The 569,673-nt window shown below is 43.6% G+C and overlaps 8 protein-coding genes and 2 non-coding genes across 24 annotated transcripts; 5 read left to right on the top strand and 5 right to left on the bottom strand.

The window, feature by feature from the left end:
• The first annotated feature begins 61,318 nt into the window (after positions 1-61,318).
• Positions 61,319-99,022, top strand: C9H2orf88 (chromosome 9 C2orf88 homolog). Its single transcript, XM_046019827.1, has 2 exons — positions 61,319-61,552; positions 97,584-99,022. The coding sequence occupies exon 2, from the start codon at positions 97,746-97,748 to the stop codon at positions 98,031-98,033; it is 288 nt and encodes a 95-aa protein (XP_045875783.1). The 5' UTR covers positions 61,319-61,552; positions 97,584-97,745; the 3' UTR covers positions 98,034-99,022.
• Positions 99,023-102,775: 3,753 nt separating this feature from the next.
• HIBCH (3-hydroxyisobutyryl-CoA hydrolase) lies at positions 102,776-207,217 on the bottom strand. Of its 5 annotated transcripts, XM_046019699.1 has the most exons (15): positions 207,086-207,154; positions 199,999-200,041; positions 194,800-194,827; positions 180,168-180,305; positions 178,426-178,510; positions 175,698-175,778; positions 168,921-168,973; positions 144,319-144,397; positions 129,437-129,582; positions 127,428-127,514; positions 122,931-122,989; positions 122,133-122,214; positions 110,789-110,908; positions 106,185-106,218; positions 102,776-103,311 (listed from the first exon to the last, which is right to left on the bottom strand). In XM_046019699.1, exons 4-15 carry the CDS (start codon positions 180,300-180,302, stop codon positions 103,196-103,198), a joined length of 1,077 nt encoding a protein of 358 aa, XP_045875655.1. In that variant the 5' UTR covers positions 180,303-180,305; positions 194,800-194,827; positions 199,999-200,041; positions 207,086-207,154; the 3' UTR covers positions 102,776-103,195. The 5 variants fall into 5 exon arrangements, with proteins under 5 accessions (XP_045875655.1, XP_045875653.1, XP_045875654.1 ...); XM_046019697.1 differs by lacking the exon at positions 194,800-194,827 and having other exon boundaries at positions 207,086-207,217; XM_046019698.1 differs by lacking the exons at positions 194,800-194,827; positions 207,086-207,154 and adding an exon at positions 206,374-206,759.
• Positions 207,218-222,781: 15,564 nt separating this feature from the next.
• INPP1 (inositol polyphosphate-1-phosphatase) lies at positions 222,782-249,750 on the top strand. Its single transcript, XM_046018801.1, has 6 exons — positions 222,782-223,287; positions 237,960-238,210; positions 241,136-241,196; positions 243,760-243,960; positions 245,849-246,023; positions 247,984-249,750. The coding sequence occupies exons 1-6, from the start codon at positions 222,906-222,908 to the stop codon at positions 248,549-248,551; spliced, it is 1,638 nt and encodes a 545-aa protein (XP_045874757.1). The 5' UTR covers positions 222,782-222,905; the 3' UTR covers positions 248,552-249,750.
• Positions 249,751-264,962: 15,212 nt separating this feature from the next.
• LOC123950901 (translation initiation factor IF-2-like) lies at positions 264,963-283,233 on the bottom strand. Its single transcript, XM_046019375.1, has 3 exons — positions 282,286-283,233; positions 272,420-272,597; positions 264,963-266,863 (listed from the first exon to the last, which is right to left on the bottom strand). Exons 1-2 carry the CDS (start codon positions 283,231-283,233, stop codon positions 272,484-272,486), a joined length of 1,062 nt encoding a protein of 353 aa, XP_045875331.1. The 3' UTR covers positions 264,963-266,863; positions 272,420-272,483.
• Positions 276,297-349,648, top strand: MFSD6 (major facilitator superfamily domain containing 6). 4 transcript variants are annotated; one of them, XM_046018335.1, is made up of 8 exons: positions 283,353-283,528; positions 306,136-307,735; positions 330,991-331,088; positions 342,981-343,142; positions 344,000-344,098; positions 345,442-345,722; positions 347,458-347,482; positions 347,644-347,786. In XM_046018335.1, the coding sequence occupies exons 2-8, from the start codon at positions 306,189-306,191 to the stop codon at positions 347,652-347,654; spliced, it is 2,223 nt and encodes a 740-aa protein (XP_045874291.1). In that variant the 5' UTR covers positions 283,353-283,528; positions 306,136-306,188; the 3' UTR covers positions 347,655-347,786. The 4 variants fall into 4 exon arrangements, with proteins under 4 accessions (XP_045874290.1, XP_045874289.1, XP_045874291.1 ...); XM_046018334.1 differs by lacking the exons at positions 283,353-283,528; positions 347,458-347,482 and adding an exon at positions 276,297-282,323 and having other exon boundaries at positions 347,644-349,648; XM_046018333.1 differs by lacking the exons at positions 283,353-283,528; positions 347,458-347,482 and adding an exon at positions 282,936-282,989 and having other exon boundaries at positions 347,644-349,648.
• A 4,013-nt stretch (positions 349,649-353,661) lies between these two features.
• On the bottom strand, positions 353,662-380,863 carry NEMP2 (nuclear envelope integral membrane protein 2). 5 transcript variants are annotated; one of them, XM_046018339.1, is made up of 9 exons: positions 378,846-380,863; positions 369,011-369,126; positions 364,258-364,489; positions 364,056-364,128; positions 362,672-362,765; positions 361,687-361,801; positions 359,400-359,625; positions 356,144-356,320; positions 353,662-355,523 (listed from the first exon to the last, which is right to left on the bottom strand). In XM_046018339.1, exons 2-9 carry the CDS (start codon positions 369,098-369,100, stop codon positions 355,400-355,402), a joined length of 1,131 nt encoding a protein of 376 aa, XP_045874295.1. In that variant the 5' UTR covers positions 369,101-369,126; positions 378,846-380,863; the 3' UTR covers positions 353,662-355,399. The 5 variants fall into 5 exon arrangements, with proteins under 5 accessions (XP_045874295.1, XP_045874292.1, XP_045874294.1 ...); XM_046018336.1 differs by having other exon boundaries at positions 378,365-380,863; XM_046018338.1 differs by having other exon boundaries at positions 353,662-355,689; positions 378,365-380,863.
• On the top strand, positions 370,669-370,805 carry LOC123951290. Its single transcript, XR_006820432.1, has one exon. It is a non-coding gene; the product is annotated as a small Cajal body-specific RNA 20 (non-coding RNA).
• A 53,970-nt stretch (positions 380,864-434,833) lies between the features above and the next one.
• On the bottom strand, positions 434,834-434,937 carry LOC123951297. The gene has a single exon (XR_006820439.1). It is a non-coding gene; the product is annotated as a small nucleolar RNA U13 (small nucleolar RNA).
• Positions 434,938-454,978: 20,041 nt separating this feature from the next.
• Positions 454,979-478,235, bottom strand: LOC123950567 (protein IQ-DOMAIN 14-like). Its single transcript, XM_046018514.1, has 3 exons — positions 473,008-478,235; positions 455,666-455,832; positions 454,979-455,347 (listed from the first exon to the last, which is right to left on the bottom strand). Exons 1-2 carry the CDS (start codon positions 473,525-473,527, stop codon positions 455,783-455,785), a joined length of 570 nt encoding a protein of 189 aa, XP_045874470.1. The 5' UTR covers positions 473,528-478,235; the 3' UTR covers positions 454,979-455,347; positions 455,666-455,782.
• On the top strand, positions 472,748-517,717 carry NAB1 (NGFI-A binding protein 1). Of its 4 annotated transcripts, none has more exons than XM_046018510.1 (8): positions 472,748-472,999; positions 483,018-483,855; positions 495,814-495,947; positions 498,963-499,014; positions 509,370-509,459; positions 511,237-511,399; positions 513,314-513,427; positions 515,202-517,717. In XM_046018510.1, exons 2-8 carry the CDS (start codon positions 483,037-483,039, stop codon positions 515,288-515,290), a joined length of 1,461 nt encoding a protein of 486 aa, XP_045874466.1. In that variant the 5' UTR covers positions 472,748-472,999; positions 483,018-483,036; the 3' UTR covers positions 515,291-517,717. The 4 variants fall into 4 exon arrangements, with proteins under 4 accessions (XP_045874466.1, XP_045874468.1, XP_045874469.1 ...); XM_046018512.1 differs by having other exon boundaries at positions 511,240-511,399; XM_046018511.1 differs by lacking the exon at positions 472,748-472,999 and adding an exon at positions 482,465-482,558.
• The last annotated feature ends 51,956 nt before the right edge of the window (positions 517,718-569,673 follow it).

Raw genomic sequence — 569,673 nt, forward strand, 5'->3', positions numbered from 1 at the left:
TCTATAAATCACAGAAATTGGAATGAATTTTTGGCAACATCCAAACGAATATGGAAACTCAAAGGTTCAGAGGAGCAGGGTATATATAAACACATACATTATCTTATATCATATTCAGAGTGATTTATTTTTTTTTAAGCTTTTTTTTTTTTTTTTTAAATTTGACAGAGAGAGAGATCACAAGTAGGCAGAGAGGCAGGCAGAGAGAGAGGAGGAAGCAGGCTCCCTGTGGAGCAGAGAGCCTGATGCGGGGCTTGATCCCAGGACCCTGAGATCATGACCTGAGCCGAAGGCAGTGGCTTAATCTACTGAGCCACCCAGGCGCCCCTCAGAGTGATTTATTACAGGGATTTGACCTTATGGAATTTGGGAACCAATTAAGCAGTTTCTATAAGGCCGCTGTCTTCATGTCTGATGTTGGAACTTGAAGTCCACAAGGTAAGCATTTGGGAAGAAAAGAAGGATATGATGTAAGAAGAAGAAAGAACCAGCTAGTGGAGCCCACCGGGTGGTCTGAAACCTTTGTCTGCTCTTGTTGCTTCTGACGTTGGTAGTGTGGGTGGCCTGCGGAAGCCACATCTTCATGGAGTTAAACACCCACCTCAGGCTTCAGAGAGGCCGAAGGAGGGTTTAGGGGAAGGTGGCCCAGTTTCAGCTGTGACGCTCCCTGGCCAATGAAGAGAGCCAGAATAGGGCTGAGCTACAACATCGCTGCCCCTTCGTTCCTGTCCTCCCTGTCCCCCCCCACCCAGAATGGCTCCTGCAGCCCACCCTAGCCTACAGGAAAGGAAAACTCCAAGAAGTGTCATTCAGTGTAGACAGGTGGACAGAACTACCACACTAAACAAAAAGAATGTTAGGATATGGGACTGGAGAAAAGAGGGCAAATCTCTATTGGCCAAAATAAAATGAGCTCTTGATGAGAGTCCGGTAAGATGCCTTCAGACTAACACAGCACACAGCCATCGGTCTTGCTGACCCCTGTGCTTTTACCAGGTAAGATGCCCAGACCATGTGACTCCCTTCCAGGAGTTTGCTACCTGCCTATGTTGGTGCTCAGAGCAGAGGCTGTTTTCTCTGCCGTTAAGAGATCTCCGTGTCATCATTGCTTCTGCTCCGCTGTTGTTCACCCTTTCCTTTTTCCAGATGATTTCCCTTCTTCAGTTCCTAGTTCTCAGGATGCCTGTGTGGCTCAGTTGGTCAGACGCTGACTCTTGGTCTTGGCTCAGGTCTCGATCTCCCCATCAGGAGGAGTTCAAGCCCTCTGTCAGGCTCCATGCTGGATGTAGAACCAATCTACTTAAAGAAAAATTCCAATTCTCAAAACTTTTTCTTTGGTTTTGTATTGGTTTCCTATTGCTGCTCTAACATATCACTGTAAACTTAGTGGCTGAAAGTGATTCAAATTTATTTTACAGTTCTCAAGGTCAGACGTCTGAAATGGGTCTCACGAGGCGAAAATCAGGGTGTCAGTGGGGCTGTACTCCCTCTGAGGACTCTGCAGGAGAATGCATCTCTTTGCCTTTTAAAGATTTCCAAAGACGGCCCACCTTTCTTGGTGCAAGGCAGTCTTTTATCTTCAAAGCGAGCAGTGTCCAGTCAGGTCTTTTTGTGTTGCACAACTCTGAACCGACTCCTCTGACTCCCTCTTCCACAGGTAAAGAGCCCGTGATTACATTTAAATCTCCTGATTTCCGTCTATAGTCTTAACTCCTCCTTGCTGGAAAACCTAACATCTTCACGGTTGCAGAGGTCAGGACACGGATGTCGGTGGGGGGCTGCTGTTCTACCCAGCCCAGCTTTCCCTTCCTTTTGTGGCCTAGGCTATTAGGAGACGAGAATTCAGGAGTAGTGTTTCAGGCCCTCGGCTTCCCACTTCGCCACAGTCCTCACGCTGAGGCAATGAGCAAAAACTAGCTATTTACCAGGGCGAACACAAAAGATAAGAAAGAAATAACAAGAAGAATATCAACTAATATTCAAGACTAATTTCCTGTCCCAGAAACAGCAGTGTGTGTGTATGAGGATGAGCTCTACGGCCATTCTGTCTCCCCGTAAGACTTTATTGGGCAACAGTTCTGGTTCCCATGATGTCTGGTGGAATGGCTGGATTCCTACTGCCCAAGTGATAGATTTCTTTATTGTTCCCAAATGACTTTTCCTGGATGCTTGCTTCTCCAGCCAGGGCAAAACCCTGCTCTTTTTAAAAAGTCTGGATTCACCATCCAACTCTCTTCCTTTTTGTTGCTCTCATCTCCCAACTCGCAATGGTCCGTCGCCTTCACTCACGGCTGTAGCCGCTCATTCAGTTGTCCCTCCTGCTGCGGCAGTCACCAAGGATGACCTTCCATCATCTCTCTACTGGGATCACCTTCTCCCATCCATTTCAGCTGCTGTGCAGCGACATTAGTTGCGCACTGGTTATCCGTGTCCTCCTTCAAATTTCCCAGCCTCCTCACAAATGTTGAAACCATGTGACTGTTTCTGGACAAAGGATTGTGAACTGAAGTTACATGTTTTTCTTCCAGACCAAGACATTTAAGAACTTGGTGCAGTCTTGTCCCCTGCCATAGAGACCTAGAAGCTATGTGTTGAAATGGCAGCATTTCAAAAAAAAACAGTATGAGTAATAAATAAAGCTCTGGGGGCGCCTGTGTGGCTCAGTGGATTAAGCCGCTGCCTTCGGCTCAGGTCATGATCTCAGGGTCCTGGGATCGAGCCCCGCATCGGGCTCTCTGCTCCGCAGGGAGCCTGCTTCCTCCTCTCTCTCTGCCTGCCTCTCTGCCTACTTGTGATCTCTCTCTCTCTCTGTCAAATAAATGAATAAAATCTTTAAAAATAAATAAATAAATAAATAAATAAAGCTCTGTTTTATTTGATATTTTTATCTGAGATTGGTGTTAGTCCTTTATTTTTTTAATTATTTTTATTAACATATAATGTATTATTTGCCCCAGGGGCACAGGTCTGTGAATCTTCAGGCTTACACACTTCACAGCACTCACCATAGCACACACCCTCCCCCATGTCCATAACCTAACTGCCCTATCCTTAACCCCCTCCACTCCCCAGCAACCCTCGGTTTGTTTTGTGAGATTAAGGGTCTCATAGTTTGTCTCCCTCATGATTCCATCTTGTTTGATTTTTTCCTGCCCTATGCCCCACAAGCCCATGTTCTACCTCTCAAATTCCTCATATCAGAGAGAACATATGATAATTGGTAATCTGATTGACTTACGTCACTCTACATAATACCCTCTAGTTCCATCCATGTCATTGCAAGTGGCAAGATTTCATGTCTTTTGAGGGCTGCATAGTATTCCATTGTATGTGTGTGTCTGTGTGTGTGTGTGTATACACATACATACATAACAAATTTTCTTTATCAATTCATCTGTTGATGGACATGTAGGTTCTTTCCATAGTTTGGCTATTGTGGACATTGCTGCTGTAAACATTCGGGTGCACGTGCCCCTTTGGATCACTACATTTGTATCTTTAGGGTAAATACATAGTAGTGCCATTGTTGGGTCGTAGGGTAGTTCTATTTTCAACTTTTTGAGGAAACTCCATGCTGTTTTCCTGAGTGGCTGCACCAGATACATTCCCACCAACAGTGTAGGAGGGTTCCCCTTTCTCCACATCCTCACCAGCATCTGTCGTTTCCTGACTTGTTCATTTTAGCCATTCTGACTGGCATGAAGTGGTATCTCATTGTGGTTTTGATTTGTATTTCCCTGATGCCAAGTGATGTGGAGCACTTTTCATGTGTCTGTTGGCCATCTGGATGTCTTCTTTGCGGAAATGTCTGTTCATGTCCTCGGTCCATTTCTTGATTGGATTATTTGTTCTTTGGGTGTTGAGTTTGATAAGTTCTTTATAGATTTTGGATAGTAACCCTTTATCTGATATGTCATTTGCAGATATCTTCTGCCATTCTGTCAATTGTCTTTTGGTTTTGTTGACTATTTCCTTTGCTGTGCAAAAGCTTTTGATCTTGATGAAGTCCCAATAGTTCACTTTTGCCTTAGCTTCCTTTGCTTTTGATGATGTTTCTTGGAAGATGTTGCTGGGGCTGAGGTCAAAGAGGTTGCTGCCTGTGTTCTCCTCAAGGATTTTGAAGGATTCCTGCCTCACATGAGGTCTTTCATCCATTTGGACTCTATTTTTGTATGTGGTATAAGGAAATGGTCCAGTTTCATTTTTCTGCATGTGGCTGTCCAATTTTCCCAACACCATTTGTGGAAGAGGCTGTCTTTTTTCCATTGGACATTCTTTCCTGCTTTGTCGAAGATTAGCTGACCGTAGAGTTGAGGGTCTATTTCTAGGCTCTCTATTCTGTTCCATTGATCTATGTGTCTGTTTTTGTGCCAGTACCATACTGTCTTGATGATGACAGCTTTGTAACAGAGCTTGAAGTCTGGAATTTTAATGCCACCCACTTTGGTTCTCTTTTTCAACATTCCTCTGGCTATTCAAAGTCTTCTTTGGTTCCATATAAATTTTAGGATTACTTGTTCCATTTCTTTGAAAAAAATTGAGGGTGTTTTGATAGGGATTGCGTTATATGTATAGATTGCTTTAAGTAGCATAGACATTTTCACAATGTTTGTTCTTCTAATCCATGAGCATGGAACTTTTTTCCATTTCCTTGAGTCTTCCTCAATTTCTTTCATGAGTACATTATAGTTTTCTGAGTACAGATTCTTTGCTTCTTCGGTTAGGTTTATTCCTAGGTATCTTGTGTTTTGGGGTGCAATTGTTAATGGGATTGACTCCCTAATTTCTCCTTCTTCTGCCTTGCTGTTAGTGTATAAAAATGCAACTTATTTCTGAGCATTGATTTTATATCCTGACACGTTACTGAATTCTTGTATAAGTTCTAGCAGTTTTGGAGTGTAGTCTTTTGGATTTTCCACATAAAGTATCATATCATCTGCAAAGAATGAGAGTTTGACCTCCTCTTTGCCAATTTGGATGCCTTTAATTTCTTTTTGTTGTCTGATTGCTGAGACTAGGACTTCCAGTACTATGTTGAATAGCAGTGGTGATAGTGGACATCCCTGCCATGTTCCTGGCCTTAGGGGAAAAGCTCCCAGTTTTTCCCCATTGAGAATGATATTTGCTGTGGGTTTTTCATAGATGGCTTTGATGGTACTGAGATATGTACCCTCTATCACTAGTGAAAAGTGTTGATCAAGAAAGGATGCTATACTTTGCCAAATGCTTTTTCAGCATCTACTGAGATTATCATATGGTTCTTGTTATTTCTTTTATTAATGTATTGTATCACATTGATTGATTTGTGGATGTTGAACCAACCTTGCAGCCCAGGAATAAATCCCACTTGGTCATGGAGAATAATCATTTTAATGTACTGTTGCATCCTATTGGCTAGTATTTTGGTGAGAATTTTTGTATCTGTGTTCATCAAGTATATTGACCTGTAATTCTCCTTTTTGATGGGGTCTTTGTCTGGTTTTGGGATCAAGACAATGCTAGCCTCATAAAATGAGTTTGGAAGTTTTCCTTCCATTTCTATTTTTTGGAACAGTTTCAGGAGAACAGGTATTAATTCTTCTTTAAATGTTTGGTAAAATTCCCCTGGGAAGCCATCTGGCCCTGGATTCTTGTTTGCTGTGAGATTGTTGATGACTGCTTCAATCTCCTTACTGGTTATGGGTGTGTTCACGTTTTCTATTTCTTCCTGGTTCAGTTTTGGTAGTTTATATGTCTCTAGGAATGCATCCATTTCTTCCAGATTGTCAAATTTGCTGACATATAGTTGCTCATAGTATGTTCTTATAATTGTATTTCCTTGGTGTTGGTTGTGATGTCTCTTCTTTTATTCATGGTTTTATTAATTTGGGTCCTTTCTCTTTTCTTTTTGATAAGTCTGGCTAGGGGTTTATCAATCTTATTAGTTCTTTCAGAGAACCAGCTCCTAGTTTTGTTGATTTGTTCTGCTGTTCTTTTGGTTTCTATTTCATTGATTTCTGCTCTGATCTTTATTATTTCTCTTTTCCTGTTGGGTTTAGGCTTTCTTTGCTGTTCTTTCTCCAGCTCCTATAAGTTTAGGGTTAGGTTGTATACTTCAGACATTTCCTGTTTCTTGAGAAAGGCTTGTATCACTATTTATTTTCCTCTTAGGACTACCTTTGCTGTGTCCCCCAGGTTTTGAACCATTGTGTTTTCATTATCATTTGTTTCCATGAATTTTTTCAATTCTTCTTCAATTTATTGGTTGACCCATTCATTCTTTAGAAGGATGCTGTTTAGTCTCCATGTCTTTCCAAATTTCCTCTTGTGATTGAGTTCTAGCTTCAGAGCATTGTGGTCTGAAAAGACGCAGGGAATGATCCCAATCTTTTGGTACCAGTTGAGACCTGATTTGTGACCCAGGATGTGATCTATTCTGGAGAATGTTCCATGTACACTAGAGAAAAATGTGTATTCTGTTGCTTTGGGATGAAATGTTCTGAATATATCTGTGATATCCATCTGATCCAGTGTGTCACTTAAAGCCTTTATTTCCTTGCTGATATTTTGCTTAGATGATCTGTCCATTTCAGTGAGGGGGTGTTAAAGTCCCCTACTCTTATTGTATTATTGTCGATGTGTTTCTTTGATTTTGTTATTAATTGGTTTATGCAGTTGGCTGCTCCTGTGTTAGGGGCACAGATATTTAAAATTGTTAGATCTTCTTGTTGGACAGACCCTTTAAGTATGATATAGTGTTTTTCCTCATCTCCTATTATAGTCTTTGGCTTAAAATCTAATTGATCTGATATAAGGATTGCCACCCCAGCTCTCTTTTAATGTCCACTAGCATGGTAAATTGTTTTCACCCCCTCATTTTAAATCTGGAGGTGTCTTTGGGTCTAAAATGAATTTCTTATAGAGAGCATATCAATGGGTCTTGTTTTTTTTTTATCCATTCTGATACCCTGTGTCTTTTAATTGGGGCATTTAGCCCATTTACATTCAGAATAACTATTGAAAGATATGAATTTAGTGCCATCGTATTGACTGTTAGGTGACTGTTACTGTATATTGTCTCTGATCCTTTCTGGTCTACTACTTTTAGGCTCTCTCTTTGCTTAGAGGACCCCTTTCAATATTTCCTTTAGGGCTGGATTGGTGTTTGCAAATTCTTTTAATTTTTTTTGTCCTGGAAGCTTTTTATCTCTCCTATTTTCAATGATAGCCTAGCTGGATATAGTATTTTTGGCTGCATATTTTTTCATTTAGTGCTCTGAATATATCATGCCAGTTCTTTCTGGCCTACCAGGTCTCTGTGGATAAGTCTGCCGCTGGTCTAATACATCTACCATTGTATGTTACAGACCTCTTATCCCAAGCTTCTTTCAGGGTTTTCTTTGTCACTAAGACATAAGTTTTACTATAGGTCCACTAAATGGGTCCACTGGTTGTGGACCTATTTTTATTGACTTTGAGTGGGTTTTTCTGTGCCTCCTGGATTTTGATGCTGATTCGCTTTGCGATATTAGGGAAATTCTCTATTATAATTTGCTCCAATATACCTTCTGCCCCCCCTTCTTCTGGAATCCCAATTATTCTAATATTGTTTCATCTTATGGCATCACTTCTCTTGAATTCTCCCTTCGTGGTAAGTAGTTGTTTGTCTCTCTTTTGCTCAGCTTCTTTATTCTCCATCATTTGGTCTTCTATATCACTAATTCTCTCTTCTGCCTCATTTATCCTTGCATTAAGAGCCTCCATTTTTTATTGCACTTCATTAATAGCTTTTTTAATTTCAAGTTGGTTAGATTTTAGTTCTTTCATTTCTCCAGAAAGAGGTTTTATTTCTCCAGAAAAGGTTTCTCTAATATCTTCCATGCTTTTTGAGTCCAGCTAGCACCTTGATAATCATAGAGCTCTAGTTCTGACATATTACCAATGTCCATATTGATTAGGTCCCTAGCCATTGGTACTGCTTCTTGTTCTTTTTTTATGGTGAATTTTTCTGCCTTGTCATTTTATACAGATAAAAATATATGAATGAGAGAGTAAAAGACTAAAAGGGTAGCAAAGACTCCAGAAAAATATACACTAACAAAATCAGAAGAGATCCCAAACCAGGGGGAGAAGTAAGCAGGGAAAGATAAAAAAATAAAAAGTAAATATATATATATATATATATATATATATATATATATATATTAGACTGGTGAATAGAACAGAGCCACCCACTTGATTTTGGGTGTATTCTGGTCTCTTAAATGAAACCACCTCCCAAAATCTTAAAGAAAGAAAAACTTAAATACATACAAAAATAAGGGAAAACATGATGAAAGGATGGAATATCACTATAAAGATGAAAATTTTAAAAGATTCTAAAAAAGGAATGATAAGTTGGTTGGAAAAAGAAAAAAAAAAAAAAGAGGAGAGGATGTGACCAGACTGGAGCTAAATTTAAAATATATTTTGATCTATCAGAAGAAATTGTATCCCAAAATTTTAAAGAAAAAAAACCCTATAGGTGTACAAAAAATAAGATTAAATACAATGAAGGGATGAAATATGACTATAATAATGAAAGTTTAAAAAGATTTTTTTAAGGTATTGATAAAATAAAATAGTTTAAAAATGTTAAAAGAAGAAGGAGGAAAAGTTAAAAAAATAGAATAAGATAAAAATAAAATTTATAAAATTTAACTTTGCAAGGCTAAAGGATATGGGAAAAAAGCCATGAATTCTATGTGCTGCTTTCCCCTCGCTCTGGAGTTCTGCAGTTCTCATTGATTGGTGAACTTGGTCTTGGCGGGATGTTCTTGCTGATCCTCTGGGGGAGGGGCCTGTTGCAGTGATTCTCAAATGTCTTTGCCCGAGGTGGAATTGTACCATGCTTGCCAGGGGCTGGGCTGAGTAACCTGCTCAGGTTCACTCTCAGAGCTTTTGTTCCCTGAATGCTTTCTGTAGAGCTTTGGAAGACAGGAATGAAGATAGTGGCCTCCCAGTCTCTGGCCTGGAGGAGCCAAGAGCTAGGGTGCACCCTCAGAGAAAAGCAGTCAATCCCTCCCATCTCCCTGGTCTCTGGCTACACTCCGAGCTCACCTGAGGATCTGCCACTTGTGGAGTCCCTGCTCGAAGAGCAGTGGCCCGACTGTGCCTTGGGTCATGGTTTAAGGTAACCCCATTCTAAAAGCTAACTCTGGCTCCATCTCTGTAGCCAGCTTCCCCACTCCAATACTTGGCAGCCTTGCCATACTCAGATACCCCTAGTCTTTCTGTGACCCCGTGGGTCCTGAGACCACACTCTCCCCATGCAGGCTCCATTAACCTCTGGAGCAACATCCCTCAGTGGAGCAGACTTCTAAAAGTTCTGATTTTGTGCTCTGTTGCTCCAAAACTTGCTGGGAGCCAGCCCCTCCCACTGCGGTCTATCTTCTTGTTACTTTGGATTCACTTCTCTGCACGTTCTACCTTCCAGAAAGTGGTCAATTTTCTGTTCCTAGAATTGCTTCTCCTCTTCTCTTCTCTCTCTTGTTGAGTCTGTAGATGTTCAGAATGGTTTGATAACTATCTAGCTGAATTCCTGGGACCTAATGCTATTTCAGTCTCCTACCCCTCTGCCATCTTGCTTGGTGTTAATCTTTTAATGCAGAATAGTTTATATTATCCTGATGGATAGAGCTATCATTCCCAGAATCAGACTCTGAAAGTCATTACCAGAAAGTGTTCCACTTTTGAAGCCACTTCTACAAACTCGACATTCTTAAGTTATAGACTCTGATCATTTTGGTTGACTCACTTGGATGTATCACTACTTCCCTTGCAACTTGCAGCCCACTGATCATTTGTTTTAGTCCATTTGGGGTGCTATAACACAGTACCACACACTGGGTAGTTATGAAAAATGGAAAATTGTTTCTCACTGTTCTGGAAACTACAAGTCTGAGTTCAGGGTGCCAACATAGTTGGATGAGAGCAGTCTTCTGGGTTCATAGCTGGTACCTTCTCTCTGTTCTCACATGGCAGAAAGGCCCTAAGGATCTTTCTGAAACCTGTTTTATAAGGGCAATAACTCCATTCAAGGGGATTCCATCCCTATGGCAAGAGCACCTCCTGTGGCCCTAGTTCCTAATACTGTCATCTTTGGGAGTTAGGATTTTAACTTGTGAATTTGGGGGTAATGCAACTATTCAGATCGCAGCTCTATTCTACTATCTTCCTCTCATCTTCTCCTTCCTGCATTTAGCTTGCTCCCTTGTCCAGACTATATAATCCATCATCTTCGCCACTTCGCTGTCAATATTTTTGCTTACCTTGATTCATTATCCTTTTGTAGTGCCTCTCTGACAAATCCCCAAGCCTGGCAAAGCTCAATCTGGTTGAATCCAGCTACCCACCTCTATGTTTGTACTCAGGCTGAAGAGCACTAGTAGGGAAAAATCGTATGAAATGGCAGACTTCTGAGCTGGCAACGTTGCCTGGAAATCCTATTATGCCTTGATGGTCCATTCTATCTTAAACTCTGTCTCCTCAAGCCTCTCTCCTTCTTCCTACCCTATTATATTGATCAGATGAACTCATCTTCTACTTTACAGAGGAAAAAAACAGAGTCAGAGAAGAACAACCACAGACTTGAAAAAAATCAGCTTTACAAATCTATCTGCCTCTATATCCCCTATCATTTCCCCTCCTACTACAATGTTATCCCTTCGCCTCTGCTCTTAATCCTCATCCTCTTCCAACTTTCCAGGAATTTCATTTTGGCAAATGTCCTTCCTCTTTATAACAACTTCAATCTTTCTCTTTGGTGTCCTTCCTATCAGCAAATAAATATTCTCTAGTCTGTCTCTTCTTAAGAGGAAAAAATTCATCCTTCATGTAACACTTCCCTCTAACTGTTCTTTTCTTGGCTTCTCCTTACCTCTACCCAACCATCAAGTGAGGGAATCCCTTAAGGTAGATCACAAACCCTCTTTTTCTTCTACTCTACCTCCATTATTCAGAAAATCTCATCTACTCCAAAGAGTTCTGTTTTCCTTTTACTTCCAGCTCAGACTTATGCTGTGAGTCCCAACCCAGATAGTCTGAGTCTTACTTGATATCTCCACTGGCCTGTCTGCTGCCTTAAACTCAACATACCCAAAATGGAACTTGGGATATTTCTCATCAAGTTTGTCCTTTTTGTATTATTTCATTACATGGCATTAACAACCACTCAGATACTCAAGCCAAGCACCTAAGAGTAATCTTTTTTTTAAAGAGAGAGAGAGAACACAAGTGTAAGTGGGGGTGGGGGAGGGACAGAAGGAATGGGAGAGAGAGAATCTTAAGCAGGTTCCACACCTAGTGCAGAGCCTGACACAAGGATCAATCTTACAACCCTGAGATCATGACCTGAGCCAAAATCAAGACCCAGACACTTAACTGACTGAGCCACCCAGGCGCCCTGACCTAGGAGTAATCTTTGACTCATTCCTATCCCTTCCCCAATTAAGTCTAGACACAAGTATTAACTAAATTCATTACCTGGGTATTTCTTAAGTCCATTCATTTTTATCTAGCCTCCCTGTCTAGTTCAAGTCACCATCATCACCTGCACAATTACTGTACACTACCCCCCCAACATCTATTCTTTTTGGGATTCAACCTATTCTCCACTCTTTTTTTTAAGATTTTATTTATTTATTTGATAGACAGAGATCACAAGTAGGCAGAGAGGTAGGCAGAGAGAGCGAGGAGGAAACAGTCTCCCCATGAAGCAGAGAGCCTGATGAGGGGCTCAATCCCAGGACACTGGGACCATGACCTGAGCCGAAGGCAGAGGCTTTAACCCACTGAGCCACCGAGTCGCCCCTCCACTCTGTGTTTTTAAAATGCAAACTTATCTTAAAATTTTTCAGTAGCTGCCCATTTGATCCTAGGAAAAAAAATGTAAATTCTTAACATGCTTTTCACACTCCATCTCATTCTTCAGCCTTATCTCATGCTTCTCTATGTTTACCTTCAATCTTTCATTGCTATAATACTTAAAACTCCATAAATATTTTTATTTAATGATGAAATATTAAGGTACTCCATAAATATTTTTTGAATGAAGGAATATGTTTTTAAAAGAGTTTCCCAAGTTTATCATGTTATAACATGAGCTAATACAAAAGAATTCTTCATTCCTTTGCTCTAAACATGGAAAAAAATACAGCTTAAAACTTCTTTATATGTCTGGGCTCAAAACCAAGAAAGATCAGCCCCAAGTATCATAATTAAAGAGGGAAGTCTAAGTCAGGGTGCTAAACAGAATCTTATACCCCACATAGCTCATAGAATTGTTACAACCAGATACGCGCTTTAAAGCCTGGAATTGGTTCTAACAACCACCTCGGAAGGGTCCAGGTCCTGGGACCGAAGAGGAAAGTTTGAGCTATTTAGATAAGCCTGGGAGTAACAAAATGTTGTACTGACTTTGAAATGAAGACTAAGGAAACTCTGGTCATCAGCCCAAATAAACAACAAGAAGGTTTATAGTATTCCAGGATCACAGAGAAGACATCACCTGCAAGAAATCAAACCCCCAGGTCTGTGCCAAGCACAGATGGAAAATCTGAAATCACGTGGCCTGAGTGGAGGAACCTGAAGCTGAGAAATGAAGCTTAAAAGGGATTTGATTCTTTTGCTCAAGTTGAGACAAGACAAAAGTAACTTATAAACGACTTCCCCACAGAGAACTCTCTTCTAAAAAAAAAATTTTTTTTAAAGATTTTACTTACTTATTTGACAAAGAGATAGAGCACACACACACATGAGAGACAGGGTGAGAGAGAGAGAGAGTGTGCACAAGCAGGGGGAGCAGCAGGCAGAGGGAGAAGGAGAAGCAGACCACCCTGAGCAGGGAGACCAATGTGGAACTCGATCCCAAGACCTAGGGATCATGACCTGAGCCGAAGGCAGACACTTAACAACTGAACCACCCAGACACCCCTGGTCAAAACTTCTAAACCGCCCTATGACAAATAACTGTGCATGAAGGTCAGCAGATGAAAGAATAGGCAGAGTTTGAAAGAGTAGAACAACCTTAATGAAAGGTTTACAGAGTATGTTTAAAAATGTTCAAAAGGATGAAGGAAGGAATATAAACCATAAGGGAAAGAAGCAAAGAGAGAAAAGACTGTAAGAATTTATACATATAATTAGAATTTTGAAATCAAATGTGCTATTCTTTCCCATCCTAAGGGAAGTAACATTCTTCCCTCGGCGTGGACACTCACACTCACTTCTTCCCCTTCACACGCGTACTCATCTTTGCAGTCTTACCTTGGATGTCCTCTCCAGAGGGCACCCTTTGCCAGCCTCTGAGAGGACATCATTGTCCCTCTAATAAACCCTGTGGCTCTTTCACCTCTCTTTTTGGCAACACTCAACACAGTGACAGATTTTTGTTTAGTGTTTGTCATTCCCGTAGGATGGAATCTCCACGAGGACAGTCCCATTTCTGCCTTGTTTTCCGCCGCATGCCCAGTGCCTAGCTCCATGCTGAGCATGTGAGTCATTGACAGAGTAGCTGTGCCTGCTAGGGTCATTCCAGCCTATACCTGCTGCCTGGAGTGTTTCTCAATAATCTCTTTGGCTCCCTTTCACCCAGTTTGAGTAATAAGTTTCATGTATACCCTAATTATTGGCTGGTTGATTTATTGAACCAAAATGCCTAATTCACAGCCTTATAAAATATATTGCGTTTTGGGGAACATGGGTGGCTTATCATTTAAGCACCTGTCTTCAGCTCAGGCCATGATCTCAAGGTCCTGGGATGGAGCCCCTTGCCAGAATCCCTGATCAGAGGGAGCCTGTTTCTCCCTCTCCCCTCTGCTCGAGCTCTCTCACTCTCTCAGAAAGATAAATAAAATCTCGTGTGTGTATGTGTGTGTGTGTGTGTGTGTGTGTGTATTCAGTTTTACTGAATTCCTGTAGTTACTCTAGAAAATGCTCTTTCCTACATTTCCAACCATCTGTGTCATTATCTGGAAACATTCATCCTAATCCTAATTCTGATTATCTGACCTCTGTTTACCCTCTCTGACCTCTGCTCACTTCTCTGTTCTTAATTTTTGTCCAGCCCGTGAACATTGGTATATTTAAAGGTTTCTGGCCTCTCTCCTTACTGCCGATTTTCTATAGCACCCCCAAATGATTCTGAATTTGGCAGCCATAAAGTCTTTATCTCGTGGATCTAGATTGATTCTTGTTTGAGCAAATTGTATTTATAGTCCAATTGAGGTACCTTATAGCAATAGTATCATCACCCTAAATGTCCAAGAAATGCAACCTGTTCAACAAAATGCTTTTAAGTGACCCTGTTCTTTGTCTCTGTCTCAAAAAAAAAAAAAAAAAAAGAAAGAAAGAAAAGAAAACAAACAACAATCAGGGACTAAAACAACTTTTTTTTCCCATTAGAATTTAGGGTAAACAATTGTCTAGCAACTCAAGAGGTATGTTTTTTGTTGTGGTAATGTTAAGTGGTGACCATCACGGAGGAACAGCTTAAATTCACCCACAACTGAGGATATTCTATTCCTAGATCCTCCTATTCTGCCAGCAAGAAATATAAGCTGGAGAGGGAAGGCTTGAAATGAGAGACTGCTAAGTAACCTTTGGCAACTGTGTGGGCCACATCTAGGTGTACTGAAGAGAAGGGCCATATTTATATGGAATAATGTTCTTTTTACTCAAATGTCTATGCTATTATGCTTCCGTATTCTGATATCAGATGTTTATTAGTCAGTATCTAAAATGTGAGAAGGAGGGTGATATAGTGGAAAGAGCATCCAAACTGACCTGGGTCCTAATTGAGTCTCTCATTTACTAGTTGTGTGATCTTTGACAAGTTGCCAAATTTCTCCGAGACCATGTCTTCATCTGTAAAATGGGAACAATAATACTTACTTCACTGAGTTGTTAAGATAATAAAAAAGATATTTCAAGTATATGACAGAACATCTGTCATAAAATAAGCAATTATTTAAAACAAGTTTTCATTAAAGTTTTTGTTTCCTGGTTTTGTCTTATTCATCCACATGTGCTTGGTCCCCGGACTTCAAGCTGGAGAAGGAGATGAAATGGGTTTTTATTTTAGTTTGAGAACTATGGAGTTGGGCTGGTTTGCCAATAGAAGTCGGCTCTTTAGATGAGTCTATTTGATTTCAGGATGATGTCCAGCCTCATCCTTCACCAGCTGAGTACTGCTTGTTCCAGAAGTGTGTTGCTGAAAGAGTGGAGTCATGCAAAGTCAGGCATGGGTGTCTCAAGAAAGCAATGCCAGGACACAGTTTTGGAAACATGGACTAAGAGTCATTCAGTAATGTTTATTTTTTGCAAATAATCTCAACTAGACAATGTGAGTTGATGCAAAAGAACAGATCAAATTGGATTTTACAGCATCAACAGTATTTATATCTGGACTACACTGTAAAGACTACTAAATATGATTTAAGATCAGAGTCCAATTCCTTCATTTCATGGACGAAGAAGTAGGGGCCTGGAGAAGTTAAGTAACTTGCCCAAGTTAACAAAGCCAGATGTCTTTATTGATAATCCAGTACATTTTGTCACCAAAATCTTCTGGTGACACAGTCTCTGCTCCATACAGAAATTTAGGGACCTGTCCAAATAATACATAAGGACGACTCAAAAAGACATCAACCAATGTCATTGCTCCCAGTTATGTAAAGAAAACTAAATTTGTTATAATAACAGATGCTCTGTGAAGACATTTGGAAAGACCGCAACCCATTCTCCATGATTTAGCTGGCAATATTCTTGGCACCTCCATATCCAGAACTCCACTCTAGAATACGGATATTCCCTAAAAGGAAGCTGAAATGATTGAAATGACTGGGTCTGGGAGATTGAATCAGGTACAGTCTCAAATAAAATGTTCCTCTTGGCAGCCTGGATATGAAAGTCGTAAGAAATGTCTAGGAGTGGTCTATTGGGATCAAAAGAGAATGGGAGATTAAGAAGTTTGAATAAAAAGCTAGTGATAGAACACATATTAGAAGCCATGTAGAGCATCTACAGTTTGTTTTGTTCTGTTTCTGAACTCTTTGGGATTCTTAATAAAATTCCATAAAGGTCACATTTCAAGATTTAAAAAAAGAAATTATTCTTTTTGAAAACCTTGAACATAAAATTATAACTCTCAAAGGAAATTCAAGGACACCAAAAGAGTTAATGGGAACTCTAACTAAAATTTTGCCTCTCTTTCTCAAACTCTTACCAGAGAAGGATAAGTCCTAGCTTTCCCTTTCAAAATTCTTCTGTGGGATTTCTGCTTTTTTCAGTTTCTTTTTGCTTCATAGATGCTGGTTTATAGTATTATAGGAGAGATAGTGGAAGAATCAGTATTAATAAGATGTGTTTCTCAAATATCCTTGACTTAACTGTGAAATTGTTTTTCCTGACTTTCAAATCTCATTGATTTTTATATATTATAATGCCATGGTCAAGGGAAAAGGTAGGTATAGTGTGAGGTATAGGAAAACCAAGCAGTTGATTAGAATTATAGGTCACCAAAGAAAGGGTGAAGGAAGTTGTGATAACTAGACAGGCCAGCATGTTTGAAAGTCACGGCTAGGGTTCCCCAACCCATGGGTAGACATTCATCTGCACTGCCAACATGACAATGCCTGCAGCACCTGTCTTAGATCTCTGTTTTCTCAGGTTTGCTCTGACAGTGTCCCAAGAACTGTCACACCGACTCCTTCATCTTTGGGTCTCTATGCCACCGCCTCTGCTGACTTTGGTCTCAAGAGATCCCTCTGCATGGGGAGTTCATTTCCAGAGCTCCAGGAGATCCTCCACTGGGATGTTCTTCCAACATAACCCAGCTGCTGGGAGAGACCTTCTTCTCCACTTGGCCACTCTGTCTTAAGAGGAATAGACTTTTCCTCTACTTTCTAGTATCTGTAATCACTAGGCCTGGAGAAGAGAAAATAATCCCTCACTTACCCACAAGCCAGGGTGTCTTCCTCTGTCTCCATTGCCTCTCCCAGAATCTGCTTCTTTCTATAGCTCTTGGTATAAAACTGTCCATTTTCTTCTGAAGAAGTTCTAACTTCAAGGTTAGAATGAGCCTTGAGCTCTATGAGCCTCAGGGAATATTACAACAAAATCCAATATCCCAGCATCAGAAAATTGGGTTCATTTAGACATGTATGGTGCTACCGTGGCTGAATGTTGAGGGTATAAATGATCTAGGACCAAGGCTTTTACACTAGCATGCATCAGGATCACCCAGAGCTTCCCTCACAGCAGAGAGTGCTGTGTCCCTGGCCCCAGAGTTTCTCATCTAGGAATTCTGCTGCAAGGCCTGAGAGTTTGCAGTTTTACCACTTCTCTTATGATACCAGTGCTGCTGGACCAAGGAACCATACTTTGAAAACCACAGACCTACATATGACAAGATCTATAGAAAATCACAACCAAATAGAGTAGCCCAAAATCAGAATGTAGAAAATATGCTATTTCCATAAGTATGACATAGTGAGGGTATATTTAACCAAAGAACATTAAGCTATTTTTAATAAGATGAAAATTACCTTTATCTTGAAAATTGACAATGTTTGTACAAAATACCACATTGTGAAATGACAGATCACCTAGAAAACTGCCAACCATCTCCATGATACCACTGTCTAGATTCTCATGGACAATAAAGAGCACTGTTTTCCAGACCCACATAAAACATTGGTCTTTACATTCTGCTATAACACTGTTTCTTCTTGGACATCAGGGAATAAATTAAGTGACTTTAAGGCCCTTCAATTCCCTTAAATCCAGAGTTAGCCCAGACCCTGCTCAGTTGCAGGTTGAAATCAAAGGAATACAATAACAGGAATTAATAATGGCATCACACAAGGTGTAGTAGATAGATAATGTAGTAGTAGATATGTAAAGAATAATAAAAAAAATCACAACTTTTTTCTCTTATGTAGGAATACTATATAACTTAAATAACATCACTATTTATTATCATAGATTCACCTGGTCTCAAAAATGATCTACAACTTCTAATCAGTAGTGTTTAGGAACCCAAAATTGAGGAATGAAATACTTCTGACCATGTCTTGTAGAATTGATGGATGCTGAGACATCTGCTGCTTTTACAATCTCTGAGAGCTGTCCTTACCCTTTTACATATGTGGCAGTCTAAGAAGTCTGGTACACAAACCCTAAGGAGAGATGAAGAATATGGGCCACAGAGGTTGGGGCAGAGGGCTTCCACTCTGCCTCAGGGGCTCTCAGAGCGCTTAGAAGTTCAAAGATGGGGCAAAATCAGAACAATTTCTTTATGACTCCTAATCTTTCTAAAATCATTGTCAAGTAATGGAAAGCAATGATTCTAATTCTGTGCCAGGAGTAAATGATTTAGGCCTCTAGGAGAGCAGAGAACCCCTCAGAACTTGGGAACAGTCTGATTTGTGCTGTGCATGAGCACAGGAAGGAGATTGGTAGCAGCAAGGAGATTAGAAATTGAGTGATGAATGAGAGCTGGTGACCCAGATACCTCATCAAAACGTCTGCTTTGAAAACAAAACAAAACACAGCCTGAGTTGGAATCTGTCTGTTGCTTGCTTCTTTCCCCCTCAGGAGTGAAATCAGATTCCTTCTCATGTCTGAGTACCATTACTGGTAATCGAATTCCTGAGTAGTACACCATCTCAAGTAGAAGACTGAGCCTCAGAGTGCCCAGTGTCCATTAGTCATCAGTGATACTGCATTAATAAACCCAGGTAGAGGGATGATATTACACTGTAAATGCATTTGGAAGATTTTTATTATCATTCTAACTTACTGAGAATGCCAGCACCATCTCCTCTAACCCTGGGTAAACTAAGCTAAGTATTTAGAGAGATTAAGTCTTTCAGGACCAGCCTAGGTTACACTTATGGCACTTGTGAAAGCAATAATAAGCCTCCCTCGGTCTTTAATGTTTGTCCTTAAAGTAGAATATATGATATATGTAAAAACACATCATGACAAGAAATAGAATTCATATCAGGAATATGTCTATGTATGCACCCACTCATATATCTTAAAATATGTAGTATAGTTGTTTGTTTATAAATTTTACATAATTATATACATTTACAACTTTATTTTTTACCCCTATTATGTTTTCAGATTCCATGTGCTTATAATTAGAGAGATTTATTTCCTTCCCACTTCTGCATGAGTCATTCCAATCATAATCATGGTGTATCCCTCCATTATTTGTAACTTTAATAGAATTTTATAGCCTTATTTGTAACCTTTAAAGAATTTTAAAGAATAAATTTTTCTTATGCATTCATTCATCATTGCTTTATGCAGGGGAACTTAGTAATCTTTTTGTTACTATTGTGATATCTTATTTTCTAATTGTTGGGAAGAGTAACACTGCAAATTTTTGTATGTTAATCTCATATTCTGTTTATTTATTTTTTATTTACTTAATTTATTTAGTATGGGGCTTGTCTTCTATTAGCCAGGACCTACCGTGTTCTGTATCAATAGTGAGGATCTTTATCTTATTCCTAAATATAAAAGGAATGCTTCTGAAGTTTTTCAATTAATAGGATTCTTGCTATGGATTTCCCTAAGGGAATTTCCTTCCATTCCTAGTTTTCTTAAGAGCTTTTTAATCATATGTAGCTGTTGGATTTTATAAAGTTCTTTTTTTATATTTATTTTTACATTTATATGCTTTCCCTCCTTTAGACTTTGCCTTTCTGGTATAAACCTTACCTGATCATGATATTCTGTTATTTCTGTTATTTTTGTTATTTATAGCATATTGGAAATAATTACTTTTTTATTTAGTATGTTTGCAGCTGTTTTTATATATGAAATTGGCCCATAATTTCCTTTTCTTGTCTTATCATTTTCAGTTTTATTATGAAGACTGTGCTAGCATTATAAAATTAGTTGGGTAGTTTTCCCACTAATTGGAGAATATAGGTTTCTTGTGGACCTTATCTGTAAAACAGTCTAGACTTAGCCAATTTTAAATGTTTTTAAAAAGCAGTTGATTAGATTTCCTTAGTACCTATTGGTTTATTTAAGTTTTCTTTCATTTTGGGAAATCTCAAAATCTTCAAGTTTTCATCATTACTAATTTGTAGTTTATGGTGTGCTTTTGTTAATTTTTTAAAAATCTGTTATTCTTTTAGCTATTTTCACCTTTTTTGTTCAGTATATTTAATTTTATCTTCCTTCTTTTTTTCCTTCTTAATAAGCCTTTTCATTCAGTTCTAAATATTTTGAAATTTTCCTCATGATGTTTTCCTTAATTTGTACAGAAACAACCCAATAGAATGGGTAAGAATCTCACAAAAAACACTCAACATATATACATGTACATATATATATGCATATACCATACACATATGGTACATATGTACATAGATATATGCATGTAAGTATCTAAACATGCATGGATGTGTACATTACATACATATGCATACTTTTGTATCTGTATACACACATTTATTCAAAAGGTATTATGTTTTATGCAGTCGGTTTTATTTATAATTTATTTAATTTATCCACATATTTATTTTGTTTTTCACTCTTTATTCTCTTCTTTTACACTGTTTTCTCTATTTTCTAAACTTTCTTCTCTTTGTCCTTCAGTTTGGATATTTTCTTGTGATTTGTTTTCTGGTTCATTAATTCTCTCTTGAGCTGTGTCTAATCTTCCTTGAAAACAATTGATTGCATTATTAATTTCAGTTATTGTACTTTTCAGTTCTGGAATTTTTTTTCAGCTTTTTTGTACAGTTTTTTAGTTCCCAGTCAAAATTCTGAATCTTGCTTATAGTTCCTTGAAAATATTAAGTGTTATATTAAGTACCCAATCTGATAATGTCTATATCCTTGTATGTCTCTTTCTATTATCTACTATTTCTCTTAATACTTTGGGATGTTTACTAGTATAGGTTTTCTTTAGCTTGATATCAGAATTGAATATGAAAAATTGTAGAGGGATGCCTGGGCGGTTTTGTCAGTTAAATATCTGCCTTTGGCTCAGGTCATGATCCCAGAGTTCTGGGATCCAGCTGCACATTAGGCTCCTTGCTCAGTGAGGAGCTTGCTTCTCCCTCTGCCTGCCACTCCTCCTGCTAGTGCTCTCTTTCCCTTTCTCTGACAAATAAGTAAATAAAAATAAAAATCATAGAGGTATTTGAGGACAAGGATGATGCTATTTTTCCTCCAAAAATGTTTTGTCTAGGTGTCTAGGTGCAGTAGTGACCCCAATTATTTTAGTTTAATCCAGTTATTGAGATGATTTAAAGCCAGCTGTTCTATTTTAGTTCACACTTACTCCTAGAGTGTAGAATTTGGGGGTGCCCCCTCAAGCTGGGAGTGTTACGAGTACCACGTTACCACTTAATTGGTCCTGCCTTCCAGTTTTCATCCGGCTAACTGTATGAGTCTGTGAAGCGCTCAGTTCAGATTTTAGCCTATCAGCTTGTTCTTCAGGAATCAATAGATGTCCCAAGTAGCAGGCTTCCCATCTGTGTTTTCTTCCTTTTTCTGAAACTTGGCCCTATAATTCTTCTTAGGCTCTCCGATACTAGCTTTTCTAGTTGTTCTCAACTGTTGCATTATTTGGAATTACCAGGTTTACCATTACAGAAAATATGTTACTTTTTTAAACATTGCAAGATGTAATTATTGTTTTATATCACCCATTGTTTATATAGGTTACCTACATATTTCACTTAACATAATACACACTGATTCTATCCATATTATTGCAAATGGCAAGATTTCATATGTGTGTGTGTGTGTGTGTGTGTGTACACACACATATATATACTACATCTTCTTTATCAGTTCATCAGTTGATGGACTTTTGGGCTCTTTCCATAATTTGGCCACTGGTGATAGTGCTGCTATAAACACTGGGGTGCATGTGCCCCCTCAAATCAACATTTTTGTATCCTTTAGGTAAATACCTACTACTGGTGCAATTTTAGTTATCATCTTGTTAAGTACTGGTCTCTCTTTTCTTTCTTTCTGAGACTCCAATTAGTTATGTTAACCCTTCTTATTCCGTCCTTTAAACATATAACCCTCTTTCCTATATTCTATTTTATTACCTCTCAATGCTGCATTCTAGATATCTTCTCTTTAGTTATTTTCCAGTATACTAATTCTTTCTTTAGCTGTATGTAATCTACTATTTAAACTATCCACAAAATTCTTAATTTGGAACTGTATTTTTCAGTTCTAGAGGTTTTGTTTCCTTTTAAATATCAGTCTTTATAGGTTCTTCTTCCCCACAAACTTTTTCCTCCAAATTTGTCTTTATTTATTTAAACATAGTTGGGTTTTATAGTCTTTGGCTAATAATTCCAGTATCTAAAGGTTTGCACGTCTGTTTCTTTTGTTTATTGCTTTTCCCAGTTCTCATTTGTAGTGTTTTGTTTTGTTTATTAACTTGGTTATTTTTGTCTGTCTTATTATTTTTCCCAGTTCTCATTTGTAGTATAGTGTTTTGTTTATTAACTTGGTTATTTTTGGCTGCCTTGTGGCCATTGTACTTTGAAAAATATTACAAGAATATTCTGAGATCTTGGATAAAGTTACCTTTTTCCAGAGAAGTTTTGAATTGGTTTCTGCCAGATACCTAAAGACATGGATTATATTACCGTATCAAGGCCTCCTTAATCCATGTTCAAGACTAAAGGTCCCTGGGTCTACCTCAATGATGGAAATGTATACTATAATACCCCACAAGTGCTGGTTCATTTCTAGTTAATCCTTAGTCTCAGAATGTAACTTTTTGAGAGTCCAGCTTAATGTGGGAAGTGTCTGGTGTTAGATTCCTCACCTCGTATGACCCTGGGCTTTTTTTTTTTTTTTCCTCATCTCCTTACTCAAATGAAGTTAGCAAAATGGAAGTTCAAATATACTGGGACTGGCAAATATTTTCATGTGAAAAGAAGACTCTGCATTGGCTTACCTCCTTTAGATTTCACTGTTCCCTTCAGGCTTTACCTGGTAACTCCTTACAATCTTGTTGGCTCTTTGTTAATTTTAAGGTTTTTTTAAAGAAGATTTTTTTAAATTACTTATCCAGTATATTCAGTTGATTTCAACAAGACCCATTCAGATAACCAAATTTACCAAAACAAGAAAGAGGAGGAAAAGGAGGAGGAGGAGGAGGAAGAAGAAATAAAAGGCAGAAGTTCCCCCTAAGAACTTTATTTCTCATTTCTAATTTTATTTTATTGAAGTCAGAGAATATAGATTATGTGTCAAGTCTTTGAAGGAGCAGAATATTAGTATTTGTCTATGCATCCTTTGACTTTCAAATGACATAGTATTACATTTCTTAAACCTAATGAGTTGAACCTCTGTATGATGATCATTATTACAATCATTGCTGCCATCTTTGGCTTTTCTTTTTACTTCATCCTTTGTTGAAACCACCACCTATGTAGAGGTATAACCTGACAACACATTGTCTCAGCTGCATTGTGAATCTCTTGCTTGAATCTCTTGAAGAATCCAAGGCTTCTTTACCACCACTGCCTGGGACACCTGTAAGAACCTCTCACCATTGTGACACATGGATGAACCAAGAAATGCAGACAAATGAACAACCATGGGCAACCCTTGATCAATGATGCAGAGGAGCTGAAGGATAAATATCCTTCTCTTCTAGCCTTTGAATAGATGATTCTAAGGTGCATTCTTTAAAAAAAAAAAAAAGATTTTATTTATTTATTTATTTGACACAGAGAGAGCAGTAGAGGGAAAGGAAGAAGCAGACTCCCCACTGAGTAGGGAGTCCAATGTGGGACCCAATCCCAGGACCCTGGGATCATGACCCGAGTGGAAGGCAGACACTTAACCAACTGAGCCACCTAGGTGCCCTCTAAAGTGCATTCCACATGGCTCCTCAGAAGACCACAGTGGGTTGAGCTCCACTTGCCCACCATTCTGGTTGACTTGGTAATGTAGTCTTAAACTGATTCCATTACATTGGCTTTCCCTCCTACTCAGTGTCAATCTTGCCAGTCCCCTACTCCTATTCTTCAGGATTCTTTCCCAAGTAACTACTTAAATACAAAACCTTGAAGCAAGCTAGGAAAAGACACCATACTTTGTTCCCGAGTTTTTTCTTTTTCTCCTTTCCTTTCATTTACTGGATAAGTTACTCATTCTACTTTTATTCTGGCAGTTACTTCTAAATTACTAAACTAGGGAAACTATCCAAAGTTTATCAATATCTCAGTCTTTTTTCCAAATAAATAATCTTAACTGGTCCTTAAAATACTTCGACCTTTATCTATATACCCCAAACTCCTATTTGTATGATTTAGAATTTTATTCCAGATTCATATAGGTCAAGTGGGTTTCTTTTGTGGTAATTGCTCATTTAAACAATTAAAGTACACAACTCTTTACTGTTTCACATGTACCTCACTGCTTGCTCTTGAATTTCTTTCTTTCTTTTTCCTGGAGCTTGACTTATAATAGTTATTTCAAAGAGGATGTATGGTAAACTTTCTGTAATATTTACTTCTCCTTACATTTAAATTGTAGTTTAGCTGGAAATAAGATTCTAGGTTTAAATGTATTTTCCTTCTGAATTTTGAGGATATCACTCCAATGTCTTCTAACTAATGTTGTTGATGAAAAGTCTAATCCCTCTCTGATTCTGGATTTTGGAGATGATTATTTCTACTCCTTTTTTTATTTTTATTTTTTCTTTTTGTCTCTGAAAGCCTTTAGAATTTTCTCTGTCTTTAAAATTGTTAAATTTTGTTGTATGCTGAGCGAAATAAGTCAAGCAGAGAGAGTCAAGTATCATATGGTCTCACTTATTTGTGGAGCATAACAAATAACATGGAGGACATGGGGAGATGGAGAGGAGAGGGAGTTGAGGGAAACTGGAAGGGGAGATGAACCATGAGAGACTATGGACTCTGAAAAACAACCAGAGGGTTATGAAGGGGCGGCGGGGGTGGGGGGGGGGTGGGGTGGGAGGTTGAGGAACCAGGTGGTGGGTAATAGGGAGGGCACGTACTGCATGGAGCACTGGGTGGGATGCCAAAACAATGAACACTGTTATGCTGTAAATAAACAAATTAAAAAAAATTTTTTTGTTGTAATTTGAGTTTTTTATCCTTATTTCAAAATGCTCACATTCCTTAAAGATCTAATTAATTTTTCTCTTTAAGCTCATCTTTATTTTTTGGCACAATAGATTGCCTTGCTTAGTGACATTTACCTTAAACAAAATCCCAAGCTTGATTTATGTTTCTCATAGAGTATGTGTGTATGTGTGTGTGAACACGCATGTGTGCATGAGACAGAGAGAGAAGAGAAAAAAGAGAGTGAAGAGTGGATGAGAAGACAGGGAGGAGAGAAGAAATGCACGTACACCTTAATCTGGGGTCCATTATTCCTATTTTCCTTTCCAGTGTTCCACTCCACCTTGGGTATTCTCAGTCCTTCCACTGGAGGCACTATTTGTGTCTCAGAGCAAATGGCTTTATTTTTTATTTCCTTTCCTGGTCAGGAAGTGAGGAATATAAGAAACGCACAGTAAGACACTACCTCCTCTGCCTTTCCACGCCAGCTACCCAGGCTCTATTTCCATTTTCATGTGGTTGCTCCCAGCTAATACTCTTGCCTTCTATCTCCATGAGATCAGTGTAGTGGCCAGTGTTCTGGGTCTGGGAGGTTCATGCTCACGCACATGCATGTATATGTGTGCGTTAATGTGTGTTAATGTACAGCAAATGTCACATTGCAGAGTTCTGATTTCTATACAAACCTGCAAACCTTCCATGTTGGTCAAACTTTTAACTTTAAGAAGAAGAAGTATATTCTAGCTCTGGCCCCAGTTTGGCTGACTATGACTGCCACCCCATTTTAGGTTCCCATAGGAGAGTGAAAACAGAAATGAAATTTGCCATCAGCACTATCTGCCTCCGTCCGTATCTCAGTTGTGGCCCTCTGGCCCTCCCCTCTCCCCTTATCATTTCACTCTATGTTGGGCTTACACTACTTTCTAATTCCTAAGGAGCACTACAATGTTGGTTTCCATTGCTGAGCGTGGCTCTCAGTTTCCTAAGTTTCTTCCTCCTTCTTCTGGCCCTTCTGGTCCTTTGTGGCCCAGAGGTGGAGGTGAGGTGGGAGCCAGCAGCCAAGACTTAGTTTTCCATCTGGCAGAATTAGGTTTGCTTTACCCTTAAGTTCTCATGTGGCTATTTAACTCTGTAAGGGTGTATGTAGGTGGACTAATTTTTTTCCCTCCAAGACACCTGACATAGTCTACTATAAACAAATTCCAAAACTTGTTAATAGTGGAAATAATGCCTCAAGCTGGAGAGAGGCAATATAGCCTAGTGATTAAGGGTGTGGGATGTGGGGTCAGATGACTGGGTTTAATCCCAGCTCTTGAGGCACACTAATGGTATGACTGAATAACTTACTACAGCTCTATATAATTCTGTGTCTCCATTTCCTAACCTGTAAGATGCAAATGGCTAAAGCAGATATGTTCTCCCTTTATTTTTCTTTACCAGGTAAGTAAGCTCTATTATGGACCTCTCATTTCTTGTAGGTGGCAGTTACATGACAAGGGATAGTGGAGCTGAAATATAGTGACCCTTTTAAAGAAAAACACAAACTTATAAATACAAACTTAGATATAGGGCCTTAGAAGAGGCCTATGCAAGTGAGGAGGACCCCTGAGATCTACTAGCTCTACTGCAATTTCCTCTGTCACAGTGGGAATGGTATAGAAACTACTTTCATATTATTCTATACTGTTATTGGGGCATATTTTTACTTAATATAGCCCCTGGCAGATAGAAAGCATGCAATCAGGGTTAGCTCTTATTATTCTTGGAGGAAAAAACAGGATCCTCTGTTGAAATACGTGTGAAAATACTACATAGTCTTTCACTTTTGGAAACTGATTAATTACATATTAACACAGTACAATGATAATACAAGAATCCAGGTGTGCCCGTAACTTGAGTCTTCTTCACTTTGCAGCTGATCGGGTCCTCTACCCATGCTCACCACCTGTTGCTTAGAAAAACAAAAATAAAAAAGAAAGTCCAGTCTAAAGTTCCATCCAATATTTTAAACACAGTTGGCTCTTGAACAACACAGATTCAAACTGCGTGGGTCCACTTATACATAGGTTGGTGTTTTGTTTTGTTTTGTTTTTTTATAATACAGTAATGTAAGTGTATTTTCTCTTCATTATGATTTTCTTAGTAACATTTTATTTTCTCTAGCTTACTTTATTGTAAGAATACAGTATATAATACATATAACCTACAAAATGCATGTTAATTGGCTATGTTCTTAGTAAGGCTTCTGGTCAACAACAGGCTATTAGTAGTGAAGTTGGGGGGTGGCAAAAGTTATACATGGAATTTCAACTGTGTAAGGGGTTGGTGCCCTAAGCCCCATGTTGTTCAAGAGTCAACTGTAGTTCTTTGGGAAAGCGTTTGAGTTCTCTTGCATAAAAGTGTTTGGGTTCTCTTGCATAAAATACCCAGTCTTTTATCTATCCTCTTCCTCCTCCAAGAAGGTCAGGTGTCTGAAATGAGATATCTCATTCTCATACGGAGAGGCATGTGGCTCATAAGACCTGAAGGAATGGGGGCAAGATAGGCTCTGGCATTCCCAGGGCTCTGTGTTCACTGCCTCCTTTGCATGCTGGGAACCTCTCTGCCTAGTGGCTGAAGGAAGATGCTCTTCCTTTTAGGCTCAGGCAAAGACACTCGCAGGACTCACTGATGGACTCAGCTTCACTTTCAACCGTTGATGGTGCTACGGACCAGAGCTTCTCAAGTTTTAACAGGAATAAGAATCACCAGGACAGCTTGTTAAGACACAAATTCCTGGATATCACACCTCCCCCCATCCCAGAGATTCGTGTTGAATAGGGTTAGGTAGGAGACTTTAAATTTCCGAAAACTCCGAGGTGGCGATGTTGCTAACGCAGCCCATGGAGGGGACACGTGTTGAGTTGGGAAGGCTCCCTTCTGAACTCTGGGCCTGCAACAGAGCTCTGCCTGCAGAGTCTACCCTGAACCACCTTCTGGCTATGGCCACCTTGCCTGCTTGGCTGCCATTTGAAAAGATTCTCAGCCAGGAAATTTAACCCGTCAGTATCCCTCTGTCTGATCAGGCTACGTCAACATGCTGCAATGGTTCCATGTTCGGGCGGGGTGGGGGAGTGGCCTGACAGTGTGGCTCCTTTACCTTTGGTGTTTCCCTGAGGTACTGAACACTCGTCCCCATCGCCAGGTCAAAGTCAGGAGAGCGAAGCCGTTTTCATGCTTTTCTCGCCGTCTACCTCTCTTCCCTGAATCTCCTTCTCATTAATTACCGGGTCTGAGAAAAGAGAAGGTTGTTTATGTATTTCCCTCACACCATAATCCTCTCCTCAAAACCCTTCAGCAGTTTCCCATCTCACTCAGAATAAAAGCCCAAATCCTGATGCAGATCTACGAGATCCCACATGGCCTGGCCGCTTGGTTCCTCTCTGATCCCACAGCTCTCACTCTTCTCCTGCCCATTCTTCCACTCACTCCGGCTTCCTCAATGCCCCTTGAGTTCCTGTGGTCTTTGCCACACCTATTAACATATCTTAAGAACACAGTTTGGGAGACCCAGACCAGGAAGTAGTTAAATATTCCTAAAACTATAATGAGATACTGTCACTTTGTTAAACTGAAAAGTAAAACACACGCCATTAAGCAGAAGTCAAGTACTTGTAAGACTAAAGGCACCATCATCGAAGCAATTTGAAATTGTTAAGACCTCAACCCCGAGGAGAAACCACCTCACTGTCAAAATGGTTGAAATTAAAAAAACACAAGAAACAACAAGTATTGGTGAGGATGTAGAGGAAATGAACCCTTGTGCACTGTTGGTGGGAATGAAAACTGGGGGAGACACTGAGAAACAGTGTGGAGGTTCTTGAAAAAGTTAAAAAAAAAAAAAGAAATACTTTACGATCCAGTACTTCCACTTCTGGGTATTTAAGGATACAAAAGGATCTGAAAACACTAATTCAGAAAGATACATGTGCACCCCTGTGTTGATGGCAGCATTATTGACAATAGCCAAGATATGGAAGCAACCTGGGTGTGGACTGATAGATGAGTGAACGCAGACGTGGTACATACAAACAATGGAATATTATTCGGCAGCAAAAAAGAAAGAACTCTTGTCATTTGCAACAGAATGGATGGACCTGGAGGGTATTATGTTAAGTGAAACAAGTCAGTCAGAGAAAGAGAAATACCATATGGTTTTGCCCATATGTAGGATCTTAAAAAACAAAACAAATAAACAAACAGATACTTAAAACCAGAGAACCAAGTGGTGGTGGCCAGAAGGGAGAAGGGGGGAGGGGTGGGTGAAACAGGGGAAGGGGACTGAGAGTTGAAAAACATTAAGACCTGAGTCTTAGAGCTAGAAAAAAATTAGGGCTGAAACTTAGTTTGGCCCCTTACCTGCTATGTGACACTGGGAAAATTACTTAACCTTTCTCGTCCTTATTATACTTAAAAGGAGTGCAGGCAGTCCTCACTTTGCACAGTTCCAACATGTACACAGTTCAGCCAGCCTGGTTTAGTTAAATAACACCAGTTTCCCAACAATGCAGTTCAAATTTCAGCTACCACACATAGTAACTGCGAGAAATTGCATAAAGTACAAACTTTGTTACTAGCATTTCTGTTTAAACGTCTGTGTAGATAACAGAAGCACGTCCTGGTCCATAACCAATCACTTGACCGTTGTCAGAGTCTGTCCGAGCCGGCACTGCGCACCTGTCACTCAGTTCAGCACAGACCCCAAGGCCTGTGGTTGTGCTCCCTCGCTGGCTTCCAGTGATAAAACACATGTGACATTTTATAAAAGTCGCTGACCAAAAGAAGATTCTGGCCAAAAAGATGGAAGGCAGCAAAGAAACGAAAAGCAGTGATGCTGGAAATGAAATTAAAACCAAACGTAAACGGAGCGACCGTGGGACTGTTGCCATTGTTGCCTGCCCCTGGAGAGACCCTAGACCCGCAAGCAGAGACACTTAGAGAGGCGGCCTTAGCAACAAATGAGCAAAGTAATTACGAAGAGAAAGAGCAAGATGTCCCAGGGGAAGAGATACTGGCAAGAATTTCCCACCACAGGAAGTCTCTAATACTGCATGACATTGATAAAGGATAAATACGAGAAGCTGGACCCCGCTGAGAAAGGCGCATGCCCATTTGCCAAAGAACAGAGAAGATTCTGTAAGATCCACGACGGGAGGACGGAGCCGGGAGCTGATCCACTTCTCTCCATGAGTGTTTATAGCTCGGTCTCAATAAGAAACAAAACACCTAAGTTCTGTGTGTTTCTACTGTTTTAAATTGCAGGATGCTAACTTACTGATTTTATGAATTGTTTGATTTCCCTGTATATTTAGAATCTAACAATAGGAGAATTTTTAAAGTTCTGACAAAACATTTTTAGAGTCATGGACCATTGCCATTGTTCCCATTGATTATTAGACTCTCTGGACAGTTTCAGCCTACATGGTTCATAGTCTTGTATTACCTACCATGCAAAGGGAAAAACACCTGGATAATAAAATAATTTACCTTTCAGAGCTGGCGGCCAGATTACATGAAACCCTGCATGGCAAGTACTGACTATGTAGTCTGGCCTGCATTAGGCTCTAAATGAATGTTGTTTATTTTATGGGATGATTCTTTATTTTAGAAATTTTGAGGACTTATAGTTACATATGACTTATTTTTAAATCATACTTGGATGCTTTATTATTGTTGGAAATGTTTTTTAAAATATATTCCAAACTAAATACCTAAGCATTTTCTCTGGAAGAATTTGTGATAGCTATTCTCCCCTCCAAAACAACCACAAAAATTAGCAATTGTTGATGGAAGAGAAACATAGCATTTATGAGCACTTCCATTAGGAAAAGTTTCAAAAGGATTCAAATCCATTACAAATAAGACATTATTGTTTCATTTCCTTATTTTATTTTTGCCTCTCCCTGAGTTTTCCTTTAGAAAGTAAGAAGTTTCAGGTTCCAATAAAAGATGCCTTTAGAGATTAAAGAATGAACATTCTCTGAAGCTCATTTGGGGAATTACTCATGAAAGTGCCTAGAACAATTACAGAAAGGGGGACTTTTCAAAGGAATCAGCACAAGGCTGATGGGGGTCTTAGATGGGTGTCTTGGGACCCAAGAAAAGCCCTGGAAACAGAGGAAGTAATTATGTGCCTGTTATTTAACTGTTGGTCGCATATTAAAGATAGAGGCTGAAAATACCCAAGGGATGATTTTTGTTGGTTACACGATCACGCGCCCTGAAGTGGAGGAAAGCTCGGAAGAGGCTTTTTCGGAGGGGCAACTCCTGAGAGCTTTTTTGGGTGGGCGAGCGACGTGAGGGTTTTGATGTTCTTGAAAAACAAGATACTTGCTAGAGAATCCGGGCCGGCTGCTGAACTGATTGATAAACTGATCCATAAAGTGTGGCTTGCACCACCTCCTGTCCTCCTGAGCAAGGGAGAAGTAATACCTGTTCAACCATTAAAATGGTTCACTGCTTGGGAACAGGTGTTCCTAAAGCAGCAGCAGTCGAGCTAAGACTGCAACCTAGTGGTGAGATTGTGATGGGCGAAAGTGGCTGAGTTCATCGGGGCTGTTTAGAAAGAGGCATCGGAATTCAAAGTGACAGTGACCTCAGAGCAAAAGTGTGCTTCTGCCCCGTCCGGGGAGACTGAGCTCCAAATCCTGTTGTACCGGGGCTGGAAATGGAGGTAGGATGACTAGAACCGGCCCTCTGATGCTATTCACCGTCTGTAGCATTTTCTGTGTTCTCTGAAGCTTCTGCTCGCTTCTCTGTTTCTTTAAAGATGAAGTAGAACCTTGCCAAGCCCGCACTCGCTTGTCTGCTCACACCGGTCATTTCTTCTATTTACTTCTGTAATCCGTTTCGTCTTCACGTCGACTTGTAGCCGCTTTTGTTTTTGGGATTGAACCAATTCAAATCCTACTGTTTGTTACTCCAAGTAAGTTTTTCGTGTAAAATGATTCTAAGTATCATTCTCATTCTTTGACTCACCAATCGTGTTCAGTTTTTTCCAGTTTGATGTAACTTTTATTTCTTGGAAATGCTTATTCCTAGTTGTACTGACAGCGATTTCCTAGGCACCGTATTTTCGTGGAGAATGGACTGACAGACCACGCGCAGGCTGTGGTCTTATTGAGAGCATCACTTCTCTTACACACAACATAGACTATCCAAGAAATGTCTCTGGATGAGAATTTGAGTTTTTTTAATTACTGCATATCTTCATTTCATTTTTAAAGTCTACTCGTATCTTAAGTTTCCTCATTCATCTTTTGTAAGCATATGCTTAAAATGTATTTTTTATCTTCATCATGTAATCATCCTTGTTCCCTAGTATTCTAAATTTTATTTGGTTTGTATTACCTTTCTTTTTACAGAGTTTTATTTTACCTATGATTTTTTTTTCTTCATTTGCTCCTCCCAAATCTCTTTTCTCTGGCAAAGGTTGGTATTTGGGTACGAAGTCTGGTTATTCTGTAGACAATAAAATCAGTCTTGTGCTTTCGTGAAGGTTATGAAAATATAATTTTCATTTTCAAATATAAATTTCTCCATCTCAGGTCTTCCGCATTTGATTCAAATGCGTTTTCAGAAGCTGTCTTAATTCTTCAAGTTTGCATGCTCCTGAGTGTTGGGGGTACGTGAACCCATAGCCTTGTTAACGCAGACAACCCCTGACTGCGACTCACTGTAGCAAGTTGACTGTGGGAAGCCCATCCCTGTGAGTGAGGTTACGGCCTCTACATAATTCAGAGGATTTTGTTGTCTCTGGTTCCACCCTATCGAAACAGTTTTGGATTTTCCTGTGCCCTTTAAAACAACGTTCTACAAAGTACAGGTTTGGACTCGATTTAAATGCAGTGAGCCAAGAAATCAGCTCCCATGTCATCGATTCAGAAATCACTGCTGTAACTGTGAATTATCAGAGAAAGCTTCCTCTTTCCCTCGCACTCGCATGGGCTGTAGCTTTTGTCACCGATGGTGACGTAAGCTCCTGGTCTTGACATGGCACTCTGAAGGCAATTTCTACTAAAGTCAAGTTTGTGGGGAAAATTCTTTTCTGGAAGTCACTGAGCAGAGTACTGATGGAAACAAAACAAACCCCTCCTCCCCCATAGAGTTGTGTTTTGAAAGGAGGAGGCAGATTAATGACACAACATGGCACCTCTTGGAGCTATAGTTGGTCTTTTTTTTTTTTAAGATTTTATTTACTTATTTGACAGAGATCACAAGTAGGCAGAGAGGTAGGCAGTGGGGGTGGGGTGGGGAAGCAGGCTCCCTGCTGAGCAGAGAGCCCGATATGGGGCTTGATCCCAGGACCCTGAGACCATGACCCGAGCCAAAGGCAGAGGCTTAACCCACTGAGCCACCTAGGCGCCCCTGGAGCTATAGATTTTCAACAAATTTCTTCTACAAAGCTATGAAAAATATATAAGGAGATATTTTTGAAAACCTTCAAAAATCTTTTTAAAAACAATGTCATTAATAATTCAGATTTATTAATTACTACAGAAGTAATTGAAATGAGTGTAGATTGTATCATGGAAAGTATCATTATACAGTTAAAGTGTTATTAACGGGAAATCATGTTGCATAAATACGTATAAAAATACTATAGTAAACTGAAAGCATCTTTGCAGTTTCCTTTAAGAAAAAGCTTAATCCTTGAATAATTCCTTGATTCTCATATAGGAGGGAAACCCACAGGCTTATTCTTCAGGTCTCAAAGAGATATTTTATTTGACATTCTAAATACATCTAAAAGAAATGTAAGGAATATTGTTTTATTTCGTCCTTCTCTAACAACAACAAAAAAAATCTCTATTCTTTAGAGCCCATAATAAAAGCTCCTGGATACAGACTTGTTTAAGGGCACAGCACAATAGAGTAAGTTTCAGAACTAGGACTTTAGGTGAGGGAAGACGAAGCAAACAAAATTTGGCCCCCAAGTTCACAGATTTGGAGAGGGCAGCAGTGGTAGGAAAAAGGGTGGGGGGGGGGAGAGGTGGTGGTTTTAACTTAAATGATAGATGGAAATAAATGACATCAAAAGAACTGCCATGATCTTTAAAGAAAACACACACACTTTATAGGCTTAAATAGAGGATGGATGGCTAGCAAGGGAATATACCCACTCCCGGTCCTGAAGTTTTCGATGTATTCGCATCTTTGGCCAGGAGCGTGCAGGCTTGGGGGAAGCCGGCGGCCACAGAGCTCAGCACGTCTCAGCGCAGCTTCCCCTGTCACCAGAGCCCCCAGAAGAGACATACACAACCATTAACACTGGCTGCAATCGGTACACCTTTTAGGTCTGGGGAGCTTTATTTTGTCCCGTATTTTTTTAATACCAGGGACATGCATTACTATTTAATACCAGGGACATGCATTACTATTTAGGAAGAACTTGGGACAATATTTGCTTTTATTGGAAAAAGCAATGAAAACATCCAGGACTCTCTGGTTCTCTAGCCTCACTCAGCAACAAGCTCGTTGAGAAGAAAACGCAGAATGAATGCCCAGATATCCATGAGTGGCGTCCTGACCCCAGCTTTCTGGGATTTCGGAAAGTCTGTCCCCCACCACCGCCCCAAATACTCTTTCCTCCTTCAACCTCATATCCCCAGATCACTACTCAGAGCAATAAACCGATGGGATGTAGGGACGGGAATCATGAGTTCATGGATGAGAAATCTTGGACAAGCCGCGTACTGGCACACATTTGAGGAGGGTAGTAAATCTTGGCGCTGTCTAAACGTAGCTCTCACACTACAGAATAAAAATTTATGCAGAAAACAAGCACCATGAAGTTTATTTGCCCCTCATGATCTATAAGGACGTGATTCAAAATGGGGAAGATGTTTTCCTAGCAAATTCTGTCACATTTTCTCCCGCCTCACCTGTTCAATGTTTGGGATAAACCTGGGTGGAGAAGTCAGAAGTGAGTTCCAGTCACGGTCAGCACTTCTGGTAGAACTTGCTATTCAAGGTGTCGTCCGTGGACCGGTAACGTCATGTGGGGTCTTGTTAAAAATGTAGACACGTAGTCTTCATCCAACACCTACTCAATTAGAATCGGCATTTAAAAGGCCCCTGGCTAATTCTCAGCATATGACATTTGGAGAACCACTGCTTGATGTAACTTTGGGCCAGTCGCTGAATCTCTCCCCTTCTTGGTTTCTCTTCAGTCAAATGTGTAGGAAATTTAAAACTGGAAGAAACCTAGTATAAGGATTAGTGGTTTAGAGCATGGATTCTGGAACTAGTGTGTCTGAGTTTGAGTCCCAACTCTGTGGCTTACTGTGTGACCTTGAGCAAGTTATGTAGCTCCCCTGAGCCCCAGTTTCCTCATTTACGAAGAAAGGATTACAATCACTATCTATATGACTATATGATACAGTCACATCTACTTCGTGAAGTTGTTGTGAATAATTGAATTTAACAAATGGAAATACTTAGATTAGTGCTTAGTACAATGTAAGGATGATACAAGTATCAGTTCTTATTATGACTTCAGATTCTTGATTAACTTCCATTCTAGAACATACGGAGATGCCAACTGATGACTTTGAAAGATACTCGTGAGAGCTCTCTCTTAGTTTAAGTTTGAAGAAGTGAGGAAAGCTCCATGGAGGAAGTGGGAATTTAGAATAGTTTTAGGGAGTAACTAAATTCAGGGATGATTAGAGACAAAAAGCAGTAGGACATTCCAGGTGAAACAGGCTTAGAGGCAGGAGTAAATATTTAGAGCATAGAAGAAAGCAGGGACTCATCAAGTCTACAGGTGCCAGGAATTTTGAAGAAGGCATGGGGTGACTAGAGCAGTCTAGAGCAGTGAAGCAGTTGGGGACTAAGATCGATCTCCTCAATTCAGACTAAAACCGAGAGAAAGTGAAAGGAAGAGGGAACGGCAAAGAGACTAAAGCGACGCAGGAAAACATTAATAGACAGGAGGTCTCAGTGGGAGAGAGAACAAAGGTATCTTGGTTACTAGGCACGGAAAAAATATCGTAGAGGAGGCAGTTATAGCTCCAGGATTTTAAGTCTAAAGGACCAGGAATGGGAAGGCACTTTTAACAAAAATGAGAATAATTTAACAAAAATGAAAAAAAAGCATGCTGCTTTGAGGAAGAGTTATATTTGTTCTTGGAAGTGTTGAGTATTCGTGACGAGACTACATCCAATTAATGATTGGGCAGATGTACTAGAAAAAGTGACATTTGGGAAAAGGGCCAATCACACTTCTCCCTTTTATTTTTGTATTACTGAGCACTTTACTACCATGAATACAAAAGGAAAACCTCAGAATTCTAGAACAACATCTTTGTTTTCTTTATACATTTCAAGTTCTCAGAATCTGCCTACTAAATATTTTTAAAGTAAGTTTAAGTGAAATGAATTGCAGTATTGGCGTTTTGTAGATCAATACGAAAACTCAGAAGACCAGTCCGATCCATTATCCGGTGTGCTGATCCCTGACAACGTTTACACTGGCCTCAGAGGAATTAAGAAAAATGAAACATGCAGCCTTAAACTATTCTAAAGGCTCCTAGACCTAGAAGGCAAAGATCTTCATCTTTTTGTTCAGGAAAGACATGGCGCAGTTCCGTGTCCACGAGACGACCCGCCAGCCTCAGTGATGCTGGCCACGGTCTCTTGCCTTTAGTGAAACCGGAGCAGCAGGACGGACGGGGAGGCGGGTTGTGTGTCCTCGTAGCACTGATCCTGGGTGGAAAGTGCATTTGTGAGCAAATCGGGTACCGCCTAGCAACTGTCTCTAGGCAGAGGGGCCTGGGAGCCAGCCGTGGAGGCCTTCCAGGAGCCGCCAGCCTGCGTCTACCCGCTTCATAAGATACCTGCTTTGGATTATTTGGATCCCAGTTTTAAGGTACAGTTTTCCTTAGCAAACTCTTCGTACCAAATATTTTGCTTTTCAGTGATTGACACTAAGCCTGATAGGACTAGTTTCCGTGGCTCGCAAGCCGAATGGAGTGTGTCTGAGGTCTGGGGCGCCTGCGTCTGTCCGCCCCTTCTGGGCCTGCCACACTCTCGTCGGCCCGAGACGACCCCGGATTGACACCACCTCCGGAGCGTACGGTGTGGCATGACACAAACCGCAGGGTCTCTGAACTTGCAGCTCCTGCTGGGAAGCCTCCCCGCCCCCACCGCCCCTCCCGACCCGGGCTCGCCCCCGCCCCCCTTTGCAGCAGGAGCGGCTCAGCCGACCGCGGTGGAGCCGAGTTTCCAGAGGACGCGGGTTGGGCCGGAACGCGATGGGGGGCGAGGGGGGACCCGCGAGGACGAGTGTCTCGGGGACAAGAGGGCTCGAAGCCCCAGGAACGCAGGGAGGCCGCAGCCTCGTCCCGCGGGACCTCCTGCCCCCGGCGGTCCAGCCGCTCCGCTCCGGTCCCCGCTGCGGGTTCGGAGCCGCAGTCGTCGCAGGCGGCCACGCGCTGGGGTCAGCCGCGCCTCCTCGGGTCCCGGCTGCGCGGACGCCGCACCCCCTTTCCTTGCTCACCGCCCCGCGCCGGGCTCTGGCCTCCACCCCACGGGCCCTGCGACAGTTCCCGACGCAAACCCGCGTCCCTCGACCCCGTCGCGGGCCTCCCGTCGCGTCCGGGTCCTGTGACCTGCGGGGAAGCCGGGCCCGTCCCAGCCCCCACGGAGCCGCGGGGCGGCGGGGGCGGTGCGGGGCGGCGGGGGCGGCGGGGCGGTGCGGGGCGGCGGGGGCGGCGGGGCCGGTTCCAGCACCATCGCGAACGCAGTGGCTTTCCGCACCGGCCTTTTCCGTCGCGGGACGCACGCCCTGACCAGACCTCGCAGCGGCGGCGACGGCTGGGGGAGGGGCGAAGCGGCGACGGGTCGTGGGAGCCGCTCGCGGACGGACGAGTCCCAGGAGTCGAGGCCCAGCGCAGAGGACGCGGTCGACGGGACGACGGTCGCAGCCCGGACGGCGCGGGCCGGAGACGCCCCCGGGGCGGACGCAGCCGCGCACAGACCGGTCGGGGCGCGAGGTCGCGAGGTCGCGCGGTCGCCCCCGAGAGCCGTGCGACGCGGGGCGCCAGCTGCGCGTCGGTGAGAAGCGGAGACGTCCCCGAGGACGCAGCGGGGACACGGGAGTCGCGTGGCGAAGGGACCACATTCGCGGGGCCTCGCCCTCCAGCGTGCCTTGAGTTGACCGGACCACGGCCGGTCCCGGGTTCCCCCCCGAACTGCGGCGGCCCGTCCCCTGGCGGAGCGCAGCCGTCGCCTGCCTCGGGGCTCCCGCGGGCGCGGCTCCGGGCAACCGCAGCGTCTCGGAGCGGGGCGGCCTCGCGCGGGAACCTTACACGGGCCGCGCTCCTCCGCCACGACTCCCTGCGCGTCCTGCCTCGCCCACTCGGGCCGGGCCCCGCCGCGGCGCGGACGGGAAGGAAAGCCCCTCCGGCTAGGGCCAAGTCGTGGGGTCGCTCTGAGCCCCAGGAATCGGAGGCGATCCTGTAAGAAAAGAAAGGCCGCACCGAACATTACAGTTTCCCAAACATGCGAAATATTCATTGACTTTATCAAAATAAAAAGATGACTTGGAAACCCCATTCTGGCCCACGCCCGTCCACCTCTCCCCTCCCGCTGCCGCAGCATCATTTCTCTCAGCTCGGGCGTCCTCCCAGCGCTTCCGCGGCAGGTGCGCGAGCCCGAGCGCACGGTGGCCGCGGCCGCTGGCGTACAAGAACCGAAAATACAGTTTTACCCTTTACCTTTTCGAACGTGAACATGTGTCCTGGAGATGTTCCCAAGTCAGTAGTTGGTGAGGATGTTCCTTACTCTCTCTTGCAGATGCCTAGTTTTCTGTTGTCCACATGTCCCGTGACTCAGCCAACAGCCCCTACTGCTGCTTCTGTTCCAGTCTTCGGCAAGGGATATCCCAGCACAACTGTTGCTTCCCATTAGTACAAATAATGTGTGCATGTGTATATGTTATTTGTGATATCTATATCTTTATCTATATTGGGATTCCTGGAAATGAGATTATTGGGTCAAGAGTAAGTGTACCTGAAATTCTGGTAGATGTTTCCAGAAAATCCTTCCTGGTGGTTATTCCATTTCCTACTTCTACAAGCGGTGTTTGAAAGCGTCCGCTTCCGCAGAGACTCTCCTGCAGTGTGCTAGAGGACTTCTGAATTCTGCTAATCTGATAGTTAAGGAATTGTGTCTTGACAGAATATTAATTTGTATTCTTACCAGTAAAGTTTGGCATTGTCTCATATGTTTAGTGACAATTTTTTCCCGCAACCTATCCATTCGTATCCTTTGCCCACATTCATATAAAGTTGGTCTTTTTCTTTATTTCTAGAAATTTACATATATATACAAATATATATACATATATATAGAGAGAGAGAGAGAGAATGTAAGTATTCTGTGCTGTGAGTCACAAATGTCTTTCTTATTTTGTCATTTGTATTTTGATTTTGCTGTTGGTATATTTCTAACCTGCAGAAGTACTTGTTTTTGTGTTTACTTTTAACTGTCAGCCTTTCTGGACTCTGGTCTTCCCAAGGTTAAAATAAAACTCACCTACTGTTTTCTAATGTGTTTATTATTTCATTTTTTTACAGTTAAATCTATGATCCATGTGGATCTCTCTGCTTATCCTGATACGTAGCATGAGTATGGAATATGCTTTACTTTTTTCCAACTTGATTCCCAGTTTTTCCAACACTATTTATTGCAAAGACTATCTTTATGTTTGATTTGGTGTGCACTCTTCATTTCACACTAAATTCCTTTATGCATTCAAGTTTATTTCTGGACTTTCTGTTCGATTCCATTAGTTTATCTTTTCATAAGCCAATCCTGCACTTTTATTTTTTTACATAATGTTTATTTTATTTTAAATCTATTATACTTCACATCCAGTGTTACGTTAGTTTTAGGAGTACAATATAGTGAGTCAACAATCCCATACGGTACTCAGTGCTCATCATGATGAGTGTATCCTCTTGCATTCCCACCACCTCGTCCACACACCTACCTCCCCTCTCATGGTTTGGTAACCCTCACTTTATTCTCTGTAGTTAAGAGTCTGTTTTTGGTTTGTCTCTCTTCTTTCACTGTTCGGTTGTTTTCTTTCTTAAATTCCACATAGGAGTGAAATCATATGGTATTAGTCTTTCTCTGGCTTACTTTGCTTAGTGTTATTCTCTCTAGCTCCATCCATGTCATTGTAAATTCATGACATTTCATTATTTTATGGCTGAGTAATAGTTTGTTTTATACATGCACACACACACACACACACACACACACACACACACACACACAATGTCTCCTTTATCCATTCACCTACCAATGGACATATGAGTTGCTTCCATATTTCGGCTATTATAAATAATGGTGCCCTAAACATCAGTGTGTGTATATCTTTTTAAATTAGTGTCTTTATTTTCTTTGGGTGAACACCTAGTAGTGTGATTGCTGAATCATGTGGAAGTTCTGTTTTTAACATTTGAGGAACCTCCATACTCTTCTCCACAGTGGCTGCACCAGCTTGCATTCCTTCCGCAAAGGGTTCCTTTTTTTCTACAACCTCACCAACACTTGTTGTTTCTTGTATTTTTGATCTGAGCCATTGCAACAGGTGTGAAGTGATAGGTTATTGGGGTTTTTATTTGCATTTCCCTAATGAATGGTGATGTTGGGCATCATGTATCAGCCATCTGTGTATCTTCTTTGGAGAAACGTCTGTTCATGTCTTCTCCCCATTTTTAATAGGATTATTCGTGGGCATGCGTGCATGTGTGTGTTTGTGTGTGTGTGTTGAGTTGCATAACTTCTTTATATATTTTGGATACTAACCTTTTATCAGACATGTCATTTGCAAATACTTTCTCCCATTCACTACATTGTCTTTTAGGGTTTTTTTTTTCTTTAAGATTTTATTTGTTTATTTGACAGAGCAAGAAGGAGAGAGAGAGTGAGGGAGAGAGAGCATGAGCCAAAGGGAGAAGGAGAAGGACACCTTGCTAAGCAGGGAGCCCTATGCAGGGCTGGAATCAGGAACCCTGTCAACGTAACCTGAGCTGAAGTCTGCCATTTAACTGACTAAGCAACCCAGGCACCCCAAATGTCTTTTAGCTTTGGTGATGGTTTCCTTTGCTGTGCAGAAGCTGTTTATCTTGATGTAGTCCCAGTAGTTTAGGTTTGCTTCTATTTCCCTTGCCCCAGGAGACATGTCTAGAAAAAATGTTGCTATTGCCAATGTCAGAGAAATTACTGCCTGTTCTCTTCTATGATTTTTAGGTTTTGATTCTCACATTGCGGTCCTTAATCTATTTTGAGTTAACTTTTGTGTGCGCTGTAATAAAGTGGTCCAATTTCACTCTTTTGCATGCAGCTGTCCAGTTTTCCCAGCACTATTTATTGAAGAGCTGTCTTTTACCCATTGTATGTTCTTGCCTCCTTTATCAAAGATTAATTGACCATCTAATTGCGGGTTTATTTCTGAGCTCTCTATTCCGCTCTATTGATCGATGTGTCTTTTTGTTTTGGTACCATGCTGTTTTGATTGCTACAGCTTTGTAATATGACTTGAAATCTGGGATTGTGATACCTCCAGTTTTGTTTTGTTTTGTTTTCAAGATCTCTGTGGCTATTCAGGGTCTTTTGTGGTTCCATATAAATTTTGATTGTTCTAGTCCTGTGAAAAATGCTATTGGCATTTTGATAGGAATTACATTAAATCTGTAGATTGTTTTGGGTAGTATGGACATTCTAACAATATTTGTTCTTCCATAGGGTGCCTGGCTGACTCAGTCAGCAGAACATGCAACTTCCTTGATCTCAGGGTCGTGGGTTCAAGCCACACATTAGGTGTAGAGATCACTTTAAAAAGTTCTTTAAAAATGTATATTTGTTCTTCTAACCCATGAGCATGGAATGTGTTTCCATCTCCAAATTCTTTTATAGATGTTTTATAGTTTTCAGAGTACAAGTCTTTCACTTGTTTGGTTAAGTTTGTTCCTGGATACTTTATTATTTTTGGTGCAATTGCAATGGGATTGTTTTCTTAATTTCTCTTGCCGCTGCTTCATTGTTAGTTTATAGAAATGCCATGGATTTCTTTTTTTTTTAAAGATTTTATTTATTTAATTGACAGAGAGAGATCACAAGTAGGCAGAGAGGCAGACAGAGAGAGAGGAAGGGAAGCAGGCTCCCTGCTGAGCAGAGAGCCCGATGCAGGACTCGATCCCAGGACCCCGAGATCATGACCTGAGCTGAAGGCAGCGGCCTAACCCACTGAGCCACCCAGGTGCCCGCCATGGATTTCTGAACATTACTTTTATATCCTGCAATTTGATTGAATTCATTTATCAGTTCTAATAGTTTTTCAGTGGAGTTTTTAGGGTTTTCCATATAGAGTATCATGTCATCTACAAATAATGAAAGTTTTACTTCTTCCTTCAATTTGGGTGATTTTTATTCCTTTCTCTTGTCTGATTGCTGTGGCTGATATTTCTAATATTATGTTGAATAAAATTGGTGAGAGTGGATGTCCTTGTCTTATTCCTGATCTCTGGGGGAAAGTTCTCAGTTTTTCACCATTAAGTATAATGTTAGCTGTGGGTTTTTCATATATGGCCTTTATTATGTTGAGTTATGTTCTCCTTAAACATACTTTGTTGAGGATTTTTTTTTAAGATTTTATTTGTTTATTTGAAAGAGAGAGAGAGAGATCACAAGTAGGCAGAGAGGCAGACAGAGAGAGAGAGAGGGAGGAAGCAGGCTCCCCACTGAGCAGAGAGCCCGATGCAAGTCTCCATCCCAGGACTCTGAGATCATGACCCAAGTTGAAGGCAGTGGCTTAACCCACTGAGCCACCCAGGTGCCCCTGTTGAGGATTTTTATCATGAATGGATGTTGTCCTTTGTCATATGGTTTTTGTGCAACTATTGAAATGATCATATGGTTTTTATCCTTTCTCTTGTTAATGTGATGTATCATGTTGATTGATTTGTGAATATTGAACCACCTTTGCGTCCTGGGAATAAATCCCACTTGATCATGGAGAATGACATTTTTAAGGTATTGTGGGATTCAATTTACTAATATTGAAGATTTTCACAACTATGTTCATCAGAGATATTGGCCCATACTTTCCTTTTTTGTAGTGTCTTTATCTGACTTTGGTATCAGGGTAATGCTGACCTCATAGAATGAATTTGGAAACTGTCTTTCCTCTTCCATTTTTTGGAATAGTTTAAGAAGAAAATTTTTTTTAAAAAAATATAAGTACTTTCTCCGATTGACTTATTTCACTAAGCACGATACCCTCTAGTTCCATCCACGTTGTCGCAAATGGCAAGATTTCATTTATTTTGATGGCTGCATAGTATTCCATTGTGTATATATACCACTTCTTCTTTATCCATTCATCTGTTGATGGACATCTAGGTTCTTTCCATAGTTTGGCTATTGTAGACATTGCTGCTATAAACATTCGGGTACACGTGCCCCTTCGGATCACTATGTTTGTATCTTTAGGGTAAATACCCAGTAGTGCAATTGCTGGGTCATAGGGTAGTTCTATTTTCAACATTTTGAGGAACCTCCATGCTGTTTTCCAGAGTGGCTGCACCAGCTTGCATTCCCACCAACAGCGTAGGAGGGTTCCCCTTTCTCCGCATCCTCGCCAGCATCTGTCATTTCCTGACTTGTTAATTTTAGCCATTCTGACTGGTGCGAGGTGATATCTCATGCTTAGTGCAATAAGTCAATCGGAGAAAGACAACTATCATATGATCTCCTTGATATGAGAAAGTGGAGATGCAACATGGGGGCGTTATGGGGGTAGGAGAAGAATAAATGAAACAAGATAGGATTGGGAAGGAGACAAACCGTAAGTGACTCTTAATTTCACAAAACAAACTGAGGGTTGCTGGGGGGATGGGGGTTGGGAGAGGGGAGTAGGGTTATGGACATTGGGGAGGGTATGTGCTATGCTGAGTGCTGTGAAGTGTGTAAACCTGGTGATTCACAGACCTGTACCCCTGGGAATAAAAATACATTATATGCTTATAAAAAAATTAAAAATAAATATTTTTTTTAAAAAAGAGAAAAAAAATATAAGTACTCCATGCCCACCATGGGGCTTGAACTCACAACCTTGAAATTACGCTCTACCAACTGAGCCATCCAGGCACCCCTCACTCTTCTTTAAACATTTGATACTATTCACTGGTGATGCTGTCTGGTCCTGGACTTTTGTCAAGAGTTTTTTGATGGCTGATTCAATTTTATTGCTGGCAATTGGTCTGTTCAAACTTTCTACTTCTTCCTGATCCAGTATGAAATGATACATGTTTCTAGGAATTTATCCATTTCTTCTAGGTTGTCCAATTTGTTGGCGTATAATTTTATACTCTTCTCTTCTATTCCTTTGTAGTTCTGTGGTGTCACTTGCTATTTCTCTTTCATCTCTAATTTGTTTCTTTCCGCTCTCTTTCTCACACTCTCTTTTTTATCAACCTGGCTAAGGGTTTATCAATTTTGTTATCTTTACAAACCAACTCCTGATTTCATTGCCAGCTTGTTGTTGTCGTTTAGTTTTTATGTCATTTATTTCTACTTTAATCTATATTATTTCCTTCCTTCTACTGGTTTGGGGTTTTTTCATTCTTCTTTTTCTTGTTCCTTTAGGTGTAAGGTTAAATTGTCCATTCAATGTTTTTCTTGCTTCTTCACATAGGCCGGTATTACTATAAACTTCCCTTTTAGAATAGATTTTGCTGCGTCCCAAAGCATTTGGACTGTTGTGTTTTCATTTTCATTTGTGTGCCGGTATTTTATTTCCTCTTTGATTCCTCGGTTGACCATTCATTGTTTGGTAGCATATTGTTTCACCTCCTTGTATTTGTGCTCTTTCCAGATTTTTTATTATGGCTGATTTCTGGTTTCATAGTGTTATGGGCTATGCACAGTATGACTTTGATCTTCTTTAATTTGTCGAGACTTATTTTGTGGCCCATTATGTGATCTATGCTGGAGGCTGTTGCAGGTGTTGTTGAAAAGAATGTGCATTCTGCTGTTTGGGATGGAGTGTCCTGAATATATCTGCTGGATCCATTTGGTCCAGTGTGTCATTCAAAGCCACTGTGTCCTTGTTGGTTTTCTGTTTGGATAATCTCTCCATTGATATAAGACGGATGTTAAAGTCCCCTACTATGGTTGTGTTCCCATTGATTACTTTATCTTTGTTATTAAAAACTTTGTTTTTTATGCATTTGAGTGCTCCCAGGTTAGGCGCATGAACACTTAAAATTGTTATATCTTCTTGTTGGATTGTTCCCTTTATGATTATATAGTGTCCTTCTTTGTCTCTTGTTAGTCTTTGTTTTAAAGTCTATGTAGTGTCCTTTTTCTCTTGGTACAGTCTTTTGTTAAAAGTCTATTTTGTCTGACAAAAGTATTGCTACCCCAGCTTGCTTTTCACATCCATTTGTATGAAAAATACTTCTCTATCCTTTCACTTTCAAACTTCAGGTGTCTTTAGGTCTGCAATGAGTCTTTCGTAGGCAGCACATAGATGGGTTGGGTTTTTTTTTTGTTTGTTTGTTTTTTTTGTTTTTGTTTCGTTTTTTTTGGGTTTTTTTTTTAAGATTTTTTTTTTTATTTGACAGACAGAGATCACAAGTAGGCAGAAAGGCAGGCAAAGAGAGAGAGAGAGGGGAGAAAGCAGGCTCCCCACGGAGCAGAGAGCCTGATGTGGGGCTTGATCCCAGGATCCTGGGATAATGACTGAGCTGAAGGGCAGAGGCTTTAACCCACTGAGCCACCCAGGCGCCCCGCTGGTTTGGTTTTTTAATCAGTCACCCTATGTCTTTTGATTGGACTGCTTAGTCGATTTACATTCAAAGTAATTATTGATAACTATGTCCATACTGCCATTTTATTACTTGTTTTGTGTTTTTACAGTTCTTCTGTGTTCCTTTCTCTTGCTCTCTTGTGTCAATTAGTCGGCTTCCCGTAGTGACATACTTAGATTCCTTTCTCTTTATTTTTTGGCTTTCTGTGACTGGTTTTTGACTTGCAGTTGCCATTTGGTTTATATATAACGTCTTCTGCACTTAGCAGTCTATATTAAGTTGATGGTCACTTAAGTTTGACCCCATTCTTTACTCTTCTGTGCTCCATGTTTCAGGTGTGTGGTGTCATACGCTACAATCTTTTATTTTGTGATTCCCTTGACTGATTTTTACAGATATAAAAATATGAATACTCTTTTACTGCTTCCTAGGTCTCTTTTCCTACTTGTGGTCAGACCGGCCATCGGCCCCTCAGCCCACTGCTGGGCCCCAATCGGATGGCTGTGTGTGGTCATCTTTGCCTCTCTCCAGGGCAGGAGTGACTTTGGAGTCGTGCTAGCCCCTGTCAGGGCTGCTTGCACATTACTAGGCTTGTGATACTATTTTGGACAGTATCTTACCTTCCTTGTGAATTTTTACCTTTAGCACTGAAGTTTGTTAAATTGCTTTTTGGTTTGAATTCTATATTCACTGATATCAAAACCAGGGCCCGTGCCTTCCGTGTATTCATGTTTGCTCATCCTTATCTTTACTGAGTGGCATTGCCTGAGGAGTATCTCTTATTTACAACATGGGGCTGAGTTTGGCTTTGCCATAACAGTATGACTTCTATCGTGCACGCAAACCCCCAAAATCACATTTTCTTATGTTCCACTGACCAAAACAAGTTACACAGTTGAGTCTAGACTCAAGGGGTAGGGAAATAAACTCCACTCTCAGGGAGAAGGTATAAAATACTGTGACCATTTGGGCAGGGACTAGGTCCACTCCAGACAACGATGTGGACTGTCTGTGAGGGAGCTGAGAGGGAGTGGAGAAGAGCTATACACCTGCAGGCAGATCTCTCACCTGAGACCCTTTTCCAAGGCTTACTTAAGAATCCATGCACACAAGTACTAGAAGAGAAAGCCAGCATTTTAACATGCGCTCCCCATCGTACATCGATGGCTGCTCAGTAGTAGCCCCAGAAGCAGGGACAGCCAACCCAGAGGACTACAATTTTTTACAATCAAAGGAAGAGACATTTTTCTCTCTCCCTTCCCCCACTACTTTTGCCCCAAATACAGAAGAGCTAGAAAGAGGATGAGGAGGTCTGTGGGAGCCAGACCCTTGTCCGTCCTCACTCTAAGCTGACAGAGCCATGTTTTAGCCCAAGTTAAGGGAGGATAGGAGAACCGTCAATAAGAATTTTGTATTTCTGATCATTGGAAATGGCTGAATGGCTGTAGAATCAGGCCAAGAGCATTAAAGGAGCCCCTTCACAACAGAAAAGAGGAATTTAACAGCACAGAGAGGATAGAGAGGACAACGAACAAGAAGCAGAGATGGAAGACGTGGGAGAGAAGGTGGCAAGTCAACGGAGCCAAGTCCTCAAGGAAGCTGAACGAGTTGGAGGCAATGGAGTCTTGAACAGGAGGAGACAAATTTCATCCTCCAACAATGGAGGAAAAACTTTTAAGAAATGGTATGAACACAGGGGCTCCTGCACACCGGAGTCTGGAAAGCTGGTAACTTCAATTTTCTTAATGAAGTAGGAACTGAGGATGTCTGATGAGAATGAGGACAGCTTGAATAATGAAGAAAATTTAGAATGTTCTTTGGAATACTACTGTCAAAATTGATCTAAGTTGGATAAATAAAAATAAATTACTTTTTTTCTCTACTAGCAACAAGTTTTAAAAGAAAGAAAAAACCCAAAGGACTATCTGAAAAAAAACAAAAACAATAAAATGTTACGTAAAGACATCAATGTTTTTAGATATACTACTAAAAAACTTGAATTCTCCCAAAATTAAGCAAATGTAATACAATTCTAATTTAATTGAATAATATTTGGGAGGAATTGGATAAAGTGATCTTAAAGTTTATATGAGATAATAAATGTAAATAAGACTAGTGAGGAATGACTTGCCTTATAAGATTAAAGCATGTCACAACCTGTTTATAATGGCTTTGGTTTGGGCTTAGAAAGAGGCAAGTCAGAGGATAGAATAGAGAGAGCTCAGAAATAGATCCCAGTACATGTGGTTATTTGATATATAACAAAAATGGTATTTCAGTTAAAAGTGGAAAGATGGGTTATTTTTAAAATGGCGCTGACCTAACAGCCTATTCATCTGGAAAAGAGTATTTCAAAGTAAATTCCAGATTGATTAAAGAAAAGGAGGAAGAAATAATAGGCTTCATATGCACAGAAATATCCCTCAAGTTGTTGATAACCCGAGATAGGGCTGAGAAACTATGAAAAAAAAAACCACACATAAGTTATAATTTTAATCCATTTGCAAAGGATCAGATGTCAACCTAAAGGAAATGAATATTGCACTTCAATAAAAATTTAACTTTGAAAGAGGAAATAATAACTTAGGGGAAATGACCTGAAGTACATGATAGAGATACATCTAAACTATATGAAAAGTGCTTACAAATGGATAAAAACCTAAATAACCAAAAAGAAAAAATGGACTAATGAGATTTGGACAAAGCAAATGCAGGAGGCCAATAAGCACGAACTCATGCTCAGCCTTGCTGGGAGTTCAGGAAACGCACGTGAAACCAGCATGATACATCTCCACATAGCCATTAGATCAGCCATTAGATCAGCCAAAATAAAAAGTGGGACCAGCTCTCACTGAAGAGATTTGGGGAGAAGGATATTCTCGTGCATGTGGAAATGCCAACTGTTTCAGCCTTTTTGAAAAGAAATCTGGATTAAAATCCACCGCATGGAAAGACGAGTCACTGCTGAATGCGACACCCATATAATTCTGTGTGTTGTGACATTGCTTGTACTAGTCAGAGACTGAAAACAACGGAAGTGCCCACAGGAAGTCAATGACTATGCACATTATGTCCCCACATCCTGTAGTATTAGGCAGCCATTGAAAGAAGTAAATTAAACTCTTAAGAAGCATACCCCAACGGGCGCCTGGGTGGCTCAGTGGGTTAAGCCTCTGCCTTCAGCTCAGGTCATGATCTTAGGGTCCTGGGATCGAGTCCGGCGTCGGGCTCTCTGCTCAGCGGGCCCCCCCCCTCTCTGTGTGCCTCTCTCCCTACTTGTGATCTCTGTCTGTCGAAGAAAAATCTTTAAAAAAAAAAAAAAAAGCACACCCCATGAGCTAGGGACTCGTTTGATCCTCATGACAACCTTATGAAGTAGGTGGTAGCGATTTTACAGTGAAGAAAATGAAAACGCCATTTTTTAAGTTACCCGAGGCCTTACACAACTATATTCAAAATTACTGTATTTTTTTCCTTATGCTCATTGAGTTAGATTTTCAGAGTACTTTTTAGTATGAAAATATTAATATAGAGAAGTATCTATAGTAAGATCTCATTATTATAAAAACAAATGACCACCTAAATTTTGTACACACACACGCACACCATGGCATGCTCTATATGTAGAATGTCTGTATACCAGAAAAGTGTGGAGGGCTACACATGAGGCTGTTAACATTATTCCTTATAGAAGAGGCAAATCTACTATTCATAGTAAAAGAAAATTATGTAAGATATAGTCCTATACAACTATTTATGATAGAATGACTTTCTGAGAGGAAGAGTGGATGCTACAGGATTTTCGTTTACCTTGTTTTTATGTTTAATTGTATTTTTTTTAACGAACATGCATGATTGAGGAAAGAGAAAGCTATATCCATTGGGGAGATCTATAATCACAAGAAATCTATAAATCCACCTCGAGATTATTTCTCCACATCTCTAGAACTTAAAAAGTTAATGCTAACAGGAGAAAGCATAGTGATAATATACAAGACTAGCATCTAAGTACCCAGTCATGGAAGCAGAACTGTAGCAGAAGTTAGATCTGACCTGCGTTTTAGAATGTGTGCAAACCCTTCAAACCCTTACGTATGACATCACACTTAGAAATTTTTTACTCTAAAATTTTACAATTTTTTTACACAAATTAATGTGAAGCAAATCAAACTGTGTTTCACGTATTGAGCAGGAAACCAGTAAGAATTTGTTTTTATAATCTATATAACTATTTATATATTTTAGATGAGTTTTATGACACACAAGCTGTAATCACCTTATTTTTTAACATTGTTGATAAAATTGGAAATTCCTGAGGCGATCCGCAGTCTTATCACTGAAGACGTTTTCCTTCCTGATTCTGTTCTGCCTGGACAAGGGCACCGCCAGGCTGGAAAGGGAGGGCGGACGCAGGCCTGGAAGTCCAGCCGCCGGGGGACGGTGTGGGCGAGGCCGAAATCAAAGCATCCCGGAGAGGAGCCCACAAGGCAGCCGCCTTAACAGGCGGGGGAAATGCTCACGTTGGGAGACTGCAGTGGGTGCAGAATCTTCCCTTCCTTCGTAGGGAGGCCTCAGGGGAAGGGCTGTCCTGGGGAGGGCCAGGTTCCCATGGGGCCTGGAGCTGCAGAGACTACTAGGGCAAGATGAGGTGTGGGATGGCGGTTCTCAGGGCCGCGGCGAAGGGGCCACGACGGCGCACAACGGTGGGACTCACGGGGCGGAGAACCAGAGGGCGAAGGAGCGACAGGGGTTAGGCTTCTGGCTTCCTCCCTGCAATGAAAGCTACGATTAGAGGCCACTGGCCTCCACCCAGTTTGGTACAATATTGGTGCTGTGACTGCCCGAGGGTCCCAGGGGGTCTGACCGGTCTGGGGTTTGTGCACAGGGGCCTGTGACCGTCCTGGGGCTGGAGGGCAGGACCTCCTGCTGGGGGGTGGTGACCCTCCTGGCTGAGTCTGTTGTGCGAGCTGCTGGATTCCCACTTCTGTATACATCACCACTAATGATGGTATTTTGGGGGAGGACAAAACATTCACTCTTTGGTCATGAACTAAACTGCTTGGACTCCATTTGGACTTCATTTGGACTCCATTGGACTCCATTGGAGTCCCAATTGGAACCAATAGGGTTCCATTTCTGGAACCTTGGGTTCTTTCCATCACATTCAGGATGTGCCTGTTGTGATCCGGGAAGCAAGGGGTCCTGGAGCGACGCAGTTCTCTTGTCGGTTCTCTCATACTTGGTTGGGGTCGGGGGGCTCACTCCTTTGAGGTCCTTTTGTTTGGTGAAACTCAGCGTTCCAAGTTCTCTTTCCCCAAGGCCCGGGGCTGACTGAGTGCCCGGTAGCCCACGGCTCTGGCCAACAAGATGTAAAGCCATAGAGCTCGCCAACGACACTCAGTATCTAGGACTGAGAGATCACTTTCAGGAAAAGAGCTGAATTCAGTGACTCCCAAACCGAGACTCTTGGCAAATGCGGTGAAATGTCAAGGAAGCCCGTGAGGAAAACGTGAAAAGGTCCCAGTGGCAGGCAGCGGTCCTTGGAGCTGTTGTTGGCCCCTTCTCAACTTCTATTCTTTAACTTGGGGGAACGGTTACCTTTACCTGAAGACATGAAGCCACAGGAACTAGAGTTTGCCCAACTGGAAGTCATTTGTGAGTTCGAATTTCACTGCCAATGAAACTTTATCGAATACTTTCTTTTAGTGTCTAATTCAGTTTAGAGTCGCGACCTCTCTTTCCACCCAGGCAGCCATGCTGGGGGTTGGTCTGGGGGTTTAATTTTGTTCGTTTTTAAAGATGCAGTTACTAACGTTTTAGGGACAATCACGAGGTGTTTGATCTTTCCATGGATCTGGTTTTGATGCGACTTTCAGTCTCAGGCTACTTTGATCTTTTTGGTTTCTATTTCCTCAATTCGGTTGCTTTGCAAACACCTTCACATTCAAAGGCCTCAGAGGAGGGTAACGGGATGGCCATTCGCCAGCCGCCTTCACACAGAGCCCCATTGTCCCCCTGTTCCCTTCCTATCCTCCTCCTTCCAGTTGCCTTGATGGCCCAGTTCTAGAAGAAGGTTTTTTGCAAGCCATGGTCATAGCCATATCTGTCCATGTCACTAATGGAAGATCCTTCACCTCAAAATGCCGAGCTCAACATACTAGTTTCTTGGTCTTCTACTTAAAATTCCTTTGAAAATCGCATAGCTTACCATATCCTGTGCTGAAAGAGTGTACTCCGAAATTTGTTTTCTCCGGTGATGTTTACAAAATATGATTACAGAAATCTTGTGTATTGACTTATGGAATGGGAAGCAGACTAGAATTTTAGGACCTCATCTCTTTCTCATCTGATGCAAGTATGACTAGACTTTCGTGTTTGACCTACACTGACTGGGCCAAGTGACATTAAGGCCAATGGTTTATGTAATGAGCTCTCTTTCTTCGTTTGGGATTTTTAAAAAGAGGAATAGGCTTTGACAAAGCAAAGATATTAAATAATAACCAGGAAAGGACTTTAGCGTGAGGAATGAGATCGTCTGATTCCAAGACAGATAAAGTGAATAAATTTCATGGATAAATAACTTTTAATTCTTAATATAACAGTGAAATTTCTAATGATGCCACACGTCCATTTGCAGTCACAAAGACGTGTAGTCAGACATGCCTCCAATCAGCAATGTATTATAGCCCAGACTGTCTCCCTAAATGAAATCAGAATTTCATTCAGTTAAATTCTGTAAATTTGTAGTTAATAATTATAGAAAGAGTCAATACTATTTAATGTTACCTGAAATCAAAATTCTATGCTAGAATAGTATATGGATAAGAACTGTTATATAAAGTATGAGTGGATAGATATTTACTGTAGAATATATAAAAGACTGAGAGGAAATATATTAAAAACATTAAGAAGTTTTATCTTTGAAAGTCATACTAACTTTTTTTTAATTCTGTTTAATCTTCTTTTCTATCTTTTTTTTTTTTTTTTTTTCAAGTAAGCTCTGCATCCAGCGTCAGGCTTGAACGCACCACCCTGAGTTCAGGTCGCCTGCTCTGCAGACTGGGCCAGCCAGGCACCTCTACTCTGTTTAATCCTAAAAGAACTAACAATTAATTTAGCTTCTGCTCCATCACTTCTGGTCTTCCATGAAACCTAATAAAATACTGACGTATGAAGAAGGCTAAAATGTAACTTCATGGTTGGTTTTGACTGATAGGTTAGCAAATAGTTCCTCGGAGGCTTGAAAATTGTTAAAACTTCCCAGTTTTTTAGGGACAAAACCAGGGCTTTAGCTCAGTTCCTTGATTTTTAGATTTAGAATTCAGTTGCTTTTCCCCCTCAAACTACACCTGGTGAAAAGTGAAGGCAAATTTAACCCACCGTCGGTGGTTTTCCGCGCTCCCAGGCCCTCTTGTGTGTTCATGCGGGTGATTTTCTGCCGCTGTTTCTAGGGTCGGGCAGACCCCGGGTAGCCGGCACCGCCCGCTTCCCGCGCCCTCGCCCAGGCCAGAGTTCGCTCGGTGGGTCCGCTGCGCCGGAGCAGCGCCGAGAAGGAACCGAATTCAGCTGTTCTTGGAGAGGGAGCTCCGGGGGGTGACCGCAGGGCCGCGGGCCTGACGGACGCCGCCGCCGGGAGAAACGCTCCTCCAGGCAGGGTCAGGAAGGCCTCCCAGCGACTGGCCCCGCGTGCCTCCAGCGGGACGGCCGGGTGCGGGGGAGCCCGGAATGCGCTTGTGCCGGCTCTCGGCGCACCTCGCAGCCTAAGGGACAGTCCCTCTAACGTCGCGCTCCGTTGACTTTTCCGAAACAGCGCGTCTGCGCCTCCCGGCCTCGAGGCCGGCCTGACCCGATCTAAGCAATTTAACCTCAACCAAGAGCAGCCAGAGCCGGTCCGTGGTTTTTCCTCCTGTCCTGTCCTTCCCTAGAGAGGTCCGTTAGACTCGCTACAAGATAGAATTGAGTTTCTATTTTTTTTGACCTTTCATCAGCCTTTGACTCCTGGGGCAGGAATCAGGAGATAAAATGTGACAGTTCAGCAGTGAGAATCCGCGCGGCCCTTGGCAGAGGCTGGCAGAGAAGCAGGACTGAGCAGCGGCGTCTTCTCTTCTCTTCTCTTCTCTTGCTGTGCAAGAAGACATTCGCCAGTGCACTGAAACAGGGGTGGGTTCTGGATTTACTCGTGGATGCACAAGATTGTGTATGTTGTTGTTGTGCTGTTGGGTGGTGTGGTTGTGTTGTTGTTGTTTTGGTACTCAGCCACCAAGAAGAAAAGATCTAAAATCAGATGATGTGAGTTTATTATTCAGAACCAGGAGTGACTTTAGAAAACTTTAGTTCTAGGGGCACCTAAAGAGCTGAGTCAGTTAAGCATCCAACTCTTGATTTCATCTCAGGTCATGATCTCAAGGTTCTCGAGATCAAGCCCCAAATGGGGCTCCACATGGTGGCAGCTTGTCTCTCTCCCTCCCCCTCTGCCCCTCCTTCTCTAACCTTCCTGCTACTTGCACTCTCTTTCTCAAATAAATATTTTTTTAAGACTATTAGTTCTACCCTAATCACAGCCAGAAAAAAAAGAAAATGGTTTCAGTTCAACTATTCCAAAACCAAGGGCTTTATTTTTGTTAGATGTTTTACCTGGTTCATAATTGATAGCCCTATTAGTCAAGTTTCCGCAAACTCACCACTGCCTAGGACGCTCCCTTCCGGTGTGGAAGACACAAGATTTAAATCCAGAGAATATCCCTGGATCAAGATGCCTAACTGAGCACACAGGTTTAGTTCCCCCAAACCCCGCCCGCACCTCCTGCACACCTGTCCCCTAGTGGGGTCGAGAATAACAAGGATAGGTCATGGGAAATAAAGATGTTATTTTCCTTGAGAATCTAAGTAGTAATATAGTAAATTGTTTATTCTAATAAAACAACTTTTTAAAAATTGGTTATACATGTGTTGGTTTTATGATAACTTTGTTTAAGCAGAAAATTATTCTCCTCAACCTCTCTAGGCAATGAAGTAGTTGGAAAAAATGGAGTGAAAAATCTTTGGAAGGATATAAGCCCTAAATGTGGAACATGCATGAAAGAGAACCTTGTTATTAAAACTCTATGAAAAGAAGCTTTGGAGAAAAACAATAGAATTGCTAACAGAGCCAGAAAGGCAACATCGGAGAGAGAGAAATTCTACTACAATCTCTACTACTACATTTAGGACTACTGAGGTAAGGCGGCAAGGCTTCATACCTTTTGTTTCCTCCATCGCTAAAACTGGAAGGCTAATATCCCCATGTTCACTTAACGAAATGTCAGGAAAATAACCAAGCTGACTGTTTAAGAACCTTGATTAAGTTTTATCAGTAATAAATAAACTTAAGTTCTGATAGATGTATCAGAGGATCCCTTTGGAGTTTTAAGATGTGCACGTGGGAGCATTTTTAGGAGACGTTTTAATGAAGATATTTCTGGCAATGGATACTGCCTATCAGAGTTGATGGATTAGGAGCTGGATGGGAGGAATGCTGCCTGGAGCTGCAGCCAGACTTAGTAGGCTGTTGTGGGTGTGGACAATCAAGACTTTGGGCTCAGGCTTGGGTTCAAATTCAAGTTCCACCACATATTAGATGTTGCCTTATTTTTTCCATTTCCTCATATTTCAAACAAATTACACATACCTCAAGGTGCTAGTGTAAGGATTAAATGAAATAGCATGGAGAAGGCTATTATGGTTCCCAGCACATAGTAGGTGCTCAGTAAATAGTAATTACCATTATTAGCTCTAAGTTTTAGTAGCTCCCCACTCCATCAGACAAGGTTATCCGTTAAGTGAAACTTCACAAGCCATAAAATATCCCCATGTGGATAGACTGTTGCTTATGTCCAATTAGCTAGAATTCTTCCATGAGTACCAATTTATATGACATTTGGTAGTACATTTGCTCTTTAAGGAAAATCTTTACAAGATGATAAACTGCTTCCTTAGCCAACAACCATACCAGAGCTGTCTCTGTCCTTGTAGAGGGCACACACAGTCGGATATCAAGATAAAGCCTTAGTGCTGGGTGCATTCCAAAGGCCAGCTCACATGTCTTCATATTGCAAAACAACTCCTAAGATTATAGAATCCTCGCTTTAGGACTCATCTTACAGGATATGGAATTTTGCTATTTTTAAAAATCTTCGTTACAGCATCCCAAATAGGTTATCTAACTTCTGGTTTAAGAGGAAGCCCACAAATCATTCCATCCTGTTGTAAACTCTAACCAATAGAAATCCTTTTTTAATTAAAGCCAGATCTGCCTCCCGTGATTTCTTCTTAGTAGTTCCAGCACTTCCCACCAGAACAATCTAAATTAAGTTCCTTGTCCATGCGAATACCCCCAAGTATCTATTCTAATACCCTTAACTTCTTAAATAAACATTTTAAGGTTTAATAACTTTTATATTAAAGCTAAGAATTTGCTAAATATACCTTAAAATGGGAATAATAAAAATTAGGAACTAATATGTGAAAATACAGAATTCCAAGATGGAAGCTGAGCTATTTTGATGAAACTGGGACAGATTGTTTTTAACAATCAGGGTATTCAGAAAATGGATCCATCACGTCAGAAGGCACATATACCTTAAGCAAAAAAACATACAATATAATATGATGTTTGAAATAGTAAATTTTTGATCAATGATTGCAGTATTTATCTGGTTTTAAATGTCTTATACCCACATTGTATGCAAAAGAAGTTGGCCCCATCTCAATGCCAGAAATGGTTGTCCAAATAAACATAGGTTGACGACTTAAAGAAGCTCAGACTCATGGATCTAAGTTAATATAGTTTTTTTTTTGTTTGTTTAAAATGGGACAAAATCATAGTAAGCACCACAGCAGTGTGAGAATGTTCAATCCAGCAAACATTGAATGCTTTCCATACGCCAGGCACTAGAAATAAGCACATAGAATAAAGAACATGGTTCCTGTCCTCAAGATGCGGAGAATATAGGGGAGAGAAGAAATATACGTAACCATTAAAGACGGCAACAGTAATTAAAAAAAAAAAAATTTTTTTTTAACAGATATTTCTGCCGTTGGGGGGCGGGGGGGGGGCGTGCTAAACCTACTTATACAAGAGAAACAGTGCTGATGCGGACTTAGAGACTCCAAAATATATTTTATTTAGTATGAAGAGCTTCAGACAGATCCTGTACAGGTACGAGGAGCCTCATTTACTGACAAATATACATTAGCAAGTTTGTTTACTTATTTATTTTACATTAGCAAATTTAAAGACCGTTAACCTTAGTAATAAAACTGCCGGTAGTTAACCAGCAAAAATGTGTTCATTCAGGAAGAGCAGACAGTTACAACCCGGCACAAGTCCGCTACGGCAAAGCCACGGACGGGCGCAGAGGACGAGGGAGAACCTTACAGGAGAGAGAGGCTATAGCTGGGAAGGCTGGTACCGGGAAAAAGCCCAGGGAACGGCGAGTCGCAAGTACAGCGGCTGTTCATTGGCTGAGTAGCAAAGCCTCTCATTGGCTGGGCCGTTGCCAGGGGAGAAGGAAAGCCTTTCTTCCTGCTGCTGGGGTAGGCGGTGTTCCCGTGCGAGGCCCCTCTCTTCCTGTTGGCTCCGCGGCGGACCGCGGCGGTGGGGTCCGAGAGCTCCCCCTGCTGGCCTCCCAACTCCGCTGTAAAGGAAGTTTGTTTGTTTGTTTGTTTCTTTCTTTCTTTCTTTCTTTCTTTCTTTCCTTCTTTCTTTCTCTTTCTTTCTTTCTTTCCTTCTTTCTTTCTTTCTCTTTCTTTCTTTCTTTCCTTCTTTCTTTCTCTTTCTTTCTTTCTTTCTTCCTTTCTTCTTTCTTTCTTTCTTTCTTTCTATTTTCACAGTACCAAAACTCAGAATGTAGAACTTCAAGGAAAAATGAGACAACTGAGAATAGGTCGATGGCGCAGGTGACAGTCTATCTAGCTGTGAATGAACAGGACTGGACTACAGAATACATGGTTGGGAAATACTGTTCCATAATCCTCTATCTAATGCTCTGCACTAGTTAAACTCTTATTTGGAACTTTCCCTTGTTTGCATTGACAGACATTTAATTACAACGGGAGACAAGAGTGGGTCTAGAGAAGCCTGAGAAACGTGAGTAAAAGAAATCCTGTGAGAAAAAGTGAAACATTTCTTCAGGAAAGAGAAGGTCTGAGAGGTGATTGGATTCTTGCCTTTCATATAAGGAAGATAATATAGATCATTTCTCATTCCCATGACATAATAAGACTTGAATAGCCTAATATGCAGCTTTGAAAATTTATTTTGGGTATAAGAAGGGGACTGGGGTTGGAAATGGGATTTCTTTACCAGGGTAAAAGGGTGGGGGGTGCCTTGATTCAATTCTGTTCATTGCAAGTTTACTCTCCGGCCTATAGTCCTCAGTCCAGCTCAGTAGCTCTTTGCTGTCAACAGCGTGGGTTCTGGGCTCACATTGTGCGTGCTCGGACTCTAGTCTTCTCTCATTACTGTTTTTATCTTACTTTCCATGCCCTTCTGGCAAAAAGAAAACCCACTAAACACTTGCACCCCGGCACCCTCAGCCTACGCCTACCTCAGCCTACCACATTCAAGTCGGGCTGTTTTGGGGGCCTTCCTCTTCTCTGTCACTTTGTTCTCCAACACTTTCAAAATCCTACAGTCGGCGTCTGTCAGCAGCCCGAAGAGCCTGGGCTCCCGCCCGCCCATCTTGTTGGAGCCGGGAGGAGATGATGGCAGGAGAGAAGCAACACTGGGTTGGGGGGGGGGGGCACCAGGGTCCCCGAGCCATCTTGCCTCTGGCTCTTACAATGGCAGGGTCTTGACCAAAGCATGGCCTGCGGTCCTGAGGAGAGGCAAGGCCCCACTCATCTTTTGACATCCTAAGGCTGGAGGCAGGTTCTTTGTCAAAAGCATTTGGAGAAGCAGTTTCTCCTGCAGCCTCCGCACCTTAGCCGGGAGTAGGCCAGGTCCTGCCGGCAGAGCGGGGCAGCTGCCCAGGAGCCCCAGGGAAGCCCCACCTGCCCGCGGCCTGGCCTGCCAGCTGTCTCGGACTTGGGGTTCTGGGGGTCCGTCTGGGGAGACCCCGCGGGTTTGTCTGCGTCTGGGCTAGCCCCGCGGCGAGGGAGGGGAGCCCGGCCTGGCTCTGGGGGAGCCACAGCCAGCGTGGCAGGTACCACCCACCTGGGGCCGGGAGGCCCAGCACAGCCGCTCCCATGTGGGCTCATTCATTTTTGAGGCCAAAGTGGCAGGGGACAGCTGACCCTTGGCAAGGACGATCCTGTGAGTCCCCGAACTGAGTGAAAGAAAGGACGCCTGTGTGCGTGACTCTCTTCTAGTAGGGTCCAGGGCCCTTTCCTTGCCCACCTCTTCTCTGTAACTGGAAAGGAAAACACAAATTTCTGAATTTCTCTTTTCTGGCCTGGAGCACATCAAGGGCTGACATTGCTCTCTGGGCAGGGAACCCAGAGGCCTCATGGGTCAGGCTGGTAACGGCTTAGTGCCGGGAAAGCAGGAGAGCAAGCGACGAGATGCCGTCGGTGAGAAGCAGGCCTAGAGGTGGCTCCTTGCTTTTGACCCTAATTAGTCAGCATGACGCGCCTGGAATGTGTAGAGCAGCTAAGTATTTGCGGTGTTAGAGTCATCGGTTTGCGTGTATTAAAATGGGAAGCTTGCCCGACGGGTCAGTAGAGGTGTATTCCCACCCGCTCCGGCTCCATTAGTCACGTCCTCAAGACGGAAAGTCACATTTGGGGGCTCCCGTATTTGTACAGCTCAGTCACCGTCGTTAATTAAGGAATAAGTAAGGCGCGGCTCGTCTGAAATCCGACAGGTGCTGCGTAGACCTTGTCCGATCTTTGTCGTCAAGGGCTCCGCGGTCTGGGGGCGCAGGGACGCTCGTGTGCGCCCCGAGAGCTGGGGGTCCGCTGGTGTCCGGATCGTGGGGTGGTTCGGCTCGTTCTCGCCGTCGTGCAGCCGCGAGTGTCGGGTGCCCAACTGCGCCGCGCGGGGTCCGGGAGGCCCCCAGGGTGTCCCCGGCGCGGACCCCGCCGAGCAGCGCGCGGTGCGACGCCCCGGAGCCGCGGTCCCTGCTACCGCCGCTGGGAGCCGGCCGGCCCGCGGGCCAGTGCGGGAGGACACAGCCCGACCACGGCCCGTCGCGGGGGACTCCCGCGGTCGGAGGAGCGGGAGACGCGTTTGCGCCCAGGTGCTGTGTTCGAGAAGCGAACCCGAACCCGGTTCTGAGTGTCTCCGGAGCGGAGCGCCAGCGGCCGCGGGCTCTTGCTCCAGGCTCCGCACCGTCCCGGGCGAGCAGGGGCAGCGCCGAGCCCCCGCGCCCCTGCGAGCCGTGAGGGCTCGGGGCCCCGCGGGTGCGGCGAAGCCTCGACCTCCCTCCGAGCCGTCGCCGGGAAGGCCGCGGGGAGCGCACAGCCCCCGGCGCCCGCACGGTCCCCGCAGCCAGCTCGGCCCGGCCCGCGCGGAGGCCTCAGGGCAGCCCCTCGGTCACCCGGGCCGAGCCCCGCACAGTCCGCAGCTCCGCGGGCTCAGACGCGGGCCCGGGCCGGGGGCTGCTCGCTCCCGCGTTCCGGGCACTTTGGGGTCCGGTTCCCCGCGGGGCAGGACGCCGCACGCGGGGGTCGGAGCGAGGGCGCCGGTGGCCCGCCCCGCCCCCGCCCGGAGCCCGCCCGCCTGGCCGCCGCCCGCGGAGGACGCGCCCCGGAGCCGAGCGCCGGTCGTCGGCCACCCGCGGGCCCGGCAGCTGGTGCGGGGCGCGAACCCGCGAGGAGCGCGCGGCGGGCGCGGCGGCGGCGGCGGGAGGAGGGGCGCGGGGCGCGGGGCTGGGCGGAAGGACACCCCGTCCTCCTCCTCCGAGCGCCGCCGCTCCAGGAGCCGCGCGCGGGCGGGGAGGCGGCGCCGGAGCTTCGGGGACCGCGCGGCCCGCAGCCCGCCCCGCGCCGGTGGCTCCCCGGACCCGCGGCTGCCCCGGCCGTGCCCCCGCGGGTGACGGGAGGGGGCGGCCGGCGCGGGGGCCGTCGGTGTGGGCGCGGCCGTGCGCTTCGCCGTTCCGGGGCCGAAAGCGGGGGCCCAGGCGGCTCGGGGACCGGCGCCGCGGACAGAGCGTCCCGTCCCTCCCGGAGGAGCGCAGCCCCCGGGGCCGCGGGTTCGGCCTCGCCGCGCGCTGAGGCCGGGCGGAGGCTTCGGTACCGGACCCGCCGCTGGCCGGGGGCGCCCGCTGGCCCTTCGCCCGGCGACCAGGGTGAGCGCGGGCTCGCGCCGGGCCCTGCGGGCGGGGGGGCGGGTGTCCTGCGGCGACTCGCGGGGCACGTGGGGCCCCGAGCGGACCCGGAGGCGCCCCGGCCGCCCGCTGAGGGTCCGAGCAGCGGGGCGGCGGGGCTTGGTGCTCCGGTCCTGTCGCTCCCCGGCCGGTGCGCGACCACAGCGCACACGGGGACGCGCCGGGGAGGGCGCCGGTCCGGACTCCAGCTCGGGGGTGCGGCGCGTGGCTGCTGTGACCGAGGACGCGCCGGGACGAAGACACTTTTACCAGAACGAATGTAAGTCGCGCCCCGATGCGCGGTTGAATATGCCCTTTTCCTCGGGGTAGGTCGCTGCCCGGTTCCTGATCCGGCTGCCCGGCGTAGACGGAGGACGACGCTGTTGAAGCGTCCCGTCTGCACGTCCGCAAAATGGGCTGGAAAACCAGTATCTGCAGGTTTTAACTTTTTGTGTTGCCACCGAACAGAAATCCCGAAATTACCTCTCGGGCCCACCGTCTTGTAGCCGAGAGATGCGAACCAGACCAGCCTCCAGCCCATTTCGGTGATGCCCTCTCGGGCGTTCCTGGCAGGCCGCGTTTCCGTCGAGCCCTCGGCGACGGGGAGCTCACCCCTCCGCGGCACCCCTTCTTTCTGTGACCGTCGGGAAGGCTTGTTCACGCGGAAATGACAGCGGCTTCCTTGGCCCTGTCTCTCATTAGCCAGCAGTCCTCCAACTTCTGAAATTATATGGAACATTTCAGCAGAAAGAATCTCTAAAACTTCCGTCCATCTGAAGACTCTATGACCAAGAAATAGCTAAGAAATGAAAAGTCTAAAGTGGTGCAGACTTTTGTCCCCCTTACCTGATAGCCTTTCAGAGCCCTGAGCTTTAGCTTCCTTGTTATAAAATGGGAATGATCGCAGACTCCAGCTACCCGTGGAATTATTGTGAGAATTGAGAGAATATACACAAACTACTTAGAAGCCAGTAAGTATTAGTTATCACTAATCATTGCTTTTTTTTTTTTTAAGATTTTATTCATTTACTTGACAGACAGAGATCACAAGTAGACAGAGAGGCAGGCAGAGAGAGAGGAAGGGAAGCAGGCTCCATGTTGAGCAGAGAGCCCGATGCAGGGCTCTATCCCAGGACCCTGAGATCATGACCTGAGCTGAAGGCAGAGGCCTTAACCCACCAAGCCACCCAGGTGCCCCACTAATCATTGCTTTTATATTTCCTTCCTTCCTTAAAGACCCTTCTCTGTGCTGAAAATGCTTAGCCCCAAATTGAATTCCATAATCTAATCTAATCTGAACAGTGCAGAGTGCAATGACTTTCTGTCTTCAGACTAAACCATCTAACGCTTAATTGTCTTATGGAGTAAGTATCCCATGGTTGACTAAAATTCTTACCAACCACCAGCCTCTCCCCCACCCGCCCCCGCCCCACACACATTGTTATCAAGGTAGGCTTTACTAAGTTTTTAACTACATCCTTAAAAATTTCGTGAACATTTTTTTCTCTTCTGTTACTTTAAGCCTCTCTCCAATTTCCAGCTTGCTAGATATTTCTCAGTCCTGACTGTGGCATTCATCATGTTAACTGTCGCTTCAAGTCCTATGTCACCTGCGCATTTGGTGGGTTTGTTCTCCAGACATTCAAGTCATTAATAATACATGAAACAGTTCCTTTCGCCGTGGAGACTCCGGTAGAAGCCAGTGTGGCACAGTGGAAAATGGTCCTGAACTTTTGGAGGCAGGTTTTAGAGCTTGGCCTGACACTTAACTAGCTTTGTGACCTTGAGAAACTTACTTTCCATATCAATAGAATCAGGTTAGTAACATTTGCTTTTCAGGGTGCTTGTTAGAATTCAAAGTAATGTACTGAAAGTACCAGGTGCAGTCCTGGTTGGGAACGTAGTTGGCCTTCAGGAGGTATTGCTGAGACCAGCCAAGGGTCAGCTGAACCCCATTAGCACGTCCTCCCTAGTAATCAGACTCTTCTAACCTGTAGGTCAGTTTCTTCATAAGATGACATGAGGAAAATTTTAATCAAATGTTTTGCTAAAAATGAACATCTTGAGTATCCCGAGTCTATCACAGAAGTAAATGGTGCTAGTTTAAAAATGACTAATTCTTAGTGAAGTTCTAGTTTCTAGAAATCCCTGGTCTTTTCCATCTAAATAGTCCCTGTTTACTGATTAAATCTTGAATTTTGCCAGAAATTAGTATTAAACTAACTGGTCTTAATACCTAGGAATTCTAATTCCTTCTGTTTTAGATTTTGGGAAAAAGAAAGTGTTTGAGTCTCTAGCTTCGCGAGATGTCCCTTCTTCATGTTTTCCAAAGGTTGTCAAAATACTTCTGTGTTTACATCTGCAGGCTCTCCGTGGAATATAAGTCACTAGAATTTGAAGACATAAATTCTTATAAAGTGACCTTTTCTGCTTGTACCTTGGTTCTCTCTTAATGAGGTTTCTCTGTCCTTTGCTGCATCAAATCATTTGCTTTTAAGAAAGCAAAACAGTTGCTGAGAAGTTCTGTTGTTGTTGTTGTTGTTGTTTTCTAATTAATATACCGTCTGCCCTTGAATTTGGAATTTTCTTTTAACTGCTTCCTGTCTTGCACAGTACATGTATTTAGGAACAGCAGGTAGCAGTTCATGGTGGGAAACATAACCAGTCATTCTGAAATTACGATGTTGAAAGTTTGGGGAGTCGTAAATGACTCTGGTCAGTGTCTGAGATAGGAGGAGCCTGTTCTTTGAGACTTAATTTATTGCTTATAAATGAAAAGTTGTGAAATTAAAGATGTGTTAGGAAAATTTTTTTCTCTGACCTTATAGGTTCTTTGACTGATAAATTGATATAAAACAGATTAACAGGGAGAAAAACAAGCTTCACTTAACCCATGCAGAAGCCCTATAAGAGTATGAGACCCAGTAATAAGTTGGGCAGTTGAGGCTTCTGTGCCATGCCGAGCTAGAGAATGAGATAAGACCTGAGGTTAAAAGAGAGGAGGGTAACTGACAGGATGATACGAAGAGCAGATATTTGCCAATTAGATGTTTATCAGCCATATAGATAGGTCATTCACAGGAAATTTATTTCTGGTAACAGCTCTCTTTCTAAACCAGCCTCCCTATCTCAATTCTTTTGAGTAGTTCAAGGAGAGTTCAAAGTTTTTCTTGAACCCGCTAGGTCTTGATTGCCTTCAGCTCAAAATAATCTACCTGCAAAGTGGCTGATTTGGGTCATGGGTTCTGTCCCCTTCAGATGTTTCAAAAGGGGCCACGGTGACATCCATTAGGGAAGCTGGCTCCGGGCTAGACCCAAGGAGTGATCGAGCCTTGTGAACCGGGGAGCGAATGCCAGCTGAGAACTACTCTCCTGCAGAACAGTTTAAACACTGCGCAGGCCGCGCAGGACACCAGTCCAACTCTACCATGAGTTTGTGAACTTTGCTTTCAAGTGCGCTCAAAGACATAGAACTCTTAGAGTTCACAGTTTTATTCCCAGCGTCTAATACACTTTGAAGCACATGGCTATTTAACAAATAGCCAAGATTTAATTAGCATTTATTAAGGGCCTTGATATAAGAACTATTCTGTGCAAATTAACAAAAGGAGAAATGGCTACTGCCTTTGAGGAATATTTCATTTCATTTGGGGAGACAGCACTTAAAAATTAAACCAATAAAGTGGACATCAGTTAAACAAGAGAATTCTGAGTAAGGGTTGGAGGAGTTCCAGAAGTCTGCACGAAGGAGCTGGGACTTCTCCAGACACGGAGACAGTACAGATTTCATTCAAGCAGGGCAGAGGAAAGGAGGGCTGGGTGGAGATAAGGGAGAAGTGGTGTGTTTCAACGCGACGGAAGCTAGAGGAAGAAAATGAGCATGGGTGTGTGCATTGAAGGAGAATAACTTAATGGAGAGGAAATTTCCTGCGATTAGTGAGAAATTAAATCCAGTCGGTAAAAGGAGGCTCTAGAAGTGTTTAAATTAGATGCAACTCTACCCCCACCGCATCGGCACCCCCAGCCACGCCCTGAAAGTGCACCATCAGCTACAGGAAACAGGAACAGGAATGAATGACTCCTTAGGAATGCGCTATATGAATCCAGAAACAATGATGAAACTTTAAAGAGCAAAACTTTCTGAATTCATGATCTTTTGACCTAGAGTCTGAATGGATTGAACATGGTGTTTTCCCATGTCTCCACATAAGAGTAAGTGTTCTTTTCAGTATTCAGAAGTACGTATGCTACTGTCTGGATTTAATTCAGTGCATAGCACTTACTAGACAATTTATTATTTATGCCTCCTAGTTGCTCTAAATATTTGGTTTCACTATGTAACAGAACGACTAATCTTGAATCTGTAGGGGATGCGAAAAGCTCTTCCTTTCCCCTTTTGGCTGGGTCTGCAAATCAAAATGATGATAGATTAACAGGCAGAAGAAAATAACAACAATGACCCATGTACCCACGGGTATCACAGAGAAATGTGCTTCAGGGGAACAGAATTGGAGACTTACATATCCTCTTAAGAAAGGGAGATAAGTTGTGGGAAAGAGGCTAGACAAAGGAAAAGGGGTTTGGGGGTCCTGGGTTGGAGGTAAGTTATGGAAAGCAACCATATATATGGAAATGTATAATAAATAAGGACTGTTTCATAAGGTTTGTTAAGCAGATAAAAGATCTCAGCTGATAAGAATTGTATCTGGAGTGGTTCTCCTCCCAGTAAAGGAGGTGGAGACAGCTTTACAAAGGGAACTGCTTTTTGACAAAAAGGGGGTACAAAGAGCTAATTGCCTTTGGCTCAAAACAACCCTTATTATCGTTGTGGCTTATTTTGAGATGGCAAACTCTGACCTTCAAACTCCTAAATGGCATTTGAAATAAATAAAATTTAATGATTCAGAAACATGTCAGTTAAGATAATTTGATCCATTAAAATGGCTAAGATTTAGGTGTGTGAGATCAACTTTGATTAGGAACCACTTATTAAAGTTCAGGCTTGAGTAAGGTAGAGTCCCTACCCTCCATGAACTCATAGGCATGTGTGAGATAGAGAGAAATGTACCATCCATCCCAATGGAAAGAGATGCATTCGTATTGTAATAGAATTAAATGAGGATTTACATTTTCAGGATTGTTTTGGAGTATATGGCTTCAACTTTTGTGCAAGATTTTGAGGTTGGGGAAATCTCCTGTGTTTCTTGTGGGTTAGACTTTTATGAATGGGATTGGGAAAACTGTTCAGAACATGGGAGCGTGGGTTATCTAAGACACTCAGCTCAAATGCCAGCTTCTCCTTCCTTTTCAATTTTGTCTTCCTTCCTCTTACCTAATTATCCATTCAGTAATGATCTTACAGTAATAACAGCAGAATAGCTGCTGCATTTCTATAATGTTTTGTTTTTCCTTATCAGTGTTATGTGTTACTCCGAGCTCATCATGATATGTGTGCTCTTAATACCCTTACCGATTTCACCCATCCCTCCTACCTCACCTCTGATAACCGTTAATTCTCTATAATTTAAAAGTCTGGCTTTTTGTCTCTTTTTTTTCTTTGTTTTATTTCTTAAATACTACATATCAGTGAAATTATATGTTATTTGCCATTGTCTAAATGCTTTATCTCAGCATTATACTTTCTACATCCATCTATGTTGGATGGTAACACCCAAATGGTGAGATTCCATTCCTCTGTAAGGCGGGATAACACTCCGTTGTCCATATATTCACCACATCTCCTTTGTTCATCATCCATTGATGGACACTTAGGCTGATTCCACAATTTAGCTAAGTACAAATAATGCTGCAATGGACATGGGAATGCATATATCTTTATGAATTAGTGTTTTCATATTCTTTGGGTAAATACCAGTAGTGATATTACTGGATCACATGATAGTTCTATTTTTAATTTTTTGAGGAAACTGCACACTGAGGAGCCTCCCCAGTGGCTAAACCGTTTGCATTCCCACCAACAGTGCCCAGGACGTCCTTTTTCCCCACATCCTAGCCAACACTTGTTGTTTGTTGTGTTCTTAACTTTAACCACTCTGACAGGAGTAAAGTGGTGACTCATTGTAGTTTTGATTTGCACTTACCTGATGATTAGTGATGTCGTTATGGCCAATGTCAGACAAGTTACACATTACTGCCTGTGCTCTTTTTGAAGATTTTTATGGTTTCAGCTCTCACATTTAGATCCTTAATCTGTTTTGAGTTTATTTTTGTGTGTGGTATAAGAAAGTGGTCCAATTTCACTTTTTTGTGTGTAGTGTGTACCTGTCCAGTGTTCCCAGTACCCATCTTTGAGGAGACTGTCTTTTTCTCTTTGGATATTCTTGCCTCCTTTGTCAAAGGTTAATTGACCTTACTTCTGGGTTTATTTCTGGGTTTTCTATTCCATTCTGTGGTCTATGTGTCTGTTTTTGTGCCCAAACCATACTGTTTTGATTACTACAGCTTTGTAGTATACCTTGAAATCTGGGATTGTGATGCCTCCAGTTTTGTTCTTCATTTTCAATATTGCTGTTCTTATTTGGAGCCTTTTGTGATTCCATCGAAATTTTAGGATTGTTCTGGTTTTGTAAAAAAAGCTGTTGGTATTTTGATGAGAATTACATTAAATCTGTAGATTGTTGTGTGGGTAGTGTAGACATTTTTACATTATTTGTTCTTCTAGTCCATGAGCATGAAATGTCTTTCCCTTTGTATCATCTTCAATTTCTTTCATTAGTGTTTTATAGTTTTCAGAGTACAGGTCTTTATCTCTTTGGTTAAGTTTATTCCTAGGTATTTTATTATTTCTGATGGAATTGTAAATGGGATTGTTTTCTTAATTTCTCTTGCTGCTACTGCTTCATTATTAGTGTATAGAAATGCAGTGGATTTCTCTGTATGTTGATTCCGTATCCTGCAACCCCACTGAATTCATTTATCAGTTCTAACAGTTTTTTGGTGGAGTTTTTTTCTTAATTTTATTTATTTATTTATTTAGTTATTTGAGACAGAGTGAGTGAGAGAGAGAGTACACAAGCTGGGGGAGAACCAGAGGAAGAGGGAGAAGCAAACTCCCCACTGATCAAGGATCCTGATATTGGGCTCGACCCCAGTATCCTGAGATCATGACCTGATCTGGAGGCAGATGCTTCCAGACAACTGAGACACACAGGTGCCCATTTTAGAGTTTTGTTTTTTGTTTCTTGTTTTTGTACACTATCATGTCAACTGCAAATAGTTAACTTCTTCCTTACCAATTTAGATGCCTTTTAATTCTTTCTCTTCTCTGATTGCTGTGGCTAGGATTTCCAGTAATCTGTTGAATAAAAGTGGTGAGTGGACATCCTTGTCTTGTTCCTGACCTTAGAGTAAAAGTTCTCAGTTTTTCACCATTGAGTATAATGGTAGCTGTGGGTTTTCATATATGTTCTTTAGTATGTTGAGATATGTTCTCTCTAAACTTATTTTATTAAGTTTTTATCATGAATGGATGTTGTCCTTTGTCAAATGCTTTTTCTGCATCTATTGAAATAATCATATGGTTTTTACTCTTTCTCTTATTGCTGTTGATTAACTTGTGACTATTGAACCACCCCTGCAATTCCTCTTTCATTTCTAATTTTGTTTGAGTCCTCTCTCATTCTCTATTTTGTGAGTTTGGCTGAAGGTTTATCAATTCTATTGTTCCTTTTGAAGAAACAGCTCTGGGTTTCATTGTTCTATTGGGGGATTTTTGTTTTGTTTTGGTCTGGTTTTTAGTTTCTATTTCATTTATTTCTGTTCTAATTTTTATGATTTCCTTCCTTCTACTGGTTTTGGGTTTTGTTTGTCCTCCTTTTCCTAGCTCCTTTAGGTGTAAAGTCCCATTGCTCATTTCTCTTGCTTCTTGGGGTAAGCCAGTGTTGCTATAAACTTACTCTTAGAACAGCTTGTGCTGTATCTCAAAGATTTTGAACTGCTATATTTTCATTCTCGCCTGTCTCCATGTATTTTTTTTTTATTTTCTCTTTGATTTCTTGGTTGACCTATTAATTGTTCAGTAGCATGTTATCTAACTTCCATGTACTTGTGCTCTTCCCAGATTTTTTCTTGTGGTTGATTTCTAATAGCATTGTGGTCAGAAAGGATACATGGTATGACTTTGATCCTTTTGAATTTGTTAAGACATGTTTTATGGCCTAATGTATCACTTATTTTGGAGAACGTTCCATGCGCATTTGATAAGAATATGTATTCTGTTTTAGGATGGAATGTTCTGACTCTGTCAGATTCATCTGGTCCAATGTGTCATTCAAAGTCACTGTTTCCCTGTTGATTTTCTGCTTGGATGACTGATCCATTGATTTAAGTGGGGTGTTAAAATCCCCTATGATTATTCATTACTATTCTGTTATTTATTACTTTATGTTTGGTAATAGCTGCTTTATATATTTGGGTGCTCCAGGGTTGGATGCATAGATACTTACAGTTGTTACATCTTCGTGTTGGATTATTCTCTTTATGATTATATAGTGTCCTCCTTGGTCTCTAATTACAGTCTTGGTTTTAAAGTCTGTTTTTACTTATATAAGTATTGCTATCCAGGCTTTCTTTCATATCCATTTTCATGATAAATTCTTTCCCAGACCTTCACTTTCAATCTGCATGTGTCTTCAGATCTGACATGAGTCTCCAGTAAGCAGCATATGGATGGGTCTTGGTTTTTACCATCTGTCACCCTATGTCTTTTGATTAGAACAGTTAGTCTATTTATATTCAAAGTAATTATTGATAAGTATGTACTTATTGCCATTTTGTTACCTGTTTTATGGTTTTGTTTGTAGTTCTTTTGTTCTCTTCTATCATGATTAGTTGGCGTTCTTTAGTGATACACAGATTCCTTTCTCTTTATGTTTTGCATATTTATGATTGGTTTTTGATTTGTGGTTACCATTCAGTTTATGTAGAACATCTTATGCTTACAGCAGCCTATACTAAGTTGATGGTTGCTTAAATTTGAACCCAGTCTTTAGTTCTTCCCCCACCTACCACATTTTAGCTAAATGGTGTCATACTTTACAACCTTTTGTGACTACCTTAACTAATTTTTTATAGATATACTTAATTTTATTGCTTTTGTTCTTCCTATCTTTCTTAGTCCTACTTATGGCCTTTCCTTTCCACTCAGAATCACCATTAACATTTCTTGTAGGGCTGGTTTGTGCTCACGAATTCCTTTAACTTGTTTGTCTGGGAAACTCCTTCTATTCTGAATGATAGCCTTGTTGAATAGAGTACTCCTGGCTGCTGGTTTTTTTGTTTTGTTTTTTTTTTTTTTTTCTTCTTTCTTTCTTTCTCTTAGCACTTTGAATATATCATGTTCCCTCCCTTCCGGCCTGCAGAGTTTCTGCTGAAAAATCAACATATAGCCTTATGGGGTTGCCTTTATATGTAACTGTTTTCTTTTCTCTTGTTGCTTTTAAAATTCTCTCTTTACAACTACTTTTTGCCATTTTAATTACTATGTGTCTTGGTGTAGACCCCCTTGAGTTGATTTTGTTGGAGGCTCTCTGTGCCTCCTGGATCTGGATTTCTGTCTCCTTCCCCTGATTCAGGAAGTCTTCAGCTATTATTTCTTCAAATAAATTTTCTGCCCCCTTTTCTCTCTTCTCCTTCTGGAATCCCTGTGATGCAAACATTGTTACACTTGATGGTGTTGCTAAATTCCTTTAATCTATTCTTACTTTTCATCTTCTTTCTCTCTCCTGTTCAGCTTGATTGCTTTCCATTACTCCATCTTCCAGGTCACTGATCAATTCTTCTGCTTCCGCTAGTCTACTATTAATTCCTACTAGCATATTTTTAATTGCTGTTAATGAGTTCTGTTTATCTGTTAATGAGTTCTTCATCTCTGATTCATTCTTTTTTGTGCTTTCTGTTGTAGATCTCACTGAAATCTTCCTCTCTTTTCTCAAGTCCAGTGAGTATCTTTATGACCATTACTTTAATAGAAAGAGAATGTCAGGCATATTACTTATTTCCATTTCACTTAGCTGTCTTTGTGTGATTTTGTCTTTCATCTGAGACATATTCCTCTGTTCCCTCATTTTTTTTCTAATTTCCTGTGTCTGTTTCTGTGTTTTAGGAAGATGAGCTATGTCTCCTGATCATCAGAGTAGTGGCATTATGGGGAAGAGGTCCTATAGTGTCCTGCAGGGCAGTTTCCCCTGTTCACCTGAACCTGGGGTGTCTCCTGTGTGCGTTGAATTCACTGAGCCACATTTGCCTCCACTTCAGTGCAGTCATCTGCAAGCCCTCCTTACCTGTTGTGGGCAGGGCTTGGTCCCTCTGTTATCAGTGGGCTAGTATGGGGCCACTTTGAACTTGAGTTGGGTCAAATCAGGCATTTGTCAGGGCTGCTACTGCAGCCAAACTGCAGGGCTTTTGTTGGTAGGTGGGGCCTGTAGTGAGACCAGCCATCTGCCCCAGCCCTGCTGGCGCCGCACCTGGACTGATGTGTGTGGTTATCGTCTCTTCTTGCCAGGACAGAAGTCTCCTTGCAGTAGCACTGGCTTCTGTTGGGGCTGCTCGCACAGTGCCATGCTTGGGCTCTGCTGTAGATGGACTCCTGCGCAGGGCAGGTTGGGTGGGGCAGGTCCATATGTGTATGCAGGAGTGGGGTGGGTGGTGTTAGCAAGGTTTACACTGGTCTGCGTGGGAAGAGCCCTGAGCCCCTTTGCAGAACTCCTGTGGAGGACGGGCTGAGGAGAATGGGACTGCAGAAGAAAGCAGGACTGGAGCACGCTGTTAGCAAGCTGGGTTAGAGAATGCTCATGCTGGTTCCCACAGGTGGCTGTGTGCCTGCCAGCTCTCTGTTCCTAGAGAAGTCTCTTAAAGATCTGTGTTCTGGGATTAGTAAGGAAATCTCCTTCCTATATACCTGAGGCATTTTTTGAACTGCTGCTTCCGTGCTGGATGTCAAGGCTGTTATTGTGCTGTCTCTTTAAGGTTAAGGACTCAGTGTCCTATATCCTTCTGGTTTCCCAGACCCAAGCCAGCTGATTTTGAAAGTTCCAGGTATTAAGCCTCACTGATTGTAAGCCCCTCTGGTTTTCAAAGCCAAATATTGTGAGGATTTTTTTCCCTAGGGTGGGTCCCCCATGCCTCAGGTGCCTCGGGTGGGGCTCTTCTCTTCTTCCCTCTCCATGGAGTCATGAGACTCTCTGGAGTCGTGTCCCTTTCTCCTGTGGACAGTTTGGTGAGTCAGTTTCATCTTGACCCCATCTCCACCCTTTCGACCATTTTTGATGTAGCCTCTTCTCGATGTATACAGCTGTGAGGAGTCTGTTCTGCCAGTCTTTGGGTCATTTTTCGGGTCACTCTTACTGAGGTGTGGGTTACTTAGGTGTATCCATAGGATGAGGTGAGCTTAGGGTCCCCCTACTCTGTCATCCTCCCTGAAAGCCTCAAGGTGTCTTTTTTTTTTTTTTTTAAAGAACCTTGGTCAGGATCTTGGATGAACTAACAGTCTGCACTAAAGAAATGAGAAATAGTTTCACACACACACACAAATAATATTACCAAACCCTCAAATCTCAAATAACTTTTCCCTTCCTCCTGTACATACAGTGTTTGGGTTCATAAAAGGCAAACTTTACACTCCACATAGAACAGTGCTGACCCCAAAGTTTATACAGGTAGGGTAGAATGTAAGATTCAGGAATATTTAGGTAAATCACAGATGATAAATACTGAATTTATGGGAGATACAGGAGTTGTTCAGCTTTTTAGTATTCCAATTTGTAAACCTTGATGTTTTGGAACCACTGCCATGGAAGGCATCTACCATATCTCCTCACAAACGTGTGCTTGGTTCTGACCAATTCTGCATTAGTTTAACACTCTCATTTGACTTAGTTTGATGGCTTTTTTTTTTTTTTAACTTAGATGTATTATGGGCCTATTGAGTATTTTTTACTTGCTAATCCAAGTACTAGCACTTGGATGGGTGGGTCCAGTGCTGTTCTTTCTTCACAAAATGACCCAAAGCCTGGCATATTAGCATTAAATCTGGGTTTGAAGCAACTGAAATGTATTCTATCAAATTAGAAGTTTGGATTTTTTAAAAAGACATATTTCTGATAAAAATAATGTGTATTTGAAAAAATTTGGGAGAGAAAAGCATAAAGAGGATATTTAAATTATGTATAATCCCACCATCCAAAGACCAACTCAGTTTATGTTTTCCTTTATTTAGCTCTATTCTTTTTAAATCATGTAAATTTTAAAAATTAGAATCATACATGTATGTTTTTCTGCTTTTAAAAATTATCAATTCTGAAGATTTGGATAAATCTTCTAATCTTTGTAAACTTTTCTATCATATTTTAGGAGGCAGATTGTAATATTTTCCATGTTTGGTATCTTTTTTCGTAGCTAATAATTATGCTTAAAAATTATATGATACTACAAGATAGGCTTTATAACAGTTTTGAAAATATTTTCAGTGAATGGAAATGTAGGAAATTACTAGTTCAAATAACAAATATGTGAGTACAAAGCACCTGTTTTTAAACAGTATTTTTGTTATAGAAAGTCTGTTTTTTTGTTTTGCCATAAATAACCCATTTGACTAGTAGTTTAAAAGCTTAACATATGAGTATATTTTCATGTTACTAAGTATTCTTTTATTTTTTTTCCTTTTAAACTTCTGTTTACTATTTGGCTTTTTTTCCCCCAAATTTTATTTTATTTTATTTTTTTTCAGTGTACTAGAATTCATTGTTTATGCACCACACCCAGTGCTCCATGCAATACGTGCCCTCCTCAATACCCACCACCAGGACCACCCAAACCCCACCCCCCTCCAAAACCCTCAGTTTGTTTCTCAGAGTCCACAGTCTCTCATGGTTTGTCTCCCCCTCCGATTTCCCCCAACTCACCTCTCCTTTCCATCTCCCAATATCCTCTGTGTTATTCCTTATGCTCCACAAGTAAGTGAGACCATATGATACTTGACTCTCTCTGCTTGACTTATTTCACTCAGCATAAGCTCCTCCAGTCCCGTCCATGTTGATACAAAAGTTGGGGATTCATCCTTTCTGATGGAGCCATAATACTCCACCGTATATATAGACCACAGCTTCTTTATCCATTCGTCCGTTGAAGGGCATCCTAAGTATTCTTTTAAAAAGTATTTATTTCTCTGAGGCAGGGTGGGGCAGGGGGAGAATGAGAGAGAGAATCTTAAGCAGTTCCACACTCAGTGCAGAGCCCAACATGGGGCTCAGTCCCACAACCCTGAGATCATGACTTGAGCAGAAATCAAGAGTCAGACACTTCACTGACTGAACTATCCAGGGGCCCCAGAAGTTATCATCGATTTGTTATGAACTACCTAAAACTAGGTGGCTGAATATTACAAACATTAATTTCACAGTCTCCGTGGATCTGCAGTTGGGGTGCAACTTAACTGAGTGCCCCTCCTTCAGGGCCTCTCACAGGTGTCGGCGGGGGCCGTGCTCTTACCTGGAGGCTTATCTTGGGAACAGTCCAGTTTTGCATGCACCGTCACTGCCGCACCGAGAACCCCTCATTTCCTTGCCTCATGGGCCTCTCACAACACAGAAGCTGACTTCTATCAGAGTAAGAGAAGCAGTGGAAGACAGAAGCCAGGTCTCTTTGAAATTTAATCTTGGAAATGACGTCGCATCACTTTTGCTATGCTCTATGGTTAGAAGTGACTCATTAGCCCTAAGAGATAGAGAATTAAACCAGAGATGGGAATTCCAGGAGGCAGAGATTACTGGGGTTCATTTAGAGGCTATCTACCACGATTTTCCAGGACATAAACCTATAGTAACAAATTTCATATCATTGTACATGTCGGTTATTTTCAATTCTTCTAATTATAAAAAGACTACCATAAAAAGTTTATATGCAAGTTTTGGTTGGCAATTTTGATCATTTCTTTTAGATTTCTGAAAGTGGCATATTTGGGTTAGAGCTCCCAACACGAATTGTTACGCTGCTCTTGAACCGGGTTATAGTACTCTCTCTGTTTGGGAGTGTTCTTTGCACCCTTTCCCCTTTAAGACAAGTCTTTTGAAGAATGGGTTTATACAATAAATTGTTGCATAAATACATGGTTCATCTGATGTAGCACAGACCATGCAATCTGAAAGGCGGTGAGATAAAGCAGTGCGGCCCCTGAAGCCACAGTGGAAAGATGTGAGTTCCAGAAGGGCAGTGTGGTTGGTCCCTCCTGCACTGTCACCAAGGCCACGTGCTTCCCCGGGCAGGATATTTAACTTGCTTACATACAGTTCTACAGCAGTGCACTTTGTAAAACGTGGAAAACAATTCCTCTGTTGCGTAAAATCACAGTAAGACCCCAGGAAAGAGTAAAGGGGACCAGAAGTGTGGCAGGCCCCACAGACAGAGAGATGAAAGGCGAGCTTGGCGGCTCAGTCGGTTGAGCATCCAGATCTTGATTTTGGCTCAGGGGTGATCCCAAGGTCTTGGGATAGGGCCGTGCATGAGGGTCTCTGCTCAGCAGGGAGTCTGCTTCTTTGTACCTCCCTCCCCCACCCCTTTGCACCTCTCCTATGCTCAAAACTAAAATAATCTAAAAAAAAAAAAAGAAAAAAAAGAAAGCAAGCAAGCAAGCCCAAATGAAACAGAGATAGGTGGGCGATTTACTCCGGAAAGCTCCAGATGCGTGGCTGTCATTTGTAACTCGCAGTCACAGGTCTCTTGCTCCCTCTGCAAGCGCACGGGTGTGCCTTGTCGATGGTGCTGCGCTTTACTGCACTTCGTAGATGCTGCGTTGGGTACGAATCGCAGGCTTGAGCAACCCTGTGTTGAGCTAGTCTCTCTGCGCTGTTTTCCCAACAGCATTTGTTCACATCATGTCTCTTTCACATTTTAGTAATTCTCACAGTATTTCGAACTTGTCATTATTTTTGGTTATGGTGATCTGTGCTCAGTGATTACGACTCACTGAAAGCTCAGATGGTGATTATCAGTTTTTAACAAAGTATTTTTTTTATTTAAGTTACCTACATTGGTTTTTTTTAGGCAGAAAGCAGTTGCACACTTAGTAAACTGCAGTATACTATCAACATAACTCACATGGACTGGAGAGCCAAAACTTTCTTTGCACTTGCTTTATTGTGACATTGATTTTAACAATGGTCTGGAGTTGAACCGGCAGTGTCTCTGAGGTATGCCTCTGAAGAAATGTCTTTCAAACATGTAGAGTTAAATTATTTAAATCAATTAACATTCACTGAGGCCCTTCATTATGCTGTGCACGTAGAAGTGGGATGCAAAGATGAGTAACAACGGCTTATTACCCGTCTCCTTTTAGAAAGCACAGACGTGCCGGGGCCATGTTCCCGCCTTCAAGAGTCCATCCGGCCTGGGCACAGACTTGCAAATCCGGCAGAATGGGAGAGTACAGTGAAGGAGGTAACTGTGTCATGGAAACCCAAGAGCCTGGCACAGTAATATTAGGTGGTTTAATGGCCTTTGTATGGCAAATGTACTTGAGACGGACACTCAGGAAACGGTTAGTTTTTAAAAGGAAGAAATCTGTATGTAGTAATACCAGGGAGAAGAGGCGGAAACGAGAAAGCCCTTTTAAAAAAGAAAGCATTCTATAAGTCAGTGTGAGGTCGGAGTCTGTGGGGTAACTGGCTTAGCATACAAGGAGGATTGGATCATGATTTTCGGATCGCAGTGAGGTTAGGACTGAACATTCAGTTTGGGTTTCATGTTGTGATTCAATCCTAGTTCCAGCCGCAGGATCTAAAGACAAGTCCAGCTGTAACAAACCAAAGACCATACTTTGCCATTGCTACCTGGTTCTTCATACCCCCACCCCACCTTTACTTAACAACAGTGCCTTAAGGAACTGGCTTCGGCTTTTGCAGAGCTTAGCTTAATTCACGCACCACGAGTGCAGCTGTGTCATTTAGGTAAGGCATGACATAACCGAGAAATGAGTTTAGGATATCAGGTTTAAAAGTCTTACATTCTTAGTGGTGATCTAGATCACTTCTTCACCTCGTTTTCTTTCAACCACTTGGTCAGAAGCTACTCTCCATTTTCCTGCAAGGGCTTATACTTCCAGTACTGGAAGAATTACTGCAAAGCGAAGTTCAGTGCTCCTGGTCATAAAGAGGGTTGGTTAGGTGAAGCCAGACATGCACCCAGAGTCAAGCTCCGAAGGGCCAGGAGAAATGCCCGTTCCTTTTCTCCACCTGCAGGACAGGGTAACAGATGAAGCACTGATATGTGCCTTCGGTCTGTCACATGACTGTAGTGATTCAAAACTACAGTCATTATCAGCATTTTTAGATTATATTCTCTTTCCTTAATTATAATCTTAAAGTAGTAGCTACAGCTCTGAAAGTAATGTGATACTATTAGTTCTAGGGGACAATCTAAGAAGGAAAGGAAGTGACACTTAGTGAACATCTTGCATGTTCCCAGGCAACACTAGATGTTGTCTATCTAGAAACTCGATTTGTGTGATGACGTCTGACCCAGGTCTCCGCTCACAGACGAAGTCCTACCACACGGCTCTACTCAGGTTCATTAGAATCTCAGACATCAGCCTTTCACTTAACAGTATCGTTCTCCCTGCTCTCCACGGAGAACATTGGACCCTAAGTGTGACCTCGTGAAGAGCCATCCTGACACTGCCCTGCAGGCGAGGAGCCGCACACCGCGCGATCTGTGTGCCCGAGGATGGAACCAGCAAGTTGCTTCCAAAGACCGTACCGTAGCGTCCTCTGTGCAACCTTCACACTGGCCAAAATCATATTTACTGTATTTCCAGCTTTTACTTCTTAGTGTGAGTAGTAGAGTTTATTCTCTTTGCCAGTTGAACTGGTATCATTTGATCCTGTTATCAGTTTAAAGTCTAAGTCACTGATTCTCAATATTACCAGGACAAAGACCTCTGTTCAAAGTCCAATTTTCAGGGACTCCTTAAAAGAAAGAGGTCTTTTGGGGCGCCTGGGTGGCTCAGTGGGTTAAGCTGCTGCCTTCGGCCCGGGTCATGATCTCGGGGTCTTGGGATCGAGTCCCGCATCGGGCTCTCTGCTCAGGAGGGAGCCTGCTTCCCTCTCTCTCTCTCTGCCCGCCTCTCTGTCTACTTGTGATCTCTGTCTGCCAAATAAATAAATAAAATCTTAAAAAAAAAAAAAAGAAAGAGGTCTTTCTTATAAGGACAAATAATGACAAATATTATTAGGAACTCCATTATTTTTTAATGAACTCTTGTGTTTTTTAATGAATTAGTATTTATTAATTGCATCTGCATTAAAATTTGACAAATAGTACATATATGCATAAGGCTTCTTCAAGAGTATCATTTTTTTTAAGAGTTTATTTATTTATTTATTTGACAGACAGAGATCACAAGTAGGCAGAGAGGCAGGCAGAGAGAGAGGGGGAAGTAGGCTCCCCGCTGAGCAGAGAGCCCGATGCGGGGCTCGATCCCAGGACACTGGAATCATGACCTGAGCTGAAAGCAGAGGCTTTAACCCACTGAGCCACCCAGGCGCCCCAAGAGTATCATTTTTTGATGATATAGAGATTTGCATTAATTCAGGGCTAGAGCTCATTTTAAATCACAACTTGAGATATAAAACATCTTAGAAATCTGCTTAGAGGCTTAGAATATGATACAAAGCAGGACAACAGGAACAACCACTTCTGTTATTTAAGTTATTTAAATACATCTAGTATTTAAGATAGACTTTCAGGGACTTAGATGCTTACTCCTTTCCAGAATGTATTTTAGAAGTTAGTTTTTGGCTAGAGCTTTGTGTTTGGGCATAACTCATATTCAAGTTATGGCTTTTTTGACACCTTCCCTGGCACATTCCCAAGGAGTTCACTCACCAGGCTCAATTTGGTGACACTGCATTCAGGATGGACACCCTAGTGCTGACGCGAGCGACCCAGAGTGACGGGCTGCAGTAACTTAAATCTTCTGTTTGTAGGATCCAGCAGAAGACCCAGTAGTGGCCTAGTCCTAAGGAAAGTGCCAGACCTGTGGCCTGACACACGCCCTATACTTAGTGCTTTTGGGCTCCTAAGTAACATTGAGGGAACCAAGTAAAAAGAGCTTTCTTTTGTTTATGTATGCCTGTGGGATGTGTGTGTGTGTGTGTGTGTGTGTGTGTGTGTGTGTTTTGGGATTTGAGGGGTAAAGTGGAGGGTGTGGTGGGGGAAAGGCATCCTCACATTTTATTTAGCTGCCAGAGGCATGAACAAAAAAAGGTCATATTACATATTAAGGCAAAGATAAACAAATTAAGGTCCTTCTCTGGAAATCTATACTACTTATAGCCTGAGAAAGTTATCATCTTGTTCTTACTCTATTTTGTTCAGTAAGTTTGGAAGTACTTATAGACATTGGTCCTGAACACATAACAGACAATCATTAAATACTGGCTGGGTGGTTAAGGAATGTTCTCACAGCTTTTTTTTTTTTTTTTAAGATTTTTTTTTTAAGTTGCTCAGCATCTTTTTATTTTATATTAACACATAATTTATTATTTACTTCAGGGGTACAGGTCTGTGAATCATCAGTCTTACACAATTCACAGCACTCACCATGGCACATACCCTCCCTAATGTCCATAACCCAGCCATCCTAGCCTTCCCCCCAACCCCCCAGGACCCTCACTTTGTTTCCTGAGATTGAGTCTCTATGGTTTGTCTTCCTCCCTGGTCCCATCTTATTTCATTTTTTTCCCTCCCTACCACCACGAACCCTTGCCCTGCCACTCAAATTCCTCATATCAGAGATATACGATATCGTCTTTCTCTGATTGACTTATTTCACTTAGCATAATACCCTCTAGTTCCATCTACATCATTGCAAACAACAGGCTTTTGGGGGTTTTGATGGCTGCATAGTATTCCATTGTATATATATACCACATCTTTATCCATTCAATCTGTTGATGGACATTTAGGTTCTTTCCATAGTTGGGCTATTGTGGACATTGCTGCTATAAACTTTCAGGTGCACGTGCCCCTTCAGATCACTACATTTGTATCTTTAGGGTAAATATCCAGTAATGTGATTGCTGGATCATAAGGTAGCTCTATTTTCAACTTTTTGAGGAACCTCCATACTGTTTTCCAGAGTGGTTGCACCAGCTTGCATTCCCACCTACAGTGTGGGAGGGTTCCCCTTCCTTCGCATCCTCACCAGCATCTGTCGTTTCCTGACTTGTTCATTTTAGCCATTCTGACTGGTGTGAGGTGACATCTCATTGTGGTTTTGATTTGTATTTCCCTGATGCCGAGTAATGTGGAGCAATTTTTCACGTGTCTGTTGGCCATCTGGATGTCTTCTTTGCAGAAATGTCTGTTCATGTCTTCTGCCCATTTCTTGATTGGATTATTTGTTCTTTGGGTGTTGAATTTCATAAGTTCTTTATAGATTTTGGATACTAGCCCTTTATCTGATACATTGTTTGCAAATATCTTCTCCCATTCTGTCAGTTGTCTTTTGGTTTTGTTGAATGTTTGCTGTGCAAAAGCTTTTCATCTTGATGAAGTACCAATAGTTCATTTTTGCCCTTGCTTCCTTTGCCTTTCGTGATGTTTCTAGGAAGAAGTTGCTGGGGCTGAGGTCAAAGAGGTTGCTGCCTGTGTTCTCAAGGATTTTGAGGGATTCCTTTCTCACACTGAGGTCTTTCATCCATTTTGACTCTATTTTTGTGTCTGGTATAAGGAAATGGTCCAGTTTCATTTTTCTGCATGTGGCTGTCCAATTTTCCCAACACCATTTGTTGAAGAGACTGTCTTTTTTCCATTGGACATTCTTTCCTGCTTTGTCGAAGATTAGTTGACCATAGAGTTGAGGGTCTATTTCTGGGCTCTCTATTCTGTTCCATTGATCTATGTGTCTGTTTTTGTGCCAGTACCATGCTGTCTTGATGATGATGGCTTTGTAAGAGAGCTTGAAGTCCGGAATTGTGATGCCACCAACTTTGGCTTTCTTTTTAAACATTCCTCTGGCTATTCGAGGTCTTTTCTAGTTCCATATAAATTTTAGGATTACTTGTTCCATTTCTTTGAAAAAAATGCGGGTGTTTTGATAGGGATTGTGTTATATGTGTAGATTGCTTTAAGTAGCATAGACATTTTCACAATCTTTGTTCTTCCAATCAATGAGTATGGAACGTTTTTCCAATTCTTTATGTCCTCCTCAATTTCTTTTGTGAGTATGTTAATGTTTTCTGAGTACAGATTGTTTGCCTCTTTGAGGTTTATTCCTAGGTATCTTATGGTTTGGGGTGCAATTGTAAATGGGATTGACTCCTTAATTTCTCTTTCTTCTGTCTTGCTGTTGGTGTATAAAAATGCAACTGATTTCTGTCCATTGATTTTATATCCTGACACTTTACTGAATACCTGTATAAAAGTTCTAGTAGTTTTGGAGTGGAGTTTTTTTGGGTTTTTCACATAAAGTATCATACCACCTGCAGAGAGTGAGATTTTTACTTCTTCTTTGCCAATTTGGATGCCTTTTATTTCTTTTTGTTGTCTGATTGCTGAGGCTAGGACTTCTAGTACTATGTTGAATAGCAGTGGTGATAGTGGACAGCCCTGCTGTGTTCCTGACCTTAGGGGAAAAGCTCTCAGTTTTTTCCCATTGAGAATGATATTTGCTGTGGGTTTCTCATAGATGGCTTTGATGATATTGAGGTATGTGCCCTCTGTCCCTACACTATGAAGAGTTTTGATCAAGAAAGGATGCCGTACTTTGTCAAATGCTTTTTCAGCACCTATTGAGAATATCATGTGGTTCTTGTTCTTTTATTAATGTATTGTATCACATTGATTGATTTACAGATGTTGAACCAACCTTGCAGCCCAGGAATAAATCCCACTTGGTCGTGGAGAATAATCCTTTTAATGCACTGTTGGATCCTATTGACTAGTATTTTGGTGAGAATTTTTACATCCATGTTCATCAAGTATATTGACCTGTAATTCTCCTTTTTGATGGGGTCTTTATCTGGTTTTGGGATCAAGATAATGCTGGCCTCATAAAATGAGTTTGGAAGTTTTCCTTCCATTACTATTTTTTTGGAACATTTTCAGAACAGGTATTAATTCTTCTTTAAATGTTTGGTAAAATTCCCCTGGGAAGCCCTCTGCCCCTGGGTTCTTTTTTGTTGCCAGATTTTTGATGACTGCTTCAATTTCCTTAATGGTTATGGGTCTGTTCAGATGTTCTATTTCTTCCTGGTTCAGTTGTGGCAGTTTATATGTCTCTAGGAATGCACCCATTTCTTCCAGATTGTCAAATTTGCTGGTGTATAGTTGTTCATAGTATGTTCTTATAATTGTTTGTATTTCTTTGGTGTTGGTTGTGATCTCTCTTCTTTCATTCATGGTTTTATTAATTTTGGTCATTTCTCTTTTCTTTTTGATAAGTCTGGCTAGGGGTTTATCAATCTTATTAGTTCTTTCAGAGAACCAGCTCCTAGTTTTGTTGATTTGTTCTATTCTCTCGATTTCTATTTCATTGATTTCTGCTCTGATCTTTATTATTTCTCTTTTCCTGCTGGGTCTAGGCTTTCTTTGCTCTTCTTTCTCCAGCTCCTATAGGTTGTGTACTTCAGACCTTTCCTGTTTCTTGAGAAAGGCTTGTATTGTTATATACTTTCCTCTCAGGACCGCCTTTGCTATGCCCCAAAGATTTTGAACAGTTGTGTTTTCATCTTCATTTGTTTCCATGAATTTTTTAAATTCTTCTTTAATTTCCTCATTGACCTGCTCATTCACTAGTACGATGCTCTTTAGCCTCCATGTATTTGAGCTCTTTCCAAATTTCCTCTTGTGGTTGAGTTCTAGTTTCAAAGCATTGTGGTCTGAAAATGTGCAGGGAATGATCCCAATCTTTTGGTACCAGTTGAGACCTGATTTGAGACCCAGGATGTGATCTATTCTGAAAATGTTCCATGTGTATTAGAGAAGAATGTGTATTCTGTTGCTTTGGGATGGAATGTTCTAAATATGTCTGATGTCCATCTGGTCGAGTGTGTCATTTAAAGCCTTTATTTCCGGGACGCCTGGGTGGCTCAGTTGGTTATGCTGCTGCCTTCGGCTCAGGTCATGATCCCGGGGTCCTGGGATCAAGTCCCGTATTGGGCTCCTTCCTCAGCAGGGAGCCAGCTTCTCTCTCTGCCTCTGCCTGCTGCTCTACCTGCTTGTGTTCTCCCTCTCTCTCTGACAAATAAATAAATAAATAAATAAATAAATAAATAAATCTTAAAGCCTTTATTTCCTTGTTGATCTTTTGCTTGGATGACCTATCCATTTCAGTGAGAGGGGTGTTAAAATCCCCTCTATTATTGTATTATTGTTGATGTGTTTCTTTGATTTTGTTATTAACTGGTTTATGTAATTGGCTGCTCCCATGTTAGGGGCATAGATATTTAAAATGTTAGATATTGTTTAAAGATCCCTTTAAGTATGATATAGTGTCCTTCCTCATCTCTTATTATAGTCTTTGGCTTAAAATCTAATTTATCTGATATAAGGATTGCCATTTCAACTTTCTTTTCATGTCCATTAGCATGGTAAATTGTTTTTCCACCCCTCACTTTAAATCTGGAGGTGTCTTTGGGTCTAAAATGAGTTTCTTGCAGATAGCATATTGATGGGTCTTTTTTTTTTTAATCCATTCCAATACTCTGTGTCTTTTAATTGGGGCATTTAGTCCATTTATATTCAAAGTAACTATTGAAACATATTAATTTAGTGCCATTGTATTGCCTGTGACTGTTACTGTATATTGTCTCTATTCCTTTCTGGTCTGTTACTTTTAGGCTCTCTTTTTTGCTTAGAGGACCCTTTCAATATTTCTGGTAGGGCTGGTTTGGTGTTTTACAAATTCTTTTAGTTTTTGTTTGTCCTGGAAAATTTTTATGTCTCCTTCTATTTTCAATGCCAGTCTAGCTGGATATAGTATTCTTGGCTGCATATTTTTCTCATTTATTGCTCAGTTTTGAGGGTGGTTCTCTGTGCCTCCTGGATTTTGATGCTTTTTCCCTTCACCAAATTAGGGAAATTTTCTGCTATAATTTGCTCCAATATACCTTCTGCCCCCTTTTTCTTCTGAGATCTCAATTATTCTAATATTGTTTCATCTTATGGTATCACTTATCTCTTGAATTCTCCCCCATGGTCCAGTAGTTGTCTCTTTTTCTCTATATCTTCTATATCACTAATTCTCTCTTCTGTCTCATTTATCCTTGCAGTAAGAACCTCCATTTGTTATTGTATCTCATTAATAGCTTTTTAAATTTCAACTTAGATTTTCTTTTATTTCTCCAGAAAGGGATTCTCTAGTATCTTCCATGCTTTCTTTGAGCCCAGCTAGCACCTTGATAATCATCTCTCTGAACTATAATTCTGACATATTACTAATGTCTGTACTGATTAGGTCCCTAGCCTCTTGTTCTTTTTTTTTTTTTTTTTTTTTTTGAGGTAAGTTTTTTTGCCTTGTCATTTTATCCAGAGAAGAATAGATGAATGAGAGGACTAAATACTAAAGGGTAGCAACGACCCAGAAAAATATCCTGTAACCAAATCAGTAACCAAATCAGAAGAGACCCAAAGCTGGGGAGAGAAGAAAGGAGAGGGAAAAAAAACACATGTGTGCGCGCACACACACACATGTGTATATGTGTGTATATGTGTATATGAAGAAACTGCCTCTTAAATTTTTAAAGAAAGAAAAACTTACATACAAAAATAAGGGTAAACACGACCAAGAGATGAAATATGACTGTAAGGATGAAAATTTAAAAAGATTCTAAGAAAAATATTAGAAGTTGTTTGAAAAAATAAAAACATAGAAAAGAATGATCACACTGGAGACTACAATAAAGCCATGCACAGATTTAGGGTATATTTTGATTTATTAGAAGAAAGTATATCCCAAAATTTTAAAGAAAGAAAAACCTATGTCTACAAAAATATGGTCAAATACAATGAAGGTATAGAATATGAGTATAACAATGAAATTTTTAAAAGATGTTTTTTAAAGGTATTGATAAAAGTTAAAAAAAATTAAAATAGGAAAGAGGAAAAACTTAAAAAATAGAATTAAAAAAATAAAACTAAAAAAAATTTAACTTTGAAAGACTGAAGAATCATGGGAAATACAAGCCGTGAATTCTATGTGGTGTATACCCATAGCTCTGAAGTTTTCCAGTGCTCATTGATCTGTGAACCTGGTCTTGGCTGGATGTTCTTGTTGATTTTCTTTGGGAGGTGCCTGTTGCAGTGATTCTCAAATGGCTTTGCCCGAGGCAGAATTGCACTGCCCTTGTCAGGGGCCAGGCTGAGTGATCTGCTCGGTTTTGGTCTTGGGAGCTTTTGTTCCCTGAACACTTTCCATATAGCTTTGGAGGACAGGAATGAAGATAGCGGCCTCCCAATCTATGGCCTAGAGGAACCAAGAGCTTGGACCCCAGTCCTTAGTGCACCCTCAGAGAAAAGCAGTTAATCACTTCTTTTTCCCTGGTCTCTGGCTGCACCTCATGTTCACCCAGCCTGTGACCAAGCATTTCTATTTCTGGTGCACAGCCCCATTTGGAGTCTCCAAACCCAGCAGACTCCTGCAGCATGCTCCCACACTTCTCCTCCTGGGGGAGGAAGGTGAGTCTCCCCAAATCTGCCACTTGGGTCTCTGCTCAAAGAGTAGTGGCCCAACTGTGCCAGGGATCACGGTTTATGGCAACTCTGAGCTGAGAGCCCATTCCTCTGCTCAGTCTCTGCAACCAGCTTCCCCACTCTGATATCTGGGAGCTCTGCCACACTCAGGCAACTTGGTCATTCTGTCACCACGAAGGGCCTGAGACCACTGTCCCTGAGAGGGCTCCAACCCCCACTTAGCCTCTGGAGTGATGTCCCTTAGTGGAGCAGACTTCTAAAAGTTCCAATTTTGTGCTCTGCTGCTCCACCGCTTGTGGGTGGCTGGCCCCTCCTCCCCCTGTCTCTTTTCCCATAGGTCAGCTCAGATTCACTTCTCCACATGTCCTGCCTTCTGGAAAGTGGTTGCTTTTCTGTTCCTAAAATTGCTCCATTTCTTCTCTTTGATCTCCTGTTGGGTTTGTAGGTGTTCCGGATGGTTTGGTAAGTATCTAGCTGAACTCCTGGGACCCGATGACATTTAAGTCTCCTACTCCTCTACCATCTTGCTCCCAGTCCTTTTTAAAAGATTTTATTTGCTTGTTTGCTTATTTATTTAAAGAGCTTGTGCACAAGTGTGGGGAGGGGCAGAGGGAGAGATATCTCAAGCAGGCTCTGCACTGAGTGGAGACAGGGGACTGCATCTTACCACCCTGAGATCATAACCTGAGCCAAAATCAAGAGTCAGATGCTTAACAGACTGAGCCACCCAGGTGCCCATCATTGGCAGTTATTTGTGTATTTTTTTTTTTAAAGATTTTATTTGACAGAGAAAATGTATGTGTGCGTGCTCAAGTGGGGGAGGGGCAGAGGCAGAGAAGCAGACTGCCCACTGAGCAGGAAGCCTCATGCAAGACTAATCCCAGGACTCTGAGATCATGACCCACGCCAAAGCAGACACTTAACCGACTGAGCCACCCAGGCACCCCACTCTTTGTGTATGTTAAGATTATAAAGTATAAAAGAAATGGATTTTCAGTATTTTTATTGAAGTATGATTAACATACAATGTTACATCAGTTTCAGGTGTACGACATATCCAGTAATTCTATACATTACTCAGTGCTTATCATAACTGTAGATTAATGTGTATATTAAGTGTATATTAATGACTACATCCCCTATGCTGTACTTTTCATCTCCATGACTTATCATTGGAAGTTTGTACCTCTTAATGCCCTTTATTGTTTCACCCATCTTCCCTTCATCTTTCCTCAGGTAACCACCAATTTGTTCTTTGATTTTCGGAGTCTGTTTTTTGTTTCTTTGTTCATTTGTTTTTAGGTTTCACATATAAGTGACATCATATGGTACTTATCCTTCTCTGACTTATTTCACTTAACATTATACTCTCTAGGTTTACCCACGTTGTTGCAAATGCTAAGATCTCATTTCTCCTTATGGCTGAATAGTATTCCACTGTGTTTGAGTGTGTACACATACATCACATCATCTTTTTCCATTCATCTACTGATGGACTTGGGTTGCTTCCATATCTTGGTTATTGTAAAGAATGCTGCAGTAACATAGGGGTGCATGTATCTTTCCAAATTAGTGTTTCCGTATCCTTTGGTTAAATTACTGGATCATGTGATATTTCTATTTTTAACTTTTTTAGAAACCGTCATGTTGTTTTCCACAGTGGTTGCACCAATTTGCATTCCCAACAGCACACAAGGGTTCCTCTTTCTCCACATCCTAACCAACATTTATTTGTTTTTTGATATTAGCCATTCTGACAGGTATATGGTGATATTTCATGGTTTCAATATGCATTTCTCTGATATTAATGATGTTGAGCATCGTTTCATGTGTCTGTTGGCCATGTGTAGGTCTTCTTTGAAAAAAAAAATCTCTTCAGGTCATCTGCCCATTTTTTTAATCAGACTATTGGTGTTGGGTCATAGAAGTTCTTTATATATTTTGGATGTTAACCTCTTTTCAGATATATCATTTGCAAAATCTTCACCCATTCAGTAGGTTGCCTTTGCATTTAGTTGATGATTTCCTTTGCTGTGCAAAAGCGTCTTATTCTGCTATAGTCCCAATAGTTTAGTTTTGCTTTTGTTTCTCTTGTCTGGGAGACCTACCTAAAAAAATGTTTCTACAGCTGATGTCAAAGAGATTACTGCAAGGACGCCTGGGTGGTGCAAGGGTTAAGTGTCTAATCAACCCGTGTTGGGCTCTGTGCTCAGCACAGAGTCTGCTTAAGACTCTCCCTCCCTCTGCCCCTCCCCCCCACTCTAATAAAATCCCTCTCTAAAAATAAATAAATCTTAAAAAAAAAAGATTACTGACTATGTTTTCTTCTAGGAGTTTTAGGTTTTTAGGTCTCACATTTAGATCTTTAATCTGTTTTGGGTTTATTTCTGTATAGGGTGTGAGGAAGTGGTCCACTTTCATTCTTTTGTGTGTAGCTGTCCAGTTTCCCCGTTGCATATTCTTGCCTCCTTTGTCACAGATTAACTGGCCAAATAGTATGGGTTTATTTCTTGGCTCAATTTTGAAAATTGTATTTTTAATATTTTATTTTTCAGTAGCCATCCAGTTAAAATGATAAGAGCTAAAATACTTTGTTTAATATCCAGCATTTATTGTATTATGCCTTCAGTTGATAGTCATAGTAACTTCCCAACCAGACAGATGAATGACATAGTCTTAAAATTAACATGGGACAGCTGATCCCATATGCTATCCTAAGACAGCTAATTGTATGATCTGCTAAACTACTGACTTGTATTAATAACACTGTTGAAATTTTCTGTTGTGACTCAACTAACTTATTAAAAGAGGGAGATGAAAATTATACAAAACTTATTCTTTAATTATAATTGTGTTTTAAGATGTCCATCAAGTATTTGAATAGCTACTATAAACATTAGCAGCAAAAATTTTTTGGTTTTGGCTCTGACTTTCCTTTAAGGATTGATCATACTTCCTTATTCATGATGAACCTCAAGAGACTTCTGTGGGATAGAAATGGCAGAACTAAAATCTGATTAAGCAAAATGTAGGACAGTTTACCAAAGCCATTGTGTATGGGCAGCTGCATCTTCTCTGAGGATGCGATGAGCAATTCGATTAGTTATTGGATCAGCTGATTACCCAATGACATGAATATACCAATGCCATTTTACCCAAGACAGGACCTGAAAGCCAGAGTTGACAGCCAGTCCTACGGTGGTAGTCTGTTTGGGAAACTGGGAAGCTCTGGGCCATAATGTCCCTGCTCATGGAGACCAGGCCAAGGACTGGGGCAATGAGCAAAGCAACAAGATCCTGGAAAGGAAGCAGGTTGGGTCTTTTATTGGCAAGAATCCACTTCAAAACTAGTTCTGTAATTCAAGTTTTGAATATAATTCAATGAAGTTCTATAAATTCAAGAGGATATTTAATACTTAAAAACATAAGCTATGACTGGATAAGGTATTGTTGGAGCAACTGTTATTCCAAGAGGAGACTGAATTAGGGATGGAAGTTCCATGATTAGTTGCCATGTGACCTCTCTGAGTCAGTTTCCTCTGCAAGGGGAAATAATGCCTGTTTGCCATTTCATCTGAGTTGGGAAGAAGGAGATGGTAAACATAAGTAGTAAATTGCAGTGAAGAGCAACTACAGAACAGCAGTCTTCTATTATTGATAAAAACACTATGGCTAAAGTAACAGAAAGTTATGACACAAATATCTTACCAAGTACTTGGAGGTCCTACAGACCATTGAGAGATGTACTCAAACTAGTAACATTCTATCCCTTGCTATACTCTTCAATCTAGTTCTTTCGGTAAAGTTATACATCCCTCTCCCCACTCTACCCCTATAGCTACTACTTCAGGAACAATACTGTTAAGGAAAAAGGCCTGCACATTTTCAAATTGATTTCTCTTTTATTGACATTATTCCAACCCAAAGCACTCCCCAAGTTCCCAAAGGAAGTAAGAAATGGATAAAGCCCTTGAACTGGCAATGGTGGGTAGAAGGCGGCTTCTTGCTCTTCTGTAGGTGATAAATATGACCACTCAGTTTGGGCTGATTCAGGCCAGGGTGAGAACAAAAGAAACCACATGTCTATCACAGGAATCATACATGAGTTAGTCTGTGCTTTGGACGCTGCCCCACCACTTTAAGAGCTAGAATTTTAGACTGATTCAAGCACGCATCCCTTTTCAGGTATAAATGTCCCCTGGATTTAGGTCTCCCAGGATATTCTCAAAAACTGTTACATATATTTTATTGAAGTAAAAATTGGAGTAAAGTAATAGTACAATTTAACAAATTCTGACAAGTGTAAATATCCACGTAATCAACACTCTAATCAAGATGTACATTTCCATTACTCAGAAAATTCTCTCATGTCCCCTTCTAAGCAGTCCTTACCCAAAGAGAATCACTTATGGTGTCCATTTATGGGATTAATATTCCATTCTTAAAATTCATAGAAATATCATCAGACTTTTGTATCTGGCTCAACATATTTCTGAGACTCACCCATGTTGTTGCATTCTTTTTTGTCAACTAGTATTCCATTTCATGGAGATCCCAAATGTCCCTAACCATTAGGCCCACAGATGGACATTTCAGTTGTTTTCAGCTTTGACTGCTGTGAATAAAGCTTCAGTGGACATTATTATGCAAATACTTTTCTTTTTTTTGCTGACATGTTTCAATTTGTCTTAAATGAATACTTAGAAATATATATACATCATTTTGGGGAGCAGTAACACCTTAACAATATTGTCTTTGATATCATAAACATTTCTATTTAGATTTTCTCGGTAACAATTTGTATTATTCATACAAGTACACAAATACACAATATACAATGTAGTTCTTTCATATATTTTGTTATGTTTATCCCTATTTATACTTTTCACCCAACTGTAAGTGGCATTAATGTCATCTCCCAATTATTCACTAAGTATAAATGGTTGATTTTTGTATATCAGTTTTAGATCTTAAGACTTTGCTAAAATATCCTAATTTTTTGTACATATTCATAATCCTTAGGATTTTCTACATACACAATCATGACATCGCAAATGAAGGCAATTTCCTTTCTCTTCCTGACAGTCTTTGGATTTCTTCCCTCCCCCTAATGCAACATTAGCAGCAATCATGAGAATGAACATTGCTGATTTATTCCTATCATAGAAAAATTATTGGTCTTTTACCATTAAGGTTAACATTAGTTTGAGGAAATTCCTATTGCTAGTTTGCTGAGAATTTTTATCATGAATGGTGCTAATGATATTACCAGATGTTTTTTCTGCATTTATTGTTAGGATTATCTAGCTACGGTAATCTTTTTTATGTTAATACGTATTTCTTGACTTTTGAATAGTACATTCTTTCTTGCATTCCTGGTATAAATCCCACTTGTCATGATGTAGTAACCATTTTATATAGGAATTCAGTTTGCCATTAAAAAAAAAAAAAGGTTGGGGCGCCTGGGTGGCTCAGTGGGTTAAAGCCTCTGCTTTCAGCTCAGGTCATGATCCCAGAGTCCTGGGATCCAGCCCGGCATCGGGCTCTCTGCTCAGCAGGGAGCCTGCTTCCTCCTCTCTCTCTCTCTGCCTCTCTGCCTACTTGTGATCTCTGTCTGTCAAATAAATAAATAAAATCTTAAAAAAAAAAAAAAGGTCTATGTCTGTGTTCCTGAGGGTTACTGGCTTGTAGAGGTTTTTTTTTTGTTTGTTTTTGTTTTTGCCTTTTTTTCCCCTTTCAAGTGTCTTAGCTTCTGTTAACAGTGTAATCCTGACATGACACAGAATAAATTTAGGTGTTTTCTGTTTTCTGAAGAGCTTAAGACTCGTATTCTTTCCTGGAGTGTTTGAAAGAATTTAGAGCTCTAGCTAGCAACTTAGGCCTGGAGGTTTCTTTTTTGGAAAGATTCAAATTACAAATCCAATTTCTTTAATAGATAAAGAGCTAATTGATAAAGACTTTCTCTTGTGCTAGTTTTGGTCATTTGGTATTGATATAAAGTTCATAATATTCCCATGTTGGTCTTGTACATAGCATCTGTACTCTTTTCTTGCATACATCTTGGCAATGTGTGTCCTATCATTTTTCTTGATCAGACTAGAGACTTATCTATTTTATTAAATCTTTTTAAAAACCAGCATTGGTTTCATTGCTTTTCTCTACGTTTGCCCTTTTTGCCTTCATTGATTTCTGTTCTTACCCATTTTATTTCCTTCTACTTACTTTGGGTTTACTTTTCTTTTTCTAGCTTCTTAAAGTAAAAGCTTAGATCACTGATTTAAACTAAACCTTTTTTGCTACAAGCATTTGAAATCCCATTAATTTCCCTCTAAGTTTTTGTGGTGCATTTCAAAATTTTTGGTATGTTATGGTTTCTATTTAGTTGAAAACATTTTAATTTCCTTATAATTTCTTCTGTGTCCCATGGTTTATTCAGAAATGTGATAGTTTCCAGGTACTGGGGGGCTTTTCTGGTTTTTTTATTGCCACTTATTTCTAATTTAACTCTAATGGTTGGGAAATAAAGCTTACAAGGTTTTGAAATTTTTTGAGACCACCATGTAGTTTTTTTTTAAGAGTATATATCCTACCGCTGTTGGGTACAGCCTTTTATAAATGTCAGCCCAAGGTGAATCCTAGTGTGGTTCAAAACTTGAATTCCTTGTTTTTTCCTTTGGATATTCTCTCAGTTACTGAGAGCAATGTTCATTTCTCCCTTGAGTTCTCTACTTTCAAACTCTGTTAATAGTTACATATATATTTATGATTGTCATATCTTCCTCATTGACACACACAGATGCCTCTATCTGATAATCCCCCTGGTCTTGAACTCTACTTTGTCTGAATGTCAGCAGTATTTTTCATGCTTCCTATTTGCAAGGTGTATCCTTTCTAACCCTCTTGCTTGCAACCTTTATATTTAATGTACCTCTCTTGTAGGTAACATATGTGGTTGGATTCTTAAAAGACTTTATTTTTTAGAGCAGTTTTAGGGTCACAGCAAAATTGAAGGCAGTAGAGAGCCCCTGCATCCCCACCCTCAACACATACGGCCTCACCTCCTATCAGTATCCCACTCCAGAATGCTACATTTGTTACACTGACATACCATCACTCCAAGCCCATAGTTACATTAAGGTTCATTCTGTGTTGTACATTCTATGGATTTTGACAAATATATAATGGAAATGTATCTACCATTGTAGTATCATATGGAGTAGTCCACTGCCCTACAAATGGTCTGTGTTTCACCTATTCAACCCTCCCTCCTCTCTAACCCCTGGCAACAACCAATGGACTTTTTACTATTCCTTTGTTTTACCCTTTCCAAAATATCAGAGTTGGAAAGATTGGCTTAACTTAGTAATAAGCATTTAAGCTTCCTCCTTTTCCTTCCATGGCTTGACAACTCACTTCTCTTTAGCACCTAATAATACTCCATCGTCTGGATATACCCGTTTATCCAGTTACCCAAAGGCCATTTTGGATACCTCCAACTTTTGGCAATTAAGAACAAAACTACTATAAACATCCATATGTTGACTTTGGTGTGGACACAATTTCTCAGTTCATTTGGGTAAATACCAAGGAGTGTGACTACGAGTTCATATGGTAAGATTAGGTTTTGTTTGGTAAGAAACTCCACCCTTACTTCCAAAGTGGCTGTACTATTTTGCATTCTCACCAGCAATGAATGAGTCATCCTTGTCAGCATTTGATGTCATCAGTGTTTGAATTTTCACCATTTTTGTAAGTTATAATGGTATCTCAGTGTTGTTTTAATTTGTTCCCCAAGGTAGAATGTTGAACACCTTTTCATATGTTTATTTGACATCTTCATTTCTTCTTTGGTGAGGCATCAGTTTAGATCTGTTGCCCATTTTTAAATCAGGTTGTTTCCTTGAGTTTTAAGAGTTCTTTGTACATTGAAGGTAATTTGCAAATATCTTCTCTCAGTCTGTGGCTTCTTGTTGTCTTGACAGTGTCTTCCATGAAGCCAAAGTTTTTAAACAAATTCTCAATTATTTCTTTCATGCCCTTTGGTGGTGTATCTCAAAGGTGATTGCCAAATGCAAGGTCCTCTAGATTTATCTAGATTTATCTCCTAAATGCTATCTTCTAGGAGTCTTATAGTTTCATGTTTTACACTTAGGTCTGTGATCCATTTTGAGTTAATTTTGGTGAAGGGTATAGGTCTGTGTCTAGGTTTTTTACATGTGGCTACACAGCTGTTTCAGCACATGTTGAAAAGACTCTTTGCTCCACTCTTATCACCTTTGCTCCTTTGTCAAAGATCTGTTGACTATGTTTGTGTGGCTTGAATTTTACTTTTTAAGTCTTTAAGCTGAAATGTTTAGTCCATTTCCTTCTAAATTTTTGATATGTAAAGATTTAAGTCAGTCACTTTACTGTTTTCTAATTGTCCCATTTTCTTTCTTCTTACATTCTTCCTTTCCTGTTGTTCTCTGGGTTCAATGTGTCTAAATCCTTATTGTTCTTAAGACATACTTTATCTTTCCCCCATTTTTCAGATTGGACAGATCTATAGATATATGTTCATTAATCCTTTCTTAAGTATTCAATAGCTCATACAAATGAGTTTTTCATTTTAGTTCTTGGGTTTACTTTTTTCTTTACACTTCCCATTGCTGAGATTCTCTACTTGTTCAGTCTTTATGATCATTTTTCCTTTATGTCCTTGAACATAAGCAGCTCTACAGTTCTATTTAGTTAACTACCAAATGCTGGGTCATTTTGGAGTCTATTTCTAGTAACTTTTTTCTTGGACATGGGGCACATTTTCCTGCTTTGCATAGCAAGTCGTTTTTTATTCTAGGATGGACATTATGGACAGGAGTCTGGATTATGTCATTATCTTTTATATGGTACTGTTTTCTTCTTTGTTGGAACTTAGTCCCACATGGCCTATGGCTAGCTAGCCTGTTTTTGTGAGGTTTTATTGGAACACAGGCACTGCCTACTTGTTCACATATTATCTAGGGCCTTTTTTTTTCTTGAAAGTGAGTGTGTATGCGCAAATCGGCAGAGAGGCAGAAGAAGAAAGAATCTCTTAAGCAGGCTCTGTGCCATGCAGAGCCCAACCCAGGGCCTGACCTCACAACCCTGAGATCATGATCTTCGCTGGAATCAAGAGTCAGACGCTGAACTGCCGGGAGCACCTGCAGCAGAAGTGCCGCTTCTGCACTACAACAGCAGAACCGCACAGCTGGGACACAGACCATCTGACTTAAAAACCTGCATTCTATGCTACCCAGCCCTTTAAGAAAGTTTGTCAACCCCTGCTCTAGGATTCACACCTGCCTCCTAAGGTTTCTGTGAGGCTTCTCCACTGAGGCTGGTCTTGGAACTCCAAGGGTTCTAGAGCACTAACTTATGATAAGTCTTGCAAATCCTCTCCCTGTATGTGCACGTCCTAAGTCCTCACGTGATCTTGATGAGACCCCATCAATGAAAGACCCCATTTCTGCCTCTCCCCACAGCTCCCTTGTCTCTGGAAATTTCATCTACCCTCAGGATTCCAACCTCTTCAACTCAGCAGGACTGCCACTCTGCTCGGGCCCAACCTCCCTGAGATAACGCTCAAAGATGTTTCCAGGCACGATGCTAAACTGTGGAGTTTAACATTCCGTGTTTCCCTTCTCTTGAGGATCACAGTCCTCCGCTGTTGTTCAGATATATTTTGTCCAGGTTTAAAGTCATTTTGGTGAGGGTAAACCTGGTACTACTTTGAAAGCTGCTTTTGCAAAACCAGAGATCCTAGAAAACAGAATTATCATGAAGACTCTATTCATTGTTTAAAAAAAAAAAATTTTTTTTGAGAGAGGAAAAAAAAGTGGGAGGAGGGGCAGAGGGAGAAGCAGACTCCCCACGAAGCAGGTAGCCCTATGTGGGATTTGATCCTAGGCCTCTGGGATCATGACCTGAGCTGAAAACAGACTTTAAATGACTGAGCCACCCAGCTGGCTTACTCATTGCCTTTCATTTGACATTTATTGAATAATCATTTTCAGGTTAACTATGTACAATTCCCTTAACCATTCCTCATAGTACAAAACGGATACTGTGTAAGCCATTATACCTTGGTGATGTACAACCAGGACAGTTCCTGTCTTTAAGGAGTTGTCTAGTAAACCAAGCGATACACATCTCTTGCTCCATTTTGGAAACACATCTTTGGCAAGGTATATGGAACTAAGGGTAATAAAAGCAGAGGACTAGATTTCTTCCACTTCCCGACCATATGTCCTTATAAGGGGTAGTAGTATGGGAGAAATTGGGAGATTTTGTAGAAATCTAAATATTGTCAAATAGCAAAGGTTACCTGTTCTGGGCTTATTATAAACTACTTTAAAACTACCATGCATTTTAAATCTTTTTTTTTTTTCAAATTTGGGATCTATATTAAAATAACAATTTTCCCATCATTAGTAATATAGTCAAGAGATAAATTCAAGAAATACTCAAAAGGAAAAAAATAAATCTCTCTCTACCCCATGATCTGTTGACCTTTGTGCTACCTTTTGTATATTTAGTTCTATACCTTATTACGTGTGTATTTACTAAAAGCAGACATTGTTTAATAAAAATAATGTCCTTTAGATCGATAGTTTTGTTTCAGAAGTCAGCCAGCCGAGTTTGATTTTACGAGCCTTTCTAGAGCTCCGTCTTTTTGGTGCATAGTGCCGCGGAGACTTCACCTGTGCTTTCTCATGGCTAGACTCCCTCCAGCGACGTTGCTTTGTACTCAGCTACCCTGAAGTCCTATCTCAAGAGAAGTTCATTCAGAGAGAGCACCCAGTTGCGAGGCTCAGAACGCACATCATGAGCACCGCAGCCTACTTTCTGGCCAGACATCAGACAAGAGTGAGACATTTTAGGGAGGAAACCTTTAGCCCATTTTAATCTGAACTTTTCCTATAGTTTCATAGGGAACATCTAGAGGTGGCTTTGCCACATCTAACTTGTGTTGCCTCAAGGCTGTTATTCTGTCTCTTTAGTTGTAAACATCTAACCAGGGGACAGACAGAGCCTGACTCTGATAACAGCCCAGGAACGTGTAGGCTCACGAGGTTTGAGGCAGGAGCAAATGTTTTATATGCTTGTTTCCTTCAACAGGACAGATCAGGGGCTGGCAAATATTTTCTATGAAGGGCCAGAGAGTGATTATTTCAGGCATTTCAGGACACATGGTCTCCATCAAAACCACTCATCTCTGCACCGTAGCATGAAATTAGCCAGAGCCAACATACAAACAGCATAGCTGTGTTCGAATAAACTTAATTTACAAAAACAGGCAGCTAGTATTTGAGCCAAAGGCTAGTTTGCTGAACCCTGGTATACAAAAATAAATCTAGGCTAGCAAATTTAAACTGTTTTTAGATTTATAAAATTTTCCAGACCTTGAAAAAATATTTTCCTGTTTTGTAAATTGCCAATTTTACTGAGTTGTGTTCTTTCTGTTGATAAGATAAAGCTATTCTTACCTCACAAGTGACCAAAGTGGTAAAGGGATGGTCTCTACATGCTACCTAATTACACAGTATTTTGCATTTGGTAGCTTCAAAATGAAACTTTTCTTTTCACAGATAAACACTACAGGTGAAGACTGGCAAGAAGAAACACTGATTTCTAAGTGCCTGGAAAGGAAAAGCTCTGGTCAGTTTCACGTGGACAAGCCCAGCGTTTTGCAGAGATGCCGCAGCAGTAGTCTCCGCTACTGCTTCTCTGCACTCAGCGCTCCACGTAACATGGGCTGCATGAAATCAAAGCAAACTTTCCCATTTCCGACCACATTTGAGAGTGAGAAGCGACATGCAAGCGAAGAAAGCTTTATTCCTGAAGAGAGATTTCTACCGAAGATGCCTGCTCCAGTTACTGCCGACAAGGAAGTGAAGGAACCACGAGGGCCTGAAATCGTGGTCTTCGAGTTTGCACACCGCCTGTCGCAGGAAATCCTGAGCGACGCCCTGCAGCAGTGGGCGGGCAACAACATGAAGTACCACGACATCCCGTACATCGAGAGTGAGGGGCCCTGATGCCGTAGGACGCCGAGGATAACTTTCTAGAATTGTGGAGGAAGTTGGTGCTAGTTTAAATACATGAAATAATAGCAAAAACTGGTGTGAATAAATAAATTACTCCATCGGGATGGAGGGAAAAAAAGTCCACGATAATATCAGGAGTATACAGGAGTACCGAACATGACATACAATAAGCACTTTTATGTTAACAGCAAATTCTCGCTGCTGGGTCTTGGGCTGGAGCCATTTTAAAGGGCTAAGCACGGGCCCGCACCACGGTGCCAGCTGTGTGTCGGACCACTTCCTTCCTGAGCACTAGTAGCAGCGCCAAAGAAATCAAATGGTTATTTTAAAGATGCTCCTTTTAAGATAACTATTTGTTAATTTACACACACAAGTTACGAAAAGGATTTTTCAGATGTCTTGGCAAGGAACTTGCACCTAAGCCATGGTAAATACTAGCGGGTCGTTTGTCAAAGCCATTGGTGTCAAGGATCCCTACTGAATACATATGATCAAGCAGTAGAAAGCACCCCTTGTAGAAGTCCACCTTGAAACCCGTTCTTAACCACCTTCGACCTCAGGTCCCTAACTAACCATAGCTGTTATTATAGGACTCAAGACTCACACATCAGGCATCTGAACAGGACACAATTTATAGAAGTCACGACACTAAAGTTTATGGCATTGAATTAAGCAGCCCAGTGATATAACAAAACAAGAATTTTTATGAACACCAAAATATTAAAATAACAGAAGCCCTACTCAAGGTAGAAAGCAGAGCCTGTTCTTAGTGCTGCAGGTCTATGAAGTTTTACTGTCTCAAAGATGTAGAGAGTTGGTGTAATGGGCTCTCATTCCCATTCAGAGTACTGTGGGACCAGTCTATGCATGAGTCTATATAGTTGCATTACAAAACAGAAGATCAAGCACTCCCTGGAACAGTACTCGTGTATTTTTTTTATGGTAACGATGCTCATAAGGCATTTCCAGCCATATACTATTTTCTTTTTTTTTTTTTTAAAGATTTTATTTATTTATTTGACAGAGAGAGATCACAAGTAGACAGAGAGGCAGGCAGAGAGAGAGAGAGGGAAGCAGGCTCCCCGCCGAGCAGAGAGCCCGATGCGGGACTCGATCCCAGGACCCCGAGATCATGACCTGAGCCGAAGGCAGCGGCTTAACCCACTGAGCCACCCAGGCGCCCCATATACTATTTTCTTAAATTTGGCTAACTTTTTGGGGAATTTTTTTCTTCCCAAGAACTAAGTACTGTTTAAAATCGATGGAACAGAAAATCTGGGAGTGGAAGAAGACACTAAGAAAACATAGGCTGCAGAAAAACTGGGACTCGGTCTCTAGAATGGTCTTTTCATCCAGATTTGTTACACACTGATTTAGTTGGAAAGGGAATTACTTAAGTCTGTGTGCATTAAATTCTTACTAAGATTCAACAGACCCTTGTCACTGATAGCTAAAGGAAGGCAGAAAAAGACTGTGACCTTTTTAATGAGATAAATATGTATTTGGCCTTGGAAGCAGGCAGAAACGCTACCTTTAATTTTAACAACTATCCTTTCAAACCCACAAAGTGAACTCTCCCTGTTGTGTGGACAAAGAGTGTCCTTTGAAGTGAGTTGTGTGCCATCTTTCAGTTGCCAAAGGACACCTAGTCCTTCAACTTTCATTTTACCTAGTCCCAGGATTTGAACTGTCCTATTGTACTTGCAATCTAGAAACTCACACAGTAGAAAAACCATGTCCCCTGTTAATATAAAGATCTGAAGTCCGAAGGCTAAGGATCAAAGGTTTTCTGAAAATGCAAAATATCTTTCGAGCTCGTGAAGAAAAATTTAAGTTTTTGAGCATACTAATGACTCAGACAACAGCCTAGATGTTGCCATTTTTCATTCATTTTGTATCTCACAACAGGCCACTTTTGCTCCAAAGTCATTTACTATTTAAAAGATACAGTATTAGGGTGAGGACACAAAGCCATAGCCACACTAAATTTTTCAGCACACATATGATGTAGACTGTTGAGTTTTCTTATAAATATGTTAACCTCAGGTTCCTCCTGTGCCTGGGCCCCTATGTCCCAGGGGTGTAGCAGGGATGCCTGCCAGGTCCACATCTAGCAAGAATTCTCTGTCGCCACTCTGACACCACAGCAGTACGGTTCTGTCACCAAGCACCAACACCTCACTACTGGCTCATTTTAACAGAGCATAGATCTTGCAACATAGAATTATCTTGGAAATATATGCTCTGTTATGTCAAACTATGGACAAGGAATTAGGAGGCCTGCATCATCAGAGTTAGTCAAGATACCAAACTGGGGCCAGGCAGGAAAAAGAACCAGGTAAACAGATTAGCGCAGCATCCGATATCATCAAGACATAGTTTGGTCTTGATGATGAGAACAGAGGAGAATCTGTTTCTTTCATACCTTCGTATCTAAATATTGGATCTACTTCATTCTGAACTTTCATGAACAGTGAAAGAATGGAGGATCTATGTGATAAGGAAGGAACATGTAGAACAGAAGACAGAATTCTTAGCTACTGCAAAGGAAACATTTGTTCCGACTGAGAGATCACAAACACAAATGAAAGAATAGTGGCCAAATTATACGAGAAAGGAAACCGGGAAAAAGAGGGCCCAAGAAACAGCACTCACATCAGGCTCTGTCAGAAGACACGCGGCAAAAACAAGTTTCCAGTGTTCTCGCTGAAGGAAGGGACAGTAGCAAGTTCCTTTCTTTACCGCACTGGCACGTGCCCAACCACTGAATCTTCTCCCTTCAGAACATCCAGAACAGGGGCAGGCGAGCCCAGGGTAACCAGGTACCTTGGATGGCAACGGCAAGGGCAGCAGGTGACCAGAGGAAGCCTGCCGGTCCCTCACCGAGCCCGCCCGCCCACCCAGGTGACGGGCTCTTGTGTTGTTCCCTTTCAGCTGCCGGTGTCTGGTCCCAGAGGTCTCAATTTTCAGTTCGCTTACCTGTTCTTTGCACATTACCTGAGGTCACTAGCACTCAAAGCACAATTTAAGGAGATAAAACTGATCTTAGTTCCACAGGAATAATTTGTGTCAAATTGCCTTATTAGTATTAAAAACAGACGCACTGAATGAAGGAGCTGGCCTGACACTCCTACCCCACTTAGGATCACCGGCACTTGATGAGAAGAGGGAGCTGTACTTCTGTATTCTATGGCTTTAGAAATCAAAGTTAGAGACACATGAGCAATACTGTCAAGGCACAGTGAGTTAAAAACAAAGTTCCAGCAAATATATATTGTTTGCTTCATCGTAATGCCCTCGTCCTGTATTTGTGGGGCCCGAAAGGACAGGCCTTCCTTGGAGCACTGGGCACAAGCTCAGATGTACTCCCTATATATTACTGTGCAAAACTCAAGTTTTGTTAATTCTCCTCCCTGTAAGACTTAGCTATGAAATGGTATTTTTCCAAATATTTTTGTGAAAGCATTTTTTTCTAACCATACAATAAAAGTCTAGTTGCCATGAACTAGCTGAGTTTTGATTAAAGCAGATGCCTTTCGATATTGTGTACTGTCCAATTTTTTGATATAAAGAGCTTAACGTTTTCTGCATTTCTAATGAACACAAAGTGAATAAAACTCCACTGACAGAAATAATTTCTTGGATCATTCAGGTCCAATTTAAGAGCTTTAAGAACATAAATGTAAACATGTCCACTACCATGCCATCTGTAGTCTCAATCTGTTCTTGACTTTTGGGGGTGGGGGTGGAATGCTTCATGTTAAATATTTAGAAAACTTAAAGCAACTCCCAGATTGCAGTTCCCTCACCTATAAGAAGGGTGCAGGATATGACCTCTGATGTCTTTTCAGTTCTGCCACTTTCTGTTCTTAAAAACGAGAAGTTCCCTTAGTTTCTGAGTGGTTTGGGATGAAGGGAAAACTCTAAGTCACAAAAAAAAAAAAATGATAAACTGACCCTTAAAGATTATTCTTACCCTGACTTTAATGTCCCAAGTCTGGAACACCCTGCAGTTTCTTGTGTACCTTAAGAAAAACTTATTTTGTCAACAGTTTTGGAATGTGTTTCTATTCTGAACAAAAAGTTGTTGTTGTTGTTGTTTTTCTCCTGATTTATACTATGTAACAGCAAATAACTTATCACACACAAGTTTAATGTAAATTGTAAAAAGCAATGTTCTCTATTTTAGAGATTGGAGTTTCCTAATTCCTCATTCTTTCAGACTAACAAATCCACAAAACAACCATTACTTTCACCATAGGGAGGGATTCTGGTTAACTTGAGGGAAGACAAAAGCTGAGTTAATAATACCAGAGACAACCTCATAAAAACCTCTTCGCTTTGACTGAGATTTCTAATATTATAAAAGGAACACTTCTATCGTAACATAATTACTTTAAAACAGGCTTATATATCCAGAAAATTCTCTGAAGCATTAACAAAATAGCCAAAAAATTTCAGGATTGTTTTTTTAATAATCTATACATAAGTTTATTTAATCAACATAAAAACTACTTCCCAAAACCAAAACACAAGGTTCTCATTTCAATTAGATATTTAAGACCTTCAAATTTTCCCATTTTTTTTTAAAGATTTTATTTATTTTTTTATATATTTGACAGATCACAAGTAGGCAGAGAGGCAGGCAGAGAGAAAGAGTGGGGGAAGCAGGCTCCCCGCTGAGCAGAGAGCCCAATGCGGGGCTCGATCCCAGGACCCTGGGATCATGACCTGAGCCGAAGGCAGAGGCTTTAACCCACTGAGCCACCCAGGCGCCCCTCAAATTTTCCCATTTTTATAAAACGGGCTGGCAAATATTTTCTGAAAAGGATCAGATAGTATTTTAGGCTTTGCAGGATTTAAGGTGTCTGTTGCACTACTCAAAGCAGCGGCAGACAATAGGTAAACAGCCGAGTGTAGCGACACGCCAGTCGATACTTACTTATGAGCACGGATATGAAATTGCGTGTAACTTTCACATGTCATGACATATTAGTCATTGATTTTTTTTTTCCTCAGCCATTTAAAAATGCAGAGAACATTCTTAGCTTGTGGAAAAAAAAAAACAGCAACAGGCAGCAGGCCAGATCTGGCCCATGTACTATAGTTTGCCAACAAGTGCTCCAAAACAATCCCTTAAAAATCTAGTCACCTTAGAATTTCAAATCGTTACTTCCCAGAGACTTAAAGTAATTATTCAAATCTTCATCAGTAACTTCTTTTAGATCAGCTGGTTTCCACTTTGGACTCTGGTCTTTATCTATTAAAACTGTCAAGTGAAGACATAAGAAATGTTAGTATGTTTCCTTCCGGTATTACCAGATTTTAATTACTGAATTGACAGAAACTACCTTACCACAAGACATATTTTCTCTAGCACATTTTTTTCCTGCAAAGTTAAAATTTTTGCATGTGTTCCATTTTTCTTTTAAATTAAGGCTCCAGAGGATTTGGATGGACAGTAACGTACTGATGATGACTCATGTGGTCACTTCCCACTCCACTAAGTCTGATGCCTGCAGCTTGAACACAGCCTATGAACTAATGTGCCTCAAGCCTTAGTCTTCTCCAAACAAAATCGTAAATGAAATCTTGCTGCTATAAAACAGCTAAAACCAGAGTTGATGTGGTTTAAAGGGAAGGCAGGGGAGGGTGGAGGGCCCAGATTTGCCTTCTAAACTCCTCCACGTTGAATTGAAAGGAAAATTACTTGAAGCAGAGGGAAGGGGATTACTTTACGCATAATTAAAAGTGGATACTGCTGTTCTGCTGAATCCTCTAGTTCACAGAGCTCTGAATTAAAATAGCAGACTGTCTTCAGGGTATCCTAAGAAACTACTTCTCTTATTTCGGTGTAGTCATCATTTACTGTGCTCACACAGCATCCGCATTGGATCATAAGTATGAGGCAATTGGCAAACCTGTCCTTTAAGAAGGGAAGGGGTTGTCCGTTTCCTGGTTGTGCGAGTATACTACCGTATTACAGTCATTACTGCTTGGGAAAACTTGGTGACAGGTACACAGGATCCTTCTATATTATTTCGTACAACTATAAATCTACAATTATCTCAAAAAAATTTTAAAAAAATAGTGGGGGGGGGGACTACACTTAGTATGGTTGTGGTAGAGAACTTTAACCATGCTTAAAATGTGCGTAATTCTTGGGGAGACCGGAGGGTTTTTTGTTTTTTGTTTCTAAGATTTATTTAGAGAGTGCTCAAACGAGGGAGCGGGGAGGGACCAAGGGAGAGGAAGAGGGACTCTCGAGCATGATGCAGGACTCCATCTCACGACCCTGAGATCTGACCTGACCCAAACCAACACTTGGATGCTTCTACTGCCTGCACCACTCAGGTGCCCCACACTGGAGATTTTTAAGTCTGGGCTGCCTAGCTACAGGATTCTAGCTAGTATCAGATCAGTGGTAACACTGATGTTATGATCCTTGCCAATCTGGCAGTTTTACATTCCCCAAACAGCATAAGTAAAAACAATTCTGGAACATTCCTTTCTTCAAGAATCTCTTCCCTTAAAGCCCTCTGGCCAAAGCTATCATGGTATCTACCTCTCCAACAGTCTGCTGAAGAGCAAAAGGAAAGAATATTAATAAAATCTGTATGTTCTTTTCACACAGACAGAATTTTTTTTTTTACTTAGCACAGATATAACAAGTTCCTGCCATGTAGACAGCTCAGGTTCTTTCAAGTCTCATGAGGCACCCACTCAAATTCCTTTTGGTAACTCTCTAGTTCTGCTGAAATCTGTATTTATTTTCTTCTATAACCAGGAAGAAGCTTATTTGAGCTGTTAAGAGTAAGAATTTTTGACAACCATTCCCCTAAATTTGCTAGTTTATTTTATCTAATTTGCTAACATATTTTATAATTAGCAAACTGTAGCAAACATTTGGTTATTATGCAAGCACAGCAAACAGTGTGACCCAGATAGAGGCTGCCTGCAAAACAGGGAGGTTGTGCTGAGAGATGAGGCAGTATACTCTTTCTTCATTAAAAAGTAGCTTGATAAGCTCCTGCGTTATGAATCATAACTTGGATGCTGCCTGGTTTCAACTGTTTCCATCAAATAATTGACAGTGTACATGAAAACAATACCTTTGTTTTTTAAGTTTAAGAGGGCTGCTATAACATCAAATGAATGCATTAAAACCCAAGTAGCACACAGGTCCTCCTGATATCAAAGGTCCAGCCTCTGATCCACATGCAGCAAGAATTTGCAGGGAATTGGTGGGGAAATGCATATTTTACTTGTTTTTATAAAACATACAGCCATTTCCTCTGACTCAATTCCCTGAATCCTCTAAAAGGATTTGAATCCCTGCTTATTTCTGATGTTGTGCTGTAAGATAAGAGAATTCTACAACAGTGACCAGTCTTTATCAAAGCTTACATAAGCTCAGAGAATATAATCTTTTATTCAGATAAAGTATATACAGAGTCTCTATTAAAGCAATCCATAAAAACATTTAAAAATCAGATACGCAAAATGCATGCAAAGGGGAAAACTCACTTATGCAACATAAATGGCAGCTATTACTTATGGGGATACGGGCTTATACATACACAGTTCGCAGATTTGCTATGAACAAAAAATATACCATTTCACTTTCTCTAAATATGCTAACTTTGGAGATGATAAAAACAAATTAATAAGAACATTAGCGGATGTTACTAATTATGTCTTTTTTTTTTTTTTTTTTTCCCAATGTCAGTGTTTAACTGCTTAGATACAGGCAAAGAGGTAATAGGGAGCAGCCAGGCCAGTACTAGAGAGAGGCGGGGGAGGGGACTTGAGGCTTCTTGCAAGGGAATAAATGCAATTTTCCAAGGCTCCAGAAGTAGAATGAGTTTTCAGACCCAGCTGTACTTAGCAGAGGCAGTCCATGAGACTGGAGAAGCAGGATTACCTCTTACATACAAATTAGGGAGTGGTGAAACAGGTTATGTGAATTTTTCCAACAATACTGATTTCAAAGACTGATATTCCCTTATGCGCCAGCTGGTAGTAAGAAATCTTTATGAAAGTGGAATTTTCACTAATAAAACAACTATCATCTTTGATTAACAGTATATGCTCACAAATCCTATTTCCATAATAGCCAGGAAGAAAACAATCATCACTTACCTGCCCTGACACCTTCAAAAAAGTCATGGCCTCCCTGAAAGAAAATTGAGATTAAATGGTGAATCCTTATTCCCAGTGATGATCTGTCTTCTCCACTCCCATGGCCACAGCCTGAAATCAACAGAGACTGGAACACCTGTATGACCCACTCTCTTGATCACCGCCTCCGATCCTGGTCTGCTCAAGTCCTACGACTTTTCACCACTTCACTGTGGTCACTTCCCCCTGAAAATGCCCTCATCTCCCTCAAGGCCAATCTTCTCCCCTTGAGTCTGTCCTGGCAAAATCCCAGCACCACCCGCCCCTACCATTTGCATCTGCCTGCTTTCAAGGGGCTAAATCTTGCTGCAGAAAAATCTGTGATTGGTTTCATTTACGCCTGGGTGGCTCAGTGGGTTAATGTCTCTGCCTTCAGCTCAGGTCATGATCCCAGGGTCCTGGGATCGAGCCCAGCATCAGGCTCTCTGCTCAGCAGGGAGTCTGCTTCCCTTCCTCTCTGCCTGCCTCTCCACCTACTTGTGATCTCTGTCAAATAAATAAATAAAATCTTTAAAATAAAATAAAATAAAATTCATGACCACAAATCTCAAACAGGCATGGAAAACTGCCCACTTCCCAAGATAATGATTTCAACTGTCTTCTGCCTTCTCAACCTCTACCCCTGGCAAATTTTTCTCTCACTGTATTCTCAGCTAATGACTTAACTTTCTACTTCATTACAAAAAGAGAAGTGCTAAGCCAAACATTTGCGGCTTGCCACCCCTAAACTACCTGCAGCCCAACTACTCCATCTGTACCATGCCTTCCCTTTCCTGACTGCGGAGAAAGCTCTTTCAAAGACCTGTTCTCAACCCCTCCCCCGCCATTCCTACTCATATCTCCTCTTCTCAAGGACTGTGCTTGAGAAGGTCGTCTGTCTTTATTTTTACCCCTGGCATCATCAGTGTAGGCAGCAAAACTCAGTGACTGACTGCAGTTCAAATATCGAATGGAGAAAGATGTGGCAGATATCTACAATGGAATACGATGCAGCGATCAAAAAAGAAATATTCCCATTTGCAATGACGTGGATGGAACTAGAGGGAATTATGCTAAGCAAAATAAGTCAGTCAGAGAAAGACAATTATCATACGATCTCACTGGTATGTGGAATTTAAGAAACAAAAGAGGGATCATAGGGGAAGAGAGGGAAGAATAAAACAAGATGAAACCAGAGAGGGAGACAAATCCTAAGAGACTCCTAATTGCAGGAAACAAACTGAGGGTTGCTGGAAGGGTGAGGGGTGGGGAGTGGGGGATGGGGGGATGGGGTACTGGGTGATGGACATTAAGGAGGGCACATGATGGAATGAGCGCTGGGTATTATTTAAGACTGATGAATCACAGACCTGAACCTCTGAAACCGATGATATATTACATGTTAATTTAAAAAAAACAGCAACAAATGTCTGGGCTCACCCGCTGCCCCTACTAGACAAGAACGACGTGACCTTGGGCTAGTTAACTTCTCGAATGCCAAGCTTCCTTATATGGAACGGCAATACCACACCGTCCATGTGAGGGTTATCGTACTGCACATCCCAGCACAGTGCCTGACATACAGTAAGTGCTCAGTAAACGTTCACTACTATCGGAACCAACATCATCTTTTGTCTCTACGGGGTCATTCCCGATCACTTATAAACAGGTGCCAGCATCTTCCACCTTATAAAATAACAAGGAACCTCACTTGATTCCACAGTCCAGCCTCTACCCCATTTGTTTCGAGAAGAGAAAGTCACATACGTATAGCCTCCGCTCGTCCACATCCCATTTACTCATTTCCTCCCCAACTCGCCACACTCTAACTTCTGCCCCAGCGCTCCTCCGACACGGCGTGCCGAAATCCCCTGTAATCCAGTACTGTGGGACGTGAAAGATGCCTTCATCCCACCCTATTAGACACTTTGGTAATACCCCCTTCTCCTTGACACACTCTTTCCTTGCTCTCACGACCCCACACTCTCCTGGTTCTCCCTCCTCTGTCCTTTATCTCTTTCGCTGCTTTTCCCTCTAATCCACTCAAAGTGCTGCCTTTCCTGGGGCTCAGATCGACCTCATTCTCCCTCTGCATGATCTCATCCATTCTGTACCTGACGCATCGGCATGTGACTTACCCATTCTGTTACATACAAGATGTCGCTTCTCTACTCAAAAGCACCCGTGGCTTCCCATTTACTCAGAACAGACGCCAAGTTATCTGGGCTCTGGTTCCAGGTTATATGTGCTCTGCCCGGCCCTTCTCTACCCTGTTGACGCTGACCTCATCGACCCCCCTTCTCTGCGCACTCCGTCCGGCTTCCTGCGGCTCCGGGATAGGCAGGCGCTCCCCTGCCTCAGAGCTCTGTACCTGCCTCTGCCTGGATGCTCCTCCCCAGACCCTTGCACAGCTCCTTCCCCCACTTCCTTCAGGTTTTCACTCAAACAACATCTTCTCAGTCAGGTCTTCTCCGGGAAATGCCATCTGTAAGCTCAACCACACACCCCGCCCCCCCCCCGCCCCGGCCCGCTTTATGTCACCTCCTCCTTCGCACTTCACTTTCACTCCGAGGTACTTGCAGCCAGAGATGAGCACCTCACAGTCTTCCTGTTTACAGTCTCTCTCCCCACCAGACAGTTCCATGAGGGGCGGAGATTTTGTCTAGCTGGTTTACTGACGCATTCTTGGTCCCTCTACCAGTGCCCTGCACACGGTGAGCTTTTGTATTTATTAAGTAAATAAATCTCCAAAAGTTCTTTTTTAGGATTTTCTTTATTCAGAGAGAGAGAGAGCACGGACTGGAGAATCTCAAGCCGACTCCCCGCTGAGCACGAAGCCTGACGCAGAGACTCGGGGGCTCGATCTCATGACCCATGGTGACCTGAGCTGAAATCAAGAGTCGGATGCTTAACCGAATGAGCCACCCAGGCGCCCCTCCAAAGTCTTCTTTAAAAACGTGGTTCTAATGTCTTCCGGACTTAAATCTCTCCCGCACACCTCCTCCAAACTCCGACTCCTGAAGGCGCTCTTTCCTTCCCTCGCACTCATCAAGGCCTATCGGTTCTGCTCCTACACTGGGCCTCCAACCGTTCACGGCTCTCCGGGGCTCCCGCCTTCGTCTAAGCCACTGCTCCTCCGCACTGGATCACTGCAGTAACCTCGCATCTGGTCTCTCCCGCACTCTGGAACCCTGGCAACCCCATCGCCGTCCAGCGGCAGCAGCTACCGTCAGAGCAGATGCAACCCGACCACCCACTGCTGTAGCCCGAGAGAATTCTCAACACACGCGCTTCCTACCGCAGGTCACAGATGAGCTGGCGACACCGCGGTGTCTTCCCTTTGTCTCGCCCACTCCCTCCTGCCCTGCATCACCCTCTTCTATCGCCGACCCGTGGGTTTCCTTTGGAGCACGAACCGCAACTTGTAATTATTTTACTTATTTTGCTTACTTGTTCTTCACAGTCTCAGTAGACTATAAATTCCACGAGAACAAGGCCTAGTCATTCTTTCCACAACGTGACACCTAGCACCGTGCCCGGCAACACAGCTAGCGTGCGTGCTGACGGAAGGAACTGACCGGTCCACGCAGGGCAGCAAACACGGACTGCGGGGTTCACGGGGCGGTGGTCGGGGAGCAGGCCCGAGAGTGAGCCCACCTGCTTTCACATACATGTGTCTGCCACTTAGGCACGTTACCGCCCTGTGCCGGTTTCCTCTTCTGTAAAGTGAGACAAGAACAGCTCCTATCATTCTAGACAGCGTCAAATGTAATGGAGAGGATACCTATGCAGTGCCTGCCATAGTACTTCTCTTAACAGCAGGCTTCAGCTGCTCCTTACATCTTACTAGAAGTGTGACTTCAAGATTAAAGTGACTAATGGAGTTTTATTTATAGTTAGATGAACTACTCTGAATACCTTAATAACTATTGCAAGATACGAAAATCCATTAGGGAGACCTACTTTCTCGTTATTAAACAACAAATTCCTTTAGGCCATAAATTAATCTAAGGGCCCTCTACATGTAGCCCCAAACCAATGATTCTGCTTTCGAAGAGTGTATCACCTAGAAGAGGGCTCTATGACTCTGAAGCGTCTCATAAAATTAATATTCCTTGTCATCGGTCTATTTTAAGTGTTATTTACAATGTTATTCTCAACGTTAATCTATTAATTAAGACACGGAACAAACCAATAACACCCATTCCCACATTTTACATAGACATACATTCCTCATTTTACCAGTGAGGGGATTCGGATTTACAGAGTTCATGCTTCTTGCCCAAAGGTCAGAGGGCAGGCCTGAAAAATGGTTTATTTCTATTTTGAACCCCACCTGAGATCAGAGGCTTCTTACACTTAACACACAAATGTAACCGTTGTTTCCTAAGAGCTCAACTCAAGAATAGCGATGGCAGGACAATCCCGCGCCCCTTAAGCTAGCTGGTCTGTTGTGCTTCCACAGAGCAGATTAACAAGTAGTTTTAAGGATTTTGTTTATAGTTTTCTGTATTTTACATGCTCTACAATGAACATCTATTACTTTCATAAACAGAAAATAAATACATATATTTTCAAATTCTTACCATACAAGCTTGACTCAGCCGATATTCCATAGTAAATACTTCCTGCAAGGTCTTTGAAGAGCCCTCTATGAGCTGCCTTAGTGTGATCTTTAGGGATGTTGGGGACATTTTATTAATTATCTGTGGGAGAAAAAAAAATTTTTTTACTAGTTTTAGTCCAAGTACTCCTTTACTACCTACAACAAATTAGCTGAGTCTTCATATAAATCTTATTAAAATTGCTCCTGAAACAGGACTTCCACCTGACCGTTTCATGAAAGTGAGATTATGCCAACCTCATCTTGTCAAAGTGCCAGTGGTTTTCTAATCTCCTGTAATAACAAAACAAGTCATTCCACCAGTGGAATAAATGCTATACCCATAAATTAACATAAGAAATCCATATTTTTGTAGCTGCCTGACATAAATTATGATCCCAACTAGGTAAGCAGTGATTATGCTGAAGTAAAATTAATATACATCTTACAAACAACTAACATTATCAGAGAACATTTTACTTTGTAATATAAAAAAGGTACAGTAGAAATATAGCTCTTTCCTTCCCATTTTGTGACTATAGAGAAGTGTTTGAACTAACTACACTCTTTATCTAAAAATAAATCTACTTACCTTAAAAGTAAGAAGAGAAAACAAGACACCACGAGGTGGTCTATAGTATTTAAATACTTAATAAAGGAAGAGTAACAGGCGGGACTCCTCGGCCACAGCGCCATGCGCCCCTTCCTTCGGAATTTAAAGATGGTGCTACCAGTGTTCTGACGCACGTGTGCGACTGTGACCAGCGGCTGCTGCATGTGCTACGTGAATCTGCTGTGTGTACCTATCATGGGCTGTGTAACTCTGATGCCTGCCCTGGTCTTCACAACTGCAATACAGCTTTCAGGCCTGTTGTTGAGTGACTGTCTCAAAGGCAGAAATTTCAGTTCCTGAGTTCAAAGAATTCCCCCCATCAAGCTTCCAGGTTCTCTGCAGCGTCCTCAAGTGTGATGCGGGTTCAGAGAACACGCCGAATGGGCAGGGCAGGATCGGACCTAACAGCTGCTGGGACTTACATAGATGATTACTGCACCGGAACAGTTCAGGGAAGTCAGTCTCCTACCTACAGTCACAGTGCTGAAGAAAAGGTGAGAAAGAGAGAAAAGAAACTAAGCCTTTTCACGCATCTGATTCATCTTCATCGGAACTCACCCTTCTGCCCTCAGTGCTGCAGGCACACGATCTCGCTGAATGCCCCCGAAGCACTCCCACGCCACGGTCTCCCCTTTCCGGTTACAGACCATGAGGCATATGGTGGCACCCGCACCGCGTCTGCGTACTGTGCCAGGAGGCCCCTCCTTTTCACAGGCAAGTAGACAAGGGGTCCAATTTGCTGACAAAACCACTGGTTTTCTCTAGCAAGAGCAATGACCCAGGGGACCATCGGGAAGAGCTTCACTCACGGTGCTGAAAGCCGGACTCAAGGAGTGACATAGCCATGTTCTATCTTTTCTAGTCTACAAAGTCAATGAAGCTATAGTTCCCTTTCCAAAAGGCTGTAGTATATACGCCCACGATCATGTACCTCAGAACTACCACTGTGACGAACTGCCTGTGTTAGGCTAACTGCACTTTATATACAGTCTAGAATTCTCAAAACACAAACTCTCTCTGCCATACTTCTTCAAGCTGGCTACCAATTAATCTCATTAAAAAGGCCACTTAACAGGAAAACCATCCCATCTACAACTGCACCAAAGATAATAAAATACTTAGGAATAAACTTAACCAAGGCGGTGAAAGACGTGTATGAAAGCTATAAAACTGCTGAAAGAAACTGAAGATGACACAAACAACAGAAAGATATTCCACGCTCATGGATTAGAAAACCAGTGTTGTTAAAATGTTCATACTACACAATGCAAGCTACAGATTTAATGCAATCCCTATCAAAATACCAGCAGCATTTTCCAAAGAACTAGAATAAGGTTAGAATCCATATGGACCCAAAAAGACCCCAAACAGCCAAAGCAATCTTGAGAAAAAAGAAGAAAGCTCCAAGTATTACAATCCCAGATTTCAAGATAATACTACAAAGCTGTAGTAATACTGTAAAACTGTATGGCAATGGTACGGAAAGAGACCTCAGAAATAAACGCACACTTACACGGACGATTAACCTGTAAGAAACGAGGCAGGATATACATACAATGGGGAAAAGAGAGGCATTAATAGATGGTGCGGGGACAACTGGACAACTTCATGCAGAAGAAAGAAACTGGACCACTTTCACACAGCATGTTAAAAATAAGCTCAAAATGGATCAAAGACCTCAATGTGATACCTGAAACCACAACACCCCTAAAAGAAAACACAGGTAGTAATTCTGACACTGCCAGTAGAAACATTTTCCTATGTATGTCTCCTAAGGCAAAGGAAACAGCAAAAATAAATTAGAGGGACTACACCAAAATAAAAAGCTTTTACACAGTGATGGAGACCACCATGACAAGGCAACCTACTGAATGGGGGAAGATATCTGCAAATGGTACATCCAATAAGGGATTAATATCTAAGATATATAAAGAACGTCTAAAACTCAACACAAACAATCCAATTAAAAAACAGGCAAAAGACTTGAACAGACATTTTTCCAAGGAGGACATAAACATGGCCAACAAACACATGAAAAGATATTCAACATCACTGATCAGCAGTGAAATACAAATCAAAACCACCATGAGATACAGTATACACTTGTCAAACGGCCAGTATCAAAAAGATAAGGAACAAGCGTTGGTGAGGATATGGAGAAAAAGGAACCCTCATGCACTGTTGGTAGGAATGCAAACTGGTGCAGCCAGTGCGGAAAATATTATGGAGGTACCTCGAAAAAATTAAAAATAGAATTACCATATGATCCAGTAATCCCACTACTAGGTACTTACCCAAAGAAAACAAAAACACTAATATGAAAAGATCCACACACCCCTATGTTTATTGCAACATTATTTACAGTAGCCAGGATACAGAAGGAACCCAAGTGTCCACCAATAGGTGAATGAATAAAGAAGACATGGTTTCTATATATAAGGGTGTATTACCCAGTCATAAAAAAGAATGAGATCTTGATTTTTGCAACAACATGGACGGACCTCGTGCATATAATGCTAGTGAAATAAGTCTGACTAAAAGAAATACCATATGATTTCATTCATGTGGTAGTTAAAAAACAAAACAAATAAAGGAAAAAAACAGACTTAAATACAGAGAAATGGTGGTTATTGGGGGGCAGGGGTGGGTGGAAGAAGGGATGAGACAGACACGGGGAAAATGGCCGCATGGTAAGGGTTCCAGGTGTCTGTGCTTGTGTCACGCACACATAAACACACTAGAAAAAAAAGGGAAGAAAATTTCAATTGAAAAGCTCCACTGGTTAAGACATTTAATGAACTAGTAATTAAAGAGATTTCCTGTTAACAGACACCACGTTAGAAAATAGTGCATTGACAACCCAAGGAAAACTAGTTTCCAAAAATTCTTAGTACACTGGCAATCCGGCACAGAGACTCAGGGCCTGAACCCTAGAGTCCACAACTCAGTGGTAGAATTCCGGCTCCACCATCTTCTACGTGATTGATCTTAGTTTCTTCATTTCTCAGATGGAGACTGTAATACTATCCACCTCAAAAATGGATAGTGCAAGGAGTCAGAAACCCAGCCAAACAGGGAAGGGAAGGATGGAACATGTACTGAGCACACCTCCCTTAGCTCACATGTGCGCACACTGTACAAATGAGGAAACCAGCCTGGTAAGAATTTATCCAAGGTCACTCAGAGAGGAGTCCAAACCCCAGCCTGGCAACCCCAAAGCCTACTTCACTCTATACACAAGGTTACAGAGGTAATCCATGCCAAAGGCTGACGAAAAGTCAAGAAGAACAAAGATGGAGACGATGTCATGTCAGGTGACAGAAGTTAGTAAAAACCTCCTTGTGTAGTTTTGGTGGAAAAGGGGGGAAGACAAAGTCAGGATGGTAGTTTGAGGAAAAACTGTTAAGAGAAGGCTTTTTCTTTTTCTTTTTTTTCTTAAAGATTTTATTTATTTATTTGACAGAAAGAGAGATATTACAAGTAGGCAGAGAGGCAGGCAGAGAGAGGCAGGAAGCAGGCTCCCCGCTGAGCAGAGAGTCCGATGTGGGACCTGGGATCATGACCCGAGCCGAAGGCAGAGACTTAATCCACTGAGCCACCCAGGCGTCCCAAGAAAAGGCTTCTTCTAAGAGTAGGAAAGATTTTGAAAATAAGGGCAGAAGGAAACATGCATTCACCCAAGAAGGGAAAATTTTACGGATAACTGAAAGAAGGAGAAGACTGATGGCCAAGTAGCTCCTCAATGAGGCGGGAAAGGACAGAATGAAAGCACAGATGGGGATGTTTCCCTCAGCAAAAAGTGAGACACAGGTCAGAGGAATCAAAAGGATGATGCAAGAGGGTTAAAGCTCATGTAATATAGCCTCATTCATTACAAAGGGAACACGGAGACTATTACAGAAAACTGGACAAATGACGAGGACGTGGATCTTCAGCTATGTCAGAAATGTGTATGGATACGATCATGCAACCACACAACCTGGTGAACATATTTCTCCTTCTTGGTATAGCTCTGGGTAGTGTCATAACTAAATTATCCGACCCTTTAAAAATAAGCTGTCTCATGTATGCCAAAGAGCCAACTTCTTTTTTCCTACATTTTTATCAAATAATTCACATTCTCATCTCAATTCAGTATTAGTGAGCATCTATGCATCAGACACTTCAGAGGAGACAACAGTGAACAGGACATGGTTGCACTCAGAGCACTATGAGCATTATAGTCACTGCTTTTTTGGTAAGAATCCTAGGAATTCTTCTTAAGTTTTACCAAATCTTTGGGATTTCCAACAAAAGAAAAACTCAGTATACTCCCTCTACCTCTCCCCTCAGCATCTACCAGAAGACTCATAACATACAGTTTGATATGCATTATCCAACAAGCCTATACGGATACAATTAAAAGAACAATATTTTCAACAACCCTTTAATGATACAATTAGAAAAATTCTACCAAGTTGGCCTCAGGGTTCTTTGAAGGGACAATACAGACATATAAGCTCCCAATCCTTCTCTGATTTAGAGATGATCTTAGAAAAGAAGCTATAGAGGTTTTTCTCTATAAAAAAAGGATGTCACTTATGACATTCTCTAAAAGTCTAGGCTGTAAGATTTAACTCCAAAAGAAGGAACCCAAACAATTAGAAATTCATGTATATTTGGATCATTTATATTTACTATACTATGAACTGTGAACACTTTTCTAAATAATCTTACATATTTTGTACTTACACCTATAAATCTTTTCGTGTTTAGATTGACAATAAACCAACAGAAATACAAAATACCTGAACTAAATAAAGGAAGTTAGTCTAATTCATAGCATACTGCAGTTTCACAGAAACATTTTTATTTTTAAATATATTCTTTATCATTCTGAAGGGTCATATTATTATATAAAGACCAAATAGCACTTTAAAATTTTTTTTTTTAATTTTTTATTTATTTGACAGAGAGAGATCACAAGTAGACAGAGAGGCAGGCAGAGAGAGAGGGAGGGAAGCAGGCTCACTGCCGAGCAGAGAGCCCGATGCGGGACTCGATCCCAAGACCCTGAGATCATGACCTGAGCCGAAGGCAGCGGCTTAACCCACTGAGCCACCCAGGCGCCCCCCAAATAGCACTTTAAAGAAATAGGAACTGCTACTTTTATCTACAGCAATGGCCTAGAGCCAGTCTATCAAGAGCGCTTTCTGCAATCGTATCTTAAGATTTTCCAGTAATTTCTTAAAAGCCTTAGCAATTTAAATAAAATGGCAAAGATAATGTCTAAAGAATCAAGTACTGCTCTTTCATGATCTCCCAAATGCTGATGATAGTGTTTTAGGGTCACTGATAATCAATCAGTGGATCCGTCACCGGAAAGTTGTTGTCCTGTTTACACATATTGATGTATTTTCCCCTTTATGGTTTACTGTCCTCCTTCTCCAAAGACACAATGTACCCAGCAACACTGCCATTAAATTACTCTTACTCATAGCAATAAACAGCACAGTGTAATGGGTACCTTCAGCCAATCGAATAACTACTTCTATATGTCCAACTGTTTTTTTTAATATAATTTGGTATGTTATTTTGATTTTTTAAAATAATTAGTTTTACTCACATGTAACTTAGATATAAAATTCACTCATTTTAAGTGAAGAGTTCTGTAACTTTTGATCAATGTATGCAGTTATGCAACTACGCCTACAATCAAGATTTGGAACATTTTTTTTCTTTAAGATTTTATTTATTTATTTGACAGAGAGAGATCACAAGCAGGCAGAGAGGCAGGCAGAGAGAGGGAGGGAAGCAGGCTCCCCGCTGAGCAGAGAGCCCGATGCGGGGCTCGATCCCAAGACCCTGAGATCATGACCTGAGCCGAAGGCAGAGGCTTAACCCACTGAGCCACCCAGGCGCCCCAGGATTTGGAACATTTTCATCACCACGAAGAGTTCTCCTTTCCCTCAACTCTACCCGCAGATAACGGATGCAATTTCTCTCCCTGTAATTCTGTATTCTCTAGAATTTCATAAAAATAAAATCAAAAGGAAGTAGTCCTGTGTGTCGTGTCTGCTTGCTTCAGCTGGCACAGTGCTTCCGAGACTCACCCATTTTGTTTCACGCCACGCTAACTCATCCCTTCCCACAGCGAAGCGGTATTCGGGTTTTGGTCATTATAACGAAGTCGCTAGGAACGTGTGAGGAAAAGCATCTGTGCAGCCATATGTTTACATTCTCCTTGGGTGAACCCCTCGGGGCGGGACAGTTGGGTCTTGCAGTAAATGTGCACCTAACTTACCAGGCTGCCAAACGGCTTTCTGCCAGCCACGTGTGAGCTGTAGATGTCCCGTATCCTTACCAACGCCGGGGGCCGGTACAGTCAACCTTTTACATCCAGCCACTCTAACAGATGCACAGTGACATCTCACTGTGATTTTAATTTGCAGTTTCCTAATGATTAAAGATCTTAAGCATTTTTATGTGTGCTTACTGGCCATTCATACACGTTGTTTGGTGAAGTGTCTAGATTCCCATTTCCTAGGTGCACTGTTTGTATTCTCGTTAACTTACGAGTGTTCTTTATAGACAATAAAGCCCTGTTATCAGATATGAGTTTTGCAAATATATTTCTTCCCAAATGTGGCTTATTTTCTTTATAGCGCCTTTCAAAGAAGAAAAGTATTTAATTATAATAAAGATCAATTTATTAATTTTTTTCTTGTGTAGCTCTTGCTTTTTGCATTAAAAAGTCTTGGCTAACCCAAAGTCACAAAGATTTTCTGTTTTCTTTTAGAAGTGGTACAGTTTTAGCTCCTATATTTAGGTGCATAATCCACTCTGACTTGCATAAGGCGGAGTTCAGAGCACGTTACTTCGAGACAGGACACTTAGGCACATTGGTTATTTTGAGTTAAATGCACTTGAGAAACAGTATGACCCTCCCTTTGTTCCAGGAAATAAAACGCCTATGTGAAAGATGCCCTGTGTGTAGCAGAAGGAAGACATTTCTTTTCACCAGAGGTAGGGAACATACGGCCAAGACATTTATACAAATAACCCTTGTTAAACCAACCCTTAATTTCCCAGTTACTTCTTCACCACTTACTACCACTAGACCAAACTCCTTTCTCTTGTTAATTCTTCACAAATTTGTCTAAAAGGCATAAAATCTTCCTGCTGTGGTTATTTGTTCATATCTTCATTCTCTTGTGTAGGCTCCCATGTACATACAAAAATTTAATATCTTTTGTATCTTTTCTCCTATCATTCTATCTGGCTTATGTCAATTTAATTCTTAGGCTGGGCTGGAGACCCTCAGAAGACAGAGGAGAGTTTTCTCCTTCCCTGCAGGTATAAGGGAAGAGTCAAGCACTTTTTCCTCTCACATATGGATATCCAATTGTTCTAGGACCATTTATTGATCTCTTTCCCCACTGAATTATCTTGGGAGTTCTAGATAGCCTTTACTTTAGTATTAATTTACCCCCACCACCAGCTAAAGTGTAAACCTTCTGGCTGATGGCAATATGAAGTATCCAGACCTTTGTGAATCCTGCTAACTGTCCAAACTATGCTTTCCTCTGGTTCTTTCCTGGTCTTGTAAAGTTTTACCTAAAACACGTATAGATCAATATTCTGAAAATTCCTGCAGGAAGGAAACCAAGTCAATCTTAGGGCATTTCTCTTTGTTTCCTTGCTCTCGGGAATCAGTCCTGTGCTGCCTGCATTGTCCAATATTAACAAACACTTGTTTCCTATATTTTGTCCAGTTTTCTAGTTGTTTACAACAGAACAACAATTTCTGTAGCACTTAATTCTTCATAAACACCTGTCACTTTATTTTAAAAAATAATACAGTACATGGCTAATTCTCAAAGCTTACAGAAAGATTAGTAATCTTTAAAATTTAATTTCTCTAATATTTTGTTCTTCTTTCTTAAAATCTATACCTAATTATCCTTAGTTTTCCTTTTCCCCAAATTTTTCATGTGTATGATTTCTTTACAGGAGCTTTTCATATTCTAAAATACTAACTTCAAGTATAAAACTGAGTTTCTTTTATTCTTCACAAAATGAGCATTCAAAAGTAAACAAATATGGGCACCTGGGTGGCTCAGTGGGTTAAGCCGCTGCCTTCGGCTCAGGTCATGATCTCAGGGTCCTGGGGTCGAGCCCCGCATCGGGCTCTCTGCTCAGCGGGGAGCCTGCTTCCTCCTCTCTCTCTGCCTGCCTCTCTGCCTACTTGTGACCTCTCTCTGTCAAATAAATAAATAAAATATTTTTTAAAAAAAAGTAAACAAATACATAAATCCCACACTGGTAATTAGAAGAAATTCCAAAGAATTTTAAAAGTTATCTAATATTTAAAAAAGGAACTTATATGCCCTTTAAGCCTTTAACACATAGGCTATCCTCTCCTCTCCTATATTATATCAATCACTAAGAATAAACACCTAAAACACAAGTCAAAAGCAACATGGGTTTCCCTGGCCATTTGCTCAGGAACTCCTTCCCAGACACTAACTGGACACCCTGTTCCTTGTTCTTATTTTTCTCTCTGGCCACGGACTTCCTTCTCTAGCACTAAGGATTAGTGATCCTACTGAAATACCTTTCCTTGGCGTAGTGTCCTTGCTGACACAGTTGGGCTTTGGGAGGGTAGGGTCTCAATCTCTGCTACTCATCTTTCTTTGATTACTGATATCACTTGCAATTTTAAAAAATAAACACTTCCCTCATTGGCCCTGAAGAACATTCTTTACTTCGGCAAGCCTGCTAGTCTTATTACCAGAAAAGGGAGATGAAACAGGATAGCATTTCCTGCAGCTCAGTCGTGTTAAAAAACCAAAAACCCACTGGAACACTTAAAAGACATAAAATAAAAAACAGGGAAAAAAACCCCCCAAAACCCAAGTAAAAAAATGGGCAAAGGACTTGAACTAGACATTTCCCAAAGAAGATACAAACGGTCAAGAAGCATACGAAAAGATCATCAGTGTCACTAACCATCAGGGTACGTAAATCAAAACCACAATCAACTGTCACCTCATAGCCATTAGGATGGTAGAAAAAAGATAGAGAATAATGAGTTGGCAAACTTTACGCACTGTTGTTGGTGGGAATATAAAATGGTGCAAGTGTTACGGAAAACAGGATGGAGATTCCTCAAACAATTAAAAACAGAATTACCATATAATGCAGAAATTCTGCTTCTGGGTATATATCCAAAAGAATTAAAAGCAGGGTCTTGAACAGATTTTTCTTAAGATTTCATTTATGTATTTGAGCGAGAGACAGTGAGAGAGAACATGAGAGGGGAGAAGGTCAGAGGGAGCAGCAGACTCCCTGTGGAGCTGGGAGCCCGATGTGGGACTCCAGGATCGTGAGCCGAGCCGAAGGCAATTGCTTAACCAACTGAGCCAGCCAGGTGCCCTTGAAGAGATATTTGTGAACCCATGTTTACAGCAGCTTTGTTCACAAAAGCACAGAGGCAGAAGCAACCCAAATTAAGTGCCCATCAACAATGGATGAGAAAAATGTGGTATATACACATACAAGGGAGTATTATTGAGCCTTAAAAGGCAATGAAATCTAGTACATGCTACAACATGTATGAACCTTGAAACATCCTGCTAGGTGATAGAAGCCAATCGCAGTAGGGCAAATGCGATGTGATTCCACTCACGTGACGTCCCCAGAGCTGTCATATTTGCAGCAACAGAAAGTAGAACAGCAGCTGCCACTGGGGTAAGGGGGAAATGGGGAGTTGTTACTGAATGGGTATAAAGTTTCACTCAGTTTTGGAAGATGAAAATGTTCTGGCGATTGGTTGTACAACCAGGTGAATATACTCAACAAAACGGAATTACATACTTAAAACGATGCAGATGGTAAATTTTATATGTATTTTACCACAATTAAAATGTCCATACACGTACATAAGAGCATGGCAACTGGAGACTTAGGTTAAGTTTTCCCTAATGTGAGCTACACATCAGGACCTCTAAATTGCCCATAAGCTTACACGGGCCGTCTAGCATCACGAAATGCTCCGAGTCGCACACTCACGTTCCGAGCACGGCAGTACTCATGCACCCCTTTACACAAAAACAGCTTTTGTTTTGCTGCTACCAGTCGAGTCACATTGTAGAAAAATCCAAGTGTGCCTAACACTGAGAAACACTGCTTAAAACTCAGCTCTGAGTATAGAAGGGCCTCTTACTAGTTTAACAAGAATTGTTTTGCTTTGTTTTTTAATTAAACCTACTGCTTCGAAAGACCATATACTGATCTGTTGCAGATTCAACCGAATTTATACATTAATGGCAGAATTACAATACGTTATAAAAAAGACTATACTCCAGTAACCCAACACTTCCAATAAAAATGTCCTTAAATGCTTCCCCCCAGGACAAGGCTCCCTGCAGAAGAGGCATGCCTACTAACGTCTTTCTCTATTACATTCACGGGACCTAAAAGCAGCTCAACTTTGCTATCAACATCCGGCACGGAGACAAGGCCCTTGGTTTAGATACAGGTTTTGTGAAAATACTTTCTGAGACTCAAGTGAGTTCAGGAAAACACAAAAGACAACCCTCCCCACCCCCGCCCCCCAGAACCTGTGCAGTGGTTCATGTCCCCGCCATGGAGCTTGGACACAAGAGGCTTTGGAGAGGCTTCCTACCACAAGGATTCACCACACTCAGGACAGAAAAGATCCATATATTACCTTCAACTGTTCTAGGGCAAAAGATGAACCATCTTGCTGTAAATTCTCAATTATCTGTTCCACAGTATTGGCCGAGAACCAACTATAAAAAAGGAAACACATGATTTCACCAATCTGCAAGCAATTTCTTCTTTCCAAAATAGAAATGAATCTAAACACAGGCTTTCCCCAAACTCCATTTCAATAACGAAAAATTTCCCAAGCTATTTTACAGGATGATAAAATAAAACCTTGCTTCTCTGGCTAAGCATTTGCAGTCTACTTTTATTAGTGCAAAATAAAGCCGAAATTTTCTCTTATGCTTCCTTGCATCTATTACATATAAATAAATACCTTAACTGTGAAAAACTGATGCTTCTAAAATGTAGACAGTTGTGTTATTTTCCAATAGTTTCTATCCTCCTGTTTGTTCCTTAAGCCAGTCTATCAATGTCTCAAACCACTGCACAAAAAATCTTTTGCTGATCAGCTTCGTAAGACCATAAAAAAATGACTTTACGAAGATAAAAGATAATTCAATTGTTATTTTCCAGCCTCCATTCCCATTAAAAAAAAAAAATGTTTTGCACTAAAACGAATCAGCGAGATAGATTATTTCAGTATAACGGACTTATATTCCTCCCAAAAGAGTAGGAAAGAAGCTACTTTAACCAAAATAAATATAAGCACCATGCCATCTGATCTCAGAATGCAGTGCATTATTGAACACAATGTAATTACAGTGTTCGCAAAGTCAATTTAATGCAGTCCTTCCAAAAGAACAGACATACTGAGAACCTGAGATCTCTCTCGGAGTACCTGTTTATGTTGTCCATGTGTTCCTCAAGTATAAAAGACTTGTCTTGATCAATCTTGGACTGTTTAAAAAAGAAAAATCTTGTGATTTATTTGAAGCAACCCAAATCTTCTAAAAACCCTTTAAAATGTTATCCTATTTAATGATACACTTTGTGACAGATTATCACTTTTAGTCTAATTATATCCAGCAGTCTCAGAAATAGTAACCACATGTTCAAAACTCAGATGGGTTATTCCAGACTGGTTCTCAAAAGTGCCAACGGCAAAACATGTTCTTTTATTTTTACTGCTATATTATTCTATTTGCTACATTATCGCTAAAGTATGGCAACGAATTAAGGATGTGAGGGACCTGAGAGGTCACCCTGCCCAAATTTCCATTTGATATGGAAAACTCCCACCAACATCCCCGACATGTCTGCAGCACGACCTCCGGGAGAGAAAACACGAGCGTGAGAAGGAGCTCGCAGTGCCTGAATAACCGTAATCATGATTTTTTTAAAATCTGGGGCCAAGTCCATCCTCTCATGTTCACCGTTCTGGTGACTCCCGCTTCCACCTCTTTTCTCAGACCGCAGCTTGCTGGCCCCTCACAGTCAGGTGCTGCTTCCGCGGAGCCCGTTAACCAAGTGTGGAGCGGGCACAGTCACTACAGGTACGACTGGACCCCAGCCGAGTGCGTCGGGCTCCACGCATCTTTGTGTGTTTGGATACAATGTTTTTACGGACTGGACTAAGTCTGAGTTACTTTGGGGAAAGTGCTAGCGTCTTTTTTTTTTTTTTTTTTCTTTTTTAAACCGGTGCTGTTATAGGCTACATTTCTCCCATGCTGTACTTTTATGACTTTGGTACTTTGGACTGAAATCCAAAATTTTCATTTATCTCTATTGTGATCTGTGACTTAAAATAAGAAATACAGGGAAACCTGGCTGGCTCAGTTGGTAGAGCATGTGACTCCTGACCATGGGGCTGCAGGTTTGAGCCCCACGTTGGGTATAGAGAGATTACTTAGAAATAAAATCTTAAAAAATATAATAATAAATATATATTCAGTCTTTGCCTATATATTTGTTCTTTATTCCTGGCTCACAGCTCCCCAAAATCTTGAAATTTCTTTAAGAAGAGCATTTTTGTTGTATTTGGTCCTTTGTCCCTAAATTAAGGTGAAATGGGCCCTTTGTTATTCGTAACAGGCCCCATTCCATCACAGGTACTGTGACAGGTGACTTTCAGAAAGCTCCCAAGAATGGGGCAGGTCTCCAGGGGAAACCACCTGTGATTAGAAGAGGGAACTTTCAGTCCACCTTCTAATCAAGCCCGCTCCGGCACTGCCCCTATCTGCTGCCTCCCTCCGCGTCCAGTGAGGGAAGAGGGGTTCGAGTTTGCGTTCCATCACCAATGGCTCATAATTTAATCAATAGTGACTATGTAATAAAGCCACCACAAAAGTCCAAAAGGATGGTGCTGGAGAGCTCCGGGTTAATGAACACATCCACAAGAGGGGACAGGGGCGCCTGGGTGGCTCAGTGGGTTCAGCCTCTGCCTTTGGCTCAGGTCATGATCTCAGGGTCCTGGGATCAAGCCCCATGTCGGGCTCTCTGTTCAGCAAGAGCCGTTTCCCCTTCTCTCTCTGCCTGCCTCTCTGCCTACTTGTGATCTGTGTCAAATAAATAAGTAAAATCTTTAAAAAAAAATACAAGTGGGTAGAGTAGTACATCCCACCCTCATTGGGACAGAATGTCCTGGACTTGAGACCCTTCCAGACCTTGCCCTGTGTAGCCTTCAGCAGACTATCCACTCATATCCTTTCTTGTATCCTTTGTATTAAACCAACAAACACTAGATGTTTCCAAGTTCTGTGAGAAATTCTAGCAAATTATCGAACCTAAGGGGTCATGAGCACCCTGATTTATGGCCAATGAGAAGTACAGGTGACAAGACAGGACTTGTGACTGGCATCTCAAGTGGGAACAAGCTCTTAGGGTGCGGGACCTGCCAACTCCAGGCAGACAGGGTCACTCCCGAAATGAATGAATTACACCTGGCTGGTGCTGCGCTGACTGCTCCGTGCATAGAAGCCACACACCTAGGGTCGGAAGAGTTGTGAATGTGGTAGTAGTGTGAGAGTAACGGAAAACACGGGAGTGTTTCCCCATACATTCGTTACCTTTCACACTGATACTATTAAACAGGTCACTCTAAACTTGAAGGTTTTTTTTTTAATCCATAATCCTTTACCTAATTTTTTTCTTAATTTCAAATCAATTTGATCAAAATGCTATCAACGTTGTCATCCAAATTACTGAGAAAGAAACAAAAAGGCCAAGATGATTTATCTATAAACTAACGCCCACACATTTAGCAGAACTCTCTGGTAAGGCCCTTCGACTCCCACTCACTCTGACCCATGCTATATGTACAACATGAGAGACTGTCAAATGCCCTGACAAAAGCTGATGAAACCCTCCCGTGCTCAGTGTTGGCACTTGCCACACTGAGGCTTCAGGGGCTCTGTCAACCCATATTCGTGTTCTTCGGTTCTGAACAAATTTGTATACTACTTTTCTAAGTATTTCCTCCCCTTTTTCTTCTCTATTATGAATTCCTAATAATGAGATATAAACCTACTGGAATAATCCCGCTAATGTTCCTTCCTCTCCGTTTTCCAGCTTATTATCCTTTTTGTCCTCTTACAGTTTTCCTCAACCTTCAGCTATAATCCAGTCTGTTGTGGGGTTTGTCCCTTTTGTTATCACATTTTAAAAAAATTCTTTGACTGCTGTATTCAATCTGCTCTTATTTCACAGATGAAATATTTTCCTCTTTCTGAACAATTATAGTTTTCACAACTATAATTTTTCTTTCTTTTTTTAAGTGTCCTTTTTCCGGCACTGCTTGCTTCAAGTGCCTTTTTTTGCTTTGACCAATTTGTTTTTACACTTGGCATAAAAAAAATTTCAGCATGAAGAACTAAAATGAAGTAGCTTCCTGTGTGAAGTCAATCACAGTTATAGGACTGTCATTGTCTGATGCATCACAAAAGACTAGGCAAAGACCTGGGTGTTCATTGTTGAGGGGGTCCTCAAATGCAGCCTCAACAGGTTTTTCCTTTTTCTTCAAATGCACTGCTTAGGGAGTGGGATGGTGCTACCGACCTAATGTTTGTGTCACCCCAAAATTCATGTTGAACCTCTAATCCCCAAAGTGACGGTACTTGGGGGGGGGTCTCTTGAGAGGTCAAGAGGGTCAAGAGGGTGGAGCCCTTACGAAGGGATTAGTGCCCTTGTAAGAAGAGACCAGAAAGAGCTCACTCTGCGGTGTGAGGACATAGAAAGGTGTCTGTCCATCTGCAAACCAGGAGCAGGTCCTCACAGGAATCTATTTATCTGACACCTGATCTTGGAGTTTCCAACCGCCAGAACTGTGAGAAATAAGTTTGTGTTGTTTACGCCACCCAGCCTGTGGTATCTTTGTTATAACTGCCCAGACCAAGACCGAGGGTATTTAATAGCCTGGAAGCCAACTAGGAAAAGAGACTGGAGGTCTTCCCGTTTATCATGTTCTGCCTCTTTAGTAGAGCACTTTCATTTCGTCCTCCCCCGCGGTCAGCTGGGTCTGTCTGATTGGACCTAAGCGGTAAATTCCTACTCTTCAGCCACCCTACGACAGGGTAGCTGGTGCCGCAGCAGGGAGAATTCTGGAGAATTCTGGAGGCCCAACCGCTCCTCTCGTCTCTCGGCCTGTCTCCACATCCCAGTCTTCTGGGGACTCTGGCCCCTTAGAGAGGGCAGAGGGCGAGAACTGCTTGCTTCTTACTGGCTTCCCCTACTGAAGGAGAAGATACTGCAGTATTCTCAAATCTAGGGTAGCTCTCCTCGTCCTTCTGTTTTCAAGCTTCCAAAATATTGACTTCTCATACCTACCTGTTCCTTTTCTGTTTTGTTTGTCTTTGGGGATTTGTGCCTTTTCTATTGTTTTTTTACAATTGTAGTGGGGTTTTAGAAGAGAGCTTGTATTCTACCCATCATGTTTTACTAGAAGTCATGTAACAATATTAAAGATTTTTGGCTCTTAAAAGAAAACTCAAGCTACAGAACATAAGTCAGGAATTGAAGGTGAAGACTGCAGTAGACCGGTCATCGCATTTAGATGCGCACCAGAGTTGCACGTCAGCAGCTCAACAGCACCAGCACTGAACAGCCATTACAAACACGTCACGGTGCACTGAGGAGGTCCTTGCGAGGACCAGTCACAAGGCTACATGCTGAAATTCACCAGCAATCAGAAGACAAGTTGTGTTGTTGTGCTGCAAAGAAGCCATGCTCTTGGATGGCTATCCAGCAACTCTGAAGCTCTGATCCTTCCATCAAGCTTTCGTGTTAATCAATCCCAGCGCCTTTGTATCCACAAACTATCATATTCAGCAACTGCTAATTTTTCAATCATTTCCCCTGCCCCGTGAATTACAATCTGAAGCTAGAATACTGACAAGATTACCTTGGCATGGTAAGCATCCAAGACATCTGCAATATTTTCTTTTGAAGGAGATTTTAGGGCTAACAAATCTTCTTCTAACATGCCCAACTAAAAGGGGGGAAAAAAAGGAAGACAGATTTGAACCCCAATATAAAACAGAGACTTTTTTTTAAGAAACCTTGTACTCTTTTTAAAAATACTTGTCTTAAAATTATGATGTGCTCTCTTCAGCTGAATCAGGAAGGCAATTTTCTCTGAAGTTAAATGCACACACATTCCCACACAGCAAATGCTGCCTTGCGAAGAACTAGACAAAGATGGAAGAAACTAAAGAGGAGACACGTTCATCTTTGTTTCTCTCTATTAAACACTTGAAATGCAGTACTGCAACCAGAGATGTGAATGATAAACTTTAATCAATCTTAACTAAAATCGCCACCGGTGGTAACGGTTACCGCAGTCAGCGCACAGCTCTGTAAAACGGCCACACTTGGCTCTCCATCCACGGCCCTCACACACTACGCCACGCTCAGCCAAGTGAGACTTTCTGCTGTTTCCAAAACACAGCTCAGTTCTCCTGCCCACTCGCTTGCTCACTACACATTTCCTCTTCCTAGAACGCCTCTCCTGACAATACTCCTCCCAAAGCCCAGCTCAACTGCAACCTCTATGAGGAAACTTCCAGTTTTCCTCCTTTCAACCCGCGGAGTACTTTCTCTATATTCTTTGTCAGATGAGACAGATGGTTATTTACCTTTCATCTTTTGCACCCACCTCTAGTTTCATCCCTAACATTCACGACCCATTTCTGTTACCCTGTGCAGGCCCTGCGAGTGGTGTTTACACACTGTGTAAATCACCAGCCGGCAGGCCGACCAAGAAGGGAGCAAGTGCGGATCCGGGCTCTCTCCCATCCTCACTACATTCCGCTCTAATAAGGGTATCCTCCAGAGTAGATGACAGTGCCCATGTTTGCTGCCTGTTACGGCTCAAGGGAAGGATGGGGCAGCCACGTACCCAAGGTGACCACGGACATGGAGAGAGATCTGACACTTGAAGCAATGTGACAGAAGGTTCTCATATTTTGTCAGGACATTCTTTCTCCTACCCCAGAACATCCTTCTCTCAGGATCAGAATCCATTCGGAGATCGATGTGCTTCCTCCTGCAAGCTAAGTTCACCCCACAGTTCCAGAAACAGAACACACTAGCAAGGTGGGTTAGCTGATGTAGTTAACTGGCTCGTGGGTTGAAAGGTAACAGAAGCCTGTTGGAGGAGAGTGAGCTCCCAGATGAAGCAGAATAAACCCTAAATTTCTTGCTGGAAATTCTGAGGCAATACCACCTAGGACTGGATTTTCTGCTATACTAACCACTAAGAGATTCAACTACTATGGGAGGAACTACCATCCCCACTTAGAGTCGAGCAAACTAGGGGGGACAAAGAGGCTCAATTCAAGCTAGGATTTAACCCTAAGGTGTCTGTCTGTACATTCTTTGCCACTGTGCTATTCTGTGCTAAGAAAATTGGGCACATTTAAAAAAAAAAAGAAAAGAAAAGAAAAGAAAAAGGACAAAGCTAAGTAGTATGTGTCCCTTTCAACACCCTTTAGAAAAATTTTTAAAACCATATTTTACAAATTTAACTCTTAAATGCACTAGCAGGGAAACTCACAACCAAGAGGACTTTTCAAAGATGTTTTTATAAAATAAAAGCTTATCTTTTCATATATAAATTTAGGTTCTTCTATATTAGATTTCCTTAAAGAAGGTATTGTTTTTAACCAAAGTGTAATTATTCATGAAAAAATATTCGATGAAGGTACCAAGCAAAACAGTCCTGAATCCAGACATAATTATCTCCATTTTATACATGAGAAAACATGATTGGAGAGCTTAATTACCTTCCCAAAGGTCACAGAGCTTTAAACAGTAGATCCTGGATTCAGACCCACATCTAACCAAAAGCCTGAGATCTCAACCACTTACACTCCTTTCCCTTGCAAGACAACATGCAATCCCAGTAATTACCTTTTCAGAATCTACAAAATGTGTAGCGATTCCTGCTGCGTACACATCTCTTCCCTTCAGCCTGAAGCCCGTTAATGCAAGGAAGTAGCCAAGTTTTCCTCGAAGTCGTGGCAAGAAATAACCTCCACCCACATCAGGGAATAGGCCTGTAATTAAATAATGAAAAGAGATCGTAATGATTCAAATTAAAAAAACGAATCGAACTCTTTGAGATCAAATGGCCATTTCTGTCTGGTATGTGAATCTATACTAAAAATATTACTAAGTACTTTCCAATGCAATCAATATCACAGAAGACATCTATTAAATTGTTCTAACTTGAGTATTTCTCAAATTTTTCATGTTTTCATTTTGACAGAAGTCAATAAAATATTTTATGGCATAACTTTCTGTATATAATACTCAATAAATGTAAAATTTCCTTATCACTATTTTTAATAATCTCTGAAATAGTAAACAGTGAAAATGAATCATTGAACACATCAAAAACTAATGATGCACTATATGTTGGCTATTTGAATTTAAATAAAAAAAGGTTTCTTTCCAAATGATAAGCAAAGAAAAATATGCATAATCTAAAGCTATATTATGTGAAAATTCATTAATACCATTCAAATCATAGTTTATTCTGTTAATTATCTGGCATTCAAGATATCTTATTTTTATTGACATATAATGTATTATTAGTCCCAGAGATACAGGTCTGTGAATCGCCAGGTTCACAGCACTCACCTTCCCCAATGTCCAGTACCCCACCACCCTCTCCCGACCCCCCCTTCCTTCAGCAACCCTCAGTTTGTTTTGTGAGATTAAGAGTCTCTTATGGTTTGTCTCCCTCCCGATCCCATCTTGTTTCATTTATTCCTTTCTTATCCCCCAAACCCCCGATGTTGCCTCTCGACTTCCTCATATCAGGGAGACCATATGATAATTGTCTTTCCCTGATTGACTTATTTCGCTCAGCATAATACCCTCTAGTTCCATCCACGTCATTGCAAACAGCAAGATTTCATTTCTTTTGATGGCTGCATAGTATTCCATTGTATATATATACCACAACTTCTTTATCCATTCATTTGTTGATGGACATCTAGGTTCTTTCCATAGTTTGGCTATTGTAGACATTGCTGCTATAAACATTCGGGTACACGTGCCCCTTCGGATCACTATGTTTGTATCTTTAGGGTAAATACCCAGTAGTGCCATTGCTGGGTCGTAGGGTAGCTCTACTTTTAACTTTTTGAGGAACCTCCATGCTGTTTTCCAGAGTGGTTGCACCAGCTTGCATTCCCACCAACAGTGTGGGAGGGTTCCCCTTTCTCCGCATCCTCGCCAGCATCTGTCATTTCCTGACTGGTTAATTTTAGCCATTCTGACTGGTGTGAGGTGGTACCTCACTGTGGTTCTGATTTGTATTTCCCTGATGCCGAGTGATGTGGAGCACTTTTCATGTGTCTGATGGCCATCTGGATGTCTTCTTTGCAAAAGTGTCTGTTCATGTCCTCTGCCCATTTCTTGATTGGATTATTTGTTCTTTGGGTGTTGCATTTGAGAAGCTTGTAACAGATTTTGGATACTAGCCCTTTATCTGATATGTTGTTTGCAAATATCTTCTCCCATTCTGTCAGTTGTCTTTTGGTTTTGTTAACTGTTTCCTTTGCTGTGCAAAAGTTTTTGATCTTGATCAAGTCCCAATAGTTCATTTTTGCCCTTGCTTCCCTTGCCTTTGGAAGAAGTTGCTGTGGCTGAGGTCGAAAAGGTGGCTGCCTGTATTGTCCTCAAGGATTTTGATGGATTCCTGTCTCACATTGAGGTCCTTCATCCATTTTGAGTCTATTCTCACGTGTGGTATAAGGAAATGGTCCAGTTTCATTTTTCTGCATGTGGCTGTCCAATTTTACCAAAACCATTTGTTGAAGAGACTGTCTTTTTTCCATTGGACATTCTTTCCTGCTTTGTCAAAGATTAGTTGAACATAGAGTTGAGGGTCTATTTCTGCGCTCTCTATTCTGTTCCATTGATCTGTGTATCTGTTTTTGAGCCAGTACCATACTGTCTTGATGATGACAGCTTTGTAATAGAGCTTTAAGTGTGGAATTGTGATGCCACCAACTCTGACTTTCTTTTTCAACATTCCTCTGGCTACTCGAGGTCTCTTCTGCTTCCATATAAATTTTAGGATTATTTGTTCCATTTCTTCGAAAAAAAAAAAAAGGATGGTATTTTGATAGGAATTGCATTAAAAGTGTAGCGTGTTTTAGGTGGCATAGACATTTTCACAATATTTGTTCTTCCAACCCATGAGCATGGAACGTTTTTCCATTTCTTTGTGTTTTCCTCAATTTCTTTCATGAGGACTTTATAGTTTTCTGAGTACAGATTCTTTGCTTCTTTGATTAGGTTTATTCCTAGGTAGCTTATGGTTTGGGGTGCAATTGTAAATGGGATTGACTCCTTAATTTCTCTTTCTTCTGTCTTGCTGTTGGTGTACAGAAATGCAACTGACTTCTGTGCATTGATTTTATATCCTGACACTTTACTGAATTGCTGTACAAGTTCTAGCAGTTTTGGAGTGGAGTCTTTTGGGTTTTCCACATAAAGTATCATCTGCAGAGAGCGATAGTTTGACCCCTTCTTTACCGATTTGGATATCTTTAAATTTTTTTTTGTCTGATTGCTGAGGCTAGGACTTCTAGTACTATGTGGAATAGCAGTGGTGATAATGGACATTCCTGCTGTGCTTCTGACCTTAGCGGAAAAGCTTTCAGTTTTTCTCCATTGAGAATGATATTTGCGGTGGGTTTTTCATAGATGGCTTTGATAATATTGAGGTATGTGCCCTCTATCCCTACACTTTGAAGAGTTTTGATCAGGAAGGGATGCTGTACGTTGTCAAATGCTTTTTCAGCATCTATTGAGAGTATCTTGTGGTTCTTGTTCTTTCTTTTATTAATGTATTGTATCACATTGATTGATTCACAGATGTGAACCAACCTTGCAACCCTGGAATAAATCCCACTTGGTCGTGGTGAATAATCCTTTTAATGTACTGTTGGATCCCACTGGCTAGTATTTTGGTGCAAATTTTTGCATTTGTGTTCATCAAAGATACTGGTCTGTAATTATCTTTTTTGATGGGATCCTTGTCTGGTTTTGGGATCAAGGTAATGCTGGCCTCATAAAATGAGTTTGGAAGTTTTCCTTCCATTTCTATTTTTCGGAACAGTTTCAGGAGAATAGGAATTAATTCTTCTTTAAATGTTTGGTAGAATTATCCTCGGAAGCCGTCTGGCTCTGGGCTCTTATTTGTTTGGAGATTTTTGATGAACGCTTCAATCTCCTTACTGGTTATGGGTCTGTTCATGTTTTCTATTTCTTCCTGGTTCAGTTTTGGTAGTTTATATGTCTCTAGGAATGCATCCACTTCTTCCAGATTGTCCAATTTGCTGGCGTATAGTTGCTCATAATATGTTCTTATAATTGCTTGTATTTCTTTGGTGTTGGCTGTGATCTCTCCTCTTTCATTCATTATTTTATTTATTTGGGTCCTTTCTCTTTTCTTTTTGATAAGTCTGGGCAGGTGTTTATCAATCTTGTTGATTCTTTCAAAGAACCAGCTTCTAGTTTCATTGATTTGTTCTACCATTTTTTTGGTTTCTATTTCATTGATTTCTGCCCTGATCTTTGCTATTTCTCTTCTCCTGCTGTGTTTAGGCTTTCTTTGCTGTTCTTACTCCAGCTCCTATATATTTAGAGTCACGCTGTGTACTTGAGATCTTTCTTGTTTCTTGAGAAAGACTTGTATTGCTATATATTTTCCTCTCAGGACTGCCTTTGCAATGATTTTGAATTGCTGTATTTTTATTATCATTTGTTTCCATGAATTTTTTCAATTCTTCTTTAATTTCCTGGTTGATCCATTCATTCTTTAGAAGGATACTGTTTAGCCTCCATGTATTTGGGCTCTTTACAAATTTCCTCTTGTGATTAATTTCTAGCTTCAGAGCACTGTGGTCTGAAAATATGTAGGGAATGATCCCAATCTTCTGGTACTGGTTAATTTGTGACCCAGGATGTGATCTATTCTGGAGAATGTTCCATGTGCATTAGAGAAGAATGTGTATTCTGCTGCTTTGGGATGGAATGTTCTGAATATATCTGTGATGTCCTTCTGGTCCACTGTGTCATTTAAGGCCTTTATTTCCTTGTTGATCTTTTGCTTGGATGATCTGTCCATTTCAGGGAGGGTGGTGTTAAAGTCCCTTACTATTATTATATTATTGCTGATGTGTTTAATTTTGTTATTGTTTTATATAGTTGGCTGCTCCCATGTTAGGGGCACAGATATTTAAAATTGTTAGATCTTCTTGTTGAACAGACCCTTTGAGTATGATATAGTGTCCTCCCTCATCTATTATAGTCTTTGGCTTAAAATCGAATTGATCTGATATAAAGATTGCCACCCCAGCTTTCTTTTGATGTCCATTAGAATGGTAAATTATTTTCCACCCCCTCAATTTAAATCTGGAGGTGTCTTTGGGTCTAAAATGAGTTTCTTGTAGACAGCATATTATTGTGTTTGTTTTTTTGTTTGTTTGTTTATTTATACTCTATTCTGATACCCTGTGTCTCCTGATTGGGGCATTTAGCCCATTTACATTCAGGATAACTACTGAGACATATGAACTTAGTGCCATTGTATTGCCTGTAAGGTGATTGTTACCGTATATTGTCTCCATTTCTTTCTGGTCTACTACTTTTAGGCTCTCTCTTTGCTTAGAGGACCCCTTCAATATTTCCGGTAGAGTTGGTTTAGTGTTTATAAATTCTTTCAGTTTTTGTCCCGGAAGTTTTCTCTATCCTATTTTCAATGATAGCCTAGCTGGATATAGTATTCTTGGCTGCATGTTTTTATCATTTAGTGCTCTGAATATATCATGCCAGTTCTTTCTGGTCTGCCAGGTCTCTGTGATTAAGTCTGCTGCCAATCTAATATTTTTACCATGTATGTTATAGAATTCTTGTCCTGGGCTGCTTTCAGGATTTTCTCTTTGTCACTACGACTTGTACGTTTTACTATCAGATGACAGGGTGTGCACCTGTTCTTACCGATTTTGAGGGGGGTTCTCTGAGCCTCTAGGATTTTGATGCTTGCTCCCCTTGCCATGTTGGGGTAAATTCTCTACAATAATTTGCTCTAATATACCTTCTGCTTCCTCTCTCTTTCTTCTTCTTCTGGAATCTCAATTATTCTAATGTTTTGTCTTATGTTATCGCTTATCTCTCAAATTCTCCTCCTGTGGTCCAGTAGTTGTCTGTCTCTCTTGTGCTCAGCTTCTTTATTCTCCATCATTTGGTCTTCTGTATCACTAATTCTCTCTTCTGCCTCATTTATCCTAGCAGTAAGAGTCTGCTTTTGATTTTTTTATTTTTGATTGCACCTCACTAATAGCATTTTTTATTTCAGCTTGGTTAGATTTTAGTTCTTTTATTTCTCCAGAAAGGGCTTTTATTTCTCTAGACAGCATTTCTCTAATATCTTCAATGCCTTTTTCAAGCCAAGCTAGTACCTTGAGAATCGTCATTCTGAACTCTAGATCTGACATATTACTAATGTCTGTATTGATTAGGTCCCTAGCTTTTGGTACTGCCTCTTGTTCTTTTTTTTGTGTGTGTGGTGAGTTTTACCACCTTGTCATTTTACCCAGATTAAGAATATATGAAGGAGAGAATAAAATACTAAATGGGTGGCAAAGACCCCAGAAAAATGTGTGTTAACCAAATCAGAAGAGACACCAAATCGTGGGGGGAAGAAAGAGGGTAAAAAGAAGTCCAAAAAAAAAAATTAAGAGAAAAAAAGAAGAAAAAATATAGATATTAGACTGTTGAATAGAACAGAGCCACCCACTTAATTGTGGGAGTACTTTGGTCTCTCAGAAGAAACTACCTTCCAAAATTTTTAAGACAGAAACATGTATGTGTGTGAAAATAAAGGTAAACGTGATGAAGGGATGGAATATGACTGTAAAGATGAAAATTTTAAAAAAATTCTAAAAAAGGAGTTGATAAGTTGGTTGGGAAAAGAAAGAAAAAGAAAGTGGAGAGAATTTGTTCAGGCTGGAGATAAGAACAAAGTCCTGTGCTAGATTTAGGGTATATTTTGATATATTAGAAGAAGTTGTATCCTAAAATTTTTTAGAAGAAAAAAACCCTATGTATATACAAAAAATAAAGTTAGATACATGAAGGATAAAATATGACTATAATAATGAAGGTTCAAAAAGATTTTTATTTTTTATGAAAGTTACTGTTAAGATAAACTAGTTAAAAAACATTAAAAGAGGGAAAAGTAAAAGTTTAAAAATATTAGAATAAGAAAAAAAATAAAATTAAAAAAAATTAACTTTGCAAGACTAAAGAATAATGGGGAGAAAGCCATGAATTCCATGGTTTGCTTTCTCCTCCTCTGGAATTCCACTGTTTCCCTTGGTAAGGGAGCTTGGTCTTGGCTGGATTTCTTGCTGATCTTCTGGGGGAGGGGCCTGTTGCAGTGATTCTCAAGTGTCTTTGCTGAGGAGGAATTGCACCGCCCTTACCAGGGGCCGGGCTAAGTAATCCACTTAGCCTGGGTTTGCTTTGGGGAGCTTTTGTTCCCTGATTGCTTTCCATAGAATTCTGGATGACAGGAATGAAAATGGTGGCCTCCCACTCTTTGGCCTGGAGGAGCCAAGAGCTCAGGGCCCCACTCCTCAGTGCGCCCTCAGAGAAAAGCGCTCAATCACTCCCGTCTCCCTGGCCTCCAGCCCTGCGCTGAGCTCACCCGGCCTGTGACCGAGCGTCTCTTGTCTTTGACACACAGCCCCACCTGGAGTCTCTGAACCCAGCAGATCACTGCTGCTCTTCCAGAGAGGTCTCCCCAGATCTGCCACTTGTGGGGTCCCTGCTCAAGGAACAGTGGCTTGACTGAGCCACGGATCACAGTTCAAGGTAACCCCGAGCTGAGAGCTCCCTCATTGGCTATGTCTCTGTAGCCAGCTTCCCTGCTGTAATACCTGCTAGCTCTGTGGCACTCAGATATCCCTGATCCTTCGGTGACCCGGCAGGACCTGAGACCACGCTGTCCCCACGAGGGCTCCACCTCAGCTTAGCCTCTGGAGTGATGTCCCTCAGTGGAGCAGACTTTTAAAAGTCCTGATTTTGTGCTCCGTTGCTCTGCCGCTTGCTGGGATCCGGCCCCTCCCCCCCCCCATGGTCTATCTTCCCATTGCTTTGGATTCACTTCTCCCCGGTCCTACCTTTCAGAAAGTGGTTGATTTTCTGTTTCTAGAATTGCTGCTCTTCTTCTCTTCGACCCCCTGTTGGATTTGTAGGTGTTCAGAATGGTTTGATAAACTATCTAGCTGATCTCCTGATACCTGATGTCGTCGCAGTTTGCTACTCCTCCGCCATATTGACTCCTCCCTAGCATTCAAGATATTTAAAGTGATGCAATAATCTTTAGTCCTACACCAAGAATGTTTATACTTAATAAAATCACTTGCATTTATTCTTTTCTTAGCCTTCTTTTTTTTTTTTTTAAATTCCCTTATTCCCTCTACTGGTAACAAGTGAAAATAGCATATATGCAAATACCTGCCAGTATACAACTTCTTGGTATTTACGAGGTCCTTAACTGTGATCCTCTAGTTTTATAATCCACATGTCTATTCCAAGATTGCTTCATTTAATGAAACTGAGATAACAATACAAGCATTCAAATTCTTTCCAGTTCTACTTGCCGAAACATTCCTAGACTTGAAAAAATTAGCAGCATTCTACTGTATCTCGTAGCACCTCAAACAAGATAGTTCTAAAGTTGAATTCATGACTTCTCCCAACTCCTATCATCTCTCTTCTAGTATCACTTACCTCAAAAAGTGCACAGCCATCCAGTTTTGAAACCTTCTCATACCACCCTTTTAACATGCCCCAGTGATTGTGACCTACTGATTCCTTCTCCATACACTAGCCAGAGTGCTCTTTTTAATAACACAGATCTTGATAAGAGTTTTGCCTTCTACTGCTTAAAACTCTTCCATAACTATTTCTCTTAGATTAAAACCAATACTTTATCAAAGTCTTCAAGGCCCCCAACCACTTTCTCAAGTATCTCTCTTACTACTCATTTACCACATTCCAGCCACTCTGTTCTTTCAGTTCCCCAACACTGTACACTCTACATGCATTCTACACTATATACTACCTGCCCCACAGCCTCGTAGCCCACGTGAAAACACATTCTGTCCTGAAATACGTTCTTCTGTTCCAGGGTACTACATTCTCTCCTTTTGCCCCTGTCTCAATGGCTGCTTCTTTACATTCCCCCTTGCTGGGTCTACTTCCTCTGCCTGACCTCTACATGCTGCTATGCCTAGCCTTGATATTAGGCCATTCCTACACACACAATTCCTTAGCATTATGGCTCTAGATAACATCTATATGCTGTTAAATCCCTTTTATGGACTGAGTTGTGACCCCACAAAAAGTTTTCACTTTATGAAAAACATTATGCTAATAAATTGGACAAATTTCTTAAAAAATCCACCCTGTCGAAGTTTGTACAGGAAATAGGTAATTTGAATAGACCTACATATATTAAAGATTTTGAATTTATAGTTGAAAACCTTCTGCCAAAGAAAATTTCAGGTCTAGATGGATGTACTGATGAATTCTACCAAATACAGAAAAAATTATACCAATTCTACAGCTATTCCTCCAGAAAATGATGCCAGCATTACCCCCATACCAGAAGGAAGCAAGGACATTATAAAAAAACCACATGAACACAGACGCAAAAATTCCAAATAAAATTTGAGTATATCAAACTCAACAACATATAAAAAGTATAACACCTCATACCCGAGTGAGATTTATCCCTGGAATGCAAGGCTAGTTTAATGTTGAAAAATTAGTCAAAGCAACTCACCATTAACAAACTAAAAAAGAAAAACCAATAATCACTTCAACTGATGCAGAAAAAGTTTTGGCTTTTTAGATTCAAAATCCATTCCTAATAAAAACCCTCAGCAATTCTGGAATAGAAGAAAACATTTTCACCCTGAAAAAGGGTACCTATGAAAAACGTACACTTAACTTCCCACTTAACTGAAGGACTGCATGTTTTCCCTAAGATCAAGAACAAGGCAAGAATGCACACGCTCACCTCTGTTCAACACTGTAGTGGGAATTCTGCCCAAGGTATTAAGGCAAGAAAAATAAAGAGTATCCAGATTGGAAAAGAAAATGTAAAAGTGACTTTATTTGTAAATGATGTAATTATTTATATAAAAAATTAATACAATCTATAACAAAAATCTACTAGAACTAATAAATGAGTTTAGGAAGTTTGTAGGCCACAGAGTCAATACACAATCAATTGTACTTCAGGTGGCAGTCCAAGATGGTAGCTTAGGAAGATACTGAACTCACCTTCTCCACAGACACACCAGATCTACATCTACATGTACAGCAATTCCTGTGGAAAATGAACTAACTGAACAGTTTTTGCAAAAAAAAATTATGGGGGAACCACATATACAACAGCAGGAGAGAAAGAGATACAGACAGTAACCACAGGAACACCATTCCCAATGTAATGTCTTACGGTAAGGAGGGACATCACTGAGGGGCCCCTGCACAAACTTACCACAGTGGAGGAAAAAAAAAACAATGAAACAAACACAGCTGTTTAAAGAGCAATTAGAATGTAAGTGACGAAAATCTACTTATTAACCCTATAGCACCCACCAAATGGGCAGGGAACTGCTGGAACTCTCTGGGTCAGAGGTGCCAACAAGCACCACATTTTACATTCCACCCTCCCTTGCCCCCCACCAATCCACCTTCACAGTGCGGACAGGAGCAAGGTCTGGGCACTCTAGCCAACCTACTAGGTCTGCCCTAGCAAGTCTCAGATCCCTAGCCCACAGACATTCTAGCTGTCTGCTGAAGGTGCCCACCCCAGCCCCAGGTGTCTGGTCAAGGTAACCCCAGAGCAGCATACTCTTAGCCTAGCCCTGCTCCAGCTCCAACTAGCCAAAGCTGCCAGGCTTACCAGTCTACACAGAGATGCTCCTGCTCAAGGTCATGCCTTCAAGACTCAGAGAGATAGGCAGCTATTCTAATGCACAGAAACAAACACAGAAAGTCAAACAAAATGAGGAGCCCAAGCAAGATGCTCCAAAAAAAGAAGAAAAAAACCTGGGGGTGTGGGGGAACCTTAAGAAAACAGAGGTAAGTAATTCACCAGGTAAAGTACCTGATAAAGATTTCCAAGTATTAGTCATAAAGATGCTCACTGCCCCTAAGAATGAAGGAAATTCAACAAAGAGAAAATATGAGAACCAGAGGTGAAAAATAACTGAAATGATACAAAAGGACAAATCAGCATTTGCCAGATAGAATAGTAGAAATTACCTAATCAGAACCACAAAAAGAAAAAATAATTTTAAAAAATTGAGGGGAGCTTTAGAGATGAAAACATGAAGTATACATATATTTACATTATAGGGGCCCTAGGAGAAGAGAGAGAAAGGGGCAAAAAACTTATTTGAGGAAATAATGGCCGAAAACTTCCCTAAACCAGGAAAGGAAACAAACATCCAGGTTCTAGAATCAAAGAAAGTCCCAAACAAGATGAACCCAAAGAGACCCACACCAAGACATAATAATTAAAGGTAGCAAAATTTAAAAATAAAGAATCTTAAAAGCAGCAAGAGAAAGACAATGTCACATAAGAGGGAAACTCTGTAAGATAACTGAATCATATAATTATATTATATAATTCAACATCTATATAATTCAACAAGTTGTATCATGCTCCTTGATTTCAAACTGTGCTACAAAACTATACAAATTAAAACAGTATGGTACTCACACAACAACAGACACATAGATCAATGCAATAGAATAGAGAGCTCAGAAATAAAACCACACATAAATGGTCAATTTATCTACAAGAATGGAGGAAAAAATACAGTGGGGAAAAGACAGTCTCCTTAATAAGTGGCATTAGGAAAACTGGACAGCAACACACAAAAGAACGAAACAGGACCACTTTCTTATACTACACACAAAAGTAAACTCAAAATGGATTAAGGACCTAAATGTGAGACCTGAAACCATAAAAATCCTACAAGAGAGCATAGGCAGTAATTTCTCTGACATCAGCCATAACAACATTGTTCTAGATATATCTCCTGACGCAGGGGAAATAAAAGCAAAAATTAAACTATTGGAACTACATCAAAATAAAAAGCTTCTGCACAGTGAAGGAAACAACAAAACTGAAAGAAACCTACTAAATGGGAGAAGACATTTAAATAATCAACAAAACTAAAAGGCAACCTACTGAATGAGAGAGGATATTTGCAAATGACATATGTGATGAGGGATTAATACCCAAAATATATGAAGAACTTATACAACACTCCAAAAAACAAATAATCCAATTAAAAATGGGAAGACATGAACAGACATTTCTCCAAAGAAGACATCCAGATGGCCAACAGACACATGAAAAGATGCTCGACATCACTCATCATCAGGGAAATACAAATCAAAACTATAATGAGATACCACTTCACAGAATGGTTAAAATAAAAAATATAAGAAACAAGTGTTGGCAAGGATGTGGAGAAAAAGGAACCCTCTTGCACTGTTGGTAGGAATGCAAACTGGTACAGCCACTGTGGAAAACAGTATGGAGGTTCCTCAAAAAGTTAAAAATAGAATTATCCTATAATCCAGTATTTGTACTACTGGGTATTTACCCCCCAAAATACAAAAACACAATTCAATGGGATATATGTACCCCTATGTTTATAGCAGCATTATTTATAACAGCCAAATAGTGGAAGCAGCCCAAGTGTCCATTGATAGATGAGTGGATAGCGAGATCTCTCTCTCTCTCTCTCTCTCTCTCACACACACACACACACACACACACAGAGGAATATTCAGCCATAAAAAAGAATGAAATCTTGCCATTTGTAATGACATGGATGGAGCTAGAGAGTATAATGCTAAGCAAAATAAGTGAGTCACAGAAAGACAAGTACCATATGTTTTCTCTCATATGTGGACTTTAAAAAACAAATGGGCAAAGGAAAAAGAGAGAGAGAGACAAACCAAGAACCAGACTCAACTACAGAGAAAAAACTGGTGGTTACCAGAGAGGAGGTGGATGGGGGATGGATAAAATAACTGGTGGGTTTTAGGGATGGATTTAGGAGGCTACTTGTGCTGAATACTGAAATACTGGGTGATATATGGAAGTGTTAAATCAATATATGATACACCTGAAACTAATATAATGTTGTACGTTAACTTTATTGGAATTAAAATAAAAACTTAATTTAAAAAGTAAGATAAAATTTTAAAAGAAAACTACAATGAGATACCACCTCACACCTGTCAGACTGGCTATCCTCAAAAAAGCCAAAAACTACTGTTGGTAAGGATGTGGGCAAAAGGGAACCCTCATGTACTGCTGGTGGGAATATAAATTGGTATAGCCACTGTGGAAAGTATGGGGGTTCCTCAAAAAATTAAAAACAGAACTACCACATAATCCAGCTATTCTGCTTCTGGGTATATATCAGAAAAAATATAAAAATACCAATTCAGGGAAATATATTTGCCGCTTTGTTCACTGCAGCATTAGCCAAGACATGGAAGCAACCAAAGTGTCCATCAACAGATGAAGGGATAAAAAGATGTGGTATACATGCACATACGATATAATATTACTTTGCCACAAAAAAGGAATGAACTCTTGCCATTCGTAACAGTACAGATAGAGCTAGAGGTATTTTGCTAAGTGAAATAAATCAGAGAAGGACAAATATCGTGTGATTTCATTTATGTGTAGAATCTAAAAAACAAAACAAAACAGAAACAGACTCACACATATAGGAAACAAACTTTTGGTTACCACAATGGGGATGGACTGGGGGTAAGCAAAACAGATGAAGGAGATTAAGCAATACAAACTTTCATATACAAAATAAGTAAGTCATGGAGATAAAAATCTACAGTGTAGGAAATGTAGTCAACGATAAAATAACTTTGTATTGTGACAGTTCTAGACTTCTTGTGGGAGTCATTCTGTGATGTATGAACGTATAGATTCACTATGATGTACACCTCAAACTAAGATACTGTACGTGAATTATGCTTCATTAAAAAAGTAAGTGGTACCCTTTTGATGGCTGCATAGTATTCCATTGTGTATATATACTACATCTTCTTTATCCATTCATCTGTTGATGGACATCTAGGTTCTTTCCATAGTTTGGCTATTGTATGATCTCCCTGATATGAGGACATGGAGATGCAACATGGGGGGTTGGGGGATAGGAAAAGAATAAATGAAACAAGATGGGATTGGGAGGGAAACAAACCATAAATGACTCTTAATCTCACAAAACAAACTGGGGGTTGCTGGGGGGAGGTGGGGTTGGGAGAGGGGGAGGAGGTTATGGACACTGGGGAGGGTATGTGCTATTGTGAGTGCTGTGAAGTGTGTAAACCTGGTGATTCACAGACCTGTACCCCTGAGGATAAAAATACAGTATATGTTTATTAAAAAAAAAAAAAATTGGAAGGGGAGGCGAACTATAAAAGACTATGGACTCTGAAAAACAACCCGAGGGTTTTGAAGGGGCGGGGGTGGGAGGTTGGGGGAACCAGGTGGTGGGTAATAGGGAGGGCACGTATTGCATGGAGCACTGGGTGTTGTGCAAAAACAATGAATTCTGTTACGCTGAAAAAATAAATAAATAACTTTTAAAAAAAAGTAAGTGGTATTTCTCTATACTGGTAACTAAAAGTCAGAAATGAATTTTTAAAATAGTAACAAACAATATGAAATAGTTAAGGAAAAGTCTGACAAAGGGTATGTAAGACCTATAAACTACAAAACTTGGCTTAGAGATATTAAAAAAGACCTAAATAAATGGGAGATATACCTTGCTCTCAGGTCGAGGATTCTATATTGCTATCAATTCTCCTTAAATTTTAGACAATCCTAATTGAAATCTTAGCAGGCTTTTTAAGTTGAAATTGACAAACTGACTCAGAAATTCATATTGAAATACAAAGGATCTTTATAGCTAAAACAACTTGTGGGAAACAACAAAGTGGGAAAATTATCACTACCTGATTTCTACTATTAAGCAACAGTAATCGAGACTGTAGTGTTGGCACCAATATAACACATACCAAGGTACAAAAGCCATCAGTGGAGAAACAACAGCTTTTTCAAAATGTAGTGTGTGAATGCCTGTATCTCTATGTGCAGAATCATAAAATTTGATCTGTATCTTTGATCCATATTTCACAGCATGCATAAAAATTTCAAAATGGGGGCACCTGGGTGGCTCAGTTGGTTAAGTGTCCAACTACTGATTTTGGCTCAGGTCATGGACTCAGGGATGTGAGACCAAGCTAAGCATGGAGCCTGCTTGGGATTCTCTCTCCCTCTGCCCCACCACCTCCACACCTCCAGCACACGCTCTCTCAAAAAAAAAAACAAAAAACAAAAAAAAAAAAAAAAACAAACAAACAAAAAAAACCAAAATGGATTGTAGATCTGAAAACAAGACCATTTTCTCCTAACAACCAGTGTGTTAGTGGTTGCCAGTTAAATATTCTTTTTCTTTTGTGTTTTTGGATACGACTACTAAGTTAAAATAACTTTCAGGTATCTTCCTAATTTCTTTTTAAGGATTCTTTCATTGCTGTATCTCAGTAAGATTCCATCAATTCCTTTAACAACAGTGTAATCTGAAATGCATCCAAAGATAATTCTGAAAGTAATTATGAAAAATTGGGGGTTTTACCTATTGCTGTTTCTGGCATCGCAAAAAGAGACTTTTCAGTAGCCACTCGGAATTGCCCATGAACTGAGAGACCAACTCCCTAGGAAAATAAGGCAAAAAGTTGTTTAAAGATACTGTGAAAAGTATATGCAAACTCATACGCACACAAACATTTTAAACCAAGTAAACTATCTTTATATTCTACAAGAATTTCTTTTAGGAGAAAAACCCTAAAATACATAACTTCAGGAGTGCTGGACAAAAAATATATGGGTGTCGCCGGTATCTGGAATAGACTGTTTTAGCTAAGATGTCTTCAATCAGCATTTCGTGTTTTGTTTAATATCCTCTTCCCCCTTCCCTCTACTTCAAATCCCGTACAGCATGACAGAACAGTGACTGTTCCCAGAACCACTGACCGTTGTCACGGTGGAACCTGTCATCAAAAGAGCACAACCAAGCTATTCTAGCTAATTTCAGTGACCTCGACTAGCATATTAACACACGTATTCACATGTTTCATCATTTATTACGTAGTTCCCAACATCAGTAACATCATTTTTCTCAGATACGATATTTACCAGGGTCAAATGTATAACCTCTTAAAAACTGATTATGAAACTCAAGTTTTAGAAAATAAGATTTGGCTGGAAGTCTATCTCGACTTTGTTCAATGTCACTGAAAAGGAAAAACTTAACAGCAAGCTTTGAATACACATATTTGAAAAAACACAGCTGAGTAAAATGAGTCAGAGTATACCCGTGACGACAAAGTACTCAGTTAACACCAGTGCTCACACTACGAATGCAGTCCCTGTATTACGTTCTTTCCTCATCACTCAGAACTTCTGTTAGACCACTTCAGTTCTTCTCATTCTTGATCCTTTTTAACCAGTGTAGTCTTTGTCAGCACAGGATTAAATGAGTTAAAACACATAAAGTGTTTAGAGCGGTTGCAGGCACTTCAGAGTTCTCTAAGCATTAAATAGAAAGGGCCTCATTTCTATCTGGTTCTTTTCATCTTTCATCACAATTTCATCAACTCTTTCAAGTGTTTTCATACTCAGTTCAGTCACTTAAAAGTTCTTGAAACTTTTCCCACGTTGGGTGTAGAGATTACTTAAAGGTTCTTGAAACTTTAAAACCCTCTTACGACACAAAAACAGACACAAATTTCTTATAAATTTTATAAACTTATAAAAATTACTTATAAAAATCTAGAGATCACTTAAAAATAAAATCTTTTAGAATAATAAAAATATAAACGTTCTTGAAACTTTAAAACCCTCTTAAGAAACACTAAAACACACATACATTTCTTATAAATTTTACATGCTATATGCACTAAGCTTAAATTTTAGAAGACCGTGTAAATAAACAAGAAAATGAATAAAATTCTTCAGCCACTACCTACGTCTCTTAGTGTCAACACTTATAAGTTAAATCCACAACGTTAGATAGTCTTCGTACAGGCAAATGTCATGTCATAGGGTTCTATGATGACACAGCCAACTGACAGTGCGGACCCCAACTCAACTGTATATACTCCAAGATTAGAAAATCTTACGAATTTCAATGAAGAAAGCACTACCAGTTTTAGTATTACTTTATTACATTATTTTAGAAGCCCTTGGTTCATATTCTCTCCACTTTTAGTTTATCACATTGTAGCTGCAAGTTATTAAAGCTCAGGAATGTCCTGCTAAGAACTTAAAGAGTTTGACTGGATCCCCAGTTCTCCAACTTTCTTCTTTTGAGTCCTAGGGCTCAGAACTGCCTCCCTGGGGCTGCACAGTTTCAGACCTCATGGACTGACCCTGTTTCAAACCTCCTCTGGTCATTGCCACCCACCTCTTTTAATTAACTCTGAATTCCACAAACAGCAATGGCTATATCCCCTGTTACCAAATATTTACATATAAAGGTAAAATCTGACCACAACCCCAATCCTAGTCTCCACCATCTTTCCAGAGAAACAGTTATTACTAATTTGTTACGTAACCCTTCAGATTTCCCCCTATGTATCCCTAATACATATGTGAACAAAGTGGACACTTATCTGAGACACACAAACACACGTGGAGCTCTACGCAGTACGGCCGGCCTACCTCTGGCTTCACCTCCCATACGTGTGCCATGCTTATTCCACTAACCACAGGGCCCTCATGCTCTTCCTCCAAAATTCCAAGCCTTTACAATTTCAATTAATCCTATCATTTTAAAGTGAGGAAGACATACGAGGGAAGGCCACTGTCTACCCTATCATTGCCCAATATATATCCAAAGACTTCGCCCTTCCCTGAGCAGTGGCTGAACTAGGGATGGGCACCCAAGGGCAGCCAGTCGAGGCTAACCACAACTGTAAGGCGCAGGGAACAAAGGGAGAGAACAAAAAGTGCACTAGGCAAGGTTCTCACTCTAAGGGATTTAAACTAAAACACGGCGGGCTGCTGTGAGTTGACGACAGCCAACGCGTAAAGCTCATTTGAACTCTGAACTGAAAAAGACATGACGGCCAAGCTGGGGCAGAAGTCACACAGGGTGACGGTGAATAAACCGAGAAGGCTGCATCCAGTGCACACAGCACAGAGACAAAGCAAACCTACAGAAAGCAGCAGACACAGCTCGCGGTTCAGTTTTCAGGAAGACTAGCAATGCCGCCCATTTTTGTCTGTGGATTCCCATTTCATCTCCGCACCTGTCTGACAACTGCTCTGTTCTCTTTCCTGCATCTGTTTGAGTTCATGCTCTTTTCAGTTATTAAAATCTCTTGCTACATTTCCAATCAGTACCAGACCTACATCCTGTCATGCTCCAGCATCACACAACATAAGCTGCCTGTATGCCTTTTCCTGCTAACACTGCTCATCACACCAGTCCCTCCATCACATCTTCTGCAATATCCCTTGTCTCGCAGGACAACCACTTAACAGCCCAGCTTTATGTACCTCCTGAAATCAGAAGACAAAGCAACTTATGAGCCCCGTATTTTTTGACACAGAAACTACAGATTCAGTTATCCTGTATTACATAATACATTTTGTTTCACCCATAACTGGTAAAATGAACGAAATCAAAGACTCTAAGATTTTAGAAAGAACTTATTAATAATGAGCTTTCAGAATAAGAGATGCTTGACACAAGTACCATTAAGAGCCAATTTTAAAGACCTTTCAATTAAGAGGAAGGCTGAAAAAAATGCTAGCCACTGCACTTGGAGATACTAAGAATATAAACACTGATCAGCAATGAAAAGGATGTAGACCTCTGAGGCAGATTCAGATCTAATTTTGCATCTTATATAAAAGAACCCACTATAGATTGCTTACAATAAGTCCCCCTTGAAACTTTCAAAATTTACTGTTACATACTTTTGAACCATTCACCTGAGCTGGTACCCTTTGCTAGACTAAAAAGCCTTCAAAGTCTTCAATTTTATTCTATTAATGGTTACACTGTGCAGACTCATTCCCCAAATGTGAGATGTCATTCTAATTCCTAACTCTCCTCGAACACTCTCCCCCTGCATCCCGCCGAACCTACTACTCGAATCTCCCCTCATCTAACAGGGCATCTTACAGCATGCGGCGGAGCTGCCTCGTCTCCACTTCAGGAAACACGTGACTTGGAGCATCTACTCTCCTGGTCTTCCCTCCGTCGCAGGAGTTGCTCCTTCTCCTCTCCCTGACACGCAGATGCGATCTGCCCCACCAATGATCAGAGATGACGTCATCCCTCTACTCCACTCCTGCACTCCGTTCACTCCGGATTCTCTTCCCGCGGGATGCCTTCCAAGAGCCCAGGAACTCAAGCACCATAACACTAACGATTTAAATCATTTTGCCATCCTGATTTCTCTAGAATTTTACATCTAGCTGCCTACTTAAAGCCTCCACTTAAACATCTAGTACTTTTCTCAGGGTTCAGACATCAGAAGTAAATCTCTTGATACCTCCTTAAATGTGCTTCTCCCTCAGTAAATACCACCACCATTCACCCAGCTTCTCAGGCCAAAAACCTCAGCATCATCCTCTAATTTCTTAATCTAATCTATGACCTGGTCTTTATAGCTCTGACGCCGAAATATACTCTGGATCGGTCCCCAGTTCCCATCCCCACTGTCACGACCCTAGCTGCAATTACTAGGATCTCCCGCCTGGGCTTGGCGTTCTTGCTTCCATTCTTGCCACAGTCTATTCTCTACGCAGCAGCCAGGTAAGATTATTAAGTGTATATTGGTTAAAGTTTTCTCCTGCCCAAAATTCTCCAGTAACTTCCCATTACAGTATTACCAAAATTACTCTTCATGGCTGATAAGGCCATGGCCTGGGCCCTTTCTAGCTCCCTGATCTTGGGATTTACAATGCTCTACTTTCCTCACTTGCACTCAGGTCAGCCACATTGGCTTTTTAAAAAAATTTTCTTAATTGACATATAATACACATTCAAAAATACACAAATAGTAACAAATGGTAAGTATACAGGTCCAATGAATTACCCCAAAGTTAACACACCCATGTAGCCAGAATATAGATAAAAATGATCAGAAATTATTTTATGTACCCTCCATCCTTCAGGCAACCACTACCCTGGCTTCCAACAAAATAAGATTTATGCTTTCTGATTTTCTCTCGATATAATTAGAATCACAGAGTACACAGTTTTTATCTTTTGGCCGGCTCTGTGTGGGATTCTTTCATGTGTGCAGCCATTACTTTTCATCGGTACAGCATTCCTCTGGATGAATAAACAGTTTATTGATCGATTCTACTATACAGAGCGAGTTAGGTTTTCTGGCTTTGGGCTACTGCAAATAACGATTCAGTGACCATCTCATGCGTGTCTGTTGGTGCATAAGTGCACACATTTTGTTTGGGTATATACCAGGGAGTAACACTACTGGGTCAAAGGAAATGAATTCAATTAACTTTTAAAAATAACAATTTTCCACGGGATGGGATTGGGAGGGGGACAAACCATAAGAGACTCTTAATCTCACAAAACAAACTGAGGGTTGCTGGGGGGGGAGGGCAAGGAGAGGGTGGTGGGGTTATGGACATTGGGGAGGGTATGGGATATGGTGAGTGCTGTGAAGTCTGTAAGCCTGATGATTCACAGACCTGTACCCCTGGAGCAAATAATATACTACATGTTAAGAAAAATAATTAATAAAAAATTTTTAAAAATACATAAATAGGTTTTTTTAAATGGCAATCTTCCAAAGCAGTAGTACCAATTTTCTACTCCACCAGCATTATATGAGTTTTTGTTTTTGTTTTTTTTTAAAGATTTTATTTATTTATTTGACAGAGAGGGATCACAAGTAGGCAGAGAGGCAGGCAGAGAGAGAGGAGGAGGCAGCTCCCTGCTGAGCAGAGAGCCCGATGTGGGGCTTGATCCCAGGACCCTGAGATCATGACCTGAGCCGAAGGCAGCGGCTCAACCCACTGAGCCACCCAGGCGCCCCGAGTTTGTTATTCCCCATCCTCAAAAATACTTGAACTTGTCTTTCATAATTTTAGCCATTTTAATGAGTATATGTTAGTATTTCATTGTGTTTTAATTTCCACTTCCTTGACTAATGCAGCTGAATGTTTGCTGTATTTGTGATCTGGATAGCTCTGTGATATGTCTACTCTCATCTACCGTTCATTTTGCACTGGATTTTTGTGTGGACTACAGAAGATCTTTATACATTCTAAACAGGATTCTTTTGTCAGATGCTTGCATTCCAAGACTTATTTTCCAGTCTGTGCTTTGCCTTTTCACTCTTAGTGATGTCTTGGAATGCAAAGAAGTTCTTAATTTTGAAGTCTAATTTGTTATTTTTGTTTATGGTGCATTTATATACTATTTAAAGTAATCCTGGGGCACCTGGGTGGCTCAGTGGGTTAAGCCTCTGCCTTTGGCTCAGGTCGTGGTCTCAGGGTCCTGGGATCGAGCCCTGCATCGGGCTCTCTGCTCAGCAGGGAGCCTGCTTCCCCCCTCTTTCTCTGCCTGCCTCTCTGCCTATTTGTGATCTTTGTCTGTTAAATAAATAAATAAAATCTTAAAAAAAAAATAAAGTAATCCTTCTCTACCCTCACCGCACAGCCATAGTGCACGTTCCAAACTTTCAGAATTTTCTAGTTACCTTTATTGATTGCTAGCTTAATTCCTTTGCATCCAGAGAACAGTCTGTAAGATTAATCCTTTTATGTTGGGACTAATTTTATGGCCAATTTTCGTAAATGTCCCATACACACATGAAGTGAACATATTTGCAATTACTAAGTACATGTTAATGGGATCAAGTTTAGTGGCCAATGTTCCAATCATGTGCACGCATGAAAAATAGGTGTGTATACATATGTACCTATTATACTGAGTAGCTGCCTGCTCCATTATTGAAAGAAATGTGTTCACTCTTTTTGGATTGTGGTTTGGTCTATTTCCCCCTTTAGGGCTTTTACTTTTTTGCATAGGTTGGACATTTCTAAATGTTTGAGAATCATCACACCAGTAGAGTTACTGCAGACAGAGCTTTGCTCCCCCAGCTTCTCGTTTTAGCACTGCTGTCGTATCGTATGCTATGGAACTATTAATTCAGCTCAGCTTCATATTCCGTTATAAACTGAGAGTATCAGACAAATATTTACACACTATCTTTCTACAGTTGACTGAGGTCAGTAAAATTTTCAGAATCTGACCTCAGTGCTCTTTTTAACTTTTTTATTTTTGAGAGCGATCATGGGGACGGAGGGAAGGGAGAATCTTAAGCAGGCTCCACACCCGGTGGGAGCCCGACGCAGGGCTCCATCTCACCACCCTGAGATCATGACCTGAGTTGAAATCAAGAGCTGGGATGCTTAACCAGGTGCCCTGATCTTGGTGATCTTAAGAGGGTGAAGATCTAAACAGAGTTTAACAGACTGAAATAAACCCCACCTGCTAATGGAACAAATAATGGAATTTAGGGCTTGCCAAACTGGGCCCCCAAATGCTATACCCCAAGAGTTAGGATGCCCTGGATTCAAACAACCCCTCACTTGGAGTGAAGCTCAGCTACAAATCCTTCCATTCCCGACTGGATCTACATGATCTGGAATTACTAGTTCCCTCAGCCCAGACACCTCCTAGAAACAAAGGTACATCTTCTTTGGAGGAAGATAGCGTCTTCCTAGGGTTCAAATAACAGTCCATTAGAAATAACTAGTACCTGATCTGAAATGATCCAGCATATACCACAGGACTAACACCAAAGAGAAACAATAAACAACAGAATGTCCTTCTATATTAAAATTTGTTGTAAAATTTACCTTGTTATTAAAATACATTGGCTTTCTTTCAGCTTATTGCTGGTATGGTATTTTTCTATTTTACATTTAGCCCTTCTGTTCCTTTTATTTATGGTGTCCCAAGCACTCCTGACATCTTTTTTTGACATTCTTTACTTGTATTATTAGTAAACAATCGCCATTGCAGTACTGAGCTAACACTGAACAGTTTAAAGTAAAATTTGATCCATTTTTATAATCTAGATAAAAATTCTAATATGGATAAACAAAAACAACTAAAATATATGAATGTAGTCAAACTCATACCGTCACAGGAATGACAATGTACTTAATTTTATAATCCTTAAAGGTAAAATTTAGGCAATCTAAATTTTTTTTTTTTTTTTTAGATTTTGTTTATTTATTTGACAGAGCAAGAAAGCACAAGCAGGGGGAGCAGTAGACAGAAAGAGAGAAGAGAAGCAGGGCTCCATCCCAGGACCCTGGGATCATGACCTGAGCCGAAGGCAGATGCTTTACCATCTGAGCCACGCAGGCGCCCCAAGCCTGTTTTTTAATTAAGAGACATAGATGAATTTTTAGACTGTTCAGTAAAGGGGAAAGGCTGGCACAGCTTTATTTAAGGCTTTAAAAAAGACCTTATAATTAAAAGCACAGTTAAATCCTTCAAAATTATGTTAATTTGCCGCTAGAAATAAGCATCATTTCTGTATTTCTAGATAATATACTATTTGAAACAAAAAGCAACACTTAAAAAAAATGGATAAACATTTTTTAAAAGCTTTACTTGTTTATTTTAGAGACAGAGAGAGAGAGTGCTCCTGCACGTGCTGCTGTGCACAGAGCTCAGGGAAGTAGGGGCGGCAGGCAGAGGGAGAGGGAGAGAATCTTAAGCAGACTCCCCACTGAGCACGTGGACAAGCTTGATGCCATGACCCTGAGATCATGACCTCACCCGGAATCAAGAGTCAGATGCTTAAGCGACTGAGCCACACAGGTGCTCTGATAATTATAAGGATATTTAAAGTTAACTTAAGAAAAAGTCAACCACTCCATAATTTATATTAATGGCAAGATTAACCCCCCAGTAAACAAACAAGGACATATGTGGAACAATTAAATTAGGTGCTTGAAAAAGAAATGTTCCAGGTAACAGTACTGGGTCACTGTTAAATTTCTTGATTTTGGTGTCCTTATTCTTAGACAATACCCACTGAACAATTTAACAACAGTTATCACGTCTTCAACTTTCTCTCAAATGGTTAAAAAGAGATTCTTCATAGAGGTAGGAGAGAAGAAAGAATGATAAAACAAATGTAGAAATCACAGGGAATACGAAGAATATGTAAAAGTTTTCTGTATTATTAGTGCATATTTTTCTGTAAAATTTGAAGTTGCTTCACAAAAAGTTTTTAATTAAAAAAAATAAAAATTAAAAATAAATGTTACAAAGTAAACAAAGCCAACAACCACAGTTATGAAAGCAACTCACTCAGAAAGGCACACAATGGGGTGATGTCACTAAGACTCACACAAAGGGTCATGGGTTGAAATTCTCATCAGGGACAATGAGGAAGCTCCTGCCCAGAACAAACACTGCATCACAGCATCAGAGTATGGGAGAGACGTCTCTCATCATCATTCAGGATTATAAGCAGAGCTTTGAAATAGGTACATGTTTTTGTTAGAAATTTAAATAGGTTTCCATCATAATTTCATTACAGTATGAAAGTTAATATCATGACTATAAGATAAGTTTCATAATGTATCTCCGGGACCACATGCCTTAGATTTGCAGTCTGATCAGCAGTCTCCACAGTAAAAACAAAGACTTTATTGTGCTTCTCGCATTAATATTAATAGGCTAGTGCTGCATATTAGTGATACTAATATACTGATTATATAATGTTAATGTATTTTAATAGACTGCAGAGATCAGCACAAAACAAAAATTTCCCTCCTGCTTTTGATGCATACTTCATATTATATTTGGATGAAAAGGATATTCAGTAGAAACAAGTAACTGAGGTATAAATATTTACATGTTAACAGTCTACCATTCTTCAGGTATAGTTTTTAATAAAAAAGCCAGGAGGACACTTGGAAGTTGTTAAAAGAATAAATCTTAAAAGCTCTTATCACAAGGAAAAAAAGATTATTGTTCACCATGTGGGGTGATGGATGTTAACTTACTGTGGTAATCATTTTGCAATACATACACATACCAAATAATTATGTTACATACTTAAAACTAATAAAATATTATAGGCCAATTATGTTTCAATTTTTTTAAATCCAGGGAATAGAAAAATTCTAGTATATCATACTTAAAGCATACATTTGAAATAACCTAAAAATACACACCTCCTAGATTCACACTCAAGGTTTTTTACCTCAATGAGCGCATCCCCCAATATATGCATACTTATAATTATACACGTACATGTGTCCAATATAACATATACATATCACATATATTTAAATATATATTTAATGGAAGTTTTAAAAGTTCTAAGAAGCCACTACTTTATACTATATACTCAAAACAAAAAGGATTATTATAATAGGAGTACTCTTAATCAACTTCTGATTTACTAAAGATTTCCATTAATTCTGTAAAATATGTTAACTAATGTCCATATTAACTAGCATCCTGAAAGCTACTCTCTGGCTACTTTTTGATACAACTGCATACTTTTCTGATCTGTTGAGTTTACCAAATGTGCCAATTATACTTGTTATGGTAAGTATGTACTTTAAATATTATACATCATAAACTGATAGAAGTATAAAAATAAAGACTTGTTTCTATGAGAACCAGGTTGAATAGAGAATATGAAAAACACAAGTCACTAAAAAAACTGGTATAGGGCAAAGAGAACAACTATTTCAGTGGCTTTATCTTTAGTAAAAAATAGTGGTATTGTTATCCTAGAACTATTATTATATTTATTAGGACAAAACAAATCTGAAACAATGTTAATGTTATTTCAAAAAAAACCCAAACTTTTCAACATAAAAAGATACATATATCAAAGAAGTAGAAATCTAAATTTGAATAGATGTATTAAACTCAGGATCTATCTTCTCCTAAAAATAAGATCTATATTCTTAGCTCTGTTTACTGAAAAGGTGTAGAAAAATTTACCAACTTAACTAGTGCCCAGACTGTTACTGCTAGCTACCATTTTCTACTAAAAGTAATCAGGGCTGTCTTGGAGAAACAGCCGACTTGTAGGTCTGGGGAACACAACATACAGGAAGAACCTAGGCTATGTTCTTTACCACGCAGCAAAGAAACTGTCAAAGACTTCTGGGTACAGAAAACCAACTTGAAGGTTCCCACTCTTCTGATTTGCCTCTTCTGTACCCCCCTTTTTTTCAGGGTCTCCTATAGGTTCCTTGTTCTGCACTGGCCAATAAACATTGGGTATTGTTGTTGTTGTTGTTTTTAACATTTTATTTATTTGTCAGAGAGTGAGAGAGCAAAAGCAGGGGGAGCGGCAGGCAGAGGGAGAAGCAGCCTCCTTACTAAGCAAGGAAGCCCCTCCCCCCGGATGTGGGACTTGATCCCAGGGCTCTAGGATCATGACCTGAGTGAAGGCAAATGTCTAACAGACTGAGCCACCTAGCTATCCCTGTTTTTTATTTTGTTTTTAGGATTCCATTCTGGACTTATTTTGGTTGTCACTCTATTTCTGTCACATTTCCTTACATAAGCTTTTCTACTAATTTTCAGTACAAGGCATCTCTTCTATAAGATAATGAATTCATGAAAAAATCCCAAGGTTCTGCAAAACTGCACAGAGCTTATAGGAAAAACAGAGTTTGGGCAGTCTGCTCAACACTATGTAACACTGTAATCTGGATGATAATAAAAACTGTAAATGGTCCCAGGGACCTGATTTAGACCACCCAGTCAGGTGTCTCATTACCAACAAAGAATGTCACAGCAGGTATTTAAAATGAATAAAAATAAAGTAGAAAGAAGGGCAATACTTTAATCAGGGTAGGACTAACGTGCAGAGACAAAGCAGGTGAAAGTGCAGCTCTAAGCCGATGGGGCTCTGCCCTTACACATCCAAGTGCCAGGTGTAGGGAGTTCATCTTCGAGGTTGCCCAAAGAACAGGCACTTAATTAATTTTCTTAAAATTAACAACAAGTGAATTCCTATTCACTGTACATCAAAAGAGCTAAAGCTTTTTTCTGCCTAGTTGATTATGTATTTACTGCCACTTATCCTAGCTCCCCTTGTCTATGAACAACACTTTTATATTATCCTAACATTATTTCACCATTTACTGATTCCTTATGAGCTAATTCACGTTACAGAAGCCCACACCATCGAGAATACTGTGCCTACATGAGTCCCAAATTCACACTTCTTGCCCAGACAACACCCTGAGCTTCAGGCTTGCATAACCAACACTTTCTTTCAGACGAAATACCCCCACATGGAGAGTTCACAGGTGTTTCACATTTAAGCCCCAAATTAAACTCACCTCCCCTCACCCTCCCCAGCCCATACCCCCCAGCCATTCCTCCCTCAAAATCCTGGTGAACAGTCCACCATTCATCCCACTGCCCAGTCTAGACCCGGAAGTCATGCTGGCCTCCTTCTCCTCTTTACCCATGTCCAATCCCTCATCAAATCCCAAGTCTCCTCCGAAATACCTCCCATAAATCTAGTTTTTGGTTCTTTCATTATCTCTACCCTACTTTAAAACCACCATACTCTCTCACCTGGATCTCTACAGTAACTTCCTAAACAATCTCTTTACTGTCCATTCCAACCCCCTCCAATCTGTTCTTCCCACAAAAGACTTATTCTAACATGCGAGTCTGTTCAAGCCATCACCCCATCTAAAAACACTTAAAAGGCTCTCCCTACTGACTTCAGGACAAACTACTCAACATATCTTATAAAGAGGAGCAATCTGGTTTCTTGCTTACCTTTTTGGCCTCAGACTTCAATCACTATCTCCATACCCCCAAACCCAGGCATACTGAACTTTACCCGGAAATGCATTTTCACGGAGGCTGCTCTCTTCTCGTCTGCACGCTGTCCTCCCACGCTACATTGACCCCTTGCATGCTAGCAGCGACCATATCACATTTCTCCACTATTTCCAACTGTTCTTTCCTGACTGCTTATAGAACTTCCTCCAAGATGCTTCCTTTACACCATCCCCTCCCCTAAAATGCACATATTCACACAGTTGAGGCTGGTGCTATTTTGTATATTTCCAGAACACCCTGTTCCTGCCTCTCTACACAGAAAGCACCATGAGGAAAGAAACATACCTGCCTTGCTCACTATTTTATCCCCAGAGCCTAACCAGTATCGAGCACATAGCACTTATCTAACAAATTTTGATATTTGGGTGAAATAGTTGAAAACAATCTCAAATAATGGCTTAAATCATAATGAACCTTTAGTTAGTATTAAACCTCTTAAGTCAATACAGCTTTAAGAAAATGAGTTCATTCTAGGGGCAAGAGGAACTCTTCCTACCTTTCTTCTTTGTGCAGTAATTGGTGCCTCAATAACGAACAGAGCCCTCTAGATCACAACCCAGCATGGTGTGTGGATGGCATGGTGGATGAACAGAGGCAGGCTGAGGATGGCATCGGAAGGAGGTTCCTGCCACGTGACCAAGAATCTAGGGGGCTTTCACAGTTAAAAAAAATGAACTAAAATCCTGACAATGAGATCCACAGAAAAGGGCCAAGGAAAAAGGAAAACAACTCTCTGTAGATCTGAGAATCTGCAAGTCTCTGAAAGTTGCCAAGAATATCCATTCTCCTAGAGAGTCAAACGTTCTATTTCCCAGAATTCAGTAACTTAAGTTGGTGGGTGGAGGGAGGCAGCAAAGCCAAGGTTCTAGTAGGGAAATACAAGGCCTCCCAATTCTGTACTTAGATATTCCTGGGCTAAAAGCCAAGGAGAAAAGAATAAAGTAGAGGATCAAGAGCTCTACCTAATGAGACAGACAAGGAGTAAGATGGAGTTAAAAAGTACAGGAACATCTGTTAGAGGATAATCCACTGCAATTTCAAAAATACAATGCTGGGCGCCTGGGTGGCTCAGTGGGTGGGCCGCTGCCTTCGGCTCAGGTCATGATCTCAGGGTCCTGGGATCGAGTCCCGCGTCGGGCTCTCTGCTCAGCAGCGAGCCTGCTTCCCTCTCTCTCTGCCTGCCTCTCTGTCTACTTGTGATCTCTCTCTGTCAAATAAATAAATAAAATTTAAAAAAAAAAAAAAAAAAAAAAAAAAAAAAAAATACAATGCAATGCTGACCTATGAAAAAGGCTGAGAAACTAAATGACCCTAAAAATTTACTATCAGAAATTGTGCAGCTAATTGTCCAGCCTAACTCTCCCCTAATAAGGCAGAAGGAAATCACAGAGTACCAAGGGAGAGAAGGAGACTCTACCCCTCTCTAGCAAGAAAAAGAATATAATCATCTACACTTGGAGAAAGTTCAACAGTGAATACAGATAAAAATGAATAAATACAAGCACATAGTCTACACACTTAGAAATATCCAAGGGAAATTTCCTAATTCTTCCTTGCACAGCGCCTGCAGTCTTACTAATACTTCATATTCTCTTTTCTAATTATTCTTCCACTCTTAGTATAATTTTATTGCTTTCTCTGTAGAGAAGTTCACCTGTCAATATAGTTCTTTTTATTTTTACTTCCCAGGGCAAATGCACTGCAGTACCTTTCTTTAGTCCTGATGGTAACCCTTTATCTTTGCATATCAACTTCCAGTCTACTTTCATCACACTGGCAACTGGCAGCTTCTACCCTAGAACTGCAAAGGACAAATGAGAATCACAGAGCCCACTACGTCTTTATCCAAAGGATATAAAAATAGTGATTCTAAGGGGCACATGCACCCCAGTATTTATAGAAACAATGTCCACAATAGCCAAATTGTGGAAAGAGTTCAACTATCCATCGACAGATGAATGAATAAAGAAGATATGGGACACACACACACAGTGGAATATTACTCAGCCATCAAAAAGAATGAAACCTCGCCATTTGCAATGATGTGGATGAAACTAGAGGGTCTTGTGCTAAGTAAAATAAGAGCCAGAGAAAGATAAATGCCATATGATTTCACTCATACATGGAATTTAAGAAACAAAACAGATGAACATAGTGGAAAGGAAGAAAAAATAAGATAAAAACAGAGAGGGAGGCAAAACATAAGAGCCTCTTAACCACAGGGAACAAGTGAGGGTTGCTGGAGGGCAGGTGGGTAGTGAGATGGGGTAACTGGGAGATGGGCATTAAGGAGGGCACTTGATGTAATGAGCACTGGGTGTTACATGCAACTGATGAATCACTAAATTCTACCACTGAAACTAGTACTATACATGTTAACTAAATTGAATTTTAAAAAAATAATCACAGAGCCCAATTTGTTTATGAGTTATATTGATGTATCTGAAATCAGGTCAACCTGACGTACACAAACTGACCTAGCAATATGAGTATCTATCGTTAGACAAGAATGCTACAAGAAACAAAAATTAGAGGCCAATACTCTTGGTAAACTGCAAAAATCCTCAACAAAATACTAGCAAACTCAAATCAACATTACATTAAAAGAATCACATACCATGATCCAGTGCGGTTTATTCCTGAGATGCGAGGATGGTTCAAAGCATGCAAATCAATCAGTATGACATACCATATTAACAAAATGAAGGATAAAAGTCACATGATCATCTCTATAGATAAGAATCATATGATCATTTCAACAGATACAGAAAAGTCACACATGACAAAATTCAACATTGTTTCATGATAAAAACCGTCAACAATTTAGGTACAGATGGAATGTACCTCAACATAATAAAGGCCATACATGACAAACCCAAAGCTAACGTTATACTCCACAGTGAAGAGCTGAAAGCTCTTCCTCTAAGATGGAGAACAAGACAAGGATATCCACCCTTGCCACTTTTTACTTAACATAGTATTAAAAGTTCTAACCCAAGCAATTAGGTAAGAAAAATAAATAAAAGGCATCCAAACTGGAAAGGAAGCAATAAAATTGTGTTTAAGGATGACATGATACTACATTTAGAAAGCTTTAAAGACTTCCCCCTCAAACAAACTATTAGAATAAAATAATTTCATAAAGTTTCAGGAAACAAAATTAATACATGAAAACCAGGTGTATTTCTTCTACATGCTAACACCAAACTTTCAGAAAGAGAAGAAAAAAATCCCATTAACAATTACATCAAAAAGAAGAAAATACCTAGAAACAAATTTAACTGAGGAGCTGAAAGATACACTGAAAACTGTTAAGACATGGGTGAAAGGAATTGAAGAAGACACAAATAAATGGAAAAATATTCTGTGCTCATGGATTGGAAGAATATTGTTAAAATGTCTGTACTATCCCTAGTTTGGGGTCTGTTCTTTGGTACATATTTTTTTTGTATTTCTTATGTATATCCAATGTATAAAATAAACTTTTAGTCATTTGGAAAAAAAAAAAAAGAAAAGAAAAGAAAATGTCCATACCATCCAAAGAAAACCTACAGATACAATGCAATCCCTAATAAAATTCCAATGGCACTTTTCACAGCAATAGAACAATCAAAGTTTGTACAGAACCACAAAAGACCTCAAAGAGCCAAAACAAACTTGAGAAAGGACAATGATGGAGACATCACCCTTCCTGATTTCAAACTATATTACAAGCTGTAGTGATCAAAACACAACAGTACTGGCATTAAAAAAAAAAAAGGCCACACAGATCAAATGGAAAATAGGGAACCCAGAAATAAAGCCACATATATATGGTCCATTAATTTTCAACACAGGAGCCAAGAATATACAATAGAGAAAGGACAGTTACTTCAATAAAGGGTACTGGGAAAACTGGATAGCCACATAGAAAAAAATGAAACTGGACCCCTATCTTACAGCATACACAGAAAATCAACTCAAAATGGATTAAAGAATGTAAGACCTGAAACCATAAAACACCTAGAAGAAAACATGGGTAAACTCCTTGATATTGGTCTTATCAAAGATTTTTTAGATGTGACACCAAAAATAAAGGCAACAAAAGCAAAACAAACAAGTGGATTACTCAAACTAAAAGCTTCTACTCATCAAAGGAAACAACCAACAAAATAAAAAAAACCTATGGACTAGGAGAAAGTATTTGCAAACCATATATCCAAAAAGGGCTTCAGACCCAAAATACACAAGGAACTCCTACAACTCAACAGCAAAAAACCCCAACAATTTGGTTAAAAAATAAGCTGAAGAGACATTTTTCCAAAGAAGACATACAAAATGTCCAAAAGGTACACAAAAAGGTGTTCAACATCAGTAAAATGAGGGAAATGCAAATCGATACCACACTGGGATATCACCTCACACCTGCTAGAATGTCTATTATCAAAAAGACAAGGGGCCACATGGGTGGCTCAGTCGGTTAAGCGTTTGCTTTCGCTCAGGTCATGACCACAGGCTCCTGGGATCAAGTCCTGCATCAGGCTCCCTGCTCAGTGGTGAACTTCCCTCCCCCCACCCCCGCTCCTGTGCATGCGTTCTCTCTCACTGTCTCTCTCTCAAAAAAATAAAATCTTAAAAAAAAAAAAAAAGAAAAAGACGGATAATAAATACTAGCAAGGGTGTGAAGAGAAGGGAAACCTAGTACACTACTGGTGGGAATGCAAACTGGTACAGCCACTATGAAAAAGAGTATGGAGGGATTCACTGAGAAATTAAAATAGAACTACCATATGGGGCGCCTGGGTGGCTCAGTGGGTTAAAGCCTCTGTCTTTGGCTCAGGTCATGATCCCAGGGTCCTGGGATCGAGCCCCACATCGGGGCTCTCTGCTCCTCGGAGAGCCTGCTTCCTCCTCTCTCTGTCTGCCTCCCTGCCTACCTGTGATCTTTCTCTCTCTCTCTGTCAAATAAATAAATAAAATCTTAAAAAAAAAAAAAACAGAACTACCATATGATCCAGCAATTCCACTTCCAGACAATACTGAAAGAAAACAAAATCATATCTCCAAGAATTATCTATACTCCCAAGCTCACTGCAGCATTATCCACAACACTCAAGTTATGAAAACTACACACAGAAGAATGGATAAAGAAAATGTATGTGTGGGGCACCTGGGTGGCTCAGTGGATTAAGCCGCTGCCTTCGGCTCAGGTCATGATCTCAGGGTCCTGAGATCGAGCCCCGTGTCGGGCTCTCTGCTCCGCAGGGAGCCTGCTTCCTCCTCTCTCTCTGCCTGCCTCTCTGCCTACTTGTGATCTCTCTCTGTCAAATAAATAAAATAAAATCTTTAAAAAAAAAAAAGAAAATGTGTGTGTGTGTATGTGCATTTGCGTGTGTATATATACATATGTATATATACACACACACTATATAGTGTGTGTGTGTGTGTATTGGAATTTTATTCAGCCTTTAAAAAGAAAGAAATCCTGCCATTTTTGACAATATGGATGAAGTCCGGAGGGCAATACACTCAGTAAAATGAGTCAAAGAGAAAAAGACAAATACTGAACAGTATCACTTACATGTGGAACATTTAAAAAAAAAAAAACAGTCTAACTCATAGAAACAGAGTAGAATGGTGGTTGCCAGAGACTGGAGGGGTGGGGAAAACAGGAAGAGACTGGTAAAAGGGTACAAAGTTTCAGTTACAAGATGAATAAGGTCTGAGGTGGGAATCCTTTCACAATGTACTCGTGTACCAAACCATCACATTGTATACTTTAAGTATATTACAACTTTACAAGTCAATAAAAACCTGAAGAAAAAGGACAATAAACATTATGTCTAATCGTAATAATTATGATTCTTATGTCTATCATCAAAATATTCCAACTCACTGGACAAAGGTTGGTCATTCTAAAATCATTCTTTTAGGGGCACCTGGATGGCTCAGTGGGTTAAAGCCTCTGCCTTCGGCTCAGGTCATGGTCCCAGGGCCCTGGGATTGAGCCCCACATTGGGCTCCCTGCTCAGCAGAGTCTGCTTCTCTCTCTCCGTGTGTGTGTGTGTGTGTGTGCACTCACACATGTGTGCGCTCTTTCTCTAGCTCTCTTTCTCTAACAAAAATCTTAAAAAATTAATTTAATTAAATTAAATTAATTAAAATGGCAAGGCCTAAGGGCACACGGATGGCTCAGCTGTTTAAGCAGGCGACTTTGGATTCTGATTCAGGTCATGATCTCAGGGTCATGAGACTGAGCCCCATGTCAGGCTCTGAGCTGGGCATGGAGCCCACTTAAGGTTCTCTCTCTCTCTCTCTACCCCTCCCCTCCCTGTGCTTGCTCTCTCATAAAAAAAAAATAAATAAATTTAAAAAATGGCATGGCCCATGCATGTCTCCGTGTTTTCATTATACAATGTAAACACATTAAAGAGTACTATATTAAACGATGGTGGCGCTGGTGGGGCGAAGTACACCAACGTAAGCTGAACTCAAAGTTTCCTCAAAAATCTTCTGTAGCTCATAAAGTCACTGCATCTCTTTTTTCATAAGGGCTCGGGTTCTAAAGTAACTAAAGAGTATTACAAAAAACCAGCATTTTATAATTAAAATAATTTCTTTTTTTTTTTTTTAAGATTTTTATTTATTTATTTATTTGATAGCGAGAGAGAGAGATCACAGGTAGGCAGAGAGGCAGGCAGAGAGAGAGAGAGAGAGGGAAGCAGGCTCCCTGCCGAGCAGAGAGCCCAATGTGGGACTCGATCCCAGGACCCTGAGATCATGACCTGAGCCGAAGGCAGCGGCTTAACCCACTGAGCCACCCAGGCGCCCCCTTAAAATCATTTCTTAAAATGTCATCTATTCAAATATCACTAAAACAGAATACTTTTTAAAACTGAAGATGCAAGTATTTCCTCAGAGACCTTCGCAGTACCTTAATATAATTTAATCTCTGAGGACTATCAAGTCTTCTCATTAAAAAAGGACATCTCAGTGACATTTAGGAGTGGTTAAATTTACTCTGATTCAGTAACTGAGCACTAGTCCATTTTCCACGTGGTTAGCTTGTGTCCCACAAAGTCATGGGGGTATTGTCTACACTCACTATTCCCATTCCAATGCCCACTTCTCTACTACTTTGAACATACCCCTTTCTAAAGTATGCTTTAAAGCTTTAAATTTTCCAGGGTGCCTGGGTGGCTCAGTTGACGCAGGTAATGCTCTCGGAGTCCTGGATCGAGCCCCGTGTCAAGCCCCACATCAGGTTCCCTGCTCAGCGGGACGCTTGCTTCTCCTTCTCCCACTCCTCCAGCTTGTGTTCCCTCTCTGTGTCTCTGTCTGTCAAATAAATAAAATCTTTACCCAAAAAAAACCAGAACTTGAAAATTTCCATTATTTTGATCACAAAGCCCTTTGCTAGCTGCATCTTACCACTCTGAGAGCGACAATACCATATTGCACGCATGTTTGGAGTTGGCTTGGGGGAGCTAACCTTATTTCTACTGTAAAATGCATTGTGGTGAGAGAGGAGAAACGAAGGAATGGAGAAACGAAGAAAGGAAGAAAGAAATCTGAAAGTTCTTTAAATCGAGTTCAGTTGAGAGGGAAATACGGGTGGCTCTCCACGTGTGGAGTGAGAATTTAAACACTGTGCTGTTCTGCGTCTACCAAAAATTAGTACTGGGTTCTAATCACTTGTCTCTCTATATGTTAACTTGAGAAAATATGAATTCAGATATTCAAAAATAAAGGGGAAAGGAATAAAAATCTTTCTGCAAAACAGAATGAACTATTCTTTTGCATTTTTATTCATAAAAAATTGTTTATGTCTTGCAGAAACACTGGAATGACATAACCTTAACTCATTTTGATCAACCAAGTGAAGCAGCGCACGAGATGGGACCGGGAGGGAGACAAACTGTAAGAGACTCTTATTCTCACAAAACAAACTGAGGGTGGCTGCGGGGTAGGGGGGTAGGGACAGGGTAGCTGGGTTATGGAAAAAAATAAAAATTAATAAAAATTAAAAAAAATAAAAATAAGGAAATTTTAAAAAGAAACATTCATTTCAAATCTGAAATCTGAAACATAATGGAATCTAGCCGTCCCATCGACTAAGTGCTGTGCTATTTACTATTCATGATAGATAACAAAAGATGGTAAAAACTATTATTGTCCTTGATAGAAAAAACTTTTTCTATAGTAAAAAGAAAAAAAAAAAGCTCTATGGTGCCATCTTTTGGACTGTTCAAGTTTCCTTAACAAAATTCTTTCTTACGATATGAGAAACAATTTATTGATCAGTATCAAGATAAGAATAAACAATTAACCATTTGTACACCTTAAGCCATATTTGCTCTTATTCTATACTTCTGCATTAGGATTTAAAGATGTAGTTATATGAAACAATTTTATAGAACACTAAAATTCTACTAACAATTCCGAAAATGAAGGGTTTTTAATAACACACTCCATGTTGTCGGCACATGTGGTAGTGGTTCCTAAAGTGAGTCACCCCCAATATCAGGAGCATCATCATCTGGGAACTTCTTAGAAATGCAAATTCTTGGACCACACTTTAAAGGGACTACACTGGAATGAAGGTGGGAGGAGTATGCATTTCAACAAGCCCTCCAAGTGCTTCTGATTCAAGCTAACCTGTGAAAAACAATGTCCCAGGGGATTTTGAAGGTCCACAGATAATCCTGACCCACACACTGGTTAAGAATCACTAGGAGATCAGCTACACACTGGGATCACCAAAGAGCTCTCAAAACACCAGGGGCCCATTCCAGTACCGACTTAATAATTTTGTGGAGTAAAGCATGGGCACTAGAACTTTTAAGTCTCCCAAGGGATTCTAAAATGCAGTCAAGGCTGAAAGCCAATATTTAAAGCATTGTATTTTCTTTCTTTTTTTTTTTTAACTTTATTTATTTATTTGACACAGAGAGAGATCACAAGTAAGCAGAGAGGCAGGCAAAGGGTGGGGGGAAGCAGGCTCCCTGCCAAGCAGAGCGCCCAATGCGGGGCTCAATCCCAGGACCCTGAGATCATGACCTGAGTGAACGCAGAGAGGCTTAACCCACTGAGCCACCCAGATGGCCCTAAAGCATTATATTTTCAAAAGGAAGAGTTCACTAAGAGTCTTAGATTAAGCACAGTTTGAATCGAGACATGAAAAGTTAGCCTTTAAAACCATGATACACTCAAAATACCACTAAAAAAAAAGAAAAGAAAAGAAAAAAGAAAAAGAAAGAACTGGTTCATTCAAGTCTGTAAACGTTACATTTTCAAAGGATACGTAAGATGTCCATTCCTTAGAGTGGAACTGTTTTAATCAATAAATAAACCCTGTGCATTCCTGGTTGTTGAGATGGTTTAAAAAAAAAAAAAAGAGGACGATGACAGCCTTATAGACCTTCTAACATATTTGGGCAAATTTCATAATGACAAAGTATAAATGCCAAATTTGAAGTACAGATTGAATCCAGATGTCAATGGAGGAAGAAATCACATCTAATCATAGTAGTATTTAGGATGACAAAATGGATTAGAACTTCACTCTAAGAATGAATTACATATAAGTATTTGCAAAGCACGCAGGTGGGCAGAGTTGATGGGAGAAACGACACACAGGGGTTGTTGGGTTTTGTGGAGGGTGGAAGGGGCAGGTCATAAAAGAACCTTGCTCACTGAGGGATTTCTCATGACTTGACTATTTTGTCAATTTTCCCAAGGACGGTACATACCTGGTACCATTCTAGAAACACAGGACAAATATGAGAGAAATTAATTCGTGACATACAATGGATGCCTTGTGGCATGTTTTCATACTTAGCATGACCCAGAATCCCTTGGAGGGCTTGTTAAAGCAGACCCCTGGGCCCCACCCTTAGAGTCCGACTCTGGGGTAGGGCCCCCGAATGTGAATTTCCAACAAAGTCTTAAGTGCTGCTGACACCGCTAGTGCCAAAATAACACCGTGAAAACCCCGGCCTGAGGGCACTAAGACTCACTTCTCTGGTCGTATTCTCATGAAGACGAACGTGAAGTATCTTTTCTTTTCCATTTTTATTTTGAAGGTCATGCACACTCATTAGAGAAAACAGACCACTAGAAAGAAGCAGCACCACCTGTACCCCCATTATTCAAGACATTATCTTGACCTGTTTTACTACAGTCTTCTCTTTAGAAATAACTGGAGTGTTCTTGACTGTAACATAAACAGGAACGTGCGCAACCACTGTACCAACTGAGAGATATCATGGAGGCCAAGAAGCACAGCCAATTCACTCAGATGTAATACGACAGAGCCATAATTCTTCTCAGGCTCCTATGAAAAATGGAATTTCTGCTCACTGGGAAGTACAAAGGGCAGTTCACCAATCCTTTCATATCGACATTAGTCTTGTGCTATTAAACTTGAGTGATCTCTTGGTCAACTAGACCAAGTATTGATTGAAGTATTTCCAAAAATGGTATGTCAGCAGCATATTTTCTAAGCCCCTTCCTTTCTGAAAATATTCTTTTACAATTATACTAAATGACAACTCGGTTGGGTAGGAAACTCTTGAGTCTTAATGACTTTATTTCACAACTTTCTCAATCCATTGACTTCTGGCACTTACCAGAATTGATTTACATTCCTTGGTATATAACTTGTATTCACTAACCACTCCTTCACCCCTACTCCCTGGCCTGAACACTTATAGGTTTTTTCCCTTAAAGCCTGTAATTTAGAAAAACTTACCTAAGCTTTTATCTAAATGTGGATCTCTTTTCAACCCACTGAAAGAGTGTGTTTCCCTTAATTATATATATTTTATATAGTGCAGGTTTGAGTTTGTTTCTGTGTTTAAAGACAGTCATCTTTATATGAGGCCATTATTTTTATTCCAAGTGCTTAATTTACTTTCCATGAAATACTCTTTTGTTGGGTTCCCACTATCCTTCTTCTGCATTCATTACCTCAAAATGTTTCTTCCTGCCATTTTCATCCTTGTCCTTTTACAGTTAGTGCTTTTCAAGTTTGTCCTCCACAGATACAGCTTCATGATCTAGAATATTAACTTCACCTTCTAATCTACTGGCCTGAGGGGAATGTCAGTTTTGCTACTCCCCTCGCCCTTATGTTCCCTTTTGCCCTTTCCTCTGAGCTCACTGTCTCCTGATGGACTGTCTTTCCTATTTCATGAAAGCTGTATCTTTTCACTGCTATTCAGTATGTCCAATGCTGTTTTTATTTTCATTTTCTCCAGGTTCCCTGCACATTCACAAGGCAGCTGTTCCTTCAACTTTCAATTCTTTTCCTGCCACTTATTCTGCAATATTTTTTCAGGGATTTTTTTTTTTCTAGGCTTTTCATTATGGTAACGTTTCCTTGACAAAGAAAGCACAATCCACTCATGTTCTATATATGTTAACAAGCCAAGAGGTAAACGTTGCCCCCGATCCTGCTTTCTAACCACACCTGCTAGTGGAATCCTTTCCCATAATAACATGCAAGATCTATGCAACTCCAGTGCCCAAGAGGCTTTATCTAGTTTGGTTCCATCAGAAAAAGAGGGGGACTTCTTATATTCCCAATGACTAATCTCTGAAACTCTGAACATGGAATCTTTGAAATTCTTCCCTTCAGCCTCCTACTACCTATCTAAATCCTACCTTTTCCTGCCAGGAAGACCCATTTTGACTTCTCACTTCTTTAAAGGCTTGTCTTTGGTTATAGCTAGTATCATACAATTTTCCCCTTTCCAGTCATTATTTCATGTTTTTCCAACTCTACATCAAGTTATTCAAGGCCAGAATCATTTAAGACTGCTTTGTAATTATACAGACATAAAAGAAATACTTTGTCAATTGATAAGAAATGCAGTTTTTCAGAGAACTTCATAAGGTATCCAGACACTTTCACTAAGGCGAGATTTTGTGCAACAGACATAAGTTAGGCAAACACATCCGCAAGATTCAGACTAAAAATCCCTTAACATTCCAGTTTCATTTCTGAAGCTGTTACAAGCAGTCAGTTTACTTATAAGTAGAAAAAGGGCTCTTTGTAACAATGTAACAGAAAATTCAATCCATTCTGTTGGTTAAAAAAGCTTGCTAATTCAAGACGCTAAAGTAGTATATAACTTAATTAAGAACATATTCTTTTGGGTGAAGATCATCTAAAAGTGTTAAAAGCAAATATTATATACTAAACCTGCAAAGATCCAAAATCCAAACAGGATTTTGTTTTAGTGGGTTCTACGGTATTATATTCATTGCCTTCTGATCAGTAATGATTAATTTATTTTTACTAAACTCACATATCCATGAGGAGAGTAAGACAGTCTACTTACCCCACCCATTGTAATTCCATGAATAAGAGCAACATACGGTTTCCGGCAAGAACCTAAAACAAAAAACAAACAAACAAACAAAAAAACCCAGAGCTATAATTAATTCTGATGCTTAAAATACATTCACTTTTCCAAAAAGCTCATGTTATATGAACTCTGAATATTGTCTTTAGGAAATTTTTGAAAGAAATACCAAAGAGGCTAAATATATGGCTTCAGAAATATGTTCTTTTTAAAATGTCAATCCTGACACAATCTTGATTGTCTATCATTTAACAATTCAACACTTCAATCTAAAACAAATGAAAGCCTTTTATAGCTCAGCTACTGAAAAATATAATTAAGATTTACCTTCTAAGCCATGGATATTTATATACACAGTTGTATTTTAAGGAATAATTTATTTTCAATACAAAGAGAAATGCCGCATACAGTAAAAGGGACTTAGAGTTAGTCTTCTAACTCTTCTAACTGGGAGTTAGAAGACACAGATCCCAGTCTCATCATTGTCATTAACTGGCAAATCCACTATATTCAATATGTATACTGGCATGAGATACACACACACACACGCACACGCACACACACGTACTGACAATTCAATATATATACTAGCATTAGGTGTATACACATTCATACACACACAAGTTAATGTTTATGTGCATATCACATATGCATATGATTTATAAGTAAGTTTCCTCATCTATTAAATAATGAGATTTAATATATGGCCTCAGAAGTGCCTTTCAGCTCAAAAATTCTGTAAAGTTTTACTGTGTTCTTTCCCTTTTTTCTTTTTCCTCTGAGAGGGGAAGTTGCTTATAACATAACAAAAATGTAAATCACTGAACTTCTCTTACTGCTTGTTGCCAATATTACTTCCTTACTGAAGACCAATATAAAAATTCAATTTTTCTGGCTTCAGTTTTGGACTTTTTTTTTTTTTTTTGATTGACGTATAGTAGACACACAATGTGAGTTTCAGGTGTACAACAGAGTAATTCCACAAGTTTATGTATATTACGTTACGCTCCCCACAAGTGCAGCTGCCATCTGTCACCATGCAAGGCCATTATAATTGGACTGACTATATCCCCTACACGGTGCCTTTTGTTCCTGTGACTCACTCATGCCATAACGCGAAGACTGTATTGCCCACTTCCCTCTTCACCCCCCCTCCACTCCCCTCCCCTCCAGCAATCATCAGTTTGTTCTCTGTATTTACAGGTCTGTTTCTGCTGTTTATTCATTTTGGATTCCACATGTAAGTGAAATCAGACGGTATTTGTCTTTCTCTGACTCATTTCACTTAGCATAACATCCTCGAGAGCCATCCGTGTTGTCACAAATGGCAAGATCTCATTCCTTTTTATGTCTGAGTAATATTCCCAAGCAATGTGGAAGAATAAAACTGCAGTTTCAATCCATCTAGCAGTTCTGTGAATACTTCCAGTTTGCCAAACCATCAAGTCCTAATTCTGGAATGAGTTTCATCCTAATTTCATATTTGCAAGTTCACAACTTCTATAGCTTTCAATCTTGAATTATAATTCCCTTCAATCTTGAACTATAATTCCTTACGAAACTGTAATTCCCTAAAAACTACAGGAAGAAATTTCTCTATTGATTGGGATAGAGATATATACACACACCCCATTTCAGCTATATTTATATATATTTCAGATATATAATATTAGAAGCTAACAGATGCAGGGAATAAAGCCAGAATCTGTCACATTCCTTATTAAACAAAATATATCATTATAAGGTATAGAAATTAAATCTTGAAGGCTTTCTCTCTGTATATTAATATTTAACCAAACTCCTTAAACTTCTTAGAAGTTTTCTGCCATCTCCTTTTATTTAGTATAGAACTGCACTAATACTGTAGCTACTAGCCAAATATAATTATTGAAATTAAAATTAAGTAAAATTTAAAATTTAGTTTCTTGCTCACACTAGTCCCATTCAAGTTCTCACTAGCCACATGAAGAAGCCACTCTAAGTAAACATGATATGTAGAACTTTAGACTTAAAGAAGTGAGAGAAGTTCATTCAAACTGGCTCACTTGGCTAAATCAAGAAATAGCCTATTTTCCCCACTCCTACTTCAAATACATAGAATTACATAGTAATTCTATGAAAAAAAAGTTCTGATGTACATCCAAGTTCAAAGCCAAACAAAGGAAATCCACCAGTGCCAGACATCGACATCGGCCACAGCAACTTCTTCCAATACACATCTCCAAAGGAAAGGAAGCAAAAGCGAAAAAAACACTTTTTATATTTCATCAAGATAAAAAGCTTCTGCACAGCAAAAGAAACAGTCAACAAAACAAAGAGCCAACCCATGGAAAATGAGAGAAAGATATTTGCAAATGACACTACAAAGGGCTGATATCCAAGATCTATAAAGAACTCCTCAAACTCAACACCCAAGAAAACAGATAATCATATCCAAAAATGGGCAGAAGACATGAACAGACGCTTCTCCAGTGAAGACATACAGATGGCTAACAGACACATAAAAAAAAGTTCATCACCATTGGCCATCAGGGAAATTCAAATCAAAACCACAATGAGATACCACTTTACACCAGTTAGAATGGCAAAGATTAACAAGGCAGGAACATCGATGCTGGAGAAGATATGGAGAAAGGGGAACCCTCTTACACTGTCGGTGGGAATGCAAATTGGTGCAGCCACTTTGGAAAACAGTGTGGAGATTCCTCAGAAAATTAAAAATAGGGCTACCCTATGGCCCAGCAAGTGTACTACTGGGTATTTACCCCAAAAGATACTGATGTAGTGAAAAGAAGGGTCATATGCACCCCAATATTCATAGCAGCAATGTCCATAATCACTAAAGTATGGAAAGAGCCAAGATGCCCTTCAACAGATGAACAGATAAAGACAATGTGGTCCGTACATACAGTGGAACATTACTTAGCCATCAGAAAGGAAGAATACCCAACTTTTACATCAACGTGGGTGGGACTGGAGGAGATTATGCTGAGTGAATTAAGTCAAGCAGAGAAAGTCAATTATACAGTTTCACTTACTTGTGGAGCATAAGGAATAACATGGAGGACATTAGGAGAAGGAGAGGAAAATTGGATTGGAGCAAATCGCAGGGGGAGATGAACCATGAGAGGCTAGACTCTGAGGAAACAATCTGGGGGTTTTGGAGGGGAGAGGAGTAGGGGGATGGGTGAGCCTGGTGGTGAGTATTAAGGAGGGCAGGAATTACTTGGAGCACTGGGTGCCGTACATAAACGATGACTCTTGGAACACTGCATCAAAAACTAATGATGTATTTTATGGTGACTAACATAACACAATAATTAAAAAAAACAAAAAAACAAAAAACACCAGTGCAAGAATAAACTCAAAATCAATAGCTGAGTGAAGCTACAGCCAGTGATTGTGAGCGAATGTGTATGTTTTGAGTCAGAAATAAATTCTGGCCCACATAACTTATGAAATGGACTACCTGTATAAAAACTCATCCTAAAGAGCTTTTAGATTAACAAAATGTAACTAGAAAAACTATCTGCTGAGCCAGGAAGTCAATAAATTCCTTCCAAGAAAGGGAGAGAAAAAGCCAAAGAAAGTGGATGTTCAAGCAGATAATAAGCACCACCACTACCACTGAACAAAAAAAACAAAACACCCTTAACAAATTAGTAATAGAGGGCGCCTGGGTGGCTCAGTGGGTTAAGCCGCTGCCTTCGGCTCAGGTCATGATCTCGGGGTCCTGGGATCGAGTCCCGCATCGGGCTCTTTGCTCGGCAGGGAGCCTGCTTCCCTCTCTCTCTCTCTGCCTGCCTCTCTATCTACTTGTGATCTCTCTCTGTCAAATAAATAAATAAATAATAAATAAATAAATAAATAAATAAATAAATAAAAACAAATTAGTAATAGAGGTAATATCTGTAACTTGGTAAAAAAAAGTGCCTACAAAAAGATTATACTAAAAATTGAAAGTTTAAAACTTTCCTATGGACATCAGAAATAAGACAACACAGAATCATTCAACATTACAATAGAGGTCCCAGCCAAAACACAGGAAAAGTCATAATATAAAGACTGGAAAGAGAGAAGTGAAAAAAATATGTACAGATGCCTATGTAGCAAAGCCAAGAGAATCTACAGAAATATCATCAGAATAAATTTCAGCAGGGTTGCAGGATGTAAGAACAAACTTTAAAATCCAAAGCACTTCAATATGCCAAAAACAGTAAATTACAAAATGTGAGAGTAAAATTACCATTAAATATACTAATAAAAAAAAGTAAGCTACCTAAGAATAAAACTTAAAAAAAAAAAAAAACCAGGCAGCAACTTATTTATGGATAAAGTTACAAAACATTATTAAAGGACATAAAAACTCAAATCTGGTTAAAAGTTCCAAAGTTGTTTAGGGTGATAGTCACACAAGTTTACTAAAAGTTACTGAATTATTTGAGATGGGTGAGTTTTACGGTATGCAAATTATGATTCTGTAAGTTTTTAAGTCTGCATAAATAAAGAGATATACTGCATGTATAGATGAGAAGACTCAATGTGAAAGATGTCAGTTCACCCTAAATTAATTTATAATTGTCATCCCAATCAAAACTTCAATGGAAGCTTCTGTGGGGTCAGAAAAAAATAATTCTAGGGGCGCCTGGGTGGCTCAGTGGGTTAAAGCCTCTGCCTTCAGCTCAGGTCATGATCCCAGAGTCCTGGGATCGAGCCCCACGTCGGGCTCTCTGCTCTGCAGGGAGCCTGCTTCCTCCTCTCTCTCTGCCTGCCTCTCTGCCTAGTTGTGATTTCTCTCTGTCAAATAAATAAAAAGTATTTAAAAAAAAAAAAAAAAAAAAATAATTCTAAAACTCATTCAGAAGGTCAAAACCCCAAGAGCAGCCAAGACAATTCTAAAAGAAAACAAGGGCAACTTAAACTACCAGATAGAAACATATCAAAGTTGTAATAATTTTGACATTGTAGTTTCATCGTAAGTACAGACCAATGAACAAAGTAGCCCAGAAACAGACCAGGTCACATCTTAAGAACTTGATGTATGACAGAGATATCACTAAAATCAGTAAAAAAAAGGCATGAACTTTATAACCTCTGGCTTTCTGGTTGAAAAATAAAAGTTAAATGATGTCACATGCAAAAAATAATTTCAAGTACGTTAAAGATTTAAAGTAACAAAATACCGAAGCTACTAAAAGAAATATAGGAACATCTTAAAAACCTGTGTTATTAATTGGATTTTTTCAAATGCAAAAAAGCAGAAATTATTCAGGAAAACAATGGATACATTTCAACTCATTGAATAAAAACCTGTATATACCAAAAGATAACTTAAAGTAGCAGAGAGAAGTGTTCTTCTAGTACATACAATCTACATAAGTGAGGAATCCAGAATATATAAAGACATACACTATCGTAAGAAAAAGACAAACAATCCAACATTAAGATGAACAAAGGATGAGAAGAAAATCTAAATGATTACTTAACACAAACACCTTCTATCTTACCAATATTCAATGAAATGCAAATTAAAGTCAATATCAGACATGCAAAGTTTAACACAAAAAATGATGGAAAGACATGCAGAAAATAAAATCTTATACTTTAGAGAATAATCTGGAAAAAACTGAAGATATATCAACTATGATCCATTCACTCTATTATTTCTAGAGAAACTTTTGTACATTGACACTAACAGGACATACATAACAATCTGTACTAGTAAAAATTTGAAATAACCTAAAATATCTATTAATATAGAATAGATAAGCCCAGAGGGGTATATTCATAATACAGAATACTACGGAACAGTTACATTCCATGTTATTAAAAACAACTTTGAGGGGCACCTGGTGGCTCGATTGGTTAAGTATCTGCCCTCAGCTCAGGTCATGATCCCAGGGTCCTGGGATCGAGCTCCAGAGCTCCACATCGGGCTCCCTGCTCAGTGGGGAACCTCTCCCTCTGCCTGCTGCTCCCCCTGCTTGTGCTCTTTCTCTCTCTGTCAAATAAATAAGTCTTAAAAAAAAAAAAAAAGAAAGAAAACAACTTTGAGTGGTACATACAGTAAAACGTTACTTACATAAATTTCAAAAACAGAGTAATAGCATTTTTGTTCCTAAATATGTCACAAAAATATTAACTATGGTCTAGTAGGATACACTAAAAATTAATGACAATGATTACTTCTTAGGGAGAGATAATGGTTGCTTCTGGGGAGAGAAAAAAAAAGTGGTACTGAGGAAAGCACCAAAGTGGACTGAAGCTTAAAACCTGTAGGTCTTAATTAAAACATCAAGCAAAAATAAAATATTAATGTCTATTAATTCTGGCTGATGGGTACATAACTATTACGTTATTCTCTGCAATTTAACATTTGAAATACACGTTTGATAAAGTACTTCTTCAACTCCAGTAAACTCTGGAACATCAACTATGAAAACCCTTTCATTAAGAAATGATATTTCATTTACATAGAAAACAGAGACCCAAATTTTTGTTTTCCAAGAAAGTCAGTCATACGATCAGAATCCATGTTTTCATATTGGTTATAGGACAAATAGTAATTAAATATAGCTTACTAATATTGTAGTGTGAATTGTCCTGGAATGAGCCAAATTACCAGCTTTATTTATGCCTGACATAGTATACAAAAAAGTAAACAAGAGTGTCTATTGACACATTTTGAACGATTAATACTGCACGGCTTATTTCTTGATTCCATTTTCAAAGCTCTCAGTGGAGCACACATACCAATGGCATTGTTCAGGGTATATTCTTCTCTAAAGAAATCTTGAGCTATCTTCTGGTTTGCCTTCCCAGCTTCGGCGATTACTATAAGAAAAAAAAAAAAATGAAGGCAAGGAAAAAAAAGAAGGATTACAAAGTTTTTAAAAGTGCTTTCTAGTGGGGCGCCTGGCTGGCTCAGTTGGTAGAGCATCCCTACTCTTGATCTCAGGGTTGTGAGTTCAAGCTCCATGGTGGGTATAGAGATTACTTAAAAATAAAATCTTTAAAAAAAAAAAAGTACTTTCTAGTTAATACAGTCAAAGGGAATAAATTTAAAATATTGTGATATTAAGTACTGGGGAAACTCTAGAATGGTTTGTAAAAGTTTTGAAGTGTCCATTCCACAGACACAGTTAGCCCTAGAGCCATAGCCTAATGTCAAAACTTCAAGGCAAAAGCTCCGAAGGACTTCTTACAAATTGCTGTACCTAATTTAGAACTTACATATTGCTACAAAATTCATTTTGACTCTTTTCTGTAGCACCTGAATAAATATTTACTGGACATACATTTCCAATGGTAATATGGCTTAAGACAAAATACACAGAGAAAAATACAAGTACTGTGTGCATGTGTGTACATATACTCACAGTTCTCTAATATATCCATCTAGTTAAGTATTTCTGCCACGTTCATTTCACCATGAAACATTTATTGAGCATCTACTGTATTCCTATTCCAGTCAATGGTAAGACTACTATCAAACCATTCTCCTCCATACACTGTAAGCTCATATGCCTTCCTGTCTTTAAATCTTATGAGAATTATTGATTACAATACAAATTAAAATAAAAACATATTTCTTCTTCTATGGGCTAGAGTTACATAAAAATTGTTGAATATAGATTTTTAGATTAATTTTAGAAGTCTGATATATCTTCCTTCAAAATGTTCCAAATGTTCACTTCTTTTCCTGGTTTTTAAAAGAAAGATCTAGTGTCTATTTTTGTCCTTCTGGGGCTTTCACTGATACGTGCACACCCCTAAACCCTCATCTCTTGTTTCATATTCAGCAATTCTAAAAGGACAAGAGTGCAAATTATACTGCCAATGGAATGAAGCTCTTTTACCTCAAAAATCTTTGATTTCCTCTTTTATTCTAATCAATTAATTCCACAGAAGTTAAAATTAAATGACATTCATAATCACATTTAAAAAAAATTTTCTGAGTGCCCATTTATCATCTTGGACTATGATCTTAAAAGCAACTGAATTTCCTGGAACCGAAGACCACTGCTTTATACACTTTAACTAAAATAAATCTGTACTTTGTAACTGTACTTCCAAACATCAATATAAATTTAGTCCTATATGGAAAAATAGCTCACAGTTAGAGGAAGCTAAAAACAATACATAAGACTCTGCCCATCTGTAAACTAACAAGATCACAGACCCAACTCCGGAAGAAAAGTTAGCTCCATGCTGGAAAACAGTATTTTAAAAATATTCATGTTGTGGGCAAAACAAACTCAAACACAATTCAGTTAACAAATCTAAGCAACTGAAAAATTAAAAATAGAATAAAAATTGATGGAATTAAAAATTAAAACTCAATTACCATAAATTTAATAGGTATCTGAAATTATGTCCGAAATCAAGCTTGTTTCTTCCCATCCCAAATATAACAGTTGGGACGCCTGGGTGGCTCAGTCAGTTAAGCATCTGCCTTCAGCTCAGGTTATGATCCCAGGGTCCTGGGATGGAGCCCCGCATCGGGATCCCTGTTTGGAGGGCAGCCTGCTTCTCCCTCTCCCTATTCCCCTTTTGTGTGTTTTTTCTCTCTCTCTCTCTCTCTGTCAAATAAATAAATAAGTAAATCTTAAAAAAATAACCCACAAATATAATGGTTTCTGTAAACTTGTAAATTTGATATCTAGAGCAATCTAAACCATACTGCCATTAACACAACATAAAAAAACTATATTTATATATACATGTGTATATACATATAGATATACAGATATACACACACATACACACAGACACAAAATAAAAACCCAAAGAAAAAACCATCGCTGGACTCTATCAGTTCCCTAACAAACAAAATACTAAAGTTTTCAGTACATACAAAATACTGATAACCAGTGGTGAGAAGTACATGACTTTGACCCTGAGACCAAAGATTTCTTCTCTCTTGTCTCTAATAGTTAAATGTATATAGACTGACCTAAAGAACTAGAAAGGAAAATTAATCTTTTTATCCCATCTCAGCATGTTTACTTAAACAGCTGTAAAAATGCATTAACAACAGGATGAATTCTACAATTAAGTACATCCTTGCTTTGAGATCATGCACTAAGGGTAAGCATGGGGACGGTCAAGGAAACATGTGAAGGAACGTCATAAGTGGAGAATGACAAGTCACAACATGGCCAGACTGTCAGGTTACATGACAAACCGAATTGCTGAATGCCAGCTAACCTAAAATAAAAAGTGGACTCACATTGCATAACTGGGCATTTTGTTTAGGACGATTCAGGGAGAAACTGGATATATGAAGGGTACATATGTAGTTTTTTTTTAAATGTTATTTTTATTTTTCTAATATTAACTACAATGGCTAAGTCATTATAATAAAAAAAAATTTCTAAGATGTAAAGCAAATTACGAAGTATTACAAAAATTTCCTGTTAGTTTTGTCAATCTATTGGGGGGGAAAACAACATTGAGATTGGGCAGGGGTAGTTTTTACCTCTGATATCACCCCCAGCACAGAAAGCCTTTCCACCAGTTCCTTTTATAATGATCAGGAAAGTTTCAGGATCTTGTTCCCAGTTCTAGCCAAAAAAAAGGAAGATGGTAAAAGCATATTATAAATACAAACTATAAAAAAATCTATACGCATATATATGCATACGTATCTACATCTGCGTAGATAGATTTTATCAGTACATACAAAGTACAAGATTTTAAAGTACATCCAAAAGAATGGATCCCAACTTCATTTTCTTTTCTGACATAAATTAGAGACTATTTCAACAAGTTACTAGATGAATACATTTTGTGATCCAAATTACATGATGGTATCTGAAATCTTTAGCATGACAACTTTGAGATGAAAATGAAAAAAACAGGAGCTTAAAAATGTTACAGAAGCTTATAAATCTGGTGAAAAGCAGAGCAAGAACCTTTCTGTTGCGGTGACATAGGGCTCTGTCCCACTGACAAATTATAAGCAACTGAGTGAAAGCACGGATATGATCAAGTCTTGAAGTGATCTGAGGTCGGTAAGGACAGCTAACAAGTACGTAGCATGAAAGAGTCAAGAGCCAATGGAAATTCCAAAGACAAACAATCGACTAAAAAAACCGGTTAACCGGAGAGAGAATTAACAGGAACTCTATAAATACTACTCTTGAGAACAGAAATAGAAACACACTTGGAAGAGATGTAGCTGAACAGATGTGGCTGTGCGAAAGGCTAATAAAATACTGGACTACATTAAGAGAAATACGGCGTTCTAACATGAAGTTTCTACTTTCCTCCACACTGGTCTAATTCCAATCTGAAAGTCCTGGCCCATTTCTCTTTATTACATTTAAAGGCATATTATACAGTGTCCCAAACAGACACACAGTTAGGAAGAGAGACTCATCAAATGAAAAATTAAGGAACCGGTAACCAGGGGAGAATTAGTCTTTGTGGCTGACCCTGTGAGGCACACTATTTCACTACATCGCCACAACAATCATGTGAGATGTAACCATCCCCCTTTCACAGCTGAGGAAAATGAAGGACAGAGAGATTAACACGCCAAGATATACAGTTAATTAAAAGAAATCCAAGTATTAAACAAAGTCGTTGGGCTGTGAGTCATGCTTTTCCACTACACCACGCAGTTCTCTTAGAAGAGTTAAGGCTTATGGCGTTCTCTAAGGCAGGCTGACCAGGCAGTTCAAAAACAGCTGTCAAAAAGCTGTCATGTGGGGATGATGAGGACGCCTGGGTGGCTCAGTCAGTTAAGTGCCTGCCTTTGGCTCAGGTCATGATCTCAGGGTCCCAGGATGGTGCCCCACATCGGGCTCCCTGCTCAGCGGAGAGTCGGCTTCTCCTTCTCCCTCTCCCCACTGCATGTGCGCTCTCTCACTCTCCCTGTCTCATATAAAATCTTTAAAAAAAAGCCATCACATGTAAGGAAATTGATTTCTATACTCACGTCCCAAGAAAACCAGTATCACTGGTTAAAAGGTCAGAAAGTTGGAGCTATGTGAAAGTGGAAGGGGCTATCTCAGGAGGCCACGGGGAGGCCACTCAGGAGGCCTCCCTGTCACTAGGGAGGCTCTGAGATAATCACACAGGGAAAGCCCGGAAGACAAGAAATCAACAGGGCTTGGGTGCTGATCCCAGACATTCTATGGAAGAGAATACCAGAAATATTGTATTGAGATACACTTTTAAAAGGATCCATATAATTTCTTTAGGGCAATTACAAACCTTGAGCTGTGGATAAATGTGCCGGATCATACTAAGATTCAGTGCATTTAGGAACTTTGGTCTGTTTAGTGTTATCACTCCTGCACAACCTTTTCTTTCCAACAGTACTTCTGCGGTGTCCGTGTGCTTAGACATTCTCTGCAGAAAAAAAAGAATAACTTTAGGATAAAATTCATTCGGGTTTTGTCACAAGCCAACATCAAACCAGAGATACACCTCAGAGATACTCTGGGTTGGGTTCCAGACCATCACAATAAAGGAAATATTGCAATATGTCAGAAGAGCTTTGTTTTCCAAATGCATGTAACTGTTACTTCTATGCGATACTGTAGCCTATTAAGTATGGAGTAACACTAGGTCTGAAAAAACCACGCACAGATCTTAATTTGGAAGGAACTTCTTGAGAGGAAGATGGTGAAGGAAGAGGAAGATCCCCAGGCTCATCGTGTCCCACAAACACAACCGGGTAACTCTCAAGTCATTCTAAACACCCCAGAAACCCACCTGAAGACTGAAAAACAAAGTCCACAACTGAAGGGGGAGAAGAGGCCACACCCAAGCAGCAGCCCAGTAAAGAACGTGGTAAAACAGCATCAACTCCGGAAGTCCGAACCTGCCTGATAATTGTGCTGACCTTGCTTTATGACTGAATACGCTGGCCCTGGGAGAAGAAAAAAAAAGTACCTCATTGCTACTAAATGCTAACCGTCATCTGCGCCCCCAGTGAGGGAGTCAGACTCCTTTCGCTGGCAGAGGCTTGCCTCAGTGTTGACGGCTGCTGACTGCTGAGGGCGGAAGGCGCTGAAGGTTGGGCGGAGGCTGTGGTAATTTCTTAAAATGAGACAACAGTCAAGTTTGCTGTAGTGACTGACACTTGCTCTCATAATTTGTCCGTAGCACGCAATGCGTCTGTTAACATCGTACCCACAGTAGAACTTCCAAATTAGAGTCAATCCTCTCAAACCCTGCTGTTGCTTTATCTACTAGGTTTAAGTAACGAGTCTAAATCCTTTGTGGTCATTCCAACAATCTTCACGCACCTTCACAAGTAGATTCCATCTCAAGAAGCACCTTTCTTTGTTCATTCATAAGAAACAATTCCTCATTCATAAAAGTTTTATCATGAAATTGCCAGCAACTCAGTCCATCTTCAGGTTCTACCGCTGACTCCAGTCAGCGCATCTGCAGCTGCTGCCCCCATTAAGCCTCGAGCCCCTCAGGGCTGGATCAGCTTCTGCCAAACTCCTGTGAATGTCGATACTTTTACCTCTTCCCGTGAATCATGAATGTTCTTAACAGCAACTGGAATGATGAACCCTTTCCAGAAGGTTTTCAACTTACTTTGCCTGGATGCATCAAAGAAATCACTCTCTATAGCAGCTATAGCCTTATGAGATGTATTTCTTAAATACTGAGGCTCGAAAACCAGAATTGCTCCTCGACCCAGGGCTGCAGAACAGATGCTGCATGGGCAGCTCCATGAGAGCTCTTGGCTGACCAGGTGCATTGACAATTAGCAGTATTCTGAAAGGCATCTTCTTTTCTGAGCAGTCGGTTACAACGACAGACTTAAAATGGCCAGTAAAACACGCTGTCATTCAGGCTTCGTTGTTCCATTCATAAAGCACAGATTTAGCATAATCCTTAAGGGCCCTAGGAGTTTCGAACAGTCAATGAGCACTGGCTTCCACTGAAAGTCAAGAGCTGCATTAACCCCGTCAAGAAAGTCCGCCTGTCCTCTGAAGCCAGCCACTGACGTCTCCTCTCTAGCTGCGCAAGTCCTAGACAACCTTGTCCTCCAACAGAAGCCTGTTTCATCTATACTGAAGACCTTGTTTCATGCAGTCTCCTTCATTATCTTAGCTAGACCTTCTGGGTAACGAGCTGCATCTTCCCAATCAGCATTTGCTGCTACACCTTGCATTTTTATACTACGGAGATGGCTCCTTTCCTTAAACCTCATGTTACTAACCTCTGCTAACTTCAAACTTTTCTCCTCCAGGATCCTCACTTCTCTCAGCCTTCACAGAATGGAAGAAAGTTAGGGCCTTATTCTGGATTAGGCTTAGATTAAGAAAATGTTGTAGGGGCACCTGGGTGGCTCAGTGGGTTAGGCCGCTGCCTTCGGCTCAGGTCATGGTCTCAGGGTCCTGGGATGGAGCCCCGCATCGGGCTCTCTGCTCAGCAGGAAGCCTGCTTCCTCCTCTCTCTCCCTGCCTGCCTCTCTGCCTACTTGTGATCTCTGTGTGTCAAATAAATAAAATCTTAAAAAAAAAAAAAAATGTTGTAGCTGTAATCTATCCCAATTAAAACTCTCTCCATATCAGCAAATGACTACTTCACTTTCTTACTAATGTGTTCACTAGAGTAGCACTTCTAATTTCCTTCAAGAACTTCTCCTTTGTATTCACAACTTGACTCACTGGTGCAAGAGACCTAGCTTTTGACCGACCTAGGCTTTTGCCATGCCTTCCTCACTAAGCTTAATCATTTCTAGCTTTTGATTTAACGTGTGAGGCATGTGACTCTTCCTGTCACTTGGAAGGCCACGGGGGGATTATTAATTGACCTAATTTCAATGCTGTTGTATTTCAGGGAACAGGAAGGCCTACAGAGAGGGAGATGAGAGAACAGGAGATCAATGGAACAGTGAAAACAGACACAACACTGATCAATTAAGGTCATCATCTTATTTGGGCACGGTTCATGATGCCTTCAAAACAATTACAACAGTAACATCAAAGATCATTGATCACTGTTCACCAAAATAATAGTGAAAAAATTGGAAATATTGTGTGAGAATTACCAAAATGTGACATCGAGACACACCGCGAGCAAATGCTGTTGGAAAAACAGCACCAATAGATTTCTTCTACTGATGCAGGGTTGTCACAAACTTTCAATTTGTGTAAAAAAACAAACAAACAAAAACCCAAAACAAAAAAACAGTATTTGCAAAACACAGTAATATGAGGTATGCCTGTACATCAATGCAAATCTTTCACACAATGGTACTCGTCAAATGGATTACTAGGTACATCCATTTCTAAAATTTAGATTCTGTAGATAAGCAAAATACGCATACCAAAAGTATATACGTAGTATATACAGAGTATACACATACTTAACTTTTAACTTTTGAATGAATGGAGCCAACTGATTTAGAATAGAACCTAGTCCTAGAATTACTTAGACTACGAACAGTGAAAACAGTGTGTGTGCAATGCTACCCACCCACTCTGCTCATGGGCACGTACATATCTACATGTAGAATGCATCTCTAGATAGATACACAAGAGACTGCTAAAATGGTTGCCTCCAGGAACGAAAATCAGACATATGAGAGCGGGGTGGGAAGACGTTTTGTTGTTTGGCCCCTTTGAACTTGTTTAATTTTGTACCATATATATTTACTACCTATTCAAACCAATATTTTAAATATTTTCAAAAACAAAAGAGTAATAAATTAGACTTCAAAGGTTCTAAGCCATCTCCAGAAGGGAACTTTGTTAACAGGCTTTATTGCAGAGGACTTCCTTGTTTGACTATGGGGTCCGCTGACCCCCAGTAATGACCCCCGTGTGTAGGAAGTTGAGAAGACAGGATGACATGCATATACACTGTGCACTGAGAGCAACCCCTATTTCCTGCTACACCGTACACCGGCCGCAGGGAGCACTCCAGAAGGCTTTAAGGACAGGTTTTCATGAAGGAAGGCCCAGAGAGCCATAAGCATCCTTGTTCTCCCACTGGAAATTCAACTGTACATAAGGAAGAGCAAATGTTCAATCATTTAAACAGAGCCATTTTTCATAGTTTCCAGTACTTAAGTTTGTTTCGGTACACGTTATTGTAAAACAGTGTTCTTACTTATGTTCTTAACAAATCTGTTGTTGATTCATCCTCTAAGCTCTGACCTCAGAAATAACAGTAAGTCTATTTTTTAATCTGTTAAAAAAAATACTAAGCTATATGACTTGTTTTCTTACCTTATTGGTACTTTAAAAAAAAAAAAAGTGGTAAAAGAAATCTATACACAAAAATCAGGAAAAAAAAAAAAAAAAAAACCAGACCAAAAGGGATACGAAGTCCATGAGCAGATACAGCCTTCCCCCAGACTTCACCTTCTCCTTCAGTCTGACTCTAGCAGCTGGAAGTGTCTGACTTCTCAGGTTTTCTTTGAAGTTCCTACTGACCCACTAGTGTTCGTACGTGTGTAGGAAGACGGTGAGCAACTTTTCTGACCCATAATTCCTCCTCTAGACTCTTTCATAGCTTCTGTCAGTATTGTGGAAGATCTTATTCCCGTAGTCTTTTATTCCATAAAACTGTAGGGGAGGAAAAATAAGTTTCCCTCTATCTTTCCAGGTTCTTAACTAAGAGCCCCCCAGAAATAAAGACAGATTAACAGTAGAAAATGTTCATTTCTTAAGGGAGCCCCTCAAAGATGTGAGAACCAAAGGGGCAGCCAGGCAACTGAGGCTCATAAACCATCCTGAGCTAAGGAAAGAAACAGGGTCTGATGCTTCAAAGGGGAGGAAAGCAATTCACTAGGAAGTAAAAAGAGCAAATGTTTATAAACAAGTATTTGCCCTTCCATGCAGATAAGTTTCAAATATAAAAAAGTTATAATATGTATCCCTGAGCTCTTCCTGGTACAATCCTTCTTTCTAATTTCTTTCAGGCAGTTGAGAGGGAGGGAAAAAAAAACATTTCCTGAGTCTGCTGGATCTTGACTGCCTTCAACTCAAAATAATTCACATGGCAAAGTAAAAGATTTTAAGGGTGGTATATTCTGTTCCCCTTTGAGACTTTTCTTGCTCCTTGAGATAGGCCTGTGTTGCTATGTACTTTTCTCTTATGGTCACTTCTGCTGCATCCCTAAGATTTTTGGACCACCGTGTTTTCATTCTCATTTGTTTCCATGTTTTTTTTGTATTTCTTCTTTAAGTTCCTGGTTAACCCATTCATATTTAGTAGGATGTTCTTTAACCTTCATGTACTTGTGCTCCTTCCAAATTTTTTCTTGTGGCTGACTTCAAGTTTCATAGTGTCGTGATTAGAAAATACGCATGGTATGATCTCATTCTTTTTGATCTAGTTGAGGCCTGATTTGTGACCAGTATGTGATCTACTCTAGATAATATTCCATGCACATTCAAAAAGAGTATGTATTCTGCTGTTTCAGGATGGAATGTTCTGAATGTATCTGTAAGACCCAACTGGTGCAGTGTATCATTCAAGGCCCATGTTTTGTTGTTGATTTCTTAGACAATCTACCCATTGTTGTAAGTAGGGTGTTAGAGTCCCCTATTACTGATTATCAACGAGCTTCCTTATGTTTCATTGGAAAATCAATTCATTGATTTATATATTTGGCTGCTCCCAGGTTGGGCGCATAAGTATTTACAGCTGTTAGAACTTCTTGTTGGATAGAACCCTTTATTATGATACAGTGCCCTTCTTCATCTCTTGTTAGAGTCTTTGGTTTAAAATATAGTTTGTCTGATAAAAGCATGGCTATTCAGGCTTTCTTTTGATGTCCATTAGAAGGACAGATGGTTTTCTATCCCCTCACTTGCAATCTGCAGGTGTCTTTAGGTCTAAAATGAGTCTCTTGTAGGCAGCATATAGATGGATCTTATTTTTTATCCATTCTGATACCCTATGTCTGATTGGAGCATTTAGTCCAGTTATATTCAGAGCGATCATTGATAGATGTAATTTAGTGCCATTGTATTACCTGTGAAGCTGGTGTTTCTGGAGCTTTTCTCTGTGTTGCTTTTGATCTTCCTTTCCCACTCAAAGAGTCCCCTTTAATATTTCCTGCAGGGCTGGTTCAGTGGTCACAAATACCTTTAGTGGGTGTTTTTTTTGTTTTGTTTTGTTTTGCTTTTTGGTGGGGGGGAACTCTTTCTCTCTCCTATTCTGAATAACAGCCTTGCTGGATGAAGTATTCTTGGCTGCATATTTTTCATTCAGCACATTGAATATCCCATGCCACTGCCCTCTGACCTGACAAATTTCTGTGGAGAGATCTGCTGCTTACTTTATTTATCTTCCCCTGCAGGTTAAGGATTTCTTTCCCTTGCTGCTTTCAGGATTCTTTCCTTACCTCTGTATTTTGCAAAATTTACTATGATGTATCTTGGTGCTGGTGTGTTTTTGTTGATTTTGATAGGAGTTCTCTGTACCTCCTGGATTTGGATGTTTCCTTTCCCAGATTAGGATCATTTTCAGCTATAATTTGCACAAATACACCTTCTGCCTCTTTTCCCCTCCTTCTTCTTCTTCTGAGACTCCTATGATACAAATGTAATTAAGCTTTATGGAGTCACTGAGTCCCCTAAGTCTACATTTGTGATCCAGTATTTTTCTTTGCCTCTTCTTTTCAGCTTTTTTTTTTTAAGATTTGAGAGAGAGAACACATGCACACACATGAGCAGGAGGAGGGGCAGAGGGAGAGGGAAAAGCAGACTCTCCATGGAGCAGGGAGCCTGACACAGGGCCCTATCGCGGGACCCTGAGATCATGACCTGAGGCGAAGGAAGTCACTTAACAAAATGAGCCACCCAGGTGCCCCTCAGCTTCATTATTTTCCATGATTTTATCTTCTGTATCACTTAATCATTCCTCTGCTTCTTCCACCCTTGTGGTGATTACATCCAGGCAGCTTTGCATCTTGGTAATAGCTTTTTTAATTTTAGGTCTTCTATCTGTTCAGTAAGGGACTCCCTGGAGTCTTCTATGCTTTCCTCAAACCCAGCTAGTATCCTTATGATTGTTGTTTTAAATTCTGGTCCGGTATATTACTTGTATCTGTTTTTATTAGCTCCCTGGCCCTGACCTCTCTTGTTCTTTCTTTTGGGATGAATTTCTGCCTCTTGGCACTTTGTCTAGTCTATCTGTGTGTCAGGAAAGCCTGTAATGTTTCCTGCTCCTGAGAGTAACAGCGACATTATGAAGAAGTCACACACTGCCCAGGGCCTGACACTTCAGTAAGGGTTTCTGGTGTCTGCTGTGTGCACTCTGCAGTTGTTTTCACTGCTCTTTCCTTCAGGTCAGTCCCCTGCAGAGTTCCTCCTTGCCTGCAGGGGGGAATATTTGGGCATTACCACGGTGCGGAAAGTGTTAACTTGATGTGTTCTGGTCTGCTCCTTAAAAGCAGTTAGATCTGGGGCGCCTGGGTGGCTCAGTGGGTTAAAGCCTCTGCCTTCGGCTCGGGTCATGATCTCAGGGTCCTGGGATCGAGCCCCGCATCGGACTCTCTGCTCAGCGGGGAGCCTGCTTCCTCCTCTCTCTCTGCCTGCCTCTCTGCCTACTTGTGATCTCTCTCTGTCAAATAAACAAAATATTAAAAAAAAAAAAAAAAAGGCAGTTAGATCCTATTTCCCCTAGAGCTGAAGCTCTGCAGCACTTTACGGTCAACACTGGTGGGTGAGAGGCTAGGGGTCAGGGGGGACTCGCTGCTGCTCTCTCAGGCACACTTGCCCTCGCGAAAAAAGCACTGCACAGGGACGCAAGGCTTGGTGTATGTGACTGAAGCCTCCACGGTGGGCACTGTGCTGCTCACTGAAGCTCGTCTGTGCTGACGGATGGGGATAAAAATGACATCAGCCAGCTCTCTTGTCCCCAAAGAGGGGGGTTTGCGCCTGCCACTGTAGAGCAAACACTCACAAAAGAAAAAACAATCTCCCCTCCTTTGTCCCAGGCTTCCCTCAGATCCCTGCCTTCACCCTGTCTTTGTCCGAGCTGTCTGTCCACCCGCTGGCCCAGTACTCCTCTGTTTTATCTCAAGCACACTGGCTGGGTTTCAAAACTCCAAAATTTAGGGACCCAGCACAGTACTAACATCTGCTGATCCTCTGGGGGACGGTCTCACTGGGCTGTGGCTGGTGCCATTTTTTCCCAGAAGGGCAGATACATTATATGCACAGGGGCTTGGAGCTTATGGTGAAACAGCAAAAAGCCGGCATCCAGGTTAGAGGCCCTCAGCAGCTGTCTCTTATGCTAACGAACAGAGCAGCTCAATGGTGCCCACCGGCTCTTTTGTCCCTGGAGGCAGTGCCATGTCTCCCAAATACACTGCAAGAAGGGGAACCGTCTCCCAGTGCAACCCAGGGGATCCTCAAACCACACTGTCCACAACCGGGCCTCCGCCCTCCTCCTCCACGGAGCACCTCTATGCCTGCCAGGCTCCACCCCAGGAACGGCAACTTCATACTCTGAGCTCTGCTGCTTGTAAAAACTTGCCGTTATCAGCCCCTCTTGTTCTGGGGACGTGTTCTTCTTGTGCAATGCCCTGCACCCTGTGCGTGCACTTGCACTCACACTCAGTCTCTTTCTCTCCTCGCTCCCTGATCAGGGTTCCCTCCCCTACAAAGCATCCATGATTCTTTTGTCCCCAAATCAGGTCTCCACACCTCCAATCTTCCACCACGTGGCCCCCTTTCTCCCTCTAGTTGTGCAGTTTGTTCTCTATCTTCAGATCGACTGCCTGGGTGCTCGGAATGATTTGATATCACGCTGTGTTCAAAGGACACGGCAACTTCTCCCCTTCAATACCCATAGTGGTTCTATTTCTTGGATCAACCCTAACTCATAGAAAAAGATAGATGGTACACTATAAACCTGCATTTTTAGATATCCACATCATTTTCAATCTTAAAATACCGAAAAAAGTTTTCGTATCATATAAACATGTTAAATACAAGTATAATAAACTTTCTCTCCATACTAATTAAATTTCTGTTTGAACCAAGTGCAATTTACCAGGCCCCTGTCAAAAAAATGTTTCATGATCGTTTTCACTGAACAGTTTATATAAATTATCACCCAATACCAGAGGCAATCCTTTAAAGCTTTAATCTTTGGTTTCAGAGATGCTAAGAGCTGAAAAGACAGCTCAGAGATGTGGCGAGATGCTCACCGTGACCTTGTAACGAGAAAAAAGGCTGAACAGGCTGCAAAGTAACGGTTTCTGGCACGCTCAGTCAGAGAACGGAGGTGCAGCGCAAATGGCTGCAGTACCTTCAGGGAGACATGGGACCAGAATATTTGCTAGCTGCAGGCAAAAGCTTTTAGGAAGATTAATTGGAATTTTTGATGACTTGATAGAGACCAAGTGTGGGCAAATGTGATAGTATGAAGCTCCTGGGGGTTACAGTCATGCAGGGATTTCCATCCTGGCTGGCTTTTCCTCCTGGAACCCAACCAGGCTCTCCCGGGAAAACTGAAGAAAGCTCCTCTGTGTGGTGTTGGCTGGGGTAGAGAAACAGCAGGTGCAGCTAAATCCTTTCCCCTCATCTTCCATAAAAAACAAAAAGGCTAAAGGACTTTAGTGAGGAAGGACTTCAAAGCCTGTAGCCCAGGGTTCTAGTGGGGCCTTGCTGCAGTGGGGGGATGGAAATGGAGGCCTGTGAAATAAAAGCCTTAATCTCCAGGGAGAAGCACCATAAAACCATTGCCAAGGACGTCAGTGTTTACCAACCACAACTGCTGGGGGGGGGGGGGGGTGGGCAACGCAAAGAAAAAAAGCACCCTATCCCTAGAGAAGGGACAGGAACAATCATAAGGGCCACATCCCTGAAACTCTGGTTCAGAGTGTCTTTCAAACATTAAGGCTTAATGGAATACAACACCAAAGGCATGATCTATAAAAGAAAAACACTGATAAACTGAATTTAATCAACATTAAAAACTTCCATTCTGCAAAAGATACTATTAAGAAAATGAAAGACAAGCCAGAAATTGGAAGAAAATACTTGCCTTTCACATATCTGGTAAAGAACTTGCATCCAGAATATATAAACAACTCTTAAAACTCAGTAAGAAAGGGGCACATGGGTGGCTCAGTCAGTTAAGTGTCTGACTCTTGATTTTGGCTCAGGTCATGATCTCAGGGTCAGGAGACTGAGCCCTGTGTTGGGACCCACGCTGGGCATGGAGCCTGCTTAAGATTCTCTCTCTCATTCTCCCTCAGTCCCTCCCCACCAACCATTCACTCTTTCTCTAAAAAAAAAAAGGAGAAAGAAAAAAAGGAATAAAAAAACACCTCAATAAGAAAAACAACCCGGGGCACTTGGGTGGCTCAGTGGGTTACTCCTCTGCCTTCGGCTCAGGTCATGGTCTCAGGGTCCTGGGATTAAGCCCCACATCAGGCTCTCTACTCAGCAGGGAGCCTGCTTCCTTTCCCCTCTGCCTACCCGTGATCTCTGTCTGTCAGATAAATAAATAAAATATTAAAAAGAAAAACAACCCGGTATTAAATGGGCAAAAAAAAAAAAAACTGAAGATTTTCACCAAACATAGAAGGATGACAAACATAAGAAATGCTCAAAAATTATCAAAAGATCATTAGCAAAATGCAAATTAAAACCACAATGAGATAACACTACACACATTAAAATCCAAAAACAGACAACATGCTGCCAAAGATACAGAACAACAGACATGCTTATTCTTTTTTTTTTTATTTTTTTTTAAAGATTTTATTTATTTGACAGACAGAGAGAGATCACAAGTAGGCAGAGAGGCAGGCAGAGAGAGAGGGGGAAGCAGGCTCCCTGCTGAGCAGAGAGCCCAACGCGGGGCTCGATCCCAGGACCCCGGGATCATGACCTGAGCCGAAGGCAGAGGCTTTAACCCACTGAGCCACCCAGGCGCCCCCAGACATGCTCATTCTTTGTTGATGAAAATGTAAAATCGTACGACCACTTTGGGAGACAATCTAGCAAATTTTTATAAAGTTACACATAGACTTACCATACAAGCCAGCTGTTCCACCGCATGTATTTACCCAAGTGAATTGAAAAGTTCTGTTCAACAAAAGCCTGTACAAAAATGTTTGGTAGCATAACTGATAAAAACTGGAAGTAAACAAAATGCTCTTCAACACAGAAATGGACAACTTATCCCAAAATGGTATACCATTCAGTGATAAAAAGGATCAATTTGGGGCGCCTGGGTGGCTCAGTGGGTTAAAGCCTCTGCCTTCAGCTCAGGTCATGGTCCCAGGGTCCTGGGATCGAGCCCCGCATCGGGCTCTCTGCTTGGCAGGGAGCCTGCTTCCTCCTCTCTCTCTGCCTGCCTCTCTGCCTACTTGTGATTTCTCTCTGTCAAAGAAATAAAAAAAAATTTTAAAAAAAAGGATCAATTTTATCAATTCACATAACATTTTGACAAATTTTGACAAAATGCATTTTGTCAAGTGAAAGGATCCAAACCCCAAAGCCCATATATTGTATGATTCCATTCCTAAGACACTCTGCAAAGGACAACTTTAGAGGGACAACACAGATCGGTGGTTGGGGGCACGTAAAACCAGGGGCAGCTTTAGGGCGGAAGAACCGCTTACATCGTCTTGGGGTGGTAGATGCAGGGTTTTGGCATCTGTCAAAACCCACAGACATGGATGTCACAGAAAGTAAACCTTCTTCTTTGGTCTAGTCTGTATACATTGAAGGCGGCTACGACGCCACGGGACTCCAACACAGAATGCAGACGAGGACAAATCTAACTGAATTACACACGTCTGACATAACCTCACTGAGGAATCCTGGTGATAGCTGCGGGGAGCGGCCCTCCGGGACTCTGGAAAACAGTCACCTGAATACAAAAGGAACTGTACTTCAATACTGCGCTCTGGCTGGTAAATTCGTCTTTCCTGGGGGTGGTTCACAATTCTGCACCTGCTGCGCAGGTACACTAAGGTGAAACGAGCAACAGAGGAAAGTTACGAGAAGCAAGAAGGGACGCTCTAATGAGCCCCGCCCTGCGGCAATGGGGATGTCGTCAGTACGAACCCATGCTTAGCTAAGACAAACACACGGAACACGGAGACGACCACAGACAGGTACAGATATGCAGGTTAGTACGCCGTGTTCATATACTCTGCTCCACACACACATACGTCACCCTTGCTCTGTCCCCCGGAGAAAGCCATCATCCCCCAGTATCAAAGAGCACTCCCAAGGCGCAGATCTTGATTCCAACAGAGACAACCAGGGCTTCTTGAAGAAATGGCTGACTCCTGATAAGGAAAACATGAGAAGCCCAGAGCACACCTTCTAGTACCAAAAAGTAAGGAGGTGTTAAAAATATATAGCTATTAAAAGGACAGAATCATATCAAAAGGACACAAGAGCCAAAATGAAGGAATTCCTAATGGCCAAAGCTAGAAGAATCTCAGGAACAACACAACATAATGTGATACTGGAGTATCCCAAAGAATAAAATAAAAATCAATGACTCCACTCTGATACAAATAACTGAATGAATAAATAAATGGAGAATGATCTTCCTTACAGAAGATTTCTAAATAATATATGTAAAAATCTCCCTCCCAGTAGGCAGAGCTTACTCCCTTCACCCTCTGATGTGGGCTGAACTTGCTTCCAAAGAACAGACGGTGGAAAGAGGAAAGTATCTGGAGAGGAGAAACCGAGGAATAAAGGTCAGCATCACCAGCTGTTACGTGACTGTCACTCATCCCAGACGCATCCATCAAAACCCACAGATACCCGGTCACGATGTGATGAGAAGGGCTTTTCCTCTGTGATATCCTCTTCAAAAAAATTTAAAAAAAAAAAGGTTTTAACTGCAGTCTGATGATTAAAAACAAACAAGAACACCAGACACAGCCCAGATTAGAGGATATTCTCTAGGCTAATACTCCCCCCACAAACATTCAAGGTCATAAAAAGTAAGACTCAGAAACTGTCACAGACTACAGAAAACTAAGGAGACATGGCAAAGAAATGCAATATGGTATTCTGGCTTGGATCCTGGAACAGAAAGTTAAGGGGAAAAATGGTGAAATCCAAATAAAGTTTCAGGTTAACAGTAATATACCAATGTTCTTCATTTTGACAAACATGGCACGGGGGCTGTGTTCATTTGCTAGGGCTGCTGTAACGAAGTACCACAACCTAAATGGCTTCAACAAGAGCTACTGTCTCACAGTCTGGAGGCCACGAGCCTGAGATGAGGGTATCTGGGACCACGCTCCTCTCAAGATGGCTGGGGGACAGGATCTGTTCCAGACCGCGGTCCCAGCTTCCGACAGATCCTGGCCTTGCAGCAGCCTAATTCCACTCTTCACATGGCCTCCTCCCAGTACACTGATCTCCAAATCTTCCCTTTATGTAAGGACAACAGTCATACTGGACTAATCTAGTAATCCCTACTCCAGTCTGGCCTCCTTTTACTACGTACGTCTGCAATGACGCATTTCTAACTTGGCTGTCAGAATAAGCTACCTGCCATGGGCCCTGAGGTCTCCTTGTACTTTAATGCTATTTATGTCATGAACCCAAGGGCCTGACCCCGCTCTTTGCCTCGGTCATTTTCAGGGTTGTATTTGCTGCAAGTAACTATTTTATTTTATTTTTTTTAAAGATTTTATTTATTTATTTGACAGAGATCACAAGTAGGCAGAGAGGCAGGCAGAGAGAGTGAGAGGGAAGCAGGCTCCCTGCCGAGCAGAGAGCCCGATGCGGGACTCGATCCCAGGACCCTGAGATCATGACCTGAGCTGAAGGCAGAGGCTTAAACCACTGAGCCACCCAGGCGCCCTGCAAGTAACTTTAAAAAAAAAAAAAAAGGTGATGTCTCCCCGTGGGACGGAGAGCAGGTTCCGGCTACACCAGAAGTTCCCCGTATTCAGCAGTGCTGTCCTACAACGCGATCCACTGCACACGTGCACATTCGTCTGGGCCTTCCGTGCCACCCCTGTAGAACTTGGGGAGCAAGAGAAAACCAACACACATCTGACGTTCAATGTTGCTCCATGTGCCACTAAGAACAGAATCCTTGGGCTCTACCTCAAGAGCTTCACATCTTCTGCCAACATCCATAAAACAGTAAAAGGCCAACTCTAGTTTGTAAGCGGGGTAAAAAATTAATCCCAAACCCAGTGTAGTCCAGCCAGCCCCTAAGGCCCTTGGCCTCCTACCCATCCCAATCCCAGCCCTCTCCCTTTCTCTAAAAATATACCTATCCTAGTTTTTATAGTAAACACTAAGTGTACATGCAAAAACACATCATCTTTTTTTTAAATAGATACATTTTTAAACCTTTCTTTTTTTTAAGTGGAGGGATGGGAGGAGGGGGAGGGAGAGAGAGGATCTCAAGCAGGCGTCACACCCAGCACTGAGCCAAATGCGGGGCTTGAGCTCAATAACCCTGAGATCACCCCTGAGACCAAAGTCAAGAGTGAGACATTTAACTGACCGAGCCACCCAGGCACCCTGTTTTTCAAGTCTTTTAATCTACAAGCTCTCCCTTCATCCCTCTCTTTTTCTTACAATCTGTTGAAAACAGGCCACTTCACCTACAGAATTTCTCAGGACTTTGCTGAGTGCACATGCACGCTACCTACTGTGAACAGCTGTGCATCCTCACACGCCAACTGGGTCAGTACCCTACTGATAAACACCGAGGGATCTTCGACTTCCGCTATTACAGCCATGCACGAGTATTTTTAAGCATGGATCTCCAAGACCTTAAGCCAAGTGTTTTTGCAGGACTTTTTCAGAGGGTCAGACTTTGGGGAAAGAATATTCCAGAATCTCCTGTTAATGCTACTAGAATGACGGAAATGAATAGATGAATAAAGGGTTTTTTTTCCTACCTGGAAAGACTGATAGCCTTCTCAAAACCTAAAAACAAATATTAGCGCACTAAACAAAATTATTCAAGCAAAAGGGTACAAGAAAAAGAGATGAACTATCCAGTATTAGCATAATTTATGTTAATTCTGTAGAAAAAAATAAATCCCTTTTCCAAAAGTATCGCAAGTTTTTAACTAAAACCTAGAAAAGGTTCTCTGAAGAAAAATTTATCATATTAGGAAATATTACAGAGACTAGAGTCAGAAATGAAATCCTCGTACAACTCAAAGTTGGGGGGCGGGGAGAAGGGGGCAACAGAAGGGATAAAGAAGAACACAGAAGGGAAAGAAGAAATGCTTCTAGCCAGAGCTATCTTAAAGAAGGCAAAGTAATTTAAGGTGGGAATTAGAACTTTCTTAAATCTTTATTGTTCATCCAGGAAAGACAACAGGTTCACATTTACTTTTTTTTTTTTTTAAGATTTTATTTATTTACTTGACAGAGATCACAAGTAGGCAGAGAGGCAGGCAGATAGAGAGAGGAAGCAGGCTCCCCGCTGAGCAGAGAGCCCGATGCGGGGCTCAATCCCAGGACCCTAAGACCATGACCTGAGCCGAAGGCAGAGGCTTAACCCTCTGAGCCACCCAGGCGCCCCCACATTTACTTTTATTTTCAAATATTTTCTTAGCCAATCAGCAAAATCTGTTCCTTATTTTTAATTTGCTTTTTAAAAGTTTTCCATGGACACTATGCTAAACACTTGACTAAACTCTTCACGTAATCCTCAAAACCCCCCCTAATGAATTATATACCAGAAATTCCTTTCCACAGAAAAGGAAGCTAAGGCCCAGAGAAGTTAGATCACTTACCTGGAATCACACAACTCTGGGGCAGGACCAGAGAGAAACCCAGGTTTCTCTCATTCTAGAATAGACGGTCTAACCATTACAGCTCCTAATCTGAGTGTCCCAATTACCTTCTTCAAATGATATCATCTCACCCACTTTATCCCCACACACAGAACTCTTTCCACTCCTGTGAAGCCTGAGTTACCCATTATTTACATCTATTCAAAAGAGAAATGAAGGAAACTCGCTAAAATATATGAACACCATCAACACACAGCTGTGCTAAACTGAACGCATGAAGTCTGCCGAAATAAAATCCCTAAGACACACTCAACTTTGGAATATCTACTCTGGCAAAATCCATAATAACAACATTCCCCCAAGTGTACAAAAAGATGAGAAGGATAAAATGGCCCATGGTCAAATCAGTGTGGGAAACAACTTAAACCAATGTAAAGTAAGTTTCATTATTATAAGACATTTTTTGTATTTAATACGCAAATATTAAATGTAAACATTTAAAATACAATGAGTTTTCTTACATGATTAAACATTTTTTTTCATGGAATATTTACCTCTTGGGGCTTGTATTTTGCAGGCTACATTTTTTTTATTTTGTGTGTGGGGGGAGGGTTAGAGATTTTATTTATTTGACAGAGAGAGAGATCACAAGTAGACAGAGAGGCAGGCAGAGAGAGAGGGGGCAGCAGGCTCCCCGATGAGCAGAGAGCCCGATGCGGGGCTCGATCCCAGGACCCTGAGATCATGACCTGAGCCGAAGGCAGAGGCTTAACCCACTGAGCCACCCACTTGCCACTGCAAGCCACCCTTGCAGGCCACATTTTGGAAAACACTTCAGAGCCTTCATAAACATTGTGAGAAATGAAACTTTCCTCTGAGGAAAAACCAGTACCTGGTACATAGGAGGCATCCCAAAAATGTTTAATAAGCTGAACGAACAATTCATTATTCTAGTGATACAGTCCTGCTGTGACATAAGCCTAGAGCAAGCTGCACTGTCGATACCCAAATCCCAGTCTTACACCTTTCATATACGTAACATCCGCTGCCATCAAACCAGGTTGCAACCAAAGACACACCCGAGAAAATATCCTACCTGAAGCAGAACATGATTTCTTTTGACATCTGACTTTCCTCTTTACCCCCATCACATAGCCTTCTCACTCCTAAGATTTTCATCAATTTCCAGCTAATGTTGAATGCCACTGAATTTAAAGCACTGTAACCCAAATAAGACACGAAGCACAATGTAAGCAAGATTCTTAGTACGAAACAGCATTTAATAAACACAGACTCAAGCTTCACTCCATCCTTCCTGACTTCAAACTGGGTCACTAAATTCTTCCACATGGCAATACTCTTTTCTCTCACCTTTTGTGATACCCTCTCCTTTACATCTATAATTACTACATCTAAGCGCCTGGCTCAAACCTTCATCTGTATCTTCACTTCTCCAGAAGACCACACCCCTACTTCCAACTGCCTACTAGAACTGCAGGAGCAATGACATGTGCCCCATGATCAATTTGGTAAAAACCAAATTCACCAACAAATTTCTCCCCAACAAATCTGTCTCTCCTCCTCTGTCCCCTATAACAGGTTAAGGCATCACCATTTTCTCAGTCAACAAAGCTCAAAATGTTGGTGCTATCCCTGATTCCTACTTGTTCTCCTCCCCCTCTGCCAACAATTTGAGGCAGTTACCAAGTACCAGAGAATCCATTTCTAAAATGACTCTTATCTATTCATACCGTTCTATTCCCATATTGTAGCCACACAGGATTATTACAATCGTCTTTCCTGGCAGATTTCCAGAACCTCTGTCTGACGGTCTACCCTTCACACTGCCACCAGAGCAATTTTGCTAAAACACAATTACAATCCTGTCCCTGTCATTCAGAAATGGTCTATGACTCCCTATCAACTTCAAAAACACCCACACAGTCTCTCCACATCCTGAGTAAACTCTCCAGGCCCATCACTGCCTCGCACTCCGTGTAACAGATACTCCGAAAGCCCTGAAGTGACCTTCCTTCTCCTCTGTCACCATTCCTGCCGCCTGGAACAAGCATACTGTGCGACAGAAAACAGACTTTCGGAATCGTACAGACTCAAGCATTAGGGCCATAGAAGGACTGCCTGGGAAACGGCCTATTTCTGAAGGGCATCTAAAAGCCAACACTGGGGGATGCCTGGGTGGCTCAGTTGGTTGGGCGGCTGCCTTCGGCTCGGGTCCTGGTCCCAGCGTCCTGGGATCGGGTCCCGCATCGGGCTCCTTGCTCGGCGGGGAGCCTGCTTCTCCCTCTGCCTCTGCCTGCCATTCTGTCCGTCTCTGCTCACTTTCTCTGACGAATAAATAAATAAAATCTTTAAAAGCCAACACTGGGACCAAGACAATTCAGCCCTCAGGCCCTGATGAAAGTTCAGTTTACCTCCCTCCATCCATGCAGTTTGTGCCTTAGGTAACCACAGTCCAGGGGAACAGGATTCTGTCTTATCGTTCTATTCTACCTGGGGGCTGACGTGTAAATAGGAACCAGCAGCACTGTTTTTTTTTTTAAAGATTTTATTTATTCATTTGACAGAGAGAGAGATCACAAGTAGACAGAGAGGCAGGCAGAGAGAGAGAGAGGGAAGCAGGCTCCCCGCTGAGCAGAGAGCCCGATGCGGGACTCGATCCCAGGACCCTGAGATCATGACCTGAGCCGAAGGCAGCGGCTTAACCCACTGAGCCACCCAGGCGCCCCCCAGCAGCATTGTTTTATGTTCTCTTTCCAGGAAATGCCTCAGTTCCTATGTCTACGTACTAAATAATCAAGGGTAGGAAGGGTGACTCCAGTCTTCACTCGCTCGTCTCCACTCAGGCCTGAGACGCATTCTACCATAGGTACCGAACACCCACTCTGCGTCTGCTGCACAGGGAGCGCCGCAGGAAAGTCTACAGAGCCAGAATCGACTCAAATCCCACCTCTTGTTTACCAGCTGAATGACACGGAGGCATATTACACAGCCTCTCCGTCCCTCCATTTCTAACCCATTAAACAGGGATAAGGCCATAATCCCTTAACCAAAAACCCTTGGGTCCGGATGTGTCTTGAAATCCAGAAAATTTTCTAGATTTTGGAAAGGTAACACAATATGTATTAAAGAAAATAAAAAATCCCAAGTGGAACCTGGTCAGCACACTGGGATAAAATGCTTTAACACTTCTGCATCAAACTATGAACATCTGCACTTGTCAGAATAAAGAAAAAAGAGCTTCAAGTACGTTCGAGTCAGATTTTTGTCACAAAATGCACTTATCGCAAACTAACCGCAACCTCCGATTCCGAGGTTCCGAACTGCAGATAAAAGACCTGTGGTGCCGACTCTGCAGGACCACGAAGAGAACCAACGGAGCAGTCCCTCCAAGTGCTGGACGAGGCCGTGGCCTACAGTAAGTGCTACAGCAGAGTGACTCGTTTTTATGTGCAAGGCACCGTCAGACTGTACGAGAGTATCGTAGTCCGTGTGGGTTGCTGTAAGACAAACACCACAGACTGGGTGGCTCAGTACGACAGTCTCACAATGCTAGAGGCTGGGAAGTCCATGATCAAGGGACCTGCTAATTCAGTGCCTCATCAAGTCCCTCTTTCTGGTTCACAGTAGGCTGTCTTCTCACTGCATCCTCCCCCACCAGGCAAAACAGGTGAGAAGCTCTCTGGGGTGTCTCTTACAGAGTCACTGACCCCATTCATGAGAACAGCACCCTCCTGACCTCATCACCTCCTACAGGCCCCACCTCCGAATACCATCACACTGGGCGTGAGATTTCAACATATGAATTCCGGGATGGTACAAAGACTCAGTCCATAGTACAGAGAAACAAAAATGAGTAAACATTATTTCTTCCTCATAAAATGGTAAACTGAAAGTATCTCTGGAAGGGTACCAAAGGCATCTAAGCTCCGGAAGACTATTTCAAGTACAATTGTAGCTAGCAGGTATGAAATGATTACACGCCAAGCACTAGATTTTTAAATGAAGTTTTATTATTCATAAGCACTGTAAGATAGACTATTATCCCCACCTGACAATGTCTAAAAAGAAGTTGAGAGAGATGAGGTACTCTACCGAAGATTAAGCAGTGGCCCCATTATTTCAACCCAAGCATTCGGACTTGAAGGTCCGTGCTCTTATGCACAACCTTACCCCATCTCCTAGTTGTGTGTCAAGCCTTGACACTATAAAACTGGGAACCACGGTGCATAAGGACAACAAAATCTGCCAATATGCCTCCACTTCCCTAACGAGGACATTTTACATTACACCGTAATCTAACAGTGCCAACAAAACAAAATGCAAACTTACCAAATGCTGCAGTATGACATTAGTCCTGTTCAATGAATTAAACCTGAAACAGACATAGAATACAATGTCTCAGTGCACAAACACCATATTTCCTTTCGTTTTAGCCTCTTCTAAAAGGCATTAGGAAAAAAATGAATTTGAAACAAAAAAGGGTAGAGATTCTTTTCCCCTTCATTCTGTTCAAGGTATGTCCCTCCCAAAACAAACTGGAAACCATGGTATAAAGGAGATAGGACCTCCAAAAAAAAAAAAAAAAAAAAAAAAAAGCAACTGAACACGAGAAGTGGGGGAGGTGGGAAGCCGGCAACTTGCTCCCAGGGCCTGGAGAAAATTGTAGAATGTTAGAATCCATGAGAGTTCCATTAGTCATTTCTAATTCTTCCTCCTCTCCTTCCTCCAACTCATCATCATCTTCACCCCCTTCATCATTACATCAAGAACCAAGCAGCCCTGTAACAGATTTGGGCAAATATCATCTCTGATGACCTTCCCTGAACTCACCTGCACCTCCATCAGAATCATCCGTAAGGGGCGCCTGGGTGGCTCAGTTGGTTACAGGACTGCCTTCACCTAAGGTCATGATCCTGGAGTCCGGGGATCGAGTCCCATATCGGACTCCCTGCTCACCAGAGAGCCTACTTCTCCCTCTGACCTTTCCCCTCTCATGCTCTCTCTCTCTCAAATAAATAAATAAAAATAAAATCTAAAAAAAAAAAAAAAAATCAGTAAACCAAAGTAAACTCATGCTCTCTCTTCCTGCTGACTTTACTCTGCATCTAACTTTAACATTCTGTCAAATCCTTTCTAGATTTCCATTTGGTATCAGTGGACTTTGAAGATGGATCACCACTCTGATTTGGACGAAATTCTTGGGAAAGAACTTTACTTTCAAAGTCAGGTTTTCCATCAAAATAAAGATCTATTCTGTAACCTGATTTAGTATCTTAGAATTCTGTCACTTCAATTCCTGTCAAATAATGCACTGCAGACACTTGCGGATAAGTGATAAATGTTAACCCACAAATGTAGGATTTGGGAAATCAATTCCAACGTCTTGGGGTAAAAAAAAAGGTGGTCAGCAGAGTTATACGTCTGTTCTACTTCAAAATCTCATTGGCTTGTTCAAGTCTACTGCATTCTGTACGTCGTTAATATATTCAACTGCTCCTTGCTGTTCTTTTTCTGCGGTCATGGGCTCCACTGTGGTTAAAGGTGAGTTCCTTTTTACTGACCTTGGGGTTGGAGGTGGGGAGGCAAAGGCTGCAGGCAGCAACTTGGTCCAGTCACCTCTAGTGGTATTTTATAAATGGTCCTCTATACAAAACCATTACAAACCCAACAAAAATATTTATTTAAAAATATTTAAGTACTACTTATGGAAAATAGTCATGATAGAAATTACAAAAAGAAAGCAAACTATAAAATAAACATAAAACCTCTAAGTTTGTTTCAAAAGTGTTTGGCTAGGCACAGGAAGCTTAGGACACAGCTTGGCAAAAGTGATTAGTAATAACCGAAGTCAAAGTGGTAGAGGGTGGGGGAAGCTGGAAGGGGGCAGGAAGAAATCTGGAGTGTAAAAATTATCTCTATCCCGATGATGGTTACAGGATTGTATACACATGTGCAAAAGTTAACTCGGCTACAGACTTCAGAAGAGCACGTTTCAGTACTCCGCGACCACTACAACTAAACAAGTAAAAGCACCATAGGAATGAATGGGTGGTGACTAGAAGGAACATGAGGAAAGCCTCTGAGATGCTCGTACTATCTTTTTTTTCTTTTTTTAAAGATTTTTATTTATTTATTTGACAGAGATCACAAGCAGGCAGAGAGACAGGCAGAGAGAGGAGGAAGCAGGCTCCCTGCTGAGCAGAGAGCCCGATTGGAGGCTTGATCCCAGGACCCTGAGATCATGTCCTGAGCTGAAGGCAGAGGCTTTAACCCACTGAGCCACCCAGGGGCCCCATCGTACTATCTTTTTTTCTTGATCCAGGTGCCAGCAAAATGGATAGGTTTGGTTTGTGAAAATTCATCAAATTGTGTTTTTATGCTTCAAGCTTTTTAAAGATTTTATTTATTTGACAGAAAGAGCATGAGAGCACAAGCAGGGGTAGGAGGAGAGGGAGAAACAGGCTCGCCAATGAGCAGGAAGCTTGATGCTTTGGGCTCCATCCCAGGTGGGATCAAGAAGTAAAATTTAAGATTTTTGAAATAAGGTCAAAGGTAGAAATCTCTAGCAGCAGCCCGATTAAGGACTGTGCATGAGGTTTGATACATATACTACCTGAGGGAAATTATAAATCACCAATGCATTAATTTTTCAAGGATACTTTGAGATTTGAGGGGCAACTGTTTAGCTGAGGCATTAAAAAAAATATATAATATAGGGTGCCTGGGTGGCTCAGTGGGTTAAAGCCTCTGCCTTCAGCTCAGGTCATGATCTCAGGATCCTGGGACTGAGCCCTGCATCAGGCTCTCTGCTCAGTGGGGAGCCTGCTTCCTCCTCTCTCTCTCTGCCTACTTGTGATCTCTGTCAAATAAATAAATAAAATCTTTAAAAACAAAACAAAACAAAAAACGTAATATGCCCATTGTCACCATTAAAACCACATTTTAGGTGACTGAATTTATAAAAATATTTGTAATACATCTCTCCAGAATTCTTTTTACCTTCTTCTTATATTACTTTTAAATTGAATACCACTATCCCAAAAAAAGGGAAAACACTAATTTGTTTAAGTCTGTCACTTCACATTTCTAGACTAGCATATTTTGAATTTGTCTTACCGCAAGTAAAAGACTTATTCTAGCCCAGTAATCCCACAACTTGTCTGCACATTAGAATCACCTGGAAACTCCAGTAAAACATTCCAAAGCCCAGTTCATACCCAAGACCAATTAAGTCACACTCTGAGGGTGCGACACAGGCATAAATAAGCATTTTGTTTGAAGCTTCCCCAAATGATTTTTAAAAGTTGCCATTAAAATCAGTATTTTATGAAAAAATTAAACTGAAATGACAGATACTAGCTTATTTAGGGGTATTTTCTAAATAGGGATTTCATATAGACTTTTAAAATCTGAACAATATATATCCTGAAGCACCATTTTTTTTAAAGATTTTACTTTTTATTTATTTGACAGAGAGAGATCACAAGTAGGCAGAGAAGCAGGCAGAGAGAGAGAGGAGGAAGCAGTCTCCCTGCGGAGCAGAGAGCCCTATGCGGGGCTTGATCCCAGGACCCCAAGATCATGACATGAGCCGAAGGCAGAGGCTTTAAGCCCCTGAGCCACCCAGGCGCCCCCTGAAGCACCATTTAAAAAATTTTTTTGAACTTAAAAACTTCCATAAAAATAAAACTGAATTAAGAAAGGAAAATTTAAGCACTAATTTTAGATCCAGAATAACCCTGCACTCCTTAATGAGACCAGTACCCAAATGCCAGTTCAAGGTCTTATCAACAGTTTAAGCACTACCTGTGGCACGGAGAACCCAAACCTAGCTTCAAGTCCTAGTTTCACTCCTGAGACAGAACTGTAGCTCATTCAAAGAAAGTTAATGTACACCTACAAAGTGCAAGTGCACTGCACCGTGAACAGAATTTTCAAGATCCCAAAAGCTCTGGACCAATTGCTACAAAACAGAAAAACCTAAGTACAAATACGTTCCTTACCAGACTCCATACAGACACCTTAATTTTACTTGTCCCAATTTCTACTCAACCGTTATCTAAAATCTGCTCTTAACTTTAACATCTCAAAAAGGAATTTGATTATTCAGTCCCCCAATAATTCTGAATTGAAGGGCTTCTCCTTCCCTCCTGGTGGTTCCAGCACTGCCATCTGGTGGACATGAAGAGGCCATGCACCTTCCAGCTACTGCTAATTTACTGAATCACTTTCTCAGACTCCTTCCTTCAGGTGACGCTCAACTTGCCTGCTGGGAGCAGCTGTTCTCAAAGTGTGGTACCTGGACCAGCACCACCAGCATCTCAGGGGCGCATGTCAGAAATGCAAACTGTCAGCCCCACCGCAGACCTACTGAATTCAAAACTGCGGGGTGAGCCCAAAAATCTGTGTTTAACAAACCCTCCAGGTGATTCTGATACATGCTGAAGTTAGAAACAACTGTCTTAGAAGGATGAAAACACTAGGATTTAGGAGATTTCTGCAAATTACTCAATAAATCACACGAGTTTACAAAATTAAACTTTTCATGGAACTGTTGAAGATGAAATAATGAAAATAGTGCTTGGGGCGCCCAAGTGGCTCAGTGGGTTAAGTCTCTGCCTTCGGCTCAGGTCATGATCTCAAGGTCCTGGGATCGAGCTCCGCATCGGGCTCTCTGCTCAGCATGGAGCCTGCTTCCCCCTCTCTCTCTGGCTGCCTCTCTGCCTACTTGTGATCTCTGTCTGTCAAATAAATAAAATATTTTTTTAAAGTGCTTAATGAAGATTATAGCTGAAGTAGGCAAGGTAGAAGGTGAATAGAACAGAAAATCAAGCCCAAGACCAAGAAATTCAGGCATGAACTGATGAACAGCAGCTGTAGAAACACAGGAATGATTTCTTAGGAGATATTATGAAGTTAAAACTCAACGGAAAAGAACTTTGCTAAAAACAATTACAAGAGTTCAAGCTAGGATAGCTGAGAGACTACAGGTACTGAAAAGGCTGGCAAGGAAACGAGCCGGTTTGTAGAATGAAATATGAAGTCCATTTCGTTTCTTCAGACTGTATTGACATAAATGGAAACATTCGACAGCAAGTAGAGGCTGGAGTTTGAAAGAGAAGTCAGAACTGAAGCTAGGTCACAAAGTCACGGGCAGAGATAAGGGCTGAGGTGTAAGAACGTCTCCCCCGTCCTTGAGGAATGAGACAGCTGTATTTGAAAACCAGTGGCCTGAATGCTGCCCGGGTCTACTAATGTGTTTTTTCTGGTCAGCAGTGTTTTAAAACTAGACATTTAAAATCAAGAGATTTCACCAAAAAATTCCGTTTCCCAGAAAAAATAGTTACAGAAAGCTTGGGTCTCCATTCTACAATGGCAACAAGGCCTGCCCGGGATGAGAAGCAGCTCCTTTAGACAGGGCACTTTCCCTAACTCACAGGTTCCCTACTAGTCCCCGCCCCGCTGATGTCTAGCCAGCATTACTCAATGCTTCCTTCTCAGCCTCTGCCTTTGGGTCTGGGACTCCTAACACAGAACAAAATGTAACAGAATCAAATATCGCGCCTCCAGAAACAATGTAGAAGAGGAGACAGCTCAAGAAGCAAGCGGCGAAACAGTGTAGTTGCGCAGAGTACAGAGCCGATGCAGAAAGCCAGGAGTACTATGGGCCACTTAAAAGACCAACCTCTTGGGAGAGTCCCCCCACCCTCTCTTTCACTTCTAAATCTCTCTCATACTTGTACTTTCCCTTCAGACACTTATCGCAGTTTGTAACTAAGTATTACCTCTGTTTAAACATTTGTTTCTTATCTGCTTTCTTTTGGGACTTCAAGGGTCTTGATAAGAAACAGCAGCAAGTAGCTCAGGTTGGCTACAGGGTAACAGAAGTGTCTAGAACTCCCAGAAGCTAGAATATAACCCTAAGTATTACAGAATCCATGAAGTAAATTTGAGTCAAATCTTTGAAATCGAGCTAGGAAATTCTTACTTAATTCCATAAAAAGTTCCATAAGAACTTCTTAGCAAAAGGATGGCAGGCCCTGAGTGAACTTTAGCAAGACCCCCTGGCAGGCACAGGCAGAAGCTACTGGACTCAGAAGGCCACGAATTAAGTTTCTGCAAGACAAACGGCTGGGAAATCCGAGAGGATTATTCAAATCTGAATCAGCAGGAAGGAATAAGGGCTGGGAGTGCAGGAGAAGTCAGAGAACTTCAAAAATCTAGAAGAGAAACTGCAAGACGCTGAAAGCACCGGTGAGTGCGGGTTATACTCGGGTGCAAACCCGCAGCTGAGGAGCAGACGACCCGTGCAGGCAGCGGTGACTCGCACTCGGGACAGATCAAGATGAGACGAATCCCAGAGCTGTCTTCAGGGCGGTACTTGACCTGGGAAGGCTCCCCAGGATGCTCAGCAGCTGCAGGGGCGCGGTGACAGGTAAGAATGAGTGGAGGCACATGGGACAGAGCCAGAGCGCAGGGACACAGAGTTCAGGAGGAGTCCGAGGCGGCTCAGCAGTGTCCCCGCAGCGCAGAGGACCGACCTCCTCGCACACCACCCTGCGGCCCCGTTCCTCCACGCACTCGCGGGTCAGGGTACCGCAGACGAGGCGACACCGGGCTCAGGTCTCTGCTAGGGCCGCACCCACCCCGGAGCCCTGGCACAGGCGTCCCCAGTGAGCCCCGCGCCGTCCCGCACTCACGCACCAGCGGCTCCGTGAGGGCAGCGAAGGCTGAAGCCCGCCCGAGCTCCGGGGGTGGCCGATTCCGTCCCCAGGCACCCGATTTCCCTAACGGGTCGGTCTTCCCAATCCGCTTCCCCAACAACTTGGGGTTCGCTCGGCACTTCGGGGAGCAACACGGGCCCGCGCCGACTCGCCTGGGCGCTCGCACGCGCGGGGACCCCGGACCTCGGGGTGCGGGGACGCCGACGCGGCTCCCCTCGCTGCCCGCTGGCGGGGGCTGGTCTGCGGCTCCGCACGGCCTCACCCGGCGCGCACTCGCCTGCGGGGGAGGAACCGGTCTCCGCCACCGGAACGCCCCCCTCGGCTCCGACGCGGACCGCGGCCCCCCGGACCCTGCCCTGCGCGCCTCGCCCCGGCCGAAGCCCCCAGCCCGGACGAGCGCAGGCGGCCGGCAGACGCGAGCCTCGGGGCCGCCCAGGACCGACCGCGGACGCCCCGCACGCCGAAGGCCCGCGGCCCGCACGCCGCACCGCACCGCACCGCGAAGGAAGGGGCGGGGCGGGCGAGGCTGAGGGAGCACCGGAGCGCGGGACGGGGCGGGGCGTGCGCTCGGGTCCGAGTCGTGCCCCCGACGGCCGCCGGGGACTTCGAGGCCGGGCCGTCCCCCCCGGCGCGCCACCCTCTGTCCCTCGGCGACAGCCCCGGAGCCCGCGCTAGGCCGCTCGCTCGCTCACCCGGACACGAGCCTCCACGTCGGCGACCCCATGGCTCAGGTACCCGCGCGCGGAAGGCGGCAGGGGGCGTTGCCCCGCGGGATCTCGCGACCTCGCGTGGTCTCCCGTCAGACCCGCCCACCGCCGCCCGGCTCCGCCCTGCGCCGCCAGACACAGAGGACGGGTCCTCCAGGCGGCCAGAGAGGCCCACGACGGGCTTTCCGCCCCGCCCCCTCGCCGGCGGCGCGACGCTGAGGGGCGGGGCAAGAAACGCTGCCGGCGGAAATGGATAGAGGGCGGGGGAAGAGGATGGAGGTGGGGCTTGGTTAGGGGGCGGGGCTGAGGCGGAGGCGAAGGCGAAGGCGAAGGCGAAGGCGAAGGCGAAGGCGAGGGCGGGGTGGGGCGGGGTGGGGCGGGGTGGGGCGGGGTGGGGCGGGGTGGGGCGGGGTGGGGCGGGGTGGGGCGGGGTGGGGCGGGGTGGGGCGGGGTGGGGCGGGGTGGAAGGAGCGGCCTGGAGCTGAGCCTGGAGGACTGGGAGGAAAGAGGTCGCACCTGGGAGGGGCCCGGGGCGGCTCGGTGGGTGACGCAGGTGACTCTTCTTGGCTTTGGCTGGGATCGGGATCTCAGGATGGGGGTTGCAGCCCCATGTTGGGCTCCCCTCTCAGTGGGGGGTGTTTTTGAGATTCTCCCTCTGCCCTTCACCCCTCTATCAAATAAATAAATAAATCTTTAAAAAAGGAAAAATATTTCTTTTTTGTTCCCTAGAGTCTCTCTTGGGCTAGACCTGACCAGCAGGCATTGACATGAAAGACTTTGCATGAATTTTAAGACTTTTTTAACGAAAAATAAAGATTTAGTATTCTCTTCTTTGAGAATCAGATGAAATACACACTTGATAATAGAATCCTGGTGTAGTTTAATCCCGGCCTTACCAAGCAGAAGTTTTAACATTAGGACTGGTACATGTCAAGTTTTTTGGGAAAGTTATAGATCCCCCCACTCTTCCTCAATGGCAGACAAAACTTGTCTTATTAAGAGGTGATAGACACATCTTTACCAACAAAACTGAAAGTTACTGTTATCAATGAAAGCATAATTATGTTCAGAAAGTAGCTTACTCTTAAATGAAATCAAAGGTTACCTTATCCATTAGGATTCAATGTTAAGTCGATTCAGAAGAATGTTTCTCTGTATCCAGATACACCAGATGTCCAGCCCCAAACATTTTATACCACTCAAGTATTGACACATTGGTCAGAAAAAAGGAATTCAGTGAAGAATTTCAGAGGGAGGAAAGTTAAAGGTATTAGTCTTAGCTAGTTAACATTTAAGAAGATACTATCAAGATTTTATGAAAAATTTCTTTTCTCGCTTAGGTCAAATGTAATTACCAAATGCCCACTGAGCAGAAGACACACGGGCATCACAGAAGGAACTCCTGACCTGTAATTCAGTTTTTAACCTGCTCTGGAACATCAATATCTGATATCAGCATCTGACATGGCCATCCTGTCTCATTCGGTGTGCCCCAAAAATGAACAGTTCAACCCAGTACAGTTTATTGGAAAGCATGAGCTTTCCTGCTAACCCAAGATTCAAACCTTCCCTGTTCTTGAAGCTTCATGTGCATGCATCTCACAAAGCCCCATGCTTATAAAGGCCCTGTGCTTGGTTTAATGTCCTACTTTTAACAGTTTTTTAACAAGATGTCTCACGTTTTCTTTTCGCTATAGGCGGGTCTACAGATTATGTAGTCAGTCATGTCCTGTCCCTAGCATGCTAATAGTTTTGTGAGCTTAGGCAAATTACATAATCCAAGATGTTTTTCAAAAGTGTTCATATCATTTTGGACTAAGAATTCTAGTTGCTGACAACCCACGAATAGGAAAAAAAAATTCCAAATGATATATTTAATACAGATTTTGTAGCTAGAATATATAAAGAACTGTTACAACTTAATAATAATTTAAAAAATCATTCCATTTCAAAGTGAGCAATGAATCTGAATAGGCAGTTCTCCAAAGAAGATCTACCAGTGATCAAAAATCATATGAAAAGATTCTCAACATGATTAGCCAACAAGGAAGTACAAATCAAAACCATAATGAGATATGACTTCATACCCACTAACATGGTTATAATCAAAAAGACAGAAAATAACAAGTGTTGGTGAAGATGTAGAGAAATGGGAGTCTTCATGCACGCTCAGTGGGAATGTAAAATTTTATGGCCATTTTGGAAAAAATCTGGCAATCCCTCAATTGGTTAAATATAGAGTGACCTTTGGCCTAGTAATCCCACTCCTATGTATATACCCAAAGGAGGAGTGCGCCAGACAAATGTTTACAGCTATGCATAATAAATAAAGAGTGGAAACAATTCAAATGTGTATCAACTGATGGATTTTTAAAAAGTAATATATCTGGGGCGCCTGGGTGGCTCCGTCGGTTAACATTTGCCCTCGGCTCAGGTCATGATGAGCTACAACATAGATGAACCCTGAGAACGCTGTGCTAAGTGAAAGGAACCAAGGACAAATGACCACATGTTGTACAAGTTCGTTAATATGAGTGCCCGGAATAAGCAAATGTATAGAGACAGAAAGTAGACTAGGGTTTAGAAGGGGTGGTTGAACAATTGGAGGATGCCAGCTAGGAGGTACTGGGTTTCTTTCCCGAGTAATACAAATATTTGTAAATGTATTGTGGTGATGCTTATATACTAAAAACCATTGAATTGGGTACTTTAAATGGGTGAACTGTATGGTATGTGAACCATATCCCAGTTTAAAATCAAAGAATTCTGGGGGCGCCTGGGTGGCTCGGTGGATTGGGCCGCTGCCTTCGGCTCGGGTCGTGGTCTCGGGGTCCTGGGATCGAGCCCCACATGGGGCTCTCTGCTCCGCGGGGAGCCTTCTTCCTCCTCTCTCACTGCCTGCCTCTCTGCCTACTTGTGATCTTTCTCTCTGTCAAATAAATAAATAAAATCTTAAAAAAAAAATCAAAGAATTCTGGTCGCTCCACATCCTCATCAACATTTTGTGCTGTCGGTCTTTAATTTTAGCCTGCTGATGTGTGTGTTAGCTCACTGTGGATTTAATTTGCATTTCCTTGGTGTCTAATAATATTGAGCATCTTTTTGTGTTGTTCATTATCTGCTTTGGTAAAGTGGCTGTTCAATTCTTCTGCCCATTTTAAATGAGGTTATCTTTTCATTGTTGTTTGATGTACTCATTATCTAATGCTGTTACAAATTGCCCCAAGATTCAGCAACTTAAAATAACAAACATTCATTATCTCTCTCAGATTCTGAAACATGGGAATCAGAGAGAGGCTGGGAAGTGGTTGTGGCTGAGTCTCTCCTGAAGTTGCAGTCCTGGTGTTTGCTGGGACTGCAGTCATCTGAACGCTAAACCGGGCAGGAGGACCCCCTTCCAGACTCACTCAGGAGCTCGTTGGCGAGCTTCAGCTCCTCGCCACGTGGTCCTCTCCACGGAGCTGTCATGGTGTAGTGGCTCTGTGTCTCCAGAGTGCGTGATGCAAGAGAGAGAAGCACCCAAGAGAAGCCATGGTATCTTTTATAACCCAGTCTTGGAAGCGACCTACCATCACTGCCGGTCACACGTCCCACACCTGGTGCAGCGCGGGAGGGGACTGCAGCAGGCGCCAATACTAGGCGGCTGGGCTCACTGAGGCCTGTTCGGAAGCTGGTTACTACTCTGGAATTTGTATTTTCTTTTCTCATTCCCAACAGTCATGAAGGCACACCAACTATTTCTTAAAAGCATCTCTCAGATTTGCCCTCTCCGCTTAACGTCCCAGTGCCACCACTCTGGTACCCGTGTGAAACATTCCCGATCCAACGTCTCTCTTCTCCCACAAGCATCACACCCTTCAATTCACTGTGCGTTTCACTGACGACAAATCCTCCCTGTACCATGTATCTTTGGCTTATTTTTCAGCTGCTAAGTCATCTCACCGTTGTCTCTAGCTGTGTGGTCCAATATTGGACACATGTGGCTGCCGAACACTTGAACTGTGGTCCATGCAACTGAGGAAGTCGATTTTTCCTTGATTTAAATTTAATAACTGGAGGGGTATAAAACATTTTAAATATTAGTTACATGTCAAAATGGTAATATTCTAGACATACGGGATTAGGGAAAATATTAAAATGAAACTTCACCTGTTTCTTTCTACTTTTTTAGTGCGGCATGAAAAGTTTCAATTACGTATGTGGCATTGTTAGTGAACAGTGGTGGTCTGTAACACTGAGTTCAAACTGACTGACCTTTGAGGCAACAGAAACAAGTCTCCGCCTTAACTATCCAAATTCATTTCCCACGTAACCTGCCCTCTTCATTCCTGTCATAATCTCTTCTGGATGTCCCCAAGACCTTAGTGATTTCCTGCCTCTGTGCCTGGGCTCACGTGATTCTGCAGGCCAGGAAAGCTGCTCTTCTTTTATTCTCTTCTAAAAGTTTTCCATCCTGAAGATCTGTCTTGAGTCTTATCTTCCCACAATAGTATCTTATTCTAACCTATACTGAGCTCTTTTTTTTTCCTGAATTCTAGTTATACTTCTAATCAGCATCATAGTTGATCACTCATTTCTTGCTTACTTATTTGTTGAATGCTAATTTTCTCTCTCAAATTATACATTCCTTCAGGATAGAAACTGTATCTTCTAGGTTGTCTGAATTCTTCAAAAACCTACTCTTGGGAACATGATGAATGGCCATACAAACCTGATACACTAATTAACTAATTAGGAAAGAGATTTTGCAAACAAACAACTCTGTGTGTATTTTGATCAGTGTATGCCTGGCACTGGTATGGAAAAATAAGGTTTTAAAATTTATTTATCAAAACACAGATGCTCCTCGCAGATGAATTAAGTACTCACAACATGTGAAAGATTATCCAGAAGCCAACACCAGGATGAACGGCAGGGACGTGACCCCTCCTACTTTTTCCTGTTAGAAATCAATGATTGGTAATCTATGAAAGGTTCTGAAAAACTTGCCAAAAGGTCACTACTGTTGGGTTGAGGTCCCTCAGCATGCCAAACCCCGCCCCTCACCCCTGACCTCCACCACTAGAAAAGATCTCTTCCAACGCCAGAAATGAGCTGCTTACTCAGACTGTCCCAATAGCCCACTTCCACACCAGCCTCTGCCGCTGCACCTTTTCTGAACTCGAGCCAGCCTGAGGCAGGGCTGTTGGGTCAGATCTACCCTACTCCATTGCCAACGAGCTAGGTAGGAAGTCTTAAGGCTCAAACTCTACCCCTCTCTACCAGACTTCTTGGAAAAATACTAATACCCACTCATTTCACCTTCTTTTCATTGCTGAACTTCCCAAAATTTTGAAAAGTGGCCTTTTGTGGGAAGAGTGTTTCGAGCCAATGTTATTTTTGTGTCATTTTTGGTTTGGGCCAAGCCCCTGACCTAGAACAATATCACTGTCCCAACCCAAGGCTGTGTAAGTGTGGTTGTCTCAGTGTACCCCTTTGGCCAGCACTGACCGCGGGATGCCTAGAGCACAGACCACCTGCACAGAGTCTCAGGTGTCTTCCCAAACAAAAGGAATTGAGCCACACAATTGGAGGCCAAGAAGCAAGGCATTGCTCAGCTATTACTAAAAAGCAATGCAGAAAACAGATCTTGATCCAATAATAATGCTGATCTCAACTTGTTGATCCCCAAAGGGTATCAGCATGCTCTCTTACATGTAACAAGGTGAACAGTATGAGATACAGTAGAGCCCGTGACCCAAGAACAGTTCTCGTAAGGTAGTTACCATTTTCTCCCTTGAACTATAGGCAGGATGAGTGGCCTCGTAGACCCCAGAGTTTTGGAGACACGCAAGGCATAAGTAAGTAAGGAGTAAGGCAATTTGGATGCCTTCCCTTTCCTCTTGCTCAGGGCCCAGTGCGAGTTAAATAAGCCCTCTGCAAGGCTAATATTCAGTAAATAAACATCAGTATAGCCACGTGATTGTTAGGACATTGAAATACTTCTAAACCAATCAATAAATACCCACTGCCCATGACAGCGAATCTGGGCAATCTGGCCCCAAGAACCCCGGGTGGGCACCACTGAGTAAACCAACCTGACACCTGCCAGCCAGCAGGCCACAGCTGTCCACACAAGACCACACTGCCATGTGTTCATAGCGAACCAAGTCCTTTCAGGGAAGATAATAGTGCTTGTGTACCGGAACGCACATGCCTGGTGCCCATCAGGCTGCCAGTCCCTTGTTGAGACCACCTGCGCAGGCTAACCCCAGGGCTGCCCTCACGGCACTACAGTGCCCCGGAGCTGTTCAGGATTTTGAATGTTACCTTTGGCCTTTTGTAGGTTTGTGATACTCATCGCGTCCCCCCCAACGAAGAGGACTGGACTATACGCATTGCAATGCAGTTACTGCAAGGACCACGGAGGTCAAAGCTTGGATCAGAAAAATCTCAGAAGTAGGACTGCGTCTGGGGGCCCTTTTTTCTCTATTTCCCTTTTCTCTGTCTCCCTTTTCTGGCCACATGCAATCTCACGCAGACTTGTCTAGTCATTGAGGGCCTGTTACAATCCCAGTCCAGTGGTAGGTGCAGGACCCTGCGGCCTTGGAGGCTACACGGAGGCTACGGAAGTCCACAGTAAGGCCACCTGTGTTCATCTAGAAGCCACAGAAAGCTTCTCAGGAGAAGCGGCTGCTTGAGACATGGGAACACTCTGCATAGATCCAACACAGCCTGTGACTCCGGCATCCTGATAGGGGCACCAGAGAGGTAGGGTGGGATCAGACCACGAAGGGCTCATGAATCCACCTTTAAAGGGTATGTAAGCAGAAATACGACATAATCGGATTTTAGTTCTGTCAGAATCACCTTGAAGTACAGCCGGTGGAGAAAACATGTCTGGTTCCCCACGCCCCTCCCTCTGTCTTTTCTGCACCTTCATACTTGCTGGACTTGCATAAAGTTGCGATGTGCCCTGGCTTGTCTGGTCCCAATTGCATCTCATGACATCATCTCACAATATGGCTTTTAATAGCTATTTATTTACATATTCCTTTTGCTTTTGTCGTATTTGCCAAGTAGCCAATCTGTTTTCGTTTTCTGAACTAAGCAGAACAATCTGATTAGCCAAACCTTAACTTTTTCTGACCCATGAATGTGCCACCTTAGATCAAGGGGCTATGGGGTTTATCGTCTATTTGAGTCCTGGGGATGTTCGTGGCTTTCAAGACCATGTGGGTTTGGCAGGGAAGGACGGCTTATTTCTCAGATCATCAACCTACCTCCCTGCCCAGAGTAATGATTCAAAGAGCATCCGATAAATATAGGACCATTAATAAAATAGAAACATCTAAAAACAAAAATGGTTCTTGTAAGAAAAAAAAAATGTCACAGAAACATTCTACAAGAATATCTGCCCCAAATGTTAACAGCAGTTTTCCTTAAGTGGTGGTGAAAATATGGGTGACTCAGTACTTTTCTATAATTATTTATATTTTTTATTGTTTCTCATGAGAACGGTTGTTTTATTTTTAAAAAGTGGTTTTAAGGAAATAACAAATACTGCATAAAACCTACCATATTTTTCTTTATAAGTCATTCTCAAAATATTTTTCGGATAAGTTTTCTCTTTACCACGTGACTGGATTTCTAGGGAGTTGCCCCCCAGGTGGTGAATGTACCACATCAAAAAAGATTGAAAGGCTAAACAAACAAACAAACAAACAAACCGGAAGGCTTATGTTTTTTCCATAAAATGGTCTCTCCAAATAAAATTCTTAGAAAAGCATTAATATGGCTGGTTAGTGAGTTATCGCGGTTGACTATTTATAGCCAAGTTACAAAGTGAGCTCCTTATTCTACTCTTTCACCCATTCTCACTACTGCATTTGATGAAAAAAAAAAAGGAGAATTTTAAAAAGAAAAAAAAAGCTTTAATACTTTTCTTGATTCTGATATACTGCATGTCAAATTGTATCTCTCATTAAAAATACATACATAATGAAGCAGCTGGGTGGCTCAGTTTGCTAAGCGGCTGCCTCCCACTCGGGTCATGGTCCCAGAGTCGTGGGATCGAGCTCCACATCGGGCTCCCCACTCAGCGGGAGGCCTCCCTCTCCCACTCCCTCTGCCTGTGTTCCCTCTCTCGCTGTGTCTCTCTCTGTCAAATAAAATCTTTAAAAAAAAAAACATACATAACACATACAGAACATTAGATGTAACACTAACATTGTAAAGACTGTAAAAAAATGAGCCTTGATACACAGTAATAGTAAATGTCTATTTGTATATTTGTAATACCTGGCATATTCCTCATATGCAATGTCAAATTATCTTCATTATTCAAAAATATGTACATTACATAGGTGCGGTCTTGAGAACTTCAGTTTAGCAGTATATATTTAAAAGTACCTCCTCAAATGACTAAATGAGTAAACTGATCTGTCCTACCAAGTTGGGTAAGTTGGGTTACAAATTCTGTGATGTTAGCAAGTCCCGCAGAGAACCTTGTAATCAGGAAGATCTTTTGTAACAATAATGGCCTTTAAACTCTTCTGGGTTTCCCTAAAACAGTTTGTATGTATGCGTACGTAGCAATAATAGTTACAAAAATGTAAGTAAGTTAAAATTTGCTTGAAAGTATGCATAGACTTTCTTCTGAAGAGCATTAGGTTCCCTAATATCTGGTATCTCTTTTGGGGAGAAGAAATGAAATCAAATGAATGTCAAAATAATATGTTTTTCCACTCATACAGGAAAGCTTTGAGTCCTTCTCAGAGTCACTTTTAAATTGTTCTGATGCTCAATTGGTGAGACTGTCTATGTTCTTAATACTATATTCACTTTCCCTAAAAGCTAAGGAAAGAAAGCTGTAATTATCAGTATTTCTTCCCCGCAGCTACAACGCAGCCCTCCTTGAGGGCTCTTTCCTCCAAATCCTAAATCAAAAAAACAAAAATAACTCATCCTATGACATGGTGGTGAAATCAATGGAAATTTGTGAAATTTCTGCCTATATTTAGGAGCAGAAGAGTTGCTTGGAGCAAACGGATGGTGGAAGGCAAGACAGCAATGTTTGGTATGTGTTTTTAAGATTCAGAGTGGATGAAGTAGGAAATAATTAGCGGCTGATCCAAGACTGATGGCAAATGGTAACATCAAAGATTTCTCTCTCTTTTTTTTTTTTTTTTTAAGTTTACCTTTTGACTTCAGGACAACTTAGAGACCGCTGCTGCTGTACACTGACCTGCTGCCAGACTCCGGGGTGTGTTGAGGACGGTACCTCCAGGCTCGCGGGAAGGGATGGGGAACAGGAAGCCAGAAATGGTGTGCACAAGTGCCTGGTGGCTGGGAATTCACTTCCTTTTCTTCATCTTGGTGTCAAGAAATGGTCTCTACCTTTCACTTAACTCGTTGGTCCTTACAGAGGCATCTGCTGAACTGCATTTACTATTATTTCTGAGATAAATTTGACTGTATTTGCCAGGTAATATATTTAACTTTTCTTGTGGAAAAAGAGGGGGGAAATATGGATGAAGAAAGAAACTGTGAAATATATTTACAAAGAAAAGGAGACAAGTGTATGTTCTTTCTAATTTTCCAGGGATTTATTTCATTTATAGCATTTCTTTTGTGGAAACTTGAGATTAGTCACAATAAGCAAACTTTTCAGTGTCGGTACATTCTATAAAAACAGTTGTGAAAAATCATCTAGGGTGAGATTTAATATTTGTGAAGGCATTTTAAAAGCTAGAATTATTTTTCAGTTGTATTAACAGTCAGAGCACAGTCCCATGTGCCCAAACATAGGTCTCCAAATATTACCTAAATAATGAGGCACTTAAATATCAGAGAAGGAAGTTACGAAACAAACTAAAAACCCAGTCCAAATCAGCATATGAGAGACCCACTTCTTGTCTCCTCTTGTCTTTCCAGTCTTCTTTTGCCTAAGTTTTTCCCAGAACGATTTGGTAATATGATGTTTGGAGGAGATAATATGGGTGCGGCTTAGGAAAAGAACTTGATTCTGGGTGCTAGACATTTTAAATGAGCCTTTTAAAGTTCTGTTATGGAATGCCTAAGAAATTAAAAGATTCTTCCCTATTCCTATGAAATTCTGTCCTATTCCCTGGGAAATGAATGTCATAATCATCCTTGTCATGTAATGTTCAAAATATAGATTATGAAATTGTTAACACTTCTAAAAATAAAACTAGGTAAACTTATTCCAAAGCAAAGATCACAAAAGAAATAAGCAATCCAGATGTAAATATTCTGAGATACCAAAGTATGCAATAAAATGATCGTACAAACTGAAAAGTATCACGGAGGATCCAACAATAAGTTGATTTTAGGTTTTCTCTGGATAGCTAAGAAAACAAGGAAATATCCAGGAAAGTTGAAGAATTGGAGGAAATGACTCATTGATGGTGTGCGTGCTCTAGAGGGCAACCTTTGTCCTGAACAGCTGAACACTCTGCACCTAATCGGGAGGGCCCGGCTGGGCAGTTTTCTAAGGCAGGTTCAAATGAAGCCCAGGAGAAGACCATCCAGTGTCCCTGAACTTTTGGCTCTCAGAGTCCAGCATTTAATTTAATTTAATCCAGCGTTAACTGAGATAGAGGAGAGCTGAGACCCTAAGGATCCATATATTTCAAGGCTATGGCAATTACTCTATTCTACATCTAGCAACATGTCTGTGGGAAGTAAGTGGGAATGCATATAATTCCCATTTTATGAACATATAGACACTGTGTGTGTGTGTGTGTGTGTGTGTGTGTGTGTGGTGATAGAATAAAGATGAATACTTAAGCCCCCAAAATTCCAAAGCCCAGCATTGGAAACCTCCTGTAAATATACCTGCGTGATTGTTCTAAAAATTTATCCTTTGCTTCTGATATCTCAGCCACTTATAGCCCTCAATACCATATCCAATTCCCCTTTGTTTATATACTTCAGCAAATCTGTACTGTAACTGAAGGAAAATGCAAAAAGTTGTAACAGTCTATCAAAAATGTTAAAGATTTCTACCTCAAATCTAAAAAAAAAAAAAAAAAGAACATAGATATGCTTTGTTTTCACAAGGGTCATTCAGTCTTTTCTAAGACAAGTATAAACGATTCATACTAGTTAATGATTTAAAAGGAACACAGAAATGAGATTGTGCAATATGGTGCTAGGAATCTTGTGCAACAAAATCAATTCAAATCTATTCCTCCTGAGGGTCACCTCCATTTTCCTTATTTGTTACGTACCTGATAGCCTATAGTTAAGTCACCTTTACACACGCCTGCCAGAGGATACATGGATGGTAAATGCTGCATGACTCATTAAAATCCAGTGAACGACAGTCAAAGCCAAGTGTGCCGCAGCTGATTTCAGGTTGTGAGTTGTGGCGGTGGCAGGCATGCAATGTTGACGTATGCGAGAGCAGCTGGTGACTTTCCATGCTACACCTGAGTAAGGATCTGACCGGGTCTAGAAAGGCTGTGAGAGCTGCCTGCGGCCGCTGCTACTGCTAACCTTTATTCGAGAGGCCTTGGTTAATGCGCCATTAAAAATCATATTTCAGGGGTGCCTGGGTGGCTCAGTCAGTTAAGTGTCTGCCTTTGGCTCAGATCATGATCTCAGGGTCCTGGGATCGAGCCCCCCATTGGCTGTCTGTTCAGCAGGGAGCCTGCTTCCTCCTCTCCCTCTGCCCTCCTCCTGCTTGTGCTCCCTTTCTCAAATAAATAAAAAATTTTTAAAAATCGTATTTCATAAAGATATAAAGCATATTTAATGATACATGAAATGCTCATATATGATGATTAAACAATAGTTCACAAAACAATATGTTTGGTAATATTCATAAAAGTATGCATGCAGAGAGAAGATGAAACCTACTCTAACATGCTGATGTTATAGTATCGGGGATGGGTTTTGTTTCCTTCTTTCCATTTTTTCATAATTTTTGAGTTTCCACAAACTTTTCTTCATAATGCATTAATTCTATAAAGAGAAAAAAGTCAATAATTTCATCTGAAAGTATTTATTTAGAATATCTTGAAAATTTTGAAAAGGTGAATTTTGGCAGTTATTCTATTGATATTAAGCTATGCCATTGGCACAGTAATCCAGAAGAGAATGAAAGAAAGAAAATAGAAGGTTCAGAAATACAGCCCAGTGCACAAAACAGCTTGATGTATACATCGACCATCACACATTTGTGGGAAACGGATGTTTGCTCAAGAACAATGTCAGGAAAATTGGCTAGATAGTTGGGGGGCGGGGAGTGGTACAAGGAATCAAGTTAGAGCTTTCAAAATAATTTACAGATTAGTAAAAACTTAAATCCTAAAAATCAAATAGTTTGTATGTTGGAGGCAATATAAGAATATTTCCTTAAAGATTCCACTGAAAACAAAGTTTGAAGACCACTATACTGTACTATTTGATTTCAATAAAATGCAATGGACTGTTACTTCTCAAAAACTACAGGAGAAGTAGGAACAATGGTCAAAGCATCACATTCCCCCAACACCAGCCTCATGGTCATTTAAATTCCTGCTTTAGGAAACTGGTAAATCTTTCTATAATTACCTTGCAAATAGTCCAAATCTCAGATATAAAATCTGAGAATATCCAGGCCTGTCTCTTAAGAAATAAAAGATTTGTGTACTAAGAGTTCACCAGCGATCCTTAATGTGATCGGTCTGTCCTAACAAGAGCCGACTTCCACTCAGACGTCTCAACAGAAGAGATTTTTATCGAAGGGATTATTTACAGAAGTTCTGGCTTGGGTTTAGGGTAGGGTGAAGGGAGGTAACACGACACAGAGGTGGTAAGGGACCTGAAGGTACCCAGGCTCTTGCAACACAAGAGACTGTTACCACCACTAGGACTGAAGGGATCAGGGGAGGAGGTCAAATCAGCAGAGCAGAGAAGGGGAAGCTGCCTTGCCTCAGAGGTCCAAATGGAGAAAAGAGGTCAGAATAAATACCCCGGTTTGTCCTCCTTTCTACCCTCCAACCTATTTTTGGTATCACCCATTGGTCACTCTTACCTGGAAGCCAGCTGGCAAGAAAGTCCAGAGAAAATGGTTGATGAAAGCTCTGCCTTCAGAGAGATAAGAATCCAGCAGAGAAGGCTGGAAAATGGATCTGGCAGAGAGCTGGTCCTGATCCGATCATAAAGCAATGCTTAACTCAATTATGGTATTACCCTTCCCTAATGAAGAAGATAATGGTACTCAAAAGACCATTACGCATTCAAGGAGCACAGAAGAGATGGCAAACGGCTCCATCTGGGAGAGTGAATTCCGGGCGGATTTTCTCAGTTCGACAGCTAAGGGCTTTCTTGTTGCCTGCGTGAAGTTTCTTATATTTTTGCTTATTCCAAAAGAATACATATCCACTATAGGAAACACACACATAACAGAAAACCAAACATCTACAATCTCACCCCTACCCCAACACCACTATCAACATCTCAGTGTGTTTACATCTTTCTGGATCTTTTTCTCTGCACACAGACACAGGAGTATGTTGTATTTGGGATGATGACACAGACACGGTTTTCTTAATTGAAATTTTCCTGTAATAAGTCAGGAGCACTATCTCATGCAATAAAATATCATTCTGCCACTTTTAAAAAGATTTTAAACTTTTAAAATACTTGTGTGGTTATAACTGATTTCTATCCTCATTTAGTGTGCTTTCCCTTTTGACTATTACCAAATACACTGTGATGAGCTTTCCTGTAGTCTACCTGCACACAGCACTGTCCTCATGCCAATTTCAGGCCACAGCCTGTTCCTCTATAGCCCTCAAGCTAACAGTTCTCATATTTTTACAGGGTTTTAAAAACAAAAGTACATACACAAAGAAGAAAAGCAACAGAGACACATGTGGCTTGCAAAGCCTAAAGTATTTACTATCTGGGCTTTTATAGAAAACATTTGTCAATTCCTCTACTATGAATTCCCAGAAATGCAGTTTTTGAGTCAAAGGGTGTGAACATTTTTGAGGCTTTTACTGCATTTGGCCAAACTGCCCTCCAGAAACACTGAAGCAATTTATGTCCTTCTCAGTACTGAGTTTGGTCTTTTGCCACACATCCTGCCTCAAGGGTCCCTGGCCTAAATCACTAGCTTTTATTCTCAGTCAACTCGAACGTGCATTAGCTTTTTAAGTTTTCGCTTCCCTTAAACGTATGTTTGGCCATTTACATTTTTCTTTCATGATTTAACTAATTTACACTTTTGTCCATTTTTTAACAGGATATTTATACTTTCTTCGCAAGATCTGTTTAAAAAAAGGTTACTCTCAAAAAAAATTACTCTCCTATCTTGTAGATGTTGCAAATTTTGGGTGGTTTTTACTCATCTTTCAATTTAATGGGTTTTTCTGATAAAAGAAATGAAAAATTCTATAGTCTGTCATTTTTCCTTTGTAATTTTGCCCTTTGTTCCAATTTTACTTTCAGATTAAAAGCAATTCAGTTATATTTTATCCTTGAACTTTTAAGACCACTTTGTTTTTTAAAGATTTGATTTATTTATTTGAGAAAGAGCGAGAGAGAGTGCCAGAGCAGGGGTAGGGGCAGAGAGAGCAGCAGACGCCCCTGCTCAGCAGGGGGCCCCTAGTGGGGCTCCATCCCAGGACCCTGGGATCATGACCTGGGAGGCAGCCACCTAACCGCTTAACCAACGGAGCCACCCAGGTGCCCCAAACTCTGAAGACTTCTAAAAACTTTAAATCTTTTAATCCTTCTCAACTTTAGTATCGGAGAAAGGTTTTTAAAGCGTGCGTAGGTGATATAATGTGAATGCCGGAGTCCTGCTGCTGGGTTCGAATTTGGCATCTGACTCCTGGAAGTCAAGTTAATCCGTCATGAAGCGGGGGCAACAGTAGGGCCACCACGGCCCCGCAGCAAGCACTGGCGCCGCGTCACGGCCATTCCTCGAGCAGCAGCGGAGAATCCTCCGGGCGGGGGAACCCGAGTCCCGCCGAGCTGGAGGCCGCAGGAGCCGCACGGGAGCAGGACGAGGAGCCCAGGCCCGGGATGTAAGTTTGGGCGCCCTTCCCGGAGCCCGACCCGAGCCTGACCGTCGGGCACTGGCCCAGGCCAGTCTCGGCGGCTCCTCGCTGCCCCCGCCCAGGGCTCACAACTCAAGGCAGTGCTGGGCGTTTGGGGAAACAGACGAGAAACCCGCCCGCCGGAACCTCCCCACACGTCTCCCGATTTCTTGCGGTGGGACGAGCGCAGGTTCACTGACCCCGGTGCCCCGGCCCCCCCGGCCGACGAGCCCCGCCGGCCCCGCGGCAGCAGCCTCTTTCCCGGGCCCTCTTCGGGCCTCGCGGGCGGGAAGCGACGACGCGGACGGCCGGACGCACCCGGCCCGGGACCTGGGGTGCCCGCGGGGCGCGTGTGCTCGATGCTCCGCGGCTCCCGCACGTCTCCGCCGCCGGTTCCCCCCGGGCCGCGGGCCGCCGGCGAGGGCTGGAGAGGGGCGCGCCCCACCGCCCTGCGCCGCCCGTCCAGGTGCCCCGGCCCCGGCTCGTCCGGCGCGCGGCACGCTCCGCTGCGGTGAGAACCGCCCGCACACCCGGCCTTTCCGTCCGCCTCGCGGGACGCCTGTCTCCGGCCGCCGCCCCGCCCCGAGCCGTCCTCCCGGAGCCGCGCGCGGGAGCGCAGGAGGGAGCGGCCCCGGCGCCTGGGGGCGGCTGCGGGAGGGACCGGAACCGCGCGCGAGGGACCCGGGCGCGCCCGTCCTCCCAGCGCCCGCCCCGGATCGTCCCGCGCCCCTTGTGACGTCGCCGACGCCGGCCTCGGCCCGCGTGGGATGCCCTCGCCCCCCCCCGCGCCGGCCCGCCCCGGCCCCCGGCCCCGCCCGCGCCCCGGAGCCGCGAGGCGTCACGCCGCCCCCACGCCGGGGGCCCGGGAGCCGAGGGGCGGCCGCCGGCGGATGCTGAGGTCCGCGCGCCGGGGACGACCGGGCACCTCCCCGCGGCGGCCCCGCCGAGCTCCTGCCCCCCGCGCCGAGCCCGCGCCCCCGCCGCCCCGCGCCGCCGCCGCGCTTTCCTGCTCTCCTCGCCCGCCTCTTCCGTCTCCGGAGGGAAGCGCCGCCGCCGCCGAGCCCCGCGCAGGGCACGCGCCCTCCTCCTCCCGCGCGCCCCCGCGTCCCGCCCGGTCTGCGGCCCCGCGTCCCGCCGCTGCGGAGGCAGGTGAGTGCGCGGGCGCCGGGCGGCCCCGAGCTTCCCCGCGCGGGCCCGGCTCGACCCCCGCGCGGCCGCGGGACCCCGGAGACACGGGGGTGGGCGAGGCCCGCAAACGGCTGCGCTAAAGCCGGATGGTCCCGAGCGTTTCCGGGGGGGGCGGGCGGGGTCCCCCAGCAGGTGCGGCGCAGCGTCCGGCCCCGCCGCCCCGGGGATGCTCGTGCGGCCGCGGGGCTTCCGGGAGGCCGCGCACCCCACCCCCGGCGCCGCACCTGCGCGAGGCCGCACCGCCCGGTCCGTCCTCCGCCGGGGAGAGGCGGGCTCGGGCCGGGGCGTCCAGGTCGCGGTGGCCGGAACGCGAGGGGACACTCGACGGGGTCTGGCCGGATCGCGGGCGCCGTTCGACACCGAGAGCATGGGGGCGGGTGGGGAACCCAGGTTGTTTCGTCCGGGGTGAAGAGTGCATGTGCACAGTTAGGTGTGCGTTTTGGAGGCTTCCACCTCTAAAGCTAATTTTAAGGCGTCAAATAAGCAGGACTTTGCCCACTGTGCGACCGCAGTTGACTTCAAAAGAACGGCGGGTTAACGTGGCGTGGACAGACCACTCAGGAATCCCACACGTCGAATAAACATTTTTTGGGTCCTTTTCCTGTTATCCCTATCTTTCAAATCAAACAAGTTTAAGGATCAGTCCTACTCAGCCCTGTAACAGTCTAAGGATGAAAATAATCCACTGAACTACCATTCACTGATGCATTAGCTAAGTGACCTCATTTTTCACTTTAAAAATAGGAAACATAAAGGAAAAAATGAAAAGGAGTGGAAGAGTTCCTTTCTCAACAAGTATTTGTTTGAATTCTTATTTATTTATTTATTTAAAAATATTTATTTATTTGACAGAGAGATCACAAGTAGGCAGAGAGGCAGAGAGAAAGAGAGGGGGGAAGCAGGCTCCCTGCTGAGCAGAAAGCCTGATGCAGGGCTCCAACCTAGGACCTTGAGATCATGAGGGGAGCGGAGGGCAGAGGCTTAACCCACTGAGCCACCCAGGTGTCCCTGAATTCTTACTTAGAAGCTACTTTATTTTTAAGCTTTTGTGGATTTTTCTACTACTCCTGTAGTTCTTGGTCATGAAGAGGATTGCATAAGGTGCATAAGGTTTACACTTTTTGCATAAAATAAGCTACCATTTCTATCCATGCTTTTGGACTAAACCACCACGTGCTTGGAGATTGTGCCTAGAATTGCCATTTGGTGTAAAATATCTCATTACAGATTTAAACTATAACTATACTTGTGCTAGTCCAGAAAGAAAATGACATTAGACATACAAGGACTGTGATGAAAGTTATAAAGTTATTCATTATATATGTACTTCTTTTATTTCTGTCTCTGATAACAATTAGGAAATGTCTTATTCTACTTCATCTTGTAGGGAAAATTGTGTAAAAATAATTATGTTTTATAAAGTGACTAATAAAAACAAATGTTTTCATTTATTAAAGGTGAGGACAGTATATATGAGAACTTTTTCTAGGTGTGTCTCCTTCATAAATGTCTTTGTTAAAATACTTTTCATCTTGTAGTAAAGCTAATCAAACTCTGTACATCGCTGTTTTTGTTTGGTTTAGAGTTTAGAAACGAGAGCAGAGTTGCTTTTTGCTTCCCATCTCTTGTGGTTAGCGTAGTTTCCCAAATTTGCCTAATTTAAAAAATTACCTCAGGTGGTGGACGGCTGGGGGAGGGGGAAATGAAAGTGGTTTAAAAAGACTCCAGGGTTGCAACTTGAGACTTTCTGAATGAGAATCTCTAAGTTTAGGAGATGATGATACTTCAAATAGGCGAAATGATAAATTTTTTTAAAAAGGCAAAGCTGGGAAACACAAGTGGGAAATACCGCAGCTGTGAGGAAGAGCGGACATAACCCCTTCTCATTCCTGTGCATAGAATGTTCTTAAATGGAAGCTATGGGTTTACTAATACGATGATGGCGCCCATTTAGGAAACCTGAAACTTTTAGATCCCATTGTAGTTCGGCCTCCTGGTGATTGAACCTAGCAAACATTTTTGCATGTTTAGTCTCTTTTATGTAGTATGCAATGTTAGTTCAAGTCCTCTAATGTTACTGGAACCTCTTCTTAATGGGCTTTTAATGTAGATTCCTGTGACTAGTAAACCGCAGCAAAATACCATGCTTGATCATTTCTCTTTCAGAGAACAGATTTATTTTCTACTCCTTTTGTGCTCCTAACTAGAGAAGACAAGCTCGTAAATTTTAGTAACTTATTTAGAGCTTTTATTAAAATGACCTAACCCCATCCAAAAAAGAAAAAGAAAGTTTTTGGGGAGCATAAAATATGATCAGTTTTATATAAAAACAAATTAGCAAAAAACAGAGTATTAAACATCTATGAAAGAATTTGTTAAGATGAATTACCACAATGGAAAGGGTCAGAGTTTTCTTTCCTTTTCTTCTCTCTCCATTCCTTTTCTTTATTTCTCTTGTTTTCTTTTGAGGGGTGGAGAGGGTTGTTTGCTGGCTTGTTTTTTAATCAATTAAATATTTAAAATCTCCTAACAATTATCCGAGGTTAAATTAATGTAAATGTTTGCTAACTTTATCAATAGATACTTAAACCTGTCCTTTACAGAGCGATGATGGTAGGTTTCCCACAGTGCTAATGAGAGTTAAAACTACTAGCAAAAGAGTTAAATTCAAATGACCAAAGGAAACTGGTCTTTAATATTGCTAAAGGAGAGCCTAATTTAATTACAGTGATGTCATAATTTTTCATTATCTGTTGCTTTTTAAATAACATCTGATCTTCCAAATTCTGGAACACTTCTCAGGGTTTTTTTCAGGAGTTCGCAAGAATCACTTATAATCACAAATAATCCCAGTTTGATCTGGGAATAAAAGGTCGGTTTTAAGAATATGGCTGATGGTTGGGGCACCTGGGTGGCTCAGATGGTTGAGCGTCTGCCTTGGGCTTAGGTTATGATCTCCAGGTCCTGGGATCAAGTCCCATGGCTGGCTCCTAGCCCAGTGGGAAGCCTGCTTCTCCCTCTGCTTGTGGGCTCTCTCTCTTTCTCAGAGGGATAAGTGAAATCTTTTAAAAAGATATGGCTGATGGTTAGCATCATTAATAAGGGAGCTAGAAATAAGGAATCAGATCAAGAAGATAAATATTACCCAGCGTAGACAGTTATCCATGGTGCAGGATTAGCAAGAATGAAAGAGAATTTAGTAGATTTACATATTGGCTCTACTGAAACATTTATGTCTTTTTACTATTTTGAACTTTTCAAATAAAAGGACTATATTCTTTTATTCGTGTTTCTTTAAAGGCAAATGTTACATTCAATATTGGGTATTGATTTATTCAACACTAATAAATATCTGTTAAAAATCAACTTTGCCTCTACAAAGTAGAAGTAGAATGACACGAGGTGTCCTGCTAAACCCAGTTTACAAGAAATTATACATAATATGACCTATGACCTTTGCTTCCCTAATAAGATAATGTATTTTGGTCATGTTATTTTGTCATTACAGTAAAAAAAAAAAAATAGCCATCTTCCAAAAAATCTGTAAAGAACTCCTTTGAATCACATTCTCCAACAGCTATAATCTGAAAACTTGGATGAGTAATCCCTTACAGATGAATTTGGGTGGAAGACAATCCTTTTAAACATGTTTATCTCCAATGAACTAGAAATCAGTTGACTAACAAAACTCCCGCTGTGTATCATGAGGAGATGGAAAAAAAACGTGTATCCTGCTCTCAAGGGATTTATAGCCTAGTCGAGAATAATGGTGCCCACGGGCTGGCTTGGATGGGGGGCTCAGGCCCTCATAATGTTCATTAACCCTCTGCCCACACCCAAACTACTGCATAGGAACATAGAATCTCAGTGTTAAAAACCAGTGCGATTCTGTAAAAAATCAACCTCAAAGCAACAGCCGACTGCTCTTCTTTCAACAATTTATGCCCCTTACCCACGCCTCGTTTTTTCCACTCAATCAACAAATATTTATGATGCCCTCATTAGGTAGATGACAAATGCTAGCAGTTTTTAAAATGTACATTTTTCGGGGCTTCTGGGTGGCTCAGTCGGTTAAGCATCTGCCTTCAACTCAGGTTGTGACCCCAGGTTCTGGGATCGAGTCCCGTGTTGGGCTCCCTGCTCAGTGGGGAGTCTGCTTCTCCCTCTGCTTCTGCCCCTCCCCAGCCTGCTGGTGTGCTCTCTGCTCTTTCTTGCATGCACACACACTCTCAAATAAATAAATAAAATAAAAAATAAAATTGCATTTTCCAAACCTATTAATTTTATTTTTTACTCTTTAAAAATTGTAGTAAAATAAAATTTATTATCTTAACCATTTTCAAGTGTATGCGTCACTGGCATTAAGTGCTTTCCCTTTGCTATGCAACCACTATCCATCTCCAGACGTTTTCCCTCATCTCAAACTGATACACTGGACCCATTAAACAATAACTCCTCACTCTCCTCTTCCCCCGGCCTCACCAACCACCATTCTACTTTCTGTCTCTACAAATTTGACTACTCTGGTTACCTCACATAAGTGGAATCATACAATATTTGTTCTTTTGAGTCCGGCTTTTATCACTTAGCATAATGTTTCTAAGTTTCATCCACATTGTAGAATGTACCAGAATTTCATTCCTTTTTAAGGCTGGATAATAGTCCCCAACCTCTTTTATTTGGAAAATAAATGTAAAGAACAGGGAAGTTTTGAACTAGAACAGACCATAGAAATCATCTCCTTCCAACTCTGTGTCCTTCCTTTCCTTTCTTTTTTTATGTTTACAAAAATAAGGAACACAAGTCCCTTGTTGGGGGACTTGGGACACCTGGTTGGTTCAAGGCAAGCAGAGCCCAAGAACCAGCTTTCTTATGGCCTAAACAAAAGCTCTTCATACCAGGAAGCCCAGGTAGACAATAAAAGGCAAGTGTTAAATGAGTTGGTGCCAAAAGTAAGTGTTGCAGGTGTTCAGAAAAAAAGATATTATTGAAAAATGTTACCTTTGAAAGGAAACATTGAGACAGATTTGAAGAGTATTAAGACTAGATTCTAATCAACAATTACCACAACTATAAATTGTATCCTACTGGAAAAGATTCTTTCTACAAGTCCTACATCTGCTGTCTTTTCCTTCTGCCTTGAAATATACATTATACATTACGTTTGTATTCTTAAAAATATGTATTCTCCAGTTAAGATAGTTCCACTGAATCTGCTATTTTTCATGTTCTGTGGGATTTCAGGCTACCTTTGTGACACCACGGTGGTTCTGAACACATCCCTGACCATGTATATAAAAATGTAAACATATAGTTGAAACTCAGCAGAAGGAAAACAGTCTAAATGGATGGAATTTCTATTTAGTGAAAATGTTCCAAACTACGGAGAAGAGGCTAAAAGGGGTCACTATCAGATTCAAAAGTATTTCTGAATGGAATGCTTTTTCCTAGTTTTCGAGTGAGTTCTGGAAATCTTTGCAACTTCATGCAAGCGTCACGCTAAGGTGGAGCACTACTTAGATGCGTTTGCATTTGTTGTTGTTGTTATTCCCAGCATTTCATTTGTTACAAAGAAGGTGATATAAGTTGACCCTTTGCTGACCAAGGCCCATCATTCTTGGTTGCAATAGCCATAGGATTCCCTGTTCTACTTCTCAGTGACAAAGGGGACACAGGGCTGACTGGTGCACCTGCTGTTTCCTTAAACTGTCAGATAAAAATCCGCTGAGCGATGTTCCCTGTCCTCAATCTAGATCTACTGAATCAATATATCCGAGGGGAAAGTCTAAATATCTGTATTTTTTTTAAGATTTTTATTTTTACTTTTATTTATTTGACACAGAGAGAGAGAGAGACAGCAAGAGAGGGAGCACAGGAAGAGGGAGTGGGAGATGGAGAAACAGGCTTCCCGCTGAGCAGGGAGTGAGATGTGGGGTTTGACGTGGGACTGGACCCCAGGACCCTGGGATCATGACCTGAGCTGAAAGCAGACGCCTAACCCCTGAGCCACCCAGGTACCCCTGAATGTCTGTATTCTTAACAAGTGTCCCAAGGAGTTTTTGGTCTTCCTGATTTGGAAAACGCTGCTTCAGCGCAAGATCCCATTTGTAAGTTACTAGAACATTGGAAACAGGACATTTTTGTGGTCTCTTGCTGTAAGCAGCACCAGTGAGCAAAAATATGGACCACTGTGGTGCGCTAGCAGCCTTGATAGAGCTACGGGGAGGCAGACTCATCAGCTTAGAAGTAGACTGTATGTCAAGGGCACCTGAAGGTCAGGAAGGAGGGAGGGAGAAATGCAAAGGTTAAGTAGATGGATTTACATATCCCATATTTAACATCTTTTCTAACAAAACCAAATTAAACTTACTATTTTGGTCTTTAATCAACTGCATTAATCTTGTCGAGAGAGGTCACCCTAGATGACGAGCGTCACCTCGGACCCGGAGCGGGCACACAGTGTGCTTCAGGTGACAGTCATCCAGGTATGGCTTCTGTTCGTTTTTGTGAGTGCGCACGGGATACGTCAGTAAGTGTGGGCCCACACGCCTAGCGGCACCGGGTAATGTGATAAAACCCAAGTACAGTGAACAATACGGCGAGGACGAACTCTGTGTTCGCAGAGCTAAGAGCCCACACATATCGAACGCCTCTCACCGTGTGTGCTTAGCGTTATAGGAAACCACACGCACCTTTAAATCTCCTGCCAGGCAGAGCACAGATAAGCAAACCAATGCGCAAGTGTTGGTGAGACGGGCGACAGATCCGGCCTGCCTCTCTGCTGCCACGGCCCAGGTGCACGAGGCAAAGGAAGGTCCGGAAGGGCTCCAGAAGGATCAAGCCGTTGAACAGACTCCTCTCTTGCTCTCTCTCTCTCTTTTCCTCCCTCCACACACATACCTTTTAAAATACATCTTATCAAATTAGAAATACAGGGAATTCACAAAGTCAACCTACTCATGTAACTATCACTCAGACTCAGACTTACCAGTGCCTAAAAGCCGCTTCCTATCCCCCAGTCAATAATTCCTCCTCCCTCTCCAAGGGGAGCCGCCACGGTGACTTCCTATACCATAGGTTAGTTTCACCTATTTTCTTTTCTTTTTTAAAAAAAGATTTTATTTATTTATTTGACAGATCACAAGTAGGCAGAGAGGTAGGCGGGTGAGGAGGGTGGGAGCTGGCCCCCCACTGAGCAGAGAGCCCAATGCAGGGCTCGATCCCAGGACCCTGAGATCATGACCTGAGCCGAAGGCAGAGGCTTAACCCACTGAGCCACCCAGGCTCCCCTCACCTATTTTCAAACTTCAAATAAATTCAACTGGACGGTATACACATATTTTGTGGCTGACTTTCACTCAGCTGTTTCTGTGGGATGCATCAACTTTGTGGCCTATAGCACTAATTCATTCGTCCCATCCCTGCCTGGTATCATCTTACGTGAACATGCCACACATTATTTCACCTTCTTAGCCGTGATTGTTTGCATTATTCTAGTGTTAGATCATTACAAATCACACTACTCGTAAACATTCTTGTGCGTGTCTTTTAACACATGCAGGAATTTCTGTTGGATATATGTCTACAGGGAAAATGATTTCCAACACCGACTTCACCAATTTCATTCCCACCCTGGTGTAGGAGTCTCATTGCTCCACATCCTCACCGAAACTCGAGATTTTTAGACTTCACATTTGAGCGATTCCATTGGTTATCCATTGGTACCCTGCTGTGACTTTAAGTTGCATTTTCCTGATCACTAATGAGGTAGACTGTCTTCCCATATGTTTGTTGGTCATTTGAATATCCTCTTTTATAGAGTTATCTGTTTAGATTTCTTGGCCATGAACTGATTATGAGAGGGTAAGTTAAACATCAGGCATAGAAGGCAGGGGACAGGCATCATCAATCAGAGGGAACAGCATTGACAATTAAGAACCTGCCCAGAGCAAGGGCGTAAATGGACAGACAGTGGGAAATCAATTACTAAATGCTAAACTTAGAACCTGTGAACTGATGACAGCAACATCACAGATCGAAGCAAAATAGCACCAGAGGAGGACAGATGGTCCCACACCGTACAACTTGATGGATCTGAGACATGTTGGACAGTCGAGTACCTGAAGGTGAAACATGGGTCATCCACTGGAAAGGTAATGTCATTTCCAGCGACGAAACGGTCGTGTTTAAATGCCTAGTGACGCCGGAGGAATAGTTCCGGTCCGGCCTGGGTAAAGGGTAGGCAGCTGCAAGCTCCCGGGCGCGGTCAGGAGAGGCGACACAGCGGGTTGGAGTTGCGGGCTAGGCCTCGCTGGCTGCTCGGCTGAGCCGACGGACACCCCAGCACTGTGTGGGCGCACTTCTGCCCCCTTTCCCTTCCGCCAGGGCGGCCGTCGCTGTCCGCACTAGTCCTTAGAGCAGCACCGAGTAAGGGCCAGAGCCGGAGCGGCCAAGTGCGCTTCCCCGGCAACAGCCACGTGTGCCCCACGGAGCCGGGGCGGCTGCTCGGCGTGTGCCCGCCGGGGACACTCCTGACACCTGCACCCCCGCGACAGAGGCCACCACACACACCACTCGTCAGCACCTGGGTCTCTCCTGGGAGTCCGGCGGCCTCCCCCGGCCGCAGCGCTGTCCGGCAGGCCCGCCACACGGTGGCTTCACCCTGTCCCTCCTCGGGGACGAGTCCCGCTGGGAACCGGGGGCTTGGCTGATCCCTGCCGCCCGCGAAGAGGTGGGCTGTGTCTGAGCCGTGGGTTCTCCGCGGGAAGAAGTGAGCGTCCTGCTTGCTTCCTCCCGAGAGGGCCCTGCCGTCCTGCCGAGGGCCCCGTCCACGTCGGCGTCTGTCACTGTGCCCAGAGAAGGACATGGCCGGCCTCTGGCACATCCGGCCTCTTCACACAAGAATGGACTCACTTGTCCCCGAGTCCCCACAAACTATCCTGATAAAATGTCCCCCGACGGTATTTCGATCCTGCCAAGCCCCCCACAGACGGTCTCCTGTGAGCCAGAGTCGTCCTTCGGCCTCCGGGAACCAAGTTTTCCAGCCCGTCGCCCGGACACTGAAGCAGTCAGACCTGCCCCACATAAAGGAACCTCATTCTGGGTCATTCCACGAATTACAAGTAGCTCCCAGCCTTTGGGATTTAATGGACTAGCAAATTTGCAGAAAAGATTTCGGCGACCCACATAAAATCGCCAGCCTCTTATCTTCTCTGGTAAGGACACGTGCCGGTGGTTTCCGTGAGGTTTTATTGAAAAGCCCTCGCGGGCATTTGTGATCCACTATCTGCAAAGTCTGCGCTGGGTGCTTTTCCAGAAATACCTCATTCGATCTTCACAGTGTTCTGGATACGTAAGTATCAGGTTCATATTACAGACGAGGAGAGAGGCTCAGAGGGGGAAGGAAATTACCTGATGCTGCACAGCTAGTTTATAGCCAAGCAAGGCTGTGAGCCCACGTTTGTCTCCAAAAGCCTGTGTCTTTCCCACTTACTATTTATCACATCTGAAATATGTATGTACCATTCAAATGTCACTTTTTTTTTTCAATGCATCTGGACCTCTTTTTTTTTTAATTTTTATTTATTTATTTGACAGAGAGAGAGATCACAAGTAGGCAGAGAGGCAGGCAGAGAGAGAGGAGGAAGCAGGCTCCCCGCGGAGCAGAGAGCCCGATGCGGGGCTCGATCCCAGGACCCTGAGATCATGACCTGAGCCGAAGGCAGTGGCCTAATCCACTGAGCCACCCAGGCGCCCCTCAAATCTCACTTTTTAAAGATTTGTTTATTGGAGAGAGAGCAGAAGCTGGGGGGAGAGAGAAAGGGACAAGCAGGTTCTCCGCTAAGCAAGGAGCCCAATGTGAGTCTGGATCCCAGCACCCTGAGATCATGACCTGAGCCAAAGGCAGATACTGAACCACCCAGGTGCCCCTCAAATGTGATATTTATTTTTAAGATTTTATTTATTTTAGAGAGAATGAGAGAGAGACAAAGCACGGGAAGGGGAGGGTCAGAGGGAGAAGCAGACTCTGCTGGCAGGAAGCCCAGTGCGGGACTCGATCCCGGGACTCCAGGATCATGACCTGAGCCAAAGGAAGTCACTTAACAAACTGAGCCAACCAGGCGCCCATCAAATGTGATTTTAAAAACAGTGCTGTCTTGATGAAATGACAGAATGGTTAGGAATTAAAATTGAGTTTTGTCTGTGTAGAGAGATCTGGGCTTCCAGGAGAAGTCTTAAGAGCATTTTTGCCCACTTCAATTTATCCAACATTCCTCCAACTAGAGATGAAAAATCCCACAAAAGTTAAAAAGACAATTTCTAACTGATGTTGTGATATCCTTATGTTAATATACATTTGGTCTGAGATGGTGACGAACGTGACTTCTTTAAACCTGTTCTGATCAGGGGTGCCTGGGTGGCTCAGTCAGTTAAGCGTCTGCCCTTGGCTCAGGTCATGATCCCAGGGTCCCGGGACGGAGCCCCACACTGGGCTCCCTGCTCAATGGGGAGCCTCATTCTTCCTCTGTCTGCCACTATTACCGCTTGTGCGTTCTTGTTCTCTCTCTCTGAAAAATAAACTCTTTAAAATAGAAATAACCAAATACGCCTTTAAATATGTTGTCAGAAGTAAGGCTTATGAGAGGTCATTTCAGTGTTCACTACATCATTAAAGATTCGGCTTTTAAAGGGAATGGCTCCTAGTAGGAAAGACGGACTCACAGAATTAAATTTATTGACCATATAAGTGGGGAAGAGTATCCTACTCCATTTCTGTTTGGCCAGAAAACAAAAGACACAGGAGTAGATTTTGTTGACATTTGCTAAAATTATCAAGGTCTCTCTTTTTTTTTAAAAAGATTTTATTTATTTATTTGACAGAGAGAGAGATCACAAGTAGATAGAAAGGCAGGCAGAGAGAGAGAGAGAGAGGGAAGCAGGCTCCCTGCCGAGCAGAGAGCCCGATGCAGGACTCGATCCCAGGACCCTGAGATCATGACCTGAGCCGAAGGCAGCGGCTTAACCCAGTGAGCCACCCAGGCGCCCTCAAGGTCTCTCTTTCAGGAGAGGCATTAGGGGATAAGGTGTAGCCCCCGAAATTTGCATGTTGAAGCCCTAACCCGCAGTGCCTCATGATGTGACTGTATTTGGAGACACGGCCTTCAAAGAGTAAGGTTAATGCGTTCATATAGGTGAGTCTTAACCCAATCTGGTGTCGTTTTAAAAGAGGAAGGGACGCCAGGAATGCTCGTGCACCGAGGAAAGGCTGTATGAGGACACAGCCATCTGCACGTCACGGAGAGGGGCTTCCAGAGAAACCAGACCTGCTGACACCTTGCTCTTGGAACTTCAGAACTGTGAGAAGAGTAATTCTGTCGTCTCAGCCGCCCAGTCTGCGGTAGTCACGGCAGCGCTAGCCCACTAACCCAGGAGGCACCGGGTATCGCGCGTGAGCCAAGCTGAGGCAGCCAGTTCAGAGAGACGTCAGTAGACTATGACAGATGAGATTTTATTACCCAGGAAAGACGCTAAACCTCAAGGTTTACCTTGAGGATCAGGGGGAGAAAAGATTTTTTTAGGAAGGAAGTCCATGGTCAGATAGCAATTTTTAATAGTCAAACTAGTGGCTGTTATCAGCTGGGTGTGTTTCTCTACTTTTTTGCTATATAATGTGCCTTATAATAATAATGTGCTTATGATTATTTACCCAATAATGACTCCTTTCCTTCCAGCTAAGAATTTATGGAAGAATTTTATTGGCTGGAGTGCGGCAAACAGGGAGGGCTGCCGCTTCCCTGGGACTCGAATCTCTACCCCGTCACTTCCTAGCTGGGTGACTCGGGGCGAACTACTTAACACCCTCATCTTGGTTTCTTCATCTGTACAATAGAGATAGGAGAACCCTCCCATAAGGTGGTGTGAAAAGTAAATGACTAATATATAAGAAGTGCTGAGAAGGCTCCGCGTACAGGAAGCACCGGGTGCATGCCGGCTGTTAATTTCACCTGGGCCTCTCCGCACTCGGATGACGGGTGGCGGAACCGCTGTGCCTCGTGGTTCCACAGAGAAGTCTTCCAGCAGGTGCCGGCCCCCGCGGACCTGCCGGCGTGGTGGTAAAGAAAAATGAGCCGGCAGGGCGCCTGGGTGGCTCAGTGGGTTAAGCCTCTGCCTTTGGCTCAGATCATGATCTCAGGGTCCTGGGATGGAGCCCTGCACCAGGCTTTCTCCTCGGCGGGGGGCCTGCTTTCCCCACCCCCACCTGCATCTCTGTCTACTTGTGATCTCTCTCTCTGTGTCAAATAAATAAATAAAATCTTAAAAAAAAAAAAAAGAGCCGGCTCGAAGAACAGCAGCTTTTAAATCTCAGTGTTCAACATCATCTAGGAGGCTGACCAGAGTGCAGATTCCCGGGCCCTGTCCCCAGAGATTCTGATGCACCAAGTTGGGATAGAGCCCAGGAATCTGTCCCTTTAGTGAGCCCCTTGATTAATTCTAACGCAGGTGGTTCTCAGATCCACTATTAAGAAATACGCATCAAAAACAATTTCTTCTGGATTCAAAGCTATTAAATTATGGAAAATGTCGTAACTTACTAATCACAAGTCTATAATAATTTCATTAAAAGTATTTGAAATGTTTATGTAAAACTAACTTTGGTCAAAATGAGTATGTAGACTTGCTTTTAAAAGTCATCTGAAAATGGGGCGTCCAGACGGCTCAGTCAGTTAAGCGTCTGGCTCTTGAGTTTGGCTCAAGTCGTGATCTCAGGGTCCCGAGGTCGAGCTCTGTGTTGGGCTCAGTGCTCAACGCAGGGTCTGCTCGAGAGTCTTCTCTCCCTCCTCCCTCAAGCATGCTCTCTTTCTCTCTCCCTCTCTCTCAAAAATATATAAGTCTTTTTAAAAAAATCATCTGAAAGATAGTTTCTGCAAGTGTTAGAGTTACGGATAAACCTGAAGAAATCGATCATCAAATGCAGACCTCAGTTTCTCCAGTTTCTCAGTTTCTCCAGGACAACTTGAGTTATCCCTGTTGTCTCAGCCCAGAGGCCCCCTGGGGGTTATTTATGGTCTTCACGAACTGAGCTGAGGGCAGATGGGGAGAGAGACCTGAAAGCAGCTTACAGACAAGCAGGGAGAAGCAGGTTCGGTTCCTCTGGAAGAAATGGTTCATTCAGCCAGAAAGTAGCAGATGATTGTGCGAGTTAGTCAGAAAACTTTGCGTGCAGCTAGTGATAGTCGTGAGAGGTATTTTTAGGGAGCCGGGACCCTGAGGACAAATAGTGCTGGGCTCTGTGTGATGCGGGAGAAAGCTTCACAGTACAACAGCCCCGTGTGCCTAATAGTAAAGGAGGGTGTCTCGTTTTTATTCACTTTCCTTTTCTTACTGTCGAAGCTGAGTATGTTTTCTCATGGTGGTTAACCCGTAATCTTAAGAAAACAGCATTTGGGGGGCAAACTTCAGACAAAGCAGCTGTGACCATTCACAATTAACTCCTAGAGTTCATTAATGGGATTTACTTTTTATTCTATTTATTTACTTATTTATTTAAGAAGGAGAGTGTTAAGAGAATAGAATAGAGAGCCTGGGCTTGTGTGTAGGACTGACTCCGAGCCCTGCCGTTTGGTCTTGTGCAAGGCCGCAGAAGTTACCCAATCTCTCCAGGCTTTGCTGTCGTGGCCGTAAACCCAGGCTGACGCCTTCACAGTAGTTCTCACAACGACTGCGCGTGCTAGGCCTGTGCAAGCTTTCCGCCCAGTGTGGCTGCCTGAAAAATGGGAAAGGTCTGTCTCCTAATTACCCAACAGCCATGTCGGGGTGGGACAGCGAGCCTCTGAGGAGCCAGGACTGTGCAAGTCCCAGCGAGCCGCCTGCTTTCATTCATTCTTTGGACTTTTGCAGCGCCGCAGCAGCGGGACTTTTCCCTCCGCTTCAGAGGGAGGCGGCGGGGGCCGGGCTGGCTGCTAGCCCAGGAGCGGCCGGGTCGGACCGGGCCGAGCAGTGCTTGCTGGCCTGGCGCCTCGTGCTTTAGAAAGTCGGCCCCAAACCCGCGGCTGAATCCCCTTTTGCTCTTCTCTCCTCTGCCCCAGAAGGACAGAAAGTGCCCCTGCAAGTGCCGCGGAGTGCGTGCTCGTTCCGAGGTCACCCAGGACCTGGGTTTCCCTTTTAACGTCGTGCTCTGTCCACCTGTCGGTGTGGGGGTGTCTCACGTCGGGTCCCCAAGACTCTGCTGCCCTGAGAACTCGGTTCTTTGCATCACGGAGTTTGGAGACGCAGCGCACGTTTGGAGCTTTTCAGCGGGGGGTTCCGAGCGTCAGCGCCCTGGGCTTCCAGCGAGGCGGTGCCGGACACCGCGGGCTGTGGGCCGCCGACGGGGACCGCACGCGGGTGACCCGGGGACCGCACGCGGGTGACCCGGGCCGCCGACGGGGACCGCACGCGGGTGACCCGGGCCGCCGACGGGCACCGCACGCGGGTGACCCGGGCCGCCGACGGGCACCGCACGCGGGTGACCCGGGCCGCCGACGGGCACCGCACGCGGGTGACCCGGGGACCGCACGCGGGTGCTCCGCGGTGCCGGCCACCCTGACGCCCCGCCCTGAACCGCCTTCTCTTTCGCCTTCTCGCCTTTCCAGCCCGCGGCCCCGGGTGCTGCTGCTCAGCGGCCGCTGCGAGGTCGGAAATGTCCGCGGTCCTGCGGGAGCTGCTGCGGGTCTCCGAGAAGGCGGCGGACATCGCCCGGGCGTGCCGGCAGCAGGAAGCCCTGTTCCAGCTGCTGATCGAAGAGAAGAAGGGGGGAGAGAAGAACAAGAAGTTCGCAGTTGACTTCAAGACGCTGGCGGACGTGCTGGTCCAGGAGGTGATCAAGCAGAGTGTGGAGAACGAGGTAAGGGAGGCCAGCGAAGCTGACTGCAAAACCTTGCCTTGTGATTCTTTCAGTAGAATAGTATACTCTCTCCCTTGTACAGATTTTATTTATTCATATGACAGACAGCGATCACACGTAGGCAGAGAGACAGAGAGGGTGAAGCAGGCTCGCTACTTCAGCAGAGAGCTTGATGCGGGGCTCGATCCCAGGACCCTGGGATCATGACCTGAGCTGAAGGCAGAGGCTTTAACCCGCTGAGCCACCCAGGCGCCCCGCATACTCTCTCTTTTTCCCCTCCCACCTCAGAATACTAGCACCTACGATTCTAATAAACAACTCGGGTTCCCCCCTGCCTTGTTTGACTATAAAATTACTAAAAATGTTCACTGCAGAAGAAATTAAAAATACAGAAAAGCAAATACAGGAAAAAAATTTACCATTCTGACAGCTGAAGAGAAACATTTGGATATGGAACTTTTATTTATTAATGAGTTTCTTTTTAATAAATAATACACATTCTCAAGAAAATAAGCAAAAATAAGAATCCTTAATCCTATCCCTATAGAGAACCACAGCTGTGTTTTACTAAATATTGTAAGGACAGTTTCCTTCTATGCGTATTTGTGTGCATGGTACATAGAATTTATCTCAGCAGAAATGGGAACATTTATTGACTTCTTTTTTTTAACTTGACATATCATGTCCCACTTTTTTTTTTTAAGATTTTTATTTATTTATTTGACAGAGAGACACAGTGAGAGAGGGAACACAAGCAGAGGGAGTGGGAGAGGGAGAAACAGGCCTCCTGTAGAGCAGGGAGCCCAATTTGGGGCTCGATCTCAGGACCCTGGGATCATGACCTGAACAGAAGGCAGATGCTTAACAACTGAGCCACCAGGCACCCATCATGTCCCACCTTCTGGTGTAAACTTTTATCTAATGGTTGCCTCCGTTATGAGCTGCTACTGTCCTGAAGACTGAAAATTCCCTTTTATTCTAATAGAAAATCATTGTCTATAACTAACAATGATTGTGATTCTAGGTATCTTAAGCTGGCTGGGAAAAGAAACTACTCATAAGTAGTAATAACAAGTAATAACACCAGCAGATACTTAAGAGTCCTTACTATGTGTCAGGCCCTTCTAAGGGCTTTAAATATATTGATTTATTTAACAATTCTAATAATTTTATGAGGTAAGAATTATTATTCTGATGTAATGGATGAGAAAGGGAAGCACAGAGAGGTTAAGTAACTTGCCCAAGGTTGCACAGCAAGTGAATGGCAGGAACAACTTTTGAACACAGGCTGACTGACTCCAGAGTTTGCACTCTTTGCGATACTATGTTGCCTTTATATGATAATCTAATAATTACACATTTTTTAAAGATTTGGGAGGATAGAACTTTATGGCAGAAAGCACTACAAAATATTGGAATAGCTTCTATTGAAATTCTCAAAACATTGGGAATCGTACGGAATCATTTAAGTGAATTATTGACCATGAGCAGGAAGAGATAATAAATGGTCCCTTGAAATCTCTACAAACTACACTTTGTCATACCCTGTAGTATCTAGCTCCAATAAACAAAGTAAATTTATTTTTGTTACTTATCAAGGTAGTCGGGTACCAGGGATGGTTGAGCATTTGAATTAGAAACATATCATTAACTTGTATTAGTTAATATTTGCCCCAAAGCCCTGTGACAAGCTCAGCACTTGTTCAATCCTAAAGTATATGACAGGACCTATGAACAAAGAAACGATGTGCACTTTCGGCTCCCTAAGACCTCTCTGTTTCATGACCCTTCTATCCTGTAACCTCAGAAGCGGGTCCTTAAGACTTGGGAGTGGAGCCGCAGCCCCTGCTGAATGGGCTCATTGGCAGCCGCCGGTGACACGCACTGTTCTTCAGAAGGGAAAAACAACAAGTGGTTGTGGGCGCTGTTAAAATTATTGGCCGTCTGCAAATGACTGAGTTCAAATATCTGAAGCATTTCCTTGCTTTTGTTTCCTGAGAACATCACACACATCATAATTCAGCACACAGCCGGAGAAAAATTATCTTTACTACAGAGAGGATCAGAAGCAAAATAGGTGTGAAAGCTTCCTGGTTATACAGACGTGAGCGAAGTTTCTTCCTGAGCTCCATCTTTTTTCATTCTATGTTGATGCATTAATTATCAAAGTCTTTCCCTTCTGTTTTTGCTATGGTGCCTTCCTTGCTGATGTCCAGTGACACCTCCCACAGCTGAAGAGAACACCTGAAAATGAAAGCAAACGCTAATGTTATCCTCTAAACTTAATTAGCAATCGTCTTAAGTACTGGGCAATGCTATTAATCCACATAAGTAGGGCTGTTGGAGAGCAGCAGTTAAAATATCTCCTTGTAAATACGCTAGTTCTGTGGCCCTGAGAGGGAAGGATGAAGTGTCCAAGATCCGGCAAACTTGGAAGCAGACGTCTGCCGTGATGGGGACTTCCTGGAGGGGCGGGGAGCAGGAAGATGTTAGGAAATTAAGTACTGAACCACGCTGACTTCACTTTTTATACTTGGATTGCTGTCTGGAATTGTAAATTTCTTTTTTTTTTTTTTTAAGATTTTATTTATTCATCTGAGACAGAGAGCATGAGCAGGGGGAGAGGCAGAGGGAGAGGGAGAAGCAGGCTCGCCGCTGAGCCAGGAGCCCGACAGGGGGATCAATCCCAGGACCCCGGGATCAGGACCTGAGCCAGAGAAAGACACTTAACCAACTGAGCCACCTGGGTGCTCAACATTGTTAATTTCTGAATTTCAGATCAAGTTGTGCTACTTGATTTGAAGCACAAAGGGAAAATACAGTCAGAATTGAACACATATGTGGTATTTGAGGGAGTTTCCTGTCTGTTTTTGTTTCGTCTGTGTTTTGTTTTTTGGTTTCTTTGTCATACTCTGAATCATTCAGTTTCCAGGCTTGGGAAAAAAAGTTTTGGGAGAAGAATCGAATGAGTTCACTAATGATTTGGGTAAGTAGAAGAATTTGAATGTATTTTTATAACTTAATTATCATATCATATTCTAATTTTCAACAACATCATGAAATAAATGAATGGGAGCCTTTCATGTAAATAACATTCAAATGTTAAGCTTCTTTCAGCACTTCAGAATATCATGCCTTTTAAGTTAGAGAGAGGTAGTATCTTGGAATTATTGAGCAAGTCCACATGTATTCTTTTAGATATAAATCTGTAGCTCTTTTTTTTTTTAAGATTTTATTTATTTATTTGACAGACAGAGATCACAAGTAGGCAGAGAGGCAGGCGGGGGGGGGGGGGAGCCGACTCCCCGCTGAGCAGAGAGCCCGATGCGGGGCTCGATCCCAGGACCCTGGGATCATGACCTGAGCCGAAGGCAGAGGCTTTAACCCACTGAGCCACCCAGGTGCCCCGAATCTGTAACTCTTAAGATAATACATGACGAGATTTGGAGAAGTTCATGGCCCTTTGAAAATCTAACCGAAGCTACAGATGCTCTCAGGAAGGTGCACATTACACATGACCATTTTAGGTCCAAATTTTAAGCCCATTCATGGACCTTCTGGGGAGTCGGCAGACTGTGCCTGAGAATCGAGAGAGCCCCATCTCTGAAATACTGTGTGTTCCTGAGCAAAGAAAACTTGTTCACCTCATCGGTTCTCTGATCTCAGAACCTCTGTAAAAGGAGTTGAGTTAAACAAAAGGTTCCTTTTAGCACCAAGTTTGAACTCTTCTTAGATTAGTTTCCTGTGGGCCAGGTTCTCCATTGATGTACCTCCCCATTTCCCAGATGGTAGAGAGACAAATATCAAAATCTCTGATCCTTTACAGCAAAACAAATTATTTTACGTTTACCTGGCTGTTTTGTTTGCTGAATGGTAGAAGATTAAAATAGTGAACTTTATCATTGATCATGTGACCCATAGTTCAACATCTAGAAGCACAGTTGCAAAGGAAAAAACTAATTTCTGGATTAATGCTGGAAGATTGTGCCCTTCATGGCTATGTATGGCGATGCAGTTAGTTCTGTGACTCTCAGAGAAATCTCACTGAGATTTCTAGTCTTCAGGATAAAAAAAGTCTGTGACTAACTAATAAGAAAAAGGATAAAAAACCATCTGTGACTAATAAGAAATCCAATGCTTGAAATCCTGTGCTCGGCTACCTCAAAACCAGTTACTTTACTCTTTCATTCATGTAGAATTATAGGGACAAAAGTCACTCCACATGCACGTTCCTGAGACCCTGAGGGGAGAAGGGGTCAGCGGGAGCATGGGACGGGGAGGCGAGTGCAGGCCGGAGCCGAGAGTGGATGTTTGCAGAAGGAGTTTGCATTTTGCAGACGTGATGGGAATTCAGTGGAGAACTGGAAGCAAAAGGAGTGACGTGAGAGGATTTGCTCCTGGGATTGATCTGTGACTTTTCCTGAGCCCCGAGTCCGGGCTTGGTTCCGTGGCAGTGACTAGCCTTAACACTCCCCAACTTCGGCCGTTTCCTGTGATTTGGATTTAACTCCACTAAATGCAGTGGAAGGTTTCCTGCTGATTCAGAGGCATCACTGTGATAGATTCATACTGTGCTTCCCGACCCGAGTGAGCACCCGAGTCCCCTGGGGGTCGTCCGCACTCGGCTGTGGGAAGGAGCCGGAGGTCCCGAGTGTCTGACAAGCTCCCGGGGAGGAGGCCGACGCGGCTCGTCCTCGAGCTGGCCGGGCTAGCCGGGAGTTCTCGCTTACTTGGCACGGGAGTGCCGTGTCCTCTGCGTTTTCCAACTTTCTCTTCCCCACTGCCGTCACTTTCTGGTGCTGTTCATTTGCCTGTTGTCCAGCCTCTTCCGTCACTTTTGGTCGGAGCTGGAAACCGGAGGAACCAAGGGTGTAAGAAGCATGTTTAAGTGGGGCTGGGTCGGGTAGCTCGTGTCACCAGGAGCCCCGAGCTTCCGTCCCGACTCCCGGCGGGGCTCACAGAGGAGAGCCAGTCGTGCGTGTCCCGTCCCCTCACACAGTCTGCTACGTGTGACGACGAGCCGCGCTCATCTTCCCGTACTCTGCTGAGCGGAAACAGTTTTTAGTTAAAAGCAGTATCCTGGAGGGAGGCAGAAGCACTTGCAGCGCTTTTATTCTGCTGATAAAACCTCTTCTTTCCCACAACGCACCCACCCATTAACAGGCTGACCGATATACATTAAGAAGCAAAAGGCAGAAACCATAAATATCCAGGACTCAGGGTTCAGGGGTTCTTAAGTGGTTTGCGAGCCCCTTGGACTGGATACAGAATTGTGTGCGTGTGCCCACGGGGACATTTTTCTGGGAAGACAACGTTTTTGATACTGGGAACCCATCCCTCACTTCATGTTAGGTGTGTGTGTGACTCGGGGGCAGCCGTGACCTTGGCAGCCCCCGGCGTGACTCTGGCAGTCGGCCGGGTCAGGAACCACGCGTGTGACCGTGCCGGCCTCACCTGATCTGAGTGCGCGGCTCTACCCCTCCCCATCCCTGTCGTTCTCCTCTCCGGAAACTCTGGAAGTGTGGCGGCTCAGCTGGTCTTTGCTCTAGGGGAGAAGATGACCGTGAGGCTGTGTCCGACGGAGCAGGAGACAGCCGAGCTCCTCAGCAGAGTCCTTGGTGGCAACAAGTTGGCATCCGAAGCGTTAGCCCGGGTTGTTCATCAGGACGTCACCTTTGGCGACCCGGCTCTGGACGCGGTGGAGGTCGACATTCCGCAGGACACCCTGGGGATCTGGGTGGACCCCATCGGTAAGCCGCGGGGGGCGCTCGCTTTCCTGTGTTCTCAGCGGTCCTTCGGCGGGGGGAGGCTTGGAGAAATGAGAACGGAGCATGGGGCTGACCTGTCCCCGCAGCCTGTGACGTTTTAAGGCTGGGAATGAACCGTGAGGAGTTGAGGCGTGAGTCGCCCGTGCAGGTGCATTTGTGACGTCTCGGGAGCGGGTGTGTGTCTGTGTCGCACATGCGGCACCGACAACACGGAGTTAACTCCTCTTCGGGAGACTTCGGGGCCAGGCCGCAGGGACAGCGGAGTGACCGAGCCGCCCCCGTCCCCGGCGAGCGCACCTGCCGGTCCAGGACGCTCGGCTCCGCAGACGGTCCCGCGTGCGCTCGGTCCGGATCGTCGGGGCTTTAAAGAGCCACGAGATCCCGGTTTTAACCACCGACTGCCGACTGGTCCCACAAGCAAACGGGCGGAACCACCGCGCAGACGAGCCAACGCGCGGCGAACGGGACTCGGTCCGCTCGGGAGCCTCGCGGTCTCCACCGTCGCCGTCCGGGCCTGGTGCCGCCTGAGCCCTGCTGCGCGCTCAGCTTCAGTGGGGCTGTGTGTGCGGCCGTCGGCGGAGCCTCTCGTCTTCGTTCCCACTCGCCCGGGTCCCCCACCCACCGCGACGGGGCCACCGCGGGCAAGTGCCCCCCGTCCCGTCCCGTCGTGCGGGCGCGCTAGAGCCGCGAGCGCGAAGTGCCCTTAATCATCAGGAGTCGTCGCAGGTTCATCAGTGGGTTCCGTAGGCAGCGGCTGAAAACCCTTCCCAAATCGCCCGTCACTTAATGGTAAATTACCATGAGTTGAGGTTTCTGAGGGATGGGGTCTCCCATTTCTTGGTTCTCGCCTGAGCGGATTCTGTTAGCCAGCGGTGTGGGTTTTTCTGCGCCTCGCACCCTTCACCGGGTGTGAACTCACCGGGTGTTGGCCGTCAGCTGCGGGCACGTGTGTCTCTTAAGGAGAAACCTGGCTCCTCGGCTTTCTCCACAGGAGCACCGTCCGTTTCCTCTGTGTGTGCCGTCACGGCTCTTTCCCTCTTCTTTGAGGGACCAATAAAAACCCATAAAAACCCATAAAAATAAAAATAATAAGGTAATTGCACCCCTGAGAGCTTTCTGGAAGGAGGTTTTCCCGTCCATCCGTATTATAATTTGCCCTCTGGTTGGTAAGAGCTCTAAGGAATCCCACCAGTCCCGAGTCATTAGCTTCTAAGTTCTTTTGACCTGTGAGGATTATCTGAGTGCTTCTCAGAGGCAACGTGCTGGGTTAGACTCCACAGGAACCATAGACACGTCCTCTCACTTTAGGACTTCCCGTAGGGCTGGGGAAAATGGAACTCGAGCATCTTAAACATGAAGCGCAAGAGGTCAGAGAACAAGTCAATACAAGTGACACCCAAAGGTGACATGTGATTGATTACTCTCAGTCTGTTCAGCTGCTGTGACAAAATACCACGGACGAGGTGGCTTAGAAACAACAGAAACTTCTTTCTCAAAGTTCTGAAGGCAAGTCCAAGATCAAGGCGCTAGTGTGGTAAGACGAGGACCCTCTTTCTGCTTCGTAGCCGGCAGCTTCTCGCCGTGTCCTTGCATAGCACAAGGGATGAAGGATGTCCCTAGAGCCTACTTCATAAGGCAGTAGTCGCATGACTAAGGGTTCCACCCTCCTGCCTTAAGTGCCCCCAAAGGCCTCACTGACTAATCCTGTCCTCTTTGAGGGGTTAGAATTTGGGGAGGACACACTCAGACCACAGCCGTCACCAAGTTAGTGGAAAGACAGAAATGATACAGGACAGAGTTTATGGATGTATCCATCATTATTTTTGAAATAACTGCCTGAATCCAAACAAATCTGCTTCATTTTTTTCAGATTCCACTTACCAGTACATAAAAGGTTCTGCGGACGTGAAATCCAACCAAGGAATCTTCCCCAGTGGACTTCAGTGTGTCACCATTTTAATTGGTGTCTATGACCTACACACAGGGGTGCCCCTAATGGGAGTCATCAACCAACCTTTTGTATCACAAGACCTAAACACCCTCAGGTAAAAGAGTATTTCTGGTGTATTGTGGTTTGGGGAAATCACCCCCTCAGCTTTGGGTATTTTAGTCGGGATGGTCCCTTGACATGACATTACCATGACTTGGTACCCTGAGGTGCTCCTACTAAAGTCTGCAGGTTTGAATTAAAATTCTTTTTCTTTTCAATCTCGGGTTAAATATAATTTGGGTGGGGGCTAGGCACAGGCTGACAGAAACTTTTAAAAGAAAGTCTGTCTTGGAGGAAGCTTAGTTTAGCCTTTGGAATATAGCAGTCCTGTTCCCCGTTTTCTAGAATCCATTCGAAACCAGATTGCTAGAACAGTGGTAACAGTCTTCTACTACATTTGAAGCAAGGTAGATGCTATCCCTATACAGCCAAGTCAAACATTTAGGCAATTTTAGAAGAAATTCAAAACAAATACGAAAAGTATCAATCGAAAGGTGAGTGAGTATGACCAAGATTAGACCCTGACCGTGCCCCCCCCCCCAACAAATCCTGCCTCTCCCCCCTCCCCTTTGCACGGACTCCGGCCCAGAGCCCGGAGGTGGCCAGGCTGTCCGTGCCGCTCCTCCCCGGCCTGCACGTGGGTCGACCCAGCACGTAGCACAGTGCAGGTGGACGTAAACGGCTTTTCTTCTGTGCTTTCAGCTTTGAAACGGCCGTATTTTTCCATGTCTGTATGACTCCACGTTTTTACTGAACTTTGACTTGTTTCATGCCACTATGATTTATTCTTTTTTTTTTTTAAGATTTTATTTATTTATTTGACAGAGACAGATCACAAGGAGGCAGAGAGGCAGGCAGAGAGAGGGGGGGAAGCAGGCTCTCTGCTGAGCAGAGAACCCGATGTGGGGCTCAGTCCCAGGACCCTGAGATCATGACCTGAGCCGAAGGCAGAGGCTTTGACCCACTGAGCCACCCAGGCGTCCCAGATTTATTCTTTAATGGACATATACTACACCTCTGCAATCTTGACTTTTTCTTCCCCTCTACCCTGCCTTCTTTCAAACTGCAAACGTGTCTCTGGTATCTTTAAAGAGTTATTAAGAATTAGAAAGATCTGGGACGGGAGGCAGACATACCTGTGGCCTAGAAATGGCTGCCATGCTGACAACAGTCAGCAGGGCCGATTCCGGAGTGAGGGTTTCTGGATTTCCACGCAGAGCCCAGCACTGACGGACGCACTCACAGCTCTGTTCCCTGAGGCCTGCTCCGCTCTCTGTAAACAGCATAAAGACCGACTCACTACAGTTAGTTAAACTCGGAGACAGAAGCGCTGTTGGTGGTGGTGTGGCCACAGAGCATGAGTCCCTCTTTCTTGGTGTTAAAGCCAAAGTGGGACTGGTGACTGAGACGCTAAGAAGGGCTCAGCAAATGAAGAAAACCCTGTAAGGATGTAAAAGATTTGCAGGTTGAAAAGAGAGACGGTTGATCTGCTCATTTTGTTCCCGATTTAACTTGAAACGCCAAAAGTGGCAAACGAAATTCTGCTGTGTTCTTGGAGGCCAGAAATCCCAGGGCTCTCTTCCCATTGCCCTAGATCACCTCTCAAGCCCGCAGCAGGGGCTCCTAATGGCTCAGCTGAGGAAGCATCTGCCTGCAGCTCAGGTCAGGATCTCAGGTGCCTGCAAAGGAGCCCGAGCACCCCCCAACCCCACGTCATGCTCCCTCTCTCTCTGCCCTTCCCCCCTGTTCTTGCTTGCTCTCTCACACTCTTGCTCTCCCAAAAACATAAATAAAATCTGAAAAACAAAACCCCCAGCATTCCTGATCTGCAGCGACCCGCCAGAAGCGTAAGAAGTACTTTTACAAACGAATGAGCTACTTGCTCTGTTTCTAGGCTTCGGGCGTGGAGACTGACTGCGTTATGTATTTTCATATCATTACGTTGGAAAACGACGTGAGTAGTACAAACAAGCGTGAGAGGCTTCCTCTCCCAACTGAAACACTGTCTTCCGCAGGTGGAGAGGACGGTGCTACTGGGGCCTTTCTTACTTGGGGACCAACATCCATTCGCTTCAGCTTCCCGACCCCAAAAGAAAGAGTAGTGACACGCAGAGCAGAGGGACGGAAGATGCCAGCTCCGAGGGCCCATGCCCCCACGGGCTTTCAGCTGTCATCAGCACGAGCGAGAAGGACACCATCAGAGCTGCCTTGGCACGTGTGTGTGGCGAGCGCGTGTTCCCGGCAGCCGGGGCCGGCTACAAGAGCCTGTGTGTTGTCCAAGGCCTTGCTGACATTTACATCTTTTCGGATGATACCACGTTCAAGTGGGACTCGTGCGCTGCTCACGCCATCCTGCGGGCCATGGGGGGCGGGATGGTGGATTTCAGCCGGTGCCTGCGGGCGCAGGCCGGGCCGGGGCGCGACTGGCCGCAGCTGGTGTACCACGCGGGAGACGAAGGTGCCGCCGGCGTGGATCGCTGGGCCAACAAGGGCGGACTGGTGGCCTACAGGTCCCAGAAGCAGCTGGAGACGTTCCTGAGCCTCCTCATCCCCAACCTCACCCCTGCGGATGCGTGCACGTAGGCGGACTCTGTCCTCGTGGCTTCAGAACCCAACCGTGAAGCAGTTTCCCGCGTCTCTTACCTTTGGGAGATCGCTTCGTCCTGTTGATGGTCGGGCTTCTCCCCCTTCTTGTGAGGAGCATTTTCCCCTGATGTGTCCATAGGACGTTCGTTTCAGTGAATGAACCACGTCCGTGCAGCAGCTACACAGCTGCTTTTAGCCCGGGTGTTGTGCCGTTCGTGTGGCCTGGGACACTTCAATAAAATAGCCAAGAGGAAGAATTCCGGCTGCCTGAGTAACACTCCTCTACGCATCTAAATCACGAGTAGAATGTCGCTGAAATATTAGGGAGAACGTAAGAAAAAGCTGTGCTTGGATTCTCTTTCCTGTCCTGAAGGGAAAATCTGCAGCTTTAGCCTTTGGCAGAACATTTAGAACCTTGAATCTGATGCATAATTTAGCCAAGTTCATGTACGTTCAGTCTTCTTCTGCTTAAGAGAATCATAGCCTGGAGCACTGTGTGTCCCCTCCTCCTCTCGCTCACAGTCTTTCACATGGGTGCACGCACGCGTGTGCGCGCACACACACACACACACACTAATATTCTCTAATTCTAATATCCTCATAGACACGCTCCATTTCTATCACCAAGGCAGAAGGGGATAAGGAGGTTTCTGCAATTCCTGCAGTTTTTACTCTTCAAAAACCAGGGGTAGAGCTAAACACAGGCAGTCCTCGTGTTTCCTGGAGCCCCGCAGGATGTCCTCTGAGGTGGACGTGGACCTCTTTTCCTGTTCTCCTGAGCGGCCTTGGTAAAGACCCAGGCCCCCATCCGGAAGGATCCAAGGCTCAGCTCTGATTTCTTCCTGCCTTGCGCCCTCTGGGGGCCGAAGGATATTTCTGCAGCATTTTCTATTTCTCTATAATTAGAAAGGAATGAAAATGACAAACTCTTTTTGATAGTCTGGTGTTGCAAACAGCAGATTCAACAATTGTTGATAAACTAGTTACAGCATTTAAAGCTATCATTGTGTTTCGTGACAGATTGTTGGCTCTCAAACTATATATTCTAAGCACTTAGAGTGTTGTCTTAAAGGTTGATTTTAAATAAAAGTGAGGTCATTCTTCACAAACCGCATTAAAAACAAAAGCCAGGGGCACCTGGGTGGCTCAGTGGGTTAAAGCCTCTGCCTTCGGCTCAGGTCATGATCCCAGGGTCCTGGGATCGAGCCGCGCATCAGGCTCTCTGCTCAGGAGGGAGCCTGCTTCTTCCTCTCTTTCTGCCTGCCTCTCTGCCTATCTGTGATCTCTCTGTCAAATAAATAAATAAAATCTTAAAAAAAAAAAAAACGAAAGTCCAGAAACTAGTCCTGCTCCCTGATATGTGCCAGAATGGAGATATGGAATATGGTTCCAGGAAGAACATTTATCATCCACATGAACATTTTAGAGCATGTAAATTATCAATAAAATACAGTGAAAACAGTCCTCTTCAGTGTGATCCGAAAAAAGCAGTTTATGAATTTATGAGAGAAGAAAAGCTCGGAAGTCATGTCTATTCTGTTAACATCCGTTATGCACGCTCCCCGCCCACGTGCAGGGAAGCCAAGCTCCGTCCTTCAGGGTGCGTCTGAGAATGGGTCTGCAGTTTCTCTTGCAGGAGCTACGCCCATGGGAATATGATCTCTAGTGTCGATTTCTTTAGAAGAAAAAACTTAAAAATGCTTGCAAAGTGATCTGACGACATATTCTGGATTTAAATTTTTTCCCTCTATTTTTACAATTGTCTCATCCTCATGTTTTTAAGACTCACCTTAATCAGGGTGCCTGGCTGGCTCAGGCGGCGGGGGGATGTGACTCTTGATCTTGGGATTGTGAGTTTGAGCCCCATGTCAGGTGTAGAGATTGCTTAAAAAAAAAAAAAAAGTCTAAAAAGAAAAAAAGGACTCACCTTTTTCAACCCTTGCCAAAGGCTTTCATTCTCGTTTTCAAAATCATGTTCCATCATGTTGTAGGGAACCTATTGAAAGTACTCTCAGAATACACGGTTTGGGGAAGTAGTCAACGACTCTTGGCAAAGACAACTCACTTGACGGGAACGGGAGCTGGGAGTGGTGATGGAGGGAATGCCGGAGGAGCCTGTCGGCCATGAAGGTCAGGTCTCAGTGCGTTAGCCACTGTGCTTTACAGGAGCCCAGAGAGACGAATCTGCCCGTCACTCATAGGGAGGCTGGTAAGAAGACAGCTTCCACTGCACAGCGGGAAGGGCAGGCTCTCGGAAGCCAAGTCACTTTCCCCCACCCCAGCGTCTTCCACGGTGGGGCAGGAATGAGGAAGGTTGCAGTAGCTGGAGTCTGAGGAAACTGGGCTCATCGCTCTACAGTAAGATTTAAGCCTTTTCCACTGGGTTTCGCAATCGGTAGCTTGAGATACAATGCGGTGTAAATGCATCTGCCTTAGGCCAAGTGTTTCGGCCCCGAGTTCCACACCAGGCCAGCTGACCAGACTCACTCTTTCCAATGAGCCCAGCTATGCCCGCGGTGTATTAGGACAGCTTGCTGCATGGGCAAACTCATCGAATAGTTAACTTGATACATCAAGTCTTAGAGTATAGAAGTAGGCAAAAGAATGAAAAGCCAGAGTTAGTGTATTTTTATCCTTAGGATACAGGGAGGAGCACCATTACAGTGAGAAATTGGTAGCTTTGATATTATTTTTCCCTAGGAAGATATTTCTATCCATCCATCATGCTAATATAAACAAGGTCATGCATGTGAGAAGTTATGTTTTAAAAATAAATTCTAAGGATTATAATTTTGTTATCCAGATTATTTTGAGAATCGTAACCCAGTCTGTAGGTAGTCTAGGCTTGCACTTCCCAAATGATATCCCCTTGCCCTCAGGTGGCTATTGAGTCCTTAAAACATAGCTACTCTGAATTGAGGTGTGGTATAAATGGAAATATGTACTGGATTTCATGGGAAAAAAAGTAAAATATTCTAATTTGTTATAGACATCTCTATATTTTTGCAATGGAACAAAAGTCTTAAATTTTGGAACAAAATACTTTAACTTGCAACTTGATGAATATTATAACAAAGCAACAGTTCAGTAAGGCATTAAGTTCACTAATCAAGGCAATTTGTAAACATCTAATAATGGTTTTATTTCCTAGGTCTTTTCTGAAAGTTAATCATTTACATTTTGTTGTCTTAGTTCTCACATTTCCTATGTTGTAACAACTGATTTATTGCTTCTTTCGAGCAGTCATACGGTACTGTATCTTCAATAGCTGATCTAAATTCTGTTAGAGATAACATGACTATGGGACAATTCTTGTCCACCATTTCATTTCAGTAGGCCAAAGGGAATCACAAACCAAACTTGACATATACCTGCTACCAAAGACAGACTAACTATGGGACAAGGGAAAGAACATAGGTTTTAGAATAAACAGACCTGGGTTCACGGACGCTCACAATGTGATCTCAAGTTGGATATTAAACCATGTAACCTCTTTGAATCCCAGTTTCTTCATCCAGGAAAATCATCAATGCCATCTCTCTGGAATATTGTAAGAGGCAATGAAATAATGTACGTACGTCTCCAACACCGTAGATAGGTGTTCAACAAAACAGAGCTACAAATACCTTCAGTATTCATAGAGAATGCAGTCAGTCTAAAAATTACCAGGAAACAAAAACTAAGTTGGAGGTGAGACAGTCAGTTAAAGGAGACCTCACTCTTTTCTCAGCCATTCGTTTTGCTAACGGATACGGACAATCTGCCAGGCAATTTAGACGGAAGGTGGCAACGACTTTCCTTGGCCAGGCGGTAAGGGCGGTCTCCGGGAAGCTTAATTCTTCTCTTGTAATATAATAACATCATATTATATTCACAGTTAACACATAACGATCACTATACTCCTGGTGCTGTGTTAGACATTTTACTTACATTCTTTTCTTTACGATAACGAGCTAATTTGTGTATTCCTAGATGCCATGGCCTAACACTATCTTTTCCTCCTCACTAGATATTTTGCTTACATTAAAGAACGAAGTCAGACCCCTGGGTAACTCAGTTGGTTGAGCAACTGCCTTCAGGTCAGGTTAGGATCCAGGAGTCCCAGGATCAAGTCCTGCATCAGGCTTCTGATGCCAGTGGGGAGCCTGCTTCTCCCTCTCCCTCTGACCCTCCCCGTCTCGTGCTGTATCTCTCTCAAATAAATAAAGTCTTAAAAGAATAATTGTTCAAGATCTTCTTCTTAGAACGTTTTCTACACATTCCTTTCACCTGTCACTCTATACCAGCCACTTGCTTGTTCCTATGAACACCCCTAACTCAGCCCGGCTGTTCTCCAGGATGGGCTCCCACACTGAGTAGGGTCTTGAAGATCACGGCCTTTGAACGTACTTTATGTGCTGCCAGTCATCGCCCTGGCTTCGGACCCCTCCGAGGCTCCCCGCGTGAAATTGTAAGTGCCAAAAGACGTGTATTCTCCAAAGGGCTTTCTGCGATGTTACAATGACAGGAACAAAAATAGCAGAGCTTTTCACCTGTGCATCAGGTCTGTGAGACAGCCCTTCCGTTGGGAAGAGGTCCAGCCAGCCTAAGCCTGCAGTAACGCTTTATATGTATACGAACCATGTGTTAGCAAAATACCAACTTCACAACAGCTTAAATAAGGTAAAAGTGGTTTAGGAAGCCGAAAGGCGGCTGTACCCCAGGGACTCGGGCTCCTTCCATCCCCAGAGAACGGCCCTTCTCCTGCGACGGCAGCAGGATCTGCAAGACAGAGGGAAAGACAGGAAGGAAAAAGCAGGTAATTGCTCAGCTCATTGACCAGAACCTAGTCATATGGCTGTTCTTGCACACAGGAAGCTGGGAAGTGTACCCAGCCGTGTGGCCAGCAGCCCTGTACCCGGCAAAACCGGGCACTTCATCACCCTGGAAGACAGGACACAGGCGTTGGAGAGCAACCGGCAATCTCTATCGCTCAGTCCCACTGAGCGGTGCAGCCTGGTCTCGGTCTGACCTCTGATCACACATCCCTGTTCTTATCACTAATGTCTCATGACGTTTCCAGCCACATTAGTGCCGTCCTTAGCCGCACGCGCTTATCTGTTTCAGCTGTACTTGTCTACTTCATCCCCCGAAGAATTAAGTGTCATAAATATATCCCTTTATTAAAATGATAAAGAAAGGGAACTTCCGGCCAGCAAAAGCATAGATGAAAACACAAAATGAACGGAAGCGGTTATTTATCTCCCAAGATCTACGGTAAATATCTGGGCTTCTTGGCCCTGCCAAATCCCCTCCTGCCCCCCTTATCAGACTACTCATCAGCAAGCTGGCGTCCAGTCTGTTCCCTGTTTCAGCACTCCACTCCGGGGTCTGCCCAGCCCATCCCAGACGCTGGATGTGACCCTTTGTCCTGCGCTCGCAGCCACGTGTGCGCTGTACGACCAGCCTTGAACAGCCACCAGCCCGCAGCCCTGCCCCTCCATGGCAGGAAAAGTCAAACCGAGATACACGCATGTGCTACCTACCCCAAAGGAGAAAAAAGCAAACGGAAGGTTACAGTTGCCTTCCTGTCCCCAGTTTTGTTTTCATTTTTTCCTCTAAGTGTGAAGAGAGAATAAAAACCGTCAGCTGTAGCCTTTCACACCCATGACTGGCAGCTCTAATTATATTCAGCTCGGTACAGACCGGGTCAAAGACGCACCGGAGAGCAGGTCTAGGGGACTGCGGATGTCCCCTCGGGCTGGCAAGGACCGCGTGGGAGCCCACTGTGTGCGCAAGTAGGGGTCGGAAACTGACCCAGCGGAAGTAGCTGTGTCCTACACCGACGTTTCTGAAAAGGTTTTGTTTACTATTTCTGTTTGATCATCAGACTAGCCAGAATTCCGGCTCTGTAACAAAATGCCTATAATCGTAATATGATTTTTCTTTCTCGGGCTGTATTTTCAATGCTCCTGTTCCTGAAGGAGCCATGACTACAGGATTAGGAGCTTGCTTCCTGTACCCCTGAGAGAGGAGGGAGGGGAGGGGAGGGAAGGGAAGAAGGGAGGGGTAGGGAAGAGGTGGGAAAGGAAGGGAAGAGAAGGGAGAGAGGGAAGGGGGGAGGAAAGGGAGAGGGGGGACTCCTGCAGCCACGACGGGCTCCTCACTCAGGAAGGCTTGTACTTGGTTCTGCTATTGCTGTCTCAAACTTCTCAAAACTTCCATTTTTAAGGAGGTGGGCCGGGAGGGGAGAAAGTAGGTGATGGTGATTAAGGAAGGAACTTGTGATGAGCATTGGGTATCGTATGGAAGTAATGAATCAGTAAATTCTACACCAGAAACCAGTATTACACTGCACGCCAACTAACTGAAAGTTAAGTAAAAATTTGGAGGAAAAAATAAAATAAAATCCTCTTCTGAGAAAAAAAAATGTATGTTTGAATTTGTGAGTTAAGTCAGAAGGACAGTGGAGCATACGCATTGACGGGGACACGGCATACAGTGTGTGTCCCCCACCCCCCGGCAGCCCTCATCCTGTTCACCTAACACCACAGCGCCCTGTGAGCATGGAATTCTCAGGGGCCCATGATGTTCAGTGAGACTCAAAGTGAGCACAAGGTAAGTACGTTGCATTCATGATTACGTGGAACATCGACAGCCCTGGAGATCCAGAACTTGGCTCCAGTACGAAAAGAAGGCAAGGGCGTTCTGAGAAACATGCGTGAACAACCAGGTGAACCCATCACCGCCTTCCTCATCTGCTACTTTTCTGCATTAGCAAGTCACTTCGGCTGAAAACCATGGCGTGGAAGGAAGGGGAAAGGCAGGGTCACCTGTAATTCCTTCCCTTTCTCGTCCTTGCTTGCCAGTAAGCCACGGGCAGAGAGACTTGGCAGAACGAGTGAGTATCAAGAAAAGAAATAAAAGCAGTCGAGTTAGTTTCATGAAGTGTTTCCACTGTTCTGGTGAGAATTAAATATGAATTCACGTAGGAGCGATGAAAAATGGATGGTGTAATTTTGGCAATTCGACACATGCGTTAAATGCTTGTATCTGAGTTTAAAACTGGCATCACACTATATATAGATGAATAAAATCCATGCTGATAAGTTACATTTTTAACTTTTCTTTACCTAGAATGACATTAAATAGCAAATAAATGATACATGACAGGTTGAGAGAGAGACTGCGGAAGAAAGGAAAACTGTTTTACTTTGGTACTTTGAAGTATTTAAATACTTGAGTGCTTTCGTACTTTCCCTGCCTTTTGAACGAAGGCCCCAGATGTTCATACGGCAGGTTCATTTGTAACACTGGCTGCCCCAAATCATGTAGCGGGCCCTGTGTCCGTCTCCCTTTCACTTCTCACCTCGTTGTCTTTCGCTCTGGCTGAAATTTTGTCATGTCTGCTGGCCAGGCCCAACGCGAGCCCCCGGTAAGGGAGGTCTCCCCCAAGTGAGAGCAGAAGGGTCTGTTCCGTTATCCCAAAGCTGAGGGGATAAGGGAACCAAACTGTCGTGTCCACACGTTTCCCGCGTGGCCCTTAACGCTGTGGCACTTGAAACACGTTCGTTGTAAACGTATTAACGCCCTCCACCAGGGCCTCCAGCAGGTCCGCGCCGGCCCTTCTGTGATATTAAAGGCAAATTCTAGCAAGGTTCTTGTCTTGGCTAACCTCTTCCAGTAGGTTGCTTTTAAACTACATTATTATGTGTTAAATATGCTGCTTCCTTTGAACAACTCATTCCTTTGACTGTGTTTTAAGTATTCTTTTCATTACGTGCTTCTTGAACAACCGGAACATGAGAGGGAGTGAAAAAAAACAGAGGAAAACCCATCACCCAGCCACGAGGACTGCTGACATTTTAGTCTGCTTCCCTAGAGTTGGTTTCCTTTGGTGTGGAAAAGAGTGGAAACACGAGCCACAGAGTGCGAGAAGCTGTGTAATATGTATCTGGTAAGCGACCTGTACCCGAAGAGAGAAAGGCCTCCTACAGGTCAACCAGAAAAATAAAGTCCAATATAAAAATGGCCACAAGCCTTTTTGCAATGGGTTTGCTGCCAGAACACAGGTTCTGTGGAAAACCTCAACCCAGTGGGAGAGGAAAAGACTCCTATCCACACCGTCATCCCTGGACACGTAGGCTTGGGCAGGTCCACCACTACTGGTCATCTGACCTCCAAGCGTGGTGGGATTGACAAAGGAACTATCGGAAATTTTGAAAAGGGGGCTGACACGAGAAAGGGCTCCTTCAAGGATGCCTGGATCTTAGATAAACTGAAAGCTGAACGTGAACATGGTATCACCATTGATAACTCCGTGTGAACATTCGAGACCAGCAGGCATTTTATGATCATCATGGCAGCCCAGGACAGAGACTTTCTCAAAAACATGATTGCAGGCACGTCTCAGGCTCACAGAGCCATCCTGATAGTGGCGGCTGGTGTTGGTGGTTTTGAAGCTGGTAGCTCCAAGAACAGGCAGACCCGTTAGCATGGCCTTCTGGCAAAACAATGAAGGGCTGGGTTGCAAATGGGTTCCGCCAAGCCACCCTACAGCCAGAAGAGATACAAGGAAATCGTAAAGGAAGTCAGCACCTCCACTAAGCAAATTGGCTACAACACTGACACGGTGGCATTTGGGACAACTTTTTGGTTGGAATGGTGACAACGTGCTGGAGCCAAGGGCTAACACACCTCGGTTCAAGGGACAGAAAGTCACCTGTAAAGATGGGACGCCCAGGGAACCACCCTGCTTGAAGCTCTGGATTGCATTCTGCCTCCAACTTGTCCAACTGACAAGCCCTTGTGTCTGCCTCTCCAGGACGTCTACAAAATTGATCATATTGGCACTGTCCCTGGGGGCCGAGTGGCCACTGGTGTTCTAAACCTGGCATGGTGGTCGCCATTGCGCCTGTCAGTGTTGCAACTGAAAGTCTGTTGAAATGTACCATGAAGCTCTGAGGGAGGCTCTTCTTGGGGACATTGTGGGCTTCAATGTCAAAAAGATGTCCGTCATGGCGGTGTGGCTGGTGATAGCAAAAATGACCCACCCATGGAAATAGCTGGCTTCATGCCTCAGGTGATTATCCTGAACCATCTAGGCCAGATCGGTGCTGGGGGTCACACAGCTCACATTGCTTGGTGTAAGGACCCATCTAGCCAGAGCGACTCCATCTTGGTTAAAAGCCATTTTGTTGTTTGTGCACTAAAACTTAAACTGACCCTGCCCCCCACCCCCCACCCAGAGAAACTTACTTAGAAGCAAGTCTGGGAAACCAGTAAAATATGGTCAGCTAGTTCCTAATAACAGAGCCCAGAATACAAGGCCAGGTCGGCCAGTTCCTGATAACAGAGCCCAGAATACAAGGACAAGTTGGGCCAGGTGGAGACATCCTATCAGTAAGAAACACACATACTTTTTCTCTAACCACCAAAGAATGTAAACCCCGCCGTTTGGGCACCAACTTTGAGCACCAATTCTGACCAGAGTAATAGATTAGGTCAAACAGCTACTATAGGGTAAATTATAATTCAATTGGGCACCTGCGTGTGACCTAACATGACTACAATCTCATTGGCCACCTATGTGTGGCCAGACTTTTGCTCTATAAAAGGTAGTCTGTGAGATGGGGAGGGGTCGCCCTTTTTGGAGACGGCCCTGACTGGTCAGTCAGTCAATTCTTGAGGATGTAAGATGGGGAGGGGTTGCTCTCTTCAGAGACGGCCCTGGCCGGTCAGTCTGACTTCTAATGCTTGGCATAGAATAGAGCTTTGCATAACTTTCACCTTGCTTCAGTCTCGTTGCCCTGGCCTCTCAGTCTAACTTCTAATACTTATCATAAAATAAAGCTTTAAATAACTTTCACTTGCCTCCGTCTCATTTTGTTTAATTAAGGACCTAACACTGGGTAGTCTGCTGAGCTGAAAGAGAAGACTGATCGCTGTTCCAGGAAAAAAGCTGGAAGATGGTCCCGAGTTGTTGAAATCTGGTGATGCTGCCATCATTGACTCGGTTCCTGACAAGCCTACCTGTGTTGAGAGCATCTCTGATGATCCTCCTCTGGGCCGTTTTGCTGTTGGTGACAGGAGACAGACGGTTGCCGCGGGTGTCATCAAAGCCGTGGACGAGAAGGCAGCTGGAGCTGGCAAGGTCACCACATCTGCCCAGAAAGCTCAGAAGGCTAATGAGTATCATCCCCAGCACCTGCCATTCCAGCCTTAACTGGTGGCAAAAGAAAGGTCTCAGAGCCGTGTCATTTGGCCATTTAAGTTCAATAGTAAAAGGCTGGTTAAAGACAGCAATGCATCATAAAAACTTCAGAGGGAAAGGAGAATGTTTTCTATGGGCCATTTGTCTGTGTGTGTGTGTGTGTGTGTGTGTGGCAGTTTTAAGTTATTAGTTTTTAAAATCAGCATGTTTTAATGGAAACAACCTGACCAGACATGGGTCACAGAATTTTGAGACCCATTAAAACAAAAACTTAATGAGAAAAAAATAAAAAATAAAAATAAATGACCACAAGACCCTTTACAAAAGAGAGTGCTTATGGCCAATAAGCATATGAAAAGGTGCTCAACATCGCGCATCCCCAAGAAAATGCACTTAAACCACATGACCCGCCGACATAACGCGAATTAGCAAGAGTTTGGAACAACAAAAGTCTCCTCTCTTGCTGGTGGGAGCACAAATGTGTACAACTACTTTAGAAAACTAACACATAGTGGAACTTTAGAAAAATATTTAATAAAGCTGAACATATGCTTATTCTATGACCTTTTTCTAGGTGTGTGCCCCACAGAAATGCATGTAAATATCCATCGAGAAACACTTCAAGAATATCCATGGCAACGGTGTTCATCATGGCCAAGTCCTGAAAACCAAGCAGACGCTCAAACCATGGTAGAAAGAGTAACCACGTCATGGAATGAAGCTCTACGGACCAATCAACACACACTCTGCTGAAAGAAAAAGCATGTACTACATGACACCATTCATCATTCACATGATGTCCAAAACCAAGCAGAACTAATGCAAAGCTCCATCAAGAGCCCTCTTCAGGGATGATCTTCTTGGGAAATGTCCCAGTGGACCAAGATCACGTCCCCACCCTGGGCCGGGCATGAAGGCCTTCACTGAAATTCGGGAGAACTCGTCAGTGTCTTCTGCGCCTTAGAGCTCCCGGACAGTTGGGTGAAGACTTGTTGATGTTGCAGTTCAACTCAGCTCCTACCTCTGCTCAATCATGTTTCTTTCCTTCCCTTTCACTTCGCTCCCACAAAAACTGGTCCCAGCTGCACAGTAATCTGAGTCTGCTTCCCTGGGAACCTGATCTAAGTGAGAGTAGTAGCTGCCTTTGGGGCGGCAATGACTGGAGAAGGGCAAGAGAGAGCTTTTGGGGTGTCAATAGTGTTCTATGCCCTGATGGCAGATACACGGGGGTGTTTACTTTGTAAAAATTCATTGAGCTGTATGAATTTTGTGTATTTTACTGTATGTATGTTATACTACAGTCAAAAAAAGGCCAATGAATATACTTGAAGACTGTGTATATTTGAACATTTTTATAATTATTCCATCAAGATAAATTCCTAGAAGTGGAAATGCTAGATCAGAAACCGACGTTCTAAATTTGGGAGCCTACTGACAGAGGGTCCTCCGGAAAAGGTTTACCAACTGATGCGTCAGCAGAAGACGGGAATGTTCATTCCCCACATGCTGGCCAACACCAGATAGCATCACTTGTCCACTCTGATATGTGAGAAAAAGTAGGTCAGATTACTTTAATATTCTATTGCTTTTCTTTAGAACTAATTACATGCTGATGATTAGTTGGCTAATTTTATGTAATTAGTGAAGTCTACTGTAGCCCTTGAATTATACCATTTTATCATGCACAGTAGATAAAATCTTAAATATTTGTATTAAAAAACCAATATGCAGACATTGTAGAAAGGCAAGTTTGAACTCAGTGCAAGAAGCTTTGGAAGGATTCAAGATGTCCACCCATGGAATGAATTGCATTCTAACTACCATTCAGCCTATAGGCATTGATCTAGTTTTCATGATGAAACATGAAACATATATTGGGATTTTTAAATTTTAAAATTCTAATATACCATGCTTTTTAAAATTTTTTTCTTCATGTAGTTTTTCACTTTAAGATCTCATTCATTTCTGCAACTTCAACTATATAGTTGATTCCCAAATTTATAAAAGGAAAAATGGAAAAGAGGAGGGCCTGGATTGGAATAAGGAAAAGCCCTCATCTCTCTTTCAAACCCCAGACCCATATTTGTAATTGCGAGCCCGCCATTTCCACCTCCAAGTCTCCCTAAGTAACTACCAACAGCTCCATAAGTAACCCTAAGTAACCACCTTTCCCGTCCTGCCCTCCCCTCCACTCGCACTCTAATTTGCTGATTCTAGGTCTTTTCTTCCATATCCTGCTCTGAGGGAGAAATCTGGGGTCCTGTTCTCTTCCTTGAGCTTTTTCTCCCCACTCTCTCCTCATTTCCTGGCCTCCCAAATCCTTTCATCCTTCAAACTCCCGGGTCACCCGTTTCAGCTGACCTCTCCATGCCTCCAGCTCGCCCTTACACAGGTACTGCGACAGGGCTTTGAGGAACCCGCATACTTGACGAGAACCTAGACTAGGGATCAGAATGATAATCTGCTGCTGTGGGTCATTCGTGACTGTGGATGGTCACTCCCGGTGCCCGGTCTCTTCACTGGCAGGACAGTCACATGGGGGCCCTTTTGATGCCAATACGGTACAACCGATTCCAAGTCAGGCTCTCATTTCCCTCAAAACCCTCTGGTGACTTTCTATGACTGCTCGGCTTCAGCTTGGAATACAAGGCCTTCCCCCTGCCTCCTGCTGCCCCACCCCACCCCAAGGAAACGAAGAAAGAAAAATAGGGGAGACTCTCAAAATCTAAGAGAAGATTTTGAGACTCTTATCACCTAGCTGCTTTCCACTGGGCTTCTCATCCTTTTACCCCCAGCACATACAGCTTAGGAACTTAAAAAAAACAAACAAACAAAAAAACCCCAAAACAAACCTTCAAGGGAAAGTGCACGGGAAGCCCCAGGTTCACTGCTTTACCTTCTTCGTTTCTCCGGGACATTGAGCCCTCATATCTCGGCTGCCCAATCTCCAAACTCCAGTTTCTGTTTCCCTAGTGAGCTGGAGCTCTGTCTTCAGGTCTCACAGGGTGAATTTGGGAATACCTTGTGGTCAGCAAAAATTTCTTGAGCAAAATGCTAATCATAGTGGGAAAACTGGAGATAACCTCAACGACCACCAACCGGAGAAGGGCTGAAATAACTCGCAGTCTCTGCATAATGGTCACGTTATGCAACCAAGGAACAGAAAGAGTTAGGGTTCCAAGGCCTCCTTCGGAAACACACTCTGGGTACAGGGTGATGGTGTATTGTGTATGGTGTTGCTAAGTAAAAAAACCCACAATGTATAAAAGAGTGATTTACTTTGTAAATTAAAAAAAAAAATTTAAGTCTGTAAGTATATATACCAAACTATTCATGGTAATTATGCCAATGGACAGGATTACAAAAGAACATTCATTTTCTCTATCATTGTAGTTTGTTTACATGCATATACAAGAATTACTTTTATAACTAGGGAAAAGAATGAAATCAAGTTGATATAACATTTCTTTAAGAAAAAAGTAACATTCTGGTACCCCTTGGGCTAATAATACATTATATGTTAATAAAAAAAAAAAAGTAACATTCTGGGGTACCTGGGTGGCTCAGTTGGTTAATGTCTAACTCTTGACTTCACATCAGGTCATGATCTCAGGGTTGTGGGATCAAGTCCCGCGTTGGGCTCTGTGCACAGTGCAGAGTCTGCTTGTACCTCTCCTTCTTCTCCTCCTCACTCTCTGTCTCTCTCTCTGAAATAAATAAATAAAATCTTTAAAAAAAATAACATTGGGCTACAGGTTATATACACCCTCTGGAACGTAAACCTGATGAGAGTAGGGACTTTTAAAAATACAAGGCTGTGTTCCCAGTACCTAGAACAGTGTGAGTCACAAAATGGGCACATAGTAGTAAGTATTGGTCAAATGAATGAATACATCCAAGTCTCTGACCCGAATGTGAAGCAGTGGAACTAGTTTCCTATATTTAGTAATACACAAGGAGTAATACACTTGGTATTATGGAAAATATATTTTAAGGGGGATCACTTGAATATAGACATGTACTTTTCTCCAATAACATACATTCCTGAAATATGCTTGAAGTATATTTTTTTCTCTGCCAAGACTGCAAGCTCCTTAACGTCATGGCCTGTTGTTTCTGTGCGTGCTCGGTATTACTCCATTTCAGTAAGGGCTGCACCAGAACTTTGAGCACCTAATAAATAGTCACTGAATAATTGCTCAATAATTGATATTTTATTATTTGTTATCGGTGATAAAGATGATTAGTCACTGGTATGTAAGGATGTAAACTTTATTCCCATTTTATTTTAGCAATATTAAATGTAGTAGAAAGTCAAATTATGGTTAACTGGAGATCGACGGAATCATAGTTCCTTTTACATCCCTATGGGTCATGTCATGATATTTTCAATACAGGGTACAGAGAAGACCAGTGATATGACAATCAAAGTTTCAAAAATAGTGATGCAAAACTTCTGTATACCCCATAGGACTTTTTGTTTCAAAGGGAAATACTATTTACTGCATAATTTTTTATTTTTATTTTTTTACTATTTTTTAAAAAGATTTTATTTATTTATTTGACAGAGATCACAAGCAGGCAGAGAGAGAGAGGAGGAAGCAGGCCCTCTGCTCAGTAGAGATGCGGGACTCGATCCCAGGACCCTGAGATCATGACCTGAGCTGAAGGCAGAGGCTTAACCACTGAGCCACCCAGGCGCCTACTGCATAAATTTTAAAAGCAGAGATGAAAATACTTGACAGGTACAGATTCAGAGAATCACAAAAATGTTTACGAAGAGATCTTAAAGATGATCAATTCCAAGTTCATTCATTTTATATAGGAGACTCTCCTAACTCTAAAGGGTTAGCTATCTGCATACAGTGTGGGAATTCAGTGCCCTCAGACTTTCGGGTCCCAGAGTGAACAGTTGGGATGTTTTCAATAATAAATACTATTTGATTCAAATCAACTAAAAGGCAACTTATGGGATGGGAGAAGATATTTGCAAATGACATATCTGATAAAGGGTTAGGACCCAAAATATCTAAAGAACTTATAAAACTCAACACCCAAAACATGAATAACTGAATTTTTAAAATGGGCAGAAGACATGAATGGACATTTTCCCAAAGAAGACATACAGATGGTTAACAGATACATGAAAAAATGCTCAAAATCACTGATTGTCAGGGAGATCCAAATCAAAAGTATAATGAGATACCACCTCACCCCTGTCAGAATGACTAGAATCCAAAACCCAAGAAACAACAGGTGTTGGCGAGGATGTGGAAAAAAAAGAACCCTTGTGCACTGGGTTGCTGGGAACACGAGCTGGGGCAGCCACTCTGGAAAAGAGTATGGAGGTTCCTCAAAAGTTAAAAACAGTCACCTACGACCCAGCAATTGCACCACTAGGTATTTATGAAAAGAATACAAAAGTATTAAATCAGGGATACATGTACCCTGCTGTTTCTAGCTGCATTAGCTACAATAGTGAAACTATGGAAACAGCCCAAGCGTCCCCTGATGGATGGATGGATAAAGAAGATGAGGTACGTACACACACACACTCACACACACACACTCACGCACACACTGGACTATCACTCAGCCATAAAAGAAGTCTTGCTATTTGTAATGACATGGATGGAGCCAGAGTGTATTGAACTAAACAAAACCAGTCAGTCAAGTCAGAGAAAGGCAGATACCATATGATTGCACTCATATGTGGAACTTAAGAAACAAAACAAGCAAAGGTGGAAAAAGACAGGCAAATCAAGAAACAGACTTTTAAAAAAAAGACTTTATTTACTTTTTAGAGAGAGAGCAAGTGAGAGGAAGGACAAAAGGAGAAGGAAAGGGAAGCAGACTCCCCACTGAGTGGGGAGGCCGCCAGGAGGCTTGATCTCAAGACCATGAGATCATGACCTGGGCCAAAACCAAGAGTCAGGCACTCAACCACCTGAGCCACCCAGGCACCCCAGGAAACGGACTCTTAGCAGTAGAGAACAAACTGGTGGTTATGGGGACGGGGGGACAGGGTCGGATAGTGAAATCGGTGATGGAGATTAAGGAGCGAACTTGTCGTGATGAGCACTGGGTGATGTGTGGAAGTACTGAATCACTTATTGTACACTGTATGCTGACTGACTGAATTTAAATAAAAGCTTTAACAAATAAAAGCAAAAATTAATGGAAACAAAAAAACACTATTTGACTTTAAATGATCAAGAACAGTTTATTTCACACTTTCGTTTTAACATACATTCTAAAATACCATACCGCAAAAGTTTTAAATTCTATTTATACAAGTTGCTGAGGACACAAATATTTTCTTGTTGTTGTCTCCACAGCTCTCCTGAATTATAGGAGTCCATCATCATATAGAAAAATATCCAATAGGAAGAAGGATCACTTTACATAAATTAGCTCATTGGTAAATTCCTAAACAGCCAGTGGTAAGATGGGTCAGGCTATGGCCCGCAGCTGGAGGAACATGGTTTTCAACTGATCTGTTGAATGAAATAGAAACCAAGGCATTACACTGAATAAAGAGGAGACGTGACCCTTCGCATCCCACAGTGAGAGCATCTCCGGAAAGGCTTTAGGACCATAAATACATTCCGGCTGATTCCCAAGATAACACTTTGAGAAGGACACAGAAGTAGAAAATGTTCAGAAGAAGTGACCATGGAGTGGGAATTTCGTTGTTCTGAGTGGTATCAGCTTTTTTCCATGCTACAGTGTTTGTTTTCTGTGTATTTAGGAGATACTGAATTCTGTATATTTATTTTGTACCTTGTCATGTTACATAAACCTATTTTTAGTTCTTTTTTTAAGGATTTATTTATTTAAAAGAGAGAGCGTGCACAGGGGTGAAGGGCAGAGGGAAAGGGCGAGAGAGTCCAAGCAGATGCTGAGCTCAGCATGGACCCTGATGTGGGGCTTGATCTCAGGATCCTGAGGTCAGGACCCAAGCAGAAACCAAGAGTCAGAGGCTTAACCAACTACACCACCCAGGCTCCCCCCAACCTAATCTGAGTTCCAGTAATTCTTCAGTTTGATTCCCCCAAACTGTCTAGGTAAACAATCAAATAGTACCCATAATACGATTTTGTTTCTTCCTTTCCAACATGTGTAACTCATCTGCTACTTTCTTACTGCATTGCCTAGATGTCCTGGAAGAAGCATCCGCAAGCATGTGGAGGACAAGTATGAGTTGGTGTAATTTTCTGGTTCTTTAACACGTACAGACTAGCCTTAGTAATGAGAGTTTATTATAAAAATAAATAGTAACTTCAGATAGCAAGGAAGTGAAATTTCCCAATTTCTTATACAGTATCTCGGGTCTTCTGGAAGCCTCCGATCTGAGCACTCCTCCTGGACAGTCTAAAGTTAAGAATGCTCTGAGGCACTGACTTCCTTTTAGTCCCGTGTTGCAGAGGCGCGTTGGGCTTGTAAACAGATCTGGTCCAGTCCGGAGGGCCAGGAGAGAAGCGTGACCTTCGTCACCGACACAGAACGGGAGCCACAGCCTCCCCACGCCCAGGGTGCTCCCAGTTCCACGGACATGGGATAAGCTGCACATATTTCAAGGACACACTTTGGGAAGTTGTTTTATAAACCACTGAAGGCATCACCACAACGGAGGTAATGGACACATTCATCATCCTCCCAAACTTCCTCAGGCCCCCTTAGAGTTCTCCCCTCCCCTGCCCCGCTCCCCGGCATCCCCGGGCAATCACCCATCTGCTTTCCGTTCCCACAGAGCAGTGTGCAGTCTTTGGAGTTTTGCAAACGGAGCTATACAGGACTCTCCTCCTTTGGGGCAGTGTCTGGCTTCTTTCACTAAGATCACGTCTTTGACATTCGCCCACGTGTATTTACCGATTTATTACCGCGTGTGTCGGCAGGTGCGTCTTCTCACCGCTGAGTAGTGTTCCCTTGTGCCGCTAAACCGCTGCCGGTTCCTGCATTCACAATCGACGGACACGTGAGCTGGTACGGTTCCAGCTGTTACAGATAAAGCTGTGATGTCCAGTCCTGTGTGAGTCTTTCCGCGAACGTGTGCCTTCGTGTCGCTCAGAGAAGCACCGAGAGTCGAGGCGCTGGAGCGGGTCTGTGCTGAGCTGCTAAAGACATGGCCCAGTTACCGTCCGAAGTGGCATAACTCTGACACCCCCAGCTGGGTGAGGTCCCGCCTGCTCTGCATTCTCCCCCGTGACGGTATGTTCCGTCTCATTTACCCTTTTTTCCTTTCTTTCACATGTGCTGCTGTGTGACTGAGGTTTGATGTGCGTCTTTCCAACGCAGACTTTCTCCCTTATTGATACGGACATCTGAGGTCAAACGATTCTTCATGTGGAGGGCTGTCCTGTTGCATTTCAGGAAATGTAGCAGCTTCCCTACGCGCCACTGGCGGCCTCCAAGCTGGCGGTGACAATCACAACCGTCTGCAGACATTGCCGAAAGGCTCTGCGACAGAGAGGCCAAACGCTACCTGGCGGAAAAGGCTGCTCTCGTGACTAATGATGTTGCGCATATTTTCATGTGCTTATCGGCTATTGACATGTTTTCTTTGGCAAAGTGTTTCTGACATGCTTTGCCCACCCTTAAATTAGTTGTTTGTCTTGGTATTGTTGAGCTGTGAGAGTCCTTATGCATCTAGATACAAGCCATTTGTTGCAGGCATGTTTGAAAATATTTCCCCCACCCTATGCCTGGCCTTCTAATTTTTAAAAAATTTTTTTTAAAGATTTTATTTATTTATTTGACACACACACAGAGAAATCACAAGTAGACAGAGAGACAGGCAGAGAGAGAGGAGGAAGCAGGCTCCCCACTGAGCAGAGAGTCCGATGCGGGGCTCGATCCCAGGACCCTGAGATCATGACCTGAGCCGAAGGCAGCGGCTTAACCCACTGAGCCACCCAGGTGCCGCTGGCCTTCTAATTTTTATAACATTGTGTTTTGAAGAGGAAAACTTCTTAATTTTGATAAAGTCCAATTTATTACTTTCTTTTATCATTTGTGTTTTTAATATTCTATTTAAGAAAAAATGCCAGATTAAATGTAAGTAAAGTTTTCCCTTGGAAGTTCTATGGCTTTATCTATTATATTTAGGTGTATGGTTAACTTTGAGTTAATTTTGTGTGTGGTATGAGGTAAGGTGGAGCTCTACTTCTTTTTTAATTTTAATTTTTTTAAAGTAGGATCCACAGCCAACACGGGGCTTGAACTCAAGGCTCTGAGATCAGAAGTTACATGCTCTACTGATTGAGCCAGTCAGGCGTCATGTACGTGGCAATACCTTATAAATGCAAATTACGTGTAAAACACGGATAATTTTTAACTGATTTTTGTATCCAGCCAACTGGACATTCCCAGTTACTAGTTCTATGAGCTCTCTCATTGTAGATTGTTTAACATTTTCCACGTAGACAAACACATCATCTATGAATAAAGACGGTTTGATTTTTTCTCTTTTCAATCTTGATGGTTTTTATTTTTCTTGACTTACTATATTACATAGAACCTCTAGTGCCGTGTTGAATAGAGGTTGGATTTCGTCGGTTCGTTCCGTTGAGATAATCATGTTTCCTTTTTTATTCTGTTAGCACAGTTTATTACATTGATTAGATTTTAAATATTGATCCAACCTGTATTCCTAGAATAAACCCCAGAGGGTCATGGTGTGTTATAATGTTTAATATATTGCTAGATGTGATTTGTTAAAACTTCATTAGGAATTTTTGGACCTTTGTTAGGGATGTTGGTTGTAGTTTTATTTTCTTATAATATTTTTGTCTGTTTTGGGGACCAGGGTAATGCTGGGCTCCTAAGTTGAGTTGGGAAGAGTTCTCTCCTCTTTGGTTTCTGGAAGTGACTGTACAGAATTGGTATTATTTCTTAGCTAGAAGTTTGGTAGGACTTAACCAGTCAAGCCATCAGGCCTAGAATTCCCCTTGTAGAAAAGTATTAAAGTACAAATTCAATTTCGTAATAGATATTTGCCTATTTATGTTTATCTATTTCTGCTTCAAGTAGCTTCAATAGTTTGTCTTTGAAGAAATTAACATATTTCATCTAAGCTGAAAAATTTACTAGCATAAAATTGTTCATAATATTATCTTTTTAATAGGATTGGTAATGATATCTTCTCTCTCTTTTTTTTGTACTGGTAACTTGTATTTTCTCTTTTTATTTCCTATTCAATCTGGTGTGAAGTTTATCAATTTCATTGACCTTTTCAAAGAACCAATCTTTAATTTTATTGATTTGGCAAAAATCTTTTAGATATGATACCAAAAGTATAATCCATAAAGTTAAAAAATGTGGTAAGCTGGATTTTATTAAAATTAAAAACTTTGGGGGCGCCTGGGTGGCTCAGTGGGTTAAGCCGCTGCCTTCGGCTCAGGTCATGATCTCAGGGTCCTGGGATCGAGTCCCGCATCGGGCTCTCTGCTCGGCGGGGGGCCTGCTTCCCTCTCTCTCTCTCTCTGCCTGCCTCTCTATCTACTTGTGATCTCTCTCTGTCAAATAAATAAAATCTAAAAAAAAAAAAAAAAAAAAATTAAAAACTTTGCCCCACAAAAGGCACTGTTAAGAGATGAAAAGACAAGCTAGGAACTTGGAGTGACATTTGTAAGTCATGTATGTGGTAGAGGACTTATAGCCAGAATATATAAGGAACTCTCAAAACTCAATAATAAGAATATAAACAATGCAATAAAAAAATAAATAAAAATGAAATCTTACCATTTATGATAACGGATGGGTCTAGAGGATACTATGTTATGAATTAAGTTGGACAGAGAAAGACAAATACTGTGTGACTTCACTTATATGTGGAATCTAAAAAACAAAGGAACAAAACAGAAACAGACTCATAGATACAGAAGCACAGCTACTGTTGGTAGCTGTGGGGAAAGGAATGAGATAGGAAAAGGGATTAAGAAGTAGAAACTTCTAGTTATAAAATAAATTAAATCATGGGATGTAATTCACAGCATAGTTACAATACAGTTACAATATTGTGGTAACTTTGTATGGTAGCAGATGTTCACTAAACGTATCCCAGGGATCATTTTAGAATGTATAAAAACATAGAATCGGTAGGTTATACACCTAAAAATACTACTAGGATATTGTATGTCAATTGTACTTCAATTGTAAAAAGAAATACTTATTCCTTCTAAATAAACTTTCTAACAGAAATGTTTCTAAGCCTCGAAAGAAAGCTAACAAGGCCTAATGGATAATACAGTCTCATCAGTCTAGGTACGTGAACTTAGTGAGATGAAGATCTGTGACCTCATGTTTTTCCTCTGCAAAAGAGGAATACTAATAACTACCTTGGAATGCTGTAAAAATTAGAGTTTGTGCATATTAATTAGCACTGGTATATGTGCCTGTCTGGCATAGGTTACCAGACAGATAACATAGGTCAGTCGGCGGTAGCGGTCGGGAGCTTCCTATGCTCACCAGCACAGTGATTCCTTTATCTGCATAAGCCTCCCTCATTAGACAGCTGGCTCCTTACAGGTAGATTCCACGCCTTTAAATTCATTTCTGTATCCTTACCCCCACTCCAAGTTTATTAACGTAGGCACAGCACCTTGTACTTAGAAAACTTTTTCTTTTTTCATTTCAATAAAAGTTGCCTAAACTTACTCAATTAAAAAAAAAAATGGGCGAAAGATCTGACAGACACTTTACCAAAGAAGGGATATATAAGCATATGTAAAGATGCTATGGCACAGCCCAGCAATGAAGAGGGTTAGAAGGAAAACAGCCACAGTAACAAGGGCGGGGGCGGGGGGCCCTCTCTGGCCCGTGAGAAGGCCGCCTTGCAGCCGCACTGAGGAGCTTGGCCCTTTCTTGCAAGGTTAAACGTACATTGACACCACGTGCCCCAGCAATCCCACAGTCAATGTCTTTACTCAAGGGAACCGAAAACTTTTTTTTATGCAAGATTTGTATACAAGCACTCACAGAAGTCTTACTAATAATAACCAATAACTGGAAACAGCCCAGACAGCCTTGGATCAGCGCGTGGGTGAAAAACCGTGCTGTGCGTCTGGGACCGGCCACCACTCAGCAGTAAGAGGAGGAAACCACTGATGCGTGCGGTACCCGAGGATCTTAAGCAGATGCCACCAAGTGAAAACCGTCAGACCTAACAGGCTACATTTTCCATGACTCCCTTTCTGCGACATTCTGGAAAGGCAGACTATAGGCCCTGATGTGATGAGGGGTTGGCAGGAACTGGAAGTCAATGATAAGAGACACACAGCACAAGGGGATTTTTCAGGTGAGGGAACTGTTCTTTATGTTACTGAACTGATAGGTACACGACCTTATGCAGCTTCTAAAAACCCACAGAACAATACACCCCAATCAGAGAATCTTGTTGTGTGTGGGAAGGCAACTCAAGATAAAATGCAAAATGTTGGCAAGTGATTCGAATTGCAGCACAAATTAATCTAATTTGTTACACAGGAGTGACCACATTGAAGGGTCGGGTGAGAAAGGAGCTGACCCAAGCAGCTTTGGAAAACACTGTTTAAAATATTTTTTGGGTTTTTTAAAATGATATTTTCAATTTGTAAGCCTTTATTTGGGGGGACTTAATTTATCTACTTTTAATTTAAATTCAATTAATTAATATATGCTGTACTATTGGTTTCTGAGGTAGAGGTCAGTGATTCATCGGTCTTAGGTAACACCCAGCGCTCGTTACATCACACGCTCTCCTTCATGTCCATCACCCGTGACCCCATCCCCCACCCCACCCCTCCAGCAACCCTCGGTTTGTTTCCTATGACTAAGAGTCTCTTATAGTTTGCCTCCCTCTCTGGTTTCATTTTGTTTTATTTTTTCCTCTCTTCCCCTATGATCCTCTGTTTTGTTCTTAAATTCCACATATCAGGGAGCTCATAGGATAATTGTCTGGAAAACAGTGTTTTGACTGGCTATTGTAAGGCGAAACAAAAAATTTCCCAAACACTGTACTCTACTTGGTAAACTTGTTTCTGTGGGGTTTTACTGAAAAGACTTAGACTACCAGACAGGCATCCTGGTTTTGAACAAGTGAGTACCTTGTAGATAAAGCCAGCCAGGCTTCTCACTGGTCCAGAAAAGTAATAAATAAGCAAAGGGTAATGCTAGAAGGAAACCCATAACGCTGGCTTGGAGTGGAGTATATCAGTATGAAGTTGTGTTTGTTTTGTTTCTCATTTTATGCACAGTTAGGTAGGGGCGGAAATAAACATAGATCCATATGGATAAATGGATTAATAAACATACATACATTTCCTACTCTGTCCGCTGATAGGACCTAGAAGCAGTGACATCCCAGTTATAACGAGCACAATCAGTTGGTTTCTAAATACCATCCTCGAATGAAAAGAAACACAGCTCTTTGCAGGGGGAGTTGATCCTGGTGTTGGGATATTTAAGACGGGCCTAGAGCATCTTGTAATGCCAAAGCTCCTAAAAATAAATAAGTAAAAAGGCCCAGAATAAACACAATGTGGTATATCCCTACACTGGAATATTACTCAGCCGTACAGAGGAAAAAGACTCTGCCGCACACTGCAACATGGATGAACCCTGAGAACATGACGCTAATTGAACCAAGCCAGGCACAAAAGGACAAACTGAGTGATTTCACTTATATGACGTACCTAGAGGAGTCAGTTTCACGGAGAAAGCAGAATGATGGTTTCCAGCGCCTGCCAGTGGAGCAATCTAGGGAAGGTGGGACTCACTGTTTAATGTGTATGTAGTTTCAGTTTGGGAAGATGAAATCGTTACAAAGATGGACGAAGATGACAGTCGCACAACATTCTTCATGTTGCTGAACTAGACAGTTAAAAATGGTTACAATAGTAAATTTTATGTTACGTATTACTACAATTTAAAAAAATGAGTTTATGAAGCAACTAACGTGAGGAGTGACTTTAGAAACATTTCAGCAAAGTTTATGGCAAAATTGTACTGATTATATACTTAAAATTCTACTAAAAATAATATTATACTCAAATTCCAGCCTGAAAAAAGAAAAGACACAGAAGAATACCCAATGGAAAATAATACCCAATGGCTAAATATGCAACAATTTGAGAAAGGAAATAAATAATGAAATATTGAATTTTATTTTATTTTCTTAAAAGATTTATTTATGTATTTGAGAGACAGAGCATATAAGTGCAGGGAGGGGCAGAGAGAAATTCCCAGGTGGGCTCTATATCCCGTGTGGAGACCAACTCGGGGTTTGATCTCAACACCCCGAGATGATCTGAGCTGAAATCAAAAGTCAGACACTTTACCAACTGAGCCACCCAGGCAGCCCATTTTTTAAAAAGATGTATTTGAGAGAAAGAGACTGAATTTTAAGTCAAAGAATAGAATAAATATCCAAGAGTCAATACTGATATAAAAAATTTATTAAATAGTAAATTAGTGGAGAAGAGGACGCCTGGTGGCTCAGTCGGTTAAGTGTCTGCCTTCGGCTTAGGTCATGATCTCAGGGTCCGGAATCGAGCCCCGCATTGGGCTCTCTGCTCCGCAGGAGGCTGCTTCTCCTTCTCTCTCTGCCCTTCCCTCTGCTTGTTCTCTCTCTCTCTCTTGTTCTCTCTCAAATAAATAAATGCAAAGAATAGAGTAAATATCCATGAGGCAATACTGATATAAATAATTGATTAAATAAGTAATTAAGTGGAGAAGAAGGGAAGATTTTTCTCTACAAAAGAATTCCGGTTAATAAACGTGTAAGTAATAAGGACACTGTAAAATGTCCATTAGAGTATCACGGTAATAATAGCTTCCAGCGAGAACCACCGACGAATGTTAAATTAGTGAATAAAGGGGCGCCTGGGTGGCTCAGTGGGTTAAGCCGCTGCCTTCGGCTCAGGTCATGATCTCAGGGTCCTGGGATCGAGTCCCGCATCGGTCTCTCTGCTCAGCAGGGAGCCTGCTCCCTCTCTCTCTCTGCCTGCCTCTCTGTCTACTTGTGATCTCTGTCTGTCAAATAAATAAATAAAATCTTTAAAAATAAATAAATAAATAAATTAGTGAATAAAGGTTGGAGGGAAACGGCATATATATACACGAAGCATCAGTGTGTCCTTCCGGATGTTGTTAATCAGAAAGGGAACGAGAGTGACTTGCCAGTGAGAAACTAGTCGACATCACCTTTCTCAAGGGATCAAAACTAACATTACAAGTAATGGGACATGGGAAGTGTGTGCGCCTGGTGTGATGAGAGAAGGGCACATACCTCAAGGACATTCTTCCCACAAAGATACAGCCTCACTGTAGCCACGAGAAAGTATCAGTAAAATTACATGGAGCCGTTCTATTACCCACCGACTAGTATCTGAGGACAAGTAGCGAGGTTAAAAAAAGGGACAGGGAAGACTAAGGAGCAGTCACAGATCGAAGGAGAAACTAGAGAAACACAAGTGTTGGGTGAAATCCTGGATCAGACCCTGAAACAGAAAAAGGATGTTGGCGGAAAGACTGGTAAGACACAACTGGGATCTGTATCAGGGTTTAGCAAGGCCAGCGTCTGCCTTTGGATCATTGTACGGTGACTCTGCAGGACGTAACTGACATGGGGGAAGCTGGGTGACGGACCTCTCTGCTCTATCTTCACAACTTCTCTGTAAGTAATAATTTATCTCAAAAGATGAAAAAAAAAAGAAGACTGAAAATACCAAGTCAGGGCAAGGATGTGGAACAAGGAAGGAATATAAATACAACCCCCTTGGGAATTTGTTTGGCGCTAATAAAGGTGAAATCCTGCATGTCCTACGGTTTAGCAGTTACACTCCTAGGTATGTGGGATAGAAATTCATACAGATGTGCACCAAAACACAAGTACAGGAATGCTCACAGCAGCATTACTCTCTGTCAAGGAATATAAATAATCCAAATGCCCATCGGCAGAAGAAAACAAAACAATGTATCTTCATATGTTGGAGGTGAAATAACTAGTCACACAATGTAATCTTGAGCAAAAGAAATCAAGCATAAAAGGCTATATACTTTTAATTCCTTTTATATAAAGCTTAAAAACAGGCAAAACTAATGTAAACTAAGTCCGAGACTAAAGAGGTCACAAACCAGAAGGATGGTTACCTTCGGGGAGAAGGGAGGAGTCGTAACTTGTAAGGGTCACAGGGAATCTTTCGGGGGGGCTGGTCATATTCAGTTTCTTGGCATTGTGATGATGACACAGTGTTTTTATTCAATTTATTATGACTTTGAATTTTACCCTTTGACTTGTATACTGTTCTACATATCATACTTTAAGAAAAAGCTTTAAAGATGAAGAAGCAAGTATACTGTTAAAATTACATAACTATGATGCATATTGAGTGCCTTGGTTTGTACTGAAGAGATTTGCAGGCCTGGAGACAGGGAGGCCAATTTTCATGCAGTGTAGGGATGGGGAAGATGAAATAGCTTTAGAAATGCGAAGGAGATAAAATTGGCAACACTTAGTGTTTGAAGGTGATTAAGAATTTGGAAATTTGGGCACCAAGCCATAAAAAGCTAATGAATTTTTTTTTTTAAGATTTCATTTATTTATTTGAGGGAGAGAGAGAGCATGAGAGGAGGGACTGTCAGAGGAAGAAGCAGGCTCCCCACTTAGCAGGGAGCCCAGTGTGGGGCTTGATCCTGGGACACCAGGATCATGACCTAAACCCAAGACAGACACCTAACTGACCGTCACCCAGGCACCCCTGAATTATTCTAAATAGGGGAGGAACATGATGGAAGTGATATTTCTGAAAAGTTCGTCTGTGTGCCTCTCGCAGCATAAGCTACCTTCTATTAAAATCAACCTATTTATAACCACGCCTCGGCGAGTAAGTAAACCACAAGCCTTCTGATGGAAAGGACCCGATTCCATACTTCCTTATATATCCGGGGCGTAACTCCACGCCACACTTCCGTTGACTGACTGTCATCTAGAAACAGTACGATGATGATACGGTACTGGACTCTGAATGGACAAGAAAACATTTTAGAAAGTATGTGAAGAAAATTACATTAAAACTCCTACTCTTGGGGGCAACTGGGTGGCTCAGTCGTTAAGCATCTGTCTTGGGCTCAGGTCATGATCCCAGGGTCCTGGGATTGAGGCCCTGCTTGGCGGGAAGCCTGCTTCTCCCTCTCCCACTCCCCCTGCTTGTGTTCCCTTGCTCACTGTCTCTCCCTCTCTCTGTCAAATAAATAATAAAATCTTAAGAAAGAAACAAAACATACTCTTAATTTTTAAAACTCTTATTACATCAAAAACTCTTATCTATAAGAAATATATAAAGACATTTTATTTATTTATTTTAAGGATTTTATTTATTTGACAGAGAGAGCGTGAGCACAAGCAGGGGGAGCAGCAGGTAGAGGCAGAGGGAGAAGCAGGCTCCCCGTGAGCAGGGAGCCGATGCGGGGCTCGATCCCCAGATGCCAGGGATCATGAGCTGAGCCCAAGGCAGCTGCTTAGTGACTGAGCCACCCAGGCGCCCCCATGCAGGGATGTTTTAGTCACCTAGTGAAGAGCTATCTACCGCGCAGTGCTAGGTTGTCTTATTGTCAGTGGTGAAGCAAGAGAGACTCTCATAGTAAAAAAAGAAAGAAAGAAAAAGCAATGACACAAGGTAACAACTCTTGGCCATCATGAATATTTATAATTGTTTTGTCAACGTGATCATGTTTTCAAATTTGTATGTATACAGACTGGAAAGGAGACGGCAGTATTATTGTTTACAGATTGAGAACATCATCCACCGGCAGACTCCAGAGGTGCGAGCACGAAGACACAGTGTAGACGATGTCTCGGAGCCTTCTTCCTTCCGATCTACATTTCACGCCTGCTTTTGAGTTTAGTGTAAGTCGTACTTTCTCCATGAAGCCGATGCCACGGAAAGAAGGCCGGGTGGTGGCGGGAGCGAGAAGGAACCAGCTTGCAACTCTTGTCACCCTGGCATTTAGCCATTTAGTCCACAAATATTCACCAGGCCTCCCTCTGTGCCCTTCCATTTCCTCCCGGCCCAGGCAATCAGCCTTGAGGGTGCGGGGTCGGTCTCCCCCACCTTTCCGATGGGGCACACAAGCCAGGTCCGAGGTCAGGCTCAGCAGCGAGTGAGAGTGAATGGCACTGGTGGGGGAGCTGCTGGCTGCGTCTGGAGTCCGTCCTGTCTCCCTCCCACGGTGACGGAACCTGTGCCTGTGCACGGGCCACTCAGGACCGCGGCCGCCCACCTTCCTTGCGCTCCGTGAGGCCGGACGCTGCCTTCTGCCCAGGGAATCCAGGCGTGAGGAACGAGCAACTTCTGGTCGTGTTCCTAAAAGAAGGAACATGCCTTCCGTTTCTTCTCTTTCCCAGTGACTGGGCCGTGAACACGACAGGCCACGGCGGCGAAGCCGGGTTGGGTTTTGAGAAGGAAATTTTACTGAAAGTGACAGAACAGTGAGGTCAGAGGAGCATCAGTCTGGTCCCCGGCAGCCCTGAGCCTCCCAGGGCAGAAACCTGCGTGAGGGGGAGAAACGGGTTTATCCTGCTTCAAGCACCGCACGTGAAAGGTTGCATGCGAAGTGCAAGTGATATGAATCTTGAACATGACAAGCTGTCCCTGTCTGTACGGAGCTCGGGGCCCAGCCTGAAACTGTCGTCTGATGAGCACCAGGGGGGAGCCAGCCCCTGGGATGTGTTGCCCTTGAGAGACAGCCTGGTCCACAGGGACATCCTGTTTTATGTGGCATGGGAAGGAAGCCCGGTGATGTGATGTCTGCTCAATCGTGCTTTGGAAAAGCTCTTCTCAGGCGCCTGCGGGGCTCAGTCGGTAAGCGTCTTCCTTCAGCTCAGGTCATGATCCCAGGGTCCTGGGATCGAGTCCTGTCTCAGGCTCCCTGCTCACTGGGGAATCTGCTTCTCCCTCTATCCTTCCCCCATTCATGATCTCTCTCTTTCTCTCTCTGTCTCAAATAAATAAAATCTTTAAAAAACCCCATTCTTCTCTAGGCTTCAGTGACAACACCTTCCTGAAATTCCTCCTTCTGTGGCGAATCCTTCTTCGTCCCTCCTCCCGTACCAGCTGGTGACAGTTAGCCTTCCCCAGGGCGCTCTGGTACCTTCTCTTCCCAGGTGGTCCTCTTCCGTCCCCTCTGCCTGCCGGCCTCCCAGCACCACCTGTGCATCTCAGGGCATCTCACGTGGGTGATGCCCAAAGGTGAGCTCTTCTTTCTCCCTCCAGTGGGTTCCTCCCAAGGGCTTTTCCCTTTCAGGGCAGGTTACCACCCTCCAGCCGGCTCTTGCCACCAGAAACTTCCGAGTCAGCTCACTGCCTTCTTCCCGCAGCCACCTGCACCCGACAGATCACAAGCGAGCGGGTGTCTCCAGACCCTCAGCTCCCCCCGCTTCTCTCCGGCCCCACTGCCGCCCCGGCTCCGCGCCCCTGTGAACGTCTCTGCTCCCGGACGGGGTTTCCAGGGAGCCTCCCCCCTCCTTCCCCCCCCACGCCAGTCTCCACGCAGCGGCCACGGCCATCCGCTAAAGGCACCTGTCGGACCGCTTCAGCCTCTTTCAGGGGACGGTACCCAGTGTCAGGTGGAATCCCAAGTGCCTAACATGAGGCGCGGGGGACGCCTCCGGCTGACTTATCCAACCTCGTCTCTTGACATCACCCTTCGCTCCCCACAGCTCAGCTCCTTGCGGCCTCACAGCTGCCCCCACGGGGGGAACGGTGTGGCCATCGCCCACTCACGTCTGGAGTCTCACTCCACTACTGCCTCAGAGGCCCGCTGTGCCCTCCAATCTAACGTGGGCCCCTCCGTGTCTCTAGAGCTCTTTGGTTTCCCCCCAAGACGGCCGGTTCGTTCCCCAAACCCACTCAGCCGGTCCTCCCGCTGCGACAGGACTGGGCTGGACGTCCAGCAGCTCAGCCCAACTGTCTTCCTCTTTTGCATCTGGATGTGGACGTGGGGTCGTTTTAGCCAAGGGGATGCGAGTGGACGTGCCACGTACGAACTAGGACTTCCCTTTAGATGACTGGGCTTGTACGTCCCCATCCCACGTACCGGGACAGGTGGGGTCTGAAGCGGTCACCTGGGACCAGGACCGGAATCCATGTGTTGTGTGGCCGGTGGGACCCAGTAACGGACGGGCCCCATGCGGCTTTACGTGGCCAAAAGGACTCTGCAGGTGTGGTTAGGTTAAGGCTCTCGACAAGATAAGATCATCTCGGATGATCAGGATGAGCCCAGGGTCACCACTAGGGTCACCACCAGGGTCCTTACAAGGGCAGGCACATGAGCACCGAGCCAGGAAGGCCAGAAGCGAACCAAAGCGGCAGAGAGAGCGGTGTGCTCCGAAGCTTCGGGAAGGGGTGGTGAGCCAGGGACGGAGTGGCCCCCACAAACCGGAGAGAGGAGGGGCTTCTCTCCTCAACCGCAGATGGAAGACGGTTGCAGACGCCTGGATTTTAGTCCAGCAACGCCCGTTGTGGACTTCAGACTTCTGGGTAGTAAGTCTGTGTTGTTTCTGCTAAGTCTAGGCAACTTGATGTAACCGCCAGGAGAAGCTGATACCAGGGGCGTGGGGGGGGCGGGGAGAGGGGCACCAACCGGGCGCAGGACCCCCTGGGAACCCAGAAGGCGAGGGAGGGCTGGTGCGAGCCTCGGGGCTTGTGCGACGACCGACTGCACGACAGACCTTATACAGGCGGCACTGGGGGAGACGCGCCCGAGACAGGGATTTGGAGGAATCCTCAGCCTTCCGTGACTGGAGAGCAGGAACAGAAACAATGAGTTAGAAGAGAGAAGGGCCTGGAACAAGAGCCAAGTGGAGCACAGAAAGGCGCAGAGGAGGACGGGAGCGTCAGCCCAGCAACCCTCACCCACGGGGAGACGCTCAGCCCCGAGTGCGCGTCTGAAACCGCCGACAGACCAAACCCTACAACACGACCACACACATTTAGGATGAAGTTTAATTCATGAGCTAGGCCGGGCTGAGAGATCTCCAACGCTGACTAGCACTACCACAGAATGATCGTGGCCATAGCACTGTGTGAAGGTTACGTGAGCGGGGTCTCTCCTCCAAAATACCCCATTGCGTGGCACTCGCCCTTCTTGTGACGATGGGAGACGATGGGGGACGAGGGAACGTCTCAGGGACCAGATGCTGCGACGGGGACAGCCCGACCCGGGCCGTAGCACAGGCTCCCAGGAAGGAGAAGCCTCGGCTCCCAGACCTCAGTTGGCCTCCGCAGTGGACGCCGGACAGCAACACTGCGGCCGCTGGGGGGACGCTCGCGCCCCGCGTTGCCAACGGGTGGACGGAGAAAAGCACATGACACCATTTGTATAAAAGTAAAATCCTCAGCCCTGCGTAAGGGAACATAGATGTTTCCAAGTGTTTCTGCGATCCGGGAAGAAGGACCGGTTCAGAGCCAGAGCCCCGATGCTAGACGAGGCGCGACCTCCGCCAGGTCACCGAACCTTGTGGCGCACCAGGTTTCTCGCCCGTGACTGGGGAGGAGCGGCCGCTCCTCGGCTGAGCGCGGGGAGAACCGAGGGAGCGCGTGAGCGCGGAAAGGGCCTGGCCGGGGAAGTCGGACGAAGCCTTAGCTGCGCCCGCCGTTACCATTCCCACAACTGTGCTGGGTCTGTCTTGTTCTTTCAGAACAATAAAGTCTGCCAAAGGCCAGAAGCGCAAGGAGCACTACGCGGAGGAAATAAAAACGAGGTGGAGTGGCCGTGGGAGACAAGGCGGTGCGCGCCAGCCGAGCGCGGACGAGGGGCCGGAGGTCCGAGTGTGCGGCGGCTGCGCTTGGAGCGTCAACACTCAGGGAGCGCACGAGGCTCTCCGAGTTCGGGTCATAAAACGGCTGAAAGGTTAACCTGGCCACTCGCCGGTGACCCCTACGCAGGCCCCGTTTGTTCCTCGCCCAAGAAACGCGGAGAAAATGCGCAGCTGCCGCTCGGCCTAACCGCTGAGCAGGAAGAAGAGCCGGGGGTCCTGGTGTCCGCGTCTCCGCAGCCGGTGCCCGCGTGGGCTCTGGTACCCGCAGCGCCTGCCAGCCACGCGCCCTGGTTCCGCCTCAGTTCTGGCCCTTGTCCCCCCACCAACACCACGGGGAAGGCGCAATCGCGGAGAGGGGCAGAGGGAGAGAGGCCCAGGTTCCACTCGTGTTTCAGCGACTCCCCCGCGTGCACCCGGACCCACGTGCGTCCATCTACGCCTCTTCCTCGCCGGGCTGCCTGCCCGTCTTGCGCGTGATTCGAACCGCATGTGATCTCAACCTCTGTTTGTGTCCCTGCCTCTCTCTGCGGGACCTCTGGGACAGCCTGCCGGGCGGGGTGTGGGGAAGCTCACAGCACACCCGCCGGTTACCTCAAGGGGGCAGGGAGCAGCGACCAGTCCGTTCTCTGCGGTGCACATGCGCATCTTCTCGCTCCTGAAAGGCGAGGCGCGGCCAGGAAAAGTTCCCGCCCGAACGAGGCCAATGAAAACCCTTTCTGCGGTGCTGACTCCCGCGGCCACTCTGCCCTTTCCGCAACAGAAACACCAGCGCAAATCTCCAGGTGAGTCGCCTTCGCTAGTCCCCACGCAGCCACCCCGGAGCCCCTGTGGTTTAAGAGCTGCCCTTTCTCCCTCCAGTTTCTTGCTGGTCTCCCTCCCCTCCTACTACACGCAGGAGAGAATCGGAGCCACGTCACACCATGTTTTTGTTTACAAGTTCCTTCTTTAGGAGCGGGACAGAAAAGAATAATTCTGTTATCACAGCTACCACCTGGGTACCTTGTGAGCTGTCCGTTCCAATGAGGCAGGAGGAAGCCACACTAGGCCAAAATGTCTCGTTCTCCAACAACCCGCCTTCATCTCTTTCATTTGAAATTGCAGCATTTACTGTCTTCAGTCGTTTCTGCGTTTCCGCAGAAGTCTTGCAACTGGATATGGCCCGAGGTTGATGTAGTTCAAGCTTCTGGGACCCTTCCTGGCCTCCAGGACTTCACATTTGTAATTTTGTTTAATTTTTCCTCAAGACGGACCTCAAGTTCTAAGGCTTCGGGGCCTATGGAATTCTCATCAATATGATTTCATGGCTAAGAGCCTTAAATCCTGGAGATAAAAGACTTCCCTTCCTTTTATTATTTAGTAATTTTGGGTTGGTCACTTTAAGCTTCAGCCTCGGTTTTATCGTTGTCAAATGGGAATATTATCTGTATCTTTAGGATTATGGTAACGTTAGATGCCCGGAAGCAGTTTTTCATACATAAGAAACGGTCCTAAATGTGGGCTGTCATCATTATTGTTGTTGTTGTCGCCTGAACAGGACCTTAAGCTCCCCAAGAGCAGGGTGCGGCACCCCGGAGCCCATCACATGCCAGTGGCCCAGGGATGCGGCCTTCCAGCGCCCGCGCCCGCGTCCCCACCTTCTCACCGCGTCTAACCAGAAATGCAACTTTGGTTACGTTCTCGGTGCGACACACACGGTTACCTCCTCGGCGACGCGCCGGACACTCAGTGGCCCCTTCCCACCTGGAGAGGCTGATGTAACTCCGCTGCGTCCCTGCCCGGTGAGTCCTGCCGCGTGAGTCCCGGAACCCGCTGTGCGCCCCGGGGGCCCCGGCCCCTTCCCTCTCCCGGGTCGGCCGGGGCCAAGGTCGGGCGCGCGCGGAGAGCGCGGGCGTGCGTCAGCGCGTGTTTGCGCCTCACGAGCGCCCGGCGAGCGGCGGCGATGCTGCTTCCCGGGCGGCGACCGGTCCGCGCGGGAGCCTGGTGCGGGGGAGCCGGGTGCGGGGACAGAGCCGCCCGCGCCCTCCTCTCCGCCGCGCGCTGCGCCCGCAGGCCGGGGCCGGGGGTCCCCCGGGGCGCGGGGCGGGCGGGAGGCCGGGAGGAGCGGCCCGACGCATCCGCCGGCGCCGCAGGAGGCGGAGCGCTGCACCTGGCGGCGGGTCCCCGGGCCTGACGCGGGTCCGGCCGGCCGCGAGCTGCGCGCCCCGGGCCGCGGGGAGGGAGGCCGGAGTCCGCGCCGGCGCTGCGCCCTGTTCGCCGCTGCGGGTCGCCCCTCCGCACGCGCCCCTCGGCCGCGCCCCGCCCCGCCCGCCGCAGCCCCCGCCCGCCCGCGATGGCGCGCGCCGCCCCGACAGCCGCCGCCCCGGCGCCCCGAGCCGCCGCCCCGCGCCGGGGGGAGAAGGCTCCCCGCGCCCCGCGCCTCTGAGCGCCGGCGCCGCCCGCAGCAGGTGAGTCCGGGCCCCGCGCGGGGAGGGGGCGCTCGGCAGGGGGAGGGGGCGGCAGCCCCGCCCGACCTTCCCCCGCGGGGGCGGCCGGCTCGGAGGGCGGGGGCTCCCCTGCCGCGCGCGCACCTGCTGGGGGGGGTCTCAGAGGCGCGGCTGGGGCGGGCGGGCGTGGGTGGCTCTGCTCCCGGCTCGCCCGCCCGCCGCCCTCCGCCCCCTCCCCGGCTTCTGGGTCGCTTGTCATCCTCATGGGGCGCTGGGGGGGCTGCAGCGGGCACCCCGGGCGCGGGCGGCACTTCCGCAAACGTAACTGCGGCGGAAAACAAAGGCGCTGCCCGAGGGGCCCCGCCCGGCGCGGGCAGCTGCGGGGGTGCGGGTGCGGGGACAGGGCCGGGTCCCCGTGCAGGCCCTTCTCCACCGCGCTCCCCTGGCGCCCTCGCGGTCAACACCCTCGGGGAAGGGGGAGCGAGAGTCTCCGGACAGACCCAGTGACAGGCCCGGGACCGCCTGCGGGGCGGGAGGACTGAAGGCGCCGGATCCCGCAGGTGAAAACAGGAAAACCGCCTCCACCCTGCGGCCGCCCGTGCCTCCCCCTTAACCGAAGCCTGCGGTGCTCTGACACGTCCCCAGAGCCCGCTGCGGATACTAATGGGGGCTTCTCGCCTTCCGGGGTCCTAGTTATTCCCCACGCCCCTGTAATTTTAAGTGGGAAGGTGAAAAATTGGAAACGCCTTATTTCTCCTCCTCGCAGACAGGTGGATTAATTCCGCTTAAGGCAGGAACACGGTGCATTTTGCTTCTCCCACACACCTTCAGGACCACAGGCATTTCCTTTTTGACCCAAATATTTAATAAACAGATAAAAACCTCGCCCGGTAGTTGTGCGAAGAGCCTTAAAGCGTCGAGGTTCGGGTAAAATTGCTGCCTAGATACTCGTGCGTCCTTGGGTAGGTCACATCTGCCCCAGCCTCAGTTTCCTCGCGTGTAAAAGGAGATGGTTGGATAGTATGGTGGCCAGGTTTCCCCTTCACTGTTCTAGAAGTTAAGGATTTTGTGGAAATCTAACCTCTTCAATATAGAGGAATAACAAACAGCTGGCTGCCAGCCGAGGTGTATTTAGTAGACTTTTGGGGTCCCCCGAGCATCCCTTCCCTGGGGACATGGGGAACTGGCCCACTGAAGGCGCATGCATCATTGATGGCCTTGCTAAGTAAAGGGAAAGGACAGGAACCCTAGTCATTAAGACTGGCTTTTGACACCTTAAGCAGCTGGCCATTAGCAGACATCACGATATTCTCAGTTATTTTGATATCCAGATGGCCTGTGTTCATCGCAGGTTGAAGTAGAATTTAGGATTGCTTAAGAGCAGGCTGGGACATTGCTGTTGAGCCCAGAGCAAGACACCGGGTGAGTAGGAGAGAGGATCACATTTCAATAATGCATTAAAGCTACTAAACATGTTTCCAGTAATTTATTTCTAAGGCCCTTTGTGTTTCTGTATGGATGAGGCCGACTAAACCATAGAGTAGAGCAACAGCAAGGTTTGCACGTTGGGTGGTGGGAGGCCTGGACCCCCTAGTCGGCCTGGATTGCTGACAGTAAGAAGGCACTTTCTGAGCACTTACTATGTCCAAAACACCATCTTACACACTTAATTTCTAAGTCTCTGTGAGAGAAGTCTTTCCCCCGCACTGAAAATGATGAAAAGGAAGCAGCGCAGAGTTAAAGAATTTACACAAACCACATCATCAGTGAGAGTTAGATGGACCCCATGTCTCTGGCTTCAAAGCCTAGGAAATTTCCACACGGTGTTCCTCCTTATTCAGGACCTATTGGGCCTCATTACCCAAGCAGATTCCCTCCTTCACTTTTTGACTTTGAAAATTAACTACCTTTCAGGGTACATATATTACGTATGTTCATATCTATGTAAGATAATCGGTAATTTGCATTGCATGCACATTTGTGCATATATACCTATTTGTTCTCATCATTTTTAGGTTGAAGGCAAGTATAAGAAAAATGAAAATAACCAAAGATATATTTAGTATTAGGCCAACAGGTTTTTTTGGTTTTCTTTTTTTGATATCCAGGAAATCTTGATTTAGCAATCACGTTGTAGGTGAAAGGGAGATAAGCAATAAATGTAAATATGTCTGTTAGCCATCTTGGTGCATTGTCTTGGGAAGAGTCAAGATACAGTAAGTGAAAAGAGGAAATAGGAAAAGATACTTAGATGCATGTACTGTAACATGCACGCAGGCCCGTGTACACCTCATCGTCCCGAAACCGTTGACCTCGACTGCGTGAAGGAAGTAGGATGGGCTGGGATGAAAGGAGGATGCTTTTACTTTTTTCCTTATGAAGTTATGCTTGGACTTGTTTTCTAAGGGTCTGCGTTAGCCTGATTTGTTGCCCTAAATCCCAAACGACACATTTACATAGTCATTAGCCCTGTTGTTGATTTCAGTAACATTTCTTTCCTAGCTGCTTTTGCCTCTCTATACTTAAAAGACAGTTATTTACTATTTTGTAAAATGGCACTATCTTAATTTAGATGACCGGGAAACTTTAGGAAACTATCAGAGTCCTTTGTTAAGGCAATGATTTCCTGGTGCAGAGCCCCAAGGAAAAAGCCAAACCCAAACAAAATAACCTAAATGTGAAACACCTAAACCTCGAGCCTGTATATCAGTATGTATTTGCTATAGATGCTGCAACTCGTCTTGCTAGTTTCTGGGTCTAAGTAGGTCCCAGTAGGCCCACACCCCTACCTTAGCACCAACAAAAACCACCCAGAGTGTTGTATTAAAAGTAGCCTCCATCTGCCTTGGTCCAAGGTAATGTAAATGCGGCTGAGTCGAGGACGTGCAGAGGGGTGTCTGAGGCTTGGAAATGTGAATGAGAACACCGCATTACCTTAGGACCTGGCGGTCCTGCTGCATTTGAGGGAAGATGGAATGAAATGTAGGCTCAGAAAAAAACCTTATTCCAGAGGTAAGAAAGAGGATTGGGTAAAGGAGGGCTGAGACACCTTTTTTGACATTTGTTTTCATGTGTGTTTGGGAAGGGAAGACAAATCCAGGGAACATGTTGCAAATAGAAAACAGGAAAGTCCAACTTTTAATAACTCAGGGGAAATCTTTTGATCTGAGACTAAGAGTGGGACTGGGGGAGAGTGGGAGTCTGGCCCTCATGAGTCAGCAGTGGCCAGAGGGAGCTGCGCTATGGCTTTGTGGAGGATAAAAGGAGAACTAGAAAGAGGAACTGATGTTGTTTCAACAAGCCTGATTTATAGGTTAATCATGCCAAGGGAAAGTGAGTAAGGAGCCTGGGGTGGTGGTGAGCTGCCTGTGTGGCTATGTAGAGAGACCTCTGCTGCCCAAACAGCAGCCCTCTGCCCTGCTCACGGTGCCTCAGAGTGGGCCCTGCCGCCCGTGGGGTGCCAAGCTGCGGAGGACGTCTGGAATCCAGAACAGTGGAGGAGCGGGTCCCTGGGAGCCATGTGGCAAATTCTTGTCTCGTACCTGCACTAGGTACTTTTAGGGACCAGATTGAGAGAACAGGCTTGGGCCCGAAGTAAACAAGGTGTCTCTTAACAGAGCGAAGTCTGGAGCCCTTGCCCTAAGCATTAAGCAGAACCATACAAAGAGACACGCACACCGTCCACGATTTAACAGAATGCACTGTTCTGGTCCAGCACAGTCAAGCTTCTGTGTGTGGCTGACAGGGAGCTAACAGGGAGGGCCTTCTTGATTCTGTTTCAAAATAAGTTCGGCGAAGCTGGGTTTAATGAACCAGTGAAACTCAAATTCACCTTTATGGGAGAATTTGGAAGTTTGAATAAAAGATTTTATTGTTATGCTTTCAGAGGGTAAAAATGACACACATTTTAACTTGCTGTATAATCAGGTTCCTTATGTTTTGAAGGCATGACATCTTTTTAAAAATTATTTTTTATTGAAGTATAGTTAACATACAATGTTACATTAGTTTCAGGTCCATAGCATAGTGATTCAACACGTCTATACGTTACGCAATGGTTACTACAGTAAGTACTAGTTACCATGTGTCACCCTACGAAGTTGTTGCAATGTTATTGACTGTACTCCCCATGCTATACTTTTCATCCCCTGACTTCACAGGAATTTGTACCTCCCAATCCCTAACCCTTCAACATGCCTCCCCTGTGGCAACCACCAGTTCTCCGTACGTATAAGTCTGATTCTGTTTTTTCGTTTGTTCCTTCCTTTCGTGTTTTAGATGCCACATGTAAGTGAGATCATATGGTATGTGTCTTCTTGTTGGGCTTACTGCAGTTAGTATAACACCCTCGGGGTCCATTCATGTTGTTGCGAATGGCAAGATTTCATTCTTGTGGCTGAGTGATGGTCCGTTGTGTGTATGGACACCACCTCTTCCTCATCCGCTCATCTGGTGGTGGACATGCGGTTGCTTCTGCAACTTGGCTGTTGTAGGTAATGCTGCAGTAAACAGAGATGCGTGTATATTTTGAATCTGGTTTTCATTATCTTTGGGTAAATACCCAGCAATGGAATTACTGGATCCTGTGGTAATTCCATTTTAAATTTTTCGAGGAATCTCCGTAGTGTTTTTCATAGTGTCTGCACCAATTTATATCTCATCAGCAGTGCACAGGGGTTCTCTCGCTATCGTGAAGATACACAACCCTTTAAGGGTCTCTCAAAGCCCTTGTAACAGTCCTTTCAGTTGTCTCTACAGGTAAGTGGGGTCAGCCCAAGGAAAGGCAGACTTCAATTTAGCAACTCCCCATGACTTTTCAAAAGCTCCAGGATCGAGGGTGTCCTGATTGTAACTCAAATGCCCTGCTTTTTAAATTTTTTAAAGGATTTTATTTATTTGAGAGAGAGAGAGAGCATGATCCGGGGGAGGGGCAGAGGGAGAGAGGAGCAGGCTCCCCGCTGAGCAGGGAGCACAGCCACAAGCTGGATCTCAGGAGGCTGGAATCATGACCTGAGCTGAAGGCAGATGCTTTCCCTTAATGGACTGAGCCACCCAAGAGCCCCATCAAATTCCTTGGTTTTAAAATAATGCCTCTTCTGTATTTTAAAAGGGATAAATGCTCATTGAAGGAAAATCCAGCAAAGTAAAAGAAAAAATTAAAGTAACGCCTAACTTCCCAGGGATAGCCCTACTGACATGTTGTTACTATTTTCCTCAGGTTTTTTACAAAACATACTTCATGTGAAGTACATAAACTTGCAGGTACAACTCTTGCAGTACACGGGGGTTTGTGTCCTGCAGTGCGATGCAGAGTAGATCATGAGCGTTTCTCCGTATTCTCTTAACGCCAGTCTGTTGAGTTCTGTTCTGCTCTCGTTGGATGTGCTGCGCTTTATTTAACTTTATGTAACTGCTCCTGTCACTGATTGCCTCCTGTGCTTCAGTTTGGTTATTATGAAAAGTGCTGAAATGAACATCCTTATACTTAAATTGTTGCGTTCTAGAAAGGTTTTGCTCTTCTCAGTTAACGAGAGCCCCTGTCGGTCTTCATCCTGACCAGCACTGAATATTTTCATTTTCAAAAGCATTGGTGTGGCACGTGTGTATTTGTACTTTAATGGGCTCGGCGATCAGTCTTTTTCTGAAAGAAACCGATAGCTCATGTCAGCTGTCTATTGGAGTTCTAACAGTACAAGAAACAATTTGGGTTGCATATACTGGAATGTGCGTAGGATATAAAGTATTGTTTTAGATGCTAGCATCTAGGGGATATAAATAAAAGTCAGAGACAGGAGCTCATGTGCTTAAATTACTTTAAGTCTTGAGGTCTATATTTTGATCTAAATTATAAATTCATAAAAGATGTGCCTGAGCACCTCTAAATTTTTGTTTAAAATGCCTTGTCTTGGGGCGCCTGGGTGGCTCAGTGGGTTAGGCCTCTGTCTTCAGCTCAGGTCATGATCTCAGGGTCCTGGGAAGGAGCCCTGAGTAGGGCTCTCTGCTCAGCAGGGAGCCTGCTTACCGCCCCCGCCCCCGCCTGCCTCTCTGGGTACTTGTGATCTCTGTCTGTCGAGTAAATAAGTAGAATCTTAAAAAAAAAAAAAAAAAAAAAAAAAAAAAAAGCCTTGTCTTATGGGTAGTTTTTGCTTTCCTTAGTCTTCTTAACTTCCCCAGTGTCTTAGCAGTGTTGGAAGAGCCAGGTAATAACACCAGTCATTTACTGAATAAGCTTTTATCAAATACCCATTATAAATATAACATCGTTTTTCATTTGTATGCCCACATGCACAGAAGTGCTCTAACGTAATGTTTTATTACTAGTACCTGGAATTGTGCTTTTATTTTTCCTTATAATTCTTATTTTTCCACAATCTGCTTTTCCTGTGTTCCTAGTATTTTTAGATCTTGAACCCATACTCCTATGTTAATATATTTAGAGTCAGCTTTTTTTCTGAAAAGATTTGGGGAAAAAAAAAGGTCTCTATGTATAAAACAGATTCACATAACAAGGTTTAAAAATAAACCAAAAAGCATTTTAATAGAATTATAATTTGTCTTTTTTTTAAACTAATGCATCTTCTCTATAAATTGCTCAAGTGTAGCAAGCAAAGATTTATTGAGAAAAATCTTTCTCTAAAACCGTAAGCAGATCACTTCTTTCAGTATCAACCTTTTAAAAACCTTTTGTTTCATGTTTTGAAAATATAAGTCTGAGATTTTCAATGTTGGCTTCTTGGCAAAGAAACAAAGGTTGCATTTATATTCATTGAAACAGTAAATCATTTCATAATAGAGATTGATAATAGGGAGGTAAGTGTTGACTTGCTGAGGTGGCCAGGTTCCCTGTGGCCTGGGCTGGGGCCGGCCGGGTTCCACCTGCTCACTTGCTCGCTTTCTCTCTCTCTCTCTCTCTCTCTCTCTCTCTCTCTCTCTCACCCTGTGCCTCTTCTGGTGCCTGGAAGCTGTGTGAAGACACTGTTCAGTGTCAGTCGATTCTCCAGGCTCTCACATGGGACTAGCTGCGCATGTAGGGTTCCCTGTCTGAGAAAAGCAAAGAAGAATGACATTTACATTTGAAACTGAGCAGGCAGCTTCTGGGTGACATGTATTTAGCTTCCGGAGACTTGTGGGAAAGACTGCACGCCCCCGCCCCCCGCCCCTCAGGTGGGAACCCGTGGCCCGGAGGACCCGAGGGGCCTGGACTGCACGCCGGCCGCTGCGGCTGGAGGGGAGTGACAGGAGCGCTCTGGATGGGCCTGTCTCAGGAGACAGTTGTCGGTGTGCCAGACTGCAACACAGGAGTCCCTCTTGTTTAGAAGTGATGCTCCCCGCCCAGCCGATCTCGGGGTTGTGAGCTTGAGTCCTACGTTGCGTAGAGATAACTTGAAATAAAATCTTAAAAAATAAATAAAAGGTAGGCACTCTGTGGTGCTACTGGGGCTCCAGCCCTGCTCGCAGGGTGGCTCAGAGGGAGCCGCTGCCAGGCTCCAGCGGCTGCCAGCCCGTGAGGGACCCTCTTTCTCCTGTGCTTGTGCTCAGCCTCCTGCACTGTGTTTCCTTTCTGGCTGGTGCCCGTGGCTCAGGGAGGGGCTGTGCGGAGTCGCATGCACAGAGCTCCCGTGGCCGGTCCACTGCAGGCCCCTAGGCCCCGTCCCAACGGGTAAAGCAGCGCGAGCACCTGCCCGTCCTCTGGCTCCCGCTTGAGCACCCACTGCATTCCGCTCCTGTTGGTGAAGCTCACGGGATTGAAGTAGTTTAAAACAAAATTCTGTTCATGCTGTGATTTGAGCTGCTCACTGACTCCTCACGCTGGGCTTGTGAGTAAATGCGTCGAAGGAAGCCGGGTTCCAGCTCCTGGCCCAGCCCTTCCCCTGGAACCCAAAGCAAACAAATAGGAATTTGCTTCCATGATGCTCGCCAAGGTCTAAGGATCTAAATGACCAATTTTTGAATCATATTTCGTGTGTCTTCCACAAAGTGAAAGTGAAAATCCACGTGGCTCACTGCTGAGCCACATTTAGGATTAAAGACTATTTCCTCCCCCACAACCACACCCTGGAGAGATGAGAGTAACTGGTTCCTTCTGCTCTCTTAGTGTGTGGAGGGTAATACACTGGATTTCAGCCCTGTTCCTCACAGTTATTATGTTATAAATATAATTAAAATGTTCCTACAGGTGGCTCTATTCTAAATGAATAGGTATTTCTGGCCTGGAGATACCTGATTTTCAATCCAGTCCCTAAAGAACACTGTGTCCTCCTGGGAGCCGGCGTGCTGCTCCCCCTCCCTGCCCCCCCCGAAAGAAACTAGGCTGACTGTGCAGAAATCCACAGGAACGAGAATTCACTCTTGCTCTCTCTAAAATAAATAAATCTTTATGAAAAAACGAAAAATGCTTTTTCACGCATTATTTCGTTTAAGCCTTGGAAACCCTGTTGGGTTTGTGTTTTGATCCCCATGTTATAGTGAGTTAAGCGAGGCTCAGAGAAGCACGGATACGTCGAAGCCAGGAGAGCACCCGGAACTTCTCTCTGCACTTCCAAGATTAATCTCTGTCACATTAAACTTCAGTAAAACATCCATCAGGCTCCAGTATACGCCATCAGGTGCTTGTCAAAAATAACCTTAATTGTGAGCTTAGAAGAGTAAAGGGAATATGCTTAGTACCAGATCCCTCACTCAAGTAGTTTATAATCTAGTCGGGGAGACAGGAAATACCTATAAAAACAATAAAATCATCCACAAGTCTTGCCACTGCTCAGGTATGAGAGTAATCAGAGGGGTTTCTTTTATTTCCAGATGTTAATAAAAGATTGCATTAAATGCAATTCATAGAGACTATCTAAAGCAATTCTAGGGTCACCTGGGACCCTGGCTCAGTCAGTTAAGCCTCTACCTTCAGCTCAGGTCATGACCTCAGGGTCCTGGGATTGAGCCCCGCATCGGGTTTTCTGCTTAGCAGGGAGCCTGCCCCCCCACCCCGCCTGCCTCTCTGCCTGCTTGTGATCGCGTTCTCTCTCTCTCTGTGTCAAATAAATAAATAAAATCTTAAAAAAAAAAGATCAGTACACTCATATGAAAGATCAAATGTTAGGAAACCCTTAGGGATTACTGTAGTAAAATATTGCCATTCTGTTCTCCACACTGAAGCTATAATGATCTTCGTAAAATACAAACGTGGCCATTGTATTCTAATTCTCCGCGGGGGCTCTCGGTTGCACTCAGAATGAGTAATTCCAGCAAGTTCCCACCCTAGATCAGGTGCTGTAAGAGTTCGGCATTACGCTTTTTCATCCCCCCGCCCCAGCTACCCACATGGACAAGTATTACTAAATCCCTCATTTTGTAGGTGAGGAGACTAAGAGAAGTAGCTTCCTCCAGGCCACACAACTAGTCCCTCACAGAGCCGGATTCCAGTTGCCGCCAGTCTCTCATCCCCTACCCAGCCACCCCTTCAGAGCATGCAGAAGGCCCTTCTGGCTCAGGCCCTCCCCTGCGCCGCCTCTCGTGGGCCACTCTCGCGTCCTCGGAGACCCCGTCACGGCCCCCGAGAGACGCCGTGTCAGCCGTGCTTGCTCCTGCTTTCCCGGACAGCACGGCGCACTGTGGCTCTGGGCGCCCCCTCTCACCGCCGGACTGGACGGCAAGGACTTGGTCTTCCCCTTTGGAATTACTGGTCACCAAACACGCATCCCATCCAGTGGCTGGTGCTAGGTTTATATTTGTTGGGTTAAAGAACCTCTTCAATTTTCAGTAGAAGTCTCTGACGTGGCCGTCTGTGTCCTCTCCTGTCACCCCTCGGTTGACCTGTAGGGCCTGTGATCTATTGCTGTGCGCTACCCACGTGGCCCCCAGCCTCTCCTGTTGTCTCTTCTTTCCCCGTCGTGGAGTAGTTTTCCCATTCAGCTTTGCCCAAGGCAAACCGTACACATCTTTCGGGGTGCAAGTTAAGTCCTCCATTCTCTTGACAACATCTGTCTGAGGTTCGGGCTCTCGGCTCGAAGCTCCAGAAGCACCGCGTGGCCTGCAACTTTTCCTCCTAATTACTCTGTGCTCCGTAGCTTCTGTTACTCTTGTCCCTTGCCATTGAAATCCTCCTGGTGTTGTGGGGTCATCTTGTCAACTATAAAGCAAGCCTTTGAGGCCCAAGACCATGTTTTGGACATCCCTATCCAGTAGCTACACGGTGCCTTGAGACACAGCCCTGCACAGATTGTCTGGGTTTGAGCGCTGGCTTGGCTCCTGGCTCCCTACTCACGCTGGGCTCATCATTTTCCTTCTCTGGGCTCGCTGGCCTCATTGTAAAGTTGGGAAAGTAATCTGACCCCAGAGAACTGCTGAGATGATTAAATGAGTTAATACATTTTAAACCTATAGCAGCTATTACGTAAGCCTCGTTGGGTTGCAGTTCGTTCGTAGTAACTGTGAGGCTAACGTAGCCCACTGAGCCCTTATTAAAATACAAATATGTCATCAAGATGGCCAGCCACTGTATGAGTCATTGTTTATCACCCAGCAGACAGGCTTTGCTATGAGCCGGGGAAAGGGCCACCAAGAATAAGAGGGAGGCACTTTGTTGGCTGCCGCTGTGGGGAACAGTGAGTGACGGGAGGGCTCAAGCTGGTCCTTGGAGGATCTGTCTGGGCTGACAGGACTAGAACCAATGTGGCTCTTTTACAACTTGGTTTAGCCCTAGGGGAGCCGTGTCAAAGTGCTCCAAAAGGAAGAGGAAGATTCCAAAATAGTCTTTCACCTCTGTAGACCTCAATGCTCTTGTAGCTTGTGTAACTATTATAAACCAGCCTTGTGCTTCTTTTTCATGACGTTGGCTAAAGGTCCAGCAGATGCTCAAGCAGTCATTGTGGGGAAAAGACCTGCTGGAATTGACGTTGAATGCTAAATAAACCTCAGAGGGAAGCTCTTTCTGGAAAATATGGGGGGTGAACGCAATGTTCAAGATGCAGTGGCCGAAAACCAGGACTGTCGGTCTTGTTTGGGTGGTTTCTCTGCTCTGTTCCGCTGATACAGTGCAGGAGTAGTTAGAGACCTGCCCCGACGCTCACATCGCGTAAAGGCCTAGAGAATGGTCGGTGACAGTTGACAACATAGAGCTGGCTCTCGGGGTTCCAAGTGTGGATTTTCTCATTTTGCAGCCTCTGTACTGGTCTCTGAGCAACATCGAGCTGTGACGGAAGTGGGGCCGAGGGGGGTTTGGCCTTTCTGTGTTAGCCGGGCGCAGCTTCCTCTCCACCACCGAGAGTCATGTTGCTGCCTCGTTACAGCGTTTGTGAATCTGGCCTTTGGCGATTGCCACTCCAAACGATATATTCAGGGTTAAGGTGTTTTTCCCCTGAAAAGCTGAATCCAGTTCCATACTCACTTATTTGTTGATCCCTCAGTATATGTTTGAGCGGTTTCCAGTGAAACGCGTACTGATGGTAGCTATCAGTTTTAGCAAGAATTATTTCATCACCGTCATCAGTAATTCAGAAATACCTGCTGATTGAATGACTCAGTGTAAGTACTGATGGAACGTCTTTCCGCGCTTAGAAGGCTGTGTTCTGTTTTCCCAGTGACGGTGTTGGTTACTATCATTAGAGAGTGCTCGGTGAAAAAAATTTTGGCTTTTCTAATAAATAAAAGCCCTTCTTATCCAAGTAGTATTAACTGTAAATCTACAGTACAGATTTCCCAGAGAAGTACATAAATTTAATTCTGTGTCTGAATTGAAATGTCTTCTCTCAGACAACTATCATATGATCTCCCTGATATGAGGACATGGAGAAGCAACATGGGGGGGTAGGAGATAGGAGAAGAATAAATGAAACAAGATGGGATTGGGAGGGAGACAAACCATAAATGACTCTTAATCTCACAAAACAAACTGGGGGTTGCTGCGGGGAGGTGGGATTGGGGGAGGGGGAGCGGGCTATGGACATTGGGGAGGGGAAGCGAACCATAAGAGACTATGGACTCTGAAAAACAACCTGAGGGTTTTGAAGGGTCAGGGGTGGGAGGTTGGGGCAACCTGAGGGTTTTGAAGGGTCAGGGGTGGGAGGTTGGGGGAACAGGTGGTGGGTAATGGAGAGGGCACGTTTTGCATGGAGCACTGGGTGTTGTGCAAAAAAAAAAAAAAAAAAAGAATGAATACTGTTACGCTGAAAAAATAAATGAGAAATGTCTTCTCTCCTTTTTAGAAGTTGCTTTAAAAAAATATATATATATATAAAAGGCTCAGAGGTTTAAACAAAATGTTAGCTGAATGGGTTCATATTATTAGACTACTTAATAAACAGTACCTCCCCTTGGGGTAAACAGATGAAGTACTTCATCCAGCATATAAATATTTTTATTGCTCTTTATACTTGCTCTATCAGTCCTTATGGCAAATGAAATGTAATCTGATAAGTCACCCAAAACATGCCCTACTTTGGGGCATATTTTAATTTTATTAAAATACAGAGTTTGTTTTGGCTCATTTGCTTCTCTTTGTCCCTGATCCCATGATTGGCACAGATGACTGCATTTGAACTGTATTTTGTTACTGTGTTTTATTTATTTAATTAAATAATTTATTTTTTTTTAAGATTTTATTTATTTATTTGACAGAGAGAGATCACAAGTAGGCAGAGAGGCAGGCGGGGGGGGGGGGGGAAGCAGACACCCTGCTGAGCAGAGAGCCCCATGTGGGTCTTGATCCCAGGACCCTGAGATCATGACCTGAGCTGAAGGCAGCAGCTTAACCCACTGAGCCACGCAGGCGCCCCTGTAACTGTGTTTTAAATGCGATTGTTTTAGTTCCTTTTCCTCAAAATCAAAATATAACCTGAAAATATTAAGTCTAAGCATTAGTGTCCTGAACTGAAACTGAAGGTTTTTGTTTGTATTTTTAAAATTAAAATTCTTATAAGAGTTACTGGATGGACATTTGTACAAAGGTACTGCTTGTTATAGAACGTTCCAGTAACTTTGCGTTTGTTGATACTTAGAGAACTACTTAACTCCTGCACTCGTGGAGCAAGAGAACTTTTTCATGGGCTTATGATCATCAAAAATGGTTTGAATAAGATGGTGAGGGAAGAACGGTCGGGGAGAAAGTGGTTCATCAGTTGAAATCGACGGTCGAGTGTAAGGTATTTTGCAGCTTTGAATGAGCATTTGAGCATCAGTTCTCAGCATCCCTTGGACAAACTAGAGACTTACGCCCCTTTAAAAGGACTTGGTGTCCTTCTGTGACCTACTCGTTAAAGACTCAGTGGCTGATCTATGGAGGATGATTACTTAAAGCCCACCTGATTGGATTTCAGGTCAGAATTCATTGTGTACAATTCTGAAAACTATTTTTCGTCTGGGATAGAAGGGCATGGTAGCTGCTTTTAACTATTGTCTTCTGTAGAGGTAAAGCTCCTAAGACGGCATATTTCCTTTTTAGTCTTGAGTTTTATTTTTTAAAGCAGAGAGAGGCATGCACCATTTTTTAAAAAGAAGAACAAGCTTAAAAAGCTTGTTTAAAAGTAAAACAACAACCAGCGTCTACCCCATCGCTCACGTCCGCTGTCGGAGGCAACTGCTTCCTCTGCATTTTGGGCTGCCATTGTGATACTCGCCTGTGTATTTTGAAATAGAACGCCTGTATTCTTAACACCTTCTTTTGAGTAAAAGCATTAGCTACTGTCCTCTCACCGTGGAAGATACAGAGTTAACTCTTCTCTGCTGCCCCAACTCTGGGTACTGCCCAGGCCCCTCCTTCCACATCTTCCCAGTGTGTTGATGGGCAGTTTCGGAGGTTTCGGAGTCACTCTTTGCATTGGTGTACGACTGTGTAGTCACAGCTGAGACTTGGAGCAAACTCTGATTATTTTCTTTTCCTTGCAACCTTTTGTTTTCCTGTAATGTCGTGCTTACTTCACTTTCCCTGTACTTAACACTAATTCACCCCTAAACTCCTCATCATCTGCGTTTCCTCCTGGGACATTCTGATGTACTGTTCCTGTCGGCATCATCTTGCTGTCAGAGGCCCTCTGGGAGCCTCCCACCTGCCTCCCGCTCCACCTGCTGCCCTGGGGCTCTGGTGCGGCTGTCACGCGGGACCTGCAGTCACCAGCGTGCCTGTGTCCCTTTGCCTCTCTCCCACGTCAGGTCTTTTGTGTCCTTTATCCCTGTCTTTCTCTTGATTTCGTCCCTTGCTTAGTGGCAACCTGAGAAAGGGCAAAGAAGAGGTACGTTTCTTGAGAAATCCCACAGGTAAATGTCTTCATTTCACCTACGAGCTTGAATACGATTTGGCTGCCCGTAGCTCCCACCGTTGTTGAGAAGTCTGAAGCCGTCTCTGCTTCCTGATCCGTAGTACGTGACACGGTTTCTCTCTGAAGCTTTGCGGGGTCATGTCCGTGGCCCACTGTTCTGAAATCTCCACGATGTGCTTCCCCCTGGGCCTGTTTTAGTCTCTGGCTGGGCACCCAGTGCATCATCTCAGTCAGATAATTCATAGCTCTCAGTTCTGAGAAACTTTTTTGGATTAAAAAATTTTCCCTTCTTGGAGTTCCAATTTTTAGACAGTTGACTTTCTGGATGACCCTATATTTGCCTTATCCTTTTTCTCCTATTTTCATGTCTTCTTTTTTTCTTCTTATTTTAAGGTCTTAAGTTTCATTCTTAGTTTCATTAAACTTTTCTTTCTTTCCAAAAAAAGAAAAGAAAAAAAATGATATACCCATTGAACACATCCATATGTTAAAGACTCAGATCAAAAAATCATAAAATTCTCAGTGCCCTAGTAGTATGTAGTCACTACTTTCCCCAAGGGAGCTACTATTTTAAAAACGAAGCGTTTTGTTTTGAGATAGCTGTGGATTCACGTACAGTGGTAGGAAATAATCCTGACGGCCCATGCATCCCGTGCTCACTTTTCCCCAGGGGTCACATCTTGCACACGTTAGTACAACACCACAACCAGGATGCTGACACGAATGTGGTCAAGATATAGGACAGTTTATCACCCCCTGAATTTCTCAGGTCTCCCTCCTGTGGCTGCCACCGCTTTCCTCCTGCCTCTGCTCTCTACGGACCCCCCTGCAATCCCTTACGCACTCTCCGTTTCAGTAATTTTGTCGTTCCAAGAATGATACATGAGTGGAGTCATACAGTGTGTAATCTTTTAAGATTGGCCTTTTTTCATTCTTCACAGCTCTCTGGAGATCTATTCAGGTGACCGTATGCACCAGTGGTCTGTTCCCCTTTATTGCTGTGTGGTAGTCCGTGGCCTGGATGTGCCGCAACTTGTAGAACGTCTGTCCGCTGAAGGACATCTGGTTCTTTCCAGTTTGGGGTATCACAGATAAAGCTGTTAACGGGATTTGTGTCTTGTTTTTTGTGTGAAATGCTTTCATTTCTCAGATATAAATGCCCAGAAGTGCAATTGCTGGGTCATATGGTCGTCACGGTTTCGATGGTTAAGAAACTGCCAAACTGCTTTCCAGAGTGGCTCTACCGTTTTGTGTCCCCACCAGCAGTGTGTGAGTGAGCTGGTTTCTTCCTCTCCTTTTCAGAATTTGGTCTTGTCACTATTTTTACTTTAGCTGTTGTTACACATGTGTAGTGGAATGTTTTTAATTCAATTTACATTTCCCTAATGGGTAATGACAAGGGACATCTTTTCCTATGTTTATTTGCATCTGTATATCCTGTATCTCCTCTTTGGTGAAATGTCTTGTGTCCATTTTCTAATTGGATTGTTTGGATTTTTTTTTTTTTTTTGACTGTTGAGTTTTGAGAATTCTTTACATGTTCTAGATACTGGTCCTTTGTTGAATGTGTCTTGCAAACATTTTCTCCTATTATAATTTGTCTTTTCATTCTCTTAGTAGAGACTTTTATAGAACAAGATTTTTAATTTTGATGAAGTCTGATTTAGCAATTTTTCCTTTTATGAATCATGCATTTGGTATTAAGTCTAAGAACTCTTTGTTAGCACTAGAGCCTAAAGATTTTCTCCTAGGTTTTTTTTTTTTTTTCTTAAAGTTATGTATTTTTACATTTTACATTTAAATCCACGCCCATTTTGAGTTGATGTTCATATAATATTCATATAAGGTGTAGACTTAGATTGACATTCATATTTTGCCTTTTGATATCTAATTGCTCTGGTACCATTTGTTGAAAAGGTTATCTTCCCTCATTAAATTGTTTTTGCGGGCGCCTGGCTGACTCAGTTGGTTAAGTGACTGCCTACAACTCAAGTCATGATCCTGGAGTCCCGGGATCGAGTCCTACATCCAGCTCCCTGCTTGGCAGGGAGTCTGCTTCTCCCACTGACCTTTCTCCACTCATGTTCTCTCTCATTCTCTCTCTCTCAAATAAATAAATAAAATCTTTGAAAAAATTAAATGAATAGTTTTTGCATCTTTGTGAAATATCGTCTTGACATATTTATGTAGATGGATTTCCGGGCTCTGTGCTCTGTTCCGTTGGTCAGTGCGTCTGTTCTTCTGCCCGTGCCACGTAGTTGTGATTGTTCTGCAGCTGAAATCAATCTTCTTCTTCAAAATTGCTTTAGCTGTTCCTGTTCCCTTTTTTCCATAGATTCTTCACAGGGAATAATCTTCTCTGTAGCTACAAAAATGTCTTGTTCAGATTTTGGTAGGGATTTTGTTAAACCTGTGCATAAATTTAAGGAGAACTGAAATCTTTGCTGTGTTGAATGTTCTGATTCATGAACATCATTTGTCTCTCCTTTTTTTTCTTTTAAGTGGGCTCCACGCTGGGCCCAATGCAGGGCTTGAACTCATGACCCTGAGATCAAGACCTGATCTGAGATGAAGAGTCAGATGCTTCACCGACTGAGCCAACCACACGCCCTGTTCATTTATTTGGTTTTTTATTTCTTTCATCAGCATGTGGTAGCTTTCAGCGTATAGTCCTTCGCATTAACTTATATTTAAATATTTCTTCTTTCTAGTAGATTTTGTAGATTTCCTATGCAGACCATGTCAGCTGCAAAGAGACACCATTTCTTTCTTTCTTTTTGATTTGTATACCTTTTGTTTTCTTTTTTGTCCTTACTGAAATGGCTAGAGCTTCCAACACTACATTGCATAAGACTGGTAAGACCAGATGGTCTTGCTTGTCCCCTATCTTAGAAAGAAAGCATTAAGTCTTTCTCCACTAAGTGTAATGTTACCTATAGATTTTTGTAGATGATCTTTATCTAACTGAGGAAGTTTCTCTCTATTCCTATTTTTCTGAGACTTCATGAATGAGTGTTTAATTTTGTCAAAATCTTTTCCTGTACTAATTAATAGGATTATGATACTTTTTTTTTGTTAGTTAATATGGTGGATTTATACTGATTGGTTTTCAAATACTATAACCAGCTTTGTATCCTTGGAATAGATCTCAGTTGGTCAAAGTGTACCATTCTTTTTATATATTGCTAAGTTTTCTTTTCTAATATTTTGGTAAGGATTTTTGTGCTTATTTTTGAGTTATTGTTCTATAGCTTTCTGGTGTTTGGGCTGTTTTTCTTATGGATATAAGATTCTGGGTTGACAATTGTATTAGGCCACTTTCTTCTGATGCACATGGTTTCTGATGAGAACTCTGCTATCATTTGAATTGTTTTTCCTATATTGGTAAATTGTGAGTCCTGTCTCATTGCTTTCAAGATTTTTTTTCTTTGTCTTTGGTTTCCAAGTTTGACTATGATGTGTCTTGGTGTGGGTTTCTCTTGTTTGGAGTGCATTCAGCTTCTTGAATCTGTAGGTCTTTTGCCAATTTGAGAAGTTTTCAGCTCTTATTTCTTTGAGTAATTCAGCCCTGCCCTTTTCTTCTCCTTTCAGGACTCTAATGACATGACTGTTCAATCTTTTGTTATAGTCCCATAGGTCCTTAAGGCTCTGCTAATTTTTTTTTCCAGTCTGTTTTCTTTCTGTTGTTCAGATTGTGTAATTTCTACATTCTGTTTTTCAGTTGCCTCGTTTTCCCCCTCTCCTCCATTCTGCTGTAGAGTCCATCCGTTGAATTTATTTTATATTTTGGCTATTGTCTTTTCGAGTTCTAAAATTTCCATTTTGTTTCTCTTTATATATTATATATCTTTCTGGGACTTTCTATTTCTATGCTTCAACTTTCTTCTTTCTTTTCATTTTTTAAGCATGTTTTTAATTGCTTTTTGAAGCATTTTTTGAAGTCTAATTAGTTCTTGGTATGCATTATTTTTTGTTGAAACTTGGCCATTTGAGGTATTATGTTATGAAACTCAGGATCATATTTAAGCCTTCTGTTTTAGCTGTATTTTTCTGACATGCTCTAGAAGGTGAATTGGAGATATTGCCTCATTACAGCTCGTTGGAGGTTGAAGTCCGGGTTCCCCACTCATCCTCTTGAGGGTGAAGGAACTCCTTGTTACTGTAAAGTAGAGATGGGTGTTCTGGCTCACCATTAGGCATCCACTGACACTTCCCTTGCTTGGAGAAATAGTAGTGCCTCATTACTGCTCCCTATGTGGTTTCCACTGATACCACCGTGGGGGTGGGGAGAGGAATCTTGTTATTGCTGGGTGGTGGGAAAAGTCATGAGTCTCTACTAGGCCTATTCTGATACCACCCTGGGTAGAAAAGTAGGGATATCTTGTTACTAGTAGGTGGGGATGTAAGTCCAGGATCCCCCAGTGTTCCCCACTAATGATGTCTTGGGGACATGACCTCATTACCACCTAGCAATGATGAAAGTCCCAGCTCCCTACTTTGTGTTCTCTGATATCACCTCAATTTAGGGGTTGGGGTGCCCTGTGATAGCTTGGTGGAAGTCTAGGATCCCCCTGTAGCCTTTGCTGGTGGGGGTGGGAGTTAAGACACATTATCCCCCAACCCCAAATCCCATTCTGTGCTATTTGGCTGGAGTAGAGCTGGTATTATCTACAGTTTTCTGTTTCTCTAGGCTGCAGTTTTCCACATCCTTTAGCCAGAGAGGACTTTGTGGGGTTTTTGTTTGTTTGTTGTTGTTGTTGTTGTTGTTTGGTTGGGGGTCTTGTATTATTTTGTTTTGTTTTTTGATTTGCACTCATTGGTATTTCCAAGTTCTTTAGCCCCATTCATCCACATGTTGTTCTTTGGGTAGCAATGTCCCTTGCTTGTTATAGTCACATAGATCCTTGAGTTCTGTTAATTTTTTTTTTCCCAGTCTGTTTTCCAGCTGTTTTTTTCCAGCCTTTTCTGTCTACCTTTCAAAGTCTTCTGTATTTGCTTTCTATATAATGTCCAAGATTTTTAGTTGTACTTAGCAGGAGCAGTAGGAAAAAGTGTGTCTACTTAATCTCTTTGGAAGCAAAAATCAACCCTGACTTTTAATACCACAAATTAGTTTTGCTTGCTTTTGTAAGTCCATGTAAATGCAATCGTATGGTATATGTTCTTCTGCTTCTTGCTTTTCTCAGTCCTATTATGTTTGTGAGATTTATCCATATCATTGCATGAAACTGTAATTGTTCCTTTTTAACTGCTATACAGTATTTCGTTGTATGAATATAGCATATTTTATGTATTCTGCTATAGATAGGTTGTTCCCAGTTTTGAGCTATTAAAATTGTTCTGGTGTGAACAGCTTTGTAGATGTCGTTTGTTGAATACATTACTATTTAATACACATCGAGGAGTTGTCATCAGGTAAACCTTCAGGTTTGGTAGCTATTTCCAGTTATCAAAGTAGTGTATCAATTTACATTCCTAACAGCAACCTATGAGAGTTCCAGTTGCTCTACATCCTCACCAACACTTGGTATTATCTGTCCTATTTATTTTAGCCATTTTGGGAATATGTTGTATTATTGCATTCTGTTTTAATTTGCTTTTACTGCTCACTTGACTCAAGCTGAGCATGGTTTTACATGTTTATTTTCCGTTTGCATAAGCTCTTTCGTGAAGTGACTGTTTAAGTCTCTTACTCATTTTTCCTATTAGACTACCTGACATCTTTCTATAGATTTTTAAGAATTCTCTATATATCTGGAGACATTCTTTTGTCAGATATATATAATATTCATCCTTACCAGAATACCTTATTTTACTTTTTGGCTTGACTTTTCCATCTTAATATTGCCTTTTGATGAAAAGAAGTTTTTAATTTTAATGTAGTCCAATTTACTTTTTCTTCCCTAACCCAGAGCAGTCTTACATCCTATTTAGTAAGTCTTCTTCTATGCTAAGATCTTCAAGATATTTTTCTGTTTACAGTCTATCGGGAATTGAGTTTTGCGTATGATGTGAAGTAGAGGATCTGTTTATTGTTGTTGTTGTAAGTAGTGGCCCTCAATTCTTCTTTTACATCATCCCTTACTTTATCATTTATGCTTTTTTTCCCACCAAAAAATTCCATAACTTTTTCATTCAAGCATTCCTTTTCTTCCCCTTCATCCTCCTTCTTCTTGAAAAATAAGTATTATCTTATTTTTGTTTCATAGTTGCATTTCTTTTCCTATTTCTGGAAATAATATATTTAGGAAATATTTTCCTCCTCACACAGCTCCTGTTTTCTCCAGGTTGATTTTTTGGTTTTTTGTTTTGTTTCTGACTTTCATGGAAGGCACTTTATTCGGACATCTTACAGTTCTGGATGGCTGCCCATATTTAGTGGCAAAACTCCATGACTCTGAACTTCCTCGTAGAGTGATTGGGTGGGTGGTTTAGTTGGGGGGGGGGCTTTGGTGTCGAGATCCTCAGAGAAGAACCTTCCAGTTTCCTGCCTGGAGGATGATAGCCTTGCCAGCCTCTGGAAACCTTGTGAGGGAAGTGGGATGGGGGTTCGGGGCAGGGCTAAGGTTTGGAATCAGTACATATATGTTCACTTAATGCCCTGTTTGCAGTACGGTACCCCCACTCTCAACTCCAGCTGTTTCTGTACGACAGCAGAACCTGTTTTATTCTCTCCAGAGGGAAAAACCCTCTAGTTGTCTGGTTCGATGTGTGGAGTAGAGAAGGGCACTGAATGATCCTAGCTGGAGTTCAGGCTTTCAGTCAACTCCGTTAGCAGCGGCCTCCCCTCCTCGCCTCTACACACACACACACACACACACACACACTTACTTGCACTTCAGCCTAGTGTGGCCAACCCATGAGACTTTGAAGGATTCAGAGTAATAAATTCTGTTACTGGCTTTCCCCACTGTCAACAAAGGTTTCAGTTTTCTAAGATCTACTAAGTTATTTACCAACTGTCTAATTATATTCTGGCTTCCAGAACCTTATTGCTCCATTTATGGGCTCTTTAATTCTCCTAGCTTGGATTATGACTTTAAAAATGTGTGTGTGTGTGTGTGTGTGTGTGTGTGTGTGTTTATTTTAGTGGAGTTTAGTGATGAAAGTCAGATGCGCTCTGTCTTTCATCTTCACCCAGACGTGTCAGATAACTTTTATACACTGTAAAAACAAATATTTCTTTTAAGTTTGAGCTCAGAACTGAAATTAATTTAGAAAGTAAGTCCAAAGGAGAGTTATTGTTCTTTTCAGATGATGAGATGGGATTGGAGCTGCTGATGTGGATAGGTAAAGGCATGAATGCTGAAAGAAACATAAGTCTAGAACATTGAGAAACGTCAGCTGGATAGCAAAAGATAGGATTTTGCTTTTCCTTGAAGTTTTGTGGGGGAAACAGATTTTCCTTTACGCTAAAGAAAACATGACTTGGGAACGAGACGGAGTTGGGGGTGGCACAGCTTTGGGAATGCACTAAATTCCACCGAATTGTCTACTTAAAATGGTTAAGTTTATGTTGTGTGAGTTTTACCTCAAAACAATTGCTTAAACCTAAAAATAAGAAACACATGAACATTTTAAAAACTTAGAGCTACACTGACACTCGGCTTCGGAGAGGAGGGGTAGAGGACCAATGGACTTACTACACAGCTCTCGTTACATTGTGTTTCACTGCCTCCCTAGCAGCAGTTTTTTAAAATGTTTGCAAGCCTGATTCTGGAAGATTTTCAGCAAGTTAGTCTTTGTTTTGGGAAAAAGGGAGAGCAAGATCGATTCCAGGGGGGTAACAAGTGAAGTTATTCCTCTCTGGTATAGAAGGTGAAAGGAATTACTATGTATGTGAAGAATATACCTCCTACCTCAGATTATGCTGATTGCAGCTTGACGAATCTGGACGCAAGCAAGACCTTTGGACTCTTTAATTATCTGTATAGTGGAAGAAAGGGAAATTCTGATGGAATGTGGCACAGCTCCTATAAATTTATGCCGTTGATAATGCCATTTCATACGAAACACCCTGTCTTATGAGAAGGTTTAATAGCATTTCATTATCCAGAATGTAGCATTTGGCCGTGGATGGTGATGCATCAGTGTGTGCAGCTTAAAGCCGTGATATTAGGGTTCGGACCCTCGCTCTGCCACTTCTGAGTTATTGAAGCTCACCATGCCTCATTTTTCTCTTCTGTAACACAGAGAAAATAATAGGGATATTGAGATAAAAATGAATAAACACATTTAAAGATTAGGTGCTGCCTGGCACAGAGTAAGCACGCAGTGAATGGAATCTGCTGTTGTTTTCTTAAATTTCAATCCAGAAAAGCACGCCTAGAGAGACGTACGGAATCTGCACAACGTAAAGACTATTTTCTTCCCAGGATACCATTGCCGTGGCTGTAGGGAGCACCTCCAGGTGCAAACGTGCCGCCGACTCCCTCTTTCCCATCAAGTTTGTGGTTGTGGTTGAAAACTTATTTCTACTGCTAAAGATGCTGAACGGCTTTAGCTACCTTTATTTTCTAGAAGTTCCACACTTGAAACATGCAGTGGATTTGTTTGAAAAGTAAAACCAAGAAGCTGTAAATACTATTTATTTTCAATTTTCTATATTTGGTTTAGACATAATCCCTATCATTTGTACATTTTTACCAGGAATCAATGAAAAGATTTGAGAATGAACCTGAGCTATACACCTGCCATTAGAACATGTAATTAGTCAGTCAGTGGCCACAAAAAGTATTTGATTCTTTGAAAGCTCTTTCTCTTTTTTAGTATTGTGTGGCTGCAAGTGATAAATGGGAGAATTTTCTCTCACAATTATTATTTTTAGCTGTAGTTTGAAACTCCTCAGCTTCTTGCAAGATGAAATTCTGGGTTTAAATATTATTTTCATACTAAGCCATCTTTAAAATTTTACTTTACAGATCAACAGTCGAGATTCTGAAGGTCATAAACTTTCTGATGGTGGTGGTAAGCCATGGCGTCAGATGATAAAGTCGCCATCTTAACTGACGATGAAGAGGAACAGAAGAGAAAGTACGTGCTCGCTGACCCCTTTAATGGTATTTCCAGGGAACCAGAACCACCTTCCAATGAAACACCCACCTCCACAGAAACTGCTGCTCTTCCTGAGGAGGAAATAGACTGGATAGAGAAACATTGTGTCAAAATAAACAATGACCTTCTGATATCCAAGGTCTTCTATTTTTTCTTCTACTCTGCATATGGCTCTCTTTATCCGCTCCTGCCGGTGTACTACAAGCAGCTGGGGATGTCGCCCAGCCAGAGCGGACTGCTGGTGGGCATCCGGTACTTCATTGAGTTCTGCAGTGCCCCCTTTTGGGGTGTAGTTGCAGATCGCTTTAAAAAAGGCAAAATCGTCCTCCTCTTTTCTCTTTTGTGTTGGGTGTTATTCAACCTGGGCGTCGGATTTGTCAAGCCTGCTACCTTGAGATGTGTACCAAAGATCCCCCCAACATCTCATCCCACTAACTCAAGTCACCTGCTGGCCATCCCGCCAACCAACTCTCCCCTTGCCGCGTCCCCACGGGTGCGGGAGAAGAGGGGCCTGCTCCCTGCCACCTGGCCAGTGATACCAGAAACGGAGCCCAATGTCACAGAAACGGTTATCTTTTCGACAGCTCCGAACAAGACCAGTGGGCCCACTCTGCAACCTCAGACAGATGAAATTACGGACCGTATTACGGACTTGACCTTGAGTCCAAGCACAGCAACGCCTGCCTTCCTGGGAAACACAACCAGAGAGACAACCACCCCTGTTGTCTCCACCACCAAATCCTTACCGTCCAGTCAAGTCACTCTTGTGTACGATCAGCAGGAAGTGGAGGCCATATTCCTGGTGATCCTGGTCGTCGTCATAATTGGAGAATTTTTCAGCGCCTCTTCGGTCACCATCGTGGACACGGTAACGCTCCAGTACCTGGGCAAACACAGAGACCGTTACGGGCTGCAGCGCATGTGGGGCTCGCTGGGCTGGGGGCTGGCCATGCTGTCCGTGGGCATCGGGATCGACTACACGCACACCGAGGTGCTCGTCGACGGGAAGGGGTGTAGACCCCCCGAGTCCCGCAACTACCAGGTTGTCTTCATCGTCTTCGGGGTTCTCATGACCATGGCTTTGGTCGTCGCCACACAGTTCCGGTTCCGCTACAACCACTTCAAGCCCGACGAGAGCCCAGGGAAAACGGAGGAGATCCCTGCGGCGGACAGGAGCAGCTGCACGGAGTCCTCCGAGGGGACGCCCGCCGGCCCGGGCCGCTCGCCGGCCTTCAGCTTCTGGGCCCTGGTGCAGCTGCTGTGCGGCGTGCGCTACGGCTCGGTGCTCTTCGTCGCCTGGTTCATGGGCTTCGGCTACGGCTTCGTGTTCACCTTCCTCTACTGGCACCTGGAGGACCTGAACGGGACCACCACCCTCTTCGGGGTCTGCTCGGTCCTGAGCCACGTTTCTGAGCTGACGGCCTATTTCTTCAGCCACAAGCTCATCGAGCTCATCGGCCACATCAGGTAGGAGCGCGCTTCTCTCGCTGCCCACCCCGGCCGCTGCCCCCACCCCCGGTCCCAGATCCCCGCCTTCCGCAATGACCGCTCCCCTGAACGCTTCTAAGAAAATCGGTTTGGGGCCAGGGGTGGACTGGAAACGGGGCTTGGTGTTGCTCTTCCTCCTTCAAGTAGAAACTAAAGGAAGGAAATAATGAACCTACTTGGGTGACGTGAACCAGACACAAGATACTGCCTCCGACCGCGTGCAGGAGGCTCAGGTCGCCGGCTCGGATGCAGGAGCCCTAACTCAGGGAGCTGGACCCTGTTCCCGGGCATCTATGAAGTATGTTTTTACGTGTTTGTTTGCTTTAAAGATTTTATTTATTTATTTGACAGAGAGAGAGAGATCACAAGCAGGCAGAGCAGCAGGCAGAGAGGAGGAAGCAGGCTCCCTGCTGAGCTGAGAGCCCGATGCGGGGCTCGATCTCAGGACCCTGAGATCATGACCTGAGCCAAAGGCAGAGGCTTAACCCACTGAGTCCTCCAGGCGCCCCAGTGAAGCAGGTCTTAAGTGGGTAGAGTGGATTTGGTTCTTCCCAGCTTCGGTTCTTGTCCGCCTCCCGCTGACACAGATCAGGCTTGGATCTGTGGTTGATGACGACGTGGGTCGTGTCTAAGGAGGCTGGAGCCGCTGTAATCGCTCAGCCGTGATGCTACCTGAGGAGATTCTTGTGTGTTTTTTTCGACTATTACATCCATCTCCGCATTTTTGTCTGCCATGAACACATGGGACATGTAAAAATCTTCCTTTCACCTCAGTTTCCCATGGCATCTTCTTAGTCAAAAAACAATCTACCAATGCCCAGTGTTTCTTCTGTGATGCTGCTCACGTTAATGTTTGTCTGAGGTTGACCGAACAGTACCTTGCTTCCTGTCAGTCCTCCTGCTGGGCTGTCGGCTGGAAGGCTTCCACCCAGCTACCCGTGAGCGCTCTTATCTCAGAGAACAGCACGGCAGGTCTCTCCCTAAATTTGAAATCGCTGTAACTGAAGGAAAGCAACCATGTGTGCCTGTGTGTGGTGATTGTCAAGTCTGTCTCTGGCAAATTAAAGAGGAGGAATAGATATGGACAAGATTTAAGAAACAGTGATTTTTCCCCCCTTTCCTGTTAATTGAAGATTTTAATTAATTAATAACTTACATCATTTGATTTAATTTAAAGCTTCAGCCTACAATCACTCTTTTCCCCAAACAATCGAGCATATTGTTTTCTTGTCTGGTTGGTTTTGCTTCGGGAAGCTGTGTCCTCCTGCTTTTGTTTCTTAAGTCTTTGACCCCTTTGTTGTCACTAAACAAAGTCAAGCATTGTGTGGATCGTTCCCAGACCCACAGGGTCCCCAAGGCACATTTAGTGGAACCAGTGTGAAAAGAGTCTTGTAATATCAGGGGCTTGGAATGTCCTTCAACTTTGTCCAGGTCATGTTTACATTCTCTGAGCTTTGTGGATTGACCGTGACGCATGTAGACACTTCTCTTCAGCTCGAGTGTATGAGGGGTTCCTCTCCTCAACGAAGCAGATTTTTAAAATAAATATTTTATTTATTGATTTGTCAGAGAGAGAGAGAGAGAGAGAGCATGCAAGCAGGGGGAGCAGGAAGCAGAGGGAGAATGGGACTCGATCCTAGGATGCTGGGATCATGACCCGAGCTGAAGGCAGATGCTTTACCAACTGAGCCCTCCAGGTATTCCTCAAATAAGCGTCTTTAAAATCAGTCATTTATTCCCAGAAAGGCACTCAGGTCTCGTAAGTGAGCAGAGTTCCTAGATGTCATGGTTTAATCAGTCACTAGCATTAATTGAGTACTGATTCTGTACAGAATATGAATATGCATTCTATTTTCAAAGAAATTGTTAGGCTCTTCTCGTGCGCCGAGAAAAGAAGTTTATTTTTTGTCTTTGCCTTTTGTCTGAGGTGTATATTTTCATAATAAAATCCTAGCAGTTTTACTAGTAATTTTGGTAAGTACATGAAACTACTTGTTTTTTTTTTTTTTTTCCTTTTTCTCCTGGGCATTATTAATTACTCATTACTTAAAAACCTACAGCTCAGGGGCACCTGGGTTGTTCAGTTGGTTAGGCGTCTGCCTTCGGCTCAGGTCACGATCTTAGGGTCCTGGGATCAAGGGCCGTCATTGGGCTCCCTGCTCAGCGGGGATTCTTCTTCTTCCTCTCCCTGTGCCCCTTCCCCTTGCTCGTGTTCTTTCTCTCAAATAAATAAAATCTTAAAAAATGAAAAAATAACAACAAAGAACCCTACAGCTCATTCTACTTTAATTTTCTGGTTTTATGTACAGAAAACCTCTTCCTTTTGTTACTTAATAATGTGATGGAAGAAAAAGGCTCTTGTGGTCACATTGTTGTTCCAAGAGTCTGCTGGGATTCCGTCAAGTTGTGGTCATTTATCTCTTTTGGATTTTAATTCTGTCCATTGAACATATTATCTGAACTACTTTTAAAAGATTCTCTTAGCTGGCCTGTGATTATGCCCACTATTCAAGCAGAACAGGTAGGTCTCTTTTGGTAAGAGTTTGGGGAGCCCAGTCAGGTGGTGGCAGTTGAGATTTGGGGCTTTGAAAGTGTGAGATGACCGTCTGAACTTCACACTGGAGCACTAACAGACATTAAATAGTTGACAAAGAGAAATTACCTTCTCATGATCGATAGTCTTTATGTTTCCCTTATAGACTCATAAGGAGGGATCTGTCTGCGGCTCTTGTGTGTGCACGGATGTGTTTTCAACATTCTGTGACTGTTTTATTGGGAGCTTGTTTTCAGGCGTCAGTGCTACCGTGAAAATTAGAAATAGCCTCATGTGGTCAGAAGTAGATTTGCCTCAACTTTTTTTATATGGATTCACAAGAAAAATTCATACCAGAAAATAGTTTTTTAAAATAGCACGTCCAATTTTGAAGTACTTAGTATTTTAATAGTTACACAGTTGGGGCCCAGTTTTTCAGGGAATAAAGTATCAGTCTAATGACACATATACACACACACATGCAGAGACACACACGCGCAGAGTAAATGATTTCTGGTTTTGATCTTGGATTTTCTTCTTCTCTGGAAAGTAGCTTTCTCAGGCAAGTAGGATAATGCTCAATATTTCCATGCAAAAGGTAAATTCCTTTTGATGTGAAATCACGAGACTTTGGAATTTATAACAAGTATATTTGTAGGCTAATTTATGTAGAGATGATAACTAGACTTCTTTAACTAGAAATGTAAATGTATCCTGAAGGTATATTTATGCTGCCGAATGTTTTAACAGTCACGAGTAGGGTTGTGGTCAAAATGCATTACAGTTAGTCATGTGTGAATCTGTAAATCATTACTAGCTAATGTCGCACCATCATCTATTATTTGATTGAAATTTATTTATATTTTAAGGGACACAAAAATCTATTTAGTCAACTTGACTTTGCCCTGAGATTCTTATACTCAAGGTCAGTTTTGCCATGCAGATATTTACTGATAGGGGTAATAGATTAACCACTTTTAGCCATTAATTACTACTTAATAGTAGCTAAGTATCCCAGTGAGCTAGCCGGTCAGCTTGGGAAAGAAGGAAATATATGACGCAAATATCAAGGGGAGGAAAACAAGTTTTTCTAGTGTGGGAAGACTGAGAACAGAGAAAAAGACACTGGGCTACTCGCTGAGGTCACAGGGAGGTGGGACGTGACATTTTGTCACTGGAGGAACAGCAATCGGCATTATAAGAAGGAAGAAATTCTGCTATGGCGCATTCAGGGACGGCTTCACAGAGAGGTGGAATCTGAGCCTTCCACGAAGGATCTGGAAAGATCTTGTTCATTTACTTACGTTTTGCTGCTTCTCCTCTCCCTGTTCTTACCATGGTTCCGTGCCATATTAGCTGACTACCACAAGCTTGAAGCTCAAACCGTATGCCCAAGGGATACCGATTTGCGGCAGTTCAGACTGTGAACACAGATAAGATCAAGAAGGAAATTTTGGGGTCAAAGAAGAGAAATGGGCCAAGGAAAATCAGTTATGGCTGTCTCCAGATTGTATTCCAAATATCTGATCTTACTGAAATGTTGGTCTGTGCTTTATGGCTTGAAGGCGGCATTCTCATGCTTCAGCAAAGCTTGTGTTGGGGGAAGGGGTGGGACGGTCCGTACCGTCATCTTCTGCATTTCTTGCTTCAGGAGGAACTGGCTTCCTGAGCTCCCTGGCGTGCCATCAGCTGGACCAGGTGCCCTCTGTGAGTGCTTATGAAGCCTGCCTGAGACTTCAACAGGGGAGAGAGGAAAATAGAGGGAGAAGGAATGTAAAGAGCAGAAAGGGAAAGAAAAAGAAAGAAAGAAGATGCTGCTTCCTCAAGGGGAAGCTTTCTTCTTGCCCTCCCTCCTGGAAGGCCGTGCTCCACAGCAGTTCCGAGCACAGGCTTGCATCGCCTGGTTCAGAGCCTGGCTTTGCCATTTGGAACTGCGGGGCCTTGGGCAAGTTATATCATTTTTTGCATCTCTGTCTTGTCATCTGCAAATATGGAAACTGTTAGAACCTACCTCTTAGTTTTGGTGTTTTTTTTTTTTTAAATGAAGATGAATGAGATAAAACATGGCAACAACTTAGTACAGTGAATGGCATATATTAGTTCAGTGGATTTTTAAAAATTATTACTACTTCGTTAATCTTCAGATATATTACATTGCCATAAGGGCCACTGAATGTGAGAAAAACACAGGGACTTAAAACAATATCATAAGTGTACAGACCATTAAGTTTGCAAAGTGAAAATCTTTGTGATTTTTAGAACTAACATCCTTTGTCAAAGACGACCTGGTCAAATCGAGTTTTTCTCCCCATGTTATGTGTCTGTGGATTATTATAGACGCCTTCGTGCCATTTTTTAGAGCTGTGAATGGCCGGCATACAGGGTGGTTAGAATTGTTGCTGTCGTTATATGTGATTTCTGTTTTTTCTGTTGCTTTCCCGCTTTACCTTCAAAGACAGTGATACCCATTTTTATAGGAAAAGCCTTTAAAGGAGCTGTTTCAAGCAAATACAGATTCTCACTATTAACGAGGTATAAGCCATAGAATCCCAGAAGTAGAGGAATTTATGGTCCAGAGTTGAAAGGCAGTGATTTGGTTCTTACAGTCCCTTGAAAAGAACAGCTTCGGAAAGAGAGATGTCACCACGTGACAGCTGTCAGGCTGACTTGCTGGTAACCGCGTTACGTTAATCAAGCAACTCACAGTTCAGAACGAAAGGCCGGTACTGCGGGGCCGTGCGAGTGAGCGCAGGGCTTCTGGTTATTGGTGTCGGATCTGGTTTGTTTTCTCTTTTCCCTTTGGTTGACAGAGGCACTGAGTGGAAGAGAGCAGCTCTCACTCTGTATAAGCTGCACCCTGGGGTCGCACACAGCCCCCTTCTCCAGCTCACAGGCTGCGGGGTGTTCATTAGGGTGTGCACCGGCGACGGTAGAGACAGCGCCCGCAAGTTCATTACCTAGCCAGCATGGTGGGGACGAGGCTGCCGTCCAGCGTGCGCTCAAGTTAGACATTCTCTATGGCCTGAAGATTGCATTGTAAGGTATATACTTATCTGGAAAGACACACACATGCAGAAAGATGTGTTTGTGGATGTTTACTTGCTTGTCCAGCTTCCTAAGTGGAAAAGAGAAAGAGTCTAAACACCCGTCAGTTGGAGAATGAGTGTGTTCGCTACAGTATAGTCGTAAGATGGGAGATGATGCAGAGGTAAAAAGACAGGGACTAGATCAATATGTCAATATGAAAAGTTCTTAAAAATATGTTGAATGGACAAAAAAGCAAGTTTCAGAATGAGACATGGCTTGGTACACTTATGCACATTTTAACAATGCATATTAAAAGTCCTGTTTGTGTGGGTACACCTATATGCATGGAAAGACATTTACATTTGGAGAGGAAAAAATTCATTTCAAATTCATATTAGCCCTTGTTTTCTGGACAGGCTGTAGAAAAGAGAGGACTGGGACTGGGGACAAAGAGGATAAGGAGAACCTCCACTTAATCTGTAATATTTCATTTTTTAAAGGAAATATGGAAATACTCATAATTTTCCATTCTTGGCACTGAACATATGTATTGCAGAAATTTTCTTTTGGAATTCTTATTGGAAAATAGCTGAAAGCTTGTCTACTTATAGTGAATCTAATATAATTATCCTCAGATAGAAGAATTGTGTATGTGTGTGTATGTGTGTGTGTAAACTATAGAGACATATTATATCCAAATACATCAAATATGGAGAATTTGTACCATATATATATATGTATATATATACATATGTATATGTATATGGCCCATGTGTTTCCCCCTAGGTAGCATAAATAAATGACTAAAAAACTACGTAAGTATCATGGCCTCATGTTTCTTTAAAATGAGATAGGGAGTGAATTTATAGTATCTTATTGGGAATTAGTATCAAAGTGCCCAACATCCCTGATTTGGGCAGTAATTATATTTTTTTATATATAGAAAGAAATTAGGGTACCAGAAAGCCACATGAACTCCCAAAGACCGTCCTTCACTGCACGTGGCGAGTCCAAGTATGGGTGTTCGCTCCGGTTGTTTCAGTGTCTGGAGTCATTCAGTGTCAACTTACTGCCTTTTTTGTGTGGACAAGTCAGAAATCAAAGTAATATTGCTAATTATGTTTCTACTTATCCACGGAAGCATTTGGTGGGCTGCAGTTATATAATCGTGCGGGGTACTCCCAAGAGTGGATAAGAACAGAGATTCCCTTAGAAGTTGGCCTCATAGCACACCTGTTTAGAGCCTTTCCAGCTGGGAGGCGGAACCCCAGTCCGTTCTTGTTTCTGATGCATCAAGCATCTTTTCTTCACCTTTTCTCCGCTGAAAACAGCATCTCTGCACAGTAATCTATAAGCAAACAGTAGCTTGTTAACTTTTCCTGGAAAAGATAACCCGTAGACCGATGCTCAGCGTGATGGAGAAGAGTGATGTCCCATGCGTCTGGGCACTGCGACTCCAAACCGCGCCGCGGGGGGCCACTGTCGGCTGAGTGCGGTGCGGGGTCCCGTGGATGGGAGCTGGCCACAGGCCTTGCTGGATCTGTGGCATCTTGGCCAGACATCTCATTCCACTTAGAATGAGAAAGAGATGGGAGCACGTTGGTTCAGCCTTGGCTTCAGCCACCTTCTCGAGGTCGGGTGGGACAGCTGGGTGGTCCGCTTGCTCTCCCGTGTCCTTTTACTCCTGTGCCAGTCCGCCTCCAAGGGGCATGCGCGCGTGAACACCTGCACGTTTGATCTAGGTTCGAATCCCACACTTAGCATGCGTCTGACCTTGGGCAGCTCAGTAGTTTACTTGGATCAGTCTTTTAGGTTCCCCATTTATAAAATGGGGTTAATAATTGCACTAAGCTTCACAGCAGTAGATTAAATGAAATAATGGCTGGTGACCATGAGTGCTCAACCACAAGTGTAGGTCGTTTTCTTTTTCTTTTTTTTTTTTTAAAGATTTTATTTATTTATTTGACAGACAGAGATCACAAGTAGGGAGAGAGGCAGGCAGAGAGAGAGAGGAGGAGGAAGCAGGCTCTCCGCCAAGCAGAGAGCCCGATGCGGGGCTCGATCCCAGGATCCTGGGATCATGACCCAAGCGAAAGGCAGAGGCTTTAACCCATGTAGGTGGTTTTCTTACCGCTCTCATTAGCTGACTCCTCCAGCGACATTTATGAAGCACACATTCGGTGACAGGCACTACTTCTAGACCCTGGGCGGACAGCAAGTGTGTACTAAGACAGACAGAGGCTGTCAGCGGGACTAACAGACTGCTGGGGGAGACAATAAGCAGTGAACAGGTTATTTTATTCTCAGTGATGATGAGTGGCGTCCGGCAGAAATGATGCAGGAGGGGGGCTCACAGAGTGACCGAGGAGATGCGACTGCTTTAGCGTGGGTGAGCTGGGAGGCTTTCTCTGAGGAAGTGACATTTGAGCAGGGTCCCGACTAGGAGCCACCCAGTGAAGACGTGGGGTACAGGGGACACTGCAAGTCTGAATGGTGTGAGGCAGGGTGAGGCCTCACAGGAGGTCAGCAAGGGGGCCAGGGCTCCTGCAGCGCCTGAGGCCATGGTAAGAGCTGCCATGGCTACCGTCCAAGGGAAGTGGGAGCCATCGGCGAGCCTGAGCAGGGGGGACAGGAACAGGTTTCGGCTTTTTGGTGTGTTGTTTTTTTTTTTTCCCAAATGCCTACATGGGTGGTCAATCTATCATCACTATTTACCTTGCTCTAATTTAGAAGGGACCCATTTTACGTCATTCTCTGAATTACAGAGAAATCAAGTCATTTTCTTCTGAGCCCTGAGCTGATGATGACACGCCACCTCTGTTGACTTGGTGCTTTCCAGCGATCCAGATGAAGGGCTCAGGGTTTTTAGGTTTTTGTCTTTTAAGCAACTTCACAATTTCAGAAAAGCCATACAATCTAGAGGATAAAAAATAAATAAAAATTAAAAATTAAAAAATCTCCAACCTTAACAAGAAATACAATTCCAGCTGGTATGCTGTCATCTGAGGGCTTAGTCCAGAAAAGTGGTTAGAAAGGTGCATACAGAATGCTTTACCTCTGAGTCCTCCTTTAACCCTTTGATGGCTTTCTGGGGCAGGCGCTGGTGTGTCTGTCTCAGGGAAGAGGGATTCCGAGTGGTTCCATAAGTTGCGCACTGTGACACAGCTAGTAAATAGCAGAGGTAAGACTCGAACCCAAGCCCTCGGACTCCAGAGCCCATGATCTCAGCCACTTTATTTATTTAACTAGTTTTGATCTCAGCTACTTTGTAGATTCATGGGCACAGGTGCAGTGCGGCATTTTGTCCCTTGATGCAACCCAATCTCACCTCTTAGTCTAGCCTTTTTCTATTCTGAGACACCAGTGTCCAGTACAGCTTTTTCACCTGTCTCAAGCACTCTCCCATGTCTTGCTCATAAGATCTCCATTCCTCTAAAATGCCCCATTCTCTCCAATTAGTCCTTTCACCGCTCCCCAATAAAATCCTCATTTCTCCAGACCAGCGGCCTTCCAGTAGTAGTGTGAGGATGAGAGTAATGCAGAACGTACACTGAATGCAAGTGGCAAAAATGAATGTTTCTAAAGAAGACTGTGTACCACATAGAGTTAACTCACAATTAAATATTATGTTCGCACAGTGTTTTCTTGAAGTCTTTATTAAGGATCATGTTCTCTTCTAGAATACAGTGTTGAACAAGATACCCAAGGCACCTCTCTCATGAGGTTCACATGGAAGACCACAAAACAAAGGAACGAAAATGTTGAGTGCTACAGAAACATCAACTTAGACACCTAAGACGTGGGGAATGGGAAAAGAGTAAAGCAAATGAAAGTGACAGTTCTTTGGGGCAGGTCTCAGTATAGATGGAGCAAGGGAGAAGTTATTTTATGAACCAGATGCCAGAGCAGTGGTGGTGCCACTCCCCAAGGGAGGGACCCCAGGGCAAGGGAAGAGGATCCTGGAATATGGAACTTAACAGAAATCTGACGAGACGGTGGAGATGCCATTGGGAAGTTGCATTTGTAAGTCCAGATCTTGGAAGAGGGCACAAGGCTGTAGATGTCTTTGGGGAAATATTGACATGTACGTAGGACAGCAAACTCCATCCCATGATTTAACTATCTCCCTCCTCTACTTCCCTCCTTCCCTTCAGCTAGTCAATTCCAATCATCTACCCCAAACTAGGAACCTGTTACCATTAGTGTTACCTCTGGAAGCGATGTCACAGAGCAGGACTGTTGAAAAGAGACAAGTTCAGTGCTTCTAGGATGGGGATGAAAATTATGTCCTGAAGTCAGAACAGCAGTCTTGATAAATATATCCCTAATATTCTCTTGAGGTTACTCACTCATAACTCAAGACTTCATCCTAGGGTGAGTGTCCATTCACCCTTAGGGATGGTGGCCCCTGCATTTCCGTGCGACTGGAGAAACACACTACTGGAGGGAAGATGATGTCCAAAGTAGCCTCACGGCTTAGGTGTAATTTTTCTCTGTCTAGGGCTTATTTGATAAGTGCAATGTAAACTAAGAAAGCAAACCAAGACAGGCAAACAAATCAGTTATTATTTTTCAATACACATGCCTGAGTATAGGATTATTTTTTCATTGCCTTCCCTTAGGAATGCTTATAGCTGGAATATACATTATGCAGCAGAGAAGTTTCTTCTATCTTTTAAAGGGAACCATTTTCTTCTCTTTCCTAATTAGGCTAAATCAGAAAATCACTTTTTCCATTTCTAATTTCTAGATCACCAATAAAAATAAAGGGAAATAATATTATTGTAGGCATTACAATTTATAGTTTTCATAAATATAATTTTATTATTACAACCACCTTACAAAACAGTGAAGTTTTGCTGTCCTCATTTTAGAGTGCCCGGATGGAGCCAGGGTTCCTCCGTTGGTGGAAAGACCATGTTGGCTCCCTGGGGCTCTGGGGCAGAGCACCTGAGAACCTGCAGCCGGGCGTCATGTAGACCCTGGGTGGTTCCTAATTGTGTCACAGAGCGTGGGCATTAAGAACAGGGAAGCCTGTTGTTGTGGGCTGGATTGTGACCCCCTTAAATCCGTGTGTTGGAGCCCTAACCCCCAGCGTGCTGGCGTGTGGAGATGGAGCCATCAGGTGATGACCGAGGTTATATGAAATCATGAGGGCGGGGCCTTCATGATGGGATTAGTGCCCTTATGAAAAGAGACACCAGCAAGCTTGCTCCGGCTCTTTCTCTCAGCCACCCGCAAGACAGTCAAAACCAGTGTTCCTAGAGTAGTTGTCTCCTCACAGCGGCCTCGGTGGAGGTACTTCAGGGATCAAGGAACAGATCAGGGATCCTTTCAACCCGGCAGTGGGCTAAGCCCATCTCAGAGATTTCCCAGGCTGGTCTAGAGACCCACAGTGTTGATGAACACAGCCTTTGCCTGTGGTCAGACGGACCCAAGGTGGAGACTCTTAGCCCATCTGCCCGCCCCTCACAGACCTGTTAGGGGTGTGTGTGGGGTGCCACTCCCTAGTTCCTGTTCCTTGCCCAGCCTAAGCCAGAGAGTCAATTTCTGAGAATTTGACTTCAAAGTGTTCTTGCTCGGGGGCAGAAATCCTGGCTCACCTTGTGTCCTACCTCAGGGAGACACCTGAGCTCTCTCGGGCTACCTCAGCAGATACCGGCTTTTGGCCCATTTTATCACATAACAAAATTCTGCTTCTCAGTGAACTTTTCTTTTGTGATCCAGGATACGGGGCAGCTGTTGACTGGCATTTACTTTACTGCTTTTCTCTTACGCCTTTTGTCCTCATGACTCATCAAAGTTTAAAATGTTAACCGTCTTCTAAAGCCAACTCAAACATACAACCAACTTCCTTGATCCAAGTGCACAGCTGTCACCAGACACGACCATGCGGACACTGTCACTGTCCGTCCAATGCAGAGGTGCTTCTCGGGCCCTCGTCTAGGTCTGACTTCATGCACGAACATAGCCCCTTGTTATTATCGACCAAAACAGCCATCAGGCAAGGGGCAGGAATCTTGGCCTTACACTGGCCCACGGATGTGGCCCTATTCTGGCTCTCCGGACCGGTGTGTCCCTGTGTCTGTAGAAGGATTGGACTTGGTGCCTTGGCTTCTTTGAGATCTGACTCGAAGGGTCTCCTTTCGACTGCGGTTGGTGTTAGTAGGTGGAAAACCACCCAGTGGACCTCACTTCCCTCCCCACCCCCACCCCAGGAGGACTCAGACTCCCGATCCGAATGGCCTTCGCTGATGGGTCACAATGTGCACCAAGCCGCTGGTGTGCTCTCATCCCGGCCGCGTCCTGACGACGGACCTCGTCAGAGATGAGCCACGTGGGTATGAGGAGAGTCACTGGGACCTGGACAGGGGATTTTTCCTGGAAAGAAAGTTGACGTGAGTCGAGGTTAGACTCCTCAACCCCGGACATTTTCACGGTCTGGCTCCGAAAGCGCGTGTCCCGGCTCGGCCGCCCTTGCCGACATTGTTGCATCTCAGTCAGGGGCCGTCGCCACGTCTGCGCCGTGCTGCGCGGTTTCCCTTTACACGTTTATCCGACCTTTCCAGAGCCCCAGAGTGTAAGCGAGGCCGTCCGGCCGTTCCTGACAGGAGCCTGTCCCCGGGGTCTGCGCCGCGACTCCTGCGCCTCAGTGACGGGGTTGTGTGTGACACGTATGTCAGGTCGTCTTACGGAAGATTTCAACAGAAATTTGTACAACGCATGTGTGTGTGTTGTCCATGACGGGGTTGTGTGTGACACGTATGTCAGGTCGTCTTACGGAAGATTTCAACAGAAATTTGTACAACACATGTGTGTGTTGTCCATGACGGGGTTGTGTGTGACACGTATGTCAGGTCGTCTTACGGAAGATTTCAACAGAAATTTGTACAATGCGCGCGTGTGATCACTTAACTGTTACTCAAGCGGAAACTGTAGTGAAGCAGCGTATTGTGCTTTCCGAGGAGTCGGGTTCCGTTGGTGAACATCCTTGTTCAGGTGTGTGTATCACCTCGAGATACACACAACCCAAGAAAAAGTAGAGGAACTAAAGGAGCAACAGAGAGATGTAAATATGGCCAGGACCGGCGCAGTGACCTGACGGATGGCAACCGTAATTAGACTCTTAGCTTATCAGTCACGGGGAGAGGAAATATTTGAAGGCAACAAAATAAAAATAACTCAAGACCAACAGAAGCTCAGACTTCACTTTCACTTTTTTTTGTCCTAACAGAAAAAAATGGAAGCATTGGTAGCTGCACAAAACATAGGTAAATAAATAGGCTTTTCCTCCTTTCACTCTTTGGACACACAATGTGGTTCTTTCGCTGTGTTGTACAAGGACGAGCACAAGCCCGCTATACGCGCTTATGATGGAAGCTGAGGAGCTTGGTGTCTATTGGTGATCCCCTTGGTGCTGTGGTTGGTATGGGAGTGCCGCTGGCTCTCTGAGCTTTGTGGCACGGATGCTCACTCTTAGTCTTCTAGGGAGGTAGGCCGGTGGGTACCCAAGAACCCTGTTACCTGCTTGTGCGCGTATGTTGAAGATCCACGGGGTGATGCTTCAGGAAGCCCCACATAACCAAGCCACAGAGAGCTAGTCATTGAATTACTGCTTGTTCCTACAAATGACTTAATATGTATCTTCAACCATAGCCTAACATTAGTAACAAATGGTGCCAAATATGGGTGTCCTTTTTCTTAATCATCCTAGTTCTAGGTCTTTTTTGTAAGTCGATTCATCCTTTCACATGCCCATCTCTTATATACATGCACACACACATAAAATTGTTAACGGCATGTCTCGTTCACCACCATATCCCTGGCACTTAGCACAGTGTATTCAAATATTTGTTGATGGTGTTCTGTTTAAAGTATTCATATTTTCGCTCTAGTTGAGGAATATTTATTGAGTGCCTGCTGTATGCCAAACACTGGGGTCAAATCCAGCCAATATTAAATGGAATTGACTTTACCCTGCACGGAGCATACATGGCTGGAGGACAGAGAGCTGGGCAGAGCACTGTGCCACAAAGAAAGACGTTTCCTAATGGAATCTTGTTTCTTTCTACTAGAAGCTTTGATTCAGAGGTTCCCATTGTGTTACATATTATACTTTCTGATGAACCAAGTGGTCCTTGAAGCAAATAAGCACTTTTCTTAAGACTCCCTCTACAGATTGCCACTTCCTTTGTCTAGAAAGAATACAATAATGGCAATGCTGATGATTTCATGTGCTTTTCTTAACTATGTGTTTATGTGGTTTACTTGCACCCCATCTCACAATAAGTTCAAAAGATAAAAATAATACTGAATACTAGCTAGGATGTCATATTGTTTTCAAGTCAAAATAGAGACTCAGATAATATCCCTTCAGGTTGGAGGACTATGGGTCAAACACCATACATCATTTACTGTGTTTATTTATAGCTACATGAAACATAGTGACTAATCTCTGTTCATTCTTTGAGAAAGTAGATAACGCATGGGAAAAAATTCAAGAAGTGTTAAAAGATACCCAGTAAAGTCTCTGTCCCACCCATGGGACAGTTTTCCAGTCCTCCTCCCTGGAGAAAATCATTGTTATGAGGTTTTAGTGTTATCTTTCCAGAGATATTCTGTTCACATGTTGGTGCATACACATATGTGGAACTCTCCTTCTCTGACATAAATATTAGAATGTCATACTTAATATTCTGTAGTGGTTTTTAGCTTGCTTTAGATGGCAGTGTCAAGGAGTTAGAAGTTGGCAGATTGATAATAAAATGTAGCATATTCAAAATTTAAATATTATAACAAAAATATAAAAGAATTTGCTTGTTTTTGATACAGGGTCAGACTTTTTTCTTTGAAAACAATGTTGCTGGTTGGGATTAAACCAAATGTATAATCTATGATTTCTGTCAGTTTTAGTATCTTTTTTTAAAGATTTTTATTTATTTATTTGACAGACAAAGATCACAAGTAGGCAGAGAGGCAGGCGGGTGGGGGGGGGAGCAGGCTCCCCGCTGAGCAGAGAGCCTAATGTGGGGCTCAATCCCAGGACCCTGGGATCATGACCTGAACCAAAGGCAGAGGCTTAGCTCACTGAGCCACTCAGGCGCCCCAGTTTTGGTATCTTTAATGTGGAACATGAACTTAAAGGTACTTTCAAAACAACCTGAGAGCTGAATTCTTTTAATTTTTTATTATTTTAACCCAGATTTTTATGGTTGTCTTTCTTATGTCTAATTTGACAGTTTTACCTTTTAAATCTTGATTGTTATATGATTATCAAAAAATACATAACTGCACAGCAAAGGAAGCAGTCAACAAAACTCAAGGACAACATGCTGAACGGGAGAAGATATTTGTAAATGACATATCCAATAAAGGGTTAGTATCCAAAATATATAAAGAACTTACACAAAATACCAAAAAAAAAAATCACATAATCTAGCCAAGAAATGGGCAGAAGTCATGATCAGACATTTTTCCAAGGAAGGCATACAGATGGCCAACAGACACATGAAAAGATGCTCAACACCACTCGTCATCAGGGACATGCGGATCACAACCACAAGGCAGTATCACCTCACACTTGTCACAATGGCTAAAATTGAAAACTCAAGAAACAACAAATGTTGGTAAGGAAGTGGAAAAAACGGAACCCTCGCATACTGTTGGCAGGAATGCAAACTGGTGCAGCCATTCTGGAAAATAGTATGGAGGTTCCTCAAAAAGCGAAAAACAGAACTGCCCTATAATCCAGCAAGAGGAACAGCACTTCTTTTTGCCCCCCATGTCATTAATTTACTTAAGATTACATTAAATTGTGTTACTGTAGGTTCACTGAGCTCTTGAGCAAGGCAGGCTCCTTTTGAGGACGGAGATAAAGACATCTTCCTGGTTTTCCAGGAACTCACAATCTTTTGCGCACAAGGTGTAGACTGTGACAGATAGTCTAATGGAAACAAATAGTCTAATAGTATTAACGGAACAACAGAAGGAGATAGGATCAGTTGCTCCTGGAGACATTTGGAGACATTCCTCAGAGGGGATGATCTCTTTCAAGAATGGACTCTTAGAATCACAGATGCCAGTGCCCAAAGTTGTGTCGAGGACAGGTGTGTTGTCAGCTCTGGCACTTCTAGGTAAGCACTTGGTCTGAGCATGGGGGGTGGGAGCTCCTGCTACGTGTTGTTCAGGTCACTGACTGTGGCCACGTCTCCTTCCCTCTATCTGGTTGCTTTCGCTACGATTGGGGCATGAGAAGAGTGTACCCTGATGGTGGCTTGGGTCACCTTCTTAGAGTCGGAATTCCAAGGAATGCCAGCCATGATCCTTTCAAAGCAGCGAGCCATGGGAATGGAACACAGGATAGCAGGAAAGGACATGGAGAGAACAAGAACAGGGAGGAAGGAGAGGAGATTCCAGATCGTGATGGTAAAAACCTATTCTGCTAAGACAGGGCAGAGAAATCCTGGCAGGGCGTCCCCAGTAATACTGATGGAGATTGGTTGGGAAGAGGGAGAAGGATTTGAGAACACATGAGGTTCCTAGACTGACATTTAACTCTTTGAAGGTCTAAACCTTATATTTTAATTTTCTAGAGAGTTTGGATATATTTTTTCTTACCTTTTTAAAATTAATGACTATGGGAAGCCTCATCTTAAGCTCATCAGTATAAATTGGTGGTTATGCTTGAAATGAGTTTCATTCTTGGAGAGGAGGGCAGTGCTTCCATGAAGCTCCAAAATCTTGACTGTAATTAGCAGCTGACGTCTGCCTGGTCTAGAAAGACATCGGTAACAGTATCCGAAGGAGTCTTATTTTTACTGGCAAGTTTATATAGACTGTGAAAAGGTGATCTTGAAATAATGGAACCCAAGTCAGGAGTGAGACCATATACTGTTTATCATACAGAAAACCAAAGCAGATTCCTACGTAGTCAGACTGTAGACTCTGCTCCAAGCGTCTGGTGTAAATGACCAATTCTGTCTCATTAGGAACTGTGAAACTCCAGCCAGTGCTTGTCCAAGTGCTTTTAACCTGTTCGGAATGTTCTCTGAATCTTAGTGTGTTGCTCGTGTATCTTCGTCGCCCACTAGGCCCATAGGCCACCCTTCCTCTGCTCTGGAGGGTTTGCATCCTCACGTGTGGGCCTTGAACACAGCGGCGTGGAACTGTCAGGCTGTCTGCAAATACACCCCTTCTGATCTGGCTGAAGACAGTCTTCATCCAGAGCATTTTTATCTTATTTAGGGGCTTTTCCTTTCTGGGGAGGTTTTATGTTTTTTCAGTAGAGGCTTTGCAAAGGCTTGCTGCCCAGTAATTTGGCTGAGAATGGGATCCCTTCATGTCATACGGCTGTTCTGTCTCCCAGAGCTGAGCATTGTCTGGTAATTCTGCTTGCGTCTTTCTTTGATGCTCATAGTCTGTGCTGTCTCTGGAAGAAAGAGTAGTTTCCAGATTGGATCTGAACTGCAGAAGGTCACTCATCTCTTCATAAATCCTGGACACTGATTCTCCTTGTATCTTTCAGATGCCCTCTCTGTCTGGTTAACTGTTTTTCTCATTGTTTCTCTGCCTGTGATGTCCTTCTCAGTTACCTCTGTCCAGCTAGTTCCAGCTCGGTGTCCGGGCACCCCCAGGGATAGCTAAGAGCCTCTCCTTTGTGCTCCTCAGTGTTTTGTGAATACCTTTTAGTATTAAATTATTTGCTTATATTTCTGTCTCTCTGCTACACTGAAGTTCCTTGAAGTCAAGGAGGAATTCTCTTCATTTCTTATTCCCCTTGAGTACAGCATAGTGAATGATACATAATGGTGTCTCGATGATGTTTACTGAGCAGAAGTCACGTTCGTTGTGGCTTAGAGAGACTTTTGGGGGGAGGGTATTCAGCCACATTATAGAAGGGTTAAAACTAGACAAGGGACCTCTAACGAATCTGCACTTTGTAGGGCATTGCAGAGTGGCTCGCTATGATATCTGTATTTGAATACTGTGGGGGGAAAAAGCACCGGTTTTGTCCTGCCAATACCATGAATTGTAGTTACGTAAGAAATCAGAATCTCCTTTTATATTTTTGCTCAAATACAGAATCAAGGTATTTGAAGAGTATTTGACAAGTGATTTGCGTTTTCCGTGGTGTAGTTGTTTTCTGCTAAATCATTTGCTTCTTACAATTGTGTTCCTCCTCTTTATAGTAAGTTCACTTACACAAACAACCTATCCTAAAATTGCCTTTATTTCTTGCTTAATTTTATACTTACAGACTTCCTGTTGTGATATACGAAAGCGATGATGTCATCTTCGGACTTCTTTATTTTAGGGGTTCAGTAAGTATCTGTATATCACTGAGAAGTGTTTTTCAGCCTATTCTTGGTATTTCCAGACCTCTTAGTGCTTAGGAATATTCTAGGACTTTGAACAAGTGCTCTATATTCAATGTAAACACTTTGTCCAGAAAATGATTAGTAAAACATTTTAGATTTCTTTTTATTAGAAAGTCCTTAATTTCATGAGTGTGCATGAATTCATGTTCTAGGGCTGCAGTAACAAAGTGCCGACTGGATGGCTTAAAAACCAGAAATGTATTTCCTTACGTAAGTTCTGGAAGCCACAGTCCAGGATCGAGAGGTCAGCAGGTTGTGTTCCCTCTGAGGGACTTTCCTCCTTGGCTTGCCTTCTTCCCCATCTGCATGTGGTCCTCTCTCTGTGCCTGTCTCTGACCTATTTCCTCTCCTCTGACCAGGACACCTGTCATACTGGATTAGGACCCTCCCGTATGACTTCATTTTACCTTAGTTACCTCATTGCAGGCCCTGTCTCTTGCACAGTCACTCCAGGGTACTGGGGTTTCGGACTTGGGACTTCAGCACAGAAATTTCATAGGGACACAGTTTATCCCATAACAGTGAATAATGTGGCAGTTTAAATATCACATTCAGGTATTAAAGTGATTCTTGGGTTGCTGAAATACTTCTAAGTGACTATTTAATAAATACACACCTACTTCTTTCCCTTTCCATAGATCAAAATGTTGCCTTCCTTTCTGCTCACAATTTTACCCTTACCGCTTTCTTGATGCCACTGGCTGCCCGGGGGTGGCTGGTGAGGACGAAATGCTAGTGCTCCTCTCACTCTTGTCAGAAAACAAAGGGGTACTCGGATCCTGTTCTTTAAAATGATGATGGTGGTGGTGGTGATGATGGTGATGGTGATGATGGTGATGATGATGATGATGATGATGGTGATGATGGTGTTGATGATGATGATGATGGTGATGGTGATGATGATGGTGGTGATGGTGATGGTGATGATGGTGATGGTGGTGATGATGATGGTGATGGTGATGATGGTGATGGTGATGATGGTGATGGTGATGATGATGATGGTGATGATGGTGTTGATGATGATGATGGTGATGGTGATGATGATGATGGTGGTGATGGTGATGATGGTGATGGTGATGGTGATGATGATGATGATGGTGATGGTGATGGTGATGATGGTGATGGTGATGATGATGATGGTGATGATGGTGTTGATGATGATGATGGTGATGGTGATGATGATGATGATGGTGATGGTGATGGTGATGATGGTGATGGTGATGATGGTGATGATGGTGTTGATGATGATGATGATGGTGATGGTGATGATGATGGTGGTGATGGTGATGATGGTGATGATGGTGATGGTGGTGATGATGATGGTGATGGTGATGATGGTGATGGTGATGATGGTGATGATGATGGTGATGATGGTGTTGATGGTGTTGATGATGATGATGATGGTGATGGTGATGATGATGATGGTGGTGATGGTGATGATGGTGATGATGATGATGGTGATGGTGGTGATGATGGTGATGGTGATGTTGATGATGATGGGATGATGGTGGTGATGGTGATGATGATGATGGTGATGGTGATGATGGTGATGATGATGGTGATGATGGTGATGATGATGATAGTGGTGATGCCGCCGCCACTGCGATTTACTGAGCACCTGTTTTGAGTGACTCACTGTATGGTGAGCATCACAGCCAGCCTGCAACTAGAAGTGATGATCTCTGCTTGATACAGGAAGAAACTGAGGCTCAGGGAGAGGAAGTAACTTGTCCTGGAAACTTTGGTTCCCTTGTCTCCTGTAAGGCATCTGTTTGGTCCTAAAGGACTGTCAGTTGTGAGATGAGAAATGCGGGACAGAAGTGAAAGATATCAAGCTGATAGTCACCTGGCTTCTTGGTAGCAATCTGACACCCAAGGGTCCCAGGTGTTACAGACTCTGTGACTGAATTCCACATGGTAGCTGTTCGAAGGCACAGCACCATCGACCTCTAGAACGGGGCTGATCGACTTTGGGTTACTTTTAGGCTAGGACCTGTGGATTATGGCCTGCAGTGAAAACCAGTTATCAGGATTACTGATTCAGAGGTGGTCTCAAAAGAAAGGTTCAGGATATGCAGTATGAACACAAGGAGGATGTATTATCAAATTTTTTAAATAATGGGATTATGGGAAAGTATTAGTGGGAGGTTCTTGGAATGAGCTAGACCCGTGGTTCTTCATCCTGGCTTAGTATCAGAAAACCTGGGAGGCTTTCTAAAGGACAGTGCCTGGGTTCCAAGCATAGAGATCTTTATCGAGACTAGCATGGGCCTGGACATCTGTTATTTTTAATAGTTACCTGAGTAAATCTGACATAAGCCAAAGTTAACAAGAACTAATGAGCTAGATCAGGGGTTAGCAAGCTACAGCCCATGGGCCAAATCTGACCTGCTACCTGTTTTTCTATGGCCCAGAATTTAAAAAAAAAAAAAAAAAAAAAAGAATGGTTTCTATACTTTTAAGTGATTGAAAAAAAATCAAAGAAAAGTAATATTTTGTGATGCATAGAGATTACAGTTGTCCCTTGAACAGCCTGGGTTTGAACTGTGCGGATCCACTAATACACAGAATCTTTTTCAATAACTATAGTAGAGTACTGCAAATATATTTTCCTTGTGTTTTTCTTAATATTTTTCTCTTATTTTAATAATGTAGTATATAATACATACAGCATATAAAATCTGTGTTAATTGACTTTATGTTATCGGCCGGGCTTCTAGTCAATAGTAACTACTTGTAGTTAAATTCTGGGGGTTGTCAAAAGAGCAATGTGTATTTTCTACTGTGCAGGGGGACTGTGCCCCTGACCCCTGCCTTGTTCAGAGGTCAACTGTCTATGAGATTTAAATTTCACTGTTCATAATTCAGATTTTATTGGAATACAGCCATCTGTGCTCCTTCATGTACACAGTGTCTGTGGCTGCTTTCACGCTACATTGGAAGGTTGAGTAGTTGCGAGAGACATACAAACCCTCAACTGCTTATGGCATGGTCTGGCCATTCATAGGAAATGTTTACTGACCCCTGAGTTAGGCTATGTCAAGATCATCAACAGAGCTAGTTTAGCACTGAAAAAGAAGACATCAGTCTGGGTGACTTGTACGTTTGTGTGTGTGTTTTGCACTTTAATGTCCTGTGGGCTTGTTTCGTTGCTGTTGTTTTCTAGCAGCGGGACCCTTGTTGATGGATCCAAGCTAGTTTGTTCAGAAAGTCTTTTAGCAAACAGGGTTGAAACATATACTTTTTTTAAAAAATAATTTTTAAAAATTTTTTATAAACATATAATGTATTATTAGCCCTAGGGGTTCAGGTCTGTGACTTGCCAGGTTTACACACTTCACAGCACTCACCATAGCACATACCCTCCCCAGTGTCCATAACCCCACCACCCTCTGCCTACCCCCGTTCCCCTGGCAACCCTCAGTTTGTTTTGTGAGATTAAGAGTCTCTTATGGTTTGTCTCCCTCCCAATCCCATCTTGTTTCATTTATTCTTTTCCTACCCCCAAGCCCCCCACGTTGCATCTCCACTTCCTCATATCAGGGAGATCATAATGATAATTGTCTTTCTCCGATTGACTTATTTCACTAAGCATGATACCCTCTAGTTCCATCCACGTCATCACAAATGACAAGATTACATTTCTTTTGATGGTTGCATAGCATTCCATTGTGTATATATACCACATCTTCTTTATCCGTTCATCTGTTGATGGACATCTAGGTTCTTTCCATAGTTTGGCTATTGTGGACATTGTTGCTATAAACATTCGGATGCATGTGCCGCTTCGGATCACTGCGTTTTCATCTTTGGGATAAATACTCAGTAGTGCAATTGCTGGGTCATAGGGTAGCTCTATTTTCAACTTTTTGAGGAACGTCCATGCTGTTTTCCAGAGTGGCTGCACCAGCTTGCATTCCCACCAACAGTGTAGGAGGGTTCCCCTTTCTCCACATTCTTGCCAGCATCTGTCATTTCCTGACTGGTTAATTTTAGCCATTCTAACTGGGGTGAGGTGGTATCTCCTTGTGGTTTTGACTTGTCTTTCCCTGATGCCAAGTGATGTTGAGCACTTTGAAATATATACTTTTTTCCTTAAAACATTCCAGTACAAAGAACATAATGTCCACAGAATATGATAACCCAGACCTTTTCGATACTAAAGTTCCCCTAAATCCCTTTTAATATCCATTTCCTCTCCCATCTCTGCCCCTCAACCCTTTTTTGTCTTTCTCCCATCCTTCTGTTCCATATTTGCAGGTGATACCAGCTGGATGCCTCGAAGCTTTCCTTTCCCCAATTCAAGGTTGGGCAAAGAGAACTGTGTTTGCTGGAATAATTTTAATGTAAAAATGTAGTTGAGCAAATTGAGGAAAATACCACTGACTCTCCTATTGGCTTATTTCTTTTACCTTTGAGTTTTCACCCACTTGAACTTAGAAAAAAAGAAAAGCGTTATGGTTAGGAAGAGTAACAGAAAATGGAAAACAAACTAGAAACAGAAATCCCCACCATCAGGTTGCATTTTGTGCAAAGACGCAGCCACCATTTGCTTCCAAGCCAGCTCACTCAGTTCAGAATGGGAGAGACTGTATCCCTGTGCTTGGAGGCATCACGTAAGGCCTTTTTTTTCTCTCATAACTTTGGTGGTGGTATTTGTGAGGGAGGAAGCGATGTTGACATATATTAATTAGTTCGGCCAGCATATGACATCATGGATTTATTTTTAAATAATGAAGATGTATCCGTTGAACTGATAGGAAGAAAGTATTTGATTTCCAGATCGTTTATTATTCATCATTGGGTGATAGTTTTTGATGACCTTGAGAGTCTCCTTATAAAACTCCGTGGTGTCTTGAGTATTGCATGTGGGACCGTGTTCATGGTCACGTTCTCGTTTCTGTCCTGCCCTTCCCCTATCACCGTGAAGCAGCTACAGCCCCCGGCATGTTTCCCCTACGGCCATCTGGAAGGAAGCCAGAAATGTGATCACAGATGGCCGCGTGCCTGGATGATCTTAAAAAAGCATTGGCTGTGCTACTAATTCAGTTTCCGGAAGGGTGATGTTCGCTTTTATATTCACGAGTGTTTTGAAAAGACTGAGGATAGATATGTTGGGAGCAGTGTTCTTCTCCGTAGAGGCCATGGTTAAATTTAGTTGTCTAAGGCTTCCCAGCTCCCAGGTCCGAGCGCTGCTGGCTGACCGAGGATGCAGACGGGAAATATATGAAATGTTGGTGTGTTTTATGTCTCATACAGGGGCTCGGCTTACTTACCTCTGCTTGTTTGTGTTCAAGGGTTCTTTACATCGGCCTGGCCTGCAACACGGCTCGCTATATTTACATTTCCTACCTGGAGAATGCCTGGACTGTCCTCCCCATGGAAGTTCTTCAAGGTAAGCTAACAGCTGGAATTAGAATTCTTTTTCTCCCTGACTGAGCTAGGACTATGTAAACCTTCAGTGGCCGTGAGCATGTGACTCTGGAAGGAAGGGCAGACCTGCTGTTCTGTACGGTTCCGAAGGGCTCAGGAAGAGGTGACGTCAGGGTCGGTTGTTGCGCGACTCCGGGTGTGCTGTGTTTGTGTTTGTGTCCACGCCCTTCTGATTAAACAAAGGAGGAGGAACTCGAATGAACTCTAGGTACAGTGAAGCCTCTACATCCAAAGGTAGTTTAAAGTATAAAAGATTGATCTTTTAAAGACGTTGGTGTTTTGGTGTTTGTAGGTTAACTGTACATGCTGAAAAAAGGTTGTCATAATTATTTTGATTCTTCAGCTTCTTTTATCACATCTAGTGATTTACAACTAAAGCGTTATATTCAAGCGTTATTTTCCTATGAACCTTTTAAATCTTTGCTCAAATGTCCTGATCAGGGTTCTCTTTGCTTCACTGGACTGCTTTCCTTCAACAGATAACTGTGAAAAAAAAATTTTCTAGGAGGCTCTTACCATGGGCTTAGGAGCAGTAAAAACTGGGATTTCTATCCAAAGCTCATTGCCATATTAGCTCCTATAATCTATATACTGAGGACCCTTGTTAACTGCTTGGCTGAACCATTTGGTGGTTGGCGTGATGATTACAAGAAAAGTTTAGGCCAAGATTATCAGAGTCGAGGCCTTCTGGGACAGCCCAGGCTCCAAATCATTAATTCTCTTGAGTAGCCTGTGATTATATACAATTTCATTAGCTTTATAGGTTGCCATTCTCACTCTCCCCTAAACCTGAGGAAACAAATACAGCACCATCTACATAATTTCCCGTCATGGCATCTAAGCGGACTCATTATTGTACATCTGAACAAAAGGTACAGAATGCAAGCGCATTCATGAAATCCCATTGTGGCAATTAAAAAAAATTATCCTTATTGAAAGGAGGTATGATTTTTATTCACATGATCATAATAAAATTAAAATATATGCATATTCTAAAGATGCTTTTCTCAGGCCTGATCTAATGGTATAACTGGTGAAAGGAGATTTTGTTTAAAGCAGAAAATGGAAATTTGTCTTATAATAAATTATTGTTTATAATAATTAGAACTCTGGAAGAGTCTTGAGGTAGAACACGTCTCCGCACTGTGTCACCTAAACTGTGGACTGTAGGGAAGAATTGTGCAGCATCGAGGTCAAAGCAGCACGGTTCTCAGGATTTCCCAGCTCTGGTTTTACGAGGCAGGACCCCCCTTACTTAACCGCTTTACTTGTTGGTGTCCCACAGCGTGCAGACTCGAGATTAAAAAACAAACTCACTAACTGGTGCCCACAGAAAAGATATTGTAATAGTATGTGCATATATTTTTTTCTCCTTTCAATTTAAGTTCGATGGGAAAGGACATAAATGACTCAAGAAAAGAGAGCAAAAGAGAAGCTTTTTAAATGAAATGCTTAAAGGAACAACAAAGGAATTTTACAAGAGAAAAAAATGCTGTTATGAATCAAAACACTTTTTTCCTGTTAGTTTATCAAAGATCAATTAAATAGCTACAAGAATCAGGTAGCATGCTGGGACTGTCATAAATGTAATAAAATATAATAAATAATACATTAACTTGGGCCCCAAAGCCCCACCATCTGTTGTGGAAGCTGGAGATGTGAACACAGAATTACTGCAGTGTGTTAGAAGGAGCCAGAGAAATGTGTCCGCGAACAGAGAAGACGCTCCTTGGGACGAGCAGGGCATGGAATGATGAAGATATTATTCAAAGGTTCCCCCCGGGAAGTCACATGAGCTGGATTTTGAAGGGAGCAGAGGAACCCACTGTGGCGCCGGGAGATGGCCACGGAGCCAGGCGCCAGAGCTAAGAAGCGGAAAGCAGAGTGGCCACTTCGGGGAGACAAAGTGTATGCCGTGGCATCCACTTCCATATTTCTGGGTGCCTCAGGGGCATTAGCCCGGCATTTGGGGAGCTAGCCGGGGTTGAAATAGACGGGCATCCTGCCTCCTGTGGCAGCTGTGATTTGTACCTCTCTGCTTCGTTTTGTTTCCCCTGTGCCGGCAGAGATCTAGTTACTGATCTGAAGCAAGTAAAAAGGAGTATCTGGAGATACATAGAGTCTCCTTGTCTCCCAAAGGACTCTGTGGCCACTTCTGAGAGCTCTTTGTGTCCGAGACTGGAGGAGACGGTCTCATTCCCTGGCCGAAGTGAGCGCTTAGTATGTTCGGGCTCTACAGCGAAATCCAAACCCTTTGCCTTTGTTAGACCCATACCCCCCCCCCCCACCCCGGAAAGCAGTGGAATAAATCCTGCATTCCAGAGATACACCTATGACCGAAGAGGGTTGTTTTGCCAATCTAGATTCTTCTACCTTTACAGATATGGCCCACATGACTTTAAAGTCTTTGTGTTTAAGGCAGTTCTACTTAGAAGGGTAAAGGCAAGGGACCATGATGACAGAACACCGGTTTAATGACAGGACAGTCCCATTGTCATGATAGAGCTGCTCCTTAGTTGCTGGACGGAAGTATTAGCTGAGGATCACCCAAGACCTGGTCTCCGTGGGGCGGTGGCTGGGAAGGGGGACTTTGACTCTTTTCCTTGACGATCTTGACTCGGAACAGTCGGCACTTTCACTGTTCGATTCCCAACCGGTGCCGCAGCCGATGGTCTTCTCCACAAACAGGCGAGGTGAGGTCTGTCTCTTCATCCTGTCGCCCTCCCTTCCCCCAACACCGGGACGCCTAGTGTCACCTAGTGGGCTCCGGAAGGGGAGGGGCAAGGGATGCACTTTACCCCCCACCCCCACCTCCCTGCCCATCTCTTCCTCTCGGGGAGGAGGGACTCCGTGTTCTCCTTCCTTCCTTCCTGTTCTCCTTCCTTCCTTCGTGTTCTCCTTCCTTCCTTGGAGCGCCCGAGCGTCATCTCAGCATCAGTCTCCTCAGGTCACGTTGCTAATAATGAGCAAGTGAGATGGGGATGAAGTAAATTCCCTCCCCTCTAGGCCCCCAGTAAGGAGGCTCTGCAGGTATCCGCGTGCGGATGGAGGTGAGACCCCCGGAAGCTCCTGGGAACCCCGAGGACGCTTCTTTCCCACGGGGGGGTCTCTGTCACCTGTGGCGGCCGGCATCGCCCCGAGACCCCCCTTCATGCAGCCCGGCCAGCCCGGCGCCCGGGCAAATGCGCGGTTCTGCAGGCCACGGGCAGTGCCGCGGAGCGAAGCCAACGACCCGCCTCCTGCAGTTTGTTTAAAAAGACGCCGTGCGTTTAAGTCCTGAAAGCGTTGCTGGTAGAGTAGGGGTGTGGGTTTGTGTTTATTTCTCCGGAGCTCACGTGCCAAGACCCGCAGGCATTTTGTCTGTTGCGGTCCTAGGCGGAGCAGGTCAGCGCTCGGGGCTGTGATGGGGCGCGTCCTGTCACTGTGTAGAGGACAAGTCCGACCCGGGTTGCTTACGCTCCTTCCATGCAAGCCGCGGCTGTGAATCTTAACAGACTCCGAGAGGAATGTGATCAAAACTGTTCTTGCTGCTAAAATGCACGTAGGGAAGTAGGGCCAGCCCCTGGCGGCTGTGACTGCAGAGATCATTTTCTGGTGCTTGACTCGCTCGTTGGAGCCCGGAAGGGTGACGACGAGTCTGTGTCGGGTCCTTCCCTGCAGGACGCTCCATCAGAGGGAGCCGCGGGAAGATTTTCATGGAGGGTGGTTTTTTAGTGTCACTGTAGGAGAGCTTGAACGGGTGTTTACGAAAATGCCCTTTTTATTTAGCCTCTTCAGCAAGTGAGGACCGTGTTTTCCTTCCCCTGGGGTTCTGGAAGGCCGTAGAGACAAGCACGGAGGGATCACTGGGCAGTGCTTACCTGACAGTGGAGAGCGGACGTGATTCCAGTCTGTGAGCGTCCATACTGGGAGTTTCCGTGGGCCTTAACCCTTGAAACACAAGCAGCCCGCAGGGGGGACGGATGCTCTTGGTCCCACATTTCCGTCGATTCACCTGCATGTAAAAGTCCTTGGTGCTGTCCCAGTCCCGCTGTCATCAGAACAGTCCTGAATTACAATAGAGCAGCCTTATTCTTCCCCATGGCCTTGGTTTGTTTACAGTTACATAACCTCTTATATAACCGTTTCTTCAACTCGGCCTTAGTTTGTTGGTTTAAAATTCACTGTAAACGTCTGCTTCAGGAGTCCTGCTCTGGGGACTGCACGTCACACGTAGCTCTTCTCTCCTGAACTGTTGTGATTCACGGGCTGCAGCACTTAACGGCTGCCGGTTATTTTACAAATACTCGTTTTACTTCTCTAGTTTTAACTCTTAAATGCAACGAACACGAACATGCTTATGCTGTGTGAAATCTCCAAAGAAACATGCACAGAGGAAGATATACTGTTTGATTTCATAGTCTATCCTGCAAAATGCATTGTTATATTTTCTAATTTTTAGAGCTCTTGACTAATACAGAAAGTTCTATCTCAAAAATTTATAAATATGTAAAGAAAATTTGAAAACTAGATTTAAAAGCTAAACCAATATAATAAACTTTTCCCCTAGAATATCATCCTTTCTCCACTGCACATTTATAAAACATCAGTTTTTAAAACACTGCCCATTTAAAAAACATGCTTTTAATCATTTATGTTCCCACCTCAGTCTATAAATTATATGACAACTGACCAAAATATGCACTAATCTACAAACTGTTAAGTTCTTAGGCCTGAATGCTGTCTTGCATTCCAGCTCCCCTAGCCATAATCTAAGTGTTGGGGGCAAGATACTTAGTCTCTCTAAGCCTTACACTGTTATGCTCTAGAACAGGCTGGTCACAGTATTAATAACCTAATCCATGCAAAGTGTTCAGGTATTAGCTGGCGCAGTCGGCCTTCAGTTAAGTGTCAGATATTGTAACAATGAAAGTAAAATAAAAAAGTATAAATAAAAATCAGGACCAAGGGCAATATGATTTAAAATTCAGATTCTACTCTACGAGATTATGTTATGCATTACAACCTGGCTGTAAATGACTCGTCACGCACACTGTTCTCAGTTATCTTTGGGAGGTGAACGTTTCGCCGTCTTTGGCCTGACATTGGTTCTCGCAGGAGGCTTGATACCGGGAGGTACTGAGTCCGGAGCATACGTCGTCGGCCAGTCCTGATACTAAACACGGTTTGGGGGGCCGTCTCCTAAAACTTCTTCTAAGGTGTGCTGAGGGCATGGTGCCAGCATGTAAAATTCACAAGGGCCTGTAAAACATTGTATCAGTGACACACCTTAAAAAAAAAAAAAAAGCAACTCACTTTATTACCTTGTAAAGCGAAGTTTAGGAATTTACAGAAGCTTCGTTTCCTCTGTTCATTTTCCCTCTTACGTGGGATCTGGAACTCTTCTCCAGCCTTTTCTCTCCGAATGCTTTCTTCCTCACACCCCAACCGCGGACCCCCGCCTGCTTACTTTCAACACTGTCTTGCTCGGCTGCCCGTGTGTGTCAAGGCCCTGGGAATGTTTGTTCTCAAGGAGCTCAGTCTCTCTCTCAGGTAAATCCCGGCCCTTTTCACCCACCAGACTGTGAACTCCGAGGTGGTTTAAGAAGCTGTTGTGCATTTTCTTGTCCTCAAAGCAGAGCAGGGGTCTGGCACTCGGTCTGGCTGCGCGGTGAGTCCTGCTGAGTGACCTCACGCAGGTGATTCTTGAGGGGCTCTACCTTGGTGGATAAGGGAGCTTCGGATTTTCGCACTGATTGTCACACGCCCCGTAAAGCCGCGTTCCCGCAGGTGCTCCGTGCGGGTGGCTGTGGGGTCGGCGGTTCTGTGGCGTGTTCTCCGCTGTTTGCGGAAGGTCCGCTGCTGTTGGTGGCCCAGACTTTGGCAGAGACGCTTGCTGTTTGCCTCATGTTTCTTGTTCTTCACCGACACACAGTTAGACTCTGCTTCCCAGCCTCCCTTGCAGTTAGGTACGACCATTTGGCGAATACTTCTTAGCGGGAAGTGAGCAGAAGTGATGGGTGTCGCTCCTAACCGCAGACCGTAAAATCTTCCCTGTGCCGTCCTCTCCTCCCCACTCTGCCAGCCGCGTATAGGTCCCCAGGGCGACGGGTGTTGAAGGTCGCGGTGTCTCCGCAGCCTGGTCCCCGCATGACCGTATGGCGCACGGCCGCTACTGCTCTTGACCCCTGCCCTTGGACTTCATTTGAGCAGAAAAACAGAAAACAAACATCGAATGTACGAAACCACTAAGATTCCAAGGTCTGTCTGTTACAACAGCCGTCATTACCCCGATCAGTACAGACTGTTATTGTGAGCCCAGCGGAGCTTTTATTTTTTCTTAGAAAGAACAGTCTCTTTTCACTAGGTTGATTTTCAGAGCTTTTTTAGTCCTAGCATCGAGAGGCACCCGAAGGAACTGAAATGTACGCTTTGGTCCGCCAGTGTGTGAGGTTTGCCACGACGGATTCAATGTGCCGGCGCCGGGGGCCCTAAGGTTTCGTTTCCTGAGCATAAGTCAGGGGCAGAGCAAGAAAAACAAAACAAAACGTCCTAGTTCTCCCGGACCTTGTCATTCCTTACCCCTCCCAGCCCTGCTGATGTGATTTCCTCAAGCCAAGCAGCATTTTACATTACAAAGAGCAGCTGCCCATTTGGGAAGAAAGGATTTTTTCCTTGCCCAACCCTGCATCCATTTATTGCAGCAGAACATTCTTCTGGGCTCAGACTGAACAGTCTTGAAATTTGTGTTACAGGATCAGACACCAATGTTGAAGATTATAAGGTAAAGGGTTGTTTGGGGCATATAAAAAACTTGATAATAGGTATGATGTGAGCTCTTTAGAGGAGGAGAAGTAGGTAGTAAGAATACACTTTTTTTTTTCTTCTTTCTTTGTAGAGAAAGCAGGAGCAGGGAGAGGCAGAGGGAGGAGAGAAGGAATCACAAGCAGGCTCCACACTCATGGCAGAGCCCAGTGTGTGGCCTGATCTCATGACCCTGAGATCATGACCTGAGCCGAAATCAAGAACAAGATGCTTAACTGACTGAGCCACCCGGCGCCCTGAATATATGTTTTCTTAAATTGACAGATTGTTGGACATGCTTGATATTATCAAAAAACCTCGTAAAATTGATTCCTATAGTTACTTTACGATACTTTGAATAAGGTCAAACCCTGTTCTCCTACCCTGTTGTCTGTGTGACTTTGGACAAGGCACTTTAATCTCTCTGTGCCTAGCTTCCTTTTTTGGAAAAATTAGGAAAAAAATACTTACTACTGGGAGGAATAAATGAGATAATGCATATAAAACAGCCCAATTCCCAGCAAACTCCTATAACATCATTAATGAAAAAAATTTAATATTTGTCATTTCTCCTGGTTCTTGGTTCTTCATATGTAGTGTATTTCCTGACAGCCCAGGTCTGCTTGTAGGTGCTGTGAAGCTATCTCTGTGTTTCTGTGGGGCCTTGTAGGCGATCCTGAGGGGCCCCAGTAAAGGTAAGGAAAGACTGAGAGGCTGTTTCTGTGACTAATGTGGTTGGTCTTTGAGAGTCAGTCATTGTCAGGTAACGTATGAGGTTGAATCGCACTCAGACATACACATTAAGCACTTACTAATGTGAGTTGGTGTTTGAATTGCCGTTCACAAATACTAATAGTTTCCTGACAAGGAGCCGACGAGGGGTTAACACATACTGCAAGGAGAGTCAGTTCACGTACCTTTGTACCTTTGTCACTGTTACTGGTCGGGGCTTCTGTTTCCCTCAGACTGTCTGAGCCAGCAAGCTACTGACTTCATACTGAAAGGCGGGAACAGGGGCAGCTCTAGTGTGAAGACACTTTTACCACCGAGTAAGTCGTTTATTTCATCAGATAGAGCGCAATCATCTACGTTTTCACATTCCTTCATAAAGATAAAGTGGACAGAAGCATTTTCTTTTCTCAGCTTTTATCTTTTACCGTCCAAATCTTACAGGAAAGTTGTTTCGGGCAACAAAATTATTAAGACTTTCTTTCTTGCCTTACAAATGTGAAAAACGATGGAGAGTTTTTAGTTTCTGGATTGCTTTTTTATTATTTTAAAATTAGAAGACCAGAACTGTAATAAAAACACTGGCAAAAGTTTCAGGTAACTAACATGATTATTAGAAGTTTAAATATTTAAGAATAAGAACCACAACTGCCCAATTGTTTTATATACAAAAGTGGTATTACCAAGCCAATCCCATCTTGTAGACTTTTCAGTTTTGCTAGTTTCTTTTCTAGGAAATGGTATGGATTTTTTATTTATATATTTTGAAATAAGGTATCTCAGAGAAACCGGTTTTTAATTCTACATCTGCCCTGGAAAATATTGGAGCATACAGACAGAATGACGTTCATTCTTTTGCTCTTGGTACCAAAGAAAATGTTTCACTGTATGCTTCACTGCATTTTCCTTCAGCTAATGCTCTGAGTTGCTTTAGGGAATGTAGTTCCCAGTTATCTAATTAGTCCCAGAAAGCAGTAAGGAAACTCTAGAAATCTGACAACCGAGAATCTTTTACAACTGCCACATAATACTAGCCCCCAAATTCTAAGAATAGTTTAGAATCTTTAAAAAGAATCTTAAGTCATCCTTCTGGAAGATGGATCCTTCTTAATCTTAGAAGACTTGATGTTTTAGAAAACCCTTAGAATTTTGAAGAAAAAGAAAGAAAGAAACCCTATTTACTGCTAGAATTGTATTTGACCTGGAATTATAACAAAAACGTATTTGTCATTGTTTTGGTTACATAGATACGCAGGCCTATCTTTGTCTACTTGTAAATCCAGCAACGGAGCGCTCACACACAGACGTAAGGATAGATTTGGCTTCACTATTCAAGTTAATTTATAATCATCTGATGTGGTTTCAGGTCTTTGATGATTCGTCTTTAAGAAATGATTTCCACATCCATGTTGGACTTTACCCATAAATCCAATTTGAAACACATTCATCTTATTTCTTAGAATATTTGAGTTTTTTCCTTAGTGTTGTTAATGAAGAAATAGGTGTATCTGAAAAGAAATGGAATTATCAGCAGCATCTTTAATATAAAGGGAAATACTTTAAAATATTTCCATTGTTACTACTGTGTCAATATTTATAATTAAGACTCTAGAGGTACCTGGGTGGCTCAGTTGGCTGAGCTTCCACCTCTGGATTTCTGCTCGGGTCATGATCTCAGCGTCCTGGAATCACAGCACACATCAGGCGCCACACTCAAGGGGGAGTCTGCTTGGGATTCTCTCTCTCCCTCTCCTTTTCTCCCTGCTCACTCACGCTCTCTGAAATAAATAAATGTCTTAAAAACAACCTACCCAGGAATCGTTCAGTTCTGAGAAAACTGGCATTACCTAAGGTACTTCGGTTGTTTAAACAGTCAGATAAAGCAAATACTTTATTTGACTTCTGTGGAAATTAAATATGCATACTATTTCTAACCATCTAGTCCCTTTTTCTAGTTAAAAAATAACCTAGTTGAAATGATTACTGAAACATAAACCTCATAAAAATTATTTTTATGATTTAACTATAGGGCATATAACCTAAGGCATCCAGTGAAAAGTGTTTATTCCATTATTGGATCCACTTAAGATCATCTCTGGTAATTTAACTGTATGCTGGGCATCGTGAATTTTACTTTGTTGGGTGCTGGATATATTTGTATTTCTATAAATATGCTTGAGATTTGTACTGGGATACAGATAAATTACTTGGAAATAGATGATCCTTTTGGGTTTTGCTTGTGAAGATTACTTAAGTGGAACCAGAGCCGTGTTCAGACTAATTCTCATTCTTTCATAGTACCAACACAAGGCCCTTTTGAGTACTCTCCTAATCCCAGGAATCATGAGTTTTCCAGTTAGGTGGAAACAGGGACTCTTCCGGGCCCTGTATGGGTTCTGAGCACTGTTTTCTGTGATGCTTTTGGGTGCTTCTTTCCCTGGCTGCGGACAGTCTGTACCTCTGCCTTTGCAGCAGCCTCTGCTGAGTGCCTGAGGGAAAGCACATGCAGACAGCTGTGGTCTCCCTCTGTAAAGATCCCTCTCTGGTATCTGCCGTCTCTGGAACTCTTGCTGTCCTGGTCTCTCCAGACTGTGGGCTTCATCTCCTCAACCCAGTTGCTCCCGCTCTGTGCTTTACAGCTCTTAAACTCTAACCAGGCAGTAAGCTAGGGTTGCTCGTTTGTTTCCCATCAATCAGAGATCATTGTCCTTGTTTTGACGTCCAGTGTCTTGGGAACTGTTGTGTCCAATTTTTGACTGTTTCAGAAGGAGGGCAAATCCAGTCCATTATTCCAGTTTGGTCAGAAGCAAACTAATGTCATATTAAATCTTAAATGAATATTAATCTTTCAGTTTAGTTTTTCAAAACAGAGGTAATGAGATGCTATTATCTCCAAATGAGATTATTTTTCAGGGATCAAACTCATGACTTAATCTAGGCAGAACCAGATGATTTCTTAACCCCTTCTAGCTCTAAAACCTGCTGTGGCAGTATCTTTTCATTACATTTACAGCCGTGCTGTAATAAAGTTCAGACAATGTACAGTTATTACACCAAAATTATCTCTCATCTGTTATCTTTATCCTTCCCTCCCTCCCAACAAATGGTGACAATATAAGGAAACGGGTATTGAGGCACTGTAAATGGTCTCTATGCTCTTTTGGAAAACAAATTGGAACTATATATTAAAGGCATAAAAATCATTATATCCTTTGAATCAGTAACTTTATTTGTAGAATTACAGCCAAATCTCATGCATAAAAAGCTGTATCTCTAGAAATGTTAATCATGGTACTAATTATAATGGAAAAAATTGGAAATAATCTTAAGTCATAACAGGTGTCCAGTGAGGGGTTAAAACCCAAAATATATAAAGAACTAGAACTCAACAGCAAATCCCCAAACAACCCAGTTCAAAAATGGGCAAAGGACTCAAACAGATATTTCTCCCAATTAGATACACAAATAGCCAGTAAACATGGAAAAAGATTTTCAGCATCACTAGCCACTAGGGAATGGAAATCAGAACCACAGTGGGATGAGCACTTCACGCCCGTTTGGAATGCTGTCACAAAAAAGAACATGAAAAATGACAAGTGCGGGGAGTGGAGAAACGAACTAACTCTTGTTTCTCAGGGAACGTAAAACAGTGCAGGGCTTGTGGACAGCAGGTGGTTCCTCACAGTGCTGAGCACAGCATGACCCTGTGACCTGGTAATTCCACTGCCGGGTGTACGCCCCGAACCACTGACCGCGCGAGCTTGAGCAAGTTCGAGCACCCACGTTCGCAGCAGCAGCACTCACAAGAGCCAAGAGGAGGGAACAGCTAAAATGTCCAGCAACAGATGAATGGATAAAATGTGTTATCTCCGTGCAAGAGAATATTAAAAAGGAGGGAAATTCTGAAACCTGTTACAACTTGGATAAACTCTGCTAAGTGAATCAGCCAGACACAGAGGACAGGTACCAATTCCACTGGGAAAGGATGCACTCATGGGAGGTGCCCAGAGTAGTCAGACTCAGAAACAGAAAGTGGGACTGTGGCTTCCAGGGCCGAAGCGGAGCTATTGTTTAATGGGTACAGAGTTTCAGTGTGGGATGATAAAAAAAAAAAAAAAATTCTGGAGATGGATGGTTGCATACGACTTTGAATGTACCAAATGCTACTGAACTATGCACTTAAAAATGGTTAAGCTGGTAAATTTTACATTATGCATATTTTACTAGAAATCAAGTCAACATCTTTAATGTGTGTGTGTGTATGTAATGAAGCATTCTGCACTCCAGGAAAGAGTGGCCTACGGAACGCTCATCAGACCTGCCCTCTCTTGTCCCTCTGCAGGAGTGACGCACGCGGCCATCTGGGCGGCCTGCATCTCTTACCTCAGCGCGGCCGTCCCCCCCGAGCTGAGGACCTCTGCGCAGGGCATCCTGCAGGGCCTTCACCTGGGCTTGGGGAGAGGCTGTGGCGCCATGATCGGAGGCGTCTTAGTCAATTACTTTGGTAAGAATGGCTTTTCCCCGTTCCTCTTTCTTTGTTGAAAACGGACGGTTCTTCAGCAGCACCTCAGCAGACGCTCAGGTTATTATTAAGCTTCCCAGAGGCCCAGCTCCCGGATTCATACGATCTTACTGTCACGGTGGTCGTCACCGTGAAACCTGGTGCTCAAGTCCTTAAGACGGGCAGCGCCAGCCCGTACCCGTGCCCGCGTCGACGACAGACTAATGGGGCGCTACACGGACACCTCAAAGGAGCCAAACGATGAGTAAGCGCCTGAGCTTTGGGGTTGGAGCAAAGTACCCTAAACTTGCTGATCGTGATACTGGAGGAGAGAAAATTCATCCTTGTTATGCAGAAACACCTAGCTACTTGCTGCCTTTGGTAGGTCACTGCCTCTCTGACAGCAGTCTGTCCTGGCCGCTGCCCCTGCCGGACACACCGGGGTGGGCTAGAGAAGAGAGGACCCTGCGTGATGCTCTGCGCTGCTCAGCCACCGGGGAAGGCGGCCCAGGTGCCGGAATTTGTTTGCTGTTCCAACCACTGATTAATAGGGCTGCTTAGCAGGTGAATGGTCTTTATGAAGAGAGCACCGCTGAGTTTTATGGTAAGAGGCACTCAGAGACAATCCTTTATAAGTGTAGTTTTAAAATCTGATGAATGACCCATCCAATAGCAGCATCTGGGGCTCCTGGCGCCTACGAGGCCTATCGTTCCACTGTACGAGGGCAACGGTTAGTCATCTTCTCTGGTTCGTCCCAAGCTCTGCTGCCTCCGGCCTGGGCTTTGGCACCTGGACAGTTTGGGATGAGGGCTTCTGCAGTTCCTGGAATGATCTGAGAGTGCGCTGCCTGTTTCCACAGGGGCTGCCGCGACCTTTCGAGGAATCGGCATGGCCTGCCTGGTGATCCTCCTGCTTTTTGCCCTGATCCAGTGGCTGGCAGTGCCAGATGAGGAAGAAGGTAAACCTGTCCATTCTCCCTTACTGGGTCCTAAGGCTGAAGCCCTGGAGAATTCTATACGTAGCCCTCAGAAACCCAGAGCTGCTAACAGACCCGCCTGGGTAGATTTTCTCAGGGATGTGGATCAGTGAACTTATGTGTACCACTGCGAGGGAAAAGCTGTCTCCTGTGTTGAAACGGATGCTGGTCATTTTAAGTAGCTCGGGGTTTTCTTGTTTTTGTTTTGTTTTGTAGTACAAGGCAGAAAGAGAAGAACTGGTTTTCAGTTCCTCTGGCATTCTAAAGGAATGTCAACTTTAAATCACATACATTCAACCGATACAGTAATTTTACTCCTAGGGATGGGAGTGGTATTAATTGCTAAGCTTTTACGTTCATTTGAAAAACAGCATCTTAAAACTTAAATTTGAAGTTTTCCCTTAACCAGGCATGACCCTCATTAAAATTGTCACATAGAAAGGAAGTTATATCAAATATAATGTACAAGTTGGATCAATTTTTTTTTAATGAAAAAAACCAACCAGTAGAATGGAAATATTCTTGCTTGGATCTTGGATCCCAGAACAAGGCTCATCTTTGGTGTCCTTTTTCTTTTCTTTTTCAAGATTTTATTTATTGATTTGAGAGAGAGAGTGCGAGTATGCACATGAGCAGGGGGGAGGGGTAGGAGAAGAGGGAGAAGCAGACGCCCCGCTGAAGAGGGAGACTGATGCGGGAACCCTGGGATCATGACCTGAACCAAAAGCAGACACTTAACAGAATGAGACACCCCCGTGCCCCTGGAGTCCTGTTGTTTAAGGAGAATTTGCCTCAAGCACCTCAAGTGCTTCTGCTTAGGGGAAAACTAGCTTGTTACACAAAACCCCAGAGGCAGACTTTAATGCTAACAGGTTATACAGAAAGAAAGACAAATGCTGATTTTTCTTCTTTTTTTTTAAATCCTAAAGGGATTATACAGTGTTAGTCCAGGCCTTTAGTATAAAAGGTCAATAAAAATAGCTATTACTGTTTTGATGCTTATCTTAAAAAATGCAGTCCTATAAGTGGGCTTAAGACCGCATTCACGATAACCCATGCCCACAGATTAAATTATACCTGAGTAATGAGTAATACATTCCATAAACAAATACAGTATCTATTAATACCTATAAAGAGATCTGGAAGATAAACATCACATCTGTTGTTCAGTACTTGCACCGAGAGGCCCTTGATACACAATTTAGTTACTAATGTCGCCAAGTACTCTAGAATGGGCTTCTGGGATTGTCTGCTTATTTATTTTTATGTTTGTTTAAATATGTAGAAAACTCAGAAAAATGATTTAAACATGATTTTCTCTCCAGACAAGACAATGCTGGCAGAAAGGATTCCCGTTCCCTCTAGTCCTGTTCCCATAGCAACCATCGACTTGGTACAGCAACAGACGGAGGACGTCCTGCCGCGCGTGGAGTCCAGACTTCCGCCCAAGAAGACCAAACACCAGGAAGAACAGGAGGATGTGAACAAGCCGGCCTGGGGGGTCAGCTCCTCTCCCTGGGTGACCTTTGTCTACGCGCTCTACCAAATTAAGGAGATGGTGCAGCTGACCAGAGAGAGCCGTGCCCCTGAGATACAGCCTTTGCAGGTAAAGGTGCTCCCCCGAGGGGGCTCAGCTGTGGTGCTCACGCAGCGAGGTTTACGGAGTCTGGTGGGTGAGACAGGCAGGCAGACAGGTAGTTGTGGTTGTCTGTGACAAGGGCGTCACAGATGTGGACACACGGTCCTGCAGAGGGAAAATTCTGCCTTACGGAGCTCAGGAAGGCTTCCCAGAGAAGATATTTCTTAAAAGAAAGAAAATAAATATAAGAAATTGTACATTTCTTTAAAATTTCAGTGTTGACAGTTCCAGTGAGGATATATGGGTCTTGTCATGGGAGACCGTTACTTGTGACTCTCTGCAATTCTGAAATTATAGTGAGGACATTATACATGCTAGGACTTCAGTAACCATCTGATGAATTCATACCCTGAGCCCCCATAGGAGTCCAACAGAATCCTCAGCTTAGGGGAAGTGTTGTTTGGCTGGTGGCCTCACGTGAAAAATAGTTTTTTTTTTCATCGTCCCTAGAGATGTGGTCCCTCCTGAGTAAAGTCAGATCATGTTGCATAAACGGTGTGGGTGACTGTTAACTAAATCTATATTCCACCTTCGGAAACGATCAAGTGTGACTTCTATGAATAGTTCGGCTGAAGTAATGAGTCTCCTTCCCTGTTTACATTAATCACATCCTTTTACTTGATGAGTCATGTCAGCTCTGTATCTAGAGTAGCTTCAGAGGACACAGAGGAAAGACAAAAATAAAGAGTAATTGGCTAATCTCCCTTTTAGAAAATTTGAACTATCTTAAATGTATCATGACTTTGTAAACCTAACATGTAATATTTCCATAACGTAAACCAGATCTGATTGCTCACCCGTATCATAATGCACCCTGGTCCGTGCACAACCTTGCTCATTGTCAAGATTATAAACTCACATGAACGTCCTGCTCAGTCAGAGAGGAGTGTCTTGGGGTGGGAGGAGCGTAGAGAGGACGCGAAGCAGAAGAAAGGACGAGATCTGCTGCGCTAAGGGCGGTGTCTTCATCACTCGGGGCACTCATCCTCCTTTTCACAGACGCCTGCTGGGCCTCCGCACCAACATCGCATTTGTTTCTCTGTTATGTTAGGATTACGAGGAACTGGCTGGGATGGCTTAGTTATTCTTACAAGTAAGAAGTCATATTAAGATTTCTTTACATTTTAGAATCCATCACAGAATAAATCACAGAAATAAAACATTTTCTTTGCCAGTCAGCCATCTGAAGTGATGTATAGTGATTCAAAGGACAGTGTGTTTTTAAAAACACACATTCACGGACTGTGGCGATGGGGCAACTTACAGACTTGCCGGGGGAGACACGCTGGAGCAGGTGCCGACTCACATCACTTACAGCTGCCAGCCCGAGTGCTGGCTTCCGATCCCCTTCTTTACACGGATTTCTGTCTTGTTTAACTTGTGGTGTACACTTTAAATCCCAAATATTCGTCGGGATTCTGAATTCCGGGACACCTTCTGCCGGCCTTGTCTCCGAGGCGGAGAATGCCTCACGTATGTCCGACAGGTGCTCCCAGCTCTTGAATTCTGTGGTCTCACCAAGTGGCCCGAGTTTCCGTTCCATGCTGCTTGCTCAGTGACTTGTCACCACGGTGGAGGCTCAGTAAATATGCGCTGATGTAAACTGTCTTCCTCGTAATACCAGGCATTTTGGTAGTGATGTTCCTTTATGCACAAGATACGTCTGCTTAAAGTGTTTGTGTTTTTCATGCGGCTTTGGCAGTTGCACATAGGAAAGGAGATGAAAGGTAAGACGTTCTATCTTTTTTCCTCTCTTATTGGTTCCCTGAAGTTACTTCGGGACGATCTCCGCATGTTTCTTCTATCTGACTTGAAGGCATATAAAAAATGTTGGATTTATTTGCAAGCAGCCCTGACTACAGAACATCATTTTTTTTTTTCCTTCCAGGGGACCAGTGAGAATCGGGGAAATTCTCTAGCTGGTGGAGTCCGGCCTGTCCCATGTGAGACTCGCTCTGACCCATCTCGACACCAGCCGTCCCCTCAAGCAGCAGCATCTCAGACGCGGAGCGGCTCCACTCACCCCGGCGTGCACCAGCGTGTGGAGGGGCGGGAGGGCCAGCAGGCTCGGCCTGCCGCTGGGGGACACTGAGGGCTCCACTCATCTCACACCCTGCATGGAACCAGGCTCCTCTGCCGGGACAGAGGGAGAGGCTCCCCAAACCTAAGACATGCCTCACCATGAGAAGCATAGCAGTGTATACGCTTCTAAATACCTAAACTCATCAACATGGAAACACACACACACACACACACAGGCGCTACAGTACATATTGGCAGGAACAGGTAAATCCCACAGTCCCGCGGGACTCACAGAAGGGGAGTGGGAGTTCGCTGAAGACGTCCAGCTCTTCGGCTGGTCAGGTTCAGGACTATAGGACTTCTTTGCCAGTGCAGGAAGGGTTGAAAGCAGCAGTTACACTAAGTGGAGGGAAAGGAAGTGTTTCAAGGTGAATGCTGATACAGTTTCCCTCTTCTATTTATTCTAATTATTTGGTTCTTAATGCAGACTGGGAAGAAAGAAAATATAATTTTGATTCTCTTAAAGAGAACTATTTCAAAAATGACCTATTTAAAAAAGTAGCCAGATAAAAGTTACTAGCTTATATGCTTTTGTTTAAAAAAAAAAAAAAAAAAGGAAAAAGTTTCATTAGAAACTTGGCATATCTCTAGCAAATATATTTTTGTATGTATATGGTATATAATGAAAACAGTCAATTCTTTGAGCAGCAAAAGCCGTATTGACTACTGTAAACTAAGCTGAGCTTTAACATGCCTTTTGTTTTAAATGGGCTTTAAGACCAGAGGAGGGAATATTTCAAATCAACCAACCAATTCAGTATCCTATGGCTTGACAAGGGTTTACTAAATATTATCGATACTGTAAATAGCCTCTATCACTATTTAATAATTTTATAGTGATTTGGGTCTAAGTAGGTGATGGAATTAAAAAAAAAATCACTGAATTCCTAAGGGTTTCTTTAATTAAGCAGTACTATTTACAAACAACAGTATAAGATTTAAGTGCCTGGGAGAGGGATACAATTTTTAAAAATTACACAATGGGTAAGTTTTGTTTTGTTTTTGGTGAGGGGAAAAGGGGGTGAATAGGAAGCCAGGAATGGGAAGGATGAGAATCAGTAACTGTACTGTCCCATGACTGACAGAACAGATCTCAGTACGTTCTTTTCCATGAAGACTCTGTCAGACCCTGGACAGATCAGGCAGAGGCGCGCGCCTGCGAACCTCACAGCTACGGCAGAACGGGCTGGGGGGCTCACGGGAAAAGCTGAGGATGGGAGGAAGCCTCAGGGGAGGGCTGCTGCTTTGGCCGAATAAAGGGCAGTAATGGTATGTGTGATAACTGCGTGAGCAGAGGAGGAAAGGACAGAACAGAGTTAAAAATGAGCAACTCACCTCACCTCCTGACCCTGATTAGACAGGATGAGTGGTGAACTGAGGGCTTCTCCGTGACACCATACTTCTGCCCAATACTGCAACTGGGAGAAGAAATTCTATACTTGGATGTCTAGCTTTGCCACAAAACACAGCTTAAAAATAAAATAACAGAAAGAAAGAATTAAGCAAATAGTTATTTTTGCACTTGAACTGAAACGTACTGTACTGTAAATTACCATGACTCATTTTAAGTGACCTTTAAAATCAGATGTATTTATTATGCTTATGTAACTATAGAAATAAAGAAATGGATGACAGGCTGAACCTCACCTACGAATGTACAGCATGTGGATTTGTGAAACTGACTTTAGGAAGTCAAAAACTTATACTGTGTCTTGTGTTTACAGTTCTGATTTATTCCTTTGAAAAGCCTGCTGTTTTGGAAATGCACAGTTGACATGTTGAAATAAAAATAAATATCATTTTTAAAAATTTCTTAAATGATAAAGATGTGACCAAATAAAAGCCCTTTACTCTGTAATGATGGAGACCAAATGCAATAGGCCTTTGTTGTGGAGCATCTACTATGCGAGCTGATTCAGTGATTTCTAGCCTTTTAGGGCAGACACCTTCATGGGTTTGTGGACTTCCTGACTTTTTCTTACTGTTGCCAAAGCACCATTTGCATTTTATTATTTTTTTAACTTGCTATTTTTCTATTTACTTTTTAAGTGGGCCCCACGCCCAATGTGGGGCTCGAACTCACGAGCCTGAGATCAAGAGCCAGATGCTCTGACTGAGCCGGTCAGGCACGCTTTAAAAAATATTAAAATGGATTCAAATTAAAATTTGAGAATTTCACAGCCTCCCTTGAGACTCCTGGAAACCCCCCGAGTTGTCACAAAGCCTGGGCTGATGTCGTCGTACACTTTCCGCCTGCAGAAAACGTGAATGAACGGAGTGCCGAGTTTGTAGGGACCCAGAGGGCTGAGCTGCTACTAAGCTGTTCTCAGAACCCTTAGGAGCACGTTGGACGACCCGAACACACAGATGCACCAGCTGGTAAGCCCCGAGAGAAGGCTCGGTCATTCACAAGCCCACGCTGCCGCCCTTACTCAGAAGTGGCGGCTGAGCACCTCCCTGCACCTGTCCGGCGCCCGGGGCGGGGCCGCTGGGGCCGCGGGGGCCGCCGCGTGAGGCCGTGGGTCTCGCACAAGGGGCGCCGGGGCCCAGTTCCTGAGGGGGTGTGGGCCGAGACCGACCTTCCGTCCTTCCGAGAGCCCAGCGCGGCCGGCGCAGCCCCTCCCCGCGTCTCCGGCCGGACCCCTGGGGCAGGTGGCGCCGCAGCGGACAGAGCTCCCCCCGCGGGACGCGCGTCCCGAAGCCAGACACGAGTGGCTCCGATTCAAAGCTGCCCAGTGCCGAAGCTCAGTCCGTCAGCTCCTTCCCCCGCCCCGGAGGTGGGGAGGCCGCGGCCCGCACGTGTGCCCGGTAGGTGCGCGGGTCGCGCCTCCATTCGGACTCTAGACCTCCCCGGACACCCCGAAATCCGTACCGCCGGTGTCACTGTGCGCGTCCGACCCGTCCCACCCTGCAGACGACCGGCGCGGTGTGCGACCGTGTCAGCTTGGAGGCTGGCGCGGAGCTGCGGCCCACCCGGACGGGCGAGCAGCCCAGGGCAAGCAGGCGCGGCTCGTTTCCCCACCTGCGGCCTGGCGCTCCGCGCGAGTTCGCCTCCTCCCAGGCGGGGGTGCCGCGGCCGACGTGCCCGCCGCCAGCAAGCACTGCGCTCCCAGTGCGGTGCGGCCAGCTGCCGGCAGATGTGAGCTCCTGAGGGGACAAAATGAAGCCAAATGTACATTGAAGAGCCGGGAAACGACAAGTAACGAAGGCAATTCTACGGCGTGCAAGAGCCCCAGACGGGAGAGGTTTTAAGACATTTATTGCAGTTTCTTTCTCTTCTACGGGTGTCAAAAAAATGTAAGCAAGAATCTTATAAGCATTTAACAAGTTACAAACCTTCTCTTTGCCAGAGAGCTGAGGATATTCCTCTCTTCAGCTGTAAACTTGTATTTTGAAAAGGTCGGGAACCTTCTGGTTCCTGGAAAGATCAATGGGGGTCTGGAAAAATAACAGACCAGTTCTACTCAACTTAATTCTTTGTGTGTGTGCTTGATGGAAGACGGGGGACGGGTTCATTGCGCCGGAGCGGGCGTGCATCCGCCATCAGAGGTCAACTCAGCTGATAAGCCGCCCGGCCACCGCCTTGACCGACTCTGCTCTTGAAAGATGGCAGTCAAGGCTACACAAAGGCATGGGCCCGACACACTGAGGCTCACACTTTGATTCTACCACCGCAGCTACTATGTCCTTTGGCGACCTTCTCGGAGTCTGCCCTCAGCTGAAAAATGGAAACGATGCTCCAGCGCACTGCAGAGTGATCAGAAGTCTCAATGAAGAGGCACGGGAAGGGCCTAGTACAGCGCATGATACGTCGCTAACAAATGCTGGTCCTCCTCCCCTTTCTCCTTTTGATTGCTGCCTTGATGGAAAATGGACGAAATCTAAAAAGGCAACAGATTTCCCCTGAACAACTTAGATAAGAAACAAAGAGCAGCTACCCACCGGAATGTATCTCCCATGTATCCTAGTAAACACACACTCAACACTCAACCCCCATCTCCGCTGACCTATTAGGGTACCACACTCAGGGGTCAGAGCCAAAGAAGCAGTTACCTGAAAAAGGTTACTAGCCTCCCAGGCCGGAGAAAGACTGCAGAGGTCAACAACGTGTCTGAACGAAGACCACACCCAGTACAAGGGGGTGGAGATGCTGGTCAATAACCAAAAAAATTCAACCACCACCATCACAGAAGGAAAAGCTGGTAGGGCTGGTCTCTGCCAAGTGACTGGTATCTCGTCACGTTAGCAACGGTAGCCCCACTGAGGGGGTTGTCCTGGACTTCTTCCGGTGACATTAAATATGTGAATTATGTACCAAATTCCCTTTGTTCCTTCTGCTCAAGCAACCTTCTTACCACCATTTGACCTTCATAGGGGTCTTCTGGGAGAGAATCTGCTGGTTTCATCAATTCAAGTGTTTTTAATCCTTATGTTGGCTTTTTTGTTTGTTTTTGGCCATGAATCACTAGACAATATGAATCGGCTGGCAGGAAGGAGACAGGTCTTCCTATGGTACAATGACACAAATCAGGTTCTAAAGCAATGAGGTCAAGACTCACACCCACGTGCTTGTGTCTCCAACGTAACATCACCAGCTGCAGGGTCTTTCAGGAGGCAGCTTACTCCTGGGGTCACCTACGAACACCTCTGTCTTACGGCAGGCTTCTTAAAATTCTACATCCATTATGTGATCTATGCATAACAGCAGCACAAAAAAGCTGATTTTAAAAAAATTCTACTTCTCTAACTGGGAAATAATCACATACAGAATAATCTTTTTTCTTTTCTTGACACAATCGCAGCAGTCTCAATTCTTTCCCATGTTTAGATACACAAATCATCCATCGCCTATTACAGGCCTCTTAAAGTCTGAAATTTCTTAAATTTCCAGATTTAATAAAAAAGGTCATAAATTCAAGTATTATCCTAAACATCAGATGGACACTCCCCTCTAATTCAGCCCTTACTATTATTGGCAAATCGTACATGCAATTCCCAAACCATTTTTTGTGAAATGTAAAATGTGTTTTAAAACCTTTAAAAATAACATTTGAATGATACAATTGTTTAATCATTGCCACCTACGCGAAATCTCACCCACACATTTTGGTGTCAAACAGTCCCAACTTGCTAACGACAGTAAGGTTTTATGAGGCACCTTGCATGCGCAGTGACACAAAGGTTCAGTTATGGTCCGTAATTGCACACCTATGGCGACAGGAAGCACGAGGCCAACTTTCAACCACCTGTGAAGGCCAGAGCCATTTCACTGACTGATCATTTACACAGTTTAAAGGCCTTTAAACAAATAACGGAGGGGGAAAGAGGTGAGGAAGAGAGAAAGAGGAAGGAAGGGAGGAAGAAGAGAATAAAGATCTCTTAGGGGAGTATCATCTATATATTGCTTCATGGGGATCAGAACAGTAATCAGCGCTATAATTAACCCCAAATCAGATGGACTCAACATAAATAACACCAAATGTATCACAAGCAATCCTTGTAATTGTTTAGCTTCTCACATAACCGGAACTGACAAATTCATGATTTCCTCTAAAAATAAACATGAAAAACAGTATCCTGGAAGACTCTTGTTCTTTGCCTTCCGTTGTGATGGTGACAAGCCACGGAGAGCCACGGAGAGCTGCTTCCGTCTGTGGTCAGCGCCTCCTCCAACCTGCACAGCCAAGCCGCAGGGGGTCTGGCGCGGACAGCCCCTGGGAACCCCAGCTGACTGCTCACGTGTTACTCGCACACGCACGCGCATTCGGTCAAAACTGCCCCCGGGAGGAGGATGTGGTGAGCGCAAGCACTGATACATCTGGTACATTTATATCAGGAATAAATTTAATTGTAAAAAAGTCAGATTATAACAAAAATGACATAGAACCATTTGTACTTATAAAACAGCATCACAATCATCATAAATTGAATGGAAGATTCTTTGGTATTTGAAATCAGTCTCTGAAAGCACAGATTGAATGTAGTGCATTTCACAAAAAATTGCAAAGCTCCAATATTGAAAGGTACCTGGCCAAAGAGAAACTTGTTAAAACACTGACACACTGTTTCAAAGAGGAAATATCATTGAAAATGAACCTAGAAGTTCCAAATGGGAGCCATGCTCTTACTCAACAATTTAGAAACACTCTGCAGAACGGTGGCTCAGGAAAGCAGCTTCAAATTCTCCCTACGCCCTTCCTCTGAAATGCTTCTTTTAGTAAAAGGGGAGTCCTCATTCTTTATGCCTCTATTCTTTAAGAACCTGTCACAGCAAAAAAAGCCCATGTTTGTTCTTAAAGTTAACCAGTTTAGCCCGTCCTAACCCTGCATTGTTTTGCCCTGCTCACAGCATTTCCCGCCTCTTACATGTTGGCCTTCTCACCCCAGGGTTCAAGTTCACAGTCCCTCATTTCACTCTGGAGAATCAAGAAAAAAAGATGTGTTCTGTGAAGAAAGATCACAGATCTGTTTTGTAGGAAACTGTTACAAATATATATAACTGAATTAAAAAAAAAATGGACCAGTCAGCTCAAAATGTCACAGGAAGTTAAATGTCTTCAATTTCAACATACAAAAAACTACAGAAAATAATTCTCGTTTCTAATTTTTACATGTCTATAAAAACCTTATCAAGCTTTAAAATATAATCTTAAGAAATGTTTCTCTATCATAGTTATCAAATAGCTGTCCATTATTTAAAAATTTTTAAAAAGTTACCAATATGGTAAGACCCAAGGCTCTAGGGAAATGGTCCCTAGGCTCACCTCTGAAGGCCTCTTCTTAACCCTAAGTTGCAGGAAACACTAGGGCTGCAGTTCTAGTCCCAGTGCCGCCTCTAAATGGTTTTGGACAAGTTATTTAACCTCCTCAAACCTCAATCCTGCCATCATTAGCATTTTCCAAACTGCTCATAGGAATATTAATCTCATGAAAAAGCGATCTGTGGTCAAATTAAGTCAGAAACTGCTACACACAACTTCTCTTGAGGAGATTCACATCGTGCATCAGCAGTACTAAAGGCTCTGAGAAATCCTGCAGCATGTTTGTTCAACTTTGTATCAATCTTAGATGACCTCAGAATCTTTACTGACTAGCACTTACTAGCATCCTATGGATCATTCTCTGGAGAACACTGGTCCAGCACGCCACAGGTCTCTGGTCTTTTACAGACAGCATGTTGGAAGAACAAGCCAGTCTTCTGACGCGGGTTCTGAAGGTTAAGAGAAGATATAATGTCCTGGTGTTGACGGGGCAGATGTTCATGATCAGTGGCTCCTTGAAGATCAACATGAGTCCCCTGTTCCTGATGACAGTCTTCATTCAGGGAAAGTGGTAACGACTCTCCCAGAATCCTGATGGCCACCTATAGCCCAGTAAGTATCAGAACTCACCAGGAATGAAAAGTTATCTTCGATAGAGTTCAGTCTTCCTTTCCAGTAGGACTCCTTCCTGTAGTAGATACTTTTGCCACTGTTCCCTAGAACAGCTCTGCCCAACGTTAATAGGATCCTGGCCCTTAACCCATTTCCTCGTCCAGAACGGAGTTGACGCCCAGGCGGCCGTCAGGCAGTCCTCAGGTTAAACAGCTGCTCCTCCAAGAAGGCGCCCCCGAGCCCGTACTGCTCTTCGTGCAAACTCACTTCTTCAGGTGACAAGTGGCTTCCTCCCAGAACAAAGTCTGCAAATCTGACAAGTATTTGTTTTAAGTAAGGTCAATGTCATCACAGAAAGGTTTATGTGGAAGATAACATGTTCTCTTGCTATTTATCCTCCTTAATGAAATCTGACTTTGTCCACAGAGAACGGCAGTTATACACCGGATGTGAAAATGGCAGCGGCTTACGTGATCCTTCTAGAGAAATTCAGGGGAAGGACAGAGAAGCAGGCACACTTACGGGCACTGACTGCTGCCGAGCATACCCCTCCCGTTTGCGCATTCCTTCCCTCTTTCTTACGATTTCATTATTCAGTTATTGTAGCACATGCATACTTTGCCCTCTCAACGCTCAGTCCAGGGCACTGTGGTTTGCATGGGGCTACGAAGAAGGGGAAGCAGTAAGGAAAAAGATGTTGGGGCAAAGCGGTGTCTCCTGTTAAACTTTGAAAATGGTCTTCCAGACCGGGACCCCCCATGGACGTGATCCGTCCGCCCTTCCCTCTCCCACCCGCCCGCTCCGAGTCGGTCCGGACACTGGCAGCGGGAGGCGACCGGGCACCGAAGGGAAAGCCGAGCCTCGCCGCCACCCGCACGTCTGCTCCGGGTCTGCGGCGCCCGCACGCTCCCTGCACCCCGCGGCGGGCCTCACCTGTCGGGGGCCTGCAGTCTGGAGACCACCACCCACGCCGGGAAGTCCGGCCTGCGACAGGCGCGCCGCAGCTCCTCCAGGGCGCCGCTGGTCTCGGCGTCCGCCTGCTCGCGGTACTCGTCCTCGCTGAGGAGCCTGAGCGCCCGCCGCTCGGCCGCCCGCCACCGCTCCGGCGTCCTGCAACACGCGGCCCCGGTTGCTGGAGTCGGGGTCACAGCTGACCGCCCACTCCCCGAAGATCTGCGAAAACGCGTGTCTAGAAAGGGACGGCGGCGCTCGGCTTCCCTGCTGCGACGCCGAGGCTCAGGGCTCCTCCCGCCACCTGGCGCACAGCTCGCCCCGCTGGGCCTCGCCGGACGCTCCCGGCCCCTGGACCGCCCGAACCGTGTGTCCAGCACTTCGAGGCTCCATTTCTGACAGACCTACTAACCCTATTTCTCATCTCCGTGACTTCTACCTGCGCAGTCAGACATGGAAGTCTGGCTCGGTCCGCTCCCTCCCGGAGACGCCCTTCCTTGTAAGGAGACCGGGGAACCCGCGACCCTAAGACAGACCGGAAGGAGGGCGGCTCCGTGGGGCACCGCCTCCACCGAGTGCTGCAGATCCCGACCACGGCCACAGACGAGGAAGAAACACCGCCCAGGACCCCCCACGCGCGCCCTTTGGAGTAACTCCTCCCCTGCCCTTTGCTGCGGGGCTCGTGCCCGCAATTTCCTTTCCCATCGCGAAAGTCCTAAAGGGAAGAATCTCATAAAAACGGCAACGCTGATAACGTTTTAACACCCATGTTACGTTTAACAATGAGATTTTAAAAACAGTCTTGGGTGGTTTAAAATTTGATGTAACCAGAGTCCCGAATCTAGAGGAGTGTGGGAATTACCAGGCGGTGGTTTAAAGATACTCTCTTGAGGGCTGGGACCTGAAAAACCTTTAAACTTTTAAAGACTGTGTGGTGGTGAAGGGTCAGATCGGGGCACGACGGACATTATCTCCTTCTCCTTTTCTGAATACCAGTCCGGTCTCCCTCGGGGAAAACCTCTGGCGTCTGAGCAGACGAGGGCACGATTCTGGCTTTGAGGTTTATCTGCCGTGTGGACGGAAGCAAGTCCTTAGCCGCTCTGAGCCTCACTTCACGCATATGAACACAGTGAAAGCAGTAACGTCGACCTCACAGGTCACCGGGGGCATGAAATGAGGTATTCTGTGTAAAGCGCTTACCACAGCGAGTGGCCTCTAGTGAGAGTTCAACAAGGATGCCTGAGAGCGTAGCGACCCCACACTCGGGCATATTCAAACAGCTCTTTGTAAAACTAAACTACCGTACAAATCAAGGTATTATCTCTCTGCTCTGTTAGTTACCCCGTAACTAACCCTGTTTTATCCCGTTGTTCTTCACATCTTTATTCACTGGCAAAATGAGAAGCTAAGAAAGTTACAGAACGTCGTATTAGGTTCGCGTTAACAGAGCGTGCAAGTGCGCAGAAGGACCGTCATGCAGGGAACAGAACACACTTCACACTTGGCGTGGCAACTGGATGTTTGAGGGGAAAGAGGCCCAAATTCTCTCTTGGGTTCCTCAAGCCACAAGCCAGCAAAGAGCTGGAGGCCTGGAAAACGTGGACTGGCCAGCCTCCTCCTAGCAGAGGGACCTCTGGTAATCCCAGTCACTGTCAGCCTCTGAGGCAGGACCAGGAGCAGCAGCCAGCAGCGGCTCCTCCGACCCGGCCCTGCTGCCTTTCAGCCTTGCCAACATCCTCTACACAAGGGCCCTGTCCTGTCGCTGGCATGTATGACACGGTGACACGGTTACATGTGTCACGGTTACATATGCAGTCCCAGATCCATAAACTACCACTTACCGGAGTCTCCTCTCGGCTAGGTTTGCCTCATGAATATTTATTAACTCCCTCACTGCCTGACTCTAGGCCCTCACCACCTCTCGCATGCGCGGCTGTGATGTCACTGCCTCGGGGCCTCCTGGTTACACACACACCCAGAAGGCAGCTGGGCCACGTCCTGCCACCCAGGGAGGTTCACGGTCTCCGCTTTGATCCTGACTGCTGAATGTATTTTTACTTCCAGATTAGTTGCCAACATTTAAACATAAGAATTCACATTCAAATCCATATTCCCAGCTTTTCTAAAAAACAAAAAACAGAAGATCTGGCGCGGCAGGGCCCGTACTCCTCCATGGCAACAGTCAGCTCAAGCTGAGTAGTGACTGCCCCTTTCTGAGGAGGCTGCGCTGCAGAATGTCCCACAGTCCTCGGGAGCGCCCCACCGCCTACCCCCGCTCAGCATCGCCCCCTCGGTTCCAGCCCAAAGCCACTGGATTCATGACTCTGGTCTAGGCAGCAGGCAGAGAGCGCTGACTGAAATGCACGATGGCTTCCGGCCTCCACTACCTCAGACCCAGACGAGACTCCTTAGCTCGGCCTGTGATGCCTCCACAGCGTGGCCGATGCCCACGGCGCTCGCAGCCTCATGATGCTACCAGACCGGGCCATCTCCCTGTCAGGGAAGTCCTTTCCACATTTACTCCCCTCGCTGTTTTAATTCCTGAAGATTCAACCTAGTAATTTCTTCTTCAGGCACTCCCGGGAACCCTCTCTATGTGCCGTAGTCCCTGATCAGGTATGTCTTAACACTTCAAAGACAAGAACTGTAAGCTGCTGTCTCAACGAGCACACCTCAGGGGGAGAAACTGTCCCTCTGTTTGTGCACCGACTCAAAACAGGTGTTTGGACTCGATGACTAAGGACAGACATAATACAGCTGTGGCAATGGAAGTTCCCTCGTCGCTCTTTCTGTATTTTTAAAGGGCTTAAGCCTTAGCTTAAAACTTAAAAGAAAAAGTCCTAAGCATAAATAATACTTTTCAATCATTTTTCTAGCTCTATTTTATAAGCACAACAAATACCTTTAAAGCAATCTTGGACCCTAATGAAAGGAAATGTAGAATGAAAGTACAAATTTTAGGCAACCCAGGGTGCAAGTAATTTTGCCACTGATTTTAGTGAATTCTGGGTGAGCTGTGATTACCTAGTAACTGGGGACAGTTCCCTGAAAGACTAATGAAGACGAGAGATGGAGATGGGATTTGACGCTACGTTCTCTAGTCTCCTCCTCTCTCAAATCCCCAGATGAAATACAGTTAATCATGAGACAAAATACAACACGAGCAAGAAACTTACCAAAACAATAAATAAAACCAGAGCTCAAGATGTCCAATTTACAAGGCAAAAAAGATACGCACCACCTCACATAACTGAAGGCTCTCAGGGGGTAGCGCAGACTCCTGGAGGACAGGATGAGGACCATGACTGCGTAAGAGCACTGGGGCACGGTGGCCCCGCAGTAGATCAGGAGCAGGGCGAGGAGCCGCAGTGTCCACGCCAGGAGATTTACGCTCCTTTCGTCGACAAGGGGCCCGTGTTTGTAACAAACAGCAAAGCTGACAAATCCCACCATTAGGACATAGCCTGTAAAAAAGCAGAAGAACTTGAAAAGCTGAACTTGAAAAGCTGTATGAAAAACCCTGGCAGAGCCTTACTTAAGCTAAGAATTTCTTTTTCTGAAGAAGTAAGACTGAAAAACATAGAGGGATGGTTACTCCTTCCGTGTGACACTGCCTTTTGTAACACTTAAGGATATGCAACCATAAATTACTACGATATGTATCTGCTTCTTAGTCCAGAGGCCTCCATGGACCAATGTTCTCACGGTTGCTCTGGTTAGGATTTAAGCCTCAGCGTACGTTGCAGCTGGCTACAAACGCTATTTTTTATTTTTACTTTCTAGTTAAAAAGGGAAAGTACGATTTTGTAACGGAGGGACCCCACTGCACCCCCCACTGCAGTGCTCAGCTTCTGCACTAGCAATGGTGGGACAATGGACAGTCCGCATCTCCTGCTGGGATCCGACGTGAAACGTGCATTTCTCGTGTATCCCACTATGTGTTTCACTCATACCTAAGCAAGCCTCAAGATCGACTTTCCAGTTCAGTAAGGGGAGAGAGGAGCAAGTTACATTACACCACAGAGGAGTAATGAGAGAAATCCAGAAAGTGGGACACTCTAAGACAAGTAGATTGGTCTTGTCAGCATATCACTACGATGAGAAAAGGAATTTTACCAATTTAAAAAGACTTATGAGACATTGCAGATCAAAATATGGTTCTGGACTATATCTCCCCTTATACAACCATCAAGGACGCTTAGGAAATCTAAACATGACCTGAGTAATTTATGTAATTATTATTTTTTAAATTTAATTGTTATTTAACTACAGAGGAAAATGCTCTTGTTTTTTAGAGATGCTTACTGAAGTAGTCAGGGGAACATACCATGATATCTATAATTTACTTTAAAAATACTTTATCATGGGGGGGGGGTGCCTGGGTGGCTCAGTGGGTTAGGCTTCTGCCTTCAGCTCAGGTCATGATCCCAGGGTTCCAGGATCAAACCCACATCGGGCTCTCTGCTCAGTGGGGAGCCTGCTTCCCCCTCTCTCTCTGCCAGCCTCTCTGCCTACTTGTGATCTCTGTCAAATAAATAAATATATAAATAAAATCTTAAAAAAAAAAAAAAGAAAGGAAAAAGAATACAGGCTAGTTATATATATATACAAACAAACAAACTTTATCATAGGAACTCCTGGGTGACTCAGTTGTTTAAGAGGGTGACTCTTGATTTTGACTCAGGACGTGATCTTGGGGTCCTGGGATGGAATCCCACAGCTGAGTCCTCTGGCCAGCTACATGCTCAGAGTCTGCTTAAGGATTTTTCTCCTGCCTCTGCCCATCTCCCCACACCCCCACACATACTCTTTCTCTCTCAAATAAAGTATTTTTTAAGATTTATTTATTCATTTATCAAAAAAAGGAGCATTAGTTAAAGACAAAATATTCAAGTAAAACAAAAAATTGATTGCTTTTATTTTTGGGTGGGTGGACTTATGTGAAAAATTTGGTGCTAAGGGGTTAGGAGAAAACTGATCCTCCCATTCTTCATGATTTCCCAAGTAGAACAAATATAATTTTAAAAAGCTGTTTGGTTTTGGTTACATGAAATAAAAACAAGTGGTTTCCTAATAGCCTCTCTGTTTCTGAAAATTCAAGTTTTCATTAGTCATTTATATTTAGAATTTCTCACCTTTCATGCTGAATACATTAAGAAAAGGAAAGAGCCACATTTCAGAGAAATTTTTTCATTACAAGTTAGATCTGGCTAGAGCTTAACCACAATTCAATGGCGTATAAGCAATCAAAAGAGAGAAACATTTTTTTTTTTTTGCTCTTTTGATCATTAATACAGAAAACTAAGAAAGATGTCATAGGGAAAAAAAAAAACAGTCTAAAATAAGATCTATTGAACTGAAATCATCAACTGTGGGAATAAAATTTAAAAATACTTTTAACAGCACTTCTCCTTAGTTCAAAAGGAAAATTTAGACTCTGGAAAGAAACGTATTTCCAAAGAAGGACTCCAGTTGTACTTTTCCGCTTTACCAACAATAGAACATATTTTCAAAAAATTACCTACTTAATACATATACTCTGTTCTCATGCCATAGCCACTTGAGGTCCTCCATCCATCCGCACACAGCGTAAACTGAAGCAAACCAACAACCGACCATTAGAGCCCAAAAGGTGCTGTACTGTGTGCGGAAGAAAATAAATGACAGTTTTTGGTTCATTCACTCTCACAAAAATAGGAGTAAACAAATCAACCCTTTCTATTAGAAACTTCTACATCAAATTGCACTGATATCAATTCAAGATACTCGCTAGAGTCTTGTTGAAGTTATGGTCCATGAACCGGCAGCATCAGCACAACCCGGAAGCCTGCGGGAACACAGACTCTCAGGCCCCATGGCAGACTACGAGTCAGAGTCTGCATTTCCACAGGATCCTCAGGACACTGGAAAAGCACTATTTTAAAGAAGAAATTTATCTCGAAATGATGCCGGTGTTACAAGCTTTGAAGAGAGTATCTGCAACGTTATCGTCATGAACTACTATTTATCCTCAACTAAGTGCAAAGCATTCTTTCATGAAAGGTGTTCTGGGAACTAATAATAATGAAGAAATCCCCACATATAGCAATGCAGCTATTCAAGGCCTTGACGGTTCAGCATCATGGCCTTCCTCAGCTCTGCTAAGACAAGACAGATTTCTACTCAGCATAGGTCAGCCCCCTGCCACTCGTAAGAGAAATTTATTACCTAAAAGTAAAAAGGTCTCAAAAAAATTATCACCAAAATTAATACTTACTTTATGGTGTGTATATATATATATATATATATATATATATATATAGTAACAAATATATATATTATATATATATAGTAACAAATACAAATGGAAACTCTAGAAAAAAAGATACCTTTTCAAGTCAGTTTATACAATGTAGAAACACAGTTTCAATTAGGAACTGTCACAGTCAATGTGAATTAAATTTGATCAATTTTTCATGTCTATGAGATCATGGTTTCCCTCTTCTATTCATTTATACACAGTATGCCTACCTTAGGAATAAACCTTTTCACCAGCAGCAGGACAAAGACCAATGTCATTAGAACACCTAGCACGGTCCCAGAAGAGTAATAGAAAATAGGACTTCTGTCAAGACAAGCAGATAAAAGCCATTTAAATGTGAAGCAGGACTTTCACTATTAAAACCATGTTTAACCTGATGACAGCAGCCATAAAGAATACTAACAAGAAAAACTCAGATGGTACCTTTAATTATATCCTATACTCTTAAAAGATGAAGTCTGTACTTGAAATTTATGGTACATAGCGTGCCACTAACTCAAAACAAAATGTCTGAGTTACCTTCTATGTTTAGAATCTGATGCAAGCATTACTGAGCACCTCCCATGTAGCAGACGCTGGTCTGTGCGCTGTGCGTGCATTCGCACCAGCCCAGTGAAGTGGCTAGCCAGGTCTGAACTTCGCAGAGAAGAAAACAAAGGCACCAACAAATGAAAGACCATCCCCAAGTGAGCATCTGCCAGCTGGAGGACTCAGGCTTGCAGCCTAGTCTCTCTGGGTTAACCGACATTGGGTTCTAAAGGCTGTGGATTACATTAAACGCACTTAATTATACTACGAGAAAGATGAACACTATTGAGAAGAGCAGGCTAAGAAGTAAAATATTATTGGAAAAAGACTTCTTTTTCCATGAGAGAAGTGGTAATACACAAAATATCAGGGTATGTTTCTCCAAGGGTCAGACACTTGTTAAATTCAACTTCTGTATCAGAGCCACAAATCTTGGAGGCAGCTTGACTCTAATAGAGAGAGCAAGGCATCTGGCATCAGAAAACCCGAGTAGTAATCTCAGCCCTAGCAAGAGCTGTCATGTGATGGTGAATGTTGGCCTTCTCATCTATAAAATGAGAACAACAGTGGCGCCTGCGTGGCTCAGTGGGTTGGGGCCTCTGCCTTCAGCTCAGGTCATGATCCCGGGGTCCTGGGATCAAGCCCCGCATCGGGCTCTCTGCTCTGCAGGGAGCCAGCTTCCTCCTCTCTCTCTGCCTGCCTTTCTGCCTACTTGTGATCTCTGTCTGTCAAATAAATAAATAAAATCTTTTTTAAAAAAATGAGAACAACAATACAGAGCTGACGTGATTGTTAAGAGGATCAGATTTTTAAATGTATATTAATACATAACACAAAATAATGCATGTAAAAGCACTCCAAAATATACACATACATATCCCGTGTGCTGTTACTCAGTTTTTAAAGGCCTTTCAAGCACTATCTTCAGACCTATTGTTTGTAAAACCACAGCAGGAACTACAAGCTAGTGTGGAAATATTTAGCATGGGGTCAAAATTGTGCTCTCCTCTTTTTAAAAGGATAAAGGATAATGGACAAAATTAAGAAAGTAAAATGGATACTTACTGACTCAACGTCTTTGCATAAAAGAAGAGGAAAACGCCTGCCACAAACACAAGGAAGAGTTTGAAATCCACAACTGGAGTAAAAAAGACAGACACACATGACAAAGGTTATGCGTCAATGTAGTTAGAAAGAAGAGAAAACTCAATTTATTGGAATGTCACTCCAGAAAAACGAAGTCCAGAATATCAGAAAAGAGACTTACTGTTTCGAGTCACACTAATTGTATAGACAAATATCTTCCCGACAGGTTTCACAGAGAAGCACACGGTCTCTCCATACGGATTGATGATTATGGTTATTTCATTAGACTCCTTTGGTGTCCAAAAATTATGAATCATACATTTGATAAAAGATAGAATGGTTTCTGGATATTGACAATTATGTCTTTCTGTGATATATACAATACTGAGCAGGCCTGAACTGGTAATCTTCACCTATACAATAAGAACAAACAAATCCATAAACACATAGGCTCCTTCTCATAAGCTCCTCAAAACCATGAGCAGAGGAACGGAGAGAGCCCGAGCTAGCGGAGTAAAGAACGGACAGTCGGATGTACACAATTCCGGGGATCCTAGCGATGGACCTACAGATCCGTGAGTTCGAACACACTGGAGCACAGAGACTTTGTGAGGTGGACGTTTCTTCCCCTGGGTTGCAGGTGATTTAACTCCCTCTTCCAGCAAGTTGCTGCGGCCGAGGGGCACGTGAAAAGGACGGCAGAAAGCAACGGGTGGCAAACTAGCTGCTTTAGAAGGGGTTTCTATCTCCACACGGCGCACCGCGTTTGAGGAAAAGCACTTCTTCTGGGTCAGCTGCTGCGCATGTGTGACTAGGCTTCTCTCCCTCCAGGCCTCCTGAAGAAGAATCCCACCACGGGTCCTAGTCAAGTCTCCCAACAAAGCACCCGCTCGAGCACCAAGCAGACACTGACAATCAGCCAGTGATCATTAAATGACAATTGTGCCGCTGCCTCCGTCTGTCCCTCCCTACTCATACTCTTCTTTGTCCAAGGGTAAGGTGAGCCGGAAAAGGACAGGGAGATCACCAGCTCTGAATCTCCAGCGTTAGGTGATGTGACCCGCTACCTACCCTCCTTTCTCTTGGACTTCAGCTCCTGGCTCACTACTGCTCTCTATTTCCTGTCATACTTCTCGGGGATTCAATGCACATAATACACACACCAAACTCCTTCCTGTGTGCTGACTCTCTGCATCTTGAACTCCTCCCCTCTTGTACTCTTGGCCTCTGCCAGGCCTCAGCTCCTCACTCCCACGGCCACACCCTGGACCCTGTCATTACCAAACTACCGGCCCTCTACAGGTTGTTTTATGCATCCCACTGGCTGAGCACCAACTCCTACCTTTCCAGTAAGCCCCTGGCAGGACCTTGACCCCAGGAAGCCTTTGACCTCACCACAGATCAAGCATTTCCCCCCTGCTCCTCACCCCTTCCTTTCCAGTTAAATTCCAGGTCAATCATAAATCATAAATCATTCCCTCGCACGGACCCGGCTCCTTTGCATCGCTCTTGCTTTGTCAGCCCCGCCTGCAAAATCCAACTCTCCACCCATTTCACGCTCGGATTTGTACCACCAAACGGCACCAGATAAACACCCAGCAGTCTGACTTCAAGCCCGAGTGTGAACCTGGGACGTAAAGCTACAGATGATCACACCACACAGTCCTATCTGCTCTCTACTCTCTTCAACAAAGATGTCGTAGCTTTTCCTTCTCAACACCAACACCTCCTCATCCTCACTCTTGGCTGAAAATCGAAGAGCACGAAGTCAACAGGCTCCCGTCCCATTACCCAAGCAGCAGCAAGTACCTGCAGGGACGTGCTCTGCTTCCTGCCTGTGGGGAGGAACTTTCTGCTACAGAGGAGAGTTAAAGGAGATTCTAAAGTATCCTTTAGAGTATCCTTTGTCTACTCAAGGACATCCTACCAATAGTCCTGCCCTTTCTATTGGACCATCCTACTGATGTGGGAAACAAGGACAAAAGAAAAATTAAATTTCCTTACTACCTGTAGCCCACTGGTTAAGCCCTTGAAACAGGCAGAATGACATTCCTCTAGAAACTCAGATGCCTGGATGTTAATACTTTGCTAAGGGCAAAAGGCAATCTTAGCCCAACACCCAGGATCCTGTAAGTCTACTTTACACACAAAAATTCCTTTGGAAACTTCCTTTATCTCTCTCTCTCCAAGATACATGTCAGCAAACATCCCCCAAGCATCTGACCCACCAATACACATCGGAAGGGTCTGATAACTAAGGTTTTATAAGGCAGTAATAAATGACTTTTTCCCAACAACAGCTAGCGCCCTCAAGGTTCTGGAAACCTTGCTTCCAAAATTCCTCAGAGACTTACGCTGTCCCTAATCCCCTCCCAACTTAAAGAGTATATAATGGGCCGCTCCTTGTGACCCCAGTGTAGCTCTTTCTGCCCATGGGTCCTGTCCCCAGCTTTAATGAAATCACCTTTTGCACCAAAGATGTCTCAAGAATTCTTTCTTTGCCACTGTCTTCAAACTTTAACATCTTTCCTACATCACGATGAGCATACAAACATGTTGATACTTTTCCCATTGAGGGGGAGGGAAGCCTTCCATTGACTCCACTTACTTTCCCCTCCAACTATCCCCTTGCTTCCCAATGCAATCAAAGTTGCCCATACCTGCAGTCTTCAGTTCTTTCCCTCCCACTCTCTCTTTAACCCTCTTCAGTCATGGAGTGTTTCATGCCCAAAAGGCTGTCCCTGACAGGGTCACCAGCAGCCTCCATGTTGTTACAGCCAATTCATTCTCAGTCACCACATTTGATCCACGAACAGCACTTAGCACTGTTGATCAGTCCCTTCTCCTTGTAACACCTTCCTCGTGCAGTGCTCCTTCTCTCTCTCCTCTGCTGGCTCCTTCCTCCTCCCTACATGTAAGACTGACTCAGGCTCAGCTGCTGGTCCTCCAGCTAAACTCACTCCTTAGCACTGTCTATAAACACGCACCATGGCTTACTTTTACAGACAGAAACACAAGAAACATACAGAAGCTAGTGAGACTGCTACCCACAAGGGCGAGGTAGACTGGGTAGAGGAATGAGGGGGAGTGACGCTTCTCTGAGAATACTTCTGCACAGAGTAGCAATTTAAAACCATATTAATTCCATCCCTACGAATAAATGTTAGTAAGATCAACTAAGATAGGGAAAAAACCTGAAAACAATAAAAACAAATATATTTCAAATGGAAATGGCAACAAATAAAACAATATATTTCAAATGAATAATATAATCATATTAAAGGAGGTGTGTGGGATGAATTAACCTAAGTGATTCTGGAGCACAGTATGTAAACTATACACTCTCAACACGAGGTAAAACACACTCTAAACAAATACTGACAAATAAATTACTATTCTAGCATTAGACAAATAAATCAATATATTGAGAATAATGAAAACCAGTTTCCGTCCATCAGAGAAAAAAGTTACAAATATGGCAAGGAGATGAGAATGAACCCAGCAGTATGGAAGAAAGCAGAACTCATGTTTTTCAGCAGACGGAGAGACAGAAATAGATGCGTGCACAGGTGTATGGGTGTATATGTTCCTGTGTGTACACATATGACAACGGTATCCCAGCGCTAATAAATACACTCAATGCTGAATGCTCCTTGAAAAAAGTGTATGATCCCAGAGTTGGGCTTTAGAAACTACAAGCTAAGCCTGGAACATCTTGTTTACCAGAAGATGCTCACATGACAGGCACAAAGTAAAAGGACACAGGAGCTACTTTCAAGGTGCTCTTACTGGCCGATTCTAGGACGATGTGAGCGTCAGAGCAAATAATGAGGTAACAGACTGTAATCCGCTGGATGAAGGGGCAATCCTGACACCGTGTGGATACAGACTGCAGGAGGAAACCCCTTCCTTACTGAAGAGCGCTGACGGATGTGGAAAGAATCGTGGAGTCAGAAAATGACCATTTGAAAAACATCATGATGATAACTGATTCATGCAAGGATCATCAATGGATAAAACTAGGAATTGAAAATCTGATGAGGAAAAGGATATCTACATAGTTTCAAATTACCTCCTCAAAACACTCATTTATTAAAAGGGCAAAATGGTCACTTTATAGTGGCAAAATTGTAAATTTCCAGAGACCTTCACCAGGTGATCAAAGTGGTGTGTATCATCAGTAATGGCACAAATCAACACCATGTGCCTTCTGATACGCTGTCTTATCTTTTCCCTCAGCCTGGAATATGCTCTCTTCGTATAGTACGTTGGTAACTCACGAACTTCATTAACATCTTTCTCAAATATCACCTTCTCAACACGAACCACCCTGACCACTCTTTTTATACTGCAACTTACTCCCCACCTCCCTTACTCTGCATTTTGTTTTCATAGCACTTACTCGTGTTATAATTTTCTTCTCTACCTCCTACCCCTAGGAGCCTAAAAATCGTAGGAAAAGGGATCTGTTTTAGGATCCTACGATACTGATGTATCCTAAGAGCCAGTAATAGTCCTGGCACTCAGCGAGTGCTTAATATAAATATGTTCGGTGCTGAATGAAGGGAAGTACTAGGCTACTGAGATTAACTATTATCTTGGCCATACCTGGGATCAGAGAAGGGCTTGGGATAGAAATTATTTTGGAAAGTAGGAGAGAGGGTGTTGTCTTGAGTTGTGCCTGAACAGCGAGCACACTGTGCTCACTTGGATACCGTATTTCTTTGGAATGGTTTGGAGAAGGGCGGATATAAAGCATGAAGAGTTAATGTTCCTTTCCACATGCCCCTTTCCCTTGGGTCACTCCATGTGATTCCCGAGTCACCTTTTGTACTGATACACTGTTCTATGCCATACAAAAGCTATTTTTTATTCTTGAACTAGAACATTTTAATTCTCAGTTCCTAAGACATGATTTAAATGTAGGCTCTTACCTGCATAGTCGACCACATATATTTCCACTCCATTTGGGAATTTCGATTGTAGCAGTAACAGTCCGAGGCAGATGTTTTAATAAAATCCATTTCCTTCAGAGCTTTACACCTTATAACTGAGAGATGGAAAAGAGAACATACTTCCTAAAATATTTTATTTCCCAGAATCTTTTTTTTCTTTTTCTTCACAAGAATAATGCTGTTTTTACATTCTCTAACCAATGGATTTTTCTACATGGTAGTTACAGTCCCTCAATCTTTCCAGCCCACAGGAGAGAGACAAAAAAATTATAGTCCCGTGTCAATTCTCTTACGATATATGGAAGGTACTGTAGGAACACAGAGAACAGGTACTTCGGTCTTGGAGCAGAGGGCAAGAATTGGGGGCAGCTTCCTAGAAAGGGGGAAATGTGAGAGAGCACTGAAGGGGGAGTCGGAGGCAGCGAGCCAGAGAAGACAGGTCAGAGATGAGGGAAATCACAGAAGCGGTTCATTCATTCACTGAGGACGGCGTACGGGGAGTACATGAAGGCCTTCCAACATCTGCAGAGAGAAGCAAGCAGTGGCCACCACTTCAAGGAGCACAGACTGTGCGTTGAATGCAGAGCACTGAAGCCTTTTAGGTAAGCGTCAAAGTCGCAGCAGGAAACTGCGGACGCTGCAGAGGGTTTTAGGGAAGAGTTCAGGAGGCCGGGGCAGAGTTAAGGCACTAACACCGTGAACTGAGGCCCTGGGAACTTCCTAGATATCAACAGCAGCAGGAAGCCTGTAACATCCCTGGGCCTGAAATGGCAAAGGTAGGGCTTGATGTTACTAGAGCTACTCAAGCCAGGAGGACACTCTAATGGGATGCAGTCCCTGCCAGAATGCGGGATGGTGGGACGAAGGTAGCACTACGTCAGCCCATCTCCTGCCCTCCTAGCAGGGCCTCTCACTGGCCAAACGCAATGGGAACGAAAGGGCCTTTAAGGAAGCCCCGGTGATACAGCCCACAGACGTCTGCTTCCAGACACTAAGCAGGGGAGGGAACGACAAACAGAGAATCACCAGTTTTACCAGGGGAACAACAGGCACCCAGTTGTGTTTTAGAAAAAGCATTCTCTAAGCAACTGCAGTTTTAGAGGTGAAGAAGACTGAAAGCAGAACTACCACCGAGGAGGTTACTGCGGCAACCTCAGCAAGGACAGAGCTGGGTAGGAGGGAGAACGAACAGATGAACGATCACTTATGACCGGGACCAACAGGCTCTGGAGAGTCACTGGATAAGGGAGCACAAGAGAGGAAAGTTCTGTTAAGTGGAGAGATGGCAGGGCCCTTCACGCCGATAAGGAACACGGGAGAAGATACAAGCTTGTGCAGGGAAAGGGGGAGGAGTCCAATCTGGGATCTCACTGAGTCCTGGTTGTGGGACTATGTGAAGATGGCCGGGTCTGCAGCACAGGAGAAATCTGGACGCAGAAGTAGATACGTGTGTGTGTGTGTGTGTGTGTGTGTGTGTGTAAACATACGTGCATTTGTGTACTATATGTGACATCCAAATGAGGTCCAACACAACACCATATGCCATAATATACAGAGGAGGAGAGACAGGTGCTTCATTAGAGAGGGTAAATAGCACAAGAAAATTATTAAGTAATGGGTTCATTTTATTCTGTGGCTGCCTCTGTATCAGAATTTAAAATGAGGTGAGATGCCTTTTACTCCTCAGTCAGGGTTGGAGGCCAAGATCTGTCCTTGGGGATCACGGTCAGGGCTGCCACAAGCTGGCAGGCTTGTTTTCCTGCCTCAGACCTCTGTGCTTACTGGGAGCCCCACTTGGTCTACACCAGGCGTGCTGACCCCCCAGCCAGACTAGGGTCTCAAGTGGCAGCACCGGGCCCTGGGCCCTCGAGCTCTCCTTGGATAGTGCCGGGTTCTCACAAGCCGATCCTGGCCTGTGTAGCCCCCAAAGTAGCTTGGCGCCTGGCCTGACCCACAGGCAACACCTAACAAACGCACCTAAACGGGTAGTCGTCTACCGCAGAGATGCCTGCGAGGGAGCCGGCCGCTCACCTCCTGCTCTCCCACGAACAATGGCTTTGGCCCCAGGACATATCACTGGGGAGGACAGAGTGTCCAAAAGTGAGGAATTCGGCTGTGGAAGGGGCATCTGAGGCCACCGAACTCATTCCTCCCTGCCTGGATTAGCTGGGTACCAGCCAGGCCGTTCCATCCATCCACTTAGAGTCGCGTCTCCTACGGGAGATCCCCTACGGGACTGTGAGGTGCAGGTGATGAGGGAGCGCGGGAGCGGGTGCCAGAGGAGGGGCCCTGCAGGCATCTGGGCAAGGAGGTCGGACCCGACTCTCAGTACAGCAGCCACAAGCACAAAAGCCCCAGTTCTTTTTTTCTTAAAGATTTTATTTATTTATTTGACAGAGAGAGAGATCACAAGTAGGCAGAGAGGCAGGCAGAGAGAGAGGGGGAAGGAGGCTCCCCACGGAGCAGAGCCTAATGTGGGGCTCGATCCCAGGACCCTGAGATCATGACCTGAGCCGAAGGCAGAGGCTTTAACCCACTGAGCCACCCAGGCGCCCCAAAAAGCTCCAGTTCTAAGGGTTCGCTTTCTCCAGTCTGACGGCTCTGGCCTCACAGTTGCAAGTGGGAAATGTTCTATGCTGAAGAGCCTACTTCCATCAGCTGACAAAATCATGTTTTAGAGACGTTTTCAAGTTGTTTTTCTTCACTAACAAAAGTTCTGAAAGCATCAGATTTTGTTCTAAAAGCAATAAGCCACTTTCTGCGGGGAAAACAAACAAAGTGAACTGAGACGAAAATCCTAAATTCTCCTGGATCCAGGAGAAGCGGCACCACCGGCTCTGTCAACAGCAAACAGAAAACGCACGCTGCGGGCACACAGGGAAAGGGACCTCGTGCCCATCCCCCACCTCCTTCAAGGGACGTGCCAGCGCAACGCGCTACAGCGAAGCTGAGGAAGGGCAGAGTAGTCACTAGTCACAATTTCGTCCACTTCAGGAATAATACTGAATGAGCCCACACAGGTTCCCGGCCTGCTAGAAGCGTCCTAAGCATTCTGCTGGAGAAAGTGCAGACAGACTCGGGGAGAAGACGCAGAAGGTGCCCACCCATGTGACCCCACGAGGGTCACAAGAGAATCCAGTATTTTCCATTGGGACACTGTCAAGTCATTTAATCTTTATCTTAACATGGTGAGGAAATGCATATGTTTTTAAGTATACGAACACATTTGCTGAGTTTGAGAGTCTGAGATGCAAACACAAGAGTCTAAGAGACAGGTCTCAAAGAGGCACGTGAAGGCAGGCTCAGAGGCGCTCTGCTGCATAGAGGATACAAAAAATTAAAAACGCATCCCCCGGCACGGCCTGTTTATAAACAAGACCAAAAGGAGAATGCAGAACCAGTGTGACCAACACAAAGCACCCCACGCTGAGGCGAATTCTCGGGTATATCTGAGATGCAAGGGACTCCTGGCCACAGCCTACGCAGGGGAGAGGGCCTCCTGGCCACCCGAGGGCCCCTGAGCAGCGAAAGCACATTGCAAGCCTCCAGCTAGCGGAAGCGGAGGTAGGACTGGAAGGAGGGCTGTGGACTGGCCTTCTGGTGTCCCTCGTTGTGCCTCTGCAGGGTCTCCTGTGGTGTCTCCGGGCAGAACAGGGCTAAACCAGATGGCAAGAGTTGAAAACAACACCGGGGGTCCTCAATAAAAGAGGGGAATCCCTGCCTGTTGTTGGAAAGGGAGTGCGTTCCAACAGAACAGGGGAGGGTGCGGACGCCTCAGGTCCAGACCTCAGCAGCCCCAGAGCACTGTTCGAACACGGACTTGCAGCCAGCTCTCCCCAGGCTTTCTCCTAATACCACACTTGTGCCCAATGCCAGGCGCTTTTCTTTAGGGCGGCTCCAGGGCTGCTGCCTGCATTGCCTCTCCCGGTGGGCCCTACTGCTTCAAGGAATCAGCCCCGTAAGAACCGGGAACTACTCCTCTTGTTAGCTGTTGGAGGGAATAGCCTCTTTCTGGGACCTGAACTTTGCAAACAAACACTGCCCTCCAATGAGTTTTTTTCCACTTGGTCCTAAGACCATCTCCTAAATCATGTGACATCTGTAACTCTTCAGAGCAAGATGGTGTAATACAGTGCAGTAATTTGAATTTAGAAGTAAATGCTTCTCCGTCATCCAAGCCAGTCTCCTTGCACTTGGATGACTGTAAAAGCCTGGTTTCCCTGCTTCCAGCATCACCCCTGTGATGCTCCCCTGCGACCCATTCGCCAATCGGCATACAGATCGTTGAGCAACAGCCGTCAGAGCACATCATTCACCTGCTGAAAACCAATGACTTCCGGCTGCAACCATAACAAAACCCACCCTCCCTTCCAAGGACCTAGTACCTCTGACATTCTCTCCTCTTCTCCCTTCTCTCAGCTGCTAGGCCATACCAGCCCTCCCGTGCTCAAGATGCTGAGACACTCCTGCCCCCAGTTTTCCTACTTGCTGAGTCCTTGACCTGCAATCTGCTCTCCCCAGCTTTTGGCAGAGCTTGCTTCTCCTGATACTTGAGGTTTGCCAAACGTCACCTTCTCAGGAAGGCCTTCCAGACCCCACTGTCTAAAATGGCACACTTTGACCCCTTTCACCCACTTTCTTCTCACTCTGCTTTATTTTTTCCTCATACTATTATTAGTTTATACTCTGTCTCTCCATAAAGTTAGGGACAGCATGTTCATTACCGGATCCCCAGCCTTTAAATATCTGCCTTTTGTATGTAGGTTATAATTTGAGAGTGTTGGTGGGTCATTTGGGCATGCATGGCAGAGACAATAAAAGCCTGGCCAATCTTTGTACAAGGCTGCCCGGTACCAGTCAGCACCATCAAAGGAGGTGCACTCTGGCCTTCCCCTTGAAGCAACCTGATGTAATCAGACACCCCATCCAGCCTGGGTCACATCCCACCTACGGAACCCACAGGCAACATCTCCCCCTCACCCCACCGCATCATCAATATGCCTTAACTACAGGGTTGAAAGCTGTAATCCTTACGATCCCTTGGGCTAGGGACCTTCTTTATCCTCCCCGGATAGAGAAGAACAGAGAGGAGCAAGAAACAAGAAGCTTGGTTTTGTTTTACTCATATACGGTACATCAGTGTATCCTGCATAAGGAACCTCCCAGTTAGACGAAAGTAACTTGCTCTGAATTTCTCCTCGGGCCTCTACAGGATTAAGCAAAGTACAGACGGAGTTAGGTTGCTCTGGTGTGGATACCCACGGAAACACTACTAAAGGCATGTTGTGAAGTGTTCCCCTGGAACTCTCCAGAGTGGCCTCTGGCTTTTGAGGTGAAGCTGATGTCAAATTTACACAACGCATGAGACATAACAGACGGTATTAGCATTTCATGGTGTCCTCTGGCTACCCTCATTATTACTAACTCTCTTCAGAGATGAACTTCATTCAGTCCACATATGAACCCCTAAACATCTAAGGAACTAGAAACAGCTACAAGAAACCACAAATCCAGCTTCATGTCAGTTCGTGTAAACCTTAAGCCATGGGCTAGCTGCGCTAAGCATAAAGCAGGGACTGTGACCATCGCCACTGTTTCTCTAGAGACATTTTACTATTCAGTTTCTACTTCCTCCATCTCCACCTGAGGGAGGGAACAGAAGATGGAGCAGCTGGACTGCTTATCTGAATCCTATCAGCTGCTCCAGGCCTGACGTTCAAGCCCCGAAGTCTGGGAAGCTGCCTGCTGTCTGCGGGAGTCATTTATTCATTTAGTCGCGGGGCCTCAGTCTTTGCTGGTTCATTCTGTCAAGATGGAACTTCCTAGAGGCAGATATAGGCAAACCCAAAGATATCACAATGATACCAACAAAATTCTCTCACAATACAATTTAGAAAACAACAGGGAATTTCTAGAGATTCAGAAAAATGTAATAATAACCATTCATTTGATAGATGAGAATACCTGCCCAGGGACAGCTACTGCTTCCCCTTGAGGCTGAGTATGTTTCTACCCCTAGAAGGTAGAATACCCAGGTATTCACTGCCTCAAACCTGATTCCAGATCTAGAGAAAGATCTGCAGGGCCAGCCCGGAATGCCATCCTTCCTATGCCTACTCCCAGCAAGGCTGCATCTCAGCTATGACATGATCATCACCTTCTGTAACTCCCTGCAGTCCTCAAAAGGTTCTCTTGATTCTGCAATAAAACTGACTTCTGACTTTCTGGACGGTTGTGCCCAGAATGCTAAGACAAAGCATAATTATTTACATTACCAAAGGATTTGAGTCAGGATGACCTTACCCAGTGACATTCCTTAGTTCATTTTAAATAGTACTCAATTTATAAATATTCAATTAATCTAATTTAAGACTATGTAGCTTAAATAAAAAAGGCATAGATGGGTTATCACCTGCTTTAATAAATTACATTTAAAACTACGACTTTGTACAGCTTTTGTCATTTATTAGTTTTCTAAATGTAAAAGGACATATTTAAGTTAAAGAATTTAGTCATACATAAGGTAAAAATACTCAAAACTTCAGAAAAAGGCAGGTAGTACTTGAGCCTACTTATAGAATATGCCAAAAATAAAAAGCACAAACACTTCTCAAATCTCAGCAGATCTTAAACAACTTCAAACATAAAAATATTTCAGCAATGTTCCTTCTAAAAATTTAACCTTCATATGGCCCTCATATGGGAAGAAAATATCTTCAGATGAAACTATAATAGAATAATAAAAGCACTTGTTAAATTAGAGAGCCATTTTCTCCACGTGGCCTATTACTGCTTTTCTTTTGGGACAAGAAGAGGGAAAAAAATAAAAACAAAAAGTGAAAGCCAACAAAACTTAGCTCCTAAAAGCTCAAAGGAAGGATTTTTCTGGGTATTATTTGTAGATTCACATTTTCAAAGGAGTTAGCATGGAGCACCAAAGTTAGAAGGTAACTTCTCTATTCTATTAATCCTAGTTTAACCAGAATTGACTATAAATCTTGATTTTTGTTTCTCCAAGAATGTGCATAGAGAATGAATCTGAAATTAGCACCTTCAGGGTGATTTTAACTTCAAGGGCTGATTTTTCTTCTCCTTAGATGAATTTGAAAGCTGTGGTTTCAAACGGCCTATCACTACATAGTTCAAGCCTGGGAACTCAACACAGTGGCCTGAACTACATCATAAGACAACACATGGTTTCAAGGGTCCTCCACCCGGGCTGCAAACCATGAGTAAGGTCTTTCAGCCAGCCAACTACCTGCCTCTCCTGTCACTTGCTTCTGACCTTCCTCCAAACAGGGTGACAGAAAGTTGGCCTGGCTCTGGATGTTCTCTATTTTATGGAAGGTTGTGTGTGCATTCAAGAGAATTTTACAACAATAAAGTATCATCTAGTCCAAGCTTCTCATGTTATAAATGGGCCCTATTTGAAAGGAAGTCCCAGCTGTTTGATCTCAGTTCATAAAATCACTTTTACAGCAGCAATGTTCCTTAGACCTAGTCTAGTCCAAGGGTTCCAAAGTGGTGTCATTGGCACACCACAGGATCCAGGATGCTCCACAGCCTGTCCCATATAAAGCGTATCTGGAATGGCAAGAGTTGCAATAAGGCTTCATAAGTTACCATTTCTCTTGGCTCTGGGCTAGAATTTTATCAACTCAGTGTACCTCCTGCCCGTCTTGGGTAGAACAGTAGTTCTGACATGCATTTATGTAGCTCCCTGGCTAACAAAATAGAAGAAGTCATAGTTAACACCAAATGTTGTAACAAATATGAGAAATACTGGGTTCACAGAAGGAAATAAAAAGGTGAAGAAAATGCTGGAAACCATTCCACAATGGAACAACTTTATCGTATGATGAGAAAACGAGGGTCCATAAAGACTATGGGCCTGGACTAAGGTAATTCTATGAGTGGGTGGGGGCATGGAAGGAAAGTCTAGAAGTGAAGGTTCTGATGTCGATCCGGGGCTACTTAGAAGTTTCTGGCTGCTGCCATGCTCAGAAACCCTCCGTCTTAGACACATCTGTGATTTATCTGTTCATCCGTGTAGAATGGTTACATTTCTTACTACTAAGCCTGCCTTTCCCCATCTATAAAATGGGTATTAACGGTACTTGCTCTCAGAGGGCTATTACAGGCATTGGACAAGATAATGCACTCAGAGCACTTTTAACACTGCTGACACTTCGTGAACACGCAACAACGGAGTGTTCGATGGCCACGGGTACAGAGCAGTCGCCCAAAGTGGAAGTCACTGCAGGAGTCCCAGGCATTGGCAGCTCCTGCAGAATCCAGCCGTGGTCTCCATCCTTGGACAAAGAACCCCGACCTCGCCGGAGGAGGTCCTCTGCCCAGCCTGCAAGACCAGGCTTGGCTGCCCCCTGCAAACAGAGGTGGCCGCTGAGATGAGAAGCTGGCAGAGGACAGCTCCAGGAAACCTTTGAAGGACTTTGTGCAGGAGTGGGGGAGGGGCGGGACGATGCTCTGCGCCTTGCCAGCAGCCGCTGCCCCTCCGCGAGGGATCCCAGGAGCCCTCCCGGCAGGGACCGCGGCGGCGCCCCAGCAGTCACTGTCCCTCGTCCCACCGCGCGCTGACCTCACAGCGACGCCGCGCGACACGCAGTATCGGGTCACGCGGGACCGGCCGCGGGTCCCGCTCCAGGCCACAGTGCCCGTCCGCGGAGGCGCCCCGGCCTCACCCCGGAGCCGAAGCCGTCGCCCGCTTGGCCCGGGGCCACAGCAACCGCCCCCGGAGACACACGGACGTTTCCGCCGCGAGCCACGCGCCTCCAGGGGCCGCGGGGACGGCAGCCGGGGCCGGGCAGCTGCGGGGCCGCACGAACGACCGCACGTCCGCGCCGCTTCAGTCGACGGGGACCCCGCGAGACTCGGAGCTCCCGCCGTTCGGCTTCTGCTAAAACCAGGAAAACGTGCCGGTGCGGGGCGCCCGGGTGGCTCAGGTCATGGTCTCAGGGTCCCGGAATCGAGCCCCGCGTCGGGCTCCCTGCTCGGCGGGGGCCTCCTCCCCGCCCCCCGTCCCCCGCTCTGCCTGCTCGTGATCTCGGTCTGTTTCTCTGTCCAATAAGTAAACAAAATCTTAAAAAAAAAAAAGCCCAGGTGCCGCCCGAGACACCAGGGGGCCCAGCAGGCGGGGAGGGCGCTGGGCCTGGCGCGGGGGCCGGCTGCGCCCCGGGGTGAGCCCGGAGGAACGAGGCAGCGCGCGCCGGCTCCCCTTCCCCCCACGACGAGGCCGGGCGCGGGCGCAGCAGCTGCGGGGCGCGGGGAGAGCGAGAGCCGGAAGCCGGGAGCCCGCGCCCGCCGCCCGGTTACCTGAGAGCGCGGCCGCCGCCTCCTCTCCGCGCTCGGCGCCTGCGGGCGGGGCGGACAGCGGCGGCAGCCACAGGAGCAGCCACCAGCGTCCCGGGGGCCGCCGCATCCCGCCTCGGGACCAGGGCGGTGGCGCGGGCCGCGGCGGGCGGGCTGGGCCGTTGGCAGCGGAAACGGCGCGAGGCCCGAGAGACGAGGGGGCGGTGGGACCCGCACGCGGGAAAGGCCGAGACCCCGCCTTCCCGCGGCCGAGGGGCAGCCAGCGCGAAGCTCCCGCGGCCGGGGGTGGGGCGCGGCCGGCGCAGGCCCGCGGGGCTCCCGGAAGCCGCCCCCCGCCCCCTGCCCCCTGGCCCCTGCCCCCGCCTCAGGGCTTCCGGACCTCGCTGCCCCAGAGGCCCTCGGGCGCGCCGCGGTCCCGGCAGTCTCCGCGCGAGGCGCCGGGCGTGGGGGCGGGGGGGCGAGGCCCCTTGAGTGTGGGTTTTACCTCAAACTTCCTCGACCCGCGCGTGACCTGCGGGGTTTTAGGGCTGAATTCTCGGACTTGAGTGATGCTCTGTGAAGGGGAAGACCTTGGAGGAACCCCCTTTTTTACCAGTAAGAGTGTATTTTCCCTTTGTTTCATTTTCCGTTGTTGTGAGACGACAGCAGGGGCGGGCTCGCTGCCCGAGGACGCCGGGGCGCCCCGCGGGGAGAGGCTGGAACGTGCCTCGCGCTGAGGCCCGAAGTCCGCTGCCGCCGGAGAGGACCCGGAAGACGCTTGCCACCGGGCCAGGGCGCAGGAAGGGGGTCCGACGGGCAGCGGGTCAGAAAGTCCGGATTTACCGTTGTAAGCACGTTGCGGTGACGTGATGCGCGGCGTGACACGGGCGCTAGCAATACCGCTCGCCCGACAGCTGCCGAGGGGCAATCGCGGACGTTCTCCTCGCGCAGACGCTCTGTAACCGCGTGAGGTGAGGGTCCCAACTTAGTGACATTCCGCGGCGCCCCGGAAGCCGACAACGCAGCCTCCTGTGCCAGTGACATCGCAGCGGAGCTGGAGAAAATACTCTGAGCGGCCTGAGCACCGGCCGTAGAACTTGCGGACTTAAGGAAACTATATTGTGTTTCTGAAGCACAGATCTTCCTCAGGCCCTGAAAAGCCATTAATGTAACTCACTGTCTCGGATGAAACATTGGCTAGAACGGAAGTTCCTCTCCTCTGTTCGGACTCCGGTCGTCTGCCCAGGTGCCTCGGAGGAGCCAGTGGTGACAGAAATCATCCTCTAAAAATAACGCCGCTTCGTTCTCCCCGAAGGTGTGAGTAGGACTCACGAACCGGACTTTCCTTGGCTTCGGCGTAAGGTTTAACCGATTGTCCTCAAATCGCCGGCACCGGGTGGACGCCCGCAGATGGCTTTGGGAGCTCCGTGATCTCCTTGTAAGGAATTCTTGAAGGGGATGAATTTTACAAACAAACCTCCACCTTGTGGGCCCTGAAGACTGTCTCCAGGGAAACCGCAGAGCTCTTGACCCAAGTGTGGGGTGTGCCCTTGCCTCTTGCACCACAGCGTTTCCCCCCAACCACTTTCGTTTTGATTTCGCCTCATTTGGGATGCATGACGGGAAGTAGCTAAGAGAAACAGGTAACTCCGCGAAAGACAAACACGAGTTCCTGCAGCAGCATCCGGTAAGAGGCAGGCAGCAGTGTAATGAGTTAATATTTAAATTGCTGTTCGTGTAGCTTTCGTGAGTATCTGTACAGGAGCTAACTCAAAACACCACATTCCTCCCTAGAGGAGAGCAATACATCTTTTTCCAGAGATAAGAATCTTGGAAGGTGGTAGTTCTGTCCCTGGGGGACAATCGTGAGACCTCACGTAACTTCCCCCAAACCCTTCTCTGATATGAAGACCTTAAGCTATTGGGGAAGGAGCATAAAACACTACGACCCCGGGGCCCTAGCGAAGACTCTTAACTTCTGTGGAGAGAGAGAAGGGCAAACTCTCTGCCCCGGGGGGAGCAGCAGGAAGCGCTGGGGTTGGGGGGCCTGAACTGAACTGACACAGAGTAGAGGTTGGCAACTTCTGGGAAACCCTCTTTCATTGAAGGCATACCACAGAACAAGGCAGCATTTGTCAGCAGTGGTAAAAGGAGGAATAAATACTGAAAAAGCCCCACCTTTAAGGCTCAGGTATGCAAGACTGGCTTAAGAACAAAGCTGACCAGGAGAAGGGAGAACCCTCTTGCCCACCACAAGCCAACACTAGCAACAGCAGCCTTAGGAGGAGGAAGAAGAAAGTGGGGAGAGATCCCTCTGGAACCCAGGCATGCAAGAACTGCTAAGGGACACTCAGAAAAACTTCAGCACCCCAGTTTCTACACTAAGAACAAGGTAATAGCAGAAAAATTAAAATCCTGTGGTACAGTACACCTGGGTGACTCAGTTGGTTAAGCATCTGCCATCGGCTCAGGTCACGATCTCAGGGTTCTGACATTGGGCCCCAGCTCCCTGCTTAGTGAGGAGTCTGCTTCTCCCTCTCCCTCTGCCCCTCCTCCCTGCTTGTGCTCGCACTCGCTCTCTCTATCAAATAAATAAAATCTTTTTTAAAAAATTCATGTGGTTTAACAAAGGATTTATTGTTACCATAAGAATAGAACCCAAATTCAGCTCACCTTCTGACTAGATTGATTTAATCACCTACATTTCTAATCTGACAGAAGAGGCATACTCGTTTCTTGGTATAAATATTTTTTACTTCGGTTTTTACTATTCTACAAAGACATCCATCATTCAATAAAAAATTACAAGATACCTAAACCAGAAAAGAAAAAAAAAATCCATTGTTTAAGAGCTTAAAGCAATCAACAAAACCAGATTCAAAAATGACCCATATTTTGGGCTGTGATTAATATGTTAAAGGATCTAGTGGAAAAGGTAGAAAACGTGCGAATATACAGAAAATTTCAGTAGAGACTTGTATATTATTAAAAATGTGAAACGGAAATTCTAGAAATTAAAAGCACATTATTAGAGATGAATAATTCCTTCAATGACATTAGCAGAATATTGGATATAGCTGAGGGAAAAAAACAGTGTACTTGAATATAGTAAATAAAAATTATCCATACTGAAATACAATGAAAAAATTTTTAAAAAAAGAAAGAACAGAACATCCAAGGTATGTGAAATAATATCAAGTAGTTTAATAAACACAGGTTGGAGTCCCAAAAGGAGGGGAGAGGAAGAATGAGACAGGGGAAATATGACATAAATATAAGAATTTTCCAAAATTAATGAAAATAGTAGATATAGACAAAATCTTACAGACAGCCAGAGAAAAATGACACACTGCAGAGGGCTAAAACTTACAGCAGACTTCTTGTTAGAAACTACATAAGTGGGCGCCTGGGTGGCTCAGTGGGCTAAAGCCTCTGCCTTTGGCTCAGGTCATGGTCTCAGGGCTCTGCTCAGCAGGGAGCCTGCTTCCTCCCTCTCTGCCTGCCTCTCTGCCTACTTGTGATCTTTGTCTGTCAAATAAATCTTTAAAAAGAAAGAAAGAAAAAGAAACTACATAAGTGACATATTTGAAGTAGAAGAAACAATACCATCAATACAGAATTCCATACCCAGTTATATCTTCCAAAAACTTAAAGACAAATTAAGTTTTTTAAAATTTCATTTTTAGACTTTCACTATAAGAAAGTTAAAAGACATTCTTCAGGCAGGAAGAGTAGTATAGCAGATGGAAATTTGGATCTACACAGAGAAATAAATAGCTTTAGAGATGATAAAAGTAAACAAAAGTTTTTATTATTGTAATCACTTTAAAAGATGTGTCTAAAGCAAAAATAGTTGCAATGCACTGTGGGACGTACATGTAGAATTAAAATGAATGACAGTATGACAGAGGATGAGGGGAAGAAATGGAAGTATACTACCATAAAGTTCTTTCACTATATTTAAAGTGGTATAGTAATCCTTGAAATTAAACTGTGATAAACTAAAGATGTATGTTGTAAACCTTAGATCAACTACTAAAATCTTTTAAAAAGAGGTATCATGAATAAGCCAACAGTGGAGATAAAATAGAACTATAAAATAATCCAAAAGAAGGCAAGTATATAGGGTGGAGGGGGAGGGATAAGGAACAAATTGACAAATACAAAAACAACTTTAAAAATGGTAGGTCTAAATCCAACCATATAAATAATTGCATTAAATATAAATGGCTCAACATCTAATTAAAAAGCAGATGTCAGATTGCATAAATAAGCAAAAGTTTATTCACATGCCATTTACTAGAAATATACTGTAAGTTTAGAGATATACTTAAATAGGTTAAAAAGAAAAGGATGGGAAATGATATGCCATAAAAAGATCAATAAAAAAAAAGGTGAGTGGCTATATTAATATCAGATGAAGTAGACTCAAGAATAAGTAATATTGGGCGCCTGGGTGGTTCAGTGGATTAGGCCTCTGCCTTCGACTTGGGTCATGATCTCAGGGTCCTGGAATTGAGCCCTACCTTCAGCTTTCTGCTCAGCAGGGAGCCTGCTTCTCCCTCTCTCTCTGCCTGCCTCTCTGCCTACTTGTGTTCTGTCTCTCTCTGTCAAATAAATAAAATCTTAAAAAAAAAAAAAAGAATAAGCAATATTACCAGTAATTCAGTAGGTCTAGGGTAAGGCCTGAGATTCTGCATTTCTAACAATCTCACTGGTGGTCTGAGGACATCTTAAACAGCAAGTTTTGAGAACACTAAGCCCATAAAAAACTGACAGAGAGGGCAGATGGAAAGAATCTAAGTTCAAATAGTTTGGAAAATACAGCTTACTGTATTATCCCTCAAAGACATTTACAATGACCAGTAGTATCTTAGAGGCTTAAAAATTCCTGTAATAAAGAAATTTGCAGTAGGCAGCCTTTAGGATGGCTTCCAATGATTCCCTCTATTTCTTGATATTCATATTCATGCCCTTGTATAAGCTCCTCTCCTTGAATGTGGGCTGGAAAAACTGACTTGCTTCTAATGAATAGTATACGAAAGACATGGGATGTCGTTTCCAAAATTAGGTTATAAAAAGACTGCAGCTTCTATCTTGAGTGTTCTCTCTCACTTTCTCTGGGATCCTTCTCACTAGCAAAGCCAGTTACCATGTTGTGAAGCGGCACTGTGGAGAGACCCATGTGAATGAGATCTTCCCCAACAGAGCTTTGAGATGTTTGTAGTATTGGTCCATGCCTTGATTGTGGCGCTTGAGAGACCTTGAACCAGAACCACCTAATTAAGTTGCTCCTATATTCCTGACCCTCAAAAACTATGATATAGTAAATTATGCTCTGTTAGTTTTTACCCTACTAATGCTGGGTACTACTAGTGCTACCTACTAATGCTACTAATGTTGTTTCCATCATGATCTCTCCTGGATTGAGGAATCCTGGGTGAAACATTTCGTTTACACACACACAACACCAAAATTTAAGCCTGATAATTATTTTTCTCAAATAAAATCCATTAATAACCCAGGAATACACAGTTTAGAAAACACTACACTTAATCTTTTGTAAAGTCTTATTTCAAAGTCAGACTTTAGCTGTGTAAAGGGTTTTAGAGGTGAGCACCACACTTAAGCTTTCTAGTAATGATGGAAATGAGCCAAAAAAAAAAAAAAACCCACAAAAACAAAAGACAAACAAAACAAAATAAAACAAAACACCAAGGAAAACGAGAAATACAGAAAGAAGGAATTGAGTGTGGTCAGACTCACAGGTTCTTTGACATCATCATGGAACATTGCTTCCTTCTCATGTGAGCAGATGAGATTAACAAACTGTGATTATTGCAAGGTATTATTCTTAAATTACACCAGCATTTTTTAGCATCCTTCTAGAAGATGAAATGTACTCATTAATCAAATCAAACCAAACCAATCGAAAACAAAACCCCGTGTAAACGGGGCACCAGCAGAATCTTCTGTTCAAAGCTCCTGGAATATTATGCAGGCTTGCTTTCTATCTTTCTATTAGGAAATAGAGAAAATGTTTGTCCACTAGTGGGTCAGTGAAGTGAGAATGTTGTAGTTGGAATCGCCATCAAACTTTGCCAAGAGGATGCAAAAATAATTGTCACTGGATAATAACTCCAGCCCATAAATTTCTACACCAAAACGGGTGATTGAAGAACGACAAAATTCATTACCTCTTGAAGCAGTTGCCCAATTGTGCCACCGATCTTAGCTGTGGACTTCTGGCAAACAGCCCATGTCCACCTTTAAGATGGAACAAAGCTCTGCGGCTTGGGGGATCTGGACATCCAAGAGAGCGAAGAAGTTGGCACTTTTGCCAGAATGCTGTTGGTGTGGATAATAAGTAAATGTTTAGCATTGTGAATGCAGATTCCCAAGACAAACCCTCTGGAGACTGATTCATCAATGTACCTTTTTAATATGTATCTGAAGTAATTCAAAATCACTTGAAATAAACTTTGAGTTTTACAAGTTTCATGCTTGACAAGAAGTAGCTTTTTCAGCAAATTTGTAACCACAGCTTAAATATTTATGTATTTTGTGTAATTTATATTGCCATAATATGATATATTTTTTGAAAAAAATGTTTAATAAAGAGCTTCCTTAATATTATTTTAGTGACCTGAGTTTTTAAATTCCATTTGACTATCTCCACATGGTGTGAAAAAGATTGTAATTCAATTTTCAGCCTCTGCATTTTTATTTCTAGAGTTCTTGTTCTTCATAACTAATTAATTTTCTGTAACTGTCATAGGGTTATAATCAGTCATTATGAATCAGATGTAAAATTTAGCTCATGCCAGAAATTATTTAGGAACTTTCACTTGGTTTCTAGGTAGGTAGAACATTTAATTAAATAAATTAGAATAAAATAAAGGTCTACTACTTTGTGTTCTTTCATAAAGAATTAGTCTGTTACTGCAATGATACCTGCCAATGCTGTAAAGATTATAGAGGCTATAGGTCATAACGTCTTCTTTTTAAAAATTTCCATTTTTGAATTTTACATAAAGAGAGAGAGGAAAAAAAACAAACAACAAATAACAGCAGGCTGTTCAAGACCGCTCCATGAAGGAAAAAAGTAAAAATAGAAATTGACTCGTTGGATCATGTTTTTCTTAGCATGTTTCATTTAGGAAATATTTTGAAATTGACTTGCCATATACTAGTTCCACAATTTTAGTAATAATTCATGTCAAAACTTAAAGAGAGATAGCTTTTCAGTATGAGTAAGTGATGATGGGAAGGATTAGCATAAATGTAATTTATAAGAAAGATATTTTGTCCTCTTATTAAATTAGCTAAGCCCGTTGTAACAAATAATTGGTCAAATTCAATTAGAATCTTTCTATTCAAATAGAAAGATGTGGAATTCCTTAAGGTAGTGGTTGTCAAATTTTGGTGTGGGTTAGAGTCCCACCCCCAGACATTCTTGTTCAGTAGGTCCAGTGTATGGCCTGGGCATCTACATTGGTAATTAAGCTAAATAGTTTTGACTATACTGCATGAGTGGTGAAAAAAATATTCAAAAGTGATTTATGGTTAGTTGATGATAGCTAGAAAATAGTATCTAAGGGGAAAAAATTGACATATTTGGTTAATCTGAAAAAAAGAAGATTGAAGAATTATAGCCTTCTAAGAGTTAATTTAAGGAACAGAAAGCCAGTAACCAGTTATTATGTTTTCAAAGAGAAGATAAATCTTTCACTTGAATACCGTCCAATGCTACCATTCCACATCAACTGATTCCTGAAGAAATTCTATCGAAGTGTTCTTTGCTGCCAACACACCCTTGGGAAGCATTTTTAATCGGCCATTCTCTACAGTTAATCTAGGTTTTTTTCCCCCTGCTGGAGTAATTTCTATTAAAATGATTATAGTGTAGTGAAATAATTATATTTCCATTTCTATTTTTCTTTCATGGAAGTGGTAAACTGCAGATATCCTTTTAGTTTTAATTCCTTTACTGTCTTCATTAATCATGTATTGTCAATAAAAAAGATTTGTGTATGATTCAGGAGCTCTTCAATTCAGTTAAAACAGGGATTTTCTCTTCTTGCTTTCAGTTCTTGATCATGGACTTATTTCAGAATGTCCCAGTGGTCACAGTCTATCTGGAAAATTCTTCAACCTATTTCTTTTCATGTGTTTTTGGAAAAAACTCAAATTTTTTTTAAAGGGCATGCAGGGACTTGGGCGATGATAAATTTCAGATTCTGTTCTTCTGCTTGTATGTTGTCTCTGTCTCTGTCTGTCTCTCCCTCTTCAAATCCGATCTAGCCTATCTCTATTGTCAATATTGCTCTCTCTTGCATTCTCTATCTAGAATACATTCCTTTGCTAGATCCAAGTATATTATGGAGTTGTTATAAACATTTTTGACTTTCCTTATTTTTCCAGGAAGTTATTGTTGATCATGGGAGTAGAAAGAAAGTGTAAGCAACTGTTGGGAAGAAATTTATAATGTTTTATTTATATTTATTTGATATTTTATATCAAATTAATTTAAATATTTTATTTATGAAGAAAATTGACATGAGAGTCTATCTGTCCTGAACAGTTTCTATAACACAATCATAATTTCTAGGTCAGTCGCGTATCAGTGGAGATTATGGAAAGTGGAAATTGTTCACGTCATATACTTCTGATTTTTGTTAATGTTATTAATCCCATGTTGCCTGCGAAGCCTATCTGCCTAAAATTAGATATATCTTGCTAACATTAAGCAAAGTCTAAAAAGATAGATGAAAAAAAATATTATTTAGTACACTTCAGTAACTTTCCCACACACTTATTTATATTTCTTTGCTGGGATTTATAGGCCTTGTGCTTACTGACAGGGTCAAAAATTCCATCTGTGTCTTAAACAATGAAAGTATTTATTATGTCACATGGAAGTAAGTCCCAAGGCAGGTTAATTTTGCAGCGTAAGCATGGTATCTAGGTCTCAGACTGTTTTCAGCTTTCTACTTCACCACTCTTAGCTTGTGAGATTTTGTCCATAAGCTTTTCTCCTCATAACTGAAAAGGGCTGCCGTTTCCTCCAACATTGGGTCCTCACACAACTGTGACCCAAGGCGGGGACACTAACTCTTCTTTCATCTCTCCAATAGGGAAGTGAAGTCATTCTTCAAAGCCCTCCCCTTTACCCTCTCAACAGACTCTCTTACTGGTCCTATCAGTGACTTGTCCAAGGTGCCAGGGCGGCTCCATCAAAGTAAGGGTCTGCCTTCAGCTCAGGTCACCATCTCAGGGCTCTGGGAAGGAGTGCCACATAGGCTCCCTGCTCAGCGAGGAGCCTGCTTCTCCCTCTCCCTCTGTTCCCCACGTGTGTTTGCTTTCTCCCTCTCTCTAGAGCTTTCTCTTTCAAATAAGTAAAATCTTTAAAATAAAAGGAGGAGGAGGAGGAGTGACTAGCGCCTGCCCTCACTGGATGGGGTGGTGTGAGGCTCGGGCATTTGCAGGCTCCGTGGTGGGAAGGGTATCGCAGAAGGCAAAGATGGGAAGAGCCACAGACGGGGAAATCATTATGGTGATGTTTCTGACAGCTCCCAAAAGCCTTTGGAGGCTTCTGAAAATGGCAACTGAAATTTATGCTGATTTAATAAGTGAGTTTTATTCCTAATCCTAAGCTTCGATAAATGTGTTTTCCTTTAGAAACTTACTCATTGACTCGGAACGGGAGTCGCTTCTGGGTCAAGTAACTGGTCCCCCCTATTGCTCCTGTTCTGTAGACTTACCTGACACTCTAGAGCACCGAATGTCCTAACTAGCAAATATTTCCTAGTCTAACAATGACAGAGAATAGAATTAGACAAAGGATAGGGGTTGTAACAGAGGAAGTAAAGAGGCAGTAATAGGAATGGTGGAAGAAGAAAGCTGTAAGGGAGAAAAGAAAGGTAGAGTAGACTGAGCGGTGGCTATTCTGGATGGTCTAACGTGAGAGGCTTTGGTTAACCGGGTCACTCGCCCCACTCAGAAGGACGGGCAGGGTGAGCCTGTGAGACTCTTGGGGAAACAACGAAAGGAGGAGGGCGTTAACTCCTTCAGGCATGCATCCTGCAAGTTAGAATTTGTCCATCCTAACTATGCTGCAGGAGTGTCCCTGGAAATGCATGTTCATATAGGCTGGCACTCCTTTTTCTTTCTTCTTTTCACTCCCGGATATCTTGCGTAACAACGATGATTAAACTCATCCACCTAAATATTTAAGGCTCTTAACTTGTTTCAGCAATAATTTAAGCTGAACCCACGAAATATTTCCTGGATTTGTTTGGGATTGAGAGGCTACTCTTCCTGCTTTCCATTTTCCCATTTCACCTGGTTCCTTATTGTCAGATCCTATTCACCAGAAATATTGTAGGTGCTTTTCAACACTTTATCGATCTTGAATGATACATGAGAGAATCTTGTTGAAATTCTCCCTTTGTTGTGATAGGTATCCTTTATGTTAAATAGGTTTTGTTGTTTTAATCTTTACATCTATTATAAAATCAAAGTATAGAAAGCAATACAAAATGAATGTATACCCTAATTAATTATTTATCATGAGGCAAACATTCTTGTAGTATAGTAATTATTTCCATGTGTTTCTTTATAGTTACATGGTAGAAGCACACTCCATAAACATTGTATTTCTGACCACTAAATATTTTTAATATATCCTTTAAATCTCATTCTACAGATTCATCCTTCCACCATGTGGAGGTGTTTTCATACTCATGGAGCCATGTGGCATGTTCCTCTGTCCTGGGTGTGTCCTGAAAACTAGCAGCTAGATTCAGAAGCGTCACTGAACTTGGGTTTTATCTCTTTGGGCAAGATGGTAAGTTGTGTTGTATTCTTTCATAAGGAGGCATATGATGTCTTGCTGATTCTCTTTCTGTGATATTATTAACTGCTGATGTCTGAATCCATTAACTCCCTGGGAGGTTGCAAAATGGTGATATTCAAATTCCATTATTATTTCACTTATTGGTTAGAATACTTTTATAAGGAGATACATGTCCTTATCTATTATTTGATTACTCAGTGATAAACAGTTCATAAAGAAAAGGTAGGACAAAGTACTTGGTTCTTTCCTTCTATTTACTAGTTTTTAAGAGAATAATTTTTCTTTATCCTCCTCTGAAGGTGACTCTTTTTAAAAAAGATCTTATCATAAGCTCATGATTTCAACATATTTGGTAAGTTTTCAACCAATAGCAATTACTTCTTCTCTTTTGAAGCTCATATTGTTCTATCTTTGGCCAATAGGATTCTTTTCAGGTTGGCTTCTGAGCCCTTTTGATTTACCATACTAATTTTTAATAACTTCTTAGATATTTGGTATCAGCTGTCCAGGTTCATCCTGTACTTGTCTTGCCCCAGACATGGAATCAGTCATGTTTCCAAGAGTCCTGATTTCTTCTACAATTTCAAGATCACAATCCAGCTGCTCATGTCTGTTGCTCTCGGGATGCTTGTTTCTGGGCCTTTTCAGTGGCAAAGATAGGAAATCTATCTATCTATTGATAATTACACCTGCAGACATAATTTTACAGATCAATAGGCCTACTATACTGATATTTTCACTTAAAATTCAGAAACAATGGGGTTTTTTAGTTTGCCTTTTTTAAATGCTTTTACTACATCTATATCTCTTTTCCTCCATAACAAGATTTCTGGTTCCCAAGGATACAGTAGATGATGGAATTAGAACATCTCATAGTTCCGCATCCACATTGTACACGACAGGCTCAGAATAACAACACACATATTACGACCACAATATAATTACAAAGAAGAGCTTAAAATATTTTTTATATACTCTCTCCACTCTCGCTCAGTTTTTTATAGTTGTACTATTTCTACATTAGGCAAGAATATATTTTTTACATATTTATTTCCCTTAACTCTCATTTAATATTATTTCTTCAGACAACTATGTTTTGCTATATGCCTTTAACCATTTTGTCTAAAACTCACCCTCTACTGGATTCTTCAGGAAGGACTAATGAAAACAATATTCTCTGAGATCCTGCTTGCTTCTCACTGTTGTTCTGTGACTTTTATGGTTGAAAGCCAGTTTTGCAGGATATAAAAATCCTTAGTTCACGCATTTTATTTCTTGTGTCTCTTAAATATGTACTTTCATTTCCTTCTCGCATAAAGTATAGCTGTCAAAAAAAAAAACTGATGATAATTTACTTTTTTACCCTATAAGTTACTTGGTGGTTTTGACTGAATACTCAATGAAATATTTTCATTTTTTTAAAGTTCACTCATTTTACTAAAAATATATCTTGGTATTGAGTATTCTAGGTCAATAGTCCCAGCTACATAGTGTGCTTTTTCAATATGTAATTTCACATTATTTCTTATTTAAGAAAAGTTCACTTCAATTATTTGTTTTGTCCCTTGTTTTGCATCTCTTCTTCAAAGGTTCTGGTTACAGAATCTTTTTTGTTTGAATCTTTTTTTTTGTGTCTGAATCTTTTTTGTCCATCTTCACTATTTGTCACTTCCTCTCAAGTTTTTTTAATATATTTTTTAAACATTTGTCCCTTTTATATTTTATTTCTCTTAAGACATAACCTCTTTTTTTTTCTTTTTAAGATTTATTTATTTGAGGGAGAGAGAAAGTGATAGAGAGAGAGCGTGAGAGGGGAGAAAGTCAGAGGGAGAAGCAGACTCCCCTGGAGCTGGGATCCTGATGCAGGACTCGATTCTGGGACTCCGGGATCATGACCTGAGCTGAAGGCAGCTGCTTAGTCAACGGAGCTACCCAGGCGCCCAGTGCATAACCTCTTTAATTATATTTGCTTTTGTGTTCCTTCTAGTTTAGTGTTGCTTTTGAATTTTTTTTTTTTAAACTTCTGATTATCTCCTGGGTTCTGACACCTCAGTGGCAGTGTTTTTAAAATTTTCCAAGCTTTAACAGTTTTGATTAATGTTTTCATTTCATGTCTTGTATCATTTTCTTAATGTATTTTAGCTTATCTTGAGATAGAAAGTTTCAGTTTGTATTTGTTCTATATATCTCTTTCTGGCATAGGGATATTATTCTACTAATTATTTTTCTTAGATACTTTGCAAAGGATATGGCCTCAATACTTTTTTGTTTCTCACTTTATGTAAAAATTGTCTTCTATAACTTTTAGTAGGAGATGTGGTTTTGAGTAAGCTTCTCTAACTTCACAAATTCCCTCTTCTGCTATTTTCATGTAGTTAAGAAGGATCAGCTTGCTTTATGAGATTTCCTGGCCCTGTTGCCTCCCCCCAACACACTTTTATTTGGGTCTCCTTCTATCTTTATTCTGTTGTCTTTTTCCAGCCCAATTTTTATTCCACTCTCAGCATTTCTCTTCTGTGGGACACTCTGTCCTTTGAAGGGAGCTGTGGCAGGTCAGTTCTCCAGAGAGTTCATAGGGCAGACACAGCTTAAACACCTCCAGGCTTTTTAACAGACATGGTGCGCTCACCATCTACTGGATTGGGCAAAACCTACCTACATTTTCCAGGAAATAGTCGTTGCCATTTTGGGTTTCTCCCCTTCTCAAGTCTGTCAAAATCTGTTCAGCTTCACTGCTTCTCTCTGCTTTTCCTGCTCACATGCTGATATATCCAGGTCTGTGGCTGTGGGTTTGTCCTTACTCATGTGCACTGTGAAGTCTTTGTGGACGCCTCATTACCGAGTGTTGGTGTAGATGTTGCCCATGGGTTTTTTATTGTATTGGGTAGTTCTATGTGTTTTTATGCTAAGATTTGGATTCAAAATTACATTGCTGCTGTAGTCATCTTCCTAGAACCCACCAGATAGTTTTAAAATATTCTCTTCTTTAAGTAGAATCCACATTTTAAGAATTGGAAATGATAAATTGCTAATAACTTCCCAAGCTGTGATAATTTTATTAGAATTTCAGCAAAGCTTAGGGGATGTTCTCTCAACATTATAAAATCCTCTGAGGGCTTTAGAGGTATTTTTCAGTCTACTTCTACACAATTAAAGAGAGAAAATTTCTGTGTCCTCAAACCAGTTTAAAATATAAAGTATTCCAGATATTAATGGAAAAACCAACTTCATATAAAATTTTGGTGCAAAGCAGGTTATAAGCTGAAAATAATAGAAGTAAAATTCTTCTTGCTGTGTAAGAGGAGGTGTGTTTACACAGTGTTTTCACATATATCATCTCATTTCATCCTCAAAATCACCTTAGAGAGGTATTGTTACTATGAACCCTCTTCTTCAGAAGAAATAGAGCTTAGAGGACTTGAGTGACTTCAGATTTTAGCAGGGAGGATCTACATGCAAAAGGTTTACTCCTCCACCGAGGACTCAGCTTTGGAGAGATCTCTGCGTAGCTTGTGGCAGGGTAGATGACTAAGGACATAGATATATCATATTTAAGATTTATTTATTTTAGAGGGACAGAGAGAGAAAGTGGGGGAGTGGTAGAGGGAGAGAGACTCTTTAAAGGGACTCCTTGAGCGGGGAGACCGATGCAGGGCTTGATCTTTTGACCCATGAGATCATGACCTGAGCCAAAACTAAGCATCCGATGCTTAACCAACTGAGCCACCCGAGTGCCCCATACCAGTCACAGGTTTCTCGAGGACCCGTGGGTGACAGGTGCTGCAGCAGCATCTCTCTCATGAGCTGGTTAAGAGCCACGCCTAGCACCCCAGAGCCTGTAAGTGACGGAGGGGCACCTGAACCTCAGACTCTACACCCTTTGGTTTGCTTTTTCCCCCGCTGGCTAACATCAGTTTCAGCAGCGTGCTTTGTGTGACCTGTGACACACTGACCTCTGTGTGACATCACTATAGCCGCGTGTCATTGGACAGGAGTAACTTCAGGTCACCGGAGACGTGAAAGGACGGTGCCTGAGCATTCCGTGTGCTCGCAGCGGTGCTCCTCCAACGTTTACAGGACAATCCTGTTCCAGACCTTCAGGGAGTCTTTCATTACATCCTAATATTTCACCTTAAAATTCATGCAACTTTTCAATTTGACTGGCAATACATTTTGTGTTCTTTGAATACAAGAAGAGGGTTGTCCATACGACTTGCTAGCAAGTAATATTATTGCTAGAGGGAAGGACCTAAGCTGTTTCTCCACTGGTTCTCTTAGTCCCTCCTGGCATGTAACCATGTACTCCTAAAGTTCCCCAATTCGAAAGCTTGACAGGAAGTGGAGGAAGTAGGCTGCCACTCTGTCATGGGAATTTTAAGATTTTGCTGAATATTTGAACTTTATTCTCTAGATACTACCAAGCCAGTGAAGCAAGGAAGACACTGATCTGGTCAATTGCGTACTTTAGAGGAATGGCTTTGAACTTTTACATTTTACATGGTGATTCACATGCACAGTATATATATGTGCGTCCTATATGGTGCATGTACATATGTGTATGTCTATGTGAAGTATATAGGTATCGGTTGCACAACCTAGCACAGAATGTACCTCGCAATTTTTTTTAAAGATTTTATTTATTTATTTGACAGAGAGAGAGATCACAAGTAAGCAGAGAGGCAGGCAGAGAGAGAGGAGGAAGCAGGCTCCCTGCTGAGCAGAGAGCCCGATGCGGGGCTCGATCCCAGGACCTTGAGACCATGACCTGAGCCGAAGGCAGCGGCTTAATCCACTGAGCCACCCAGGCGCCCAACCTCGCAATTTAAAAAAATATATATATATATTTTGGTGGCAATATGGAGGAAGGGAGACAGCAAGACCATTCAATGTGCAAACAGGTCAGGATAATCAGGATACAAAGCAGGGCAGTGGCCATGGGGATAGAACTAGAATCCACAGATATCGGTTACTAATTGCCCATGAATGTGACTCAAGCTTTCTGGTTTGAGTGAATATCCATCCTATTTCCTGAGACTAGGAAAAAAAAAATACAAGTTTTGGAAGGAAAAAAATAAATTCCATTTGGAAGTGATTCTGGAGTACATGCAGGACCGGTGTGTCCCGGGTAGGAGAGCTGGAGCTCGGGAAGGGGATGTGAGCCGGAGAGAAGGACCTGGGACTCTCGAGCACAGACGTCCCAATCGAAGGCAGGGGAATGGGGGCAGCATTGCCAGGATGAGTGGGACGAGACAAATGAGAAGAGGACCGAGGACAGAAGCCTGAAGAGAGCACCTTCATTTACAAGAAGGGCAACGGGGCCCCTGAGTGGCTTGGTTGATGATTTTGGCTCAGATGCACGATCTCAGGGCCATGAGATCGAGATATTGGGCTCTGCGTGGGGCTCTGTGCTGGGCAGGAAGCCTGGTTAGGATTCTCCTTTCCCTCTGCCCGCCCACCCTGCTCCCACAGGCACTCTCACTCGCTCTCTAAACAAACAAACAAACAAACAAACAAACAAACAAATGGCGGGCAGAAAAGGAGGAGCAACGGAAACTGGAAACTGCGAAGTGGGCGTAGAGCAGAGGGTCACCTGAGCCGGGGAAGAGAATTTTCAAGGAGGGCGTGGCCAGCAGTGTGCAACGCCCGGGGAAGATCTAGTAAGATACAATCTAGCAATTGGAAGAGCAATACCTTGGGAGGTATAATAATTACACCTCGAGAGAGCAACACAGCGGGGCAGGAGTTTAGGGAAGCAGTCAGAAATGCTTAGCGGGGAAGCATCCTGAAAAACCACAGGTAGTCCTGGGAGGTGGGTGGAGAAGGGCACCCCCTGATGCGGGCTCTGGGAGCAGGGGAGGTTTGGCTCCAGGGAGGCAGCCAGCACCAGAAAACAGAAAGCAAGTTGCAGAATTGTCTCTTTGGGGTCTCAGGGGCCCGTCACTAGTTGCTGAAAAGGAGGATGGTGACAATGAGGCAGGAACTGAGCCCCAAGGGGGTGACGTCATAGCCAGGTCTCCAGCTGTGGCGGAGGCGCAGAGAGCTACCCACTCCGGGGTACGCTGTGTGGGCCAGACCCGGACCGAGGGCAGACGGCTCAGAGCAAAAGAAGAAGTCGGGTGACTTAAGTGCTGGGTCCCGGGAGTGCTCAGACAAGAGCTGGGGGGTCTCTTCGCCCGGAAGGAACACGGAGTTGAGGCGGGAGGAGCCCGGAGGTGGGGGTCAAGCAGTTACTGCTGCTGGGACGGGAATGCGTCAATGGTTGGGAGCAGGGCTCGGAGGCAGGCGAGGAACGCAGCGGCTGCGGGCCAGTGGCCACCATCGGATCACACTTGTCCCTCTGTCACCCACCGGCCTGCATGCGCCTCCCCCTCAAGTGCCCACTGAGCTGGTCGAGCATCTTGCCGCCCTCTCATTTGCGACATGCTGAGTAAAATGCGTCCACCTACTCATTTACAACCGGGTCTTAGTCATTTTCTCTTTTTGAGAATCATACCCTAGCAGTATACGTGATTCAAAATTAAAGAAAATCTGACATTTGCTCTCCCTTACTGATCACCTTCTTTTAAAAACATGTTGGACATCTGGATCGAATCTTTGAACTTCGGGACAAACATGCCATGTGCTGGTGATAACTGGTTTTAGGTGATATTTTCTCTTTTAATTCAATGCGTACTTGTTGAGAGTCTACTTCGGGCAAGGAGTTTATATTTCATTTCCAACCACAAAAATATTAAATTTGGCTGTTGTGTAGTAGTGCTGTGGGTTTATTGTGAATTCGGTTCATTCACGTGGCTCATTGTTAAGATTTGTAGGAGGCACAGCTGTTAAGTTGACTTAATCCTGTTAACTAGAAATTCAATGCACAGAGTTCTGGGTAGACTTAGAGATCTAAATATCACTTTTCATATTCCAAGTGATTTTCAAGTACTGAAATACTGTATTTGTTTGTTATAATATCATTAGTATTTTTTTAAAAATTAGAAATCTTAATCATTTATGTGACAGGTATCCAGAGAATTTAGACATTGCATTAATATTGCAGATGGAACAGAGCTGTACTCGTTAAGAACATTTTAATGCTTTTTCCAGGAGGATTAGAAGTTGCTACTGGGCAGGAAGAGAAGGGGATGGACCCAGACCCCATTGCCACTATTTTCCCAGGGGCTGGGTCCTCTCTGCCCCCTTCAGTATTGTTCATTTTCTTGCAGCCTGTTCCCCTCTCCAGTCACCCTGTGTGAGATGACTGAAGAAATAAGAGAGCATAATCTCTGCCTTGAACCACTGTCCTCTCTCAAAAAACACTTGAAAGCAATGCGTTAACACAGAATGAAGACCATATGTACTAGATTGTTAGGGCTGCCATTGATCTGGTGGCTTAAACCACAGAAATTTATTTTCTCACAGTTATAGAGGCTAGAAGTCCAAGATCAAATGTCAACAGAGTTGGTTTCTCCGAGGCCTCTCTCCTTGATTCTTTTTTCTTTTTTTAAAATTCAATTTCAATTAAATAACGTGTAATGTATTACTGGTTTCAGAGGTACAGGTCTGTGATTCATCAGGCTTGTATAACCCCCAGTGCCCATCACATCACTTGCCCTTCTTAATGCCCATCACCCAGTGACCCCATCTCTCCATTCCCTCCCCTCCAGCAGCTCTGAGTTTTCTATGATTAGAAGTCTCTTATGGTTTGTCTGCCTTTCTGGTTTCATCTTATTTAATTTTTTCCCTCTCTTCCCCTATGATCCTCTGTTTTGTTTGTTAAATCCCACATTGAGATCATATAACAATTGTCTTTCTCTAATTGACTTACTTTGCTTAACATAATACCCTCTAGTTCCATCCACATCATTGCAAATGGCAAGACTTCCTTTTTGATGGCTGAGTAATATTTCACTGTGTGTGTGTGTTTGTGTGTGTGTGTGTGCGTGTGCATGTGTGTGTGTGTGTGTGTGTGTACACATACATACATACCATATCTTCTTTATCCATTCATCTGTCGATGGACATTGAGGTTCTTTTCATAGTTTGGCTATCGTGGACGTTGCTTCTATAAACACTAGGGTGCATGTGCCCCTTCGGATCACTATATTTGTATCTTTAGGGTAAATACCCAGTAGTGCAATTGCTGGGTCATAGGGTAGCTCTATTTTCAACTTTTTTGAGGAACCTCCATGCTGTTTTCCAGAGTGGCTGCACCAGCTTGCATTCCCACCAACAGTGTAGGAGGGTTCCCCTTTCTCCAAGTCCTCGCCAACATCTGCCATTTCCCGACTTGCTAATGTTAGTCATTCTGACTGGTGTGAGGTGGTATCTCATTGTGGTTTTGATTTGTATTTCCCTGATGCCAAGTGATGTGGAGCATTTTTTCATGTCTCTGTTGGTCATTTGGATGTCCTCTTTGGAGAAATCTCCTTGACTTTTCAATGGCCAAATTCTCTCTGTGTCTATACATGGTCTTCCTTCTCTATTTGTCTGGGTCCTAATTTCTTGTTTTGAGGAGACTAATAAGATTGAATAAGTGCCCACTCATAAGACCTCACTGTAACTTAACCCTTTAAAGGTCGTATCTACAAAAACAGTCACATTTTGAGGTACTAAGGGTTCGAACTTCAACATATGAATTTGGATGGGGGGGTGTATAGGACACAATTCAGCCCATAGCACCAAATATGTTTCTTTCTTTCTTCCTTTTTTTTTTTTTAAAGGTTTTATTTATTTGAGAGAAAGTGGGAGAGAGAGAGAGTGAGAGAATGAGCTGGGGGAGGGGGGCAGTGGGAGAGAAGCAGGGTCTCTGCTGAGCAGGAAGCCTGCTGCAGGGCTCAATTCCAGAACCCCGGGATCATGACCTGACCAAAGGCAGATGCTTAACCGATTGAGCCACCCAGGTGCCTCTAGTTCTTAAAAATCAAATACAAGCATTTAAATATTCTACAAAATAAATGTCAAAATACCACTGGTACAAATAACATTAAAGCTGTTCTCATAACATAATGAGTTCAGTTACTTAATTATTTTGTAGATAGATTTTTCTATTTTAGCGGCCCCTAGTCTTGGAGGCTACTAACTCTATTTTTAAAAAAAATAAGAGGATCTTAGTTTTTCTTTTACTGTGTAGTTATTGCTGCCCAACTGTTTCATCTTACCCTTGACTGGATGTCCTCAACGCACAGAAAAATTCTGCATGAAAAGCTACGTTTTTAAAGGATAGTTAAAGAATATCAGTAAAACAGATGAGAAAGACAAGAAATCTTTGAATTGGGATTCACTGGGTTGACTGAAAAGAGAAAATCCAAACAGCCCTTTCCCCCTTGGGAAGTTCTGTGAGAGGCACGCCCAGCAGACCTGAATTCGCTCAGAGGGAAAACACAGGCAGAGACTGGTGGAAATGGGATGCAGACTCCTTAGCTGGCCCTGGTCTGACGAGGCTCCTTCCTGCCAGGAAGCTGACACGGGCACACCCAGAAGCATAAACGAGGCAGGGGTCTCCAGCCCTCCTCCCGGACGCCCACGGAAACTGCAGCATGGGAGGGGGGGCTCTCGCTGCTCTGCCTCCCACGTGCCTCTCTGTGGGGTCAGACACTCCGCATTCACTTCTGGAGGCCGCTACGGTGTGGCAGGGACCCTTTCCGCCCATCTCGTTTGCTGATGGATTGACTGATTCCTCCCTGTTCCTGCTCCCGGCCCACTTCTCCTCCGCAGATGGTGTTTAGCTCCTGCGGAAACCAGGCTTGGCTGCTCGTGAACATGAGCTCAAGATCGTCTTCACCCTGATGTCACAGGACTCTGTGGTTCAGTGACAGACCTTAGTGGAGACGTTGAAAAAAAAAAACAAAAAACCAAGTACAGTTTTTTTTTTTTAATTTTATTTATTTGACAGAGAGAGATCCCAAGTAGATAGAGAGGCAGGCAGAGAGAGAGAGAGGGAAGCAGACCCTTGCTGAGCAGAGAGCCCGATGCGGGACTCGATCCCAGGACCCCGAGATCATGACCTGAGCCGAAGGCAGCGGCTTAACCCACTGAGCCACCCAGGCGCCCCCAAGTACAGTTTTAAAAAGAAACTTAATAAGAATGCCTCTGGGTAACAAAGAAGGGAAGAAAAGTGCCCCTTTCTTCCTAGGGCTGTCAGCCTGGCTTGAGAGGAAAGCTGAGCTCCCCTCAGCCACGAGCCTTCAACTGCTCCCTCTCTCCGCTTTGGCCACGACTCCTGCTCACGGAGGCAAGTCCAAGATCATTCTGAAAGCTATGGATGAACAGAAACATTCTTCCAAAAGGACAATTTTTAAAATTCACAGTGACTACCTGTAAGATGGCATTATCAGCAAGCTTTGCTTTTTAAAATCAGAATTCCTAATGAATTGTTTTCCAAGGCTCTTTTCACCATCCTGTGGGTATTTTCCGGAGACATTCACGTTTATAAAATGGCTTTGCTTTCTCCTTGTCGCCCCCCCTCATCGCCCGCACAAACCTGGCCTCCTCCTCCTTGCTGACTCAGGGGCCCCGCCTCTTCCCACACAAGTGCTAGGTGACCCGGGGCGCCACCCACCCTCTCCTTTGTTCTCCCACAAATCCACCTCCTCACTTTCTCTCCTCCATCCAGGTAGACATTTTCCTACGCCCACCACTCAGCTCAGCGGCCAAACCCCAATAATGGCCTGGGGGTGGGGGAAGAAGAATGCTGCTTCTAATGACCATTATGGTTGTTGTTTTTTTTTTCAATTAATAAGCTCTATCCACAAAAGAGTAGTTGAAAAACGATTCTCTTACTCTTAGTTTTTCAAATTCCCTCATATACAATAATTGGATTTTCTATTTTTGAGAACTCTACCAAAATGTACATGCACTTCACGTGTTGTAACATTTTTCAGTGGGAACAGATGCTCTTTTGTCCAAATTAAAATGTTTTACTCACATTTCGAAGTGATTGAGTGTACCAATGAGACAATGGCTCCCTGGGATGGTTGTTTGCAGTGACAGGGTCTGAGCTACAGCTGAAATCGATAGGCGCCCTGACCAGATTAATTGGCTGTGAATTATGCCTGAGCTCTTCCAGAGCCGACGCCAGAAACAAGGGCCAGCCCACTCATCAAGACCCTGCTAGGGACTCCCCACTCTGTGGGGCTAGCCCTGGGGAGGCAGAAAGGCCAGCCTCTGCTACTTATGTGTGTGCACATGTGTGAGTGCGTGTGTGTGTGTGTGTGTTTGACGATTTATATATTTTAGAGGGAAGGAGAGAGAGCATGAGCGGGAGGGGCAGAGAGGGAGGGAGAGAGAATTTCGGGCAGACTCCATGCTCAGCACAAAGCCACACGCGGGGCTTGATCTCATGACCCTGACATCATGACCGGAGCCAAAACCTAGAGTCAGACACTCAACTGACTGTGCCCCCCAGGTGTCCCTACTTATGTGTGTTTTAAGGCCACCAGAAAGGCTTTCCCCAACTCATCCTCATCCTTACGTTGCTGTGCCTTAAATTCCAGCATCAAAGAGTCATCAAAGAAACTTCTCAGTATTTATAGTATGAAGAATTAGAAAGATGCTGGATTTTCTTCCATTCATGACAACTATTTTCATGTTTCTATAGAGTTCAGATAATATACTACATGATGTGAACGGAATTCTGCAATATCACAGATCCACTCTTTAATAGGAAAAGTGATTATAATAGCAGGTTTTAATAAGGAGCACACTATTGAATTTGTGCTGGTAGGGTTTGTTTCATTTTGTTGTTTGGCTTTTTCAATATTAGAATTGATGGGAACTCCTTAAAGGAAGGCTGGGACCATTTCTTTTTCATTCCTCTCTCTGAGGTGTAGCGCCGTACCCGACATACAGGGGCACTCAGTCCACGACTGGGAAATTGTTTCCTGCCCCTCGCCATTTCTCTTGTCATCGCTAAGACCTAGGGGCACCTTTACTCTACTTTATATACACTATTAATTTACCTTTTATTTTGCGTAGAACGACGCTTTCCCTTAAATTTTCACAACACTGCATCTGTTCCTTATGTATTCATACTTTCTCTCTTGTACCGTGTTTGATCTCAGAGTGCTTCACGGCTCATGAGGACTTTCAAGTTACAGCTCTATTGGATCTAACTTACGTCCTCACATAGAGCAAATCTCCTGACAGAAAAAGCTCCTTGCATAAAAAGATGCAAGCAAGGGGCAAAAAGCAAGAGACAAATACCTCCCTGTCCGTCTTGTGGCCACAGCGGTGAGACGACTGTCGCTAAGCTTCTAGTCGCTGGCTTCTAGGAAAGATGGTAAACGAACCTAGGCATCTGTCTCCTCTCCGTAGAGGCCAGAAGAGGGGATAGGAATAGACGAGGGGGTTCAACAGACATCTGATGGGAAGAGAACGCCGAGGGCTACCTGGCCCGGTGGAGATGAAGCTGCAGTCTGTGCAAAGTGGGGCAGACTGCAGATAAGCAAGGTATTTTGCTTTGAAGAACCAGAAAGAGGCTCAGGCCTTGGGGTCACCAGATTTGGTAAAGTGGGAGTAAGCAGGAGATTAAGTTAAAAGCTTGAAAAGGAACAGGGAACTACTTTATACCCTCAATCACAGAAAATCAGTACCCAAGGCTACACCCAGGCTGTCCCCCAGGAGGAGGTAGAAGGATTGTTTCCTGGAGACACTCAGGAGTTCAAAGGCCTGGACATCAGAGAAATCAGGCCTGGTAGACGGCATGGATATAACATGGAGATTAAACAGTGAAATGAATTAGAAGCCTACATTGGGAATGATGGGATTATCTGTGTTCTCTCCCCTGCCACACAATCAAGGAACTGTTAAACAAGCAGCTAACTCTTAGGCCAGTGTTTTTCAAACCGTGGGTTATGAAATCAGTTATGATTAGTGGACTATGAAATCAGTTTAATGGATCATGACCAACATTACCATGGGTTGAGTTCCCCAGGAAAGAGACTCTAAAACTGAGTTATGGATTCAGAGTATTTATCAGGGCATGCCCTTGGAATCAACATCGGAAGAAGGAAACACAATCAGACGAAGGGAAGAGTGGAACTGTGACTCTTCAGCCATGCCCATGGGCAGCGCTAAAGTTACAACTGCTCTTCAGGGTTGTGCCAAGTCAGGCTCAGACAGCCAGGTCTTCGACCCCCCCATCCTTCATTTGGAGATAAGGTCTTTAAAGGGGTGATCAAGTTAAAATAAGGCCCTCAAGAGAGATCCCTAATCCAATGTGACTAGTGTTCTTATAAGAAGAGGAAGAAAGCCTAGGGTAGGCAGAGAAAAGGTTATATGAGGACCCAATGAGAAGGTGGACACCTGCGGGCAGAGAGGGCCCAGGAGAAAAGAAGCTGCTGGCCCCTTAACCTTTGGACTTCTAGCCCCCAGAACCGTGAAAAAATAAATCTCTGTTGTTTAAATCACCCAGGATGTGGTACTTGATTATGACAGCCCTAGCAAATGATTAATCTCCCCCACACTGGATGTGGCCACCCCAGGGAGGATGACCTTGGGCACAGCAGCTCTCTGCACGCCCCGAGGGGCTGACAACTAAAGACTGGCCCTCAGCGCCACTCCCAGCAGCTGGCCAGCCAGTCCACTGCGGGGATCTGAATGGTTCGCCACGACGTCTGTCACAAACATTACAGAAAAGCACGTGCAGTAGACAAGGTAATAAAGACCAAAGCACATTACATGTAGAAAAAGGAAAGATTTTTTTCCATGAAATTTTTTTGTATCTTTATGTTTATGTGTGTGTGTGTGGACTGGGATGTGATGGAAAATCACTTCTTACTGTCAAAAATGTTTACAAATCACTTTCCTTGGCAAGAAATTAGAGGAATGTTTTCTGAAAAGCTAAGCTGACTCAGAAAAGAAACAAAATGTTTTCTCCACCATCCAAAAGTGAAGTCCGTTACTCTGTACCCCATCTGCCCACAGAGTCTCTCATCAGCTTTCAGCAGCCTGTTCTGAAATGTAAACGGACAAACAGGGTGTAAGGCAGCCTCTAACCTAAAAGAGAGGATCCATGAAAAACAGGAAGAGTGCAAGAGGAAACAGTAGCAAATAGAACCTTCCTACGCTCTCTTCATACGCTAATTTATAACATTCGTACGCTAATTTATAACCTCAAAAATTATGAGATTTTATACATAAAATAAAAGCAGAATGCTATGAAAATGAACAATTAAGGGAAAAAAGAATTTAAAAAATTAAAAAAATTTAAAAAAAGAAATTAAAAATTCAACAATTACAAAAAATTTCATAGAAGAATCAGAAGATAAAGTCAAGGAGATCTGTTGGAAACAAGTAAAACATGAACAGATGAGCAACAAGAAAGCAAGGACATGAGCTTTAGAGATTCCGTCCAGTAGGGACAATATCTGACTAGAAGTAGCTCCAGAAAAAGAAGAAACAGAGAAAACCTTAAACAAGAAAGTTTCCAGAACTCAACGGAGAAGGTCTCAAAATTGAAAGCGCCTGCAAGTACGCAGCACAACAAACGAAAACAAAGCACCTTACTGAGAAGCGGCAGCCACTGGGAATAGAGAAAGAAGCTCAAAAGCTTCCAGAAGAAGGAAAACAAATGACTGTTCAGTAGGGACCAGTACGCAGGAGACGTCTCGACTACATTGTTAGCCTGGGGAAAGCAGCAGAGCAACGCCTTGAGAATTATGAGGGGTACGTTTTTTTAACCTATAATGTCATATCCAGCCAAGTCGTGCAAGCGCGAGGGCAGAATAAACACATTGTCAGATACAGAAGGACTCAGGAAACTTACCTCTTGTGCATCTTTCGTGGGAAGCTGCTGCGGGGACGATCTAGAAAAACAGGAAGGAGAAAGACATCAGATGGAAGAAATCGGGGACTCATCACACCTGAGCTGAAGAGAAGCCGCAAGGTCACTGTGAAGGGGACTTGAGTGCGGCAGCTCCGCACGAAGCCAGAGAGCAACGGGTTCAGATGGATGCAAGAAGACACACGGCTGCAGGAAGGATGTCGCCAAGAAAATGAAGAGATTTATAGACTCTTTCATAAATATGAGTGTATCGAGAGATTTACATTTCTGGAACAGAATAGGGAATTGGGTTTAAAAATTTTTTTTTAAATTTAAACCCAGTTAGCTAACAGCTACAAAAATTTTTTTTGTACTTTAACTCCAGTCTGGTTAACATACGGCGTTATGTTGGTTCCAGTGTGCAGTGCAGTGGCCCACGGGTCCACACACGACACGGAGCTCACCGGGATGCGTGTGATCCCGTCCCCGCGGCCGTCCCCATCACCCTTGTCACCCAGCTCCCCCACCTCCCCTCTGGGAACCATCAACGTGTTCTTATAGTTAAGGGCCTGTTTCTTGGCTTGTCTCTCCTCTTTTTGCCCTTTGCTTGTTTTGTTTCTTAAATTGCACCTGAGTGCAATCGCACGGCGTTCGTCTGCTCTCACTGACTTTGCTTAGCACAAAGCTCTCCAGCTCCCTCCACGCTGCTGTGATATAACTGTATTAGGAGAATTAGAGGAAGGTGTAAGGGATTAAATCTGTATCTTCCCTAGGAGGGAGCCTTAGACAATATAAGGAACTTGGAAAAATCAAGAAATAGCCGCAGAAACGTGGAGATAAGTACCAGACGAAAGGGCTGGAAGAGTTGACCCTGGTGGCTTTGGGGAGTGGAAATAGAACCAGATCCGCAGGCTAGACAGGGAAAGAGGCTGCTTTTTCCTTTAGACTTTGAAGAGATATTTAGCTATTGAAACTCTGTGCATTTATGACTTAGGTGAAAACAGACACGGCTTTAAAAGAAAAATGACAACACGGGCATATTAATTTTGAGAGACGGAGGCAACCATCTTAAAAGCTAAAGGGAAAGCTCGAAAGTGGGTTGCTTTGGAGGATGGCCCTGGATTTGGTCTTCACTGTGAGCCTTAGTTGATTTTGTAGACTGGTGAGGAGGTGACATTGGAGAACTTCTTTATTTAATTTTTTTAAAGATTTTATTTATTTATTTAACACAGAGAGAGAGATCACAAGTAGGCAGAGAGGCAGGCAGAGAAAGAGAGGGAAGCAGGCTCCCCACTGAGCAGGGAGCCTGATGCGGGGCTCGATCCCAGGATTCAGAGATCATGACCTGAGCTGAAGGCAGAGGTTTTAACCCACTGAGCCATCCAGGTGCCCCTGGAGAACAATTTTAAATAAAAACAATTAATCTGCAAAAATGAATCCAGGCATGTAGAACTTAGGAAGAGTTTTGAGTTTTAGCTCTGCTACTTGCTTGATTAGGTTCCTAATTTTTAAGATCTTTAATGTCTTCCTTACAAAAGGTAGGGAGTTCATGAGAAAACACATTTGGAAGCTCCTGGTAGATTGAAAATAATCAATAAAACTTTCCTTTTCTCCTCTTACAGATAAAACCAGAGCATGAGTTTTCAGTAGTAGTTTTCAGCTCATTCTTTGAAACCCCTCTTTTCTGGACTCACAAGGTCCCTTCCATTACACCTTGAATGCGAAAGAAATACCTAGTGTACACGTACATAATGAAGTCATTTTTTAAAAAATCGTAAGTGAAGGGGCACCTGGGTGGCTCAGTCGGTTAAGCTTCTAACTCTTCATCTGCAGCCCAGGTCATGATCTCAGGGTCGTGAGAGGGAGCCCATGTTAAGATTCTCTCTCTCCCTCTGCTCCACTTCCTGGGGCCCTAAATGTTCTCTCTCTCTCTTAAAAAAAAAAAAAAAAAAAAAGTTAAAGATCCTAAGTGATATAAGAAATGCCCTTTGTGTAATCTGACTAACCTTATGACCCATCCATTATTTCAAAAATAAAATGCAATATATAGTTTACCCACTTGACTTTTCTCATGCCTTAGTAGTTTTTGAATAGGTTCCAGATTCAAATTTTATCTAAGAGTAAACAGAACCAATCTATGCATCATGGAAAGACATTAAAGCTGGGTCGTGGTGAACAGATTGGGGGTGAGGAACTGAGAAACTGAGCCTCACGTTTCCTGGGGTAGGTAGGTAGGTAGGTCCCCGCATCAGTAACTCTGGCCAAGAGCAGCCCAACAGTTTCATATAGTACTATACAATTAGCATGGTTTTGCTTTGAGTGCCATGTTAGGAAAAAGATTGGGAAGTACTGCCTTCAACAGGTGCCATAAAAATCATTACAAGGGGGGTGCCTGGGTGGCTCAGTGGTTTAAGCCTCTGCCTTCGGCTCGGGTCATGATCTCGGGGTCCTGGGATCGAGCCCCGCATCGGGCTCTCTGCTCGGTGGGGAGCCTGTTTCTCCCTCTCTCTCTGCCTGCCTCTCTGCCTACTTGTGACCTCTCTCTCTGTCAAATAAATAAATAAAATATTTAAAAAAAAATCATTACAAGGTTGGATAGTCATTTAGGTAAAGTCTTTTTCAGTCGCTTCCTTATTAAGTTTATAAGAGAAGTAGTTAAATTCATATGCCTTTAAGTGATTTTTCGATGCCCCCCAAATCTGAATGGAAATTACTTAACGTTAGGTTTATGTAAAAGTTTGGATTATTAAGTGTAGCTATAAGTAACTTAATAGAGACCCCAAGATATTCGTTTCAATAATTAGATCATTACTCTGCCCTGTAAGAAGAACTCTGGAGAAAGTTAGCCCAAGGCAGGCATGCTGGTTTCATCATCATCAAAGATCTGGCTGCTTTCAGCTTTTGGCCTTACCCTGTTAAGACAGGAGTCTCAGCTCAGGGATTGCAAATGAGTATATCCACACCCCAACAAGTAGGATGGAGAAGGAGAAGGGCGTGCCCTCTTCCTTTTACAAAGACTCCCCAGAAGTTTCCATCCTATTTCCATTTAGCTCTCATTGTGAGGAACTTAGTCACATGACCGCATAGCTGCGAGCATGGTTGCAAACTGTGGTCTTCTAGCTGGTCGGCAATATGTCGAGCTTAAGACAGGAGTTTAACGAGGTAGAGAAGAATGATTATTTGGAAGGAAAACAGCAGCCTTCACATGTCTTAGGAACTGCCATGTAATTAATTTCAAGCAAACCCATCTGTTGAGTCGTTATTTAATATATACTGCAAGAAAGTCTGACATAAGCATTAAGGAAGACCAATGAGCAAATTCATTATTTGAAGTCTTGATCACTTATTTTTTCTGGATTTCATAATTCATGATTAAGACGCCGCAGCTGGGGACAAGAGCACAGATGCTGGTGTGGACGGCCAGGCTTCCATTTATTAGTTGTCGAACCTTGAGAAAATTGTTTAAGTGCTCTGTGCCTTAGTTTTCTTTTCCATAAGGTGGAGATAAAAATAATAGTACCTATCTAACAGAAATTTGGAGAATTAAATCGGTTAATACATGTAATGCACTTATTGTCTGGCATATAGTAAGTATTCAACAAATGTTAGTTATTAATAAATCATTTACTTAAATTAAAATCTTTTTCTTCCAAATAATACATAGCTATGACAATCTGATTCCTTAATAAGAATTTCCAGGTATGCAATAATTCCCTGGTCTTGTATTTGTAGGGACTTAAAAATGGTGATCCCTGGAGTGAAACCGTAGAGTTTTACTCCGGCTAAAAAATGTTATGTTCCATAGTAGCATTAAGAATAAGAAAGGAAAAAGAGGCGCCTGGGTGACTCAGTGGGTTAAAGCCTCTGCCTTCAGCTCAGGTCATGGTCTCAGGGTCCTGGGATCGAGTCCCACATGGGGCTCTCTGCTTAGCAGGGAGCCTACTTCCCCCTCTTTCTCTGCCTGCCTCTCTGCCTGCTTGTGATCTCTCTCTCTGTCAAATAAATAAATAAACTCTAAAAAAGAAAAAAAAAAAGAATGAGAAAGGAGGGGGCACCTGGGTAGCTCAGTTGGTTGAGCCTGTAACTCTTGGTTTCAGTTCAGGTCACGCTCTCGAGATTATGAGACTGAGCCCTGCGTCAGGCTCCACGCTGAGCATGGGGTCTGCTGGAGCGTCTCTCCCTCTGCCCCTCTCCTGCTCTCGTGCATGCTCTCTCTCTCTCTCTCAAATAAGTAAGTAAATTAAAAAAAAAAAAATAAACCTTAAAAAAAAAAAGGAAGAGAAAGCAGTTAGGTATTGTTCGAATTGAATCATATGTGGTTTGTCTTTCTCCTCCTTCCGTCCCACTTCTTCCTTCTAGTGGACTGTGTGGACAACCGCCCACCCCGCAGCCCCACAGCCAGTTGGTCTCCTGCTGCCGCCGGCCTGTACACATTCCTGTTACCCTGACTCCCCACGCCACGGCACGGCTTGCCCAGCTACGGTCCTTCCAAGTCATGCTCCCTGGTAACTTCTGGCTACTTCAAATTGTAACTTGCCCAGATTGGGGGAAAAATGTCATTGACCTGTATATTCCTATTATTTTCTGTCCCCCCTCCAGATTTTCCTCAAAGATTTCCACAAATATGAAAGGATCTATTTTCCCTTCAGAAAAACAATATTTAAGTGAAATTTTGATGAGTAGTTGCATTAAGACTATGCTAAAACACTTTCTCATCTTTTTTAAATAAAAAATATATTACGGAAGTTTGAGAAAAATAAAAAATTCATACTTCCATTAATCTCTGGCTTTAATTTTTGGTTCTAAGACAACTGCTTCCGTGGTTGCCATTTCCTTTGCAGTGGGAGGGGATGCCGCGTGGAGGGGGTGCCCGGTCGGTTGGTTACGCGTCTGACTCTTGATCTCAGGGTTGGGAACTCAAGTCCCATGCTGGGCTCCACACTGGGTTCTACGTTGGGTGTGGAGCCGACTTGAACAAGTACGGAAAGAAGGCCTGGAGGAGAACACACAACTGGGTACCTCTCTGGGCGAACGTGGGAAACTGCAGATCCTGCTCTTGCTTCTGTCTTATTGGCAAGAACCTACTCAAGTTGCAGGATCTGTGTTCAAGAGCGTCTGGGAAATGTGGTCCACAGCTGGGGTCCCCCTGACAGGTTAAAGCTAGAGGTGGGGCTCTGTTACCGAGAGAAGACAGGAGAGAAGACGGTGGCGTTAGCAGTCTTCGCCACGCAAATGTGTCGTAGAGTTGCAACATAATAAAAACAATCTTATTTTGCTTTTTACTTCATTTTATATCAAAGCTTTTTCTACATCACAACGTGATCTTCATAATGACAAAATGAGAAATAGTTTCATAGTAACTTATTGGATGTCTAATCAATAAATTCTTTAACTCCTTCCTATTATTGAAAACATAGACTCTTTCTGGTTCCTCTCTGTTATAAACAACTTCACGATCAATCTCTCCAGGACTGTTATTTTTTCATCTTCTTGACATGATTCCCTGAGGGTGAATTCCCGGAACTAGGATTACCAGGTCAAAAGAGTGTGTGAACAGTTTATGATTCTTAATGTTTTCATTCCAAACTGGTTTTTGAGGAGGCAGTACCAAGTTGTTCCCAAAGGAAATGTGCACTTTTTTTCTTCTATGAATGTGGGGAGAGAGACATAGTCACATAGCATATCCTTGTGGGTAGAATATTTTCAGTTTTCAGGGTCTGGCTGGAATGATCAGAGACACAAAACTTGGGTTTGAATCTCTTCCTCAGCCACTTCCTAGCTATGTAGCTGTAGGCAAGTACTTAGTTTCCCAGTGCCCCTGGATTCTTTATTCTAAAATCGAGGATAAAAATATTTCCCTTATGAGATTGTGTGGTAATCGTTAAGGCTACTGACAAGTACTGTCTTATCATCTTCTACGCGCACGTTACAAATGTAGTTCCCGGCTCCCCTGAAGGTAGATATGGCTACGTGACTTCTACGTGATACGGAAGCAAAAGTCACCTATGTCATTTCCAGGCATACATCTCTTTAAAAAAATTATTTATTTTAGAGAGAAAGGGAGTGAGAGAGAGAGAGAGCAAGCACACGTAGGAGAACCAGAGGGAGAAGGAGAGAGACTCTCAAGCAGACTCGGAGTTGAGCACTGAGCCTGATGTGGGGCCCGATCTCACAACTCTGAGATCATGACCTGAGCAGAAACCAAGAGTCGAACACTTAACTGGCTGCACCGGCCAGACATCCCACCAGGTGTGTGTTTTACGGCCGTTTGCTGTTTGCCACATTGCTTTTTTCCCCTTTGTCATGTGGTCAAAGTATGTTGGATCATATTAGTTCTTCAAGTGAATCCTAGAATAAGGATGACACGGAGAGGGGCCCCAAGCCAACCTGTGATGGATATGCAAGTGGAGTAAAAATTAAATCTTTTTTTTTTTTTTAACCACTGAGACTTTGGGATTGTCTGTTATTGCCACATAAGGTAGCCCATTCTGACTACTGCAGATTTACTCAGGATTGATAAAACAATAAGCTGAAGATGTTGGACCTATGGAAGAGCCTCAATATACGTCCCGCACAGCCATGTCACTGCCATTCGTGTGGTGCCCCTCTGCCAGGCAGTTGCGTACGCTATCTCTGATCTCCACAGCAATCCTGCGTATCATAAAAGCCCCCATTTTATAAAGTAGAAAAACAAAGCTCCGAATGGTTAGTGTTTTACCTAACCTCATCCAGCTAGAGAGTTGCAGAGCTGGGATTCAAACCTGGTCTATTTCTTCCCATTTTTTATCTTTCTTACTTGTCGTGGGAATTTGTTGGCATTATTTTATTGTTATTATTATTATCATTTACAGCACCATGTGATGTTCTCTACCATCTTTGTTTATGAACTTTGCATTTATTCCTGCAACAAAACCTCTGTTTTTTAAAACGTGTTACAAGAAAAACAGAAGCTGAACCAAAGGTTCGGCTGCTGCTCTTCAAGCCCCTGCTCGCTCTCCAGAAGAAACTGCTCAAACCCTGGTACCTTCTACAGTTTTCTTGGCTTGAATATGCCTGAGAGCAGTTCCACTTTGTGTGCTTATGAAAGGAAAGAATGGCTTTAAAAATGGAAATGGAATGAGTCAGATTAGAATGAGTTGGATTAGATGACTCCAACATTTACGGACTCTCTCTTTCTTTCAACAGCTCAAGAAATAATTCACATACCACAGGTTTGACCACGTAAAGTTACACTTTGGTGGCTTTTAGTATATTCACAGAGATGTGTATCCATCACCCAATCAATTTTGGAATATTTTCACTACTTCAAAAAGAAATCCCACACCTCTTAGCCGTCACTTCCAACCTCCCACCCGCCCTTCACCGCTCCGTCCAACCCTAGGCAACTGCTAATTTGCTTTCTGGGCTCTGCATCTTTTTATGGCTCCCCACATGGCAGTTTCCCACCAGCCCCCAACAAATGGTCCTTTCCCTACCTACCCACCCCAGCCCCACTCCCAACTCAGCAAAGTTTTTGCTCAGTTATTTATTTATTTATTAAAAAATTTTTAAAGATTTTATTTATTTATTTGACAGACAGAGATAACAAGTAGGCAGAGAGGTTGGTAGAGAGAGAGAGAGAGAAGGAAGCAGGCTCCCTGCTGAGCAGAGAGCCTGATGCGGGGCTCCATCCCAGAACCCTGAGACCATGACCTAAACCAAAGGCAGAGGCTTAACCCACTGAGCCACCCAGGTGCCCCAGTTATTTTATTTTTTTTTTAAGATTTTATTTATTTATTTGACAGAGAGAGAGATCACAAGTAGGCAGAGAGGAAGGCAGAGAGGGACACAGGCTCCCTGCTGAGCAGAGAGCCGGATGCGGGGCTCGATCCCAGGACCCTGGGATCATGACCTGAGCTGAAGGCAGAGGCTTTAACCCAGTGAGCCACCCAGGTGCCCCGCGCCAGTTATTTTATTTTATTTTTTTAAGATTTTATTTATTTAACAGAGAGAAAGAGATCACAAGTAGGTGGTGGGGGGGGAACAGGCTCCCTGCTGAGCATAGAGCCCTATGTGGGGCTAGATCCCAGGACCCTGAGATCATGACCTGAGCTGAAGGCAGAGGCTTAACCCACTGAGCCACCCAGGTGCCGCGCCCCAGTTATTTTTAACTCAAAGCTCAAATTCTGAAATATATGGTCTAATTTTTTTCTAAAAACGTTGCTTTACTCTACTAAACTTAGAATTTCCTTGCAATGTAATAGTCAAGGTTAAAAAAAAAAGGAAAAAAATTTTAAAGCTTTCATCTGTTCATGACTTTATTATCCAGTTTGTGGAGCTTTCAAAATCTTTTCTTCTCTCTCATAATTCCCTTACTTTCACAGCTTGTTAGTAGCTCTAGCTCTTTATAGAAAATGTTCAAACAAGATTAAGTTAAAATTGCCCTCTTACACGATCCTGGTTTTTAAAAGGGGTTGCTTAGGAGAAAAGCAAAATTTTGAAATTAGCAGTTAAAAAGAGTGTTAAGGATCATCTGTGAATTTTAGTGACTTACATTCACAATCACTATAGAGAATATGTGATTTACTCTCTATAATACTCAATGCCATGGAAAATTATTTGACAGCTTGTTGGATCAGGTTGGATTTATTACCATGAGACTCTTAGACTATTTGAATCAGAAGGTTAAAAACAATGATTTCTAGAACTCGTACCAACTTCCAAGGTTTGTGGATGGAAAGCAGTCCTGTGCTGATACATTTTACTGATGTTAACTAAAACAGGAAGCAACAGGGGCACCTGAGTGGCTCAGTGGCTTAAGCCTCTGCCTTCCGCTCAGGTCATGATCTCAGGGTACTGGGATCGAGTTCCGTATCGGGCTCTCTGCTCAGCGGGGAGCCTGCTTCCCCCTCTCTGCTGCCTGCCTCTCTGCCTACTTGTGATCTCTCTCTCTGTTGAATAAATAAATAAATTAATTAAAAACAAAGCAAAACCAAACCAGGAAGCAATAAAAGGCAGCTAAACATTCAGAGGGTGGGAGGTGGGAGTTATTCCCCAGGAGGGAAGAAATCAGTGAAACGTGGGAATGCGTATACAGCCCCAAAGATGGTATTTCTTCCACATACTGAAACGAGGATGAATTACCTAGTGTATGGGGTGGGGGGTCTGATTCTAGTCTCGACTTGTACTGTGCTGACTTGTTCTTTGTGTTTTGGATACGGGCGTTGTTAGCAACCTCTCGGGCTCTGGTTAGGACAAACGTGAAGCCTGGACACGTGCGTCTGAATAAGCACGTCCCAGAGACACGAACGACGCTGACCCTGTGGGGGCCAGGAAGGCAGCCAGGAGACAGTGTCCGTGAACAAGGACATCTAAGGGGCAGCAGCTTTCTGCAAGGAAAAGGCAGGGACTTATCAGCAGAAGGTTTAATACACCTTTTCTTCATCTGTAGCTCTGCAAACTCTGATTCTGCCCGAACCCTGATGGCCCGAACCCTGATGGCCCGAACCCTGACTGCCCGCTCCCAGGAGCGCACCTGCAGCAGATGCAGAGTCAGGGCTGGGACTGCGGGACATGCGGTGGCAGGAATTCGGGCTTCGAGGCCTCACCCGGCACCCGGGAGTCAGAGCCCTCCTGCGGCCCGCTGCCTCCGCCGGGAGGGCGGGAGACAGACGAAAAGGAGCGCAGAACGCACATGGCGGCTTCTCCAAGGCAAAATCTGCATGGCAGGACTTTATGCTTTGGGGACTCACCGATTTTCTTGTTTTGTTTTGTTTTGAAAATTGGGGAAAAAAAGCGATCAGAGCTGTTTCTGGCTATTTATTCCCATACTTTCTTGTCCCACTGATACAGTCTTTCCTGAGATGGTGCCTTCCCAGGGGACAAAAACGGCCACCTCGCTTGCTTGTTCAGTGTTCAACACCGCGCGGTGGGCTTCGCTTCGTGCTTAGTGCATGAAACAGCAGCTGCTGTGAAAACGTCATGTTTCTTAGAATGGAAGGAACAAAGGACCCCTATAGTCCGTAACATTTATTTAGCCAAACTAGAGGAAAATTCACCTCCCCACGGAAAAAAAGAGAGACTCGGCAGCACGACAAGTCATTTGCCAGGAAGAACACGTTTACGCCCCAGTGAAGCCGACCCGCACCGCGCAGCCTGGAGACACTCAGTTCATCTGCTCGCATTTCACTGATTGCGCAGTTTTTCAGCGTTCGGTCTGTAGGCATGTTCCAGGCGGTTAACACACGTGTAAATGTCCTTAGGTTCTGGTGAAACGCAAACAATCTTATTCCTCCCTTCTGTTGTCCTATCCATCGCCGTGGGTCTGCTGCGTCCTCTGGCCCCGGGCAACTTGGCCTCGCCATGGGACGCGAGGATGCGGCCGGCCAGTGCTGGAAGAGCCTCCGCGGGAAGGAGACCCCGCCGGGAGCCAGAGGCAGGGGGCAGGGGTGACTACGCAGAGCCCGCGCTGGCTCCTGCGGGGTGTGCAGGGGACAGCCAGAGGTCTGTAGGTTCAGAAACGGGACACGCTGCCAGCTTCCTTCCCTGCCCTGGCGTGGCCTGGCTGCGGCGGGACCGGCAGGCACACGCAGGCCGCCTTCGTGCTTGCGGCAGCTCCGGGTGACACGCCTGCGGGCGGGATTGCAGGGCTTCCCAGGCCGGGCCGGCGGAGCTGGGACGCGGTGCGGGAGAATCCGGAGAGGACAGAGCAGCGACCGGCCGGAGAGGAGCGGGGCATCCCGTGCTGCGGTGCGGGAAAGGCGCGAGACACGCGGCCTGCGCTGCCCGGATGTGTGTCTGGGCGACGTGGGTGTGTTTGCAGAAGGAGCTGTGGGGGCACGTGCGTGCACAGGGCGGCCAGGGAGCGGCTTTATGGACGTGGGGGGAGGGTGTGTGCGGCGGGTGCGGAGTGCGGGCGGGGTGCGGGGGCGGAGGGAGGAGAGCGGCGCCCCGCACCGTCCTGGAGCGCCAGGAACGCCCATTGCGCAAGGGGAGCTGCCCGGGCCGCGAGGCGCATCTCCTGTACGGGAAGGGAGCAGCTCCCCGCCGTGGATTTTGGCCACAGATCCTACCCCAGGGTGTTTGCCAGATGCTTGACCCCTGAAGGGAGGAACAGAGTTCCTGGGTTTTACCACACCCCGATCCACGATCTTTCCCAGGGACCGATGTGTTTGCTTGGCCTTGTCATGCTGTTGGCCACAGAGCAGCAGACGTTCTTGGCAGGCAGTCTGATGAAAGAACAGCGGATTACAGAGAAATACTTTCTAGTCTCGATTTCATCATGTGCTTTTTGATGGTCTCTGGAACTCCACCCTAATATTGCTGTGCTTGGTTCTAAAATTTCTTTAGAAAATAGCAAGTAGCAATAGAAAGTAGCAAGGAAGAGTATATCGACCAGCTGAGGGAAATGTGTAGAATTCATCATTGCAATGACCTAATAATTATAAACACTGACGGATGACGAATTTTAATCCAGTTTGAGAAAGAATTTGTACTACTTGGAATTGTTCCAGACCAGAAGATACTGGCATAGAAGGAGGGATCATGTCATTGGAGGTATCCGGGCAGAGGGAAGGCGGCCAGCTCTTGGGTGTTTAGGGGGAAATCCAGCGGCAAATAAGAGGTGTACTTGAGGTATGCTGACGAGTCATGCAAAACTCGGAGAGACTGTAATTCTAGAACTACAGGCTGGAAGTGTGGCCTAGAGGCAGAGAGACCTTGAGGCCCAAGTCTCCCACACTAGCCCCCAAACAAATTAAATACAGAGAAGGCTAACCTATAGATCAAGAAGTGCCAATAAAAACAGGCCAAAACTCTCTCTCTCTCTTTTTTTTTACGATTTTATTTATTTATTTGAGAGAGAGAGCAAGAGTGTACAACGCTGTGGGAGAGCTAGCTAGGAGGAGAGAGAACCCCAAGCAGACTCCACACGGAGCACTGAGTGGACACAGGGCTCGACCCCAAAGATCATGACCTGAGCCGAAAGCCTGGGTTGGATGCTCGCCCTGCAGAGACACCCAGGCGCCCCCAAACAGGCGAGAGCTCTTACCAGTCATTCCTGGATAGCCTCTGCTCCTAAGAGTGACCCAGCAATCGGCGCGGCGCTGGGGGAACGCTGGTCTTCTCTTCGGTGACAGAAACTCTCTGATGTCGGCTGACCACCCGGTTCAGATATGGACGAGGTGCTTGTTTGAGAGATGGTGCGAAGTCTCGGAGCCTCTTCAGCTTCCAGGCACTGTTGACAAGGTTTCCCAATCGGTCACGGACATTTAATCACCTGGGGGCTTACTGAAGAGCAGACACTAATTCAGCAGGGCTGGGATGAGATCCAAGGGTCTCTGCTTCTAGAAGATGCTGATGACGTGTGTCCCCAGGCCCCTCAGAGAAGCAAGGCTGCCAAAGTGGGCGGTCAGGGAAGTCTAAGTTGTCACATATTTTCTTGGGCATCAGGGGGATAAGAGTTCATTCTATTCCACACATGGAATCACAAAACTAGTGGGATAAAAGGAGTGAAGCCTATGATGGTCTCCACAAACCGTACTCAGACTCTTCTTACGGCCCCAAAAGTTATTATGTGAGGGAGTGTGAGATCTGTGTGGGCTGGACTGGGGTCCACACAGGGCAGTGATAATACTAAGATCTATTAGGATAAATGTCAGGGACTGCCTGGGAATTATACTGTCGAGTAGATGAAGTTTGTTTTCGTTCCCTCTTACCCATTTGTCTCCATTCTTAGAACATGCCTTTCTTAGGACGTCCCTCTTAGGGAACTTTGACCTTTTCTTTCAGGATTTTGACCTCAAATAATTTTCTTAATCTCCTTTAAAGAATCAGATGGTAAAGAATTTATCGTTCCCAGGGAATGTGAACGTTCCCAGGGAACTCCAGACCTTCAAGACACAGAAAGATAAACTCTATCCGCAATATGCCAGACCATACGGCAGGTAGAAAAGTCCAGTCTAAGAGAGCGCTGACTTAAGTTGCCTTCTGCTTCCTTCACCAGCTGACCTTCCTCAGGATAAAAGGAGTGGGGAGAAGTGGCGGTATCGGGAAGAGTCCCAGAACGGTCCCACGCTAACCCATCGGGACCGAGAAGGTCAGAGGGTGAAAGTCTTGGTCCAACGGAAAAACACTCGAGGACATGAATCAGCTCAGACTGTTAACCATTTATTTATCTTGCATCGATGAATCAGAAATAACTGGATTCCGCCCTATTTCTCCGCTCAGAATAGATGGTAACTGATGTTACGCCATGTATTTTTAACTGTACCAGAATTGTAAGGATTGTCTGAGCAGGCAAACGGATGTCTTAAATTCATAGGTACAAACTCGTGAGAGCTAATGGTCTTAGTGTTCATATAATCAACATCTCCCACTTACTGTCAGTAATTCATTATTGAAATCAGATATCCTCTATAAACAAAGCTGATTGGAAGCCCATTTCTCATTATTTTAAATAGGAAAAATTACAATGTGTTACACATCAGCCCTAAACCACCAACAAATTTCTTAAAAGGCAATAAAAACACAGTAAAATGCGTATAGTACACGTTATGATATAAAAGGACTAAACTGTGCTTGCTGGTCATCAAAGAACTGACACCGTTTTCAACAGCTGCTTTGTATGCTGTGATGCCTCTGAGTACAGCGACAGAAAAAATCACCTTTGTTGACAATATACACTTTTCAGTGTGTGCATGTGATTCTGACTTTCTAATTATATTTCTTTCCCCACATATTGCTTTTTAAAAACGTTCTGTTGAGTTTTGAGTATGTAGATATGCATTTCCCCATAAGATGTCATCCAAAAAATTATTTATATATTATGTTTGTAATCTATATGTTATGTAACACAAATTATATATAATATAGAACATATATATAATTATATATATAATAGTGTATATATAGTATATAGTGTAATAATAGTGTGTATATATATATATATATACACTATGAAGTTGGACGTCAAAAGCCAAGAGATAATTCCATGAGAAAAGCGTTAACTGGGGAGCCGTTTGTGGCATGTGGCTAGGGGTATGCGGGCCTCCGCGTACAGTAGTTCATAAGAACCGATTGTTAAATTTTCAGGAATTTAGCCGGCTGACTGATATCACACCGGTGACTTGAAACTGGCCGTGGTGGGAGTATTTATGCCACCAAAGTAGGCAAATGACACAAATCAGGAACTCCTCCCACCCCCAGGAGAGCCGGTTGCTAAGCATTAACCAGCTGAGTTACTACTGAGTATGCCTATACGGTGTTTCACCAAATGTAAGATATCATTGGTTGTCGGGTGGACTGGAGAATTATAGTAAGGATTTGCTAGGCTTATAGCATAGTAAAAAAAAAAAAAAAATCCCCAAACCTCACTGGCTTATGCAGTGAAAGTTTATTTCATGCTACGGTGAGGTCACACATTCGCTGATAAAGACTCTGTCACTTCTCTCAGAGGCTTTGGGGTTTCTTGTGCTGACAGAAAAGTCATTTCAAAGTCAAGACCTGGTTTTTAAATGCTTTGATCCAGAAATCACACCAGACACTTTCTACCAGTATCCCTCTGGCAAGGACCCTACTTTAAAAAGCCCTGGGAAATACAAATTGGTTAAAGTATTCGCTAAAACTTCTGCATATTTATTTATTTAAAGATTTTATTTATTTGAAAGATAGTATGAGCAGGGAGAGAGGGAGAGGTATGGGGAGGGGGAGGAGCAGACTCCCTGCTGATCTGGGAGCCTGATGTGGGGCTCGATCCCTGACACCATGACCTGAGCCGAAGGCAGACGCTTAACCCACTGAGCCACCCAGGCGCCCTTAAAACTTCCACGCATTTAGAAGCTGGTTCTTCTGGATCACTTTGGACTCAGAGTCACTGGTCTCTCTACGGGGCAGCAGACTCTGCGTCACCAAGAGCACGAGTTAGGTGGGACTTCCTAAGGAGCTGCACTTTGGTCTCCAACACTTGTTTCCAAACCAGCGGCACAAACTGGGTAAGTTTTCACTCTGGAACTGCTGTTCATGGAAACGCTTTCCCGACACGGGTTTTATACTCCCCCCTCAGGTATCCCCAGATGACGGGCCCAGAGCTGTGCAGTTGTCCAGTCCAGCCCCGGCAGGGGCCCCCGAGTCCCTCTACCTTCAGCCAGGTCGGCTCAGTGGACTCCCTTCTCGCGGAGGCAGGCCATTGTGTCACGAATGCTGCTGGGCGGAGTGTGATCGCAAGAAGCCATGGTTGCAAGACGTGTCCTGATTTCAGAGAGGTTAGACTATAAAAAATAAAATAAGTGCATTATAGAATCATTTAAATATCATACTTTACTAAGGAGGAGCTTGGACTAAAATTCAGCTTTAAACATTTTTGAAAACTGGATGAGCAGAGGGAAGAAGAGAAGCCCAGTGACTTCAAAGCTATAAGCAATTTCTTTCTTCTCAAGGGATGGCAGCTGGAATTCACTTTCAGGGTGGAAAGTTCTTTAATTTGGGGAAAATAATCAGAATGAGTCATTTAGGTGTTCAAACTTAAGCAAATGCCTTGTTTTAAATTGGCGACGCTGAGTTGCTAGACACTCTCTATTATAACCCAGCGCCAAATGCTCATTGTGTCATCTGCACAATTGTGTGACTTTAGACTATATTGTGCTGAGAAGCAAGACTTATTCACTTAGAGGTTTCTGTGCATTGTTGTTCAGAAGCAAAACCTGGAGACTGCATGAAGGATAAGCATGTAGAACTCATGCGAGCAGACAGACCACACAAAGGAGCTCGACCAGGCCTGGACTCGGCCAGGCCCGGACTACCAACATCTGTGGGCAATATAAGGTTGAATCATTTAGAATGTATTGATGTTGGACTAATGTGTCTTGATGCATTACCTTACTGGGAACCACGGGACAAGTTCACGATTCTGCTGGTCTGTCATCTTAGGAAAAGTTGTAAGATACTGGGACCAACAAGTGAAGATTGGAGAAGTTGGCCTTGAACCGAAGGGAGGAACATCTCCTTCCCGTCTCTGGAGCCTGGCTGTGGGTTTGTGTTTGCAGTTGTGGATACCTCTGACCTGCCTCTGTGGTTGAAGTGAGCTGGGCAGGGGTGGGAACAAAATGGGCCTGAGCCTCCCTGAGTTCAGGGGTCAGCAAGCTGGAAGCCAAATCTAGTGGCAGTTCTATAACATCCTTCTCCTCTGCTATTCCCCAACCTTCCATGAGGCTTGTTGATGGTGCAGTCTGGTCTCTGGGGGCGTCGGTGAGATAGGGCAGGTCGGTCTCACAGCTGAGATGAGTGGGGCACACACAGGAGAGAGTGGGGCACTTTCCTCTCAAGTCAAAGAGGTGGGGGCAGCATATTGGGCAGGAAAGGGTTTTTCCTGGAAGCCCACTCAGAATAGTGAGAACAGAAGCCTGAAGTGCAAGGAAGAAGGTCAACATTTTTATTTCAAGTAAGCACAAGGTCAGCCTGGGTGGCTCAGTCGGTTAAGCACCTGCCTTCGGCTCAGGTCATGATCCCAGGGTTCTGGGATCGAGTCCCGCATCGGGCTCCCTGCTCGGCGGGGAGCCTGCTTGTCCTTCTCCCTCTGCCCCTCTCCCTGCTCATGCTCCCCACCCAAATAAATAAATAAATAAATAAAATCTTTTAAAAAGTAAATCAAGCACAAACATTCAAAGAAATGACAATGAATACACACAACAGCTCCGTGGGACTGGGTTAGAGTAAAGCAGAGCTCACTCATCTCGTCTGGCACCCTGGCCCCTAAGATGCGCGTCTCTCACAGCCAGGATGATGCTGTGTGTTCTCCGTGAAAACTCCAAGTACTCAGACTCACAAGGTTAAGTTTGGCAAACTCTGTCTGAGGTCCCGTCAATGCTCACAGGACTGTGGAGACAGATTTTTATACAATGTATTAATAACATAAAGAATATACACAAGATACGGTAGCTTAACTCTCAGATATTTGGAGAACTTAGGTGTTACGAGGGTAGACTTCCCGGAGAGACCCGGACGGTCAGAGGCGTGCTTACTGGCGCTATAGGACAACTCAGTATTTTCCCTGAAAGCATTTGGAGACGTTCCCTGTGTGTTTCTAACAATGCTCTAACAGCTCATATGAATCTAACAAGCATGAATTTATCTAAATCTTTCTTTATCCTATTTATATTTGTGGACTTTGCAACATCTTGAGGATAATGAGTTCCATATGTTTACTACCCACTGTATAAAGTAATGCCATCTTTTATTTATCTTTAAACTACTTTCATAGAATCTCAATGGGTGCCCTTGAGTTTTTAGCATTCCAGGATTTGAGGACGTTCTAACTCCAGGGCTGAAGCCAGCACAGACAGGGCTTTATGAAGATAAGGAAAAAGCAGCCCGTCTGGCGCTAACCGTAGGAATGGGTGCTCCGTCTTTCAGGCAGATGTGGCCTCGTTCCAGGTTCATGGCTCGGTGAGGAGAACGTGGCAGGATTTCAGGCCCCGTGAGGTGTCCGCTTGGCCTGCCCCCTCCTCACCATGCCCTTGGCCAGTGCCCTTGCAGCGCAGAGCTACCTGGTTCAGTGGTGTGCAGCAGCCCTGGGTCTCGCCCCAGCCACAATACCCAAATTCACAGATTTCGGTAATAAACTCTCTCAGGTACTATCCCTCCTGCCATATCTTAGTCTTCCCGTTGACTCCCAAACCAGAGCTACTGACCCTTCTCTGCCTTTCTGGGGACGTGGGGCTCAGGCTGAGGAGCAGCCCAGGCCCTTTCTGCTTCTCTGGGCCATGGAGACCCAGTGAGAGTCCGCGGCACACCCTCGGGCTTTGGGGCAGCTACAGAACAGAGGCCAGAGGAACAAGACTGTAACAGATGTCAGTTCCAGGGTTTCAAATGGATGATGTGGAGATGATCATCTTAGAATGATGGTTTAGACTAATTTGCCCCAGGCTCTCCGTCTGCTCGCTGTCCACACAGTTCCCGGACGCTTTCTCTCCGTTTTCAAGCTTGACGCGGTCTCTCTTCACTTGATCGGTACCAGCCGTGGTACGACCTGTACCTGCCACTTCTCAGATTTCGTTCTCTATTTCCATTCCCCGAACACAGTCAAGTTCTAAGTAATACAAGAACTAGCAATAAGGATAATACAACTGAAGAACAAATACTGAGGATCATGAGTTTACCCCCTCCTTAAAGAAAAATCTTCAGGCCGGTTCTCCACTCATCGAGCCCGGGGCCTGCCTGACACTTGGTTGATCCTCCGTGAAGGGAGGAATGACTATAGTCCCCTTGAAGTCAGCTTTGTCCTGGTTGCATGTGTTGTTGTGTAGATATTTGCAAGGCCCTCATTCTCCTTTCTACTGGGCGAACGCTGAGCTTCAGAGACGCATGAGTCACGTAATCAGATCCTTCTGGTATGCTGGCTACAGCCCGTAGTCATCCGGTGAAATTGAATTGTTCAGCTTTCTTTTTTTTTTTTTTAAGATTTGATTTATTTACTTGACAGACAGAGATCACAAGCAGGCAGAGTGAGAGGGGGAAGGAGGTTCCCCGCAGAGCAGAGAGCCCGATGCGGGGCTCGATCCCAGGACCCTGAGATCATGACCCGAGCCGAAGGCAGGGGCTTTAACCCACTGAGCCACCCAGGTGCCCCAACTGTTCAGCTTTCTTTCATCCCAGGTCTCTGTTCCCATATTTAAAATATATCAGGTATTTCAAAAACTAACACTTCCATTTCAATTGTGCCCACTGACTAAATGCTTACGTATTTTACCCCCTTCTACTATAGGAGGAGTTTTCTGGGGAGAAATGTTCTATACAAACCTCAGCTAATAAAGATTTTTATCCTAAGCACTTTTCTCTTCAATGGAAAATTCTGCTATTTTAATTAAACTATTTAAAAATTAATGTAAAAACTTTTAAACACGTAGAGTCAAAAGTAAAAAGAACCCCATCATGTACTCATCAGCCTGCTTTAACCGTCTTCAGCAGCTTTCGAATCTAACCCGGGTTGGTTGGTTGGTTTTTAACACGCCTTGACTTCCACGGTCCCTACTACTTCTGAAAGTCCTAGGTTCTTCCAGCTCTTGTGGGGGTTTTTGTTTTCACGTCTTGTGGTGGGTTGAATATGTATGATCTCCTAAGCTCCCAGCATCTCCGCATAGATCATCCGCAGAATGACTTACGCTGCGGACGGGTGCCGCGTGCCGTGCCCATGGTGCTTATTGCCGGGTATTTCTCCACCAGCGCACCTTGTGAATGAAGCACTGACTTGCCCTTTGTTGCCTTAGAGGGTGTTTGTACAGCAAACGCCTTGAAAGTGAGAGGTAACAGGGATCCTCACTGACTGTGATGGAAAGCCTCCGGTTTCCTAAGCTCAGGACTCATCCCCCGTAACACAGCCTGCTGCAGGGACTGATGTCACCTGGCCTGTTCTCGTCACCCTGCGGGAACTGGACTTGAGGAACTGAGAAAAAATGCCCCTGCTCTGGCTGTTGCGTTTGCTGTGCGCGATAACCTTCACCTCTGACCTGGGACCCTCCGGGTCTTCTCCTAGCTGCCGTCGAACGGTGCCATACTGACTTGCTGGCTGGCAAGGAGGGCAGATGTCAGACCCTTCCCAGTTCTTGACAGTTTTGGCCATGATGGTGGGGTGCTGGCAAAAACAAGGCTTTCCGGAAGAGGACAGAAGAGTGCCACACAGGCCAGGTAACAGGATTTGGGGGAAGTCCGTGGGAATCAGTAGTGAACGGACTAAGTCACGCGGCCAGCCAGGAAACAGATGTTTGCTGCCTGTTTTGCTTTGTTGCCTGATAAGACAAGGAATGGGAAAGGGGGTTGCAGGCTGGATATCAGAGAGCTGCCCACCCCAGAGCCTGGCTCGTTGGCTACCTTCTGCAGACGGGGAGCTCCTTCCCCAGCGGAGGGTTAACCTCACATCTGCCCCGCAGTAACAGCTGGTACCAAGATTTACCCTGGGCGGGGGGAAGCTTCCAGCCCGTTCAAACATGTTACATACACGTACGGCCACACGGTGCACAAAAGGAAGGAAATTTGCTACCGCCACGGGCAGTAGTGGGTAGAGGGGTGGGTTCTGTGATGGTTATCTGGGAAGACAGTGACGGCTGTGCTTTCTGGAGTTAAAGCCTCGGAAGCCGGTGAGGCCAGCTCTAGGTCCACGTGGAGAGGACAGCAGAAAGGTCTCAGAACTTTCTTTGCGGTGAATCCTGGCTCCCATGAGGGAGCACCGGCCTTCGTCGGGAGGTTTTCCGGAGACAGAAAGACTCTTGTGGAAACCATTTACGAAGCGTTGACGAAGATCCAGGCTCTTCCTGTTCTGGGATGGGTTTATAATGTCGACGGCTGAGAACGAGGAAACGATCTCTCTCTATCCTCTCTGACCTCAGTCACATTAAGGCGAAACCGTGAGAGGTGGGGGCGGATATTTCCGTAGCCCCACGGAGGATTAAAGGCCACGGACACGCATTTCGGGAAGCTGGGGAATCTTGGAGTGAAGTACAGCTTCCGTGGCTCTGTTGCACGCGGGGGCCCAGTCACCATCCCACCTGCCCGTGTGCACGGAGAGGTGCAGACTCACCGCGGAGCCGGGCAGGGCTCAGAGCAGGGGCAGGCGCGAGCCTGCGGCTTCAGTGCGTTGTTGCTGCTGCCGCTGCCACATCTCGATGTCACTAAGAACCGCTGCTTGTGCGTCTCTGTTCCATGCGCACCAGCGAGGATCCCCCCGACCGAGAAGAATGCATGTAGAGAACGCTGATGTGACCCGCAGACATTTTTGGTGATGCCAGGGAATTGAGGTGCCCTTGGAGACGCACTAGGAGCATACTGGGGGCCTTGGCATGCGAGTGAGACCCGTCCTGATCTTCGAGCGCCGGCGGAAGCTGGGCCTTCAGCACGCAGCACGGATTCAGCGACCGCCGCAGCTGGGATGGGAGCCGCACAGCTGGGATGGGAGCCACACAGCTGGGACGGGAGCCGCACAGCTGGGACAGGAGCTACACAGCTGGGACGGGAGCCGCGCAGCTGGGACAGGAGCCGCAGCTGAATTCAGGCGCTAGTGTGCGTGCGGCAGCGTTTAGCGAGCACCTGCCGCTAATGTCCAGAGCCTTCGTTATGTGATGTCCCGTCACCGGGCAGGTCACAAGGCTCAGCTCAACCACTATGACTGGCGTTACCACACCCCTGTCATCAGAGGTGACCAAGAAACCCTGACAGAATTCAGGCGCCTGCTGACCGAGTAGTTTCTTGAAACTCTGGGGGTGGATTCCCAACACTCACTTTTTCTCTCCGTCAAGGAGAAGCTGCCACGTCTTTGACGACCACCCCCGAAAGGATGCTCGTGCTGGAGACTGAGTAACCAGAGACAGCACGCGCCTCGTCGGGGAGCCGTCTGGTTCTTCCCTCGGGCCAGCTTGCAAACAGCCACCTTTGACGGGGCCCCATGAACAGGCTGCGCTGGAAGCTGTCTGGGAAGTTGTGACAGCGCCTCTCGTTGGGGACCCGTAACTCTAGGACCCCTCTCAGTGCCCCGTCTCTGCGGCCGACGGTTTGGTCGACTGGAGCGTCCAGCAAAGGGAGGCAGCCTCCGCCAGAGACGCTCCTCCGCGGTTCTGGATCCGTTACCTTCATGATGCGACGGTCGGGACAACTGCTCTGGACAAGCCTATCAGCTTGCTGCTCTGTCCTTCCCGAAACTGAGTGCTCACCCACGGAAGCCTCGTGCTTCTCTGACACGACAGTCCTATTTTGGGTGCGTCAACTCAGATCCAATGACTAACCAAGGGGGACGGGCCCAGTGAGCTTCACTCGTCCAGTGGAAACGGCAAGAACCAGCCAGCGCGGCCTCAGCGGCTTCTAGGCTTTACCTACTCTTTTGGGGATAACCGTCCCCTACTAAGCCAACTGAAGCCAAGTCCCCCGCTCTACAGGGCCCTTAAATCACAGCACTTCCCCCACCTGCCTGAGCCTGACGGGTCCCTGGGGTGTAACCCGGTGTTGCTCACGGGACTGCCACGGTTGTCCCGTTTCGGTGCCAGCGATGCGGACCCCAAATAATCGAAGTTGCCCTATGCATTGGGCTGAGCTCAAGGCCGTTCTTACAGGTCTGGACAGGACTACCCGTGAAGAACTCACGTTTTTACTGATTCTTGGGCCGTTGCCAGTGGTTTAGCTATTTGGTCTGCCAGTCGGAGACTAAAGACACCCGCCCGTCCTTGGGGTTGCAGACTGTGAGAACAGACCGGGGCTACTGGAACGGCCTGGGTGAAGCCCAGGCTGAGAGTCTGTTCTCTGCTCACACTGACGGGATTCAAGTTGTTGGCCTATACGGCCCAGATTTCTGCCACCCCTGCCTGGATCCGTCACCACCCTAGATGAGGAAACACACCTAGCATCAGAGAGGGGCCTAAGGTAAAGGCTTCTGTGTTTCTGATGCAGAGGCCATAGCTGCCTGCCAGGCTTGAACTCCTGCCAGGAGCTGACTCGTCTGTCCTGTCATCAGGGAGGACACGTCACCCGGGGCACCCACCCCACCCACTCCTGGCAGACTGACTACGTTAGACCTTTCATTCACTCAGACCTACCCACAGGACCTCGCTTCTGTGGTTTCTTTGGCAGGTGATGGTGTTTCTGCTCCAGGCTGGCCGGCCCATGCTGGCCGCACTGCTGTGACCCTTGAACCCATCTACGTTCAGTTTCCGGCTGGCCGCAGTGTCGGCGGTCTGACAATGTGCGCCTCCGATCACAAGCCACTCAACAGTGCGCTGAGAGTCAAGGTGTCTGAGGGACCTTCCAGGCCCCCTGCCATCCTGGCTGAGCACTGGGATGGCTCCGTAACTGCCTCAATAACGCCTCCAACTCCCCCTTTCATCTCTTCCTGGTCCCCACGCATTGGGATGACAAAGTGATCACTGAGCACAACCTCCCCGGCAGGAGATCATTTTCTCTCAGCAGCTGCCTGGGTAGTGATTAGGATGCAAGGAGTACAAAGTCATATAGTTCTAATTAGGACGTTTAGGACTCTACTCTGGCCATTCCCAGTTAAGGTACTTTTACTTTTCTCCTAATGGCAACCCCAGGACAGCCTGGTTGTTTCGCCTCCTGTTGCTGCAAATAATAAACTGTCTTTTGGCTCTGATTTCTTATTTTCCTATTTCTTCTACTAGAATAAATGAAATTATTTGTTTCATTTGTTATTCATTTGTTATTCATTGTTAGCTTGCAAGTAGGGTACGGTACCAGACTCTGCGTTGGTCTTGACACGGTCCCTCTGTGGAACAGCGGTCCGGATCGTGAAACCACACGCACAGCGCAGAGCTCTAAGAAATGATGCTTGAGTCTTACCTCTGCCTCGTTTGCTAGACTGAGAGCGGGAGCTCCGTTACATGCTCTTATGGACTCCACGAGATTATGCTGAGAACATTTTGACAAAAAAAAGGGAAATGAGTAGGATTGAGGGACTATGTTTCCTTTACATTACCGTGCAGGGGAAGGAACTGTGTATTTCCTTTGCCACTTGCCATCACACTTCTGAGTCCCGGTGTGATGATCTGTGTGAGTGCGTCTTAATGACCTGTCCCGGGCGGTGCCACAAGGCGCACGACCAATGATCTAATTACAGTAACGAGTGCGCACAGCTCGAGCCCCGCTGCCTGATGGAACTTTACTACCTTTGCCGACAGTCATGCATGCGTTTAAAGAATCTGTTGTGAAAGCTCCTCTTATCGTTACTGTTGTGACTCTGCACCCCTGCAGGGAAGCTGCAGGTTCCCAGGTCCCGACACCGCAGGGACAAGGACAGGGACGTGTTGGCTCGCACCGTGTGCATGTGAGAGCGTGCAGGGGCATGTGCGGCCCTTCAGAACCTTCCAATGCGCGCAAACCCCAGCACAGGGGAAGAGTGGTTTTCTCACTCCCTAAGAAAGGTTTCTGCAGGTACCATAAAGCCCAACCTCGGAAGGTCTTGTTGACGTTGGCAGGGGACCCGTTTCCAGACGCGTGTGATGGCTGTCGTCCGCGGGGAATTTCACGAAGCGCAGGGGCCTGGAGACCGAAGCTGGCACAAAGACAGCCCTGGAAACGATCGCGGGCCGCGGGACTGCCGTGCGGGCTGCGGCGGGGGACTCTGTGCCTGACTCAGTAACACTGACCGCGCGCCTGCTGTCGGCAGGTGTCCTACGGGACACGAGGGTGACACTCGAGGAGGGCGCAGGAGGCTGGCCAAGCCGACGCCCGCACCGCAGCCTCCAGCCCCGCTCCCGGCCGCGGGTGCCATTCTTCCTGGAGTCTCCCAGCTTCTCCACAGGAGCACCTCGCTGGAGGGGGAACAACCCTAACTTGGCCATGGCCAGGCCTCCGAGAGCTTAGGCGTCCTCTTTACTGGGGGGAGGGTCTCCTTTAACGCGTGAAAACCCTTCGGAACCTCCCTTTGCCTCACTTGCCTCCCAGCCCACTCCCGAGTCTACACCCGCCGCCCCTCAAGACCCGGGGCAGCAGCTCTTTCCGCCCACAGGGCCTGTCCCCACGCTTTCCTAACACCACCGTCTTGCACCCAAGTCGTCTCAAGGATTCTTCCTTGGTGGTTGGCTCCGGACGGAGCCTTTCACCCGTATTCCAGCAGCCTGTCACCCCGTCACCCACGCCACCTGCATCACCCCTGTCACCCCCGTCACCCCGCGTCACCCGCGTCACCCCGTCACCCCCATCACCCCCTCACCCCATCACCCCGCGTCACCCCATCACCCCCGTCACCCCCGTCACCACGTCACCCCGCGTCACCCCCGTCACCCCCCTCACCCCGCGTCACCCCGTCACCCCATCACCTCCGTCACCCCCGTCACCCCGTCACCCCGTCACCCCCGTCACACGGACGCGAAGCGCTGGCCCGTGCGGAGCTGTGGGTCCCGGGGAGGCGCCGTGAAAGGCCTGTAGGCCCGTGGTTGCTCCACGCGTGAGTGTGCGGGATCCCGGACGGGAACGCGGAGCGAAGTGTGCGTCTGCCCGGGATTGAAAAGGACGTCGAGAGCGGACAGTGGCGTGGGGTCCCCCTTTGTCTGGGGCGGAAACGCAGCGTCGGAGCCGCGGGCCCGGTGGCTCCGCAGTCCCGGCCGGGGTGTGACATCCGCTCCACGGTCCGTGACCGCCTCTCGGGAGGGGACGGAGGAGGAAGTGTAACCTCGTCGCCTCTGGTTTCTTCGTTGCTGGGACAGGAGCGAGGCCACAGCCGTCTGGGTGTTGCTGGTGCCGAGGTCCAGAGCCCACGGCCAAGAAACGGCTCCTCCCGTGTCTTCGGTGCAGAAAGGGTGGTTTGATGAAGGCTTGGGGACAGGCCCCGCGGGCCGAAGGGCCTCACCGGGGTTGTGAGGAGCGGCTGGTTCCGTCCGGGAGTTGGGCCGGTGGGGAACGAGGGAGGTTCCACAGGACTTTGCTCTGCTCCGGACGACCCTGCGGACACGGACGCGCGAGGCCTGTCGCCGTCAAGCTACGCTGGTTCTTCCTTTCCTGGTAGGACAGTGGCCTCCAGACAGCAGGGGGTTCCTTGGAGGAACGTCACGTGGACCCGCCGGCCCGGGAGTCAGCAGGGAGTCGCATGTTTGTCCTTGGCTCCCTCGGCAGCGTCTCCGCGCCTGGAGAGGAGGAGGAAGGAAAGAACAGTCTGGAATGTCCCACGGCGGGTGCTCCCGGCACAGTGGTCGCCTCCCTGCGGACCTTCTGTCCCTGGACAAAGCGATGCAGAAAAGGCGAAGGACCCGTTTCTGGGGCCGATCACTGCTCCTTCTTTCAGGCGCTCGTGGCACATCCCAGAGCATTTTGGGGTTTGAAAGTCAAATAATTGAGTGAGTATGAGAAGAGGAGAAACACCACGACGACCAGCACTTTTTATGGGCTGCTTCTCATGATTCTCTTTTATTTTTATTTTTTTATTTATTTTATTTTATTTTATTTTTTTTTAAAGGTCAAACAAAGCTTTATTTCGCGCCAAGCATCAGGAATCAGACCGACCGTGAAACAGACCGGTCGGGGTCGCCCCTTACAGAGGACAACCGATTCTCTTTCATAATCCTCGAAAAAACCCTGTAAGGGAGGTCACGTTTCCCCTATACCCGAGATCATTTTCTGACCTACTGCGCTATCTCGTGTTACTTCATTCACGTTGTTTTGCGTATGTCTAACCCTTGGCATAAGCTTGTGGGTTTTTTTTTGGTTTGTTTTTTCCTTAGCGAGGGTCCCAAGTTCAGGTACGCTGCCGGCAGATGAGAAGAGCTGACCGTAGTCACCCAGCGTCCGCAGAACGAAGCCTTGTGTATACACGTGTGCAACTGGCCGAGAGTTTGGTATGTTTTTTATACATGCAGAGAACATACTTCTTCATTAACAGTAATTAATGATTAATTTACATCAAAATGGAAGTTTCTTTAAAATAACAGGTAAAGGGCGCCTGGGTGGCTCAGTGGGTTAAAGGTCTCTGCCTTCAGCTCAGGTCACGATCTCAGGGTCCTGGGATCGAGTCCCGCATCGGTCTCTCTGCTCAGCAGGGAGCCTGCTTCCTCCTCTCTCTCTGCCTGCCTCTCTGCCTACTTGTGATCTCTGTCAAATAAATAAGTAAAATCTTTTAAAAAAATTACAGGTAAAGAAAACAAATCTAGGTTACTTTTTGGCTTCTTTTTCATCAGCATATCACAACTGTAATGTTCTCCAGAGCTTCTGATTGGAATGTTCTTTGTCTCCCACCCGGAATCCTAGTGGGAGGTCAGAACCTCGCAAGGGCTGTGTATGGCCCCAGGGCTTTGGAGTAGATTTTCAGTATCAAAACAATTTTTCTTGCTGTTGCTATGCTTTCTTCTCATATGAGACAAGAGGGCACGGAGGAAAAGACACTGCCTTACCTTTTTAAAAATCCCTGATCAGCCCCAAAGACTCCGTATGCCCTCGCTTCTCCGCGGTCGATGCTTCTTTTGGCTTTTCCAAAGCTGCTCATGCTACCTAGGGCATGGAAAAAGCAGTTCTAATCAAAAGACTCTAAAATACAACACAGCTCTAAAAAGAAAGTTTCTTTTTCCCCTGCGCTATAGACTGAAGGGAAACACTGAGGCCAGCCAAGCGCTGTCCCAGGAGGTCAGTCAAGGAAGTCTGTCTGTCCATCTTGTTGCCCCGCTGTGCCCTGGGGTTGAATTCTCATGCCCCGGGGCCACAGCTGGGTCATCCACATCAGAGTTTCAGCTGGAGCGGAGAGCAGAGGAAGTCTTACCAAGGGGCCGTGTCCTCAAGGATGTGATCTGGACAGGGCATACGTTAGCTCAGTTCCCAGCGGCCTGAATTTAGTCACAAGGGCACTCCTGGTAGCAAGGGAACCTGAGAGCTGTGACTTACAACCTAGTGGCCATGCTTCTAGCTAGAGCTCAAGGAGCCCATTACCGAGCCAGCGGAGAAGAGATACCGGAGACAGCGATCGCAGAGTGGCTGTGTAGGAGAGCGGAACCTCCCCCGGCCAGCACCCCGAGATATCTCCTTCATAACGTGTACCAGAGCCTCTATTATCATTCATTCCCATGTTTGTAGTGTGTCAGCTCCTGGGTGGGGACACTGCGCACCGCTGTGTCCAGAGCTCCTCGCAGGTGGCTACGAACACAGGGACACCTGTTAGCGGACAGGCCCGATCTCTGGGAAAGAGGAAAACTGCCTAATGGCTCTCCTACAGGTCCTGGCACATGGTAGGGATCCAGTCAGTGTTTGTTCAATGAACAGACCTAGCTGCAGGTCCGGTAGAGAGACGAGCAAATCCAATCAGAGAGACAAGGAGTGCCGTTTGAAAAGCCTTTACATACTTTGTTTTTAGAATTCAATAGGCTAGGTAAAATACACAGATAAGCATAAAGGAAAGTCTTACACTGAAAGAAAATCACGGTCAACACCTCGGAAACACTCGTACACAATTTTTTCCTACATGCGCACACACAACAGTTTTTAAAACTGGTATCATACCATAGACCGGCATGCCTTATTTTTGACTGTACTGCACTTCTCAGACAGTACAGACAGAAGGTTGTGGCAACCCGGCCCTGAGCTGGTCTACAGGCACCATTTGTTTCCAATAGCACTTTTCCCCTCTTCGTGTCCTTGTCACATCTTGGTAACTCTTGGGATATTTCAAGCTTTTCCATTAAATGTAACAAATAAATGTCACAGTGGTCTGTGGTCGGTGATCTTCGATGTTACTATTGTCATTCTCTTGGGGCGCCACGAACCACGTCATATAATAATGAACTTAATTGCTGAGAGCTGCGCGTATCCTGGCAGTTCCACTGACCAGCCGTTCGCCCATCTCTCTCCCTCTCCTCAGGCCTCCCTACTCCCTGAGGCGCAACGATATCGAAATTAGGCCAAGCAATAACCCATCATGGCTTCTAAGTCTTTAACTGAAAAAAGTTGCACAGTTCTCACTTTAAATCAAAAGCTAGAAATGATTTGTCTTCATTAGGAAGTCACGCCAAAAGCTGACAGAGGCAGAAAGCGAGGCCTCTCGCACCGGTTTGCCAAGTGAGTGCAGAGGAAAAGTTCTGGAAGGAAATGAAAAGTGCTACTCCTGTGAACACGTGAATGAGAAAGTGACACGGAAGAAGCTTTAACGGCCTGGATAGAAGATCCATCCATCTGCCACAGTCCCTTAGACCAAAGCCTAGCCCAGAGCAAGACCCTCACTCCCTCCGAGTATCCGAAGGCTGAGAGAGGCGAGGAGGCTGCAGGAGACGGGTGTGAAGCCGCAGGGGTGGGTTCCTGGGGCTGCAGGAAAGCAGCCAGAACGTCTCTGGAACATCCACGGACCCAATGAAGCAGCCTATGCTGGCGGAGAAGCTGCCGCGAGTTTTCCAGAAGATCCAGCTAAGGGAGCTGAGGAAGGGGTTACACTAAGTGAGAGATTTTATGTGTAAATGCCTCACAGTTCAGGAAGATGCCATCTAGGACTTGCACAGCTAGAGAGAAGTTGGTGCCTGCCTTCAGAGGACAAGGGACAGGCTGACTCTCTTGCTGGGGGCGAATGCAGCTGGTGACTTTAAGTGGCAGCTGATGCTCCCTGACCGTTCCGAAACTCCCACAGCCCTTGCGAATCATGCCAAGTCTACTCTGTGTTCTGTAATGGACCACGAGAGCCTGCGTGAGGGCACATCTGTTTACAACGTACCCGACTGAGTAGTTTAAGTCCACTGTTGAGACCTACACCTCAGAAAAAGAGATTCCTTTCCAAATAATCCTGCTGGTTGACATTGTACCTGCTCACCCAAGAGCTTGGGCAGAGCTGTACCGTGCGATTACTGGTGTTTTCAGGCCTGTCGACACAACACCCATTCTGCAGCCCGTGGATCAAGGAGTAATTCTGATTTCACGTTTTATTATTTAAGAAATATATTTCCTAAGGGTATAGCTACCATAGACAGTGATTCCTCTGTCGGATCTGGACAAAGTAAACCAAAAATCTTCTGGAAAGGCACCATTTTAGATGCCAGTAATTACATTTATGAATGGTGGCCAGAGGTCAAGATATCAATATTAACAGGAGTTTAGAAGAAGTTGATTCCAACCCTCAGGGATGACTTTGAGGGGTTCGAGACTTGGGTTGAGGGGGTCATTGTCAGTGTGGTGGAAATACCACGAGAACCAGAGTTAGAAGTGGAGCCTAGAGGTGGGGTTGAGTTGCCGACAACCTCCTGCTCAGACGGGAATAAATGAGAAAGTGCTTCTTATGGGTGAGCAGTGAAACTCGTTTCTTGAGATGGAATCTACTCCTGATGAAGATGCTTTAAGATGGTTGAAATGACAACAAAGGATTTAGAATACTCCATAAACTTGGTTGATAAAGCAGCAGTAGGGTTCAAGAGGAATATCTCCGATTTGGAAGAAAGTTCTATTGCGGGTAAAACGTGGTCAAACAGCATCGCAGCCTACAGAGAAATTGTTCATGAAAGGAAGAGTCAATCAATGCATCAAACTTCACTGTTGTCTCATTTTAAGAAATTTCTACAGTTATTCCAACCTTCAGCAATCACCACCTTGATCAATCAGCAGCCACCAACCTCAAGGCGAGAATTTCCAACAGCAAAAAAGACTGTAACTCCTTGATGGGATGGGATGGTTAGCATTTTCTAGCAATAAGACTTATTTGAGAGAGAGCGTGAGCACAAGCAGGGGTGGGGCAGAGAGAAAGGGAGAGAAGCAGATTCCCTGCAGAGTGCAGAGCCCAGGCAGGGCTGGATCCCACATCTGTCCCTCAGATCATGACCTGAGCCGCAATCAGGAGTCAGATGCTTAACTGACTGAGCAACCCAGGCACCCTGCAATAAAGTATTTTTTAACTAAAGTATATACCTTGTTTTTTATGACATAATGTGATTGCACTCTTAAGAGACTACAGTGTAGCATAAATATAACTTGTGTATACACTGGGCACTGGGAAATCAGAAAATTCATTTGACTTGTTTCATTGCAATAGTTGCTTTATTGAGGTGACCTGGAACCCAACTCACAATATCTCCAAGGTATGCCTATATGCAGCTTATTTATTATTTTTAGTTATGAGGTGTATTTAATTTTTTTATTTAAGTATAGTTAACATACAGCGTTACATGAGTTTCAGATGTATGATAGAACGATTCAACAATTCTGCACATCTCTCAGTGCTCGTCAAAGCAAGTGTGATGTCCGTCCCTTCATCTACGTGGCCCATCCTCCTACCCACGTCCTCTCTGCCAATCACCGGTTTGTTCTCTGCATTTGAGTCGAGTTTTTGTTTTGTTTTACCTCTGCTCATATGCCGCTTAAATAGAAAACTTCCCAAGTATACTCACGAGAAATAATGCTGCTTCTGCTTCTTCTTCTTCTTCTTCTTTTTTTTTTTTTTAGAAATAATGCTTCTTTTATTTTATTTTTTTAACATTAGACGGGGATTGCGCCCAGGTTTGAGCAAGGTTTGAGGGGGTCACATGTCACACAACGCCCTGGACAGCCAATCATAATGCTTATGAACTACAAAAGGTCTCAAAACACTGCCCGAAGTATGAGGATGAACACAGATAAATCAGATTGCGTGCTATAGTTACGTTTCGGGTGGTGATTAGAGAGAGCACAGACTAAGTCTTGCATGGACACATCTATTAGCTGGCAGACCCATAGCCCATGCTGGGGGCTCTTTGCAGAGTAGGGAAAAAAAGAATTCTCTAGAAAAGTTTGTCAACCCTGAGATGCATATTTTTATTTGGATCTAACTCTTCTTCCTTTCCACAGAAGGGCATTGCTTGCTTTTCTTTTCATCTTTCCTAGCCAGAGATGGGAAATTTCACTGGAAGAAAACGATCCAGATTTATTTTTACTTTTACCACCGACAAGTATATAATGCAAACTCCCATGCTGGACAGGACAGCTATGGTTATCCTGCCAGAATACCGGGAGTGTGTCTTGCTGGGAGACGAGGGAAACCACCAGGCTTGGAAGTCTGGTGTGTGCATGTCTAGGAATACACAGATGACAATTCTAGACCCAGAGCTACCCGTCCACCCGTAAGAGCGTAGAGCTGGCTTCAAGTCACTAAGCATAAAAGATGCTGTGGGCGTCTACAACTTTTTTAAAAAGGGCATTATTTGCATTTAAAATATGTTTTCTAATTTCCAAAATAGTCTATGTAAGAAGTTGGGAAATTTGGGTGAAAAGACGCGAGTGGGGGAAGGAAAGTAATGGAAAAAATTGGAAACATCTGCATAAACACATCACAACCTTTTACACATGTGAAAGCGGGAGTTTCCAGGTCTGACTTAGCCCAGCAACCAGTATGAGTGTGACCAAGTCTCTTCCCCTCCTTGAGCCTTTGTTTCTTTATCACCAAAAAAAACAGGAGAGGAAAAGAAGCCAGAAGCTGCCACTAGTATAGGATATAGCCCCCCCCCCCCCCCGCCCCCGCCAGCAGCACAGAGTCCCATCCAGCCGGCAAGTTATGAGGGTTACTGTGAGTACATTAGTTGTGTTATTTGGCACAGATTAATTCTATGGGTTGTTGCTATTTTTTCTTCTGCCTGTTTGTTTGTTTGAAGGATGTTGGTAGGTAGTTTTTCTAAATGGTGTTTTACCTGCTTAAAATTTCTTGTGCGATCTTTACCAACATGACTGATACTTCAGGAGCTCTCAGTTGTGCCTGAAAGCCTCTGACGCTGCTGGTAGTTTTAGTTGAGTCAAAAGCCTCCTCAAGATTTGGAGAAAGGGGAACCCTCCTACACTGCTGGTGGGAATGCAAGCTGGTGCAGCCACTCTGGAAAACAGCATGGAGGTTCCTCAAAAAGTTGAAAATAGAGCTACCGTATGCCCCAGCAATTGCACTACTGGGTATTTACCCTAAAGAAACAAATGTAGTGATCTGAAGGGGCACGTGCACCCGAATGTTTATAGCAGCAATGTCTACAATAGCCAAACAATGGAAAGAACCTAGATGTCCACCCACAGATGAATGGATAAAAAAGATGTGGTATATATACAAAGGAATACTATGCAGCCATCAAAACCCCAAAATCTTGCTATTTGCAATGACGCAGATAGAACAAGAGGATATTATGCTAAGTGAAATAAGTCCGTCAGAGAAAGATAATTATCATATGATCTCCCTGATATGAGGAATCTGAGAAACAAGACAGAGGATCACAGGGGAAGGGAGCAAAAAATGAAACAAGATGAAACCAGAAAGGAGACAAACCATAAGAGACTTTTAATCCCAGGAAACAATCCTAGGGTTGCTGGAGGGGAGGGCTATGGGAGGGATGAGGCGTCTGGGTGGTGGACACTGGGGAGGGCACGTGCTATGGTGAGTGCCGCGAACTGTGAGCCTGACGAGTCACAGACCTGTACCCCCGAAACAAACAATGTATTATATGTTCATTTAAAAAAAATTAAAAAAAGAAAAAATCTTCCTCAAGTGTGTTTCTGAGATGGTCACTGTTCACAAAAGGGAGGTGGCTGGGACTTGCCTCAAGAAGACTGTAGATATGAATACAGTCACTCAGACGTGTGGCGGGAGAGGCAGGGACCGGCCCAGAGGAGGGAGTGGCTACGTGCAGGGTGGCGCTTAGGGGAGCAGAGGCGCTCGCCGTGGGTGACCGGTGGTGAGTGAACATTAAATCATGCCGAGGTCCTCGACATCTTGTGAACACGAGACCTTACTACTACCACACTACAGCTCTACAGAAAGGAGACAACATGTTGCCTGCAAACGTCCTGCTGTCTGGGACCAGGGCTTGGAAGACGAGAGGGAAAAGCTGACAGCCACCGGGAAGGAAGACACAGAGAACACCCGCGCCTCGGTGGCTGTTGCAGCACAGTCACCGCACAGTCACAGCACAGTTGCGGCACAGTCGCGGCACAGCCACCGCACGGTCACGGCACAGTTGCAGCACAGTCACGGCACAGTCACCGCACAGTCGCGGCACAGTCACGGCACAGTCACCGCACAGTCGCCGCACAGTCGCAGCAGTCACGGCACTGCGTGTTGCAGCACAGTCACCGCACAGTCGCCGCACAGCCGCCGCACAGCCGCAGCACAGCCGCAGCACAATCACCGCACAGTCACCGCACAGTCACGGCACAGTCGCAGCACAGTTGCCGCACAGTCACCGCACAGTCATGGCACAGTCGCAGCACAGTCGCCGCTCTGCGTGTTGCAGCACAGTCACCGCACAGTCACAGCACAGTTGCAGCACAGTCACCGCACAGTCACAGCACAGTTGCGGCACAGTCGCTGCACAGTTGCTGCACAGTCGCGGCACAGTCGCCGCACAGTCGCAGCACAGTCAGGGCACAGTCGTGGCACAGTCACTGCACAGTCGCCGCACAGTCACCGCACAGTCGCAGCACAGTCGCGGCACAGTCGCAGCACAGTCACCGCACAGTCACCGCACAGTCAGGGCACAGTCGTGGCACAGTCACTGCACAGTCGCGGCACAGTCGCGGCACAGTCACCGCACAGCCGCAGCACAGTCACCGCACAGTCGCCGCACCGTCGCAGCACAGTCACCGCTTAGTCGCAGCACAGTCGCAGCACAGTCGCCGCACAGTCGCGGCACAGTCGCGGCACAGTCACCGCACAGTCGCGGAACAGTCACCGCACAGTCACCGCACAGTCGCCGCACAGTCACCGCACAGTCGCTGCACAGTCACCGCACAGTCGCCGCACAGTCGCGGCACAGTCGCCGCACAGTCACGGCACAGTCGCCGCACAGTCGCGGCACAGTCACCGCACAGTCGCGGCACAGTCACCGCACAGTCGCGGCACAGTCACCGCACAGTCACAGCACAGTCGCCGCACAGTCGCGGCACAGTCACCGCACAGTCGCGGCACAGTCGCAGCACAGTCGTCGCACAGTCGCAGCACTGCGTGTTGCAGCACAGTCACAACCTTTCATGCAGAAGGAAGGCGGCACCCAGCTGACCCATGCAGGGGTGCGGAGCAGCAGGCTCGGGCGCAGGCTCCGTTCTCAAACCCGAGCACGAATCAACAATCCTCTGCCTGTTGATCACAACGGTACCTGGAGCGATTTTGCTCCGGGAGTCCGGGCGGAGGAAAGAATATAACGTCCTTTCCGAGCCAGCCTCACGTCTGGTTTGAAAGTAGAGTTTCTTCACTGGAACAGCTGATCTGCAAGGCCACCAGTTTGTGTGGTCTCAAAGGGCTCTTAGAGTCCAAGTACGGCTGCACACACCCGCCCCGTTTACATCTCCAGGCCACCGTGTCTCAGTCTCTGAACTATTATTTGGGTCAGTGAATTCCTCATTCTGGGACTGTCCTGGCATTGTAGGATGTTTGGCGGCTTCCCTGGTCTCACCCACCAGAAGCCTGTACCCTCTCTCCTCTCCCCTCACCTACCCGCCCCCCAGTTTCCCCCGATGGCCCCAAATGTTGCCACATGTCTCCTGGGGGACAAAATCTCCCTTGGCTGAAAAATCACTGCTTCCGGCCGAGATGGGGAGATTAACTGTGAGGACAGAGCGTGAGGAACATGAGGCTTTTCTAGGATGCAGAGATTTATTCTCAAGGTTATTTCTATTTCTGGAAATTACTCAAGCTTGCAAGTGTTTTTAGGAAGCTGATTTCTTTCCAAGCAAGCCAAATATTACAAATATCCTTTTAGGCTGTAACTTACAACTGCTTTTCTACAGAATGTCCTAACGGAGTCAAGCACTTGCCTTGAAGAAAGCCACCGGTTCACTCATTGTTTTCCTGACCTGTGGCACTGCCAGGTTTCCACCTGGGAGAGCAGCAGGGCTGTTTGCCTTTCTTCCCCAAAACTTTGCAAACTATTTTGACACACTATTGAAAATACATGTTAGTAGAATAACTTTTTTTTAACTGCAATTCTTAGAGAACACACGTTGTCTACTTGCTAGGAGAGCAACTATTTTTTTTTATTTATTTATTTGACAGAAATCACAAGTAGCCAGAGAAGCAGGCAGAGAGAGAGGAGGCAGCAGGTTCCCTGCTGAGCAGAGAGCCCGATGTGGGACTCGATCCCAGGACTCTGGGATCATGACCTGAGTCGAAGGCAGAGGCTTAACCCACTGAGCCACCCAGGCGCCGCACAGAGAAACTATTTTTAATCTGAATGTAACTGAGGCATGGTTACCTGATCCATTTTGCCACGTTGCTACCCGGAGCTTAAACGTTTTGCTGGCAGCACAGCATGCAGACTGCTACAACACTGAGCTTACCAGGCAACCTTGTGACCCGGATCTCCTTTCTGAAGAGCAACTAGGAATTGATATATTTTAATGCGAAGCTTAAGGATATGCCTTTATTCAGAGTTTGCATCTTTTTTTTTTTAAGATTTATTTATTTGAGAGAGAAAGAGAGAGAGAGGGCCACTGGGGAGTGGGGGTGGGGAAGGGCGGAGGGAGAGAGAACCAAGCAGACCCTGAGATCATGACCTGAGCCCAATCAAGAGTCGGTGGTCAACAGCCTGAGCCGGCCAGGTGCCCCTTCAGTGCTCACGGCTTACCTTGACTTGTATTTCTTCCCTTCAAAGAGAAGGGAAACACAGCAAATGGTGAGGGGTTTTTTGTGTTTGCTTTTGGTGGTGGCACTCCAGGACTTTCCTTCCACATTGATTTCAGCATCACTTACCGAACACTGACGGGAGCGAGGAGTTATGCCAGTTCTCAGTAGGTTTTATTTTTTCAGTAAAATCAGATGCATTTCTTTTAAAATTGTGCTCTAATACATCCTTTCTCTATCAGTTTGATGTCGGTGAAGATTAACTACCACAAAAGTTAATGTTTTCTCTATCTACAAATGCAAGACTGAAATCAAGGAATGAGGGAGGGAGATGTACAAAAGGTAGGTGAGGTTTTTAAAAAGCCAAACATATCATCTTACAAGATGAAGATAGGTGGTGAGAATTCTGTTTATCACTTTACTACTTGGCATCAAGTGGGCAAAAAACAGACACTCTCAGACTAAGCTTTTGTTTTCATCTGGATGGATGGCAGGCTCAGAGCACCATGGATTAAATTCTTGAAACTCTGTAATTTGAAATGAGTTCTGAGAAAAATACAAACTTTCTGGCCTGTAAACTGTCCACCATATTTTTCCATATTTGCTACTGATTCACTATAACGTATTAAGTGTCAGTAATAGGACCAGCATAAATATTACTGCATTTAAGGACTCTGATTCCTACTCGCTTTTAGATTCTGTATCTTCTAAGTTAGGTGCTGGGTCTCTAATTTGGTGTTGATTTGCTTTGCTGCGTGGGAGTTATGTAAAATTATCCAACCGATATAAGCCAGGCGTTCACACTCTTTATGCATCAGGGACTGTGCTGGAAGCTTTCCAAGAGTAGGTGTCTGGGACCTATATAGCAAGCATGACAAAGATGGCACATGGCCCCGTTCTCAGTGTCCCTTAGGCAAGCTGCCCCTCAAATTCCCTGACCTCCTCAAAGGTTCCCGGCCTCCCTAATCCCAGTCGCTCTCCCAGTCACTTGTGGGACCCGTCTTGGGCAACAGTCGGATCCATGGTGCCTTCCTGTATCGACACAGAGTCTCCGCAGTGCAGTGGCCTCGGCCGTGTCCTTACCCCTCTGCGCCTCCACACCCTATACCTATAGCTGGTCCGAGCCATACAAGGACCTAGAACTTTAGGAAATGACTTTCCAAACGCCTTTAACCGCAGCTCTAGATGTCACAGAGAACAGTACACTTGTCACCTTCAATGAAAACTGTGACTTTAAAAACCTTCCCTCTTGCTCTTCCCCTCATTCTTTTCTAATTCTTGTTCCTTGACTATTCTTCTCAACGAGGGAGAAGTTACTGGTTAAAAAGCAGCCAGAAGGCACTGGAGAAGGGAAGGAGACCCGCCTGTGGAGGATGCATGGGGAGGGTTACCAGCATTCGTTTAAGGGCAAGGCGGGTGCTGCTGGACTAGGAATCCCTTGCCTGGTGCAGGCATGTAGGGCAGCAGTCATGGGACCAAGTGGCCAGGCCCATGGCAGTGTGTCACGAGCTCTGCGATGCAGCTGCTCTCCTGCCCTCTCCCGGCTCACAGCTCCACAGTCCTCCTGTGAAGGCTGCCCCAGATGAGAGGAGGGAGTACGAACAAACAAGTGTTACGGGCTGAATTGTGTCTCCCCCCACCCAACACCCACATATGCCGAAGTCCTAACTCCCGGTATCTCAGAATATGACCTTATCTGGATATACAGTCATTGCAGACATCGTTAGTGAGGATGAGGTCATTCCGCTGTAGGTGGAAATACAATATGATGAGGGTCTTTATACAAAGTGGAAATTTGGACACAGAGCACACAAGCATCCATGTGAAGACTGGAGTTCTGCTGAGATGAGCCAGGTGACTATCAGAAGCTAGAAGAGATGAATTTTGCAATGAAATTTAGTGCCTTCAGAGGGATTAAAGCCCGACCAACATCTCGATCTTGGACTTCCAGCTTCCAGAACTATGAGACAATAGATTCCTGTTGTTTAAGCTACATGGTCTGTGGCAATTTGTTAAAATAAGCCAAACAAACTAATATAATAATGTAGCAAGGATGGAGTTGTCCTGATCTTGAGTAGAATCTTCCAGAAAAGGTACTGGTTTGATGAAGCTTAGAAGCTAAGCGTGGTCTAATCAAACACCTAGAAGGAAACCCGTGTATCTGTATAATAAACACACACGTAAGGGCATAAATAAAAACACATTGCAACCATTTCTGTTACACAACTGCGTCACCCTTGGGTTTCCTGAATGTCAGAGCATCTGTTTCTCCAGGCAGTTCCAGGAGCTGAGCCCTCTAGGCCAACCTCCTTCTACAGTGCAGCTCAACTAGCACGTATTAACCTTGTGTGAAGAAATCTAACCAACGGCAGTAGAGTAAAGCATGAGACACACTTCTGGGCCTTAAGTAGCTTTGTTGTACAGCAATTAATGATATTAGGTAGAACTTATACACAGGAATGCTCTTAGTCACAGGTGATAGGAACACAACTCAGGTTGGCTTAAACCAACACACAAATAAAACCCTAAGCAATTCAAGGATGCAAGTATGACTTAGGGAGTGCATTAGTCAAGGTTCTCCATGGAAACAGAATCCATAGGAGAGACAGAAGAAAGGAGAGAAGGTACAGGAGAGAGGGAGGAAGGGGAGGAGAAAAAAAAAAGAGAGATAGAAAGAGAGAGAGACGGGAAATAGAGAAAAGAGATTTCTTTAAGGAATTTGTTCACATAATTGTGCGGTGATGTATAGGGCAGACCGGCAGGCTAGAAATTTAGGTCCGAGTGGACACTGCAGGTCTTGAGTCTTAATTCTGTAGGGCAGCAGCCTGGAAACTCGGGCTATGTCTTCATATCGCAGTCTTGAGACAATTTCCTTCTTGGGAAACCTGTCTTTGCTTTTAAGGTCTCCAGATGATTCCAGGAGGCTGCCACATTATGGAGGGTCCCTGCCTTACCCAAGCTCTGAATTAAATGTCAATCTCATCAAAAGAATACCCTCACGTTGGGGTGCCTGGGTGGCTCAGCGGGTTGAGCCTCTGCCTTCGGCTCGGATCATGATCTCCGAGTCCTCAGATAGAGCCCCGCATCGAGCTCTCTGCTTGGCAGGGAGCCTGATCCACCCCCGCCCCCCCTGCCTGCCTCTCTGCCTACTTGTGATCCATCTCTCTCTCTCTCTCTCTCTCTCTCTCTGTGTCAAATAAATAAATAATATTTGGAGAAAAAAAAGAACACCCTTACATGAAGCTCTAGATGAGTGTCTGACCAAACGACTGGGCACCACGCCTAGTCGAGGTGACACTTGAAGGTAAGCACCACGAGCAGAGTGGAACCCAGAGAGTGCCCCGAGTCGTCAGAAATCCAGCCCTTCCCAGCTCCGTCGGGGGAGGCTTGAAGTGACCCACCTTCCGGTCTCTGCCCTGGTTAGCCACCACCGATCACCGTGGCTAAGGGAATGAGATTCCCGGGCCGGGGCTGAGAACGGGCTGGGTGCTGTGCTCCAGAAGGGTGTTGAGCAGGCGCCAGGAGCTGTCCAGTCGGAGGGGGCCCGCCAGCCAAGAGGAAGAGATAAGTGCGTGTCATTTTGAAAGGAAAGAAAACATTTCGTGCATATCCAGTCCTTGAGTACTTAAAGGAGGGAATGGAAGGGAGAAAGGAGAGACCCTCTGGGAGAAAGGAAGGGCTCATGCTGGCGTGTCCAACAGGCTCCTGCAGTTGGAGGTGGGCACCCATTCCAGTGGTCGCACCAGGTACCAAATGCTTACTTCACATTAGCTGGGTTTAAACTACCTTTGACTCTCATGAGATATTTCTTTGAGGAAAATTTATGTTTTTTTCATTGATTTAAAGTCAGTAATTTCTGTTCCTCTGAACACAGAATTGCTTTTAATTATAAATGCATGACATTTAAAATTATTTAAATACAAATATTTTTACACCAACGGGTGTGGAATGTGGGGTGTGGGATGTGGGGATGGAAGGAATGGATTTTTTCCCATACAGAAACCCTGCTAGAACAATATTTCCCCTTAGTCATCGTTCCAAAATCATCCCTCTCAGGGATGCTTGTTATTTAAAATTAAATGGAATTGGCATTTGGAGACTTCTGAATAATTTAGCTGGACTGATTTCGGTGATTATATAATGGTTACAAACAGGTCAAGGTCCCGGTCATGTCAGGGAACTAGGAGGTGGATTGGTGTACACGGCCGCCTCTCATGCCTTCTCCCATCTCCTGACTCCTTCCCCTCGGCAGCTCCCCCCACTTCTCCCCCACTGGAAGCCCCGGAGGAATGAAACTACCTTTTACTCACCCCCTCTCTGGTGTGGTCTCTGACAGATCGCTGTGGTGTGCGGAGTCACCCTGAGCTTTGTGATCTGGGGATCCTGGGCATTTAGAAAGACAGAGAATGCTAGGAAAGTTCTGGAAATTCTCAGCAAACAAAGTTCCTTTAGAACAAAGTCAACAACGTTAAAACAACAGCAGCTTTGCAGGTTTCTAAACGCACAGCGGCGGCTCCTGGGAGCTGCTGGCGACAAAGATCTTCCTTGCAGCTCGTGTCTGCCAAACAGCGGAAACCCACTCCAGGCAAAATCCGAAGGATTCTCCCTATATCCCCACTACTCGCCTTTTCTGAACTTCCCTTTTTTTAGATTTCTTTTTTCTTCATGATGAAATGAAAAGAAGTGTCACGCTCCGAAAGGAAATCTGGGTCTGAGTAAGTAGCTAGGGACGGTTTTTCTGCTCAGTGAGGGGGGCCTCCTCTTCTCTCCATTTCTGCTTTCCTTGCTGGGGAAGAGGCGTAGACAGGGTCGTCCCGAAGAGCACCCCTAACAGAGCAATGGTCTGACTCCGCTGAGGGGGCCGGAAGGGGTCCCCTATAAAAGATGCTTCCTCTACTCCAACCCCCTCCTTCTGGCACCTGACAGGGCTGTGGATCTTGAAGATCCGCTTCTCTGCGGACAACAAGCCCCCTTTGCCTTACCCCAGCCGCTCAGGCAAACAACCTCTCCTTCTTCCAAACACAGGCCGGTCGCGCCCCAGCTTTACTCAACTCTTTCCGTCCGCGAACTTTCACAAAAACTATCACCAACTCAGTGCACTGAAAGGAGTTTGCAACCATGACTGCTGACCTGGATACAGCCCGCGAGGCCGGTTGACAGCGTTTCCCACCTCAGCGGCGCCCCTCGGAGTGGCTAGGAAACATCCCCAAGGTCAAAGCACAAAGCGGCCAAGTCAGGAGGCCTGGGTGTCTGGAGCAGTAAAGCCCGAGTCTCCTCGCAGGCGGGTTTTCGCACGGTCTGCCAGTCTGGCATGCAGCTGTAGGTAAATGGACACTTGCACTCTGCTGCCTCCCTAACCGGCAGTCTCGGCTTCCAAGCTCACGCCTCCCAGATCTTTCTGCCTTTACCCTCACGTCTCCTGGGTACCTCACGGTCCACGTGATCAACACGGAACGCAAACCTGTGCCTGGGCTCCCGGTCCTTAACGACATCAGGTCAGCTCTTGGCACTAGAAACCTACCACTCCCGACTTTCTCCTTTTTCGTCCTTCTATTTTTTTAAAAAATTGACCACCACGTCCTATAGACCCCCTCCCCCCCGCCCCCAGTACACGTATTCTGCTGTAAAATCCTCCTCGACTTCTCTGGAAAACTCGGTCCCTCTGCATTTCCACTGCTGAGGACACACACCTTGACTACAAGAACACACACGGCTGTGCCTGGAGTGTCTGTTGGCAGAGGACATGTCGCCCCTCCCGAGAGAGCTCTGTCGGCAAAGATCGCCTGTGGCCGGAGCTCAGGGCATCCCTGTTCGTGGCCTGCGGTAGATGCGCGGGAAATGCCATCGGGCTGAGTTCAGCGGGAGCGCAGCTGAGGAGCATGGGTCTCCCCGTGGCTGAAGCGCCGCCTCACAATCAAGTTGCTGCCTGGGCAAAACAGGTGAGATTTCAAAGTCTGTCTTTCATGTCGACGACCTCTTCTTTCTTCGTTCCTTTTTCCTACCAGGAAAAGCCCCTCTCCTTTTTGATCCTCAGTGACCTTTCACATTTTTGCTCTGTCCCTTTCCCCAAATCAGGAAGGATCTAGAATCCTCACTTGCATCGCAGCTGAAACTCCCAGCTCCACTGCACACAGGCTGGGATCCTGGGCAAGTTCTTAGCCTACCTGAAATTGCTTCCTCTCTGACAACATAGATATGAAAATACCCCCCCTTAGGGTATATATAGGAGATCCCCCCTTAGGGTATATATAGGAGATCCAATAAACAAACAAACAAACCTAAAACTCTAAGTAAAGCTTTAGCACCATCCTAAGCACATAATAATGGCCCAATTAATGTTAAAAGAAGACTGCCTTATTTATACCAATATGCTAATTCTTCCCAATGTATTTTCTTTAAAAATTGCTATCTAATTGTGGAATGTATTGCCTCTTATTAAAGAAACCCATTTGTCCAGCTCATGCCTATTGAAAGTTCCCCGGTGCCTTGCTTCGTGTCTAGGAACACAGGAAAGAAGACTGGATCCCGCGCTGGAAAGCGGATTTTCCCACTTTTGTGGTAAGGGCCGCGGTACAGAGACTTACACCAGAGGCATTTCCAGAGTTCCAAGCAAGGCGTGTGGCCCAGGCTGGTGAGCGGTGCTGAGGGCGAGCTTCCCAACGAAGAACTCCCCCAGGGCTGAAATCAGTCAGAGGAAACATGAACAAAGGGACAGAAGCCAGAAAAGCTTTGACAGGAGAGGACAAATGGCAAGTCCTTTGGTGGGGCTGTGGCTTGGGCGTGTCTAGGAGAGAGCTGGGGAGTCGGAGAGACAAGGGGGGGCCAAACCCTCAGGGGCAGCAGCAAGCAGGTGGGAAGGTGTGGGCTGGGCTCTTCCTTCCCAGGAAATCGCAGCTCTGTTTGCGTATAGGAACCACCAGCAGCTTTTGAGAATGCTGAGGCCTAGGTCCGAGAGAAATACCGAAAAATCACTGTCGATGCAGCTGAAGCATCATTTGTTTTATAAAGTTCCCCGAATGACTGTGACATGCCGCCCACTTGGAGAACTGCTACGTCCTTTAGTCCTTGCATCGCAGCAGTCTGAATCCGGCTGTGAAGGCAACGACAGAACAATCACTGACCTTTAGCATGGGGGGGGGGCAGTAAGGAGCTGTATTTTAAAAATTACTTAATTTCTTATTGTGGCAAAATGTACATAACATAAAGTGACCATTTTAACCATCTTCTAGTGTGTAGTTCAGGACCGTTGAGTCCACTCATCTTGTCGTGCAACTGTCACTATCCATCTCCGGAACTTTTGTGTTAGCCCAAAACGAAACTCTGCGTGCTAACCACTCGTTCCCCTTCCTCCCTCCCAGCCTCCGGCCCCCACCATTCTACTTTCTGTCTCTATAAATTTGACGACACCCGGTCCCTCGTGTAAGTGGCACCATATGGTCCCTGTCCTGTGACTGGCTTATTTCATCCCTCACACCGTCTTCAAGGGTCACCGATGCGGCAGAACGTGTCAAACTTTCTTTCTGAGGTTGAATAGTGATATAGTTGCATGCATATACCACATTTTGACCCATTCATCCATCAACAGAAACCTAGGTTGTTTCTACTTTTTGGCTACTGTGAATAATCCTGCTATGAACATGGGTGTACGAATGTCTGTCTCGGTCCCTGTTTTCAATTTTTTTTTTTTGGTGGGATATACTGAGCAGTGGGGCCCTGTGGTAATTCTATATTAATTGTCCTGAGAACTTCCATACTGTTTCCCTCCCACAGTGGCTGCGCCACATTATATTCCCACCAACAAGACGCAAGGGTTCCAATTCCTCCATTTCTCTCCCAATACTTGTTATTTCCTGTTTATCTTGTGGGGTTTTTTAAATCATAGCCATGCCCCTGGGTGCAGAGTAGCATCTCATTGTGGCTTTGATTTGCATTTCCCTAATGATCACTAATGTTGAACATTTTTTATGTGCTTCTTTGCCATCTGTATATATTCTTTGGAAAAATGTCTAAGTATTATCCCATCTTTTAATTGGGTTGGGGTTTTTTTTGGAGAAGTTCTTTATATATTATGGATCTCAATCCTTTATCACATATGTGATTCACAAATATTTTCTCCCATCTCATTTGTCGTCTTTTCACTCTATTGACAGCATCCTTAAGTTTTTAATTCTGATGAAGTTCTACTCATCTACTTTTTTCTTTTGGTGCCTGTACTTTTCATGTCATAACCCCTGTGCTTTACAGATGCGTGCGCACGGTCCTGCAGGCTGGGCTCTCTGAAGAGAAGCCTGAGCTGGAGGCTGGTACACAGAGAACTTCGGCAGCGTTCTTGGCATCATCACGTGTGGAAGCAAAGGGGAAGGAGAATGGGCATAGGCAGAAATTGGACGGTGACAAAATCTCAAGGAAAGCCCCAACTGATCACCTCAGTGAATTCCAAACCTGAGGAGGACCTCCGAGATGTCCTCCGTCTGGGTGCAGGGGACAGCCTTTATATTTGACCAGTTATTGGGTACAGGGTGCTGCCGGCAGGGGCTATGACGAGGGTGAGGCAGTTCTCTGAAGAAGGCTGATACCCAGGACTACTGGCCATTAGCACCCCCGCATCTGAGCGCAGAGGCTCTTCTTACCGGAAGGGGATTTGGGTGACATATCGTGCTGTGCATTCCCAACGAGGTCTCCTCTTGCTTGCTTGGATGCTCCTGGCCACCGGCACTTTACTGTAATTTAGGGTGGCACCGAAGGTCACCAGGAACCCGCAGCCTAGCCTTGCTAGGCCCATCCTTTCCCTTCCCGTCTTCGCTCTTTGTTTTCCAATCCCTGGTCTCTCTCCTCCCCACCTGCACTCTGTGGAAGACTGACGTTGAATGTCACAGCCCGGAGTTCTTGCCACCGCAAGCCTTTTATTACTTAAGACATATGAGCAGGAACGAAAACAGAAGGCGGGAGCTTAAATCCTGGAGTCTGGGTGGGTGGGATGAGGGAATGCGGAGAAGTTCCACTTGGGATAAAATACTTAGACACAGAAGATCCCAGGACGGGAGCCAGGTACTGAGGGGTGGACACCGAATCAAGTAAGTAAGCACACGATAGGAAAATTAAGAAGGTAAAGGAGGATAATTAAATAATAGTTGACATCAGGGACGCAATAAACATGGACTTTAGCTTTAGATGCTGAAAAATGGCAACATGGAAAGAAAAAAATACAAAGTTAATATTCAGGTCTAATTGTGATGCAGTAAAGAATTCAGTATTTAATAAAACGTGTTAAAACTTACATGTGTTAAAATCCTACCTCAAGATGTATTTGATTAGAACAGAAAGCTCCTACTGTTACAGATACGGGGTTTCATAACCTGCGGTTTGCACGGACTAGAGATCTGCCCCGAGGCTCAAGGCACCAGCAACGCGCACTGCGCTGTGGCCTCTTCTGGGCTGAAGGAAACGGTTCTTCTAGATCCCTTCCACAGCCACCAGCGCTCACAGATACAAAACCTACGAGCTGTGTTCCTAATCCTAAATGCTGAGACATGCTGCTCACAAAAATTTCTCCGTAAAAATCTTACCTGTGTACTGCAACTATATTTTGTGACTTTGTCCAAAAAGAATTTTAGACTATCTGAATAACTAGATTTATGAAGATTTCGATTCCCAGCCCCTAGGTAACCCACTCGACTTCAGTTCTCATTAAAGTCTATGTTACCCAAGCCCTTTATGTCATCTGAAGTCAGGCCCAATTTGGAGGTTCAGTAAAACTTTTTTTCTAAGCATTCTTGAGAAAGTATTATCTATTTGGAAATGGTTTAGGGCAATATGGATGGAGAAACAAAATGTAGATTTTATATTTTTCTTTCCCTTTTCTAGTTGGGTGGCACTAAGTATATCGGAATTTCCATCCAAGCCCACCTTACCGCATCCCGCCCCCACTCTCTCCCAAAACTAAATTAGCCTCCCAGAGAGAGAGAGGGAGTACACGCTGATGGAGAACATTTTCACCTTCACAAATTTCCACTTGATTCCTATTTAATATCACAGTGTCATTTCCAGTGCTCGTTCTGACCCTATCTGTACTCCAGTCTACAGCCTCAGACTAAGAGAACATGACATTTCTCTGGGAAAATTTACTCTGAAAAAATCCCCAAATGCAAATTCCCTGGAAAATAATACGATTACACATTCTTTACAAACAAGTTCTCATATTCCCTTTATACTAGAGCCTCTCTTCTCTTAGGACAGTCACATGGGAATTGGATGATTTCTTTAGCTACATTATGGTTTTCTTTATCCTCATCACGATGATTATTGCTATTAAGTTTTGAGCCTACATTTTTATGATTCAGTCTTGGAAATGGTTTTTAGAGTTTCATGATCATTTCCTTAATTGTTTCCCTCTTTCAGGCTTTTACTATGATGTTAGCTATTTTCCTTTCTTTAAACTGCCTGAAAATCAGGATTTAAATTTTATTATCAAGTAGCTAAATGGAAATCCCTCTCCGGGGATTCTTAGGAAGGCCATGTGAGAAGCTTCCCAGAAGATGCTGACTCCTCATAGAGCTGGGTTACAAGCTCAAGATCCTAGAACTAGGTCAGAAAACCCAAGACCTGAGCAGGTTCTCCACTCTGCTCACAACTTCATATCAGTGTGAGAACTCATCCAGGCTTTAGCCAAATCATCCTGCCTTTCTCTGGTTTGTCCCCACTGTTTGCTTAATGCGGCTCAAATTACAAATCCAGTCACATCTCCTTTTGTCTATCCATTCTCCACTCTTTGCCAGGTGTTCTAGGCAGCTCCTTAGTTCTTATCATCAGTTTCTTAGCAGTTCCAGACTCCCCAGGCTAGATTGGAGCACTACAAATGTATCTCATAGGGATCAATGTCACTGCATGAGAAACACCCCAACTTCCCCACTGAGACCCTTAAAAGGTATAGTGTTACTGTGAGTTTGTGGATATCCTAACCCCTTCTTCCACCATCACTCCTTCCCTCCCTCCCACCAAGCAGAAATTCTTCGATAGGAATAAATGATCTCATCATTGACAAAAGAGACACTTCCCAATTACTAACTTCTAACTTCTTCTAGGATTGGGTTATAGCGTTATCCAAAAACAGAGGAATATTCTTTGTTCTTTCAAAATTCTTTTTATCCCCACAATTCTTGCCTAAAATGTTGGGAGTTGGAATGAATATAAGCAAAGAATACTCAGTCTTCTATCAGAAGTAGCAACGCTGATTCCCATTCGAAGGGCAGATAGGTCTTGCCACTGAGACGAATAGCAACCCATTTGTTGCTTGACTCTGCAAGCACATGAAGTGGGCTTAAAAAACTGTAATGTTATGATTTGCTTTTCAGACTGTGATTGTTATGCACAAATAACGCAAAGCTGAGCAGAGTCCAGCCTGGGGCGTGTGCAGGGCTCCAGAAACATAAGACGGGCGGTGTTTCTATCTTGCCATCTCAGGGAGAGGTTCGGGAAGCAGCCGAGGGAATGACGTATTGGTCCTCGGGCATCACACAGAACGATGAGCAGCTACTGAAAGTTGAGAGTGAGAGATGAACGATGGCCACTGGGGAAAATGGCAAGCTAACAGGCAATAGGAATCTGGGAAACAGAGAGCAGAAGTGAGAATATAGAACCAAAGTCATCCCGTTAATTCTGTGCTTCTGTGTCTTCCCAGGCTGAGACCGTTTTTGCCTGGGCGGCCAGTCCTGCCTCGGCTCCTGGGCTTCCCCTTCTTGAAGGTACCACTTGGCGCCTAGCGTCACTATCACTGTCAGTCAGTACTGATTTTCCCAGGATGCAGAGCAAGCCTTCATTTGCCAGATCCCCTGCAAACTAAACTCTCCGTCGGATTTGATAATGTCTTTTCTTCTCAGAAGTGTTTTGAGAAGGTTTTCGGAAGCTGACACCTTCCCTGACTCCTATTTTATATAACGCCCCCGGCATGTGTGCTATCGACATTTGGGCGCAGGTACCGTAGCCTCACAACACAAGGATAGCAGGGCAAGAAGCTATTCTATTTGCCTACCACAACCATTTGTTTGCTCTCCTGGGTGGGAGACAAGAAAGAATGCTTGGAGGACAGGAAGAGAGAGATACCCCAAATTTCCTTTTGCTATATTCAGCCTTTCCCAGAACAAAATACATAACCTATCTCTAGTAGGCATTGTTTCCACATCTTACTACAATTCTGAAAAGGACAAGAACTCCCAAAAGAACTTCTGGATCTCATTAGTGTTAGCAATTCAGCCCTGTGCATCAATGGAACTTAAAGAGAGCTATACAAAGAGCTTCCTGAGGTCCTGATAAAGGCCATCTACAAAAAAACTCAGAGCTAACATCCTTCAGGACAGTGAAGGACTGGATGCTTTCCTCCTTAGATGAGCACGATGGTAACGCATCCACTCTCGCCACTCCTGCTCAGCACTGTGCCATAGGATCGAGACTGAGCACTGAGGCAAGGAAGAAACAAAACAAAACCAGAAGGCATTATATTGGTAAGAAAAAAGTAAAACTATCTCTATTTGTAGATGACATGATCCTTATATAGAAAATCCTAAAGAATCCACTAAAAATATTAGAACTACTAAGCAATGTTAAAGGTTGCAGGACACAAGATCAACACACAGATTTCACCATATTTCAATATACTAGTAATCAGTAACGTGAAAGTGAAACTAAGAAAATTTCATTTAAAGGAGCATCACAAAGAATAAAATAGGAATACATTTAGCAAAATATGTATAACATTTGCACACTGAAAACTCTAAAATACCGTTGAAAGAAATTAAAGAAGATCTCAATGAAGGGGAAGACACTCCAGTTTGTAGATTAGAACACCTGGTATTGTTAAAATGGTGATGCTCGCCAACTGGTCTGCAGATCAGCTACAGTACATATCTGAATTCCAGCCGGCGCTTTTTGCAGAAATTGTCTCAAGCTTCCCTGTTTCAAAATTTGCTGCAAAGCCTCAGTAAACAAGTGTAATAGTGGCATAAAGATAAACATATAGATCAGTGGGATGGAACTGAGTCCAAAAACAAACCGTCACATTTACGGCTGATTTCTACAAGAAAGCCAGCTAAGACAATTCAAGGGGACCGCTAGGTATCTGCATGTGAAAGAATGAAGTTGGTTGCTGACTCCGAATTGTATAGAGTTCGGAGTCAGCAACCAAAATGGACCAGAGATCTAAATGTAAGTTAAAATTACAAAAGTCTTAGAAGAAAACATTAGGAATAAAATTTTCTGATTTTGAATTTTCTCAGATATGACACCAAAAACACAAGCATCAACAAAAGAAGATAATTGGACAGCATCAAAATCCTGGGATCGAGTCCCGCATCGGGCTCTCTGCTCGGCAGGGAGCCTGCTTCCCTCTCACTCTCTCTGCTTGCCTCTCTGCCTACTTGTGATCTCTCTCTGTCAAATAAATAAATAAAATCTTTAAAAAAAAATTAAGAACTTTTGAGCTGAACTTTAAGAAAATAAAAAGATAACCCATGAATTGGGAAAATATTTGTAAATAAAACACCTGATGAGGAATTTGTTCCAGAATATATAAAGAATTCTTAAAACTCAACAATAAAAAGAGAAATACCCCAATAAAAATAGGCAACAGGCTTGAACAGATACTTCGTCAAAGAAGATATACATATGACCAATGATCACATGGAAAAAGCGCTCATCATCGTTAGCCATTAGGGAAAGGCAAATCAAAACCACAATGAGACTAGAGCGTATCATGCTTAGTGAAATAAGTCAATCGGAGAAAGACAACTATCATATGATCTCCCTGATATGAGGACATGGAGAAGCAACATGGGGGGGTAGGGGGATAGGAGAAGAGTAAATGAAACAAGTTGGGATTGGGAGGGAGACAAACCATAAATGACTCTTAATCTCACAAAACAAACTGGGGGTTGCTGGGGGGAGGTGGGATTGGGAGAGGGGGAGCAGGCTATGGACATTGGGGAGGGGAGGCGAACCATAAGAGACTATGGACTCTGAAAAACAACCTGAGGGTTTTGAAGGGTCAGGGGTGGGAGGTTGGGGCAACCTGAGGGTTTTGAAGGGTCAGGGGTGGGAGGTTGGGGGAACAGGTGGTGGGTAATGGGGAGGGCACGTTTTGCATGGAGCACTGGGTGTTGTGCAAAAAGAATGAATACTGTTACACTGAAAAAATAAATAAAAAGAAAAAAAAACAAAAAACAAAACAAAACAAAACAAAAAACCACAATGAGATACTACTTCATACCTACTAGGATGGCCTTCACCCAAAATTTGGACAATGACAAGTGTTGGAAAGGATTTGGAGAAATTTGAACCCCTATTCTTTGTTGGTAGGAACATAAAATGACATAGTCACTTTGGAGGACAGTTTCAGTTCCTCAAAAGCTAAACACAGAGTACCGCTGACTTCGTAATTCTAGTTTCAGGTATAGGTCCAAGAGAACTGAAAACATACATCCACACAAAAACTTGTACACTGATATCTGTAATGGTATTATTCAAGATAGCTTAAAAGGGGAACAACCCAAATGCCCATCAACTGATGAGGGTGAATGAAATGTAGTACATCCACACAACGAAATATTATTCAGCCATAAAAAGTAATAACCACAGATGAAACATGAAAGCATTATTACGAGTGCAAGAAAGCAGACACTAAAGCCCACATAGTGTATGATTCCTTTTATATAAAATGCCCAGAGTCCACAGGGACATAGAGAACCTATGAAAACTCCACAGGGACAGAAAGTAGATTGGTAGTTGCCAGGGCTTGGGGGTGGGGACTTGGGAAGTGACTGTTGATGGATTAGTGGCTTCTTTCTGGGGGGATGAAAATGTCGTAGAATCTGTGATCACTGTGCAACTTAGTCAATATACTAAGAACACTGAATTGCACATTTTGAAAGGGTGAATTTTTTCGCATGTGAATTGCATGTCAATAAACCTGTTACAGGAAAGAAGAAAGGAGGGAGAGAGGGAAAGATGGAGGGAGGGAGAGAGGGAGGGAAGGACGGAAGGAAGGAAAACAAAGTGAGTCGTACAGAAACTAGCCTGTGATGGTTTATTCAGGTCGCCGTCCCCCCGTCCCCCCACAACTTGATGTTGTCAGGTATTTGCATGTATTAGCTTGTGTTCAGTTGTGTTTGTTCCTTCCTCTTCATTCTTCTCTTCTTTTTAATCTTGAGGCTTCAGTCCAAGTCGTCCAGCCAAATGGATTCTCAAACGCGTGTTTCCAACATATCTGAGTCCATGGCCAAGGGACCCAGCTTCAGGTAGGAAACTACGACCAAATTCAGTTTAGTTACAGATTAACAGACAGGGGGTCTCTAGAGACCGCAACACTTCTTTTTTTCCAACATGGTGACATGACATCAAATTAACGATGGGTTCCTTTTAGTGCCAGGTTAATATCTGAAAAAAATAATCAGTTTAAAAGTTAGAATGAGCAACAAACGTAATGAAACACACATTCAAATGTACCCTGAGAAATGCCCTTTGTGGGCGTATAATGATTTTGTGTAGCCACGTGGCACCTTCCTCTGACTTGCTCAGAACACTTCTGAGCGTTTACTCCAGTGACTGTCACAACATCCCTGCGGGTGGCAAGCGCCGCGTCACCAAGTGCAGCACAGCTACAGGTCAGATGGCCCAAGGACGCTCCGTCGTCCCTGAGGGCTAGAGCATGGGGAGTGGGAAATCCAGATGGTCCGTCTTGGGAGCCTCGCCTACCTGTGACCCAAGCGGCATCTCCCTGCATGGGTGACCTTTCTGACCAACGATGGCTCCGAGTGCCCGTTCCTCTGATGCTCCGAGGGCGCCGGCTCCATCCTAAACAGACGGTCACCATCACACGATGGGGCTGTCTCTGATGCTAATAAGAGTCACGCGGCTAACATCTCCAAAAGGAAACAAAAAAACTTGATTATATTGAAAATTGCACCTCAGGGGCTTTGTTCGTTTGATTCCCTGTTTCATTTTCAGGAAAGCACAGGAATATTCAAAGTCAATAGGATTTTGGCGTGGATTAATCTCTACGTTTGTTACGTCATACACTCTGGGAAGTGTAGAAGGCTCTAGAAACAAAATCGTGTTGTGGAGGGCAGAAATCGAGAAGCCAAGCATGGGCAGTTTTACTCACAATTTTACGCCTCGTTTTCCTCATGTAGGAAACAGAACTTCGGACGAACCAATCTCTTGGGTTTATGCAGCTGTTTGATTTGGTGATTATATTTTTCTTGGTCATCTCAAAGCGGGGGCAGGGACAGGCATGTAGGGACAGGATCCCTCTTTTTTACCAGTATATCCCCCTGCTTAGCACAGTGCTTGGTACATAGTATGTGCTCAGAAACATTCCTGAATAAGCACATTCTGTTTTGTAAGATTTTCTTCGACAGTGAGGCACTACAGTTGAATGACCACCTTTCCCAGCAATATATGTCGTATCGACAATGGGTTTTTATTTTTCCAGATTTCTTTCATTCCATTCCTAATTTACCGACGGACTATCCTTCATAAAAGGATATTGCTAAGCTTTGAAGATTTCCAAACACCTCTGGCAAGGGCATCTCTGCAAGTGTTTGCACGTTTCTCATTAATCTGAAAAGTTTATTTATACTTGCAGTATTTTTGATACTTAAGAAATAATAACATATTTATATTACATCAACACTTACTTCACTTTAAAAGTTTAAAAAAAAAACAACAACCTTTTTTCAACAGTCTTTCCAGGTTTTATTTCCTTCATTGCCATTAGTTACCCGCCATGACTCTATTCTTTCTTTCTTTCTTTGACAGAGATCACAAGTAGGCAGAGAGGCAGGCAGAGAGAGAGGGAGAAGCAGGCTCCCCGCTGAGCAGAGAGCCCGATGCGGAGCTCGATCCCAGGACCCTGGGATCATGACCTGAGCCGAAGGCAGAGGCTTTAACCCACTGAGCCACCCAGACGCCCCATCTCTTCTTTTGATTGCTAATATTTGTCCGGAAAACTTAGAGGAGATGTCCTATTTGTCTTTGATTTTTGCTTCCAAAGACGCACCCTGAAGAGCAGGAACTTCGCACGGAGCATAAGCTCTAGGGGCATCTGTCTCTAACTTGACAAAAATAAGATAATAAAGTTATGTGTCTCCCTCACACATTGAGAAGCCCGAAATAGATTCAGACGTGCGTTTGCGATCTCCGTGCCAACCCAGTAAGGAGGGAAACAGAATGCAGGGAGGAGCCCCCCCCACCCCAGTGCGTTTCCTCCTCTGGGGGCCAGGCTGCCCACAGCCCCACCAGCCACCCCAGCCAGCCACGCCCTCCCCCCCGGGGCGGTCACGCTGTGTGGTGGGGTCAGGTGTCATGGAAATCTCAGCCTCCCAGCGTGTCAGAGCTCAGTGACTTTGGACGGGCTCCTTTTACGCCCCTGAACGGCGGCTGGTGACCATTTTAGGTTCTTCCCATTTCATCACCCGAAAGGGCTTGCAGAAGGCCCTGGAGGCAGCGGATGGAGCTGCAGCATCTTCTCCATAACGCAGAGGTTCAGAGAAGGTTCTGGGTGCCCAGAGAGATGTGCTTGGTGGGGAAGGCCTGTCTGCTCCTGCTCTCCCCCTTCGAGGAAGGAAATCTCAGAGGGTGAGCCCAACATGGTTTGGGCTAACAGTGTATGCAGCACAGTTTTCCTTCAAAAGAGTAAAATCAGTTTTATAAAGCCTTTTCCCCCGCCCTGCTGTCACACAAAGTACTGAGTAAAGAGTGTCCCCCCTTGGCCTGGGCCGGGCAGATCAGAGTCACTGTCACGGGAGTTTGGAATTGGGACAGAAATGCTCACTCCCGGTCTGTGCACCGGGGAGCCGTGGATTAGAATGTTCAGGGCCATGTGCTCTGAGGCAGCGAAAACATCTGCAGAAAGAGAGAAGGAAAGAAAAATAAAATTACAGAGAGAAAAGCAGAGAAGAGGAGAGAGAGCCGGCTTCCTGGCTTCCTGCAGGATTCCTGGCTCCGGGGTCCAGTCCCTCAGGAGAGCTGCCTGCCTCCGGCGTTTGGCCTGAAGTTCACCTCTCCTACATGCAACAGAAAGTCTTTCCTGAAACCCTGGCTTCCCGAGTGCTTTAACAAGCACAGTCATAATCTTTTTATCAAGGTCAGTTATCCCATCTCTCAAGCATCTGAACGACAGCGAAGGTCCCAGAGAATCATACGCATATCCCCGGAGTCCAAGCTGCGTTTTTGGTCCGGAGGGGCGCGGAGGATCACTCCTAGCTGTGCCTGACACTCCTCCTCAAAAACCAGTAATTCACCAAGTATCTGTTGGGCGGCGGCTGCATATTCTGTATCAGGCCAAAGGCTGAAGGCTTGAAAGCCATTGAGACGGAGCGCCTGCCTCCGTGGAGCTTTCAGTCTACTGGAGAAGTTGGGTCAGTAGAATGACCGCGTTCCCCTGCCATGCGCCGGTGGAGGAACCCAGTCTTCTGTTACGTCACACTCTGTGAAAACCTCGGTGTTGACTAAGAAATAATAATACTCGCCGATGTTATCTGTTAGTATTTCAAGAAGCCAATCATGAGGATTAGTTACAAAAAAAAACATTTTGAAGTCTAACTAAAATTCTTTTGAAGATTTTGGGTGAGTGTTGCACGGTTCTAGAGGCAGAACAATGTCTTTCAAGATGCTTACACATCCAACCCAGTGAAATGGATTACACGCAATTTTACTTCCTTCTGCTGGTTGTGTGGAATGGTCATGAAGTACACCACCAAGTCTGGTAGGATCGTGTAGAGTTTTGGACCAGGTTCTCTAGATGATAGTACAGCAACAGGGAAACAAGCCTTACTTAGACACTATCAGTGATCAGTTATAATGTCAACTGACTTTATGAGATTAAATCTTTATATTAACACTTGACTACTTTTACATTGATTATGCATCAAAGAGCACACACTATTTTTAAGTTAATATGGTATTCAGAATAGGACTTATAGAAGTAACTTTCATCTGCTTACAATTTAACACATATTTATTGCAGAATACTTAGATAATAGACTAATATAGTATGACCGAATCCACAAAACTATTTTGTTGCCATAGTTATAATTTTTGTATTTTTTCAATGTTTTAGATCCTTCCTTTCTCTGTCAGTGGAAAATCTAATATAGACTCACCCCAAATTGTCTAAAGGCCATGGGCTTGTCCAAAGGTGGATAAGGCTAAGTTAAGTTTTCAGTGCAGGGTCTAGAAGAAATTGGTTGAGACCCTTTCACCAGGGCACAGTCCATGGTATGGACATACCCATGATCAGACGCTGGTGGGGTCTGAGATGGGGCTCTGCAGTTAGAGCTCTCTTCGAGGCCCTCGTGTGCGTACACGTTGGCCCGGGGTTGGGGGGCGCTGTGGCCCAAGGAGCCTCCAGCTTACCCGTGTGCCAGGCTTCCTCCAATAACGCTGAGGCCCTTAGTTGAAGTCAGAACACCAACTTAGGTCAGCCTGTTTCTAAAGATAATTTTATTTCAGGGCTTCATTATTCTTCTCTGATAATGAGCTTTAGCCAGACTACCCTGATAAACCTCAAAACAAGCAGGGATGAGCGTTTGTCTTTCCAGACATCAAAACTCGATCCTCAAACCGTCCAGCTGTTTCATCAGGAATCAATTTTACGGTCACTGTCATGTGTGGCAAAGGTGGTCACCCACGAGTAAACTGACTACATAGATTACAAGGGAAAAAACCAGAATTCTTGAGTGGCAGAGGGAGGGCAGATTCCCCCCTGAGCAAGGATCCCAATGCGGGACTCAATCCCAGGACCCTGGGATCATGACCTGAGCCGAAGACAGACCCTTAACAACTGAGCCACAAAGGGCCCCGACGCTTACTCCTTTCAAGGCGTAGACTGAAGGTCACCTCTCCGGTCGGGTCGTCCGACGATGGAAGCTCCACCTACGCAGACCCTCTCCAGTTGCTACCTCTGCAGTCACTTACGCTACGCCCTGTATTGTTCTTATTTTTGCTCTGAAGGAAGGATTTTGTTTTACTCAGTGTTTTATCCTCCCTGTCAACTGCAGCGGCGTTTTCCTTGCAAACAGTGCAGACTTGACAAATACTGTCGGAAAGACGCGGCTGCACCAGCTATAGAGAGACGGTGCTCCAGTTCAGTTCGCCCTAGTGCTTTCGCTTTACCAGAACCGAAATGCTATCAAGTACCCAGGACAGGTAAGATACCAGGTGCTTACAATTTCAAGCTTTTCTTAAAATCTACTGGGAAAAAGTGCAAATATGAAAAATTATGAAGAATAACATAATAAATACCCACATAGCCCCCATCCATATTAAGGAGGAGCATTGGGGGTTCCTCTCCCCATTACATGGGGGGGGGTCTTCGTGTTTTAACCATTTTACACATGACTTGTGATGTATGTTGGCTGAACTCTTTAAGAATATTTGACTCTGGTGTAGAAAATTAGAGAAGCAGATACATAGGAAGAAGAATGAAACGAAGAATCGAAGCAAACAGCTTAAGAGGCAGGCAAAATTTGTCATATACATTAAACAAGAAGTTAGTAACCGATGAGCTATGCTAGACTCAGAGAAAGTAGAATATTTGTGTAATGAACATAATTAGAAAAGGATAGAAAAAAAGACTCCAAATAGTCATGACACATAAATATATATGAGGCCATGAATCATCAACCATTCCTGCCGTACTGAAGATGCATGCGGCACACGAGGCATTTGCTATTAACAAGGTCTTGCTTTAGGCAGCCACTGGCTCCTCATGTCCTCTGCACAAGGAAGGCAGCACAGAATCCATGCGCCCAGCAGGCTCGTGTGGGAGCCATGGCTTCAAGCAGAAGCGCTTGATCCCAAGCCTGTAGAGCAACCGTGTGTTCTGACTACAAACACCTTCCGAGGGGAGCGTCCACTTTGTGCAAATCTCAGTTCTGGTCCTTGCAAACACACCCTTAGCAAGGAAGACAGAAGGGACTGGGGACCAGGTACTGTCATCCTTCTACCTGCCTACGTCACATTTGAAATGTGTTAACCTAACGTATCTTTCCACCTTGCTTCTTGCTGCGTGTTTTCAATCGATTTAATACATCCTGTGATTTAAGCATCTCATTTTGGCCTGTAAGCCTTTCTATTCTGAGATCTCTTGGGTAGCTTGGTTGTCGCTGTACTTAAAGACTTCCATTGTGCACAGGTGATTTCCCACACAACAACAGTGTTTACAAGTTTTACCTGGATATCAACGGCATTATGCTGTGCACAGCCATCTGCAATGTGCTTTTTCACTGTCATATTTGTGAGAATCTTCCAGAGACATATGTAGATCTATTTCATTGATTTTCACACTATACCCTCTATATGAATATATCACAATTTTTCATGAATTCTTCTGTTCATCTAATGTATGCAGTTTCCAATTTCTTTTTACTAAAATCGCAATCAAGGCTGCTGGGAATATTCTTGTACAAATCTCCGCAGGCACATAACTCCTTAGGATGATCTCAGAATACACTCAAGAGTGCACATTTCTGGGTCAAAGGGTATGCACATCTTTAACTTGACTAAACACTGCCAATTGCTATGCAAAGGTATTGCTCCAATTTATATTCTTACCAGAAGTATACGAATCCCTATGTTTTAATCAAGCCAACAGGTAGGGTTGTCATCCTTCACAATTTTTGCTAATCCAATGAATGGATGCACTCTGGTTACAAAGAAGTAGTAACTGTGACAATTAGAAACCTTGTGGTATTTCTTCGGTATTTCCATTATGAGGAAAAAATATGTGCGAATTTTGTCTCAGCTTTTTGAATTTTCCCACTCTCTGTTTAAGGCCAAGTAAAATTTCCCCCTTTTCTTTCCAACTCCATGAACACCAAAGAAAAAACAACTTTGCAACACAATCTGCCATTTGTTTCCTGTAAGGAGTACGGCTGGGAAGAATACCATGCTGGTTGCTTTATGTCACAAAAATATCCGCCTGATTACAAAGGATCAGAAGAAAAAGAACTTAGCTGTATCCATGCAACTCCGCCATCACGAAGCACATGCCACCATGACGGTGGGTCAGGAGCTGAACGACTACTACTCACAGGCTGAGAATGCATCCACTCAAAAAATTCCAGAAAGTTGCTCCTTGCCCTACGGTATTTATTATAAGGGCTTCTTCCATGCCTTAAATTTGACTATTAAAATGTGCTTGGGGGGGTGGTCAAAATTTTCATACTTAAGAAACCAGATCTCAAAGAATACATTCAGTGCTTAGAAAGTGCTGGCACCTTGTCTCATCTCTTTCAAAACACGGGTGGATGGGACACAGGACCTGTAAGTCCTATGGGATAGAAGATGGAGACCGCCCTCAACACCTTCCTCTCCCTAAACCAGCGCCTGCGACAGGCAAGTCTCCATTCTTAATATCTTGCTTAAACCTTTTGGGTCATTCCCCCGACAGCCCTAGCATTCTCAAGCGTGGTCTAAGGGTCCCTTTTGCCTTTGATCCTCTAAAATAATTGTTTAAAAAACGCAGATTCATGGGGCGCCTTGGTGGCTCATGGGTTAAGCCTCTGCCTTTGGCTCAGGGCACAATCCCAGGGTCCTGGGATCAAGTCCCGCATCGGGCTCTCTGTTCAGCAGGGAGCCTGCTTCCTCGTCTTCCTGCCTACTTGTGATCTCTGTCAAATAAATAAATAAAATATTAAAAAAATAAAAAATAAAAAATGCAGATTCATTAGTCCCAGCCCAGGCCTACTCAATCACAATGTCTGAGCCCTGGAATGGCATTTTCTAGAAATTACCCAGCTTGGTCTTTTTTTTTTTTTTTTTTTTTTTTGCATTTGAGAAACATAACACACATTAAGTACTAAAACCAGAAATATGTAGTTCAATAAATTAGGACAACGTGAACATCTGTATAAGGGCCTTGCCAGCACTTCAGAGCCCTCCCTAACCCCCCAGGGCACCTGGGTGGCTCAGTGGGTTAAGCATCTGACTCTTGGTTTCAGCTCAGGTCATGATCTCAAGGTTGTGGGACCAAGCCCTGCGTGGGGTTCCACGCTTGGTGGGGAGTCTGCTTGAGATTCCCTCTGCCCTCTCCCCCTGCCCCTCCCCTCACTCATACACATATTCCTGCTCTCTCTCTCTCAAATGAACAAATCTTTTTTGTTTGTTTATTTTCAGCGTAACAGTGTTCATTGTTTTTGCACCACACCCAGTGCTCCATGCAGTACGTGCCCTCCCTATTACCCACCACCTGGTTCCTCAACCTCCCACCCCCCCCCCCCCCCCCCCGCCGCCCCTTCATAACCCTCTGGTTGTTTTTCAGAGTCCATAGTCTCTCATGGTTCATCTCCCCTTCCAGTTTCCCTCAACTCCCTCTCCTCTCCATCTCCCCATGTCCTCTGTGTTCTTTATTATGCTCCACAAATAAATGAGACCATATGATATTTGACTCTCTGCTTGACTTAGTTCGCTCAGCATAATCTCTTCCAGTCCCGTCCATGTTGCTACAAAAGTTGGGTATTCATCCTTCAAATGAATAAATCTTAAAAAAAAAAAAAAAAGAAAGCCCCCTTGCTTCCCTTTCAATCACATCGCTCATCCCTCTCCCAGCTGTACCGATGAACCTAGGCCTAGCCCTACCAGCAGACCCCCGTGCTCGCGGAAGTGAGAGCCACAGTGGCAGGTTCCAGTCCACACCGCCCAGTGGGCAGAATTCGGTCTCGCAACCTCTCCTTCTGCCTCTGCCCTCTTCACGTGTCCTTCTCAAGTCATTTGGAACCAGTGACGCTTCATCTTACAATTGTTGCCCTAATTCCCTGCTCCCCCGTCCTGCTATCTCACTCCCTCCACACTTGCTGGGAGAGCGTGTACTCCTGGAGTCTTCCTGTCTAGTAAATTCGTCCTGCAAGACCTGTCCAGTTGTCACTTTCCTGCAAGACTCATGATGTTTGTCCCTCTGCCCCATCCAAGGCACAACCACGGTGCCTTCCATTGTGTGACGAGGGAGAGCTTCACCGTGGAGCAGCGACTCTTTCGCACATCTCGTCGCCTTCCTAGAGCAGGACCCAGAGCAGAGCGTTTATTATTATTTTTTAAATCCTCTGGAGTACGTAGGCTTCGTGTGTGTGCCTCAGCGGGTGCTTAGCTGTTGAACAAATGCATAATCCGCCAGTGGGAACCCCTGTGGGAAAGGAGCAGACTGCAGAGCCGACACCCCAGTGCCCTGGAGCCGATGACCTTCTTCCTCCAGGAGATCACCTCAGAGGGCAGGGAGTGGCGGTGCTGGGCAGGGAGGGGGAAGCGAGTGGAAGCCGTGGGAGGCAAGGCAAAGGCGGAGGTGGGAGGCTAGAGCGAGGCTGCCCACAGAGCCCTGCAGTGAGCCGCAGTCAGGCCACTGCAGGCAGCTGGAGGGCGGGGGAGGGGGGCAGCATCTCCTTCCTTGCCTGACACCCCCCCCCTTTTCTCAGACAGGACTTCTGGTTGTTAGACTGTTGTGCTGTGTGGGAAGCCCAGACCATCCAGACTTCTTCACAACACCTTTTCCTGCCTCTTCATTGTCCCCAGACTGTGCACCTGCGTCTGAGGGTCCTTTCTTGCTTGAGAAATGCCACCTCGGGGGTAACCTGCCTCTCCTTGACCTTGGCCTACGAGGAAGGTGGAGCATTCAGTTCTTCAAAACTCCTACCCATCTACAGTATGCGTGAGTAGGAGTGTGGGGCGGAAGTCAGACACACAGAGGGGCCTTGTGTAACTGCGCTGGTGCGCAGAGGCTCTGGGTGGCTAGCATCTGGGCAGCCTGCCACGGGACCTTCGTCGCCACGTAAACAGTCCCTACACAAGTGACCCTCGGCTGCCAGGCACCCCGAGAGCTCGGAAGAACAGGAATGAGAAGAATGACTCAAATTTTAAATAACCCAGAAAAGATACTGTAAAATGAAATTAAAATCTGTCAAAAAGTAGTCGGAAAAAGAGCCACTGCCTTGGCTGGATCCTGGGATGGGGGGCGGGTGACTTTCCGTTTGGAGGTGACGGAGGCCGGCACAGAGCTGGCTCTTGAGAGGGGGCTGTGTTTGTGAAACGCAGGAGGATGGAGCCCTGCACGCCGCACCTTGGAGACAGTGGGCTCCTCGGTCCTGCCCCACCGAACCACCGTGGCCTGCGGAAGGGTCTCGAGCAGCACGGGGCCAGCACCGCATCCCGTGGCCCAGCCTCTGCCGCAAACCAGGGCGGCAGAAGCGTGACATCGGAGGCTGCTCAGACACCAAGTCTGTCATTCTCTGGATGTGGACGCCCAGACGAAAGAAACGAGTACCACTCCTTGAATGACTGCACAAAAGCCCCAGGACTGCATACGGCTCGGGAGCAGCGGCAACCACAAGTAGACACAAGCTCGAATGATTAATCAGGAAAAAAAAAAGAGAGATGACTGTATTTGTAATATGAGAGTAAAGCAGTTCAAGCAAGCTAACCCTGTATCTCTAGATCTGTCTGACACATGGAAGACTGTCAAGACATAATTATACAGGACGGGCTCAATACCTATTTGCTGAATAAGTTCCTGATTTTTGTCGCCCTCTTCAATTTCATTTTAATTTTTATTTCATTGTAGGCTGCTTTTGAAGCAGAATCTTTGTTAAAAATAACTTTTAAACTCCCCCCTGATTTTCAAAGTAATGCATGTTTGTTGCTGAAATTTTTGAGAATTAAAAAAGCATAAAAAATTAAAATTATCTATAATACCATCACCCAGAGAGAACTATGCTAACATTTGGCAAACTTCTTCCCATACTTAATTACATAGAGAGATTATGGATTGTTCTGCTCTGTTCTAGTTGACTAGCAACATTATATCATAAGCATTTCCCAATATTATTCAATATTAATTGAATATTTTCCATCATTTTGATGTGATATAACTTAACTAATCCATTATTTTGAAGGTTTTAGTTTTCAAATTTATAAATACCGTTGTGATAAATATCCTCCTCTTAAGTGTTTATAAACATAGGATAATATCCTAGAAGTGAATCTGTTGGATCAAAAGAAATGGATACTTTGAAACAATTGGTTCAATTTGCTGAATCATCCTTCTAAAAGCTTGTTTCCCTTTCTACCAGAAATGTGTGGAAGAGCCCAAACCTTACCAAGATCAGGACGATTTGGAAAATTTTATTTAAAGGAATATATTTTATAGCTGGAAACAACTCTGTCACTATTAGAGATGTTGTTTCAATGGAAAATGAAAAAAATATAGTAATAGATAAAAAATGAGGAAATCAGGGGCCTTATATTTTTTGACTACCACAAATTACTGCCAATTCCGGGCAAGTGGATGGTCCCAATATATAAATCTGGATGGGCACAACAATACAATTCAAATTATAACGCTGTAATTTGGAAATTACATGTGAACAGAACCATGTCTGATTTACTTTTATTTCCATAGTTTTGAATCACTTATTGTTCGGTACAGGCATGGCTCCTCTACAGTGTCTGCTCCTAGAAGGCACTTAGTGTTGAGTCATTTATTTCGACAAGTAGCCCAACTCATTAACACACTTAACTTCTTTATATTTAAAGTAGCGCATGGTGGGTATTTTTTGAAACTCTTCTGCTTTTCTTTCCTTTTTCAGATAAATACTTGTACCTGATATATACACCACCTCTCCCAACCCAACTGGAAGATAACATACAGGGGAAGAGAATGCAGGGTAACCACTGCTTCCCTGTCCCTTCTTCCTGAGGATCCCTTCCCGAAAGCTCCACCCCATCATTGTCATTCCTCTGAGGCCAAGAGCACACTTCTGTGGAATTCATGTTGGGATGATCTCTTCTCTGTCTCTTCGTTGTTCTTCTCCGGAGAGTCCTGTCCTTGGGTAGTTTCCTTTGTTGGTTGTTTCCACGTCCTTCAGAGTAGCTGTGGACACTTCAGCCAGCGTCTCCCGAGTGCACAGTCCCCTGTCGCTTCCTCTCCCTCCATCTTCTCCCTCTATCTATCTGTCCATCTACTTGGAGGAAGGCTCTCTACCTTTGCGTGCTATTCTTACTCCCTTCCTCCTTTCGTCAGCTAGACAAAGCCTCACATCTCAGCTGCCAAGGCACACACTTTGCGCAAGGAAAATCCAAATCTTTCATCCACCCTCATGGGTAAGGCTTAAAAGAGGTGCTCTCGCCGGTGGGTCCTCTGCCTGCAGAGTGTAGCCCTGTGGAGTGTAGACCTGCAGAAAGAGAGCTCCGAGAAAGGTGGGAGAGTGAGCACAGGCTTGCTGTCATCTCAGCCAGCTGGGTGGAAGACAAAGGCCGAGCATGGGACTGGGAGCAACAAGAAAGCCCAGAATAAGGCGTGCAAAAAGGGAAGAGGATTTGGATAAACTCCACAGGCTGTGAACGGAGTACTTTTCCCACTCGCCACTCCCTGCCCCGTGTAGTTGGCTGAGAATCATTAGCGGCCGGTGTCTTAGTTCCTTCAGGCTGCCGGAACAAAAACACACAGACTGAGCGGCTTAAACAACAAACATTTCCTTCTTCACTACCTGGAAGTCCAAGGTCGAGGTGCTGGCGCTGGCAGATGAACTGGGGTCTTGTAAGGAGCCACTTTCTGGCTCAGAGGCCGTCTTCTTGCCACGTTCTCAGGTGTTAGTAGGGGCAAGAGAACTCGGGGATCTCTTCAACAACGACTCTCCCCGGGGCGCCTGGGTGGCTCAGTCGGCAGGTTAAGCATCTGACTTTGGCTGGGGTCAGGATCCTGGAGTCCCAGGATCAAGCCCTGCGACAGGCTCCTTGCTCAGCGGGGAGTCTGCTTGTCCCTCTGCCCCTCACCCCTCCTGCTGTCTCTCAGTCCCTCCCTCAAATAAAATGTTAAAAAAGAAAAAAAAAAGACCCTCCCATTAATAAGGGGCTTACCCTCCTGACCCACTTCCTAATAGGGGGGATTAGCATTTCGACCAGTGAATCTGTGGGTGGGGGACACAGACATTCAGCTCGTCACAGCCAGGAACGAGTGTTGTTGAGATCCAAACAGTGTTGCAGAACAGCTAACTGTACAAGCAAGCCCTGCGCAGTGGAGGCCCAAGAAGAGAAAAAGTGGGAAGGGAAGAGAGAGCAGCTGATTGCAACCCCTGTTGCCAGAGAGGACAAAGGAGGAAGAAAAACCAGGCCCCATTCGTTAAAAAGTGTCCAGAAATTGTTTTTGGAAAGTCTTTTCAAAAATTTCCTTACATACTCTTCTATCTTAAACACAAATGTTTAAAATAAAACCAAAATTACTCTTCATTCAATTAAATGGTTGTATTTACCGTTTAATGTTATATTAACATTTTTCTGTTCATATTAGCAATGTATAGTGTAAATGTCTTTATTGGTAGAAGTCAACCAGTGTGTTAGATGACTTCCTCGATCCTACCTCATCACCGAGTCTGTAATTCTGCATTTTCACTTGCATTTTATAAGCATTTGTAGCCCGTGCTGGGAATCCATCTCAATCCTTCTTTTCACTCCAGTAGGGATGGGAATACAGGTTAAAATTAGCCAACTTATAAATAAGCTATTAGCACTAAACTAGTTGTATGTTGAATTTCTCCAAAGTATTTGAACTACTTTGAATATACACAAAAGGTGGAATTATGTGAACGTCATAAGCCTTTTACATCTTAAAATTCTACAGTGTCTTAAAATGCAATGTATGAAGGGCGCCTGGGTGGCTCAGTGGTTTAAGCCGCTGCCTTCGGCTCAGGTCACGATCTCAGGGTCCTGGGATTGAGTCCCACATCGGACTCTCTGCTCGGCAGGGAGCGTGCTTCCCTCTCACTCTCTCTGCCTGCCTCTCTGCCTACTTGTATCTCTCTCTGTCAAATAAATAAATAAAATCTTTAAAAAAAAAGATGCAATGTATGAAGATATGCTTTTTTTTTTGAAGAGTAATTATTTTTAGGGTCATGACTCTTGAAATGATCAGTTATTAAATATATTCTTATTAGCTTACCTTTAAGAAATCTGTTATAATTTCAGTATATTAAAATATTCAAATCTCCATACATTTAAACATCTACTTAATCTATAGCATAGATCCAAAGCTTTAAATTTCATATTACAAAACAAGGGTAATTTTAATTATATTTCTGGTAATATGAATATTACACATGACTCAGTTAATTGTAGGGCCACCACCATACAGAGTGGAAAATTCGTTAAGTATAGAATTGCTCTGAGGCGACAACAGGAGAACTGGAAGACAGCATTATATTCTTGTAGGTCATAAGCCATAATGTTACTCCTTCTCTCCTCTAAGAACATTTTAAATCTATTATGAATTCTTTTGTTTGGAGTCACTGAGGCATTTTAAAGTAAGAAATCTTTCTGAAAGTTAAAAATTAATGCTCTTTCAGTGAAATTTCTCTCAAATGTCAGAACCACCACCAAATTTGTACTTTTTTTCTTACTTAAATTTTTTTTTTGTTTCAGAATGTGGAAAAGAACTTCTCGTTCTTGTAAATATACCAATCACTTAAGTATTTTTTAAAAAGATGTTATTTATTTGAGATAGAGAATTAGTGAGAGAGAGAGAGAGCGCACCCGGGGAGGAGGGGGTGGGGAGGGGCGGAGAGAGAGGGTGAAGGAGGCTCCTCCACTAAGCAGGGAGCCCAATGGAGGCCTGAGACCCTGACTGGAACTGAAGGCAGACATTCAGCCAAGTGAGCCACCTCAGGCGCCACTGAAGTATATACATACATTTTTAAGATTTTATAAATTTATTTGACAGCAAGAGAGAAACATATTTATTTGACAGTGAGAGCAGGAACAGGAGCAGAGGGAGTGGGAGAGGGAAAGCAGGCTTCGCACTGAGCAGGGAGCCCAGTGTGGGGCTCGGTCCCAGGACCCTGGGATCATGATCTGAGCCGAAGGCAGACGCTTAACCAACTGAGCCACCCAGGTGCCCGCTGAAGTACTTTCAATAATAGTATTTTAAAAATCCTGTTAGACACATACGTACTGCATTCAAAAGTAGTATAAGGCACAGTTACGGGACAGAATGGGATATGCAACAATCAGAATCTCTAATTGTTACCTGATGGGATAGGGTGCCTTCCCTTAATCCGCCAGGGCCCGGCAATGGGAGATAACTGCAAGCGTCCAGGGCATAGGACTGGGATGGGAGGTGGTGTTGAGGGCGGCACGGGTGGCAAGAGCGGTGAGGAGGTCTGTAAGAATCACGCTCCTTTACCTGAGTTGTCTCAGGTACAGATGAAGGCCTCAATGCTGTCCGTGAGCAGCCATCCTGATCACACTGTTGTCATACAGACGCTGTAGACAGGGAACTGGAGGCCTAAAAGCTTAAGAATTTATCTTTTCTTCATTTTCCTTCCTCCCACCACTTTCCCCAGCACCAGAGAGTGTTTAAGGCAATGCAAAGTGGGCCAAAAATACCACTCTTAATGTGGGAAGGACATACTATCTAAACGTGCCCAGAAAACAAACAAGAAGGGATTTCAGTGTTTAACTGTAGAAATACAGTAGCCCCAGATTTCACTTTCCATGGTTTCAGGAACCCATGGTCCAGAAGTAGATGACCCTCCTTTTGACTTAGCCTCCGCAGGCCCATAACGAGCTAGAACCGTGTCGCAGGCCTAGTCATTCACCCCACTTCATCTCATCGCTGCAAGAAGGGTTAGTATAGCGCAAAAAGATATTTTGAGAAAGAGAGACATTTAGGTAACTTTATTACAGTATATTGTTGTAATTGTTCTAGTTTATTGTTAGTTACTGTTGTTAATCTCTTCCTGTGCCTAATTTATACATTTATCATAGACAGTTACAGGAAAAAACACAATATATATAGAATTTGGTACTATTCGTGGCTTCAGGCATTCACCAGGGGCCTTAAAATATACCCCCATGGATAAGTTACTATTGTAACTAGTCACAAGGCAGAAGAAAAATATCTTTCCTAACATTCCTTTTCAGCATCATGTTCAACACTGGCCAAACATCCAGGTTCAGGAAGAGAACTTAATGGCGTTTCTGCCCACTCTGGAAACAATTCTACTGGGAGGCTCAATAGTTCAGGTTAAGATTGCTCATTTCATGACTTGTGAATTACTAATTGTACAAACTTATGGAAGGAAGTTATTTTTTTCTAGCCCTTTACAACGAACAATGTTTGCAAAACATCAAGATTCCAGAGAGAAACTAGAATTTTGCCGTTTTCATTCCTTGAAATTTTTTTAACCTGTATCTTTCCAAGAAATTGTCTTTATTTTGTAACAACCTGTTAACTGTCTCTGTAGCAGAACAAGGTCCACAGGAGCAAAACCATGACAACTAGGTAAAGACAAACCTCCAGCAGATTTTCTCCAATTGGAGAATTTGAGGGAGCGAGCCTGCTTACTCACTGGAAACACCAACAGGACCACTCCGTTCAGCCCCCCTCACTCAGACGGGGAAGGGGTTAGCCGTATACATTATGGACATACATACATACATCCCATCGCGGTGCTACCCCTTCTCTCAACTAGTGACAAGAAGGAACAAACCGCGGAGCACTTTAATAGGGTCTTTTCCTTTCTGTGTCCTCGCCCCGTGCCCCGTCCGCGGCTGCAGCGCACAGACTGGGGAGGAGGACCCCCCTCCTCACGCCTCGGCACCCCTGCCGCGAAGTGGGCGCCCTCTGGCAGGCTAGCCAGGATGCGGGCAAGGCTTCTAGAAACCGGATTTTCATGCTAAAACGGGATTCTACCTGTACTGGCTGCAGCTGTGAATTTACTAAATACGTTCTGTCCTGCAAGAGCACATTGCTGCTAAAATTCGGGGAATTCTCCCATTTTCCCGTCTTTGCAAAGAGAGGGTAGATTCTAAAACAAACTTTCTTTTTTTTTTTTTTTTGGCAATAGCTGAAATGCATTTACGGAGGTTTTCAATACTTTGGTTGGAAAAGTTTATGCAAACCGGACCGCGCTGACCCGCAAACAGGCCGGCTCTGGGGAGGGGGGCCGGGGCGGAATCCGGCGACCCGCAGGCGACCCGGCCGTCAAAGCCGCGCCCCGGGACTGTCGGCTCCCGCTCTGCCCCTCCCCCAGTCCCAGGGCCGGGTCGCGGGGGCGACAGGGGCGAGGCGGGGGCCCTGCGGGGCCGCCACCGCCCGTGCCCCGCTGCGCACCTGCCGCCCCCGCGCCGCGCGGACCCCCCGCGGGACGCCGGCACCGCAGGCCGAGGGGCACCGGCGCGGCGGCCTCCGGCGGGGGAGCGGGCGGGCGCTCTCGGCTTCAGGGCGGCCTCGAGAGCAGCCGGGGCGGCGGGCCGCGCTCTTTGAAACGCTGCCCGGGAGCCTCCCGCGTTCGGAACGGATTTTTTCTCAAACTGCAGATCCTCGCGGCTCCGCGGGCGGCCGGGGCGCAGGCCCGAGCCGGCGTCCCCGCCCTCCCCCTCCCCCGCGGCCCGCCCCCTCCCCCGCCCGGAGCGGTCCTCCGGGCGCCGCCCCCTCGCGAGCGCCCACGCGGTTCCTCCCAGCTGCCGCGCGAACGGGCCGCCCCCCGGGCTCCGCGGAGGGGGCGGCGGGAAGGGGCCGAGCCCGGGCCCCGGCGGCCGCCGCCCCCGCCCCCGGCCCGCGCCGGCCCACGCCGGCTTCTGCGTCACTCGGCCGCGCGTGGGCGGGAGCCGGAGCGGCGAATGTGGCAAGCGCGGAATCTCCCCATGTGACCGCGCGCGGGGGGCGGGGGCGGCGGAGGCGGGCGGGGGAGGGGAGGGGAGGGCGCCGCGCGCCCGGAGGAGCAGGGAAGCGAGGAGGAGGGCGGGCGCGGCGGGGGAGGCGCCGCCGCCACCGCCCGCGCGCCGCAGCCGGGAGGAGCCGCCGCCGCCGACGCGGCCGAGCCGAGCGCCGTCGGGGCTGGCGGGCGGGCGGGAGCGGCGCGTCCGAGCCGGCGGGGGGGAGCCGGAGCGCGCGCCCACCGCCTTCCCTTCCCCCCTCGATGGGCGCGGGGGCGTCCCGGCCGCCGCAGCCGCCTGAGGAGGGAGCGCTGGGGGCCGTGTCTCCGGAGTCGGGGCCGAGCGGTCCTCGCGGGAGAGCGCGCCGAGCCCGCCGCAGCCGCCGGCCGAGTACGTACCTGCCCCGGCCCGCGTCGGCCGGGACGCGCGGCGCTCGCGGGCGAACTTGGGCGGCGGAGTCGCGGGCGGCGCGGGCTCCGGGACCGGGGTCCGGGGCAGCGGGCCCCGCGCGGAGCCGGCGGAAGCGGAGGGCGGCCTCTGGTCGTGTGGGCGATCCCCGGAGAAAGTCGGGGGCCGCGGCGACGGGAAGGGTCGAGCGGGGCCGGGGGCGCGAGCCGGCGGCGGGTGCGAGCGCTCCCCGAGGGCGGCCGGGGTCGTCGCCGTGTCGGCCGTGCAGGGCGCGCGCCCCGGGAAGATGTGGCCCGGACGGCCCTGGTCGCGGCCGCGGGTGCCCCCAGCTCCCGAGCGCGGTTTCTGTTTCCGCCGCGGAAGGAGTTTCTTGGAAGTGGCTGTGCCAGAAACTTGGCTCCGGGCGCGGAGCAGCGGGAGACGCGTGCTCGCGGGGCCGAGCGTGGGGTTCCCGGCGCGGGGGGCGGCAGCCTGGGGCAGAGCTGTGCGACCTCTCGCGTGCACAAGCATGGCAGTCGGGGTGCGGTCCAGCCTCCGGGTTCGCGCGACCGGGGCGGGAGGCGACCCCGGCCAGTGAGCCCCAGTGTTCTCCGCTCTCGGGGCAGGGCCGTGGGGCTGGAAGGCGCGCGTGGGTTCCGCTCACCGGCCTCGCAGCAGGTGTTCGCGAGGACCCCCCGGCCCGCCTGCAGCTGCCCCCACAGTCCCCGAGGGCGGCGGGCTCGGAGACCGGGGGCAGCTGTCAGGTTAAAGGGTCGACGTGGAGTGACCGCTCGCGGCCGACCGGCCTGCCCCTGACTTGTTTGCAGACTCCAGCAGTGCAGAGATCGGAAGCGGAGACGGAAATGCTCGGATCTTGTTTAAAAATATTTTGGCAGTTTTAATAGATAATATTAGATTGCATAGGAACAGAGGCACGGAATTTAAAATAGATTAGTCACGGAGGAAATGCCAGGCTGTTTTGTTAGAAAAGTGTGCACACAGTGAATTACCTTCTTAGATTTTCACTTTATTGAAAAATTTCCTTTCTAAAACATACCAGATTATGACACGTCATAATTTGTATGTGGGTTTCAAGATGAAATATTGGAAAAAGGATGCTTAGCATTTACTTTATTTTGAGGTGGAGGCTGATATTTTCCTGAAGACTTAAAGGAGCTGCGTTCAATCTAAGTCCAGTAAAAGTGGCTCTTAGATTCAAGGGTATCCCTTGTCCTCCATTTTTTAGGATTGAGACATTTTAATATTGTTCTTTAAAGTTTAAAATTATGGTATCCTTACAGGTAATTAATAAGCATATAAAGGTTTTCTTAAGAACCTATGGCTGTCTGGCAAGGTCAGCTTCTTTATTCTTGTTTGGGTGTTGGATGCTGGACAATTAGGTCTTGAAAGAAAATAATTTCAAGGAACCATTGGGAAGTTTCTTGTTTTAATTTTATTAGTATCTTGTACAAAAGTTAATATGCCATCCTGGTATTAGAAACACTTTATATTTCTTGGCTCTGGTGATTCCCAGTTATAGGTGAATGAATCAGTAATAATAATAAAAACATGGAGGCATTGTAGATTTTTTATTTCATTTTGCCTGCTAATTGTGGATGTTATTAAAATGACAGAAATCTTTAGCAGTACTATAGCTGATAAAAGGAAATTTAGTGAGTTCATATGTCTAATAAATTGATATATTTAATAATTTACGTCTTGTCCTTTTTCAGAATTATCAATACAATTTAACCTCAACTAAATTAAAAATTTTCTATTTTTGTGACCAGTAAATGACACCCATCTTATAGGGAAGTTAATATATTTTCATGCCCCCTGGTTGTTAGAGAATCAGTTAAAGCATTTGATATTTTAATCACACTTTAAGGACATAATGGTTTATTATTCAAGATTTGGGGGGTTTGCACTGTGGATGCTTTGAAAGAAGATATTTTAATCACACTTTAAGGACATAATGGTTTATTATTCAAGATTTGAGGGGTTTGCACTGTGGATGCTTTGAAAGAAGAAATTAAGTGTGTTACAAAGTGGGAGAGATCTTTGAAGAATATATGGGTTGAACTTTAAGTATTTTAAGTAAAAGGTAGTTGGATGGAAACAGAAATATGTCAGGTTTTTGTGTCTCTTGACCTAAACTCTAAGACTTGGGCCTCATTCCATTAGAGGTCTGTTTGTTTTGTTGGTGCTGTTCTTGTGCATTATGAATAGGATGTTTTATGTTACCTTCATGGAAATGAGCATTTTATAATACGTTTTGATCAGTAGTAAGATCCTGCTAACGTATAATTGTCTTGCATATGCATATTTTATCGTGGAGTTTATTAAGTATATTAAGGAATATACCCTTTCAAGCACGATATAAGATTCTCAGCCCCTTTGTTTTGGATTCAGTTTTATCTTATATGCTTCTTTCATTCTTTTCAGTGGAATGAAGAATAGTAGTTATGATATTAAATGCAAATTTTCTTTTTGATCTGACATGTTCAAAAACTAGTACAATAGTAGACTATACTTTTAAACTTAATAATGAAACAAGTGGGAATTCTGAGAAATTGGTGCTGGAAAAAAATAGTAATCCTCATCTTGTCAGAATTCGTACAGCTAAAACCTGGCATTAAGCTTTCAAACACTTTGTCATTTCTCAACACCTTGGATTTAGGGGGCTGCGCAGTTAATTTGCACAGTGCGTTAATTTTAAGGAGAAATTTCTAGAAAAAGCATGCCTTCTGCATGCTCAGAGGACATTCATGTTTGTTGAATGACTTGTCTGTTGGTTGAAGAATTTCCAGCCATATGCTATGAAGGGGTAAGATACTTTTTCCTTCAGTTTCATTCAGAATTCAGAAAAAAATCAATAGGAGGGAACATTTTATGTTCCCCAAATTACTGCTACTTCATTAGGAGCTGTGTGTTCAACTCATAGCTCTGACATATTCTAAGATCACTGAATGCTTACTGATTTGCCAAGGTTAACTTATTTGGTACTTGGAACACAGAAACACCAGCTCTGCTATCTGAAGTAACCCGTGATGTAAGTAAACTTTGTGTGTAATTATTTCAGCTTGAGTTCTAGCACTAGGACAGAAGTTTAAAAGAATTCATTTCCTAGGCTTAATGCTTATCCTTGCCTAAACCAACCTCTGGCTTGTCCTAAACCTTTTCCGTTTCACCCTGCAGTATACCCGCTGCACCCTTCTCACCAGGCCCCTATACCTTCAGACTCCGTTCTTCCAAACTCAGTGGTGCACTTCTGAGCCTTTAAATACCAGTCTCTGCCCTTAGGTTTCCTCGTTCTTTCCTTAACATTTCCAGTCCATCTTTTCATTTCCTTTAGCATGCACTGGATTTTCATCTAGATGTTAGAGGAAAACAATCTGGTGGAACTAATTCACCTTAATCTGTAAATGACTCATGAGCTAACTCTTCCCAAGGTTTTTCACATTTTTTATAAATCTGTAAGAAGCTGCTGTTAACTTAGACAGTTTTAAAGTAAAAATTTCAGGCTGTGTTTGGAGGAAGGAATTTATAATTCTTTGCATGAAAACTAAGTCAGATTTTACTGGGATTCTGCCCTTGCTTTCTCCTCATTCCTGAAGGGTCTCTGTTCTTTGGAGTGCCACTGACTTCATGGAAGTGTATATATACTCTGTGTGTGTGTGTGTGTGTGTGTGTGTGTGTGTATTTCCTGCATGATGAATAGGATTCAGGAGTAGCGATTATCAATCCATTTGATATTTGTGAATAACTTATATTGCATTTTAATTTATGGGAACAAAGAAGGAAAAGACCTAGAATCTTTGATGACCTTAAAATGCTGGTGTTGGGACTGGACTCACCCATGAAGTATATTATAGTACTAACCACATGTGGTTCCTTTATCTGGAAATACATCCTTAGATTTCTTGGGAAAATAGCCATGTTACGGAAATCCAAATACAGTCTTATAAGAAGGAAGTATTGAGGATGAGAGAATGTAAAAGTTTTTAGGGAAAGTAGTAGCTAAAGTGACAGTTTGGTCATTGGGACACCAGTTCACAAAGAGAGCATCCCTTTGGGAGACTGCTTATCGTAATCTGTCTTAGATGTTGGATTTCATTCAGGAGCAACCTTTATAGAGTTGTTATTCTACATTGAACACTTGGCTAGAAATGGGGGCTAGAAGATGAATGAGACTCAGTTTCTGCCTTCAGGCAGCTTAAAACCTCTGTTCTGCAGAGCCTGGCGAGGTTTCTTCTTCATCCCATAGCTCCTTCTGTGTAACACTTAGCACTTATCACCGTGTTCAAATGTCCTGCTTCTTTGTCTCCCTTCACCCTCGTAACTCATTCTCCATGAAGGGTCGTTTGAAGAAGTGGGGAAAGAATGAGAAAGTAGTGTAGGATTCAGAGAAGGGACAGGACACCAGGAGGGTGTGGAAAAGGCCAGTGGAGGTGGGCAGGAGAAAGTATGCCGTGCACAGGGCCAGGGAAGTGGGAGGCACATTCAAGGAGTGTGCGGTGTATCTGTTTGGCATAAGCACAGGGCCGTGTTCGGGACCAGAGAGAAGGCTGGAAAAGGTACAGGTTTGTATCTGGGATGCCTCTCCGAGAAGTCTGGACTTCTTTGTCATCGCAGTGGGGAGGTTTGCTCAGGTGGGTGCAGAGTCACACCGGTACGGCAGGAAGATAAAGGTGGTGTTGCAGGGTGGGATGTCCTGAAGGTAAAAGGAAGCGGTTTTCAGAGTTGAAGCAAGAAGTGGTGAAACTAGAATTAGGTGCTTTTGAGGCAGAGAAAGAAGGATGGCTATGTGGCTTAAGGCGATGAAGATTTGAGGAAGGAAGAAGAAGAAAGCACAAAGATGAAAGCGTAGTGCTGCAATGTGGAAAAGGGAAACGGGAAGGGTAGAGTTGGGATTCTGGAAGGAGAGAAGCATGGACACTTGCTTTTGGACTTACAAAATTTGAGATTTTGACAATTTCCAGGTGGTAGTTCAAATGCAGAATTATCACAAATGATTGGTGCTGATGTTCTCAAACTTGTCCATTATGAGGATCCTTTTTGTAAATTAAAAATATTACAGATGTTTACTGATAATTTTACTTTTAGTATTGTTGAGAATTCATATACTGTAAGAACAGCTGCCATGAATTCAGTTACGCTTTCTTTTAAAAGATTTTATTTATTTGACAAACAGAGATCACAAGTACGCAGAGAGGCAGGCAGAGAGAGAGGGAGAAGCAGGCTCCCCGCTGAGCAGGGAGCCTGATGCGGGGCTCGATCCCAGGACCCTGGGATCATGACCTGAGCTGAAGGCAGAGGCGTTAACCCACTGAGCCACCCAGGTGCCCCTTCAGTTATGCTCTTAAGTGACTTAGGCAGGGAGGAGAGCGTAATATGCCACTAACAAAGGTAGGGAGCGTTTCAAGGAGCTGTGGTCAGCCGCAGAGGGGGAGGGCGGGGCCAGTGATAACAGGGTGGTTTCTCCGAGCTTGGACAGAGTCCGAGCCTGGGAAGGCGGACTGAAGCTCCTCAGAAGGGAGGGAGGCCGTGAAGACCCTTGTCCCACACCACGTCCCCACATCCCTGCTCGGAGAACGGCAGAGAAGTCTTGCTTCCCACAGGCGTGCGGAATACTTCCTTGTGGTTCAGTTGACAACACAGGAGTTGACCAGTCGAGTTTTCTGGGCCAAGCTCACCCCTTTTTTTCATTGAGCAAGTTTGAATCTGACAGATGACTGATCCTACCTGGTAAGGAGGAGGCAGGGTTCTGTTTTATTTTTAAGGTTCTGGAACAACCGTTGCCATTTAAAATAGATTAATGAATAACAAATGACAACAAATGGCCTTAAACGAATCCATTGTTGTTTAATTCCTCTTCCTCTGGAACGGACAGGCTGAACAGCATTCAAGCTGCCCGTGGGGCTCGCTGTGTGTAGGTAGCAGGCCTTTGGTGTGGATTTTGAATGCAGTAAAAATTAGTAACTGGTTTCCCTTCACTGTGGAATTCACGAAAAGGTCAGACTCAGCATGGTTGTTCCAGCATCCTGAAAAGGTAACGGTCTTCAGCTGAGTAAATTCCCTGTGCTGTTAGCTACCCGTGTGCCGTGTTGTTGGCGGCTCTTTTCCTGTTTGCTTCAGATTCCAGAGCTGCAGTTAGAAGCTCGCTCCTGATTTATTTGACCTTCATGTTAAAGCATGAATAGATACGGCATTTGTAAAAACAGAAAATCTCATCTTATAAGAATTTTCTTTTAAATCAAATCAAGTTAATGTATGAAGTGGTGGGTGTTTGAATGATCACATCACAACAGGCATTTGTAGGGGAACTGAAACATTCTCCCAAGGCAAAAGCTTAAGGAGGAAACTCCTCTCCCAGCAGTAGGTGCGGACCTTCGGAAGCCTTCTGGGACCCTGAGGAGCTCACGGAGTTATCTTTCATCTGGTATCTTGACTTTGGGAATGCACACGTGGTCCTATCAGTCATTACGGAGATAGTGTAATAACTACTACTTTTTTCCTGCTACTGCTTTTTTATCCCCTTAGGAACTAGGGGTTTCTTTTCTTTCTGGGTGAAGATGAGAAAGGATAAAGATTTGAAATTAATTTTTTCCAAAATTGTAGACATTTTAGAAGAATAAAACTTAAGTTTGGGTCTTTAGTTTTCCTTAAGTTTCTCTTTAACGTTGACATATCTTTTGTTGCTAATAAAAAGATTCAAAAACTATTTTTAACTGATTTTCTCACATACTCTTTCGTCTGTTCCATAATTTTGGGGAGCACATATGATGAGATAATGGATGACACCATAAACCTTGCAGTTGCATAGCTCTCTTCAAAAAAGAAGATTGTGTGGGCGCGGGGTATTATATGAGATGGATGACTTCTGCCTCTGAAACCAGTAATACATTATATGTTAATTGAATTTAAATGAAAAAAGATTGTGCGCACGCACACGTGTGGCTATACATGTATATGTATTTTTTTGTGTACTGAAGTTGAAAGTCTTTGAAACTCTTGCATTCAGTGTATGATGGGAAAGGAAGTTTCCTTTCTCCCTCAGACACTTTCTACGAGTCCTTCTGTTTGGTATAATGCAATGCAATACGGATTTAAACTTGTGTCCGTAGTTCCCAAGAGTTGTGTTTCTGAGGGTTAGTGTCCAGCTGGATGATATACACTGTCCCTGGAGAGCCTCCCTCGAGTGGGAGGACAAATAGATACTCCTGTGGGTGATGTAGAAGATGCAAGAGTGTTTTTATCCAGAGGGTCAAGTGGCCTGAACCTGAAGGTAGATTTAAAGAATCTGGATGATCACAGAACAAGTAGGAGTTCCTGGTGCCCAGAAGGTACACTAAACAGGGATCTTATAGTGTAGTTTGCCAAGTTGCCAAACCATGGGAGTCTCCTAAGATACAACACAATGACCTGGGAAATTGTACTTTAAAGATTTTATTTATTTATTTGTCAGAGAGAGAGAGAGCGAGCACACTTGCACAAGCAGGGGACCCGCAGTCAGAGAAGGAGACTCCCTTTTGAGCAAGGAGTGTGGTAAGGGACTTTCCCAGGACCCTGGGATCATGTCCAAGTAGAAGGCAGATTCTTAACCCACTGAGCCACCCAGGCATCCGGGAAATTATCAGCGCTCCAAGTGACCGTCCTGGGTGCTAGCAGAAAGCTGCTGCTCCCCAATTCAATCTTTTTTTATTTTGGTATGTCTTGGGAAGTTATCAAGTCACCTGGAAATACCCTTATAAAATAAAGGACCATAAAATTTGAGGCAGTCATTAGTTGATCAAAGCAGATTGTGGGTGACACAGACGTTCCTGAAGATGGGGCTTCCCAGAAGTCAGTCCTTAGGGTGTCAGGGAGATAGTCTCCCTGAGTGGGATGACTGAGACTAGAATTTTGATAGCATTCTGATCATGGTATAAAGAACAAGTCCCAGATGTCTGGGAACAAGTCCCTGGCCTTCAGAGATGTCCTAATACTCTTCTGCTTGCCTTATCTCCTAGTTCACTGTTGCTCGAGGCTGTACCTTCTATTTCCCTCTGATGCATATACATATTCTTACATATTCTTACGCTCTTCTGTAATGTTCTCTGTAGAGGGCCACAAGGTCCTTTTTAATCCTAAAGGTACAAGTTGATTACAACATGCTTGTTTCTGTTAAATGGAAGTACTTGGCCAACTCCTCTTTGTATGTGGGAGGTCTCCAGGCAACTGTGAATAACTTTTAAAGGCTGCTAAGAGGTCAAGAAGTGCTTTGCTGGGTCTTGTTCTGTCTCTTTAAAAGCAGGCTTCTTGGTCTTGATTGGGCCCACAAATTCTGTTTCTTCCTGGACTATCTTGGGCTCTCTGTGCCTGCATTAGAGGCTGTTCCAGCCTGCGTCTCTCACCCTTACACACACTGAGATCCAGGCTGCTACTTTGCACGCAGGGCAGATCTGTTGAAACATCCTACCTTATGCCATCTTCAGGTGCTAGATATTTACAAGAGAATCCCATCATCCTGATTTTTCTGTACCCCAGTGCCTTCGCAGTTCTTAGACTCTCACAGATGTAATCTGTGGTCAGTGTGTTACTCTTTTCTTCATGGACTCAGCAAAAAAGTGTCAAAGAATGGTAGCCATTTCCTCTCCTTTATCACTAGTACCGAAGTGATCACCAAATCTTGTCATTTATTTTGAAAATTCCCTGCCTTTTTTCCTGGGTTCTTAAATATACCACCTATCTTCTGACCTCCAGTTCATACTGAAATCCATTGTGCTCAGTTTACTAGGCCAATCTTACTCGTTTTTTGTTTTGTTTTTTTTTTTTTATTATTAAGTGGGAATTACTGTACCAGTCTGGCAGGGCTGCTACAAGGATTACAGATCTTCCTTGACTTACCGTTGGGGTTACATGGGGTTACATGTCGAAAGTTGAAAACTGCCATGAGTTGTACTTAATGCAGCTAATTTACTGAATATCAGAGCTTAGCTTAGCCCACCTTCGATGTGCTCAGAACACTCCCATTAGCTTACAGTTGGGCAAAAATCACCTAACACAAAGCCCATTTTATAATAAAGTGTTGAATAGCCCATGTAATTTATTGAATACTGTTCTGAAAGTGGAAAAAGAATGGTTGGTGTGGGTACAGAATAATTGTAAGCATATCAGCTGTTGACCTCATCATTGTGTGGCTGACTGGGAGCTTTGACTCGCTGTTGTTAACCAGCCTCAGGAGTGTCAGTAGCCCAGGAAAAGATCAGAACTCAAAGTGGTATGGTTTCTGCTCAGTGTATATGGCTTTCCCACTATCATAAAGCTGAAAAATCGTAAGTCGAACCTGTGAGTTGGGCACTGTTTGTAGATGTCGTGTAAAGTGCTAATCATGTTGTCTGACGCAAAGTCAGTATTCAGCAAACGGCAATGTAACAGACTTTTCTCCTCCCTGAATCTGATTATTCTTCGTCTCACCTTTCACACCACGGAAGCAAGCAGCAAAACGCATAGACAGAAGTATGGGATGTAGAGCCCTCGTGAGCCTTGATTTGAGTCCTTGACTTCCGCTTGACTGGCTGTAAGATTTCAGGCAAATTACTTGTATTCTTTATTATTTTTTTAATTTATTTATTTGACAGATCATAAGTAGAGAGGCAGGCAGAGAGACAGTCAGGGAAGCCGGCTCCCCATTGAACAGAGAGCCCGATGCAGGGCTCGATCCCAGGACCCTGAGATCATGACCTGAGCCGAAGGCAGAGGCTTAATCCACTGAGCCACCCAGGCGCCTCCGATTCCTCATGTTCTTTATATTTTTCACTTTAAAATGGAAACATACTGACCACAGGGATTGGCAGAAGAATGAAATGAGGCGACTCTGGTCCAGGGGGAATGCTTCCTTAACCAAAGGCGGTTGCTGTGCACATGCTCCTTGTCTTTGTCCTTGCCGAAGCCTTCTGTCAGTTCGCAGTGTCGGCTGAGGATGTGTAGGAGTTTCCGAGCCGCATCACGAGCGTGTCCTCTCTTCTTCTTCTTGCAGGTTGAGTCCATCCACAGTAATGGCCACGGCCTTACCCAGGACGCTGGGGGAGCTGCAGCTGTATAGAATATTGCAAAAAGCCAACCTGCTCTCTTACTTTGATGCCTTTATCCAACAAGGTGGTGACGATGTCCAGCAGCTCTGCGAAGCGGGGGAGGAGGAGTTCTTGGAAATCATGGCCCTCGTGGGCATGGCCAGCAAGCCCCTGCACGTCCGAAGGCTCCAGAAGGCGCTGAGAGACTGGGTGACAAACCCCGGCCTGTTCAACCAGCCGCTGACGTCGCTGCCCGTGAGCAGCATCCCCATCTACAAGCTGCCCGAGGGCTCGCCCGCCTGGCTGGGCGTGTCCTGCAGCAGCTACGACCGGGGCAGCAGCGCCCGCGAGCCGCACCTCAAGATCCCCAAGTGCGCCGCCGCCACCTGCGTGCAGAGCTTGGCGCAGGGCAAGGCCGACGCGGCGGGGAGCGTGGTGCTGCCGGGCCTCGGCGAGGCCAGACTCTGGCAGGGCCACCACGGCCCCGAGAGCGAGCACAGCCTCTCCCCCGCCGACCTGGGCTCGCCCGCGTCCCCCAGAGAGAGCAGCGAAGCGCTGGACGCGGCCGCCGCGCTCTCCGTGGCCGAGTGCGTGGAGCGGCTGGCGCCGTCGCTGCCCAAGAGCGACGCGGGCGACGTGCGCGAGCTGCTGAGGAGCAACAAGAAGCTGGCCAAGATGGTCGGCCACATCTTCGACATGAGCGACGACGACCCGCGCAAGGAGGAGGAGATCCGCAAGTACAGCGCCATCTACGGCCGCTTCGACTCCAAGAGGAAGGACGGGAAGCACCTGACGCTGCACGAGGTAAGGCGCGTGTGTGTCGTGTGTCGTGTCGTGCCTCACCCGTCTGCCCTGTCGTGCCTCACCGAGAAGCTCGCTGGCGCTTGGCCACCAGGAACACGCGGCCCGGGGAGCAGCGTTGGACACCGTGGGTGCTGGCAGGATGGTCCCTCTTCCAGGAAGACGGACTGTGTTTGTCGTGTCCCGGCGTGTCTGTGTGGCGCTCAGACGCGCCGGCCGGGGACGCCGTGTGGGGCGACTTCCGGAAAACCCCGGATTGAGGCGGGAGAGCGTAAGCCTTTGCGCTTAAAGGCGGTCTTTTTTTGAAATTAGGACATAAAATGGGATTTTAAGTGTAACCATTCACTTAAAAGGCATGTGGGGTGCGGGGTGGCTCCGTCAGGGAAGCTTCTGACTCTTGATTTTTGGCTCAGGTCACCATCGCAGGGTTGTGAGATCGAGTCCCGCGTGGGGCTCCGCGCTGGGCCTGGAGCCTGCCTGAGCTTCGGTCTCTGCCCCTCCTCTCCCGCTTTTACACAAGTAGGTAGACAGGTGGCATTTTCGTAGACTTTAGAAAAAAAAAACTGTAAAACAAAATGACCAGAACTTAAAAGTAATTTTCTACTAGCACAGACAATAACATTTTATTAGATGAATGTTGCAAGTATTAGGATGGATTTGAAGATTGTTTTGGTTTGACGTTGGGCATTAAAATTCTCATCATCTCTTTGTAGCGCCTGTCCAGAAGTACCCTTCCCGAGCGGAGTGCATGCATCCCCTTCTTGTCCGCGGGTCAGCGCGTCGTTTCTCAGATGTAGCTCAAGTATAAGCCTAAGTCTGTTCTGATAAGTTTTCCCACAAGTAGAACGACCTTCCCTTTCCTTTCCGTTTTTATCCCTGCAGACACCACTGGCACAGTAACTTAAGCCCTTTGTTGTACGTACTGGTTTGCTGATCTGTCCCTCACGGTATACTTTGGTTTTCTTCAGGGCAGAGATAATGTCTCATTCATTTTTAATATCCTCAGAGTCTAACACACCCTATACATGTTTGGCAAATAGATGCATTTTCAGAGTTAAAAAGACTATTTTATTACTAAATTTTTTTATAGCATTTATCCTATAGAAGAAATAAATCCTGTAGAAGAAATAAAATGTTCATTTGAATGTAGTATTCCATGTGAGAAACATTAGGTTTTTCCCATCAGACATGTACTTTAACACAGCAAAGAATATACACTTACTGCAAAAATATTCAGTTATTACAAAAGGATGTAAAGAAATTGAATCTGTAAACTTTCAGATAGTTTTCTTTACATGTACAAAAAAGGGATTGTATTTGGTACACTATCCTCTAATTCCTTTTTTAAAAAAAACTTGTAACACTATACTCACAGTACAATATATATTAGGTATCTTTCCAAGTGAATACACCTAGAGTTACCTTGTCTAATTTTGGGGTCGTATTGTATTCCAAAATGTGAATGTGCCCTTATTTACCTGAACCATTCATTTGGTGTCATTTAGGATGTTCCTGTTTTTTTTGATACTACATATGGTGGACATGAACATTATATACATACTCCTTTACAGACAGACATGGCGTGTTTTCCTGTAGAGTAGAATCCAACATGTAGAATAATGGAATCAAAGAATATATAGAGTTAGTATTTTAGTAGATACTGCTGAATCGCTTTATAAAACTGCAGCTTTATAATTCCATTATCATATGCAACTGTCGATTTCTCCACACTCTTGCTAATACTGCATTTATCATTCTTTGTAGTCTTTGACCGTCTAACAGATGAAAAATTTTCATTGCTCAAATTTACTTAGTGAGGATGATTATCTTTTCATATGTATAACAGACATCAAATTTTATGTTCTTATCATTTGTTTTAATTGTTTAATGTTTAATTGTTTGATGTTTTATTTTTCTTACCCCTAAGAAATTTGATTGGTTAGAACTTTTTATATTTTAAGGATATTAACCTTTTGTCTTACGTTGTAAACATTTCCCCAGATTATCATTTGTCCTTGGACCTTTCAGACTTATTTGCCATGTGAAAGTTTAATTTTATATAGTAATATTTGTTGATCTTATCCTATATGATTTCATTCATCTAGTTCTCTATTCTTTTACCAGTATAGAATTACTTTAATTACTGTAGCTAAATAATGTATTTTGATATCTGGAAAGGCAAGTGTTCCTTCAGTAGTCTTGTTTTGTAGCATCTATCTTTCTGGGTGGTCATGCATTTCTTCTTCCAAATGTAATTTTTATATTTATTTATTTATTAAAAGATATTATTTATTTGAGAGAGAGTAAGAGTGTGCGTGCATGAGCAAGGGGAGGGGCAGAAGGAGAGGGATGAGGAGACTCCCCACCGAATAGGGTGCCGATGTGGGGCTTAATCCCAGGACCCTAAAATTATGATCTGAGCTGAAGTCAGACACCCAACCTACTGAGCCACCCAGAGGCCCCCCCAAATGAAATGTTTAATGCATTTATTAAATTGCCCCAAAATTTCCATGGTATTTTTATTAAATTCCTTAAAGGTATGGATTAATTTGGGAAAAACTGACATACTTAAAATAATGAAAACTCCATATAGTAGTGTAGTGTGTATATTCACAGATTTAGATCTTTTATATTCCTCCGTAATTCTACAGTTTTTTATTCACGTGTCACAGAGGTTTCACATATTTCTTGTTAGGTCAAATACTGTGAAGTATATATACACATATTAAATGTCTTCTATATATTTAAGTATTTAATAGGATATGCAAATATATAAGATTTAAAAAGGATATAATTGTAAATGAAATTTTTTCCCGCTTTTTACAAAATTATTGTCACTGGCTGATTTTTGTATATTAATCTTGTTTTCGGCAATTTCATCTTTTTGAATAAATGCTTTTAGATGTGAATGCATACTGGAGCTAAAAATAAGGAAATTGGTTAGCAAAATGTTTTAAGTAACAGTGCATCTGATTTGATCTATTTTGGGCATATCCTTTTGTAATTGTATGTATAGTTGCCATACAGTAACTGACTCACAAGAACTTAGGAATCCATCTAGAAAATACACTTAGCATTATAATTCAGATACACTCTGATGCTTTCATTACCCATGAATTAATGGAGGAATCTACCAAAAGGCTATTATGATTGTCATTAGTAGAAAACAAATGGCAATACATGTTGGTAATTTTAGTTTCATGCTTTAATCTAGTTCTTTTTTTTTTTTAAATTTTATTTATTTATTTGACAGAGAGAGATCACAAGTAGATAGAGAGGCAGGCAGAGACAGAAAGAGAGAGGGAAGCAGGCTCCCTGCTGAGCAGAGAGCCCGATGCGGGACTCGATCCCAAGACCCTGAGATCATGACCTGAGCCGAAGGCAGCGGCTTAACCCACTGAGCCACCCAGGATATAGCAGATGAAACACAAAGTTGAGTCAGTATTTTTTCAAAGTGAAAGCATGTTAAGAGATGACTTTGATAAACCAAATCAACCTCATTTTTTTTCTTTTTAAAGTCCTAACCTACTTTTAAAAAATAGAAAAATTATTTCACACTTGGCTTTTGCTTAAGGTTTCTTTGCTTCTTTGGATAAATAGGTACAGATGGTATTTAGGTAATGAGATGATCATGAGTTTCCCAAAATAAGAGAACGCTCGGAATGAATGCTAGAAGCTGAGATGGGGTGGGGGTGGGGCTTTAGAATATGTGGCTTGTATTTTTGAAACTTAGGCCACTTTTTATTTGTAAACTCAAGTATGTGAATCTGGTCCAAAAATACAGTTTAGGATAGATGTTTATGAATCAGGATGCTTCCTTTAAACCAGTAGCTATTTAGCAGCTTGGTGGATATTATGAAATCCTGAGAGACTTAAAAGAAAGGTACTACATTAAGTGTACCTCCTAGGTATGGTAATTTCACATTTTCTCCCTTGACTATTTAAAATGAGTGAAAGATATATGAGTTTTTCTAAATTCCTAAGATTAAAGAACAGTACTAGTTTGTCCTCAATTTCCAAATAAGGAAATATATGACTCATTGTTAAGTCGCCGTCAGTATTTGAGAGTTTTCTTCATGAGCCCCATGTGGACACTGTGCTTTCATACTTTCAAGACCTACAGCTGTAGTATGTAGGTCACTAGTGAATGAAAACCAAAAAGTGACCTGCATCTGAAAACATTTTTGCAGCTCTAAACTACATAAAATTCTCTTTCTTACATGCATTTTTTACTTGTTTTCAAATGTACTATATATCAGGCAATAAAGAATTATGAAATTAATCATTGTTAGAATACGCTTTTTTGTTTTCTTAAAGCTAAAAAATCAGCGATGGTCTTGGTACCTGGCTGGATGTGGCCTGGTGTATAGGAGTCAGACCATGAAGATAGTGTGAGTGGCTGGGCCTTGAACCGCACTCGTTGTTGGGGTGAGGCAGGTTCTAAGGGACAAACCCCAAAGTGTTAGAAGTCCAGGCAGACAGGATGTTTGGTCTTTCCAGAGGCGTGTGACGTGGTAAGCAGACAAGCGGTGTATGTGTCAGATCTTAAATCAGTGAATGGATGAGGAGAAAGAAACTGAAAGTTGAGAGCAGCAAGGCAGTGCAGGAGGCAGGAGCTTGTGGTATCAGAAAGACAAGCGAGTAGTCACCTTGGCATTCTAGAATATTTGTCAGATAGCAACTTCCGATTGGAGAGTTCCAACACTTAAAGATGGGAGGAGGAGGATGGGTAAGTGGGTAAGTTGTAGACCTACTAGAAATTCTATGGGAACTGAAGTGTGTGTGTGTTACTAAGATAAGGACTTGGGCCCATAGAATATGCCACATTTAGGTCAGTTTTCCTTGTAGTGTGGAGAAGTCAAGGCTGAAGCTTTCAAAGGAATCCAGCAGTCTTAGTTTTGACAGGGGAGGACTTTTGAACCTGGGACCCCCATAGACCTGAATGCACTATTGGTAAGTTATGATGCTTTATTCTAAACTCTTAGAAAGCATTGATTTCAGCATCATATACTTGAAAAGAATTTTTTTTTTAATCACTTTAAAAAATGGGTTATAGGACTGTCAGGGTAGTCTGCTTTTGAGTCATCTTGGTAAGTCACATTTTTCTAAATATGTTCATTTCATCCAAGTTTTCAAACTCATTATTGTAAAGTTGTTGTTTATCGTTTTTAAGACCTACTATTGTTTGTACATTTCTCTCATTTTTTTTTACGATTTTTTATTTGAGAGAGTATATCCGCATGAATGGGGGGAAGGGGCAGAGGGAGAGAATCTTCAAGCAGATTCCGGCTGAGCATGGAGCGTGATGTGGGGCTCCTTCCCACAACCTGCGAGATCATGATCGGGGTCAAAACCGAGTCCAGCGCTTAACCACCTGAGCCACCCAGCCACTCCCGTTTGTCTCTTTTTTCCCCAGATCAGTTTTGCCAGAGATTTGTTTTATTCATCTTTTCAGGGGTGTGTGAACTACAGCCTGTGGCCAAATGTGGCCCGTCTCCTGATTTTGCAGTAAGTTTTAGTTAGAACACAGCCAGGCCATTTCGTTTATGTACTCTGTGCCACTGCTTTTGAGCTGACTTCAGAGTTCAATAGTTATAACAAAGACTCTTTGGCCTGGTAAGCCTAAAATATTTACTATCTAATCTTTTACGGCAAAAGCTTTCCAACCCCTGATCTCTAAAGGAGCAACTTTTGGCTTAGTTGATATTCTTAGTTGTGCCCTGTGTGTGTGTGTGTGTGTGTGCATGCATGGGAGCGCACTCTCTTACGCTTTCTTACAGTTCGTTTTATTGTTCTTTTCTAACTTAACTCAGGTGCTTCCTAGTTCATTGACGTTTAGCTGTTCTTCTTTTCTAATGTGAGCAATTAAGGCTGTAAATTCTCATGGTATTCTGATTTGGTGTAATTCCCAAAGTTTTGGTATCAAGTCCCACCACCCCCCCGATTCTGATTACTTCTCTTTTTATTTATGATTTCTTACCCACGAATGATTTGAAGTGTTTTTTCATTTCCAAATATGAGGGCTTTTCCTTAATTATTTTTCTAATCATTTTTAACTGAATTACATTGTGGTCAGAGCACATGGTTTGTATATATTAAAATCCATTGAGATTTTAGTGTGGTTCAGTGTGGCCCGTGTTTCGTGTTTCTGCAGGTGGAGTGTTCTGTGTGTGTCTGTTTTAGCAAGCTTACTCTAAGGTAGTCTGTTTTTGTCCGTTTGCTCTCTCAGGAACAGTTGTGTGGAAACCAGCTACTGTAATTGTGGAGTTCTCTGTTTCTCTCTGTGTTCTGCACCAACTCTTCTAATCTTTCATAGCCCATTTTGCTTTAAAAACCTATTTTGAATGATGTTAATACAAGTACATGTGTTTTCTCTTTGTTATCTTTTTATCATCCTTTTACTTTCAGTTTTTCTGAATCCATGTTTTACATCCAACTCTTGTATTGGAATTAAAAAATTAATAGGCACATTTTTCTTTTATCTGGAACAGTTGACTTACTTACACTTTTTATAATGACTACTATTCTGAATTTATTTTCCTCATTTTATTTTGTATTTCTGTCCCTCCCTTTCTTTTGATCTGATTTACTGTCTGGAATTCATTTCCTTTAGTCTGAAGTTTATCATGTAGAAGTTTCTTAACAAAGGCCTACGGATGGCAAATTCTGTCCTATCACAACCCACTGGAAAACATTTTTATTTTGCCCTCTTTGTTTATTCTGGGTATCAAATCCTGTATTGTCCGTTATCTTCCATTACTAATTGAAGAGATTTCCTTGGCTTTTGGTTTTCATCGTTGTGTTTTTGGTCGGTGTTATCTGTTGTTTGCTTTTGAAGTCTTCTGTTTGCCCCACCCCAATTTTTTCTCTCCTTCTGTTTTCTCAGTTTTTCTTGATCTTTTTTACTGTATTATTCTTTAGTCACATTTTCAACTCTTTTACTTTTCTTAAGTTTTTGAGGGTCTTATTCTGTCATTTCTGCTGATTTTTACTTTTGATGCCTATTTCTTTGGATATTTTATGATTTCTGTCTATAACTCATATTTCTTAGAACTGTGGGAATGTTTTGAGGCCTAGGAAGAAAATGGATTCTTCTAGAGGTTGTTTGCTTTTTCTTCTACCAGTCACCTGTTTTCTGCACAGTACCACTCTGGAACCCTGTGAAAAAAATTCTCAGCCCACAGAGTGTAAATTAGGCCTGAAAATCATGTGCGGGCTGATTTGGGAGGGTGGTTTATGAAATCTCAAGGGAGTATCTTCTGTTTTCCCCTACTCAGTAGCAGGGTTCAAGACAGGTAATTTCCCTTGCGTTCTCCTGGGAGTACAGGTGTATTTCTAATTCAGGCTTACAGTGGGGGTGTGGTGGTTTGGGATTTCAGCTTGTGGAGGGAGGGGTCTCAGACTCCCTCACCTTTGGTGGGTTTTTCCTTCTGTCCTCTTCCCACACTAACCAGACCTGTGAGGTTGCGAGCTGAAGCTCAGGGTCATCTGGTCTACCAACTGTCCTCAACTTACTTCTTTGTCTTCATTGACTAGTAAGGATTTTATCCTTACTAGTCCTTACTGTTGTCTTGCTGGCTTAGTGATGGCATTTAAGATATTTTTCCTCCTATTTTTATCCAGTATTCTTAGTTGTTTTCTGTGAGGAGTCCAGTCATTCCCTCCTTGTGCTGGAAATGAAAGCCTGGATTGCCTTTTGAGCCACCCTGTCACACAGCATTGTCATGGTATTTTTATGCTAATGATACAAAAACGGAAAGTCACAGTCATTTGATTGTTAAAGATTATAATTTTAACTACCAGTGAAGAAAACTTTAGGTCTAGTTACAAATGATAGAAAGCTAACTTTAAGGAATAGTTAACATAAAAATGTGAATGGAATTTTGACATTTTTAGCCACAAAGAAGAGGAGTTGGAGGAAGTAAACCAATTAGAGAGGATATCTATTTTATATTTTTAACAAAACTAGAACCATAGGGTCACCTGGGTGTCTTAGTTGATTAAATATCTGACTCTTGATCTCAGCTCAGGTCTTGATCTCAGGGTCCTGAGTTCAAGCCCCACCTTGAGCTCCACACTGGGTGTGATGCCTCCTTAAGAAAACTGGAGACTTGGAATTTTTACTTCTTCTTCTTCTTTTTTTTTTTTAATAATTTTAAGTAGGCTCCCACATCCTATGTGGGGCTCAAACTCAGGACCCTGGGATCAAGAGTCGCATGCTCCACCAACTGAGCCAGCCAGGTGCCCCTGGAAACTTAGAATTTTTAAAAAAGCTAGTATGGTCCTGCAGTGACTAACATATTAGAGTATTTGTATAATTTTTAAAAATACATAATATTTACTGATTTAATTATTAACAATTAGCATGAAATACAGAAAACACCAACAGAAAATGCAATTTTTGAGGGGATTCCTGATGAATCAGCTTCTTACTACAACTTGGGGTGAGCGATAGTTATTTCTACAGCCTCAGTTTTAATACCAGAAGTTTCCCTAAGGTCTTGGAGAGCTCAGTCAACTTTTTTGATCTCTTGAGCCTGAATTCAGTAATAGAGAATATACTATCTTTGTGTTTTTGGTTTCTGTTGGATGATGGAATACTAGAATACTATTTTCAGTTGATGTTGAAAGGTTATTTTCTGTGGTTGTGCATAAGGTGGTACCTCTGAAATGTCAGTTAAAACACCTTACTAACAATCCGAAGCTCTCCCTACTAATTTAGGGTACGAATGCAAGAAAGAAAGGGCTACCTAAAAAGGGGTTTAGTTTAAGAAGGTCTTCAAGGTCATTGTATCTACTGCTTTTCCAAAATTGAAGTTAATTTATTTAGAAAATCATCCTTTAAAGTGTATTTCACTTTTAGCTCCAGTTACATTGTGCCTTTCAAAAGCACTTAAGTGCTAGCTAGCCAGGTCAGTCAGTCAGTCGGAGAAAGACAATTATCATAAGATCTCCCTGATATGAGGAAGTTGAGAGGCAACATGGGAGTTTGAGGGGTAGGAAAGGAAAAAAGGAAACAAGATGGGATTGGGAGGGAGACAAACCATAAGAGACTCTTAATCTCACAAAACAAACTGAGGGTTTGGGTGTGGGGGGGAGATGGTGGTTGGGTTATGGACATTGGGGAGGGTGTGTGCTATGGTGAGTGCTGTGAAGTGTGTAAGCCTGACGATTCACAGACCTGTAGCCCTGGGGCAAATAATACATTATATGTTAATAAAAATAAATAGATAAATAAATTTTTTTTAAAAAGCACTTAGTGAAGAAATTGATCTGTTGATGATTCTTTAGGAAAAGGGGAGAAGACTGAAAACACATTGTTCCTATTATGCTCTCATTTTCAGTTGTGGGTTTAAAATAGGAGGCCTAGGTGTGTTATAACCTTGTCTGTAGCAAAATTATTTGAGAATTAGACAATGTAAATTATAGGTAGAAATCTGGGGAGGGGGATGTTAGATACATGAATTATATCACACACCATAACACATTCTAAATGGTTTCAGTAGTTAAGTGGAAAAAATAAAACTGTTATGCCAAATTACAGGAAACCATTCATGTTTTAGGGTGAGAAGGGAGTTTCTATGTATGGCACCCAAGATAACCGTAAGGCTAATGATAAAGTATGAAAAAGAAAAGCCACTGCAGGGGCGCCTGGGTGGCTCAGTGGGTTAAGCCGCTGCCTTCGGCTCAGGTCATGATCTCAGGGTCCTGGGATCGAGTCCCGCATCGGGCTCTCTGCTCAGCGGGGAGCCTGCTTCCCTCTCTCTCTGCCTGCCTCTCTATCTACTTGTGATCTCTCTCTCTGTCAAATAAATAAAAATAAAATATAAAAAAAAAAAAGAAAAGCCACTGCATATGAAGAGTTAATGCTCTTAATGCATAAAGAATTCCTGAAGTCCCTGAGAAACCAAATAGTGCAGTAGAAGAAATAGGCAACTGCCATGAGTAAGCAAATTTTAAAATACTTTATAAGAAAAAGGTTCAGCTTTATAGTCAAAGGAATGTAAATTACAACTAAATGATACTGAAAATACATCAAATTGGTAAAGCTTTTAAAATAAAATAACCAGTATTGGTTGATTCTGGATAATGGATCTTCATATAATTGTTGGTAGTGTTACGATTTAGAGCAGTTTTCGTGGAGAGTAATTTGGGAAATCTATAAATCTTGTAAAATTTAGTATATTCTGTTACCTGACAAATTTATTCTTAGGAGTTTATTCCAAGAAAATAATTGAATATGTGTGCAAAGATACACAGTTAAGAACATATCTTTTCAGCTTACCTTGTAATATATGAAAAAGTGGGGTAGTTTCATGTTCAGAGTGAGGTTGGTTTAAATAATATATTACTCTTTCGTACAATGGAATATTGTATGTCTGGGTAGTAAAAATGACACCGTAAAGAATATTTACTCATTTATCAGCCAACAGGTACTTGTTGAGTAGCCAACCGTGCCAGATGCTGACGTAAATAAGCCAAGTTTCTGCCTAACAATATGATAGAAGTAACAAATACAGCATACATAAGTGAAAAAAGGCAGTTACAAATCTATATTCACGTACATGTTTGTATGTACACAGATATTAGAGTAATATACATCAAAATATTAATAGATGGGGGCCGGCTGACTCAGTTGGTCAAGCATCTGCCTTCAGTTCAGGTTTAGGTCCTAGGGTCTCGGGATCAAGTCCCACACTGGGCTCCCGACTCTGCAGGGAGCCTGCTTCTCCCTCTGCCTCTATTTCTCTGTGAGTCTCATGAATAAATAAATAAAATCTTTAAAAAAATAAAAAATAAAATATTAATAGATGGAAGGTTTGCACTCTGCATTGCATTAATCTTCTGTTGCTTCTCTGTGTTTTTGAAAATTTTAAATATAGAACATTTTTGTGAACAGAATGGGATGCCCGGGTAGGAAGGAAGTAAATGCCCGTTTTTTTATGAAAGGAAAACAAGAACTAATACTAAGAACAACCTTGTGCCAGGTGTGTCTCATTTTCTTTCTTGTTAGTCACTTGAGGTAGTTCCCGTTTTGATTATCCTATTTTTGCCTCTGAGAACGCTGAGGCTCTGAGAAGTTTTTAGACGCCCAGAGTCACACAGATGCTAAGTGATGCAGCAGGACTCACCTCAGGTCTGTCTGCCGTTACTCTGTTTGCCGTCAGTCATGCCTGCAACGAGTATGTTTCTTGCTTTTTGAAAAAGTTTCATCTAATGCTTTGTAATTCCCTACATCTATTTAAATTGGCAAAATTATGTGGAAAAAAACCTTTTCTAATTAAACAATTAACAGATTTTCAATTTAAATAACATTGCTATTTTAAGTTTCAATACAGTTGTTTTGTCCAGTAGCAATTCTGTATTGACATTATTTAACACTTAGATAAAAAAGTGGAATTAGATTAATTTTAGAGATTTAGTGACTTCAAGACTTTGATTTTTCCTTTATGGCCCAAATCTGTGATAACTCTGTTTTTTGACTAAGTAGTTTGATAAATATTTAACTCAAATCATCTAACTTTTACTCCTTCCTAAGAAGGTTCATAACAGTTCACCCTGAAAAAAAAAAAATGCCTGTCAGACCGTGTATACTCACTTTTAGTTAGGGAAATAGTACCAACAAGTCATATCAAATCCTTGGCTTTTCATAAAAATGAGATACAGAATTTTTTTTTACTTTATTTTGCTTATTTTCTATAAATCCATGCCTAAACAAAAATTAAGCATATAAATACGTAAAACCAGGGTGACTATTTTGATTAATTCAAGTTCTGAGAGATGGTAGGTGATGTGATTTTCTTCTGAAATTAGGCCTTAGGACTAATAAAGACCCATCCTGATTTTTATAAACTATGATCTCATTATGCAATGTGACGTTTTTTATCCTTAAGTGAAACATTTTTCTTAATTGATGAAATACAGAGTTTTTTAATTCTTAAATTTTGTTTGGATACACAGCTCACTGTTAATGAAGCGGCTGCTCAGCTCTGTGTGAAGGATAACGCGCTGCTGACGAGAAGAGATGAACTGTTTGCCCTGGCCAGGCAGATTTCTCGAGAAGTCACCTACAAATATACCTACAGAACCACTAAGTAAGTGTCTAACTAATTGACAGGCAGTATTTTTGCATTGCTTGGTAGAGGTGGAACGTACGACGTTACCCATTGATAGAATATAAGCATTTTTTTTAAGTAGAAGTGTGATGTGACTGTGGTTCTATAAAATTAAAGAGTGAAGTGACTTTTCAGAACATTGCTAATCTGGTTTTGTTGTTTTGTTGAATTCTCCTTTTGTCTTTCTTTTAGAAGACAGTTCCGTAGCACTGTAGCATTGTTCTGGTAGTGGTTTTAGACATTCTTCTCGCACAGATGCTTTGGTTTTGAGTGTGATGATGAGATTTAGTTAGTGTGTGTAGACTTACTTGTATACCCACTAACTGTGTAAACTTGTTGAACTCTTGGTAGAAGCCAAGTGGTTCCTTTGGCAAGGTGTTTGCAATCCAATGAGATTAGTTGAATGGATGAAGAGACTCCGTTGGCCAGTATGTAAGGGAACATTGGAAGATGCCAGATTACATGGAATATGGACGTGTGTTGGAAATAAGAGGAATATGGAATATTTGAAGTAAAAAACTTACATGTTGAAAAGCAGGGATGGTTTTAAAATGTAATATAAACACATCTTATTGTTCATCTCATCTTCATTTAAATCCTAAATCTATTGACTTCCTCAATAGAAGTCATTTTATTAGTTTCTTTTTCATCTTTCCATCTTTTTTATTCTCTTGTCGCACATGGATTTCTAGTTCACCATGAGTTGTGTGCGCCGCTGCTTCTCTGAGGAGGTGCAGATGACCCCCTGGCGTTAGCGTAATTCAGCATGTGTTGAAAAACCACGTCCTGGGGCGCCTGGGTGGCTCAGTGGGTTAAGCCGCTGCCTTCGGCTCAGGTCATGATCTCAGGGTCCTGGGATCGAGTCCCGCATGGGGCTCTCTGCTCAGCAGGGAGCCTGCTTCCCTCTCTCTCTCTCTCTCTCTCTCTCTCTCTCTCTGCCTGCCTCTCTGCCTGGTTGTGATTTCTCTCTGTCAAATAAATAAATAAAATCTTTAAAAAAAAAAAAAAAAAAGAAAAACCACGTCCTGAGCACCCTCTGTGGCCCTAATAAATCACAGTTTCGGGGGATGGGGTCTTGGAATCCAAATTTTCACAAGGGTCCCAGATTACTCTTGTACCTATTCACATTTGAAAAGCATTTACTGTCATTATGTCCCCAAACTCGTAGCAGTTTCCTTTGCTATGCCTTAGAGCCCACATAGACACAAAGTGAAGTTATGCAGACTAAGTGAACAGGCTAAGAATGTACAGCAGCAATATTGTAGAATTATAAGATTTTTTTTAAGTTGGATAATCAAGAGCTGATTTAGTGATTTTTTTTTTCATTGTATTACACAAAATTTTATGACTGCTTTATTTACATAATTTAATCAAGGTGATACATATACATGATTTAAGAAGTCGTACGGTGCATGGGGCTTATACTGAAACTCACCAGTGTCCCTGCCCCACCCCTGCCCCCTTCTGGATACCACACCCCAGAGGCAATTGCTTTCAACAGTTTTTAGCTGTTTCTTGTTGTATTTCCATTTATGTACTTTTTAAGTTAAATATATAACATGCTTGCATAATTTAGAAGCCAAAACTATGTGAATATGTAATATAAAAAGTTACACTCCCATTCTGGTATCCTTTAACTTCTTCCTCTCCTCAATAGAAGTCGTTTTATTAGTTTCTTTTCATCTTTCCAGTCTGTGTTAATGCACTTGCAAAGATATATATTTACTCATTTTTACCTTTTTTCCAAAAAACAGTAGGTGGTATGTATCTGTATTATTCTGTATTTTGCTTTTAACATGTCTCGGCGATCTCATTATGGTAGTATGTACACATCTTCTTCATTATTTTTGACAGCGTTGTGGTATTGCATTGTGTGGATGTACTATGATTTTTTTAAAGATGATTTTTTAAAGATTATTTATTTGCAAAAGAGAGAGCGAGCACACACGTGCATGAGCGGGGGGTGGGGCAGAAGGAGAAGCAGACTCCCTGCTGTGCATCAGGCTCAGTTGCATGATCCCAGGACTATGACCTGAGCTAAAGGCAGACGCTTAACTGACCAAGCCACCCCGGTGCCCCACCATGATTTATTTACCCAGCCCCTACTGACGGATACTTGATTCATTTCTAGCCTGTTATCATTATAAATAGCATCATAATAAATAATGTCATACATATTTTGTTGATTCTGAAATGTACTTTTCACATTTTAACATCTTTTACTTTGAAGGCTAACTTATAATTGATGGCTTATTACAGTTTAATTGGCAGTAGTGTTTCATGTATCTGTAGGTACCTTTGGGATAGAGTCCCAGCAGTGGGATCTCTAGGTTGAGGGAAAATGGATCTGTAGTTTCAATAGATGGACAGTAGATGCATTTTAATCTTACGTAGCCTTAAGCATTCATCTTAAATGACCACTTTGGTCATTTTATCCTGAAGTGTTCCTGCTGATCCATAAAAATATACTATGCAATATAATCCTGCTTGATTTTTTTTTCCTTTTTCATTATTTGGTAATCATTACATATTTATTGAGTACTTTCTTTTTTTTTTAAGATTTTATTTATTTATTTGACAGACAGAGATCACAAGTAGGCAGAGAGGCAGGCAGAGAGAGAGGAGGAAGCAGGCTCCCCGCAGAGCAGAGAGCCTGATGCGGGGCTCGATCCCAGGACCCTGGGATCATGACCTGAGCTGAAGGCAGAGGCCTTAACCCACTGAGCCACCCAGGCACCCCTGTTGAGTACTTTCTTTGTGGGGAAGTTTTTAGGTAGTGGCCTTTTGAACTGTATAATATAATTGGGTGCATATTTCTCTGATGTTAATTTAGAAGTGATGAAAAGTCTTTTTTGTTATGTCAGTGTTATGAATGTCTTATTTCTGATGTAAGGGTTTCAGGGGTATATGTTTTGGTGGAAGTTTATAGACTGAGATGTCTTTAGAATAAAATTTGTTACCTTCTCAAATTTTTCTCCCTCCCATTTCATTCAGGTCAAAATGTGGAGAAAGAGATGAATTATCCCCAAAGAGAATTAAAGTGGAGGTAAGATTATGCATTAAATTTTCTTATGCTAATAATGTTTATTAGCATAAATAAGGGTGCTCCATAAACAAATGAAAAATGTGAATGAATTGTAGAATCTTTAAGACAATATAGAATTTTGTTGCTTTGAAGTATCTGATTTGAACTAGAATACTAAAGACATTCTTAGAAGGAAACAACAATAGTGAGATTGATAGCTAGTCAATTTATCACAGGTTGATTTGTCAGTAGGTGTTTCTTAGAGATTTAAAAATTCTACTCATTAAATGATTTTTTTATAATCTTTTTTATATCATTAGTCATCTTATCAAGTACAAATTTAGAGGAGCTAAAGGTTGTTTATATTAACGATCTGAGAGAAATAAATGACAATTTAGTATTTCCAAGTAATGGAGACTTTCCTATAATCAAGCCTCTTTTAGAGGATCATGGTTGAGGCTGCCCTTTTTTTCTTTTTTCTTTTTTTTTAAGATTTATTTATTTGAGAGCGAGAGAGAATGAGCAAGGGGAGGGAGGCAGATGGAGAGGGAGGCAAGTAGACTCCCCACTGAGCTAGGAGCCTAACGAAGGTCTCAGTCCCAGCACCTTGAGATCATGACCGGCACCAAAATCAAGAGTCTGGTGCTTTAACTGCCAAGCCACCCAGGAGCCCTGAGGTTGTCCTTCTGATTTTAGGTCTGCAGGAGGTAAGGTGGGAGTCGAGCAAGAAAAAATACATCCTTTTCTTAGGGCTGTCAGAACTGTAGAATGGTCTCAAAACTACTGTTCCTTAATTTGGACTGAATGTTTTTTTCAAAGGCCGGTCTTCAGCAGAGTAGAAATTTGAAGTCTAAGAGATCCTTCCTTTTTTTTCCTGGGCAGGGGATGAGGGCCTGTACTCTCCAAGACATCCGGTATTTAATTTCAAGTTAAAGCAAATAAGCTGTGTTAGATTACCCTAAATTCTTCTCATTATTTTAACTAAGCATCTGTTTGTCTATAGTCCTTCAGTCACACCAAAGCTACAGTGACCTTTTTTTTTTCTCTTAAATATTTTATTTTTGAGAGAGAGTGTGTGTGCACATGCACACGGGCAGGGGTGGGTGGGCAGAGGGCGAAGCAGACTCCCCGCTGAGCAGGGAGCCCCACGAGGGACTCGATCCCAGTACCCTGGGTTCATGACCTGAGCCAAAGGTAGCCACCCAGGTGCCCCCACAATTATCTTTTAAACATGTAAATCCCTTTCTCACTTTCTCACTTAAATCTTTCCAGTGGCTTTCTCCTGTGCCTAGAATAAAATCTACACTCGTGGAGACATGTAAGGTCCTACGTGATCTGACTCTACCTGCCTATCTAACCTCATCTGCTACCACACTTCCCCCGCTAACCTGACCCACTCTCCGCTGCTAGAACAGGCCGAGCTCATCCTGCCTCAGCGCTCGCTGCTTGTTCGCAGACCGTCCCGCGGCTCGTCACGGAACCTCAGCTCACAGCCAAGCTGCCTCTGACTTCTTGCCTCCCTTTCTGAAAGGGCATCTTTACCTCAGTCACATTTAGGCTCTTTCTCCTGCTTTGTTTTGTTGGTTTTCACGACAGTCGCTGGCATCTGAAGCGATGACGTATTTGTTTTGTTATCAGTCTGGCCCATTGGATGAGAAGACAGCTCTTATCTGTCTGTCCACTGCTTTGTACTCGGATTTGATAGTAGTGCCTTGCACTTAATAGGCACTTAATAAAATCAGTGAGGTGAGATAATGAGTGGCTATGGCTAAGCATCTTTGACTTCTTAAAAACTTTATCCTAAAGCAGTGGTTCTCAAAGAAGAGAAGAATTTTGTCCAAAAAGGGCTACACTTTTAAAAATCGTGCTTGTATTTGTAATCAGCGTCACTGTTAGCTCTTGAGTAATGTTTAAGACCAGTTAGCCTCAGATACGATGCCAAAAAAAATGGCTGGAATTACCAAAAAGGCCATTAGATGATCATCTAACTCGTGATGACATGATTTTATCCTGTTGTGTCCCAAGGTAGCGAACAAGAGAGGATTGCTGTAGATACAGTGACTCTGCCCCTGAACTGGGAAGTCAGGTGAATACAGAGACTGCGAAGAAGCATGTGCCGTCAGAGGGGTTAGAGGAAGGAAGGTTCAAAACCTGCCCAGGGGCCAGGAAGAGTAGTCAGCCGCTGGGCTAGAAATTCTGTCTGTTCTCTTTCTCACCGTTGGCCCTCTGTGTAATCCTGACTCGGGCTCTTCTCACATTGAAGCCCTGGTTTCCTTTTTTGTCTGTGTTCAGAGATCACCATTGTACATCTGCAATCATGAATCTCACGGGCTGTTTGAACTGTCACTGTTTCTCGGTCAGCTGTATTAATGAGTCTTCTGACCTCCTCCTTGGAGGCCCTTATCTGAAATTTAAGCAGTGTTTTTTATATCCAGCACAGAGTTTTGAGTTTCTTTTTAGTACCTTGGAGTGTTGGGTTATAGCATTAGATGTGATCTTCTGTTCCTTCAAATACGTCCCACTAGAGATACTGAACGATGGTTCTGTTTGGTTAGTTGACTGTTTTACTGACATTCCTAGAGCCGCTTGAACAGTTCTGGACTTAGAAATTAAGATAATCGGTGTTTCCTTCTTCTAACCCTTTCTAAATAAGACAAGTGACTCATCAGCCCAGACCACTTTTTTTTTTTTTTTTAAAGATTTTATTTATTTATTTGACAGACAGAGATCACAAGTAGGCGGAGAGGCAGGCAGAGAGAGAGAGGAGGAAGCAGGCTCCCTGCAGGGCAGAGAGCCCGATGCGGGGCTCGATCCCAGGACCCTGGGATCATGACCTGAGCCGAAGGCAGAGGCTTTAACCCACTGAGCCACCCAGACACCCCACCCCAAACCACTTTAAATGCTCTTCTTATAGGCACTAAACTCTTGATTTTGTTTCCCAGAAATAAATAGGGACCTGAGCTTTTTATCTGGGATGATAGTTTGCCTATTTTGCTGGCCTGTTTAAATTTCGTTTTTGCTTTGTTTTTTAAAAGCACTTCTGGGGGCACCTGGGTGGCTCAGTGGGTTAAGCTGCTGCCTTCGGCTCAGGTCATGATCTCAGGGTCCTGGGATCGAGTCCCACATCAGGCTCTCTGCTCGGCGGGGAACCCACTTCCGTCTCTCTCTCTCTGCCTGCCTCTCTGCCTACTTGTGATCTCTCTGTCAGATAAATAAAATCTTTAAAAAAAAAACACTTCTGGATCGCAGGGCAACAGTCTCTCTCCTGAGAGTGAGTGTTTTAGCCTGGGTGTACCGACACATGGATCCAGGGTAATCCTTTGCAAAACACACAGTATTGGCACCAGTCCTTGTCTCGGTTCTCTTGCGTACTCTAACTCAGATTTGAGATTCCAGCGCCACTCACTCGATTCCAGAAGCCAGCACTGAGGGAGTTAGTGTTCTGTGGGCTGTACTCCCTTATGACATTTCATTGAGTATCAGTGCGCTGTTCATGCCTGTTTTAACGCGGCCACCAGTGATGGGAGACACGGTGTGAGCTGGGTTTTAGAAGAAAAGGTTTCCAAAGGTCAGTGTCGGGTGGAGGGGCATTACAGAGGTAGACTAGCATGGGCAAAGAGAGAGGTAAGACAATACTGTGCATGTTTAGAATAACGGTGAGACCAATTTGTAGATTTTATAACTGACACCAAGGACTTCATCAGTAAAACTGGAAAGATTTTAGAATTCTTTGAACATACTGTTTCTTATTTCATTTGAATTACTGATTTTCTATTAAAAGAAAATACTATAAAGATAAGCTTAGCACATTATAAATTATAGCAGATTACTAGGCCCAAGTTAATGAGAATTTTTTCTTTCATTTTCATTTTTTTAAAATCCTTGACAATAACCTAGCATACATGCCAAATTGCTGACTTTTATCTCAAAAAGATAATTTTTACAGTGTACAAAAGGAAATGTAAGTCCAGTAGATAAAACAGAAATGACATAAAAAATAGGCATGTAAGGGAAGGAAACATTTTCTTTCATGGCAGTGCATTAGGACACACAAGACTAGCACTTTGTTCAAATTTGGGAACGTGTTTTCTTTTTGCCAAATGCTGTGATTTCCTGGTCTGTTCATGAAGTGTTGGGTATAGGTTTTAAAATCCTTGTCTGACTTGTTCCTCTTACTGTGTAGCGGGCTGTCCTCCTTTAAGGATAGCTCACTGCTCTTTGATTGCTCTCGGTTCTGTGGCGGCTGTCATACCGCACCCCATCACGGTGGGTGCTCAGCAGAATCCCTTCCTGTAGGGAATGTCGGACATTAAGAAACAGAGAGATTTTGAACTCTGTAATTTGAGAGTAATGAAGTAGACACAGAGGAAAAAGCCTGCTGGCTTGGGAAGGCTGTAGGGGAACCCACCGCCTGGAACGACGTCTCTAGGGAAGGTGCCCCTTCAGCCCTGTGTGTTGGTAAGCAAGGTTTGGGAGTGGTTCTCCAGTCCAGACCGGATGAACGGCTTGTCCACCTGGAATACAGTCCTTTGCGTGGATCTACTTTCAGCTAAATGGAGACGAATTATGTTTGTCGTTTTTTTTTCCATCAGAGACCTCAAATCGAGCTCTGGGACACATGCAAAAAATAACTTTTTAATTGACTCTATTAATGCCTGTCCCTGCTAGGCATTTGAAATTCATTATCACAAACCTTGTTTATCTTTATATGGACGATTTAGGATTTCCATTTATAGCCAAAGAGACACCCAGAGAGTCTCCGTGACTTGCTCAAGCTGCCGCATTGCTCTCTGGTGGCAGAGCCAGGCCTGCAGGCTACCTTCCTGCGTGCTGACGAGCATTCGCACCGCACTTTCCGTGTGAGAAGCACTATTGGCGTTACACCTTTGCTCCTGCTCGTAGGGTACGGAAGGCCGAGTGTTTGCAGAAGTGTAGCCTTTCAAAGAAGAGGGAAGGGGGGCGGTTACCATTTCTGTGTCAAGGAGGCATGTCCAAGCAGTTGTTAAGTTTTGAGTGGGAAATTTAACAATATAAATTACAAAATATATTGAAATATAAGGCATTGCCATTTGACAAACTGATTATTTGGAATGAAGAGAAGCATGGTGTTGGGAAGATAAACAGTAAATCAAGAAAAATTGGTTTGATTTTGTTCTGTCCTAACTATGACAGTGTATTTCAGACAGGTTGATAATGAGTTAAAGATGAAACACCACCACCCAAAGTCCCTGGCACTCGTCTTTTAAAAATAATAATTAAAAGTGGATTCAGTTGACAGCCTTTCTTTCTCATTAAGAACAGAACGTGCTACATGAACAAACCCCGTCATCCCCTCGCGTGTTTGTAGTAAGTAAGGTCTTGGGAGACAGAATATGTAAGAGAAGCGGCTGACCGCTTCTCTGCGGGAGCTGACCACAGGGGCGCATGCCGTTCAGAGCTCATCTGAAGCTTTTCTCCGCTCACCGAACTTGCTGGAGACCAGGCAGAGAGATGGGAGGGGACAGCATTCTTGATCCTGTGTGGGCTGGGAGTGCAAAGCAATCAGAGAAAGCTGGATGAAAGAAATGCAGTTTCTTAATAGAGACCAGAAAGTCAGAGAATTGGACCTTGAAAGACTTAGAAGAAAACATCTGCGAGCAGTTCCAGCAGGGTAGGGGTGGGAGAGGGAGGCAGGGGGAGGGAAGAGGGTCAGCCCCGTCCACCCACGCTGGGTGTTGAAAGCAAGCTGGTCTGATTTGATGGAGACTCTTCCCCCTCTGGATCAGAAAACAAGAAGCATTACAGTCTGCTATTCATATAGAAAGTGCGAGTAGAAAAAGGGAAAAAAAGGAAAATGCATGTGTGAGCCCGAGAACATCTGTGGAAACAAGCCGTTTGGCAGCTAAGCAGCGGCTGCAAAGCAGCTTGTGGCATTCGGGGGCTCGAGGACGGGCTGGGGTGGACCCGCGGCGCGGGAGTCCCGAGGTCACGAACAGCAGCCCACCCCGGGCCTTGTTTTCTCCGTGCTCAGCAGTGAGGGAGCCTGTGAGTAGTGGCGGTAGCCGTGACATGAAGGTGACGCGAAGACGACCTGCAGAGGAATGGCTCGCAGCGTGGCGCGGCTGCTGCTTGGGGAACAAAGCTTGAGAGACGTGCAGCAGAAGTCGTGCGCGGAACGTCTCGTGAAAGAGACCAGTTTCTGGGGAACGTTCTCTCCCTTCTATCGAAGCCACGTATTTTGGGTCCCCGCAGACGTAGGTCGGGGAGCGACGGCTGCTGAGCCCGGTAGTTTGCCGGTAGCGGACCGTCCGAGACCGTGCGAGCGCATCAGAGCGACGCGCACCCAGTCTGGAGATCGCTGCTTGCTTGGACAGGGCGTACGCCGCTCGCTGCGTGTCGCTGCCTCTCTCCGTCAGCGAAGGAGCGGGTCCGTTTCCCGGAACCTGCCGCGTGCAGAGGTTGCAGTCCCCCTTCCCCGCGTCGCAGTCTCCTGGACGAGGCGCTCTGGCAGTGGTGCCACCGCGTGTTTGTGTGGCAGCGGCGCCTTTCCGAGGGTCGCCCTTTGCGTTACTGCATTTAACCCCCACGACTCTCCGTTGGGTGGATAAAGCAGGTGGTTTAATTTCCACTTAAAAATTGGGAACACTGGAAATCATGAGGTTAACTGCCCTGCCTGGGGTCACACATCGAGTTCTTGGCACGAGAAGACGAGATCGCTCGCTCTTCCGTAATGTCCTTCAGAAGCAGCGCGGGGGTCCTGGAGCTTCTGGCCCGGGCACGCTCGCCCGGGGCTTGCTGAAAGGCTCGAACTGTATGTTGTCTCCCGCACGTTCAGATGGAGCTTTCAGAAACACAGATCGGTTTGCTCCTTCCCCAAGACCTTCAGTGGCTTCTCTTTGAATTTAAGATAAAATCGACAATTCTTAACATGGCTTACAAGGTCTCACCGAATTTGGGCCTGCATGTCCAGTTTCTCTCACCGTTGCCTCTTTCTCAGTGTATTGCCCCCCTGGTAGCCGTAGTGCATGTTCTCCAGCTTCTGAGGGATGCCGTCCCGTTCTTTTCCACCTCTAGGCTTTTGTACAAGCTGCTCTGTTTCCCTGGAGAATTCTCTTCTTTCAAGTCAAGGCCTAGTATTGGGATCTCTCAGAAGGTTTCCCTGACGCTGGCCTCCACTCGCTCTGGATCTCTTTGTCCTTTCCTTCCTCTAGACTACTTGTCAGGAGGCAGGAGTCATCAAATCCCCAGCATTGAGTACAGAATCTAGAACCTATTCGGCAAATGAGAAATTTTTGATGAATGAATAAACGAGTATTTCCAGATTTCTGTTGCTCTTTCCACTAAAACCATTCCCTACCAATATGTTCAATATTTTCTTGCTGGTTTTAGTGTTAAATACCCAAGATATCTTATACTATGTAAGTAATCTCTAAGATGTTTATACTGTATAAATATCCCCCAAATTTACCTTAATTCCCTCTGTACCATAGACATGCAGTAAGTCACTTGTAGCCTGCTGTCTGTTTTACTGTGGTTGCTCCGGTAGCTTGAAAAGGGAACTTAATAAATATCAGTCGCAGACCTTTAATTGGGTGGGATCTATGTGCCAAGCACTGTGCTAAGTGTTCTTGATGAGTTTTTGTTCCTTAAAACGGTTCTGCGGTTAGCTGAGTAGACACACAAAGAAGAAACGGTCTGTCCAGTATCGCAGTCAGTCGGAAGTAGGATGGGGTTTTGAACTCGGTGTAGATCGCGGAGTTAGGCCGGTTCCGCTGGGAGAATGAGCACTGTAAGAGCTGTGCCTGTGTTTACTGCTGTGCGCCTTAGAAATGCCGAACAGGAGCAGAGGCTTCGAAGCCACCGTCTGGAGCCGTGACATGAGAGGAGCCTGCGGGCTTCTGTGCTGGGGATTAAAGTAGATGGACACGTGCAAAATGCACGACACAGCGGGGAACCGGGGGCACGTGGCCGTCACCTGGAAAATGATAGCTTCCCATTGCCCAGGTCTCCCAGCCTCCCCTGTAGAACTCACTGACCAACCCTAACAGATGAGTGCCCTTCACGTCAAGGAGAGACTGCTAAGAGAAAGCTCGATTTAGGTCTGAATGAGTTCTTAGAGAAAAATGGAATGACGAAGCAAGTGTACTTTCCGCTTAGATTTAAATTGCATCCATTTGTATAACATTCATTCTAGCTCAGTTAACGATCCTATGCCATACGTTCCTCTGAGTCCTCGGTCTGGGGGGCCTAGAAAGGTAACTATTTTCAATGCTTTAAAAATGCTGATTGGGGGCACTTGGGTGGCTCAGTTGGTTGGGTGTCTGCCTGTGGTTGGGGTTGTGATTCTAGGGTCCGGGGATCCCCGAGTTGGGCTCTTTGCTCAGCAGTGGGTCTCCTCCCTCTGCCCCTCCCCCTGCTTGCTCGGGCTCTCTCTCTTTCTCTCTCTCTTTCTCAAATAAATAAAATGCCGATTGTAGGTTGACCCATCGTAAAGCTACATGAGACTATCTGGAGATGTCAAATTTATTTGCCCTTGACTCTATTTCATGTCTTTGAATTTAAAAATGGCAAATTACTTAAGAAATGAATTTTGGTAGATGAAATCTTTGAAAACATGAGAGTCACCGTGGAGAAATAAGACCCCGATGGGGAAAAACTTGCGAATCAGTATCCCTTACTTCAGATACAATATTGCGTTATTATTACATCTCTTTCTGCTAGGTTATTATAAGAACTTTGGTTTTTAATGATTTACCCTTTGCTACAAATATGTAGTTCATGAAACTAGGGGAGAAATATTTTGGAGGTCGTGACCATTTCTGTGAGGAATGCTTCAGTAATTGATAGTAAATTTACTAAAATCACGCTGTTGTCATGTTTGGGGATATAAATTTCATGTAAAGCAGTAAATGAGCAAAAACCACAGAACAACCTGAAAAAAGCAGTAGATGGATTGGCCTTTCATAATAAAAAGTTCAGGGAAAGTCATTTAAGTTGATGGGCCGTGCAGGAGGAGAGTGCGTCGAGTAGCTGTTTCACAGCTGACTCACACTTATGTGGCAGCGATGATGTGCCAAGTGGCTACATCCTCACACAGCCCTCACAGAGAGGTGCTCTTACCTGTATTTTTCGTAAAAATATTTAGGAATATTTAGGAAACGAATGTTCTGAAAGGTTGTTATTTGTCTGGTGTTACGTAGCTAGTAAGTGGTAGAACTGGAACACGAGTGCAGGCCTTTTCTTTTTCTTCTTCTCCTCCTCCTTTGAAGATGGATTTATTTTAGAGAGTGTGAGAGCAGGCGGTGCGGCGACAGGAGAGAGAGAGAGACCTGAAGCACGTTCCCTACTGAGCAGGGAGCCTGACTTGGGGCTCGATCCCAGGACTCCGAGATCACAAACTGAGCCGAAATCAGAGAGTCGGCTGTTTACCGAGCTGTGTCCCCCAGGAGCCTCCAGTGCAGGTCGTTCTAATTCAAATCCCCGTTGCCTGACATGTGAGATGCTGAAGGAGAAATGACCACTCGGCGTGGAAGAATTCTTAAGAAATTCGGATTGGGGTTATTGGGGAGCACTTTGAAGACCATTCACATTGGTTCTTTATCACAGCACATAGAATAAATTCTTGATGGTTTAGAGAGTCAGATTTGAGAAACAAAGCAAACAAGGTAAAGCTTTGGAAAAACTAGAGGGTAGATTTGAGTATTTGTCAAATCTCTAAAGCAGAATGCCTTTCTGAAGCTTACAGTGATAGAAGCATTTACAAAATAAAAGTGTGTCCAGCTACAGTGTATAACATTGAAAAAATTTTCAATATCAGTACAAAAATATGAATTGGCAAAAATTAAGAAAACAACAACACCCAGTGCTGGTAAAGAAAACTTACAGTCTAATTAGCCAGTAAAGGCCTTTGGGGAAAGTAGTGAATGAAAAATGTTCATAAAAATGTTCATCCCTTTGCAGTAATTGTACTAGGAATCTGCTGTACTGGGCAACCTAAGCTATGGAAGGGCTGTTCCTGTGAAAATATTTTTGCAGTGTTTTTCAACCTAAAAATAAGAATCTAAATGTCCAGTGTAAAAATAGTGATTATTACTAGTTGAACCACTAAACGAAATGCTGTATGAAACGTTATTCAGCCATTCCTGTTAAAGCTCATGAAGCCTACATTCCAGTGTAGAGGTGTAATTCTTCCTGTCATTTTCGTTTGTATTTTTAGTGAAGTTACAAGTGTAGAAATAAGGTAACTGTACCATAAAAGACTGAAAGGAGGTATTGTACATTAAAATCTTAGTCATGGTTACTTGGGCAGTAGGATTAAAGTGTTTTGTTGTTCTGTTTTCTGAGTTGTTGGTATTTTATTTACAAATTCTAAAAAGGACTTAACTGTTGACCCATAGGATGGATTTCCGGATTTCCAGGACTCTGTGCAGACGCTCTTCCAGCAGGCCAAAGCGAAGAGCGAAGAGCTTGCTGCCCTTGGTTCACAGGTGACGCAGACCGCCAGTAAACGTTTCATGGCAATACCCGTAGATTGAGGACAAATGGGTGCTTCAGCTAGCTTCAGTTTTAAGCCTCTGAGGGCTGGATTTATTTCTGGTTGTTTCTGATGCACAGCTGTGTCAACAAGAGCAGTGACAGCTAGTTTGGGTTGTGAGCAGAATCTGACACAGTGATACTTACTCTTTGTAGTTTTGTAGGAAGAAACACAGAGTCTCTACGTAGAGGTAGAGGAATTCGGTACCAGGAAGAAAGCCATGTGGGTTACGGCTGCGTCGTAGAACTTTGAGATAAAACAGGGATAGTTCTCAAGAAAACATTAATCATCAGCGTTGTAGCTATTGTTAAGTCATTTTGATTCATGGATGAGAAAAAATTCTTACCTAAATATGTATCTTCAGGTGCTCTTGCTATTGTTTCATCATTGTATCCTTAAATTAACGTTTTAAAAAGTTATCTCTGTAAATACCACCTTTTAGAAAGGACTATAAGTTTTATTCTTGCTAATCTTCTGCCTGGCAAATTCAGTAGTGCCACGTTTTGTTTTGTTTTTTATTAAGAGAATGAAAAGTACACTTCCTCTGAAATTTTCCCGATTAATTAATAATAAGTTCAAATGAATTAAAGTTAAAGCTCCTTTTGATCTGGTTTACGTGCATCCAGAAAAATAGTATAAGCTTTTATTCTATTCTGTGAGTTAATATTTTTCATTTATTGATTTTTACTATTGTGAATCAGGATTTTTTTGAACTAATTTTATACAGCAGCTTCCTTGTACTACCCTTCTGTATGGCACAGCAGTGATTCATATCTGCATTTTGACTATTAACTTCCTTGGCAGAATATCACAAATGCACTGCTTTGAATATCACATACAAGTAATTTAAAGCAGTGCGTAAAGAAGGAACTTAAAAAATTTAAATTTAAATTTCTATTTACTTGTGTATTTTTTTTTTTTAGATTTTATTTATTTATATGACAGAGAGAGATCACAAGCAGGCAGAGAGACAGGCAGAGAGAGAGACGGGGAAGCAGGCTCCCCGCGAGCCCGATGCGGGACTTGATCCCAGGACCTGAGACCATGAACTGAGCCAAAGGCAGAGGCTTAACCCACTGAGCCACCCAGGCGCCCTTTACTTGTGTATTTTAACGTTGTCTTTTTATGATTGGTTGGGAAATACTGCAGTTTCATTCCATGGTGGAGGGGAGAGTCTCTCTGGCACTGATGTTTTTCCTGCATAATTTGCATATTGTTTCGTTTCGGTGGGAGGGGGTTTGTCTTGTCCGTCTAGACAGCCATTTTACACCTTCTCTCCCCCAACATGCTGTCATCATAGCAGAGCATGCGTAGTGCCAGATCCTAAAATAAGAATGCCAAGATCTCACCCTGTGTGTTAGAAGCAGTTTCTAGCAGATGTTGCTGTTGCTCTGAGGTTCCTTTTATAAAAAAAATATTTTAAAGGACTCAGTACTTTGGGAAACAAAGCGAAGGTTATTTTGCCTTTGAGCTGAAATACGGAATTCTCTTTAAAGGACGAGCAGGAAGGCCCCCCCCCCCCCCCCCCGCACAGAATCCAACATTTTGTGTTTTAACACGATGATGTAGACATCTAAGCATATTTATGGAACGTGTATACCACATGAAGTGTGAACTAATTTAATGAATACTAAATATATTTGCTGGAGTCTGAAATTGGCATCTTTAAAGCATTAAAAAAAAATGTAGACTGTTTTAGTTCCTGATTTTATTTTTGCTTTACTTACTAGCAGCCTGAAACGGTGATAGCAAAGCAGATGGAGTTCCTTGGCGCCCCGGCTGGCCACGAGAGACTGCGGCACGCCGAGCGGAGGCTCTCGGCGGGGCTCTACAGGCAGGCCTCCGAGGAGCACAGCCCGAACGGCGCCGCTTCTGACACCTCGGATGGGCAAGGTGGGTCTTAGACGACCCGGGCGCGGCGAGCCAGGGCCGTGTGCACTGCAGAGAGCAACGGAAGTCGGCTTGTTTTACATCCTGGTACTTTAGAGCGATTGTGTTATTCATTCTCCATAAAACCTCATCTTCAAATTGCCTCTTTTTCACAAAAGGAAAGGATTCATTCTGCAGATTTAACCAGTAAAAGTTTGGGGCTTGTTTTGTTCGTATGTTTGTTTTTTTTTACCTTATTATCCCTAAACTAGCTGACCCGTGCAGTTGATCCGTATTTTGTACAGGGTGAGTGGGAATGGGACATGTAAACAGTAAAGATCCTTTTCCCCGAAGAACCCGATGCCATGGGAGACATTTATCGGTTTGTAAAAGCTCACAGCTTCATGTTTTCTTGGACTCCAAAAACAAATTTGTCTATGAAATTTATAACATCTGGTTTCTAAGAGGATATGGTAACTGCTTCTCAAGCACTGGGACAGGACAGAGACGTGTAGTGTAAGAATGGAGAGACTCGAAGTTTTGTGTTCTTCAGGCTTTGGATTGGCCATGTCTCTGAAACTATTTGGTGCGGCACGTTAGAAATGGTTCTCTTAAACACTACGTTTAGAGAGCTGTGATTTATGAATATTTTTATCAATTAAAAATTTTTTTTTCATTTTTGTTGCATTGACACATGAAGGAGGTCTCACGTCATTGTCGTGCGCTCACAGTCTCTTCTGCGTGCCGGGCGCGCTTCTGGGCACCACGGGCGCCTCGGTGGCGTTGAGTCCCTGCTGGCTCGCAGCTCACTCTCCAGGGGAGGCAGATGTACAGAACATGACACAGAGTTTCAGATAGTGATGTGTGTTTGAAGAAAAACAGTGATTTTGGAGGACCTTCTTGTTTTACATATTGTTATACTTTTCTAGTGAGTGGCTACCATTGTCAAAAAAAAAAGATTTCTAAGTGAGAATACTGTCTTAACAAGCATTCTCCGCCTGGAGAGTAAAATATGTCAGCAGACCAGAGTGCTGGAGGAGAAGAGCATTCTTCCTTTTTGTTACAGAAACTGCGGAGTTGAGGTCTTGTTTAACCTCTCCAATCATCCTTGACAGTTAAGACTTAAGGGTTTAAGAAGCAAAAGCAAAATCAATGAGCGACTGAATGACCGTAATTGGTGGAGCCAGGACAATGACACGTGGGGTGGCAGTCGGCTAAGTGTGTGGGTCTGGGTGTATGACAGAAGGTGACGTGGCTTTTAAGCATTTTTACCTCATCTGTGCTACTTCTGTCTTCATGGCTCTGCCACGGGTTCTGCTGTTCAGTAATGGGCCGTTGTTGGAGCCGTCGCTGTTTCTCTAGCACTTGTTATATTGCGTGTTAATGACACGTCTTGGTAAACTGTGCACTGGTAAGAAAATGCCTTACGGAGGGGACGTAGTCTATGCCAGAGCTGGAGTGCTTACTGGAAACCTCAGTCTTTTGTTTGGTTCATGTTTTACTCTGAAAAATGTCCTGGCAGAATTGTAAGCCTCGGAACTAGCCTGAGTTGCCATTTCCTTCCTAAACTGTTATTTAAAATATTTCTCAGCTATTATTTAAACTCTTCAGTGCCTGTTGGCTTTCCTAATTCCTTTCCTAAGTAGTGTTCAGGGAATTCATGAAAATGTATTTTGGGGGCACCTGGGTGGCTCAGTCGTTAAGCATCTGCCTTTGGCTCAGGTCATGATCCCAGGGCCCTGGATCGAGCCCCACATCAGGCTCCCTGCTTGGCAGGAAGGCTGCTTCTCCCTCTCCCACTCCCCCTGCTTGTGTTCCCTTTCTTGCTCTGTCTCTTTCTGTCAAATAAATAAAAATCTTCCAAAAAATGTATTTTTAAGAAAAACCATAGTGTGTTTTTAATATTATTCATACTTTTTTTTTTTCCTTTTCCTTTAGGAGAAAGACCTTTGAATCTTCGAATGCCTAATTTACAGAACAGACAACCCCATCATTTTGTGGTGGATGGAGAGCTGAGTAGACTTTACTCCAGTGAGGCGAAGTCCCAATCAGGTAAAAAATGGGATGTGATTAGAGAGAGTGACACTTGAATAAGACATCGTTAAGTTCTGTTTTCCTACCTTCCACTATCTCCACTCCTCCTCTCTCCCATTCCCAGCCAGAAAAAAGGGTCATTATTGTTACCAGTTTTTCTCCCTTTGGAAATAATAGATTGCCATAATAATGGCCACTTATTTTTAGAACATGGTATTCCAAAGAATTGACGGGGAAAAACTCATGAAGGATGATACTGTTTTGATTAACTGTTATACAGAATTTTAAACCAGATAATACCTGGCTGGTTTGAGTTATGTAATTGCCTTTTTCCAGCCTTTCATACTGCGAAATCAGTGGATTACGTGTTTACTCGCAAACTAATGAAACCTTGTATACCAAAATCTAAACTTTTCTTGCAGGTGCATTTTGGGGATAGCATTTATATTTTAGAATTAAACTGAACTCCATAAAAGGATAAGCTGTTCCTTGTTATAATTAGATGCTTGACTATTTTTCCCCACGAGAAAGTGAGTTAGTCAAAGCATTAGAGAGCAGCACCGTTTGAAAGTGTCTGGTATCATACCATCTTGGAGTTAAAGCAGCGTCAGGAGTCACTTGAACGCTGTTGCTTCGTCTGTGAAACAGACATCATCGCGGCTGCAAGAGTAGGTGAGAGTGTAAAACAAGGTGGCGTGTATGAATCGCCTCGCTGATAGCAACCCCGTAATGGTGGCTACTATTTCTAGACTCTGGCTAATTTTAAAATCTACTTTTGCTTAGAGAGAGCAAATTCATAAATTGAGCTGCCTAACTTCAGATTAGCTGTTAGTTTTGGTTACACGTCTAGAATCCTTTCCAAAGGGTGCGTGTGTATGTACACGTGTGTGCGGAGATTATCTTCCAGCATCAGTCCTTCGCATAGATACTACATTTTCTTGTCATTTGTAGTGTCCTCATGAGGTTGAAGTAACTACACAAGCGTAACTCCAAGGAACGGGTCCTAATGGGAGTGGCCTTCATTCTTTGATCTTGTTTCTCCCACCCTCCTGTTTTGTGGCCAGAACTTTTCGTAAGGGTTCCATGTTTAAATATGGAAGACGTTTTCTCTTTTTCACTGATAGTAATTAACTATTTTACTAGTAACTTTTTTTTATAGATGCACAACCAGTTTTTTTTTACATGTTTTTTTAACGTTGAACTAACCATCAAAGAAAAGTATGGTCTGTATGCATTTTTGTGCCTTTTATGATTTAACTCTCATGCCACCCTATATAGATACTATCCCCATTTTGTAGAAGAAGAAAGATGCTAAGGTCTAGAGAGGTATGTGAGTTGCCTGGAGATGTACACAGCTAGTAACTGGCAGAGATGGAATTTAAATCCAGAATCCAAGTTCTTTTTTGAGGGAGGCGGGGATTTTATTTATTTATTTGTCAGAGAGAGACACAACGAGAGAGGGAACACAAGCAGGGGGAGTGCGAGAGACAGAGGGAGAAGAACGCTTCCCGCTGAGCAGGGAGCCCCATGTGGGGCTCGATCCCAGGACCCTGGGGATCATGACCTGAGCCAAAGGTACCAGCTTAACGACTGAGCCACCCAAGCGCCCCCAGAATCCAAGCTCTTAATCGCAACTCTATAAACATAAAATTTCCATATGGAATTGCAGAATTATGAATAGTTGAAACTGTTTGCTGTGGAGTTTGGGGGTTGGTTTCATAAGTTGGAATTTGTTTTTTGTCATCCATTGATTTGAAGTATCAACACACTTTGTGTTTCCATTTTTACGCAGAGAGTCTTGGGATTTTAAAAGACTACCCTCACTCAGCTTTTACGTTAGAAAAGAAAGTCATCAAAACAGAGCCTGAAGATTCAAGATAGCTGTGATTCTCCCACTGTTCTCTGGAAATGGCAATTTAAGGATAATGCTCCATCATAGAAATAAGCCTTAATAACCAACGTTGCCTCATTCAGCTCAAACAGATCTCATAGCCAAAGCATAAGGACTGATACGTAGTCTGCGGAAACCAGGAAGATAACACAGCAGCCACAAAGGAGAAAATTGAGAGAATGTTGCAGTCTGTAACAGAAATACTGATCCATTCACATTCCTGTGTAAGTTGTTTTATGTGGAAAAGCTTACAAATTAATATTGTAAGCATTCATTATTTAAGAATGTACAATGTATTTGTGTAATTTATAGAAGTAAAATCTAGATGTGGAGACATGTTTGGTCCAGTAAATGTGGATACAGTTTATTTTACTTGAAATTTCACTGTCTACTTTTAAATGTGTTTAGCATAAATATTATTATATGTTAGAGTTTAGAATCTTTGCAGTCGTAAAGAAAGTTTAAGCGATGTAGTTATTGGCAAGGTTGCAATGGCTTTGGAAAAATGGAAAGCAAATGCTCATTTTAAACCAAGGAAAATATTGTGGATTTCATATTTGATAAAACCAACTTTGTTTAACAGGAAATGTGTCATTTTTGGAAGTAAAATGTCACTTTTGCCGGCTCAGGCACACTTACGCAATTAATAATACTAAAGTAAAGTTTAAAAGATGAGCAAGAGAGTAGAAAATCTCTCTTACGTGGTTGATTCGGATTGTAGTATATCATTATCTCACAATAAAAATAGGAAGCTGGTCCTTGGACAGAGAACTTGAAACAAGTGAACCGATGTGTAAAAGCCGTGACTTAAACATTGTTGTTGAAGAATGTGTTGAATAGATTAAGACTTAGTAAGTTAGCCCCAAGTGTGCTAAGGATGGTTGACTGTCAGAAAGGCCATAATATAAAAGAGAGTCAGCACCAATGTCTGTCTAGCAGTTCTTGATGTCCTGGATGGAGTCAGAGAAGGTAGGCGGCTCGCCCTTGGGGAGTGTCTTCCCACCCAGACCGTCCCGAGTGTGGACAATTGTTACATTCACATTTGCAGGCATAATTCTGTGGAGGTTTAGCTGACACCTGGATTCATTATTTATTTTACAGTTTTGTGTACCTTTCATATTTGCATATGCAGTTTTTTCTTTAAATTCATTTTAGCTTGAAAGTCTGTTTCAGTTCCCCCTATTTAATAAATGGGCTGTGTGCATATTTATGGGGGTGTGCTTAAATGTTGATCGTGTCCTTGCATACCTACGAGAAGTTCACCTTGGAATCCATAGTTTAAAAAAAATACCATTTCTACCAATTTACATTTTTTCTGTTGGTTTAAGAGAAGACATTTGACAGCTTTATCTACTTCCTCCAGATTCATCTAAACCCAGATATTGCTGACAACAGCATCCTGAGCTGGGATATGTGGTGTCTTTTTATTTGTTTTTAGTTCTGCTCTGAGTCCTAACTGTGCACAAAATACTAAGTCATAATCTGTTATACTGAAGCTCATCGGCCACACGTTCGATGAAATGTCTGGAGTGTAGTCTCTGATCACCGTCACATGTATAATTGCTTTTTCATTCTGATTTGTAGCATAGCTTTATAGTAGAAACACCAGTAAACAACTTTTATACTATTGAAAGGCTCTTTTCCCCTAAGTGTTTTAATTGTACCATAGTGTTTTGCCCACTGAAGAAGCTTTTTATGGACCTTGCAACTTTGTTGCTAGCTTGAGATTGATTATTGTGGTTGTGTTGTTCACTGTGTGTAGAAATAGTTTGAGTACGATTTAAATAGATTGTTCAGTTTTTAATATTAGCCATAGAACTGGTTAGTATCTCAGTAGTTTCATGAAACGTTTCCTGTATTCTAATCTATTTTGAGAAATTTTGTGGCTTTTTTTTAATTGTGTCTTACAGTTCAAGTTTGTAGATTTTAATAAGCAACAATTTTTAAAGATGCAGTAACCTTCCAGTTAATACTTACCTGTCTTTCATGGCCCCACAAACTGCATCTTTAAACCATAAGTAAGTTTCCTTAAGTATCACACTTTCCTGGTCTTTCAAGCTTAATGATAAGGGGGAAGCACAAGAAAAATTTCAGTAGAATACAGTTTTTATTTTGTAAACACTAATGTATTAAATTTGCTATACATTGAAGCAAATAATATATATTTTTATTTGAATTGTATATATGAATTGGATGTTATAACTAGTTGATTTTTTCATTGTGTTCGAGGTATTTTCACTGAACAAGGTCAATTGGTTACCTCAGTATTACAGCCGATATAGTCCAAGGGACTGTTTCTCCCCAAGTCTGCGTTGTACTTGACCACGTGACGTCTGCGTTCCTGTGACTCTTACATCTGTTGGTGAGGTGGGACGAGTGCACTTGCTTCCTGTGGCAATAAAGATTTCTGTGCCTCACACATGTATGTGTATGTAACTTCCTGCAAATCACTTTTCACAGTAGGTGATGCGAGCCTCGCCTGCCTTCCCTCTCCGAGTATTTGGTCTGGGCTCGGTGTGAGGGGCTGGGGCCAGGACTTACATCTTACGTCAAGACAAAGTATTATTACCAGCGACCTTCGTTTCTAGAAAGTTTTTGGCCTACAGGTGCTCAGTCGACTCTGGACTGTCGAGGAACGGGTTTGGTTTATGTTGTTCTTGCTTACGAGAGGTTTACAGAGACATCGTAAGAGCGATCCATCCTATCTAACAACTAAATTAACAAAAGGAACATTAGCAATTAACATATTTAATATATTAAGATTTGTAAAGTGCTAATGCGCTGTGGCCTTGGTATTACAGCTAATTATGATACCCAGCTAACCTATGGTAGAGAATGCGCAGAAGCTTTGCGAAGGTTTTTTTGCTGTGTTTTCTGGAGAGTGAGATTGAGAGAGCAGGGGGAGTGGTGGTGAGGGAGGCGCAGAGGGAGGGAGAGAGAATTTTAAGCAGGCCTCACGGCCAGGGCACAACCCGACTCGGGGCTTGATCTCCTGACCCTGAGATCACGACCTGAGCTGAAATCGAGAGTCGGGTGCTTACCCGCCACCCAGGCACCACACCATGAAGCTGTCATTGCTGCATCTGATGGATTAATGAAGAGCTTCCTGGGGTCCGACACTGCCGGCCGGCGGGGCGAGGGTGGAGGCCACAGAGGAAACACCAGGCACGATCCTTGCCCTTTGTGAATCCAGTGCTTCGTTGAACGGGAACGAGTACCACTCAGATAAAATACACATTTCAGTGTGTCACAGACTTGGGTGAACAAGGAGCAGAAGTTGAAGTGCGGTGTCCTCCGCAGGCACGGTGGTGGGGGCACTTGACTGTGAAAGCCTGACTGAGATGCAGAAGAGACCAGCCAGAGCTAGAGCAGTAGACAGGGGCGGCATGTGCTAGAAGGACATAGCGGCAGTGCATTTCCTTCACTCTGAGGCCACTTAACGGGAAAAAAACTCTTAGTTTCAGCCAGTTGGAACTGCTCGCCAGGATAAGAATTCTTTTTGGCAGTCCCACTGAACTGCCAGAGACGGGGTTTTCTTATCCCCAGTTAGTAAGACCACTTGGGTAAAAGCTTTAGGATTTGTGATTAGGGGCCACTGGCACCTAATGTACATTTACAATTACAGTGGATGGTATTTAAGACTTAAAACCTGACTACGCATGCAGGGAATTTTCTCACCTGTAGTCTGCTCTCGTGGTTACTCAGAGGCGAAGAATCATTCATACAAACCGCTTTTGCTTCTGTACTGTAAGTTCCCTTTGTACTGCACTGAGTCCTCAGAAGGAAATCAACCAAGGTATTAACCTAATGAAACTAGGAGGTCTTTCTCTTATAGGAAATGAATTTGGTTAGCAAACAGCTAAGTTAGAATTGAGTAAATGTTTTGTGTTTGTAACAGCTTAAAGCATGTAACCAAGTATGGTAGCCGCTCTTTAACTAAACCCCACCGTATGGTCCAGCTGTGTGCGTGTTGTTTCAGGGAATCCAGGCCTATTTATTCCTCATCTGTGGGTGTCCTCATAAATGAGATTCTCAAGTGGACCTCCAAAATTAATAAAAGAATGATCCAATGTCCAGAAATGTATTTTTACTGTAAATATATTTAATCTTAAAAACCTTACTGTTAACTATTTCCTTACTGACTCTGTAAAATCATTCTTATTTTACATAGAAGTGATCAAAAACTAAATGCTAGGGCTAGGATTTTTTTTTTTTTTTTTTTTTACTTTTTGAGTATGCAGTGGTTAAAGCTTTAAAAAAACCTCTGATTTCGTTTCTACTGACCTATGAATATTAAAAAAAATACTGTAAAGGTCTTTATTTTTTTGTATGCAGAATAATCTAATCAGAAATGTATTTTTTAAGTTTAAGTTGCAAATCTTTATCAGTTTAGAAAATTTTAAGGGAACTATGAATAATGATTAGTTCCAATTACAGAATTGGTTAACTAAACTCTTCTATTTCTTTCATATTCTCCTTGTCTTTTAAAGGCCACAAAATTTTTAAGTATTAAAACAGCATCCTATTGAATTTGGGGTCTCCAAAATTTGGGTATCTCTTTGGTCACAGTTTCCAAGGTGGTTGTTCTGACAACTAAATTATCTGCTTCCAACATATTAATCCAATCCAATAATATTAAAGCTTTGGTCTTTAGAAGTTCATCTTCAGTTAAAAGAAGTGTTGATAGCAATTGGATAAAACCCTCAAACGACGAACATCAGAAATGAATCACATAAAATACTAATCTTAGGGTTTTTTTTCAACGTACACCTGAAATGTTTAGTTATGATCCTTCCTCCATTTTATTCTTTTTTCCCCCATTTTACTCTTCTTGCCCGTTCCAGGCACTTCAGTGAGAAATTGCCTCTATTTAACTGTTCTTACTTTACTATACAACTGCTGTCTACTTAAGTTTTCCAGCGTAACGTCTCCAAAACATCGACTGCCTCACAAACTCAGAGAAAGAGTGAACTGAATGCTGCCATCAAACATGTTGCAAAATGCAGATGAAATAAAACACTTGTTCCAGAGAAGATGGTAGTGCCGCACAAACATTGACATCAGCCCGAGACTCTTCCTCATTAGCTTCCGAAGAGCAAATTCTGTGACTGTCCTGGGGATCCAGGCAGGTGGGTGAGCACCGTGACGGTGTGGCTCGCTTGTGCTCCGTGTTTACACATTCCGAAACTTGATGAGTCATCTCTGCATTCAAAGTTCGCACCTCATACATTCGTGTGTAAAGTGCCATGCTCAACACCCACGCACCATCCTAAGCAAGCAAGGCCGTTGTCTTGTAACTGTCACAGGCACTCTCTGCTGCCGGGTCACTTGGGCTCGTGTCTGGGGGCAGATATTTCAGTGGCGCGCATGGAGGTGGCGTCTTGCCGGGAACTGGCTCCGCAGAAGCATTTTACGATTTTCAGAGGCTCCCGACCACCCTCACTGTGAACCGTCAAACCAGACCCATGGTCTAGCCCCATCCCCTGCCATTTGTCGTCCTTCCCAGAAGACAGTGGCGTCTTCGGTAGCATATTCTGACACTGTAGGGCCCTTCATAGCCTCGTCATTTAATTTCCGTTTTGAAACTCTTTCCACCTTCAGGTCCCCAGCGACGTAATGTGAGGATGTTTCCCATCAACAGTCAAATGGACGAGGTGGTCCTTTTCCTTTCTGAATTCAGCCAGTTCTGCCGTCACCAGACCATGTCCGTATAGTGACTGCATTTTTTTTTTAAAGATTTTATTTATTTATTTGACAGACAGAGATCACAAGTAGGCAGAGAGGCAGGCTCCCTGCCAAGCAGAGAGCCCGATGCGGGACTCGATCCCAGGACCCTGGGATCATGACCTGAGCCAAAGGCAGCGGCTTAACCCACTGAGCCACCCAGGCGCCCCAGTAACTGAACTTTTTTGCATGCATTGGCTTCGCTCTCAGATCGGACCACATCTTTGTTTTTTGTTTGGTTTGGTTTGGTTTTGATGAGAAGACAAGACCACTGATGTAATGAGAAGGATAACCACAGAGATAGGTACTTCACTCCAACTCTGAGGGTATTAAAAAAGCAGTTCGCACGTATCTTAAAAATTAGCATTTCAGGGTGAGATAAATTTGAGGTTACCTAATTTATTCAGAGAATCAAAAATTTAATATGCTGTAATATTTAAAGGTGAAAAGAAAGATCTCACTTCCCAAGACTTTAAACAGGAGAAATAAATCACTTTCTCCCATGTTGCCTTATGAAAAAGACAACTAGTTCCGCTCTGAAAAGCAAAAGATCTCAAACTGAGTTTTATACCCCGAGTCTAGTAGTGACTGTGTTACTGCCGTACGTCAAATTAACCGTTTCCCAGCTCTGGGCTGACTGCTATACATTTAATCCTCTGCAACTCCAGGAGGTAATTATTAACCCATTTTTCACAGCTCGCAGCTGAGAATGTTAATTCAGGCCCGTCTGTTAGACAGCCGAGTCCACGTGCGCCCTGTCCTGCCGCAGGTCCTTGGCCAGGCGTCCGGCCTGCGCTATTGTAAGCATTTTGCATTCTAGTGCAGTAAACGCTTCAAAATGCACATGAAGCTTAGCAAAACACCTAAAAAAAACTAGGCTATGAGTACTGGTCAGCTGGTTGGTTAGTGGTGGTGGTGAGATTCCAGCAGAAGCTTCCTGAAGGAAGGAAGTATCAAGCCATTCGGAAGGCGGGTATTTAAGCAGAGAAGTAGAAGGACGGGCCCAGGTAGGGGAGCAGGAACGTCACACTCAAGTCGCACGGGGACATGTAATGGACTAGAGCAAAGAATAGAAGCAAAATCCCACTAGAGGTGAAACAACTGGAAAAGAGAATGTCCATTAAATGACATCTTTAGCAACACCCATGACGTTCTCCTTCAGTTTGGGAAGTAATGAGAAGCTTTTCCGGAGAGTAGTGAAACAGAACAAAAATGTCGAACACGAGAGCAGAGTGACACAGGTTGGATCTTTAATGGCTGTGAGGGAGCCCCCGACAGCTGGCGTCTGGCGCCGGTGCAGGGAAGTCGCGGCGGGGATGTGGCTGCAGCGCCCAACCCTGTGGTGGCCGAAGGGAGCAGAGAGAACACGGACCAGGGGAGTAACTAACGGGCTACCCTGGCGCGCAACAATGCACTCGCTCGGCGAACTCGTTAAGCCATCTGCTTGAAAATAGCCAGCTGGGAACTGGGAACACAAAGATCTGAAGACATTGTCCCTTCCCGTGAGGGACACTCAGTCTCTAATAGAGGAAGACAGCGATCGAGACGCTTGACGATGAGTAACAGACTAAAATAACGGTCTGGCTCATCAGAAAGGACCGTATTGACCAACTGGATGGAGATGATCCACGCCTCTGACCCTGGGAAAAGGAAGGAATAGTAGCGTCACTCTCCAAAAAAGACATGAGGAAAGAGAAGACTTTGGTATTTGATGGTACTTTGTTTCACACACGCCGCGTTTGGGAGTTGGACGTGCCTGTGTGTCGGGCTGCCACGTGGGCAGCGAGAATAGCAAAACAAAGATGATGTAGGCGGTCCAGGCTGGGGCTCATTGTCTCTTTGGAGAATCTGAGGTCCTTTTCCTAGACAGACTCCACCAAGACCAAAGTCTTAGACGGCGACACGGCCACTCGGCAAATTAACCTCAAGGTTCAGGTGTGTTGTCGGTGTGTGGTCCAGAGGGCGGAGGGACAGGAGGGATTCAGAGAAAGAAGCAAACGTGTTAGGTTTGGAACCAGGGTTCACTTAACTCCGTTTTCATCTCCAAATCTCACCCACAAATTATTCATTACAAAGAGAGAAAGCGAATTCTACAATTGTGACATCTAGTCCATTCTCTTGAACGGAGTGCAAAAATTCTAGAAATAGTGCTTTCACTCAAAGCTTGCCGCTGTGATCTAATTAATCCTTTTTTTTATCATGGCAGTTGTGACCTAAGTAATCCTTTCACATCCTGCAAATTCGGCATTATTTTCCTTGTTTTATGAAAGAAAAAACTGCTCCAAGAGATTTCGGCGCTCACTGATACCTGGAGAAGGAGTCAGTTTACAGGTGATAATTGCTTCTGCTTTGGTTTCCGTCGTTAACGAGGAAGGGAAGTTTGACTGTACATTTAAATACACACTTTGCCTCCAGCTCCTTCTGTGCGGGCTTCTGATGAGACTTCCGGAAGGGCTGAAGCAGCAGGAGCCTGGGCACGAATGGCTTGAGAGAAATTCCGAATCGAATGTAGAAGTAGTGTACTTCATTTCTCAAATTGAAGGCCTTTTTTTTTTAGAGAAATCATGTTTTGATAAAACGTTTTTTAATGTTTTTTTAAAAACTCAAGGGTTTTCTAAATACAAAAATGATCATCACACATGTTTTAGGCACAGCTATGGACCTAACACATAAGAACAAGTTAATTCTTGATTCCCAACATTCCGGCATAAACAGTATTATTCTGGACAGATGCAAAGAGCAAAACCTACAAGCCGTGCCCACCGCCCAGCTCCGTTCTCTGCCTGCACTCCAGGGCATGAAAACCAAAAAACAGTCGTCACCGAGGGTCATTGTGGGACCGCCTTCCGCAGGGATCTCTGTTTGACGCACTGAGTTTGAAGGCCTCAGTTGGTCTTAGCAAAGCTATTCAGGATTTACCTGGCAACAAAAGTGTAGACATCGAAAAGTCGGGAGCTCGGGCAAGTGCTCCAGAACTCGGTGCACCTAGAACTCCTCGTCCCAGGTCCCGTCCGGAGTCTGCCTCTCAGAAGACTGAAGTAGGGTCCTGTGGCATCTCATTGGGAACACCAGACTTCACAGCCGAACAGATTTGCTTCAAAGAAAACATATGTTTTGTTTCCTTTGTTTTTCTCTGTGTTTCAGTAAAATGACCTTTTAACAGTGAACTACTGATGGTTCTCAGCCTCTGACACCAGGCCACCATCACGATCATCTGGCTCTTTGTAAGAATCTCGTGTTTGAGTTAAAACACTACTTTCATTTTATCACTGCTTGTGGATAGTTTTTAAAGCTTCAGAAACAGGTAGCAAAAGTCAGGAATGAAGAGAATGTTTAGAAAAAAACAGTAACAATTCACCAATGAATATATCTTTAAAAATTTGAAATATGTTTCAGCGTCTAAAATGTGCTTGTTTTCCTCCTGCTAAAGGCAGCTTTGAGGCAGGATTAGAACGCTGGGTAGCTGCCAGCCGAGTCTGCCCGCTCTCACAGAGATGATGAACTCCGACTTTCACCCCGTGACCCAGAACTTGACTCCCCCGCTGCGGCTTCTGCCACCCCAGGAGGGCGCGCATAGCAGAGCCACGGGGGACTGCGCGCCCAGCCACGTCCTGGCAGTTTGGGAAGATAGGCCTGCCTCGACTCAAGCATGGGAAGCAGGAGTAAAGAGCGATAAAAATTCAAATTTTAGTAGTCTACATGTCATTAACTTTTTTTTTTTTTTTTTTTTTTATTTGACAGAGAGAAATCACAACTAGGCAGAGAGGCAGGCAGAGAGAGAGGAGGAAGCAGGCTCCCTGCAGAGCAGAGAGCCTGATGCGGGGCTCGATCCCAGGACTCTGGGATCACGACCTGAGCTGAAGGCAGCGGCTTAACCCACTGAGACACCCAGGCGCCCCACATGTCATTAACTTTTATAAAAACCTTTGAGTTTAGGAAATCAGCCTCATTCTTCCAAATCTGCTGTTTTTAACTCAAGAAAAGTAGCTTTTAAAAGTTGTTTCAGGGCGCCTGGGTGGCCCAGTGGGTAAAGCCTCTGCCTTCAGCTCGGGTCATGATCTCGGGGACCTGGGATGGAGCCCCGCATTGAATTCTTTGCTCAGCAGGGAGCCTGCTTCCCCCTCCTCTCTGCCTGCCTCTCTGCCTACTTGTGATCTCTCTCTCTCTGTGTTAAATAAATAAATCTTCTTAAAAAAATAAAGTAAAATAAAAGTAGCTTGATTCTCTCAAAACCTCTCACAAGATGTCCATTTCATGTCAGTTCGACTGCATGTGGGGGACCGGAATTCTGTAAGGTAAACGTTATCTTATGGCTGGTGACCCACACAGGCGAGGAGTCGGTGGAATGTTTCCTGCTGAAAGAGTGCAGAATGTTGAGAGCACATGCCCTGCTCTCAGAATGAGTCTAGGCCTCCCTGTGAAGTGACCGGTTAGCGGTCTCACAGCCCCCAAGTGGGGACGGAGCTGGGACCTGCACCACTTTTCTTCTCCACTAGGGAAGACTGGTGTTACTTCCCCGAACAAAAAACTTCTTACTGTTAGTGGTTAGAGACAATTCAGGAAATGTGAGCTTGAGTCCTGGTGCATCTGCTGTTTGTCTGACCACCACCAACACATCACTTTTTATCTCAGATCTAAAGCTACCTGTCCCTTATGCAGAGAAGTACACTTGGGCAGTTCAAAGCCAAGTGCTACGGATCAAAGGGCTGGGCGTCAAAAAGCCTCCATTTCATAACTGGTTTTATCTTCTGGTGATGAGATGTTTAAGGCAGACATGAAAGCTTTTTGGCCTTCAGTTTTCTCATTTGTAAAAAGTAAATCATAAGAGGTGCTCTCCAAATTCCAGGATTGTGGTGGGATTATGGCATATAAAAAACGTAAAGGTCGGGCACCTGGGTTGCTCAGTGGGTTAAAGCCTCTGCCTTCAGCTCAGGTCATGATCCCAGGGTCCTGGGATTGAGCCCCGCATCGGGCTCTCTGCTCAGTGAGGAGCCTGCTTCCCCTCCTTCTCTCTCTGCCTGCCTCTCTGCCCACTTGTAACTTCTGTCTGTCAAATAAAACAAAAAACAAACAAACAAAAAAAAACGTAAAGGTGCTCTAAAATCGTCAGTCTTAGTTACAAGGTGCACTGCCTTACCTGATTCCATGAGCATCCCAAGGCTATCATACAATGTTTAAGTTATCGCTAATAGTTACTGAGGAAAAAAATTACTGGACTCTGCAACTTTTCTTTCCAGTACAGAACATGCTTTACTTGTTTGTTACAATCCTACTTAAAAAAAAATAAGGGGCTTTAAGAAATCAATAAAGGGGCTTTTTTATTTGAGCATTTATGAAGAGCATTGACTAAGGTTCAGGACGTCAGGATTACTGTCCTGGGCTCTGCCATTGTCTTCTATGTGGCTTACTGGGTCACATCTTTGTGATGCTGTCATTCCTCATCCGTAAAAAGAGGTTGGACTTTCACAGGTTTCTAGTAGTGTGCCCTTTGATAGCTGAAACCCGATCCCCTCCTGATACAGACAGAGCTTTTGCGTACATTTCAGTGGACTCAGCCTCACCCAGTACATATAACGGACTCCAGGTAATAAGCTCTAACCTCCTCAATCTCTTCTAGCTTTAGTCCTCTAGAAGGCTCCAACCAAGCTGTCTGTATCTATTTTGGACAAAGATGGCATTTCATTTCCAGGTAGCTTGTTGGTTCATGACAGTTCGATCTGAGTCCTACAGATGGTAGGGAGTTCTGGCACTAGGTCACCCCACGAATAGTTGAAATTTGTGAGGAAAAGGATCTGATGGCCTCAATATTATCTAAAATCTCAAATCTTAGGTCCAGGTGTCTTGTGATGCTCACCTCTAGGCCTACAACGCAAATAAAATGGCACTTGGTAAAACAAGGTCTTAAATCCCTGTTCATACTGAAAAGCAAATTCAAGAAATTGAAATACCTCTTTCTGCTTGAAAAAATACACCGGAAGGGGAAAAAATAAACTTAGATTGTGTTCTTTTTATTTGCTATGACCTGTCTGGAGAATCAGGTGAATGGGCGGCAAGCTACACACTCTTACCTTGTATGATGATTGGCCCCTACCCTGAGCTCTTTACTGAGCTTGTTCGAATCAGTTTAAGCACACAGGGAAGTTTTTGGGAAGGATGCAAGGTTATCTCAAGGAACCCAGGCAGGAGGTCAGTGCAGCTTCAGAAAGAACTACAGCCCAAGCAGCTGGGGGATTTAGAAGCAAAAGTTACTGTCCCTTGCTGCATCACAGAAGCTGAAAGCTTCCAACTTGGCCCTTCCCTTGCATGTCTGTCAGACCAGCAGCGTCTGCTTCAGGCTGCACATGGCTGTCTGGCTCAGCCTAACAAAGGCTTTCTGTCCAGACTTCAACCAGCACGGACGAGAGTCTCAAAAGCCCAATTCCAAATTCCCTACGGGAGAAGGTGATTGCTCCAACTTAAGGCAGGAACACCTCGCAGTGAGCAGTGAGAAGTTGCGTCATCACTGATTGCTTAGAAGGAGCCTTGGGACCAAAGTTCCCCAGAAGGGGGCTTGCACAGATTCCTGAAAAAGCCATCAGGAAAACAAGAGGGAAAGGCAACAACTTGCATCCCCAGGACATGGCAGACCTCGGAGCAAGGCAACGTGGTCGACGACATCAGGAGAATCCGGTAGTGATGGAGGAAGGCGCGCTGCTGCTGGCTCCCAAGGTCCAGCCTCTTCTTGCTACTCCCCAATGCTCAGAGGAAGCCTTTATCTCGAGAAGACATCCGAGGCCAGCAGCTGCCAGTTAGCCTGCGGAACCAGGGCACTGTCTCGCCCAGATCTCCTTGCAGATCACCACATTCTGCATCCTTACCAAGAAAACGACGACTGCAGAGTTCCAGGACATACAGGTGTTCATAAAAAAAGTTTGGGGCCATTTGACCACCGATGAATCTCTCTCTATATTTTTTCAAGACCGTTAGGAAAATGTAGATTAGCTTTGAAAGTATAAAACTGTATTCATTAGCACCATTTTGGTCGCTAAACACATAAACGCACTTGAGCTAGCTAAAGAAAAATTAGAAATTTATGTTAGAAACACAGTGATGAGTCAGGGTATGAGGATAAAAGGGTTCTAGTTGGGCAGAAACGGGGAAGTCAGAAAGTGACGGGAACCATCATCTTCTCCCCGTTGTCTTCTCTGCCTGTCCCTGCCAGTCACTTCCATACTGTCCCTGACAACAAGGTGACCCGCTTCTCATTAACACGGTGGGACAGGACGGCCAACAACAGTGAGCTCACCTGCTTCGTGACCCGATTTCTCCAAATGCGAATCGGTGAGAATGTTTCTGTTTTGTATTTCCTTCTGCTCCCCTGGGCGGTCCACACTTAGGGAGGTCCCAGGTAGTATGCAAAGGTAAAGCAAAGGTCAAGACTTGCTTTCTTTTCTTATTTAAAAAAAAGGGACTAGAAGAGATTATGCTGAGCGAAATAAGTCAAGCAGGGAGAGTCAAGTATCATATGGTCTCACTTAGAACATGGAGGACATGGGGAGATGGAGAGGAGAGGGAGTTGAGGGAAACTGGAAGGGGAGATGAACCATGAGAGACTATGGACTCTGAAAAACAACCAGAGGGTTATGAAGGGGGGCGGGGGGGGGGGTGGGAGGTTGAGGAACCAGGTGGTGGGTAATAGGGAGGGCACGTACTGCATGGAGCACTGGGTGTGATGCCAAAATAATGAACACTGTTATGCTGTAAAGAAACAAAAAAAATGGGGGGGGGGGTTCTTTTGTAAGAGCCTGTCAGAAACAATAGTTCTGGGAGCCAAGCTTTTTTCCTCTTTTTTAAAAGAGCAGTTTAAGGTTCACGGCCAAATTAAGGGGAATTTACAGAGATTTCCCATATATTCCCTGCCCCCACACATGCACGGAAGCCAAAGCTTTTGATCTGAATGAGGTTGGTTTCTGTTGAGGGAAGAAAAGGACTGTGAGAATGGGAAGGAAAGGCCTTAGGGAGGTAGGGCATAGAGTTAAGGTTCTAGTAATAATACGTTGGAAAGAGGCTGGAAGAAAGCCCGGACTGTGATCACCCCCTCCCTGCGAGAAGGGCGGTGAGGTCGGCGGAGCGGGGGATAAGGGAGCAGGAGCTCGGGGAGCCATGTGGATGGAGGCAGAGCTGGCCCAGGGAGACTCCGGGGGCTGGAGCCACAGGGGAGCCGGGCCGCCTGCGGGTCATGTGTCTGCACGGGAGGGAGCCTGTGCTCACCAAGGTCCTTTGTGCCCAGGAGCCACGATTAGCTGGGCTTAGTGGCTTTGCTGCCCTTTGAGGCCCTTCCACGGATGGCGGCGAGCGCATCACGTCACCTCGGCCCACACAGCAGAAGGGGCCCTCCTGGGCCCAGACCTTACGCCCTGGAAGAAGACTCTGGAGATCTCACGGGCGGTGGCCACAGCCGGCCTTCGCCCTGCAGCCTTCGGAGGAGCGGATGTCACGAAGCTGGAGCTGAAGTAAGAGAAGAGGAAGAAGCGAGCCCGGGGGTGGGTCAAGCCGGGTGCTGGGTGGTTTGGGAAAACCACGTGCTTGGGGACTCACTTGGCCCGAGAGCCAATGTGCTGCGCTGACTCTGTTTCGGATGTTAGGGGCGAATCATAGCCGCTTAAAGGTTCTTATTGTGAAGTTTGAACTCCCCAGTACTTCAGAACGTAACCAGATTTGGAGACAGGGTTTAAATTAAAATGAGGTCTTTCGAGTGGGCCCTAATCTAATCTGATTGGTGCCGTTTTAGAAAGAGGAAATTTAGGCACAGACTCATACAGAGGGCAGGAGACACAGGGAAAAGATGACCACCTACAAGACGGTGGGAGAGAGGCTGGAACAGATCCTTCCCTCACTGCCATCAGAAGGAACCGGCTCTGTTATACCTTGAACTTGGACTTCTGGCCTCCAGAATTGTAAGGAAACTAATTTCTGTTGTTTAAGCCACTGGGTCTGTGGTACTTGGTCATGGCAGCCCTAGAAAACTAACATTGTTTTCCAAAAGAAATTTCTTGATTTCTGAATTTTATAAACTTCCTAACAAAACAGACTAAAAGATTCATTAAATTATAACTTTTTTTTTTTTTTAAGAACAGGGAGAAGACATTATTGTCCATGTAAACTAAACGTGTCACTAGGGAACCAAAAAAAGGGTATACTTGCAGCCCAACTAGTGACTGATGACATCGCAAATAGCAAAGGCTCAGTTTCAAATGATTTCACAGCAATATTCTGTGAAAGAAACCAGCTGTTTAACCATTGAGGCCTGCAGGATTTCCCACAAGAGGAATTCTTTTAAACTCAGCTGGTTTAAAAGGTAACCACCCTGCTGCCTGTCCTGGGACTCTGTCTGGTCTACAGCATTCACACAGACCCACCGGAACAAGCTGCGACTCGGGTGCTGATGGGTCGTACGACAGGGCGAAGTGTAAGCTGTTCCGCCCTTCTGCTGTTCTTGAGCAGAAAGAGCAAACAATCTCTAGCGAGGGTCTCGCAACGTGCCTGCTCCGTACTGCAATTTTAAGTTCGATACCAAACATGAGTTCAGCTGATGGTTTCCTCTAGTCTCAACCAGATAAAACTATGACACCAGGGCTCCTGGGTGGCTCAGCATCCGATTCTTGGTTTTGGCTCGATTGTGCTCTCAGGGTGGTGGGATCGAGCCCAGAGTCAGGCTCTGCGCCCAGGGCAGAGTCTGCTTGTGACTCTCTCTCCTTTGCTCCTCGCCTGAGTGCATACTCTCTCTCTCTCAAATAAGTAAGTCAATCTTTAAAAAATAAAATAAAATTATGACACCAAATATGGCAAGACATGAATCTGTTTACTGGAAACAAGTGATTTGTTTTATTACTTACATTTGAACACTTAATAGGTTAACCAAGAAGTTTCCTACTTCAAAAAAATGCAAAAAAAAAAAAAAACAAAAAAAGAGATAGAAAAACAGAGGGCCAGAAAGAGAACTATAGATAAATTGGATCTTTTGGCTAAATTATTTTAGTCTTTACTTTTGGCTATAGGAATAAATCCCTAAATGAATGTGTCTTTTTCTTGTTTCTGTAAAAGATTCTTGCACAGAATACATTTCATTTTCTGATTGTGATATGAAAAAATTAGACAGTTTTGGTTGTCTGCTGGGTCAGATAATTACTTTAAGATTCGATAACTGAAAGCTAATTGGAACTGGAATGGTTTTCTTTTCCAAACGAAGCAAATGCTGGTGGGTTCAGCAGAATAAAGTTTGATTGACGTTAGTGACAGCAGTAACGGAAAAACTGAGAAGTGAAAATGTGCTACACTCAGGTCATGTAATAAACCAATTCTTTTGAACATAAAGAAGTGTATAGCTTTCGTTAATAAAATATCGGTTTATCCCACACCCTATTAAACACACGTGGAACAATATTTAAAGAATATTGCCTTGAATTTATGACGTCTTTGTTAGGGTCCGCTTTTATTATCTTCCCTATATAGTTAGAAGAACTCTGTAGTTAGGAGAAAAGTCGATTCTTTGCCTTTGTGAGCTCAAACGGCCTGATTCAAATATTTATAGCCTACCAACTTCCAGAAGATGAACGATTTTCACAAAATACACTCAGGAAAATTTGAAGGGGAGACCAAAGAAAGGGGAACTAGGTTGACTTCTGATTGACATTCTGAATGTTTTTCTCTTCACTTAAATTTGAAACCTGAGTCATTTTTGAATGACTCTAACCTTTATATGCAGTCTGATACCAAGTCCTGTTAATTTTCATTTGTATTTTCTCATACATAAATCCATTACTTTCTAGTCTTATTGTCACCCTTTATTTCATTGCATGCAATTTCAACCTGTTTTTAATATCCTCCAATCCATTCTGTATATTGTTTCCAGAATAATTCCCCTCAATACTACTTTTCTCATTCATTGCCTTGTTAAAGAAAACAACACAACCAACAACTTCAGTGACCCTCTGATACTAATAGAACAAAATACAAATTCCTTACACAAGCATTTTTTTAGGCTGAGTCAGTGCCATTGAGATTTCTGTCCCTATCTAAATGCCAATGCCCCTGACTCACTAAAAAAAGCGAAGTGCGTGCTTTGGCTTAGATGACTTTCCCATCTGGCACTTCTGACCTTCTGTCCTGTGTCTCATTCCCAGATTCCTCCTTGCCTGGCCCCTTTGGATGAAGAGTAAGTTTGGTTTCCTATGTGGCTTTGGATTGAAATTCTTCCCAGAAGGGGCTTCTGAAATCTGGTGCAGCCGCTGACACCCTCTGATAAATCTGCCTCCGCTGGGGAGCAATGTCCTAGTATTCCCCAGCTGGGGAAGGAAGCGCACATAGCCCTTAAAGCTCTCCTCAGTTTTTCTTCCTTCTTTCCCAATGTAAGGGATTTATTTCAGCAAAGAGTCCACCTATGGTACCCTAAATCTCTACTCATCTACCCTGAGCCTCCAGCTATGAAAGTCCAAAGGGAAATTTCGTACCCGTATCCCTATTATTCATCACCTGGGAATGATGGGGCCCCTCCTGTCTGTGTTTTAGGATGTTTCCTACTGACATATGGATACAGTCTGGGAATCCAGTGTGACCATCTCTATGCCTCCTCATGTTCTAGACCTCATGTCTAGAGACAGTAGGTCTCCTCATCATTGCCATTAACCAGGTATGATCCGCTGGAGGGAAGAGTCCCTTCCAGCTCTGTCTCTGCCTGGTCCATTGGCTTGCCATGGAATGGTTTATTGTTGTTGTTGTTGTTGCTTTTCTCCACGGGAGTGTCAGATCCCAGGATAGCAGGGCTGAGTGAGAGGAACACTGGTTGTGTTTCTATCCAAGGTATTCCCTCGTCCCGTCATAGGAAAGGCCCTTCCAACGTGGGCTTTAAAGGAAAGATGTCGTCTGTTGATCCATCCTCCTGTCCTTTCCTCCTCCACCTTCCCCTGCTCCTCATTAAGGGGCTCGTCCTCTCTCTAGGGAAATCCCTTCCATAGGAGGAAGAAGAGGAGCTGCCAGAGAAACCATTTCGGTTTTTGAAAACTTGAGGTCCCTCAGGCTTTGACGAAGTGTTCTTTGGGGCAGTGATGCTGGTTCAGTCAGCTCTGGAGGGGAGGGACAAATTCTAGGCTGTTGAATGAGGGTGAAATTGGATACTATAATCCCAGTTTCCCTCCCCACCACGAGAACTGCAGTCGGTTTCCCCTGCTGGTAACCTAGAAGTAATCACACCTTATCAATGCATAATTACTTTTTGTTTCAGACAACACAGTCTACACTCACATTGAAAAAAGTCTATTTCTCCTATTAGCTTGGTTTTTCCTTACTCTTTTCAGAAAAATGGAACCCACTGTTTTTGAGGGCGGGAAACACTTGTTTCTTCACTGGGCCCAGCTTGAAGATTTGGGTTACTACCGCAGCTGAACAAGAAGGCGGCTCAGGCTCCGCTCAGATTCTTCGGATCCCAAGTTCCCCCTAATAGGACCGTGACCACGAGCGGGGTGTTCTAGTTCATCCCATCTCTCCACGGTGCTCAGATAGCAATTATGTAACTTCATAGGTTACATAGGGACTTTGTGGGGTATGCGCAGATAAAGGAGACAGTCCGAATTCGAGGAGTATAGAAACTCACTAGTGATAGAGCAACGAGTCATGACATAAAAAAATGAAATAACTAAGAAGTTGGCGATGAGGGTGGAGGGGTGTTGATTTAACTGGAGAGGGCTGATTTTGATCAGAAAAGATTTCTTGGAAGTGGTGTCATTTACTATCCTTCAGTCTGAGTAGGGTTTTGGTAGGTGAACAATGACATTAAGGTCCAATGACATAACATATAAAGGCTTTGAGAACTGGGGAATATCATGCTGTTGGGGGAACAGTGTGGGCAAAGCAACAAAAATGCTCCAGTTTTGAAAAAAAAGAATATCCTCATCTAATTTTTAGTTGACAAATGGAAATCTCTGTTGATGAGAAGCCTGGGTTGGAAGGACACGTGTCAAATCCGTGTAGGGCTGGTGAGCTCTGCTTAGACACACCGTGCTTCCACAAGGTCCTCTGTAGCCGGCAGAAATCCAGTTCTGTCATTTCTGTGCCTTACAGGACCTTCTCTGTTGCTGGAGCCCTTAGATCTCCCCAGCGGGGCTATTAACCAATCTTGAATTCTCCTAGTAAAACCTAGAGAGGGTCAAAGTCCCTCTTTGTATCGTATTACACTAGAAATACCCTTGGAAGTACATCGTAGAAACACAGGTAACTTTACAGTTAGAAAAGAAAAATCATTAAAGCAAATAATGTGCCAATATCACTTTGATATTTACCTTATTATTCATGATGGTTATTATGTATGTTTGAAGATCCATAAAATTGGTTTTCTACCCATTGGGGAACAAACAGGCTATTTAAAACCAGAGGCTCACAATCTCCTGAGGTGCAGGAGAGCACACTTCCTCCTGATAATCACCCACAATTAGAACAGATTCTTGCAGATACATAAATTAAAGCAATAAAATGAGATACTATAAATAGCCCTGCTTATTCACACTGGAAGAATCGAGCTGTAAACTACAAATCCCTGCTCAAAATAACTTTGCTCTGTAGTTGCAAGCACTGAGAAGAATAGGTTATGGGATCTCCAGATGGGAAGAAATCCTAGTCTCTTCTTCCAAACTAGACTAGATCAAACCTCCCAAAGGCACAAGAATCTTGTCAGTGAGCATCCGCGGATGAGGCTGACAAAGAACTGAGAGTTCTGGCGGGTGGTTCTTATTTACTGTCCCACCTCCCCAGGATTCCTCCCCGAGGAGGTGAGAGCTGGGCAGAGGCCAGCAGACGTCACGGGCTGTGCCAGTGCTCAGGGACAGAGGAGCTCTTCTCACCCACGGTTGGCTGGTTAAGAACTCTGGCCTGCAGAGGCTTCTGGGATACTAAATCTGGACTCAGGACACCAGTCTGGAAGTCTACGAGGAGACCAAGGGCCAAGACATGGAACCAAAATAGGACAAAGATTCAAAAATCAGGGATTCTCAAGGGGTTGGTTTAGGTGGGCTGGGTCCCTTTAAAGGGTTTGGAACGAGGTGGACCACACTTCAGTTTCTGAGTATAAAGTACAGATACTATTTTATCAGAGCAAGTTTTCTTAACGTGAGCTGCTTGAAAGACAATCGACTAATTAAAGAACATGTTTTGCATAACACAAATTTCCAGCAATTATAATCAAGAACTAGCACCAAAATAGGAAAAATGAAAATGCTGTGGCTCACACAGGCGAGGAATTCACGGCTGCTTTGTGGGGTGGGCTGCTCATTTAACTCGGCTTTCCTGTGTTATCTCATACCAATTTTGTGTTTTGTTTGTAATAACAATGAAAGTGATAACAATTGTGTGTGAGAGACTCTAGATCTTAACCCCATCTCCCATGCAAATAACCATGTTTATGACAAATTTTTTGATAACGTGAGCTTTCCATAGGAGTGCAATTATGCATTATGAACGGAAGAACAGTTACCTTCATTTACATTTCTTTGCCTTAAATTTAATATTATTCATTTAAAAAATACAGAAAATGGCAAGAAGTGTATCTGGGAAGACACATCCTCAAGGACTTCACAGGCCGGTCTAGACAAGATCTTTTTCATTTCTCCAGCTACTCGCTCAGCAACGCTCTCCTCAAAAAAAAAAAAAAAAAAAAAAAAAGAATTCTTTGAATTCTATTTTTAGAACTACCAAGTCTTAGAGATGAAAACAAAAAATCTATCATCTGGTTCCAACTGTCCTCTCGGGTACAAAATATGAGAAATCGTGAGTAAAGGAAGTGCTGAGGCCACTGAGTGGGCGGGCAGGTGTTGCCAAAATGGGCAAGACGGGGGCCAGGAGAGCCCTCAGGACATTTCAGAGCTGGACCAGGATGGGGAAGAGGCTCCGTGCCTGGTTTATTGGTCTATAGAGAAGCCAATCTTCACTACACTCGAGATTTAACCGAAATTAGAATTCTCAGAAAAAAAGTATTTTTGCCACTTCATGAGTAAATGCCATTTCTTTCAATGATGTGTTTTCGTGACACAGATTATTGTATGTTCCTTTGAAAATGTGTCACTAAAATTCTGAAGGCTTAAATATTTGATAAGGAAGCCCAGGGTACTACCCTGCATGGGACATACCAAAAGGGTTTAGAAGAGTAAACTGTGCTACAAAATCAAAAGAACATTGGATTTTGATCTCAGAAATTTAACTGTAATGAACTCTATCCAGGCATTTTGTGTGTGAGGCGGTTTGTGCTTTTCTATATGTTTCTTTTCAACGGGCTTGCAAGATAGAGATTCCTGTAGCGTGAACACAGGGATGTCCAGGCTTGGTGTAACCTGCCCGTGGTGAAACACACCGGAACCCAGACAAGTGAGGGTTTAAACTGTGTCTGACCGACTATAAAATCAGGAAAATAATTATGGGAGGAATAGCTGTTTCTTCACCCTTTATATTCATTTTAAGAGAAAATCTTTTTATTTACTTATTTTTTAAGCTCTTCAGCAGCGTCTTCAGGATCCTCACAGTGAGACCCCGGTCCACTAACGAATCATTTCTTATAAAGTGAAACTCGATATTCCTGTCGTCTGTATCACCCAGGGAGTAGCTTTTAGAAAACCCTACAAAATAGAACATCTACAAAAAAGAAATTTAATCTGTCTTCTTTTTAAAGACAACACTAATTTCATTAATGTAATCTTCTGACATTTCAAAACATGGATCATTTTTATTATAAAATAATATACTCACTGTAGGGGCCTACTCATCCAGAGCGACTCCATCTCAGCTAAACAGCCATTTTGTTGTTTGTGTAGTAAAACTTAGCAAGTCTGGGAAACCAGTAAAATATGTTCGACCAGTCCCTGATACAAGGACAGGTCAGGTCAGGTGGAGATAACAGAACCCAGAATGCAAGGATGAGTCAGACCAGGTGGAGACATTGGTCAGGATCGACCACAGGGCCTTTGCTCTATAAAAGCTAGTCTGGGAAGCTGGGGGTGGTCGTTCTCTCCGTAAGAGGCGGCCCCGGCCCGTCGGTTTGATTCTCGGTGCTGGCGCGAAATAAAGCTTTGCTTGACCTTCGCTTTGTATCAGTCTCGCTCCTTTGATCACGGACCCCATCACTCACACTATATTTTAAAAATATAGAAACTAAGGGGGCGCCTGGGTGGCTCAGTGTGTTAAAGCCTCTGCCTTCGGCTCAGGTCATGGTCCCAGGGTCCTGGGATGGAGCCCTGCATCTGGCTCTCTGCTCCTTGGAGAGCCTGCTTCCTCCTGTCTCTGCCTGCCTCCCTGCCTACCTGTTATCTCTCTCTCTCCGTCAAATAAATAGATAAAATCTTTAAAAAATATATATAGAAACTAAGATGAAAAAAAACAATTTTAACTCCATGAGACTTAAAAGGCAACTGCTTGCATGTTGTGATTTGTACATTTCAGGTTTTTTTCTTATGCATATTTTTAATATATTATGAGTTCAGACTGTCCCCTTTTCAGTTGTTAACCTTAATACTTAAGAATTGGTCATTTAATTTTGACTCTTTTTTTAATGCAAATAAGACTGGAAAGAGTGGATAGAAAGAAAGATAATGAAAAGGATGGATAAAAGCTTCCTTCAGCTCCTTATATGTTCAATTCTAATTAAATTCTTTGAGGTCTCATCCCGTCTTTGTAAGTGGGCGTACATATCGCTGTGGTAAGCGCAGGCAGCTGTAACAAAATACCATGGACTGAATGGCTTGAACAGTAGACGTTTATTTGTCAGAGTGCTGGAGATGGGAAGTCCGAGATCAAGGTGCTGGCAGATTCTTTTGTGTCCTGTGAGGACCTGCTTCCGGGGCTGCCGACCATCGCTCTCGCTGTGTGCTTGCGTGGCCTTTCCGTGACGCACGCACGTGGACACAGAGAGCTGTCTCCCTCTTCTCGTAAGGGCACAGCTCTCATCATGGGACCCTACATTCATGACCTCGTCTAAACGTAATTACCTCTTAAAGGTCTCATCTCCAAATACCGTCACTCGGGACGTAGGGCTTCAACTCCTTGTCCTCCTTGTGGGAGGACAGGCAAATAACCAGAAAGCTGTGCTTTAACACAGAGTAAAGGCCCCCGATTGTGCTGTAAGCAGAGTTCAACAAGTTCAGCCACGGAAAATGGGGTCAGTGTTATATGAAGGAAGTGAGCGACCCGGGTGGTGGGAAACGGTCACCAGTTACGTCGCATCTGAACGCGAGCTGTCACAGGGCACGTCATCTTTCTGCTTTGGATGACCCCTTACAAGGATGGTGTAAAAATAGGATCTGAGCTAGTAAAGACGACGTCCCTCGTCTTCCCTCGTTGGATATGATTGCAGACATTTTAAACTGTGTGTTTAAGGCTGACAGGTTCATTTCCAGCGCCAGCTCTGATCAGCCGGTGATGTGTCCCGAGCACTGCACGGAAGAGAAGGCAGAGGCCGCGCCTCGGCTCAGAGGCACCTGCAGCCTGACAGGTCGGTGCGTCCGGGCGACCGTGGGAAGGGCGGGTGCGGGTGCGCGCCCTGCAGTTTGGCCTTGCTGCGTTTTAGACGTGTTAGTTGTACTGCAAATGAGGGCATTCGGGGAGATCCTTCCAGAGGCTGAGGCAGAGCGGGACAGTGACCTGGAAGGATTGCCGAAGGGACTCGGAGAGGAGCCCAAGCCGGCGGCCCGAGGCGGGAGGAACCGGATCGTTCCACGGACTCAGAGTGAGCCAGTCACGAGGCCCAACGAACACGAAGAACCAGGGTCTCTGTCCGCCTGGAAGTTAGGGGCCAGTTCAAGAGGGGCTGAGCCAGAAAATGCCGAAGGCCCCTGCGGGATCCGTGAGGGCGACGAGCTTGCAGGCCGGATCCCACCGTTAGAGCCCCGCAGCCGGGGCTGGGGTGACACCGAGAAGCCGAACGTCTCCTCAGGCTGTGGTTCTCACCGCGGCCCCGACTTGCCTGGGGAGCCTCACGGCTGTACCTCCGCCCGGGAGCCAGTCTGGAGAAGACACGGAACTGTCTTCTGGACGAGCCCGGGCGTTGTAGCTGGAGAGCCTCCTGGAATGCTGTGGGCCTCCAGCCTGAAGGGGAAGAGCCCGCACACTGCTGCTCCCCGTGATGAGAGGGACTGAAAGCCTTTCGTGGAAGAGAAGAATCGGGAAATGATCGCAGGGAAGACGTCGAGAAGCCCTCCCTGCGCACGACCAAATAGCAGCCCGCCGACTCCGGCACGAGCTACTTCTGAAAGGTTTGAGGCCTAAAGGGAGGGCCTCCCTCAGAACCTTCCCTACCAAGTCTGGAACCGAAGGGAGAGGGAGCAAAAAGTAGGATCTGCAAGTAGGATAGGGAAAGGCGAGAGAGAAACACGGAGAGACAACAAGGAAGCCAAAAGTGCGCCCAGTCTTTAAATAGGTTTGTAAAATACTCCTCAGGGTCTGGATGCATGAGAAAGCCAGGGGAAGGAGATGGAGACGCTTAGCTTGGAGGAAAGAGGCCACAGGGACCATAACTGTCTTTAAACGTTTGAATGAAAAGTCGTGACTGTCTGATCTGATAAAGCCAGCCATGTGCCAAATTCTAGAAATAGCAAAATCTGAAACTCTTGGTGTGTAGAGAGGGTTAGGCTTCCTTAGTGTGGCTGTAAAAGCAGAATTAGGATTGAGGGATTTAAAGTTCCAAGGATGCAGAATTTAGCTCAACCACAGGAACTTTCTATACAAGGGACGTTGTATCAAGGTACAAGGGTTTTACTCTGATGCACCGAGTCTAAGTCTCGGATCTTCCCTATCAGCTGTGTGATCTTGGGAAACGTATAAAATGCAGGCAATGATACAGTTTTGAGGTTCGTATGTATAAAGTCCCAAATATGCCATCTAGAATTGAACAGGTAAAACAGAATGTTCTTGGGAAGTTTTTTTGGTTGCTCTGGAAGTAACAGTTGGAATCCCAAGATGAGGGCAAATACGTCAAGGACCAAACAAGAAACACTAGGCGAATAGGAATCAGACATTCCTTTCAGGATTTATCAGGCAGTGGCTGACCTCGGCTTCTCCAATCTGCATCTGTCACCTGCTCCGCGTCCCTATAAGCAAGCAGGAGCCAGGAGGAGAGAATTCTGGAAAGTCACTGCATCCTTGGGGGGTTACACTCTGATCAGATGTTTTTCCTGCTCTCTCCTCACTTACCACTCAGGTGCCTGTTCGCACCGTAGCTGGGCTGGTCCAGCTCTGTGCAGTTTGGTGCGTGGAGTAGAGATCGGGAAGGAGAGGCAGAGTGGAGAGGAGGGTGAAGTGCAGAATCTTCCATGACCAGCGTTTAGCATCTGGTGATGGACGTGCGACTTGCTCTGGATCAAAGGGATGCTGTGGAAGGCAGCCAGGTTGAGGTCGTCTCACTAACATGCCACCCGAGAGAGGGGACTGCCAGCAAAGTCGACCTGAGCCACAAGACCCAGTGGGGTGAGTCACCGAGAATAGGACCAGATGGTAGAAATGGTGAAGCGGGAGGCCTCCTGTTGGGCCTCTGGGAAATTCACAGAAGCGCCAATGAGGAAAGCGGATTTGGATGCCTGCCACGGAGAGGGAGCCTACCGCCGGCCCTGCCAGGGAGGCCTTCAACAGCCCAGGCAGGTAAGAAACACTTGTCTGTCGCTCCCTCTCCCTTCCCTCTCCCCACACAGAGAGGAGGAGTGTGGGCAGCAGAGGAGGGTGGCCCAGGGGCAGGTAAGCCCCTCTGTGAAAGCGGAGCTGGCCAGGATGGGAGAGGGACAAGGTCATTGTAGTAAAGCAAGACCGAAGTTTTAAATCAGACTTAGCTGGATTGGGCTTTTTATCCCCGAAAGGCCGAGAACTCTAGAAGATGGCCAGAGACAGTGTCTGGGGACACAACAGGGAGATTGTGAACAGCGCAGAGTTGAAGGCACTGATTGTAGAAAAACAAAATGATTTCATGTTTCACCCTCCTGTGAACTAGGATTGTTTGATAAACCAGATGCGGTAGCTAATATTTTCATTAACAACAAAGTGGCAAGAGGCAAGGCTGAACGATAAAGCTTTGCGGAAATGCACTGGTGATGAGTCACTGTGTGACTATGCGGGTGGGTTTCCCCCGAAGGGACTGGAACGGCTCACCCGCCAGCTGTCCTCAGAAGAGGTCGTCTGTGGGGCAGGAAATCCGAACTCTGGGACCTGGAGTCCGACTCACAGGATCTCCCAGGAAGGCCACCTTCTGAGGCCCTGGAGAGCTAACCAAGCACGCAGGCTGCTAGGAGTGACGTGCTTCCTCCTGGAAGGGACGGAGCATTGACGCTTCTCTGTGTTCCCTTTCCTGTTCATGGTCTCCGACCTTCGTGAAGATTTGATCAACCTGTTGCATGTTTTGACGTCCGATGCCCTGAGCAGAACTAAGGGAAAAGGTCCCCACACATGGGGCAAAGCAGCACAGAGGGGGGTTGTGACTCCTGTCCTGCGGCCGCAGTGCTGGTGGCAGCCAGCCTGGGGCACCAGCTGCGGAGAGCTTTGCCCGAAAGCAGCCGTCGCACAGCAGCCCGTTCCGTCAGAGGTGGGGGCCGAAACAGGGGTACTTGGGGGACGGGTTGCTGATACACACGACAGGGGAACCTGAGATCCTCGAGCTCCTGGAGCACAGCAGGAGACTCTGAGGTGGGACTAATTTATGTCCGTGAAACTAGTGCGAGTCCAGCCGTATCATTTGAGTCACACCGTGATTGGAGTTATCCCTAAAGGAACGAGCTCCTTGCCACGACAGGTGTTGGAAAGATAACTATCTTCCTTTTAGGGACTCCTCGACGGATGCTGCGGTGGCGTTGATTTACTCAACACGTGTTTCTTTTGCATGTACTGTGTGTCAGGCGCTGTGCTAGGCTTCCCCACAGTCTCTACTAGTAACCGTGGAGACGGAGGAAACTGAAGCTTGGAAGTTCCGTAAGTGGTCGAAGATCGTCATAGCTTGTGAGCAGGAGAGATAGGGCGCGACAACCGGTCGTCGAGCTCTAACCATTGCCTCACTCCGAAGGTGAATATGCTATAGCGGACGCCGGTCTGCGGGGGAGGCTGACTCATCGGCGCAGACACGCACGAGTTGTTGGGGACACATACGTGACAGAGGGGGAAGAGGGGATGAAGGGATGGTCAATAGCGGCCCTTAGAGCCTGTGCCTTGGCGACTGTGTGTTAAGTGTCGTGCGGGAGTTAGAAGAGGGAGGGAGCACCGTGGGGACGGGTGAGAGGCTGACTCTGCAGACAGAGGGGCCAAGTGACATGATTCTCTCATAGGCCAGTTCAGTGAACATTGGTTGAGTAGCCGAATGACAATATGGACAAGTCAAGACAGGACCTAGCTTTTAGGGGACAGGGGTGGGGACATTCCGAGCATGTCGGCAAGAAATGCAAAGGGCCAGGTTGGGCGTGTCAGTGAGGCTGCGGCTATCCCAGAAGGCCATGAGCTAGATGGGTTTAAAAAACAGAAAACAAATCAAAACAAAAAAACAGCCCTGGGGCAGCAGATGTGTTTGGAGGTTGCTTTCCAAGAGTAAATTTTGGAATCTGAGATTTTGGGGTGGACACTTTCAGACGAAGAGGAGGTGCACGAGACCCCGTGGCAGGGTCGTCTGAAGTGAGCAGGTGGTAAAGGCCATTGGAGTTTGAGGAATTTCCCGCCATCGTGCAGCCGGGGGATTCCGTACGACGTTAGGGGTCTGTAGTTCTATCAACTACCCAGCCTTTCTTGAAGTGGCTGCGTTCGGGAGATGCTGTAGCGTCATCACACAGAAGCGTAAAGCATCATACAGATGATTAAATGTTGCTCCATCGCTTGGCTTTCTCAGCCACACCGCCGGGGTGTTTACCACCGAAGCCTGTGATTTTAGTGATAATACCCAATTCAGCACTTCAGTTTTGTGATGAGCGGACAGAGTGTCCATAGCCTGGTGCAATGAAAACTGCGGGTTCAGCTTGTTGATCTGCGCGACTCATCGAGGTCACGTATGTGTTACCTTAGGAAACAAATTGCCAGCGTAGGTTCAAGGACGCAACATGCAGCTTCGCTGGAGGGCTCTGCAAGTCGGAGCCACCAGAGGCATCTTTGCTGCCTGTAGCAATCTTGAGGTGCTTCCCCCGGTCCCATACCTCCTCTCCTCAGACACCTGCCTGGCGTGTGAGGCGCAGGAGATTCCTATCCACAGAGAAAGTCGCATCTGAACACAGTTACGTAAACAGAGCACCTCCGAGCACTCTGGCGTGTCTTTACCACAACTGACCTTGCGGAGGTCATGATTTCTTGTCAGAGGAACCCCTGTCACAGAGGAACCTGCTATCCTTCAGTTCAGAAAATCAACATAGAATCCAACCACGTCTAAGAAGCGGGATTAAAAGGGTTCGCTGCCAACTGTAATCATTAAAGCTTGATTTTCGCTTCTTCCCAGTAAGAATATAGCATAGAAACACAAACTCATCATTTGAGTCCAATGGAGAGGACTAATTTTGATCACCAGAAGAGGCAGAAATGGGAGATCGTCTTTGACAACTAAATTAAAGACTGACTTTGTCGACTGCTGGCTGTTCTTCATAGCTGCAAGGTTTCTAGGGAAAAGTTTGTTCTGGGCTCTACAGAATCCTCCTAAGTTTCTGTATGTTTTGGGTGAAACTCAGAAAGATGGTCCCTATGGGACACAATCCCTACTCGGTCTCAGTCCTGGAGACAGGACTCTGTTGTGTGTGCCTCTCAGGGCCGCACTCTTCTCGCACGGCTCACCACAAAAGATCTCATTGATCTCAACTCTATCATTTGAGAAAAACATTCCCAACCTTTAAAAAAATTGGCCTCAGGGTGCCTGGGTGGCTCAGTGGGTTGGGTATCTGCCTTCAGCTCAGGTCATGATCCCAGGATCCTGGGATCGAGTCCCGCGTCGGACTCTGCTCATGAGGAGCCTGTTTTCTTCCTCTCCTCCCCACTTGTGCTCTCTCTCACTATCTCTCTCTCCCTCTCAAATAAATACATGGAATCTTTAAAAAAAATTGTTTTAAATGGCCTCAAATTTCAACTTGTGAATTTTTTGCTGACTTAGAAAGGGCTAAAGACCGAGGGGGAGCCTCGGAGGGTTGGAATGGATATACTGACTGTGTTCTGACCTTACCGATGCTGACAAGCATCTACTCCACTTAAATCTCACGGATGCAAACACGAGTCTTGCACTTTTGAGTTTCTTGTGGGTTGTTGGTGAGGGAGGCCACACACGTACTGACCGCACTGGAAATTCCCTGGTGCGAAGACCCTTGCTAATGTTCTGAAAAGTGGGTCTCCAGGCTCTGATACACTCGCTAACTATCGAAGTAGGGCCTCCCTGACCAGCATAACTTATGAGAACAGAGACCCAACTTATCTCCTTGAACCACATAATGACCGAGGAGGAAGGAGCCGCTGCTGGTGTAGGTGCTTCCTGGTGGGCACCCGGTGTGTGAGGCCAGAAACAGCAAAGGCCTCTACACATGGCCTGGTGTTCCCAAGTGTCTTCTGCCTTTCGACAACATTTCTTGGAAACTTGGGATTGAAAAGCTTCCATTATTTTGCTCTTTCAGGAAATGATTCACGGTGTTTCCAAAACCAACAGAATCTCTCTCACACAGCGGAATAGTTGAATTCCCAAAGCAGGAATTCTCTCTGCCGACCTCCACAGCCTCCTTAGTCATTACGTGCAAGCCTGTTGGTCTCTTACACGCTAGTCATTCTGGCATTTCAGCCCCAGAGAAAATGAAGAATATATCTTTTAAATTAAAAAGAGAAAACAAAGAAACAAACTCCGGTCTCCCTGCAGCACACCCAGGCTCTGGTTCTGTTTCCGGGGAGAGGAATTTTGTGATGCAGAGGAGACCCGTGTGGGGCGGCGGGAAGAACCCCGGAGGCCAGACTCAGCAGACGTCGGGCCTGCCTCTGTTACTTACTGGCAGTGGAACTCTAGGTTCACCCCGTAACACCTAAGCCTCAATTTCCTCAATGATAAGAATTGTCACATTGCTAGCTGAAGTTTACACGAAATCAGAAGACTTAATACTTGTAAAAGAGATGTGTAAACCAAGATACCAAGCGAAACGACGTCTGAATATTATTGTACGTGTAGGTACTTGGAAACCGGACACCTTCCCACTAAAGGGCTAGGATGCTACCTCTGTCTGCCCGTGGAGCGGATCCCAGGGTCCTGAGCAAAGCATTCGAATCCAGAACTCCTCTCGGTATTGGTAATAGGATTTAGGCAGATGTTAGTGTGTGATCAGTAAAGCTCCCCATGTGGTTTTCAGGAGAAAAGTTGGGCCGTACTGAAGGCTCTTTGGTGCCAAGATGCTTCAGAAATTCTCTTGTCCTGTGTGTTCTATATACTCTTACAGCTTGACATGCGTGTCTCTACCTCCTTACTGCTTGAATTTAGACGCCCGGGAACTTGAAGTTCTGCTGTTAGAATCCAACATCTTCAGAGCTGGATCAAATTGGCAAAGGAGCAAAGGTGCCATTTATACAACCAACTCAATTCGCATGGCCTCTGAGGTGCGGGGGGTGGGGGTGCCAACCACAGGAGAAACAACACTGACCTAGCTTTCTGGGCGGTTGTCTACGGACAACCTAAGAATTGCTCTCAGCTGAGAGGGGCTCACAATGCCTTGTCAATGTGGGATAGGGAGGTCTGGCCCCCTGGGCTCCATTTAGGACATCTCTAAAGGACCGTCCAGTTCCAGAGCTCTCTGTGGGATTGAGGCCTTTGCCGTAACTGCTTCATGGTCCAACGTTCCCCTCTGCCCAGTCCCGCTTCCCTTCCTTCCGTACAGGTCATGCGTTGCCCAGCAGAAAAGAGTGCACTTGGCAGCCCGAGCCTGATATCCTTTGAAGCACTGCTTATAACTTTGGCCTTCGGCCGGCCCCGGGAACTTGGGTTTCAGTAGGGTTTTTGCCATTCCCAGAACCGAGTAAGAGCAGCTCACCATGCCTAAGTTGTAGAGACAACGTAACGTACGCTAAACACCTCCTTTCCTTCTGGGAGTCCGGATTTGGGTGTGTGCAAAGCTGAGGACACCCGTGACCAGCGTCCAGTAAAAAACCCGGGCACTGAATCTCCAACAAGCTTCCCTAGTGGACACCATTTCACAGGTGTTACCGCCCAAGGTCTGTGGGACTCCATAGGGGGAGGACTCTCAGAAGCTTGGCCTTGGTTTCCTCAGGACTTTGCCCCATGTGCCTTTTCTGCCTTGCTGGTTTTTCTTTCTATCTTTTTGCTGGAACAACTTCTATCTGTGAGCGCAGCTACGTGTCAAGTCCTGTCAGTCCTGGCGAATAACCAGACTTCCCAAAAACTTTCTGCGTGCAAGCCTTCATCGTCTCAGAAAACTTGGCCTAAGCGATCCACTTCCTCACGGCTCCCCAAGACACGGCTCCCCTGCGGCTCTATTTCAGTTAACGGCACCACTGTTCTTCCCGGTCTGCTAATCTCCTAATCTCAGACTCAAAACTCTCCCATCCAACTGCCTGACAGCCCTTCCAAGTATATCGCTATCATCCGGAGATATCTCTATCTTCAGCTTCTCCAAAATTCGTCCTCTACATTTTCACTGCCATCGCGGCTGTGATTGAGGCCACGATACTTTCATCAAGATAATCACATCAGTTCCCTAATTGCTCTCTTCCCAATCACACGGATACACACGGCTGCCAAGTTCGTCTTTCTAATGTAACTCTTGGAATAAGTGAGATTTTAACTTTGGTGGGTTTTTTTTTAAGATTTTATTTATTTGAGAGAAAGAGTGAGCACACATGCCTGAGCTGGGGAGGAGTGAGGGAGAGGGAGAGGGAGAATCCCCACTGATCAGGAAGCTTGATGTGCAAGGCGATATCCCAGGACTCAGGGATCATGACATGAGCTGAAGGCAGACGCTTTATCAATTAAGCCACCCAGGTATCCCTGGTTTTTGTTTTTTTTAAAGATTTATTTATTTGAGAGAGAGAGAGAGAGAGAGAGTGTATGTGTGTGTGTGTGTGTGTGTGTGTGTGTGTGCGCGGCGCGCGCAGGAGCAGGGTGGGGGGGCATAGGGAGAGAGGGAGGGGAAGCCGACTCCCTGCTGGGCGCAGAGTGGGACATTGCTCAGTTGATCTCAGGATGCTGAAATCAAGTCCCTGAAATCCCTACCTGAGTCGAAACCAAGAGTCCAACGCTTAACCGACTGAGCCACCCAGGCACCCCATGTGAGTTTTTTTTTTTCCCCCATGTGAGTTTTTAATTTTGATGCCAAACTAAAACAAAATAACTTTAGTTTTTTGTTATTGAATTCAGAATAATGTTAAACCTTTTAGCGAGGCATTTAAGGCCCTGAGAAACTGGTATCAGCCACTAAGCCAGTCTTATTCTTTCCCTCTCGTTGGGCTAATCCTCCCACTACTTACTGAACAAACTTTGTTTTTTGCCTTCTTTTTCCTTTGTTTATGCTGTCAACTTCCTCTCTAAGGGTCCCTTACCCATTGCTTCTTCCATAAAACCTTCCCAGCCTGCCTCCTTAAGGCAGAATTCAAGTCTCCTCCTCAGCTCTTTGATAGCAAAAATAGATCACTGTGTCTCTACCCCCTTTGATGGGTGTCTCTGAAAATAGTAAGACTTCCTCTCCTTTCTCCTTTGAGCTGAATCAATGGATTTGGCTAAACAAGAGCAAGAAAAAGTTATTGAACAAGAGTTCTTAATCCTTATGGGATCATGCGTAGTTTATAAACTGTATGCTCTGTGCACCAGTGATCTTCAAATGTTCTGGTTTATGTACCCCCAGACAGATGTGGACATGTATCTTCAGTTCCATACGTACTTGTGTGTATGTAACATACACGTACATTTTACCAACATTTTCCATATATTAGAGGACAGGCACAAACAGTGATGTTTAAAAGATGGTTAAAAAGTAGGTATAGAAAAAAAAAAGTAGGTGTGGAAAGTTCTAACATTTCTACACCATGCCGCAGTGACTCCCCATACATGGAGGTGTGTGCGCTCCTTTTTGGAGAGCCTTGCTTCCCTCTCCCAGGACTGTGTGCTTAGTTTCCCCTTTGTGACCTCTGCCTTGAGTCAAAATGCTTTTTTTTTTTTTTTTTTTTTTTTCCAGTTGTGTTACAAGCAAAACTAGGAAACGTAACTTCTCTGTGGCTGGGGTGCAAAAGGTTTGTCTTTCTCAAGGGAAAGGTGAATTTCACCAGCAGTGAAGGTCCTGGTGGTTTAGCTGCCCTTTTTAGCCAGAGATTATCTAAAGGACATCTGAGTCTCATTTTTATTAAAGAAGTCAGCTACTCAGAGAGTCCCTGAAGACTTCTGGTGTTGGTGGTGCGTGGTTGTGTGCTCAAACCACACCCCTGATATGCTCTATGATTAGAGACTTTTCAAAGTCTGGGTTGAGCAGCAGCAGGTTGAGGCAAAATGTTTTCCCCTTAGTAATGGCAGATCCAGCGTGATAACGCACAACTTTAAGTGGCGGCGGCGACCTTAAAAATGTGAAGCTCTCAGCTCACTTTGCTGTCACAACAGACTTTTGAGCAATCCAAGCAGAAAAAAAAACCACAAGTGCAAGAAATGTGTAAATGGCGTGTGTGGTCTAAAAAGAACCACACAAAGTTTTTGGAAAACATAGCCAAATGCATATTAGCATCACGCATAAACTTGCGGACATGACACAGAGTGAAGTTCAAGAAACAAGGATGTTACAAAAAGCATTTACATGACTTTGGGTTAATTATCTTTGAACTTGAATTATTAAGGAAAGAGAACCCAAAAGACAGAAAACTGCTGTTGTACGATAAACCTTTGGGCTGGTATTCTGGAACACTCTCTCCGCTTGACTCTAAGTGATCGCATTAATACTGACATCATCTGAGACTTCCGTAGTCACCAATGGGCTCACTTCCTACTTGTACAAACAAGGCTTACTGGAAACCACTACACCGAAAGTCATTAACACATACCACAATGACTCCAGAAGGCAAGCCGAGCAGCACTAATTGCCGTTTCACACACATCCCACACACCCCACACAACACACGTACAGAGGGGCTGCAGTTCACGTTCTAGCTCTGAGTCTGGTGTTTCAAATCCAATCAGCAGCTCACCACGAGGGATGGACAGTTTGGGGTTTATAGCAAAATGCACCGTTCTCTGGGGAAATTTCATTCCATTGAGGGTGAAAAGAAATGAAGCAAAAAGGGAATATAATTAATTGCTTTCTTCTCCTCAGCTGTGCTGGTATATTCTCCATCTGCCCAGGTCCCCCAGGCATTAGACTTTGCCTCACACGCTGCTCCCTTCTCACACTGCTCGCAGGCAGGCGGGCGCTTACGGCAAGCAGGGAAAAGCCTGTGAGAGTCTCTAACAATCACCCCAGTGTGCGCCAGAGTATTTGCAGACCACGAGGGTGCAGTTAGGGTTGCTAGTTCATCGTGTTCCTCCACAGCAAAGCTTGAGCACACAGAACAAATGCACATGAAGTTGTGCAGGTAAGTAATAGAGATGTATCTGCCTTTTCTGCAAGTATTTGAGGAATTTAAGAGTGAAATATAACTCATGTAATAGCTTATACAATAGTTAATGTTGCTGGAAATGCTACAGATATCTTGGAATGCGACTAGTCAGTTAATACAAAAAAGTCTAAAAAAAGAAATGATTTTTATGTTTCCCTGGAGTGGAGTTATGGTGTGTATTTTAAGATCTTCTGTTCTGTTGATCTTAGATCAAATTAGGAATGAAGAAAGCACCTCATTTATTCAGTAGCTGGTGAACCAAGAGAAAGGATACACCAAGATTTATAATTTTTCCCTAATTCTAGGAAAATAGTAATATTTGATACTTATAACTCAGGCTGCCTGGATAAATGGTTCAACAGGCAATTTTCTTTTCTTTTTTTTTAAGATTTTATTTATTTATTTGACAGAGAGAGGTCACAAGCAGGCAGAGAGGCAGGCAGAGAGAGAGGAGGAAGCAGGCTCCCCGCTGAGCAGAGAGCCCGATGCGGGGCTGGATCCCAGGACCCCGGGATCACGACCTGAGCCGAAGGCAGAGGCTTTAACCCACTGAGCCACCCAGGCGCCCCGCAATTTTCTGATGGGACGCAAAGTTGCTAATAATACCAAGTAAGGAGACGCCAGAAAGAAGTCCAGAATCCAATGGAGCGGTGAGACTGCCACTCAGAGAGCTGGGCAAGGTGACGGTGCTGTTCTTCTTCTGACGCTAAGATAAGTTCTGAAGCACGAGTCCTTGTCCGGCCAGCCCATCCGCCACTGGCTCTTCAGGTCCCCTCAGTAAAACCGTGAGCCATTTGTTGTCACTGTCCTTCTTTCTTCGGTCACTGTCCATCCTCAACACCCTCTGTCCATGCTTCAGGAAAGAGAAGACAACTTAGAGTGACACCTTCGCAAACACTCTTCACGGACCTGGACTGACCTAACTCAACTTCCCTATCTCTTTTCTCCTCCTGACTCAAAACTCAGTTGACTATTCTGGATTCAGTCGGGAAAACAGAAACCACGGTCAGTATTTCAAACGTGAGGGATTTGATCCAGGGAGTGGTTTACAAAGTGCTGGAAGGGCGGGAAGAACAGAAGGAAGAAGGGGAGATGTGCAGAGTCTGGGAAGCTCCCGGTGCTTCTCAGCTTGTACCCACGAGCCCGTTCCTGCCCCTGCGCAGCTGTGGATGCGGTGACTTTAAGGACTGGGATTGTCTGAAATGTCCCTCCATGGCTGCGGCTATAAGCAGTGAAGAGATTGTTGCTGCCTGTGTGGCTGGAGGTCGCAGTCCCACTGTCCCTTCTGCTGCTGTTGAATTTAGAGGCAGAACCCTTCTCCTTTTCTCTGGTCTTTCCCGAAGCCTGCCATTGGCAGATGCCAAGAGGCCGCCACCGGCAGGGAGTCTGAGACACAGAATTTGCAAACTTTAGGCACCAAGGAATACAGAATAGATTACGAAAGGTTAAATATAAAGCTGAAAACCAACAGATAAGTAATCAACACAGTCAGGTAACTTGGTCTAAACCAAAGCTTCCTGAACTCCAAGTTCAGAGTATGTACAGAAATTGCCATCAGCAGGAGGAGATTTGAGGACTCCTACGCAGGCTTGGTAAAACCATTGATGACATTTTATTTATATTATAATTATGATGAATAAGTACAATACAAAGTAGAAGGGAATATATTAGATACTGGATTTGTCTGAAATTTCCAAATAAAGTATGTTTAATTTGAAAAACTTGTGCTTGCCTCCTTAAACATGACATTTCATGTGAGTTATGCCTGAAGTGGCTACATGTCATTCTTATCAATGTTCTTCGATAAAGACCTCTTCAAATTGTTGATAGTCAGTATTAATAAGAATTTTTCCCAAATGGGTGACAGAAAAAAATTTAAAAAAACTTAAAATAACAATTCAGAAATTCACTGCTGTTGAAAACATACAAACCAATAGCTTTTCCTTTTCTTCATTGGCAAACATAATGTTGACATTTTTTGCGATGACAGGGTTTTGAATTCTATAAAAAATTTTCAGATTCACGTAATGTGTTTCTCTCACACGCGCATTGTCGGTACGGTCACTCTGCAGGTTTGGATGTCCCTAAAATGACACCTTGTTGCAAATAGACAGGCGCATTGAATAAATGTGAAAGTAAGAGACTGAGGACAAATGCTGGTTCAGGAGCTACACTGGTCAGAAGCCCCTGCCCAAGCTGCCCGATGCCGCTCTCTCTGCGCCTTGGGCTCCCGCGGCACGAAGTCTGCCAGCAGGGCCAGAGCTGAGGCCGCGCTGGTGTGCTCCTGGGGGCCTGCTGAGGGAGGGGCCAGAGGGCAGAGCACTGCCTTGCCTGCAACCCCTGCGTCTTGGCTGAGTGGAGCTCAGAAAGATGGTTGTGCTTGCCGTCTGCAGGAGTCCTGGGGCACACGGTCACACCCCACTCTAAGGACTCAGTGTCTGGAATACAATGAGACCATTCACAGGGCGCAAATTGGGCAGCTCTACCTTCGAGACCAGGAGGAAACACACGGTTTTACCTACTGTGAGTTTCAAAAGTTTGTTTGAGTCTAGCTCTGTTTGGGACTCCTTTCACTGATTTCTAAAACCTGCACTTATTCTCGAGATATCGAGATATACATTGACAAAAATTCTGAACAGACTTCTATGTCTTTGCAGCAGAATTTTGCATTGTGGCTTTGAAATAAGAATGCTGGAAAACTCCCCATTGGTTAGTGTGGCTGGCGGCTCTAACTTGGCTCCCAACTATCCTTCTTCCTGGTGTCCGTCCCCGTGAGCGCGGGTGACCTAGTGGTTTGCTTCTAATGAAGAGCACACGACAGACAGTGCAGGGGTGTCACCACGTGGAGTAGGCACCAACAGGACACTCTCTTGCATCTTGTTTACTTTTTCTTGGTCTCTCACGTGCTCACTCTGATTGAAGCCAGTTGCTGTGTTATGAACTGCCCTGGGGGAGGCCCTCATGGCAAGAAACCCAAGAGGGCCCCTCAGTTAACAGCCAGAGAAGAGCTGAGACCCTTAGTCCGAGAGCCTGGAGGCACTGAATCCTGCCAACAAGCATGTGAGTGAATTTGGAAGCAGATCTTCCCCATTTGAACCTTGAAATGACTGCAGTCCCAGTCGATGACCTGACTAAAGCTTTGTAAGAAACCTTCAGCCAGGAGATCTGAGCTAATCTGCTTGGAGATTCCTGGCCACAGAAATTATGGGATAATATTTGTTGCTTTAAATTGCTAAGTTTGGGGTTAATTTGCTCCTCAGCAGAATAGTTGGGAAAGACACGTAGGAGAGCACCTTCTTGCGGGAAAGGCATAATCAGTTTGTGAGTGTGCTTTCTCTTTCCTTTTCTCTTGCTTTTGGGTGAAAAGTATGAAAATCTGATGGCTCGAGTTCTGGAGACCATCTCGGAGGGTACAGATGAGCGTCTCGCTGTAAGAATGGCACGGAAGTCATTTCTCATATCATAATCACCCCTATAATTAAACAGGGAGTTGAATGGAAAGCAGAATCATTCTAAGTTAACTTCTCTTTGCCCTTGCCCTCTCTCATAGAGCTAAACTTGCGTTAAGTTGACGGGACACTGTGGTATAGCCCTCTGTGTTTAACCTGCCTTCATCTACTCCTTTAGAAAGCCATCGGTTTCTATTGTAGACCTACATGACTAGAGGTTTCTTTAAAAGGGTTAAAAACTCCCAAAAGCCAATAGTAATTTGCATGGTAGTCCTATGAATTAAGGGTGGGGTTTTTAGGTTTGTTTTTTGTTTTTTTGTCTTTTGCTTTTTATGTAGTACTGTACTTATGGGTGCTAGGGTTGCCTTACTAGCAGTGGCCTTATCCATCCTTGAACTCTCTAACTATCGGCTGAGATCCATTGAGTCTGCCTGGTTAGTTCAACTGCAACAACCTGACCCAGCCACGAGGTGAGTTACATCGTCCCGGTACATTCTGACACTAAGGGTACATTTAAGGGGCCGGAAAGTTATGTAAGCATCCGACGGACTGTTCAGGAGGAGCAGGAATGGCTCCTGAAACCTGAGACTGTGAAGAAAGGTGTCCCAGTCTCAAGCCAGAGTTGGGGTTAGCCACACAGTTTTAGAATTCAAAGGCATCATTGAGAGAGCACCTCAGACAGAGGTGAGCAATATTTACTTGTGAATTCAAGGAATATAAAAAAAGTTTACAGGTTTCTGTTTCCCCCCTTCCAAAATGAAAAGTTTTTTTATGTTTCATGGAGAAATGTAAAATCTTAGAACTTACATCACCCAACTCACTGAACTGAGAAACATCACAGAGAAAGCGATATTGCTTTTTAGCCATAAAAATGTTAGTATGTAGGCATATTTATGAAGCTGCTGACTGAAGGCAGTTTTATCATTTTTCATGATATTCGAGCTGTATTGCAAAGCTAGGTAGTGATTGCTGAATTGGGGCCGGTTGTCACAAATGGAGGATGAGATAGATCTGGACACCTGCCCAAAATTCCGGCGCTGACAATGTCCCCAGGCCTCCAAACAAGGCCTCTGACTTCCCAAGTCCTGCACCATTTTAGGGAATTTAGGAGGGGGTCGGTGTAGAGTGGTTTGGAATTTGAGTGACTATGAGTTGCCTCTAAAATCGTGGTATTGGACAGTTGTTTTTACTTCATTGTGACAGCAACTGCTGTTAATTCCCTTTTAAAAAATTAGTTACAATTGGTAAAGTGGGCTCTCCCTCTCCATCTGTCTCTCCCCTCACTCATGCTCTCTCTTGCAAACAAATAAATAAATCATTTCAAAAATCTAAAAAAAATTGATAAAGTGGGTTTTGTTTCGATATAGTCTTCACTCCAGAGGTCACAGGCTCAGAAGTTCTGTTTCCAGGAAAGGAAGAAGAATGGATCTTGAGGATAACTCACTGTTTCTGCCTCAACACACTTGACTCTGTCTGGAATGTGTTTATTTCCTTCTCTGCTTAGCCAACTCTAGTTCATCCCTATAGGTTTAGCTCAATTATCGTCCTTCCTGCAAAGCCTTCTCTCTGTTTTCTCACTGCGTTTTATAATCCTTCCATCTTGACACTCTCTTATTATTCACTTAGCAAGTTTTAAGTCCCTCCATATGTTAGACATTATTCTGGGAACTGGGGATTGAGCAATGACCAAAAGTCCTTTCCTTTGCAAAGCTTATTGCATCATAATTATTTAGTATCCTTGCACTCTTCTTATCTCAAGCTGAGATAAGAAGGGCAATATTCCAACTTCAAGTATTTTTATTCCCAACCAAATGTATAAATCTATTATCCAAGATTAAGATAAAATAATTGGACAGGGCTTCAAAGGTACTTCATATTCTTTCTTACTAATCACAAAGGTAGTATTTGTGATTTATAAATCATCTCTTTTAGGGAGTTGTGGACCTCGAAAGGACCTTGAGGATTATTGAATTAAACCACTTCAGTTCAGATGAGAAGTCTGAGCGTTGAATCACAAGATTTTATTTGCTCAGGATTATGTGCCAAGTTAACGTCAAGGCTAGAAGTAGAATCCAAGAATATTGATTCTTACACAGGTTCCTCGAATGTGTTGCATTCTGTGAAAAATATGTTTATAAAAATCATCCTGTTCAGGGGCGCCTGGGTGGCTCAGTGGGTTAAGCTGCTGCCTTCAGCTCAGGTCATGATCTCGGGGTCCTGGGATCGAGTCCCACATCGGGCTCTCTGCTCAGCGGAGAGCCTGCTTCCCTTCCTCTCTCTCTGCCTGCCTCTCTTGTGATTTCTCTCTGTCAAATAAATAAATCTTTAAAAAAAAAATCATCCTGTTCAAAAATTATAGGATTAAAATTCAGGTAAAAAAATGTATTATAAGAATAGGGATATGTTGGGGTGTGTGTGATAGTGTTAAGGACATTTTCTAGTTCCAGTGTGTGGGAAAAAAAGAGATATAAATAATTGGAATGTAATCATATTGGAGAATGGTAATATAGAGCTGTAAAATGTGAAGTTACATTGTAGGTCTGACAGATGACATATCACAACAAGGTCTACACAGCCCTTTCCTAAAACTCGATGGATTCCATTAGAAATCTTCTTTATGTTAATTTGAGATCTGTGATAGTGCATACACACACTCAAAAACCTGAAAATCAGAGTTTTAATTGAAAACTGATATAAAAATAAAGCCATTGTGCACAGTGTTTAGCAACTTCTGAACTCTAACACAGATCTTGCTCTTTGAACCTTTGCTCCCACACACCAGCAGGTGCAATCTGAGCACACGACCCCACACTCACGCCTACGCGCTCGGCCACTCACCAGCCTCACACACGGTTCTGACACATCAGTTCCGGCTCCTGAATCTATGGGAGAAAGCGTGAAGGAGAAATCAAAGTCAGGAGCACAGATGCATGATGTATGAATGTGTATATTACACAAAGCCTATGGAAAAAAGCTTTGAATAGTAATAATTTAGTAATAATTAATAGTAATAATTTATTAGAAAAATTAACTTTAGTAAAATCAGTGAAAATATAGCCAGCACCTCCCACCTAAATTCATGAGAATAGAAAGGAAGATTGTGATTCAGTTTAATCAAATCCACTTTTGATAATAATATATTTAAACCAATACAATACATTGATATTTTCCGAGGGAAAGGACTTAAAACATTCCTATTAAATTAGTTCTAACAATCTTAAAAAGAAGAAAATAATAGTTTTAGTTCCTTTTTTGACTTTTTTGGGGGTTTTCCTTATATTTTCTTATCTTTTCTTTTTTTTCAATCCTAAGTGAACTATTAATCCCTTTTTCACCCATCCCCCCACCCACCTCCCCTCTGATAACCGTCAGTTTGTTCTTCACAGTCTAGGAGTCTGTTTTTTGGGTTTGCCCCTTTCTCTCCCTCTTTTCTTCCCTTTGCTCATTTGTTTTGTTTCTTAAATCCCACATATGAGTGAAATCATATTATATTCATCCTTCTCTGACTTACTTAGCGTAGCATGATACTCTCTAGCTCCATGTTGCTGCAAATGGCAAGATTTCATTCTTTTTTTATGGCCAAATTATATATACATATATAATTTGTGTGTATATATATGTATATATACATATACACAAACACATATACATATATATACACACACATATACAATACCACATCGTGGTACTGTATATATGATATGGGGTGTGTGTGCGTTTGCGTGTGTGCGTGAGTGTGTATACCGCATCTTCTTTATCCATTCATCAGTTGATGGACACTTAGGCTGCTCCCAAAATTTGGCTATTATTAAGAATGCAGCTATAAATATAGGGCTGCGTATATCCCTTTGAATTAATGTTTTTGTCTTTTTTGGGTAAATACCCAGTAGTGTGGTTACTGGACCATACAATGGTCCTATTTTTTTAAAAAAAATATTTTATTTATTTATTTGTCAGAGAGAGAGAGGGAGAGAGAGTGAGCGAGCACAGGCAGAGAGAGTGGCAGGCAGAGGCAGAGGGAGAAGCCGGCTCCCTGCCAAGCAAGGAGCCCAACGTGGGACTCGATCCCAGGACGCTGGGATCACGACCTGGGCCGAAGGCAGCCGCTCAACCAACTGAGCCACCCGGGCGCCCCACACTGGTTCTATTTTTAACCTTTTGAGGAAGGGCCATACTGTCTTCCACAGTGGCTGCACCAGTTCATAGTCCCGCCAGTAGTGTGCCAGGGTTTCCTTTTCTCCACATCCTTGCCAACATTTGCTGTTTCTTGAGTTTTTTATTTTAGCCATTTTGACAGGTATGAGGTGATATTATAGTTTTCATTTGCATTTCCCTGATGATGAGTGATGTTGAGCATCTTTTCATGTGTCTATCAGCCATCTGTCTTTAGGTCTTCTTTGGAGAAATGTCTGTTCACGTCTTTGACTCATTTTTACATTAGATTGTTTTTTCAGTATTGAGTAGAATCAGTTATTTACATATTTTGGATACAAACCCTTTATTGGGTATGTCATTTGCAATATCTTCTCCCATTCAGTAGGTCTTTTAGTTTTGTTCGTTGTTTCCTTTGCTGTGCAGAGGTTTTTCTTCTTCTTCTTCTTCTTCTTCTTCTTCTTCTTCTTCTTCTTCTTCTTCTTCTTCTTCTTCTTCTTCTTCTCCTCCTTCTCCTTCTCCTCCTCCTCCTCCTCCTCCTCCTTCTTCTTCTTTTAAATATAGTCCCAATAGTTTATTTTTGCTTGTATTTCCTTTGTCTCAGGAGACATATCTAGAAAAATGTTGCGACAGCCATGTCAGAGATGACTGCTTGTGCTATCTTCAATGATTTTTATGGTTTCAGGTCTCACATTTTAGTATTTAATCTCACATTTTGATATTTAATCCATCTTGAGTATATTTTTGTGTATGGTGAAAGAAAGTGGTCTAGTTTCATTCTTTTGCATGTAGCTGCCCAGTTTTCCCAACACCACTTATTTAAGAGACTTTTTCCCATTGTCTATTCATTCTTCCATTGTTGAAGATTAACTGACCATACAGTTGTGGATTTATTTCTGGGTTTTCTGTTCTATTCTGTTGATCTATGAGTCTGTTTTTATGCCAGCACCGTACTGTTTTAATTAGTACTACTTTGTAATAAAACTTGAAATCCGGAATTGTGATGCCTCCAGTTTTTTCTTTTTCAAGATTGCTTTGGCTATTCAAAGTCTTTTCTGGTTCCATACAAATTTTAGGATTGTTTAGTTCTAGTTCTGTGAAATATGCATTTGGTATTTTGTTTGGGATTGCATTAAATCTGTAGATAGCTTTAGGTAGTATAGGCACTTCATTAATATTTCTTCTTCCAACCCATGGACTGTCTTTCCATTTCTTTGTATTGTCTTGACTTTTTTTTCATCAGTGTTTTATAGTTTTCAGAGTACAAGTATTTCACCTTTTGGATTAAGTTTATTCCCAGATATTTTATTGTATTTGGTGCAATTGGACCTGTTCCTTAATTTCACATTCTGCTACTTCATTATTAGTGTATAAGAATGCAACAAAGTTCTGCACATTGATTTCATATCCTGTGACTTTAATGAATTTATTTATCAGTTTTAGTGGTTTTTGTTGGTGTAGTCTTTAGAATTTTCTGTGCAATATCATGTCATCTACAAATAGTAAGAGTTTTACTCTTACTTACGAATTTAGATGCCTTTTTTTTTATGTGTCTAATTGCTGTGGCTAGGATTTCCAGTAATATGTTGAGTAAAAGTAGGAGAGTGGACATCCTTATCTTGTTCCTGTCCTTATGGGGAAAGCTTTCACTTTTTCACCATTGAGTATGATGTTGGCTTTGTGTTTTCCTATAAGGCCTTTTTTACGTTGAGGTAAACCTACTTTGCTGAGTGTTTTTGTCATGAGTGGATGTTATATTTTGTCAAATGTTTTCTCTGTATCTATTGAAATAATCATATGGTTTTTATCCTTTCTTTTATTGATGTGACATAGCACGTTGATTGTTTTGTGAATATTGAACCACAGTTGCATCCCAGGAATAAATATCACTTGATCATGGTATGATTTCTTAAATGTATTGTTGGATTCTGTTTGCTAATATTGACAATTTCTGCATTTGTAATCATGAGAGATATTAACATATATTTCTCTTTTTTTGGGTGTCTTTATCTGGTTTTGGTATCAGGGTGATACTGGCCTCATATAATGAACTTGGGAATTTTCCTGACTCCTGTTTTTTGGGGATAGTTTGAGAAGAATAGGTATTAATTCTTCTCTAAATATTTGGTTGACTTCATCTATGAAACTATCTGGTCCTGAACTTCTGTTTTTTGGGAATTTTTTGATTACTGATTCAATTGCATTGCTGGTAATTGGTCTGTTCAAATTTTCTTTTCCTCATTTAGTTTTGGTAGTTTGTATGTATCTAGGACTTTAGTCACTTCTCAACAGTCCAATATGTTGGTATACTGGTTTTCATGATTCTATTATAATTGTTTGTATTTCTGTGATGTTGGTTGTTATTTCTCCTCTTTCATTTGTGATTTTGTTTATTCAGTTTCTCTCTCTCTCTCTCTCTCTCTCTCTTTTTATTTTTGATGGATCTGGCTAGAGGTTTATCAGCTTTGTAGAACTTTTCAAAGCACCAGCTCCTGGTTTCACTGATCTATACGATTGTTTCTTTGTTTTGTTTTGTTTTGTTTTAGTTTCTGTCTCTCCTTGTTAGTTTTGGGTTTTGTTTGTTGTTCTTTTTGTACCTCCTTTGGGTGTAAAGTTAGGCTGTTTATTTGAGATTTTTTTTGCTTCTTGAGGTACACTTGTATTGCTATAACTTCCCTCTTAGAACCACTTCTGTTGCATCCCAAAGATTTGGGGCCATCGTGTTTTCATTTTCATTTGTTTCCATGTGATTTTTTATTTCTTCTTTGACTCCTTGGTTGACCCAAATGTTATTTAACTTCCATTTATTTGTGGTCTTTCCAGAATTTTTCTTGTGGTTGATTTCTACTTTCATAACATTGTGGTCAGAAAGAAGCTTAGTATGACTTTGATTTTTAAAGATTTGTTGAAACTTGACCTAATATGTGGTGTGTTCTGGAGAATGTTCCATGTGAACTTGAAAAGAATGTGTATTCTGCTGTTTTAGGATGGAATGTTCAGAATACGTCTGTTAAAACTATCTGGTCCAGTGTGTCATTCAAAGCCCCGCTTCCTTGTTAATTTTCTGTTTGGATGATCTGTCCATCAATATGGATGGGGTGTTAAATTCCCCTACTCTTATTATATTACTATTGATTATTTCATTTATGTTTGTTATTGATGTTTTATGTATTCGGGTGCTGCCATGTTGGGTACATAAATATTTACAATTGTTATATCCTCTGTTAGATTGTCCCCTTTATTATTATATAGGGTCCTTCTTTGTCTTCTGTTACAGTCTTTGTTTTAAAGTGTATTTTGTCTAAGTATTGCTACCCTGGCTTTCTTTTGACATCCATTTGCATGATAAATGTTTCTCTATCTTCAGGTGTCTTTAGGTCTGAAATGAGTTTCCTGTAGGTAGCATATAGATGAGTCTTGTTTTTTTATCTACTCTGTCATCTTACGTCTTTTTTTTTTTTTTTTTTTTTTTTTTTTTGGAGAGTGAGAGAACAGAAGCAGGGGTGAGGCAGAGGGAGAAAGAGACTCTTAACCAGGTTCCATGTTCAGTTCAGGGCCTGATGGGGGCTTGATCTCATGACCCTGAGATCATGATCTGAGCTGAAATCAAGAGCCTGTCATTTAACTGACTGAGCCATCCAGGTACCCCTGTCACCCTATGTCTTTTTTTTTTTTTTAAGATTTTATTTATTTATTTGACAGATCACAAGTAGGCAGAGAGGCAGGCAGAGAGAAAGAGGAGGAAGCAGGATCCCTGCAGAGCAGAAAGCCTGATGTGGGGCTTGATCCCAAGACCCTGGGATCATGACCTGAGTTGAAGACAGAGGCTTTAACTCACTGAGCCACCCAGGCATCCCACCCTATGTCTTTTTTTTTTTGTTTTTTTTTTTTTTTTTTTGTTTATTTACAGCATAACAGTGTTCATTGTTTTGGCATCACACCCAGTGCTCCATGCAGTATGTGCCCTCCTCATTACCCACCACCTGGTCCCTCAACCTCCCAACCCCCCCACTCCCCCACCGCCCCTTCATAACCCTCTAGTTGTTTTTCAGAGTCCATAGTCTCTCATGGTTCATCTCCCCTTCCAGTTTCCCTCAACTCCCTCTCCTCTCCATCTCCCCATGTCCTCCATGTTATTTGTTATGCTCCACAAATAAGTGAGACCATATGATACTTGACTCTCTCTGCTTGACTTATTTCTTTTGATTGGAGCATTTAGTCCATTTATATTCAGAGTAATTATTAGTAAGTATGTACTTATTACCATTTTGTTATTCATTTTGTGGTTGTGTTTGTAGTTCTTTTCTCTTGCTCTCTTCTTTCATAGTTAGTTGGCTTTCTGTAGTGATAAACTTGGATTCCTCCCTTTTTATTTCTTGCATATCTATGACTGTTTTTTAATTTTTGGTTACCAGTAGGTTTGTTTATAACATCTTCTGCACATAGCAGTCTATATTAAGTTGATGGCAGCTTAAATTTAAGCCCATTCTTTACTCCTTTTCCTACCACATTTGAAGTATATGGCGCTACATTTTACATCCTTTTATATTGTGAATCCCTTGACTGATTTTTAAAAGATACTTATTTTTACGGCCTTTGTGTTTTTTTCTTTTCATACTTTCACTTATGGTCTTTTCTTTCCTCTCAAAAGGTCCCCTTTAATATTTCTTGTAGGGTTGGGTTTGTGTCATGAAATCCTTTAGTTTTTATTTATTTGAGAAACTCTTTATTTCTCCTTCTACTCTGAATGCTAGCCTTGCTAGACAGAGTACCACTGGCTGCAGATTTTTCCCCTTTCAGCACTTTGAATATATCATGCCATTCTCTTCTGTCCTGCAAAGTTTCTGCTGGAAAATCTGCTGATAACTGTATGGGGTTTCCCTTGTATGTAACTGTCTTTTCTCTTGCTTTTAAAATTTTTTCTTTATCACTACATTTTTTGCCATTTTAATTACTATGTGTCTTGGTATGGACCTCCTTGGATTGTTTTTGGGGGATCTTTGTGCCTCCTGGATCTGGATATCTCTTTTCTTCCCCAGATTAGAGAAGTTTTCAGCTAATACTTCTTCAAATAAATTTTCTGTCCCCTTTTCTCTCTCTTCTGATAATGCTAATGTTATTTTGCTTGATGGAATCACTGAGTTCCCTAAGACCATTCTCAATTTGCATAATTTCCTTTCGTCTCATCTGTTCAACTTGATTACTTTTTATTTCTCTGTCTCCCAAGTTGTTAATTCATTCTTCTGCTTGATCTGGTCTGCTATTTATTCCATCAAATGTATTTTAAATTTCATTTATTGTGCTCTTAATCTCTTATTGGTTCATTTTTTAAAAAGATTTTATTTATTTAACAGAGATATAGAAGCATAAGTAGGCAGAGCAGCAGGCAGAGGGAGAGGGAGAAGCAGGCTCTCCACTGATCAGGGAATCTGATGCAGGACTCAATTCCAAGACCCTGGTATCATGACCTGAGCCAAAGGCAGCCACTTAAACAACTGAGCCCCCTAGGTGCCCTTATTGGTTCTTTTTTTTATCTCTGTGTTAAGGGTTTCACTGATGTCTTCCATTCTTTTCTCAAATCCAGTGAGTATCTTTATGATCATTACTTTAATTTCTCTACCAGGCATGTAACTTACATCCATTTTGCTTAGGTCTCATGCTGTGGTTTGGTTCTTTTCTTTCATTTGGGTGGTGTTTCTCTTTCTCTCATTTTTTTCTGACTCTCTGCAACTGTTTTTCTGTATTAGGAAAGTCAGCTACTTTTCCTGCTCTTGATGATAATAGCCTTACAAAGAAGAGGTCCTGATGGTGCAGTAAAACTCTAAATTTAACTCCCTATTGGTTTTCCCTGCAACCTGAACTCTTTCTGATTGTGCACTATATTTAGATTTAGGGAGACATAATTAGATAAAATATTAGATTTTTGAAGCATATGAATATGGTAAACCATCAATGCCAAAAATACATAAGCCATAAATCATGGCAAATTCAAAATTAGTAAAATATATGTTATAAAATATCTCTGAAGTAGTGTCCATTGACTGTTATTGACAAAGCATTTGTATTTTACATGACACATTTTTGTTTATTAAGAATCTTGAAGGTTGTAGCAAGCAATGAAATTATGAACAACAGGATAGAAAGATACATCCTTTCTCTATTAATGAGTGGAAATAGCTCAACTTCAGCAGAGGCTAAGACTCTAAAGAATGAGTGGGATTCTTTTGGTTACTAGTGGCAAGAAAACTGATCCAATCTGTCCCAAAAGGAAATTTACTGTCTTGTTTAACTAGAAAGTCCAAGTGTAGGTCCCAAGGCTTCAAGTACAGCTGGATTCAAGCAGAACAATTCTCTGGTGCTCCAACCATTAATTCTGCCTTCTGCATAGATTCAGCATCAGGTTCCACACAGTAGTGCTCCAGTCCTTCCAACCTCTTAGGTTCAAGATGAAAAGACAAGAGCAAGTTGGCTTCCTAAGAACTCAAAGTTAGTGACTTGAGTCCCATTCTCATCCCTGAACCAATCACTGTGGCTAAGGGAGCATGATACACTGACTAGCCTAAGCCCAAGAAGTATGTTTTACCTCTAAGGACAGAGGTGTAGCCTTGGTCAAGCACGTGGACTGAAGAGAGGGAGAGTGAGGAAAGAGTAAAACTTAATATGAAAATTGGGAGCTGTTGCTAGAAGATGGAATGGAAGAGATTTTAGAATACAAGTCACACATACCTATTTTATGAGGAATCTTCAATTGTGGCCGAGGAGATATAGTTTTGCTGGCTCTGTCAGTACCAATAAAAAAGTGGCCTTACATCAAAGGTGGTGATAAAAGCACATACTGAATTCACTATTTATAAAGCTGATGTGCCCCTGGATCATCTGTCTCCATGGCTGTACAATCACAATTAAACCAATTACAACTCCTTTTTTTTGGTGAGGATTAATAAACCAATGGATGTGAAAACACAGGTGGTTAATAAAGGCCAATTGTCTTCCCATTTTCCTTTGACTTAAATTTTCTTTTCTTAGGTTTGGAGTTATTCAAAATTGGAAGTATGTTTGATTCATTTTTTTAAATCTCTAGAACCTAAGACAGTAGCTTAGTATAGTAAGAACTTAACATGTGCTGAAAGATTAAATAGGTGTATTCATTAGAATATAGGATAGGCTGCTGTAGCAGAGTCCAAAATACATAATGGATCAAACAAGATAAATGTTCTTTTCTCTCTCACAGAGCAGTCTGGACCTTTTGAGCAGCTCTGCTCCCGTACATCATGCAGCCTTCTGCACACCTTTCCCTTGTTTTCTTTGAGGGAAAGCCTGAAGCTTGCTGACCATCATCACAAATGTGTTCCAGTCCATGGGAAGAAGATATCATGGGAAAATAGCTTATTTTTAAGATTTGGATACAAATATTGTGCACGTCTCTTCTACTCATATCCTCTCAGACATTAGTCATGTGGCTACAATGAGCTACAAAGAATGTTGAGGCAGATAGCGTCTAGCAAGGCAGTCATAAGTCAGCTATGGGGTATCCACTTAAAAAAAAGATGAGGAGAGAGGAGATCAATGTGTGGTCTCTGTCACATGCAGCCATGTGAAGTTCAGAGTCACTGGAGCAGTGGGTACCAGTTTTCTCAGAATGTCAATGGCAATGAAAAACCAAAGGGAAGACTACTTGGAAAGAACTGTGGGTCACAGTTTCAGAGTGCCCAATGTAAATGTGCCTATCACTGTTAAGGCTAAAGATGGAAGTTAGACTAACGGAATTTTTTTTTAAGATTTATTTATTTGATAGAGAGAGAGATCACAAGTAGGCAGAGAGGCAGGTAGAGAGAGGGGGAAGCAGGTTCCCCACTGAGCAGAGACCCTGATGCAGGGCTCGATCCTAGGACCCTGAGATCACAACCTGAGCTGAAGGCAGAGGCTTAACCCACTGAACCACCCAGGCGCCCCTAACGGAATTTTATGCTTAGCAAATTGACTAAGTATAATCTTCTTAAAAATTTTGTATTCATTGGGGCGCCTGGGTGGCTCAGTGGGTTAAAGCCTCTGCCTTCGGCTCAGGTCATGATCCCAGGGTCCTGGGATCAAGCCCCGCATCGGTTTCTCTGCTCAGCAGGGAGCCTGCTTCCTCCTCTCTCTCTCTCTGCCTGCCTCTCTGCCTCCTTGAAATCTGTCTGTCAAATAAATAAATAAAATCTTTATTAAAAAAATTTTTATTCATTCATTTATTTGAGAGACAGAAAGAGAGAGAGAGAGAGAGGGAGCAACAGAGAACATAAGTGGGGAGGAGAGGGAGAAGCAGGCTCCCCACACTGTGCAGGGAGCCCAACATGGGGCTTGATCCTAAGACCCTGGGATCATGACCTGAACTGAATGCAGACACTTAACCGACTTAAGGCACCCAGACACCTCAACTAAGTATAATCTTAAATAAATTCCAGAAAGCACCTATTTCTTTTAACTTAGCTCACCTAAGTTTATTAGGTTGGAAATATAAACTTATAATTTATTTATTTTATTTTGTTTTTAAAGGGTTACTTTTCTAAGAATGATTCACACTCATTTGATCATTTCTCCATATGAAAGTTCTAAGGAATGTAGGAAACATTATTTGAGCTAAGATTTATATTCTCAACTAAAGATATATAAAAGAATCTTAATTGATGAATTACAGTCTGTTCCATGTTGAAGAGAGCTGCCCTAAATCAAATATGACATATTTAGGCAATTAGATGTCCCAGAAAATCTGGGACCGTCTAATTTTAGATATCTGGGGATGTTACCAATCCAATAAAACATTTTTGAGCATGTATCACCAATATATGTATATTTATCTATGTACTAATATATATATAATATATATATATATATATATATGAACCAACATGTGCACATTACAAAACATTCGCCAAAGAATAAAATTTTTCAAAAGATTTTATGTATTTATTTATTTATTTTAGATGGGACTGGGGGAGAAAGAGAGAGAACACTTGAGCAGGGAGAAGGGCAGAGGAAAAGGGAGAGAATCTCAGGCAGGCTCTGCACAGAACATGGAGCTCTATGTGGGGCTCAATTTCATGACCCTGAGATCACAACCAGAGCTGAAACCAAGGAGACACTTAACTGAACGAGCTATCCAGGCACCCCCACCCCCACACACAAGAAATTTTTAAAGGATGAGCTAAACCAATTGCAAACAGAAGTTTCAATACTCACTTCTTACATCCTCCTAGGTCCATGCACACACAACATGAAAATCATTGCCTAGTCAATAACAGAGTCCAGATCAGAACCCAGGTCTCCTGACTTAGAGTTTAGTGGTCTTTTCTCTTAACTGCATTGCCTTGCATCCTCCCAATGGCCCATGTAACTAAAGTTTTCTTCTAGACAAGATGGAGTAGGCGCATCCCATTTTATACCTCCTGTTAATAACAGTAGCAATACCAGAAAACCCTCAACAAAATATACAAGTCATTTATCAGAAGATCTCAAAAGTGAGAAAAAGGTGAATTAGCTAGACATCTTGAGACTTAAGGAATGACTTGGTAGTGCATTTCCTGGGCTTTTTTCTTGCCCTCAATATATCCAAGTCCGAATGCTAAAATTATTTGTAGCCTGGAAACAATAGTGGGCAGAGACAAAAAAGCAAACAACAAAAACAACAAATAAGCAAAAACAGCAGCAACAACAAAAATAAGAAAATCTTATTTCTCTAGCGAAAGGACTAGGAAAGGAGAAGCCCAATAGAACAGAAACTTCTTAACTATATGTGGTAGGCAGAATTCTAAAATGTACCCCTTATGTTTCCCACCTTTGAATATTTGCCCTGACCTGGAACTGTGAATTTGATGGACATGACCTCTGTGGTTAGGCTATGTTATACAGTATGGTAGAAATTAAGATAAGGAGATCATCCAGGTGGTCCTGGCCTAATCACATAAAAGTTGAGTTTAAAAAAGTTGAATTTTCTTTGCCTGGTAGTAGAAGGGGAAGTTAGAGAAATTCAAAGTATGAGAAACATTTGACATGAGGGTGGTTTTCCGTTGCTAAGATGGAGGAGTCCATGTGGCAAATATCTGAGAATGGCCTCTAGGAGCTGCGTGTGGTCCCTGATGACAGGTAGTAAGACTTGGGGATCTTAGCCTCACAACTGCAAGGAAATGATTTCTGCCAGCAATGTGAAAGAAGCGGAAGTGGATCTTTCCCTAGTTGAATCTTCAGGTGAGGTTGTAGCTGGCCCACATCTTGATTTTAGCCTCGCGAAACATGGAGCTATGGGATTCTTAACTAAGGAAACCATGAGATAATACATTTTTGTTGCTTTAAACCAATAAGTTATTGGTAATTTCTTTGATCTTGAGACAAAACCCTGTGAAAAAGCCATGCCCTCCCTCATACCTGTGGTGCACCAGTAGTGGGGCTAGTTGGCAGAATTCTAACTAACTTCTATCATGTATTAGTTTCTTCTTGTTGTTATAAAAAATTACCAAAAATTAATGGCTTAAAACAACACAAATTTATTATCTTACAGTTTTAGAGATCAGAAAGCCAAAATGGGTCTTATGGGCTAAAATCAAGGTGTCCATAGACCTGCCTTCTTTCTGGAAACCTTTCTGGAGGCTTTGGGGAGAATCCATTTCCTTGTCTTTCCATCTTTTAGAGGTTGCCTGTGTGCCTTGGCTCATGGCCTCTTCCTCTTATATTTAAAGCACATCACTCCAACTTCTATTTCTGTGATCACATCTCCCGTCTTTTTTGAATCCTCTTGCCTTCTTTTTATAGAGACACTTGTGATTACACTGGGCCCCCCTTGAAATCCAGGCTAATCTTCCCATATCAAGATCCTTAACTTAGTCACATTTGCAAAGTCTCTTTTACCATGTAAGGTGGCATATTCATAAGTTCTAAGGATTAGGATGTAGACAGTTTGTGTGTGTGTGGGAGGTGTCATTGTTCTGTCACCACAAAATAGCACTCTAGAGGCTTTATAAACCAAATTGACATTTGAATCATAGCCTATGAAAGTGGGCTAGGCCATACATTCTGAACATTAATAGGTTAAGTACATGTTCAATAAGGTTACCTTTTTTTTTTTTTTTTTTGAGAGAGAGAGTGAATGGGGGTGGGAAAGGGGCAGAGGGTGAGGGAGAGAGAGAGAATCCTAAGTAGGCTTCATTCCCAAGTGCAGAGGCCAACATGGGGCTTGATCCCATGACTCTGAAATCAGCACCTAAACTGAAATCAAGATTTGGATGCCTAAGTCAAGATTCAGGCTCCCCTCAACTAAGATACCTAAATAGGAATCAGACTCTTAGGATATCCAACTGTCCAGGACATAGTATGAAATTGCTCACCGTATTAGGCAAATGTCAGCTCCAACAAGAAAATACAATCAACAGATGTCAATTCAAGATGATGAAGATATTGGAATTATCAGACAAGGATTTTAAAGCAGCTATTATAAAAATATTCTAATAAACAGTTACAAATACTCTTAAATCAAATGAAAAAGAAACAGAAAAATCTGAGCAAAAATTTATAGCAGATATAAAGATAAACCAAATGGAAATTTTAGAATTTAAAAATATAATAACTGAAATAAAAAATTCATTAGATGGGTGTTTTAACTGACCCTAGGATTTAACTTCTAAAAGTGACTAAATGATAACACTGACAGGTCAGTGCCATGGAAAGAAGAGTTTATTAAGAGCACGCTGCCGTGCAAGGCTACATGAGGAAGTACTAGGGTCAGTCAGGCTGGAGGAGTGAGAGGAAAGCACAGGTACAAGCCTTTATTTGGAAACCAATAGAAGGAATGGGTGAGTCAGTGTAGTCAAGTTTGAACAAGTTTAGGATTGAATCGTTTGAATAAATTCAGCAGGCTCTGAGCTACGGTGGTAATCCCCAGTTACCACCAGTTGTTCAGTACCTGGCTCTGTGTGATTTAGGGCAGGGTAAATATTGGCTTGGTGTGTGAAAGTTAGACTAAAGGAGGTGGTTGGGGTATATAGCTCTGGATTGGTAGGTTTGCATATAAAAAAACATGTGGTAGACAGAATCACTTACTATCTCCAGGAATTAGTTAGCTCTAGGGGGGACATTCTTTCCCTAGCCAGCAAGGCTCCCAAGATATGAAAGCATCATAAATGTAGAAAATAAAAACACAATTAAATGAATGAGTTCAATAGCAAAATCAGGAGGCCAGAAGAGTCAGTGAACTTGAAGACAGAGAAATAGAAATTATCAATATGAATAGCAGATGAAAAAATGATATCTAAAAAAATGAATGGTTCCCCTGGGACCTGTGAGATGATAACAGAAGATTTAACATTCATGTTATCAAAGTTTCAGAAGAAAAACACTAAGCTGAAAAATACTTGAAAGGATAATGGTTCAAATATCTCAAATTTGGTGAGAGACATAAACCTACATATTCAAGAAACTGAATGTACTCCCAACCAGAACAAACTTTTAAAAATTCACAC

Source organism: Meles meles, chromosome 9 (assembly GCF_922984935.1).
Source record: "Meles meles chromosome 9, mMelMel3.1 paternal haplotype, whole genome shotgun sequence".
In the NCBI taxonomy this organism is placed as follows: Eukaryota; Metazoa; Chordata; class Mammalia; order Carnivora; family Mustelidae; genus Meles; species Meles meles.

What these genes read in the sequence shown, in the direction of transcription:
- C9H2orf88 (XM_046019827.1), top strand. Translation starts at nt 97,746, where the DNA reads ATGGGCTGCATGAAATCAAAGCAAACTTTCCCATTTCCGACCACATTT.
- HIBCH (XM_046019696.1), bottom strand. Translation starts at nt 180,761, where the DNA reads ATGCTGTTTTACCACGTTCTTTACTGGGCTGCTGCTTGGGTGTGGCCT. An exon ending in TTGCCCTAGAACAGTTGAAG is followed by an intron (nt 110,909 to 122,132) that starts GTAATATATGGA and finishes TTTCTCCCACAG; the next exon opens with ATAATTAATAAAATGTCCCC. An exon ending in GGCTGAGTCAAGCTTGTATG is followed by an intron (nt 106,219 to 110,788) that starts GTAAGAATTTGA and finishes ATTTTCTTTCAG; the next exon opens with GGAGGCCATGACTTTTTTGA.
- INPP1 (XM_046018801.1), top strand. Translation starts at nt 222,906, where the DNA reads ATGCCCTCGCCCCCCCCCGCGCCGGCCCGCCCCGGCCCCCGGCCCCGC. An exon ending in AGCAGAGTGTGGAGAACGAG is followed by an intron (nt 238,211 to 241,135) that starts GTAAGGGAGGCC and finishes TGAATCATTCAG; the next exon opens with TTTCCAGGCTTGGGAAAAAA. An exon ending in CAAGACCTAAACACCCTCAG is followed by an intron (nt 246,024 to 247,983) that starts GTAAAAGAGTAT and finishes TGTCTTCCGCAG; the next exon opens with GTGGAGAGGACGGTGCTACT.
- LOC123950901 (XM_046019375.1), bottom strand. Translation starts at nt 283,233, where the DNA reads ATGAGGATGACAAGCGACCCAGAAGCCGGGGAGGGGGCGGAGGGCGGC. An exon ending in AGTTACATCAGCCTCTCCAG is followed by an intron (nt 272,598 to 282,285) that starts GTGGGAAGGGGC and finishes TTAACTGTCTAG; the next exon opens with TTCAGCAACATGAAGAATGT.
- MFSD6 (XM_046018334.1), top strand. Translation starts at nt 306,189, where the DNA reads ATGGCGTCAGATGATAAAGTCGCCATCTTAACTGACGATGAAGAGGAA. An exon ending in CGTCTTAGTCAATTACTTTG is followed by an intron (nt 343,143 to 343,999) that starts GTAAGAATGGCT and finishes CTGTTTCCACAG; the next exon opens with GGGCTGCCGCGACCTTTCGA. An exon ending in CTGAGATACAGCCTTTGCAG is followed by an intron (nt 345,723 to 347,643) that starts GTAAAGGTGCTC and finishes TTTTCCTTCCAG; the next exon opens with GGGACCAGTGAGAATCGGGG.
- NEMP2 (XM_046018336.1), bottom strand. Translation starts at nt 378,470, where the DNA reads ATGCGGCGGCCCCCGGGACGCTGGTGGCTGCTCCTGTGGCTGCCGCCG. An exon ending in TATGCAAAGACGTTGAGTCA is followed by an intron (nt 362,766 to 364,055) that starts GTAAGTATCCAT and finishes TTGTCTTGACAG; the next exon opens with AAGTCCTATTTTCTATTACT. An exon ending in TGAAAAGGTTTATTCCTAAG is followed by an intron (nt 361,802 to 362,671) that starts GTAGGCATACTG and finishes TTCCGCACACAG; the next exon opens with TACAGCACCTTTTGGGCTCT.
- LOC123950567 (XM_046018514.1), bottom strand. Translation starts at nt 473,527, where the DNA reads ATGCTTGTGCACGCGAGAGGTCGCACAGCTCTGCCCCAGGCTGCCGCC. An exon ending in GCCGACGCGGGCCGGGGCAG is followed by an intron (nt 455,833 to 473,007) that starts GTACGTACTCGG and finishes TTCCTTTTGGAG; the next exon opens with ATGTTAGCCGCGTGACTCTT.
- NAB1 (XM_046018510.1), top strand. Translation starts at nt 483,037, where the DNA reads ATGGCCACGGCCTTACCCAGGACGCTGGGGGAGCTGCAGCTGTATAGA. An exon ending in TATACCTACAGAACCACTAA is followed by an intron (nt 495,948 to 498,962) that starts GTAAGTGTCTAA and finishes CATTTCATTCAG; the next exon opens with GTCAAAATGTGGAGAAAGAG. An exon ending in TGACACCTCGGATGGGCAAG is followed by an intron (nt 511,400 to 513,313) that starts GTGGGTCTTAGA and finishes CTTTTCCTTTAG; the next exon opens with GAGAAAGACCTTTGAATCTT.